The sequence below is a fragment of the Phalacrocorax aristotelis genome, chromosome 19 (genome assembly GCF_949628215.1).
Source record: "Phalacrocorax aristotelis chromosome 19, bGulAri2.1, whole genome shotgun sequence".
NCBI lineage: Eukaryota > Metazoa > Chordata > Aves > Suliformes > Phalacrocoracidae > Phalacrocorax > Phalacrocorax aristotelis.
The window spans coordinates 5,292,463-5,801,445 of NC_134294.1; the positions used below are offsets into that span (position 1 = coordinate 5,292,463).

General features: G+C 50.3%; 6 protein-coding genes and 1 long non-coding RNA gene across 24 annotated transcripts; 3 read left to right on the forward strand and 4 right to left on the reverse strand.

The window, feature by feature from the left end:
• The first annotated feature begins 49,951 nt into the window (after positions 1-49,951).
• Positions 49,952-238,820, forward strand: SAMD11 (sterile alpha motif domain containing 11). Of its 10 annotated transcripts, none has more exons than XM_075113790.1 (22): positions 49,952-50,250; positions 53,497-53,582; positions 53,954-54,021; positions 56,380-56,566; positions 57,245-57,364; positions 59,057-59,162; positions 83,412-83,506; positions 111,226-111,268; positions 112,481-113,298; positions 114,640-114,731; positions 150,607-150,785; positions 161,289-161,339; positions 182,433-182,557; positions 199,046-199,138; positions 205,804-205,968; positions 211,534-211,681; positions 220,768-220,883; positions 221,269-221,347; positions 221,601-222,304; positions 229,705-229,829; positions 234,394-234,504; positions 237,176-238,820. In XM_075113790.1, the coding sequence occupies exons 9-22, from the start codon at positions 112,497-112,499 to the stop codon at positions 237,422-237,424; spliced, it is 3,039 nt and encodes a 1,012-aa protein (XP_074969891.1). In that variant the 5' UTR covers positions 49,952-50,250; positions 53,497-53,582; positions 53,954-54,021; positions 56,380-56,566; positions 57,245-57,364; positions 59,057-59,162; positions 83,412-83,506; positions 111,226-111,268; positions 112,481-112,496; the 3' UTR covers positions 237,425-238,820. The 10 variants fall into 10 exon arrangements, with proteins under 10 accessions (XP_074969891.1, XP_074969897.1, XP_074969898.1 ...); XM_075113796.1 differs by having other exon boundaries at positions 49,956-50,250; positions 114,640-114,680; XM_075113791.1 differs by lacking the exon at positions 49,952-50,250 and adding an exon at positions 52,186-52,319.
• Positions 106,056-113,151, reverse strand: LOC142066417 (uncharacterized). 3 transcript variants are annotated; one of them, XR_012663701.1, is made up of 3 exons: positions 113,061-113,150; positions 107,911-108,046; positions 106,056-107,700 (listed from the first exon to the last, which is right to left on the reverse strand). It is a non-coding gene; the product is annotated as an uncharacterized LOC142066417 (long non-coding RNA). The 3 variants fall into 3 exon arrangements; XR_012663703.1 differs by lacking the exon at positions 113,061-113,150 and adding an exon at positions 112,900-113,006; XR_012663702.1 differs by lacking the exon at positions 107,911-108,046 and having other exon boundaries at positions 113,061-113,151.
• NOC2L (NOC2 like nucleolar associated transcriptional repressor) lies at positions 237,587-295,015 on the reverse strand. 2 transcript variants are annotated; one of them, XM_075113801.1, is made up of 19 exons: positions 294,928-295,015; positions 294,586-294,744; positions 293,531-293,702; positions 292,876-292,983; positions 292,089-292,209; positions 290,772-290,862; positions 289,005-289,083; positions 286,925-287,035; positions 285,005-285,118; positions 284,135-284,323; positions 281,686-281,825; positions 276,085-276,196; positions 268,811-268,924; positions 268,537-268,638; positions 263,565-263,708; positions 257,544-257,657; positions 252,456-252,591; positions 243,872-244,012; positions 237,587-241,328 (listed from the first exon to the last, which is right to left on the reverse strand). In XM_075113801.1, the coding sequence occupies exons 1-19, from the start codon at positions 294,945-294,947 to the stop codon at positions 241,183-241,185; spliced, it is 2,313 nt and encodes a 770-aa protein (XP_074969902.1). In that variant the 5' UTR covers positions 294,948-295,015; the 3' UTR covers positions 237,587-241,182. The 2 variants fall into 2 exon arrangements, with proteins under 2 accessions (XP_074969902.1, XP_074969903.1); XM_075113802.1 differs by lacking the exons at positions 237,587-241,328; positions 243,872-244,012 and adding an exon at positions 252,008-252,138.
• A 31-nt stretch (positions 295,016-295,046) lies between these two features.
• Positions 295,047-317,787, forward strand: KLHL17 (kelch like family member 17). Of its 4 annotated transcripts, XM_075113805.1 has the most exons (14): positions 295,047-295,158; positions 296,361-296,449; positions 297,338-298,211; positions 305,538-305,790; positions 306,214-306,335; positions 306,807-307,028; positions 308,085-308,201; positions 309,356-309,569; positions 309,659-309,803; positions 310,385-310,552; positions 310,911-310,999; positions 312,091-312,164; positions 313,191-313,372; positions 314,048-317,787. In XM_075113805.1, the coding sequence occupies exons 4-14, from the start codon at positions 305,580-305,582 to the stop codon at positions 314,274-314,276; spliced, it is 1,773 nt and encodes a 590-aa protein (XP_074969906.1). In that variant the 5' UTR covers positions 295,047-295,158; positions 296,361-296,449; positions 297,338-298,211; positions 305,538-305,579; the 3' UTR covers positions 314,277-317,787. The 4 variants fall into 4 exon arrangements, with proteins under 4 accessions (XP_074969906.1, XP_074969905.1, XP_074969904.1 ...); XM_075113804.1 differs by lacking the exon at positions 296,361-296,449; XM_075113803.1 differs by lacking the exons at positions 296,361-296,449; positions 297,338-298,211.
• A 4,332-nt stretch (positions 317,788-322,119) lies between these two features.
• Positions 322,120-348,518, forward strand: PLEKHN1 (pleckstrin homology domain containing N1). Of its 2 annotated transcripts, XM_075113784.1 has the most exons (17): positions 322,120-322,314; positions 324,025-324,124; positions 329,782-329,928; positions 330,286-330,366; positions 331,807-331,894; positions 335,252-335,376; positions 336,876-337,025; positions 337,424-337,504; positions 341,851-341,920; positions 342,418-342,572; positions 343,230-343,424; positions 343,977-344,237; positions 344,766-344,915; positions 345,686-345,898; positions 346,115-346,163; positions 346,540-346,732; positions 346,872-348,518. In XM_075113784.1, exons 1-16 carry the CDS (start codon positions 322,235-322,237, stop codon positions 346,728-346,730), a joined length of 2,136 nt encoding a protein of 711 aa, XP_074969885.1. In that variant the 5' UTR covers positions 322,120-322,234; the 3' UTR covers positions 346,731-346,732; positions 346,872-348,518. The 2 variants fall into 2 exon arrangements, with proteins under 2 accessions (XP_074969885.1, XP_074969884.1); XM_075113783.1 differs by having other exon boundaries at positions 346,540-348,518.
• A 6,156-nt stretch (positions 348,519-354,674) lies between these two features.
• On the reverse strand, positions 354,675-362,331 carry PERM1 (PPARGC1 and ESRR induced regulator, muscle 1). Its single transcript, XM_075113847.1, has 3 exons — positions 360,282-362,331; positions 358,229-358,345; positions 354,675-356,447 (listed from the first exon to the last, which is right to left on the reverse strand). Exons 1-3 carry the CDS (start codon positions 362,329-362,331, stop codon positions 356,368-356,370), a joined length of 2,247 nt encoding a protein of 748 aa, XP_074969948.1. The 3' UTR covers positions 354,675-356,367.
• Positions 362,332-447,194: 84,863 nt separating this feature from the next.
• On the reverse strand, positions 447,195-448,920 carry HES4 (hes family bHLH transcription factor 4). 2 transcript variants are annotated; one of them, XM_075113772.1, is made up of 4 exons: positions 448,632-448,920; positions 448,435-448,530; positions 448,262-448,349; positions 447,195-448,100 (listed from the first exon to the last, which is right to left on the reverse strand). In XM_075113772.1, exons 1-4 carry the CDS (start codon positions 448,812-448,814, stop codon positions 447,520-447,522), a joined length of 948 nt encoding a protein of 315 aa, XP_074969873.1. In that variant the 5' UTR covers positions 448,815-448,920; the 3' UTR covers positions 447,195-447,519. The 2 variants fall into 2 exon arrangements, with proteins under 2 accessions (XP_074969873.1, XP_074969872.1); XM_075113771.1 differs by having other exon boundaries at positions 448,704-448,917.
• Between the last annotated feature and the right edge of the window lie 60,063 nt (positions 448,921-508,983).

Consider the following 508,983-nt stretch of genomic DNA (forward strand, 5'->3'; position numbering starts at 1 on the left):
TGCTTGGGCACAGTTTCAACCTGTACCCGGCTGCAGATGTGGCGCCAGGGCCCCTTACTACCCAGCCTGCATTTGTGGCAGCCTTTGCATTATGCACCGCCCAGTCCCTGATAGTCTGCAGGGCTGAAGTGGTAAAGGAGGTCAGAGCTCCAAGTTTGTTTGATCTGTCTGGCAGATTTGACATTTGTTTGCTGATCCGGCTGCTCCGGTCAGTGGCCCCAGCGTTTTCGGTTGAGGTCAACGTCCTAGTCCATTGAAGGTCTCTGAGGATCTGGGTAGCAAATGAAGTAAGCTGGGCAGCAATGAAGGCCGTTGGGCAGCAATGTGTTGGGGCAGAAAGGCAGGCAGTGATGTAACATGGTGGGCAGGAGCGTTACATGGGATGCAGGGGGTTCCTTGGGGCAGGCAGGAAGAACACTGCTGCTGTTCTACACGGCAAATACTTTGTCTCTGAAAAATCAATTTTAAAAGACAAGGAATGATAGTAGGAGCCCACTTTGACAGTTCCTGCCATCTCCCCCATTACTTCCCTGCCCCCAGGCCCTCCAAAACTTAAAGTGTTGCAGAGCTCCCCTAAAAGTGGTTCCTCCTCGAGGGTAGAAGTTGGGATGAGATTGTTTAATAGAATAAAATGTTTCAGTTCAGAGACAGATGTGGAGTCTTTCTGCAGCTCTGGACTTGCTCCCATGTGAGCCGTGCTGCTCCCAAGCATGTCGCGGTCAAGAACACTCGAGGATGGGACTTGGTCACAAAAGCCATGCAATCTAGGCTGAGACATTTCATTCCAAATCACAGACGGGGATCTCTGCTGCCTCCTCTCTGTGCGCAGCAGGGAAGTCAGCTTTTGGTGTCAGCTCAGCCTGCCAGCAGTAGCCGAAATTCCTGGCTGTGGATGATACCTGTGTGTCTGTACATGAAATATGCAATAGTACTTCGTGTAATTTTCTTTTATGTAAAGGTTATTAAGAGATTGCGGCTAGCTGACAGTATCTCAGAATTATTTAAAGTAAATTAATTAAGGTAGTAATTAGCTATGTTACGCAGTATCTCTAATTACTGGTGTTAGGGAAGCTCTTTGGGGGTAGGAGTGGTGCTTTGCCTGTATTAAGAATACCAGCAGCACTTTGTCAATGCTACAGAAAACAAATTGTGAAGGAACAGGAACTCAGAGCAACTATGTGTGTTGCTCAAAGTGGCTGAGGGAGGCAGAGGGAACTGACAGCAGGTGCCTTGCTCCTGCCTCCTTCAGTGGTCTGTGTTTATATATAAATATGTAGCTTGTGTGTGTATATATACATACATGCTGCATTTGCGTGTGTCTGTATAGTGCTGCTTGTGCATGCAAATCTGCCAGCACAATGTCTGTAGGGGTTGGTCTGGGTGTTGATTCCAAGTACTGAAATGCCTTTTCTCTTTGCCCCAGTTTCTTTTTGTCCTGCCTCTTAGCTTATTAGCACAGAGGTCTGTGCTTACCAGGTTGTCTGATCTTGGGTTTTCCAAGGAAAGCAGGCTCTGTCTCCCAGGTGTGGGAGTGCTATTGCAACCTTCTTGGCACGTTTTCTGAAGATCAGGGCACTGACACTTCGCAAATAGTGTCATAAAGGGGAGAAGGCATTATTTGAGTTGGATCCCTTTTTAATTTTGTCTAACCCATCTGTCTAGAGGTTGTTCACTGCGGTGTGTCTCCAGCCGCAGCTCCTCGTATGGAAGTGTTTCATGACCTTTCCCCATGCCTCTGTTGCTGGGGAGCTCCAGGATTTGAGAGAACTTTACTATTGCAACATGCTCTCCCAAGTGCTCTTGACTGATGACAGGCCCTGTGAAGGCCAAGGAAAGCTCCAGCTCATTTTTTTATTACAGCCATTGCTGGAGCTGTTGCTGGAGCTCCTGTGGGATAAAGGGCGTGGGGAAATCGCATCACAAACTTTGCTTTTAAAGGGAGAACACAACCTGTTCTGCCTCAGTGAAATACCCATCAGCACCCCTGGAAGGCACAGAAAAACACGTTACAAGTTCAAGGACAATGCTAGATGTTCTCCAACTCGGCTGCAGTCAAGGAAGCCAAGCCTAATAGAGCCTCCAGGCTTGTTTGAAATACTAGGTTCCTATTTTATAACTGCAAAGGCCAGTTTTACAGTCCGGTCAGCAACTAGTATGTACTCTTGCATAGTGTGTAAGTGTTGGGGAGTTTGGGTGCTGTAGACACTTACAGATGTATTCTGGCTATCAAGTACCAGAAGTGTCTCTTAAGTCTTAGTGGCTCAGTCAGAGGTGTTTAGCTTTCTTCTTTCCATGAGGTTTTGTTCCAAGACAGCAATGAGGAGTATGCCTTGTCACTCCTGTGAGGGTACGCAAGAACAAGTGGCCCAGGGACAGGCGTTTGCAGTGGTGTCCAGAATCAGTCAGCAACTCTGGCTGCTTCTGTGTTTCTTTGATTCAAAATCAAGGAGGTCGTCTCTCCCCCATTTTTAAGTCTGCTTATACTAAAAACGGCCCCTCTGGATCAGTTTGGGATATTTTGTAGCAGTTTGGAAGGGGTGGAAGCCTATACCTCACTTGCATCTTCTGTTGATGTCACTGGCCCAGACAGTTCCTAACATGCATGTGCTTTGCACCTGCTCTTTTTTTCTAGACTGCTCAAACTTGTGACCTATTCTGACTGAATTGTTTGAGCACAGAACATCAGGACTTTAGCAGAGGGCATAAATATGTATGTGCTGGGACATGGGAAGAAATAAAATGTGCCTGCTTTTCAAACTTTGTTGCGGCAGGGCAGAACCATCTGTGTACAAGGTCTTTCTGCAAAGACATCCTCGGACCTGGGGCAAAGAGCGGGAAGCCTAGTGTCAGGAGCTGGTGTATGTGTTGGTGTAGTCTGTCGTGACTGACTGAATCCCAGCGAGGTGGAAGTCAGTCAAGAGTAGCTAAAAGCAAACCACCTGATTACTCAACAAATGAACTTGGAATGAACCAGTATGTTGTTAAGAAAGCTGCCTTTGGCTCTCCTCACAGCCAGGTGTTGACCCGCTCCCCACCAACCCTGCCAAGTATGTGGGACAGGTTAAGCTATGCCCTTTGATATTTAGCATCTCCTGTGCTAGGGGCCTGTGTTTGTGAAGTGAGAAAAAGCAAGGCCCTTGGCCACCTGCCCAGCATGTGCATGGCATCCAGCTGGTGACTTCAGCGTTTAATGCAGTCTTTGGTGGGGAGGTAAATGACAGCACCCCATTCTGCCATGCACCAAGGAGCACAACTCCCTCACCCCCCATGCAGGAATGCTACAACTCGTGGATTTCTCCGCTTAACTTGCCATTACTGTTCGGTGGCAAAAGGTGATTTGACTGGAGCCGGACTCACAAATCACTAATTTGTTGCCAGTGGAGAACTGCTCTGTGGGGTCCACCCTGCAGCCCACCTGCTCAGCTCCTCGTCTTTTGCAGCATTGCTGGTGGGGAGCAACTCATTCATGTCACCCTGAATGCTTGTGGAGGAATGAAAAGATTTATGACCTACTCCCCATCCACCTCTGCTGTTTTCCTTCCCCCCACACCTCTGCTTTCCAAGAGCTGGAAGGTCAGAAGTTTAAATCCTGCTTGAGCAACTCCTGACTTGCTACCAGCTCCTACAATAGCTTCTGCTGGTTGCGTTTTAACTGTTTCCTTGGAAATGAGTCTACTTAAATGACTAGTTCATGTACCCATATATAAAAACATCTGTAGAAGGGCCTTCTTTGAGTTTCCTTTTCTGTGTTGATACATAGGGTTGGCCAAACTGTTCTTATCTTCTGCAATGGATGAGAAATGGCTGCTGTTAATTCTGTTTAATGACTGAATTCACTAGGTGAAATACAGTGCTCTCTTCACTTGTCTGAGATCAGCTTTATCATAAATACCTTTTTCAGTGTGAAAGGCCCTTCTAACATTTCTGATGTCCCTGGTCCAATACCAATACTGATTTCTTATATAGAGGAAACAAGATTTACTGTTTATTTTCTGGAGACATTCCCTTGGATTGCAGTACTGTTTTTCTAGCTTCCAGAAATGCCCTTTAATTTAGCTTTACTGCAAGGCACCCAACCACACTCTAGCTCCTGGGAAGTCTCCCACCATTCTACATTCATGGCTTCACCTCATCTTCTCCACTTTCGTTCTGAAGATGCAAAGCAAGTGTACCAACCATGGATTCACCCTGAAAAGGAAATTTAAAGTCTGCATTTTTGGCTGGGAAAATATCTTGACAGTATCAAAGGCAGAGGGATTACTCTGAGGTTAACAAGGTTCAACCCTGAGCCAGTAACCAGCTTTTTGAAAGAAAGAAGGGCTGATACCTGGACTTGGGGGTAAAATAAACCTATTCAAGTGCTATGGTCTTTGGACAGTCTATATGGACACTGAATACTTCCTGTGAATTGGAAAGCACATCTATGTTCTGTCTAGATCCATGTGCATACAAGCTCTGGAGAGACACCCAGTCTAATTAGCAGTGATTGGGGAAGAAGCTCACTTGTCAGGATCAGGATGCAATAAATAAAATATTAGCAAGAGGAGGTAGGTGAGCCAGGAGATACAAACAGGGCTGTGCAAAAGCTTTTTTTAAAAAAGAAACGCTGTGGGGAGCCCACAGTAAAAGGATAGACTGTCAAAAATGTACACAATATTCTGTTTGCTGCCTGCCCCTGTGGAATGCCTGGCATTATGCAGTGTTGGGCTTCTGGGAAATCAATCCCATGCACATGACTGTGCTCCTCTTTTTCCCAATACCAACGAAGGATTTCAGCACATGCTAGAGAAAAGACATGAGAAGCTTCTCCTAATTGGCTTGTGTTTCAGCATTAGTTCCATTCATTAAATTAGCCCTTTAATGATAGTAGTATAAGTTGCTAATGGTTCCATGCAAAGCATGTTTTTTATGAGCAGGTTTATCTGCCACTGCTTGCTCAGTCTTTCTCAGTGCTTCAGCTTCCTCTTCTGTAGACTTGCAAGTGGTATGAAGCTTGCGTTATGGATTGTTAAATGCTCTGAGCTCTTAAGTGGAAAAGATTCTGAAGGGGCCCTACATGATATTGGGAAAAAATGTTGCCCATCTGTCCTAAATGAAAGATGTGTGGATTTTAGTCTGGTTACTAGCAGCTTGGGCAAGAATGAATACATGTTGGGAGGGTTTGGTTTTAAAAAAAAAAAAAAAAAAAAAAAGCTCAGTACTTAAAATGGGGCCTTTGACCCAGTCTGTCTTTCGTCCATATGTGTAAAACATGAGGGGGCGTGTTTGCCTCTGAGTGATGTGCCTGTTCTGACAGCACCATCGGCACTGGGGTAGCAGGTACCCCTGGCTCCTTCCTTACAGCTGCTCATTCTGTGCTAAGGGGGGGTTGCTCTGGATGGGTGACCAGGCCAGCCCACTGTTTCAAGACTGTCAGAAAAAGCAATGGTAAGGCATTTGTGTAAAGGGTGAGAAGGGGGAAAGTTTTGTCTTGATTTTTCTGTCTGTGGCTTCCAAAAATGTACAGTTCCGTGAAACAATGCTCAGTGAAAAGTGGAGACATCGAGGTGTCTCATAAGGTACAGATGTTTGGAGGTGACAGGATCTCTTGTACTGGCTGATTTCATGGAGCACCTAGGAGGACAACCGCTAGGTGGGGTAAAACAAGGTCAAGCAAGTCCTTCTAGGGCAAACGAGCAGTTAAAAAATCATTTTGGTTCTTAACAGGAAGGCAGTGAAGCGACTAAAAAGCGGGTGTGATATGTTGAGATAATCTGATATAAGAAGGTACCCTGGAGGCAGAAGAAGCCATGTTTAAAACCATCAGCAGCCACTGGAAAGTCTTATCAGGAACAGCAGGTAGTTGGAATAATCAATCCTAGAAGGAACACAGTTCATTGCTGCAGCAGGTAGAGCTCTGAAATATTTCAGGTCTTAGCAATGTGACTTGTATTGTCCAAAACTCAGCACCTGGATAAGACTTTGAAAAAAAAAAAAAAAAAAGCCAAAAAAACCCCCCAACCTTGACTGTCTGCTGTCTTTAAGGGTCACACACCAATTTTCACAAGAGATGGCTGAATCCAAATGCTGGAAAGTAAAGACAAGTTCTGCTAAAGAGCTTTGCTAGTTAACTGGATAGTGGATCTTTCATGTATCATACTAAACTGGCATATAACGTTCAGGTTTTCTGGTGAGAACTGCTGTGTACCTACTGTTGTAGCTGTGAAAGAAGAGTTTTCCTGTAGGATGCTTTGAGTTGTGTGAGGATTGAACTCCTTTTAATTGGTATGTTCAGACCCGTGAGACAGACAACTTCATGAAGATTTCCCAACCTCCTAGCAATCAGCAGAGTCTGGTCAGTGGCTGTTGCAAAGATGGAGCAGCTCATTTTTCTCCTTCTATCCTTATTGTTCACTTTAGGGATAAAAATTATAGAAAATAGCTATGATGTTGGGCAAAATCCAACAACTGGTGACTCCCTAACTTGGAATCCAAAGTCGAGCAAATCAAAACAGGCTTGTGTGGTTTGTGACTTGAACTGACTTAGGACTCTTGAAGATTTGTGCCTGGGAATTACAAGGCAAAGGTTTGGATTAACTTGCCTTCCTTCTAGCGCTGCAGTCTTTGGCGCAGGGATTCCTCTCTGGGTGCTAAGAGTGCTTGGGCTGGTTAGACCACCTCTAGGTATACGCTAAAGACACATTAGTGTTCTGTATTGCACTGGAAATGTTTTAACCAATTGTGTTCCTTTAGGCAGGTGTGAACTTCCCTTGTTCATTTTCACAAGTCTCAACCTATGTATGCATAGACAAACACTTAAATATTTGAGTGTCTCTATGATCCCAAATATAAATATGTAGAAGATCAAAATCCTGCTGAGTGAAAAAGCAGGAGTCAGACAAGGGAGGGAGGATCTGGTTGTGTATTGCAGAGGTGAGAGAAGGGTTTCCAGGCCTGCTTGAGGAAACAGATAAGACAAACCATCAACTTCAGAGCACTAAAAGGCACTGAGGACTGGCACATCTAAGCTTTCAGCCAGTGCTCTGATCGTGGCATGACGGAAATGGGACAGAAGTTCAGCATTACCACTGGCTGAGCACAGGATAATGAGGGTGCAGACAACCACGGCTGGGCTCATTAGCCATTCTGCTGCCCAATTAGGCTAGGAGCTAATTGCTCATTAACGAGACCATACCTGCTGAGGCAGCTGGGCTTCCCTAGAATTCACGGCTGGAGCCACAGCAGAGACTGGGGAGAACAGAAGCAAAATTTGAAACCAAGGAAATGGAAAAACTCGTCTGCCACCGAGGATGGTTTTTGCTGCCTCTGCCGCCGCTCCCTGGGGACAGTAGTTGATTCCTGGCACTGCTGCTGCCTGAAAGGCATGTCAATTAGCCCTGAGCTCCCACTGAAGGCTTCCTCTTCCTGGCATCCCACAGCCCTGACCTAATGACGTGGAGAAGGAGTGGCTGAGGCGAAGATGCTGGGGAGTTTAAGGTGGAGGGTTATTCTGACCTGTATTTCTCTCCTGAAGATCCTCTGGAGAGAAGCCAAGTTCCTGACTAAGAGGAGGAAGTGTGGTGATTTGAAACACAACAACCACAGGCAAGGGTCAGCAATAGGATGTTGGAGAAAGCAAACTGCAATACTCCAGTCAAGTCCATCTCTGCAGAATACAGGCCATAGTAGCAGCCCCAGCACGATCTCCTGGAAAAATGAAAGCTGGAAGCAATAATGTGCTTAACACCACACACATCAGCTGTCTTTTGACGGACTTGTTTTATTTAGCAGTGAATGCATGGCACCAGTGGAAGCACAGGGACTACATCAAGAATGCACTTTTACATATGTCCAAAGGTTATCTACAGCACAGATAAGTGTGACAGTCCATTGCCCGCATGCTAGGCAGAGGCAAGTGAGATGAGGATTTCCTGCCTAGCACTGGGGAAAACTTGTATTAACACTGAGGAGTTTTCTCTACATGCCCCAACATCCTGTGACATAGGTCTGGGTTGGGTTTAGTTACGAGTTTGTTACTTTCCCTTTATTCTTTTTCCCACTGTTCTCTATAGTGGTTTTTGATGACTTAGGCTTTTTATTTTTTACACTAAAACAACATAAGCGTCATCCCAGGTTTATATGGTGGGATTCTGCATGCGATGTTGGCACAAAAATGGGCTGCTGTTTACCTGGCTGTGAATAGTATGTAAACAGTGGACATGAGAGAGATGTATTGCCTGTGTTACTAGCCCGGTTCTGTTCTCTTCTCTGGCCTGGTTGCTGTTGGAATGAGTGTACTGGGCTCCAGTAGAATACTGGTTTAAGACTCTGTCTTGGCTTCAGTGGATATGGGTGAAATAAAGTGAATGCAAATACTTTTATATTGTGAATGTATATGGGACACTAGCTGGTAAAGGAGTATATGGGGGGATGGCATTTAGCAATTCCTAACCTCAGTGATTCTATTTTAAATCTCAAAGATCACTATCTTATTATTCTTTTTACTAAGGATAGAAAATATTACTCTCCCCTATGAATAGGTGAAGAATTTGAGGCATGGACTCAGGGAAGGATCTTGTATGCAATGCATGGTAACGCTTGGAGACCCAGTCATTGTAAAGATACATCATAGAGTAAAAACCCAGGCCTTTACTATGAGACATAACTGAATACCTTGCTTTTCTCAGTGGCAGATGGTTTTATTTAATCAAAATAAGCTGAATATTGTCTGCGTCTTATTTATACAGCGCCTCTCCAAACAACTCCCTTCCAAGTAACTCACTCACCAGCTCCATAGTGACACTGCGAGGCACAGATACTGGTAGAGAGATATGAGGAGGGAATGACGTAAGAGAGATTTTGGGAAGGTGTTTTGGAGCTGCAGGGTAGAATGCTCCTAAACGCAGGATAGTACAGTGTGCAACCCTGAATGTGGGTGAATGAGCAGAGATGAGACAGGGAGGGATTTTTCAGGTGGTTAAATTCCACTTTACGAAGATTTTGCTTAAAAATCATCAAAAGTCAGTGCTATTCAGTCCCTCATGTGCCATGTTTCTCTGAGAAATGGGATTTCAGTCCCATAAATGCTTTGCTTCAGTTGAATTATTACTTCACATCTATGAGGTGAGTGTACTGAAAGCCTGTGGAGTGGTTTTGAGAACCTGGAGCGCAGTAATTGGGCTGGCTCCTACAGTAGCTGAGGAGCCAATCGCGCTGTTGAGGCGTCAGAAAGGGATGGGTGCCCAGCCTTTTCTTGTAGCATTACAGCTTTTGTCCACTCAGCATAACTTTGTATTTTCCGTTCGCCCCAGGCTATGCTTGATGCGGGCTGGAGGCCATCTGAGAGCAGCAATGGGATTAATGCACAAGCATCCGATTTTAGTTTGCAGACTCTTTGTCTCAAAGGGAAGTAGAGAACCACTGGCTTGGGCTTCACACTCCTGTGTCTTTTGGAGCAGTCCCATATGTTTCTTCTGTGAAGAGGTGGCTGCAGGAGAGGGAATGGGGAGAGAAGGAATGCATTTCTCATTATGTGCTGCAGCCTCTCTGCTCTGGCAGCCTGAGAGGAGAAATTTTCTCTCGCTCCCCAGACCCTCTACCCCCTGCAGCTTGCTGATTATTTTTGGCTGAGGTGGAAAGCACAACCCTAGCGTTTTTCCCATAGGGGAGTGACCGAAGCAGGAGGGGAGTGAAGCCTAGGCTGTTTGCTTTGTGTTCTTTCAATTAATAGCGACACTTTTGCATGTCTATAGCTCCTTTCCTCTGAGTATACCAAAGACCTTTAAGAGCTGTTAGGTCCTCCCAGGCCACTGGGGTCACCCTCACCTCTGCTTAACAGAAGGGGTGAAACCAAGGCACAGAGACTTATTGGAAGTCGCCTGGGGAGGCTGTGACTTTCCATCCACTTTGCTGAGGCTTTTTTCCTCAGGCTCTTTTCATGCTGTTGAAGGCCCTTATTCCCTGCTCTGACTCTGTTGTGCTGTGGTTCCCTCCTGGCTGCATGGTGCTGTCGGTGATGCCTGTAGGGCATTGCTACAACTTTTGAATGGGAAGGTTTTCTCTGAGTTGTGCCTTCAGTGGTCTCTTAAAATACTTCTCGAAAAGCTGGCTTGGCCTGGCATAGGGTTGTAGCTTTTGAGGAATAGTGGCATGTATGTGGGAGTCAATTTGATGAGAGAATATCCACAGAAGTTAATTTAGAAAGCTGAGTGGAGAGGAAAGTTGTGCAGAAGTGGGGTCAAGGACACCCCAATGAGCCTGTGAGTGGTGTCTACTCCCACTCGCCGAAACCAGGGCCTTGTGTGCAGGGTTAAAGCATAGAGTCGGATTTCCCAGGTTCTCCCCTCTCCACTCCCCGCCCCTGCCACAAGGCAAACTCCTCATGCTTGGGAGCAGCCTGGCTTGTTTTCTCAGCTAATAGAAAGCACATGAGGAGCACAGTCAGGCACGGCGACAGCTGTTGGGAATGATTCATTTGGGACACAAACAGGAATTGAATGCTGGCCGATCCCTGGGCAGAGCCTGTCCGCTGCTCCAGGCCTTTCCAGGGGGTGACTACGAACTCCGGAGCCCCCCTCCAGCCCCAGCAGTGACTCACTTCCTCCGGCCTTGGCAGAAGCTCTGTGCGGGAGGGCCAACTTCGATGCTTTGGGGCATTAAACCTCCCAGACCTCTTCTTTCCTCTCCCCTGCCCCTTCTGAATCTGGCTTGTTCTACTCTAAGGGCAGAGTCCTTCCATGTTTGATCTGTGGGGCCAGGAGGGGAAGCTGCACAAAGGTCTCTAGCCAGAAGCAAATAGCATGTTGTAACATATTCAAGCCAGCAACAATGCAAACTGCATTGGAAAAAGTGGAATATACATCCTGGCTGGGAAGTCACTGAGTGTGTGCAGCTAAAGGGGTCGGGGAGGAGATGGCTACTGGTCGTATGTCCTGGTTTCTGGGGTTTATTTACTGTTTGTTCCCATCCCTTGCTGGCCCCTGTTAATTTCCTGTTGCCTTCCAGGACCAGCACACAATCCTTGAATGGTAAATGTTCTCTGTGAGATGGCCTGGATTGGGTTTTACTTTTACTTACTACTTGTCTAACAGATTTAACGCTTGTTTCAAAGTGATGTGGTTTGAAGCAGCAAAGTCTAGAAGGGCAAGGTTGGAGCCATCTCAGGGCACTGAGAGTCCTGGCTTTCTCTGAAGGGCAACCTGATTTTTCCCATCCTGACACGCTAGATCCCGAATTCCCAGGGTTTGGTTTGCATGTGGTACGAGCTGCCTGTACCCCACACTTGCAGATCTGCTTGCTGGTCTGTGACCCAGCCAGCCCTCTGCTCCTGCCGTCCTCTCCCTCTGTGTGCCAGCAGGCTGGTAATTACTGGAGCAGAAGAGACAGGCCGAGGTGCCACAACTCTGGCAACAGCAGAGCGGGCAAGAAAGGAGCTTAGGAGTGAGAGCGCATGTTACTCCTTGACCTCTCTGAAGGCTTGGCAATAAAACAAATATTTGGAAAGATCCTTAGATTGAGGCGCCATCTCTTTTTAAAGCGGGAGGGCTCTGTTTTAGGAAGCCTGGCTGTGTATGCAGAGAACTGAGGGAGGGTGGGGGAGATGGTGACACCTGCTCCCCTCTTGGGATGCTCCAGTCTCCCATGGCTGCGCTCCAGAGCCATGTGTCACCCAGAGGAATTTGAACTGCGGGACGTGAAGCCGGGATGGCGCCACCGTGGCCCTGCTGTGGGGACAAACTCTGAAATTGGACCCTCTGCCCCCTTGCTCCAGCAGACTGTCCTGGCTGCCTCAGCAGACAGAGCTGGCTGCGCCCCCAGCAAAATTGCTCGGCTGGTCACAGAGGTCTCTGCCCCCACCCCCCGCACCCCTGTAGCTGCCGCCCGTCCTCCTCCCCTTCTTCCACTGCTCTTGCCCTTTTGCACTGACGCTGCCCCTGGAATCGGGCCTGGCAGGTGGGATGTTGTCACCAGGGCTGGCGCAATATGGCACGGCTGAAAAGCGCTCGCATATTCCCTCCTTCCTTAAAACCCTCACATTCCTTTTGTGGCCTCCGGGCTGCCTGGATACCGCACTCAGCTGTCACGGGATAATAGCTGTCGAGTCCTAATTACAAATCTCCCCAGCTTGATCAGAGGGCGGCTGGGCAGTTCCATCTGGATCGTCTCTCTGGGACTGCAGTGGCGGGGACTGAAAGGGGAGAGAGCGTAGGAGAAATGCTATACAAATGTCGTGATACTCAGAAGCATCCAGGCCTCCAGCCTGAGACAAAAATAATCAGCCAGCTCCAGGGGGCATGGGGCTGCAGGGAGGGAGGTTTGCTGAAGCGGAGGCTCTGCAGCAGAGCATAATGAGATGTGCGTACCTCGCCCAGCCTAGCACAACCCTGTGCACACTGAATTGGAAAGGGCAGATGGACTTGATCCCAAAGCATCTCTAGGGGTCCATCCATCAATCCCTCTTGAGCTCCCCCTGGACATTCTACAGTGAGGGGGGAAGCTAAAGAGGTTTCATTAACTTGTAGCATCTCCAGTGGAGACTTTGCATGACCTGCAGAATCTCCATGACAAAGCATTGACTGCACAAAGGTACCTGCGGTGAGGCTTCCCTTGCTGCCTCTCTTCAGCCCCTGACTCCTCAAGGAATGGGGAGCTCCCAGAACACGTGCTCTTTACTTTCCCTAGTGGCTGGAGCTGTCTGGACTGTAATGGCACTGCTCAGAAAAGCAAGCACGTGAAAGAAGGTGCCTCCCAAGTGCATTACTGTTAAATCACAAGGCTTGTTTTAGAACTCTCCATCCCTGAGAGGAAAGACCTCTCATCCTAGAGGATTTTGACGTGACAAAGGATCAGGCCTCTGGTATTTCACCCAGATCAGGAGTTAAATATGGACAGGGGAAGGCGGCAGCCGAGAATAGAGTGGGGAGCGATACCCTGAGGGCTGGGACTTGTTGGGCAAGGGGCAAAGAGGGGAAGTGTAGTTTTATGTGCTGATCTGTGCCATGTTGGTGAAGTGGACCATCACTCCCCTCGAGCTCATACTTAATTGCTGTATACACTGTGGACAGTAGTGGGAGGGACACTTCAGCACTTACCCATATGATGCTTATATGATGCTATTTTCTTGGTATTAAGAGGCATGGTTCACTTAAAACCTGTGCAAAAATAATACATGCAACTCTGGCAAGGCATCAAAGGGTCTGGAGAAAAAAATATATGTGTGGCAGGGACTGATCAGTCCTCTGGGGGCTAATGTAGAATGGCAGTTACCCTGCTTGGCTTCCCGCTTGTGCACTGCCTCTTTTCCCCCAGCCTCCCCTCACCCCAACTCCCTGCAGGGCTTTTCTTCCTGGGAGTTATCTGAGGCCAGCAATGTGGCAGTGGCTGCTGCCGCCACCGCTTCTGCTCCTCTTCCGCTGAGTTTAACCCAAGGTCAAGCAACATCATGGCATTTGCAGCCTCGTGAGTTCTTGAGAGATTTAATTTTCAAAGCACTCCCAACATCCCCTGGGATAGACCTTGGCTGAGGTCCAAGGCCTGTGACTGCCAAAAGGAACTGTACTAGGCCAGACCAACAATAATAGCTTGCTTGCTCTATTCCAGCAAAGAAAGAAAAGAGGAACGGTGGGGAAGAAGAGGAGGGGACCCATGGCCCTCTTGGCCTCAAGCGGGCTTAGTGATGCCTGCAGCAAAGGGTAACCTACAGTTGACACGATAATAAAGCACACAAGGATGAGATGCATGTGTATGGAGTCTTGCCCCCTCAAAGACAACTGCTGAAAATCTGCTGCCCAGCACAGAGGGCGGGTGTGTGTGTGTGCATATAGTAGGAAAGAGAACTTCCAGGGGTTTTTCTCTTGGAAAGCACAGAAGGGTCTGGCTGGTCTTAGTGCTGAGGAAAGCAATGGGCTTACCAGCGTAGCTATGGGCAGGTAATGTGTAGAGAAGCACTGGAGAAACTTTTATCCCCAGTCAGCTCATGGGCTTTGCCAGAGACCTCAGTCCTGCCCCATAACATCTTCTGCTGTTGCAGCCCCAGGCTCCACCAAATGTGAATCTTTTCAAATGCTTCCAACCTGATTTGCTACCCTAGCTCTTTCAATCCAAAGAGACAGCTCAGCCCTGATGCATGCTTTCTGCTGTTTCCACACTGAATTCCCCCTTTCTGTTCTGACAGATCCGCTGTATTTCATTGCTGGGAAGCCACTTCTGTTCCTGGGACTCTAGCCTCCTCTCTTTCACCCCTGGGTTCTTGCAGTCCCTCCTTTCTTGTGGTTCTCAGTCTAGTGCAGCAGCAGCAGTTCAAAGAATAGCAAAGGGGAGTCTGCCCCAGGGAAGAGTTTGAAACAGCTCTGTCCTGCTTTTGACCCTCAGAGAAGGGGTAACAGGCTGACAGAAGGTACCAGGAAATACCAAAACCACATGCGTTTAAAGGTGAGAGGAGGCCTGCCAGAGGAGTATGGAGTATTCCAAGATACAGGATGCTGGATGTGGCTTTTTGGGATCATAGGGTTAGTAAGGAGCACATGCAAAGTAAGTGAGGGCTGTTGGAGGATGTAGGATTTCTTGCATAGATCATGATCCTTTCTATAACCAAACTCCACTCTGAAATATCCTGTTATTTACATTGTGACCCAGGTACTGTTACTCACTGCCTGACTGCTTTCGTTCCGGTATACTTCAGAGTGCAGTTTTGTGTTCTCTGGCTGTTGTCTCAACTGAGCATTCACTCCTTATTGCTCCAGTCTGTCTGGGTTGAGCTGGACAGAGCTGCGTTTGCCTTTGTCGTTGCAGTCTTCCTTGGCAGGACTACGCTAGGCCAGTCAGGGACTGCACCCAGCAGTTGCTGCGCTGCACTGAGAACGGCCTTTGTCTGTCTGCTTTTTCTTTATTCTCTTCACAGCCCTAGAAGCGAGACGGGAATTGGGGAAGGAGGAGAGGGTTATTTTAGATATTGCTGGTCACGAGCCAGCAAGCTGGGAAGGCAGGGGATGGGGGGGGGGGGGGGGAGTGCGGGGAAGCGGGGGTTTACTAAGTCTAAAATACTCTTATGTTTCTGTAGGCATGAATGCAAACCCCAAACCAGAGGTGGTTTTGGTTTTGACCTTGTAAAATGAAAACATGACGACTGAGCTATTGCCAAATCCGATCCCCAGCCGCCTGTGCTGCAGTCTAGCTCTGGTCCATCGTCCTGCCATCCCTCCCGGCTATCCTGGCAGGCAGAGGCAGCAGGAAGCGGGAGGCCTGTTTCTTCCCAGATGGGCTTTAACACTTGCCTGCAGCAGTCAGCCAGCTAGGGGGTAGGGGGGGAGCTGTCTCAGATGCACTTAAACCTCCGCTCTGTAATCACGGCTTCCTTTGTAACTTTACTGTGCAGACCTACGCTGGAATAGTCTCTGGAACCACGTTTTGGGCTCTCCAGCGGAGTTAAAAACAGGAGGTTCCCCAGGCAGGGAGTAGAGCTGCTGGATTTGTTGGAAAGCAGAGCAGCCAGATGGTGACAGAGACAGGGAGGGGAGTTTGAGGGAGCGACTCCAAATTCCAGTTTCCATTTGGGACTCTGCTACCATTAGAATGCTGTGGTAGAGGCCGTCTGTGGCAAGCTGCAAAGGCCCAGAGCTGCAGAAAGAAGTGGGTAGGGGCAGGGGAAAATGAGGGAAAGCAGATATGGCCATGGCAGCATGTACTGGAATGAAAATTGATATATGCACTTGCATCTTCCCAAGAAAAATTTGAGCTAACGTTAGCTCTGGGTTGGAGGATGACTCCAGCCACAGAACTGCTTTGCAGGAGAGGGGTGGCTTTGAAGCTGTTTGGGTTTTTTTGACAAGTAGTGAACATATCACCTATGTCCCCTTACAAAGACTGGGAGAGCTGGTCCCCTCAGAAGGTTAGGGAGATCTGTTATGACTGTCCTGGTTTTCTGTAATACAGTGCCTACTCTGAACCTGTATCCTGCATTTGGCTAACCCTGAGCTAAGCAAGGTGAAGGTGTATAGGGGAACTTTATTCCCTCATGCAGCTCATCTCGATTTTTGCTTTTATTAGTTCAACACTGTAAATTGGCTGTTTGTGGTCTGGCTATCAAGTAATTTCACAGGTACTGCTGATAAGGCTTTGAATGGAAGTGACTTATTTGGCAAAAAAGACCACAGCACAAGAACTGAATTGTAAGGATATTACTTAACATACAGAAAGAAATGTTATTTATCATGGTGTTACAGAAAGTAAGTGTGGATTTGAGGAGGGTAGGTGTTCCAATGCTGTTGGCTGATTTTTGTTGGGTGGACGGATCAGAATTTAAGGCATGAATTTGGCTACTCCAAAACCTTACAATGGCTTGTGGCAAGATTTTCACCAGAATTGGCACAGTCTGTGGCTTTATCAGTACTACAACAGGAAAATGTTTACTGGCTTTGAATCCACCCACCTCTAAACCAAATTCAAGGAGCAAGCTTTTACAAAGGGGAGTTATATATGTGACCCTATTTCTACTCCAGAAATGTTTTTTGATGTTCTACTTGAGAAATTATATTGCATGGTCTATACTGCCTCTTGTTCCTGCTACAAATCAATAAATAACATGAGAATATAGCCTAATTGTTAGGTGGACTGAGTAGCCACAGTTCCCAGTCATGTAAGTGGAATTCAGGAGTGCTCTCAGCTTATCTGAATATCAATGCATGCGGCTGCAGAAGTTCAGGTCCTGAACAACCTAGGCAAGTAAGTGTCCTGTCCTTCCATGTGTCTCTTCTGGATAACTATGGGCAGAAGGTTGGACAGGGTGGCAAGGTTCCTAACAGCAGGGCTTGGGTGCTGGGACTTGTGCACGTGGTGTGTGAGATCAGGGCCTGTTTTTTCCAGCTCTGGCCTTAGCCCTTGGTGTTAGCCTTCAAGGAGAATGGAATTTCCTACTGAGCACATTAAGAGCACACTTGGGCAAGTCAAGCCCTGCATGTGATGCTGGAAATTAATCTGGTTGGGATTTTTGTTGTCTACATATAATGCCCCTTTTTAAAGCAGGTTGTAAGTATGGGGAGGTCTTAGCTCTGAACATGGGGGAAGATCAACTGTAAATAAATTTGTGACACAGCTACTGTATATAGCCAGAATGGCTGCTAAGTTTCCTGAAGACCACAGCAAGTCGTAGTTTTAAAAAAAAAAAATAAATCCCGGGAAGGGGGAATAGTCTTCCAAAATATGGAACACCTCATAAAGCCGGGGAGGTAGGAAACAAGTCAAGCAATCACAGCCATGGTTCAAACTCACAGGAGGCATACTGTACAGTACATAAAGCCCAGGGAATCAGCTCAGGATGCCAACTAATGAGCTTTTTAATTAGCTGCAATTGCAGGCAAGGTTTAAAACCCAAATAAGTAAGTAAATTAAAGATTTAAAAGGCTGAACAGAATCAATGAGGGGTCAGCACTTAAAATATTAAAATGCCAAAGTAGTTAACTTTACAGTAACTTTGCAGCGCTGAAGCAGAGCTGGCCCTTTAAGGAAGCAGAAGGCTCTTGTTCTTCTGGTCTGAAGCCCTCTGGCTAGAACATGCCATCTGCAAAGATCCATAAATCATCCTGCACTCAGCAGTCTGGAGTCCAGCAGGGTCTCCATGTGTCCTGGCCTTTGCCTGCAACCTGCAGGGTGTTTTCTGCAAGCGGAAGGTCCTAGCCAGGCGCTCCTCTTGGTCGCAGTCCAGATGTTTCTCCCCAGCCACATCCCATGAGGCAATGGGGACCATGGCCAGGAAACTTGCAGTCAGCTTGGAAGCCTTCACTCTGCAGCGCTGCAGCAGCGAATGGTCTGTGCAGATTGCACCGGCACTCGCTGGCTTCGAACGCTCAGGAAAGTCCCCTCGCGTGATGGTGAATGGTGACAGGATAGGTGATTGTCCCCCACCTCCCAAGCCGCGTTGCCTCGCAGCACTCTCCTCCATCTGAGTGCCTGACTCCTTCCAAACGTGGCTTTCTCTGTTTTGCTGTGGGGTGCCCTGTAACCATTCTGACATGTCAGCCTGCTGTTCCTACCCTTTGTACCTATGAGCTGGCGTTCGGAGGCCTTGAAAATCAGCTTGTCAACTCTGTGCTTCTCACCTGCAAATGCAGGAGCGCAGTGACTGTGGAGACAGCCTGATCACAAGTGTTTCATGAGAGTGACTTCTTTTTTCCTAATTGTACCCAGTGGGCAAGACAGGGTCAGGCTCAGGGGCTACAGGTGAATCAAGATCTCTTTACCTACAATATCTGAGAGCTGTAGTCCTATTCAAAGGTAGCTCCTTCTGGGGGATGAGTGCACTTTTCTCGTACTCACGTGTTGGTCATGGTATTAGACACACAGAGGATATAATGAGGAAGCCTATGGATGTGGTTAAGTTTGGGGACAGGCTTAGGCTGCACTCCTGTCAAATCTCAGACTGGCAGTAGGCTTTATGTCAGAACTGCTGTGCACCCAGGTTGCCAGTTTAAATCTACAGTGACTCAGTGACTCCACTGCGGCCAGAAGTACTGAAGCAGATTCGTATGGGTGCAAAAGAATGAGAATGTGACCCATAAACGTAGATCAATAAGAAATTAAAGGATGTGGCTCATATGTGGCATTAGGATTATGCAGTAGTTTTTCCAGCTGTCTCACCCATCACTCATCAGATTTGCAGGGCATTGCGGTTTTGGTATCTTTAGCAATATTTGTGGCTTATATCATGGTTCAAAGGGCAGCAAAATTTATTTAAAAGTAAAAAGTCACTGAGAAATTAAAGCGTTTTTAGGACCATTTTATTTTTAAACTACTGTGGATGGTGTTAGCCTGACATTTTGCGATGCTGAAGCAGCCTGTGTTGTACTACATCATGTGTCTTGGTGTTCGGGTGTTTGTCACCAGGGATCTTGGTGTGGCTGCACGCACCTTGTGGGGTAGTTGTGCCATGACACCGGCATCCGTCTCCTCTGACAGTTGGATGCGGTGGTGTATTATTGGGGTTCAGGGCAAACGGGGCATTGCTGGCAACAATGTGCCACCTTTTTCAAATTCCATGTATAACGTACACGTCAGAAGCAATTCAAAATCACCAGGATGTCCCCTTGTGACTTTGCAAGCAGGCAGAGCAAAAGTAGAAACTGCTCTTCATTATGCTGATGCTCCTGGCTGCCCCCGGGGATGGAGAACGCTAAACAACCTTAGTCGACCAAGTATGAGGTGCTTTGGAGAGCCAGGCAAGCCCTGTAACACAGGGCTGCCTCTGACTCTGTCTCTGAGTAGTACTGCCACATGGGCAATAATCATAGCTTATAGAGTTTGGAACACAAGGAAATGAATTTGTCTGTAATCATGATGCTTCGTTAGGGTCTTTTGTCTGAAGATCTTAAAGAGCTTTTGTACATATCAATTGATAAGCCTCACTTTGCGCTTCCAGGAAGATAAATATTATTGTCCTGGGGGAAGCCTGAGGCGTAAAGAGGTGAAGCGAGCAGCCCAGCAGAGAGGTAGGCATTGACAGTCCAGGAGTTATGGCATCCTCTGCCCAGGTGTCAGCTGGTAGAGTGCTGCTGCCTTTCACCTAGGAGTTGTCTTAATGTTTCAGAGAGCTGAGCAAGATGGTTGCTGTCAACTAAGTATGGAGTGGAGAGCCATTTTGCTCTGTTTCTATAGATCGTAGTTTCATTTGCCAGTGTCCTGCCTTACTGCATCCTCTGCATTTCCATTTGTGAGACCACCCTGGTTAGAAGCTGCCATTTGGACCAGTGTTGCCCTCTGGGTCAAATAATGCTATCATACTTGATGAACCCATGGATACACAAGTAGAATTTGAATCCAGGCTTTGAAAGTAACAGAAGGGCCAAATATGAACATGTAATAGTGAGCTACTCTTGTGGGAAAACTTGTTTGTTTGGGTTTTTTTGTAAAGCAAGACAATAATGCACAAATTCAAAGCTGTTAGAATTTGGATATGCATATAGGGGCCAAATGGGTTTGTTCAGATGATGATTTACTGAGACTTGTGTAAAAGGGGGGAGGAGAGAAACCAGAGAGGTGGGATGCAAAGAAGAATCCAGCCCCCAGTGGCCTTGAAAGCAATCTGCAAGTGACTGCTGTCTCCGTGCTGATGGATTTGCTGTCACCCTTCCCTGGCACGAGGTGACAGATTTCTCTGTCGGATGAAGCCAGAACCAATAGCCATCCATCACTGTGAGGACAGACAGGAGTGGGAAGGAGGCATAGAGGGGGAGAAAGCAAGCCCTGGCAAAATGTTTCTCTGCCCTCCTTCCTTGTCAATGATGGGTCATGGGGAAATAGGTCATCTACATACACATATTGAGGATGATGATACTGGTGTCCATTACGGAAAGTATGGAGGGACTAGAGTCTGGGGACAGGAGTGGAGGGGAATGCACTTGTAGGGAACTCTCTACTTGGGAGAGTTCTCTCGGGATTTTTATTACCTTATTATATCATATTGCATCGTATGATCCAGTTGTGAAGGAAAGGCTCTTGGAACGGCTGGTATTTTTGGCCTGTCTGTTGAAATTACAGCTCCTAGCAGATGGAAGGGCAGGTCACTGCTGTGTTGCAGCTGGGTCCAGGCTCTCTGAAAGGCTTGCCGACTCTGCCTTCTCCTATTCACAAGCAGCAGAGCCAGAGCTCGGGAACTCTCTTGGGCACCCCACGTCCAAGAAACCTCTCTATACCACGGAGGTTAAACGCCAGCAGAGGTGAATAGCTATGGCACAAACTGGATGTGAGCGTTTTAGCTGGAAATCAGAAGGGGATTGCTTCTGTGCTGCTTTAGGCCAGCAAAGTTGTAGAGGGACCTCCAAGTGATGGTGCAGTGTAAGATGTCCAGATTGTTTTTAAGATGAGTCTTGGTCAATTTGAGACAGGTATGCAGCATGTGTCTGTGGTAGGAGAGGCTGGAATCACAAACACTGGAGGTCCTTTTCTGTCTTGTGTGACTATTCTCCCTGATGAAATAACGGTAACTTCCAGGTTTTGATAGTCCTGTCTGTGTTATTACCACTCCTTTGTCCCATGTAACTAAACATCAAGGAAGTTTGGAGTGTGGTTTTGCATTTGGACAAAATCCAGATACTTCTTTATACATTTGACAAATAAGAGAAATGCTCCTCTCTTTTCTTACCAGTTTCCTGAAACATTAAAACCAAACAAAACCCCTTCCCCTGAATGACTGCAGGTAAAAACTGTTTGCTTTTGCCTGTTTGTTAAAAACTCACTTCTAAGATGCTATGTCAGAGGATGAGACCCCGTTTAAGCCTGCATTTTAAGATGTCTGGAAACTTAGTTTGCTTTCTGACATGTTAAATTGCTCTTTCAAAACCATGAATTTTTGCTTAGAAATTAAATTCTGCTCTCCTTGTAGGACCTATGGTACTACTGTCCTGTACTAATCAGTGCCCTCTGATGGCCTGCAATGAAATGGAATGATTTAGTCAGTTCTCAGAGCAAGACTGGAAGAGCAAGTCTAAGGAAATGGACTGCAGAGGCTGTATTCATTTAGTGTATCCTTTAAAAAAATTTTTCTCATGCGGGGAGGAAGGACATTGGACAAAGAGATAGGCCAGGTATGTGGAAATATTTCTATATGCCTAACCATGCCATAAAGACAAAAGGAGTTAGGTACTTCATTAATTTAGATGTTGTTCTAAATCCTGCAAAGCATGTTTCTCAGTCCTTTGTCATCTAAATAACTTTGTAAATACCAAAAATCTCTATATGGGGTGTTTACTTCTAAATTGTTCTTACAAATTGCTAAGAATGGGGGGGAAAAAAACCTATAGCTGTTTGCTGAAAAGCAAGGAGCACAAGAGTATTCCTTTAAACTGAATTAGCATGCATAAACCTTGGGCTGCTGTTGAAGCTTTGCTGCTCCCAGGCCTCAGACTTTGCATCTGTTTTTTCATTTGCAATAGGCTAATGTGCTTTGACACTGCACCCCTCTGGGAAGTTGCCGACAGGCGGTGTCAATATTTCCTTCTGAAAAAAAAAAACCCAAAACCTCTAAAGTGTTGCTTTACAATATGCTTTTCAGAATTAAATTACGGAGCATGCAGGCTGGAAGCCTCCACCTGGAGAAAATGTTCCCAATTCAACCCGTGCATTTCCTGCATCCCTGGAGTCCATTTTTTTTGTTGTCCTTTTTTTTTCCCTTCTCCTCTTCAGAAAAGAAAGGGAATGTGAATATTCACTGTCATTTTTGGCAGCTGCTGGACTAGTTCATATCGGTATCTAAGCCAGGCTGTTGTGCTGTCAACTGGAAGTGCTCCAGTTTTCAGGAGTCAGGCACCCAAAACCTGGAGATTGGCATGAAGGTCAGGAAAATTAAATACAGACGTTTGGAGGACTGTTTCTTTTTAGTTTGCTTACTTTGTTCTGTTATTTTACTTCTTCGCTTTGACATTCTAACAGTCATGCTTTCAAATTTTTCTGGAAACTCACAAAGGCTAGGAAGTCTCCTTTAAAGTGAGGAAGATACAGGTCTTGGACATAAGCACTTGACTCCAGGAGTGCAGGGTTTGTGAAAACTGCTAAATATCAGAAGACTGTTGTGATTAAACCACAAGTGTTGACAGCAGCTGAGGTGTGTTTTCCCTGGGGCTCTGGTAGTGCTGTTGGGGAAGGTAAAATTCACACCATTGTTTTCCTTTCCATCTGGACAATTTTGTCCGTTAAAAGAAAATGAGAAAGGATACAAAGGATACATCCTGGCTCCCACCAGTAACTGGCATGCGCTGTTACCATAATCTGTGGGACTGCTCATCGCCAGCACTCGTCTTATACTGGTTTGATTTCTTGGTAGTCCTTTTCACTGAGTTCCTGTAACCCCCATACTAGTAACTGAAAACACACAACCCTTACTAGCCTCGCTTTTAATTTGGTCACGTGTGTAAGAGTTGAATTCACTGTTTTGTAAAGGGCCAAGGTGAATTTCTTGAGCTTATACGGTTCATATAGAATTTTAAATAGTTCATTGTTTAACAGTGAACTGTTTACCCTGAAGCAGTCTTGCTGAATTAGCAGCGTTGGATTATCCAACTATTGTGCTGTTTTACCCTTAAGCAGACTTTCAATAAACTGACCGAAGTCAACCTTGTGAGGCTTTAACGGCTGGTATTTGGGGATTGTGTAGGGAGATTGTAAACACCAGCATCATTTTACTGACTTTATACCCTTCAGCAGCAGTTACTGTGAAGCTGTGCTGGCTAGTCCATCACTGGAGACTTTAATCCATTCTGAACTTGCAGTTGAATACCATCTGGCCCTGGTGATTTACTGTCCATGAGTTCCTCTGCTCGGTTCATAACTTCCTCCTTGGAGATTTTGGTGTCTGCGAAGGCCACGTTCTGATTTCCCATGAAAAGGGCTTTCAGAATAGGAATCTCTCCATTGTCCTCAAAGGAAGAGATAAGATACACAATTAACTTTCCTACTACTTTCTTTTAAAGGGACTGAGAGCTTATAATCATGCATACATCCTTCTCGCTTCTTATTTATGTACCCTTCTGGCTTAAGAGTCTTTATTGTTAAATGTATTTCTTCTCATGTTTTCTTATTATCTACTCTAATTTCCTGTTTGAAACTCTTATGACATAAATTATATTCTACATGGCCACATAGTAAGGGGCAATTGTCTTTCTCAAGGATGCTAAGCTAATGTTGTACTTACTCTATGAACTGTCCGATTTTATTCTACCTCCCTTGAATCCCATACACAGAAGCTCCTGTTGCAGTGGCCAAAGCGGTTCGCCAGTTAATGGGATGCTTTTAGATTCCCCACCCCCTCCCCGGTTCCTTCATTCCCTTTTCTTTTATGTAGTTCACTAAGGATCTAAAGGGACCTAAAAAAAAAAAAAAATCAATCCTGTGGTTACTGCATCTTTAAGTTGTTCCATTTTAAACAATTCTGCAATATAACACTGGTGTCTTTTCTCCTACGATTTTTATTTATATTAACTGGGATAAGTAAATCCCCAGTGACCACACCAAGCATAATAATAATAAGTAGGAGCAAAAAAAACCTGCTGATTTCTCTTTGTGAGGAGCAACCAGGCATGTTCTTGGTCATGTGTGGATAAGTTCTCCCATGCCAACTGCAGCAGGAATGCCTAAAAGGAGCCAGGTCTGGATGCGCTGTGTAATGGCTCTGGGTATGTCTAGACTGTGCTATGCTGTGCATTGCCAGGCAGAGATCATCTACCTACTTCTGAATGAGCTAATAGTAACCTGGAAAAGAGAGAGTGCCTGTTAGAGAGATACTCCACCCAAGATAATTACCTAATTACCTGAGAAGTAGGGTTAATTAACCTGGGTGGATGGCCACAGTCATGACTGTGCTGCTTCTGTGAAATGAGCTGGCCTCTGTGTGTGCTTTGTGATGTGTGGATGGACAGGGATAGCTGTGATATTTCTAGTCAAATGTGCTCTGTGATCCCCGTAACGTATCAGGAACTCATGAATGCTGAATTAATTAACTTTCACTGTGATTTCATGGCTATTTAATGATCTCTTTGTTATGGGTGGAGAACTGAGTCACAGAGCAATTAGGGACTCTCTCAAGGTCACCCAGGAATTTTCTGGGAGAGCTGGAGTTTGAAGCCAGCATTTTCCTATCAGTGATTTAACCACAGCACTTCCTTTTTTCTCTTTGGACGAGTTGTGGACAGTGCGGTGGCTTGGAAGCTGCATCCCAAGGATGGCTGGCTGCAAGTTGTTGGTGGGGTATGTGTGGGATGACTGACTCAAGAACTGTGGGTTCATTCAGAGGCTTTTAGATAAACCATCACTGTGGCACTGCAGCTCTGTTCAAATGCAGGAATGAGATTAAAGGTGAAGTTTCAGCCCAGAGCTCATCCTCAGGCAGGACAGAAAATAGAACCAAGTGAGTTCTCTGGGTTTTTCCCCAGCCTGGAGATGTTCCGTTGGCCAGACTGTCACTTTTGATTTTATTTGTGCTGTTTTCTCATCCTTTCTCATTAACCCCTTCTCTTGTGTGAATCCTGCAGACAGCACAGAGCTCTGCCCTGCAGCCAACGTGGCTGCTAAGAGAATCATTCTGCCTCTCTGAACAGGAATCCCCAATATGTGGATTTCCTGCTCTTCTCTCCAGGCTCTCCTCTAGTCTTCCCTGCTTTATGTTCTTCACTTTTTAACTATTTTGTGGCTCTCCTTTCTCCCTTGCAACATCCAAGTCTATGCCACCTCTCCCTGTGCTAACATAAAGTATTCCTCTTTCCTACTATACCTCCTCCACACCATGCTTTGAAGATGGTTGTAGGAATGGAGCCAGGAGCTGGCAGACCTGTGTGCTAGCCTAGGAGATCTTGCTGTGTGTTTTGACAAGTTGAGTTTTATCTTCCTACCTGCCTCTTGCAAAGTGTGCCAAGATGAAACTTTGAAAGTTGCTTATTGAGGTTTCAAGATTTAATGCTTCACCACTGCTCACCAACTCTTCTTTCCCATGGCTGCTCTGTAGCAGTGGCTGCCTGCCGTGCTGTGTGGTCTTGTCAAATTTTTGGTAATGCCCTTCTCTGCCTCTCAGTAGGTTTTGGGTAAATCTTCCATTTTATCTTCAAAGCACTTTGCAAATGTTAACTCATTTGCACGCCATCCCTCTGAGGCACATGGCATTGTAGTCCTTTAACAGAAAAGGAGAGTAAGTCATAGAGCAGCCTCAGTTAATTTACCCCTAATGTTACACCCTAACAACTGTTCTGAAAAAGATGCAAAGTGGGCATGAATTGCCCAGAATTTATACGTGTCTATCTGCCATTTAATCTGGTAACCAATTATTTAGAAAAAGATTGCTGTTAGCATCTGTACTACACAAATGACACGTCTCATTTTTGTATGCATCCTCATCTGTGCAACCTCTGATCTGTGTCCTTTAACCCAGAAGGGTCTCATGTTTTACTTGTTTGACAGAGATTAGGTAAGTATTTGGTTCTGGCATTGCGAATCCAAGAATGGCGCCTCACCATAGTGCACTGGAGTACCCTCTTTATGAAACATGATGTTTTTGAGGAATGAGTGTTGTGTCATTCAAGTGAAATGCAGGGAATCGTTCCCTGTAGTATTTTAGTATTAAAATGGACCAGCTCCTGAAGGCTATACCCTGTCTGTGGTCTCTTTTCAGATCCATTTGAGTGAATCGGAGGCCTTTTCTGTGTAAATATATTTTATGAAAAACATGAGACACTTTTGGTGAAAATTGGGGTTAACTGTTTCCCCCGCTTCTGGTATGGAGCAAGTACTGTCGAAAAGGGCTACTGTATGCTTTGTAACTGGGGTGTGGATAGGGAAAGGGTGGAATTTGCTGCTCTCCAAGCAGGAGTTCCTAAGTTCAGACTTCATGTAAATCATTAGTGGATAAGCTCCGGAATACTCCCAAGTAATGGTGTAGGCTGGTCCTACATTAACTGAAGCAAAAGGAATTGCATCACCCTGGAAAAGGGGAGGCAGGAAACCTGCTGATAATGGGGTTTTGTTTAAATGTAAAGGCAAGGAGATTCTTCTCTAACAAATGGATCTCGTAGTTCTTATTTGTGGTGAAAGGAATAGCATTTTGAAAACTGTTTCAAGCACATAAGCTAGCCCAGGATTGCTTGTGCAACTATGACTTGTGACTATTCTTTCCCAAGGTGGCCATAAGGGGCACTGCAGGGTAAGGAATGGGGGCAACCACCCTGGTCCCAGAGTAAGAGTTTGGTTTCAGAGGACACTACAGGGCATAAACAGCAATCCCCAATAACACTGAAGGGCTGTCTGCACTTAATAGTTTACATAGTGTGGTAGGAACAGGGGTGGTGCTCCCAGCTATGTCGGTAGTGTCTTAAAGATTGAATGCTAAGGGAGATTGTTGTGTAGGCACTGCTGAGACACCTATGCACAGGCATCAAACCTCGTAACTGGTGGGACCTGGCTGATGAAACAGTCCAGACCAGGCTGGGGTGTGTGCAGAGGTGCACACGTTTTTTAAGTAAAGGCTTGAGTGTCTGACTTGCCTTCTGAGAGGCATGTGTGTGTGATCAGTCATGAACATATGATGCTGAAGGTAGAGGAGGTGATGCTATTGAGCGATAAGGAAAGGGGAGTTCAAAGCTTAGGATTGTGGGTGACATTTTTGTCTCTGCTACCAGATCATTATCTGAATGACCTTAGACAAGACCTTTAGCAGTTCTTTGCAGCAGCTTCCTCACCTGTAAAATGGGGCAGCACTCACCTGCATGTGGGTGAATTAGATAAATGTCTGTCATGTGCCCATGCCTTGCTGATATGAGGCATAGTATGAGTCGGGTTATTAAGACAGGTTTGTATGCTTCTTTGTGTGCAGGGGGAGTTTGAAAAGAGCTTTGCAGCAGAGGAGTGTCTCTTTGCCCTTTGTTTGCTGTTGTCATTCTTATCTCCCTAACAGACTTTTGGGAGGCAAATAACTGTTGGACAATATTATACCAATAATTCTGTGATGTAAAAGCTGAGAAGCACAAAGCAAAGGAAAGGACGTGTATGTCTAGATGAATGAGAACATGTGTCTCAAGCTGTGGTGAATGTTTGTGCGTATGCGTATGTTACACATCTGTATTATTTTACCTGGCACAGTTGTTTATAAGCGCATGTACTCAGCCCTACATGTATGAATGGGTGCTTAAGTACACATTACAGTGCCTCTGAATGTGTTTAAAGACCTATATTGGTGTTCTGGAGTATTTGTATTTGGCACAGATATCTCTGTGTGTTGTCAAACACAACCTTTTAAACGAGTGGCAAAATGACAACTTACTTAGGAAACCATGACTGAAAGGCATGGTCCAAGGCATGTCTTTAAAGCAATTTTGAAGAACGCAAACACTGAATACACCATTATCAGTTTTGATTCCAGAATACCTGGGGTCTTGCAGCAGATGCAATGTTTTCTCTCCTTGGAATATCATTCAGGTTGGCTAATTTGGCTTGAATGACTACTCTTTAGAGATGACATGACTGCACATGATCATAAGCACCTGCTGTGTCTCACCTGTAGCATACTGAGTGACTGTCTGAGGTAACAACGTGCAGAGCAACTGGTGGATAGGAATGTGAATTCCTGGCTGCTCCCACAGAACATACAGTACTGGGCTCTTTGTTTATCATCTTGCAGAGAACTAGTAGCTCATATCCCATGCTTATGTGGGCAAGTGATAATGTTTAGAAAACATTTCCCTATGCTACATGATCCTTAAGGAGTATGTTGACCTGTTAGTGTGCAGGGGATATTGTTACTCCTGAAAACATCATGGTTAAAAGTCCCTATTTAAAGTGGTCCCATTCCATCTAAGCCTGACACTTTTTCTGTTAAAAAACACTTACCTGAAGGTAAAGAAAGCAGTTCTTAAGGGCTATGGGTAGCAAAGTGTGCCAGTATGTAATTCCATTTGAAAACCTGATGATTCTTGAATTTACTTTGCCTCTGCCAAACAGCAACATTACTCTTCCTTCCAACTCCAGGGTGATGCTCTCAACATGTTGCATGTGTCCGTGTCTTGTTCCTTCAGCTCACAGAGGCTAGCACATGCCCCTGGTGGCCTCTTGGGACCTGCAGTGAATCTTCCGTCCATTTCCACAGTTGCAAGATGGCACACAGACTTTCAGCTGCAACTCTGCTCCCCTTCACTTTGGTTTTTTCTTCTCTGTGCCATTTTATCTTCCAGGGACACTATTTGTTTTTAACTTCTGGGATTTCTAGCTTGCAGCCAAAGGACTCCAGCATCGTCTGTACAGTGCAGAAAGCCAATGCCAGAAAGTCATACAAGGCACTGATTTTGCTCTCGCTCTCTTCTGTGCTCTGCCAGTTCCATGATTACTTTCAAGTTTAGTAACAATTTACGCATCATTTCATTTAACAAGTGGGTCTCTGAGTTTCCATCCAGAAGTTGAGCTCATGTGCCTCTTTAAATGTCCATTTTCTGTTGTACAGAGTGTTTTTCTATATTTTAAGCATGGGTGGAACTAAAACACACAACAAAACTAAGACATGCTAGCAATAAGCTATGAAGACATTTGGAGTGGCAGTTCACTCCCACCTTGCCGCAGGCTGGTGGGGCTGATGCATCCAGTTTTTCCCCAGTGTTAACTGCAGGTGAGGGCACCTTAGGTTTCTGTCTGGGTACGCTGGCCCTCACATACTGTTGTAACCTGTCAGCTAGTGAGGGTGGCTGCTGGAATGGCAGTGTTTATTCAGTTGTGTCTCAAGAGATGGTGCCAGCATCTGTTTGAAAAGGAGACAGCATTTCAGCTTGGAAAGGACTGAAACACGACCCATTCCCCATTGTAACATCCTGGTGCAGACCCTGCCTGATCACCTGGCAGTAACAGGGTCTCCAGGTCAGCCTGGGAAAGGAATGGGGACACCTTTGCCATCATTTGCTGGACTTGCTCTTGTACCTCATTAATCTGATGGCAGACAGGCTACTTGAAGCGTACTCTGAGGCCCATCCATCTGATTACAGAGACCTTTCTACCAGCGGACTGGACACAGAGGAGTTTTCAGTGGAAGTCTAACCCCATGCCATTATAGCCCCAGCTTCCTTTTTTCCTTATTTCAAGCAGATTTGGGTACACATGCATGCACATGCATGCACATGCACACTGGAAATGTGAAATTGTCTCTCTTGCAAGACTGGCCTCCAAAGTCTATGCAATAGGGGAGACCTGAGGGGAAAAAGGGGGTGATTCGCTGTTCTCTGTATCCTAGCCATTCTGCTTAGGTTTTGGCTCACCAAGGTCTCCAGTGTGCCTCCCCTGCACCTTCCTCCTTTCCAGCTTTTCATGAGGGTTGAAATCTCTCTTCCTTGGCTCTCTCCAGTGGAAGCCCCACTTTGGAGCAGCAGTAAATCTCTTCATGCAAGCTGGCCAACTATGCCTTCTCAGGAGGGGAGAGCAAGGGAGGCGAGTCAAGCCTGAGCTATCACCTGCTTGTGGTCTCATCTATCACCTTGAATTGTGTTGCAGGATGAAATTACTCATCCAAACCTAATGTTAAATTAAATCAAGTCTGGAGCAAAGAGGATTAATGGGCTATGTGCGCACATGCACACGTTTGGCAAAGTGGCTGTGACCCAGGCAAAGTTTGAAATGCTTGCTGGAAATTATGAAGCCAATCACAGGGTAGGCTAGGGAAGGCTGCAAGACTCCTGCATCCCTCTGCAGAAATATATCGGGCTGCGGGACCAACTTCCACCCAGTGGAAGTGGAGATGACTCTTAGTGGAGTCATCTGTGCTACGTGAGAATTTATCCAAAAGGGAGAAGTCTCTCTCCTGTGATAAGGAGCTTGTGTACATGGGGTAAACCATGGAAGAGGAAGGCTTTTAGTAGATTACTATATAAGCTGTAAACATATTTGATTAAGAACAACAGCATCTGTGTTGCTCCTGAAGAAACAGTGGGCTTTGCAAGAGCAGAGACTTGGAGTATGACCTGTGTTTAGCAATTGCAGAAGTTAGCTGTCAACCCGGGACAAAGCAATTCTTAAAGCTTCTCTTTGTGTGCCTGCTGTAAAATGCAGCATGCTTTGGAGGACTCGACGTGGGGCTGGGAGCTAGGAAGCTTATGTTCTCTTCCCTGCTGTGGCCACTGCAGTAGTCTGGGACAGGCTGTGTGGGTTCAGTGTAGCTTCATCTCTCATGCTAAGCTGGACTGGGAATGCGGACAGTCATCAGGATGCCCTTCAGCCTTAACATCTATGAGCGTTACTGGCCTGCATCAGTGAGGAATTGGCAGCCTTTGATATTCTGTGCCTGTTGAGTAATTCAGGGGTTTAAGCACTACAAATATTCAGCATCCCTAGAACGCTTTGTGTATAAAGCACTTTACAGAAGCCGGGACCTCACCAGTGCTCCAGTGACAGGCACGAATTAGGCTTGTTTCTGTGATGGAGACACTGAGGCACAGAGTGACTGTGGATGCCAGGTGCTCTGATAATGCCCTCCCCTGGCCTCCCTCCCACTCAAACCACTAGATCACATTGCCTTATCACCTGACAATGTTTTTCAAAATCAACAGCCTCACAAAGCTTTTCATAATCTACAGCAGACGCTGTGAGGAGCCCATTTATTAGCTTCATGGAGGAAAAAACAAAATCAAAATGAAACCCCAACCTTCCCCTAACCCACCACATAAAACCTCTATAATAAATAAAGTAAATGTGTGGCGGGGGGGTGGTGGTGGTAGTTCATCCCCAAAGCAAACAGGGTATTTCTCTCCCTCTCGGGTTTGGCTAAAAAAAGCAAATAAACCACAGAGGAAGCACGTCATGGTGCAAACCGTAACCAGATGGCAAGGGTGAGAGCGTGGGAGGGGAGAGGGGGTTTCTCCGAATGGAATATGCATGTCAAAGAGGAAAACTACAGTGAAAGGCAGTTATCGGAGATCTCTCGTTTGTGTGAGGGTTTGGGTCCCCCCCAGCCATGGCTGGGACTCCTCCCTGGGGGTGCATTGGGGGAAAGCGGGAAAGTCTGTGACTGAAACAGAGATTTCTGGGGGCTGAGAGTGGAAAATAGAATAGGACAGGACTCCCTGGAATCAGCAGCAGCCCGCAAAACATCTCGCTCAGTTCCTTTCTTTTTCTGTTTCGCTGCCACACGCTATTGGACTCTGTCAGGTGCTGCTTTCTCTTCTCTCTCACTTGCCACCTCTTTTCTGAGATTCCCAGAAATAAATTTCTGGCCATTCTCTTCCTCCTGCACCTTTCCCCATGTCTATCCATCTGCCTGCCCCCAGTGAAAGGGGCCTGCCAGGGTGGGCTGGGGACATGCCGGGGAGCCAGCCTGGCTGGGCTCAGTAGGGCAGGCTGCTTTGCGGGTGTCGTGGTGCCTGCTGCAGGTCTCACTCCTTCACTCTCTGCTCCCACCTCAGCCAGCAACCTGCTGCGATGGTTCAAAGACCATTCCTTACACAAGGCCTCCCATGATGCCTCCTCACAGCTGACAGGTAGGCATGGACATAGGCTCTTAAGATGAGTCTTCAGTCTCTGACACGAGGAGATGAGCTGGATTTCTGTGCCCTGTGCTCTGTTTCTCTCTTTAGCCGTACCTCTCCTTTGCATTGGGTGAGGTAGAGAACGAATGTGTGATTTCCCCCATGGTGGTTATGTAGGGTGATTTGTAGCAGTGAAACATGCAGTGCATGCATGCTGTGAAGTGGGCATTGGTTTTGCTTCTTTAAAATGCAAATCCCTTCTTAGAAGGCAGCCAGAGATTTTATCAGACAATTTTTCCTTCAGTGTTGGTGCTCAGGCCAGCAAGGAATGGGAGAAGTCCACCAGGCACTACCATAAAACAGCTTCAGCTGGGGTGGAGCCTGTGGCCATGCATGGGAGAGAGGTCTCCTTGTCCTGTCCCTTGACTAAGCCAAGGGCTCAGTCATATCAATGCGTTGCAGGTGATTTTTTGGCATAGGGGATCAAAGAAAAGATAAGCATGAAAGAGGCACTACGGAGAATGGGCAAACAATTAGAAACCTGGTTCAGCTCTAATGTTTCATGCATTCATGTGCACATGTTCTCCCAGTGCCAGCAAACAGTATACAAGTCAAGTGTGCATCTCCATATGCATTTTATTTGAAGCATCACCAGAAAATGGATAAGCTAAACAGCAAGGAAGCTGGCCTTGGGACTTCTTGAGAATGTTCAGTTCCCATGTATCACTTGGTCACAGCTTTCCCAAAAGGCATCACGGATAGAAACTGCTAATAATATTTTTAAAAATGTCTTGCAGCACTCTTCAAATATTAACCTTCATTCCGCCTTAGGCAGGAGTGACGGTCATTGTCATTTTAGATGTGGAAACCTGGGTGCAAAGAAGTAAAGAGAATTGCCTGAGGCCTTGCAGGGAATTGCTGCTGGTGCTGGGAGAAGGGTTTGGGGGGTTCCGATTCCCAGTCTGGGACTCAGGCCTCAAGACAATTTTCTGTTTTCCTGTCTTTCCAACATTTCTCTCTCTCCCTTCCCTCCCTCCCACCCCTTCCTCCCCCCACCCCCCTGACCTCAGACATCTGCTCCAAAGCTTGCTGCCATAGTGATAGGCTTTGGTGAATTTGAAAAAATAAAAATGGCTTGTTAAGTTTTGACACAATGTTGGCCAGAGTTAAAAGGTGTTGGGATGGTCTTGGGGTATTAACCTGTGCGTGATAGGCTGACAAGGAAAATATGGTGAGGTCGCCTTCTTCAGTAGCTTGGGAGAAGGAAAAAGTATCCTTACAAATAAGGAGGACAAAGGAAAATGTTTTCTCTCTACCTCCATTCCTGTGCTGCTCAGGTTTTGATGCTTTAGGGAAAATCGCCTGGGAGAGGTGGAGGCTCCCGTCTCAGCTCTTACACTTGCAGGCCACTTGGCTGGCAGAAAAACCTGCATCAAGAGATCAGGTATGGTTCAGTTTGGCTGTCTCAAACCTGGCTGATTTCACAGATACACCCTCTGGGTTTCTGAAGGGCTGAGAGATTCTACAATTTCTGTAGCTCCCAACTGTTTAAATGGCTGGGGACAGCAACAGCCAGGTCCTGCAAGCCTGAGCCGTACGCGTGAGAAGCTGAACGGGTTTGTGTGAGGTAAACGGTACGTGCATGGGAAGGTAATTGGCTAGTGAGGGAAAAATAGGGAAGAGTGAATGAGAGAGTAGGTAAGTAGGACATCCGAGTGAGCATAGGCAGGAAGGCTTGTAAATAAGGTATGGCAGGGCTGATAGGAATCTGGAGAGTGGTGTCTGAATGATGTGTGGAGAGAAAAAGTAATGTGTGACAGTATATAAAAAGGTGTAAAGAAGAGGTTTTTGGGGTGTGGTATGTGGAAATACAAGATGGACAAATTGGAGTCGTGGTGGTGAAGTTGCAGAGTGGGATCTGCCAGAAGTAAGGGTGAATGGAGCTGCGTTCGGAAAGGGATGGAGAGAGTCACAAACTTGAGGCTGAAGACGGGATGCAGTGAGCGTGTGCAATGGGGGAGGAAGATTTTATTGAGGACTGGAGAGGGAAAGGGTGCGTGTGCAGGATTTGGATGGGTTAGTGCTTGGAGGGTTTGGCTTGTGCAGTGCATTAGCAACACAGAGCGCCCGGAGTGCTGTCCTGTCAGCATGACTGATGTGGCTCCAGATTGTGTGTTGTGAGTGTGGGGTTTTTGCCCCGTGGGTAGAGCGAAGTTATGCATTTTCCACCCACGGAGTGTTTCAGAAAAGGGCTGCTGCAGCTCCTCTGGCAAGAGGGAGGTTTGGGCAGATCTGCTTCACCAGCCAGGATGACAAGGGAAGGGTAGAGGAAAAGAACCCAACACACAAATAAAAAGCTGGCTGTTTGTTCCCCCAAAGGGGAGGCGGGCGTTAGCAGCCCCCCACACACCCAGTGACTCCCAGATAATTAGCATGTCTATAGAGCGGAGCTTCTGGCCCTGGGCATGCAAGAATATTTTTTCAACAAAATAAAATGCAGATTTCTTTCCCAGTAAATACTTGTGTTAGCTTCTGCCTCCCTCCCCAGTTTCCACACCAGCAACACACAGGCAGCTCCCATCCCCTGGACATTCAATTATTGCTGCTGCATGCTAGTTATGCACTATGGAATAGCTTAGGAGGGGATGGCAAGAGCTCTGGAGGGAGAGGGGCGCAGGAGGAAATAAACACCAGCAGCACCGTTGGGATCTAAAAGCAATGCTACTGCAGCAGAGAGAGGGAGTTCTCTCTGCTTTAATCCTTTTCCCCCTCCACTGATATCACTGGGGACAAGATGGAGTCAGCCATGGACACACTGTTAATTATTGCTATGTTTCCCTCCACCATCCACCAAGATGTGATGCTCTCCCATCAGCAGCAAGGAGTGCCAGGTGGGTTCGCAGACTTCTTGGGGTGAGATGTGACTCCGCAGCAGGTAACGGAGATAATCTTGTGTTCTGGCTCTGAATAAGTGTATGGGCTGTGGCAAGTGTTCTGCCAGGGATGTAAGATTTCAGGAGCCCATCTGTGGAAGTAGAACAGGAGTATAGTTTGTCTTTGCCAACCAAGACCGTGATAGAGATACGTGGCGTACAATGTTTTGCCCTTCAGGGCAAAGACAGGGGTCTAAAAGGAGCCTTTTGAATTAAGTCCTCAAAGGTGAAGGAAATTAAGTCTTCCAGGGAAACTGAGGGACAAAGAAATAGGAACAGGACAGGTCCATGAGAGGGAATAGTAACAGAGCTCAGAACTGAGTTTCTCAAAGCAACTCCTGCAGACTGGGGTATCAAGCTGCCATTGCTTGTACCCGAAATACATCCTTCCTCTTGCAGGTGAGATCAGAACAGAACTCTGACTAAATATGAACAGTGAGCAGCCAGTTTCAGCGATGGCCATGTGCTGCTTGGCAGGTGACTGCGTAATTTCTGAGTGTTACAAGCAGGTAAATCTCCAGTGATAGACACAACTGCTGGATTTCATGGGCCTGTTTATGGGGACAAATGCTCTTGCATAGCAAGCAGGGTGGTGCACTGCTAGCCTTAGGATTATAGTGCAACACTCAATGCAGAAGGCTCCTGATCTCTGCAAATGTTGCTCTTACAGATAAGAAGTCTGCCTCTTTCAGTGACAATTGCTATGAAATTAATGTCACTACTTGCTAGGACTCTGGACCCCATATCTGTTGCAAACTTTCTTTCTTGCTTCTGTTAACTCTGCATGTGTTGCTTAATCTCTAAAGCAGGGCCAGTCACCATGAGATACTTGTGGAGTTGACACTGAGGAAGAACGTGGCCCCTAGCCTCTAACCCCTCAGAAATACATATCCTTAGGGGGTAGTCATCTTCAAATCCCAACTGTTTGGCTTAGGCTAATTGCTGGCCAATATTAGCAAAAAGCATTGACATGGCATGGTGTTCACTACAACTTGTTCCATAGTCATTACCTTTATGAACTCTTTCATGTCTTTAATGGATAAGTTGGATTTTCCTTCATTTGAATGTGTGATATTGGTCGGAAGTGTTTCTTGATATCCAGGTTAAATATTCCTCATCCTAAATTTCCCCACCTTTACACTGTCCCTGAAAAGTACGGTGCGAGTTGGCTGCCCTGCCTCATCCTATGAGAAGGGTGTTTGCCTGAACGCTACTAGGATACATCTGTTAGCTGGTACTAGAATGCACCAAAATGACGCTAGAATTAGAAATCACATTAGCCCTTCCATCCCTCCCTCTTGGCAAGGGGTGGGTCAGAAGAGAGGATGGGAATTTTAGAAGGCGGTTCTGATGAAATCCATCTCCCTTTCTTAGCCCTCTGCATGGAAGCAATCCCAGCAAAACAGAGATGCAGATGGTCTCACCCCCGGAGCCAATGCCTATGTCAAGGGCCTTAGAAATGTGAGACCATACCACCAATGAAGTTCAAACAGCACGGAATATCTGCTGTCAACGCTGAGTAGACTCCCCCACTATCCTTTTCCTTTTCGTGTAATTGCTGATGCCTTTCTTGTTTTGTTTCTTTTTATTTTGTTTCTGTGTGTTTTGTTTTGTCTTCAGGCCATCTTGGGGGCCTGAAGAAAAGCTGATGGAAAAACAATCAGTCCTACTTGGATGGCTTTGCTAAAGGATAGAGAGATCTTGTTTTTGAGATCACATCTGGAGGGGTATTTTCTAGGTGGATCTCTGCCCCTCCCTCCCTTCCCTCCTATGTTCTTTCACCTCCCTCCAGCATTAACACTAACCGGAGTTTCAGTGGAAGTGTTGAATAATGGGCACTGCAGGAGCCCAGCCAAGCCCCACGGATCACAGTCAAACATCTGACTTGTACAAAGAGGGACAACATTCACATCATGGCCTCCTACCCTGCTCTGTACGCTTCACCTGGGGAGACAGTCTCTCCTGCTCTCTCCAGGCTTCTCTCTCCTCTCCGTGGTCAACACAGCCTCTCTGTTTATGGTCTTCCAGCATCCGCCTTACTTTTTTGGCACAGCCACTGCTCCATCTCTGCTGTGCCCTCGGCACAAGCTCTCTTGCTATAATGATGCCATCCTATGAGTAAGTCTGTAAGTTTTAGCTCTCGCTGAGCCTTCTATTTTGGTAAAGTGAAAGCTAGACTGCACGTTTCACGAGTTGGGCTGTCCTCTCAGGCCCTTAGTGCAGAGATGGGCAGAAGTCTCAAGTGAACATTATATTTTTCTAGGCCACATATTGCACGAGCTGCTGGCCATTGCATGAGCATTGGCCATTCTCCACTGTAGCAGCGGGTCTCCCAGCCATCCCAGTGGCACACTGATCGTATTACAAGCCCCGTTGATTCATCAGATATCACACTTTACATTAGCCATTGGCCCCTCAAACGAGTGAAAAAGGCAGGGCAGATGAGCCTGGATGCTTCCTGGGCTGGGGCATCCCAAGCCTGCTGGACCAACGTGCCTCAACTTGACAGTGTCTGGCAAACTGCTCAAGGAGAAAAGCCTGGGCACATGATGGCCTTTTGGGCTAAATTATCATGCAGCCTCGAAGAGGTTAGAAAACAGTAATTTGGTGGATGCTGGCATTCTGGGCTACCCTTTCTCATGTTAGATCATGAATCAGGTTTCATCTGGGTCTAGGAAAAAAGCATGTGTATGAGGTCCGATGTCTGTCCTCTGTGGTACACACTGCAGGGCAGTAAATAAACTTTCATCCATCCAAGATAGTTGTAAGCTGTGGGCTTCTTTGGGATAACACTGTGAAGGGCTACAAATGGAAAGACCAGCCACTGAGCTTAGTTTGAGAAGATTCATAAGAGTATGTGTACACACTCAAAGAAAACACACAACAGAAGAACAGCCATTTGAGAGGCTGCTGGTACTGCCTGTTTCAGAATGAATTAGTTTTTTTCCGTTAAGAATCTATTTCCAGGTCTTGTTCTTTTTGCACCTTTTCCCAGCTTTCATTTTTTTTATTGCTTGCGTCCCACCCTACCCCACCCCCCCAGTTCTAATTTTTAATAGACAGCTGACTAGCCCTCTCACTTTTCTTAGCTTTTTTCTTTCTGGTTTCTGAAGTAATAAATGGCAGGGATCAAAATAAATCAGTGTATGTCTGGAAGAATTCAGAGCACTTGGACATGCAACAATTCACTGAATATTCAGAAAGGAAGAGAATTAATCAGATCAGCAAGCAACTATGAATCTAACGGAAATATAACCATGATAACATTCCTGATGCTGGAGCAGCATGGAGTTTAATCATTGGAGATTTTGAAACGTTTCTGTATGTTTTGAGACATTTTTATTCCTTTGGTCATGTTTTTTGAGATAAAAAGTAATAAGCTAATTAAGATATACCGAAGCATGGCTGTGAGTAATAAGGTGAAAGTATGGACATAAAAAAAATTACCAAACACACATACAATCCTTTTGTCTAGTTCAGGGTGTACAGTCATGTTTCGACATTCTGAACATCAGTGATATCAGTGGGAATACAGGCTTCATTAAATACTTGGACAGTCCATTCATTAATAGGTCAGACAGGATTTAAGTGAAACTGGAAAGGCCCTATTTTGCTCTTGTGCTGGTCAAAAGCTTGTATGACAAGCAGAGGAGAAACAATGCTGTAAGCGATGAGGAAATTAAGCCCCGGTCTGGCCAAAGCTCCAAAGTCAATGTATCAGGGCTGGTTTCAGAGATAGGTCCAATGGAGTCATGGCAGTGAACACACACAGCACGTGAATTATGATAAAGAGTGTTTACCCATTTGCAGGAAGGGGCTGGAGGACACTTATTTAGTAGTGCTCTCTGATTTTGAATGAAGAAGGGAGGTTGAAGGGCATTTATTATTTAACTTGCTGATTTTGGGGATGCATGGATGAAGCAGTGTTATTGATCTTCAGGTGCATTGCAGGCTCGAGCTTCTGGGCAGTATTCAGTGCAATTGGGCCAACAGAGATGAAACGGAGAGCAGACCTGGACCTTTGTTGAAATGATTGTGTATTTTCTCTTGCTACAGCTACAGATTTTGGAAAAGGGTGGAAAAGCACATGAGTAAAAGGCTCATGTCTGATTGCAAGTCTCATGAATGCATGGACATAGTAAGGCTCTGTTTGGTAGGCTCCTTCTTTGAATTTTGCTTAAAAAGACTGCATGAATGGTGGTGTGCATCTATTATTTATTTCTTCCTTCAGATTTCCAAGTCTAACTGTAGGTGCACCTCATCCATAAATTAAACATCCCAACATAAACAAAGGGCTGCTCATAATATCTCCACCTTAACCCATCTCCTTATCAAGAGTATTGAAGGAAAAGAAGAGGTGGCTCTGTAGCATGAAGCAAACAGACTTTCTCACTCATCCTTTAGCAAGAGAAGGTGCAAATAGAATGCTGTTAAGGCCTTAGTTCTTATTTTTGTGCCGATACCCTGCTTTTCTCCCACCTGTGTTGATGCCTCAAGCTTTATTCAAACCAGCTGATGATTTGCTGTTGCAAGAATTCTCCCTCATCTGACAATGCTGACAAAACACAGTGTCTCTCTCCTGCTCCAGGCTTGTGCCCTCACTTCCTCTGCAAATGGATGTTCCTGCTCTGCCTACAGGTAGTCAAGGCTCATGCTGCTGTGCAGATTTGCATGTTGTCGCAATTTCTATTTCTGTTGAGATGTGAGACTGGAATGGCTCTTCAAAAAAGCAAGACCCGCTGGACCCACAGTACAAACGCTGAGCTGAAATTCAGTGAACCTGAGGTGACATGTGACTTGCCCTTCAGGAACGATTTAGAAGGTAAGTTGAAAAACATGTGCCACCTGAGTTTGTAGACCTTTTCCTGGTCTACATGTGAATGGTAGGGTCTTTACAGAAGACTGAAGTGGGTACAGGCCACCCTCACATGCTCTCCCACAGACTGTCATGCACAGCTAGAGGGAATTGATACCAGTTAGTATGGGACCAAACTGCACCCTGTTGTAGAGATGTATAATTAGCAACACTTGCAGCAGCAGCGGCATTAAGAGAATTAGTGGACTCATTTCAGCCAGACCAACTGTCAGAACCTGAAAAACAGTCCTTGTTGTAGCAACAGAAGTACTCTCAAGGAGGTGGTGTGAGGTTTTTCACACTTGACTCAGTTGCTGCAGGGTGGGTGCAGCCAGGAGCTCCATCACTCTCACTCTTCCTGCCATGAAAGCACTGTTTCCATTTCCTGCCACAGTGGTGACAAAAGCTTTCACATTGCTGCCTCCTCCCTTGCCCTTTCACACTCCCTCTCCCCAGTTGAGTCTGCTTTTTGACATATAATGTGCCCTGAGGAGGACTGGAAAGACAAAGCATGCTACAGGGGTACTCCCCTTCCCACACACACGCTTACTGGGCAGGCAGCCCTTGGTAATCTCCTACATCTCTTTCACAGAAGTGCTTGCTCTTGAAAAGAAATGCCTGGTGGTTCAAGTGGTTCCAGTAAAATACCTAGTGAGTAGGTAGCTAATTTCCATAATACAGAGAAGCCTCAAGAAAATAAATCCTTGGGGCTTGGTCTATAGCAGAGAAATTGCCTATCGCTGACAGCAGGCAGGAGCACTGTGTTCAGTACTGGCTCAGGGTTGCTCAGTGCTATTTTTGACCCTTACCTGCTGTAAAGCTGCTCAACGTAGTTTAAACCACATATCACAGAATCCCAGAGTGGTGGGGGCTGGAAGGGACCTCTGGAGCTCACCCCGTCCCACCCCCTGCTGGAGGCAGGCACCCCCAGAGCAGAGGGCACAGGGCCGCGTCCAGGCGGGGTGTGAATGTCTCCAGGGAAGGGACCCCACAGCCTCTCTGGGCAGCCTGTGCCCCTGCTCTGGCACCCGCACAGGGAAGGAGTTTTTTTCTCATCTTTAGGTGGAACTTCCTGTGTTCCAACTTGTGCCCATTGACCCTTGGCCTCTCTTTGGGCACCACTGAAGAGCCCGGCCCCATCCTCGATACCTGCCCTTCAGATATTTATAAGCATTGATGAGATCCCCCCTCAGTCTTCTCTTCTCCAGGCTGAACAAGGCCAGGTCTCTCAGCCTTTCCTCATAAGAGAGACGCTCCAGTCCCCTGAGCATCTTGGTAGCTCTGCGCTGGACTTTCTCTGGTAGTTCTCTCTCTGTCTTGAACTGGGCGGCCCAGAACTGGACACAGCACTCCAGATGTGGCCTCACTGGGGCAGAGCAGAGGGGGAGGAGAACCTCCCTCGCCCTGCTGGCCACACTCCTTTGAATGCACCCCAGGACACCGCTGGCCTCCTTAGCCCCAAAGGCACGGTGCTGGCTCAGGGTCACCTCGCTGCCCCCCAGCACACCCAGGGCCTTCTCAGCAGAGCCGCTCTCCAGCAGGTCCCCCCCAGCCTGTACTGGTGCATGGGGTTGTTCCCATCTCATCTAACTCATGCTTCCTAAGCTCACCTATGAGGATGTTATGGGAGACAGCATCAAAAGCCTTGCTGAAGACGAGGTAAGCAACATCTACTGCTCTCCCTTCATCTACTCTGCCAGCCATGCCATCGCAGAAGGCTATCAGGTTGGCGAAGCATGATCTCTCTCCTTGGTGAATCCATGTTGACTGCCTCTGATAACCTTCTTTTCGTCTACATGCCTGGAGATGACCTCCAGAATGAACTGTTCCGTCACCTTTCTGGGGATGGAAGTGAGGCTGACTGGCCTACACTTTCCTAGGTCGTCCTCCTTGCCCTTTGTGAAGACTGGAGTGACACTGGCTACCCTCCAGTCCTGACCTCATGTGAACTCATATTGAACCAGTTAGAAAAAAATGGTATTTTCCAGTGTGGAATGGGGATGGGGACGAGTGAGCATATAGAGTGCTGATGTCATTATTGTGCTCTTCAGTAAGGGAACTGCACCCTACCATTGCTTGTAATTTCTGTCCCTTGGAAAACTCTATTCCAACTCAACATCTGGTTTTCCAAATGGCTGTGCAAGGCTAGGTTTTTTCCAAGTGTTTTTCAAGCTCAGTTGGCTGACTTGCATCTGGAGGTCAAGTGACTTGCCCCCATAGGTCATGTAGCAAGCGAGCACTTTGATCCTTGTCCCGACAGATGAGATCAGTTTGAGGCACTTCTGCTGCCAGTGTTGAGATCTGAGCTTCAGGCTTTGGCGGCAGGGTGTTTCCTGGATTGCAGAGTACTGTTTGCCAGAGACTAGAGGGACTGTGGGGAAAGGTTTAGCTATTTGCTTCAAAGTTGACCTTGTGTCAGGTCTGAAAGTAGAAAGGCTTATTCTGTAAATGGATTGAAGGTGTGAACTGCCTGTTTTATCACTCCATTCTTTCACCATAGGGAAAGTGTAGACCCTGCATCACTCCAGCAGTGCATTTTAGCTGCAAGGTGTTTGTTTCCATGGGCCCTGATGAGCCTGCTGGCTTCGACAGGAGCTGCTGAATGCTTGACTCTTCCTGGAATTTGCAACCCTTAGTAATAAATGTGTTTCAGCTCAGGAGCATTTTGAGCAGAATAACGGGTCAATCCCAGGGCCTTTGAAAGCAAGGAGCAGTTTTGCTAGCTGGCTGCTCCTGCAGTATATGCACAACAGCGCGCAGGCTTACAGGGCTGAGCGTGTATTTGTATTGTTGGAGTGGGTTGGAAAGGTTGGCTGTCTTCACCAAAACCGGCGCCCTCCACCTGCTCTGTTATGCAGGCTTCTATTGTTACATCAGAGCCGGTCAGTGCAGCTGTCCTCTGTATCATCGTTTCCCATCATCCTTGGAAACCTTGTCACCATTAAGAGGGCTGAGTGAAAAGAAAACAGTACTGCCTGACCACCTGCCAAGAATATCTTAATGCATAAAACCTCCTTTTGTGGGCAGGCAGGCTTGGATGAAGCCTAAGGTATTCCAACTATTACTGTTCTTCCTCTTGCAGCCCTTTCTAGCTTCCAGCAAGGGGAGCTGAGAACCTGCTCCCTTCCCTTTCTCTGTCACAACTGCATCCATGCCGTCCCAAAGTAAAGAAGGCAGCATCTCTGCACCAGTTTACAACTTGCAAGGGCTGACTCCCATCCTGTTGCATTTGCCTCACTGCAAGCTCTTGGACGGGAGCCTGCACACCAACAGTGTAATGTGCTAAACAGCTGTTGCAGGGCCATATTTCACATCCACGCTTCACTCTCAGACCACTTGCTCTCTCACCTGCATCTCAGGAAGGCTGCACTTTCCTCCAGTGTGGGAGGGTTCCCTTTCATGAGATTTCCCCACACGCCCCCTGTTTTCAGAACTCTATTGTTCCTTCCTTTTTCCTCCCCAAGATGGTGCCTTAAACGCAGCAGTTAAGCTGAGTATACAGGGTTGATCCATACGATCATGCCTAGGAAACCGCCTAGGCATGAAAGGGCCTAACTGGTTTCAGCAGTTAACCTCCTTACTCCCTCTGCCTTTCCTGTGAGAAGACTTTACAGGGGACATGCAAAACAACAGAAGCTTAGCCTTGTTTTCTGCTATCTCATCCCAGAAGAAGATAGAGGCTCAGTCACACTTTAGAAATTTGCATTTCATGTGGCAATCTCTATGTACCCGTTCAGAGGCTCCGTGTTCCTGCACCCATCTCTGGGTTTTCCTTTGGTGTCAACCTTGCCCCACTCTTGAGCAGCACATTCAACTGGCTCCCTAGTCTTGTCCCACAGGGAACGCACAGATCCCGCAGGCAGAACCCAAGTTGTTCATATACACTCTGTGCTCCCTCAGCCTTCCCTGCAGGTGGCCAAGGAAGAAGTTTGACCTTCCTTTCTGTGCTCCTTGGAGAGTTCCAGATCTCTTGCTCAATACAAGATTGCCTTTAGTAAAGTTCTGCTATTAATTTCAACAGGAGCAGGGCTAGGTTTTTGATTTATGTGAGGCTGAGAGCCTATGGAGGGTTCCGTGGGAAGAATTATTCTCTCCAAGCTGTGTTTTTCCATACCCATTCTAGGCTCAAGTTTTATGCTCCTCTCCTAAGGTTTGTATCGAGGACAGGATCTCTGTCAGGGAGAGAAGGTGGTGGCACACAATGTTTCTGACCCTCTGCAAGGTCTCAAAGTCATCCAAGTTGCCTCTGTGGGGCCAAGAAGGGAGGCAGATGCTGATAAATTCCTATCTGAAATTTTATTTGTATTGGCTTCATTATGGAGAAACACAGTTTTTTTTCTTCCTCCTCTGCTTCCTCAGCTACCATCAGACAGAGCAGAGAGATGTTGTAGACGTGAAATCTACATAGGAGGTGATTCCACAGTCACAAAGCACAGGGAACAAGGGAATTAAGGGCTGTCTTGAGCACATAAGTAGTAAATGCTTCTAAAACCATGTTAGAAAAGAACATGGACAACTGAAGCTGAAAATAAAGCCCATCTGAGCAGCACCACAGCTCCCCTCTTCCCTTGCCCTGGATGCCCTTTGGACTTGGGAGATAAAGTGCCACTTCTAACTTTGTTCAGTGTTTCTGGCATTCAGCTTGGACAGGATATCTGCCTTTGATCTTGGCTTTTACATTCATTTTAAAACCTTCCCATTCTGATTATCCTTTGATATAGGTACATACATACAGGATTGCCCTTCCATGCAGGCAATGAGGTTAGTCTTTGAGAACTTTGCAAAAATTAGACTTTCAATTACTTGAACTGTGTTGCATGCATTGGGTCCTTCCTGGCTGTGTAAGGATGGCAGGTCTCCAATTTCCCTGTTTCCTCTGGTAGGTGAGGAGCCATCAGGAAACTGATGAGCAGAGAAGTTACATGTATCAAGGTTCACAGAAAAATCTAGTGACAGCTCGAAGAATACACCCCAGGATTCCCAGCTCCCCAGTGCCTGCCCGGTGGCAGGGAGAGATGTCAGGAAGGAGCACTGATTTCCCTGGGGCCCCGTGGCTGGTAGATACTGCCCATCATTTTTGCTACAGCACAGGGTAGCTGCACTGTCACCACACTTGAGCTCCAAGGCAGCTTGAAAAGAATGCCATTCATTCGTACGAACACCCCCGAGAGCAATGCCCAAAACTGGGGAGAAAAAAATTGGGGGGATTTGTACTTCTTTTTTTTTTTTTGCTCCTCCTTTTCCTTTCCCTACCTTCATGTTTGATTTTAAAACAAAAAAAAAAAGGCTCCTCTGTCTCCTAAGCAGTCAAACCTCACAAAATGCAGAGGCACCAGTGTGGGCTTGCCTCTGTGAGCCTTTGCTGGCCAAATTGTGTGGCAGTGGGTCCTGGGAGTGTACATGTGCGTGGAGATGTGGGTAGAGAGGGGACAGAGCTGCTGCCATAAGGCTTTTTTTCCCCCTTCTTGCCAACATAATCAAAATAACTCACTCACACCTAATAAAATAAAATGCAGAATCCAAAAGCCTTCCTTCCCTCCAGCGGTTTGTCTGGATCCCATTCCTTGAAGCTGAGCTGAGAGAGCAAGAGGGGGCTTTATTTTGGTTTTGTTGTTAATTTTTCTAGAAAGAAAAATACTAAGAGTGAGGCAGAAGGTGTAGCACGTTTCTGGCACAGATGGAAGTCAAGTGTTCCTAAAGGTGCTGGCTTGTCGGGGACCAGTTAATGTCTGGGGTTCCCTCCTCCCCACCCCCACCCCCCGCCTTCTGTGTAATTTAGTCTTTGCTTATCACACATAGGTCAGGTTTATCCCCTCCTTGTCTGCTCTAAATATATGTGTATCCTTTTCCAATTATACTTGATATGCCCTTCCCTTTGGTCCATTTCCATGTAAGATTGCTTTCCATCACAGCTGTAAATCTCCAAAGTACCAGACAGCAAACGTGGGAAATATCAGCCGTCCTTTACAATGTGCCAGGAATGACCAGAGATGATGGATCCAAAGGTGCTAACAAATAAAAGAAAGCATAAAGGCAAGAAATTCAACGCGATGTAGTGTCAATCCTATGTATTCATTAACGCTTCTGCATCTTCTCCATATGTAAATTATAACAGTAAAGGGGACAGCTCCTGTGGTCAATTAAAATGCAAAAGTAGTGACTTAGTGTGTTGGTGACACAAAGCTGGGCTTGTTTCTTGGAGGCTCTGATTGCAAAATGATCAACTGAAAGTGCAGGTTTTTCAAAAATTGAAAGAGTTCATAGAAACATGTTGATTTTTGACAAAATTTTCAGGGGAAAGACACTGGCAGAAATAGCCTTAGACGTCTCCATTTTAGGTTTCTTCTCTGACCAGGAAGTGTCATACCCAATCAGGATATTACAGGGACAGACGCAGCCCTGATGTGAATGCAAGCACAGCTGTGACCACATCAGAGACTGCAGGAGCACCCTGGCCCACCTTCATAGGCCATGCAATGAGGCACGTTTACTCCCCCGGACTGACTCATGGGTGGGGGTGGGATGGTGAGCACAGAGCTGCAGCTGGGAAGACACATGTGGTCCCGTGAGCACCCAATCATCCTGCTCCGGGAGCCCCCAGGCAAGAGGCAGCACCCCAAGGCCTGCTGCGAGGGCCTGCACTGAGGATATGCAAATTGCTGGTATGGTGGGAGGGCAGTGGAAATTTGGGTTGAAGGATGGATTGAACCTCCTTCAACTCTTCCCATAAACCTTCGTTGTCATTCCCACGATGGGAGAAAGGGAGATGCAGAAGTGTTAATGTGACTCAGCAAGTCAGTGACAGAGTCAGTGATGGAGCCTGTGGATGCTGATCTCGGTGCTTGTTCTTTAGCTACAAGACTATCTAGTATATGAGAGAGATTTGTATTCAGGTTCAATGTTTTCTTTTTACTGTCATGCATATTTAATATGTATCTAATAAATGACAATTCCATAGCTTGCACCACTGCAGCGATGAAAATATGCAATAACCCAATGCCTCTTTGTTTCAGGTTTTGTTAATGACAGAGAAGAAACCTGCCCGTCAAACACAGGTAAATGGTCTCTACTGAGGCTGTTGGGGTCTATGCACATGCTTTTTAAGGCACAGGTTGCCCCATCTTTATTACCGGCTAAATTATGTCTTAGAAACTATATGTTATTTCTACTTCCATCCGGACTTACATATTTTTTAAAAAATCCCATATGTAAAAAAAGCCCCTAAAATCCAGCGGACAAAGGTGACAAAAGACAAAAAGATGCTGTATGATATGGAGGCAAAGGAATCATGCCTATATGCATTTAGGGAATAATGCCTATACGCTCTTAAGGGCAGATTTAGTGGGAAGGCAAAGGGGACTGTGACCCCTTCATTTCTTTTACACTCTGTCACAGTGATGAGGGAAAGTTATTCCCGTCACCAAGAGGCTGCACCCAACCCTGAGGTGAGCTGTCTACTCTCCGGCGTCCTGTCCATCCCACCAGGTACTGCTCAATGTTTCTCAGCCTCAGTAAATCCATTTTCATTACTGCTACAGAAGCTCATTATTTTAACACTGGTGATTTCCCAAAGTTGAATCCTTGCCGTTGGTCAGAGGATGCTGTTACATAAGTGCATGTCACTTACCCTGCAACCCCCAATTTTTTAGAGAGGCAGATGCAAAGTAAGTAGGAAAATTAAGAGCGCTGATCCACTCACAAAAGCCATCTCTTTTCAGATCATTACACTGCGTAACATCCTTGAGTGAAACGGAGTTATCATCCAAACCTGTAATTTTCAAGTAATCACTGAGTTTTGAGTGTTGTCATGTTATTACCAGCAGTAGCCAGCATTTGGAAAGGAGGCAGCAGAGAGTTTCTATTAACATGTGATGAAAAATATTTTTCATCCCTGGCATGTTTAAAAGCTGAAGCATCAGCGTCCCACCGCGTGAATCCCTGTCTGTATCAGTGGCAGCAGAGCGAACATGCAGCAAAGAAGGGAAAAAGTCTGATCACAAAAAATTAGAGACACCGTGCGAGAGGCATAACACAGTAATTTGCAGATTGGGATGAAAAAGCATCAATGCTCAGTTCTGGGTATTGAGCTATTATGTATAAGCTATTATTAACAATATAATTGCTCAGCTCAGGTGCTGGTGGCAAGAGATTTCATATGATAAATATGCCTCCAGTGTAACTCGATTCTCTTCACTAGCGATTGACTGAGGACAAATTAGGTTGTTTATGCCTGGGAATGAATTTGGTGAAAACAGCCTATACCGAAGGGCCTGGAGAATTGAAAAGGTGTAGGGTAAGACAAACATAAATGTTTCACAGCGCAGAATGTTCTTGACCCCTCATAGTAAACCTTTTGGTACCAGATTCAAATATGCAAGAGCCTTGATGCACACGCAGTAGCACCGATTCTTTTTGTATGCACCATCTTCACGTAACATTGAAACTACCAGCTCAATTCTCAGTATTGAAAATATGGAGCAATTGTCACTTTAAGTTTAACCTGTTGGAGCAGACACAATTCCACTGAGACACAATTCTTCAACCATTATCAACGTTCAGTACAAAACCCTTCCTCTTCCTCGTTATTTCAAAGCTGGATTGTTGAACATCTTAAAACAGTTTCAGAGGAATAATAAAAATGAAAAGACATCAATATTCAACCTGATCTTCTTAAAAATCTGGGAGGACTGAGTTTCCCTTAGTGCCTTCCACAATAGTCTGTTATCATGAAGGAGGAACTATGCTGGCTCGCTAAAATGAAAAAAGGGAGGGAAGAGAATGCAGCCGCTGGGGAAACTCTCGCTCCCTAAATATATTTCCATATCGAGTTATTTGCAGTCGGTGGCTCCATCAGTCCGGGCACCCTTTGGAGAAGTTTTGCTCCAGATACATCAGTTCAGGTTTGCTGCTGTTACTAAGGAGTACCAAAACACTCTGGTCTTTTCCATATGCCACAGGGAACCCAAAGTGCGTTCCGGGAGCCAAATGCATGACTCAGACGTTTCTTCCTTACTCCAGTGACTTGAACCGCATACTCTGCTGGTAGCGCTGCAAAACCCAGCCTGTGACGGGCTCGGCAAACAGCTCTTCTGCACAAGCGAAAGTGGCTCTGCACGCTCGGCGCGGCTGCGCCGCAGGTACGGCTCTCAGCACCTGGCGCAGGGCCGTGCCCCGGTTCTTGGCTACTCTGGGCGCGGGTGCCTCTGCTCGGGGCCGCCCGAGGCTGTAGGAGGAGGCCTGGAGGGCAGGGTCGCGTCCTGGTGGTGCACAGCACCCTCACCTCACCGAAGCGCCGGTGAGGGCAGAACCAAGTTAACCTGGCTCCAGAGGCCCCCAGGCATCCCGTCCCCTTAGGCCGGGCCTTGCGCTTGACCCGACGGGGGCTCCGCTGTGCCGTGGGGGGCTGCGGGAGCGCCGGGGCCGCTCCCCTCAGGCGGTGCCCCGCGGCCCTCCCCCGGGGCTCGGGCCGGCGCTGCCCGCCCCGGCGCTGCCCGCCCGGCGGCGGCAGCCACCCGACACCCGCCGCTTCCAGGAAGCCGCCTCCGCCCGCCCCCGGCCGCGCCGCGCCGTCTGGGGCCGCCGCCGCCCCGCGGGCTGCCGGCGTGGGGCCGCGCCGGGGAAGGGGCGGGGGGGGGGCTGGCAGCGAGCCCGCCGCCGCCGCCGTGCCCTCGGCTGCCGGCCACCGTGGGCGGCCCGGCGGCTCTCCCCGCTCGGGGGGGTCCCCCCCCAGCCCGCCCGAGGAGCCGCGGGTCAGCAGCCGGGCGCCGGCAGCCCGGCCCGGCCGCCTGCGGTGAGCGGCCCAGGGCCCGCGGAGAGGGCGGCTGTCCCGGGGGAAGCGGCCTGGCCCCGACTCAAAGGCAGGGGATAGGCCTGCAGGGGGGAGAGGGCGGGAGGGGCCGGCGAGGGCTGGTTCTGCAGCATTTCTGTAACGTAATTACACCAGATTTAAATGAGCGAGTGTTTCCTACTGAAAAATAATCACTGTTGTTACCCCCGAGCTCCACTATTTCGGATCGCCTCATCTATATTTTTAAAATGTCAAACCTAGTGCAGGAGCAAAGACTCAAAAAAATCTAATTCTCAGTCTAAAAGAAAATCCTTTTAGAGAGAGAGAGTGAGTGTGTGTGGCCGGCTGGCTTTCTGCGGTGCAGAGAGCCCACAGTTCCCGTATGAAAATCAGCTCCTAATGCTTCCATGTTGGATTTCTCTCTCCTCCAAGGATCTGTCCATCGTTCTCATCTGGATCCACCACCAACTCAATCTTGAGTTTGTGGCAAACTCGTGGGCGTGTCTCCCCAAGAGCCATCCAAGGTGTTGGGGCTGTTTTCCCTGCTTCAGAGAAAGGGAACTGAAACGTGGCCAAGGTCATGCAAGGAAATCTGTGCTAGATTAGCACCCGAGTCGTTCGTTCTGGTCACAGAAACGCTCGTTTCATCAACCAACATCTGAGCAGAACCTTGAATCATATGCCCGTATGGAAGATGGAGCTATTTCTGGTGTTGGTCCTACTCCCTTAAGCTCAGTGGTAAATTTCATTGGCAGTGGAATGAGGTCTAACCAAATATTTTCTTTGGGTTTGGTTCTCTTTTCATTAATGTTGTTTTAGGTAAAACTAATGTAAGCAAGAGAAGAATTAGACTTTTTAAGTATTTAATTTTTTATAAAATATTTTTTGAATTATTGTGGAATTATTCAACAGACAGACTGATTTCTCGTAACCGACTGGGATATCTCAAATGAATGTCATAAACTTTTTTTGGTACAATCCTTTATTTCTGCATTCTTTACAGCAGGAGTAGGAGATAGTGGGGCTGGAATGTCTTTCTTGATTGTTCATGTTAGTTCTGTGTCAAGCAGGATAAAACTCCAGCTAATCCTTCTATAAATTTAGGTATTCCTAATCCTTCAGTATTCCCACTTTTCTTCAGGCATTAGATGTGTAATCTGTCCGGTGCCAAAAAAAAGAATATTAAAGAAAAAATTGGGACTGTAAGCAGTTATAAAAAATGAAAAAAAGTACAAGCTGCCCAGTATTGCTCAAGTTCAGATGGTTTTAATAGCTCTCTTCTCTAACCTGCCTGGCTCTGCAGTCCCTTAGCACAGGAAAATTTATATTTGGGAGCATGCAGAGGTCTTGCTTGGGGCTGTTTACATAGCTCAGTACTCTTAATACAGTGGTATAGCTGTGCTTTGCCCCCTCTTATTGTAGTGTCCATTAAAGGTGTATATCTCTGCTCTTTCTAAGTACATTAGAATTGGGCAACTACCCCCAGCTGATGCATGGGGCGAGTGAGAAAAGGCAGCGAACTATGACATTTGGAGTTAGAGTGTGGCTAAGCACGGAATAGAGTGGTTCAAGCGAGAGGGGACCTGTTGAGAACTCCTCACAAGCAGGAACCCAGTTTTAAGATGGGCTGCTGCTTGTAAAGGTGTGTGTTAGCCCTTCTTCCCTTGTGGAGCGGAGGTGTGGGAGTCTGCTCTGCAGGCCTCCAGCCAGAGCTGCCGCAGGGACAGGAACTGCTCTACGGGCCATGGGAATCAACAGGGAGCACAGGGCATGTAGCAGGGGAGTGGGTAGAAGGAAGCAGGGCTCAGAGCAGCTTCTCCAAAATAAAGGAAGGACTAATGCTGATTTGGGGAGGGAAAACATGGTGGGTGGACGTCCCTGCTTCTAATACTGAGCAGAGCATGCATTCCCATCAACCTGCCCAGTGGTATTTTGCTATGGTCTGCTTCACGGCTGTTATATCCCTTTCCTGATGCCTTATCAGTAATTGGTGTTATGTGATCCCTTGCAAAAGTTAACATTTCTGCCTCCTTTCCCCTTCTTCCTATCTTGTATTAAGTTTGTTCTTTCTTCTCCTGCTTAGCCTGTGGCTTATATTACGGATATGTTTAAAGAAGTGAGTTAATTTTGCTCTTCTAGGTTATATTTATTTCTTCAGGAATTATCAGTGTGAGGCATGTACACATTATGAGGTGCTGTGCTTCTTGGCGAGTGTTCTGCTGGGGGAGTCTTGCTGTGGCTTGAAAGGGCTTTGGGGGGGTGTAAACTTTTTTATTATCGAACAAAAGACAACAAAAAGAAACCAACTTCAGCCTATGAAACTTCTCCAGTAGAGTGAACTTGGTCATCAGAATTGCTAAATGGCCACTCCATTTAACAACAGGCTCAGAATTATCAAGGAGAACAGTGAAAATCAGGCTAGCTATTGGTGTAACAAGCTGGTGGTTATTTTCAAGGCATTTACGTTTTCTCAGGTAGCAGGGAACTGGGAACTGGGAGCCAGTGCAGGGTATCAGCAGTACACGCGTGACTGCTGCACACTCAGAAAAAGCCCAGCGACTGCAATTCTCATGCTAAGTTAGGTACGCTGCATAGATGTTCCTGCTGTCCCATGACACGAGACAGGAGACTTAAAGGCAAACTTCGGCTTACCATCCTTTTTCTGTAGCGTGGGAGGATCCAAAGAAGAGGACCTGCAGGGTTTTGAGCGGGAGCTGTCAAGGAGAGTACAGGCAGGATCCAAGGTGAAGTGCAGCCACTGTTCCCAGCTCTAGTGGCGGTCATTGCATCTCACCGCACATTTCTAGGTAACCAGGTCTGCCTGCTTGAGTATCTGCAGGCTCTTCCATCACAGCCACCCCTGTTCTGCTGGCCTGTTTGGAGCCGACTTGGGGAACTACCTCTGTGTACCAGAGGCACAAAGATGTTGGCCTAGCCTTACCACCAAGGGGTATTTTCTCCCCCTGGGAATGCTCTATGAACCATGTATCTGGTATGTCTGGCTGGCTGATGTGGAGGTTTTACAAGGGAGCCAGCTGCTGTGAGGAGGCCACAGCCACACAGCTCCCAACTTTGGTTTTTATAAACACCAAAATAGACAATGGGGAGAAAAACAGAAATAAACAAGCTGGCGGCTTTTGATTAGGAGCAGCCCTTCTTCAGTCTGCACTAAAAGCACTCATGTTTGCTTAACAATACAAATAATTAATCACATGAAAGTGGATACCTAGGCCAGGATAAGATAGCAGGACCTTTTACTTGCTCCTACAAATCCATGTCTGGTGGGTTCTACTAGCGCCTTGCTGGCCTCCTCTGGGGGAAGAAGCCTGTAGAAATGTACAGGGATCAGGGAAATGGTTCCTTTGTCATCAGGCAGTTCTGGATCACTATGCGAGTTGCCCTGTTGTCTCCAGTCTGCGGGATGTTGCTCCCTTTTGTGCTTGGGTGCTGCTAAAATAAGATTATGGGGCACTCTCTGTAAATCCATGAATCAAAATGACCAACCTGACTGGCCTTAGGGACAGTGGGTTTATGCTGTGATCCTATGGCTGCACGTTGATTTTCACGCTTGGCAGCAGAGCACGTCTCTTCTTTGCTTAGCAAACAGTGGGTTATATCTGGTGTAAAAATGAGTGTCATCTGCAAGTTCTACCAAGGGCCTATGAAACTGGGGTTTCTTGACTGTATTCCCAGCTTCTCTACCAACTCCCTATGGGCCTCAGTTTGCGCGCCTGTAGGGTGGGGATAGACATCCATATGTGCTTTACAAGAAAGAACAGCGTGATGTTTGATTGAGAAATGTCAGTGCTATGAGATGCTGAGATGAAGGATGTAGTTGTGAACAGTTCTTACTGCTCTTATTAGGCCCTGCTAACAGAGGGAGAGAAATACTTCTATGCTGCCTTGCTCTAAATGTGGCAGAGTGTGAGGCACAGATACAAGTGAAAACTGTTGAGATTGTTTCTTTTTTCTTTTCCCCTGCAGAGAACCTGGCCCTGATTCTGCTGTCGTGCTGGTGTGGAAGAGCAATTCAACTGGTGTCAGAGGATTTCCACTGACATAAATCTAGTGTAAGCAGGAGTCATGGGGCTCTATATTGCACATTTTCCACTTTCCAGGGTGAACGTGTGGACTTCTCTCAAGCAGACAAGCTGCAGCAGGCTGCTGCTTTGTCCTTGCCCTTAATTTTTCTTCTGTTTGCCTATGTTATTTAATTGTGTAGATTTCAGAATTCTGTTCTGTAAATGTGTCTTCCATAAATGCAAATGGAGGCGGGCATTAAAATAAGTCGTAGTTAAACATTTTAAAGAGACTTTTCCAGTTGCCACTGATAATCCCTTCCAAATTGGCAATAATATATGGGTTTTGCTATCCACAGGCAGGCAGTTTTGCTGGCATTTATAATGATCGATAGTGATAATTTTATTAATTAATTTCATAGCATTTTGAAGCGTTGCAAACTTCCTGCAGAACGTACAAGCCCCTACCCTGAGGAACTTTGCAGCAAAGGTATGTCTGATAAAGAATATTGAATTAGACTGAGATGTGAGTACGTAAGGTCAAGCTCGCTATTCTGCTTTCATGCAACTTCTCCAGAAAGTCCCACGATAATAAATAATAGTGATTACCTAATTAACCGTAAGGCGTAATAGCAGCTTTCACCCAAGATCTTAAAAAACTCTTTGAAAGGTGGATTTTGCAAACGTAGAACTGCAGCACAGGGCTGAACAGCTTGATTTCTGTCAGACAATATGGAACTTGCCAAAGGGATACACAGGGAGTGTGTAGCAAAAAGGGATTGAATTCATGCTTCTTGCAGTCCTGTCCAGTGCCTCATTTTTGTGGGTGGTTGTGCCACACGGTTCACACAGTCGCCAGGTGTCCTTCCCGCAGTGTGCCTTCTTGTCTGCCTGTCTTTCTTACGTGACCTGGAGCCCACGGTAGTGTCTTTCAGGCGTATCTTTGAGACGGGTACTCCTAGAAACTTAGATCCGGCTGTAGAGATATTTTTGTTCTGAGCAAGAGGGTTGTGTTCTCAGCACGCAGGGAGCAGCCTCACAGGCTAACCTTACACCTGAAAATTGCAAGATCAGAAACGTTCCGAGCGTGATGTGCACTGATGGCAAGTGCGCAGCTCACACACAGTCATGCACACAGGCAACAATGTGTAGAGTATCTTGAAACTTTTGCATGATTAGAAGAAAATACCTACTGCTGGTCCCCTTCTAGACCATTCGATTTTTTTAAAAAGATGTGTGGAAGCAGCTTCTCTAATACAAATGTATTTACTGTAGGTTTTCCCTCCCCCTCGTCATTTCTGCCAAAAGAACCGGAGAGCTGTGGTCAATGGCATCACTGAAGGACATGTGGGCTGACAGACAGTGAGTTTGCTACAGCAAATATTGCAGTCTTTTCCAACAGAGGCAAAACAAATCACATGTTGTCAGTGGTATTGCAGGTCAAGCATGAAGTTTTGCCAGCTCCTCCAGTCTGAGCAGAAACAGAAATCCAAGCGCTGAAGGGAGACAGAAAAGATGGCTGACTGACTCCTGTCTGCTCAGAGCTGCCTGTTTAATTTAGTTACCTGCTTATGTCTATTTTTCTATACTTTTTTATTTTTTTAAATGCGCACAGTCCCTCAGGTTTCTATTATTATAGTGAAGAGTTTCATTCTGTGCCCAGCACCAAAGCTCCCCCCATGGTGATACATATTGGACACCATTTTTTCCCTTCCCTTCTTAGCAATTTATTGCATGTAGTATCCCAACTCAGCTCAGTGCAGATTTGAAACCATTACCTTGCGCCCAATGATTTCATGCTGTCTGGGAGGAGCAAAAGCTGAGAATACCTTAATCCTTCTTCCCGTTGGCCAAAGAGGTAAAAGAGGAAGGGCTGTGTAACTGAGGAAGCTGGTCTCAGCTGAGACCCTCTTTCTTCTCCTTCATCTCTCTCCCTTCATGTATCTCCTGCCCCTTCTCTTCCCTCCTGCTGTGATTCCTGCTCTGACCTGTGCTGTAGTGTGTCACTGGTGGCCTCGCTCTCTTCTCTCCTGCCACTCATCTCTGCCCAGGACAAGGTGCTTGAGAGACTAGAGGCCCCGTACAACTGACAGAGAAGCCTGTGGAGTTGTTCCTCCTCTTTCCAGCTGTGAAAAGGTCCAGGGGGCTTCTAATCACTTTCATTTATTCTGCACCCAATGAGTAGAACAGGAAAAGCTCACAACAGGGGAAAGAGAGGGAGCAAATTGGCAGAGGAAGAAGAGGATGGGAGGAGAGAGACGGGCTTCTGTCTTTATCCATGAAGCTGGAGACTTTCTTGTTTGGGGAATGAAGGCCCTCTGACCCATGGAGTCTGTTCCCTCCAGTTCAGACACTGCGCAGATGTTCTGCCAGGCCTTGCTGCACCCGTTTTATAGCTATAAAGCCTTTGCATTCAATTCTATCAGGTTGGCTCTTTCCCAAAGACATTAAATTCACATAAGAAATAAAAGCACTTTGCAGTGCTAGAGCTCTTCATTCCTCAGGAAGTCATAGAACTTCATGGGTGGAAGGCAGAGACTCTCCAGGAGGCTTTATGAAAGCCATTTGTCTCCAAAATTATCTGGGGCAAGAAAGCAGAAAGTTTGATCAGACTCACCTACAAGAGCAAGAGTTTGAAAATATACGGGGGGAGTAAGAGATGTTAGGGCTGGGAGGGCAAAAACCTTTGGAAGAGGCCTGAGCTAAGATGAGCACCTGGAAGCTTCTAGCATTGTACTGAGTTAGTACTTCATGGTGTTGTGCAAAGTTGGAGGGCAGGAGAGGAGCTTTGAACGGCCCCGCTTGGACCTTGTATCTCCTTTTCTTCTCTCCCTGTGGGGATCCTCAGCATACGGGTCAAATGCATGGAGAGCAGCTCTCTTCGGTCCTACCAACCTGTGCCAAGGAAAGGGATAATGGTGGTGTGAGCAGGGTATGTATGGGGACGGTTGGCTCTGCTCAGTGGGACAGATACATCACTGAACAACTGAGAACAGAAGAACATCCTCTAAGTGTGTGCGTCTGGCAGCAACGGGGTAAGAAAAAGGCAAATATTTCTAGACAGGCCTTATTTGGTAGTATTCCTCGGATCATCCGTGGAGGAGGAGGGTGGGAAGCAGCTGTAGAATTAAATGATGTATACCTGGAAACCCAGCACTCCATTTTACAAGGAAGCAGCCCCTCTTAGGGGGGTTGTGCAAATGCTTCCAGCTTCCTGATCTGTATGGAGAGCCTTGGTTTGAGAGCTTTCCTGGGGGGTCAAATCTCGTGGCTGTGGTGCTAGCACCTGTTGGAGCCTGGTAGAGCTGTATATTTTAGATGTAAAAAGTTTTCAAGGTGCAACAGGCCCAGAAATGCTTCCCTCCATGCATGCATGAGATACTGTGATTAAAAATGCTCCCACAGAGAGGAAAATAAAAACAACAGCCCAGGAACTCCTTGAAGAAAGATTTTTACGTCCTAAGTTATAAAACTAGCCAAAGTCCCCAAAGAAACAGCAGTAACAGAATTTAGCTGTTGGAACCCAAAGATGCATTGTTCTGATTTAATAATTAATGTGGAGTTAATTGAGGCTTTTACTGAACTGAAACAAGATAAAAGAAACCCGCCAGTCTGGACGCCATGGTTCTCCGAGAACAAGTTCATTCTTTTCCCCTGTGACCCCCCTCCCCACTCCCGCTGCCGCTCACCGCTCCACTTTTTTCTCCCCCCAGATGGGTGTGGAGCGGGGCCACTTCTGCTGTTCTGTACACAAAACAAGGAGGCAGGGAAGATGGCCACAGAGGCACCTGGGTCTGGGGAAGGGGAGAGCTATGAGAGAACCGATGCTGGTGGTGAGTGGAGCTCCCCTCATTCCCTCTCCTGGGCCATTGTTTGACAGGGATTTTCCATATATGCACTGACTTGAGAATTACTGAGCCATGCAGCAGTCACAGAGAATGCCTCCAAAAGGCAGCAAAACAGAGACACAGGGAGAAGCTGGCTCCCTGTTATCTTGAAGAAAGTAAATAGCAACATGGGTTTATGGCTTACAATTTAGTGCTTTAGAAATTGAGTCACACAGAATGTGTCCAGAACAAAATGGCTTTTAACCCCTTGGAGTATGTGCGATGTGAATAAATACTGCTCTGGTTTGTTGGGAAAAATGGCAAAATTTTGGTGTCAGGGTTGTTAATTACTAGAGAATGGGATGATCAGAGAACATTGCCAGTTAGGGCATGGATGCTTGTTTTTAGATCCTCTGGAAGAAAGGCTGGAGTGACCTTTATCTTACTGTAGTCAGTAGAAGTCTTTACACCAATTTCAAGGACCTTTGGATGAGAATTTATTAGCCTAAGATGAAGGAAGAGCTGTTTTTATAATTTTACTTCTGACTATAACAGTACTGGGGGAACATGAGGTGCTAGGACAGATAAGTCTTGGAGTAGGTCTGCTCTAAATTCTGGCCCAGGCAGTCTCCAGCCCTGAGTCTGTGTTTCGTGGAAGAGTGCAGCCTTCGTTTCATCCTGCTGACACATTATGGTATGTTAGTAGAGAGATGAGGGAATTCTGCGATATGGAAAGGATAAAAGAAGTCTTCCTGAGACGAAATGGCTTCTCTCTCTTGATTCGCCTTTCCTTCCTTTCTCCCTGTCCTGTGTGGGGCTCCTGCTACTTTCATTCCACCCATCATCATCTGCTTAGAAACTGGAGGAACAGCAACAACTGTCGGAAGTCTATGAGACTGCGACTGCTCAGCAGTTTGCAAAACAGGCCTTGAATATTACCGCCAACACTAAAAGCCCTGCAACTCCAAGCCACCAGCGGTGTATGGAGTGGGAGGTTTAGACTCTTCTGTCCCAAGGACTTGCTCTGGAGATGGCTGAGCTTCTGAGATCCAGTTAAGCCTTCTCAACACAATCCCTCTTACAGGATGAGGGCACAGAAGTCAAGGGAGCCTAAGGAAACTGGGGAGATCCTACTATTTAGCCAAATCTTTTTCTTTTTTTACTAGGTTTGGTGAGAAGAAGGGAAGCAGGGGCGCTGGCTGGGACTCAAGGCTGAACTGGATTATTGTTCAAAAAGCCTTCATGCACATGCAAAATCAAGTTTATACACAAACATTACAAGTGTTTTGCCTTCTTCCTCGTCCCCATGCTGTTATTCAAGTGGTTTATTAGGGAGGTCACACAGTGGTGGCTAGAAGAATTATTCCAGCAATGCTGACCCGGAGTTCAGTTCTCCCTCACTTCCCATTTTCAGTTGGTGCTTTCAGTTTTCCAACTAAGGTCTCTGTGTTTTGTATCCCTTTGCACTTTCAGCCACCAGTCATCTCATCTTCTCCTCTAACATATTGCAGAGGAAGGAGCGCCTTAGCGTTCATTTATCCCGTGACATTAGAGCTGAGGCCTTGTTGCCCTAGCTGGAAGTGGGATTCTGTTGAAAATGTGGGAGGACCTTTGCACATTTTCCCATTCAGTAACTGCTCTTCAGCAACTGCCTCCAAGGTGGAACGTTTCATTTAAGTTTTCCCTTTATTATTCTAGGTTCACTGAACACAGTGAGTGAAAACTCCTGCCTGGAGCACAAAAACTTGCAAAGCAAAGCTCCTCTACATTGCTGATGCTCGGTGGGATCATCAACAGAAGCGAGGTATGCAACACCTGGGATTCAGATGCTCTCTTTGGAAATGGGAATTCTGGAACATTGGGTCATTTTCCCTCCGAATGGGTGGGGTGACAAAATATTACTAATCTTGCAGAAAATGCTTTTTCACCACCTCTTAGCCGCACATCTGTATCTGTAGCCCTGAAAACCACTTAGCATGTCATATCCAATGTATATGCTGTCCTTAGAACACTTGTCTCCAGACCTCCCTAGAGTTTTCATGCTGGAGACAGTTACTGGCCACCTTAAACCTTGACCAACTCTCCCCTGTGTCTGAATATAGATTTTAGAAAATTAAGCATAGCACATGTCTACTACAAAGCAAGTCTAGATTCCCAAGATTCAGGAATCTACTGCACTCCCCGCTTCTGCTCCACAGGAATTGGAAGGAGTTGGGGAATGCTGCCAACGACAGAATTTGCACAGAGAAGCACAATGGTAAACTGCTGCTAATGCATACGCCGCAGATGTTGGTTTGGGATCTGGGAGCATACAGGGCATACACAGTCTGATTAGGGAATGGGGACTCTCTAGATAAAACTACACAGCCAGTTAATGTACCATCTAAAAACTACTTTTATACCTGGAAGATATTAGTGTCTGTCATTTGGGCTTTTACTTTAGAGTCTAATAGCTGGAGATTTAATCCCTTATTCAGAGAAGTAATTATTGTTCATATAAATAGGTCTGTTGGAGTCAGCGAGCTGAGCTCATGGAGGGAGGGATAGTCGGTTTTACCAATTCAAGTCTCTACAGCATCGTCCAATGTGCGATGCAGTATTTAGTACATATAGGAATGGTGAAGTATATTACATTTTTTCAATGGTAATCTGCGGAAACATTCAGGTTCAGGTGCTGACTGAGGACACAGCCCTTCACATCTACATGTGATACATGTGTCTGCATCAGGCCCTTGCCAATGAGGGGTTGGATGGCAGGACATGGTTCCCCCTGAAACCAGTATTATGCCGGGTGAGCCTACTTTGGAGCTGGGATCTCAGTCTTCAAACCCCACAGGTAGTTGCTGCTAGACCGCCTGACAGGGTTTTGATGAAGCTGGAGCTATAGTTTTGCCTACGGAATAGAAACATGCATCAAGTTTTGTGTTCCTTAATTTTTAACAGCTAAATACATTAGGTGTGATTTCTGTGGCTTGAAGCCAGTGAGGTTTGCGGGAATTTATAATGTGGTGGTGTTTACTTGCCATACCAGCTGGCAGCTGGGTCTGAGGGGGATCCTGCAGTGCTCACACCCCTACCTTTCAAAGAGCATTCCTGGCAATGGCGCTGGGGTTGCCAGGCCAGGCCAGGAAGCAGACGTGCAGCAACAGAGCTGTGATTTTTAACTTCCTTCCACCTCCGTGTGGGGGAAGTCCATCGGCCATCAAGTGAAAATACTGCAGCCCATCTCTGTGGAAGTGTGGAAAAGGGGATGCTGGGCACTTGGAGAAAGAGGAGGGACCATGAAGAACAAAACCTGAACATAATCACACACTTCTTGAAGCTCACACGAACGCAGTATCTAGGTGCCTACTGCAAGGTAGCACTTTAGGTACATCCCTGTTTATTAAAAAGGGATACTTTTTTTTCATCTGAGTGTATGATGCATGTGGGGTTCAGAGAAGAAAAAGGTGTGTGGGATGAGGATCTGGTTGTGATCATTGTTGCCAAAGAAGCCAAATTAAGGAAAAAAAAGAAATGCAGCTGGGGGATATTATTGTTTATGTGCAATCCCATAGTAGCCAGAAGCTCGTATCACAGATTAGAACTATGCCATAATACACTGAACTCTGCTCCTCTACGGCCCTTAAATTCTTGTGATTGTGTTTTTGTTTCTGGTTTTAGTTTTGCCTTTTTTCTTGATGCTCGTTTGTTTTTTACTATTGTCTCTTCCTCTGGAGTTTTATTGAGTCTGCATTTGGGTGAGATTTTGAACTGCAGTTGGTGCTGCTTTAGCTTTGTTGCCATTTAAGATAATAAGCTGGTCTAATTCTGTTCACAGCATACTGGCTTCTATAGGAATGGAGTTATGCCAATATTGGTAGTTTTGGAAAATCATTTGCAAGTGTGTGCCAGACTCCTGGAGGGTTTGATGTTTAAAAACAGAGAAATTAGAAGAAAATAATGGGTCCCAGTGATCCAGTTCCTAAGCTGTTCATTGTATGACCTTAGGCAACTCATCTAATTTCTTTATGCCACAGTTTATCTATTAAAAAAAATAGGGATAATATCTATTTATCTCCTGCAATAGGTTGGGAAATGTAATAAATGTTGGCAATAAGCTTTTGATCCTGTAAAAGTAACAGAGAACAGCAAAAGATGGTATTATTTACAAATTCATGTTTCATTTTTCATGTAGTTGACATTGTTATGGTGCTATTTGGAATTAAGCTGATGCTAAATAGTTCACTGAAACAGAATCCAACAGACTCTCGATCCTGGCATGTGGGAGGTTCTAATGTGACTCAAATTTAGAGTTTCTCTTTCATTTGCTTAGGCAGGTGAATTAAGTCTTGCTGGGCATGCAACCCCAGACAGGTCACACTGTACAGCTTCCATGATCACACTTACCTGTTCTCCTAGTGCCACCAGTCTTCTCTGGTTTAGGCACGTTAGATACAGCCCTGGGAGCCACATTTAGGTTGACCAGTGGCCTTTGTGTCCTCTGTCTTTCTGTAGGTGATCCTGTGGTTTTGGCTTAGTCAGTGTAGAGAAGGGCATTGACTGTGCTCTGCTTTTATATGAAAACTGGTCCATAAACAAAATAAATCGCAGACCCAGCTGGAGTTGGAGCTGTGAAAGCAAGCAGCACTGGAAAATGAGCCTTGTTTAGGGAGATTTATTGAAATGAGCCATATACTCACACCAATGTATATTATCTGTGTGTGGATGCTCACCTGTATCTGTACATGTGTGTATACTAGAAAGGTAGAAATCTAATGGTCATAGAGTAACCATATAAAGCTTTAGGGAAGAAATGAACATAAATGACATGGAAAGTATTTCCTTCCCTAATTATAAAGTGAAAATAAATATATAAAAAAAAAGGAGGGGGGGAACTCCCCGCCACCATCCGTGTACATTCTAAGAACAGAATACTGTCAGCTGGACCACAAGTGCAAGCAGGGAACGTATCTGGCTCCCAAGGCTTTCACAGGACTGTGGTCTGCCATTCCCCTACAACATCAAATTGGATGAGGAGAGCAGACCCCAGATGAATTCTCCTTCTCAAGGTCCCACAGACCTTCTAAACACCTGGGGGGTTTCAAAAAACACGTAGATGTGGCACTTGGGGACAGGGTTTAGGAGGCCTGGGGGTGTTGGGTTGACAACTGGACTTGATGATCTTAGAGGTCTTTTCCAACTTCAATGATTCTGTGATTCTATGAAGGGCCTAGAGGGTACATGTGCATCAAAGAGAACAGGCAGAATCGTGCTATACAGAGGGGGAGAATTTAATTTAGGCTTTGAAACACCCAAAAGGGGATTAATACCCATAATTTAAAAAAAAAAATCTCCTGTCCATTAGAAAATCCTTTGCCTACCTGCAGCAGAGAGGAGACTGGGAACTGAAGAGAATGTAGGATGTAAGAGCAAACTGTAACTCAGTGAATTAGTCTTAACTATAGCGAAAACAGCACTTGTGTAAATGAGGCCCCTAAGGGCCAATAACCAAGCAGTAAAATGTTACAGGAGGGAAGTAAGTCAGGGCTATAAACCTGGGAAGTCAGGACTGGGTAGCCAGTATCTGGAGCATAAAACAGGCGAGATTAAAGGATGACAGATGAGGGCTGGGAAGGATACGTGAATCCTTACCAGCATAAGGATTCCAATTCCTGTGGCCTAAAGACAGGCTTGTTCCTCTGAGTACTGCCAGGTACCAGAAAATGACTGAGATGCCCATGGAGAACTTGTGAGGAGAGTAGAAGAGTGAGCGAAGGATGATAAATAAAATAAGGAAATATAATCAAATCAACATCGAGTGTATTTGATTTAAAAGGACACCAATGAATAGAGAAGGGGAAGAAAGCAGCAGGGTGAGAGTTGCTGTTGGATGGGACTGTGGCTTGAGTGAGATATAGTGCAAGCCCTAAATTATCATCATCATTTTTTTTGGCTGGGCTGTGTTGTGACATCAATACCAATTTACACTCCGGGTGAGTAGCACTTACTACCTTCTTGTCTTCATAAATTGTGCATTGTCCTTATTTATTTGCTTCCCTGTCCCCTTCCTCTCCTCCTGCGTTGCCTCTCTCCTTGTTTATAGGCATAACGGGGATGGTGTATCCTTGCTATGTCCTTGATGAGTTTGACATTTAACCCCAGTTATGGATCCCCTGCTCCACTCTCCTTTCTTTTGTGCCGGGTATGGGAATGTTCAACTTGTATCCTTTCTTGTGAGGAAGACGGTGTGTACAAAAGGAGGCAAGGTTGGCATTACTCTTGATAGACCTGTTAGTGAGTGATTCTTTTGTCGTCATGCAGCTGGTATTTCCATGATACTTTCTGTTCCTCGTGTCTAGCCAGGAGTAGACGTGTTGGCTATTCTGAGTCAAAGCCTTCTTCCTGACATCATGTGGCATGCATTGAAAGGTCATAGTTTTTATACTTGCTTTCTCTTTAAGTTTAGTAAGCCACCTCATATTGTGAAGTCCACAAAAGCGCTGCTGTGGCATCACGAGATATCTTCAAAACTACCTTCAAACATGGAGGAAGCAGGTTGCATCATGGCAACCCCAGCAGTGCCTGGAAGCAGGTCTGCTATTTTTGATATATCCGTAGAACAGAGCTACTCAATCTTTTCACTGTGTGGACTAAATTCTAATAGAGAGATCATTTTGCAGGTTACCTGCCTTCCCAGAGCATCCCTTTGATGCGTATTGTAATATTAAAAAGACAGAGCATCTATCATTTTTCTTTAAGCATAATATAGTAGCTGAGGGGAAAAAACCCATTATAACACTGACCACATTATCTTAGGTAACTACAAGATATATCTTTCTGCTGTTGAAAAAGAACATAGTTAGAGGGATAGAACCTATCTGATTTTTTTTCTATAAATCTGTGTTGGAGTTTACATTCCACAGAAAACACAGCATTGAGAAAGAAAGTGTGGAAGAAGCATTAGAAGACAGTAAAATCAAGTGTATCCCAAATAAAAATTCAGGCTTGAACTGTGAACTTCATGGAACTTTTGCAAAAGGGTTAGGAAGTAATCTGAATAGCCAACAAGTTGGAGAGTTTCATTGTGGGTCTTAAGAACAGTCTGTCCCAGACAAATTGATAGATCCCAGCTACAGCAGAGTTCTCAGAAACTGGAGACAGATAATGTGTCTGGCCTGCTGTCGCTCACCATCCCCTTTCTCATCTTAAATTGATTAAAAATTAAAATGGGGAGGAGCTGTTGATACTCTCGAGGGCAGAGAGGCCCTGCAGAGAGATCTGGACACATTAGAGGGCTGGACAATCACCAACCATATGAAGTTTAACAAGGGCAAGTGCTGGATTTTGCACCTGGGGCGCAGCAGCCCTGGCTGTAGAGACAGCCTGGGGAACGAGGGGCTGGGGAGCAGCTCTGCGGGGTGGTTCCTGGAGGCTCTGGCCGACAGCAAGTTGAACCCGAGCCCCCAGCGTGCCCTGGCAGCCCAGGGGGCCAGCCGTGCCCGGGGGGCACCGAGCCCTGCATCGCAGCCGGGTGAGGGGGAGATTGTCCCGCTCTGCCCCGCGCTGGGGCGGCCTCACCTCGAGCGCTGTGGGCAGCGTTGGGCGCCGCAGGACATTGAGGGTATAAAGGTACTGGAGAGTGTCCAGAGGAGGCCACGGAGTTGGGGAAGGGTTTAGAGGTGAAACCGTACGAGGAGCGGCTGGAGTCCTTGGGTTTGTTCAGCTGGAGCAGAGGAGGCCGAGGGCAGCCTCATGGCGCTCTGCAGCTCCCTCCCGAGGGGAGGAGGAGGGGCAGGGCTGGTCTCTGCTCTCTGGTGCCCAACGCCAGGACCCGAGGGAATGGCAGGAAGATGTGCCAGGGGAGGGTGAGGCTGGGCATTAGGAGAAGGTCCTTCCCCCGGAGGGTGGTGGAGCCCTGGCACAGGCTCCCCAGGGAGGCATCACGGCACCAGCCTGGCGATGTTCCAGAAGCACTTGGACAAGGCCCTCAGAGACACAGTGTGAATTTGGGGTTGTTCTGTGCAGGGGCAGGAGTTGGGGTCAGTGATCCTCATGGGTCTTTTCCAACTCAGGGCAATGTATGATTCTATGAGAAGATTTTCTTATGTGCTGTTTTGGCGTGAACAGTTAAGACCATCTGTCTTGAAGAGGGGAAGAAGGTGAAATTGAGTTACCACATTTCCTTGGAGGAAGAGGAGGACTTTCACTTGGCTGATTACCTTTCTGGAGCAAAGCTGGAGATGCGGCAGTCTTCTTTCTTTGTTTTCTCTCTACTCCTTGTACTCTCTCCTTTTTCTGTAATGTTGAAAAGAGCACTCAGCTTGGTGTAGCAGAAAGAGGATGAAGTGTCTATATTAGATAGACGCCGTATAATTTAGCAACTTCTTTCGTCCCCCATTGTGTGCCAAAGACTAAAGGATTTCACAGGTTGACTATCCACAGTCAGGTATCTAGAAAGGACCCCTGCAGAAGAGAGAATGTTCCTTAGAGCACACTGCCTATTTTTTTATAAATACCCTTGAATACGTACAATTAAAAGGAGCAAAAAGCATGCCCAGGATAGCAGGGGACTTTATCTTGCTATCAGGTGAGGTTTTTGGGTACTCCTAGTTGTTGGTATAAAGGAGGCTAGGACTGCAATGACAGAAAAGATGAACAATGTCTGTCTGGGTTACCAGTTCAAGTTTCTCTTATCCCTAGGACCAAAAGGGTATGAAGGGTTGAGCTGTATGTTCGTGGAGCCACATGGTTAGCTGTTCTTGCTGTAGGCTGAGATCTTACTGCAGGATTGTTAGCTGATGACGTGACTTTTGGGTTTTTTATATTAATTCCCACTGTCACTTTGTAGGAGAAAGGGTGTCTGTAACCATTAACAAGAATAATTATGGAAGGAGAAATCTTGATTTGGGACGCTGATAAGCTGTCATTTTATGTCAATCAGCAGAGATGCACTCGTTTTCACTGATAGTTTATGTGAAACCACTGGATTTTACACTTGAAACAGCTGAGTTGTGCACAGGTTCTACTGTTCCGGCTTTGTGACTGGGTCAGTGATCAAATGAATTAGAGAAAATCCATTTGGAAAGCGAATGTGTGCCAACTTCCTTTTTCAGTTTCATTTGAAAATCTGATATAAATTAAACTGAAATAAGTCTGAATCAAAAAGAGACACTTTTTCAGTTGCTTAAAATCACACCTTCAATTGATCTGATATCCCTCAACATATGGGATAACTCTTAATCTCCCCATGAATTGAAGTTTGGCTGTCAGAGGGGCAGATGGTAAAGCTGAAACTAACAGTTCTCAGAATTACCTGTTCGTGATGTTGTAGTGGATAGCTCTTGGCTGTGGCATGAGTGTTAAGAAGTAGAATAGAGCTCATACTGACTGGTTTATTTTCAGAGCATGCTGTCCACACTCACCCACCCAAAGTCGTTCTCCCATGACAGAACCCGAGGAAGAGGGTGATAACACAACAGCAGCATACTGTGAGCAAGTGCTCACACACAAAGTCCCATTTAATTGAGAGGGGATTTCTATCTGTGTAAGCACCACTGTTGCACAGAAGGGTGCAGAAAATGGAAAATACAAAATATCAGTAGTAAACTGATACAAAATATCAGTAGTAAACTCGAGACAGAGCGAAGGAGGGTGGGAGACCAAATTCGTTTCGGAACGCCTCAGTCAGTGTGCGCTATGCCTTTGGCACGCAGGTGCCAGGTGATGGGCAATGTCACTATTAGGAAAAGGACAGAGACTTCTCCTGTGCTAAAGGATTACGGATTTAATCTCATATTTTTCCTGCAAAGGTTTTGGTTTGTTTGTTGGGGTTTTTTTGAGAGAGGGGGTGTTCCCCCTCTCTCTAGCCTGCCGCCTTCTGTAGGGAATCAGTATGTAGACAGTCTCCTAGGACAGCAGCTGCCTGACGGTACCCTAGCTGTAAGGTCGTGCCCTAGCATAATACATTGAGACAGTGGGTTAGAATATGCTTAACCCTGTACGGGTGCACAGGGAAGAAGATGGATGCAAGGAACTTTTTACTGCTGCCTCTGTGCAGGGGGCAGGGAGGAGGCACCATCTCTGAAACTCCTTTTAGACACTCTTTGGTGCTGTGGGAATCTAGTCCAGACTAGAATGGAGTCTAGCCCCAGGCACAGTGCCCTGGGGAACAGCTGCCAGTGTTGAGTCCTCCTTTAGCTTTCCTACCCACCCCACATAAGCAGAGACTTGCAACTCTAGCTTTTCCAACAGTACCAAGTTTCAATAATGCAAGCTAATTGCCAGGATGCAGCTGAATCACCTGCCAAAACAATAGAGCAGTTCTTTCATTTCCATTTTCTGCCTGCACTAAAGGTAGAGTAGGAATTAAAAACCTGGGGAGCGCTACACCCTCTCAGGCTGCAGCTGAGTGATGGGAATATTTGGAACTTCACTGCTAGCTCTGTGGTTTGTTTGACTTAGGGGAAGCAGGAGATGTAGACCTCCCTAGCGCCCCATGCAGAATAACATGCCTTTCCTTAAACAGTGCTTTAGTAAATATTCTGGGTAAATACTGGGTAAAAACTGCCATGTTAGATTTTCCTGGAGGGAATTTTCTGGGGTTTGTAACTAGTCTTGGTGACAAGGGAATCTCCCTATAGATAATGACATGAGAGCAGTGTCATTTCAGTTCTTATTGATGCCATGGTGTTGGATAGATATGACAGAATAACTTGGCAAGAGGTGGTGGTCTGGCGGACCGTAGATACCCACACACACTAAAAAGACATAAAAACAGCAGCAGTAACTTTTAAGTTTGGATTTTCCAAGAATGAATGTTGAGCAGATGAAATATGCGATTAGTTCACTATGTTAAAGGACTGCAACCCTTTTCATTCGTTGCTCATCTGCATCAAGAACATATTAGAATCATTGTTTAACTTTAATTGGCATTACAGAAAAATCACTCTCCCAATTTTATTTCTAAACCTCAATCCACCCAACACATCTGTACATGAACGGCCCCACTGTATTCACTAGCATCAGTAGTTAATAATTCTTAGCTGGATTAAATCATTAGGCCCTGATCCTGCTAACAGTATTGCAGTATGGGTAACTTTACTCAGGGTTTAGCTGAACCGAGATTTGTAGACCCGTCTGGGTGGAGCTGTTTGTAAACAAATGTTTGCTAGACTTGAGGTATTCATGAAATCAGCGATATGGTTCATTTGCTTGGTATTAAACATTTCTATAATGCTGAAAATTTTGGGCACTGAGCGAGCTAAGGAGCATCTGAAAGGAGTACGTTTGTGCATATTTCATCATACAGTTCTTGTACGTGAAAGATGCCTTAAGTTAAACTGTGTTAAGTCATTCTCTATGGCTAAAAGCATCTACAGACATTTAGATTGTCTTTATAATACTGTATAGGTGAGATCTGGTTATTCAACATGCAGAAAAAGCATCTAGATTTTAAATGTAGGAATGTCAGGATGGGGCCCAAACCTTGACGGGTCCTAAGACGTTACCTTCCTTTGGAGTATCAGGCACTGCCTGCTGCAGGAGGCAGGCTGAATGCTGAGCTCTTTGGAGCAGTGATATCGTCTAGGGGCAAAACTTCCCTTCTTCTATAAGAAGCAAAGCATAACTTTCAGATAAATGATAAACACCCAATAATTTGTGCTTCTAATAGAAATGCCAGTGCTCTGTGAGCTCCTTGGCATTGCGGCAAGCCAATTTGCAGTAGGCACCAGGATTGCCCAGTTCCCAGACACCCATCCCGGTTGTGGCTTCTGTGGTGCAATCAACCTGGATCAGGGCACGGGTGTTTTTCCTGTGTCCATAGCTGACTCACCCAAAGCAGTTCACATGGGCCTCTCATGATCCTAGAGACACCATTACCTCACACAACACTCCTGGGCTTGATGGCTGACGTTACAGGACTGTTAGTTGGGCCAAGAGGACAGGTTCATGCCATAAACACATCACCTTTTTGCTCTGGAGGCTGAAGCATTCTGCTAATCCCAGGTCTTACAGACCAACTTCTCCCTCCTGCCCTCCTCATGACCCCAACCTGATCTGGACAAGCCACTCCTCCTGAAGGTCAGAGATAATTCATGTGGTGTCATGCTGTGTCATTCATGATGAGTGACTGAGTTGGTATGATGAATGGGGAAGGGTCAGTTAGAGCGCTAACCCTAGGAACAAATTTGTGGGGCCACCACTGTCATTTTATTTAGGGTCTGCACGGAGCCCTCCAGGCTTTCTGCCTCAAGAATGAACAGCCCGTCCCTGAAAGGAACTTAGCTTTTTCCTGAGGGGCTTTTTCCCCCCTGACTCTTGCAGAAGAAGAGAGCGAGGAGCATTTGCAATTCTGTAAAAAATTATGAGCACAAAGGCTAGTCCATCTAATTGATAAGAAGCCTTAAATCTCGTTTTTCAAGGGTTTATAATGTGGCACTGAAAATTGCTGGAACCTGGCATTCAAAACTCATCTAGGGAGCAACTCCTTTCTTCCCATCTCTCTTTTTTAAAAAGAGGTTATTTTCTCACATCATCACCTCTTGTGCTCCACGCTCTCCCCCCACAAGTTGTAATTCCTGGCAGAGTTTTTCAGTCAGCAATCGCTCATGAGGGTTCTGGGCTCTGCCGTTTTTTTCTCCCAGTGGGAGCTGCATCCCAGCTTTTTTCTGGAATTAAAAAAAATTAGGTCCTCAGGATTTTCTTGCCTGAAATAAAGAACAAATGATGCAAAGGCTCGAACAGAGATTTCTGCAGTGCTATATGTTCATCGTACCTATGGCCTACACGTTAGTTAAAATCACGTCTGCCAAGGGCCCACAAAAACGCCTGTAAGACAATTCATTTCCATTTTAAATCAGAAATGATCCCTGTTTATTTAAGGGTTTTACTCCACGGACTATACCAATGTAATTGAAGCCATATAACTTCTCTGAGCTATGCTAAGATAAAGCACATATCATGATGGTATAGCTGCATCCTTTTAAGGGTTCTACTGATAGAACTTTTCTGATAAAATTAAATTCTTCTCTCCTCTCTCTCTCCCAAATATCATATTAGTACGCTAAAAGGACTTTCAAAGGCCACACCTGAATTAAGAGACTGACGTAGTTGCCACCTTCTGGGTTTCAGTGTTTCCGAGCTAGCGCAGCGAGTGCTGACATGGAAGAGGGTCGTGTTCCCGGGGCCAAAGCGCTGTGAGTGCAGATGCCTGAGTTTTGGGGGATACTTCTCAGCTGTGTTAGGGCCACCTCCAGGGAAGTTGTGGGATGGACTGAGAAGCAGAATCCTACCCATTGGACGTAGTGCTATTTTCTAGCCTTCCTCAGCTCCTTGCCCCAGGAACATGCTAACACCACGCAGAGAGGAATCTCTGCTCCAATGCGATGAATGTGGCCCTTTGTACCGAGCAGGTGAATTTCATTACGAGGTGTGAAATTTGCCACCCCTCCTTAGGCAAAGTTTTCACTGAAGTCAATGAGAATTTTGCCGGGATGAGATCTGCATTGTCAGGACTCTTGCACCCTCCTGGCTTCTGCTCGCACAGCAGTATGACTAAAATTCTCCACGCTTATCTCATTGCTGTTCTTTATTCAGCTGTTTCGGCAGGGCTAGCATCGTGTCCCTGGCTAACAGGATCTTACCCTGGGATGTGCTTAGGAAAAATCACCTCAGATTCTACTGGAAAGTTTGCCTGCCTCAGGTCTACAGGCATAAACACAAAGCCCCTTTCTCATTGTCCTGGCTTCAGCTGGGATAGAGTTAAACTCCTTCGTAGTAGCCAGTATGGGACTATGTTTTGGATTTTTGCTGGAAACAGCGGGTATAATGCAGAGATGTTTTAGTTGTTGCTAAGGAGCGCTTACACTGGTCAAGGACTTTTCCAGCTCCCCGTCCTCTGCCGGGGGCACAAGGAGCTGGGAGGGGACACAGCCGGGACAGCTGACCCCAACTGACCAACGGGATATTCCATACCATATGACATCATGCTCAGTATATAAAACTGGGGGAAGAAGGAGGAAGGGGGATGTTTGGGGTGATGGCGTTTGTCTTCCCAAGTAACCATTATGCATGATGGAGCCCTGCTTTCCTGGAGATGGCCGAGCACCCGCCTGCCCGTGGGAAGGAGTGAATGAATTCCTTGTTTTGCTTTGCTTCCGCGTGCAGCTTTTGCTTTACCTGTTAAACTGTCTTTATCTCAGCCCATGAGTTGCCTCACTTTTACTCTTCCGATTCTCTCCCCCGTCCCACCAGGGGGGAGCGAGCGAGCGGCTGCGTGGTGCTTGGTTGCTGACTGGGGCTAAACCACGACATTCATGTTTCTGTAATTCCAAAACAACTTAAATTTTAGTAATAAAATATTGCAGGTATTTCTTCCACGATATGGATTAGGCTCCCCTTAGCCGCTTAGGCGACGCAAACATAATTTAAATGGCAGATAGTTTTGTCATTTGAAAATTAGCTATTCTGTATCTGCAATAATCCTTTTCTTTTTTTTGTGGTTGTTGGCATGGAAACAAGCGTAGCCTGCAAGTCCTTCTCCAGACACCTTTGTCACTCCAGTAGAAGTCAATGGGAACCTGTGGAAAGGCTCTGCAGCTCTGAAAATCGGATGTCAAATACCTCACTTGTATCCTCAAAGAGGATCTGATTTTGAAAATAAGCTTCATTCTGAAGAAAGTCAGTCTTGAAGTAGCGACCTGGAACAGTTTGAAGTCCGGATGTATATTTGGAGTTGAGGATAAATATTTCAGGCATACCAGCTCCTTCCACACCGCCTGGTTCCTATGTGTTGCATAACAATGAGATCAAATGCCTTCCTGTAGCTAAGTGGCCACAACTCCACTCTAAGAGGTGTCATATCCCTTTATGCTAGAGCTGAATGTTACTTGTGACACACTACTTCTTTCCCCAATCCTTGTAATATCAAGTAGAAGGGGACTTCGATTAGTTTTGTCCCATTTTTGAATTGGTGTTAGACCGAGTCTAGTCAGATATTTTGTAGCTTGCTATGCTTAATTTTTTTTCTGCAATGGAAACTCAAGAGAGAAAAAAAATCTTTTCCTCAATGATGACTTGATGATATGGGGTAAAACACCATCATTTTGTGATGAGAAGTGATGGCGTTTTACTGAAATGTCATGGCTTGAGATACAATCTGTCTTTCCCATCCCCAAATGATTTCCAGGAAGGCAAAATTGAAACTGGGACCGTGATGATAAATGAGTGAGATTTTTAACTGTCTTGTTGAACTACAAAAAGCCCTTCCTCTTAAATAGGAAATATTCTTTAACTGTTTGAAAATGAAGCCAGAAGGAGGACATCTTTGAAACCTGTCAGGTCAGACGAGGTGGTGATTAAAACACACTCCTAGTCCTAATGCAGTTTTAAAACTAGCTGGTTGTAGGATTGTGTCAGATCTTCTGATTAAGCGAAATGCTGACAGAGGGAAAAAGGAACATGCACAGGGGAAACAACTTCCATCATCTTCCTTACTTTCCCAGGAAACAAATGCATCTCTATGTGAGGGAACAAGAGAATAAGACGCTTGCCCCAGTTTCACCTCTTGTACAATGAAGACCCATCTCTGTCTTTAAGATGGTCCCCCATGCTGAAAGCAGACAGACACGGGCAGAGAACCGCAGGGGTCTGAGCCCTGTGTTATTGCATTGTATGTGATGTTGCAAAGCTTCTGGTGGGTAGCAACGAGGACTCGGATGGATGGATGTAACTTAGAGCCTTTTGTAGGATAAACAGGGAAATTGAATCTTGAAACTATATGCTTAGTGCCAAAGCCTGCCTCCATGAAAGGTCTTGCTAGGTGAGGAGAAGCTTCTGGCAGACGTGGCTTGAAGGGATGGGGCTCTGATCTTGACTTCATCCTTTTGCTGCAACACCAGTGCTTGGAGGCTATTTCCTACTTAGTTGGAGTGTGGCACTTGATAATTTAGAAGACTTATCCTATGTCTAACACCTGTACCTAGGTGTCCAAGGGTCGACCCAGGAATGTGAAAAATCTCAGGATGGAAGCTGTTCATTGCTAAAATATTCAGAAAAGCACCAATATTGATGTGCAAAATGCTCGTAATGGTGCACTGTTCTGTGCTGGTGCAGTTTGATCATCGTATATACCCCGTGCTGTGCGCCAGCAACGCATCTTGACGGCTCATGAAGATGAGGCCGCTGTGTGTGATGCTGTTCTCTGTTGTTGCCCTGAGAATTCCCGTAGGTTGGTGCTTTGTGGTTGCATGTGCAGAAGAAAAAAGTCCAGTGCCGTGTTCTCTGCGAATGTATTTGGCATGCCGGTGTTGACTGTATTTGTACGTGCAACTTCCATGTTTTATTTTTGCTTTTCTGTCAGGTTGCCCACCTGTGTTGTAGTAGTACGTATGGTATGCACACTCCGTGTGCTTTGCTCTCTCCTGCTAGTCTCTGTGTGTCCTTGCTGTGCTTCTCCAGCCCTGAGTACTGTTTCGCCATGGGTGGGTTCAGTAGCTCCACTTGCAGGTGTGAGTATGGGGTTTTGCACCCTTCTGCTCAGCGTGTGGCTTCCCAGAGCGCCCCGTGTTACTCTGCACCCACCCCCGATGCCTCCTCACGTGTTTTGCAAGCACTGCTCAGTGCATGCGAGACTCTGGGGCTTCTGCAGCGTGCAGCTGTTCTCTCAAGTGTCTGTTTCCACGCTATCACTCTTTTAAGCCTCGCTCCCCATCGAGCGCCGTGCCGTGCCGCTGGCTGCCTGGTCCCGGCCGCCCGGGGAGTGCGTAGGCGGCGGGTGTGCCGTGCCGTGCCCCGGGGGGGACAGCGGTCAGGGCCACCGCTCTAATTGAAACCCGATTTCTGGCTAATGGAGGAGATACCAGCAGCAAACAGGAACACACACACACACCCCCCTGTTCCCATTCCCATTGTTAAGTAATTATGCATGACAAACCATTCCCAGAGGTGGCGCTAGGATTAGGGTAAAACCTCTCTCCCTAGCTATTTTGATTTCATAGAAGAGGTAATCACATTACTCACAAAGTCCATCTAATGTAGAACCATACACGTACAATATAATAAAGTATTGTTTTGTCTCCCTGTGGAGTCACACACATTGTGTTCAGTTTTGGGCCCCTCTGGACAAGAAGGCCCTTGAGGGGCTGGAGCGTGTCCAGAGAAGGGCAGCGGGGCTGGGGCAGGGTCTGGAGCACAAGTGTGCTGGGGGGCGGCTGAGGGGGCTGGGGGGGTTTAGCCTGGAGAAGAGGGGGCTGAGGGGAGCCCTTCTCGCTCTCTGCAGCTGCCTGAGAGGGGCTGGAGTGAGGGGGGGGCTGGTCTCTGCTCCCAGGTCACCAGTGACAGGACGAGAGGAAACGGCCTCAAGCTGCGTCAGGGGAGGTTTAGGTTGGGTGTGAGGGGAAATGTCTTCCCTGCCAGAGCGGTCAGGCCCTGGCACAGGCTGCCCAGAGAGGTGGGGGAGTCACCGTCCCTGGGGGTGTTCAAACAACGTGTAGACGTGGCACTTGGGGACATGGTTTAGGAGGCCTGGGGGTGTTGGGCTGGCAGTTGGACTTGATCCTAGAGGTCTTTTCCAGCCATAATGATTCTATAATTCTATGATAGTACCAAATGGGCATGTTGAAATGTTACAAATTTGTAGTACATATTTTTGGTACATTTTTTCCTTACAAGAAAAGTGCATAGTCACCATACAGGTTAAGAGAGAGCCTTTTCTGAGGGGTTTACAGGTCTGTAGGAAGGGCACGCATGTGAAGTACTTGGTTGGAAGGTTCAGCTTTCATGCTTTATGGACCTAATGTGAGATCAGGTAGAAACTGAGCTCTGTAAATTTTTGTTTGTTCATGCAATAGTCCACAGCCCAAGCACATATATTATTCTTTCTGGCTGGAGTGCTGAGAATGTTAAAAGTATTGTAGATCCCAAGGAGGAAAATTAAAGAGGTTTCTATTTCCTACTGTGGTGGTGTATGGTGAAGAGATTAGGCAAGGTGGGTCAATGCATTGCTCGGTATCAGAAACTGTCTGTGCTTCTCATTTAACCTTTTTAGGCATACTTGTGAAGGTTTTGTTGGCAGTAGAGTGTAGCTTCCGGAAGAACTGCGAGTGTAGGTTATACTGCGTTTGAAGAAAAAGCTTGCATTAGCTTTGGCTGTTAAAGTAAGGGAGAGATGCAGGTTTGAGATTAATGAAATGTGAAAGCGGGAGGGGAGACAGAAGTATGAGACTTTGAATACGGTCATAATTATTGCTCTTTTTTTATAAGAGCTATGGATGCTTATCATCTTGGTAAATAAGGTTGTGACAGGTGCCTAAATTTAGGTATTCAAGTTTGAAAAATGTCCCCTTCCTGGCTTGTTGCCAAGGTCACAACAGCTCGGTGACAGATCTGGAAGCAGAACCTGGCAGTTCTAACCCCTTAGCCTCTTGCCTCAGGCAGGAGGGAAAGGAACCGTGGAGCTATAACTTAAGGAGAAAGTAGTACCATAATGAAGATCACGCAGGAGCCAACATAGATGCCTAGAAGGGAGAAGCACAGAGCTAGAACTGAAAAGATTAAGGACTTTATTGAACCTGGAGTGCCTCATTAAGTTCAACCCAGCTTGTGTGTGCACAGTGGCTGATTTTTCAGGAGATACATGCAAAGCTCAGACTGGAAAGGGTGGGAGAAATGGGGGGAAACAGTTGCCCTGCTAGAAATACTAAGACAAGTATCATTATATATAAGGAAGAGAGCTGAATTATTTTATGCTTAGTAGGTAGTAAGTAACGTGCACAGTCCATTTTAGAACAGGCTGGTCATGTGGAGCTGCCTGTGTATAAGGAGGCAGAGTCGTCTGCTGTTCCTGTCTCTCGATTCTGAAATGCCACATGCTTGCTCTGTGCCTTTGTTTTTCCACAGATGAGTTGAGGGTAATAAGTTGATTTCTTTGAATCTCTGTGCACAGAATTGTCAGGCAGCAAATAGCCATTGGGTTGAACAGAACACTGTGCAAGTAAAAACAAAAGCAGAATAGATATAAGAAGTTGATTTGGAAATTCAACTATGAATTGAAATATTCAGGAATATTGAATAGCAAGATGTTTCTGTGAGGTTCTTAATACTTTGGGGCACTGCTCCTGAAGCATGGGGTTTTTTTGACATCACTGCCATGCACATCAGAAATCAGACTAATATTTGCCCATGTTTGGTGCTTCCCTGGCCCCCCATAGTACTACCAGAAAGCTGAGAAAGGACTGTTTGCCAAGTGTTTCGTGAACCTCAGATGATGGTTGCTATTGCTGTGCAAAGAAGCATCAGGAATGAAATCGATGGCATCCTGGCTATAGGAAAAAAAGAAGGGAAAGGGGTCTGGAGAAGGACATCTGTTTGAAGTGCTGACCTCTTCGGAAGAGAGTGACTGAGGAACTCCTGCCAGTGTTGCCACTCTAGTGTTGAGATATGAAAATAGGAAGCGCGCTGTTTCTTTTAAAGGGTCTGCCACGTGTGTGGCTTCCTGGCTGGTCCCACACTGATAGCATTGAGCCCTGTAGGGGCCATTTCTCTGTTATTATTCAGATTAAGCTGGCAAAGTTTGAGCAAATGATGCAGACCGGATTTCCAGGGACTTGTTTGAGAATGGTTTGCAACCAGACTACTTGGCTGAAGAGTTGTCAGCCTGCTTTTAACCTTTAACTGGACACTGAAGTCCAGTTCCATGTTGGCTGTCAAGTAATTTCTTGAGGTATCTGCTGCTTTTAAACCCAGGGAAACTGTGGATGGGTTCCATTGTAACCTTCCCTCAATGTCTTGTCATTGCTTCACCAGAAGTTTTACACACTTCTGCAGTTTGGTTCATCTTTTGTGTGAGAGCTGGTATTCAGCCAGCTGTCTCAGTGAGGGATGTGACCAAAGAATTGGGGAGGGCATGGAAATGTCACCAGGTGTGGGGCCGTGAAGAGGCAGCATGACAAGTCCGGCCTGTGGCATGCTGCCAACTTATTTTGCAGAAAGCATGGCCTTGGCAGGTGTTGATGGCAGCAAAAAAAGTTTGGAATAGGTTGTGATAAAGGGAGTTCTCTTGGGAACTGGAAAAAGGGGTGATAAATATCTTAAAACTGATCACAGGAAGAGTGAAGATGTGCTTGTTGGAGCACTCAGGAACTGTCCTCTGATGCACCAAGTGTTGCAAGACAATCTGGGGGCCTGCTGAAAGCCTAAGAAGATTTCTGTTAATTGTCTTTCCGGTATTTTTCTCTCCAAGGATAGAAATTTGCCTGTCCCAAGGACTTAAAATGAATTTCCCAGGATTTTGGGTCCCTAGGTCCTGGAGGGACAGTTGGCCTTTCTTTTAAATGCAGTGAATCGGAATCAGATTTCAGGTACCCTCTCATTTGATCTGGGTTTGAACCTGGTAGCTCTATTTCATCCTTATTTCTGGGTCTTCCTGCAGCCAAGTGACCTTCTGCTCACTCAGGTTTTTTTTTTTTCAGTATCTGCTTCCAGTCATGATCTCAATCCTTGATTTCAAAAGGAACTAGATTTTCTTTTCTAGCCTGGTCTGCAGCTTTAAACTGGAGAGTCCAAACTGGGGGCGAGCTAGGAAAAAAATCAGAGTAGTGATGGCAAGCAGCACGGGATATGCAAATCTGGTAGAGAGAGAATCCAGGAAAAGCCAAGGATTTGTGTCCAGTAACCAGGAGCATGTACACAGGCAAAATGATTGCTTTTGCTAATGTAAAGATTCTCTTCTCTGTCTGTTAGTGTAATTTTGTGATAGACTGGAGAGGTTGTTACTGCAATCTATAAATCTTTGTTCTGAAGGAGTTCTGTGATGCTGGTGTTCCTGTCTTTGAATTTTTTCAAGGACAGATCTGGTAATTGATAAAGCATGCAGCTGTTTCGTTTACATTCATTTTTTTTTTGTTTTAAATATGCTTATCACAGCTGTAAAGTGACTGCAGCTGTAGTCCCTCCTGCATTAACATGTTCAACATAGACTCACTCTTTTCCTGGGTGGAGCCAGCAGTGAGTTTTCAAACATAGGTACTCGGTGAGATAGCGGTAGGTGGGCTGGGGTTTTGTGTGTGAGCAATACTTCAGTTTGATAGCAGCCTGGGGGGTGTTCTGCAGCACATGGGCTTCCGAAGCTACTGTGGGGTGGGCATCCTGCTACACTTGATGAGCATGGTGTGCTTCTCTGCAGCTCTATTACATGCTGGTGGCTAGTGAGATTTTTAGCTGTACTGCGGGGGGAAAGGCTGCTCTTCAATTCTGACAGAAATTAACCCCGTGAAACAGAGCCCCAGTGACACTCCTTCAGCAGCTCCTAAGAATTCAGGGTGGACATCTGGAACATAGCGTGAACCATGGATGTGCTGGATGTTACCCTGTAGACATAAGCATCATTTTGAAATGATCAGTGACTCACCAAAGCAGTATAATCACCAGAGACGTGCCCAGCGCTGAGCCATCAATCACTCTTGAAGTGACAATACACCTTTATGTGAGTGCTATGTCTGCCCAAGACCCCTATTATAAATCCTCTTGGAATGGAGGAACACGTGTTCCTTGTAACACACATACATACGCAGGGGTGCCCTAAGCATGTCACATCATTCTGTTATTGATAGACAGCATCAGACCTTGGTAGGGCTGCTTGTGCTTAGCCATATTGGCAGGAGAAAGCGTTCTGTAAAGCTGAATAAAACGCCCCATGATCTCCAACCTGTGGCTCCACTGGAGCTTGTTGCACGTATGCCTTCTGTAATAGACACCTCCAGTCCCCACAGTCAGTCTTGGCCTCCTGCAGCCCGGCTGATGCAGCAGGTATTTGGCATTCCAAGAATCTGGGAGGGAGAGAAGTGGGCTTTGGCTGTTACCAGGGGAGTGACTCGAGTTGCCCATGGAGTGTGTAAGGAGAGAGTAAAAGAACATGGATCCAAAGACTGCTGTGAATGGGTGCTGCATAGAAAAGCACTCTCAACTGATGGGTAGTTGTCTTTCAGTGATGAGAAGGCAAAGCTGCTCCTGCACCTCCTGACTTCACTTATCTGTGGAAGCTTATGGCTTGCACAGCCCTTGGCAAGTACGTTTGCAGATGCCAGACACGCTCTGTTGTCTGAATCTGTCAGTACTTCTTTTGAAGTTAAGCAGATGTTGGTGCAAATGTTCCTGGGACACAATTGAAAGAGACATGCTGAATGGAGAAGACCATGAGGCTGACATATGGAAAGGGCCAAGAATTTTGGTGTGGTTTGTATGTGAACTGCTGTATTTAACAAAACAACTAACATCACTAAAGAGCATATCAGCGCTGTGTGTCAGAGAAACAAGAAGGGTGTTTTGATAGCTTTTAAATGAGTTTTAATCCTTAGTGTATTTCCCCCAGTGAACTTCAGATACTTTGGAGATGAGAGTAAAGCATCCATTTTACAGAGGAGCATTGCGGTGTTCTTATCATTCCCTTGCTTAATGCTATAGGAAGAGAAAGTCCAAGCGTTTCCTCAGCTTCATCCAAGACTCAAACTTCTTAACCAGCAACTAGGGATATAGCCATCTTGTGTACGACCCGATTCTGTGCCAGTACTTTCCTCCTACTCTTTGAAGGATGGTATGAATTCCAGTCTCCTTTTATCCTCGCACTGAGATGCACGCATGCAACTTTCTTGCGAGTATTCCAAATAGATATCTGATAGAAGCTGGCAGGATGGTGGAAGCCTGTCATTTCCTTACTCTGACTGTTGTCAAAGAACAGGCCTTTCATTAGAAATGTAGCTGGCAAATGGCAGAGTACCTGCCTACCTCTGCAGACAGCGGCATACACATAGACACAATACATTGCACACACCTGCCAGCATTCAGGTGGGGAGGAAGGCTGGGGGAGAGGCAATGCAAAAGTGAGTTTGTGTAATTAAAGATGGAATAGCCTTCTTGCTGCCTTTCTCATGCAGCATAAAATAAGACTGAGACTGAGGGGTTGGCTTCTGGCAATCTAGCTGTGGCAGCATGAAAAATGAGGAGGAGTGCGATAAGAAACTAATAATTTATGTTCCAAGCACAGACTCACACCAGTGTGGAGGGAAATTTGTGCCAATAACTCCTACTAACTCAGAAAGGCACGCAATCTTTTATTGCACAAATTATTAACGACCAGAAAATAAATGACTCTGTAATCAGATTGGTGCTGCCGGCGCTTTTCGTTTCTTCTTTTATTTGTATAAATTCTGAAGGCAGTCCACCCCTGAAGCTGAGGCAATGGGAACTTTTACTGGCCCAGTGCCCTGCCTGACAACAGAACAGATTAAACAACGATGAAACAAGAACATCCTGGTATCTCGTTGCCTATCAGAGATGGGTTTACTCAACAAGCATCTTCTGGCCCCTTCAGCAGTAACAGCTATGTAGGTACACGGGGATCTCCGATTTGGGACTCCATTGCATGGTGATTGGAATGGTCAAACAGCAGCACGGTGAGCCTTTATGTATGGAAATCTACAGAAAAATAACAACTCCCTGTCATCTCCTGTTGGCCGTGTTGCTTTTCAGGCTCCTTTCGTCACGTCCTTCCTGAGTCCCCAGGGTTGCTGGTCTTGCATTCCGTGTGCTTCTGCTCTAGTTTTTCAGTGTTTGTGCTTAATACTCAGAAGTGCTGGGCACCTACAGCAATTACTGAGGTATACTAGTATTGTGGATTCTCAGCCCTTCTTAAATCAGGCCAAGGTGAATTTGGGCCTTGTACTTGCATGAGGAGTTTGATTTATTTAGACAGAGTCCATATGGAGACAAAGCATGGAACATTTTTTCCCTACCACCAAATGATTACATCCTGTGATCTTTCTTGAATTAAAATCTTTATTATGATGATGAAGAAAAGAAACATTGATGAAGAATGGAAAATCTTAAAGAGGAAAGACGATGACTTTTGGATTTGCTGCTGGTTCTCTTCTGTTTATATGGTGCTTTGTGTAATCTGAAGGGTGGCAGTGTTCCTGTATTAGGTACGAGTAGTTAGGAGTTTGGGAGTGATGCCAAAGCAAGATGAGGAATTTGATTTGGGCTTGAACTAGTAGTTATTTGTAGGGCAACACAGGGTGAACAGGAATGGTAGAAGCAAACAACTTTGAGCCCACAGGTAACTGTGGATTAAGATCTGAGCTTCACTTGAAAGTTATCATGATAACATACTGAACCTAAATCTTGGTTCAACCCTTGGTAGAACCCTTGCCAGGGTTCCAACCCTGCATGATATTTGACTTTGACCCTGAGGTTTGCAGGACTTGCTGCATCCAACCTGCAGGCTAAAACAGTCCAGTTTTGAAGTCCAAGCCTGTATTCTGACCAGCAAGGCTTTTTGGCCCTAGATCCAAATGCAGCTGCAAGGCCTATGTCTACAATTTATGCAGGTTTGCTCTGATTCAGATGACCTATGCAAGCCTGTGTGACCTGGCTAAGGCTCATTAAAGCCCTGTGTTTAAGGTTTGTAGGGCGGTGTTTCTCCAATAAACAGGTTCCTTGACAGCAAAGGAGTTACTCTATATGTGATTAGAAGCTGCAGGTCTGTGTTTAGTCCATATATTTTGCAGCTGGTGGGGCAGACCCCTATGTGAGGCTCTTACTTTTCTTATCTCCTCCCATTGCCCCTCCCCTTTTTGATTATGTGAACCATATGATAAGAAAGAAAAGTGTTTCTATTGTTAATTCAGCCCATTCGTTATCAATGGCACTATCTCCCTGATGGCTTCATCTGAATAGGGAAGAGGGGGAGAGTTGCTTTCCCTCCCTCTCTCTCTCGCTCTGTCTCTCTCTTTTTATGGTGAGGGGAGGTTGGTGAAGGCGACTGCAGCCGGGCTGCAATAATGAATAATGTGCAGATTTTTCCCGGGGACTGCGAGTGTTTTATTAACGCAGGTTTTCTTAGACTGAATGCCCAATCACCACAGAACCATGAAACTCAAATTGCCTTACAGCTCTCTCATGAACATACTTTTAATCTCATTGACCTGTCATTATACTACAACACATAAATTCAGATTTGGAGATCTTATGTCCAATCATAAATTGGGCTGGCAGACTTCCGATCAACAGAATAAAACTGTCTCCTGTGAGGTGGGTTTTTTATTCGTCAGTGCTGTTCCAGCAGACGGAGTGGAGGTACAGTCAGCTTTCCTTAATAAACTATTCTTTAAAAAATGGAGGGAAATAAGAAACCCAGTGTGAAATTCACAGGAGAGAGAAGAAAAAAAATAAGGTGACATTTAAATAACAGTAACATTGGACATAAACTTAGAATGTGGAAAACTGTGAATTAAGGGGTGTTAGCTTCTGCTAACATCATGGAGAAATGATAGAGAAATAGAAGAGTTTGTGCAGTGGCATTCAAGCGTACAGTTCTGTGTGTTTTTGGGGGGACGACAACACATATGTGCCAACTTTATTGAATTCCTTCCTTTTCTTATGTGTTTTTGATTCTTTTACTTAAATGAGCAGCCCAGAGGATATCTAATTTCTCCCTCCCTCCTGTTTTGCAGTGTTTTATTTGGATTCACCAGTGAACGGGGCATTTGAAATTTCTATGGGTCGGTGGGAATTTGAATGTGGGGGGAGACTTTGCTATGCTGGTATCAGGTGCAGGTGCTCATGCAGAAGAGTTTGCTGTGGGAAGAAAGATTACAACCAGTAAATCCTGCTAAGTGCTGAACACGTTGAGTGGTGCAGCAGGCCCATCTGCGGGTGCTGTCATTGCATACGGACAATTTCTATTGTCATCAGTAGAGATGTGTCATCCTAAATGCTGGTAGAACAGGTCAGATAATTTTTTTTTTGTGTATGCACATTTCCTCTTTATAAGTCGTTGTGGAAGAGAGTCCTGCGATGACCTGGAGCTGCTAGCAGTATTTCTAATATTTTGAGCGGAGCTACCTCCTCAAATACAGCACACAATGTTCATATATCCTTAGTGCTTTCATTTACCTAAATGTCACCTTTAACACTCCCCAGTTGTATGTGTTAGTCCGTTAGATAATGCACATAAAAAAAGAAGTATTTCATATTCTTGCAGTGTGCTAAACCAATATTTTCTCTTTATCTCCAAAAGGGTTCTAACAGACAGCAGTGCGGCCTTCCTCAGGCACAGCTAGCTCCAGTGTACTCTGCATCCTACCTGTTACACCCAGCTCTGCAGTTCAGAGGGTAAGTCACTAACATGCACCATCATTATACGTGGCTCTGCCAACCCATGTTGGAGCTAAGCTGGCAGACTAGAAGTAATGTGCGTCCTTTCCTCTGTGTGGCTTCACTGGGGACATGTTGCTGCTAAAATGAATCCCTCCCTAAAGACAAAGAGCAGCTAAAATTCTGTATTCCTCAGAAATGTGGAGACCTTTTACCAACCTTTCTAGGAGAGTCTGTGGTGGAAATGGCTCATATAAAGAGTATTGTGGGCTTTTCAGTGTCTTTGGAGTGTTAGCGGGTGAGAGCAGCACTAGAACCTGAAGAGTTATTGCATTAATATACATTAGGCATCTGTACCTCACTTGAGCTCACACTGGGCGGGCAGGCAGTGCCCTCAGTTTAGCCCCTGAGGTGGTTCTCTTGCTCTCAGACAGGCAAAGCGGGACAGCAAACTGGTTTTGGACAAAGGTGCAACTTATCGCAAATGCTTTCCTCCAAGTACTGTCCTGTGACATGCAGCTGCCACTGGCTCTGGCTTTGTTCCACTCAGCACTCCAGCCTCGTACCTGTAACAGTTTAGCAGCGATCATTTGAGGAAATAAAACACTTCAGACTCCCTCCCCCAGGTTTTTCTGTCCTTACAGTAATTTTTTGAAGGCCTCTGTTTTCACAGCACTAGGATAGATGGACTCCTAAAATATACAGCCAATTACATAGCAGAATTTATTAGACTTTATTCTGGTGCACATTACGTGGTGGGGGTGGGGGAAAAAGAGCAAACTCTGGAAGGAAACCCATAGCAACTGAAAATGTAAGTGTGAGGACTGGAAGTCCCCATAAATATACCTGACTTTGCCATCTCTTTTAATTAAATGCAAGTCATGAAACACGGCCACGGAGTGTGTCAGTGACAGCAGCGTTCAGAGACAGGAAGGAAGAGTAAGTGGGGGGAACTGGCTCCATGGCCTGGGGCTGAGATGCAGAGCAGAGCCTGGAGGGTTAAAGCTACGTGGGTGATTTAGAGCGAGCCCTTCACAGCAAGGCAAAGGGAACTCTCCAATCAGTTATTAATGTTTCCTGGTTTATCTTCTCATCTTCCCGGTTTAATTGTAAATTATCCAGCATGCTGTACTTCTCCGCTGTGTTTTCTTCTCCCATCGCAGATATGTGATGGAGAACATGCTGATGCTAACAAGGGAAGAGGGGGCGTAGGAAAGGCCTGTCCCCTCTGAGCTTTGCCTCGGGGTTGTGCAGCTATGAATTGTGAAGCTCTCTGGGCCTTAGGCTGTGATTCACTCAGCTTCGGAGGCCTTCCCTCAAAATGATGTGCCAGAATTTGGTTTCTGTGGGCAGTGGTGCTTGGTTTCCCTCCAGATATGTGTGGCCCAGAGGGCCCATGTCTGAGAGACCAGGATGAGATACTGTGTTAACTCAGTCCTCCTGTAAACAGCTTCCTCATTTTCTACCCCTTCTACGTATTCAAGCATTTTTCCTTTCCCAGCTCCGTTTCGCCTTTGGTAATCTCCCCGGCATGTGCTCCATCAGCACTCCTGTGGGGCTTCTATGTGTAGGAAATAAAGCCCGTAGTTCAGCACTATCCATCTAATATCTTCTGACTGCCTTTAATCATAGCATTTTCCATTTAATTGGGAAGGCAGGCACACTTTGCATATTAATACAGCACAGCCTGCACCTCCTAAGCATTAAAATCATAGGTGGCTGGGATGTGTTATGCAGCAGCTGTGAACCTGCTGCATGTCCTTTAGCGTCTCTGTGAATGGGGAATTTTCAGCAGGGCTGGGTTTTGCCCTCCTGATGGAAGTCAGTTAAAATAAACAACAACAACAAATTCTCCCCTCCAAAAAAATATTTGTATGGATTCTCTCCATTTAAATAATTGCTTTGCAGACAGTGCCGCCGTGCCTCTGTCTGTTGTGTCCATTGTCTGTCTTAGATCATAACACTGCTGGTCCCATTGTCTATTCAGGACAGCCAAAGGGAAAAATATCATCTATCCTTCAGAACTGCTGGTTGTGTAGCATATTCCCCTTCTGTGATCCATCTATCCATGAAAGACCCATTCTTTCTTTTCTTGGCTTCATGCTGCCACCCAGGAGTCCGTCTGTGTGAAACCAATAGTTTTGTCTTAATGTCATTGTGGTTTTCATGACTCTCTTTCTTCTCCTTGATCAAAACTTGCCTTGGGACAGACATATTGGTTTTGCTTTGGAAGAGGTCTCTGTAGGCCTTTCCCTTTTATGTCGGAAAACCTTTTCAACAGCGCACTCGCATATGCACCTTGCTACGTGTAAGATGCAATGGGCAATCACCGTTAACTGATTGTAGGTTAGATGCTGTCCAGAAAGACAGCAAACGTGCAGTTCTGTTACAAAGAGGAGGTGGATGCTTTAGACACAGGATGGGTCCCACTTAAAATTTTTGTATCCTCTTGAGGTCTCCCATTCCCCAAAGTGTATGGTATACGCCTTCAAGGTTCCTGTGCAAAGTCAGTAGAGGAAGAAAATTGATGAGCTGAGTCTGTACTAACTTTTGAATATTTCCATTATTCAGAAGAATGCAGATCTAGAGTCCTGCCGTCTGTGAGAACAGTCGTCCCTGCTTTTGGATGGTGTGGTGCAAAAAAAGGAGTATGCATCAGGCATGAATTTGCAGGCTGTCTATGGCAGGGGTTTTGTCTTCCGTTCTGGTTGAGGCACGCTGGCCCCACTGCTGGGTCTGTGTGATGAATGTCAGATTAGCCTCCCATTCCTGCTTCTCCGTTACGCGTGTTGAAGCATTCAGGAAGCACCTGGATCATTCAGCACCAAAGTGGTTTCCACTTCTCCAGGAAGAAATCTGGAGTGTTCAGGCACTGTTGTAAAGCTTGTTAGACTCCCATGCATTGGCTCACAGCTCCACATGAGCACGTAACAATGGCTTCTGTGGAATGGTGCTCTTAACTGGGGATTTTAGGGTACAATATAACACTTGCTCTGCGTTGGTCATTGTGATCCCAGAGTGAGATCCGCAGTATCCAGAGGGCACACTCTGTGGCTTTACCTCTTAGCTTGAGTTCAGGGCTCTGTCTGTGAGAAAGGAAGGGGTAAACCAGTGATGCTGCACAACTCCACCCCGTTCTGGAGGCCACCCACAAACCCCTTGGGTGGGCACTGAATCATGCTTACGTATTTAGCTTCCAAGCTTTGACAGGGTAATGCAGATGATGCCAGAAGCAAAGTAGATAGATAGGCTTGGATTATAGATTGTAACCACTGCCAAGGCAATGTAACATTTTAGTTTTCAGGAATATCAGAGTGTCCAAGCCATTTTTCTCCTGGTTATCAATAGGTTCAACAGTTTGTCCTGGTTATCAGTAGGTTCAACAGTTTAGTGAACTTTGTCTTATTTGAGAGATTACCAGCAAACACAAATGCTTACTTCTGCTGTTTGTGCTTCTGCCGTTCTTCAGTGTGACAACTCCCCAAGGAAGTTTTTAAGCATGACTGTACCTGGGACCTTCTGGATCACGGTCTCTCGTGAGCTGGTATAATCTGGGAATTGTGACTCTTGGGGGCTGCAGGGTGTTCCAATAATTCAGCTAGAGAGGCACATGTCAGGATCCAGCAGAGGCACACAATTTAATTACAGGGGAAGGATAGACATGTTACGGAAAAAATCATAGCTCTTTGGACATTGATGACATGGTAGTGGAGGTGATTTCGATGGTCCAAAATGAACCACTTACGTACCAAACCTCTCTCTGACTCTTCTAATATCTCCATCATTCTTTTGTGGACAAAAGAGTCCTCAATCTTCCATGCACACATGTTCTTTCATGTCCACATCCATCATCTCAATGCCCTCTTGTCTGATGTCATTGCTACCCACAGCATCAAGAACACCCCTGCTGCCCACTCGTGACTGTTCCTGTTTACTTTGGCACAATTCTGTGTGAGTGTGTGTTGTGTGTGCCTGTGAGGAGATGGTGTAGCATGGAGAGAGGCATAATCTGGTTAGGGTCAGACAGCAGCTTTATTCACCACTCAATAGGCTCCATTTTTTAAGCTAGAGGACTTTCTGTCTGTCTCAAATGCATGAAAGTACCAGGAGAGTGGCTTGGGGGGAGGATTCAGGGAGAAAGGGTAGAGGGCTTGCGTTGCTGCCTTAGGTGAGGAGAGAAAAAGAATGTGCTGGTCTCATGTTCTTGTCTCATTTGTGGGTGCCACAGACCACCCTTCCTACATCCCACTGTGGTTTGGCATAGCTTCGGGGTTGCATGAGGGAGGGCTGGGATTCAAAACAGCACTCCAGATAGTACGGAGCAGGAATGAGGGTCTGGTACAGAGTTTGGGACTAAAAAGAGATGTTTTGCATTGCAGTGACGTGCTGCGTATGAGGGACAACTTGTGTTGCCTGTCTGGTATTAGCAACGTAAGGAGAAAATCAGACACGAGTTTACCTCTTTGGGACACTTCTACTCCAGAGCCACATCCCTCCTGGAGCTTGGATTCCCCATTTCATGAAGCAGTCTATTGATCTGGCTGATTACTCTGCCCTGTCAAAACTGGTTGTACTTCCTAGAACTGTGACCTGTCCTTTTACAGACATAACAGCACTTGATCATTCCCAGCGCTTGGTTATCTCTGGGCTGCATGTTGATATTGGGTCTTGATCACTGAGACCCGTTTGGTTGTAATACTTGCTCATGCATATGCAGAGACGTGCAAATATTTTTATTTTTCCTTAAAAGCATGCCTAAATTCTGCTGCCCTTTGCTTTTACTCCAGTCTGCTTTTCTGGATTCCGATGATAAAAAGTTGCTGGTTAGATTACCCCATCAGTTTGCAGGTATTGTGTTCCTGTTTTGAGACTGCTTCTGGGACTTGCAGCCAGAATTTTGGAAGGGAGTCAGTGAATGGAGTTCTAGTTATAAAAATTAGTCGGATGATTTCCATAGCTATGAAAATACAGCTTGAAAAGGACAAAATAGAGCCAGATCTTGCATGCTGCAAGTATTTTCCTTACTGATCTGTCGTTGTTCCTGCAGTGTGTCAGTAGTCCTAGTAATTCCTGTTTTTCTGGTCTAGTAAGAGCTATGTCATTGCGTCTCTGCCTTGACCTACAGTTCCCTGTAGACTTCATAATTACAGCCTTCTTTAAAACAGGCAACTCCTGCCATGCCAGAAAGTGTCACATTGTGGAGAAGTAGATCAAAACCCATTAGGGAACAAGAGGTGACTAGATTAATTTCCACCTGAAATTTCAATTAAGCTTTTCAGTGTAGAGTTAGTCCGTAAACCAAGCCTAGACATAATGACTCAGGTTTCTGAATTTTAGAATTGGTCTGATAGGAAGAAATAGACGGAGCTTTCTTGAGTTCTAAAGTATGTGCCACTGCTACGAACACCTGAGCAGAGCTGTAGATGTAAATATTTCAGATGCTGAAAGCCACAAATACGTAGAGGTTCTCCTTATGTTAATGTGTCTGATGTGCTTAAAAGCTGGATATCCCACTGGAAAAAAGTCAAAACTGATTCTTCTACTCATTGTTATTTCAACTAGAGACCCAGTCCTCTTTGTGTCTTTTGGAGTATGCAATAAACTACTCCCCAAGATAATATTGCTGCACACATATCTAACAGGAATCTGGTTTTCTGGAGCATCCAAGAGGACTGGTAACCTGTAAGTGTGCGTGGGCTCAGGGTCCATACATGTGCATTGCTGGACCCTCTTCAAAATTTCTGACTAATAGCAAGCACCTTTGGGAGAGGCGTTTCCTATAGAGAAACCATGGTTCTCCGATTACTGCTTTTTGCTACATGCTCTCTTTTATGGGAAGGAGAGGGACCAATACCAGCCCCCATCATCGCTGCTGTTACAGACAGTCTAGGTAAGACTTGTGCTGCAAAGGGCCTAAACCATGTCGGAAAGGAGAGGCAGGATCCTGTGTGCCGGAACTGCTTTGCTGTTTCTGTTAGTTCCGTCATTTCTGAAGTACCAGGCCTAGTTGTTTCCCAGTGCTACCAGTATGGCTGCATCCCCGCAGTCGCTGGGGTAGGAAACTGGAGTTTTCAGCTGAAACATGCAAGCCTGATTCCCAGTTCCTTTGGGGAGACAGTTGGCTCTCTGCATCTTAACAGCAGCAGGCAGAGGAGACGCATTCCACACCTTCAACACTGAAAAGCATCTGTTTGAAGCACCGCTGTGGAAACAGGAGAACAATATTGCTGGCATTCTGCACCAGGCAGGAATATGGAATGCAGGATAAATTGAAATGGCAGTTGATCTTTTTTTAAGGGGCTTTGGGTCTTATTGCCTTTTCAAAATTTCTTTTCTTTTTTTTAGAAATTTTACAGTCTGGGCTAATTAACACTGACACATAGTGATTGAGCTTCTCAGAATAGCTTGGAGGTTTCTTCTGATAAGTGACATCAGCCACAGAGGTCTTGCATAGCCTTTAGCGTGCATTAACATTGAGCAGAAGATGTTGTATATCAGAAGAAGGAGGACCTGGGTATCACAACACCTCAGGTTTTTCCCTGACTGCCACTTCCTTGTTCTGTGTTCCCAGGAGCCTTATTTAAGTTCTCTCTTCTTCACCAGACTGTAATACAAGTGTAATCACTGACCACCTCCATCACATTGAAATTGTGAGACTTAGTTATCAAGGAGCTACAGAAGTAATTAGACGTCTGAGGAAAGTTATAGAAATATTAAGTTTCTTATTCTCAATGGACGGAAGAGAAAGAAGGATTGTAGAGTTCGGTGATTTTTTTTGTCATAGTTTACAGTGAGACCGTAAATTGCCCTGGAAGAGCACAAGGGGCTGGTCCTAAGGCTGGAAGGCATTAAAGAGTTGATGGGGCTCTTCTCCAGGCAACAGTATGTTTCTTGCAGCGGCTGTTACTGCTCGAAAGATGCCAATGTGTACATGCCACTAACAGAGCTGTGCTTTTAGAAGTTCAGTGCTGGGAAGGAGAAAGGGGTGTTACATGCAGAATAGCAGAGATCTTTGACATTTCCTGGGCTGTGAAAATAGTTCTGTTTGTTCCTTTGAATGGCAACAGGAGTAAGGTGCCTTCTCATTTATTAGACACTCATGAAGATGGATGGGGGGAAAAAAGAAAAGAGAGACAACAGCCAGAAAGCTACGGAACAGGCTTCATCAGCAACTTGTTACTGTGAAACACTAAGAGGATACCCCCAGAATTTAGGGACTAGGAAGTCGCTGGACTACTTTGAATCCTATTTATTTAATTGGGCAGAATGTCCCCTACTTCTGGCACCCGCAGTACACATCTTCTGAACATGTCCTTCCACATTGCCAGTGCGTGTATATAAAATCAGATCCATACAAACTATGCGTGTTATACATCCATAGGTGCACACGCGTGCACAGACACACACAGAGAGCCATTTATAGAAACTGCAGATCTTGGGGACAGCCCTGGGAATCCCTGGAGAACAGGCTGTTATTGCACTTATTTTGTGTCACCCTTATTTCTAATCAGACACACACGCATGCACACACCTCTCACTGGCTCACTTCAGCTCTGTATCTATTTTCTTTTATTATCCTGGCAGGAGACGAGCTTCATTAGGGGAGTGGAGTCTCTAACAAGGATGGGGAATGGCAACAACAAAAGGATGTAGCAATATAAAGTTATGTCAAAAAACCTTTACAAGAAAAACGGCTGACATTAGAAACAGTGTGCATTAAAAATTCAAGACGGTTGGAAGCGGGGGCAAGACTGAGGAGGGAGAAACAAATAAATACACAGGCTTTAAACTAATAAATTCTTGTATTGGGGAAATGCATCAAACCCTGCATGTTATTAAACTGGTTTTATTTCTATTATTGTTAATAACAATGATACAAACATTTTTTTCTTGGATCTCAGTGTAGGCTATCAGCATTTTAAGTACGCATTTAACCGGCTAAGCAATCTTTCCCTTGTACTGTTTCTGTTGCTAATGTTCAGTGACTGGGAAGTCTGTTTCATCACACCTGAAATGGAAGTGGCTAACTCAGCCAGCAAATAGTTTTGGATGTATCTTGACCAGTAGCCCCAGTTTAGTCAGCTCTGTAAAGGTACCAACCCACCCACCCTGTTTCCTTTGGCTAATCAGATGCACTAGCAAACTAGTTATCCCTGGGTTTGTCTAGTCAAGCTCTTGTAGGGAATCAGTTGACCCAAACACACAGAAAAATTTTAGGCTAATCCACAGGTAATAAATGAATTGGTTTTTGCAAGGAGCTGAGAAGTCCAAACCTACCTGTAAGGGAGAAGGACGTGGGAAGGAAGTTAGACTGCTGTGCTGTTTAAGCACTAGGAAATTTTCTTAGTCTGATCTTAGCATCTGAGATCTCAAACATGTATTTATTTCCCTCCATCTCCGCAACTGACAAACACGTCCGTATAGAGTAAAACTGGATCACTAATCCAGTTCTGCAATTAGCAGAATTTGAAATTAGAGCTTCCACTTCTATCATCTGCCTCATTAGAGGGGTGAAGCCTTGCATGATAGGTAGCCAGCCTCCCCGTTCCCATACAGCTGTGCTGCACACCGGAGCGGTGATGCCCTGAAGGCAGGACGGTGGTAAGGGCAAGTTTGCCATTTTGCTCCCCTAACTTGGAGAATTCAGAAGAGGGCCAAGGTTCTCTAGCCTGACCAGTCTAGTCCTTCTTTCCTACACTAAATTAATGTTAAAATTGTGATTACTCTCACCCAACTCCTCAGCCTGAATTTGCAGTTGCGGATAAGCATGCAGGGATGATTTCCAGGTGGAGAACCTCTCGTGGTGCTGTTTTTATCCGCTTCTCAGGGTAGCAGATGCCTATAGGTTATAGCACTGTGTTTGGATTTCCTGTAGCGGGGGCCCTGGCCTCCCCGCTTCTCCTCTGTGTCAGGTTTCTCCCACTTTTTACAAGGCTCGTTCATACTGTTGTAATTACAGACTTCTACAGACTTTCACCAAACCAGTTCTACCCACCTTTGGTTTTAAATGCAGTTCAGAAATAACACAGCAATGCACAGAGGTTACCAATGGTTCTTGGGAGTGCCAGAGGCTGGGCAGGGTGTGGGGGCAAAGGATTCTCCTTGTCTGAGAGGACAGCTTGCTTTGCTACTTTCGTGCAGCTGGCGTGAAAAAAAAAACAGTGAGAAAAAAACCCTCCCAAACGCATAAGTTGGGCAGCAGAACCATCAGCATAGCCTCTCCTAAATTCAGCTTCAGATTAAAAAGGTCCCACAAAACAAAGGAGATGAAACCAGGAACCTCTTTCTTTGACACTTTCAGCTTTATTGCTTTAGAAGTGGGAGCAGCAGAGCCATGCTTAATAAATCCTGGGATTTGAGAAGTCTATCAAAAGCTGCATGGTATTAAAACTAGTTAGAATGCCTGGTGCTACTGTCTGTTGTTCTCCTTGCTTTCTGAATAGCTCCAGCACCCTGCCAGGTGCTGTAGACAGCTTAGAAAAGGAGATTCTACCTACATCTAAATCCTCTCACCTGCCAGTACCTCTTTCTTTGTGTCTTTACCTGTTCATCCCTCCCTCCTTGCTTCTACCCAAGTGGAGAGCTGTGGCTCTGTCTTTCTGTCTCTCTTATGTAAAAATGCATTGGTTTTACGTGAAGAATGGGGCATCCTGCTGGACATTGAGGAGTTTTTCCTTTCGGTTTTCTTGCTACAACTGCCACGTGTTCCTTGAGGTCTTTTGTCTCGCCATTTCTGCTTCTCTTCTCCAGTTTTCTTTCTGCAGTGGCATGAGGTTGGGTATTTAGAGTTATCCAGGTGGCAGCTTTCTGAGTTCCCTTTATTGCAACTGCTCAGAAAGGGTGAAGTAACAGCAAATCTCCTGCACTTTCTTTTAGCCTTCAGGGAACCATATCTTCCCTGAACAGCCAAGCAGCTCTCCAGCAGGTTCGGATCTTTGTTGCTTTTCAAGGCATGCTCTCTGCAGTAGTAGTGTGGAGTGTAGACAGAGAGTTACCCTGTTGTTTGGAAGCATCAGTGGAAGGGGACAGTTGTGTCTTGTGATTAGCGTAATACCTGCTCCTTGATTTGTTCAGGTGACACAAAGCAACCCAAAGCAGAGGGGAAGCTTTGCATACACTCAGACACAGGACCGGTGGGAGCTGGGTGTTTTTAAACTCCTGCTGTAATGCCAGTTCATGACCCTCTGAGCAGTTTAATATTTGCACATGTTTACTCACTGGCCTTCCATGTGCAGCAGGGCAGGGAAAGTAGGAAAAGAAGGTGGTGAAAGGAGGCTGGGGTCAATGTGTTGACAGGAAAATATCCACTGAGAAAAAGTAGTTCACTTTGAAAAACAGTAACAACCACCGTTTCTGTCTGTGTTTGTACAGTTGTGCGTGTGTATGCGTGCAGGCAGGATCCCGCTCTCTCTCACACAAGTTCTCTTAATATTTTTCATCCTTATTAGGTATCATTATTCTTTATTATGATTTATATGCCATGCCATGGTTTTATGATGATTTATACCCCCGCCCCTAGAAGAGCTTACAGAAGGCATCACATAGCAAAAAGACAGGCGTCCCTGTACAGGGAAAGAAACATGGCTTTCTCCCTAAGCAGCGAGCCTAACGTTTCTTTTAAGCTATAATGAACCTCATTTCTTGGCTTCCGCAAAAGGATTTGGTTTTAGTTGTACCAAGTCTACAAGTCAAGCTTTTATCCAAGGCTATGGTCCCTGATTCCTTTGCTGCCGAGTGTGAAAAACTGTCAGCAGTATCAATAGGAGTTGCTTGTTGCTGGCAGCAAGGAACAATGTCCCTCCCTTCTCCTGCTTATTCTTCTAGATCTTGGTTTTCATCTTGCCTATTAAAAGAGATTCATTTAATGATTGCCCTTAAAGCAGGCTGATCCATGCTCTGGTTGGGGAGGATCTTTCCTGGACTGCTTTACAACAGCAGCTTCACTCAGTGCTACTCTTAAAATTAGTCACAATTTAGGGACATTTCCACAGCATAAAACGTCGTAAAAGGCAGCATTACATTTGGCTACATATGTGTAAATAACAATGATCAAGTGAATAATGCTTTCTAAGGTGACTAATGTTTCAGCATTCACCTGAAGGAACCTTCTTAGTCTGTCACTTGGTTTTGAGCAAAAAGGTTTTGTCAGTTGTGTTGCTCTGTTGAAAGACCTAAAGAAGTGAAGTGTCATGTCTCCAGAACCCTGGAAATCTTTGCCTCTCTTTGGTAACAGAATACCTTAGCTCCCCAAACCAGAAAACTGAAAGAAGGAACCTGCTCTTCAGGCTAAAGGCAGAATCTTCAAAGAAATGTAAAGGAGACTGGAGCTGTCTCAGGATGAGACTTTCAGAACTAAGTATCTGGAGAGCCCAAGGACATGTGCTTTCCACTCCCTCAGACCTTTTGTCTTCACTGAGAAAAAATATGTGTATTTCTGAAATGTATAAACTTCAATTTTTTATGGCCAAGGCCTTACTGCTTCATCCACATTAAAATTTAAAGCTGGGCCAGTCCTTGAGCTCCTTTGGAAATGCCAGTCAAGGCCGCAGCAGGTAATAGAGAAAAAAGAGGGGAGATGCAAGACGATAGGAATAAGGAACCCATGATGTTTCCTTAAGAAGCTGTTGCTGTTGAGGTGACTGTTGATTCCCCTTGTACGCTCTGTTTGCTTTCTCTGTTGTACTCTGTCCACAATGTGAGCCGGCATGCAGGCTCTGCCCCCCACAAAGCCCGTCCTCAGCCGCAGCTGCCCTCTCTGTGGCCTCCTGCTCTCTTGCCCCTCACTCATTACCGTGCTTCTAGGACGCCCTGAATGCACACGGGAAGTGGCAGAGTTGGCAGAAAACCTGGGTTTCCCGGAGCTGATGTTCATGGCAAGGAGGGTCAGATTTTTTTGTGTGTTATGGGAAATCCATGACAACGGTAAAAATAACAATGCCCCACCCTCCCACTTCTTCACTGGCCATGATTTAGATGATTGTGATGCAGGCGGTGAGGGATTAGCTCAGTTGGGGAAATGGGTCTAAGGCAGAGGCAGGAAGAACTTTTGAGAACCATTTTGGGGTTGGGAAGACAACAGTGAGTGGTGGGAAGTACCGTTTCATGACATGGAAGCTCACTTTTTGGCATGGGTTGTGCATTGTAACATGGCATAAATAATCTTTTCTGGGTATTCGGATCGGTGTGCAGCCCTGCGAGGCTTGTGGAGCCCCCGTGATGGAACGACACCAGGGAGGAGTAAAGGAGGAGTTAACCAAAACCTTCAAATACAACCAACTCCCCTGTGGTGGAGCAAAGGAAACAAACTCCCAGCTTAGGTTTCTGCACTGTGTTTGGGTTTTTTGATCTGGCATCCAGTTTGGATGCCAGAGGTTTCTAAAGTTGGCCTGGTGTGACTCTGATCCTATTTGAAACATTGGCAAAACTCATGTGGAATCCAGCAATGCAAAAAAGAGCAGTCTTGGAGTGCATCAGCTAGCTGTTTGGGACAGTCTCTTGTCCTTTGTACAGCACCTCATACAGTCTGGTCCTGGTTCTGGGATGCAGCAGCAATGCAAACAATAAATAACAGCGTCTTGTGAGCCGGTCAGGGCTTAGGGCAAGCATACATGCATGCCACATGTCTGTAAGTATGAGTAAGCGTCAGAATTAGGGAGTAGCGATTATTTAATCACAATAAATAGTCACATTTTCTTCCCTTTTCCTGAGGAGCTGGTCAAGCATCCAGCTATTTTATTTATTTATTAAATACCACTGGAGATAGTTCAGCAGCAGGGGAGCACTGCTCTCTCTCCCGAATGATGATTGCCATCAGGCTTGAGAAATCAGTCATTTCTAGCAAGAAAACACTGTTTGGTGGGTTAACGATGCAGGGTAAATACTGACAGTGGCCAGTGGTCTGAGCACACCAGACATGACCTAAGGGAATCATAGATTCTGAGGGGGCTGTTGCTGCTGCTTCCCTGTAATGTGATTGCTTCTTTATAATGGCTTCAACTTCTTCTCCTTTTTTTCCCCCCTTTATCATTATTGACCAAGGAACATCAGTAAGGCTAGAGAATAAATAGTTCCCCGATGGTTAACAACAGGCTCTCCACCAATTGGAATTCAAGCTGTGCTCCCTGTTATATTCTTTATAATCACACTTTATTGCATAGAGGAGAAAATAAAGCATCTATCTATCCGTTCCCCCCCCCCCCCCCCCTTTCCTCCTCGCTCCCCCTGGGAAATTGGGTGCCGTCTTCTCCTGGAGCAGGTGAGAGGAGGCCCTAGAGCTGGGCAAGCCCCCGTGGGACGGGCAGGGGCTCCCCGCAGGAAACCCCCTCCCCGCCGTGGGGGATGGCTGCCGCCCGGCACCACTCGCGGCCGTGGGACACCCCGGTGGGGGGGGGCTGTGGGGAGCCCCCGCTCCCCCCATCCCGCCCCGAGCGGGGGGAGGGTGAGCCGGGCAGCCTGGAGCCGCCGCAGCCCGGCCGGGAAACGCGAAGCGAGGTGCTGCCTGTGCGGTGGGGTGGCGGGGGCCGGATCGGCTCCTCTCCCTCCTCCCTCCCTCCCTCCTCCCCGGGCAGCCGGCCCCGCCCGGCCCCGCGGCCCCGCCGCCCGCCCCCGCTGCCGCCACCCCCGGCGGCGCGGCGCGGCGCGGCCCGACGGGGCGGGCGGCGGGGCCGGCTGGCTCCTCCGCGCCCCGCTGTTTGCGCAGCCACCCCCCCTCCACACACACACCCCGTCTGGGGCTGGCTCCAGGCTCCCGGGGGCGGGAGGTGATGATTTTCCAGTGGGTATTTGTCAGGTCAGAGTCTGCGCCGCCCGCCGGGCTCCGCGCCTCGCTCCCCGGGTTATTTATTACCTCTCTCCCCGGCGGCAGCGCTGCGGCTCCGGGGCTGCTGCCAGCAACCCGCGGCGGCGGCGGGGGCCCCGCCGGGGGGTTCCCGAGCAGCGACGGGCCGGCCGGGAGCGCTCCCCGTCTCGCCCCACCGCGCCAGACCCCGCGGGCCCGGCCGTGCCCGCGGCCCCCTGCCCCTCCCGGTACCGGCGCTCCTCGCCCTCTCCCCCCCGTCCCACGGCTCTGGCCCCTCCGGTGCGTCCCGGTCTGCGGTCTCCGGGAGCGTTTGCAGCTTGGCGAGGCAGGGAAAAGGTTTTGCTGAGGGCTGGCAGAAGGCTGGTTGTTAAAAAGCAGTCTGGAGCTGAGTTAGAGGAAAAGGAATCTAATGTATTTCTAATCGTGATTTGATTTGGTGGAGCTAGAGACACCGTTAGAGCAGAGCATCCCAGCCTCTGCTGCTGTCGAGCTGAAACTCCTGATACCCTAAACAAGCTCACCCCCTCATTCAGGAGCTGAAAAGTCTCTGTCAAGGAAGGGGGAAAATTTGGTTTTGCAGACTTCTCGGTGACCGCAGCCCTGACTGCGGCCCGTGCCTTCGCGTGGCGCAGCAAGAGCTGGCGCTCGGCGAGCGCTGCGGCCTGCTGGGCTCTGCAGCTAGGCAGAGCTGCTATCGAAGGCGGGTGGCAAAAGGATGGAGCCGTAGCTCGCCTCAGCACTCAGTCATACCTGCGACCTGTCATACCTGTCAGACGACAGGAGCGAGGCAATAGGTTTGCCTGGGATAGCTTTTGAGGAGCTCTCGGTGTATGTGCTTGTCTGTATAAGCTCAGGCAGCGGACAGCCTGGACTGGAGAGCGGGGTCAGAGCTGTGTCACTCTGCCAACCACTCCATAAACTGTTTCTGGTGGGGAATTAACTCAAAATCCACATGACAACACTGTTGCGTGATTTGTTTGTTACATTTTTGTAACAAAAATCCAAAAAAGTTGGATTTTTAAGATAAAATTGAATGCAATCCCTCGGTTGACCCTATCTGCTCTTACTGGCTGAGTTCTTAGGATACCTTTAATGTAAGGATCTCCTAGTGCTTTCCAGAGCTTCATTAACATTTCACCCTTATTTCAGCTTGTTTGTTTCTCCGCATGCAGATTTCTTGTGTGCTCCGTCAGTTTGTCTCCCTTGTCCGTAGGCAGTGTGACTGGGGCCCTTCCATGGGTTTTGTCTCTGGGATTGTGACATGAGCCTGCTCTAAGTGATGTGACGGGAACACCGTAGCATCGGGGAAAGGCCTGAGTTGTTGGTTGACTTGTCAGAAGGAAATGCGCCTGTCTCATGGAGAATTGCCACAGCATACGGGGAAGAGGGTCTTGCTTCTGTTTGTGATGGGGATTGCAGTCTCAGCTTTACTTTCTAAGCCTTCCGTACTAGTGTGTCCCTTGGATAGAGGAGAATTGCTGACTGTTGTTCTTACTGTAAAGAGCAGGTTCTTAAACCCAGTCCAGTGATGCAACTCTAGGGTCTCCACATGTGACTGGCATGCAACCCATATTTCTTTTGCAAGGGCAAGCAACTCACAATTCAATCTTGCTCCTGACAGCTTGACTCCTCGCTGCTGTTAAGGTGCCTTTCAGACTTGAAACTTCAGTGCTGCTTGCAATGTATTAGCCAACTCAAAAGAAAAAAAAAAAAGGAACTAGCAAGCAAATGTTTCTCTCTCACAGTGAATTACATCTCTCTCATCCTGACCAGAACTCCTTGGACACAGGGGAATACAAGAAGCAAAGTAAATATTATTTTGTTATTGTTCAGCTGTATTTCTCTCCTGGTGTCGCCTGCTTGTCTGCAGAGGCACCAGGATGCCCAGAGCTCCTCGAACCCCTTTTTTTTTTGTTCCCCCACTCCATCTGTTGCCCTCACCCCCACTCCCAAGCAGTAGAAATATGTCCCAAAAGGCTTTGCCTCTGGTTAATGGGGAGAGGAGAAAAGAGACCACTATAAACATCTAGGATGTGTCAGGACAACTATTGTTACAGGCAGGTTAAAAAGGGACACACATGGAGGGGAACTTGGTACTCTGGAGGCGAAGGGACCTGCACGTGCAGGTGGGAAGGCCAGCGAAAAACGCTAACGAGTGAGAGGTGGTTAGCAGCAGTCAGAAGCTGCTAATTATCCCACGCTCCAGCTTGTTCTCATGAGAGCTGGGAAACCCTCTCTTTGATCCTCCTGCATTTCATCTTATAATTGGATGGGGCTTCCAGATGTTACTGCTGAGCGTTTTAGGGAGCTGATGGAAAGATGTGTCTTGAATCAAGGGCCTTGGACAATCCCAGAGGTATTTTCAGTGCTTTGCTAAAGGAGCGCTTGGGACACCCTTCATGTTCCCATCCCTGTTGAGTTGTTGCTAGGGTTTATTTGTATTGTCTCCTGAATGGCCTTTTCTTTACCGTGCACATCCTTAAGGTGCCACCCTTTTTTACTCCCATTCCAGGGAGAACAGAGCTGAATGTTTGTTTCCTCCTACCTAGAAGAGGTTTGAATTGGATCAAGTTTGCATCTCATTGCCGCAGTTCTGTATGACTATTCCAATAAATGGATTTACTGATTTAGTGGCATTTAGTGGTGCTACCGCAGCAGCAAGTCTGCAGACAGCTCCAAGAACATCAATGGAAAGGGAGTTTTGAATTTGTCATTGCAAAGATGCGTGCTGAAAGCCTGATCCTGGCAGCTAAATCTTTTCATCAACAGTACATCCAACCTAAGCAAAACAACATGAAATGTAAAGATGTAATTTTTGCATCTTTGCACCTGTAAGTTGCTCATTAACGGGCCGTAGATCAAGGTATTAGCAGAAATCAGCTGGGGAGGATTTTTCCTGCCTATTCCAGGAAGAGACATGTCCACTCCTGAAACGCCTGGTCTCGCAGAAGCTCTGATTACAGACTCTCATTGCACTGCAGGTTTCTTTAGCATTTCCGGAAGAATTTCTGCTCTGGCACAGTACTGGCAGAATGGAGAATGATGGGGACAGAGGTGGAAGGTCTGTTTGCTTGAAAAAAAAGTTACAAAAGCATAGTTAAAGTACTGTAGGTATAACTGTATGATCTCTATTATTATTCCAAATAATAATGCCTTTCCCCAGTTGAGTAATACAAATAAGATCAGAAAAGTACCTCTCCCAGAAAAGCTTCCCGAGCGGGAGTTATGCAGTATGAAATGGCTCTATAATTTTAACGGTAAATTTCTTAGTGCAGACAAACCCTAGCTCTTGTAGCAGTCCCAGGGAGTGTCACAAAAGAGGGCATTAGTGTTACTAAAGGGCCAGCAGTTTTCTAAGGAAATGTTTTCCATAATCAGCTGTAATCTGAAATGAGATAACAGTGCCTAGATACCATAGTGACATAGATGGCACGTGCCAACTATTCCCTGTAACAACCTCTTGAGGATCTCCTTACGAATTAGAACACCCAGTCACACACTTATCGTGAAGGCTTATAGCTCCAGATGGAAGAAAAAGCTGCATTCACGCGGGCATGCGCACTCTAGTTGATCTTACTTGGCTGTTGACCAGGAGCGCTGCATGGAGCTATGTGCCCTTTCAGGACTGCTGATAGGAGGCTGGGACCCACCACCCCTATGTACTCATGAGGCAGAACAAGAGCACAGAGGGGAGAGAGTGTCTTTGTCCTTTTTAAGGTGTTATGTTTGCCTCCTGAGATAAAGGAGATCAAGAAATGGTCAGGAGAATCCTCGGCAAGGGGTACCAAAGCTGACGTCTTTGGTAGTGCTGACATCCCCAGGGAACGGAGATGGGCAACCCTCAACCCTGAGCCACACACTCTCGAATTACAATTCCGGAGGCGAGTGGTGGGGTCTAAAACTGGTTCACGCTGCAGAGTCCATGAATGCGCTATGGGTACCACACTCCTTGACGTCTTGGATAGGCGCTCTGCTCCACTAAGAATATGGCAGAAAGGAAATATTGAGGAATTTCAACTACGGATGGCTGAAAGTTAAGCAGATATATTAACTGTGCTGATCTCCACAATCAAGGACAGGTTGTCCATTGCTTTTAGAGCTGAGATTTGGGGCTGGATTTATGGGGGTTTTAGGAACCTCTTGTTTTCTTAGATGAAGTGAATCTTCACGTCTGGGCACTGGAGCACAAGCTGTTTCAAGTGGGTCATTCAGATCTCTCTCCCTGCTTTTTCTTAACACAGGCATTCTGGCTGCTGAAGCCATTTTGGAGCTTTCATGCAGCAGTGGCTGCCATCAGCTCAAAGTGAAGATACAACCAAAGTGCTGAAAAGGTCTAAAATATTTGCGAAAAGGTGTGGGGCATGCACAGGATTGTATCTCAGTTTGAACTGTGTGCTTGCTTGCTTGTTTTCCTGCCACCACAATAAGCAGGACTGGGCCTATGCCTGTACTTGGTGAGACCTCCTCCAAAGAAACCCACCTGGTGTTGACGATTCGATAGGTTCCAGTCTGTTCTCAGAGGATGTTGGGCCTGGTGGCATTTCATACTTCTCTTTAAAAAAAAAAAAAAAAAAAAAAAAAAGGATGAAGAATGGGATGCCACAGGATTTGAAATTTCTCAAAGAGAGTAATTTTATATGGTGTTGTTATTGATGAAGGAATAGTTTAAAATCCTTTTTCTCTCAGTAGAATTAAGGATCCGGACAGATGTCACCTGTCTCAGAAGGACTCCAAGTGGCTGCTCCAGAGTTGGCCTGATGACATTTTGTTAGAGCCTCATCCTGTTGTAGCACACCACATGTCCTGAGAGCAACAACATGGGTTATTTCTTCTGTGAGGATGGAAGCAAATGGTAGGGGCATATGCAAACTATGAGCAGGAGCCATGGGGACCAGTAAACTAAGGGAGGACGGGAGGAGAAAGAATGGGAGGCTCAGCCCAGAGTCATGTAGATATAACATCCCTAAACGAGTCCATTCACCTGGGTTTGCACCGTGTCCTGGACTTCTCAAGGTTGACGCTAATAGGGTCACATTCATTTTCTAAAGAGAGAAGTGGATGGCTTAGTTTGCGTTACTGTATTTCAAGAAGCAAACTACAAATCTGATTAGAATGAGGTATAAAATTGCGTAGGTGTGTATGGCCAACGTGTGTGTGTTTATGTGCCCATGTGTACACACAGATCACTTCTAAGAAGCACAACGTGTTTGTGGTAGTCTGAAGGTTAATCCAGGTTGGGACTTGATTTCCATATTCACTCAGTGAGAACTGATGCAATCTTTGTAGTAATACACAATACTGATACTGATGTCTTTGTAGTAACAAAGTACCCAATATATTGGAACAATGAGCATTCTTACAGTCAAATACAGCAAATTCCCTGGTGAGTTAAGCTACGGCTACTCTCTCAGGTATTAGTAGGAGAGAGGGGGAGAATCTTGCACTCAATAATTTATGGATCCATAAAGATTTCTTCCTGAGCAAGTAATAATTCTTTGGAAATTAGGACTAATTAAAAGCAATACCATCCTTGTAAATGCATTCAGTTACTTTGTCAAGACAATTTTATATTTGTTTCCTATGACGTTCCCATGTGCATCCTAATCAGTGTTTTGCCGTAATTGTGATTAGCGACCATACCACAGAGACGGGCTCCTTAAAAACCAAAGGAAAGTAACAGGCGGGTGGGTGGTCATAGACTGGAGTGCCTTCCGGGTATTTACAATGGATTAGGCTTTTTATTTTAGGGTCAGTGCAGCCTTAACCTATACACAGTGGTTTATGGCTAATGCCGGCATTGCTTCTGGGTGGAAAGCATGTGTGAGAAATGTCTGCATGCTTGATGTACTTAAAAGGGAAGACAGGAACTTAAAAAGATCTCTTTCCTCCACTACTTGTCCTCAGTAATTGGCCCCAACTTCCTCCTAAGTCTTTCCCGGGGAGTGAAAAATGAAATGTGTGTTGGAACCCATCTTTTTGCCCCTTCAGCTGTTGGCACATCTGTTAGTCTGCTGAGGATGAGATGCAAGTTACCAGATGGCTGAAATGTTAGTGACTGAAATTCTGATGGCTGCTCCCATAAAGCCAAACTAATATTTCAGCAGCGTGTCTCTTACAAATTGATATGCACAGAACCTCGGATTTGATGTTTTAGCTCTTCCTATCTTTCTCGGGACACAAAACAAAGAAAAATTAGCTCTCTTGTTTACCCAGAGTCTGTTTTCTGAGTGCACATGCCTGTGCATCTCTGTGTGTCTGTGTCTAACAATGGATAACCCTTGGTGCCAGGCTCTTGCTACTACTGCAGGCGTCAATTGCTACAGGACTGTGGCTGTTCCCATCGTTTTATCCGCAGCTAACTCTGTGCTGCAGACAACAGATGAAAGGAATAGCTTTTGCGAACTGTACAGTGTTCAAAATGCCTTTTTATCCTTTCCTCTTGGTGCTAAACGTTAAACTTTGTGGCAGCGTACAGAGTAGTTTTTCAAGTGTCTGCTGACAGCGTATCTATTTCCATGCGTGCCTTTTGAGTGTGAAGAGTGAGTGAAAATAGTTTGTGCCATGTCTAGGTGCAGATTAGTTTTGGCTAAGGCAAGGAAGATGAACGACAAACAAAATCCTTTTCTCTGTCTGCGAACAAAATAGTTATTTGTAGGTATTCGCCGAAGAGTTTAGATGAACAATTTTAGGCATCAGGCATCAAAATTACTTGTAAACCGCGTGCTCTGACATTTCTGCATTTGCCACGTGTGGTGTGTTATGGCTCAGTATTTGAGTTATTGAACTCGAGAAAAAGAGAAATATAGAAATATATAGTATGAGATAGAAATGAATGAGGAGTATGAACACCTGAAGAGTTGTGCTTCTCAACTCTGCTCTACAGAGATGTTTTCACAGTTTTATGAGTGAAGAACCTGAGTTTGGAGTCAGTAGGTGAATTGCTGCAGTCACACAGTGAAGCAAAATAGGCAGAGACAGAAGTTGGAATGCCCGGCTCCACATGTAGAAAAGTTCAAGTTTGGAAGTCTGACAAACAAATAAAACGCGGTGCTAAGTAGTTGCAGCAGGCAGCTTCTCTTGTCCACAAGCACGCTGCATTTGCTATGAAGCAACGCAAGGAAAGGAGCAGAAATTGCTCTTTTTGCAGGGAACTCACATCACCATGAGAAAGTTCAAATGTGTAAATGCCTGTTTATACATTTTTTAAAATTCCCTTTGTTTTGTTTTTGTTATGCTTTACTTATAGCTTATCTAAGTTTTTGTTTGATTAAAGCACTCTGTTGCAGTGTAGTCATGGCAACAAGTTTACTTGAATGAGTCTCTTTTTGTAGAACGTAGGGTTTAAAAGGAAAGAAAAGCAAATCCAAACAAGACAAGCCTTCAGGTGGTTCTGATCCAGCGTTTATTCATAATGATAGAGGCGCAAGTGAGGAGCGAGAGAGGAGTGAGTACAGAGTGGCTTATGTGCATTTGTCTCCGTGAGTTCACGGGAGACTCTGCTTATGCCTATGACCGTTCGTAGGTGTGTCTTTGGGTATGTTTTGTTCAAATACAGTGTACCTGGAGAAGAGACCGTGTAAGAGTTCTGGTTGCAGCAGCGCTGGAGTTACGACTGCCTTTCCGTGCTGGCGTGACCTCGATAGTCCATGAAACAATTGCAGAGAAAGCACAGCAGTGCAGACTTCTGTGAGGACTCCCTACAGAAACGTAGGTCCGTGTCGATGGGACTCCTACGTGATGTCTCCTCAGAGTACCGGTGTTAATTTGGTAACATTTAGCTATGGCAGAAGGACACTCACTGCAGTCCTATCTGAAACTGCAGTTTGGACGTAGCCCTGACTAGGGCCTATCTATACATAGTTTCACTTTGCTGTAACAATAATAGTTCAGAATTCATCCTCGTGGAATTTGCACAGCCCTCTAGTGGGGTGCAGTTACACTAGTGGAGAGGTGATGTGTGCTAATCCCATCGTTACTAGGGCAATGACTACACTACATCAGTTTCTAGAAAGGAGGAGAATTAGAACAATACAAAAGCAGTCTGCAGAGATGCCCAATGATGTAAAGACTTTAAAGCGTGTAGCTCTAACTGATGTGTTCAAAAGCTGTAAGCTTGAAGTGGTCGAGGTGGGTTCTGACTAGTCTTTAGTTTGATCTTTCTAGCGTGTATTAAAAGTAGTCACACCTTGATTACACTAGACTCCTCTGACACAGTACTTTCGAAGTATTAGCTAACAAAGTTCATCTGCCTAACCTGAAAAAAAGTGCTCTGTTCGTGCACACGTGTTTGTAAACGCAAATTAAGGGAGAGACCCATGGGTTATTATTTTATGGCACTGTGTGACGTTGGGATGGCACACCTAATGTTATCTTCTTTTCAATGGGCACTGATTTTTTTAATGTTTTAACCCAGCAATAGATTCCAGCCATACTCAGATTCTTGGACAGTCAGTTTTTCAGTGTATCGTTTTGTTACTATGATTGTGGGAGGGAAGGCAGGCAGGAAGTTAGGGAAGTGGAGAAGCAAAGAGGGATCTACAAGTGCTGGGACAAAGCCAAGCTTTAGATTAATGCAACGTGACCATCATTTCACCATCTTTTGGTACAGTGAGTTTTCTTAGCAGTGGCGCAGGGTAGAGTAGCACAAAGGCTTTAGGAAAAAGAGAGAATCTGGTGGAGGCTTTCTTCTGCATTACAACTCAGGTACCTCAAGTCTTTCACAACAGTTACGAATTAGCAATAAATAACCTCTGAGGAGAGAGGAACAGACAGAGGAGAAGGATGCATTTTTAATTGCAATATGCACAAAGAACAATAGTTAATGCAGAGAGAAGCACAGGGAAGCTGTCCAGCCGTTGGAACTGCAAAGAAGGCAGCTCTTGCCTTAAAAGTAATGGGTCAGAGAGAATGGTTAGTATAACAGCAGCCTTGATCCTTAAGGCCTTACGCCATTGGTGATTCCTGTAAGTTCTTTTTTGACATCATGGAGGCATCAACCGAGTGTAGCTAAACTTGTTGTTTTCTAAAACCTTTGTAGAGAAGGGCAACCTCTTGCTGTATTATGGGGGGCTAAAACACTGAAGCGTGAAGTCAGTAAAAGTTTGCCATTGGTTTTAATGGAAATAGGATAGTGCCTTTTTAATTTAAACTTCTTGTTGTGGAGATCTCAAGGCTGATTCTGATCTCAGATACCACGACGTACCTGAACTTCGACCAGTAGGGAAGAGGGATGAATCAGTCCTTTATCATTTGATAGGTTTTCCAGTGCCATATTCCTCTGGCAGCACATCACAAAGGGAAATGGTCCCTGGGGGCACAGCCAGCCTCCCAGCGCAGTCGCAGGGTGATTCTTGCTGTGCAGCATGTGTAGCAGCATACAAAGGTCACCGAGCTCCCGGCCAGGTGAGTGGTTACAGCACAGCACAACCGCTATACCAGTCAGAGAGAGAACACATGTGCTCCCTGTATGGGAAGTTATTAATTATTTAGAAGAAGGGAGCAGCTACTTTAGAATTAGAGTCCTTGCCTCCCAGATGAAACTTCCTTCACTTCTGCCCAACAGACATTTATTTCTTAGTTTTTTGAGTACTGTGATCTACTTAGACTGGTCACATAGCTACACAGGGCACTTGTAGGGAAGGTGGTTTGGAAGAGGCATTTTGTGAAAACAGTTTGATGAGAAGAGAGTTCCTTAAACCACCATTGACTGTCCCAGGCTGTTCTCTTGGAAGCAGACAAAATGCTTGGATTAGATAGGGACGTATGCAATTTACAGCTCTGGTTTGTTGTGTAAGCTCATGGTTTGTTGTGTAAGCTCATAATACCGTGACCCTACTTCCAAGAAAGGCAGAAAAAACTCTGAGTTCCATGGTGCTCCTTTTTCACTCTAATACATTTGTGTAAAAGGCAGCGTTCTGTATCAGCAGGATTAAAAAGGGTACAGCCCAGCAGTTCCTGAGAAAGTATTTTCTGAGAGGCAAAGCCCTTTCCAGTGTCTTCCTTCCCAACCCTCCTCCCCTAAATACCCACCTGAGCCCTCCCTGCTGTTGCTCTTGCTGCTGGGCTGTCAAAATCTCTCTCATAATGAAGCAGTCTGGCCTGAGGCTACTATTACCTCCAATACTGATCCTGCTGAGCATGACTCTGGCAGCATGGCTGGCTGTTCACATGCGGTGAGCATAGAGCTGGCCACACCTGGCAAGGAATGAAAGACAGAAAGCAGCGAATCCTGGCTGTTAGACAGCCTTGATGTCCTCTGAGGCTGTGAAAGGGACTGGGGAAGGCATGACCATGGCTGGCTCGGGAGGCGGTGGTGTGGCTGTTTGGCCTCCTTCCCTGTCTTTTGGTAGGCTCAGCAGTTTGGTAGGACAGAGGCGTTGCTTTCCATCGCTGGTGTGATAGTGTCTGGGTAATGCTGTGGAAAGATAGGGAAGCGGGGAGAGGAGCTGTTAACTTGCAGTCATTAAAGGCTAAGCACCCCAACTTCTTTGGGGGAAAACATGATTCAGTGGATACTACACCAATTGTTGAAAGACCTGTTTTATTATCTAAGCTCTTCTGGTGTACAGGACAGAACTGTGCTGGCATAGTTAGTTTTGGACTGTGAGAACCTCATGCTTCAGACCTGCCACAACAAGGCCGGCAAGACCAGTGCTATAGACGCAGCTGTGCTGACAGAACGTTGCATCTGTTCGTTTAGCTTAGCTTAGGCAGAGGCTAACGGTGCTAGAGATGGCATGTATGGTGTCTGTGCTGGAATCCTGCGAAGACAGAAGCTCTGGATTAGTTTGTGAACTCAGGCTGGTCATTTTTCATGTACTGGGTCATCTCTCTCCTCCCAGCCTCAACCTGTCTTTCCTGTAAAGAGGCAGGGCCTGCATCTGCAATGAGTTTTTAAAACAGCACAAAGGACCTTTGATCTCAGAAACCCAGAGATTCACTGTCACACATGTAAATAACAAATTACATTTAGGAAGTTTCCCCTCCTTTTACGGGTAGAATAATGGAGGCGTATGCAGGGTAAGTAATTTGTCCATGAAACTGGTGATAGAATAAGGAGGTAACACCTTATGTCTTAACTTTCAAACCTGTGCTTGAAGCATCATCTCTTCTTGTAAAATGCTTTACAGCACAGCCAGCTCTTTGCAGTAATTGACCCATGTGACCTCAGAGAAATAAAAGATCCAGGTTTCGTTTCAATCCAACACGACGTACTCCAGAGGTGGAGAACCAAATGTTGGAAAAATGATCACTATTTACTATGTTTACTGTGATAGTGCCTCTGTGAGCAAATTAAGAACCACCCTTTCCCTTTGCTGGGTGCTGTGAACCACACAACAAAAAGACATAGTGGTTTGTGCCCCCAGACTTGAGAACGTCTTCCACTTCCTCAGTGTGGAATTTGCAAAGTGTACCTAGTTCTCTCTAACCACGTGTGCATGGATTTGCTTACATCTCTTGGACTGCTCTCCAGTGGTGAATCTGTTTACACTAATCCTGAAAGCTCTACTGTTAAGAGACCGGAGCTGAACAACTTCAGACTCCTGCTGTCAAACTCAGACATCCAAACAGAGCTCTTGTTGCAGTGGGGAGGGGTAGGGAGGACTTGTCAGTAACTTTTAGTGCTTGTAAGAGACTGATGGGATCAGCTTGAATCTGTGCCTCTTGAATCCCCCCCAAACTTCACTGAGTTCTGCCAGAAGGCCTAACGTGTGTGCAAGAAACCCTGCCTGGTCCAAGCCATGCACCTCATGCTGAGCCATCATCGCATTGAGCCATTGAGGCCTTACTCTTCCAGCGCTGGGCCTCTACACAGCTTGGCCAGTGCACCTACGTCATGACTGGCATCAAGTGCCTGCTTTTTCCAGGAATCAAACACAGCCAAGTAGATGCTGCCCTTCTAGAATGAAGACTCAGCATATTCACTTCACTTACGACTAGGTCCAGATTTGAGCCCAGTTTCTTCAGAGGTAAAAAGCAACTGAGCTGACATGCAGCTGGAAAACCCATGGCAAGTCACCTTTTCCTTTAAAATAACAGTTAAATAAAAGTTCTCTGGGTTAGGAAAGGTCTCGTTACAGCTGTTTGACAGGGGCAGACTGGATGGTAAAGCAAGATGCTGTTAGGAGATCTGAGTGTGCATCCAAACCGCAGAGATCTGCGAAGTGTAGAAGTGCTGCGGAAGGATTTGTTCCAGGAGGACGAAGGCCATTCTCGTTCTGCTCTCGTGTGACCCCTCCTGGAGACTTGTCTTTGGAGAAGGCTGCGGCCAAGCTCTTCCCACACTTGGAGGTGAAGCTGCCATTAGGAATGGAGCTGGAAGAAGAATAGTAACCCTTATGGCTGTTTAAAAAGAAAGAACACTTTGAGAAAGACTATCCACTCCCCTGTAAAAAGTGAAAAGAAGTCAGTCCTGTGAGAAGCCAAGTTACAAAGAAGATGGAGTCAAAGGAAGTCTGAAGTAGTTCTCAAGCCTTTGCAGAGAGCTCAGTGCAGTTCTAGGTATGGCAGGCACGAAGGCTTTCTGGGTGTGGAAGAGCAAACAGTTCTTGCTGTATGGCCTTCTCACCTGACCTCCACCCAGAATCCTCTTATATGCTTTCACAGAGAAAGCCTGTGTCTCCCAGAGCCTCTTCCAAGCATTTTCCTCGTTCATTAGGTGATAATAGAAAGTGATTTTTCCTCTGTCATCTTGAGCAATCAGAAGCATTAAGAATAAGAGCCTAAGCCTGAAAGCCTAAATGAGAGGGTTTTGATGGGTATGTATATCTGCCTCCTTCATTAGAGCAAGAAGCAAGGATGGCTCCCAGAGCTTGCATTTCTTGAGAATAAATAGGCAAGAAACAAGGATCATGGTTAAGTAGTGTCAAGAGAAAACTGAGGTTTGGGGCTTAGATTCCATTCCCAGATCTGCTGAACCCCACAGAGGCCGTTTCCTCCACCTTTACTGGTGCGAAGCAATAGCTTGTCCCACAAGTGGTCCATTAGTGGGCTTTTTGTAGAGAGGGGTACTTATCACCCGAGAGCTACAGGGGGCAGAAAATAACACCTGTAAGATCTCTTGGTGCACAAATGTGAACTCGTCACACATATTAGCCTGTATTTACTCATAGTGGGACCGAGGAGCTGCGTAACCCCAGCGTGAGTACAGTGGTCACGTTCTGGATCTCAGCCTCTTTACACTTCAGTTTCTCCACCAGTAAAGTGAAGCTAAAAGCAGCTTTCTCAGGAAGGTGCTAGGAGGTGGTGGTGTTTCTCCTTCCCTGTCAATGCTCTTGAGATCATCTGAGAGAAGGTGCTGGAGTGACGGGCTACTGTGGCTCAGAAACTACCCTCCTAACTCTGTCAATGGCCGATTGTCCCAACAGCAAATCCATTTCTCACTGTCTGCAAGGAAAGTTCAGCTTGACGCTGACTCCCCCTGTAAGAAAGCAGGGGGCACAATCTTTTTAGCAAGGGGACAATCTCTTTAGCAAGGCCTGTTGTGGCAGGACAAGGGGTTATGGTTTTAAACTAAAGGAGGGTAAATTTAGACTGGATATAAGGAAGAAATTTTTTGCTATGAGGGTGGTGAAGCACTGGAACGGGTGGCCCAGAGAGGTTGCAGGAGCACCATCCCTAGAGGTGTTCAAGGCCAGGTTGGACGGGGCTCTGAGCAACCTGATCTAGTTGAAGGTGACCCTGCTCACTGCAAGGAGTTGGACTGGATGGCCTCCAAAGGTCCCTTCCAACCCAAACCCTTCCATCATTCTATGACTCTGTGATAAAGCAAGTAATAAGAGGCACACCTCGGGACAAAGCTAAGAACTTTTTGTTGTTGTTCGGGGAACTCTACGGCAGAACTCATACAGAAGTCTCTGTTCTGCCACCCCGTGAGACTTGTGGGGCATATTTCTTGTACTGTGTTTAAGGGGATAATTTATTTTTATTTCCCTTCTAGGTAGGATTCTTCCTGCACAGTCAATCCTACTCAGCATCCCAAGGTAGGCAACTCCATCTTGTTGATGTGACAAATCTCTGTAACAACCACGCAACTTAATTTCGGGCCATGTTGTCCTCTCGGGGCGGTTTCGCACGGACCTTGCGCCATGCCTGCCACAGCTCGTAATGGAAACCAAATTTATACCGCGTCTCCTAAGTCTTGCTTATGGGAGAAGAGGGAAGGCTCTAGGCTGTCTGGTCGAGGTATAGCTGCCTTCTGGAGGTAGAGGTGGTCGCAAGAGGGGCCTGCCGAGGAGAGCAAGCAGCAGGCATTCCCGCCGGGGAGCGCACCCAGGGGCCCGGCGGGGGTGCAGCCCCCCGGCAGGGAGGGTGTCCGCAGCCCCCCGGGGCCGGGGGGAGCCCCGGGTCCCCCGCGCCGGGCTGGCGGCTCCTGGCGCTGGCCCCGCCGGCCGTCGCTCACCCCCTCGCCCCGGCGGCGCTTTGCAAAAAGCGCCTCTGCTGTTTAAATGGGCCAAGTTAGAGTAAAGCGGCGGCGGCGGCGGCGGAGGGAAAGCTTGTTTGGTCAGAGTCTCTGAACTATACCGGGACTTGTGAGCGCAGATCAATATCTGTCTGTCCCGGCTCGGAGGGGGGCCCGGCCCAACAGCCCGACGTGGCGAGGCGTTTCGGGTCTGGGGGCAGCGGCGCAGGGAGCGCCGGCCCCGCCGTGTGGCACCAGCTCGGGGCGGGGGGGGGGGGACGGGACAGGAGCGTGTGCGCGCCTGCTGCTCCGCGCGTGTAGATCCACCCAGAGATACGTGTAATACCATGCTTTTAAAGATTTCTGTGCAGGAGTGGGGAATTAAATACCAACTCCCGGTGATCGTAAAGCCTGGGGTGGGAGCGGGGCGAGGCGGCACTTTGCAGGTGAAGGTGGGCGGCCCCCGGGAAACTTCGCCGCCGGGGCGGCCGGAGCCCGCGGGCGGAGCGGGGAGAGCCGGCCCCGGCCGGGGGCTTCGTCCTCCCGGCGCCGGCGGGGGCGGGAGGGGGCGGCGGGGCGGCGGCGGGGGCGCAGCGCTTAATTTTAATTATTGCATATAAATAAATAAACCAGGTGTCAGTTTAAAGGAAGGAGGGGGGGGGAGAGGGTGAAAGGGGGCTGGGTGGGCGGCGGGGAACCCTCCAGCCCTGGTGAGAAGGTGGGTCGATCTAGGGGAATCAATAAGCTTTTTTTTTTTTTTTTTTTTTTAAAACCAAAATAATGTCTACGGCAGCAGAGACCTCTCCGAGATGTCAGGTATTAGTCCGGAGGGGCAGATCTGCGAGCCACACAGCAGCTCCCGGGTCTACGGTACATTAGCCTCTCCGTGGGAGAGGGATCCCAGACAGCTCTGCTGGGGAGCCAGCCCAGGAGATTTGTTAGCGGGCTGCTCCGGGGGATACCAGCCACCTCCGGCACCCGAGCGCCAAAGGTGCTTGTGTTGCTGCTGCTGCTGCTGCTGCTGCTGGCGCATTTCATCCAAACTCCAGCCAGAGCGGGGGCAAGTTGAACCGGAGACATTAGAGCCACTGTGCTTTGGAGAGACGAGGGCGCACGGGGAGCGCGGCGGCACCATGCCTGCTATCAAGAAGGAGCGACTTGACAGGGAAGAGATGGCCCTGGCAGCCTTTAACCAGCCCATGGAAACCTTACCTGACTATCTCGCCCCTCTGGCCGCCGCTGCCATTCCGGTGGTCACCCCGCACCCGCCGGCTTACGACCAGATCTTTGCCCACCGCGCGTACCTGGGCTTCCACGAGACCCACCACCCCCACCCCCCGCACCCCCCCCACCCCCACCACCTCCCCGAGGACCTGATGCTGGAGAGGTTTTCCTCCATCCCGGATTTCCAGCCCTTCTTTGACAACGGAGAGCCTTGCATCGAGGTGGAGTGCGGGGAGAACAAGGCGCTGCTCTACATCAATAAGTTGTGCCAGGGGAGCAAAGGACCCTCTATCCGGTACCGGGGAGAGTGGCTCACCCCCAACGAGTTCCAGTTTGTCAGCGGCAGGGAGACGGCCAAGGACTGGAAGCGCAGCATCAGGCACAAAGGTAAAGGCGCCGCTCGGCTTGTGCCGGGGTCCCCGCGCTGCTCTGCTCTTCCTCCGCATCCTCCCCCTCGCCCCCATGCTTCGGGAGCGGGATCCGCGGGGGAGGCTGCCTGCCTATTAGCATTCGCACGGGGAGGGAAGAGCTCAGGACCAGGTCTCCCGTGGCCGTGTGTGTTTGTGTGTCCCCCCCCTCCACGCTCCCCAGCGCACCCCTGTCTCCCGGATCCCCCCGCCGAGCGCGCTGGTACCGGGCTCTGCGGAGAGCGGTGAAGTTTCCCGAGCGATTTGGGGATAGTTGCTTTGGGAGGGGGGTGTGGATGTGTGGGGACGGGTGTGTGTGGGGGGGCTTCTCTCTTTCGGAGAGAAGTTTCACTCGGCGCGGTTTGAACACCGAGCAGATGGCGGGGTGCGGGCTTTGCACCCCGCCGCTCCCCTCCGTGGCGGCGGCAGCCCCGTCGCGCCGGGTGAGGACGGTCCCCGGCGGCGGGGTGGCGGGCGGGGCGGAGGAGTGTGTGGGGGGGTGTGTGTGTCGGGGGGGTGTTCCCCTCGCAGCTGGGTGGTGCGGGACCTCCGCGGCGCTGACGGGAGCCTGCCCTGCCTCCCTCCCTCCCGCCCGCCCGCCGCGCAGTCCCGGCACCGGGGCGGCTGGTGCGGGAGGCGGCGGAGCGGGGGGCCGGTGGAGGGGGGGGGCCGGGGGCGGCGGGTGGGGACAGCCGGCGCGACACGTAGCGAGCTGAGAGCCGGAGGTGTCAGCCCGGGGGTCTCGGAGCTGTTGGGAGGTGGCTGACACCCCGCCTTGCTCATTGATCGCCAGAGAAAAGGGGAGTCACTCCGGGGGCCGCGCTAATTGTCGTTCCTCCGCTCATCTCTTCTGTTTCTTTTATTCCTGGGCTCCGGGCTGCGTTCAGGAAACCTCAATTCCTCTGGGGTGAGTCAGGAGGACTGAGGAGCAAAGGGGGGGGATTGCCCACCGGGCCGCCCCGCTCGCACCGCCCCGTCCCCCGGCGTGGGCAGCGCGGAGCCCCGCGGGGCCGTGCGGGGGCGGCTGCGGGGCTGCGGAGGAGCCTTTCCGCCTCGGCTCCCTGCAGGCTGCCGGAGCCCCGGTGCCAAGGTTAGCCAGGGGCTGAGCAGGGCCGCGCCGGTGCTCCTTTCCACGGGCTTCTGCAGGGGAGAAGGTCGGCCGGAGGGGCAGGCGGGGTGGGGGTGGGTGCTGGCAGGCGAGGGGAGGGGTGTTTGCGCGGAAGCAGACGCGTCCTCCCCCCTCCCCCCCTTCCCTAAATACTTTCCTTTTATAAAGGTGCTGATCCTTTTTCTTCTTCTTTTTCTTCTCCTCTGCATCCAGGGAAAAGTTTGAAGACTCTTATGTCCAAAGGAATCTTACAGGTACATCCTCCAATCTGTGATTGCCCTGGGTGTCGAATTTCGTCTCCAGTGGTAAGATTATTGTTAAACTATGTGCTTTAGTTAAGACACCTCCCCTGTCCTCCGCATCCATCCCTTAAAAACATCTCTTTGCTTCTGTGATCATGAAACCGTGATCTCTGAGGGCTAGGAACTGTCAGTCACCGAGTGTTTGCCAGAGCACCGCTTGCGCTGCGAGCGTACCTGCAGTCTAGTTACGGGCTTGCAGAAGAGGAGTTTGCAAACAGAGCAGATGGGGAGAGCAGTGTCTGACCCGAAGGATGCGACGCACAGTGCGACTGCACGCTTTTTCAGGGGGAGCTGTCTATGCGCAAAGGGGAAATCATTCAGCAGCCTCTTCCCTGCTCTCGCCCCTTTGTTTTTGTGTGTTGTGCAGAGGTGTAAAGCGGGTAAATAAAGCAAAGGGGAATGATAATTGCACCCACGTGTTAGAGCCAGAACAGCCACAGTTTACAAACCATTAGTGTTGGGTTTTTTAGATAAACTGAAGGGGGAACAAGCTCATTTTAGATGCTTACAACTTTTACAGCATTCACATCACAGATTGCAGTTAATGCTTCCTAGATCTTTTCTTCCCGACTTTTGAGTTCCTTGTGCTTTCTGCTGTCTGCCTTTATCCCAAGACTTTCAGAATCTCTATGTGACATCAACACCTTCATGGAAAAGACGTTGATGCTGTAAATAAAAAGCTACTGAAATCATATTAAACTAAGGCACTAAAACCAGTTCATCATGTGCAAAAAAATAACCATAAAATACAAGAACATCTAAAAAGGATGGCAAAGCTGTTGGTTTGTGGAACTAAAGCAGGTCTGGGTCTGGAAGAAACACCATGACTTAAAACATTGTCAGTAGCGCTGCGGAAACAGACGCAGCTGGAAATTTATGTACTTTTATCCACTGAAATCAACCATTTTTTCTTTTATTTTTCCTTTGAGATCAAATGGACAATCTCTTTTCACATGCGGTATCTTTATGATTCTGCACAACAGACAGAATTGCAAATTTGAATTATTTCTGCACAGTATGGACGTGCATGCCTGCTTATGTATACAAATACACACACTCACGTGGGAAAGGGGCTTAGAGCCGTAATCAGCAGTTACGTAAGTTAATGTGAAGATACCATCCCTGGGGTGCGAGTCTCTCCCGTCTGCTCTGCGCAGCAGCAGTCCTTACCAAAGCAATAACTGCCCACCGAGTTTACGATACTAGTTCTACTGCAGCATTGCCCTGGTATTTTAAACCCAGCACGCCAGACGGCCTCAAACCTGGCTTTTCTGATGGACTCGTGCAGTTCCTCTGAATTTACGGAGCAAAGTGCAATGCGGTGTAGTAAGAGTTCTCCAGCTTTGAGTTTTGCATATGCTGTAGTTGCCAGTCATGCGGATCAGAGGCCAACAAGCAGTGGTCTGCAGTCCGAAGCAGTACGTCACAGCTGCTGGCGCTGTTGAGAAGTGTCTGGCCAGGTGACACTGTCCACCGGTCACTGTCTGGGTCCCAAGCTGCGTTAGGCGGTAGCCAAAATGACATATAGCACTTCCCTAGCAGCAATGTTTTTAATCGTTGCACAGGGATACTGTGCATTTACAGATGGGAGGGCATCACTGTGTGGAACAAGTGTCTTTTAGAACTAAATTTGAGAAGTTCAGACAGAGGAAAAGAGAGAGAGGTTGGTGTAGTTTTGGGGAAAGGAGAAATAAACCCTTCTGGACTTGCCTCTTACTGCTTCCCCTGCTGTATAAATTAGTTAGAGGGGGTTTTGATTTCAGAATTTGCAAAGACAATCCCCAACGAGAGCTTTTATCAGAACTGTGTTCCTCAGTGCTGTGTTTTCCATGCTGTAATTGGGACGTACCCTTGACCAAACAAGTTTCACATTTTGAACCCGAGATGTTTTGGTAGTACCTTGTCATAGCTACGTGCACTGCCCATTCAAAGCAGTTACATAGAAGGAGGGTTAAAAACCAGGCACGGTTTTATCTTTCCCCATTTAGTGATCACCGCTTTAAGCACCGCTGAGAGCAAAAGGCTGTTTCTCCTTTTCTCCTCAAATGTAGAAATGCTTTATATTTTATAGCGTAGGTGAGTAGCGACTCGCAAGGCCGGGTCCTTGTGCTACTGCGTTGGCACACGGCAGGTTTGGGGATGGGGAGCTGGCTGTCAGCAGCGGGTCCTGCTGCTCCGAAATCAGTCCTTGGACAGCGGGAAGAGGCCAGACAAGCTCAGGCGTTGCCTTTGTAAGGGGGCAAACCGGCTGCTTGTGGGCATCTGCGTCTTCCCCCCACCTCTGCTAACTGGAGGCAGGGAAGGAAGCGCTGCCAGGACCCGGCCCAGCTCTTCCTTCGGGAGAGGTTATGTCCGATTTATACAGCCCTGCCACCCTGTCCGATCTGACTGGTAGCGTCAGGGGCTTTAATCAAGAGCAGCGGTTGTTGAGGCCCGGGCTGGGGTCTCTTTTGCGGGTGGGGAGAGGAGGGGTTGATCTGGAAAGGAAATTGCATCGTGCCACAGAGCCGGGTTGGAAAACGCGGCCGAGGAGCCAGAGCTGAGCCTTGCACGACTTCCCCCCCCCCCCGACTCGTTACCAGCTGCTCCGGCCCCCCGCAATAAAACCCAGGCCGCCCCCCCGCCCCGACCCCTGCGAGCTCCGAACCCCCGGGCGGCGGCCCCCGGCCCCGCCGGGGCTGGCGCCGCGCGCCCCCCGCGCCCCCCCCCCCGTGCCGGCAGTACCGGGGGAAGCGGCGCCCGGCCCCCGCCGAGCCCGGCTCCGCCGCCCCCCGCCGCCCCGTCGCAGCTCGTTTGCTGCAGCTGCAGACAGCGGCCGGCGCCGGGGCCAGCTCCGCCACCGACCGCCGGTTTCCTGCGAGGCGGAGGGGGAGCAGCCGCGTCGCGCCGGCCGCCCTGGCGCCTCCTCCCCCGGGGCCGCGGCCGCCGCCGCCCCCGCCGCCGGCATCCATCAATCAGCGGCGGGGGGGAGGCGGGGGAAGGCGGGAGGGCCCCGCAGGGTCGCTCCGAGCTGGGGCTGGGGGTGCGGGGAGGACCTCCGGGAGCGGGGGAGAGCAGGAGGCTCCCCCCGGGGCTGGGGAGGGCACCCTCGGGGCCGCCTTGGAAGGGCAGAGCCGCCCTTCCCAGCCCGGGCGTGCAGCGAGCGTGGCGGGGGCTTGGGGGGGGATGCGCGGCGCTGGCTGCTCTTCTCCCCAGCTCTGCAGAGGTGGGAACAGGACACTGCATGTCCACCTCACCCAGGCCTTTCTGGAGAGGGTCCGCACCTCCGGTTTTCCCATCCCCCTTTTCTTTGCACCCTAGCCGCCTTTCAGATCTAGAGGGCAGAAATGGCCCAGGTCTCCGTCCCTTCAAGTCTTGAAGGCGCAGGGTGCCAAGCGTTCAAAATGAGTTGTCAGATGTGAGCTGGGGGTCTTCCCCCATACTTGTCAGTTCTGGGCAGACACAGCTCATCTTGTTTGGAGCCCTGGATGTGTTCCAGGCTATTCTGGTGAAACCCATTCGCTACAGGGTTCCCTCTGTCCCCATCAAACTTCCCTCTGTGCTCCAAATACCACTCACACATTCTCTCCATCTCCACTTTCAGACCCACAGCTGGGGCTGGTCTTGACAGTGTGCTCACTGGCAGCGGCCTTTTTTAGCCAGCGGGAGGGGGAAATCTAACGGGCTTGAGAACAGCACTAAAATCTTTATTGCTCAAACAAAGTGTCTTGGATTTGCAACGTCCAGCATGGCGTAGCCAGTGTAACAGAGGAGAGGCATTCCTTATGATGGATAGACTTTGATTGCTTCCCTTATCAGAGTGTGGCCCTTACTGTGGTTTTCGTACTAGCCATGCTGCCTCTGAAAGCGTGATAGGACTGGACATTTGCTGCTCCTCATCCTCTTTTCCCATCTTATCTTGGACAGGGTGTCTGTTTGAAAGGCAGCCCGTGTTGGAGTTTGAGGTTCAGGTCACAGCTAAAGAAGGAAAGGCAAGCTTTCAAAAAGCTGTCATGATATGGCTGTATTCAAACAGAACAAAAAGCACGAGAGACTTATTATTTTTTTAGCCCCGTCTCCTCCATTGCATGTCAAGACACATGGCAATTCTGCAGCACTTGGTCAATGGCAATGGTAATTAATTTGCTTACTGGGGCTGTGTTTTGCTCTTGATTTGATTTGTATGTGATTCTTTTTATTTGTTTCTGTTTGCTTTTCGTCATCATCGTTGTTGTTGTTTTCTTTTGATGCCCCTGGGGTTAAGGCATGAGTCCAAGGCTTTGTCAACGGTGGAAAAAGTAACTATCTGCATACTTAAAAAAACCTGAATGCCAGTAATCAGCAAAATCTGTTATTTAGCCCTAAGATTTCTGACATTCTCCTGTCTCCGTGTCAGAGGTGCAGGGGTGGAAGTCAGCTCTGCATCTCCCCAAAGTGTGGCTTTGTGTGACTTGTGCTATTGGGTTCTGTCTGGAGCCGCATTCGCTGCCCTTCCCTGGTGATGCCCTCCTGGCCACCCGGCTGCTCCGCAGTTTGCCTGGAAAGCCAGGATCAGAGCTGCACAGTGGGAAAGGAGGGAGCTCCCTGGGCTGCTGAGCGGATCCCTGTGTTGTGGAATCCAAATTCAAAGGCTGACCCAAAAAGGGGAGTCTCCCACGCTGGCCCTGAGTCTTTCAAGAGCTCTTTCCTATGAGAAGACAACTTTGCCTGCTGGAAAATTTAGTTGGCTGCCTGTAGAGGCAGGATTAAGTCTGAAATTTTACTTTTAACTGAACAGATTAGATTTAGGTTCCTTTCTGAGCTGCTGTGGACTTAAGGATTGGAGCTGGAGAATCTTGGGGTTTACGTGAAGGGGTCTGTGTTCATAACTTTGCCTTGTGTCTCGGGGGGCTGCCTTATGAATGTGGAAAAAGCCCCTCTGTAAAGCAGACTTATAAACCTTTTTATCCCCCCAAGGCCTTTGGCACAGTCCGTTGATTTTTATTTGTGGTTTCATGCTGATTTGGATTGTTGCTTTTAATCCAGCACATTTTAGTTTAGGTTAGCGGTTTTTGCAGTTTTTGAGTGGGTTGGGGGTGGTTTTTTTTGTTTGTTTGTGGGGTTTTCATTCTCCTTTGTTTTTTAATGGACTTCGCTTAGGCAATTTTTAACGGGTGCGTGTTGCGCTGCAAACTTGGAAGTTAAACTTGAATGCTTAACAGAACTTTATTCAAAAATCTGTCAGACATAACCTTTACAGAGAAACCGGAGATAAGGTATGTTGTGCTCTTAGGTGGGGTGAGGGACTCCAGTACTGGGGGGAGGCACTGGCTTTGAGTCCACAGCCTCAGCTTGCACGGCTTTCCAGTCCGAGGGCAGTGGGAACGTGTATGTCTGCTTCTCTCACAGAAGGGTCCCTCAAATCAGCTGCTCTTGGGTCATACAGCACTTCACAGGGGAAAACTGACAGCTTGAAATGGGAATCAGTGTGGATATGGGAGGTGCTCCTAAGTGTATTCTGTGTGGGAAGTTATTCCTGATGGTCCTCAAACTGAGCTCGTGAACGGGGCACGCTGCGAGTGCGTGGTGGTGTCCGCTGTCAGAGGTTTGAGGATGGGTGTTGCACCAGTGAAATGACTAGTTAATATTTTACGCAGAGGCAGAACAAACCCAGATCAATGGCACTGAGAGTGCCAGCACAATACTGAAGGATTTAATTTTGTGGATTATTAAATACCCTCTGGAAAGGAAAATATTAATTGGATTGCAGTCTTTCGAGTGAACAGCAGAGATGTATAAGCAGCTATGGCTTAGGAAAATAATTTCATCTTCCAGTGGGTTTTAAGGATTTCCAAGTGGGGGAGGTTTGCTAGAGTCCAAGAGCTGTAGTGAAGATTTCTGCTGTTCCAGTGAGCAACGGTGAGAAACTACATGCACAAGGTCTTGCATGATGGAAAGACAGAGGAAGATCCATCTGTGAGTTCAGTTTAGTGTTTGTGAGGTGTTTGAGAATCAGGGGCCAAGCTAACCATCCCTGGCAGAGGGTGAAAGAATACTTAGGCTCGGGTTGGCTTGTATGAGGGATTCTGCTTGGAGCGAGCAAATTTCCTCCTGCTGGGGTTCCATAAAGACTGCAGAGGGGCTCCCCTTGTCCTGCAGACTTCCGCGTGGTGATGATTCCCTGGAAGAGCCAAGACAGAGTGTCATTTCTGGAACGGTGGTGTTGTGTTCTCTGGTGGGCTTGGCTGTAGGAAGAGGCAGTTTCCGAGCTCTCAGCCCCTTTGGGAGCAGGTTTTACACGCTGAGTCAGCAGACGCAGGATGGGCTTTGCAGCGAGCACTGCTGGCCTGGTGAGTTGCACTGTGCTCCATCAGGTCTAGAAGATCTACTGGTCTAAGTAAAAGAAAGTTAAGCATAGGAAGAAAAATAGATAAATAAATATATAGAAGCAGGGAAGACAACATCGTCTTGTTAGTGGTGTGTCAAGGGCAGTGTAAAGGTGACATAGGATAAGTAATTTTGCTGTCAAAATTATTTAGAGATGTCATTAAACTGCTTAGGGCTGTCTCTACTGCTTCAGGGCACGGACACCTGGTTTTAATTTGCAGTGGTCTATGTCCAAACTTGCTGGTCTTATTCAAAGGGATCAGTGCTAATTTGGAGCCTGGTGGCAAATGCCTGTAGTGAACATGGGATGTAAATGGCAGAGGTGACTAAAGGATCAGAATTAACTCCCTCGTAAACTTTCCTGAGGTTTAAAACTATCAACTAGTTGAAGTCTGCAGAGATGATGAACTTTTCAGATTGCTTGTTCTGGTTCAGTTATGAGACAGGGAGTGCAGGGAGGCAGTTTCCTATTGGCCCTGAGACTTTGGAAAAAGAGATCCACTCTGTTTTTAATGAAGTAATGCTTGGTCAGAATTTTATGCTTGCAAAATCACTTTGTTTTGTCTATATTTTTTCCCTTTTCTATGTTTTGTTTGTTTGTGTGTGGGGTTTTTTTTTCTTCTTCTGCATTGTCTTCTACTGTTTCTCTTACACACAGTTTATGTCCTTTATCTGGAAAACATCTTGCTACGCAGCAGATTCTTGTTTGGCATCTATGCCCTCTTCTCTTCCTTCTCCATATTGAAATGCACCATCTTCACTTATTCAACAGCTGAAGAATCACCATTCTCACCATTTCAGGGCTTTTTTTGGTAGGAGATGCTCACCTTCCTCACTTCTGGTCCATGTTGGTGAACAGCTCATTATAGGGCTCTGTGTCGCAAAGTTGTGTTTTCCAATTGAGGGCGATGAAAGACATCTCCTGAAGAGTTATTTATTGTTGCAGGAATCATGTGCAATTTCATAAATAAATCTGAGAACATCTTCAGCACCTCTGCTTTTCCTCTCATACTGCTCTTGTGTGAAGGTAAATCTTCTGTATGTACCACCTCCACTGTTGGAGCAATGCTTTTCCTTTCTTTTATTTTTGACCCTGTTATTTTAACAAAACCGGTGAGAACGGAGAGGAAATTACTCATTCCCCTGGGTCATAAATATAATCTGATACAGGATTTTCTTGTAAGGTGGCTGAGGACGAGGAGGGATGGATGGATGGAGTTCCCAACCATGGAAGGAAAGGTTCTCGTTAATTTTTTTTACGTCTAGGCAATGTGGAACTTTTAGCTTTTGCTGATCTTGCTTTATTTTGCACATGCGTACAAAGCCACAGAATCTGGGAAACCGTCAAGCCCAAATTTGCCCTTTTCTTTGATTACCTGTGTGAAAATATTGCTGCACATTAAATCCCTCATTTTAAGATATCAAGATAGCTTCAATCGGAATGCAAAATAAGCTTTTTTAATCTTTTACATCATCAGCTAGAAAGCGTTCGCCAGCAAGCCAGGTCAGTGGAGGCAGCCTCGCCTCGGCGTAACGCGCACAGACATCGGTGAAGGCTGTCGTGCCCGTGGCTGCTGACCTGTGACATTAGGCGAGAGGCTCATACAAACAGCCCTGCTTTTTTCAGTGGGGTGCTTGCCAGAAAAAGGTGTCATTCATGTGGACGCGTGCTGCTGCAGCAGCTTTCGCTAGTAGAGATGTCCTGCGTATTTGGCTAAAGTTGCTGTGTTTACCAGCACGTCCAGAGCTCAGCTCTTGGAAAGTGAAGTAGGGGCAGTGCCATGGCGCAGGCGGCCGTGCGCCTCCGTGCAAACTGAAAGCAGTTGTCTGTGAGCAAGTTCTGCACTGATACCCACTCACATGAAAAAAAAACGTAGCCTTGAATGTGCTCTTTTGTTTATCACGTTGTAAAATGGGGGAAAAACTTCATAGTAAGGTTTAATCGACATTTCTAAGAGTAACAGCAGCATCATCTGCCTTAGGATGCAAGATGATGGGCAGTACCTGTTATTTCTTGTGTTGTGCTAATCGATTAGGAAGGTAGAATTTTTTTTGAATGGTTTCCAGAGAATTAAGAAGCAGGAAGACTTGAGAGCTTTTGGTGATAGCCGAGACACTCGACAGCCTTCTGGTCTAGAAAATACATCTTCTAAAATATTTCTAATGATGACAGCGCAACAAAGTTGTGTGTTTGCTTGTAGTTGATTCCCTGTTTAGTGCTGGGAGGTATGATTGTTTCAGATAATGTAAAAAGCAGCTCTGGGATTTTAAACAGCTTCAGCTAACTTGGGCCTCTTAATCACCCAGCTTCTTAGTATTAAACTTCTCTCTTTCTTTTGAAAGCAAGCAGACCACTTTACCAGGCTAGTTTGCTGTCTACGAGTGTCTTACCCCTAGGAGCTTGTATTTATCACCAAGTCTCTGGGGCCTTGCTAATTCAGAGTTATGAGTAGATTCCACTCCAATGGTAGCTGCTGTTCTGCCTATCTCTACCCATCAAATTGCAAAAACTCCCTTGTAACCCCATCCTTTCTTTTTATCTGGAGACGAATGTGATAGGTGGTACTGGCTCTGTTGAAGCTGCTTTTGCCGTGTTGCTAGGGTAACCGGAGATAGCCCCTGAAGACAGGAAAGGGCAAGCATTCCTTTCTGCCACAGTCTGGAGCATCAGTGATTGAATGAGATTAGATAGAATTAGATAATCCTGAAATTCACAGTGATTTGATGCCAGACCTTTATTAAATAAGTAAAAGTACCAGCCCTTATAGTAAAAATGAATTCTTTTAGATCAATAACTTTTCCCACCATTCGTCACAGCTGTGATTCTTGAGATCTCTTTTTCTGTGACATGGGGTGAACCACACAAACATACCTTTTTTATTTCTTTTTTTCTTTTTTTTTCCCCAGAGGGGATGATGATATCAATTCCTCTTTTATTTCCCCCTTGTGATTCAGCCACTTAACCGTAAAGTTCACTTACAAAGGAAGGCACTACAAGATTCTTCAGTGATGGTTCAATGAGCTAGAGTTTACAATAGTAGTGATACTTAAAAATTGTACCCCATTAGTGTTAAGTATGATAGTGGTTTAGGGTCAGTTGAAAAAAAAATAGTTGTGTATTGCGAATGGCTGGGTAGTTTTTTGTTCCTTGAGCGTTCAGTGCCTGGAACGGTTGGGACCTCATCCATGCCTGGCCTGTTCCTGCTTAGCTGCAATAGAATTGATAACATCATAATGTGACCTAAAGTAAATGCGGGTGAAAATGAGCATGGCAGTGTGGATGCAGGATTGGACTTTGATCACAGTCGGTCTAGATTTGCATCAGTTTAATTCTGTGTACTTCTTTTTCATCTTTAGACCGGCATGGCTTGCATCAAAATTTAGTGTGCATCAGAGGACACCTAGCAGAGCATGGAAAATTTGGTGTGTTCTGGCCCTCAAGCGGTTTTGGTTCTTATGAAGCTAAATTGGCTCTTTCAGAGCAGAGGGCTGATTTGTTTTATTTTTTGGGTGGTGGTGCTGTCCTTCAGGTGCGGCTCCAAACACCATGGCTGAGGTTCTTGCAGGCACAGTGGATAGGATGTGGTCTCAAAGTGATCAAGAAGCAGCCCATCCAGAATGAGAAGGGCAGCCATGCATACTCCTTATAAGGATGCTTTTAATTCTGAATTAAAATATAATACATTTGGTCTGTTTTTTTTTTAATCCCCAAATTAACAATGTGATTCCTTAAAACATTTTTGGCTTGAAATTCATGAGCTGGTAATTCAGGGCGGGAAGTCTATGGATCTGCACTTGTTTGCATCAGCAATGTGGGTCTGTTTTTTTGAAGTCTCACCTCGCTGTGATGGAATTATCAGAAATAAGTTCAGTAAAAGTAATTCTGTGAGGCTGGTAAGCATTTCTCTCCCCTGGTGTGTGCAGAGGATGAAAATCATCCTTGCTTTGGGAGGATTTAGTTCTTCCATTGATGCTTCTGCTATTGTCTTTAAACCACTATAGAGTCTGAAATAAAGTATAGTTAAAGGATATTTGAAATTATATGCTCTGCAGGTTACTGTGCTTTTCCTTCAGCAGTGTGATGCTGAAAAACTTACAGCTTGAGAGTAATTTTGTTGTTGTGGTGGGACTCCTCCCTGGACTGCTTATCATGCCAAGCTCCAGAAACAAGAGTGAAAACTAATTTTTTCCCCCATATCGCAGGGAAATACCATGCACCAAAGTAAGAGAGAGGGAAGGACAGAGGAGTCTGAAAAACGTTTTTGTGTAAGTACTATGTCTTAAGGCCAAGCTCTGTCTTTATCTGTACTCTGTGTAATTCCAGCCTCACTAGTAGGGTAACAGGTAGAATATTTTTGCTTGGTACGTAAGGATACAGGCAGTCTGAATTCTCACCTCCGCCTTTATCCAGGATTCAAGTGCACTGAAAAGAGGAATGGAGTGATGAGGTGTCAAATCCCACTAGGAAGCAAAGCCAGGACTGCTCCAAAACACAGAAAAAGCTGGGATTCAGATCTTTACCCCACAACAGAAGCGAGGCGATTCCAACTTGTGATCAAGTTTCTCACCTGTCCTGCTGCTTGCTGGCTCTGGCAGCTTTGGGAAACGAGGTCCCAACTGTACCTAGAGAGGGTAAAGCAGAGGAGCTGTTCCTGTATCACATCCAGTGTAGCTACTGGAAGAGTAGGACATACTGTGTGAAAGGAAGTGACCCTGGTGTTCGTGTTTGTTGCATGTGGCAGCTCTAACTGGGATAATCATGCTCTGTTGCCTAGAGAACTGCCTCACATGAACCCTGTCCTGCTTTGGAGGGATCCAAGACGTAAGCCAGGGAGGAATCTGGCTTTGTAACTTCAGTAGCGGTATAGTAAAGACCCCACATGAGTTCAGTACATAATGAAGTGTAGGTATCGGTTGCTTCAGTGATTTCCCGTGTTTGGAGACCAGCCTCCACCTGGGGAGGTCTCTCGGCGCTGACAGGGAAAATCAATTGGAAACATACACAGTGCAGAATTCTTTGTGGTGAGGATTGCACTCCAGCTTTAAGTTGCTTGAATGTTTTAAATTGTACTCCAGAGAAGTTGCCCTTAATTTGTTGGAACTCTTTAATGTCATCTCAGTGCATGATTCTTTTCCTAAAGGCTTGTTCTCTGGATGGAGCTGGCTGACACTGAAGAGCGCGATGAACTTGGGTACTTGAGGCTTTTCTGTGGATTGGCATTGGGGATCATACCAGATGGCTGCTAACCATGTGCTTCAGTGGCAAAGCACGGGGCATTTGGAGAGAAGGATATTGCTTTGGCCGGTTGCTATTTGTTGCCACCAGATATACCACCCCAATATAACAGAGATCAGTTTTTGAGACGTCAGTCGGCAGCAGTCCTATTGCGTCTTGCACGTGGACACAGAGGCTTCTAAAGCCAAAACGTAACTATGCAAACTCAGGGTTTCATTAACAAAACCTGATTTGTAACTTCAGAATCAAAAGCATAGCCTGCTCTTCAGGATCATCTCCCTGCATATACTGGCTCTGTTCACTTGCGGAGTAGAGTGGTGAATGCAGTGGGGCTGGCAGTCAGGGGTCTGGGCCTCTTCCCTTTTCCCTGCTGAGGATAACACACCTTGCGTTCTCCAACCTTTGTTTTCAAATGCAGCATCTTATCTGGGATGTGCAACTCGGCTTACCGAGAAATACGCTTTCTCAGGGCCCCCATGGCTTTTATTCCCCTTCACATCCAGAATCTGCGCAGTGTTTGGTACCCTTGCACGGCCTTTGGAAACATAGCACTAACCTTTCTGTGATTCAGCTTCCCCATACACAGGCTGGGGACATCACCTCTGGTATTGCATATGGAAATTGAACTATTTAGATTTATGAGTTAAAAGGGCAAGAGACCACTGTTACTCTCAATACTCAATTCTTGCACTATAATAAGCAACAGGACTTCCCCAAACTAGTTCCAGTTTGTGGTGGCTTGCCTGTACTTTTCTTTTTAAGGAAAACATCCAATCTTGATTAAATGTCCTGGTCCTGTCCTGTTGATCCTAGTAAATTGTTTCAGTGGGTAACTACTCTCACTTCTTAGAGGATTATATTGCTAATTCGAATTTGTTTAGCATCACATTCCTGCCCCTTGGTCTCCTTACAGCTTTGTATGTCGCTCTTTGGAACTCCCTTTTAGTAGCCAGAGACCATCATCAAGAAACCTTTTAACCTTCTCCTTAGTGAGTTAAGAGGTCCTTCAGCCTCTCCACAAAATGAGGCAATCCCAAATCTTTAATAATCTGCATGACTCTTCTGCAAAACCCCAACACCATATATCAGCATCCATCTTGAACTGTTGGCTCTGTATTCAAGTAACGTCAAGCTTATATACACACACACACACACACACTGTGATCTTCCTGCTCTGATTGCTACTGGGCATTTATGTCCACATTATAGATACGGCTATGCATTGCCGAGGATAAACCTCGTCACCTGATTCCCACGCTGACCCTTGCACCCTTTTCAGAGTCACTTTTTCCTGGGATAATACTCCCAGCTTTTACAATGCCAACTTCGCCCACTAGCCCGCACTATTTTGTGCCTGTGACCCTGGGATTTCGCTAGTTGCCATTAACTCGCACATTCTCTGTGTTAACCATCAGCGATAACTCTTTGTTTTCTTCCAGGTCATCGAAAAATATTAGGGAGAATTGGTTACGTGCTTATATTCTGAGGTCTTTTAATCACCTTTTAAGCCATTGAATTTGTGCCATGTTGACTTGTAAGGCTCTAATTCCTCATTCAAAAAATTGTGTGGTGTAAGATCAAATAACTTGCAGAAATCTAAGCGCATTACACTGGCACTATTGTCTCAGCCAAAAAGATATATTAGTTTAACATATTTTCCATTAACAAGCTTTAATTTGCATAAATTATATCACCCTCCTTTAATTTATTATTACTTGTCCGGTTTCCTCTATTTCGTTATTTCTCCTGGGTGTTATAAAATTACATGGATTATTCTGCTTCTGCTTATGCTTTTTAAAATACAGGCACAGTGCTGTGTTTTCCATTTACCTTGTATTTCCTCATTTTTCCGAGGCTCATTAAAAATCTGAGTAAACTGTCTAAAGAACTTCTCGGGCTAACTATTCTGAAACTCTCTGAGAGCAAGTTATCTAAATCTGCTGATTTAAAACTGTAGAAGTTTCTGTTTGGAAACCTCCTAATTCACTACTGGAATGTAAAGTATTTCATTTTCATACCGTGTTAGAGTTAGCTTTCTCTTCCAGTACAGAAATGAATATTTACCGAACATTCTTATTTTTCCAGCATTTCTGACAGTTCTACCATTCCCATCTAGTAATGGACTGAAACCATTGTTACCTCCTGTCCTTAATAACCCAGTGTTTACACACCAGTTTGGAGTCCTCCAGTGAATGAAGGAATTATTAAAATTACACGTGCAATTATTTAAGATTAAGATCTTTGTAATGGGTGGGGAAGGACAGGCCTTCACCACTACAAAGGCCCTTTACCGCATATTGTGCTGACGAAATGTCCGACTGTCTTAAAGTCTGTACTCCTTAGTATTTGCTTTATGTCTCCAGTGGGATTTCTGCCTTTTTACCTCCTGTTGTTCAGAGTTGGTTTAATCGGAAACCTGGCGTGTGGATCAGCTGGTGGAGCATTAGGCCTCCGTGAAGGGAGCGATGCTTTCTCTTCTCGATGTGGTATATGCTGCTTGCCAGACTGCGTGTTTACAGCTGCGGGTTCGGGTAATGAATAGCTGTGTTGGGCTTCCAAAAAATGACCTCTGTGGCTTTCTCAAGAAAGCCAAGCCTTTTTCCCCCACCTAGATGCTACTGTAGCTTACACTCCGTGTCTGGCTGCTTTTGTTTTCTCCTGATCTTTCAGTCAAGTCTTCCTGTCTGGCTGCCAGATCACGAAGCAAGGTGGTATTTGAATTATCTAAAGAGGTGATTGTGGTGTGCTCTGTCAAAGCCTGCAACTCCTCTAACAATGGAATCTACCTTCCTTTGACGTTCACTTTAAATGATCTTGGAAAGGTGTCAGTACAGGGTTATACGTGCAAGAGAAGAGGTGGAGATGTGATACCTCTGGAACCCTCAACTCCACTGCTTACTAGAATAACCATGAGGAAACACCCTGTCGTCCACCTCCCTCTTCACAAGCCTTGTGTCCGTCTGTACAGAGAAACATCCCCAACATTGGCTTACACTAAGATGCTGTGCTGTTAGCCTTGGCTGGCATGAAACATCTTGATATCCTATGAGCTGTGAAACTTGACATATGCTAAGGCAGTAACAGGAAGCGAATCTTTCCTCAGAGCTTCCCTGGAATGTTCTGACAGTATTTAATCTGTCGGGGTCTACTATGTCATTCAGACTGATCCCAGTAGGCCAATGAGTTAGAATCAATAATATCCTTGATCAGCAAATAATTCTACCTTGATCAGAGAATCCTGGTAATTAGAGCTGAAGAAAAGATGTGTGACATTACTCAGTCTGCTCCACAGAGTACCCTGAAACATGCTGGCATTTATGTGTGTGTTTCTTGGGGCTTTTTTCGCTGCTTTTGTAGTATAATGTTAGCTAGGCTGTGCTTCTGAAGGAGGGCTGCAATATTATTGCCAAAAAGTGACCAATATTAAATGCTGCATTATTTTCACTCAGCATGAAAACCCCTGTTTTAAAAACAGAAGAGGTGAGGGAGGAGTGGGGCACAAGGAGAGGAAATAACCCCTTGTAATCATCTGGGAAGAGGGCTGGAAATGGAGTTCAGCCCGTCTTGCAGTCCCTGAGGCTCCATTCCCTGTTAGCAGATGTCCTGTTTATCCTCAGACCTCTCTTGTGTCAGCCCCAGAGAACCTCCTCTGCCTCCCTAACCAGAAGGCATTACTCCTGGGGAGCAGAAGGGATGCTCAGTGTCCCCCACACACTCAATCTTTACCTGTCAGCTAGGTCTGACCAAAAAGAGAGGCCCTGCTGTGGCAGCGCTTTGGTGTGATTTGACAGGCAGGTCAAAAGGACCCGAATCAAGAGGGACCCACCATGACATACAGGCTACTAGATACCTCCTGGTGTCACCAGACTGGGTTTGGCTGTAGATACTGAGGTAGGTGTGAGTGGCTTCCCCTTTGCTTCTTTCTCTGATGCCCTCATCTCTCCTGGAGTTTGGAATTTGCATAATTGGAACAACTTGTTTATTTGGAATGAAAATCACGTCCATGGGATTTAGCAGAGCAGCACTTGGTGCAGAGCTCGATGGGAAGGAGAAAGTAGCGAAGGAAGATACTTTCTTTTATATAGCTCTTTCATGGTAGTTGAGAGCATTTTTGTTCTGTGGCAGAAATTAGAGCAGCTCAGGGCTGGCTGAAGGCATAAATGGTTTATAAGCCAATGTGTGGGAAATGGGGTGGAGTGTGCTGTGCTGGGGTGGAAGCTGCCCTGGAAGGGTTCGTCATCAAAATGCAAAGCACACGTATGCAGCGTGTCACATAGCAGTCGTGTCAGGTGTGGAGGGAAGGACCTGTAGGTGTCGTATGCAGAAAGCCAGCAATAGTTGCTCATTACAGATCTCTGAAAATGAGGAAATAAAGCTAGATTTTCAAGTTTTTTGTGGCTCTCTGTGTCAACCCATCGAACATGAACATGGCTGCTTGCGTACAAACAGATTAGTTTTTTATTGCTTTTGCCACCTCTGTGATGCTGTAAGGCCCAGCTCTGCTATATATAGCTCAATAAATCTGGTTTATATCGATGTGAACTTTGATATATTTAATTAATATCACAGTCATGTTTTGAACATTTAAATATGCATGACACATACAAAACTGTTATTTAGCTTATGCTTATTTTATTTAATTATTTTAGATTTATAGAACACCTGTCACTGGCTCATAAGTGCTATGCAATTAATTAAAAATACAGTCAGAAATTCAAAACTGCCTTTCTGGCCCATCTAGATTATCCCTCTCTCTTGAACTCATCGCTCCCTCCTTCTCCTAGCCAGGTCTCTTCCAGCATCATAAACCTGTTCAGTCTAATTCCAGAATAAAAAATGGGGAGGACGGGGAGCCGAGCCTTGCTATACTGTGCTTGCAGGTACGTGAGCTGTGAGTTCACGTTAAGGGAGGAGGCTTTTGAGAATCCTTAACGTGGATCGCAGTCTTGCTGCCACAGGTGCTATACAGACAGCATCACTGAATTACACGGCCCCTGTCCTGGAGATTTTGCAAACCAGGTTTATGGCTAGATACAAAAGGGAGTGCAGTGCAGACCGTCTGAGGGATGAGGTACTCTGGGCAGCTCGTTCTCACTCTCAGCCATTTTTTGGCCCTGATTCTAGATATTTCAGTAGGATTTGGCTTTACATGCTGGTGTGCTTGCCAGGGCCGCAGGATTAGATCCTTTGTGGAGTGGTGATTTGCAAGTGTTACAAGTTGCCACTAAAAAAGTCACTGGTGGATTGAGGAGGGAGCTGTGGCTAGTGGAAATCTCTGACCTAGCAGCAAGAGCAAAGGACCTCAGCTGTATGGAGGAGGGGACCCAGTCCTGACTGGTTCTGTGACCCTGGGCAAATAAATGGCTTATCTACCCTGTATGCTAGTCATTCCTGATAGAAAATGGGGTGAGGAAAAAACCTCAAGAGCCTCAGCTGAAACCATATGATGCCTCTAAGTGAAGTTTTCCTGGGTTAACAGAGCACAGAAAATTGTGCCGAGGTTTGTCTGGGAAGAAGAGGAAACGGGGTTGGAGGTTCAGCAACTCATGTGGCCCAAGCCCTTTGCTTACAGAGTCCTCCCTCTTTGTGAGCTGCTGTAGTGGCACATCTTACAGGGAGCACTGAAGACACCTTACCTTCTTCTTGTGGTGTACCAAAAGCCATAAAAGGGTTAACTCCCACCAGGGTAGCCACAAGGTTTCAAAGGACAGATGCATTAGCGTGTCTCAGCTTTGGGCAGTTTCAGCCTTACTGTCAGCAAAGAGCTGTTAAGAAAGTCTGGGGATCTGCTGGGGGCTTTCAAGGCAGGGGTAGCTTGATACAGAGTATGTGTTGGCTCCTGGTTTCTTCTGCCCTCTCTGCCCAGCCTGTCCCCCCTGCCACCGGACCATTGTTATCAGTAGATTTATAGAAGCAACATTACATCGGTCATTATTTTTTGGCACATCTGGCCCACACACCCCATAGGAATTTGCAGCCCTTTTCAAAGTTTTGCATATGCAAAAAGTCAGTTCTTATAGGTGGAAGTCAAAAGGCACAGTGAGAGCGTTCGCCCAACTTGGATGAAGAACTCTTGACCAAAGCAGCCTGAAATGTATCTGAGATAACTCTCTTTCTCTTTTTACTGCTGAATTACCTCTTAATAGGCTGCAGAGAGCTGCTGCCACAGAGTGCAGTGTGAGTGCCCTTTCTGTTGACTAAAGGTCAAGCGGAGCCCCTTTCTGTTGCATGAGGTGACAGGGCTGTTCTGAGTAATTAGTTTAAAAATACATATGCATGTCTTTGTGATACCAGAAATGCTGACTAAAATTCAGAAGGAAATAACAAAGCAGTTGCAAACACGCTTCAGAAGAAATTATTTCACTGTATGAAATATCCACCGTTGCTTTTGCAATAAAATTAGCAAGAAGGGAAAATGCCAGGGAAATGCGAGGTTAAGAAGCTGTCAAATAGTTTTACAAGTGTTGTCTTTATTTAAACAGCAGAGATCTTGGGGTTGGGTTTGTTCCTTTGTTCTGTTTATGCAGTACCTAGCACCACGACGTTATGTTTGGGGACTCCTAGCTGTTGGTGCAGCCAAAGAAGACATACTGATGATCTAGACAGGAGTAAGTGCTGCAGCGATAAAGATTCCTCAGTGCGGTGCCTCTCTCGCTCTCTTTCCCTCTCAGTAACTACGGTGATAAGGGTGGTGTGGACCTGTGTAAAAGGGGCTGAAAAAAAGCCCGTGTCTGGCAACACTGAAGAAAGAAACCAGTAGATGCGCTGGTGGGCAAGAGAGGTGGGATACAATTTACAGAAGGCTGGGAGACATTGGGAAAACTAGTGATACATTTGAGTTTCAGCCAGAATTAGCTAGAGAGCATTCTGTGTTTGACTGGACAAGATCAGCTGGAGAGGAGGCAGAAGACACAGAGTTTAGTGCAGGTCCTGGAGAATCCAAGGATGTGTAACAAACAGGAGGAGCTATCTTCTACGTCCTTGTCATGTTTCCCTGCCACCTGTACACTATTTTCCCTGCAAATGAAAGGACAGCAGCCCATTGGACAGGATAGAGCAGTTAGCAAACTTTTTGGTCTGGTTGCGTTTTGCTTCCTTGCAGAGAAGGCACCGTATGACTTTATTTTCAAGAAGTAGTAAGCTGTGCTCCAACTGCAGATTGGCAGGTGAGGGAAGATAGGAATAAAAACTAGACGGTGGCTCTGAGGAGGAGATAACAGGTGAGAGGCTACAGCTCAGGAGCTCATGCTGCACATTCCTGATTTAAAAAGCATATTCACTGCTTGCCTAGTTGTTCCAAGGTAAGAAAGGCAGCAACAGTGGTGCCATACTATTGTGGTATCCCTCCTCCAGGGGAGGTGGAGCTCTGCTAATCGCCTTCCCCTTATCCCTCTTCCAGGTGACCTCCTGGGCTCAGTAAATAACATTTCAGGAGGCTGCAGGAATCAGTGAACTATGAGTGGCCTCCCAAGGGGTCAGAGTTTCTTTCCATCTAAATTCCACCTTTGCAGTCTTTGCCAAAGAATCCACAGCTATTATTCATTTAGCTTGTATTTTTAAACCATGTACCCACCAGAATTTACGTCTGTGCTGGGTTTTGGTTTTATTTAGGTTTTGCCTGTGCAGATACTATGTTGTGGAGTTCAAGGGATGTTGTGCTGTACTTTGAACCTTGTATTCTGCTTTCGTTTTGAGGTGGAGTGAGGGAAATCCAGAGAAGCAGTTTAAAGCCATCTGAAAGAGACTGCATCCCCCTCCTTACGCAGGGGCTTTCCCTGGCAAGACTGCTGCTGAGCTGTGTTTGCATTAGGGATCCCCGTACCAGTACCATCCCAGCACAGCAGATAGAGTGCAACTAGGCCCTGTATCCCTGCTCATTTTCTCCTCCCTTCATCTCTCTCCCCCTTGTTTCTCTCCCTTTGCTTGGTGAGTGTTGCTCTATGCTATCTTCTCCTTCACTGGCTGCTTGTCGCGGGGTGCGGTTAGGAAAGGGTTGTGTGGAAATTCCTGCGATGAGCCCCAACCCTTCCACCCCCACACACTACCCTGGGAGAGACCCAGGCGGGCAAGGTGACTCATCTAACGCTGGCTGAATCCTGGGGCTGCGTGCGGGGGGAAATGAAAGGCCCCCAGGCAAGGCAGGCAGGCAGCTGGGGGGGATGGCTGCCGCTTGGTTTGCTTCTCTTTTCACACAGCTGAAAGCACAGGGACCTTGTAGGGTGCAGGGGAGATGGTTTTCAGTTGGCTTTAGGCATTGGTGGGAGAGGGGCACCGAGGGGAAAGAGGAGGGGAGCATGAATGAATGCTTGATGCATCCCTGCCTTCTGTTGTAAGTACTACAGGGCCAGCTAATGCGATTGTGCGCTGTGTCATGCCATTGCGGGACATCTTCAGTCCCACTGCGGCTATCGTATGGAGCTGGCACGTAAAGACACCCGAGGTCCCTGACCTCGCTATGTCTTTCCTGATCTGTTAAGGTGGTGAGAACACAGGAGCAGCAGCAGCAGTGGAGGTTTGTGTCCATCCTGGAGGTTGCTTAGCGCTCTCTTCTGAGCCCAGCTTCCAAGAGTTGCTGTCACAGCCTGGACCGCTGTTTTTCATCCTCTGGTCTGTTGATCCTAGCTGGTGCGTGGACTCCAAGAGTCTCTGGGAGACAATCAGGGAAAGCAAGCCTGTTATCAGGAAGTTTAAATTCAGTCTGCAAGGGTCCAGTCCTTCACTGAAAATATTTAAGATCCAGCAAATTGGAAGCAATTGGAAACCAATGGCTAAACTTGCCAGGTTTTTTGCATTACCTAGAGAGTAGCTAGAGCAGCTTACTCTCTGGGTAAAGGTCCACACAGGCAGAAGACCTGGAGCAAAATATGATCTGTATCTTTGTCTTGTTCTTCAGACTAGAATGTCTGCCTCTGGAGGTGGTGATCATGGAGGGCAAGAGTCAGGTCTGCTTTCAGGATTTAAATGGCTCTAAACTTGGGCGGGGATAAGGTAGGGAGAAGAGAATCCCCTCATTTCATACCCCCTCCCTGGGATATGTGGGGAAGGTCCTGGCTTTTAACTGCTCCCTCTCCCGTGCCTCTGGACATATGGGAACACAGGTGTGCCTGTAGAAATGTGTGAGGACATGTGCGTGCTAATGGCACCGGAATACAGCAGCTGCTCCATGCCCCTGTTACCCAGTCAGATGACTGCTCACCCTCCTAGGCTTTGTCAAATCGGAGATATTACTCACCTCAGTGACTAATTCCCTATGGAGGGCCCCTAAAGAGGTTTAGAAAACAAGTCCTCTGTCGCTCTGGGGCAGAAAACATTATGCCTTGTTTCTGAATTTGGATAATGAGAGGAGGAACTCCTGTAGGTAGACGTACTCTCGAACTGCAGACAGGGAGTCCTCAAGCAGGTTTTCTCCCTGGCAGCCTGGCGCCCTTATGAGGAGGCGTAGGCACCATTTCTTGCAACACTTTGAAACTGTATGCCTGGGTGTCTGCAGGAAAGACCAAAGCTGTTAATTGGAACTGGTGATTTCTGCAGGAGGAAAATGTGATGGAAACGTGCCTAGGGTGGGATTTCACTTTCACTTTCACGGAATTCTCCAATGCAGATGCTTGCTGGGTAGAACAGAGCTGCTTAGCAGTGCACAAGAGGATCATGCGACCGCAGAGAACTCTGTGTCTTCTTGGAACTGCAGGGGGGGAATTAGGATTGGCAGGGTGTAATTGGTAAAGCTTGTATTTGGCTGGGATTTTTATTTTAGCAGGCCCAGAAAATCACCAAGTAAATAATAAGTCGGGACCTTAAATTTGCTTTCCAGGACCTCTGACAGCAAAGTATACCCAAGTACATTTATTCAAGAAGGAAGAGTGCCACCTATTGAGTCACAAACTTCGCCTCCTTCAGAAGGCTGAGTATCCCAGGTACAATAGTATCCCGTCCAGGTACTTTCCAAGCACAGCTCAGCATCATTCACGCGACGGAAAGGAGCCGCAGCCTGGGGTGGTATCCCCATGCGAGAGAAAGCAAAAGTGCATGCGCTGAAAACTGTGTGGTTTTTATTTTAGATTTTTATAGATGTGCTGTGTTTTAAAGCAGTGAAAGCCAGCTGCCAAAGTTGCCATCAGCAAGCTTCCAAATACAGACCCTTTTCTGGAACAAGTTCTTTGTTTAAAAACCTGAAGAAAACCTGCAAGACTTAAAAATAGTTGTGGGCAAGTTATGTTAACACGGCTTTATGTACGTTAGACTGTTTGATGATTTGATGGCTTGCTGCAGAATAAGTGTTGGATGTGTGAGCAGGCTTGTTTCGTCATGCGACTGTCTTGAAGCCTCTCTCCGTGGTTGGAGTGTTGCTGGAAGCCACAGAAGACCACGCTGTCTCTGTAGTAGCTTAGTGGCAGACTTGTTTTCCCACTTCAGGGAAATGCTTAAATGCCTAAAAGGGGAGATACCAGTTTTCAGACAAAATGTTTCACCTTTAAAAACATGCTTCCCCCCCACCCCCTCGATCTTGTTCCAATTAATTTTGGTTCTGGTTTTCACTCCCATGAGAGATGAAGATTTTTTTACCTGCTCAGAAAACTCTTCCCTTTGGGATTTCTTTTTTTACCTTCCAGCTTCTTGGTTTTTTTTTTTATTCTTTTGATGAATTATTTACCTCTCTTGGGTTTTGGGTTTTTTTATATTCTCTTTGTGTTTATCTTCAAAACATTCAACTCCCAACACTCCCCACTTCCATTCAGTACTCATCGGAAAGCCACTGTATTTGTTGGTCATTTATTTCCCAGTGTTATATTTATATATACAGTTGTATTGTAAATCATGCTGTATCACCTCGTGTTGCTCCTCATGTGCTGAGCTGACTAGTTGCATATTTCTGTGAGTAGTTTTGGGGTTTATCCTTTGGTTTTGTTAGTACACACGGTCTAAGTGGAACATGCGGTTCTCGGTGCTGCACAGTCACGGTGAATGATGAGCACAACCCCCAGTGCCTGCGGGACACACCTGTGAAGCTGTCAGGTAGACTGCTTGAGGTCAGGATAAAAGATACAGGCGTAGCGTGTTACACATAGTTCTTTGCAGACTGCAAGCAGCAGTATCAGGTCTTCCTTCCGTTACTCACAAGTAGATCTCAGGTAGGTTTCTTTTTCAGGGATGCTCTGGTTAGTGAGTGGTGGGAGCACCAGATTTGGAGACAGGACCGTCCTGTTCCAGTCTTGGATCCTCTATTGTTTTACTGTGTAACAATGAGCAAATGATCCCACCATACTTTCCCCTGGTCTCACTTGCCTAGAAGATGATATAAAAGTACTTCATAGCAAGAACTGCACACCCTTTTTGCAAAAGGCGCAGGCCTTGAAGTGAAAGGCTATGGGCAATTGCGAAGTGCTGTTACTGGTATGCTAGAGCTGGACTTTAATGTTTGCGCATCGTGCCTGTTGAGTGAGAAGAATGGGTTTCACATTGTGATTCCAGGGGCTGCACCTTGGGAAGCTGATAATCGGTTCCTTTTTGCTGTCCTTGCAAGAGCTGTCGCGACGCCTGCAGCAAGTCATCTGGCTGACACCCCATTTTTGTATACAAAGCACCAGAGCTGGGAAGTCCACTGCGCTGCCTCTGGGTTAGGTTCCCTCTCTCCTGATCCAGTTAATCAGCACATGTAATCTGGTTTCTGAGTAGGAGTGGGGTACGGGAGCAACTTGATCGTGTAGCACTGACTCCCCTGTTGAGGTGGACTTTTGGGTGTGTTCTGGTGACTGCTGCATAGCAGTTACTGTGGAGCCCATAAAAGTGTGCCACAGAGTGAAACATCTGCACGCGATACCAGTAGGTCGTGGGAGATGCATCTTTGCCCTGACTAGCTTATGTTGAGGATGAGTGTCATCCTCAGTCATGACATACCTCTTTCTGGTGCTCTCAGCCATGCAGCATTTTGATGGACCGAGGGCATGTCAGTCCTTAGCAGTGCCAAGAAGGGAGGGATTCCCCTGAGTCAAAGAAGCTAAGCAGGAATTTGGCATGCTTTTAGCCTCATGCTTGACTCTCAGACTCTCTTTCCTTTCATTAATTTCACTCTGTGCTGCAGCTGAAGAGCACGTATTAAAACTCTAAGGAGGCATGTCTAGTAGTTGTTCAAAATCAGTTAATTTTTTATTGGATTTGAAGTCAGACTTCATGGGCCGAACCCACCCCTAGAGGACTGGGGATGGGGAATTGCAGGCAGTCGGGACTTTTTCTGGATAATTGACTTTTTCTGTGTCCACCCTCACTCCCAGATTCACCTAAGAAGCCTCCCTATCTTTGCTTTTCCACAGTGCTAAGGCTGAGAGGCCTTTGTCCTTAGCAGCCTCAGCCATCAAGATGTATTAAATTAAACATACACACACATCACAGCCCTGAGGCTATTAACCCCCCGTGCACACAAATAATCCGTTGTGGTCTAAGTAGAATAACTTATGTTTGGACCCTGATCTAGTCCAATTCATTTCCACACCTGCGGGAGTGACCTTCAAAACTTGCTTGAGGCTCTGCCTCAAAAGTCATTTTCTCATTAGTGGAAATGAAATGTATTGTGGAGCTGTTGCTCCGGCTCTGGGTCTCTGGGGAGGCGAGGGGAGAACAACGCTTCTAGTCCCCGCTCACAAATCACACCAGGCCGCCTCGCTCCCAGTCGGTTTTGTAGAAGCCCTTCTTCCCTGACTCCTCCTCCCTTTCCCTCCACAATAATGTAGTTAAGATTAAAGGAGGTCCTTGCAGTGTGTCCCCAAAGGTTGCAATGAGCAGGGGCTGCCATTTCAAATGCTTTGGGCACCTGGGCATGCCGGTGGGTAGAGAAGGCATCCGCGGTGGCTCACGACCTCCTGCCATCCCTGCCCGGGGTGCTCTGCTCTGCCCTCTGTCCCCCTGAATGCTTCATCTGCTTTTGCTTGGCCTTGTGGCTGGCCAATCTCAGGACTGAATCGCTTTTAAAACAATACGATTTATTCCCATAGTATGCATGCTGTAGAATTGCTTGGTCCAGTACCAGTGTGTACTTCCAGCTGTCGTCTCTGCCTGTAGTACTATCAGAGCATAAGGGGAAAAAAAACCCAGGCCCTCCTGTTGTGCTTTGAGTCCTTGCCATCCATCAACCAGGGGTCACAGTAACTGCAGATCATATGCTCGGGTCTCAAAAACTGCAGGAAATCAGTCTTTGTTACATGGAAAATAAAGCAGTCTGTGGGGAAAATAACCATAAATGTTCATTATTTGTACAGGAAAATCAATTTGTAGGCCAATTGACCAAATAAAGTAATACAATTTGCTGGGAAATCCCCCAGGTGTGGCAGGCAAATCATGAAGTGGAAATGGAAGGAGCGGTTTTCATAGGTAGTCTGTGGTGGTTTGGGGGTGGAAGGGATGTGGGGAAGGGAGACAAAGCTTAAGAAAACAAATAGAACAAGTGAAAAGGGTACCTTTAGCCGTGCAGCCAGTTGAAGGAGAGGTGCCAGCGAAAGGAGGAGAAGAGGAAATGGTCTTTTTCTTGTTTTTATGTTGCAGAGGGTGGTGGAAAGAGGTTAACGGTGCTGCCATACGGTGTGTGATGGCGAGGAAGGTGCTCTCTTGGAGGAGTTGGCAAACTGAGAAGTGGAGCCCTGTGGTATGGCTGGAAGCACATGTCATTTAGCAGTAGGAGCAGACACACAAACCTTCCCTGTTCTCCCTCATTTTGTCATCTACCCAGCAAATCTTGGGCAAAGCATTTCCATTGTGCAGGCTATGTGTATGCAGTAAAATCAGATAATCACCCCAAAACGACTGTAAGGTGGTTCTGTGATTCTTGTGTGGTTGGTAAATACCATTTGCAGCCTTAGAGCAGAACTGATGGTTTCGGAACAGTGACCCCCAAGTCTAGTGACGGGTAGTCTGTGCCTGGACAGCTCTTTGTCACAGGTCCGTGTTGACGCTGACCGAGTTAAAAAAGCTAAGGATCCGTTTGTCAGTCTCTTCCACTTATCTGAACCAGATCCTTTGTGCTTCCTTAAGTGGAGGCTGTGTGTGCACACATGAAGGTAATGGGATTGGGGACACACACACACACACACATCTTCTTCAGCTGTTTTTTACTGGAAAGGGTGCATTTATGACCATAGCACTAGAAGGCGTTGCTAAGGCATTGTAGTCCAGTTCCTATGATACTTGAAAATGGCCCACAGAGGTTTTTTTTTCAGACTGGATGTGAATGTATTGTCCCTTTGCCTTTGGAAGCTCAACAGGTCGCTCCTGGCTCTGCAGCGGCCTCTCTGTATGACTTAGTTCATGGGCTTTCATATCTTCATCACACCTTGCACCGCTGTGCAGCCGGCCTCCCCGATGTGTTAAAAGCCCTTAAATAACAAAAGCTTCTAAAACACGTTGTGCTTTCCAAATGCAAAGCGTTGCATGATGGCAGTATCACTGCAGCAGCTGACAGGCTCGTTGGCTCAGATGTGACTTGCTTTTGGCTCTCTGTGGTAGGGAAGGGGCTCCAGGGAGGCTGTGGCCTCACTCTTGTGCATGCAGCAGGTGTCAGAGCTTTTGATTTGTAAAAAACGGTCCTTTTAAAGCCTGAGTGGTGGTGATCGAACCGCACCTTTCTCTGTTTTGTTTTGGTATTGCAAGTTTAAGAGTATGATATCTGCTTAAACACCAGGCTTTTTTTTTTTCATTTTCAAAAGTGCAAGCAGTGTCTTAATTAGTTTTTGTAGTTTTCTTATTTATTTTGGATTTTCAAAGTTTGCTTGGCTGTCGGGAGGGTTGAGTCATTCAGAGGAAACTTTGTGGGCAGACCTGGCTGTTGCTCCCTCAGTAAGTGGCAGCCCTCTCCTCCGATTTTTCTGATCTGCTCTTCACTGCTGGAATCAGAGATGAAACACTACAGTACGTGGATCCTTTTATATCTTTACCAGCCTGAATGACCTCTGTGCAGGTGTTAACTGAAGGCTTGAGTTCCAGGTTCTTGAAGAGGCATGCCTACCATCCAGGGAGGATGGTGCTGCGCTGCTGGGTGGTCCTGTCATGGAGGCAGATGTGGCTGATTTTTGGCACCAGCCTCCCTGGGGAATACTAGGATATAATGCAAAGCTCTGGTTACTCCGTCTCCGCTGTGTGGAGCAGCTGCTGTTTCTCTGCTCCCGTCAGTTTGGTTGCTTCAGTTTTTAGGGAAACTGCTGGGAAATGAATTTTTTTAAAGCTGAGAAAAATTGTCCTGTGATTAGTTTCCATCTCGTTCTGCCCATGACGAGAGTGGTCCAGCTGGGGGGATGGACAGGAGGCTTTTCCTGGGTTGGTCTAACACCAGGGTGTTTGAGGTGAGTGTGGCTGGGGTCACAGACTGACACTGTGGGCATTCCGCTGACACCCGCAGGAGTTTGCGTTTTCAAAGTCACCCGTGATCATGGAGCACCTCAAAATTTTGGAAGCCCAACTTTTAGGAAGGTGTTGGACCTGATTTTTCCAATTGAGAGCTGTAGCTCTCAATAACTAGAGCAGCAGCAAAATCTTCTTCCATATGGACAACTAAAGGAAAGGAGGAACTGCTCTCACAAATTCAGGTCTGTCTGTCCCATTAAGTGAAGATAATAATTATTGAACTTTGTAAAACACGCTGAACTGTTTAGATAAAGCCTCTTTTGGTTTCTAATACAGCAACAACATCCATTTCGGGAGGAACTGTTTAACGTTTCTGTTTGATCTCTGTGAAAGTTGCTCTTTATGACAGTGAAGACTTATAAAAAAAAAAAAGATCAAAACAGAACTTGAGGCAGGAATTTCACTCTACCCAATGAAAAGCTACAGTGGCTGGTCCTTATTCTTGTAGGACTTGCACAAAGCCTGGGTCTGTCTCCTTTTGGCTGAGCAGGCTGTAAGCCACACTTGGAAATCTCAAGCATCTCAAAGAAATGCTTTAAGCATATGTCTCCAGAGCAGAATAAAAGCATAAACCCCAGTCAAATTCCTCTTGATGAAATATTTCAGACTCGCTGGGAAAGGCTGTGTTCTCTTGGAACTGATGTAATGAAACTTTGGAGTGAAACATTAATGCCTGGGGGAATGACGGACAGTTATTTTGTTCTCTTGTCTTTCTGCTACTCGAAAGGTACAGCAGTGAGGTGCGCGAAAAGAAGGCAAAATGTCTGAAAGCATCCGTGCCCTTTTGCTCCTTGTCTCTTCACCAGAGAAGAGGAGCAGGAAAGGAAAGAGAAAAGAGAAAAATATGTAAGTTTTGCTTTTATTTAGGAGATAGCATCAGCGTACCACATCCTCAGCTGGTGTAAGTTGGCTTTTACTCCATTAATACTGACTTGCATTGCCTGAGGACCTGGCTTCACATCTCTGCTTCCTTCTTTGCAACCTCAGACTGAAATGGGTGAAGTTACTTGATGTGGAACAGGCACAGAAAACAAAGACTAGGCCAGTTTTCAGCCTTCTTCCAAAGAGCTTTTGAAAACAGGTAGCTCCGAAGGACTGACAGATTTTCTCTCTTAGAGTTACCTCCCTTCAAAGACTGGAAATTCCAGTTGGCTTTCCCAGAAAAGCATAGCTCTCACTCTATTAACAAATTATCCTTTAGGCTTTGTAACTCACTCAGAGGTAATAAATGGGAAACGTTCCCTTCTGTTCACAGATCTTGTTCATCTGTTTCTTTAGGGCCTCCGAAAATAATGTTGTTAATATTGATGGGAAGAGCTGCAGCTTCCCTTCCGTGTAACTTTCTTTTGGTTTAAAAGATAAATATTTTCTGCAATTCTAGTGGTACCTACAGCCCTGTTTCTACACACAGCCTCAGACTGAACACACCATCCTCTGCTCCAAAGAGCTTACAATATAAACAGTACAGAGAAAGAGGTACAAAGGAGAGAAAGTGTTACTAATGGCTTTTTATAGCAGGGAGACTGAGTGCGATGGGGCCAAGTGAGATGCCTAGGATCACACAGGGAAACTGTGGTTAAGCGTAATTTTCTTCTTTGAGATACTTTCCTTCTCTCTCTCAAAAGATAAAATACTCTGTACTGGAATTGATAGGTTCTGCATAAACCAGTTGATGACAACTCAAAACTGTTAATGAGGCGTCATCAAGCGTAGACCTAGAGAGCCTGCCGGGGTACAGTTATTCCCAGAGTCTCTCGTCCCCCTGGCTACAGCTCTTAGGCCTGCCCGGCTATGCCAGATTGCCTCCTCAGCTTGCCTCTCCTCATTGCCAGAAATTGTAAACCACTTTCAGGAGACTCTGTTGAAGAGTGCGACACAGTCCCCAAAACTTGGAAGAGTCTTCGTGGTCTGTACCGCCTGACCATCGCTGTCCGTTCCCGTCTGCTTCCTCTGTCCTTCGGACCATCCCTCCTGTGCTGCAGCAACTTCCAGTGTAACATTGGTGTCACTGGAAAGAGATGATAAATAATAAACCTATTAGTGGTCGGGTCAGGTTAAAGGGCTGGACTGCAGCTGACAGGGAGGCAGAAAAATAGATGCAGCGGAAGGCTGCCGACTGTTGTTTTATTCATTTGTTCATTACTGAGCACCGGAGCAGGCGGTAAGACGCGAGGCTGGACAGCTGCTTCTGCCTGTGACCTCAGTTTTGACGGAGTCGCTGGAAAGCCCAGGGCAGCAGAACTGCGCCCGTACCGGATTTACCACCGAAACAGTCGGCCTGGTAGCACGTTGGCCTAGAATCCCTAATGAAGGCCCAGGGGAGAGTGGAGGATTATCTTGGAAGGCAACTGACCCTTTCTTAGGTGTTTACGCTAATCACAGCTGAAGGTAAATGCAAACTCTGTCAGTTATCCTACAGGGGGATGTGTGGGCTCCATTGCTGTGTAATGTCCCTAATTAAATTCATTTGACTAGGTTTATTATTTGAAAAAGTAAAAGAAAAATATTCCAGGCTCTCAGAATCTCCCCTTTTCCTTTTCCCTATCTTTATTATCAATAAAAAGAGAGAGAAAATGCTGTCTGGACTTGAGGATTTCCTTCACATATGGAAAAGATTTAGCATTCTTCAGCTCCCAGCATTGGCAGCGCACAAACCTCCCCTCTTACCTCCCCCCCAGCATTCCCTGTCTGCTCCCTGTATTTCCCAGATCTACGTATACAGAAAGAATGCATGTGCTGTTGCTTCTGCAGGGTGTTTTTTTTTTATCCGAGAGAAATTATTTTTGAGAGTTGAATCACAGGCACGTGAATCATCTTGCAAACAGCTTTGATATTTTTATCAGTGTGCAAACTCTGTGCATTTGCATTTGGGTGCCTTTTTTTCTAGTACTGATTTGGATGCTGAAGAAGCGATGTCCGTAGGGACTGCACCTGCTCATCTTCTTGGGTCAATTCCCAATGGGATCAGATGTCCACAGTTTGGCTGGCAGTTAATGTGGACTGGCAAAAGCTTTGCTTTCATGTGCATTTTTTTTCCATGGAGCTTTTTGCCTTGCAGCTCTCGTAGCGGAGGCCTTTCCATTGCTGGGATCAATTAAATGCTCACCAGGGACTCTCTCTGCGAGGAATCTTTCCTTTTCTGGCTGACTTTGAATGTCACACCAGGGCGTTCAGCTGTTTTGACCTTGTTGCAGTAGCTCCCAGGGCAGGAAACCTTTCCTAACCCTCCCTTCCTGTCTCTCCCCCAAGTCCTGTGCTGTCCGCCCGTCATTCCATCTGCAAGCTCTCCCAGGCCTCTTATGCAACAGTTCGGGTTTTGGTATTCTTGGCTGGGAGAACACAGCTCCAGGGGAGAGCTGTGAGGGGGTTGGATGGGTGGGGGGAGAAAGATTTTATTTTGTAACTCTGCTGACCTTGCTTAGCCACACAGAGCGGAATTTTCCCTCGCTCTCTGGAAGGGAAGAAACATCACCACTGTTTTCTTTTCCATCTTTCTGATGGTCCCTTGCTTTCATGACAGAACAATCGGGCTTCCAGGCTTCTCCGCTCAGGTAACCTACCACTGCTCCCAAGCTGTTGGTTTTTACTCGTAGTTTCATCTCTAGACTTGGGTAATCGGTAACTTTAAATTGTGTGTTGGTACCCATCTGATTTTTCCTGGGGAAAGGAAATATGCCTCTCTGTGATTTTTAAAAACAAAGCAACCCCCCACCCAGACAATACTTTGAGAGGCAATGAAAGCAATTAATGGTGTCAAAAGACCCTAGGAGGGTGAAGTGGTGAGTGACTGAAAGCTGGGCTGACGCAGGAACGGCTGGGTGGGTAGCTGAATGTGTCTGGGGAATAGAGGGTTATTGACTCAAACTCCAGCTGTGTTTCGTTAGCTGGTATCATAACCCACAAAATTAATCTTTAACAATGTATAAAGGCAAGGGAGTCCTAATATGAGGCAGTTCTGCAGTGCCCTCAACACTCACCCTTGCAAAAGCTTCAGAGAATTGCAGACATGTTTTACTTTCTAGTTACACTAATTAAAGAGAGGGTAAGTGGTACCCTGTTCTCCATCCCCCACCCTCTATCCAAGGGGTGGGGGAAATCCCTGGTATGAAAGGAAGGTGCAAGCTCTGAAGAGGTTTCCTCTGAGTCAGTGTTTGTCCTGAAGGCAAACATCTTTGACTCCTCTCAGGCACCGAAGAGGTTGTTGGAGGGTTCGTTGCAGGGTAGGGGAGAGCACCTGTGCAGTAACTCTGCGGCAGCGTGCTGGCTAGCCGGCTGTATTTCACCCACAGATGTACGTGCTGACAACAGGTCCTCAGCGGGGATCCTGTGCTCCCCCTGCTTTCAGGGCTGTGATCTGTTCCTTATAGCACCTTCTGTCTGCGCTCCCTGGGGCAGGGAGCTGGCAGGCTGGCAGCCTGGCGCTGCCGGACTGAGCTATAAGACATATTTACCACTACGTATGCTTCATTTTTTTGCTGGGGGTTACTGCACCTGTACTAACAGCTGTTGGCTCTGCCGCTATAGAAAATGCTCCTTCTGACCCACTGGCCAAAACAGCCCTACTAGTTTAAGCAAGCCAGCTGGCAAAGCACACCTTCCCCCTTTTCTTCATGTGTGTAAAGATGGAGTTATTTAACAGGGGTGCGCTAGAGTCCCAAGATGCCTGGCTCTCTGGCACTAGGTGACTATTGATCGGGTTGTTTTCCCAAACATCAGGCATCCCAATGAATATCAACAGCTTGGGAGGCAGTTTTGTTTTCAAAATATTCAAACCTTCTTATAGGGTTCACGATTCAACATCAGCATCTCATTAGTGTATGAGATGACTCCGTAATGACACTGACACACAAATACAAGCTTTTCTAATATGAGATTATGAGGCTCACATCAAGTATCTATAAATCCTAATGTACCTGCCCGTATATAGCGATGGCACTGCAGTCTCTGGGAGTATTCTTGCACGTAACACCGCCCTGCTAAGTGCATGCTTTACTACCTGCCACTGCATGCCAAGCGATAGTTGATAACCCGGAATCTGAGTAACTGTAGGTATCTCAATACACTGCTCAGCTCTCTAGGTACATTCCTGTCCTGTGAGCTGTCTGCACAACTGGCAAAGGACTTCAGCAAAAGCCAGGGTCACAAGAATGATGCCTTGGATGAAATGCATCTCACAAACGAGTGTTTTTTATTTGCAGCTTGGACCAGTGCCCTTTCAAGTCAATGGAAAGACAATTGATTGTAGCAGGTTCTGGACCAGGCTTCTGGCTACCTTTGTGCTTAATTTAAAAGTAATGTGTATCTACTGGTGAATGCCTCTAAACAGATTAAGAAAGTGCAATTGATTCAAAACTGACTATAGATGAACATAAAAGGCAAAATTGATTGGCTCAGTCTATTCTAATTTTCTGGGAATGGAGAAACGTAATAAATGAATAAATAAACAAATAAAATGCCCCAAACCTAATGGCTAAAATACAAAGTCCAAAGTAAACACAACTTTTAAACAAATGCATTGCTAGTGCTAGAATGCAGGCGTTTACAAGGGCACTGGACCGCTGTGGCCCTGGTTCTGGTGTGTCCATGTGTGGCCCCTGGTCAGAACAGAGGTGGTTCAGGTCATCCGCAACTGGTGATTGCTGCAGATGCAGATGCTCTTCCTTTCCATTCGTGTTCGTTTGTTTGTCTTTTAAGGGAAGAAGCTCTCTGTGTGTTAGGTGATACCTATATAGGTATGTATATACATAATTGTATATTACATATATAGGCGTATATATGTGTGTGTATATAGATGTGTATATATATGCAGCAGCTTTAGGTGTAAGGATACCATTTACAGAAAGGCAAAGACTAAGCATTCTGAGGGGCAGGGGAAAAGGAGAACCAATGTTCCTGGTCTGGTGGGCTGTTTCTCTAGGTTTAGTGCCTCCCTTTTTGCTGCACTCTCACTCTTGTTAGGGCTGATGAGTCCCTGGGCAGTCACTGAGGCCTGGTAACTGCTCGAAGGTACCATAATGGCCATAAAATGATTTTTAGTATCTGATCAGTGCCGTTCTCTTTAGCCTGTGAAGTCACAGCAGAGAGTGAATTGCAATTATTTTGAAGTGGAAATTTGCACACCCTCCCTTCCCTCCCCCTTTAATTGTTACGATAAATTGCAACTTCAGAAAAATATATAAAGCTTTGGCATGCGAAAGCTCATGCTGATATCAAGTCATGGCTTTTCAGCCTGACAGAAATCTGGTGCAGATACTGCCCTCCTCGCTTTTCCTTTCCTTCCCCTCACTTTTCCTTTTCTCTCTTCTTCTCCCTACTGTCCTTTCGACACTGTGCAAGCGAGAGTCACCGAGATGCCTTAGACAGAGGGTACGGTCTGTGCCCATTCTCTGTAGGCACTGGAGCAGGAAAGGGGGCAGTGTGGAAATGCACCGAGTATGTGAAAAGTCTTCGAGGGTAGGAGACGCGGAATTTATATCACGTGTTCCTCCATGGAACAGACAGTGAGAAACCTCTTTGCGAAGGGCCGTGCGTGTGGGTCTCTGCTGCTGTGTGGGGAGCCCAGAGGGATGAGAAAAGGCATTTGCTGTTTGTCACAGAGATGCAGCTGGCCCCTCACACCATAGCAATTCACCTCGCGCAGGTGGGTCTCTGAGAGTCCCCAGCAATATTCACAGTAAGGGCGTTCTCCCGTGTCTGAGCCTGGGCATTTGGACTCACCACAGAGCCTGTTGCAGCTTGATCCCAGTTTTGTACTTGGAATACTCAGAGATGTAGGAGCATTCACCTTGTTGCTGTCCAAGGGTGCGTTTTTCTTCCTCACGTTCTCTCAAGAAGAAAGTCCGTGTCTTTTTCCTTGTATACACACGTTTTCCCGTTTTTAAGCCAGTTTGGCCCACAGCTCTTCTCTCCCTTGGGTGTCTGCTGTTCAGACAGCTGTGTTCTTGGCTTGGAAGTGCATCAGAATGGGAAAGTTAATTTGCCTCCTTGGGGTGATGCCTTCCAGATGGGTTTAGCTAATTATCACAACGATTAGGCCTCCCCTTAATGACCACAACTGGAATTTATTGACAGAGGTAAACAAGAAGTTTTTGTTTTGTATTTGTGGAAAGTTCTTAATTTGTTTAATTAAAAAAACATGGGCTCTTCTATCACATAGTCTTGCTCCGTTCTCCCCTGCAGAGAGCCTGACTGGCTTTCCCAGGACATTTCCATTTTGCCAGGTTTATTTGGAAAGTTGGAGTCAATGTTACAGAGAAACTGTTACTAGTTAAATGTTACTCTGCACTTATTCGACCTGTTTCACGTGCCTTTCTTCTTTTTGTTCCAGTCCTTGCTAAAAACATGTTTCTTTTCTACGGCTTGTGCTGTTGAAGGAAGTATGCCTACATACCTGTACAAAGAACGTGCATGAAACTGTGTTTCACTTCCCCTTGCTGTGGTTCCCTTCCCAGTTTCATGATTTTGTTCGCTGAAATTTTGAATCCTGTGGGGCAATGACGTTACAGTCTCCCTGGGTTTCCAATGTATGTTTTCCACTGTAAGTGCTCATATTATGGCGCTCTGTCTTGGTCAATCACAGATTGAACTAAACTCCCCAAGTTCTAGAACCATGTCCTACCACAGTGAGAGCTAAAAACCCAATACACTCTGGGAAGGCTGCACTAGGCTCATACCTTCTCGTGGATCAGGCACAAAGGGTGCAGGGACAGAGAAATCTATAACACATTCTCACTACTCGCAGAACGTAGGAGGTTGGGAGCAGGGCTGTGTCGTGCTAGGTTCTGTACACAAATACACATGCAGTGAAACAGCAGCTTTTGCCTCCTTGGAATTGTCCTGTTTATTTGGGTCTTATCGGAAGTGAATCGTTGAGGGAATTATGCTGCCAGGACCACCTAGGCAAAGTCTGCACAAGGCGAGACCTGCTAGATTCATCTGAGCATGCAGATGAACAGGGAGAAGTAGCCTCGGAAGTTCAAGTTGAAATCGATGTGGACTGTTCACTGGTGCGAGAGGGAAACCTGCTGCTGGCTGGCATAGGCGGCTTTCCCATTGCGCTTAGAAGTGTTCTGGATAATCCGGGTCATGCCTTCCCTGGGCTACTGGCAAAGGTTTACTTTAACCTGTTCTGCTGTGTTGGTGTGCACCATCTGGTAGGAAGTGTTCTGGAGAGAGAGATTGATGCCTAAAAAAGAAAGGCTGGGAGAGTTGGGGTTGTTCAGCCTGGCTCCGGGGAGACCTTATTGCAGCCTTTCAATACTTAAAGGAGACGTACAAGAAAGATGGGGACAGGCTTTTTAGTAGGGCTTGTAGTGATAGGACAAGGGGTGATGGTTTTAAACTAAAAGACAGTAGATTCAGGCTAGATATAAGGAAGAATTTTTTTATGATGAGGGTGGTGAAGCGCTGGAACAGGTTGCCCAGGGAGGTTGTGGAGGCCCCATCCCTAGAGACGTTCAAGGCCAGGTTGGACGGGGCTCTGATAACCTGATCTAGTTGAAGATGTCCCTGCTCGCTGCAGGGGGTTCGACTGGATGGCCTCTAAAGGTCCCTTCCAACCCAAACCATTCTACGATTCTAATTCTGCTGCCGTCTTCCTTTGCTGTTGGTGTGGATGAGATGCAAGCTAGGAATGAAGAGGTTTGGGAGAGGCTGGAATATTGAATGTTGAATATTAGAACTGGAAGAACTAGATATAGATATATGCCTGTGATGGAAAGTCATTTGCAAAGCGAACATAGCCTTTGCCCACCCAACCTACCAGTCTGAAACCTGCAATGACTAACAGCATTGCTTTTGCAGGGCAGCCGTTTGAGAGGAGCTGCTTGGTTCTGGATTGCCTAACCAAATTTCTTGTTTTCTTCTCTTTTCCTTCTGCCCTTTGCCATTCCAACTAACTCCATCCTGTGCCAGAACCGGGGTCGCCTGGCAGAGAAGAGGACGATCCCCTTACCTCCAACCAGGATCCCGAAGAAAGAGCTGACCTCAATTTTCTCGCATAGTGACGACAGCGAAGAGAGTGACAAGAGCAATGGTCAACACCCTGAAGTAAAGCAGGAGGAGGATCTCCATATCAGTATCATGAAAAGAAGGTACTTTCCTGCCAGGGAGTTGTGTGTTGCCAGAGCAAAGACAGAGAAAGCTGGGCAGCAGGTGACCAGCCTTTGTGGGCCGATACTGCCCAGGCTGCCTAATGGAGTCACCTCCACGGCCTGGAATTAAAATACAACTGTCACATCATAGCTCGGAAAGAGTTGTTGGGTCCTCTTTTCTACTTACTCCTGTTTGTGGCGAGTAGGGCTCTGTGGGGCCTTACACCATGGGCCTTGCGTTTGCACTAAAGGCGTCTGTATTTGCGGACTGTAAATTGGATTTCACCCTCTGTCCAGCATTCTGTATCTTTGTGCCTGGTGAGGCCAATGAATTGCGTGACCAAGAAGTGATCCGTGGGCCTTTTGCGTAGCTGTCTGAAAATACCCAGAGGTGTGGGGGTCCAAGGTTCTGCCTTCTGCTTTCAGTTGTCCCCAAATTCTGATGTAAGATAAACTGGATAATCAAATGTTGGGGAGAAGAGTTTGGGAAGGAGGTAGCAGCAGTGGTTGTTGTTAACTGTTCTTGATTACAAGTGTCAAAGAGCATAGCCGTGTCTCACTGATCCTGAGTGCCTCTGTAGTCTAGAGGTAGAAGTAACGGGGTTGCAAAGAGTCACTCAGATACCGGGGCTTACCTCAATACTTATATTTTGATTGTGTCTTTCTCTGTCCTATGTACATTTATCCTGGAATCAGGCAGGGTTAAAGGAAGAGGAGAAGGAATCATCTTGAGTTACATTCTGGTATCCATCACTTGGGCTCTCATGTATAGTCTCAGTGCATGTAATATTCAGCTGCAAAATTTTGGGTTCTCTCATCCCTCTGAAAAAATATGATGTTTAGAAGACCCGTAACTACAGAAAAATAAATACTTGAAGGCACTGAGTCTCAGCCTCCCATGCATATCATTGCAACTCATCTTGATTGTCATCTTCCTCTGATGCATAAAATCACTCAGATTCTAAGACGAGCACTATAAAAACAGAGGAGTGGAAACCGAAGGCATGTAATTGCTTTTCTTATGTTTTATGCGTTTCTTGCTCCTGAGTAGATAAGCTGTTTCCCCCCTTGCCTTCCAGCAGATGCTGGTACATTCAGCAACTGAGAGCTTGAAAGTAGGGAGACAAAAGAGTAACCAGCTCTCCTCATAAAGCCTGCCTGTAATTAAAGGCTGGGTTTATCATTGCAGCTGTCCAACAGCCATGTTCAAGGGTTATCACTTGGAAATGAAAGGGTGTTTGGGGAATGCATCCGCACTGTGCATGCGCACAGGAGCCACAGAGGAGAGGGAACCCTCCTAATCAGTTTTGGTAAACTGCCCTTCTTCTCCTACCCCCTTTAATTATGCTTTTAATTCTGCAAAATTATAGTGCTAGATTGCCTCATTAGGAGGGAGAACAACATGATAACTATATAATTGATATGCTGGGCCCCCCAAATATAAAGTGCTCTTATCTTAAATCTTTAATTACTGTAATCGCTTTGCCTTGTTTATTAGGAAATGAAGAAAAAACACTTAATAGTTATTAGCCAAAGGGCCCCCAGCTTACCATTTCTGTGCTTTTCAGTACTTTTCAATCAGTTTGTCTGAAGGTCTCTTGTTTAAGCTTTGTCTTGATTCCTTAGAGGAGTGCGTGATTCTTATCAGGTAGGCTAGACTCTCATTGCTTTTGTACAGTTGTTCTCCTTTACATTTACTTTCCTGGGAGCTCTGATGCAGTGTGTGTGTGTGTGAAGTTAGAATAACTGGGGAAATGGGCCAGGCAGCGCTCTTCATGAGTGCAGTAATAACAGAAAAAAGAGCATGTCATTCAGTGCTTGGTGCCCAGGCAGGGAACGTCTACTGCTCAAATCCCTTGGCATTTCCAAGGATTTTGTCCCTTACAAATGGGTCCCCCAACCCTCCTGTCCCAAAGATGGGGAGGAACAGGCCGTTTCCACCTGCTCAAAAGCACTGAATGGAAAGCGACCCTCTTGCACAGCCCTGCTGGAGGGAGCAGGCTCTGGCTCTGTTCCCAGTGTCGTTAGCAGCCCAGGGACTGGGGTGGAAGGTGTGACGGGGCTGGCTCCAGAGACAGCAGCAGCATCATAAAGGCTAGACAGCTCACAGACATGACAGCTGGGGCCCAGCAGAGACAGTGCCCCATCTGCTTTCTGTTTTTAATTCACCTGTTGTATCCTCCCCGATTGGTGATGGGTTGGGCCGAGGTTTTATTGTCTCTCACTGAGAGGAAGAAATAGGTTAAACTGTGATAGTAGGAAAACAAGGTCAGGGCCTGAGCAAACCTGTGTTTTCCTCTTGTGCCCCTGGATGGCCCTCGTGCACACCTGCATGCACTTACATTAAAAACTCTTGCATTATTGCTTTGACCATTGTTGCCTTTTCTTTTTTCTGCTATTCCCAATTTCCTATATATTGACGGTTTCCTTCCATTGTTGGCACAAGGGAATGCATGCTGCTACTTTGAGGTCTAGGCATTGGTGAAGAAAGGCTCTAGGGATTAGGAGTCGGAAGCTTAGTTCCTCAGCTAGTCCCTCACCCTAGCCTTTGACAGTGATTTCCTCTGTGATCTTAGGCAGTTGCCCATGGCGATGGCCTTCAGAGGAGGTCAGAGGCAGAGAAAACCTGCCACATAATGTTCTTGAAGTCCTAGAACAGAGCAGAGGCCTGTAACTACCGCTGAAGTTGGTGTATTTCAGTGCACGCCAACTGATTTCACAACCAAGTCCTTGCAAAACTGTGCCACTTTGCTGTCTTGCACATAGGTAATTAAGCTTACACTGAAGTGAGCTTGGCTCATCTGCTTTGAAAGCCAGGTGACCCAAGCTTAAAGGAGAATGTTTTCATCTTGTAGTGAGACCCCTTGAGTCCTCTTTAGCCTGCTTTGCAGGGTGTGCTAAGCAGCCTGTGCGTTATGCCTCCTGTCTGGAAGGCAGAGGGCTTAAAATCTTGTCTCATGTAACCAGAGGCATCTGCTGAGCTTGATACCGTAGCCTGATACCCAGACTGTAAGCACTCCGCGCTGAAGATTATTGGGACAGCGTCACAGAGGAAAATCCATTTTCTTTCAAACAGATTGCAGGTTCCTGAAAATCTTGCTCTTTTACAGTGCTGCCTACACTCAACAGTTGCATTGCCTTAATTACTGTGGTTTGGTTAAGTTGTACTTACCTGGTGAGTTGTACTGCTGGTGAGAATGCTTGTCTGGCTATGAAAATGGTTTTTCCTATTTGGGCAAAAGAATGATACCAGTATAGGGCATTTCTACACTGAGGCACCTGTGTCAGCTGTACGGTTATTTTAGTCATAATAATACTGGCATAGCTGAACTGGTGCAAGAACTATGTAGAGCTTCAGTTAGAAACTTCGGCTTCATGAAGCCTTTTTCCTTTCTCGCAGACTATTAACTAAGCTGCCTCTCCCCAGCAAGCTAAACTAAAAGTTATGGCAGTCTGCTCTTTTGTTACTGCTCTCTGGTTTATCCTAGTCACAAAATAAGCAATGCAGAGGGAGTTTGAGACTGCAGGTTCCATTGCTCTGCAGTAGTTTGGGGAGCATTAACTTCCTCACGCTCATTGGGAGATTCCAGCCGACTTTGATAAATGCATTACCTCAGGAACAGCCTGTGAGCTTTTTCATGCTGAGGTTTAAACTGCCTTTAAGGATCTCCATTATGTTATCCCAAGAATCTCCAAACAGAGGAAAGCCGGTGTAGCCAGAGAGTAAGGTTCAGCTTTAACAGTAAGATCCTCACATGTGGTTGGATTTAAGCCCAACATTGCTTGTGGGTGCAGGAGTTCAATTTCTATTTTAAAGACTGGCCTTTTTCATTAGTATGGGAGGGGAGGGAAAGAGAAGAGGAGAAATGTAATGATAGCATCTGAGATTTAACAAGGTACGGTAGAAACTGCTCACACAGAGCTTTGTCTAAGTCCCCAGAAAAATGTGTTGGCATGGCTAATAATAAGAGACAGTAATATTTAAGCACCTGTTTAAAATGGTGGAAGTTTTTGACCTGACCTGTCTCTGAAAGTACCCTTATGGGATATCAGTAAACACGTACACTGGACTGAGTAATGGTGCAAAGGGATAGGTGCAAATGGAGATGTCTGACGAAAATGCCTTTGAAATTCTTTTAGTAAAAAGAGAGGACTGGGAGCAAAAGTAGGAGCAGATTGTACAATGAGAGCACACAGCGGGCTGGCTTCCTTGCCAAATATTGCTCTGAAATAAAAGCCATTTTGAGGAGAAATAACAGAAGTTGTCCTGTAACAAGGTGCCTGTGCACTGAGAAACAGATTTCTGGAGAACCTCATATTGCTCTCCTGTCCTTCCTCCTTTTTTTATGTAATTCCCCCCACACCCCCGAACCTTCTCTGGCTGCGTCAGCAGTATGACCCCGGTGTCTAGCACCTGGCATGGGGCTAGTGTTACTTCAAACAGAGGAGAGCATCTGAAATGAGGGTGCTTACTCAGCGGATGGTGGAACACTCTCTCCTTGCCCCTGTCCACATGTGAACATGCACAGAGTCCAGACAGGGGCAAATTGCTCTCCCCTGTCCCCCAACATCCCTCACCTCGCAGACCAGCTTTACAGCATTCTCCTCACTCAGTGTCCATTTTCTAATAGTGAAATTACTGACCTTCACTAAGCCTTAATGGCTAGTGGCTGTCAGCCTTTCCACTGCCTGCCTTTCTAAGTGGAAAGCTATTTCTTATATCCCATAAGGCTGCTCTTTGACTCCCTAATTGACTGAAGATCAAACCCAAGCATTCTCCCCCATTATATTTGTCACATGCACCTGCTTGTAATTCAGAGCCATGAGGTCCCAACGCCTTCTCAGCTGACGTGCAATGTACACAACGCTGCCTCTGCCATCCTCCTCTTGCTCGGCCTCTTCCCGCAATGCTCCCGAACAGTCCAGCCGGGCGCTGCTCTGGCACGAGAGCTGTGCAACATCCCCTTCTGGTGGAGCTCAGTTTCATGCCAGGATATGCCACCCAACACTGCTTCTTTGCCTGCTGCCAAGGACAGAGCGTGTCTGGGCTCTGGGCGAAGCTGACAGGGCTCTTCCAGGCAGCATACAACTGAAGAGGGACTAGACGCACGACAGAGAAGAGCTCTGGGCTCCAGCCGTGAACCAGGCTCTTAGATTAGACTCGATAGCCCTTCTTCTAATTGCCATGACTCAAGAGAAGGAGGGAGGCAGGGCCCCTCATGTGGCTGGAGACATATTATGCTGCTTTATGACACTTTTCTTTCACGGCTTCCACTGGTTATTTTCTGTCAGTCCCTTCTTCCTTCCTCTGCAACCTGTTATTTTATCTTCTCTTTTCTCTTTCCTCCCTTCTTCCCCCTTTTTCTCTGAACCATGTACCGCTTAATAACAGTCACCATATTCAATAACTATATTAAAGATCCCTCTAGGAGAAAAGGCTGGACTTGGTCCAGCGTGCCAGGAAGCATGTCATTGACCTGATGTGGACATATATTGAGAGGGGAGAGAGGGGGAGAAAGGGGGAGAGAAACTGGCTACTTACTTCTCAGGGATGCTGCAGGATAAAACATAATAAATAGCAAGAAATCCCTTCTTGCCCAGGAAGGAGATATGAGACCAGAAAGAAAGGTGAAGTGTAAGAAGAAAAGCATATGAAATCTTGACCCGCAAGTGCTCTTGGCTCAGTCCTGCTGTAATCTTTAGGCCATTTTCCAGGCATCGTGTATGAGGTTTCCTAGAGGACCCTACCCCTGTTCATTGCCTGCACAAGCTTCTTAATGTTGGCTGCCTGGAAGTAGCGTGATGTGGATATAGGGAGATTGTGGAAGCTGCGAAGAGTAGGGAGGAGAGAGGAGCTAGCTCTGACTGTCCAACCAAGGTGCCTGCATAATGGCACCTGCAGATATATCTTCCCAAACCGCTTACCTGCGGCACCGTGATTTGCATTGCACAGGCCTCACCGCGTGTCTAAGTGCTCTGCGTTTCCATGCAAGGTGGTGGCATGTGGCGCCTGACGCAGGGCACGCTGGATTCCCCGTGACCATGGTGGTGTTGGGCTCTGCCAGTTGAACAGAAGTCCTTAATTCACCCTTTTGCCAACACTGTCCCTTCAGTGCAGCCTTCTGATCCAGAGGATGTGGGGAAACCTAGTGAATATTTTGCTCTTCTCTGTGGTCTTGCCTGTGCTAGAGAACTGAGAGGTACAGACAGACTCCATCCAAGTGTTGGTCTTATAATTAAATGGGAGTAGAAAGGGACGGCTGTGGGTGAGAGACGGGGCTGTGATGGGTTCTCCTTCTGGCAGTAATGACCGGCTCCCGTCGTCGGATGCTGCCCAATATCCTCCACGCTATCATGGCGTGTGTACTGGTTACTGCAGCATGCACGTGGGACAGTGGCGCGAGCCAAAGGGAGCAGCAGAAAGCAACTTCGCCCCAGTGCAGAAGCTCTGCAGAATGAGGTTGTTACTGCCCCTGGAGTGACAAGATGTTATGGGCATGCCTGACTCACTCTGGCCTCTTCCGTGGTTGCCGCTCTGGTGTTGGAAGCTTGCAGTTACCACTAGGGTAAAAAAGAAGTGACAGGGGAAGGAAAAAACCAACCTGAAAATTAAGAACTATCCCAGCTGCTCTCCGTGATTTTGCCAGCTGTGTCGCTTTCTTTTCTGGGCTGGATTCTCATTCTGGTAGAGGCTCCAGAGATGCCTTGAATAGCCTCAGCCCTTCCTGTTAATTCTTTTTTGGTTCACATACATACATAAGCCATTTCATTCTTTGCACAAACCAAACCCTGATGTTCTCTTCCCTCCTTGCGGAGGTGCCTGGTGCAGCGGTTTGTTAATTCTCCCGGCTCGCGTACTCCTCAGACTGCCCTCGCCACTTGCAAAGCTGTGCAGGAACCTGTTTCTTCCTGTCGCTGTGAGGCCCATCTGGTCATTTTTATTGAACATTTTTGAACTGATCACACTCTGTCTGAGGCCTTGGGTGGGTGAGGAGGTGGGAGAGACAGGAGCAGCTTGTAGCACCTTTGCTTGCCTGGCTATGGTTTTTATTTTCACCCCCCTCCTTTCCTGTTATTAGTTTGTAAGGGACTGCCTCCTGCTCACCGCTCTTGATACAACCCAAGGACGGGCTCGTGTAGCTGATAGTTTGCAAATTATTAGTAATTTGATTTCAATTGGATGAATAACCTGTTAAAGCAAGATGTACATTAGCCTCAGAAATCTAATTGGTGATAACGGCATAGAGATGTGGAATGAGTGCTCGGTTCTGCTCCCTATCCCTCTCCCCTCCCCCCCAGAAAAAGATAATAAGGATTTAATTTCATTCTCACCTATTCATTTGTCTAAATATGGGTGTTTAATTATCCATCTCGGCAGATAGATGTTTCTGCCTCTATGTGGATCTGAGCTATTCCTTCGGTATGAGGTTTTCCCTCCCCCTACTTACAACTCTGATGCAGTGGTCTTACACTTTGAAGTTTGGCTGCGCCAAGTCTCATTACGAGCCGTGCCTTTGCCCGACACTGTGGATCACTATCTGCAGTCTCCCCTTGTCAGTAGCTGCAGCAGACCACGAGAAGTTACATTTTATGGCAGGCTGAGGGTTTAACTTAGAGACTGAACCCTCAGTGGAGAGCCAGGGGCCACCACTCTCAACAGAGCAAGCTCCTGCTTGGTTGTCAGTTCCCTTTGCTGCCTGAGCAGATCGTTTCACCCTCTGGCCTTGTGTCCCCTTTGGCAGCGCCCAGCTGGGCGGAGGTACATGCATACCAGCTTCCTCGGCATTTGGGTGGGATGTGGACCCTCCCTTTAATGTACAGGCTGTGCAGTCCCAGGACCTGAGTTGGAGAGCTGGAAGTGAGCGCAGTCCCAGTGGAGATGGGAGCTTTTGAATGAGATATTAGCTGCACAGATAAAGGGAATGTTGCAGCCCTGCTTTGAGAGTCCAGAACGAAGAACTACCTGCCAGGTGGTGCTGTAATAGATGGATGTCTACTGCATGTTCTGAGCTCCAGAGCTGAGCGTCTGTGGAAAGGAGAGGCACGTAGTTAGCTGAGTTTTAGGGTGAGACAGCATGGTGTGGCGGAATGGGATGCTCTGTTGCTGTGCATCTCCAATTGCCAGCTACCCAGGCTCCACGAGGGCCCTGTGGAGCACATATGGGTGTAATGGGAGCATGTATGTGGTCCAGAGTGGACTATGGCCCACTCTTAGGCTCTCAACACTGCTCGGAGGAAATGCATGTTGCCTTCAGAGAGGGCCCAACGGGGCAGGTTACCTTAACCACAGGCTTTCTGAATGTAGTTTTTTCATCAGGAAAGGGACCATGGAGTTTTAATCAGACAAACATGGCATTTAATCTGCATACAGCTCAGGGCCAAACCCTTTCAGGTTTCTTCAGGGCACTGAAGAATGTTTTACAGACAGAGAAACGGGAGAAGCACAAGGTTCCTTCTCAGACTTGCAGTTCGATTTCCAGCTGGTCCCACAGAGTTCATCGCTGTGCAGAACGGGGAGCTCTCCCCACTTCCACTGTGCAGCTGCCAGGGTCTGATTTGCACAGTGCAAGGTGCTGAGCTGGAAATAACGGGAGTTATGAAGGTTTTGTGTACGTAGGAAATCTTGTATTCTAGGGAGCAGTGCGAAATCAGGCTTACCACCAGACCTTTCTGGGCCTTTTAAGGTGATAAGGGCTTTGGCTGGCTTGAATTTGCTTTGAATGTTGGATGCGGCGCAGCTTACCTGGAAAGTCCAAATGTGTCCCAGGGTTTGGCCAAACTTTAGTTCATGGAAACTTTACTCAGTGCCCCAGTTTGGCCTGTTCTTTCCAGAAAGTTTTCAAACGTTAATGAATTTTAACTTTGAAGATCAACTGTTATTGCTGTAAGCTCCATAGCTGGGAGGTACCTATTCCATTTGTATTTGCAAATGAAATGTTGGGAAGATGGAAAGCTGGGAAAGGTTTTCTAAACAGTTACATATGAGAAAGAAAAAGAATAGGAAAAACTAGGTATATGTGGAACTAGTAAGTGCAGTTCTGAGCACAGCTTTATTGGTGGAACTTAATGTCTACTGAAATCTAACAATCCCGTGAAAGAACTACTCTCCCCTGAAAGAATTACTCAGAGAGCAACCACACTCCCATTCTGAGCCAGTCTTGCAGGAAGGGCACAAAAGCTATGCTCTCGCATTAGTAAAACTTGCAGCAACAGCATGTCTTGGATGTGAAATGATTTCCGTGCTAAGAGTTGTTTTCAGCTGATTCCTGAACTAGGCTGAAGCAGGGGCACCCATTCAGGAGAGCACATAAACAGACACTTAAACCTGAGTTAAGTCCCATTGACTTCACTGGTCATGCTTAAGTGTTTTCTGGCCCAATTCAAAGCACATTCAAATCGGAAGAAAGGCTCTCCTTTACCTCAGCAGGTTTTAGATCAGGCTTTTTCTACAGTCAGATGGTCTTCAGCTACACACTTGCTTTTTGTAGTTGGGCAGAGGCAGGAGTGCGATAGGGATACACAAAATACACAAAAGTGCATCTGGCCTCTGCTACTTGTGATATTTGCAGCGATTTCTGTTTAATGCTTTTGGGAACCAACATCTGCAGGAGCCGATTTATACGCACAGCTAGGAACCAGCATGTTCACTGGCAGATGCTGAGAGATGGGGGAGTGGGTTTGTGCGAGGATATGGGCTTGCTTGCCAATCTGGTCTCAGACGGCTGGGGTTCTCATCAATCACGGTGACATGGAGAAACTGTGGTGGTCACAGACCTCTTCTGGGTGGCGGGGGGGCGGGGATGGATCAGGGCTCCCTGAAGTGGAGACACCAGACCACGGAAGGTCAAGCATCTGCCGTAGCCCTCTGGGTTGGTGTAGATGCTGTCTAGTAGCAAAGCGGGGAAAAAAAAAAAACCAAACAACAAAAGAAACCAACCCCCTTGGCTGGTCTGTCTTAATATAGGATATTCTTCATCTAGAATCTGCTATTCCTGCTTGTCAGCAGGCAGAGTGACAGAATACATGAAATTAATTTCCGAGGTGGGAAATTGCTAATAATTTATTTACAGCTGGGGCGGGTGTGGAGGAGGGAATACGGTACAGGCATATTTGGGTTTTCTTTGTAAAATGTCAATGCGTAGCTCTTTCTGTTTCCTCTGAACATGGCCAGTTAGTTGAGGCAACATCCTGCAGTCCCTGCACTGGTTCGGGAGACTGCGTGCAGCAAAGAGAAGTCCTCTCACTGCTGTACAGCTCGCCCGCAGGTCTCCCGTTTGTAGCACTGTGAGTCCCGCTGTGGACGCGCAGGGCTGCCACGTGTGTGCAGTGTGGCTCGTCACAGCACCCCGCAGCTCGGAAGGAAGCAGTAGTTGTGGCTGAGAACTGGAGAGAGGGAGCTTAAGAGGACCGTGGGTGGGTTGTCGTGATGGAACAGATCTTTTAAGTGGCAAGAGTTGCCGTGTTCAGCGTGTGCCATTGACCTCTCTGTTTGTTTGTTAACAGGATACACACCCACTGGGATTTAAACATCTCCTTCCGAGAGACCTCTTGCAGGTACCATTTTGGGGCACCCTCTCTGTATGGTAGGCTAAGAGTTTATGATATGTTACTGGCATATGGATGCTGTTAGATGTAAATGAACATTTAGAAATGTCGGTGCTGGGGGTTTTTCTCTTCCTCCTTTGTTCCTCTTTCTCCCCTTATCATGTATCCTTTCTTTTGTTTTTATTTTGGGGAAATTTGTCTGGGGTGGGGGGAAACAGTCTTTTTTATGTTGGAAGAGAGAACTGATTAGTCTCGTAAAGAAAGCCCATTATTGGTTTTGGTATGTTTACTCTGGTCCCTTTTTGGAAGGATGCACAAGTGTGCAGGGGCCCAGATCTATTTCCCGGCATGAGAGACACAGGGGTCTGCATCTCATTTGCAAAAGTGGTTCTTTGCACTTTGCACTGGCTCATCGAAGGCCAAACTGACGGATCCTCCTGAACTGCTCGGGAGTTGCAGTGCTGTGTTTAGCAAACTTAAAGCAGTGCTACCTCAAATGGTAGGCCTGTGACTGCAAATGACAAGAATCACTGGAGACAGATGCTTTAGATAATATGATGCCACGGAGACACCCCGGTTCTGCAAAAACTTACATATGTAGGCATCCGACTGCAGCGTTGAAGTGTTGGAGCCAATAGGACTCTATTTTTGCAATGTGAATTATGACTGGGTTGAACTGCAGCTGCAAAAGTGCAAAGCATGACTATTTACAAGTCAGCTCGGGAAAAAGTTGGCATTCAGAAAATGACAAGTGTTTTACAAAGCAGAACTAAAAGAAATGACATAGAATTCTGAATTGTGAGAAGAGAAAGATTGCCAAACCAGTCTGGTGTGTTGGTTTTAAAGTCTGGTTTCCTGCAGTAAGAGATACCCTAAGAAGGTGGAAATTAATAAATTGAAGATATCCAGTTACAAAAAAGAATATTCCTTTGTGACCTCTGGGTCAGTTGATACCCTGAGCATAGTGCATTTTCTTTCTGTGTTGCTAGTTGTCATAAACTTTCATAACCCTTAAAAATAGAGCTGCAGAAATTTGCCTCTACACTAGAAAGAGAAAACTGGAATTTTGAAATTTCTCTTTCATACCCAGTTGCCACATCCGAGTGAAATAGTTGAGCCTGGCAGGTGCTGCGTAAGAAAAATTCATCTGTGCAGCTGTGAAGCTCCTTGGGGAGCACAGAACAGAAGGTAGGGTGCAGAGCAGTCCCGAATCTGGTTCTGTGTGTGCTTCATACATATATGGATGCTGTAGAAATCAGGATCTGGTCCGTTGGATCTGCTTGCAGATAGCAGTCCACTAATAAGGTTTTTGTTTTGCTTTTACTTTTAGGTAGTTTCCGATGCTTTGTGTAGACTTGCTGTTCAGTTCGAGATTTAAAAACAGTAGGAAAACATTACTCCTACTCCTCCTTCTCCTACTCCTACTCCTGTTACCTGTGGAAGTGCCCGCTGCCTGATGCTGGACACCTCATAAACATTTAAGAGGCAATTCATACTCTGTAGAGATCAGATTGTCTGGACAAAGGAGTACAAATTATTTCATCTGATAATTTCATCTTTTGTGGCAAGACTTAATGTGTATAAGACTCAGTGCAGCAAATGTAGTGTTTACTCAAGAGAACATTGTTTAAGAGCTTTACGAGACGTACCTATCAGTATTGCGGCCGATGTGGGCATTTCTCTGTTATATCTGGAAACCTCAGAATGTTGTGTGAATGTAAGCATCAGTTACAGGAGCAGAGAATATTAGAAATTATTTCCATCTCCATCACACGCCCTTCAAATGCAGTTCTGTCCCTGCCTGCGTGCCTCCCAAAAAACTGTGGCGCAAGAGTGAAAGTGGGCAGCAGAGAAGGGAAGGACGAATAGTTGTCTCTGTCGTTTTAACCCATTTACGCACACCCACTCCCTCCCTCCCCCAACCTGAGGACAATTCGGACTGTTCTGTTGGCAACACTGGTGTGTGAAGGGCATAGCCTGAACTGTGCACCTGGAGAGACAAGTCCATCTATATTTAATTGAGTACCAGAGTATGAATTAAGTCTCGGCATCCCCATCAGGCAGTGGAGGCAGTGGGGACTGAAGGGTGGGAAATGTGTACTGATTCATACTCCATTAGGGAACGAGCGAGGGCAGAGGTATTCACTGGTATTTAAGTAAGCACAGACTTTGGCCCTGAAGCATAAACCCCCATAATTCCTAAAATTTACAATGTTAAGAATACAGAACATGATCAGTGAGCATCCAGAAGCCAGTCTAGAAGGCACATCTCACCCAGCACTCCTCTAAAAAACAGCTGAAGGTTCTTGTACGGCAGCCTTTAGAATAAAATCCCTGGTTTGTTGCTATAAGCTTTTGGGACTCTAAAATATAAAAGAATGGATTCCTTCCAGGCAGACCCTTTCATGATAAATTTCAGCCTAGAGCAAAGTTTTATGGCTGCGTTATAAACTCCTAAAAGGCGGAGGTTTGTAATGGAAGTGCTGACACAAGCCTTAATTAAGAGCCATGTGAACAATGATTCTGCACAATGGCAAGTAAAGGCGCAAACACCTTTGGAAATTAGAATCCCTATCTTAAAAAAACAACCCTGAACTTTCAATGCATAGAATAAAATAAGGGTCTGATTTTTCTGTCAACAAGTACACTTTTTGGGTTTTCTCAGCTTAACTCGTCGTTCTCTTCAGTTTAGCTCTCTCCTAGCACAAATATCAGTAGTTCCACCTGGGAAGAGAAGTTTGGCTTTTGCAGGTTAAATGGTTAATCCAACTTCCAAAAACTGTGTCCGTCCAGCTAGTTCAGAAGAAAACAACACATGTTATGCTATGTGGCAAAGTCAGTTGTGTGTTTATGTGTCAGTACAGAAAAAGGTTGCGTGTATTTAAGTGACCTAAATTGCCACACAGTTCTGTGAAACATCTGGCATATCTAAAATACATCACTGGGGGGCAAAAAGGCTTGGCTGACCTTTGTTCTCAGTGACCTGCATAACTCAGCACATGGGAGTTAACACAGGTCATCCCAAACCCGTGCCAGGAAATCGTTACGATGCACCCCACCTGCATGAACACACAGTCACCGCGCTATTTTCAATCAAGTAGGTCTCAGAACTGCCATCTTAATTGATCTGCCTCTTTGTCATAAGGTTGCCTTTGATCTTCCTTTCCAAGTTGTCAGGGGATACCTGGATTCATTTGCTTTAGCCACCTTAGAACTGCTGTCTGCATTGCCCTGGATAAAAAGACATTTAATTGGGTACAAATCATTCTATATGCAAAGAACCAAAAGCCTGAGATAGGGGAATTGTCCTGAAAGTGGAGATTAGGATCTCTCCTTGTTTTGCCAGGTGCTTTGCTCCCTTCCCTTGTAAGCTTTGAAGTTACTACAGGTTTAAGTTTTTGTTTACAGCTAGACTTCCTTTAAAATTGCTTTTTTAAGGCAGAATTCCCTTGTATGCACATATCATTCCTGGAATAATTTGCTGAAATGTGTTAAAGTTGTTCAGTAAATGATGCACTTCTTTTATTTCAAGTCAAGCCTGTCAGATTTTGAAATAGTAAACACGAGGTTAAAGCCCGGTCTCGGCCACAAGATGTCTACTCTTCGCTCCCATTGATTTCAGTGTGAGTCACAGTTGCTCAGCACCACAGGCAGGATTACCTTTCTGAGGTTGAGGCATCTCATGAAAATAAATTGTGGAATAAAAAGGAGTTCCAGGGAGGAAAAGGATTTTCCTTCTATTTGTTGCCACTTGATGTCTTGAGGGAACTGCAGGGAAGTGAGTGGGAAATAGATAAGAGGCCATGCATGTTAATACCATGCGGTGATGCAGCTCAGGATGGAATAAACATTTTGGCCACCTGAGAATTTCAAGACACTGTCAGTGGAATTAAGCCATCCCTGTTTCCAAGGAAATCAAGGGTTGTTTAGTGTTGCCCTTGTTAAAGATGGCCTGACTGGTAGGAAGGAAGATGGTATGTAATTTGGTTAAAGCTGCATAAAAAGACAAGAAGCAAGCAGAGAACTGAGCTACGCATCTTGACGCTCAGCCACATGCTTTAGCTTTTGGCTGCATGGTAAGCAAACTCAGAGAGAATATCCAAGGCAGCACTTCTGTCTTCCTCCTGGTGCCGGCTTAAAAGTGACAAAGAAAAGAGGCAGGAGCATGCAGGAGAGTCTCTTCACTGCGTATGAACAAAAAGCCACTTGAGGGGCACCACAAGCTGACTGGACCTGCCGGGGTAATTTTATCCAGGTACATGCCACATGAAGGCTGCATAAGGAGATGGAAGGGAATCAAAGGCATCGTTTGCCCAGAGCAAATAAAATGCATTTAACAACCACAGTTCAAACAAAGATTACAGTGGTGTGTAACCAGCCTTTCTGGATGGGCATGAGCCATATTAGAATGTATTTTAGACAGACAGGCATTTGGCCAAGAGCCTTTGTATCCCTGTGCATGTGTATGTTTAAATCTGACTATAACATACTTAGTGAGCCTTTCCACGTTGATTTAACCCTAGCGTAAACCCTTACTCAGCCAGAACTGAGTTTAAATAGCAGTGCTTACACTGAATTGTTACATGTACGTATCTGGTCTATGTGGTACGGCTGCACACTTTTTAGAAAACTGCATTTAAGGAGGAATGAAACAGGTTAGTCAAGAAGGAAGAGGACATTAAATAAATCAGTCCAAGATGAAGCAGCAGATGAAAAATAATGGGAAATGGGACAGGAGAAGAAAACTAAAGGGAAATGCACTGATTTAGCTCATTCCTTTGGAAGATACAGGGAGAGAAAAAGGAGAGGAGAATTGAAAAGTAGATGGTTCTGAACATGTCAAGGCTGATCCTGACTCAGCAGAAAGTATTGCTGTGTGATGCAGGTAATGTTATCAAGTGCCAGAGCATCCTGCTGCTCTGCCCTTTAAGGATTGATATAGAATGGCTTCTGGGCTGATCTGCTTATTTATTTATTTATTTATCCTGGTAAGCTTTTTAATCTAGGAGACGTGAAGTAGGTACCAAAAGGTCATAAGAAGTTTTTAGCACCTGGAAGCTAGATGTGACCCCTTTACGCCCCGCAGTCTTTAGCATCTGCTGCAAAAAGAGCTGGTGTTTGTCAGATAAGCACCTTTAAGTTACAGCAGAAAAATCAGACAGTGGCAGAGGGACGAGAGTGCCTTCAAATGGGGACCTGCCTTCACCCTTCCATGTCAGTCACTGATTCCTGCCTCAACACCAACAGACAGCAGGACAGAAGCAGTGGTCCCAGTTGAAAAAACTGATCGTGAGCTGAACTAAAGAGAACGAGTCAGATTTTGCCCATCTGATTTAAGTCAGGGCAGAGAAGGCTGGTGAGATCCCAACTCCGTGTAGACCTGCAGAGCTCTTTCCATAACTCCTGATGACTTTGGAGGACAACTGTGAAGCTGACTCTTGACTGTATGCTATAGAAAGCTTAAAAAGGTCCCAGCGAAAGGCCACAGAATGATTAACCATGACTTCTGGATTGGTATGGGGAGGACACTTACTTAGCATGAGGCTGAATTTGGCCCTTCCAGATTATTTCTGTGGTGGCACTGGGATATAGACTGCTTAAGGAAATGTTTTAATCCTCATCTTGGCGGAATATACAAAGAGCTCTCACCTTTGTAACTGTTAAAGGTAAAGCTGTGAACCAGGACGTGGTTCCTGAAGGCAAAGCCAATAAATACAAGGAAGCTCTTGGCTAATGCTGCTCTTGGCTAATGCCACTCTTGTTGGCAGTCAAGGCACAGCTCTGTGTAGACAATAGATTGGAAGGAAAAGACTTTCTGGATGGGTGAACTCAGTTTGTTCATCAAACAGGACATACCTGTTTGATTTTAGACAATAGTTGCCCAACAAGTAAATGGATGTGTTCTTTTGTTTAGCTGGAAGAAGAGAAGTAAAGTAAATCCACGTCACATCCACAGAGTTGATAGACATGAACAAGAACGTTCTGCCTGAGAATGAAGAGCATTTGAGAAGTTTCAGCCAAGGAGCTAAGACTCCCGTTCTTTAGAAAAACATATGAGCAACCTTTGCTTTGCATGTGTTTGATCACCCACAAAGCATCCATGTGACGTTTGAAAGTGTAGATATTGAGGTAAAAATAGGAGGAGCCGCTACATATGGGCCTGATGTTCCATCAGCTGCTTTTTGGGGACTTCAGATGGCAACAGGACACACTTCTGGCTCTATGCTGCAGAGTATATGGTTTCCTTTTATTTGTGGATCTAAACCCCCCAAAAGACTGGTACTGGCAGGAGACAAAAAAAGTTGTTCTTGACACCATCTTTCTGGAAGGCACTGATGAAATTCAGTTCCAGAAGTTGCTTGTATTCCTGGACTCCACAGAGGCTGCTGGCAGGTTGTTCCCCAAGGCCCATGTGGGTGGGTGAATTAGGCCTGGGATTTCCACAGAGTCATGTAGGGCAGGGCTACCTCAGTAGCTTTTGCTTCTCCCTTTCCTGTAGGGATAAGGCCAAACAAGGCCTTACCTATGGCCTCGTTTGTGCAGACTCTGGAACGAACATAGTTGTAGGGAAGGACGGATGAACAGGGAGGAGAAAATTAATACCTGTTGGCTTGCTGGAAAGTAGTATTCATCTGAAATAATTATTAAATCATTATTTCATTAGCAGTGCTTTTTGCTCTTACATTAATTCCCAGGAAGCTTCATTTGACTATAGGGATGGGTTAGGGAAAGGAGACCACTTATGTGCCAGCAGAGATTCAAAGAAATGCAGAAGGTGAATAGGTAGCTGATAAACTAGTTTTAGCTTTCAATTTAAAGCTAGAAGAATACAATTATATTTCAAATAAGGTAGGTGAGAAAAGCTGTTAGATACCTACAAGGCAAGAGGGAATGTTTAATCAAGAGTGATGCTCTTCATATTTATCCCCAGTGTGTTGTCATCTCTTTAGTGTGTCTGTCATGGGAGGGGGGGTATAAGGGACCTTTTGCAGGGTAACTGAAAGGATTCTGGATAAACCGAGCATGTGAAGGCATCTGAAGACCTTGGTATATTGTTGAGATATACATAAGCTTTGTTGCAGGTTTGGGGGAGCATTCTTGATATATTTCAGCTGCATACAGTGATTGAAAAAAGGCTCATATCCTTCTGCTTTTAGATTGTATGTTGGATCAAAACTTCAAGGGCATGTTTCTGGAATAGGAGGTTTTCTGACCTCCCTCTTCCCACCCTACTGTGAAATTGAAAGGATTCAAATATAAGTCTGTCTTGTCCTTAATACATTGGCTATGCGAGTGATTCCTGTAGCTCATCAGTTCCCACTGTTCATTGTCTAAACTTATACCCTTTCACCCATTTAAAATTGCTCATCTGAGTATTTTAATATTTCATCAGTTCAAAGCAGGCGGCTTAATGAATTGAGAAAATGAGGAGAATTTGGGATATTTAAGGATACCTTATAACCACTAGGCACACCAGCTGCGTGTCAGCGACACATTCTTTTTATTGGCTGAGCAAAACATTTCTATTTGTCTGTTACTGAGGAACATTGGAACGCAGCATCTAGACAAGTCCAAAACTTCAGGGAGCGCTCCACATGTCAGCAGGACAAGCCCATTGCTTTTGGTGCAAATCAGACGTGCCGAAAACCCTGTCAGGACTAAAATCAGGACCTCCAGGCTGCCTGGTGCTGCAGGCAGAGGAATCGTTTGGCCCTTCCCTGCACTCACATGCATGCAGCAGGAGCGGCTGCCTGGCTTAAAGGGTGAGGCTGGATGTGACTTTGATTCTGACAAGTAACAGCATTTCAGAACTATTTTTTAAGGGATGAGTTTGGAGATCCAGCGTGAGAGGCTTAGGAACTTGGGAAAATTTGGGGTAAGCAGGGATGATTAGGTTGGTGTTAATGATAAACTGGGGAAGTGAAAGAAGGGTTTATAAATTTGCATGGGAACACACTAAGCCCCTGGGAAGTGGTGGAAAGGAAAACAGATGCCGAAGCTCTAGGATGAGGGAGGGATCCAGTGTGAGCTGCAGGAGTCCATGAAGCAGGGAATATTGGAGGTTGACCCACAAGTTCTGTATATTGAGGAGGCAGGGGAGGAGAAGAATGGAGACAGGTTTAGGTATTCATGAAATGCACTTGATTCACAATAAGGGGTTGTCACAAGTATGTGACACCCCACCCTCCAACTGCATTTCTGCTTGCCGTGTTTGCTTTCATTATTCTCGTAGTGAAACTTTTTTTATTAGTGGCCAAGGTGAGCTGTAGCCCGTGCTCAGGGAGGGGAGGGGGTGATCGATAGTATGGGCTTGATGGATGTTCAGGGGAAAAACATACAGACACTTGTCGAGGTTGTGGCAGATGAGCCGATGAAGATGGACCATTACAGAAAATCCTTCTGAACTCTGAATTTGTGTTGGGCTGCTGCCCAATAAGTGTGTGCTAGAAGGTAGAAGTCAAAGATGTTTTAAAGGGACTAGTCGTGTGTACTTGGATGCACATCTGCACTAAGAAAAAATGGCAGGCAGAAGAATCTGTAACTACCCTTCAGGATTCTTGCCGGCTTGGGGTGCTGAGTTCCAGGTCCTCATGAGAGGAAAATAGCACAAGGCCTTCAGGTTTCCTGCCTCAGAAGAGAGCCGGCGGCAGTAAGTCTGGCAGAAGGAACAGGAGACTGCTCTGAGCAGCAATGCAAGCATCACACAGGGATGGTGCTTCCCGGGAGCTGCGCCTTCCCGGTGATAGTCTTGCACAGTGCCGACACCACGCTTCTGTAATCCCTATACTTTTTACAAGTCTGGGTGAGCTGTCTCATTTGGGGGTGGTGTATCCTGCTGGTGATGGACGAGTAAGTAGTACAGTGACTGACTGTGTTTAAGGTTTCCCCTACCTTGTTTGGATTCAGGCTTTCATTATTTCTAATGCTTTGTGCCCTTCTCCTTTTCTCAGAAGTCACTGTGCTCCTTTATCCTGCTGCACAGTAAGCTTTTTGGCTCCAAGATGACAACTGTGGTGGAAATGCAGGGTTCAAGATGCATTAGATCTGTCTGATAGCTCTTCAAACTCGGAAACCCTGTCTGCAGTACTGCAGGCAGGAGGGGAAATCTGGGGCTAAAATGTCTAGCATGGGCATCCCCCTTGCCAGAGGCTTTTGTGGCACCTTAGCAGATGGGCACGTGTCAAAACTGACTGTCAGAATAAGGTGCCAGTAATGATAGACTGCGTTTGTTCTTCATCTCAGTGCTTTATCTCTTCCCCATCTCTAGTCCAGCGTCAATGTGGTGTAGTTCTATCTTATTTTTATTTATGGGCTTGCAGAGAGCCGAATGACAAAGCAGGATTACAATAAAAACATCTTTATACTTATTTCCGCCTAATTTTGGAGTTGCCAGCTCTACGGATCATTTTTATGAACTGTCATGAGCATTAATGAAATTTTATGAGCTTGGGACATTGCAGAATGATTTTTTTTTTCCCCCAAGGTAAGTCTGCAGGGAGAATTAGGGCTTTATTGCCCATGGTTGGGGCTGGGATTTTCAGGCCTCTCTCCCTCCAGTTGGTAAAACTTGTTTACCCCTCCCTCTTTTCCCTTTCCTTGCGTTTCTCCTTTCCTTCCCCTTTTGCCAGTGTCTGACGGGTGACATCTCATCAGAAGGTGGAGATACCCGAAAGGCAGAAGTGGGGGTGTTGGTAAATTGTTGTCTCTGAAGGTCTATCAAGACTGATGACTATCAAGGACAGAGAGTGACTGAGAGGGTTTGGGTTTTTTTTTTTTTTCAACTGAAAGACAGAGCAATGAAAATATAACCAAGAAGGCCAAGGAATGAGAGGTGACTCTGCCCTGGGCTTTGCCTGCTGGAAATCATGCTTCTGTCTTCTGTCTAGAGTGCAAGATTCTCACGGCGTACAGCTTACTCCTGTGGTGGTGGAGGAGGTGGGAGTCTTGCCCTTAGCTTCAGCCGGCCCCAAGGTGGATTCCTGGTTACCAGGGCCAGTTTGCACTTGGTTGAGCGTGTGAGAGTGCCACTGAACACATCGCTGGCTACAAATGTTGGTCTCCAGGTAGCTGCGCGGTCTAGGTTTTTGCAGCAAATAGAGAAGTTAGAGATGAACTCAGGAAATCAGGAGAGGGAGCCAGAAAGTGCCTTACAAGGTAGCTTGCCTCGCAGTAGTTTGCCGCATTACAGTTCATGAAGTGGCAGGTCAGAGGAGCTGAAGCTGCCCAGCTTATGCCAGGGAGGTCCTGGAGTGTGAGAAGCGGGATGGGGAGAGGCAGAAATGCACAGAGAGGTCAGGAGGAAGGAGGCAGCCCCGCTGCTCCTCAGAGCTGCACGTACATATGCTTGCTTGCATCCATCTTCTTTGCCTGGGGCTTATCTGCCTATCTCTGATGGAAAAGTGACACAGCCTGTCAGCGGGTCATGCTGCCTATTGTTTAACAGTGAAACAAACTCTGCTGCTCCTCCTCGCGCCCCCCCAGCCCATCCCCATCCACTACTTTATTAGTCACCTGATCAGAGACTTCAAATCCTTGACCCAAATCCTCCGGTGCCCAGCTTTAGGTCTTATCCTGCTCTGGCTGTTCTGTCCACCGTCGACCTGAGAGGGAGGGTATTGGCTGTGCGCTGTGTGATTAGGGAGATGTTGCTGGATGTTTTGAGCTGTGTGCAAGGTGATAAGCGGGAGCGAGGGAGGAGGGGAAGAGCCCTTGATCGGTCTGAGCTGCGAGCTTTCCCTGATCCACATCCCTTCTCTGTTTCTGCTGACTCAGTGACCCTAGTTTTACTGCCTGGGAGTGTCAGAGGCAGTGACCTTGCCTGTCTGCTGAAGGACCTCTGGCACTCAAAGGCCATGCCAGGGCAAGCCAAGACATGCTGAGGAGAAAGTTATTTTGCAGAATTTCTTACCCCAAGACGAGTGTCAGCTCTGCCAGACTCGAAGGTGGTTAATCCTGCGCCTATTTGGTGCTGTGCATGTGGCAGGGAGTCAGAGTGGTCATCTTGTGAGACGTGCTATTTTTTCATCTGGATAGGAAGGTTTCCGTACTGGTAAAGAAGACGCTGAGAGGATTCAGCAGCTATTGGGAATAAACAGATTATTTTAGTCCCAGAAGACTTAATTCAGTGTGGTCGGGGTTCTGAGATAGAGGGTCTCTATTTGCTTCCTGGTGGTCAGAGACGCAGGTCACACATTTTTTTCACTCTGAGCTGCCACTATTAACTGGGAGTACGACAGGGTGACTTTCTGACAGGTTCTGCGCAGGAGGTCAGACGAGGTAGATCTAACGGTCCCTTCTGGGGCTTAAAATCGATGAATCTGTGATTAAACGGCCCACAGAGGCTGGACATTGCAGGTTAAGGGAAAAGGAGTGATACCGGTGGCATTTTCTGTGGGAGCTGCGGTCACGTATTTCTCTTGCGGCAGCACAATGGCCAGCAATCCCCAGGTCGTGCCTGTCTTTCTAGGTCCTTTTAACAAGCCCCAGATTTACCTGCGCGTAGCAGGGAGACAGAAGGTGGATTTTTTTCAAGGACTGGGCTGGAATGTACGCGTTTCTTTGGAAATTGGCTATAAGGTTTTGGTTTGGGTTTTAAAAAAAACACTAACTAAAAAATATGAGAGCCTTTGAGTTGTTATTTTACACCAGTCCTGACATTACATAGTTGTGCTGTTACATAAGGTTGTTTCTCAGAGCTATAATGATGCAACAGTATTTATAGACCAATCTGGGTTTTCCTTTTAATGGCTTCCATAAAAAGCTCATTATTCCCTTCGCACAGTCACTGACTGATTTACATGCTTGTCCTGTCCCTGGGCGTATGCTCCAGTTTGGGTAGCCCTGAGCGACACGCTCACACTGTCTGCTTGTTGCTAAATGACTCTGACAACAGGCTGGCTGTGACACCTTCCTTACACCAGAAAGTTGTCTTTTGGGGAGATGGTGAGGAGAGGGGAGAGGAAGTCGATAGAGAAGGAAAAATCACTTGTTTTTCTGCAGGTTCGGGCAATATTGTCATCTCCGTGTAGCTGCAAACTGTCTGTCATTCCTGGCGTATCGACCTGGCCAGGCAAGGGACTTGGCCTGGCGAGAATGGGTGCATGTGGTGTGTAGAAGGAAGTCACTGCAGAGTAAACAGAGTCTGTGAATCTGTTACCGGAGTCAGGGGTACCATAAAATCTCTGTTCTTTAACCGGACTTGCATCCGGTCAGGCTGAGAATGAGGAAGGTGAAGAAACCCCATGTCTGTTCCTCAGAGTGACATCGGAGCATTTGGCCGGAGGATGCACGGGCACACACCTGCGCTGGTCTCCGCTTACCCTGCCTTAATCAATGTCCTTGCGTCTTTCCCCCTGCAAGCCCTGACATTCCTCCTTTCGCATATTGGATTTTTTTTTCTTTATTGTAGGGAGGGGCAGAGGGTCGGGACAGTTTTATGGCAACTGTATTGATCAGTAAAATTTAATATAATCCCTGCACTTACTGTGTGATCATTAAGGGGATGAAGAGCCAGTGAAACATATTTAAAAAGAAATATTTTTCAGTTTTATTTCCTCCCATGCTACTTTTCTGAGTCTCTCTTCTCTTCCCAACCTGGCATCAATCTCCTGATTCGCATCCCTTCAAAGACAGTCATACATTTTTGACTGGGTTTTCACAGTTTGCCTTTGATTTGATTAAGTATTAGGAAAAGACTTATCCCGTCTGGTCTGGTACTAGATTCATTCACCATTTCCTCAGCTAACTGTCTTGCAGTTTTGGGATCTGTGTAATTTTGTGTCTACTGAGAATATCACTTCCTCTTTTTTTATCTCAGATATATCCAGAACTCCTATTGCTGACGCACCAGGTTGCCTCTTGGTGTCTAATGCCTCCCACTCACACAGTGGCCCTGTGCATCGCCATGCGTATGGAGGACAGCACAAAGTGGTTAACGGACATGCCAGCAAAGTCTGGGCAGGAAATTGGAGCAGAAAAACAACAGCTTGAGTTTCAAACTTGTGCTGAATATCCTAACCACTGGAGCAGCCTTTTTTGGGCACTGCTGAGTGGTGCTGCACCGCAGGTGAAATACCTCCTCTGCAGAGTGACCTGCACTTTTTGTGCCTGGTATCAAGCACTGAAAGGTTGCTGTACGTGATCTTACAGCTCAGAGCATGGGCAGAGCAAACCCTGTCTGCCAGCAGGATGGGCGATCTCTAAGAGATTGGGCTCATTCCGGCTCACCCTGTGAGGAGGATGGGCACGATGTTTAGTGGGGTTACTGTTACTGTTGCCTCCTTATTTTGAAGAGGGCTGCAGCAAACAGGGAGGTAGACAGTATTGAAAATTATTTAAATTTTCACCAAATTTTCTCCTTCCCCTCTCCCTCCCCCTCTTCGCAATCACTCTTTGCAGTCACTTTGAGCAGCGTGTTGCGAGAATCACCAGACCCTGCGGGCGCCTGGCTGCCTCTGCTAGAAGCAGAGACTCTGACACTGATTTATATTTTGGTTAATTGTCTCCATCCATTAGTCTCCTCATCCTTCTCCTTGTTAAAGATGCAGTTGCTGCTAATGTCTGTAAATGAAACACGTTTAAAAGGCATTGCTCCCAGTCTGAATCTGGCTTGGGTTAACAATCGCTGGAAGCTGCCACCTCCCGAGGATCTCAAGGGTGGCATGTCTCAGGTGTCCCACGGGGGCAGGATGGTCCAGGCGTTCATCAGCACCTCTCTGCTTACCCTCACTTGAGGGGCCAAGAGCCAAAGGGGCCAAGAGACCGAGGTGTCTGCCCCATTTGTCTAGTCCCCTCTGTAAGTCACTCCGTGCTGAATGTGCTGGCAGGCTTGGCTCCAGAACGAGGCTGGGAAGACAGCTTTCAGCAGATGCAAGGGACTAGTTTGCAGGGGGTCATTTGAGACTGAGGAGAGGTGACTGGAGTGAGGGTCCAAATGCTGGTCAGCATGAGGACCAGGGGACGAGGTAGGACCAGAAGGGGTCTTGGAGCAATAGCTGCTGGCTTCAGACACTGCCAGTCAGAGGCTTATGGTGCAGATGTTGCTCAAAAAAGATTGTTGTTCCCAGAAGTCAGTCACACAGGATTGCTGCATGTCTGGTTACCACAGCCTCCCTGAAAGGGCTTGCTCCTAATTAATTTATATGTCCCAAGGGACGGCGACACTTAGCAAAGCTGACAGTTCAATGGCAGTCCCTGTGATGGACTTCTCCTTCCTTGAGCACAGGTTGTGGCTCATTAGCTAGACTAGATGACGTTGCTCTTGCAATGTGTGCCAGAAATGATAGTACTGCTGGTTTAGCCATCTTCCTGCCGGCGCTTCTCTGCAGGCTCCACAGATGAGTCAATGGACTGCTGTGGCATCTTGTCCCAGACAGACACCTTCTGCCCGGGTGATGCTTCCACCAGTTGTTGATATGGTTGTCTCTCCCCTTGAGTGCCTTTTCCTGTAAGCGATGCGGCTATCAAATGACCACTGGTGGACCATTATACTGCCATTACAGAAAGTCTCATCAGGACAACCAGCTTTGGGGGACACAGAGGACCAGCTAGTTCCATTAAACATAGACAGTGCGGCAATCAAAGCATTCGTAGAGAACATTAGCAATATTTTTTTTTCCTCCAGTGGTAATTTTTGCAGCCATTAGTTATTAGTACATCTCGCTGCTTTGCAGAGCAGGCTCCTTGTATCAGAGCATTGGGATGTGACAGGGAGTTTTAGACTGTCAGCTCAGATCTGTATCTGAGCTGCACGGTTACCCATGTTGTCCTGCCTGTACTCCCGGAGACCTGCATCAATGTTCATTGGGTTTGGGTGTGAGGTTTTAGGATGAGAAAGACTTTTTTTGTTGTTTCCCAGACCTAGCATGGAACCTGCGGCGTACGCCTCCTACGCTGTGCTCCCCTGCCGTTTTCTTTTGTTGCCAGTGCAGCAGGTCAAGTGTACAGTGTCTTCAGAAATACCCTCCAAGGTGAGGTGGTCATTTTGTTAGAAAGCAGCTTTCATTTCATGCTACATCCAGGTAAAGGAGCCATTTGGACTTGGCCTTTAAAGCTTTGTGGTTGCTGCTTGCAGCATGCCTGGCCTGAGCTGTGGTGCACTGGTGAGCTGCTCAGTTGCCTGCGGCTTAGACGAAACCCTTATCACAGCTTTCCTGCGTTCCTGGTAAATGGATCTGTTGCTCCTGTGCTCTCTCCTCATTAGGATTTGAAAATTGCCCAAGCCATAGTAATATGCAGCCACTTCTCCGACTGTTGCTTTTGGCAGCAGGACAGAGCCTCGTGGCAGAATGGGAATCCTGTTGGATGGAAAAGCAGCTTGCAAAAGCCTAGGACACACTTTTCGGTGGATAAATGGGCAAGGCAAAGGCAGGACAGATAGATGGCATATTTGGTGGGATGGTTGCTTCTCCGATGCCATGTGGAGCACAATAATAAACACGCAGTTATGTATCACCACTGCCAGCTTTACTCCATGTTACAGTGTCTTGCTTACAAGGCCAGGTTCATGACAAGGCTACAGTCGGCCTTCAGGGAAGTCTAGAGTGCTCTTAGGTAGCTGCTGCCTTTCGCTTACTTCTTGGTAGGAGGGATGTCTTTGTGATGATGGGATCTCATTCCTTCATCAGCCATCATCACACACTTCCTTGCCACATGAGTTCCTCATCTTTCTTTAACATTTTACTCCTCTCCACAGCTGCTGAGTATGATGTTGCAAAAACAGGACGATGGATTCAAATAGAGAATGAGCAACAGCACATAGGCTGTGATTGAAAGCAACGACAGGAGTTTATCTTTACTAGACATGTTTAGATTCACTGTTCAGATATAGGACCGGGCAAATTTTAGCATTCTGGATTGAAGTTAAATGTGTTTTGGATTTGAAGTTCAGACTCAAAAATCTTGTAGTGCTGCAAGTTCTTTTCTAAAACTTTGCCTACCCAAATAGCAGAAATACCTGAAAAACACGTCTTGTGATCAGAGCTTTGATCATCCTGAGCCAGATATCAGAAAAAAGGTCTTAGGAGACTATCAGTAACACTGAGTCAGTTCCCAGTTTGAAAGCAAATCTGGATGTGCCCAACCAGCCACCTGCCTTCTGGAATCCCTGGCAGTGAGTACTCTGCTTTCCACCCTTCGTTTTACCACAAGAGCAAAACTTGCTGCTATGAGATGGAAGTGGCCAGACAGTCATGCCTCAGAACATGTTCCTCTGCTGCTTGGAAACATACCTGTACTACTGCAGGTCCCCAAACCATTAATTACCAAAACCCATGCAAACTGAATGTTGCCATGGCAACCCGCAGCCCTACAGAAGGCTATTTGTCTCCTCCTTGACCTTTCGAGAGATCTGTATCTTGCTCAAGCCCCCTTCTCTAATCCGGTTTTTAAAATATAATAGTATGCTACTGGAAGGGATCAGACCTTTAATCTGATTGTGCGTGCATGTGTCAGTGCATGTATGGGGGAGTGCCTGCATTAACAGGCACCCAGCAGCGGCTCAGAGGCAAGACAAAGGAAAAGCAGAGTGTGACTGCCCTGCTGGGGCTGCAAGTGAGCACCTGGGTGGAATTACTGGCTTCAGTACACAGATGGGGGAATCCTCGACGCGGGAAGGACCAGCCGTCTCCCATCCCCTAGTGCAGGCTCCATCCCACTGAGGTCACGCAAGAGCTGTGCTCCTGCTGATGCGGACTTCAGAGGGGGTGCTGTCACACCCGTTTCAGTTCCCCTTCCAGTGAGCCTAGTCCCTGCCTTCAGTTGCGCTGATGGCTGTGCCAGACCAAGCAACCAGGTTTTAGGCACTACTACAGGTTATGGTGCGTGTTCCGGATCTTGACCTGAGGTCCTGCAAGCTGGATATTCTTTTCCTGCTGTATTCCCTCTGAGGGAAGGATCTTTAATCCTGCGTTGCCTCTGCCTGCTTGGAGGCCTGAGCCCAGGACTTTGCTGCCTGTTTCCTATATGGCAGGATTACTGGGAGCAAGTTAGGTGGTGTGAAAACCCAGAGGAACAAATAGCCTTTTCCCCGAGAGACCTGCTGTCTTTCGAAAACACTGTCCTGTATTGCGAACAAGTTGAACACAACCTGGGCTGAGGGAGAGGGTCTCGTTTCTGTGCTGTGCCGCTTGTTCAGGTTGCGTTTTGCACTGCTCAGCTCCGTGCATCGAGAGCCAGCTCCTAGCTGTGCCTGCAAGGTGGGCTTTGCTGGGTGCTGGACTGGACCTCTTCTCCGGGAAGCGGGCACAGGAGCCTGGAGCCAGCAGTTAGGAGGGAAGGATGAGGAATGGGACTGAGGGTCTGGGGTCCAGTTAGTCAAAGGGAATTGAAACGCGGAGCAGAGGGCCAGCGCTGGCCGCCCCGGGACTGCCCTGCGCAGGTGTGGGCACTAAGCGAGCCCAGGTGCTCCCTGTTCCGCAGAGCTGAGGTGTTCGCTGGGTAACTGGGCTGCTCCGCTGAGGGGAGTGTGTCGTGCAGGGCGCAGTTTGCCTTCAGAAGAAGGTAAGTGGTTAGCTGAGTTTTTCAGGTAGCTGTTTTTGTGGAGGAGTGTGTTAGCTGTTTCTAGGATTTTATGGCAAGTGGATGAGGCAGGTCTGAGGCAGATGTTTGCTTGCTTTGTGTTGTAGGGCTGATGTCAGTGACTGTGATTTGGCTGAGGTGTTCCCCTCGGGGCTGGGAGTTTGGCCAGGCCGGAGTTATAACTCACGTTTTGCAACTTTTGGTGAATAAACCAAGTAGATCACCCAAAGCCTGTGGCAGTGCTGTGTCTTTTGTCCTCCTTCTGGGCCAAGCATTAGTGGACAATGTGATTTCAGGGTGGAAGTGCAGTTGCAGTGTGAGGTAGCGAGCGTGCAAAAGCAGGGTCATTTCTGACAGTTGCTGGTAGCTGGGCAGACCCCTTCTGCCTGGCTAAGGCATTGAGTAACTGGTGGAGCACCTGAAGAACTGAGCCTCAGTTAAAAGTTAAATTTCCACTGGTTTCATTAAATGGCATTGGGATGAAAGCTGTTGACTTTTGCTCTGTGGAGGTTCAGGAGGAACTCTTGTAAAAATGATGTTTGTTTACTATCTCATGCAGTCACGGGTAGAGTGGAGGTGGCAGAGTTGTGAGCTGCAGAACCAAAGCTGGTGTTTCCTTCCGTTGATCCAACGCGGTGGTAGGAACTCCTCTGTGGTCTAAGCGGAGCCTTGTGCAAGTATGTCCCTTATTAGAGCCCAGGCAATCAGTGGAGTCTGATTGCAGCCGTGGGAGCTGTATTTGCTAGGGCCAGCTTGGCCTACAGTATTTTTTTTTTAAAAATGCTTAAAGTCTTCACCTATACAGAAAGGTATCTCAATTTTTCATATGAAGCTCTGGTTACCATTCACCCTCTTGTCTCATGCTAAGACTGAGCCCCAGCTATAAGCTGCCTCCCATTGTGCCGGGTGTAGAACAAGCCCAGAACAAGAAGGCAGTCTCTGCTTCAAACCTCCCATGCGCTAAGGCAAAAGGAACAACTCCGGGGGACAATTTGATGTGTTAAAAGCTGCCTCAGCCTGTTCGCCTTATCTCTTGTCTTTTTTTCCCTTTGCTCTCAATGTCACCTTGGTGTTTGGTTTGCCTTCTGCAAAGGTATTTCAGCAAAGTCATGTTTTCCCAGGATCCTGCCTAATTGCATGGATAGACTGAGTTGAAGTCAAGGCTTTTAGGGTGTACTTATCAGTCCTGTGGTATCTGCTCATATGCGTAGTTATGAGTTGCTAATGCACCTTTGCATACCACGATGATTTTAATTTTAAGTGTGTGGAAGATCTCCTAAGAACACAAGGTTGTTGGGGAAGAAAAATATAACTTCTGGTGTCGTAACGTCTCCTTCCACATAGATCTCCTGGTTTCCGTTTGCAGTGGATATATCACAGTGTTCTGCACTCTTTGCGTTTTGGAGAATCAAGTCATGTTAAGGAGCTGCTATGCGTTTTTCCAGAGAGGTAGTTGCATTTTAGTGGCGGATAAAACAATTCCTGCTCATAGCTCTCTTAACGTGTTTACATATCAGAGGTGCTTTGGGCTCAATTGGGATGCAAGACACTCTGCAAATGCGAAGATGTAATTATCCCATTTTTCTCTTCCTACTCCCTGCCTCTCTCCCTCTGCACTTCTGGCTCATCTCCTCCGCCCTTTCCTGAGCGTTGTGCTGATGGCAGCGTTTATCTGCATTTGTCCTCTGTCCCTGACATCCAGTTATTGATTGGCATGATTAAAAAGAACTGATAATCACTTCACATTAATCCCATAAATGACTTAAGACACCAAAATATTTGCATAATGCATCTTAAAGGTGGCAGCTAAAAGAGGATAAGACCCAAAACTGCTTGGCACAGGAGAAATGGGCTTCCCACTCACCTGTGGGCTTGCTTAAGTAATCAGCCTTCTGCTTGCATAAGGAGGAATCTGAACTGGTTTAGCGGAGGAAGATGCAATGGGTGCTCAAAGGCTTTGAGATCTGAGCATCCTATCTCATTGCTGAGATTGGGGGTGGGGGGGAGCAGCAGGGAACATGACAGCGGCTGCTGAAATGCGAGTCTGTTTTTGTCTGCTACATCTTGTGAAAATCTGGAGCCAGACGCCTGCTGAAAGTACCTCTGTCTAAAGACTTTCTGTCATAAACTTATCTGATTAGCAGGGAGCTAGACGACAGATTAGCCCCTGCTTCTGCACTAGGGATGGGCTCTCTGGAGCATTTGAGCAGATCTGCTCCTGTTGCTAGTGCTGATAGCCTGTAGGTGGGGATGCAGCAGGTGGGGAGGAGGTAAGGGGGGATAAGAGGGGGATATTTAAAGGAAGATCATAGCTAGGTAATTCTGCAGATAATGCACCCTCCGTTTTGTCCTGCTGGTCCCAGGTGAGGACACTCTCCTCTGCACCAGTGAGTTGGTGGTCATGTGCTGTGTGTCACAGCAGCACAGAGTGGGTGCGCTTGTCATGTGAGTAGAGGTTGGGAGGGAGCTGTGGACGTGGGAGGGAGGGCAATATTTCTAATATGTGTAATTTTTTGTCAGTGTCTCTGGTTCTTCTGGCTGTCATTTTCCATTTACAAAGAGGAGAGGAAGAAAAATAGCCACATTTAGCTTGGGGCAAGCACCTTGTGCTAGAAGGATGGGTGATTTAACATATACTGCAAACAAACAAAAGGGAGACATTCCAGCATTTCCATTTAGTATCATGTATATGTTTTAGGTTGTTTTTCCTCTTCAGTGTTTGTGTGTCATTTATTCAGAAATACCTTGCAAGTGGATAGCGGTTTGCAAGCAAAAGCATTTGCCAGATGAACTGCAGTATCTGCTACAGCGAATGTCTTTTTGTGCTTGTGTTCTCCCTCTCCACAGAAGGGAAAAAGAAAAGAAAAAAAGACTAAACTAGCTTGCTTACCAGCAGTCTGATGCAGGGACAACAGGCAAAATAATGCTGAACTGCTCTAATGCGTTGTCTTGTCCCAGAAGGAAGAGAGCATCGTTTCAGGATCTGCTAGAGTGAAGAGTTGAAAATGAGTTTTGTAAATAAATCGGTACCCTCAGCTCTGACTATTGCTGATGTCCAGGTTCATGGTGGGTTTCTCTCTAGAAAGAAAAACTATCATTCAAGTAAATAAAGTTGTCTTGTGTTCCAACAGTGATGGAATGGAAAACTTACTTTTTTTAGGAATAGAAGGGTGGCAACTGATAGAAAACTATCAGTTATTTCAGTTCAAGTTTCCTATTAATTCTGAAATAGATCTGCCAACTCGTACGCTTTCAGTTTTTCCATCTGAGATGTAAGTTCTGGCCCACGCAAGTTATATCTGGCAAAACTGAAATCAGGAGCTCTGGCAGCTGCGGAGTCCTTTATGGGAAATGAGAGTTCTGTTTGGGAAGTGCTTTGCACTTAGTCTCCACTCTCCAAAACTAGAGGAGGTTACCTAGGAACCTGATGGATAGGAGGGGGAGAACCTTTCTTGAAATACAGCTATGTCAGGGGCAAACAAAAGAATCTTGCGTGCGCACACACATTCGCTCATACACACAAAAATCAATTATGTGGTGGCAAATAGGATTTCCTTAACTTGGTGCTTTTCTGCTCTGTTGCAGCCGTGATAACGACCTTTCCACTATCATCTCGAACCTGCATCAGAGCCGTCAACTCGTTATGCCAGAGACCCAGAGCCGCTGTGAATTCAAGAGAAACAGCATCGAGGTTGGCTTAGGAGCAGCAGGTAAGCAGCTGGAGCAGGTCCTGCTGGTTTGGATTTGTTGACTTCCCTCCCCTCTCTTTTGCTCCCTCCTTTGTTCATTTTTTCAGCAGCTCTTTTTTCTGTGGCTGTTTGTGTTACACTTTGGAGCGAGCTATGTGAAAGCTTTTAATATTCTGGCTAAAAATTAGCATGGAAAGGATTTCGTGGTGATGTTAAAGTCCTTTTGAGATCTCAGCCCTGTGTTATTCTCAAATCTAGTGGTCTGTGTTAAACTACTGGCAAAGGAGCTTGCGCCAGCAAAGAAGTGAAATGTCCCCGGGGTTAGTGTCAAGTGAAGCAGAAAGGCCTTGCAGAGAGCATGGCTTGATTTGTAATTTCATTAATCAGAGGTTCCCCGTGCTGCCTCTGTGCCTGCCAACTCCTTTGTGAGCATAATTGTTTGGTTTTGTAGTGCTACCTCGCTTTTTTGGGGAAGTTCGCCTGGTTTCAACTTAACATGGTGAAAACAGAAATGCTCCTCTTGGATCCTGCGCCATGCCTCTCTGGATGTCGGCGCCGAGCTATGGGCAAGGGTGCTTTGTGGTAGATACGCATCAGTCAACAAGTGAGGCACTGGTGATAAACTGGAGATCTGTTTGCTGTTTGCAGAATCTACGATATGCTTTTGATTATAAATACAAGTTGAAAAACTGGGAATTATGCTATTTTTTTTATTTTGAGTGATCCCTGTCCTTCCAAATCAGAATTGGCTGTCTGTGTATGCTCATGCAGGCCTTTCATGAAAATCTGTATGTTTGTGGTTTCATTCTTATTTCCTTGTAAGTCATTCTATTGACTGTGTAACTTAACCCTGGATCTGAAGGGAACACCACATCTAGAACATTTCGGGAATGTCTTTGGAGGATATTCAGTATCATGACGGGTACCCGGTTCACCTTTTGCATGAGGCTTGGCCCCTTTCCAGAAAGGTTCCTCCCGCCTGCAGTGAAAATTGTACTGGTGTGACTGCTTTTGTGGTAAGGTGTTCAGTCCCATATATGTGTTGTGAACTGGGGGGTTTGTCCTATGTCTGTAAGCCACAAACAGCTCCCAGTCGTTGCTTTCACAGCTGAATCTCCATATTCTCTTCATTAACCAATCTCTGCAGCCCCTTTTCCTACACGGCCCTAAAAGCCGAACTGGATGGAGAGATACGTTTTTCTGTATGACCTTGCTTGAGTCTATACGTCTCAGCTGGCCCTGTATGTTAAAATAGTTTTTAATATTGTTTGCTTTACAGAGGAACTGCTGAGCTTGATCAGCATTGCTGAAATTCTTTGAGATCTGTAGCATTCCAGAAACGCAAAGGGTCATTTTCATTCCCATCAGTGTTAAGCAGGAGAAAAGATTAGATGTAGAAATCCTAATGCATATGTGTTATAATTTATGTTTGAGGTTCTCTGATTAGCTTAACTATGAGAAACAGTAAGAAATATAAAATGTAGGCACTGCACACATGTCGTAGCAGTGAGAACAGCAGTGCTTGGCTCTGACCTCAGTGAAAGTCTGAGCAATGAAAAAGAGGGCTCATTCACACAAGAGGCCACCAAGCAAGTGACAGAGCTTTTCAGGATGTGATAGATTTGGTGTGTCTAACAAGAGTTGACCAGCAAAAGAGTAGGTGGGGGATGGTGGGGAGATGAGGTATCTAAAGGGAGAGAGGGCATTGTCGCATCTCCGCAGGGACAGTTTCACTCTGATTTTTCCCCACTATCTGGAGCTGGCTCACTCTACATGCTTGTTTGATTAAGGGAAGACTTGTTTGCCAAAGCCTATGCAGAACCTGCCAGTTCTGACTTCAGAGCGTGTGCTGAACTAGTACCTATGTCACCACCTCCCGGGCATGGAAGTCAAGGGAACAGAAACAAAATGTGCTGGGATTTGTAGCTGATGCTGATTTTTGGGTTTATGTCTTGGTTCTCTTTGTTTTTACTGGCAAGGGTGGAAGGGGAGAATGCTATAACTAATTGCTACATATATAATTTTAAGAGAGTTAGTGTTGGGTTAGTCTGAAAGACTGGCTGTTTAAACCACTTACAACAATGAGGGAAAAAGAAACGTGCCCCCAGTTGTCTGCTGTTTGCATTGTATGGCTTTGAGAACAGTACTGTCTCTTTGGGTTATGAGAATGTCGCCCTCAAAATGGCATTTAGAGGTGGACAATGTTGGGTAAATTATGTTAATGCCAGTATGTTTGAAGACTCCCTCGTCACTCATGATATAAGCTGCAGAGCTCCCAAACTAAGTTGGAATCTGCTGCTAAAATGTTTTCTGTTGCTGGTTTAGCATTTATGGTTTGAAGGTAGGCATCCAGTAGAGACTGACCGCTCCAGAGGCTGCTCTGCAGCTCAGACTGCAAATTCTACGTGTGCAGGATGAGGGGTGAGCACATACTGCTAAAACAGGATACAGAGGTGTACGTGGTTTCTTGGCTATGGCTGAGGCTAAGCAGAGGACTGAGAACAAGGATAGGATGAGTGGAAGAGCTATGCTTAATGCAGGGCTCATGGGGTTAAGAGGAGGGTTGAAGTTGGCAGGGTTGGTTGGCAATTAATTCTGCGATGGAGTGCCTTGATTTGTAGTTAAAACCAGGATTAGAGGCAGTGCTATAGTTTTGAACAGCATGGACTGGCAAATTAAAAGTATTGCTGGATCGCTGATGGTCTTTGAAATGCCGAAGGGGGCTGAAACTAATGGAAAACCATGGCATGTAGTTAGTTCTAGGGCTTTTATGAGTTCTAGGAGATAGGTGTGACTAGAGGGATCAAGCTAGATCTGGACTGACGTTCAGGTCAAAAGGGGCTGAAGAGACCGATGCGTTGCTGGAACATATAAGGCCTTGGGTTGGAAGAGCAGCACTGATACTAGTATCCTTGGAAGGCTTATGGACAATTTTTAAGTGAAAGCAGGTTGCTTTATGGCAATGGCGATGGCTATATTTGGGAACAAAGAGACTGAAGAGCTGAGTTTGGGACAGCAGAAGCTGAAAGACCTAGAAAATAACTGGGTCCTGAAAGACTCAAATAGGGTTTGGCCCTGACTAGACAAGGATTTATTAACCCGCCTCAGTGGGTGTAATAACCCACAGTGGTGGGTGCTAGTCGTTTGGAACAATAATCCTAGAGGAGGTGCCATCTTAGGGCTTGGGATAGCTGGGACAAAAGAAGTCACTGTATTTTGGATCTTGTGAGGCCCAAAGAGCTAGGAGGAGTCTGGAGTCATCAAAAAGAAATGGCTGTGCTATCTGTTGCGTCACTTAGATGTGATCAAGACCAGTGTAATGATCATGACATGTTGATAAGTTTCGCATCTACAGAAATCTGGGCTAGCAAATCTGAGAACTACAGTCTGAGTGCTTTGAAAATGCACTTATAAAAAACGGGAAGGCTGTTATTGCTAGTCTACAGTGACAAAGGGGAAAGGGAGGTAGTTATGCTGCCAGCAAATAAAGTTTCATCAGAAATGTTGGACAAGATGCATAATGCCTTCCACCAGTTTTTGAGTACAGCATAGAGGTGCATGAGTCAACCAAGGCACAGAAGGGCAAATTTGCCCAAGATTATAAGGCAAATGATGACTGAACAACAGAGCTCCGTTTCCTGTCTTGTCCTCCCTGTCTGCTGGACCAATATGTTGTTGTTCCACTGCAAGAATATGGAATAGATGTGGATTATAGCCTACTTCTAGAGATTCAGCATATGAGGGATTTGGGGGTGGTGTGGTGTTCCCCTCTGCTAGTGTGTGTATTGAAGCAAGACATTTAGATAAGAATAGCTGACAGCTTAACTCACGTTTGAACTGTCCTTTGATACCGGACCTTTAAAGGAAATAAAGAATACCAACAGCAAAAATCTACAAAAAAAAGCAAAAATCAGCTCCAGCCTGTGCTTCTCAGTAAGACGTCTGGAGACCCGGAACTGGCAGGAGTAACTGAGGCTTTTGCAACGACAGCAGAAGTAGGTGGCCGGGAGGCGTGTACTGATAAAATCTAATTGCCCTATCGATTGGCTTAGGAGCCACCGTCAGCTGCGGTAATGATTGAGATATTCTTATGTGTTTGATGCATGTTAGCTGTATCTCACTGCTCTGGGCCCACTGGGGACCGTAAGGTATTACAGAGATCTCTTAATCATGGAGCAAACTTGTGTGTGTTGGGCCTGCTCCCTGGCACTACAGATTTATTACAATTACCACTGATGCCCTTGGATTTCCTTAGGTCCCCGGGGGTCCTGGGTTTCGGGAAGAGCTGCCCTGTTGGTAACTCTGAGTTCTTAACTGGCTGAGGAAATCAGTCTCACTGGTTTAGGATTTTACCCATCTGCACCCTTTTACGCTATTCTTCCTTCTCCTCTGGATTGGCCGATGACGGTATCACGTCCTCAGACTTTTAAGAATAGGAAACTTCTGCCGCTTCTGCTTTCTCTGCCTCTCTTTGGGAGTGGAGGTGCTTCTGCTTGCAAAATGGAGAGCGCTGGTTTCTGTAGTCCTTGGATAATGCCTGTTCACCTATGGTTGTGCAAATTTGAAGCGTGGAAGTGTTCACTGTAAATTCTTGTGGAGGATCAGAGAATGTAGTGTAAAGGAAGGGCACTTGCCTCTCTGCCAGCTCTGTTGCTCTTAATTGATGAAAATGATATCCTGCTTCTGTTCTGAAGGTATGTTGTGTCTACACTGGGTTTATACCCAGCTGCTAGGTTTAATCTCCTACTTCTATGGCCAGTGTTGGACCTTTATTTTTAAACCGGGAACAAGCTAATCCAGCTGCTGAGAGGTAAGGTTGGCTCTTGGGCAGAGAGATGAGCTACTTCACCTAAGTGCTGACAGTCTGCAGGACTGCACCTGGGTAGATCATATGTAGAGCCTACCTGGAAATATAGGCTCTGGTGATGCCCAGGGCTCCCAGGCCAGTTTACCTAGGAGATGTGAGTGCTCTTTCCTCTCTTGAACCTGCGGACTTGATTTTTCTGCTGTGTCTTTCCCTTCTGGTGGTGTTCTGCAGTGGAAAATACTGGAGAATGTTTTCCTTGGTGCTAATTAAATTGCAGTCACGATGGGGATATAATATGCCAAATGGAGGAAGAAAGGAAAAGTACGTATAATGGGGTCTGTACTTCCTTAGGAGCATACAGAGGCAGCCTGCACTGGTGAGATTCAGTAAGAGGCTTAACAACATCTGCAAAGGTAGAGAAGTATGCTCAGATGCCTCAGGGGGAGCGTGCATGTGGGAGGGGAGGGCAGGCGATGAGCCTAATGAGAATATAAAAGTCGTTTCCAAATGGATCAGATAAAGGCAGCAGACAGGGTACAGCACTGGCACTACAGAGGGGCTTACCTTGAGAGCGGATGATGGCACAAGGCGCTTTTAATCTTAATTGAGAGAGAGACACACACACACAAGGATGAGCAGAGCCAGGGCTGCTTGACAAAGGCACAGTAGCAAAGCTGATGGTTTGCACATCAAACATGGATTTAGAGCCCCTTTAAGCAGCTAGCGGTGTGTCTGTAAACAAGTCCAATCCCCTCTATCCAGTTTGGCTAATGCAGTCTGCCCGGGCATGCATGGGGTGGGGGAGGACGGAGGAGGCCTTGTGGCGCTCCACAGGGAAAGTAGGGGTGCCTTCTCCCTTCTGTGCATGCGCTTTGCACGCTGCTTTAGGATTTGGACAAGCATTTTGCAGTAGAGTCCTTGTCCCAAGGCCCTAAAAAGTTTCTGCCCTGCAAAAGTCCTGTTAATTTCTCCTCTTTCTCTCCTCAAATACCCTGGGCTTTGTTGTGCCAGATTTCCTGACTTTCCAGTTGCAGTAGGACTGTTTGCGTGGATAGAAGGGGAGGGATCAGGCTCGCTGATGCTAGAGGAAGGTGGGTAGATCTTCCCTCTTTTCCTTCTGCCCCTTGTGATTAAAGGGAGTTGGCTTCATGTCTGAATAATGTCTGAGAGAGGGCACTTAGTGGAGACATGGCAGAATATCCAGTCTTGCTCCAAACAGCAAGCAATTTGCTATGGTTCTACATTTAATATTTGGGACTGTGCATGGATTAAAGACCCCTTCCCCTCCTTTGGCTGTGGCGTGGGGAGCAGCAGAAGGCCAGCTTTCCAATGTCGCAGAGCTCTCGGGGAGCTTGGTGTTTTTCTAGGTGTTGTTGGTCAATGGGACAGAGGTGAAAAACCCTGAGAGCCTTGGCCTCAGAGCAGTGGTGTCCTCAGTGACCAGTATAGTTGCATGTTAACCTGCAATGATTCCTGTGGAAATCCCACGTGATAGGGAGAACATGACATCTGTGTCCCTTGAGGAGTCCCGCTCCATTGGAGGCCATGTGTACTTGAAGCTTTTGCGGTCCTGGAAAAGCAGAGTTCACCTACACATCTCAAAAACATCACAAAAGAGCCCTTTTCTCTCTGTGAGGTTATTTGTTCTTCTGTATTAACGCCCCTGTCTCATCTTTCCACTTGATGCTTTGTTGACTAACCAAGGGAGAAGGAGAAATTTCAGGAGTAAACGGTAAACAGATTCACATTTAAAAATTGGTATTGGAATTTTTATTGACGAGGCAGTGCTTGTAGCTCATACACACGTGGATCTGTGGCTGATCAAGCTAGTTGTCTCACTTTCTTTGGGCCTGTCCCTGGACTCTGTGTGCCTGCCGTGGAGGGCTTCCCAATAACTTCATTTGGCTTTGCACTGAGTCCTAGAGCTCTCATCTGCTAAGGAGGAGTTAATATTAGGGGTGAAAAAGAATTGGGATCAGGGATGTTATGGCTAATGGCTAGAGACAGAATCACAGGGAACAACTGTTTCCTGAGCGTGTGGTAATGAGCTAGGATGCAGACATGTTTTCATTTACAAAGCCAAACAGCAACAAAAAAAGCAGAAGCCTTTATTGAACTGCTGCCTTAAATTGAGCAGAAAATCAGCACCAAATGGGCATCTAATAGTTGAAAGCCCAGCCACCTTTATTTATGTGTTTTACCATGAAGGACAGTTGTTTACCTAGGCAACATGAGGGTCCAGGCTCTGTCAGTGCCATTCCTCCTCTTGGCTTGGATCTGGAGGACCGTCCTTTCTTTGTGCTCTGTTTAAATTCTTTTTTATTTCTTCTGAAGCCTTGAGGAAGTGGGAGGTAACCAGCATCCTTTTGTAATACAACCGGTGGTCTTGGGAGGTGAAGGAAAAATGGGAAAGCCCAACATGGAAGCACTTCCTTTCGCTGTCCCCTGCAACTGCACTTGCAGCGTAGGCTAGCGCGTGGGATTTTGCTGGCGTGAGCGTTTAAGGTTTTATTCTTGGCTTTGTCACTGCAGGAGGAGAAGCAGCCAAGGCAGTTTAGTGCCCTGTTTTTGGAGTTCAATAAACCTTGCTCTTGGCAGGGATTTGCAGTCTGCTCCTGGCAGGACAGTTCTTGTAGGATGGCTCTGCAGACACCTTTGGGAAGGTCAGTGGTGTGTTTCAAGGTGTATCTCCCTCGCTTGTAGGAAAGGAGCACCACAGCTGGACAGGGCTCACGTGGCAGCTTAAGTAGCTTGGCCTCCTCTGTGCCTGGCATGAAAAGGGCAGACTGGCCATAGTCAGCACCATGAGTCTGTCACTCTCTGGCAGCTGGGTCAGCCACCAAACTCATGCCCAGTGCGTGTTGCGGCTTTGGAACTGAAATAAACACCGGCTCTTTCTTCCTTTCCTTGCAGCTCTAGGAAGAGCAAGATTATCCTGCTTCCAAAAATAACCTCTTCCCCGCCCCCTGCTTCCACCTCCTTTCCCAGGTGCCTTTCAGGCAGCTAGTAAAGAGCTGAAAACAAATCATTGGTGCGGTGACATCTCACTGATGTTATATATAGAAATCCAGTACAGATTGTAATGTGGCACTTGGCTTGTCCACTCTTGCTTGCTGCTGGGTGGAAGTGCAGGGAGAGGAGGCAGTGAGTCGCTACTCCTGACCCTGCCACAAGTCAAGTAGATACTTCAGAGCCAGGGTTTTGATGTTGTTCCTGCGCCAGTGCGTGTGTTTATCTCTGTGTGATCAGGTTTGGATGCTGTGGATTTAGTCTTGAAAAGCCTAGGCTTCTGCTCTTGCTGCACAGCAGGGGTAACGCTGTCGCCCCACAAGCTCCCCATAGCTGTGTGTCTGGAAAGCTTGTGTTGTGATTACGTGCCCAGGTAGCAGGCGTTGAACTGCTGCTCTGCTCCTCGTTTCTTTCAAGCAATCAGCGGAGTGCTGTATGGCTCAGCTCCGGGAGGTCTCTGGTGAAAGCGAGGGAGAAGTCCTGCTGAAGAGAAAGGGGTGCAGGGCTGTGTGTGGGAGAGATGTGTTGGAGACGACACATGAAAATGTTGACCCAGCCTTTTGGACTGATAGACTTGAGAGAAGTCCACCAGGAAAACAGGCCTGACCACAATGAGCACTGTGCATTTAGAGCCCCCAGGCAGGCAAACCTGCCAGGGCAGTGTGTGACCATCGCTGCCTTTCCCTGAAGCCCTGCCAGCTCAGTCGCTGCCTTACAGCACTGCTCCAACACATGTACTGTTTGGCGAAAGCGGTCTCAGCTGAATGGCAAAGAAGACGATAACCGTTACTATAATTTGTGAAAGGTCATGCATTGGTTTTCTTTCTTCTCTTGCTGTCCCTGCTTATACAGGTAGGCCCAGGTTTCCCCACAGAGGCACAGTAAAGACCCTCCTTTCCCTCTGCTAAGCATGTCTGATGACTTTCTACAGTTATTAGCCTCTTCAGTGCAAATCAAGGAGATGGGTGGGGACTCTCAAGGGTTAAGTTGCATGTGTGTCACCGTGGGGAACAGACTCGTAAATTAAACTGGAATCTGTCCTAATGATGCCCTCTTCCCAGATGCAAGACCGTGGTTTCAGACCCAGTCAGGGGGGTCAGCAGCGCTGCATGCTTTACAGCAGCCATGAACGGGCTTGGGAGGAGCTGTCCTAGCATGGAGGGCTGGGCGCTGGAAAGATTTTATTAACAATTTGCTGTGAGCAGGAAGAGGGTCAACTGCCCATTTCATTAATTGTTCAGCTCTGCACAATCTTTTTGTTCCTAGTTCCTTTTCTTCTCTACGCTCTTCTTCCCTTTCCTGCTCTTTTCCCTCCTCCTTGCATTTCTTCAGTTCTCAGACCCTTTTTTCCCTCCTTCCTGTTCCATTCTTAATTCTCATCTCACATATGCGCCCTTCCTTTCCATTCTCTTCCTCTCTTTAGTTCCCTTGTCCTCCTCCCTGTTCTCCCTTCCCCACCCTCCCTTCATCTCCAAGCTCCTCGGGAAGAAGACAATTTGAAGGCTTTCCGCTCTGCTCTCAGCTGAGAGGCTCCTTCCCTCAAGCCAATCAATGGCAGCCTTTCAGCCCCAGTGGGGCTTGGCAAACATTAGATCAATAAGTTATTAGCACCATTCTGTCAGCTGTAATGTGGAGATTGATCGGGGCCGGGGCTCCTGCATGCTGCCTGGCACTTCCCCAGCCTGATAAAGATGACAGATTAAGGGAATAAGAAAAAGGAATTAAGGAGTCTGGCTGTCAAAGCTGTCACGGGCTGGAGGAGCGCTGTTTTTTTCAGGGGCTGAATGAGTGCAATCGGACATTTAAATGGTGCTAAGGGTACAGCACCACCAGCAGCTCCGTTGGAAATCACTATCTTCAGAGTTCACTCTTCTAAAGAAATGCTGGGAGGCTTGTAGAAGGAGCAGCCAGAGGAGGTGGAGCAGCTGTCCTGGGTGTCGGAGGGAATACCGTGTTGCTGGCACAGACCACTCGCAGAAGATGCAGCACCTCGGAGCCCGCAGGGAAGCAAGTGCTGTCCCTGCCGCATTGCCTTACCCGCTTTTGGCATGGTTGGGTGTTGTGTGGCATTCCCCAGGACTGAGGGAGGTATCTCTGTCAGAGGAGCGGTGCCAGTTTTCATAGCTTTTTGTCACAGATACATAAACTGAGGTCAAACAACCTTTGCCCAAGAGGTTTGTGGTCCCTCAAGGAAAACTTGATCCTTACTGGAACCGTGCTTAAGTCTACTGGTGTAACAAGCTTCCCGTTTCTCCCGTCTTACCCAGCAGAAGATGCTCCTTTCTAGAGCTACAAAGCGAGTCTCCAGAAGGCTTGGACTTCCAGCCCACCCTCCCAGCCTCATTCTTTAAATCTTTTCTGGAAGAGAGTGGGGATTCACAAGTTTGCAATTGCTAAAAAGCTTCCCTGCAGCATATAAAATTAATTCAGATCTCTCTCTTAAGTGCAGTATATCCTTTCCATGAGTGTTTTTCATACTATGAATATTTACTACCTTTCTATAGCTTGGTGCATGCTGTAAAAAATGAATTTTGTAACTATCTGGGAGACAAGGGGATGTTGGTACACCGTCTGTAATAAACAGCCTTATTACAGAAGACAGGAGGATGTTTCACTCCTTGGAAACTGAAATACTGGACAGTCCTTTTAGGAGCTTAGCTCCAGCTAGGCAAATCGAGTGAGCACAAGGAGGTGGGAAGTAGCAGGATACTGTTCGCATGGTAGGAGGAAAGGCAGATGGCCTTTCTTCTTCTCAGCTTAGAGCTGAGAAAGGGGATGCAGGCTCCTTCTCAAGCCTAGGAAAGGATGATCGGTATGTTATGCATTGGGAATCCTTCTACTGAGCTGCTGTCTTGTTGCGTGCTCCCCCAACTTTCATATGTGCTGCGGTTAAGTCATGTTTAGGAAGGGTTTAGTGACACTAGGCCTACCTTTGTGGTGCTAATTTCTGTGTAATGCATTGAGACCGGTGAGTGATGGTCACTGACTTGCCTACTGGAGTCCTCCTTTGCTATCAAGAGGAGTGCCTGCACAACCAGTCAGCCAAAGCTAAGTTCTCTCAAAGCGAGCAGGAAAGAGAAAAACCTTTGGTTACTCGATATTACATCCTCCTTTCTTTGTATTATGAGACCATTCCTCCCTCCCCTTTGTTTCCTGTTTTTCTTGCTGTTTCCAAGAGCTGCTTGTCACAGGGAACTTGAAGCGTGGTGCTTAGGGAACGTTTGCAGGTACCTTGGTCTAGGCTAGGGACAGTCCTGAGCCAGGGGCGCCCAGCTTGCTCTGCTGTTTGTGCTGTTAAGACTGGTACAGCAGCTAGCAAAAGGATGCTTCCTGTCCTGGAGAGTTTGCCATCTAAATCTAAATGACAACCAACAAACAGCTATAAATGCGGAGACATAAAGCAACAACAAGGTAACTCAGAGCAATAGCTAAGGTTTGAAGCCTGCTGCTTGCCACATCCCTAAAGCCATTCAGCTGACCTGCTGGGAGAAGGATGCTACCTTTATCTTGCAGCTGGTTCAACATTGCCTTTGCAGAGATCCCGTGGTACTTCCCCCTTCCTTGCTAGAAGTAACCCTGCCCCACGAGCTGGCATGCACTTGTATTATTCTAGGATCCCAAGTCCCAGAAACCCACTGCTTCCCTTCCCCCAGCTTCCCCAATAATTTTTCTTCCATTCTCATTGCCCTCAGTTAAATTATGGCCCGTTATTCCCATGACCTTGTGCTTCGCTCTCCCTTTGTTCCATTGATTCCTGCTGGCAAGGGATGGGGCCGATGTGCAGCCAGATTCCACGCCGCTGTGCGCAGCCTACTGCGTGGCCCCTCGTACGCCAGCCTTTGTTGAGAGCAGCTCTGGGCCTGCTGGGACTCAGCAAGCTGGTGCAGCTTCTTACAAAGGCACAAGCCCATCGCTGGGGAAGTAAGTCTCCAGGGTCCCTGCAAACCTGTCACATTCAGCACGGGAACAGACTGAGCAGCAGGGCTGGAGCACCAGAGTTTGAGCAGAGCAGCTCCTCTGGTGGTGGCTTGTTTGTGCCAAAGGAAAGGGGAGAGCTGAATAAACTGAGATGCTGCCAAGACATTTCAGAGTGGTCAGTGGGAATTGTCATCTCCAGGGCTTAAGTTTGATGGGGGAATTAAGAGCAAGGGAGGATGTTTTCCTCCTCTTAAAATAACGTGAAAGGAGGTGAAAAAAGGACTCTTCTTGTTAGATGTCGGCTATCTGAGCTTGAATGATTTCCCATGTAAGTTGGCTCAGTTCTCTGTTTATTCAGGACTTCTGGGTCCAAGAAGCTTTCAGAGCAAAACCAATGATATGGATAAGGAGCGTGAGATAGGTCTTGATCGCTTCCCACTGTGTCCGTAGCCATAACACAGTGCAGAGAAACTTGGTGCAATCCCTTGGCCGCAACTGGGACACGCTCTGTAGTCCGCCCGTTTAACATACTGCGAGGGCAAACGTTTTGCGACCACCTCATTTGTTCATTTCCCTTCTCCAGGTGAACCCTCGTGCTCAGTCGCTGGGACGTGGGCTCAGTGCTCACCCTGCCATTGATGCAGTGTGCGTCTTTGCATCTTCTCTGCTGCAGATTCCCTTGTAAAGAGTGGAGATAAAGTCCCTCCGTCTTTGGGGAAACCTAGAGATAGGTGAACATGACTGTTAAGTGACCCAGCTCCGCTGAGTGCCAGGAGGCTGAGGGTTAGCGGCAGTGCAGAAGTACAAAGCCTTGTTACTTCGAGGCGACGTTTCCACCCATGGTCTCTAATCAGTGTGTCTCAAGTCCAAAGAGGACTGTGATTAAAGAAAGCCCACATTGCCCGGGCTTCTACACAAGCTTATTTTATGGTGCCGTACCCACATCCTTTCTCTCTGTGGTTGCAAAGCCATCGGGCGATGCTTCTGTATGCGGACCAAAGTGCTGTCCTCCACCAGCTGACCTACTTTGCTGGCCTGGCTCTATTCATGGTCCACTGTAGAAGTGCAGCAGGTGAGTGCCAGACTTTCTCTTCCCATGACAGAAGGGGGGAAAAAAATCCACTTTGATTTCTAGGTGTTTGGGGAAAATATTTGACTTTGTTTCCAAAAACGTCCCTGGATCACTTTCTGTACTGCCTTGTCAGGCTAGCAGGAGCCTTGAACGTAACGCAGCATCTGAGGGCCTGTGTGGGCGGGGGCTGTGTGGTCAGGGCTGTGTTGCGCCCGTGGCAGTGGTGATCGGTATGCTTGGGGTTTCTTCTAGCACTCCTTACTTGTATTATTGCTGGCTTCACTTCATAACATTACAGTTCTACTGATAATGTCTTTCATTTTCAGCTTTAATATTAAAAAACTGCCCTGATTTGGCTTCCTTTCAACTGAAATGCTTTGTAGAAGGCAGAAGAGGAGGCAGAAGCAGGGCTTCAGGGAATGAAAAGAAAAGGGGGAAAAAAAAAGCTCCCCACAACCATCCCCCCCCCGTTGTCTGTCTAAGGTGGAGCGTTGCCTTTTGCAGGTGCACGGGCTGAGCAAACAGCTACCTTTTGGCTTTCTGGTCAATGAGTAGCAGTGCGCTCTAAATGCACAGCGTGTCCCTGTGAGGGTGGTGAGCCATCCAGAAGCTACGCTGCCAACTCATTTGCAAAACATATTTGGTTTTGCTGCTGCTGCAAAGTCAGGGGGAGATGGACTATGGATGGTCCCAACCCAATGCCTTCAACGACTGTCCTGGTTCTTTGTGTGTGAGTGCAAAGGATGGTCAGATGGTTGGCGTGTGACATAAAGGGATGAATTTAGGTCCTGTAAAAGGGCATGCGTTTAGCAGGTGTAAGTGGTATGCCAAAGCTGTGCATATGGTTTAAGTTGTAAAGAGGAAAGGATTGGCGCTATAATACAGATGCATCGCCGTTTCGGTTGTACCCCAGAATCTGAGAGTTCACTGAGTAACTAAGGAAAATGTGACCTGCCTCTTCCCTGCTTTGCAGCTAAGAGAGCTAAGAGGGGGGTATGACTTCATATAACGGCTGGAATTCAAAAGATTGCTATTCAGTCTTGTGCACTCCTACTGACTCAGTAAATCTGGGGCGGATTGTTAGATCTATGTGCCTCCATACTGGCTACTGATGATAATTATTCCCATTTCCTCGCTTACTGCGTATCTTGTTGATTTAGTCCCCACGTTTCTGGGGACAGAGGCAGCCTGTGACACATCCCAAGACTTTGCCTTAAATGGAAGGGAGGGGGGAGGAGAAGAAAATTTTCATTCTGTGATCTGACTGCCATAAAAACTGCTGGGGGGCGCAACCAAAATACAAACTCAGTGTGCGGGATTTGGTGCTTTGGTGCCACGCAAACCTGAGGTGCTGGAAGGAAAATGCTGCAGATCATCCTAGAGATTAATACGCCAATGTGGGATCTCTCTGGAGAGCCAAGTTCAAATCTCGGCTGCAGGACATCTGGGACCTTTCCCCGTGGCATGCCGGTGACGGCAGGCTGTCAAACCTGCCTGTTCATGCAGCCGCCAGCTTGCTTGCGTGCGTGCCGAGAAGTGGGTGTTTTGGAGGCTGGCAGGGCATGGGTCTGATGGAGTTGGTGCCACTCGCAGAGTTACTGCGAGATCTTGGTCTTCCCCTGCACAAGTGAGATGGGACTTGCAACCTGTCCTGCTGCCGTGTCTGGGAATAGCAGGGCACGGTGCTAGTCAGAGCGAATGTCTGCTGGCAGATGGGCGCGCGGGGGTGGGAGAGGAATAGCAGGAGAGAAGGAGTGATAGGAGGGTAATGAGGTGTCTTGGCAGAGTTGTGAAATCAAGGAATCTTTACTGCTCGTATTCTAACTGCTGTCACATGTAACTGGTGCTTCTGTTGCCCGTTCTTCCATGGAGTCTCTTCTGCCTGAAGTATAAGAACAAGCCCTGTTGGGTTTTGCTGTCTCCTGCCCAGGCCGGGAGGGGCGAGTGGAGCAGCGGGGCTTTTGTTGTTTCAAAGCCACAAATCCCAGATGAGAACGCTTCTGAAGAGGATATATGATCTTGGCCTCCAGCGCTGAGGGTTTGCAGCATCAGACTAACATTTCCAGGAAAATCAACATGAAGAATGAAGCGTTCCGTGGGGAGGGAGCTTGTGACTCTATTTGTGCTGTGTGGCCAGGTACTTCCTAGCTTTGATGCTGGCTTGGCAAGCAGATGCTGTCTGTGGCGTCGGAGAAGTTATTTAAAGGGTAAACTGAGGCAGGAGGATTGATAAAATTCAAATTGTATTGAAAGGCTGACTCAACACCTGGGATGTGAAGTGCTGAGAAAACTAAAAAGTGCTGTCACTGACTGACTCTGCCCTTTCCCATCCGCTTTCCAGTCGCCACTGTTTTGTTGTATTTACTTTGCTTTTGGCTATGGATGGAAGCAAGCCTCTGCGGTTGTCTCTGAGTGCCAGTTTTGTTAACAGGCTGGGTGACAGGGTCATGGCAAGATAAGATCGGAGGCAGCTTGTGCTCTTTAAAACCTTGAAACGCCACTTGTAACTTTGCAGAGTTCCAGAGTTGCTCTTTGGGTAAAGGCATTGCCTGGCAGGCTCTGCCCTCGGCACGTTAACTGTCTGCTCTCGGCGCTGCTCAGCCTGTGGCAGACACTGATCTGTGCTCTGGATCTCTTGATAAATACAATGCCAAGGCAGGAACCTGGGCTTGCTTAGCTGAATTCAAAGTAACGTGGAATGATTCTGAGCATGAGGGACAGTTGCTTGGCTTAAAATGTCCCCTGGAGCATAAATAATTTTGTTGTTCTTATAAACAGCGCCAAGGGGGTTTGTAACCTTTCTTAACCAACACACTTTGGGCAAATTGCAGAAGCTTTGCGAGCGTGTTGACTCACAGGCAGATGCAACGTATACTCGCTCAAATATGGTGCTTGTTTGTGAGATTGGGTTTTTTTAATTTTAAGATGCTGCATCTTTAACAAGCCCTTGATAGATGAGAATTTGATGCTTGCAGTGACAAACAGTCTCTTCCTTCCTGCCCATATGCAACATCATGCTTTCAGTTTCCCCAGCATTATTATGGGAGGATATTGATTTTAAATCTGTTCGGGGACGCTGTAATTGTATATTAGATATTTTGTGTTGGTTTGTAGGGCTGCAGTAATGCAAAAGGCTTGAGTGTTTCCGTATAATCTAGAGGGGGAAGATTGCTAAGGACCTTGAGGTTTTGAAGGAGGAGGGGGGGAAGAAGGGGGGGAGAGATTGAGAGAGAGAGAGAGAGAGAGAGAGATACTGTGGTAGGAAGATTCAGAGATCTGTTGTGCTTTTTTTTGTGTTGTTTTTTTCCTCCCCTTTCTCTCCCCCAGTTGCTTTGCATCAGGGCATGAAAGGAGTGGAAACACCAGGGGGACAAAAGGCAACAGAACAAATGATGAAACTCAGTAAGGAAATCAACTGGATTCAGAATTTATAGCTTTAAAACGTTGCATTGATCAGTGTGTGAATAGTCATTATGTGCTTTTGGACTGCGTGATTAGGAAAGCAGATCAAGGCTCTCAAGATGATGATTTTTCTTACTTTCATTTTTTTTCCCTCTGCTTGTAATATATGTGCGCGTGTGTGTGTCTGTGTGTGTGTGTGTGAGAGAGAGAGAGAAGCAAAATACCAAAGTCTCTCTGGTTGCTTCTGCAAAGACGAAAGTACAACCTTATCTGATACTCAGGTTTCTCATCTCTCCTCTAGATGAAATTTTAGGCAAGAGAAGAGTATGTTCTCCCAACAGCAGCAGTGAGTGTCCTTTAGAAAGCAAGAAAGCCAGAAGTGAGTCCCCAAAGGGTAAGTGCTGCTTCTCCCTCCCCCATCCCCTTCCCCTTTCTTCTCCTTTCTTAAGAGTGGAACTTAATTGAAATTAAGGAGGGAGGGAAGGGAGGGCTGCGAGAAGCTGCGGTGTGGGAGCTGTAAGTATCCGGCACTGAGGGTGCATGCAGGAGGCTACCAGTGCTCTGTGCTTTCTTTATCTATTCGGAGGCAAGCTTGCAGTGCGAGAAAGGGATTGCTGCTTAATTAGAATAATTGTTTTATGATTAAAAAAGCAAGCTGCAGCTTTTGAGGTGGATTTTAGGGGTGTTTCTACTTTTCAGGCAGAATGTCTTGATTACATGTTTAATATAAAAGATACACAGAGGCTTATCGTGCTGGCATCTGTTCCTTTAAAGGGAAAAAAAGAAGCCTAGCAGGGAGAGTAGGGCTGCCTAGTTCTTTCTTATGCATTTATGGCACTGTTCCTATAGAGATGGAATCTGCAGAAGGCTTCTCTTTTTAGGGATTTTTTGTTTGTTTGTTTTTTTTAAATCTCCTGAGTTGTCTTACGGCTCTTTCCTATAAACATGATTTTTAAACTTTCTTTACTGCTGGCAAAGTGGAGTGGGTAATGGAGCCTGCAGTTAATGAGTTTGTCTCCGGGTTGCATAAATGAGGTTTTGCAGGCCGTTCACTTAAAGGCTTTGTTGTTAAGTTCAAACTAATTAGCTGTCAGTAATACCCATCTTGATCACTGCGCTTAACCTGCACTCTTTGGCCACTAAAATAAAAAAAAATAAATAAAAGCAGATTAGCTATCTGAAGCTGTTTCATGGGTTTGGAGACCAGCAGCTGAGGCTCTTCAAGATGTATATTCTCACTAACCAATCCAGGGGATCTCAAAGGGCACTTTTTGCAGCAGTTTGTCCTGAAGCCTTCTTAAACTGCATACCTTATATTATGCTGTGTAAAGTTATATATTTTAGGGACCTGTACTGCATCCTAATCTCCCCTGATGTTCATGTATATTGTCTCTTCTTGACTCCTCATCCCCAAATTATGATCTGAAAGGCAGCATACTTGGAGAGGATGCTGAATGCTAGTGTCACTTAATATAGTATTGCTAACACTACCTAAGACCATACTAAATCTTTTCTTTCATGTAACCCTCTCCTGCCTGTTAAATCTTTAATAGAAATAAAAGCGCCTTAGCTTTTTAGTGGGCTTTTCTGAAAGGTGTAAAGAGGAATCCTCTGTACTGCTACTCCTTACCTCTTTTCCTCGATTTTTTTCATCTGCCCTATTCCTGTTACCCTTGAAATGTTTGTAGCAGATGTGCAGGGAAGTTCCAGCAGGATGCTTCTGTAGATTCTGAAACACATTTGTTATATAGGGGCATGAGACTCCTCTAACACACTTGGTACACCTCCTGTCATCTTTGCTGTTTCTGCTGAGTCTGTATCCTTTGTAATTCCAAGCCAGTGCATGCTTTGGAACTGAATCCATGTAACAGCAACCTGTGTGGCCTGGCTGAGAATGGGCTAAACTTTGATCAAGCCACCTGAAACCAAACTATTGCGTTTGGATTCACCCTAATAAAGTGGCTGAACTTGCACAAATTGTTGGTTTTGCCGTGGGGGCAGCAGGGTCAAATGATCCCATTCCATTTCTTTCCTCTGGCCTTCCCACCATTTTTGTTTACTGGGGTGGGTTGAGTGCAGTGTGAGTCAGATAAGCAGCCCTTGGCTTTGCAGCGTACACTCAGGATCTAAATCCTGCTCCTTAACTCCGAATGACTTGGGGATTCCCCCAAACTCATTAAGAGAGGGGTTCCTAGGAAGCCCTGAATAAAAGCAAACTTTCGTTTTCTACTCCCACTTTTTTCTCAGAAAGCCTTTCCTGCCCTTTAAAAGAGCGTGAAGCAGAACGGAAATTCTGAGCTGGGCCGTTCACTAATCTCCCATGTTACCTGTTTTTAATTATATTGGATCATTGGGGAACCCCTGTTCTCTCTGGCACCGTGGCATGCATTTTAAGCCTAGGCAGTGCTGATGCTGGAATACCATCAGAATAGTGAGGGGCTGAACAGGGGCAGAGACTTTTGTGCTTTTGGGGCCTTTATCTACCCACCCCCTGCTATGAAAAGGGGGTCAAAGGAGGGGCTGTAGCCAGTGTTTCTGTGGCTTAAGCCTCGAACAGTGAGAGCACCAGCACCTTGCAGCTGAGAACTCCCAGGAGACTTCCCATCCTGCTGGCAGTCGGGCAGCGTTCCGGTGGCATGGATACCGTGGAGGGCTGGAAGGGAAACGACCCGTGTCCCCAGCTCTGTGCTAAGGAGCTGGTTGGAAACACAAGGATCTGCATTGTGTGACAAGCCGTTTTCAAACAGGATGGACCCTAGTGACTAGTCACCTGGAATTTGGGAACTACTGTAGAGCAGGGCTGTGAAGTGTGAGATTGTGGTAGAGCCCCAAGCTTGGCTGGGACCCAGGTGCTGCGAGCGCAGTTTGTGGTTCAGGAGTGGGAAGGGAAGCGAGGACCAGCCGGAGTTTCGTAGCCTGTGCAGCCCCACACTGCCCTCGGGTAGGAGCCAGGTCTGCGGCGTCTCCCTGGGGCGCTCCCTTCCTTTTTCTCCAGCCCAGTGGTGAGCCTTGTGTGGGGGCCGCTTCTCCGCCTTTTGCGCTCTCCTGTGATGCCCGCCTCAAGGTGGGGACTCTCCCCCTCTCCGTTACGCGCGGGCCCTGGATGCGGCTCTTGCTCAGGGCACGGCGGCATTGTCTCTGAAACAGCCTTTTGAAGAGGAGAAGTGACCCCGTGCCCGCAGCACATCTCGTGCTGCTGTGGCTGCGCCTGACAAGGCAAGGAGAACAGAGGCAGCCAAGTAAATCACTCCTTCTCTCTGACTGAGTGAAAAAACACCTGTAGGGCTGGAAACCCTTCCAGCAGGGAAGCGGTAACCTTCCCTTCCCCCCTCCCCGATGCTCGCAGTGTGCGCACCAGAGATCAAAAGAGAGCCCTATCTCAGTGGAAACAGGGCCGCGCCAGCACTGCTGTCAAACAGAGCAGAACGTTCTCGCGTCTAATATGGAAATGCGAGCATATCAGAGGCTCGGAGCGAGGGCTGTGCTGGCAGGTCACGGAGGAAGCTTTCTCCCCGGGAGACAATTCCCCAAGTAAAACCCTCACTCCTGCGGCAACAGCACGTCTGGAGATCTGCTTCTCCGATACCTTGAGACATGAAATAAAACTGAACGATTGCAAAAAGAGAAAATCGGTAAGAGTATTTTGGTTCCTATTTGAACTGCTGAAAAATAAATCTGGTAGAAGCCTCATCGTTTGGGAAGATTTGAAACTAAGCTGGACTAAGTGCTGGAAAACACACGTAGGGAACAATATTGTGCTCACCCCCTGGGGTGGGCTGATGAGCTCATATACTGCTCCTTCTGCCATTCTCTTTTCTTTGCTATTGTAGATCATTTAAAACAAAGCAAAATCTTACTGCATCTTTGGTTAATGAAGTAGACCAGAACCAGAGCTGGACTACAGCTGAGCAATTCAGATCCAGCCTCTGTCAATTTTTTCCTCTTCTTTGAGGGGGGGTATCCATGGGTTGATTGGTTTGGCAGCTACCCAGTTAGGCCAAATGGTGAAACAATGTTTGGCCCCATTCTTGCTAATAACTTCACCACCACCCCCCCACCCGTACTGCTGAATGTGGCGGGAGTGGGCACGGGCCCTCTCTGCCCTGGCAAGTGACTGCTCAGGCACCAAAGAACCTAAATCTACTGACTCAGACCTGGCTTTGAACCTGGGGTGAGATGCTTTTGCAGCAGGTTCCTTAAGCTTTTGCTGTGGTTCAGTAAAGGGAGCCTCAGCCTGTCGTGGGTTTGTTGTAGGAAAGGAGAGCAGACTGACAGGCTGGGTGCTCCTGCCTTGCCTGGGATTGCTTGGGGAGGGCGAGCCTTATACAAGCTTGGTGAAAAGGTGGTGCAGCAATGGCACATCCTTCAGGCTGAGCAGAGAGCCTGTGGCCTCCAGGAGCCTGAACTCCCTGTGGCTGCTACCATCGGGACCCTGCAGCGTTGGTGGCGGCTGGGAGAGGTGGGCTCCCCTTGCCCTGGGTGAACAGGGAGGCATGCTGGGGAGCCCGAAGGCCCAACAGATGCCTGCCTCGGCTGTGCCTTCCCTGTGACCGTGCCAGAGTCCATTTCACACCTGGCGGCTGGAAGAGATTTGGCGAGATCAGTCTCCCGCATTACCCCCTGGTAATGACAAAAGCAGACAGCAAAGCTTCAGCAAAGCTGGAATTACTGCTGGCTGAGTCATGTGAAATCTTCCAAGTTTTAAGTGTGGAAATCCAGCCTTTCCCTGGACTCCTCCTTCCTCTTAGCCTCCCCTTGCCACCCCCATTCTCCCTCCCCTCCTTGCACCTGAAATCTGCTCTGCGGCTGATCGGATAGAGTTTATGGTAATTAAGTGTTATTAAATCCCCTCCCCCCTCCCTTTTTTCTCTAATGACACAGCTGTGGGGCTGGGGGAAAAAAAATCCGTGTTTTTCTAAATCAGGTCTGTGGTGCATGGCTTTGCTCCTTAGACCTTCGGTAAGAGCCTCCGAAGGAAACTGAAACAGTTGGTGCGCTTCTGCATCCCTGGGGGAGGTGGCAGGAGCGGCGAGAGAGCAGAGGAGGATGTGGAAGTCTGGCCTGCAGGGTGACTTGGTGGGAAGGGGACCTGGAAGGGAGTTCTGCCCCCCATCCCCTTGCTCCTTCCACTGGTGTCTGGCAGGCTTGGGTACCGGAGGCAGGGAGTGGGAGGGAGCAGGCACGGCGTGTCTGTCTTCTTGTGCGGCCTCCCTCTTTTGGGTCTGGTTTTTCAGTGTGATGCACACAGTAGAGGGTGGGGACCCAGCAACTGATACCAGCTAGCTTGAAGCAGCCCATGAACCTGTGATTTACACAGGAAGCCTGTGGTCCCTGAGATGCAGATACGTTCACTTGAGTAGAGATCAGCGGTTGCAGATATGGCCACAAATTGTTATGCTGATTGAGAATCCTTGCTGAGCTGGACCAGCCAACCTAAGTTGGAGGGGACTGAAGTAATTTCTGTTTTACAGAGGAAGAGTGCCTTGGGAGCTGGTGATGCAACCCTTTTTTACTGAAACTTTGTGCAGCTCTGATTCTCTATTATTGTGATTAGCCCCTCTGTTTTGGGGAGGAGGCGGCTTCATTACAACCTGTGAAGGTTGCATCCCCAAGATCTGAGCCACTGTGTGCTTGGTTGTGCAGTGAGTTTGGTGGCAGACAGCACTTGCAACTAAAGGCCTCTCATGCTGGCCAAGGCAGAAGCGAGCCGGTCCATAAGCCACGTTTTGCAGGTACTCTGTCTCTCGGACTGTGTTTGCTTGCCACAGGCTCTCTTTTTTGATAGCTAGCTTAGGGGCCTTTCTCTCACTTGAGGGAGATCCATGGCTTTTCCCAGCAAGATGTCCAGTGTCTGCATATTTGTTATGGTGCTGATGTAAAGTAAGTGGCCTATGCTGAGAGCCACCACCTTGAATTTGGAGCCAGTCTAGCAGCAGAGTCACCTGCCATGATTCCTGAGGCACTCTGTGAAATGAGGTGGATGAAGGAGCACGAATCTGGGGCACACGGTAGGGTGGTCTTGTCAGTCACTGAACACAGCGGTGGTCTTGTGACTGCAGCATGGGAGAGCCCTTCCCGCTCCCTCCCTTCCCTTCTGCCTCTTCAGATTGTTACTGGGAGTTCCTCTCCGAGTAATGAAAAGGTTTTGCCTGTGGGGAAGATCCAAGATAAAATAGCGTTAGAGCAGCCACCGCCAAGGCGGAGAACGGTAATTACTCTGAGTTCTGCTTACAGTAAACAGAAAGCCTCAGTGGTTTTATCTCCCTGATTGTGAGACTGGGATCCCTATGCCCAGGGAGCAGGCAGGGCCGTCCTCAAAGCCTCTCCCTCCTGGGCTGTGCAGTCGTTCCGGGAAGATGGAGAGCCGTGTTGGGTGTAATTTTAATGGCCTCGGGGTCCTCGGCCATATGTACGGATCTGAAACAACTTGCTTTTGTGACTTGCCTCCAGCAGGCTGGGCAGGTGGACTGTCATCACTGTCTGTTGTGCGGTTGTCAGCATCCCCTATGCCGGGCACTTGAACATCTCCTGCGTTATTCTGTCCTTGCGGGTGCTCAGAAAGGTGGGGGAAAGAGGGGCATGTCGGATCAGGTATTAGCTGAAAAAAAGAACTTGCGTGTCCCCTAAGATGAAAGGGTGAGAACTCGGTGAACTCTGCCGTCCTGCCTGTCCTCTTTGCTGCCTTGGGGGTAGAGAGCTCGCTGGTATTTTTGTGTCGTTATAATGCGATGTTTGTTGCTTTGGGGGCAGGAGGAGTTTTTTGAGTGCTGTGGCAACTGAAGCTGTAGACTTTTCTGCATTTAAGTGTGCCCGTTGTTGGAGGTTTAGCAAGTTGCAGCCGTGTCTTGACCGCATATAATGGTACATCTCAGTGGCACGAGGACATCTGCATCTGGCAGCTTGGTGTACGCCACTGTCAGCGGGTATGCTACAGAGTTGTGGGGAGTTGTGCTAATATCCCTCTACGCCCTTTCTCTGTCTTTTGCCTTGTCCCTATACTTATGTGATTTTCCACTGTATTTCTCTCTGGAAAAAAGACCAAATCTTTCTGCTCTTCAGAAAACTCCCACACGCCTCTGCTCGAGGACTCGGTGACTCAGATGACCCCGGAGGAGCACTATAGACGCATGATGTCAGCACTGAACGAACATGGCACGTTTGAAGAGCAGCAGCAACAACGTCTCTACCAGCTGGCCAACAGCATGGCGGTGCCCAGCCATGGAGGTACAGGCTCTTACAAACGGGAGAAGGGGCTCGCTTTGCCGTTCGGTATAAGTTTTGTAAGATGTCCCTGGCCCTTGCGTGCATGCGAGGAGGATTTATGGGCTGTGGTGTTGCGTGTTTATCATGCAGCGAATACAGGTGGTGCTAAAGAGTATCCTACAGACCGTTTCTCCCACCATCTCTGTGGAGGCATCTACCATCAGCCATCTATAAATGCTGATACCTTCTGTAGCTATCTGTGGGGGCTACGCATTTGTTTACTGGAATAGATAAGCGGCAACGTCACTGCTGTGTATTTTGCAATGGTGGTGAGGGGGGTCCTTTTCTTCCTTTGTTTCAAGAGTTTGTGTCAATCTGAATATTCAGAATCTGGTGTAAGTCTTATTTGGGTCATAGCGTGGAGCAAGTGGAATGAGCGTTGGCATAATGCGGGGGGGTGAGACGTAGGCAGTGCCAGATAGTCCTGCCATTTAGCGATAGGATCTGAAACAGCAAGATGATGCTGCAGATTTTAAGTTAAGCATCGGTAGTGCTGGGTTTAGAAAGTTTGTGCAATAGTTGCTACGCACAGACATAGCATACATTGGTGTTGAAGACCTTTCACCTTAATGAGAATCAGGTGTCTTAAGATTTTACGGACAATTAAAATACGCAGATGAAGCTAAATTGCAGTGAAGACAGCTTAGCAGGCAGGTGCTGAAATCCATGGGACAGGTTCATCCATGGTATCATCTGTCTAAAGCAATTATGTTTACACCACCAAGGATTGATCTGGTCCTTCACTAGCTGAAACCAGATCTGCTGTGGAAAAGTGAGGGGAAGGATTGCTGAAAGGGAGATAACTTAATCCATACCCAGTGTACGCTCACTTGGTGAGGGCTTCCTCAGAGCATTGCCGTAAGGGCCCCGTAGGTCACAGCTTCCAGCAGTAAGAAATCATCCCTAGACCTTCCCAGGATGGTATGGTCCCCTGAGGTTGAGCTGGGCTCTAGGGATAGCTGAGGGACCCCCCGGCCCTTCCTTATTTAAGGCCTGTTGCGTGCCCTGCCTGTGCACTGCAGATTATGCCTCTGTACCTGCCTGTCTGCCGTTTCTAGGCTTTTAGTAGCACAGGAGTATTTCTGCACCAATATCTGCTACATGTTCAATATAAGATCAAGGGAAGATGCTGCCGTTCTGTTCTTTAAAAGGAGGCCGGCGCTTGTACAGTTGTGTTAAAGCAAGGAGGGGAAGATCCAAAACCTGTTCCCGAAGCAGCCTCCTCATTAGCAGATACCACTGCCCAGTGCTGCTGCCTTGTCCTGGGGCTGGAGTGATGTCCTGAGGGGATAAGGGTCCTGCAGTACCAGGATCTAATGGGTCCCACGTGAATTGAAGGATTGCGGGTAGGACTTGCCTGGGTTGTGGAGGAAGCTGGCTAAATCCAGCTGGGCTGCAGCATCCTGCGCTGTGCCTAAAGGGGGCACTAGGCAGTTACAGGTTCTACCCTGGGAACCGCTTGGCAGAGCGCAGGAACCACAAGCATCCCTCCTCAGGCTAAAGGCTCCTCAGCCCACAGGGACACTTCACCTTCCCGCGGGTGAGCAGAGCCCGCTGGCTCGGCTTGGTCCAGAGTAAAGCCGTGCATTGTACCCAAGTCCTCTGACGCAGGAGTGAGGGAAGTAACTCAGCTGACTGGATCAGGGAAAGCCAGGGAGATGGAAGAGGTGACGCTGTGCCAGTCTTGGAAGCAGAGGGTTGAAGCATCACTGAAAAGCAGTGCGATGCAAGAATCTGTAGCCCCTGTGCTGCTTCCGACCCGAGGCGTGGAGGACTGACACGTACCTGCCTGGGTGATCCATGGAAGGAGCACAAGCAATGTCGGCGAAGCATCCAGCAAGAGCTGGAGGAGAATCTCTGGTCTAGAGTATAAATCCCCAGGGCTCCTTGTTAGGTTAATGAAGAAGCTGTCGTCTTTTCCACTCTGTTTGATTTGATTGGCTTCTCTGGGGGCAAGAAGGCGATTCCTTTTGCTGTGGAGTAAGGATTTGCTTATCAGCAAAGGCATGGTATAAACCTGTGCCGAGGCACACCGTCGTGAACACGGCACGTGCTTCTGTGCGTGGTGTTCAGCCGCCCCAGACATTTACAGAGATGCAGAGCTCCTGCAAGCATGATACATAGGTATGGGGCAAAGCCACACACCATAGGGCTGGAGTTTCCGTACGTATATACAATGAACACAAGTGCAGTACGTGAGAGGACAGTATATAACATGCATCATGCAGAAAAGGGTAACGCATGCAGACATTCAAATGCTGAATATTCAGCCATGACATGCAGGTCTGAGCACGTGCTCGGCACAAAACGTGTTCCGTGTACCAGTATCGTAACAGACAGTCACGACAGACCGCTGAGCCCGGGCACCGGATGGCTGCTGGACATGCAGAACATGTACATCCAGGCGGAGCACGTGCTGCGCAAGAGGTGGTATCGCCCCTTTCTCCCCCCATGCAATGAGTAAAGTAGCTCATTACATTAAAAGCCTGACGTATTTTTTATTGTTATGATTAAATTGTCTCATCAGCATTTGTCAGGTGAGGGGTCACACTGAGGTTTTGGGGCGGGCAGGGGGAGAAAAGGAGCCTGCACAGACAGACTCTCTCGTGTAACATGGACAAGATAAAACTTGGTGTATTTTGGATTGTCTCCACACCACAGGGCTCTGCTTGGGCTATAAATTATTAGTGCCAGTACAAAGCGCAGTTTATCTGCGGGCTCACATGGAGGCACCAATAACATTAATAATTTAAAAAATGTTAATAATTTAGAAATCTTTTTTTTTAATTGCTTTTCAACCCCCCTCCTCCGCCCCCATTCTCCTAGTGGCATTCATCCCACATTCTGAATTCAGTCTGTCTCCGTGCCTGGAACCTCCATCCGCCAGCGTCCCACTGTCAATCAATCTGATTTCCCAACTGTCAGAGTGGAGGATTGTAAATAACAGATCCTCGGGGGGGCCTGGGCGAGGGGGTAGGGGCGCCGGGGAGCGAAGGAGGGGGAGAGAAAGAGGAGAGGGTGTGCATGTGGGGGGGTTGTTGCGGTCATTCAGGATCAATGCGGCTTCTGGAATTGGCTGCATGCCAGACTTCTAAATTACAGGCGCTGTGGCAATAAGGAGTGACCTGGGTTTTTCAGATAATTAATTTATAAACATTGAAGGTGCATGGTCCCTGGCTCGGAGAATTCTCTAGGCTTTTTATGTGATCTGATGGGGTTCGTTATTTCACTATTTCTTATATACTTTTGCAGTTCAAAACTGCATGGCATTTTAATGTTTGTCCCCTCAGTTGGGGGCATGGGGACAGGGACTGTGCGTGCACGTATGTGGCTAGAAACATTCAGGTACCAACATCCTTCTTACTGGCAGCAAAAATAGCAGCTGTGTAAGCGTTTCCACCCCAACTTGCAGTGCCACCACGGGGCTTCAGTCCTGACCATCCCCAAAATATTTGATGAAGTGATTGGTGAGGCCCAAGCTGGGCTGGGCACGTCTTGGAGCTAGTAGGAGTATGGATGGCTGGGGTTTCCAGACCGAAGGAAAACAGCATGGTGGTGTAAAGGAAGGCAAGGAGATGGAAAGTGTATCGTTACCAGGGTCATGCAATGCTCTTATATTAGCCTAGCTTTATGAATCGGCTGTGAGGAGAGGACTAATATGCTGCTGCTTATGGAGTGCTTTGAAATCTCGGTATGTGAGTTGATCCTGAGCAGGGTGTGTTCATTAAGATAAGATAAATCTTCTTCTCCTCCTCTCCCCAGCTGTGTTTTGGTTTCCTTTTGCAGAGAGGTACACAGTGAGCGTATGAAGGTTTCCTCTAAGTGTGCATCTGCGTGTATGCATTTCCTGTGTATCTTGTGAATGGCAGCAGAGGTTTTGTCGTTGGATGTAAGCAAGTTGTGTATAAGGTGTTTTCAAATAGGTGTAGGAAGTAAGGGACTCCTGATGCTTATTGGTGAGAGAGCAGCACTCTGGAAAAAAGCCTCTATCAGTGCAACCGGTATGGGTGTCCATGCCACTAGACCTTCTCCTAGGTCTGTCCAACTGCGTTGCTCCCTGAGAAGGCAAGTGCAATAGCAAGCCAGCTGTACTTGCATTGCCTGCTCTTCCTTGGAGTGCTCTGTGATCCCCATTAACGTGTGCTTGCGGTGTATCTGGCCGTGCCCGTGTTGTCCATCACACGGCACTTGTGTGGGCAGCTTGTCTACCACTGACACCCACCCTGGGAAGACTATACACAGTAGAAGCTGTCACTGCATAGTCCGCCTGTAACACGTAACACCGTGGTGCAGGTTTAACAAGGGCTGTGCTTCTTCCTGACCTGCAGCCCGTGTCTGATGAAAGTGGTGTGCCTAAGGCTGGAAGGGGCCCCTTTCTGCACCTCATCCTCATCTGCTCTGTGGCCCAGCCCTTTGCTTTCCTCCAGCAGACCTGCGCTGGGCAGGTGCAGACCTGCCGGGGGCCGGCTGTCACCCCTTGCCCAGGGGAGGGCCGCAGCATCCCCCCGGCTCTGGGCAGCTGCCTGGGAGGGCTCGCCATGCTTAGGAAAGGAGCCCTGGGTGCTCTGAGGAGCTGCGACCCCGCTGCTGGGCTGTACCTGGGAGCAGGGATGGGTGCTCGCCGGCGGGTGATGGTGGGGAGGTGGGTGCTCCCCGGCCGAGGGGGTAGGGGCCACCCAGGGACACAGCCCCCCAGCTCCTGCTTTCAGCAGATTCTGGAGCAGGGAAGGCTTTCCAGCGGGAGCTGCTGGGCCGTGGTTTTGGGGCGGGGGGGAGTGGTGGTGGGGGACCACGACATATGCTGTCCCGCCGGGGATCCCGGGTGCTGCCCGCAGCAAACCCTGCGACCCCCGGGGTGTGGGACACACGGACACACAGACAGGGCTGGCTTCTTGGTAGCAGGTCGGCTCTGCTGCCCTCCGGGCGGGTACGGCGGGGCCGGGGCAGGTGCCGCCCCCGGGAGCGGCGGGTGGCTCCGGAGAGCCTCCCTCTCCTTTTTGTCTCCCCCCCCCGCGCCCCGCATCCATCCTTCCCTCCCTCCTTCCCTCCCTCCCTCCTTCCCTCCCTCCAACAGGAAGGCAATTAAACAGCAATCCACCCCCCTCCCGTAGTTGCACAATTTCCTCCGCTGCCAAACTCCCTTGGCGGCGGAGGCGGACCCCGCGAAGAGCCCGCTCCGCCGGGTGGGGGACCCGGGGCAGGGGGGGGCTCGGCCGCGTCCCCCCCCCGCCGCCCGACAGCCCGCCCGCACGGCGGAGACGGGCCGGGGGGCGGTGGGGGGAAGCAAAGGAGCAGGCTGTCGCCCGAGGGGCTGCGGGGAGGGACGGGACGGGAGCAGCCCCCGCAGCAGCGCTGTCGCCCGCGGGGAGCCGGCAGCAGCCCCGGTGCAGCCCCGGGGCACGGCTGCAGGGGGGGAGCCGGAGCAGCCCCCGCAGCGGAGGGCGGGCGGTGGGGTGCTGCCCTGGCTCCGGGAGGGGGGTGTCGGGGCCCGTGCCGGGCAGCAGCTCATCCCTTCCCTCTCCCCAGATCTCCTCCGGGCGCGGCAAGAGGTGGCGGCGGCGGCGGCGCGCAACCCCGGCGCGATGGAAGCGCACATCCCCTCGGCCAGCAACTCTTCCAGCCAGCGGAGGAAGCAGGGGCTCCCCCAGCACAGAGACACCCACTTCCCCGAGAGGTACCGGGGGATGGGGAAGGGCCGGTCGCGTCTCACCCACGCCCCGGGGCGGGGTTTGCTCCAGCCACGGGGGGGTACGGGCAGGGGGGGGCTCCCACGCCCCTCGCCGCTGGCTGGCTCCCGGAGCGTTGTGCGCCCTCAAAGCCTGCCTGGAAAGGCGGGGGCACGGGTGCCGTCAGGGTCCGGGAGAGGGGGTGCGCCTGGGTGAGGGTAGCAGCACCCAGGGGGGTGGGCGGGTTTGATCTGTAACGCGTTAACGTCTCCCCTGGGCGTTTGCACCCTTGGGCGTTCCGCAGGTGCAAAAATGCGGGGTTTCCATGTTTGCCTGCCACATGCCGGGGTGTCTGTACGCAAAGGGAGGTGGTTTGTGCTTGTGCACACACGCGTTCGCGTCCAGGTTGGCGACTGCCTGGCTGGTGGGAACGATCCAAACCCTGCCTTGGATCTCCAGAGCAGATGCTAGACTTTAACCTGTTCTTTGGCATAGAACAAGTTAAGAAGTTTAAGTTTGCATTTTATAGCGTCCCTAGATAACAAGAGAGCGAATGCTCTAGGATGGAATAGCAAGAGAAGAAAATTTCTTTTTTTGAGGAAGAAGGAGGCACAGCTTCCCCTTACCACTGATAGGAGTGCTGGAAAGCTGATTCCCCCCCGCTCCCTCCCAGGAAATTCTAGCTCATTTATCTTGCTCTGTGCCATAAGCCATTCCCTCCGCAATCAAGAACTTCAGACGGATATTAAATTAAAGCTGTGTGCGTTTCTGACAAGGATAGCAGAGGCGGAGAGGGCCTGGCAGCCGCGGGGACACAAAGGCTCTGGGTGTCATGGGACGAGCCGTGAAAAGCTCTAGTATCTGGACTTTTTTGGCTTTCATCTTGGGATGGGAGCAGGCAGCAGGGTGCAATATTTGTTCTGTAGGGAGCATATGTGTGTGTTGGGTTCAGAGTCGTTTCCCCCTAGCAATTTATATCCTTGGGGATCCTGTCTGTTTTCCTTTCTTTCTGACCAATGGATTTGCAATGAGCAGGGGCTGGGCAGACCTGGTAGACCTTCCTACAGGGTGTACTTTGGCTAACCCACCTAATAAAATCCAATCCAGTCCACGTGGATCGTAGGCAGACCTGCAAGGAATGCGGAGATAGACGAGCTTCAGTGCAGCCAGTCATGAGGAAAATTTCTCCAGCTATGTGTGGCCTGGAGAAGTGCCAGGCCAGCCGGAGGCCTGGCTGAAAAGGCACGTATGGAAGGGTGGAGGTTGCTTATGGGGAGGTGCTGCACGTAGGAGGGGCAAACTGAAAATTAATTAGATACGTACCAAATCCAGAGGTTTTGCCGCTGCCAGACAGGAATTCTAGCTCATGGAGCTGGGCTAGGCCAGGAAGTGCTAAATCGTTTGGGAAGAGGGTGTTATCCAGCAGTTTGAGCACAGGACTGGAGTTAGGGCTGGTGTTCCTCCCCAGTTATGGGAGGGAGAGAGGAGTTACTCGCTAGCTTAGGGGACAGAGGCTGAAGGCCAAGAGTTAACAGCTGGAAAACACCTCTACTTTGCGTCTTGACTCAGTTCTCCAAGTAGCTCTATGAATACAACTATATTAGCGTGAGAGGGATATCCTGGCGAGGTGAGGTGAGGGAAAGCAACACATAGGGGCGCAACCTGCCTTTAATGTTGAGAGAAATATCCCCAGGATCTTGGATTAAGTTGTCAGGAGTCACTCAGTGTCTCGGTTTCCCTTGCTGCGCGGTAAGAGGTTCTCATTTTGAAAGCAGGTTGTACTTAACGTTTGGGAAGGCCTTTGAGCACCTCAGATCAAAGAGCAGTATAGCGTGGCCTGTCACGTGGAGCAAGGATATTTGCACCCACTTGTAGAGGTCTAGTTATTTGCCTATAAGCAAGACCAGCCTGTGGCTGTGTTGGTGGGGACGAAACAAATAAGCTGTCTTTTTCTCTGTATAATTTACTCTGTAGTCTTGTTTCTGTCCAAGAGTTTGCAGACTGAAACAAGGCTCATAGCACGTTATCAGTCCTGGATTTGTTTTCCCACACTGCTCTCACCTTGGGCTGTACGTACAGGATCTGCGCTAAACGCCTGGGCAGAGCAGTTCTCCAAGGAGCTTTGAGGGAAACCATGTGGAACCTCACCATGGTGGGCCTGGCTGGCCATGTCCCATGCTTCCTTCTTCCGCCAAGGCATGGCAGGCCAGACTGCCTGCTTCTTCTGCAGCCGTCTTCCCCCCCAGGAGGGTGTGAGAAGGCCCTGTGTGGCCCACCTCGTTGGCCAGGCTCTCAGGTGTGATAATCCTCGGTCAGCAGAGCTGGGGAGTCCTGCTGGGAAATGGGAAGCTACAACTATTCCCCATAGTCATGACGCGATCATTATTTCTCCCCAGAGGTCCACAGCCACCTGCGTGCTACTAAGGGTCAGCATGTATCACTCTGCTCCCACTCAGGAATGGTCTGGTTGGAGCTGTCAAGTGCAAACTGTTTCTTGCTGTTTTGCCAAAGCACCACAAGCATCTTTTTAGGTGTGCCAGGAGAAGCCCTGGCCATGTACTGTGAAGCGGTAAAGCACTGTATGGGTTAATTTCTCCCTTCCCTTCTCCCTGTTGCTGTTAGCCTTGGGTTTTGTACTTGGCTGCCATGGTCTTTGTCAACAGGGTAAATCAAAGCAGCCTCTGTGCACGTTTATTATGAAGGTATAGAAATTTTAAAAGGTTCAGGTAGGCACTGACAGAGGAGAAGGCGATGGAGGAAGCTGGCTCATGTATGTCGGCAAACCGTAGGTAGATTTATGGCATCTCCCCTCCCAGGAGCAGAAGTAATAACGCATGACGCAGGGGGATGTGAACTGTTTGGCATGGTGTTAAAATTCCATTTCAGCTTCCTATCGGGAGATCTGTGGGGATCAGGTCAGCTCTCAGGTGCAGCAGCTTTGTGGGCAAGAATAATTAGCCACTCCAGACTTCAGCCACTATGTCTGGCAAAGCAAAGGGGGAAAACCCATATTGGTGACCCAGTTTTATTTATCAGGGCAGTGCTGCTGTTTTTGCAAGGACAGGAATGCAGAGAGACCTGTGCCTTCTAGGGGGAACCATATATAGGGTTTTCCAGTCTCCAGGTGTGAAGAGGTGGGTGATGAATCTAAACTAGGGAACATTTGGGAAGATAGGTGTGTTCGGACATTTGTCAAGTAGTTAGCATCCGCCTTCATTGGTCAGAAACAGGCTGGTAGGTTTAATGATACTAAGCACAAGGCAGGCAGGTGGGTGCTGGCTCTGAAGGGGACGATACACACGTGTGCACACAGACACACTGAGTACAGATCTTCTTGGACCAGGTTCCGAGGTCCTTTTAGCGGAGTAATGGTCCCTTCACGTCTTTGCTCCAGCTTCCTCGTCTGTTAAAAAGAGTTAGTAAAACTGATATGTCTTGCCAGAAGTAGGCTCAAGCTGCAGGCTTGAGAATCCATTTGGTTTCGTGGTTTTGGTTTCCTAGATCCTTCTCTAGATTGATTCAGACTTGGATTATAGAACGCCAGGACCTGGTGGTTTGTTTGAAAAGATTGTTGAGTTCAGTGTTATAAAAAGACTTGGAAGAGGAAAGGGTACGACTAAAAGGTGTCATTGTAACTACTCCAGCCTGGAGTACTTCCCATCTCCAGACTGCTCTGTCTCCTGCAAAACTGGCAGGTGGCTGTGCCCTGCAGAGAAGCAGAGTTGCTTGGATCCTACTCCCGTCTCCCAAATTTGTTGGCAATGTACTTGGTTTTGCTGGGGTCGTTCAGCCTGGCATGTTCTTACCCAGGGTGCTCGTCTCCTGGTACATGCTGCAGAACTGATTGTGCTCTTGAACGGAGCAGACTGCTTCTCACAGGGCAGGCTAGTGTGGGAGAAGCCTAGGGAACGCTTGCATTCGCCCCCTTTCAGGGAAAAACTTTTATACCCTGCAAATGGAAGGCATTGTACAGGTGCTCAGACTAGGCTGGATGAGCTTCTTAACGGTGTGATCCGTGTGGTGAAGCTTGTCGGCTAAATGTGATGCATCGGTTCTGTGTTAGGAGTTGCTAGGAGCTTGTTCACATGCGTACAGTGTGTGGCATGGGGTCTGTGTGGGAGAACCTGCCTCTCTCACAGGAGGGGGAGAAGGCGGATTATAGTCAGAGAAAGAGCAAGTGTTGAGGCAGATACTTTGGTAATAGCATTCAGCTGTCTCTGGTACTGTCTATAAGAAGCATTAGGGACACAATTCATCGTCCAGGACCATAGACAATTATGGGGTGAAGGCAGGAGGAATGCCAAGGAACAAGAAATACTGCCTGTGTGAGATGCCATCAGCATCCTGATCTGCTGGGGTCCTGGGAAACGGAGCCCTTTGGCTCGAGTTCTGGGAGTGGGAGCCGCAGAGTCTCAAAGGTGCACTCATTGCCCTTCCATTGCAGTAAGCTGACAAACATTGTGCGTCAGCCAGAGGCCTTTCTCTGTGCAAAAATGTACCTGAAATACCCAGCAAGGATTTTTGGATTGGGTTCTTCCCATCTGCTGTTGCTACCATTTTTTATTTCACCACCTAATTCCTCCCCCCTGCTTTCCTTTTCCCTCCTGTGCTCCTTGGGCACATTCTCCTGTCACCTCTGGATACAGTCTCTCCCACTCTTCCCTACTCCAGCGTCGCATCCCCCTCTCTGCTCTGAACGCTGTATCTATCTTTCTCTGATTTTTTTTCACTGGCAGGATTCCTCCCCAGATCCCAGCTGGCTGCATGTTATGCAGAGTAAAGGCCAAAGAGCTTGACCTGATTTAACTAATTTGGTTTTAGCACCAGTTTGGATTTTGAGGGAGCGATTTCCCCTGGCAGCATAAACCAGACCCTCCCTGTGCCCAGGCCTCATTGCTGCCCTAGAAGGGCAGCGCCAGTACGTGTCTCTTTCGGCCTGGAAATCCCAAGCACCATTTTTAGAAAGCCCTTTCATTTTATTTATTTTTCCTTCCTGGCACAGACAGTGTCTGCGGATGGTGAACCAGCAAGGAGCTGTGTGCTGCTTGCCTATTACCTCAGGTTTAAAGTGTCTCTTCCTATCAAATGCAAAGCAGAAGAAAGCAGAGCCTTCATGCATTCTTTTTTTTTCCCTCTTCCATCCGTTCTAAATTTATTTCCATGCCTTGCCGGTTTCAATCTGCATTTCCTGACTCTCTCACATCTCCAGTCACAGCCTGTGCTCCGAGCCTTCCTTTTGAGCTTGGAGTGAGTCGGGGGGAGCACCGCTCTGGGCTTGGGAGGATATGATGGGGTTAAAGTGAAAGGCTTGGTTTTAACAGTATAATGTGTAACCCCATAATGACTTTAAATATTGATTATTTGAAGGCCATTAGTGCTTATTGTTAAAGAAAAGTCGATACTTTTAAGCCTTGTGAACCATTTGTCTCCTGTTAAAGGACATATCAAATTTAGCAGCATGCAGTGCAAATCCCCTAATACTCTGCTCACAGGCCTCCAGCTGGCATATTAGGGGGGTGGGGGAAAGGGGAGTGGGGGAAGGAATATGCAGTAACACAGAATTGCTCTCTGCAAGGTAAGGACAAGGCTTATCAGATGTAATTGCCAAGGGCTAAATTCACATTCTCAGAATTCAGCCCTTACTCTGAGAGGTGGAAGAAGAGGAAGAAGGAAATAAATGGGGGGGGTGGGGGGGTGGGGTTGAAGGCTGATACATACCTGAGAAAGGATGCAAGGATTTGTGTTTTGGTGCACGTCTGTCTAAAAGCACAGGGGCCTTTGTTAAGGTCTCCGGGGCTTTTTACTCTGGGGTTGCCAGTTCATTTCCAAGCTTGCTTGGAAGGAATTGGCTGCATCTGAACCAGGCAGCCTGGGAGGGCTTCCCAGCTCTGTGCCAGGACACGACCTGGTTGTACTCCCTCCCGCCTGTGCCAGGTTTCTATGCCAAGGATCAGGCAGATGGGCTGGAAGGGAGCAGTGGCAGGCTCCAACAGGTTCCCAGCCCGGATGGTCAGGAGGCTGGGCTTGTGGGACGGCGGAAAGCGTCTGTCCTTTGTGGTAAGGCAGGCAGTGTGAATCGCGGCTCCTCGGGGGCTCTGCAGCATGAGCTAGGGAGTATCAGGCTACCTGCAAGGAGGGACAACTGCAAGGTTGTCCCCTGAATATTTATGCGCATACCTGTTTTCTTTCTTAGTTATGTACTGCTGGGGGCTGATGCTGAGTGTTAGGGGGATGGCAGGAGGGGTGCAATGACTCTCCCTTATTTGGCCATATGCAGCATCCCTTCTCTGACCTCAGGCCACAGACTCCACGGGTGTAACAGTGCCTGTTGCGGGCCCTTTGGCTGGTCCTGTTTATCTGGCCTCACCCAGCCGCTTTGCCCTTGCGCGTGTTTGGTGGAGAGCTCCAGTGTTGCTGAGAGAACGACTCGGGGGTCTCCGTGCGGTCTGCTGCGTCAGGCAGGCATGACAGCATGTGTAAATGTGTCTCTCTGAATTTTCTAAACCTTTGGACTCATCCCCAGCATGTGTTGTGTGTGTAGCATAAGCGGTGACTGACCTCTCACCTTCAAAGTCGCTCCTGATACATTTCTTACAGCCCCCCTTGCAGCTACCTCCAGCCCCTTCCGAGTCACCACAGGCTGCTGTGCTCAGCCGCGTGCGTGGCAGCGTGACCAGGGCCCCCAGCAATTGCTTCCCCCTGCCATCCCCCCTTCCCCAGCCCGGGCGCTACTCCCTGGCCGGTCCCAAGTATGAGTTGATCCCTGGCCCTGAAAGGAAGGGAAGCTGCGCTGTTCTGATGAGAGGAACGAGAGGGAATGAACTGCAGGCTCTCAAGTGGATGTGAATTCCTTAGGGATCAAGGTTAGGCCCTGTAGTGCAACACTAAAGCATAAAAATAGACTCTGATTAACATTGGGCTGCCACCCAAGGGAGGACCTTTTATTTCCCAGTGCCCGGCCCTGATCCCCATCAGACAGTATGCTTCCTGGGCACCGATTGTCTCTTCTTGGCCAAAGTCAAGAAGCTCTCTTTGTTTTTTACATTTCCCTCTGAGCTCTCTGTGTGCAGCCTGCACCTGGGGCTTCTGTGCATTGTTGTCTCTTGTACAGGATACCTTTTTCTGCGTTTATAAAAGGCAGGGAGGGGACGGCTGCTGCCTGCCTGGCCATGGAATGGTTAAAAGTGACTTGATTTCCTAAATTGCTTCTTATAAAACGAACAGCACGTCTGCCAGGCTCGTCTCCCCATGATTACAGCTAATTACGATCGAACGGACACCTCCTAGCCCCCGTCATGCCGCTTTAATTGTCCGTTACTCATCTGCAGGCTGTCCGGGGTGGCAAAGCACTTGGCAGCCCAGCGACCGAGGCCTCGGCTAATTGTGAGGCCTCGGGGATTAGGGCAGGTGATTACACACTTCATGGTGTAATTACATAAGCATCGCTTGGCTGCTGCCCCGGCTCTGAGCCGAAGGTCACGCGCTGCGTTACCTGAGATTAATTGGAGCTGCCACTGAAGTGCAAGGTGCTGGCGGAGCGGTTATACGATTAGCATTAACATTTCAACAGCGACGGATCGATCTGTGGCTCTCCTCCAGACACAGCGAGCTGTGCAATTAGTTTAGAGGAGAGCTAGGGGAGGAAGGAGGAGGAAAGGAGAGACGGAGGCAGCCAGGGGAAGGGGAGAAGGGGAGTAGAGACAGACGGGAAGGGGGGAGGCAGAGACAGGCAGATGGGCAAGGGGCAGGGAGAAGGAGGAATTTTGGAGGGGAATCTCAGCCCATTCTGTGCTGTGGATCAGTGTGTGGCAGTGTTTTGTAGCGGCTGTTGCACAGAACGAGGATAAAACTATGCTGGGAAGATCTAGGGAAAGGACAGGAATCCTTGCTTTGCCCACCTCATCTCCAAAGCGCCCTTGTCCGGCTTTCCGGGTGCCATGGTGGTAATCCATCCCCAGCTGTGTGCGATGGGGGCACGGACGGCTGGGGTTCTCACCTTATCCCACACTCCAACGTCATCCCCCCGCTGAAGGGGGGAGCATGGTTGTGCGTATCGTCTGTTTGTTGCAAAGTCACATGCTCCTTCTTGCTTCCTTTCTCTTGCCCTCCAGTCTCTTCTGAAGCAGATTTTATAGGGAGATATTGTAAAATGAAAATAAACGGCACAGCACTTGGCTTTGCCTCTAGATGCCCTGGTGAAGGTAATGATGTTGTAAGTGGCCATCAAAAGGAATTAAGAGACGTGCAGCCGGAAAGCAGAGATTTGCTTGCAGGCTCCCAGGGCAGATTTGACTAATGTAAGAGACCTTGGCTCTTATTCCCTTCCTGCTTCTCCTCTCCTCCCCTCCCGCCCCCCTCGCAAGCAAGTGCTACCTGCCTTGCTTCTGGGCATTGTCCTCTTCGCCACCCCTCAAACCTGCCTCTCCCAGCTTACTTGCCACCTTACATCTGGTGACCCGTTCTGGCCAGCGTCACCCGCCCCTTCTGCGGTAGTATTCCTTTCCCCTGACCCCATGGCTCTTCCTGCTCACATCCCTCTCCCCATCTCTCCTGTCTGTGTCTTTCTCTGCCTCACTGACGGCCTTTCTCTCCAGAATTAAAGATAACCCATTGTCCCAGCTAGGTCAGTGATTTTTTTTTTTTTTTTTTTTTGGAAGGCCAGTGATGCCTTCCAATCTTCCCAAACCCAGTCTCCAGCTCCCAAAATACAGAATGCATTTTCAGTTGTAAGGTAGTTGAGATAAAAACCTAAGCTTGCTAAGGGGACAGGCAGATGCAGCCTCTTCAGCCTTGCCTTTGCTAGCCCTGGGCAGCCAAAAACCCTTTGAACAGCCCAGCTGAAAGGCCACAGAGGCAAACATATCAAGGTGGGAAGTGTGTGGGACCTATGGAGTCCTGGTTCTGCTTCTTTTCTTTTCTTTTTTTTTTTTTTTTGGTCTCTTTTAAAGTTTTGCATATGGGTGAATAGGCATCTTTCTGTCTCAGAGCATGCAAGTCATCTGCAGAAGGGATGTTCTCCTGAGCCAGGACCCTCTGGGCACTGTGGATGGAGCCTCCAGGTTTTCAACATTAATTTCTTTTCTGATTTCTGCAGGGAGATATCCCACCCACCACCTCTGCTTTCACCCCAGAATGCACCCCATATTGCCCTGGGGCCCCACTTGAGACCTCCTTTCCTTGGGGTGCCTTCGGCTCTGTGCCAGACACCAGGTGAGTGCATACAAAATGCTTGCAATCAGCCAGGGGAAGGGGGTAGAGCGAAGATGCAGGCTGTGACAAACCGTCCTTTAGCCAAACAGCCGAGACACATTTTCTGTTTCCCTGTTGCTGTTGTGCTGGCTTCACCCCTGGTTTGCAGTGACAGGAGCAGGTTGCTTCGGCTGCTCTCTTTTAACCCCCCAACAGCCTCCCTGGTCCCATGTTTGAGCAGCGGGCTGCACTGCCTTGGGAGTGAGGGAATAGATGGGCTCTAGAACAGAAAGGTAGCTCTCAGCTGCCCTTTCCTGCTCAGTTAGCCCCCTGGAGAGCTGGCCCTGAGTTAGAAGAGTCAATGCTGAGATTAATAACCCCGTATTATTGTTCTCCTTGTCCCCAGGTTACGGGTTCCTACAGCCGGCACAAGCAGAGATGTTTGCACGGCAGCAAGAGATGCTACGAAAGCAAAACCTGGCAAGGTAAGGAGTGTAGCGGGCTAGCCTGCTTGGGCTTGGGATGGGTTTTACCTTCCCTTTCCTAGCAGCAGGCAATGTGGGGTGCTGCGCTGGATGAGCTGTGTGCAGGTGACAGTGCGGTGTCCAGGTGAGACCAGTGGAAACAACGTGCGGGTGTGGAGGTGACACCTTGATCCTGTGAACAAGGCTGGGGGTTAGCAAGTTACTCACAGAGCGCCCTCCCCTTGACATTCCCTCTCTGCCTCTCCCAATTTAGGTTGGAGATGTCAGCCGAGATCATCCGCCAGAAGGAGCTGGAGAATCTCCACAGGCAAAGGCTACTGGCTGGTGACCCGCTGAGCCTGCACCCCGGCTTGCCCCCGGACCACCCGGCCCTGCGCAACGTGCACGACATCCCCGAGGGCCACCCGCTGCGGGAGGAGCTCTCCCGGAGGAACGCCATGCTGGTGCTGCGGCACAATAACACTCCCCTGCTCTCCCTCAACCCCAGCGTCCCCAGCAGCGCCACGCCGCCCAAGGAGCAGCCCCGGCGGGGCAGCCGGAAATCGGCACACCACCGCGCTGAGCCGCAGGGGCTGAGCGAGGCCAAGGAGCTGGCGGAGCCCCGGGCGCGGGATGGGGTGCCAGACTGTAACGATGAGGAGATGAAGGACTCTGAGAGCGACGCGGATGTGAGCGACGAGAAGCCGGAGAGCCTGAAGGCTGAGAGCAGCAGCTCGGCCGCTGAGCTTAAGGAGTGCAAAGAGACGGGCAAAGTCTGTGAAGGGGCCAAGGAGCTGGGTGAAGCGGCTGCTGGCCAAAATGCCCCCTGCAGCTCCTCGAGCGCCGAGTCCCCCAGCCATTTGCTTGGCCCAGGCATCAACAAAAACGAGGTGAAATATCTCCCGCCAGCCTCCATCCCACCGCCTCAGCCGCTGCCCTTCGGATTTCCTTACACGATGAGCCCCTACTTCCACGCAGGTGAGTGCATGGGGGCCCGTCACCGAGTTACTGGCTGGAGCAGTGACATGCTTTGTAGCGTGCTGAAAGTGGGATGCTTCCTGTTCTGCAGCGTGGTTGTAGTTCTTTTTTTCTCTGCAGGGAACAAAACACTTTCTTTTAGTTAGGATAAAGGGCTTCATTTGCAGTGAAGCAAATCAAAGGTTATAAAGAGGGCCAGCAGGGGCAAAGTGAATCCCAAACGCACGAGAAGGGAGATTGCAATATGATGGACTAAGGGATCTTGCAATCGCTTGGGCCTTTTTTGGAAGCCATGTTTCAGGACAGACGCCTCAAGGAGAGGCAACAGAAATTATTGATGGTGGGAAGGCTGCCCTACAAAGTGAAGGGCCCGAAGTGTTGTATCTGGGAGGGTGGCCTGAAAGGCTGTAAAGGCTGTTGGGCTGCGCTCGTGTGATTTCCAAGCAGTGGGGATTGGAAGGGCCAGGTTGGAGAGAAACACCCAGATACAGCAGGACAAGGGAACGGACGGAAAGCTTCCCAGGGTGACTTGGATCTGCCCCGCGTGGGCAGAGGCCGCAGGCTGGTAGAGAGGCTGAGGCTGTCCTGCAGGGAGGGGTGCAGATGGCACTGGGGGTGTGCAGGGCGGGAGGGTGGCTGGCTGGTTCCCCCACGCTCAGTTCTCCCTCTGCGCATTGCCATGGTTCAAGGAGAGGCAAACGAAGGATTGAGGCTGCAGCATTTTCCTCCCTGCTGAGTGTCATATTGGGACATTTCCAGGGTAGTGTGTGAGACAGCACCTTTGGGATGGGGTGTCAGAGAGTCCCCCAGCAGTGACTCACACATCTTGGCTGGGTCCCATGCCCTTGGGGGTGTCAGAGGTACCGCTGCTGTACCCCTTTTCCAGGGCAGAGGTAGACGGGCTCTTTCCCCTGCCTGTGGTGTATTTCTCAGTCTCACAGGCACTGTTATTGCCGGATTGGTGCCTGTTGGATGGGGCAGGCAGGCAGGGAGGTCGTTGCCAGCTCTCTGGCCCCCAGCAGCACAGTCCCTTGGGCTATGGAGATGGGCAGCAAAGGCAGGCACAGCTGGAGCCAGAAGGGAGCGGTGAGTACAGGTGGTACAAAGTGGGGTTTCAAGCCCTGGTCGCTGGTCTGCCCAGGGGTCTCCTGTGGGCAGAGCAGGGTGGCAGCCCCGCTAGCCTAGCCAAGAGCCAAAATCTGCCTCAGCTAATTACTCGGCTGAGCAATTAGCCAGAGGTAGGACCTCCTGCCACGTGGAGGAGGGAGAAAGGGGGGCATAGCATGTGGCTTGCTGAGGCTGCCTGTTTTCTATGCAAAGAGCTGCCGCGGTTGTGAACGCGGCTGCCCGTCGCTCATTAGAGCTGCCTTCCAACCAGGAAGGAGGAAGCGATTTTTCTGTGACAGGCAGGTGGCCAGCATGATAAATATTCCTGCTGCCTTGGGCTGCTGAGGCTTCCTCGCAGGAGCCTTTTTCTCCCAGCCATTAAAAAGGGAAACGCAGGGCTCTGTGGTGCTCATCGCTTGTGTGAGGCTCTGCAGGGAGGCCTGGATTGTAGATGGGTTTCCTCCCTCCCCCAGCAATGTGCGAGTTACTGTAATAGGCCATTTATTATTATCACTTCGAATTTATATCACGATCGTGTCTTGAGGCCTCGGCAAAGATCAGGGCTGTGTTTCACTGCCCAGTTTCCAGACACTTCTGATTTGTGGAGCCTGTTCCAGAGCTGTAGGTCTTTTCCTGAGGGCTCTTTTCCTTTCGGCTAGCTTCACGTGTTGTCGTGGCTGTTAATATTGGCTGTTGCGGGACAGCAGCACTGAGTTTCGGCCCTGTTGTGGCAGCCACTGTACAGCTCCCTAGCAAAAGCTCTCACCTGGACAGGAGGACCTGCTGGGAAGGCAGGGCATCTTGTTCGGTGCAGCACAGCAGGTCGATAGGGGGGCTGGGAGTTCAGCAACTGAAATATTGAGGGCTATATTGATCCAAATGCTGCGGGGATCGTCGGGTATGCTGCGGTAATGTGTGTTAGTGAAAAATGTGTTACTCTGGCCCTTGGGGAACACAAACCACCTGAAGACAGACAGACAGAACTGCACCCGCCTCTCTCCCAGTGCCAGATAATTTCAGTAATCCTTTTTTTGCGCAAGGACTGCTCTTTTGGCCTGGATGGTCGCAGTGTTGTGCTGTACACCGGAGGCTGGTGTAACTGCCTAAACGAGGCAGGCTGAAAGGAAGGGCCAGAGGGGATGAGAAGAGAGAAGTAGCTGGCTGAAAATGACCACTGGGTTTCAGGCAGTTCCTCTGGTCTTCCAGCAAAGGGAGGCTCCTCCTTTGGAGGCAGAGAGCTGCTTTCTGTCCCTACTAGGAAGCATATCGATGAGGCAGCCAGAGCTGGGTCGATTCCCTGAGCTGCCTTCTGGGGATCTGGCGGCTGCTCGATGACCTCATCTCGTCAAGGTTTCAGCAGCCTTGCTCCCCTCCTCCTCCTGCCACCGTCCTCCATCCCCGTCCTTTGGAAAAGGTGAAGGATGGAGTGTGCAGGAGGCTAAAATCCTCCTATCGATCTGTAGTCTGGAGAGCAATTAACGCAAGCCTTCCAGTGCCGCTCCATGACCCCAGCCCTCTCTAGTGTGCGGGAAGGAGGGGGTGCAGGCACAGGGAGGGATGGGAGAGGGGTTAGAGAGTGGTAGCAAAACTGATTAAACCCATAGGTGGGCTGACTTCCAAGTGGGTTTGCTTTGTGCACTGGTCTCCCAGTTGGCGCCTGAATTGCCTCCTGTGATGCCAGGAGCAAAAACCTCATGTGTCTCCGTGCAGCGGAGACAGCCCCATTGCAGCCTGGCTGCTGGATTTGCAGCAGAGGTTTCCCCTTACTGGGATGGCCAGAAGGGTTGCTCTCCCTGACCGTTCAGCCTTTGGCTTCTCTTCTGAAGCAGCTGGGTATCAGGAGGAGAGAGGGAAATTATAAATGGATTGCGGCATGGGTGGTGAGGGCTTTTACGCGGACACCTGTCTACAAGACACTGGCCTGGGACGATGGATTCTTTTCAGTCCCTACACGCTGGGCCCCATCTGGTGAAATGCTCTGTAATCCATTACCAGTCTCTCGGACCATCATTTATCATAGAGCAAGACAGAGGATGCCTGGCAGGGAATAGATGCTGCCCTTTATGCATCCTCGCAGTCCGGCAGGATCCAGTGACATGTCATTATTATAATAGAAGGTGCGTCCCTTCTAACCACTTGGCACCTATTTGTTATCATTCTCCAAACTGCCAGAGCAGAGGTGAGTGGGTGCAGCCATGCGCAGAGGTGGAGCAGGCAGTGCAGTATCTTCCTGAGGAGGGACGGAAGGAAGGACAGGAGCCCTCCTGCTCTAGGGACTTTAGAAAGGGCCAGTGACTGGATGCAGCTTGCTGAGGGCTGGTCCTGTACTAGTTGCAAATCAGATACGCGCTGAGGCCGGAGGGACCACTGTAATCAGCTGTTGTGTCCTTCTACAGATGTCCTTTCTGGGCTTATTCCTGCATTTGGTGACTTCAGACCGGTGACAGAGCTGAGGTGGGAGCAAAAGGGCAGCGGGGGATGCCTGAACACCAGGCTCCACAGCCCTGACCTCCGGGGTGCTGAGTACACAGAATGGTGGCTGAGTCTTTGGAGCTACCAGGGCTGGGCTCTTCGGCACTCACTGGGCTTTTCTGCAGGGAACAGGGGTGTTTTGCCACTGACTTCAGGTTTCCACCCTCTAGCTTTTAAGTTCTGTGGCATAGAAATTGCTAATAGGCCAGAAACCAAAGTGTTGGTATTTACCTTCCCCGTCCCAAGAATATTTCCATCAGTCAGTCCCTGTTTCCCTGGTATAAATGGGAAGGGAAAAAAAACTCTTGGAGATAAATATTTTGGCCGTATTCTATTTCTCAGTGTGTGGGTACGTGGAAAATATTTCTTGTTCCCATACAGCAGGCCTGTCTTGCCCTCACTCTTGGACAGAGCAGGCTTACTGTGCGTGCATCTGTGTGCATCTTGACCTCTCCCTTCCTTTCTTCTGGGGGCACAAAGAGACAAAGGAAAGAAAACCACAGAGGAGAAAGGCTTCTGCAGGAGAAGCAGTTGCTTGCCCAGCTCTGCTGGCCATGTCAGGAGCCCTGCAAATGATCCCACATTCGGTGCACTGCCAGGATTGCAAGCACATGTGCAGGAGAGGGACCGTAGGGAAGCCTTACACCTTTCCCCTCATCCCTGCCAGCTGTGAATGCAGCATCTGGGCTAAACCTCTGCCCACGCTGGTGCGGACCTGGCGAGCACGTGTGACGCAGCGGTGGACCAGCCTCTCTCCACGAGGTTAAACCCTGAGGATGGGTCTGGCTGGCTGGTGACTGGAGAATTCCTTCCCAAGCGCTGTGTTGCGGCAATTCAATCCTTGGCTTGCTGTTGGAATAAGGAAGCACCTAATTTTAAAGGAGTTGGCTGTTACAGTCAGATCCCCTCCGAGACACTTGCTCTGGCTGCAGATGGAGGTGTCTCGCCCGAGCATTGACTGTGCCTGGAATAATTGCGTTCAATTTTGCTTCCTCTGTTTACCAAGCTGCAGCCACTCTTCCAAACGGAGGAAGAGAATTACCCCCCACCCCGAGAAGGAAAAACCCTCCCCTGCAACGGCAAGAAGAAAAAAAAAAAAGGGAAAAAAAAGCCCTCAGTCATTTGGATGTTTTGTGAATTTTAACATAAGCATCTGTGAGTTTGTCTCCTGGAAAATGGAATGCAACAGGAATGAGAATGAGGGCTCATGTCCATCTGTCTGTCTGGTAGCTGGGGGTGGCGAGGGGAAGGAAAGTGCTCGCTGGCTCTTTGGTAACGGCCTCTGCCTCCACCTCCGGCGCCTCGCGCGCAGGAAGGCCCATCGTTTTCTCTACATCTGTTATCAGACAGCACAAAAGTATCTGAAGCTTTTATCAGACACACAGAAGCATTTGAAGCTTTTTCTGGCTGGAAGGAGAAGGGGTGTGAAGGGAGCGAGGAGCTGCCTGGCCTGCAGCGGGGCGCAGGGTGCCGAGGCGGGGGGCAGCAAGCTCCCCACGCTCGGCGCATCACGGCCAGGCGGAGCCGTCTCGGGGAGCAGCAAGCAGAGCATCTTGCAAGCCTGGTCCTTATGCTGGAGGGGAGAGGGCCCTGTGCCTGCAAGAGGAAAGATTGGGGTAAGCACTAAGCATGTGAGGAGGGTGTGAAAGGTCTGGTTGTTGCCCAAAGCGAGCACCCTGAGGGCCCGGGCTGGAGAGAAGTGCTGGCAAGGAGGCCTGCAAAGACATGCCCGAGTCCCTGAGGCATGGGGAGAGGGAGGGACAGCCCCGTCCCTACTCCAGAGGGACAGGTAGAGCTGGCAGAGGCAGCAGGCCTTGGAGGGCTCCCGTCTCTCCCCACCGCACCAGCCAGGACGTTCTGGCTCTGAGGTTGGCACTCGCCTGATTGCGCGGGCCCCTGTGTGTGAGGAGGGACGCGGACTCATCCCGGTTTGCTTGGGGCAGCGCTTGGGAGCAGCGGCCGGCCCTCCCTCCGCAGGAGGCTGGTGCACTAGGGGACACACATGGACTACCCCGAGCCGTGCGGGGTCGGGGCTGCAGACGGGGCATCGCCGTCTCCCTCCCCAAGGCGAGGCGGCACGGCGGGAGGGGAAGCCCGTGGTGCGGCTACAGGAACAGCGCAGAGGGCGAGGCCGGGAAGGGAAGCAGGAAGTTGGGAGCGGAAATGTGGTGGAAATGATTACATAGCGTCTGACTGCTTCTTGTGCAGGCTGCTGTTGTTTTAAAAGCATCTTATTGGCATGATAACTTCCTCTGTAAATCCTGTTCTTTTCCTGTTACCTTGGACTGTGCTGGTGCCTCTGCCAGCTGGCCAGCGGAGACTCGCCGCGTGGTTTTGCCGTTTGCTCTTTCTGCGCCTCTTTCTGTGCCTCTTTCTGTGCCTCTTGCCTCTGCCCTGGCCCGTTCCCCCAGGGAACCAGCCGCCACTCGTTCCCTGGGCTTGTGCTCCCCACCGCGATTCTGCTGCATCCCACTTTCATCTGGCCGTTACCTGGGGAAGTGCTGGCAGACCTGCCGCGGACAGGAGCAAAGGAGTCGCGGCAAGGGTTTATGTCCATGGTGCTGATCGAATGCCTCGGGGAAAAACGCTAAGCCTTCGGAAGAGATAATTATGTCTTGACAGACCCCTGGGAGAAATACTTCTTCTGGTAATTTGTTGCTTCATGCCCTGAAGCGTAACAGTTTATACTCCTCAAAAACTCTTTCTCTACCCACTATAATCATGGATGTTCACATTCCTGTGTAAGGCCACTTGATCGCTTGGTCTAAATGATATCACGCAGCAGTGAGTTCCACAGGTTAATAATGCCTTTCGCCCCCTCCCAAGTGGTGCTTTCTGGGGCTGGGTTTCTTCATTACTTGTTTCTGCGTTTTTTCTTTAACACACTACAGTAGACGTGAGTTACCTGGCTGGCATTTCTCTCGCCATTTCTTATTCTCTGTGCCTCTCCTCCAGCCCCTCTCCCGGCTCCAGCCTGGCTCTCTCCCCGCGTGCGTGTCGTGTGCTGTCAGGCGCTGGCGACGCGGGGTGGTGGTGGGGGTGTCTCTCTTCCACCCTTTTGGAACCCGTCACCATCGTCTCTGCTGACAGGGCTGAGACCTGAACCGCTGTTGCGTTTCGGAGAATTGACATATCAGCTTGAACTGAGCTGTGCTGTCCTCCGAGTGCCGCGGGGGCTGGCAGGGGTGGTCCCGTCACCCGTCAGATGCTGGGCCGGGAGAGGTGCCCAGCTCCGGCGGCGGGGCGGAGGGCAGTGTGTTCTGAGGCCGTGGCTGTGCTGGGGCAGACCGATCCGATGGATGTTTCGGGCTGGGGTGGATTGAAAATGAATGCTTTAAAAGAGCAAGACGTTCCCCAGCGATTCACGCTCCAGCGAGGCAGTGGGCCACCAGGGAGAGGTGCTGGAGCCTGTTACCATTCGGAGCACGTAGCCAGGAGAAGGGTTGGGGGAAAGAAACCCACAGGGCAGTCAGAGTTTTCCGCTTTGCGGTGTGTGTGGAGAAACACTCCTTCAGGGTTTTTTCTTTTCTCTCCCCTCCCCCCCATTTCTTCCCCGCAGCTGAAGAACATTAAACACATGAAATGCATTAGCTAGGATTTTTCCTTTCCCCTGCCCCCCTTTCTAAGCTGGGGACCTCCAGGAGGAAGAGGCCTATGAATTGACCCTGCCCAGTGCTTTAATTGACAGGTCATTAAAGATGAATGTGTGGCTAGAGAAAAATATTCAGATTGCAAGCTAGTTGTTGTCCGTGTGGGATTTTAATGATTTATGTTTCTCTCTCCTCCCCTCCTTCCTACCCCCCCAACTCCAAACAATCCAGGCACCATGGGAGGTCTGTTTCTGGATGGTGAGGAAAGCCCTGCGCTGGAAGACATCAGCAAATGGACGGTGGAGGATGTGTGCAGCTTTGTGTCCAACTTGTCTGGCTGCACCGAGTACACTCAGGTAAATCTCTTAACGGCCTCAAGACCGTCGCGGGAGGATCGTCCTCCCTGCAAGCCCCTATCCTCTCCCTCCCATCTGTGCCTACTTTACTTGCACCGTCCATCCTAGGAGAAGGTATATCTCAGAGCCCTGCAGGGCCTGAAGCTTTTTGGGCTTTTTTCTTAGCGGATTGATAAATGGCTACTTGTGCCAGCAAAGACCCTGAGAATGCGTGTGATGGGCCTTGCAGATGGAGCGCATTAAGGAGAGAGTCCAGTGGGAGAGGACGGGAGTAGGGGCAAGGTTAGGAGTGAGCATCTGAGTTGCAGGGTTGATCATGGTTAGTGGCTCTTAGTGTTCCTTATCTCTCACTGTCTAGCTCACGCTTTTAGAAGCTGCCCGGTGCTCTATCGCAGAGGTGAGCACAGCGATGGCTTTGTGTGGAGCAGCTGTATGGTAGGATGGGCTGTCAAGTGGTCCCTGTATCAGGACGGGCAGCTCGCAGTACCACCCAGCCTGGCAGAAGGTGCTGTGTTCTTTCTGCACCGTTGTGGGTGCAGAGCGGGGCTGCGACAGACCCTGCCTGCACGAGCGTCAGAGTAACCTCTGCGCTTACACTGCAGAGCGACGGTGATGGTGATTTTTAAGCTCATTATAGCAGAGTTGAAATTTCCATCAGTGCTGGGGCTTCAGAAAGCCTGCTCAGTGTGAGGTCGTGAGGTGTGATACAGAAAACAACCCTGTATTTTTGGCTTCCACATCTGTTAGAGTCCATTATAAATGCCCCATTGAGAGAACGCACCAACTGCGAAGGCACAGATTCCTGAGCTGTCTGGGACAACCTTGTAAAGAGGATATAGTGTGCTTAGAAAGGAGGGACTGAAAGTAGCAGAGATAGAGAGGCAGAGGGCCAAAGTTCGGGACAATCCAGCCTTTCAGCAGAGAGACATCCTAGGCTGAAGACAGGTCTTGAAAAGGAGGAAGGAGAGCAGGAGTTGAGCTTTCCGGATGCGCCACTTCAAGAGAGGAGCTTCCCTGACAGTTAAGGAGTGCAAAGCTGTGCTTTGGCATCCAGGCTGGCTGAAATCGGATTTCTAAATATCTGCCGCCTCCTCCTCTTTGGCCCTTGCCGTCTCTCCGTTGGTTCCATTAGGGCAGTGTCGTCTCCCAGAACTTACGCCCACCCCCAGCCGTTTTGAGAAGGGTACGGCTCAGCACCCCTGCTCCTGCTGGCACCACCTGTTAGGGGAGCAGGGTGCATACCAGGCTCTAGGGGACTGATCCCCTTTGCTTACGCTGGTTTGGCAGCGTGCCGTGGGGAAAGGTGCGTCAGGCCTTTGCATCCCTCCAGAGGGCACCGGGAAGTGGAAACCGGGACTTGCCCCACACCTCTCTTCTTGCTCAGGTGATGGGATAATGTGCTTTCAATCTAAAGTCTGTCCTTCCTTGCTCCCTGACTGCGACATCAATCCCATCGCAACATGCTTTGTTAAAAACACCTGGAAAAACCCGTGCTGCTTTGGAGCACAGAGCTGCGCATGCTCGCATGGGAGAGGCAGCACTTAGGAAAGTGAATGCTTGTTATGGCGATGGGGCGCACACAACATTCCCCAGGAGAAATGACAGATTTGGGTTGTGCTTGGGAGTGGGTCAGGGTGACTGGGTGTGGGGGAGAGAGAAGGGTCAGTTTCTGGTTATGGAGAGAGGGAGGGAAAGGACACTGGTTAAAAAAAGGTGGTGGATGGATGGGTGTTTACGGGAGCGAGAAGCAGCAGGTCTGCACGTGCAGGGGGGAGCTCAGGAACTGCGTTTAGTGAGGATGATGAGGGGACAGGCGCTGGGTTCAGGAGTGTACCTGTGTGGGCTGCAGCATGTGTTAGGAGAGCTCAAGCAAAAGGCTCTAAATGCAAAATATACGGCTGCTCGCACTCTCTGTTACCCCCCCACCCCAAACAGCGTGCTCTTGCACTGGTGGTACTGCAGTTGGTCTGCATTCCTGCGCTGGGGAATGAAGATCAGAGTTGGCCTGGAAGCTTCTGAATTAGGCCGGTAGGAAATGCGCAGAAATCTTTAACACAACCACCGTGCAGAAGGATGATCCATTTACACCTTCCATGCCAGCTCCTGGTATACCAGTGGGGAAGAAATCAATAGCTTGCTGAGACAAAGGTTCAGCAATCTTCTCAGTGCATTGCAAACAAAATGTTTTACGATAATGGGAGCTGCTGTAAACAGCCTCCTGTCGTGGCCTTGCTACGTTGCATTATGTAGGGGGCGCATGGCTTAAGGGATGATGCGTTTTTGTGTGCTATGGTTGTATGCTTAACAGGTTTTTTTTACTATGTGAAAATGCCAGCGTTCAAGGGCGACCCAGCTCCGTGGCTCTAAACTGCAGAGCTGTCTGTTCTCGTCTCCAAAACCACAGCTGCCGGGGAGGTCTGGCACTGGTCTGCAGGCTTCTCCTGCCAGGAAAACCCAGCAAGAGTTTGGTGGTATGCTGTGCATTTAGAAACATGTTTCAGACAAACAAGAAAACTTCAGCAAAAACAAAAGTCGCCATGCCCGATTTCAGCCCTTGACAGTGTCCAGCTTTGTCCCTGCAGTGGATCAAGACCTGTGAGACACCCAAGGAGAATGTTCTGCTTCAGTTAAGGGTTTTTGTGAAGGGTTTTAGTGCCGAGCGAAGGGAGGCTTTTGGCTCCCGGCCGCACTGGCTTCAGAGGAAGGAAAAGAAATCGGTATAGTAAGTTTTGCTAGGTCAAAGAGCAGAAACACATGCTGCAGTCCTGAGCAGCTTTGCTGGTGGAGTCCAGCAATAAAAAAATCTTGCAATGGCTCAGCTGCCTTGGCTCTAACAGCCGCTGCCACTCTCCAAAGGGATGGCTCTGGGCTATGGTGTGCTGCTGAAAAAGAAGCCATTAGAGTAAATGGAACCCCTCTCCCTTGCCATAGTGTTTAGTAATAACAATGCTATGCATAAGCCACTGCATGGGGAGGCAGCAGGATCAGGCCCCGCAGGCAGCTCATTTGGGCGAGCATCCAGTACGACCTGGGGTGTGAAAAAACCACTATGGAGTGGGGGTGTGGGTTAGTAGGAAAAACCAGGCATCTGACCGACATCTCCCAGAGCCAAGGGGAACCTGCTGACTAAATTACCAGATGATGGCAGTTTACTCTTGAAGTATTGAGCTTGTACGTCCGGAATAAACACCCAGGGGAGACTGGTCTAAGTGTAGCCCTGCTCTATATATGAAAAATGGAGCAATAAGACCACATATCCAGACCTTAACCTTTATAACACAGTACATATTAGGTGGAAAACTCTTGCGTGACCCTGTCATTTGAAACAGATAGTGGCAAAACAAAGGTTTTTTTTTTTCTGCCCTTAAGAACGTGTTAAAATGGTATAGTTTTGCATGGCTGGATGTATTAGAATGTGTTCATGCAAAACTGCCATTTTGTAAGGCTACACCGGCCCTGCTGTCATTTCTGTGGTTAATGTGTGCACATCACCAGGCTCTGCTTCACTCGACTAACGGGGAGAGGGGCAAGAGACTTGCTGGATTGTTACTGGAACCTGGCTGAAAGGCCAGTGCGGTTGACTCAGTAGGCTCGTGCCATGTTTAGTGGTACCGCTTGGCTACCTCCGTCGGTACAGTGGCACTGCAATATTTATTAGGCCACGTGGCTAGGAGTGTTGGGGAAAAAGAAAGGGCCTAGTGCTAAAACAGAGCGGTGAGGCGGGCTCATCCTCCCTGACCCTGTTCTGGGTACCAGGCGTCGCTGCCCAAGAGCAGGACGGGCCGCACTCTCCAGGCTGCTCGCATGGTCCAGGACCGGTTGCGATGTACGACAGGCAAAGGAGGAGGAGGGGGAAAAAAAAGGTGCAAACCAGAGCATTGCACATGAATCCATGTGACCTGCAGCGTGTGCTCCGCAGAGCTGGTTATGTGTTGTGCCTGGAGACTGTTTCGGAAATTAGCAGCTTTGAGAAGGCAATGCATGAACAAGCAAGTGCCTCCTTTTCAGTTGCACGTGCCTCACGGAAGACTGCAACTACTTTTGAAGTCTACTGGGTCAACTTTTTCCAAACACCCACCCAAGCATGAGTGACCTAGGATTTGCCAAAAATTTAGATTCTTATCTGTTTCGCCTATGTCTTCTGCCCTTTTTGGAGTTGGGATAGGGTCCCTGGGCATGTCACGCTCCTTTCGCAAAGCCACTATCATACACTCAGCTGGGCTTACTCATAAGGTTGCACTTAGGGCAGCTGGGACGTTCCCCAGAGAAAAAACTTCATGCCCCATCCAACATAAAAGAAAGAAAAAAATTTATTGCTTTATCTGACCTGGCCCGCCCCGCCCTAATCCACATTCCCACGGGTGTCTCCTTTTATGTGTTGGCTCCGAGCTGTGGATACAGGACTGTATGTACCGCTCACGCCTTCATATAGGCCTGCTTCATCACTGAGGCTCTCAGAGTCTGCCTCTTCTACGGCGCCCTTCTGCGCCATGGCAAGATGAGCGCATTGGGTACGTCACTGGCCTTTCTAAGCCTGGTGGATCTGTGTTCTGGTTTCTTCCAGGTATTCCGAGAGCAGGCGATCGACGGCGAGACCCTGCCCCTCCTGACGGAAGAGCACTTACTGAACAATATGGGGCTGAAACTCGGACCTGCACTGAAGATAAGGTCACAGGTAGGACCGTTTCCTGTTACGAACAAGTGGCTCGCTTTAAAGTTCTTTCGAACTGGACTAGGGCTGTCAAGAGACCTGGTTTACTGAATATACTTTATCAAGCAATAAATATTTATTTGTAATTCTGGTTGCAAGAATGCTTGATCAGTCCTCCAAAATGGTCCATATCCTCAGCTGGCGCCAGTTGCGTAACTCTTTTAGGGAAAAACCACATAGTATTCAGTGCCCGGGGCAGAAGCAAATGGTTCAGGGCAAGTGGTGGGAGGGAGTAGCAGGGTTGCAGTGGGAAACTCCTGAAATGGACCAGCTCCTGCCAGAAAAGCCACGTTAGGCCGTTCCCACAGCTACCAGCCAGGAAGGAAAAGCTGTAAACAGGCCAGGCAAGGTAGATGGTTTCAAATCAGCTGAGCCTGAAAATAGTCACTCCAAAGTACCTAATGAACAGGGTAAAGCCACCTCAGGAACCAGTTGTGTCGTTTTTCCTAGACTGGACGTAGGGCCTTTTGCCACTCATTTGCCTTGTAACTAGAGGGCTCTTGGCAGGTCTCCTTTTTTTAGCGAGGCTTGAAGCACAAATGCATTTAACACGTCTCAGCATCATCTGTTGATTACTTTCCCTCCCCAGTGAGTAATGGACCAGCTCTTACCCTTCTCTGCTGTGCTAGTAATAGACATCTGTAACATTTTTATCTCTTGCTAGTCATAGCTTACTGGTCTTGCTGATGGGCCTTACCACACCCAACCCCCTCCCCTGGCTTCTGCTATTCATTTGTATTTTGATACCCTGGAAGTAGAAATCATATTTGCCTCTGATTTAGTCCAGTTCTCTCTTTTAGGGGACTATATCACCGCCTCAACAGAGCGGTTGCTGTTGTGCCCTTATAGCGATGTTTCTTCTTTGCAAAAGACACACACCCCACCCCACCCCCCATGACCTGGCTCCCAAGTCTCTGCCGTTCCTAAACCTGGTTTTGCCGTCCCTAAACCCATTTTGCCTTCCCTAGCTGGCAGCCACGGAACCTTCCATTTCAGTTGCTTCCACTTCCCCTTGGCTGGACTCAAAGCTAGAAGAACCTCTCCGCTAGCTGCTTTTTCCTCTTTTTTTTTTTTGCTATTTAATGATCAGAAAAATGGCTTCTGACACATGTCAAGAACAGGCTGTGCTATTGTGGTCCCTGGGGGATTATGTCATGCGAATAGTTATGACAGTAATGTGCATGTGCACATACATGGGCTGCACAGATAGTAACTAGTCTGGCATAGGTTCCCTACCCCACAAGCTATACATTTGTTACATTATGTTAAAACAATAAGAGCAACTTTACTACTTTCCCTACAGCCCTCACTGTTTATGAGGGGTCTAATAAAAAGGTTCTGCGGGCAATTGTTCCCTGTGGGTCAATTCAGTAGGAAATAAAACTCTTATGTTTCTTAAAAACAGAGAACGCCAAATAGCTTACAGACATTCTTAGATCGGATTTGGTGGGGGGAATATGAGATATGGGCTGAAACTAGAAAAACCCTGCTTCGATTTAATCAATAGTGTTTAAAGTTCTATAATAAGGCACGGTTGGGAGGGGGAGTAAGTGGGGAGCAAAGGCCCGATACTGCTAACTGAATAATGCCGCAGTTGTCTGGTTTGAACACAAGCCTGTGTTTTTGTTTAAGCTTAAATGTGAAACAGCTGTGTAGGTGCTGGAAAGTTGTGGGGCCTTTGGCCCTCGCTGGGAGGCGAGACCCGCTTCAGGAGAGTTTTCTTCGGTACTGCAGCAGAAGGGAGAGGCTGCAGGCTTAGAGTTTCCTGTGCAGTTAACAGCAGCCACCCTGTAGCCAGATTTTTTTTTGTCTCTCCTTCATTCTACCGTTCCAGCTCCCCTCGGCCCCCTAAAGAGCAAGAGCAATTCCTGCTCTTCAGAAGCGGCCATCGTGCCCTGCACAGGTCCCTGGGCTGGGTTAGCAGGAGAGTTCTAGCAAATTGTCCATCCAGTGGTGCCTGTTAACAATAACAGACCTGGCAGGGAGCATCACCCGATACACCTCCACCTGAAGGCAGCTACGGCCAGGCACGGCCCCGCTGCCTCGTGTGGCAGAGCTGACCTGGGACCGGCTGCTTGGCGCAGGCGGGACTCGGTTCAGCCTTGGGTCGCACGCTTCCTTTCAGCCTGCCCCGCAGCAAGGCCTTCGGTCTTGTTCTGGCCAAAGGACACAGGCGCTTGCAAAACACACCGCAGGAAAACGGCCTGCGCTGCAAGCCCCAGCACATCTTTAGGCTGACCCGTGAGCTCGGGTAGCCCTTGCAGCTCCAGCTGTACTTCGGTGCCATGCACCAACGTGCCCAGTACAACAGAGCACGGGAGCGCTGCCGCAGCACAGGGCGGCCTTTAGGAAAAAGGAGCGAGGAGGAAACCTTCCTTAGTCTGCTCTGGTCTGTCACCAAGGGTTTGGGATTTTTGGGTTTTGTGGGGTTTTTTTTGTTTGTTTGTTTTGGTATTTTCTTTGTGGCTTGGCAGTGGCAGCTTTTGTAGCTGCCAGTTGATGTTGGAGTACAGAACCTGGGCTTGCTGCATGAAGACGCAGCTTCTGGGGCTTTCTGAAGGCACTTTGTGCACATTCTCATCCCTTTTCCCCCCGCATTAACTTCCTCTTTGCTGTTTTGTTTTTTTTTTAATAGGTTGCCAAGAGAGTGGGCAGAGTTCTGTACATGGCAGGCTTCCCCATGGCTTTCCCACTGCAGCCTCCGGGTCTACGGCCACCAGAGCGGGACCTGCCCGCGGCTGAGCTCCGGCCATCCTCCACGGGCAGCGTGGCCTCCCCTTTCAGCAGTGGCCTGCCCTCCGCCAGCCGCGTCTCACCAAAGCAGGAAAACGGAAACCCCTCCATCATTGCTGGGATCAATGACACCGCGAAACCTCCATCTTAACTGCAGGACAGCTCTTGACTGCTTCTGGAACTGAGATTCAGTTGAACAAACTGAAGGTAATGCATTTTGAGAGACCAGGAGAGCCTCCCTCAGCAGTGTGAGACACAGGAGTGAGGAAGGGAGGTTTTTAATTTTTTTGGATGCATTTGCTTTTTGTTTAAAAAAGAAAAAAAAAACAAACAAACAAAAACAACAAACCACAGAAGTTTTAAAAACTGTAAAAAGGGAAGGGAAGAAAACTATCCAAAGATGTACTGAGACAACGCGAGTGAAGAGAAAGAAAATTATTCCGGAGGATGGCAGCAGCATTCCCATTCCCTTTCACACCCCTTTCTCGCTCACCTCCCTGAGATGGAGAGCCGCGGACAGGGAACGAACGCTTTCCTTTCTCTTCAAAGACCCCACGGCTTTCAGGAACTCCGGGGGGTGACTCCCAGCAGGGAGGGGGAACAGGCACTGCTCCTCCCAATGGTACTCAGCACCCCTGAGCAAAAAAACCCATCAAAAAGGAAACCTCCTCCTCCCTGGAAACTGTCCTTAGTTCCTCATTCAGGTGTCTATGCATCTCTAGCAACTTTACAATACCAAAGACAGACAAAAAGAAGAAAAAAAAAGAAGAAAAAAAGAAAAAAAAGGCAAGTTCCGGTCCATGTTTACTTCCGTGTGGGTGGTACGGCACAGGCGGCTCCGTGCTGTCCCTCGGGCCGGGGCTGCCCTCTTCCCTGGCACGTTGTCCCTTTCGGCACACACAGAGAACGGACTCTGCCTGTGCTCCAGCCCTGCAGAGGTTTTGGTTTTTCTTTTCCATTAGATATTTTGTTTTAAAGAGAAGAAGAAAAGTGTGTGCGCTTTGGTGGGAGGAGGGGTCACAGGCCTCACTCCAGTGTGGCCCCCTCCCTCCTTCACGTGTACAACAGACTCATTTATACATTTTGGGGTGGGTTTTTTCGTTTGTAGGGTTGGTTTTGTTATTTTTAAAGCCTTGTTACAGAGGTGGATGTAGTTGCACATTCTGGCCTGCTGTGGACCATGAGACAGATACCTGTGCGTTCCCGGAGGAGGGGGAGGGATGCTGGGGGATTCAGGCTAAAAGCAATGGGTAGAGTTTTTACTACTGTGAATGAGATGGTAACTCCTGGGGGTGACCTCCTGTGACTTGTACAGTTGTGAACAACAATCACATGTGGTACTTTTCTCTTTCTCTCCCCCCCCCCCCCCCCTTTTTTTTTTGTTTAAACATTGCACGTGCTACCGTTTTTCTTACAAAATAGCTTGGTGGTACATTAGCTTCTTTATATTGTAAAAAAAAAAAGTCATTATCCATCACATCACGATAAAAATGCTTTCCAGCAATCAATTTAAATAAAAAAGAAAAACACTTAATTTACAAATGGTACCTAGCTTCCTGAGCTCCTTGCAAGTGGCTGCGTCACCCCAAAGCCTCCTGTCGTCTTTCTTTCACTGTGGGTACTCCGGGGCCGTACGCCGCCCCGCTGGTGGGCGTTGTTGGCAACTCTTGGTGCATCGGAGCGGCTGCATTTCTGGCGTCAAAGCCGATCTGAGGGTCGGGTCACAGCTGCTGAAAGGCAGACAGCGTCTTGCCCAGCTAAGTTAAAAAGCAACTCCTTTCTCTTTTGGAAGAGAAGGTAAGTTAAAACCTTCTTCTTAGAGTTAGGGCCTTAAAATTCTCATCTTTGCAGTTTTACCCCAGGCTCCCAGATGTAACTGCCTGAAGACGCCGGCCTTACCAGCCGTAGGGAACCTCAGTCTCGAGCGCTCCTGAAACCCTAACGAAGCAGCAGGTGCTTTGGCCCCCTCACAGGGGGCTATAAATGAAAATAATGACGATGTTAATAATAAAATCTAATTACTAATTTCTGAGGTTACTTCCTCCCCCTTATGGGATGAAGGGTATCAATGCATGTCTAGGAAGGGCAGGTCTAGTAATTACTGCAACTGCAGTTGGGAAAAGGAAACCATCTCTACCCCTATTCCTGCCGCTAAGCTCCAAAAAGACATAACAAACTCTGGATGAAGCAAACACCCCGCAGCCCTGTACTACAGCAGTAATTACCTGTGCGGTAATGATGTCTGGAAGCAGGAAAGGAGCCGCGTTCAGTGTAGGACAGGAAGAGCATAATTACCTCTTTACATACACTGAGTCGTTATCACTTACACATGTGGGTGAGCGGGAAACCACGGGCCAGGCTACAGTACAGTTGGGGTTTTAGCTGCAATAAGGGCAGTGTTTCTGAGCGGTGGTTCTTCTCGCTCCATGAAAATACAACTTTAAAAAAACAAGGAAAAAGGTTTTTTTAAAAAAAACCCTTGTCCTCGTGTGATGTGCAGGAGCGCAGAAGGCAGCGATGAGCACATCTCTGCAGGTAGCTTGGCCATCCCTAGCGCTGACAGACAGCTACTGACCTCACTGACTGGTGCCAAGAGAAAAATAAAGATCATATTTAGTCCTGGCCCTCTACCTTCTTTACCAAAAAAACCCTGCATTAACAAATAACAATGCTCTTGAAAGACACAGTTAATTTTCAGGAGTGATTCTGTCAGCGATGCCTAAGAATATTTGACTTTTCCTACTTCTCACAGCAAATACCGCTTCCAGTTTATTCTCCACAGAGATGTTTCCTAGCTGCCTGTCCTGCAAACCAACAGTGGTCTCAAGAGATAAGCTGTTTATATTTTCCCAGCAGATCACAAATTACCCACCTTGAGCTACGCCATGCCCTCCCTCGAGCACCACTCCTACAGGGAGACACATAATGAGCTGCATCTAGACGCTGCCCAGGTGATGCAGTGCTTGGCTTTGAGGTAACAGTGTGGGTGCCCAAGACAGCCTGCAATCATCACTACTTGGTTTCAGGACTCACAGATCAAAATGGGGTTCGCCATCAGCAGCTAGGCCTGGCCCTAGAAAGAGGTGATTTTATGCCACTACGGATTAACAATCAGTCTGTTACAAAGCACAGGCTCAGACTTGTCCCTTGCTTTTACAAAGCAAATGTATCCCGCAGAAATCCAGCAGCCATCACAAAATGAAGGTACGTTTCCTACGTGATTAGTTTTGCCCCGTCTCCTTCCTGCTTGTACAGCCTCCCATCTCTGTCCGCCGTCTGCATCCTAAGGCATTTACTAAGTGAACGTCTTCAGCGTAGTTACAGCTGCCTTGACTGGACTGACTGGGCTGCGTCTGATGTTACCGATAAAGGCTTCCAGTTGTAGAGAAGAAGCAAAGTTCTGAAACAGTCTGTGCAGGCCTTAAGAACTTCTTGGCAGAAGGGAGGGTTTGGTGAAGGCCCAGGGCAAAATACGGGGTGACGTGGGTGGTTGGCTGAACAGACAGGAGGACCCTTAGACAAAAGAACTTGTCCTTCCCTTGGTCCGCTCACTTTTGCTCCAGCAGGAGCTGAAACCAAACCCCATGCTATTTGAAGCAGCAGATTTTAATGAGGGCTTTTTATTACCTATGCTGAGCAGTTTTACTGGCCTTGTGACCACAATGTTACTGATACCAAAAAACATAACTGGTAGGAAAAAAAAAAAGCTTGACAGTCCAAGTAGCATCTCTGCTGTGTCACTGAGAAAGTCCTTGGTGGCACCTGGGGCTGGCCTCCCACCCGCCACACCACCCAGCTCTTACCACCTCGGTGAGAACCAGCGACAGGCACTGAAGGGCTGGGTGATCCAGTACACAGCAGCTCTGCAGGGGATAAGATTGGGGGGGGTGGGGGTGGCTGTGAGGGTGCTCAGTCATCATCAGAGAAAGCCAAGTCCTCCACAACGTCCTCTTCTCCTTGGGCTAGCTGTTCGAGGTCAGAGCGTGACAGCCCACGAGTGCCGCTCCGCTGCTTCTGCGACCCTTGGGAACCCCGAGCAGCTTCTTTGCCTTCCTCTGTGGGTGGAAAGAGTGAGAGGTGTAAATCCTGCTTTACTGGGAGTGAGAGTGAGGCAAGTTGAGGCAACTCATGGCTAATTAATCCCAGACACTCATTTTATTGGCGCCACGGCAGCTCTGAGATAGCAGTAGGAGAGCACTGCAGGGTCTCGGACAGCACTGGCTCTGAAGTACTTGGGGCGATAGGAGAGGAGACCCAACTCACTGTCATGCCTGAGGCAGGAACACAAAATAAGGACTGGGGGGCATGAGACATGCAGTGCCGCCAAACCTTCAGCCCTCTCAGCTCAGGTCCATCTTCCTCACGAGAGATGTCAGGCTGGGCATTAAGAGCTGACAGAAAGGAGCTGTCATAGGTAACTGCAAGACTCCCAAACGCAAAACTAGCCCCAAGCTCCCTCCCTTTTTTTTTTTTTTTCTTTTAAATGATACTTGAATAGTGGGGAGCGCAAGTGGGAACTGGTTTCTAGAGGCTGTGCAGGACTGTACATGTGCCCTTCCCTCTCATTCCAGAAGTGTGGCTTGAGCTTCCTACACCTTGCTTCCAAAGGGGGCCCCTGCAGACCGGCTTTCTTAGGCTCTACCAGCAAAACATCTGCTCAGCACCAATTCCTGTTGTGGTCTTATGCCCACAGCCTCTCACAGGTGGTGGAGGGTGGTGGCAGCAGCTGTGGGACGTGGCTGCCTCTCCTCAGCGCTCCCTGGATCAGCTGCCAGGCTCTGCCAGTTCAGCTCACTCGCCAAGGACAAAAAGCCACCCGCACTGGTGACACTGGAACAGCAGGGCCTCTCCGGGCACTGGGAGCACGTGCAGGGTTCTCCCCGAAGGTGCTGGCCTGCTGGAGGGGCGGGAAGCTGTCATGGACACAAGGTGTTCGCTGTTCCATTGCCCGAGCAGTTTTGGTTTCCAGTGCCTGTGCGTTTTGGTAAAAAGCTCAACACACAGAGCTTCAGACTTGGGAGGGGCTGATGTGCCTGTCTGCCCTGCCCGACTGATGTCTGAAAGAGGCCAGGAGCACCCGAGCCCGAATGCCACCACCACTACACCGTGTAGCCAGGCGCTAAGAGACTCCGCTGGCGCTACACCGCGCTCCTACAGCCCAAAAGGAAGGAAACTGCCATTAGGGGTGAAGGAAGGGAGGATCAGAGTTCCTGCTCCCCCAGACAGCAAGGAAGGGTGCTTTTCTTTCAGCTTGTCTAAGTCGTCCAGCAGGCAGAGAGGGAAAAACTCTCCCTCTTCATCCTTTACAGCATTGTCAGAACATGCATCATCTACCAATCTATTCTCGGCGCCGAGGTTTGGGTGCGCATGCCAAGCCACAGCCATCTGCCATGCTAAATCAGTCAGATTTTGCTCTCACTTGGACTCTTCCCCCGCCTCCTGCTCTCCCTGCTCCCCAAACTAGTAAACAAAGCCTGCACACAGGAGCTTTTGTGGCTGCTCCCCACAACCACGCATCACACCCAACGGCATGCTGAGGAGCAGAGGCTTGGCAGTCTAACACAAAGGCCTAAGCAAGCGGCACACAGAAACCAGCAAAGGAACACTGCAGCAGCCAGAGCCCCTGGCAGGCCCAGCTTCCGTCTGCTAAGTTAGCAGAGCAACTTGGCAGACACAGGCAAGGCTGAGCCGAACGTGGTTAGCTGCACTCTGCTGGGGTGCTGAGCAGGCTCTCTAGCTGGCTGCGGCTCCGTGCATGGGACGGAAAGGGAAGATACTCTCTCCTCAGCTGCAACAAAGCCTGGCTTGGCGACTAGCACAGCCCCGGACACAGCTGGCAGCTTTCTCAGTAGCCATTTAGATAGCTGTTGTTCTGGCCTGCTAGGAGCACGCTGAACTGGTAGCCCCTCAAGCTGACACCCACCACTCTTACCGGTTCTGTCTCTGGGCAGCAGCTACTAATGGCAGAAGCGATCAGGACTGAGCACAGAGCAAAGCCAGTGGCTCCAGCAGGGTCTGTACTCACACTGGCAAACACAACTGGTTCAGTGCAGAAACCCCAGAAAATGCAGGACTTGGACAAGATCATCCTGCCCGTCCTAGCCTGGGAGGAGCTTTCAAGAAGCAGCAGCTGAAGGGTTACCCCTGTGCAGTACCCCATACCCCAGGCACTGCTCAGATGACAAGTGAAGTGCACCCTCCACAACCCCGTGCATGTGTAACCTGTGGAGAGTCTCGAAGCAAGGTTTCTGTACCCTGTTGGGGTGGGCTGTACTTCAAGAGTTTGTTTGAGCCTCTCTGCAGGAGGCCCCTGAAAAGAGATGAAAGGGACTGGTGGCTTGTTAGAGCAAGGCCGGCAAAGACCTTAACCCTTTCGCTCTCTTCTCAGCATAATCTCAGAACTGCCAGGTCTCCCTGTCCAGGGCGTGTGTGTGTCTGTGTGTAGAAGTCCCTCCTGACACCCTGCAGCTCAGAACAGCGGCAGAGCAAGGAAAGAGGAGACGGCTGCTTTGTAGGGGAGCTCCCAGAACGCAAAGGAGCCGTCAGTCACCAGTGCTGTCAATAATTCCCCTCCCCTTCGCCCAACCGCACTACTTACCATCTGAGTCACTGTCTTCTTCCAATTCTTCCTCATCCTCCTCGATTTCATACTCTCCTTCATCATCATCATCATCCTCGCCATAGTCCTTGCTGCTAGCTTCTGAACTGTCATCTGATGCCTGCTTGGCTTTGGCTTTACCTGCAAGTATTTTTACCATGTAAATGGAACCACGAAGAGCAGCACACAAACACACGTGCAGGCGAAGGGCACAGTACTGCCATCCAACATTCATCCTCAGCAGTATACTCGTACACACACTAAAGGGGAAACGTACCCTGTCTCTCTGAAAGCCATGCCCCCTTGCAGGCCCAGGCAAGGATGCATTTCATTTCAGAGGCACCTGCTAGAGGCCCAGAAGGCCAGGACACAGAGAGTCAGAGAAATCACTTCAGAAGCCCATAGCAGGTTTTATGGCTAAAGCCCAGGATTTGCTGCTGCCTGGTATTTATGGAGCACCACCAGCGCAGTGCCCAAGCATCCATCAGGAAGATACCTGTCTGCCCCGTTCAGGGAGACGTGAAAGCCAGGAGAGGAAAACAGACAGAAGAGCACAATAAGAAGAAATGGGCCTACTGAATAGATGTGACAAAGGAGAGGAGTTAAGTCACAAAGCTCAGACCAGAGAAGGGCTGGTTCCACTGAGAAATAGTGCCTGTGTATACCCACCTCCACCCCTCCACGGTTATACGTAACTGAAAAGATTGGTAGACTCTCTGCTTCAGGGCAACCTTGTGAACTTCTGTGAGCTCTATTTCCTCCGTCAGTCACAACAAAAAGGTCTAGGAACAGACACTGCTGCAAATTCCCTCTGCAGATGGCCAGCCAGGTCCAAGGGAGTCTGGGAGGAAGTATTAAGAGCTCTAGGTGCTTGGCCTGTGCGAAAATCATCTGCCTCTGAGCCTCTGGAACCAGACTTCTTTTACTCATGCTGAGTTCACTTCAGTGGGGGAGTGCTTCTCCCCTCTCTCCTTCCTCCAGACAGTGCGAGTCACTAGGCATTTCAATGACATAATACAACTTCTGTACAGAGGGAGCTGAAGAACCATCTTTTTTTGGCCTCCTTCCAGCCACCACCCCAAGCCAAGCCCAGCTCAGTGCTGCAGGTTACCTGCCCTTGCTTATAAAACTGCTGAAGAAGCTATTTATTCACACTTCAGGCTCTCTGCTTGGAAACTGGCTGTACATCTTTCTCACATTGTGATTCTTGAGCCCCACCATGGCATCTATTTTTTGCCCCATCCTCCCTCCTCAGCAGCTGACCTATGTTACTCACTGAACTGGATACAGAGCCATTAATAAGCTGGCTGCTAGTATTCCCAGCTCCCCGTCATCACCCTACTCGCTCTGCTTTCACCCATCTGTCAGCTCTGCCAGCGTGCAGCCTCTGTGCAATTGCCCCCCGAGGGATCGGAAGCTACATCTCATGGACGGAGCGGTCTCGGGCGCTCGCAGCCATGCGGAGAGCACCCGCTCCACGGGAGATGGATTGCAGTGCTATTCACCGCACCACATCATACTGATGGGCACCTGAGCAGCTCAGGCAACAACCGAGAGGAGCACGCTTTCATCCATCAAGCAGCACTAGCAAAAGCACTGACAGATCCAGCTCCCAGCTCATCTGAGAGTAAGCAGAGAAGCCAGCTGTGGGCACGAATTGGGTATCGGGCCATCAGGTCATTCCTACACGCTCGACACAGGCAGCAGGCCACTAAGAGGAACTTACTGAACTTCTCCAGCCTCCTGCTCCCTTCCCGTAAGCTCAGCCCCTGCCTCCCCTTCCACCGATGCACACACAGAGAGGCCCCAGTACAGCCTTCACACAGAACTCGAACTTCCATCTCCCGAGGCAGAACTGTATTCAGCAAGACTCCAGAAGACAATGCTTAGGATGCTCCGGTTAACCAGTGCTTCTCCCCTCTTCCTCCTCACTCTGCCTCTAGGTCCTCGTGCTGACAGCCCACAGCAGGAATTTTGCCACTGAGAAGGGCCATGATTATTCTGCTAGGAAATGAAAATGTCTGACCTCTCCTTCCACACGCCTGGCCCCCGCCAGTCTGGCATGAAATTGATGTAATATGATTACGTGAGGGATAAATGAAGAAACCTGTTCAAGTTCATTAGAGGCACACCAACACCTAATGTGGACAGATCACTCATTACAGCCAGGCCCGGAGAGACGCTGCAGCCACACTCCCTTCTCGCCTTTAATTGCCTCATGACGAGGCAGTCCAGCACCTCTTTCTAAGCCATTAATAATTTCCAGGAGCAGCCGCCTTTCCTCCCAGAGATCTGTCAGCTGGTAAATGAGAGGCATGCATGAACTTCCCCACCCCCACCAGCGACACACAGATTGATCAAATCTATGCTCTTTCCTCCCCATCTCCTGGCTCTTTCCGCCCTTGCCTGCTTGGGGGCTCCTGAAACGTGTAAACTCCTTTCTTTTCCCTCTTCAGACCTTGCAAAGACCCAAGCAAGGGAGTCTCTCCTGCCTGCCAAATGCTTTCTCCACTCCAGAGGGCACCTTCTCGATGCGATGGGTTTGCGTTCACCACCTTTCCTGCCCCCCCTGGGGAGGATGCCGGGGGTGTGCAATCCTGCTGCAACGAGCAGGCAGCTTTCAGCTCCACCTGCACAAGGTAGGGGGAATCTCCTCTCACAGACCCGCAAGATTAAAGAACGACTGCAAATTCATCAGTCTCCCTCCTTTTCCTCTGCAGCCGTATCTGCTGCACGCGTCAATACACCGCTTGCCATTTATTCCCCGGTATGGCTGCACCACAGCCAGCTGTAAACCAAAACAACCAGAAATAGAGAGCCAACAGGCAGCGTCACGTTGTTAGAAGGACCACTATGCTGGGATCCTGGACATGTGAACTCAAAGCCCTGTCTCAAACCCCGCTCCAACTGTGTCGAGATATCCCTCCCTCTCCCGCCTCGGTTATTATGCCTGAATTTTTCACGCCGACTCGCTGAGCAGGCACTGCTCCTCCCCAGCAGGCTATGCAGCAGCACCCCCCCAAACCCGATCTGGGTGGAGGTCTCCCAGTGCAACGCAAGATGCACCGACAGGGAGCTAACCAGCGCTCCTAGCTTCCAGGTTCTGGAAGGGGTGGATGTGGATTTGTGCTGATGAACTTGCTGACCAAGTTCTGAAGAACTGTCCACCACCCTGTCCATTCTTTCAGGAGCCCCTAAAATAAACAGAAGTGCCCGTACTGACAGAGCAGGGGGCTCAAACCACAAAGAAACCCAGTGAGACTTCTATAAACGTGACACCAGGGACGGAAATGTTTGCTATTGCTAATTTCACCAGGATTCAGAAGAAGTTCATTCATTCACTGTTGGATTCAGCAAGGCCTGAGAAATGAGAATGAAGATTCAGGTGGGTCAGAAGCTTTTTCTACAGGGATCTGTGGTCTACAGCAAAAGCTGAAGTCAGGGTTGGGACTCAGGAAAGAAGAGACTGAAGACCCGGAAAGCTATGGAGCTAGGGAAAAGGCTGCTGCTGCCAAAGATAAAGGGCTTATCACGGTTTTGGCTGCTGCGAGGCTGTTAAGGCTAAGGTTAAGGTAAGGAAGGATCAGAGAGCTTAGCTATTGCTGGGCCCTGCAGGACCAGGGAGAAGGCCTGGCCCACAGGAAGAAGATGGCCTACTATCAGCCCTTCATCTCTGGCCTAATGCAAAATGGGTTACGATTCAGAATACGACAGGCCTAAGAGACAGGGTTATGCCTGGATCCTACATGGCCCATTAAAGCAGGCCGATGGCTGTAGCTGGCACAAGAGGCTGCTCAGCAAGGTCGGTGGGCAGTAGGCTTGAAGAAAAAACAATGCTTTTTCCAAATGTCCACGTTAAAGTTGTGGCACGTCTTACCATGTTACCAGAGGCGGCTGTGGAAGCCACACCAACAACGAGGATCAGGCACAAATCGGGGAACCAACAGATTCATCGGTGGATATTAAACAAAATGGTCTCTCCATCACCCTCAGTTCAGAACATCTCTAAGCTGCTGACCACCCTGTAGCCCACCCTGCCCTGAACATACCTTTTCCTCTTCCCTGGTATCTCCACATACTGTAAGAGCACTGGAGGAGTTTAGCTTGCACCTGCATCTTTATGCACTGCCTCCATCCCTCTCCACACATGCGATCACAGCGCAGCCCTGGAGCTGACAGGCAGAAAGATTCAAGGCTGTAACACCTGGCTGGAGCTGCCTTTCACCTCTGAAGGACACATCCAGGAGCACCTGCCGCGTGAGAATCCACTACCACGATGTTATGCCCACACTGATTCTCCCCACAGGAACCCATCTGATTCTGCTCCCCAGCCCATGCTGCAGTTTCTCCTACTTTCTGGGAAATCCAGGGTGCTTCCTATTCAACTCCAGGGCAGTCCCCAGGGACCCTTCCTTGCCTGCTCGAGGGGTGCTGTTCCGGAAGGATTCTGGAGGAGGTGCCTCCGCCAGATGCTGCTGCTGCCGGTCCTGCTCCCCCGTGGGAGGAGAGCAGGGGCGGGTGGCTCCCATCTGGGAGCAGCGCAGACCGGGGCCAAGTGCTGCGAGAGCTGCAAACACCGAACTGCTGGTGGCCATTTCCTGCAGCGGTGCCTGGGGCTGGATGCAGCAAATCTCCTTTCTCTGCTACAGCACAGCTGAAAATGGTGGAGGCGGGAGTGGACAAGATGGGGACGCTCAGAACAGAAGGGAAGGCAACGCGCAACTGCACCAGTGCTGCTGGAGCACAACAGGATCTGAACGTTACCCCCTCCCACATGCAGGGACAGGTTTCGTCATCTACCCTTGCCCCTCCCGGAACGAGCAATGGCAAACTGTGAGAATAGGAAGGTTGCCAACCCCCTCGGTTTGGGAAAAATGTGCCATTCACTCCCTGCCTGGGATTGGAAAGACCTCTTTCGGAAGCCTGCTCTGCTCTGAGAAATACAAAGGTCTCTGAGGCAGAAGTTAATGAGCAAGATGTTTTGGCTTGCAATGGTTAACCCAAGAACTCTAGCTGCTCTCCAGGCCTACCCTCTTCCAGAGAGATTAGAGACGCTGTAAACTGAAAACAACATTTCACTGATACAATACTTAATTTAAATCAAAAGAAAAGGTGATGGGGTCTTTGAACAGCAGCTAAATAACAGAAAACTGATGATTTCCAGGCTTATAGCAGGCAATTTTCCACTCTTGTGAATTTGGTCTGGGACCTGACAGGCCAAAACAACTACTAGCGAGAAGAACATCATCTTGTCAATACAGAAAAGATTTTGCCGAGGCAAATGCTGTGGTTGGTGAGAGATGGGAGCTGTTTCCACCACGCCTCCGTACCCAACATCGCACCAGGAAGCCACAATGATGCTGCATCAGCAGCAGGTTCTGAAATCCAGACTTTTATGTAGTAATCATCAGGGCGAAGAGAGTTCTCCTGACCAGGGCAACCATCCTTACAGATTTAACCCGTACGGTTGCCTAAGAGGATGAGTTACAGCAACAGACCACTGCAACTATCTAGCTAGGACTTTTCTGGCAGGGAATTCCTTCCTTTCCAGAAGTCTCTCCCTCCCTCCCTCCCTCCCCCTTCTTAGCAGAGACTTACACATCCCCTAGACTCTGGAACTGGCTCTTTCCAGTAAGAACTCTGAACAGAGTTTTGGGTGCCCGTGCTAAGCCTTGCTATTGAGGAGAGGATGGGCGCCCCTGGATATGGTTGACCTTCCCAGTGAGCCTCCTATTCTTTTCTCACGCTAGCCTCAGCATTCCCAAATCATGTCCCTGCTTCCATTCCCATAGCAGGGAGGGTGTAGCCCACCAGCCCCATCTCTTCCTGCCTACATCTGGAAGTAGTGTTGTATCAGAAGGGCTGATTTGCTTTGACGAGCTTCCCAGATCCCCACAACACATCAGTGTCACTGTTACTTTCATGGCACCAGCCTGTCTTGGACCAGGTCTCTCTCCCTGTCACTTTTCAAGGAGGTCAGCATCGCCGGGCATTCTCAGCTATATTTCTTGTTTTCCAGCTGTGTCTCTTATTTACCTCTCCCAGAAGGTCCATCCAGGACAGTTATCTTCCTGCCTAGATTTCTGCCATCAGATACCCAACAGGTATCTCTTGGAAGTAGTCTGAGGCTGATTCAAGATGAATCAAAGCTCTTCCATTATCCCAGACTCTCCTTTTGCCTTATTTGAAGAGAGGAGAAGGTTATGCCTTCAAACTCACAGGTGAAGTAGTGAATACACAGGCCACAGCAGCCACAGGGCCTCCCAAATTCCCTTGCATTCGGCCACCCGGTAGAACAATGGTGACAAAGACAGGGAACTTCAGCAAACTGAAGCACGAGCTTCTCTGACTTCCATCTCCAGCCAGCCCTGACAGTTACTGAATGCAGAGTGCGTCTGGGAACATCTCACACCCCACACAGAGTAAAAACAAGAGCTCATTGTATGCATCTCCCAAGACACAGGCGCTTTTTCCAGCCCCCTGTTCCCTGTCCCTTTCCCACTGCAAAGTCACACCATTGCCTGTAGGGGACTTCACCCCATGCTACAGTACAGACCCAGTGCTCCACTGTCCCCACCCAGCACCTCAGGATCCATGGTGGGGCTGAGCACAGTTGCTCCTTGCGATGGAAGCTGCCTTCAGGGCCTGTTCCCTCCCTCTAGAAAACACCCTACTAAGAACAAAGGCTATGGAGAGGCAGCTGACCCGGGAATGTTGGAAGGCAAGACCCATTACTGACACTGCAGTACTGATGCACACTCAGCGATTAGATACTGCAGCTGTGGGACTCACACAAACAGAGCAGGGAAAGCCCTTTGGCATCACGTGGACCATAGTCCTCATTTGCACTCGCTTCGCTATGTATGTCAGCCCCTTAGAGCTGCCAAAGAACCTCATGGACAGATGTCACAGCACACACAGAGGCAGGGGGGGTAAAAGCCATGCCTAACAAATAGATTGCAAACCTTTATATTCAGCAGATTTCTACAGCGAGCAGGCAACCACCAAAAACAAGGTAGAAGCTGTGTACGTTAGGTGCCAGACAAACAGCTGCCATAGACTTTGTACCGTGTCATCAGTAATGTTCATCACAGACATGCCTCGTTAGGATCTCAATGTACATCCCGGAGTCCATCAGTCCAAGAAATCTCCCAAGCATAAAGTCAGTTTCTGGCAGGCCTATGCCCTGGGTTTCCCTGCCTCCCAGCAACCTGCTTTCTGAACTGCAATTATCACTGCCTTTTTAGAAGCCACTGGGATTCTTCCAAGGCCTTCACTCATACAGCAGGTGGGACAACCCCAGATCTCAAGGACGTATCTCAGCAAGTCATTCTGATGTTGCACTGATCGCTCAGTACCTCGGTGGGTCATGCGCTCACTTTTGCTCTTCTGCCATTCGTTGTTGGGTCACCTACAAAAATCCACTAACTTCAACCTCAAGCTATCAAACAGGAGTTTTCCAACCTTTTCTTCCTCCTGTGTCACAGATGCCTGTGAGGGAGACAATGCTCACTGGTTCTGTGGTAAGTCTCAAGATTTATCCTCACGCCTCACAATGTGCACAATAGACTAGGACTTTACCTGTAGATTAAATCCCAAACAAGAAAACTCTGTATCCCTGCAAGTCACCCTACTACATGAATGACAATGCATTTAGAAAACCTGTGATATCCCAAACATTCCGAATTATAGAAAGAACATCTAAGTTTTACCTCAAACTATGTGGTGAACTTCTGAGGCAGGTTCCACAATTTACTGTGGCCCCCTCGTGGTCATAGCCAGAGAGTGACATCACTCCATTTTCTCTAGGGGCTCTAGACTTTCTTGGCTTGTCAAGAATACTCGCAACATCAGTCACTATAAAATAAATCAGAAGTGCATGCAAAGAGAGGATAACCATTATTCTATCAAAGATTCTTGTTCTGGTAGCCAGCCCCTACGATAGCTATTGTTTGCAATGATGCATGCAGCAAAGACCCAGCACGCTGTCATGTAGAACAACATTCTTATTCCTCCTTTATAGGTGCGGAAACAAAACATGGATTTCGGCACCTCCACTCACAGTGCAAAAAGACAGCAAGCACTTTTCTGTTGCCCAAGGTGAGGCTTCAGCCCAGAACCTGCACAGGTTATAAGCACAAGAAGGAGAACTCACTCTTTGGGAATTACAGTATGAACCATGCCTGCTACTCTGAAGCCTCTGAAAGCAGGGTCTGTGTTCAGCCAAACATCCCCTGGTTCTTGGGCTATCATGTTGAGGTCAGCGTCTGTGACAAAAGAAAGGTGCTAAGGGGAGGAGACAGTATGGGCTGTGTGCAGAAGATGACTAATGCAGGACTAAGGCTTTACCACGAGCTGAAGTGACAAAGTAGAAGCAGGAAAGATAAAAGCCTCCCAGCTACCTTCTGTCCGTCACTTTAAAAAGTATCCAAAAGGCATCATCATCCTGTGCTCTCTCTGCCTAACAGTATATCTTTTGAATGGAGCATGGCCAGCATGCATCCCCTTTTGGGCAGGGCCAAACTGACCCAATTCATACAGAATTCTGGACAAGAAGAAAGTATGCCCAGCCCCAGCCCCATACCTTTTATATGGAATCCACCATCCTCCTCATCAGAGTCACTGTCCAGCTCAAAGAGGTCCTTGAATTCCTTCTTATCTTCCTCCTTCCTTTCATCGTGCTTCTTACGCTTAATTTCTGGGAAGTTCAAGTCTTCAAGCTGGAAAAAACCAAAACCAACAGTAAGAACAACCTTAATTTGTACTTTTAAACATAAAATGCTGAGCTTAAACAAGGAACTTGGCTTTGCCCAGTATGTGTAAGCTGCGCTGCCAAGAACAGTCGGGTCTGCCTGCTGCCAACTAGGGGAGCAACAGATAGATCTGTGAGTCAGTTACAAAGGTGAATGATACGTGCAAAGCACCACTGCTCTATTGATCTTTACCTAATATACTGCTTTTGCTAATGGGCCATCTACTGCTGGTACCTTAGCACAGATAAAAATTCAAGACATCCATGACAAGCTGGCTGTCCTAGATCTCTGGAATGAAAGCCACGTGAGCTTGGGCAGCCAAGCACAATCAAGCCAGACTGTGCCGGTCATCTCTGAAGTAGCAGTCTTCCACCAGCCAAAAGCTGGGACAGCTATAGCAAAGGCACTGTCTTTTTGGCTGCAGATTTCAGCACAGTTAAATGGCAAGGTGCTAAAGATGCTTAAGGTCTGTCTACACCATGGCTTCCCAGATTGGTAGCCCTTAAGGAGATCAATGGGCCAAGAGCCTTGCTGCTGCAGACAGCCAATATCAATGCTATTAAGTAGTTGCAATTGACACCACCTCACTGCTCTTTACACCTCTCCGGAGGGGGATTAGGGGGAGGATTTACTTGCAAGGGCTCAGGCCAGCAGGGCAAAGATAATCAGAATGCAAATTAAATCCCAAGTGCTCTCTGAACATCAGCTGCCCGCTGCCCATGCCTGGCTGCACACCTCCTGGGAAGCACTCATGCATTAGCACACATTAGCTTGCTTGGAAACATTCGCCCTGCGAGTAATAACTCATTTGCTCTCTCCCACCTGTCAGACCACCCCTCAACACACTCCTTTCTGACCACATCCACTTCAACCCTCCCGTGAACTTCCCCCAGCGGGAATAGCAGCCCATATAGAAAGGCAGCTCTCAGCAGAAAGTGTGAGAGTACGGAGATGGGGGGGAGAGACAACGAAACACACGGAAACACATTTGCTCCTGCAGCCAATTCCAGCAATTTCTCCCAGCCTGGTTCATGGTTATGGTCCCCAGCTGGGCAATATTGATTCTGGGAGCTGAGCACTTACAAGCAACAACCTGCAGCACCACGACGGAAAGTCAGAAGCTGGCCAGAGAGAGGGAGAAGGGAGCAAATCGCCAACTACCATTTGCAGGGTCCTAAATTTTAAATCATTTTCCCACCTGCTCTCTTCCACTATGAGATGTGTCTCCTTCCACCGGCCCTGCAGAGACCTGCTGGGCTGTCTCTGTGCTGGGAAGACGCATGAAGAAAGCAGCACATGACTGGTTTCCCAAACAGCAGTTGTTGCATGCCAGAGAACAGACTTGAGAAGCAAAACACAGCAAGAGCAGCAATCCAGAGTCACTGCCAAATGGCTGCCCTCAGTTGACCTAATGACATACTGTGACCGTCCTCTTCCTAGGGTGGTTACGCTCCAGCAAGCTCCATCGTGGGGTACGGGAGCTGCTACGGTGAAAACATTTTCCTTAGCCCCTACCAGTCCTGGTGGGCAAGACAGGCTCATGCTTCACTCCTCTCATCTGCTCGGGCATACATCTTTATGGAGGGTGGGAGAGCAGAGGGAGACGCTGCAGAAACTCTGGTTCAATGAGAGGCTCCAGAAGCTAAAATATATCAGCAGCTATGCTCCTAACCCAGCATTAGGCTGAGATAACAGACACAGTACCCATATTTGATCCCTTTCAGTTTATACATCCCTTGCCTCTGCAGGTGCCTCAATCAGGTCATGCTGCCATCATCCCAGCCTTGGGGAGGAGCACCGGTGCTTCCTGCATCCCAAGACCTGGACCACCATATCCCCCCTCAGTAGCTCCATCTGCATCAAGGCTTTTCATGTCCCAGAGACAGTCACTCCAACAGGTGGTAGGAACTGTACCCTGTGGCATGTCATCAGCACGGCTGAGCCGACTCCGGAAGTCTCTCAGTCCCAGGCAGCACCTTTGGATCCTCTTCTGTGCCAAGAGCCATGATACCTGTAGAGTCCCTGTCTGGCAGCATCGGTAGCTATCACCCTTCAGCAACAGCAGCAGTTAAATAGGAGCCCAGTGCTGCCTAGCCAGGGAATAGTTGAGGTTGAAAGTGTCACAGACAGAAGCAGAAACCCAGTTTTGACAACAAACAACTGCTGCATCAACTGCCCAAGCCCCTGTCGGCTAGTCCTGTTCTCCACGACCCCAGCCACTTTTACTGCTCAGCAGCAGTAAATGAAATGCAAAAATCATCCACGGTCTTATTCTGCCTCCTCACACATCCTGAGCATGGCATGTTTCCACAGAACACATCACTCAGTAGGTCTGAAGTGGAAATGGAGCTGTGTATAAGTAAAATGTGTCATGTACGTGACGTGGAACAGTCTTCTCCAATTCTCCAAACTTCTCCAATTCAAGGGAGCAAAAGAGAGAGACCTATCTCAATTTGGGAAGAAGTCATCCAGCATCCTGTGCAGGGCATGGATGTACAGCAGGGAGCTGTACTTGGGACTTTTCTGCGTTTTCATACTGCCCAGGAGAAGTCCCCGTTTCCAAAGCAGCCTACCGTTTTGGGTGACGTCAGTACTGACTGGTTGAGCTCAACCTCAGCATATTAGAAAGGACCTGGTGTTGAATCATGCTGAGTTGTTCTATCTCTAACTTTCTGAGACTCCACAGAGTACCTTCAAAATAGGCACATCAAAATAAAGGCACCAGAAAACCCTTCTAGCTGCGGAGTGATCACAAAGCAAACAAATGAGACTTGTACTGAGCCAGAGCTCACAGATACAGCCTGTGTTCATCACACAGTAGCAGTAATTAGGTAATTTGGGGGCCAGTCTTTTAATCTTCGGCTAGAGGGTTACTATCTACTGAGCCTCACGAAGCCGATTAGTCTATATCCCATTAAAAACCATTGGGAAAAGCAAATGGAATGGGCAGACGGGGTCAGTGTTGTTATATAAGGCAAGCCGCAGCTCATAGCAGCTGAGAGCCAGGCTGATTTTTTCTGTTATTATTTTTTCCCCCCAATGGCTGCTAATGGGACATGGATTTTCCCAGCCCTAATGGGCCTCATGGTGTTCACTCTCCTGCTGGGGCTCACAATGCTGCATCATTAAGCTAGCAGTCCCCACCGAGAGACACAACAGCCCCATTCACCAAGCAAAGATGCCAGGCGGCCACAGACCTTTCAGAAAGCTAACTCCAAAGTCTGTCTCTCTCTATAGTTTGTCTACTCAGCCCACTTTCTCCAAGAGAAAACAAGTCCCTGTCACTGCCCTTCAGACTTCCCCTGGTTTCAGAAGACACCCTCTTGAGCCTCGCTATAGGAAAGCAATCCCCCTCAAGGGAAGCTCTCCACCTCAGCTGGTCCTGGCCTCCCCAAGGAGCTCCAGCTCCCCTCCTCCCTTTAACTTGAGACGGGAGCTTATCTACACTGAGGCCTGATCTCCTCTCCCCTTGTGATAGCTGCTTCAGTACCAGGAAAGTGTCAGCTCACATCAGCAGGGCCAGTTTTGGGCAAGAGATTAGCCCCACTCACAGTCGTCATTCCTTGGTGTTTCTTAGCTTCGCCCCCCATTTCCCTTCTGCAAAGGCCACGTTCTCCTGCTGGGTTTGCACAGAACACAAGTGTGCTTTTTTGCTCCCTCTGCATGGCTGCCCCAGGGAATTTTAGCCTCCTGTCCTTATCTCAGGCTGGTATACGATACTGAGCATTTCTAGGATCTCCCAGGTCTTCTACCATGCTCTGGGACTTGGCTCAGAGCCAATCATCCTCATGTCCCATCGATTATTTTAATTGTTCCCCACCATACGCTGGAGACACCAATTATATCTATTTCCTGCTCCCTGGCCAAGAGCCTAGCTCAGCCACTTTCATTGCATTAGCATCGAGACAGCTTTCCTTTAGACTCCTAACGTAAGCAAGCTCCCACCCCCACCTTTTCATCCTGGAGTGCAGTGCCATGAGGAGTGGCCAAGGAGCCTTCCCTTGAGCAGGAGATGGGGAAATAGCAGTCTGAGCACTCCTGTCCAGACAGCAAGTCCCACCTCACAACCCCCCCAGAGGTGAAATAAGAAAATGTCAAACAGAACTCACCTCCGATATTCCCCTTTGCTAGGAAGAGAGGCATCTTCCCCTCCCTACTTTCTTGCAAAGTTAGGTTTTAGCATGGCAATCCAGTCACATTCTGCAGAGCTGGAAAAAGAGCTAAAGGCCTCCAGGAGCTCAACCCACACTGTTTTACTATCAAGAAAGCAACGCAATTTGCAAGAAATGATGCAAACTGCCTAAAGCAATGTAAGAAAGCTCATGAATGTGGGGATGAACACACAGAACTGGAACTGTGTTTACAGCCTAAACTTCAAAACTACATCACATGCTTGTTCCAAAAGTAACATCCGCAATAAGGCTATTGCCCTGGTTCTCGGACACAATCGAACCTGTTACCTGACCTACCCCTGCCAGTAACACACAATTACTCTATCACTACTGTCTTCAGCTTCCTAGCCTTGAATTACAAAGGCTGCTGAACCAACGGGTGCTGAACAGCATGAGCCTAAACAGGGATAGAGGGAAATTTACCTTAGCGCTACTTCACCTTGTCTCACCTATCCTCTATTAACTTGGGGAAATGAACAGGCTACAGGCAGGGGACACAGATGTTGCTCCTAGAGATCCCGGCAAGACAAATGCGCAGGGAGCTGAAGAGATCAGCTAGGCTGCTGTCCAGCCACACTCATGCTCCTTCCAAGAATGCCTAGCCCACACACTCACACAGCTTAAGCCAATTTCAGCTCACACCAGCAGAGCTGGTTTTGACCAGCCACCATCCTGCTGCTAGGACATGGCTCTCTTGTCTTTCCATAGCACAGATGGTGGCCAGTAAGTTAAGCGTTTCATTCTTACTCTTTCTTTGCCGCTGATTTCCAGTTGTATCTCCTTCTCTCTTAGCTTCTTCCACTGAGTATAATACTTGGTCAGAGGTGTTCCCTCCTCTTTGACCTGCTTCTCCCATTGTTCCTGTGGAGAGAGGGGGTGCAAATTTAAGAAAGGTTTTCAAAGCAGTTTCCCAATACAACTTTGGCAAACGCAGGGATTCAAGAGCAGACGTTAAGACCCTTTCCCAAGACACCGTTTCCTAGCTCTGGGTGGGAAATTGGCAACCATGACTGAGAATGCAAGCAGGACGACGTGTGAATTCAGGCACAAGCATTTAAGCTGAGTCAGAAGTGGTGTGACTGGCAACTCTCCTTAGGTAAAGCAATGCCTGGGCACTGCAAGGAGCAAAGCAAGCTAAAAGATGAAGTGGAAAGGTTGGCCAATGCAACAGCTTGCTTGTGCAATACCAAAGCACAGGATACCAATGGCACTGAAGGACACCATAAGGTCCTCATAAATGAGCACCTATATGGTGGTGCATAAGATGCTTTAGCTTATGGAAGATCACCAAATTTCCTCAGCATGTTGGCCTGAAATGTGGGTTCCCAGGTTCCTATTTCTCCCTTCTAGAAGAGGCCTGATTCTCAGAACTTCTAAGAACTCACAACAGGCTCTGCTAAAACCAGCTCAGTGCCTTCTGGGATCCTGGCCTTGACCATTCACTTCTACTCTAGCTCTAGTGAGAAGACAAAAGAAATTACTTCAAGTGAATCCCAAAGGTAGGACTCAAAGAGACAGATCAGAGGATCTATCAGGACAAAATTTCTCCCCTGCTCCTTCACTGGAGGCATCTGATCACCTGATCAGTTCTTGCTTTTTAATTCAGAAAAACCTCATGCAAGCATTTAAAAGCTTGAAGTACCAAATACGTCTGATTGCTTTCCCCCCCCGTTCTAAAGCCAAGTGTTTATTTTTGAAACAAACATTCCCCTACAGGGTCTTGGATTCATCCCAACCCTGAGAGAGCAGAGCATGAAGAAGTGCTGAGCCTGTTTCCGCTGTCCAAGCATGGAGAGTAAGGAGGTGGTGGGAAGCAAATTAGATGGTTAAAAATTCTTTTACGCTTCAATCATTTGGCATGCTAGCGCTGAAAGGGAGGGGGGTGTGGTATGTCATATTAAAATACATTCTTCTTCACCTGCCAACATCCCTTTAACTTAAAACCCACACAGAACTGTACCTGTTAACTGGATTACCACAGCGCCCAGAGGCTTTGCATTACCCCACAGTAAAAAGACAATCTAGTGTAAGCAGAAAGACATGGCATACAGGTAGGAATTGAAACAGGCGAAGGAGGAAAGGAATGAGCAACAGGAACAATGGTTAAGCATAGATACACTCAGAGGCAACACAGATCCAAAAAGAGTATCCTGAACAAATCCAGAGCTCTGCATGGGCAGCTGTGTGTACACAATGCTCCTGTTTGAGGGTGGGAACAAAAGGGCAGACAACCTTCACAGCAGAACACACAGTAGCATCTCAAATATTCTTCAGCAGATCCCAAATCAACTGCTTCTAGTGAGCTGAGCCCTAAAACTAGGGAGCTATGGTGTGTTGGCTGCAGCCTGTGGGCCAAGGTGCAGGACAAAGTTTGTTTAAAGAGCAGCGTATGAACAGGATGACAGAAAGGGCAGCTCTCCGCAATGGAGTATATAATAGCAGTGCAAAGCTCCCAGCTTACACAAATAAAGTACTCGGTGTACACTGTGAAGTGAAATGCATCGGTCTACGCCAGCTCTTGATGTGGCTCATCACTGGGAGGGAAGTGGAGATGATCTGTGGTCTCTGCAGCTGGCACCAGGAGCTGAACTTTGGCAATTAAATGGCGACCAGCTTGTGTCACCTGCATTCTAATGGCGCAGAATCTATTTATGCATCCTACAACAGGCGCTATCAATACTGCATCAAGCCAAACAGGCCCTTTCTGGTAATCACGGGTCCCAGACTCACAACCCCCACGGGACTGTTTGTAACACGGCTCCAGGTCTGCACGGCTGGAGCCTGCGTCTGCTCTCCGGTCTCCTCCCCAGTATGCTGACTGAAAGCACAGCTGATGTACTGCCGACTCCAGCAGCACTCGCTAGCGGAGACGCCAGCCAGCAGACAGCACAGTTTTACTGTCAATCTGACCCACCACTATGGCAAGAAGAGTAATTCCCGAGGAGTACAAAGTCACCCCATTTATAGATCAGGCTCATATCAGGCTGCCAGCTGTAATCAGGCAATTTGTTCATGCTGCTTGGTATGGACAGCTTCTGGGAAACACTGTTCCTACAGAGGGCAAAAGTCTATTTGTTCTGATACAGCTTTTTTGGTTTTAAAGGGTGCTGGAATCCAGAGATAAAAAGAAGACCATTAAAACACTCCTGTTTTTCTAGTCAGAACACCTCAGCGGGAATTTTGAGACAGTGGATGCCATCACACCCGCTTTAACCATTTGCAGTTCTCCTTCTGTTACTGCTTTTGCATCACTGTGCTGTCAGGCAACACCCAGCATGGACCAAGGCTCACAGTGTGAGCACCTGTGCAAACGTAACAAAGATCATCACCCACCCTCCAGAAAAACCTCCCGTCTAAAATATGAGATGGGGATGAATGCAGAAGATCTGGAAATCCCATGGAAATGAGGCAATGCTTTCCATCAGCTCATTCCCTCCCTTCACATTTCATTAAGCGTAACAGCCTGCTGGGCTGCACTGTTCTTAAACGAAGGTTCCCCAGCTCGGTGCAAAGGTCTGCCGGGGAGACACAGAGCTGAGACACAGCCCAGCACACACTGCGGGTCCTGGTGCACAGTTTTCCTTCTGTGCATTTTCCCCTATGTCCAGGGCACAGACTAGGTCAGACGAACCTAAAATCAGAGCTGCACATTATGCATCCGGATTCAACTTCAGCTGCAGGCTCCACTTTTTTTGGCTCCCCTCACAAAGAACTTAATTAGCATAGCAACCTATTAGCATTGTACTCTCAAAAAAGCACTGACTCTCAAATATTAAAAAAAAAAGTTCTAAATCTTAAAATAACATGGAAGAAGTCAGGCTGAGCACATCCAATGTGCCTGTTCCTCCTCCATACCATGGTTCCTGGGACGCAAGGAGGGATCCCCTCCACAATCCCTCCACGTTAAGGTAAACATTGCACCACCATGCTCCTCCCACAGCACTAAGTTCAACCCCCAGGCTGTTTCTTATTAAAAATTATATAATATAAACCCTTAGGTAAAATCCAGCTTTCTAAAGCACACCCACTACTCAGGAGTGCAGATCCAATCACATTCACAACATTTATTCCCCTCATTTAAACCTATTTCTCTGTAATTCCCACCATGAAAGCCACATTTCAGCATGTTGCATGGAAGAATTAGCTCAGAATTTAGGCTCTGCTCCCTGCAGTGGAGCAGGCATGAATGCATGGATGTGAATACCAGAGAGCATTTGCTTTCAGTTGCTCTTGCTGGCAAGGGGGACAATCAAATACCTCCTCTCACCCCTCTCCTTCCCTTCGCTTTTCTGGAAGCATTTGCTCGTCAGAAGTGGCAATGACCCATATATCTTGGAGGCAGCCTGGCAAACTAACCCCAGATTTCAAGGGACTCTCCAAATCATTCTGGGAAGCCCAATCTGTGGGAGCTTTGATCCTCCTTGCGAATTTACACCATCTGCTTGCAAAGGAGTAGGGGGAAAACACACGACCACCAGGGCACAAAACCTGCCCTCTAGGCACTAAAGATAAGGCACTAAGGGTCTTCCACCCCACAGAAGTACTGAGCGGGCTGTTTCCCCTGCTCCCAGGAGCACTGATATCCCATTGACCAAAGGAAGAGAAAGGGTCCCTTTCTCCCACAGGACAACACCACAGTGCAAGAACACAGATTGCACAGGCAATCGAGGCATCCTCCCTGAGAAGCACTTCACGCTGTTGCTCTGTCCCCTTATACGCCGGAACAGCTGTCTTCGCACGGGCTTGGTAAACTGGTGCCTGATTCCCTTAACCAACGTCCCCTACCCAAGGCAGGCTGCCTGGTGCTGCCCCTCCAGAGCCAGCCCTGCCTGGTTCACTGTACTCAGCTACCCAGATGTCCCTGGGAAAGCAGGTGCACCAATGTCAACTAGGAGACATACAGGCAGCAAGATGTTAAAATAATCATTTAGTTTTTACACAAGGGACTGCAGCCAGAGTTGCTGGGAAAAACAGACAGTGGCAGAGTTGTTGGAAACCCCGTTTTATTTAGCCAATGACCTTCCCCAGCTCATCTGTTTCATGAAGAGCCCTAGAGGCTGAAATCCCTACCTCTGCAGAGTAGGTGGGTGGTCACAGCATTGCCTGCAAAATACCAAACAACAAAACCCTAACCACTTCACTCCAGACGGGAAGCATAATTCCTTTAGCAAAACAGTCCAACCCAGAATGGCATTTACAGAACCAAAGACTTCAAACCCAGTTCCATCAACCCCTTAATCCCAGAATAGCGCTGCTGCGTCCTGGCATCGATATTGCAGGATTTCAAAGGCTAATTTTCCTGCAGTCCCCACCCCTTTGTGTCTGAAGACAAGTAAGTCTGTACTGCAACTTCTGCTCTGTGCTCAGCTCCATGCCAACAGGTGGAGCTTTCCATGATGCAGAACTCCAGACTTTCCAATGATACCAGTGGCCAGAGAGACCACTCTGACCCATCAATTACTTTGCAGACAGAGGTATTTTCACCTCTCTCCTGCCAGGCAAGGAAGAGTCAGACCCACCACTTCCTCTCACAGAGGCGTGCACATGCACAGTTCACCTGCTATCAGGCTTGCAAAGGCTGCTGTGCTGGATAAAAAGCGAAGATAAAATGTCCAACCCAAAGGACACACAAACAAAGCTTCATTAACAAGGCCTCCTTCCCTTTGGCTTCATTTACAGAGGGCCTGGATTTCAAATATGTCAGAGTTTAGGTCAGGTCAACAGGTCCCCAAAGAAGGATGGAGCAAAGCAAAAGGAAAAAAAGCTTCAAGCAAGGACACTGAAAGGAACGTCCTGACAATGTGCCACACCATCCCTAGGAGGACCTGGCTCAGAGCAGTCAGACTGCTGGAGCAGGGGACACAAGGAGAAACACAGCGTCTCTCGGCCTGTTAGCCAGATAGCCAACTATTAGCTAACACACCCTCTAATATACGGTTTTCTGGCTGTGCTACAGATCATTTCCTAAGATAAGAGGGGGTCTCCATCATCACCTTAGTCACTCCTCTTCAACTCATCAGTAAGGGTAGAATCCTGACATTCAACTCAACTGCCCCACAAGCCCTATGGGCCACCCAGAGCCACTGCAACTTTTCTAGGTGTCGAATGCGCTCAGCATTTTCTCAGCAGGCTGGATGCTTAGGCTGCAGGCAGAAGAATATACCAGTGTCTCTCTTGAGAAGCGACTGCAGTGCCCAGGATGCCGGATAACTGCTCTTACAGCTCATAACTTTCCTGATTCTACAGCTCTGTCTCCACAAGGGCCCAGGAAAATGGGGAAAGGTTTGCCTCGGGATCCTGAACTGCCACATATGAGTCTGTCAATGGCTTGGTTCTACACTGCTGCAGACTAGTCTCTACAGACTAGGAGGAAACAGTGCCCTTTACAGGGGTGGCAGAATCCCCCATTTCACTTTAGACATGAACTGGCACCTACGTATCAGGAATGGGATGATGAAAACCAAGAAAATTCTCAGCAAAGGAGACGCCCCAGCAAAGCAAGGCACTTCCATGCATGTGTGTTTGTGTTACAAATGATAGAAGGGTATAATTTATGGACTGTGTTTTCCACGAGGCTCTTGGCTGCAGCATCTTACCAGCTACAGCATCAGAGCCCTGCCGAGCTCAGTCGTTTGTGAACATCCACCCCACCCCACGCACTCCCGTTTCCATGATCTCGTCGTCCCTCCTCCCTCTGCCACCGCTCAACACCAGCAGCCGGAGTCTGACTGTCTTTCCAGGAAGCCCAAATCGAAGTAGCAGACTCACCACAGACTCCCTGCTGGCCACGCCGAAGGTAGCTTTCTGACGCCTGCTGGCGATGTAGGCAGAATTTTCCTGCAGTTTCTCCAAGAGCTGCCGGATAGGCTTGCAGTAGTTGGCAATCTTGCATTCCTTCAGGAAAGATTTTAGCTGGGAGGAGGAAAAGGAGAGGAAGAATGAAAGCAATGTAATAGTTTCCATAAACAGAACCCACCAGCAAAAAAACATTTCCCGCCCCGAGTGACAGACCGCATGAGGCGCCTCTTCCCTTCAATTCATACCATACTTGAATGTATCACCCATATTCAACCCTGGGGGTCCTGCCAACCTGGGCTGGGAGGACGCAAAGAGGCCAGATGCTTGCACACAATCCAGCACAGGGACCTTGCTCAAAAACAGCCCTTCGCACCCTTTGACACTACTTATTTCTGAAAAAAAGTAGTTTCAGTGGAGTTCAAGCAGCCAGCGAGAGAAAAGTCAATGCTCTCTGGGGCCTCAGCTCCTAGCTGCCATTGCAGTTACAGTATCACCGTCTCCTGCTCAGACAAATGGTATGAGGGACTATGGACCTGATGCACAGCGACCAGGAATAACAGTGGATACTTGTGGATGCTGGATGGCCAAAAGCACAGGGAAGCAAGGATCAGAATGGGGAAAGGTGTCTGTAGGTTAAGACTGTAGAACACCAGTGGATATTGGAATGGGAATACCAAATACAAGAGGCTGTGGATAAGACTGATGTCTGGGATTGAAGGCAGAGCTTGAGAAGAGACTTAAAATTGGGGTGGAAGCGTCTGTGGACTGGGAGTAAGGGTCTTTGGCATAGCTCAGTGGGAAAACTTGGTGCTGCTACAGCAGCAGAGCTGTGGGTCAGGACAGATGACCCTCTGCAGAGTCACCTGGGGTGAAGTTTGCTGAATGACTGACTGCACCAACCCAGCTCCAACTGGCACCGCTGATTTTTCAAGGGCGCAAACCCACACACCCACTACACAAAAATTTACAAAATAACCCTCTCTGTGGACAAGTTGTACAGCATATGCCTAGATAATTCTTTCTTTTAGAGCCAAGGCCTTATGCGTAACCCTCAGGACAAGAGCCAGTCTGCCAGGAAACCACAAACCCTACTGCTGCCTGAAAGAGCAAGGACCATCCTACTCACAGAGAATCTGCTCCTGCCCCCTCTTTACACCCAAAGCACACTTCACTAGTTCTCAGACAATGAGACTTCATTGCAAACAGAGCACGGTTTTGTGTTTTCTTTTTTTAATCTCAGTAGCTTTGTCCTCAAGCAAACCTCTCCCCACCAAAGATGATCTCCCCTCCCGATACAAACCGCCCTCCGACACCACTGCACTGTTCTGACACCTCTAAACTAAAAGCTGAGGCAGCAGTGGATGCTCCTGCTGACAGAAAGAGAGATGGGGGTGTCCAGATTGACTTGTGGCTTGAATTCCAGTTTACTACACTCTCTGCTAACAGTTTTGACCAATCCCAAGACAAGCCTCTGGAGTGCTGTCCAAATTGTGCAGGCCAAGGTCTTTGCTAGAGCCATACATACACACACAGACACACTACAGAGACACTTGATTTAGAGAAAGAGATCCAACAAGGCAAAAGAAAATGGTTAACCACAATGGAACCTTCATCTCAGCTGGGATCTGCAGATGCTATCATGATAGAGATAAAGGGTTTCTAGTCAGCAAATGCAGTACTGCCTTCTCTACTCATGGCTTCAAATGTTCTGCCTCAAAAGACAGAGCTGGGGGAAGGAGGAAGCTGTCTCCCTCCTGTCAAGCCTACACGTTGGCTTGATCTTACATGCCAAGTTGGTAGGTATTAAATGTTAATCAAGAGGTGACAGCCACGCCTAGCCCCTCTCCGTCAGGACACTGATCTCCTGATGGGTATATTGCTGCAGGATCTGCTGCCTGCTACACACATGGAGAATGCCCCTATTACCTAGCAGCAGGGGTCTCTCTTGTCCCTTTATCCCCAGCATATGCCCACCTGCCATCATACAACCAACTCGGAAAAATATGAGCTAAAATGAATACCTTTCCCCCTTTCCACAAAGCAAACAGCCCATCAAAGTAGTACAAAGAAACCATCAGCAAAACTATTCTTCTGATGGTGAAGGCTGTCCTACCCTCACCCCCTCTTTCTAAAATATTTATTTTTTATAGGTGCTGCATATTTATCTCCACTGAGAGATGCATTTGTCATTCGATTTATCTCATTTGATCCCCACAGCTGCAGCCCCAGATCCATTTCATCCGCTGCCACATACATTATTTTTCTTTCGTTGCATAAGTGTCACCAGAAATCCTGCAAAATCTCAGGCTCTATCTGTGCAGTTTGGTGTTGTGTGTTCGCTCTCACAGACATATGCTTCGTTTCTTCTTTCCCCCTCCTCTCTCCTACCCCTGCAATCCCTCACAGTGCCACCACTATCTGCCACAGATATTAACGAGATGTAATGAGATCTCAGCCCTGCGTTAAGAGGCGGGGAACACAACCAAGAAGGTAGAAGATAGAGGAGAGAGAAAGGGACTCTATGCATGTCTTTTTCTCCTCTGCCAAATACAACCATATCTTTCCAGAATAAAAGCAATCAGAACATAAGCGTGCATGTATGTATGTGTATGCATATATGTTGTTAACATCTCACATCAGTTCCTAGCTAAGCAGCTCTGTGATTAGTGGGATTGATTCTGTTGAACTGCCAGCCTTAAACCCCAATGGTTTATACCAGCAGAGACCACAGCAAAAATCCAGCTCCTCTTACTGTAAACGACGCAGGGAACTATAAATTATCTGAAGCAGCTTGGTGTGTGTGTTCCAGGAAACCCAAATCAAGCCCAAACCCCTGCTCACAAAAAGCAGGGGGAATATTCAACTCTGGACAGAGCGAGCAGCAGTAGGAGTGGCTGCTGGCAAAGCAAACCGGCACCTCCTGCCCTTCTGTCCAGCTGCAAGTCATGCCTAGATCATGCCATCTCCTGCCTCCACCCAGCAGTACCTACCCCCTATGGACACCTGCCCAGCTGCTCCCTTTAACCTCCCACCTCTGCTCTGGGATGCCTCTCAGGGCTCTAGAGGAGGGAAGAGGCAGTCTCTTCCAAGCCTTCAGACACATGGGCTCTGCACTCTGAGCTCCATTACTAGCCTGTGGAGGCAGTGACCGCCACAGGGTCGCCCCAGCAGCTGGGCAGAGCACAAGCCTTTGAACTGTCTCCTGCTCTTCTTTCCTTTAATCTGCCCGGGTGCTTCCTGCCTTCCAGGCAAGGAGGTTTTAAAGTTCAGTTTGAAGGCAGTTCAGCCTAGATTCTCCCAAAGCCGCTGACCAGAAGACGAGGAACGCAACCCTCGCCAGCTGGAACATAGCCCCTACGACACGGCACTGAGAGAAGCGTGAGCTCATCGGGGAGGAAGAATCAGGACAGATGGATTTTTACAGTTAACTGGAACTGTTCCAGGAGAAAAGCCTCCCCCCACACACACTTTCCCGAAGACTCTGAGATTTTGGGAAGCTAACCTCAGCACCCCAGCCCAGGAGACGCCACGAGGCTGTGGTTAGTGGCAGCCAAATAGGAATCCGATAGCATTAATTCTCTACAGAAATACAGGCTGGTCCCAGGGTGTGTTTGGAAGCCACAGGGCGCTTGGTGCCAGAGGGCCGTCAGCCGTTTTTCATTCCAGCTAGAACACTGGCTCCGACAGCTTCGATGCTCTCAACAGCTGCTGGCTGAGAGGAAAGGGCTTTGTTCACTGCTGATAAGTGAGAAGCACGCAAAGCGAGAGCAAGCACAGGAGCTGCTCTCCTAGCACAGAGAGTGCCTGTCAGCTCACATTAGCCAAAGCTGCCTACTGCCAGCTAGGCAATGGCCTGTGCCAGGCTGCAGGGACCCAGCCAAGAGTCATGCGCCTGACAGATGCCAGCCTATTACATACAGCAGAAACAAGGAGATCTGCCTCCCAAGCAGCCTGTGGGTCCCAACCGAGTCCTTGCTCCCATGTCAACCAGAGGCATCGTAGCAACAAGGGACACAGACACAGGGTCTCATGGCAGACACCAAAGCAAAGCAGAGGTTCATGTCGCCATGGAGGATACGACAGCAGCCCTCTGCCAAACTTGTATGACACCTGCCACTCACGAGTTAAAAACAGAGGGGGCTGGGAGGAAGGGAGGGAACAAGTTCCAACATGCTCGTACTGACGAATCTTACTGTTCAAAGCAGAGGTCACTGCTCGTTCAAAACTGAAGCTACCCAGCTAGCAAGGTATTAGGGAAGGATTATGCACCCAGATGCACAGCACTATTAGGTAGTTTTATTGCAGACAATGAAGTATGCAAACATGAAGCAGCTAGGAAGAACCATGGAACGCATGGGGAGAGGCAAAGGAGACTACTTGGCAGCACTGCTGTTAGGTGCAGCAAGGATGAGGGATGGAGACAGGAATTGTGCTGTTTCGAATGGAGGGACTTGGGGAGAAAGTGCCCCAGTTGATGGAGACACTGTAAAAGGAGGGAAGATTGCCATCTTGTGGAGAGCACGTGAGGGAGGCTGTAAGGCAAGGAAAAGTACAGGCTCACAGAGCACAGGTACTGCTCTGAGACAATACAGCAATTCAGACAAGTCTGAACTGCCAAGAGCTCACCTGCGTTCGCTAGTCAAAAACACATCTCTACAGCAGTTATGCAGCCCTCTGTTCCACCTTGGCTCCCAAAAGAGTGGCTAACTCCACAACCACTTTCACCTACCTTCAGCCTCCTAATTAGATACGATGCCTCTGTTCCTCCCCAAGAATTCCCCAAAATGCAAAGAAAAGGTAAACAGTTCTCCCCTCACATTGTGAGGACCTCTCAGTTTCTGAGCCCTCCTCAGAGAGCCTCCTGAGTTCACTGTTAGCTTCAATTACTTTATCCTGCTCTGTGCACATTCATAGCACGACTGAGAAGTATCTTACACCTTACCTGAATGACAGTGGGAAGAACCAACTCTGGGAATCCAATGCTGTAGGCTTGGCAATAGAGATACTCAAGCATCAGGTCATAGAGCTGTTCAATGAGTCCGTCCTGGGTAGGGGGAAACAAAAATAGAGATATCAGATAGGAACTAAACGCTATAGCACCCAGATTGGGAAATGAGTCTCCAGCCTTACAGGACAGGAACGCAAAGCATACTGCTAGGGCAACTCTGTTGCTTACAGAGAAGCTGTGCACTGCTGGCCGCTGGGGTTCCACTTACTCGGAAGGCCTTCTCCTGCAGGTTGGCATTGGAAAGCTTCAAGATCACTGCAAAGTTTATAGGCTTAGCACTTATACGTCCTGGCTTCTTGTTGAAATCCACCTGTTGGAAAACCTACAACAGAAAAAACTGAGTGTAAAGATGATCACACTGCAAAACAGATACCAAATGACTCAACTAAGATCATGCAGTTGTTGGCGACACTGAGAAGATGATCCAGAAATCCCAATCCCTGCTTGCCTGTTCTGATCACTGTAGCACAGCTTTCTTAAACACCCTAGCAAGGGACAGTTAGGGAGCAAACACCAACCACGCTTGAAGCTTTAGAGACCTGAGTGTGAAACATGCCACAGAAGTATGAGGTAAAAGGAAATCAACACAAGCACAAGAAACTAGAGGTTTGTTCCTCAGACCCATGCTTCTAATGGTCAGAAAGACTGTACTACAGAACTTGAGTGTATTTTGGAGCTTTCAACAGCAAGACAAAGTGTTGCTTACACCAAATCCATTACCCTTTTATTGTCACTGAAGTAATTGTCCCAGGAAGCAGAGACCAATAAGCCCTTTTCAGAAACACCCCTTGCCAGGCAAGGTTTCCATTCTAACACATTTCCCACTCACACCCTTTGTACCAGTTACAACCCAACAGCCTTTGAATAAGCGCGTATTATTCTCCATGGACGCATTTCATTTTCTAGCAAGGGACATGGAGAAAAGCTGGCCCCTTCCCAGAGTCTGAGAAGAGATAAGCACCCTGCTCATCAAAATGAGCACACACAAGCTCTAGGGTACAGCTGGATGCCCAGTAGACTAGTACGTAACATCCAAAGGCAGACCTGCACCTTTGCCTGTGTGTTTTTCCAGAGCTTGTATAATGATAATGCTCGGGGAAAAGAGTATTTCTGAAACAGAAGGTATGAAGCTTACATAGTAAAAAGAAGAAAATGGAGAAGTTTACATATGTGTGTGTAACTGGCTCTCCAGGGTGGCATCTCAAGCTTGGCTTTAATTAAGAAGAGTCGTTATTGTCTTAAAACTGTAATCAAGACCAAGAGCTATGAAAGCCTTTTCCCTACTTCCTCCTTTTTGTGAGGAGTTTCCCAACTTCATTGAGGGAAGGGTAACATGAATCAATGAGACTTTATTTTCCCAAACTTTACTTTACTTTCTTTACTTCCCCGAAAGGCTAAGTTTGGCACACAGGAAAGCTTATCTTCAGCTGAAATCAGCTACAGCCTGAATCTGGCTTGGTCCCTACTGCCCTGGGCAGACATCAGGCAACAGGGTACACTACCCCAATAAGCCAGCGTGCTGTGCTGCTCCTCCTCTGAAGTGGTGATGTAGGAAGGAGCAAAAGGGTTCTAAAATGAGCAGCAATACAAATATGCCCTTTCCCAGCCTGGTAGGGGCAGACCTCAGGAGAAAGATGGTAGGAACTGTACTTGATCCAGGGTAGGTTCCCAGAGACCCCCATCGGGGGATAACAAGAGAAAAAAAAAACAAATCAGCCAACAATTGGTACTCCTTTGCATATCTGATGACAACTATTGAGGGGGGACTGCTGAGAATACCCTGTGCACTCATACTTTTGAGCACCTCAAAAGCAAACTAGAGTTCCTCTCCCTGTCCCAGATGCTTTTAAATTGCACTCCTGATCAGGAAATAATTTCTATTCCCTCTGTGCAGCAGCAACACATTCATCATCAGACCTCAACCAGGCCAGCAATGTAGGGATGCAGCACACTGATTGCTAGAGGGTGAGGTGAGGAGGAAAAGGAGGGTGTTCAGGTCACAGAGATGCCCCCAGGCCAGAAAAAGCATGAAGACGACTATTGATTTTTTACATTTTATTTGTCAATCCAGGTTATTTGGAAGGGAGGGACAAGCTTGGTGGCTTGTGAAAACAAAGAGCCCTAGCCTAGGGAATCGATGCTATAAACCTCGTTATGCATGGTTATTTCTTTGGCCAAAACAGTAGTATTGATCCCTGAGGTCAGATGCATTAAAGCAAAAGGCATCAGGCTCTGTGGGATCCCAATATGCCGCTAGGCAAGAAAGGAAATGCAACCAGAGGTTTTGAAACTCTTCCAGGAGGCGCTAGGGAGCTGCTCATGATGTGTGGGAAGGGGGGAAAATGTGGTTTCCATCTCAAGACTATGCAGGACGGATCAGCTAACAGCCAGACTGGAGGAGAGGATGACTGATGTCTAGGAATCCTGTAGCAGGGTGGAAAGGCGATAATGAGGGACTAGAGCGCCAGAAAATGTCAAAAGCCAACAATTTGGCTTAAGCGATAACCACTAGCAGACAGAGGAAAGGACAGGGCAACACAGGCAGGAAGGAGAAGGATTTTTGGCAATCTCAAGCTCACCATCCATTTCCATGTGGCTAGTCAGAAGGGTGCTCAGATACACAGTTTACACTGCCAGAGTACAAACCAGAGAACCAACTCTGCACCCACAGCACTCCCACTGTATTGCCCCATCTGCCTCCCATTTCTCGGTCTCAGGCTCTAGCAAAAGCCTCCTGGCGTCTGCTGTGATCACCCCAGAGGTGGATGCCCCGGGCCAGCTCGCAGCAGGGATGCAATGCTTTGCTGGGCCTGCCGGCAGCTTTCCCTCAGGTCTGCCAGTCACCATCCCGCTTCTCTGAGGAAAGGGCTGGGAGAGCCCAGTTACGCTGCTCCAGCAGAGTCTGATTATTGTCAAGTTCAGACAAGCTGCCCAACTTTCTGCAGAAGCTGGCTTGAAGCACTCAGTCACAAAACAGTTAAGATTGGAAGGGGCCTCTGGAAGTCATCTAGCAGGGTCTACCAGACCAGGTTGCTCAGGGTGATGGCCAGACAGATTTTGAGTATCTCCAAGGTCAGGCACTCCACTTTATCTAGGCAACCTGTTCTGGCCTCACCATATAAAATTGTTGGGGCTTCTTTTTTCTCCAATGCTTAAGTGGGACCTCCTGTATTTCATTTTTTGCATATTGCCTCTTGTCTTGTCACTAAGTGCTTTTGAGCAAAATCTGGCTACAAGCTCTTTATTGACAGAATGGTTGAGGTTGGAAGAGAGCTCCAGAGGTCACCTTGTCCAACCTGCCCTGCTCAAACAGGGCCACCAAGAGCCAGCTGCTCAGGACCATGTCCAGATTGCTTATGAGTACGTCCAAGGATGGAGACTCCACAACCTTTCAGCTTGTGCCCATTGCATCCTATTGTGTAACTGAAAACCACTTAAGACAGCCTGGCTCCATCTTCTATCGAGCCTCCTTTCAGGTATTTTATATACATTAATAAGATCCTCCCTGAGCCTTCTCTTCTTGAGGCTAAACAATGCTAGCTCTCACAGCCTCTCCTCACATGGCAAATGCTCCAATCTCTTCATCTCTGTGGCTCTTCACTAGATTCACTTCAGTATGTCCAGGTTTCTCTTGCCCTGGAGAGCCCTGACCTAGACACAGCACTCCAGCTGTGGTCTCACTAATGCTCAGCAGACAGGAAAGACCACAGGCAAATTCTGGCAAAGCTCTGCCTAACGCAGCCCAGCATGCTGTTGGCCTTCTTTAATGCAAGGGTGCATTGCTGGCTCTTAGTCAACTTGTTGTCCATACCCTTTTCTGCAAAGCTGCTTTCCAGACAGTCAGCCCCCAGGATGTTATTAGGGGGTTACCCTTCGCCAGGTGCAGGACACTGCATTTCTCTCTGTTGAGCTACATGAGGTTTCTGCCTGCCCATTTCTCCAACTTGTCAAGATCCCATCCGAATTGCAGGACACTTATCTGGTGGATCAACAACTCTTCCCAACTTGATATCATCTGCAGGCTTGCTGATGGTGCCAATCTGCCCCACCATTCAAACCTTTAACAAATATGATAACCAGTATCAGCCCCAGTATCGATCTCCGGGGTACAGCTCAAGTGGCTAGCCTCTAGCTAGATTTCATACCACTGATCGCAGCGTGAGCCTTGAAGTTCAGCCAGCTGTCACTATACCTCGCAGTATGCTTATCTAGTCTGCAACTCATCAGCCTGTCTGTGAGGAGGTTATGGGAGATGGTATCCAAAACCTTGATAAAGAGAAGATAAACAACATCCACTGCTCTCCCCTCATCCACTGAGCCAATCATCTCATCGTAGAAGTCTATTAGATTGGTCAGGCATGATTTCACTCAAACAGCCCCTGATACCTGCAGGGCTGTGATCCAGAATTTAAGAGCTGCAATTCAGTGGTGGAGGGAGGTGAATGAGGAAGAGGAAAGATATATCTGCAGTGGGTGCAGTGGTTCAGCTTAGTCTGTCTAAAGCTCCTGTTTTTCCTCTCTGTGTAAAGGAGGCAAAGAGCCCATGTCTTGCAGAAAACTAATTTCAGATCTGTGCTTAAATGTATGACGGTGTCCAGCATTATCAATTGTCCAACTACAATCTTCGCATCAGCTGATCTCCTCTGACACAACCCGCTGCCCACTCCCATATATGTTGCGCTCCATGCCCCTGGGGACCTTCTCCAAAGCAAGCTGCACATCCAAAACAAAGACTCAAGCTATTTAAGTGTCAAAGTGAAAAACTCATGCCTTCCTAAGCATGTCAGGGTTAACCTCTTCCCCCATCCCTCCACAGGGGAAGCCAGTTTTAAATTGGCATGTGAAGTCTGCCTGCGGGGAGATTTCCACCTTGTTTATCCTCATCTGCCTTCCAGCAGATGAGCCACCAATGTTCCTGCTACAGAAACTAGTGCCTAGCACACAATAATTGAAGTGATGAGAAAAAAAAGCCTGGAATCTCACCAGCTCTTCAAGGGGAGTAACAATACAAAAATAAAAGCCTGCCTGCCTCACACTCTCTCCCAAGCCACCTCCTCCAATCTAAGATGTAATTTTAGCAAGCTTCTGCTTTTGCTCCATCCTGGAAAGCAGAGTCAGAGAGGAGATAGCACTGGATACCCATGCTGGGGAACATCAGCCCTTGTCAAGATGCATCAAGCAGCCAGCTCTCATTTCTATTGGCAGGGGCTTGGGGGATTCCTGTGCCTACGGGAATTGCACAAACATTCAATCTGCCATCTCATGAAAGCACAGCAGCGACAGGGCTGAGACAAGAGGTAGCAAGGGTTGGGTTTCCTTCATGGAGAGGGGAAAGGAAAATAGAGTTACAGTCACCTCTTACACAAGAAGCTTCACAGAATCCATACTCTAAGGCCATGCAAAACCCTCTCCAAAAAGTGCACAAGGCATAGGGTCACGAACTCCATGGCCATTCATTTACTGCACTTGGATTCAGTTGCAACAGTGACAGACAGAGCAGCCTTTCCTCCTTCCTATCAAATGAAGCATACCTCATGCTGGGAAGACTTCATTTCACTCCCCCAACCCCAGTCAGACCCCTCAAGTCTACTCCTGCTTAGTACCAACACACTGACCAGATCCCTCAGTCTCATGATAGTTTGGATAATGGGCTTAAAATGGATTTTGTTTCGTGACATGGTGCGACATGGGGCCATAGATAAGTGGACGTCTATTGACAAAGTCTCTGCTGCATTTGTGAGCTGGTAGAAACCAGCTCATAGTTAAAGCACTAGGCTGGGCATCAGAATGCCGATTCTCCTCCCAGCATCACCACAGCCACCTTGGGACTTTGGGCAGCTCACTTCCCCTCTGCATCCTAAAGCCTCCTACCAGCTCATCCACAGAGCCGGAATACATCTCCTGCCTGAAGACAGCTTGTGGAGACACACTAAGGGTTGGAAGAATGTTCCGGTACCTCTAACAGAGAGGGAGAGGCAGTGGGGAAGATACGGGAGCATAAAGGGAACCGCCCTGAATGCTCTTGGGAACTCCACAGAATATTTTGGAGATTCCTTGCAGGAGATCAGCAGGAAGAAGGGAAAGGCTGACAGCTGCAGGGAGATATGGGAGTTTAACATCATGCCAGTCACCTTGGATTGCAGAAGTTAAAGCAAAATATTTGTTAAAGTAATGTGAAAGAATATGCAAGCAGCACACATGCACACATTTACCCTGCCCCCATCTCTCCTTTGTCCCCAACACCTGGACGAGCTAAGCTGAGTAGCGCCTCACAAACAAACGCAGCAGGATCGGATGTGGTGAGGGGCTTGCGGAAGCTGGGAGGAAGCTCAGCGTGCGGTGTGGTAACGTCTGGCTGGGGCCCGACACACAGATTACGGCCGAGGTGTTGGGGCCAGAATGCAAAGAGGGGGGGAAGGCCCCGGCGGGGGAAAAGGCTTTATGTCTCAGAGCACTAAAAAGTAAAAAGCAGAGAAACCATCCTCACGCCGAGCTCTATTGCCCTGGAGCGGGGACGCCTCTATCACTAGATCTGGTTGGCAGAATTTCAAATACGCATGAGCAAGAGGAAGGAAGCAGGCGAATGGCAAAGCCACACAGGCCAGGGCCAAGGAGCAGCGGAGGAGGCGGGAGAGCAGGAGGAGATTTATAAACATCACTGCCTTCCACAGGCTCAGAGGATGTGGTTTGCAAAGGACGTTTACAACAACATGAACCCACAAAATCCTTTGCTTCAACAGTACTTGATTAGGAATGAGACCAGCTGACTCAGGTCATTTATTATAGAAGTCTCCCTCCCTCCTCCTCCTCAGTGTCCAGCCTCAAGCTGACCTACTGGGGCTTCTGCATTCCTCAAGCTGCCTCGCTCACACTTCAATGAAATTTGGCTACACCAATTCTGTACTACCTTCTCGCAGCAGCAAGGCTAGAAAAACCTATGTGGAGAGATGTCAGGCATCTGCTAAGTGGGAAAACTAGATGGTCTCTCAGCAAGAGTATTTCAAACATACTGCATTTTGCCAGGTTGCATTCACGGAGATCTTTTTCCTAAATAAATTCTTAATTCTTAATGCTTTTCCCCTCTATTTCCCTTTGCCTGCAGGTAGGAGAAACTCCTCCTTTTGCTAAGATATGAACACATCAACAGGATGAAGTAACAACAGCTTGGGGAGTTACTGCAACCAGTTGAGCCTCTGAATCTCTTCTTCGGCAAACCCTTTGCCTACTCCGGCTGCATTAATTAAACCACTTAGGAACGTGTTTTTGCACCCAGGTGGTCTCGGATACTCTCTACTCACAGGTCAATGAAAGTTTAATCCTATCTGCTAACCAAACAATACATCTTGTCTGATGCTCTTTGCCAAATTTGCTTTGCCCCTAAAATCCCTGGCAATCTTGGGAGCTGTTGGTGGGTATAGTAAGTCAGCGTGTGTATTAAGTAGTAGGCATCAGTCATTGCTAGGTCGGCAGGAACCAACTAACCTCCAGGATAAACGGCAACACTGGGATGAAGGTCCTGGTGTTCTCCGACAACAGTGTAAGTGCACGGATGCAGTGCATGCGCAGAGGGTAGAAACGAGCCGTTGGTACCAGCCTAGAGAGGAAAAAAAAGAAGAAAGGGTATCAGGCCAAGTTTATACAGGAATTGCACCTGCAGCCTTCAGTGACACTTGAGAGCCTTTCCTGCTCAGCAGAAGACAGCTAGCTTTAGTATTGCTTAGCAAACTGAGCTGCTGAAGCTATCCCATAGTTGGAAATAAAATTCACACATGTTAAAGCTATAACACTAACACACAAATTCATGCAACCAGAGCACTAAGTTTCCAGTTTCTGCTGGAAGAAAGTGCTACAGGACAAGAGCTTTGCAGATGAAGTTTATCACTGATGCTGTTTATTCATGTTCAAAACTTTCAGCTTGCATGCTCCCAGCACAGGTAGGTATGCAAGAAAAAGTGGCAGTAACCAGCAGTTTAATACCCATCTAAAGCAGCAAGTTTGACCAAGGAAAGGGCTCCCCCAGTGTACTAGAGGGACTACAAGGAGGAAGATGTTTCCCATTTCAGGCTACATACTCTCTGTGTACCCACAGAGCTCATGCTGTCACCTGAACAGTGACCCTCTTGGTGTGGAATGTTGCTGAGACAGGAGGCACTGGACGACTAGCAGTGACCAGCAGATCAGAAAGGACAGAGTAGGAACGAGAGTGACCTCTCACAGCCAAATCTGTTCAGCTCTATCCAATCCAGAGGAGCACCTGAGCTATTCCGATCTCCTTCAAAGAAGCAACATGTAAATTTGAACAGCCAATAATCAGCATGGAGGGGAAGAGGCCAGACTTCCTTTGACCCACACTTCAAACCATGACGCACTCACGTATTAGAAAAGAAGTAGAGCCAATTCCCTTTGTAAGGCTGGGACTGAGCAGGGTCAGTTCCCCCAGCTCCATGTAAGCCAGCAGAGGGGAGAACACAGAGCGATTCCTAAAAGACACCAGACCTCATTACTGTACCTCTAGCAACCTCTCAGGCTGAATGACCTGTACTGAACACACGGATGCCTCCAGCATTAACAAGGTGGTTTGGTTTTTTTTTTTTCTAACTGCAGTTCCTAGACAACAGGCTCAAGTCTGATAAATGAACCCCTCCCCAAAGAGCGTGCTGAGCAATCCAGGAGAGAAAAAAATAAAAATGGTTGACCAGGCACCATAAATCACCTGTATCTCCCCCCTCCAAATAGTGAAATAATTATCATTGGATCCATTATAGAAATAAATCTACTTTGCACCCCTGATCAGGCACCACTGGAGATGACGAAAGCCATTCTCAGGAATTAATTGATCAAGGAATAAACCTGTTAAGTGTATAGATTTACTGTAACCCAAGACCATTAATTTTAGAGTGCGTGGCGATGCAACAATCTGCTCAACTTCCCGATGGCTGGATGCACAGGGAATACAAAACCACAGCTGGGTCGCAGCTCTGCTGAGGAAGGTCCGACTGCCTAGTCACTCCAGGGCGCAGCCAGGGGGTTCACAGTGACTCCCATTTCATCTCAGCAGAGATTGCTCTCTAATGTCTTACCATCACTGTCTCTTGGAATACCTGCTGTACTCCTCCCATGCAGCCAGGGCACAGGCTGTGGTACAGAGAACCACCTAAATGCTTCTCAAAGCTTATTTTTACTTGCTACAGCTCCCTGTTATACTCCTGCCTGACCACAGTCTTCCTCTGGCTAGAGAGAACAGAGGAATCTTCCTTCAACAACAGCCTCCACCCCACCAGGACAGGTCACCATGGGAAATTGCTCAGGGACACCAAGACTATGATTGCTCCTCCATGGAGGAGGCTGTACCTGCTTTCTCCCCAGCACATGCTGAGAAGCCAGAAACCAAAACTTAACAGGCACCAAAAATCCTCACTTAACTATAAGCCAGGGAGGAACTTCACCTTACTCCCAGTCTAAACTATAAAAATAAAAATCCAAGCAGACATTGTCAGAACACTTTATGGGATGAAGGGAAAAGGGATAACAGAACAGGAGCTTCTTAAAAAAAACTCACACAGCAAAAACCAACAAAAACACCCCACCCACAAAAAACCTGCAATAAACTAAAAACCATGAACTCAGACAAATGCAAGCACACAGATCAAAGGGAGAAACTTATGGACTGCAGAGGCAAAGAAAAGCACAAAGCAGAGAAAGGAAGGGGTAAATCACCTCCATTTTCTACTATCTCTACAATACCTACACCACTGCCCCATTGGTCAAACTAAGTGTAACCTTTCAGCTCTTTGTGAGAACAGTACCACTCATTATTACATGGTAATTCCATGAGCAAACTCAGCAATGAGGCTCTTCCCAGCATCACTTAAGTCAGAAATCATCAATTCCAGGACTTCTCTTTTCTGTAGTCCAACTTCGTTGGACCACACATCTTGAGCACAGATAACTTCCAGACACATATGGGATCCACTTCTGAAATATGTATTACTGAAAATAGTTTCAATGCATTTTATATGCTGGAAAGCAAGAAAAGGGAGTAAGAAAATGAGGGAGCTAATTTTGATTTTAGCAGGCAACTCTCTTCTACTAGTTATCTTACTTAATCACTTTTCAAATTCAGCCCTGGTCCCTGCCTAGAGCAAAAAGCCTGTGATGAATGGTGGTTTCTCCCCACTCCTCTTGTGTAAGAGGGCAGGGTGGCAGGAGGAGCCAATCAGGTCCTACAGACAGACAGACACCCACTCACTGCCCTTTCGCTGGAGCCCGGCGCCACCTCCCGGTACAAAAGGCACTGGGGAAGGGGCGTCTCCTCCCAGCTCTCCCACACTGCGGATGCGCCCCAGAGCACTGCACCACATCAGGAGCAGAAATGGAAGAAGGTCTGCCAGATGTTACATAGCATCCTTCCCCACCACCTGGTCACATGAACACACCTCTCAAAGCTGAGGAGTCCACAGAAACAGAGGGGTCCAGCCCATTGGCGCCATCTCCACAAGAAAGTCTGCTCACAGCATCGGATCCTAAGCAGCCCTCAAGCAGATGCACACCCCTAAATGGGCCTTCCAGAAACACATGAAATAGTACATGAAGCAAAAAAAAAAACCAACCCTTGACCTGCAGGCAAGATTATTTTATCCTCTCTCCTCCAAGAGAAACAACCAGAGCTCTTCTGTTGCTATGGACTTACCTACAGCAGGGGACGTGGCACAGAGACTGCCTCTCGCTAGTCTCAGTTTGGACAGCACAGGCGCCGACACTGAGAAGAGGCTGTCCATACAGCCACTAGCGATCCTGGGTATAGATGGAGGCCTGTGGAGCCACATCCTTCCCACATCTGCTAACCTAGCTGCCCCCCTTTCATACCCCGGACACTGGCTTGGCTCAGTATGGAAGCCAGGGTGGGGTTTATTTCTATTTTCCCTACCCTCGAACTAATCTGTCAGGTTCCCAAATCTTTGAAGCCTTGTCAGACAGTAACTGTACTTCACACCAAGCAGCCCTGTCCCATCACAGATGCTAATAAATTCTGTTTGCTGCTCTTGCTAAGATTCACCCAGTTCACCTTCCCTTGGCTCCAGATAGCTGGTTTATCTGCCTGGACAGGTAGAAAAGCACCTACATTAGTCCGCAGGACAACTAAAGCTCTACAACAGCAGCTTGTGCACATGGGGGATGGGAAAAGGGATGTATGCATACTCTAACGATCGTTTAAATCTGCTTATCTTCATCACCACTTGGGAGTTTTTCAAGACCAGGCGGGTGGTGTTTTAAAGCTGAGAATCTGGTTAACAGAGCTAACAGGATTTCAGAGATCACCAGAGATTCCAAAATTCCCTCAACACTCATTATTAACAGCCATTTCAAAGCACAGAAGTTTTATATATAAAACAAACTGATGGGAAGAGAGAAAGAACTCTCAGCAGAGGCATTAAAAACAATAAATGAGTCCTAGTTCTTCAAATTCTAATGCACACACACAAAAAAATGCATCTTCTGACTGTATTTACCAAGCTAGGGATGAGGACTTAATTCTGTACTTCAGCACTGTTAGGTCCTGAGGCAAGTCAGTACATTTTGCCTTACCACTTTGTACAGTTGGGAGGACAACCTGCCCAGGCTTCCAGATTGCAACTTCTGGGGAGCAGTGAGCCATCATCTACCCTGCACACTACCTCAAAACAGAGCCGTACTGCTGCAGCGCTACTGCATGCTGTACGACTGAGAGCTCATCTCCCCTTGGTCTCCAATTGCACGCACACCAACAACGCTGGGATCCCAAGGTAACTACTGGGAGAAATTCCACTGTGGTTCAACACCACTGATGGAGACCACTATACCTGGCCAATACTCTGGAAGCGAGGAAAAAAAAAACAAACCCCAAACCACACAAAAATCCCCCCCAACAACCCAAAATTAGAATAGCTTTCATACTGCCCAAGATACCTGAGCAGGCTTTCCTACTGGTGTGAATATTTTAAGAAAAAGTCATTCTAAAAAAATCTAAACACACTTAAGTTCCGAAACCAAGTCCCCATCTCCTCTGTCATTTTTTTTTCCAAACAACTCAGCTCTAAGAGTCAGAAACTGCCAAACACGGTGCGCTTGCACTTGGACGGTTCTCCATGGAAATATCCTGACAGCTATAACCTCTTGGAAAGAGCACTCGGCAACACAGAAATACTACCTAGTGCTGCAACTGCTCTGAACATGACGAAGCATCCCAATGGATGTTAAAAAGCTAAGCTGCCCCTCTTGAGCTAGTTCTTCATATGAATGCCTGGGGACTACTCGGTTATTTTGAAGTTTTCCTTCAGAAAAAGAGGACACTGACTAGAATGTCTTATCGGAGATACAGTTCTCCAGCAATAGAAGTATTGTGCTTTTTAGCACCATAGTTAACTGCATTGCTTTGGGTCTCCGCAGCTCCCCAGGAGATAAGCAAAAAGCATTTGCATTATTCAGAAGTGTGCTCAGACCACACAAACCCTATAAATATTCTAGGGCATAAAGGAAGAGAAATTTCACAATATTTTCTGTTCTCACTGCTGGCCACCACTTAACCACTTTTCTAGCTTTAGCCTAATTTCTAGATTGGCCCAGAAATGGCTGCAGTTTGACACTGGGTAACAAACCAATTGGTCCTCCTTCAATATCGGAACTCATAGAAGGACTTGAACTGGACACCAAATCAGGGAGAATGAAAATTCCTTAAATAGAGAATTTAGTTGCGGTGTAGGTTATTTTTTCCCAGGCTTTCTCACCACCCAGACATGCCAGTTTAGGTATGTTTACCTAAACCAGTATTCCTTCAGCTGAAATACTTCAATAAAAGCAGCTCTCAGACAATTCCTTACGATGGAAGGCTAAATCCAAGTCATGTAACAATAACACCCCTTAGTAACTGCTCTGCCATATAGAATCATTAAGGTTGGATCACCAAGCCCAACCGTCAACCCAACACCACCATGTCTCCTAAACCATGCCCTGAGGTGCCACACCTACACGTTTTCTGAACACCCCCAGGGATGGTGACATCAAGCAAGAGAAAGTAGTATAGCCAAAAGAAAAAATCCTACTTACTTTATACAGCCAATGATGACCTGTGTCAAAGGATAGATCAATGGCTCCATGACCTCACTGGGATAGATTGTGCTGAGAACCCGACACCAGAAATAAAGGCAGTGGATATATTGCCAGTTATAAACAGACTGGAAGTTCTCCTGCAGAAAAGGGAAAAAACACAGGTGCAAACTTGAAAGTGTGGTATTTGAGAGGAGCTCAGTCTGGTTTCTCTACAGGACTCACTTTATCCAGCATTCTAAGAGGACATTGTGTACTGTTTAGCGAGGAATAACTAACATTCTAGCTGTGCCTTTGATGCTAGTGGCTGACCCACCACCCAGCAAGTTCAGACGCTGTATTGGCAACATTATGATTTGGTACTAGTTAGTGCCTCGAAGGAAATAATGAGCAACACACAGACTGCTTCTCTTCACAAGTATGGCTCATTTGAGAAGGGTGATTTAATGACCCAGCTCACAGCAGGTGGTGGGATGTGGCCGAGCATTAGGAAACCTTTAACTGTTCCATTTACCCACAGTCCCTGGGACAGTTCCTGGTCTCCCACAGGTAGGAAGGCTGGATAGTATCCCCTCTGACACCCTTATAAATTGCCTTCTGGCCTCTGCAGGCCAGAGAGGCAGGGGAAAAGGGTATGTAAAGCTACACTACAGGTTCAAGCCACCAAGAAATTAATCTCAATTCATCTGGATTTCCCCTCTCTGCACTCAGACTGCTTTGGTTGTTATGTAGCAGCTTGTCCTTTCCACTTGATGCTTCCCTTCTCTCAGCTGTATTCATCAGAACCCCCTAACCACCACCCCACTAACTCTAAAAGGCAGTACCAGCGCTCATTTTAAAGATGTTCCCACAAACATTAACTGTCAAAGCAAGGACCAAATCATCAACCCACCACACCTCCCTCCTTTTGGAAGAGACACTACCCAGGACAGTTTCGGGTTTTTTTTTAAGTGCAGAGTAAAAGTGACAGACAGAGACGAGAACAAACTTCTAGCTCTGTTTCTCAGCCAGTCTTTACGGTGACCGGCAAAAACCACGCAATAGGCCAGCGTGTGCCTGACACGCGGCGACACGCTGAACCGGCACTTCAGGCTGGCTCAGCAGTGCGGGTAGGTGTGCGTCAAGTCTCGCGCCAATCCAAGAGACACTCTTTTCAAGAATGTTTCGGCAAGCCCCCACTGTCTCCCTGCCATGTGCTTAAGCAGCCTGTAGTGTCAGATTAAATAAAACCCCAGAAGAGTGCAGGAGTCCCCCTTACAGATACTCTTTCCAAAGAGTTCTGCAGGCCTATGTATTCCCCAGAATTGCACCAAGAACTTATGAGATTGCACCTAATAGCTGCCTCAGCTCCAACTTGTGTTTGTTTCAGACAGACTTTGAAGGCCCAGGTAACCTCTTTTGCACAGATGAAGCAAGATGCTTAAGTCCTGAAACTGAAGCCCTCAACTGCAGCCACTGAACCAAACCTTGCAGCAGGGACATAGGCCACAGCTGGAAACGTTAGAGCTCTCCCAGCTCTCACTGGGTCACCAAGACAAACCAAAAATCTCTGTTCTCAGTTTCTTTTGCACAGAACAGAAGCAATCTGCTCTTTTAATTGCCTTCCACAACCACCCACTGCTCAATTTAAAATAATTGGCTTATTACTTGGATTTGTATATTTTGGTTGTGCTGTTGTCATTTAAAGTTCCTACAACCCTCCCCAGCTGTGAAATCAAGTGGATTTAGGTCTTGTCTGGGCCAGGACTGAGAGTGTAAAAAGCCAGTGCAATCCAATTAAGGTACATGCAGCCCAGACTTCATTTATCTCTGCTCATTTATCCTCATGTCTGAACATCCAGGAGATTTAACTGGTCACCAATCCTACAATGTTTGGGAGCAGCTGAACAATTAATGTATAGGGGTCTGTTTTGCTAAACACGAATAAATCCAGGATCAGCAATCTGACTCAGATTTCTGAGGTCAGACTGGAGGTGGCTAGAAGCAGGGCTGCTCCCAAAAGGTCTGAGCTGCTTTGTTCAATTAAGTCCTTTAAATAGTACGGACTGGAAAGATGCACACACCTGGGTGGTTCCTAATATTCTTTACCTTGACGTTTTGCAACAGAGACTGGAAACAGCAGCTTCACAGAGTGGAAAAGGGTGCCCAAGGCAGAAGATGGAAAGTGCATCACAAACTCTTGCAAGCAGGAGAGAGAAGAGTGACTTCAACCCTGCAGTAGCCTCTCCTCTCCTTCCTTGCTGAAATTCTAAACACAGGCAACTACAAGGTGATCTCTGAAGCTCCCAGCCCCTGGCAAAAAATTCCTTGGCATGTTATGAAACACGTCAGGCACAAGTAGTGACACTTCAGAGACACTATGAAAAGCCTGGAGCAGCTGCTGTAATTTTCCCCTCTTCACACATTCCCCATAGGAGGGTTCACTCCTTCCACACTGACGGGTACGTACCTTCTTCTTTATCATCATGGCACTGCGCAAGTGGATGGCAAGCTGACGGATATAGATGAAGGCATGCTGGTAAGAGGTATGTGTGTCCAGGGCATACATCTCTGTCAGCGTGCGCTGCATGAAGTTGATCATGGGCAGGACGTTGGGAGACGTGAATCTGGAATTCTTCACAAATGCGATGTACATTTGCTGTGCAGGAAAGAGGGCAAGATACAACCACATGAAACAGAACAAAAACATTCCTTCACTAACCTTCCCCACCCAGGTACGTCCAAACCAGGGGTGAAGTGTTCCTTTTGTACGACAAGTTACTTCAAAGGAATATGCAAAAATAATAATCCAGCCTGTTCCTTCTTTGGAGGAGACGGGAAAGGGTCTGTTTAGCACAGAGCCTAGAGAAACCCCTGCCATTGCTTCTCTGCAAGAAGCAAGAACTGTGGGATGGCTTTGAATCATACATGCTTATGGCTGATCACAGTTCTCTTTCTGTAACAATGGTACCTAAGCAAACTACAGCAGGGAACCTCAGGATTAGGTGAAAGACCAGAACAGCTCAGTAGCACTGAGCAGTGTGTCAGCACTTGAGGAAAGCCCTCAAGAATTTGGAAAATAAGTATTCATCCAGTAGAGAGATGAGTACCAGAGGCCTTCCCTGATAAGACCCTGTGTGCCTCCAGCAGGAAGGGCAGTAGTAGGAAGCAGGATATCACTCTGACCTCACATAGAATTTCTTCCCTGTTTAATTTTCTGGAGGTAGCCAGCATCATCTCCAGTACCTACGCTACCTAAGAGGCTGCAGGTCACGCTGTAAGGTCTTCACATGTAAGGTGAGAAAGAAAAGCTGCACAGTACAACAAATACCAGCCTTACCTTGAGCAAAGGACTTAGGTACACCTCTCTCTTGTAGCGGCAGATTTTGTTCAGCACAAGGAAGGCCAGTACTCTCACTGTTTCCTCACCTGTGCTCCACAAATGAATTGCTTGCTGGAACAGAAAATAAAGAGATGCAGATAAGTGAAGGGACATAGAAGCCCTTCCTGGTTACAGACAGGCATGAGCTTCCCTCCTTCACACCAAAAAAAGCCATCAAGGAGGAAAATGGCACAAAGATAGCATGCTGTCCTATCACAGAATCAGTCATAACAGCACTGGCAGCCATTCTGTCCTCATACTCTAGCTGTGAGACAACACAAAAGGCAAGGTTGATGTTTCCACGATCAATAAAGGAAACTGTCCAAAACTAGCATCTCTGGAAGATACGTGCACTTTTATTCATGTGCCTAAACACATATTTGAGTTTCTGAGCGCAGGCACCAGCCTGTGCATGCGACTCAATCTCCTAGGCTTTGCAAAGCTTCCTCACCATCCTGTAAACAGCAACACCACACTAGAGTCCACATTTGGCCAATACAACTTCCACCCCAACAAAAAAAAAGTAATTTTTATGTCTTACACTGAATTCCACAGAATACAGCTACACTGCAATTACCCAATTTACTCCAGTTCTCAATACAAACACCAAGTTCTGGTTTCTCAAAGAATGCTATTAAAGACGCATTTGTCTCTAGAGAGGGGACACCAGGGTTTGATTTCTGAATTTATCAGTATTCTTTCCCTCTGGGCAAATAGGCTGCAATTCCTGAGATACCCCTCCTTGTGGTAGTTCTGACTGAATTCCAGTTCCCTAGACATTCACTGTATTAATTCAAATGATAGAGCAGCAGCAGGGATTGGAGCCAGAGACAGGACCCGTGTAAGGCAGCACTTCTGCTGAGACACATCCTTACTCACTCTGGTACAGACATGATGATGAGCACCCAGTGCATCATAATATCTACACCAGCTGGAAAGGGGTAGGTTAGTCTGTGCAGAGGTCTGGGCTAACGGACAGCCCACCACTGACACATAAACTCATTAATCTGAGCTTTACCCAGCTCTGCATTGCATAAAGCAGAGTGGTCTCTTCCCTCAACATCGTGAGAAACAAATGAATAGATTTTGTTCTCCCCAGGCCTGCCTGCATTCACCTGTTCAGAGTATTGATTCATTTGGACATGGCTGGCCCTGTCAGGAAGCATCTGGTAGAACAGGATGACAATCATGGCTGATGCCTCCAAGAACTAGTTACCTTCTATCCACTAACGAACTCTAGAGAAAAATCAGAAAGATTCCAGCTGCAGGGCTGAAAAAGCACGCTCAGAAATCCCTAGTGTAGCAGTAAGCAGACTGCTACACTTCAGATACGAGGTGTAGCAGCCTCCCATCACTGTGTACTAGTCATCTTTACCATCAAAGGTTTCCCAGCCTCATTTAAATGTTGTGTTGCAGCTTTTCATTTAAATGTCACCCTGTTGCCCTCTTCCACACCTCCTTTGTTTTTCTTAAGCGCTCAGCAGTTGTGACTAAGTTTCTGCAAAAATATTCCACCCCCAGCTCTTGAGTGTGAAATACCATCACAGACATACACACAGACTCAGCACACAGGCAGAAATTACTCCATCTGCGATGATGAAGCAGACAGCTTCCCCGGAACACCTCCGTGCCACTCTGCTCGAGGATTAGCAGCAGCTACCCAGCGCCACATGCCCGCTCACCTCAGCGTGAGAGCGCTTCATGGCACCTAGGGGTTGTAAGAGAAGCAGGAGTCCTTTCCAGGACCAAAACAAAAAAGCAAGAGGAGTACAAGACTCAACTGTCACGGGATCCAGCCCAAATACCACGAGAGGCTCCTCTGAAGGGGTAAAGAAAGTACCTCAGATCCAAATGACATATCATAGCACGTCACCTTACCTTGAGAAGCGCACGGCACTGCTTTGGAAAGGACAAATAATAAGGCACTATGGAACTGACATGCTGAAGGACTGCTACACCGACCGAGGCTTCTGTTAAACAAGACAGGAGCTAGGGAAGGAAAACAAAACATGATCCCATTTAGTGTGTTGTCCTCATCACCTCTTCCTTTACCACTAAACATCTGTATTTTGCTGTTTCCAAGTACTTCTCTGTTACCAAAGGACTGGAAGAGCAGCCTTGCCTAGGAAGAAGCTCAAATAAATCCCCAAAAGCTGTATCAGGAAAGGAGCAGACACATGGTGGGTTAAATAACTCCCCTGAAAGTACATCACTCTGGTGAACGTGAGCTCAGGTTACTGGACTTGGATGGCTAATGGCACCTGAGCTCATCACATAAAACCTCATTTGTGTATCCTGCAAAAGCTAAGTCTAGTTTAAGTCTAAGTTTAAGACATCGTACAGGCGGCATGACACCAACGCCTGTTATCTGACTACAAATGGCCAAAGCACAATGAAGACACCCTCAGTTTACACAAAGCTTGGAAACAGCCCAGAGCTCTCTGATGGCCTGCTGGATTTCACTAGGATTCCTTTCATGGCAAGCTGGAATATTATTAGATATCAAGAGGTTAACTCTAGCTCAAAGAAAAGGTTAGAAAAACTATTTAAGAAACAACATCTTGGTACTTCCAGGTTGTTCAGCTCACTTCACCTGAAGCCAAATCCAGAGACACATGCAGTTTCTAACTTGACAACAACGGTAAGCTCAAAGTCACTCTGGTTTGAGAAGGGTTCTGCCTGATGCAGTGTCCCCTCTTGCCTGCGATCCCAGGTGCTGGAAGCAGAGGCATTTTCTACTTTCAACTTCCCTCCTCATTCTCCTCCTTGCACTGCAAAGATTGTGGGCTGAGCAAGTCTCCTTTGCAAAGTCCCTCACACACCAGAAGGAAAGGAGAAGATATGGTTCAGAAACTACGATACCAGAAAAAAACTGTAGTGAAGCCTGGGACTGAGGGCACTCAGTACAGGACGGGGGTTACTTCAACGGGACTGCACTGCCAGCTTTTCCTTTTCTGCTGCAATCTTTAGTTCTGCTGCTGGCAAGAGGCACCACGACTTGAGAAAAGCTCTACTGATCAAAATGCTCTTTCTGCTAAGTCATTCTGCCACCTTACAGCTAAAAAGACATCAGCATTTTCTTTTTCTTTCCTTACATCCCCTTCCCTCAGCTTCTGAAAATGAATATTTTAATGTTGTTCTTTTTTTTTTAATATTCCAAATCTGGGGGTGCATGATGAAGCAACCTCAAAAAAAATTAACTAGGGGCAGGAATATCCTTCAGAAATAATCTATTAATTGTCTCTGAAACACCAGACATCAGCAACTTCAGATGGATGGAGCATAATCATGCTTGGAGATGTCTATGTGAGGAGCAGAGGTTGTCAAGATAACATCTTCTTAGTATTTACCATAAGAAGTGGCAAGATCATAGTGCCAAAAATTTAATTAAAGATACAGAGAATGAAGAAGCACAGCACTGCAAACTACTTTAAAGCCCACTAAATATTAATTTGTCAGACAAATTAATACAAAAAGAACTGCCAGGATGTTAACGCAGCCCTTCAGTGCAGGCTACCTATTTTGACGCAACCATCCTACAGACCTCCAAATTGTTAGTTAGGCCAAATACTTCCAAAACAAGACAGGGAACTGGGCGGACACACAAAGCTGATGCCCGAGGCTTTGAGACTCAGTGAGATTGCTTCTGCTCAATGCAGTCTCAGCCAGTAAGTGATCTTTATTCTCCATTACAGAAGGCGGCACAGAAGCCAACACCCAAGGTTGCCAGTGTTGTGATGACCAGAAAGTCACCCTCAAACTGGAATAACTGTCTTTTCAAAACGAAAAGCACCTGAGGCTACACTGTTACCTGCTTTGTTAATTATCGTCTTGTTTGGTTCTCCTAGCAGTGTTGTTTACAGATGCAAAAGCCCATCTGCCTCATTTCAAAATACCCTGAATTGCCCAGCAATGCACAGACTGACCCCAGTAACACAAATATGCTGTCATTTCTTACTTGTATAGTACAGTTGAGGTACACTTTTATGTCCAGTCGCAGCTTGCTCCAAAGTGGGCTGGTGGAAGGAAGGACCATCCTGGAAGTGAGCAAGAGTTGGGTTTAGCTTTAATAAAACCCCATCAAATAAATTAGATTTCAGCAGCCCGAAGAACAGTGAGTTTAATTCCTCGATATTGCCAGTGAGGAAAGATAACTGCCTACAAAGCAAGAAGTAACAATATTGTTATGGGTGAAGATAAGTACTTCTACCCTGTAAAAACTGTCTGAGGAGCAGTATTAGAAAATTCAATTCAAAGAGCTTCCCAGCAGAGTACCCAGATCTCTGGAAGTGCGATACAGGGAGCTGCAACAACCAAAAAGCCTGGTGGAGACCCGACTCCCTCACACTGATGTTACCTTCTAGTCAGGCATTCTGCAGCCACTGGCTGAGAACAGAGTAGGCTGGCTTGTAGCAAGAAAGTCTGTTTAGGGGATCAAACTAGTTGCGAGACATTTGTTCAGTCTCTTCTAAACTTTTGACACCGCACTCGAAGTAGTGCCCCCAGGCCACCCCAAAATCCAGGCATGGTCTGTACAAGTCAGGCCTGGGGAGGAAAGAGGCTGGTATTTACACAAAGAACTGGAATTTACTTTGCAGACTAGGCACCACCATCAACAAGGAATCTAGAGTTTAGCTCACCCCCCTCCTTCATCTGGGCAGGGAAATTAAAAACAACTGCCACAAAAATTACCCTGGAACCAAAAGCACTTCTGAAAGGCATTCAATTCTCACTCTACCCAACAACAGGAAAAACAGAAGAGCTCAGGCTATGAAGCAAGTAATAAAACTGTGTCCAGCTGAAACTCCAGAGGACTGAAGTAAAAAGCTTGTGTAAATATCTAGTAAGAAACAGGCACAGGGGCTAAATAAGGCTGCTCCAGCTCACCAACCATACCGGGAACTTCACAGCTTGTTTTATGAAACTGGGCTCATAGTCCTCAGCTATGGTATTGGTTCAGCAAGAGTTCAGACTGATACTTACTGAATTTCCAGCACCTTTTCCAGTTGCTCCTGGGTAAGCCATGCTGATACCTATTCAATTATATGGCCGGTCTGACTCTGAAACTGTTTGAGCACCAACCCACACAATGGCCAGAGAATTCCCAGCTCCCAGGCAGCAGCTGAGATTTCAAAATTGTCATTCCTCCTCCCCAGTCAAAACAAATTGCATCAGTGAATGTGATACAGAGGTACTGGACCAATGCTACCACTCCAGAAAAGAAGTTAGTTGTACCGCTCTTTGCCCAGCTGCATGCTTGTTTCTATTCCATCTGTGCTCTAACAGAGAGCAGCCCAAACTCAGATGATCCAGCCCTCAGACCAACAGACTCTAGGGCGTAATACAGCTGCTAAAGCACTGGATTGACTAAAGTCACATACTTGCGATACTCTGCCTACATATAGGGAGAAGGCTTGGTCACTTTCTCTAAAAACCAACTCACAGTGCCTTAAAACAGCACTCCTGAGTGCAAGCATACACAATTCCAGATGTCCTTCCATGGAAGCCACGCGTCCTCTGCAAATGGCAGAGTCTAATATTACAGAGGACACACTTCTGTGGAAGAAAGGAAGAACCTGGCTAAGACGACTGTGAATATAATCGAGCAGCTTTGCTAGTGTTTGGGAAGATCTGCCATCTTTTTCCAGCTTCACAGCCAGGCTGCGGTTCCAAAGACCCAACAAGCTTTCTCTCACCTGCAGTTCTCAAATCGCCACAGACTTACTTTAGTTTGTTCTTTGGGGTTTTCAGAAGAAGCAGCTTCTGCAGGCAGTGGAAGAGGTCCCGGACACAGAAGGACACAAGGGCATTGAACACTGGTTAAAAAAAGTCAGTAAAGCATTTGTAAATGATTTTCCATATATTCCTGGTTTCTCAGATACTCTGAAAAGAGCTCCCCAAAGAACTGATGCCAGCAATTCTCATAGCAGAACTAACCTTCCGGAAAACATCAGTTTGTCTTACCCTAGACTTTTTTATCTAAAAAGCAAGATTACAACTGACAGCTTTCTGGCACAGGGGCCGTCTCTTTGCTCTCTGAGTGACCAGCACCAAGCATAAAAGCAGCCTGACCCATGACTAGGAGTCTATGCTACCATCAATCTTCCAAACCATAATGAGAATTAAAGGCACTTTTTAATAAAAAAAGTCACAGAAATGGCCATGTGAATTCTATGTAATGTCTTACAATAAAGAATGAGATTTTACCAAAAGCAATGAAATAGATATAAAAAGCCCAATGCTGGGCAAGAACGGATTAAGGAGAACATGTAGGTTTAAGTAGTCCCACCCCACAGTGCCAGTTCCAGATGGCACATACCAAGCTGATAAAACACAGTGGAAAAGTACCTGCTAATTTAGCAATAAAAGTAGGCAGGCTGCAGGTCACATTCTCTGAGACATTAACAATGATGTTTCCTGCTTAGCCATGCTGTTGTGAGTCTAAACCAGGACTGTCTGCAAAACCTAGAGCTTATGCAAAAGGAGGCTAGGCTGGAGAGGTTGCATCTCATCTGTTCTACAGCCATGACAACCCTGTAGAGATGGAGATCTAGACATGCAGTATTTTGAGAGGTCCTTGCTAAGGGAATGTGAACTTGATAGTGCAACTCAATTCTGAACTGTTGTGAGGTTATAGAACTCTATTTAGTAAGAAGACTTAAAACAGTCTTGTAGGATTAGTTCTAAGAGAGATCAGCAAGAAGCCGCAGCAAAAGTTGTCCAAAAAAAAGGTGTCCTACAAGCATACAAACAGTGCCTAACTTCAGCTTAGCTCTAAGAAGCCTGGTGAATGAAGCATGGTATTTTCCTCAGCAGTCTGCAAGCCCAGCTGCTCTAGGCATGCACTTACACACTGGGACACCAGAAGAGATACCACTGTGCAGACTCACCACCAGGAAGAAGCTAAGCTACTTACGTGAAATGAAGCCTATGAAAGGGCAAGTTAACTCCTGCCAGTACTTATCCCCACTCTCTTCCAATAGCTAAACCTTCCCTGTCAAATGACTTCCCTTCTCTCACAGTAGTATGGTGACCAACTCACCTGCAGCATCAGTGACTTGAAACTTGCTGGGATCAGCCCCACCATTATCTCCCTTGGTGGTTGCTACAGCTGCTTTAAAGGCTTGAGTGATTTCATGAAAAAGTTTTGGTGTTAGCCTTCTCTGGGGAAAGAAGAGAAAGGATAGCTGAGGAGAAAAAGCAAGCGATATTCTGAAACTCTGAAGCACTTCGCTGGGACAGGAGCATTGGAATTCATTGTAAGTTTGACTGCAAAAATATCTCCATCCTGTAACATGAAGAAAAAATGTCCAGACAGTGTTAACAAACGCAAGTGGCCTTCATTTGCTCCAAAACAGACTTCTGGGGCTTTTAATTCGTTGGGGGTTGAGAAGCAATGGATCAGTTGCAAACAACTATCCAAGCTGACCTTTCCCTCCCCCTCTTAGTCAGAAGCAGCAAGCCATTTCATCGCTGCTCAAAGTGTGACTAAAAAAGTCCTTGGAGCTGCCAAAGGCACAACACTCAGCAAGAGGATGAAAAATCAGCATTTAACCTTTCTGACCTCTTCTGAGCCACACAAGTTTCTCTAGCTTCTCCCTCAGACAGAGTGCAAGTATCCCGCAGCCCAAGGAGAATTACCAAGACAAACTGTGCTGAAGTAACAAGAGCTCTGGGAGTATGACCTTGTATGTAGGACATACGTCTCCTCTGTAGATTTTTGTGAAAGATGAACAAATCAAAAGTTGGTCTTTTAGAGGCAGCGACATGCATGAAAGTGTGTTCAAAGGAGAACATTCAGGTGCCTTGTATTCTAACTCCCTGCTCACCTCTGCAGCTTTTTTCCATTCCTCAACCATTTTCAAGCTCACGGGGATGAAACAAACTTTCTTCCGTTTGACTTTTTCATGTTCTTCTTCATCTTCATCACTTGCTTCCTAGAGAAATCAGTACCAAGACTGAGAAAAGGCTTATACACGTTTTCTGCCCCACCTCTTTTGCCGAGTAGCTACTGACGAGGAAGGCAAGCAGGAGTGAATTTTATTAATGCTGTTGTCAGCACTTTGTGTAAAGCAGTAATGAAATCACAGGTGTTAGAAATTCCAAAAGAGTTACTTAAGCCCAGCAGCTTTACTACATAAATACAATGTGTGATAACATAAAACATCAAGGAGAAAGGGTATCACTTGAGGCAAAACAAACTCTCATTGGGAAAGGAGACACAAAACCAAAACCACAGAGAAAATACACTCTAATGCTCTGCTTTCACAATCTTCAACAAACTCCTCAGGCTCAGTTCAAATCCACAGCTGACTTCTGGATTACAAGCCCACACACCTGGAGATGATCTTTGGGGAAGCTCCTCCCCAGCCACCTGTGCCACTATAAGCCCAAATACACCTAGGCCTTGCACTGAAACTCAAATACTTAAGATGTAAGTAATGGAAATCATTGATTTCAGCACTCCAAAATAGGGCCTAGTACCTCCAGTGTATCGGGTGGTACGTGCAACCTCTCCTCCTCATCGTCAGAACTGTCTGAAGCATCAAAATTCAGCAACGTGCGATCGTTTTCCTCCAAAAACTTATAGAATTCGGGATCTTTGTCCTTCAGCCGGGAGAGCTGATCTTTATGTTCAGATGCCTTTCCCTTTTTCCTGGTAGATAAGAATTAAGATGCGTTTATTCATTGCTCCAAACTTCTGCTGATGCTGTAAGAAAAGCAAGCAACTTCTGGGCATTAAAGCACAGCTGGCGCTAATCTGAATGGTGATGGATTTATCAGGGCTGTGGCCACAGTTCTGTATCCTGTTTAACACCTGCTCTAGAGGACTTAGGAAAGGTTATTTTCATTCAGCACTAAGAAATCTTCATAGCAAACTATCAGGTTGTATTGGGATACTGACCAGGTAGCATAAAAACATCTTGCAAAACCAAGAAAAAAATCTGTTTCTTTGTTTCTCAGGATTATTCTTGCAAGCTTTTTATAAAGAATACTGAAAGCTACACTACCAGATAAATCCAACAATGAAAGCTCAGTAAAACTTTAGTACTAAAGAATTGTTTTGGCTTCTCATAATGATTAGCAGTGCCTAAGAACTACTTCGTCCTAGGAAATGAAAGGTGCTCCAATGTTTTTCAGTAAGGCCAAGTGCACACAGGCTGAGGAAGCACAAAGCAAGCTTTGCCTGACTCCAACATACCCCGTGAAAGATTAAAAGCGTACACAAGCTGTTTATTGCTGCAGTTTCTGAATTGACATGGGTACAACGGACAACCTGGCTGTCCCGTACCCACGCTACAGTCTTGAACGCAGCCCTTTCAGGCACCTCTGACCCAGCCTGTCCCAGCGCTAGCTCATTCTATGGGAGATGTTACAACAAAGCCCTACGGTTAATTCTAAAAGCAGGCCAAAATAAAAAACCGCAACTAAACCAGCAAGCAGCGAACGCGGGCTCAGACGCGCCAGGCCTCGCCCAAGGCGGGCGAGGACTAACATCAGGCTGCCCGCAGGGACGGCCCGGCTGAGCTCGGCCTTACCTCACCGCCGGCCGGGCCTGCAGAGCCTGCCCGGCCTTCCTCCCGTCCCGCCGCCGCTGCGCCGCGGCCCCGGCCGCCTCCTCCTCCTCCGAACCGCCGTCAGGCTCCGACTCGGAGCCGGCAGCGAGGAACTCGTCCAGGCTCAGCTCCGCCAGGCTCCTGGGGGGCATGAGGAGGGGAAAGCGTGGGGGGGGGAAGCTCAGCGGGGAGCCGGGCCGGAGCGCCGGGCCCGCCCGTCCACGGCGGCCCTGAGGCGGGCGGCGCCCCGCGGAGCTCCCCGCCGCCGCCCGGCGGAACCCCCGCGATGTGGATCCCTGTCGGCCCTACCCCGCCGCCGCTCACCTCTTGCCGGCGGCTGCCATGCTGCCCGCTTCGCTCCAACGCGGCCGCCGCTTCCGCTCCCGGCGTGCCGCGGGGCGGGCCGGTCCCGGCCCCGGTCCCGCCCCCGCCCGGCTCCCCCCGCCCCCGGCTCCGGCTCCGGCTCCGGCTCCCCCCGGCCGGGCCGCGGGCTGCCTCAGCGGGGCCGGTGCCACGCGTGTCCCCGCACCCCCGCAGGACGGGCTCCCGCGCCCGGTAAGTGAGCGGGGCGGGGCGAGCTCCCCTTCCCCCGGTGACACGTGCGCGGCGGGATTTAACGGCGGGGGGGGGGGGGGGGCCGGGCATCGAGCCTAGGGCAGCTCCCGCACGGCGGGGTTATTCCGGGTGAGGGAGGAAGCCGTAGCGGCCGTCCCGGTGCCGGTGCCGTCTCCCCGCCGCGGGGCCGGCAGCAGCGGTGCGGGTATAACGGCGCCCCGCAGCATCCCGCGTCCCGGCCGGGCCATCGCTGCCACCGGAGCCGTGAGTACTGGAGCACGGCCCTGCCGCTGCTCCGTCCCCCCCCTCACCCCGCGGAGGCAGCGGCGGGATCGGGCAAGGACCGGGGGTCTCGTCTCGGCGGCGGGTGAGCCGGAGGGGGTACCGGGGCGGGGAGGGGGAGACCGGCGGCGGGGGGACCCTCCGGTGGAGCCCTCCATCACTCCCCGCAGCTGGTGCTGGCGGCGGGTCCCTGCTCGGAGAGCAAGTTTGCCTGTCGGGGTACAACGCAGCGCATCTGGGGGAGCAACCGATGCCTCTTCGGAGGGGCTGCCTCTGCTGCCCCGCTCCCTGCACCCCGGCATCCCTCTGGGGCCGAGGCCGGCAGCCTTCCTGGGCTAAGCGTGGTCTCCTTCCCTTTCCTTTGCCAAGTGGTGAAGCGATCCCGTTGGTAAAGGAAAAAGCTGCAGCTTTACAGCCTGGCGAGATGCTGGGGCCCAGGGAACAGCTGCGGAATGGTTCTGACAGTTGCGTTTTTGCTTATCCTCAGTGGAAGCACACGGGCTGTTTGGTATCGTTGGCTGTGGGGGAGCTGAAGGGCACAGGGAGAAACGTTGCCTCGGGTTTTCTGGTAACTTGGGGGTGGAAGTAAAAGGCAGCTTTTTTTCTGGCCTCTGCAGTGACCATTAGGGCAGAGAGCTCTCCTCGAGCTACAGCATCTCTGTTTGTGGAGGTGGTCCTAGGGAGCAGCAGGCCAGGGCAGGCAGCTGGTTTGGTTCTGCTGGCCGAGCCAATACCTCCCTCTGCAAGGAGCGCTGGCCCTGGGACCTCGGTTTCTCTACAGCAAGGAAGAAAGGCAGCGGTTGGGTGGGTGCCCCCGCTCTCTGTGTGTCAGTTCACAGCCACCGACTGACCGGACTCTTGTGCCAAGCTAGAAATCTGCAGAAGGAGTGGCGTTGTTTTTATGGGGTCTCTCTGTAAAGGAAACCTGCTCTGCTTTGACTTCAATGGCTGCTGTCCGATGAGCGCTATCTTGAGGTACTCTGCGTTGCTGGAGATCGCAAGGAGGGAGGTTAGTTCTGGAGTGATTCAGCAACATGTGGATATTTGGGTGCTTTTGATCCTGACAGTCTCCAGGTATGCTAGGCTGATGCAGGTAACTTGTTGCCCCTAGGACAGGGCATAGCTGAAATGCCCCTTTTCAGTATGGACGGTCCAAAGGCATGAGCTGCGTTTAAGGATGGGAGGAGTGATGAGGCCTCCACAACAGATTTGGGATGTCTGTGTGCTAGCATTTTGCACCAGGAGGTGCTGGCTTGTTACAAGTTCACTGTTACGTGGCTTGCTAACGCTTCAATGTACAATAGCCTTTTGGTTACGATCACTACAGCCAAGCAATTGCCTCTGTGGAATCTCTCCCCTCTGCAGCCCAAGTTTCTTTTCTGATCCATGAGCATCTGCTGGAAATACTTTATTCAGCATGGCAGTGACTAAGACTCTTGGGGATCTTGAGTGTAAAGATCTGAGTTTCCTTCCTGAGAACTGACTGACTCCTGAATCCCAGCAAATAGCATCTAATTCAGAGCGGAACAGGAGCTGGCAGGCGTAACAGCCACCTGCTTTCTTGGCCTGACAGCCTAGGATCCAAATGGAGTTGCTCTTTAGCGGCTTGGGTAACTAGGATGGTCCCCTATGCCTTCGGTCAGCTTGGTGAGGGTGGCAATGGAACCTCTTTGCCAGCCCATCTGGTGGCCATCTGCCCTTGCTTTCATCAGCATCAGTGTGGGTCTCTGTAGATGGAGCAGCACGTGAAAGCCAAAGCAGGCATGCTCTGAAGACTGGAGATCTGCTGGGGAGACTGTTCTGGGTTCTGGTCTTGCTTTGCTGCATTGCGGGCTCAGCAGCTCAAAAATGAGCCAGCCATGCTGAAGTCTCAGTGATGGCTTCTGTATTTTCCCAGGTGCTGGAGTCTCGCCTCCAAACCCTTAGGCAAGCTGGACTTGGTAACAAGAGAGGCTTCTCCCTTTCCGCCTGGCCTGCTTAGAACTGGCTGCGAACCACACTGCCTTCTCTAAAGGATGTGACCCCTCAGGGACAGGAATTCAAGCTCCTTCAGTTGAAATTCCCAGGCTCTGGGACCCGCTGGCCTTGGCAGGCCCCCAGTGTACCAGCAAACTCAAGGCCGTTATGTCACATGCTCCTCATAGCTCAGTTTTCATGTATGTGGCCCATGCTGCTGCCTGCAAGAAAATGTGAGGGAATTCTCTTAATTGTTTTCTGGCTTGAAAACAGGCTCCCACTGCTCCACAGTGTGAAGCACTGAGCTCGTTCAGAAGAGGAAATGCAGATCTGCTTACATGGTCTGGTACATCTACATTGGCAACCCACGCTATGGCCGAGGCTGGTAGGAGGCTTTGTAAGCTGTCCATAAATATGGCGTGGGCCGTGCAGTCTCTGCAAAAGGGATGAGGCCAGGGTGCAGCTGGTGACTTCTGCTGGTGACCTCCTGGTTCGGAGAGTCAGTCATGAGCAGTGCTTCCCGGGGCATCAGCAGCAGCATTGTTCCCTGGCTTATCCATCTCTACTGGCCATCTGCAGCAAGCAGACCCAAGTGCTTTTTCCTTCTTTCCTACTCTACTGCTGGAGCCACAAGGCCACGCTGCCTCATGTCATGGAGTCAATTTTCCCTTTAGAAGCCAAGTGGTAGCTCGTGCTGAGCCTCACCAGATCCATCGCTCTCGTCTGACGTCAGGGTATTGCTGAGCGGTAACAGCCGCTGAACTGGCCCACTGCCACCTACTACTCGAGACACCATCCCCTCGCACAGCGGACAGGTAAAGGGCACAGTCCCTCTTCGAATAGCTGCTGACCATGGATGTTGCTGTCAGGGAGCTCCTGAGCAAGTCTTGGAGCCCAGAACGTTGAGATCCTCTGATACGGGCTGCCTCCAGTGACCTGAGCACTCTCGTCTTGTCTGTTTACCTGTCTGAAAAATGAGTTGAGGACAGAAATGTCTGTCATGGGGGAGGCTAGTGGGAGATCAGGAATACCACAGTGATGGATAGTGCAGCTGAAGCTGTTAAATATCACTCTGCTGCCTGGAGAGACTTGCTTGATGCCTGTGTGTAGAGGTTTGACAATGCTTGTGCCATAAAATAGCAATGGATGCGACAGTAGCTCTTCTCCTGTGTCTGCTGGGGGACAGTGGGAGGGGGGAATTAGGACATGACCCACATTTCCAGTCCTTGGCAGAGGCAAAGGGCTCCATTTGCTTAGATTTTGATGTGCTTTGTGCTGGACTGTAGGAACTGCTGTCTAATCCCAGTGCAGCTGGAGACCTGCACATTTTGCTGAGCATCTCAAGGCATGAATTAGTTTCCATTTCTCCTTTCTTCTTAACCTGGGAATTCAGCAGTCGTAAACCTATTTGGGTCCTAACCCTTATAACCAATTACACAAAGTGACCCAAATATTAGCACAGATGCCTCTAAATCCCTCAACCATGGAGTCCTGCTTGGAGCTGCTGTGCTCCCCTGTGTGCAAAACACTAAAGGCAAAAGCTGTATTTGAAGATGTCTGCAGGAAGAGTTGCCGCCTTTGCAAAGTGTGCATGAGAGAGGGAGGAGATTGTGTACCCAGATAGGCACTGAGCAGGCTGGATACGCTTTATCTCTTCCAGGTGTGGGAATGTCCCGGTGCAGGCACTGAGGCTCTGCCTTGCGCTCCTTCCTGTCTCAGCTAAAGCACTTCTGAGCATGAGCTGGGGTAACTGAGAGCAACTTTGAGCTGAGTTTCCAAACAGAACTCCCCAGGAATGATGGGGAGAGAGGCATTAATTAGAAAAGACCTCCAGCCTTCTGGGTGCACTGAAGCCGATTGATTACAACCCACTGAGTTGCTGAAAGACACTGACTAGGTCAATGTGCTGAATGCCCTTCTTGCCTGAAGCCAGCGCTGTCTCTGTGCTGTAGAGCTGGCAACTGTGTGCAGTTTTCCCCCGTCTTCCCCACCCCCGTGCTGAGGCTCCACATCCTCTCTGGCAGCTTGTCACTTCTCTGCAGATGTCTAGACAGGAGGATTCAGTGCGTGTCAGTTATGCCTAATTCATTAAAAAAACCCAAACCCTACTGAGAGCTGGGGATTCTCGGTCCTGCAGACTCAGCGCTGTCTGCGGTGCCCCGTGCTGCCTTGAGGCTAGCTCAGAGCAGATTAATTCCACCGATCGGCAGGAGCAGCACATGGCTTGCCCTCCCATCCATAGCAGGGGGCTTGGGGAATAGAAGGCAGACATGGTCAGGGGCAGTGCTGGCAGCTGGAGCAGAAGAGAGAGAAGAGGAGGTGGAGAGAAGTGTTTGGGGCTGAGGTGTGTGCTCCTACCCTTTCCTGGCAGCTCACCCCAGTTGTGTGTTCTTGGCATGCTCATGTCCTCTGCCATGTCCATTGGGAGCTGGCGGAGGGGTGCAAGGTGTCCGAGTCCTCAGTCTGGCTGTCTGAAACTGCCAGCTTCCTAATTCTGCCATCCCTCCTGCCACCTCTGAAGGCAGAGCTGGTGCCAGGAATGACAGCTCCCATTGCCATGTTATGTCACATTTCCATCGATATTTGCAGTCCTGACCTCTGTATAGGCACGGCTGTAAATCATCCATCTCAGTAGCGACGACTGGACCTGCAGTTCAGAGCATCTAGTTCACTTGCTGCTCCTGAAACATTAGGTCCCTCTGCTTCCTCACAATTGCTGGCTCTTCTAGGCTGAGCACACAATTAACCTTGTATTAAAAAGAATGAATGTGAGCTGCTGCACACTGTTGGTGTCTGTTTGAATTCCCTGGATGCAGGTGAAGTGTTAGATGGGCTGAGGAGGGACTGAACCCCAAAGTATTGCGTTGAGGGAGATAGCATTTTCTGTCTGTATCAGTGATGCTAATGTGACAGGTCCTGGTGGGGACAATTGCCTAGATTTAGTGCTTGCTTTGCATCTGAGTCCTGGGCATATACAACTGGATGATTTCCAACCCTCTTTGATTGTGTTTATTGTGTGGAAGAGAGCAGGAAAGGTAGGAATGCAATGTATTTTGTAACGGGCAGTGCCAGGCCCTCTGAAAGAAGCAAGAATTTGGGATATTCAAGTTTGAGGTGTAAGGGCAGGTAGTGTGTTATCTGCTGTAGCTAGTGAAAACAGCCCTGGTGTCTTAGACATGCCTACTGCAAGAGGATTACTGATGCAAAAATGCTGCTAGTCATCTGGTAGTTCACAGCTTTTCTTTGGATGCAGGCTTCAGACTCATGGACAAGGTTCAATAAAAGGGGTAGCTCAGCCAAATTAACGGGGCCTCCACAAAGCAGCGAGGAAGGTGAAAATTTGCAGGCCTGCGGTGCACTCAGCTGCGTCTCTGGATGCTGGTACGAGCTGTATTAGTGGTCTTACTTCGCAATAGCACAACAGCAGCTATTGTTGCTGCCGGCTCAGCTGTTTGTGTCCCCTGACTGTGGAAGGGAAGGAAGAGAACACAGGAGCACATCTTCTTCCCAGCCCTGCTCCCAGGAGGAAAGAAGCTACTTGTGCTTGTGTGCACAGCCCCGCAGCTGGGCAGGGGCTTGCCTGTGCTCCCTTAGGCTGCCCCAGTCTAATCCTGCCCTGAGCTTTAATGTGTATTGCACATTTCAGTGCTTTGGGGGAGTGCTGAATTGCAGGAGGCTGCTTACTGGCAAGTGGCCTGTGGCTCCTCTCAGAGGGGTTAAAAATATGAATTCTGATTTCTAGTGTAGGGAGGAGGGAGATGCACTTGGAAGCTGTGATTCCTGCCTGTGACTCCACCACCAAGCTCCTTCTTCCCCAGGGCTGTCGCTCTGACCCTGGATGAGCTATGCTGTGCTGTTGTGCAGGGCGCTGCTTTGGCTGTGCCGCTCGGAATGGAGATCTGAAGCTGCTGGGCACACCAGAGCAGCGCTGCCAGCAGCCCCCTCCCGCCTGGGGACAGAGCCAGAGGGGGTCTGTCGGCTAAAAGAGGACTTTGTGCCTGGGAGATGGACCCCCAATGCCAAGGAAGGGGGGGAACAGCTCCTCTGAAAGGGAAACTGGCCACATGGTGCCACCTTATTGACCGAGCCTAGGCCGCCCTCTGCTCTGTTAGTGCCGTGACACGCCGGGGTAGAGGTGAGTGCCAGCGAGGACTTAATGTCTTAACCTGAAGGTCTAATGGCAGCACTTCTGTGGGAGATGCAGTGCTGTGCACAAAACAGGGCTTTGTAGCTGTTCTTCCAGAAGAGGTATTGGGATATCAACATAGGAATAGGGCATGCGCAGAAGTGACGGATTTAAGCATGATTGTGCATCAGGCCTTAGGGCACGTCATGCCTTAGAGTAGGGGATGTCACCTTATCCACAGCAAAGACTCGTCCCCAGCATCTGACCAGCTGTACAGGATGTGTCTTTGCTGTCTCCTGGCTAGCCTGGCGGACACAAAATCTCCATCCAGGCTGTCAACAAAAAGCCATTCTCCAGGGCCTTCCTGGGGAAAGGGCAGGCTCTGAACTTTTCCCTGGAGGATACTCCATTCCCTATTTATTGCTTAGCACACTTCTTTTCACTCTCGGCAAAATATGGTTTTTTGTGCAAAGAGAACAGACCTCCCTTTGGGCAGGGATCATTTGCATTAATTAACAGAGCTGTTATGCATGGCCACGCTCTGTCGCATAGGAGCCAAACAAACGCCTTCTTTTTTTTTGTCATAACCTAAGAGTTATTACAAGTCAGCCACTGCATCCATTATAGCTGATGTGTAACACGTGCATTCATGCTGCTACATGCTCCACAAAAGTGGGTTTGTATTTACTTCCCTCCGCTGGAGCTCTGGACACTGCTTTACTGTCTCTTGTGGTCCAGGCACTGTTCTCCATTAATTATATCTTAGCGGTGCTCATAGACCTTAATTTCCTGGGAATGAAGGAGATTTTTACAAGGAAATAAGGAATATTTAGTGCTGCCAATGAGGCTGAGTTCAGGCACAGGGAGCAGCACAAGCAGCAGTGGGGTGTCCTTTCCCTTTTCCCCCATTGATTATATTTTAACCAGTTAAAGCAAAAGAGATCTGATGGGAACGAGTTATTGCAGAGCAGAGGGGACACGTGGAGTGGGGCTGTACCTGCCATAAGCCTTTGGCCAAACTCAAGCCACGGCTCCCAGTGCTTCAGGATGGGAAGCTTTTCCCGAGGTGGCTGGTGGGTGGCTGACCTGCTGCAGCAAAAAAACATCACACGGAGTTGGTTCAGGCTGCCTGCAGCTGTGGGTCGGGTCATCTGTGGCCTGTCCCCTGGTGCAGCCCCATGGCTGGGATGGCATCTCCATCTGGCCCTGCTTGGCCATGTCAGAGACCGAGTGACACAGCGGTGGTGCAGGTCAGGGTGCTGCACACCAGCGTGGGCGAGGGAGGCACCGGTGGCATTTCAAGTAGAGCTCTTCAGAGCTCTGTGAGGTGCATGCCAGCCCTCACTGGTGACAGCAGGGGGTGTGGGTGGAGAGGGCAGTGAGCAATAGCTGGCCTCTATCTCTTGGCCATGGGAATCATTGCAAGGAAAGATAATGTCACCCTTGTCACGCTCTGCGTTTGTACTTGCCCAGAGTTGTGCAATGACTCAGTTGCAGGGCTGGGAAAACAGCCCAGCACTTCCGACCCTCTCTGGAAATGCATTTGATTACTGTGATGCTAATGCATTGGCTACAGCAGCCTTCAGTCTGTTGTGCCCTCCGTGTCCCTCCCCTGACCGCTGGAGCCGAGTTGTGTGCTACCCCCAACCTGGCTGGGGCGGTGAACCTTTTCTCATCGGCCTCAGAGTGCAATGAGAAGCAGTGCCATCTTCTCCCTGCTCCTCTGTCCTGTCCTGCAGTGTCCCCCACAAGTCCTCCCACTGCTGTAGAGCCAAGAGCTCCCATCCTTTGCTACCAGAGCCCAGGAGGGGTGAGGCGAGTGCTCTCAATTAGATCTGGGGTGTGACTTAAATACTGATGGGGAGAAGTATGCTCAGCAGCGTATTAAAAAGATAAACCAGCTCGAGCAGATCAGGAAAACCCTCAGGCTTGCAGCTAGGGAGGGGAAAAAAAAGACTAGAAAGCACTGTCCACTCTCTGCCACTAAACTAGGTCTGGGAAAGGAGCTCTTAAGCCCAGGTAGATGCTAATAATTATAAACCACCTTCAGGCGGGCACCTCTCATCCAGCAGTATCCACACACGAGGGTGTCCTAGGGATGTTGCAGCTTTCTGAAAAGCTCAGCTGAGGAGTGTGGGAGGAGAAGGCCGGTTAACTCATGGGCTCTTCTTTCCTGTCAAGGGCACAATGGCATCCTACTCTTATTGCTGGAAAGCATCAAGAGGCATTGCCTTTGTTGTGTGCCCGTGAGTCTTCCCCGCTGACAGAGATATGAGGAATCTCGTATCACGCAGGATGATGCAAATAGAAGAGGGCATTGCAGGCTTCTCTCCTGCTCAGGAAAGATGTTTATTCATCTTTTTTCCTCCTCCAGACTCTAGTACATGATACAATTGCTATTTAAAAATGAATAGATGGCTGCATTCGTGGCTGAGCAGGCACAGCATGGTGGGTTTCTATTTTTAGGCTCAGCACGGCTGGCAATGTGTAGGTGTCGTGAGGAGCACAGAGGCTGAGGGGATTCTCTCGCCGCAGGGATGTGGGGGCAGGCGCACGAGTGCAGCACACAGGCTTTTTTTCTTCAAGCTGCTTTTTTCCTCCTGATCCCTCCCCCTTCTTCCTCCTTCTGCTCAGTCATTCTTTCTTCACTCCCCCACCTTTCCTTTGGGTGCTGCTGGCAGGGAGACATTCAAACACCTTTCGAACACTGTGAGCAGCCTAGATGCAGGCAGGATGGAAGGAAAAAACATCTTTGCACAAATAAATTTCCTTATTCCTTGATCAGGCAATTTTTGTTTTCTGCAAGCCGATCAAGTTTATGCTCCTGCTCCCTGCCTGGGCTGTCCTAGATGTGTGGAAGGACTGTCCCGCTGCACGCTCCGTGGCGTGTACGTGCAGACCGAGTTCTGCGTTGGGTCCCAGCCGCCCGATCAGCACCTCTGTTCTTTGCTGTCTGTCCCTCCTGCGAGCCTTGTGAAACAAAAACCACCTGAAGTTCAAAGTTACCTCTCGGAAGGACAGCTAGGGTCTCAGCCAGGGCTGCTTCCAGGGATATCTAGGAGCTCTGCTTTGCCCACACTGCCTGCTAGGCTAGCGCAGGAACAGGACTCCGCGGTGCTGGAGCAGGGCTGTTTGCTGCAGCCTCGAGGCTGTGGTGAGGTTGGACATGCCTGGGCAGAGGATGCTGGGGGGAAGTGGAGACCAGGACCCTGTTCTCTGACCACCTGGAATCCCCAGCCTCTGTCCAAAAAGAGGCTTGAAATATAAAATGGCAGGAAGAGTCGAATCCCAGGTCTGCAGGTTTCTGTACTGGGACTGTAGAGCTCTGTGCTTCAATTGCCTTCGCCCTCTGCCTTATCCTGAATTGTTTGGGCATGGGAAAGACAGCAGCTCTTTGAGCCTACCTTTGAAAGCAGGTGCATCTTCTGGAAGCTGGAAGCGAACAGCCACCAGTCGAAGAGCTGTGGTCCGTAACATCACTCTTGCCTTTTAGGATGTGGGATTCCCTGGTTATTTTTTTGTTTTGGCTAATCAGGGTTGTCATGTTCGCTGTCTCTAGTGGTCAGTTTAAGCTGTGTTTGATCAATGCAGGACTGGCATGCCCTGGTGAGCTTTCTGAGATCAATGCTTCTGCTGATAGTGCGTGGAAATGCACCTTGTTAGGGGGATTTGGAGATGGTGCAACTTCAAGGAAAACCAGTGTAAGCACATATGTTGTAGAGCGGTACCCTTCTGAAGGCAGGTGAGGAGGACGTCAATCCAGCTGGGAAGCAGTGAGTGTCACAGAACAGAGAAGAGTCTCAGCACCACTTTGCATTGCTTGTCTTCTTCCAGGGACTGTCTCCTTCCCATCGCTGGTTTATGAGCAGGATGATGTTTCCCTGGCTGGTTAGACAGGAGCTGTTCTTGTGCAGGCTCTTTGAGCAGTGGCACGGGCATACTTGGGGGCTCTGGGAATTGTCTGGGGCTAGAGCTATTCCTGCCTGGGTAACACTTTGGTTTTCCCTCATGCCAGTGCCACTGAGAAGGGAAAGCCCACCATCAACCACCTGCAGCCATGGAAGGGGGTGTGCAGCTCCTCAACCGCGACGGCCACAGCATCTCCCACAACTCCAAGCGTCACTATCACGATGCCTTCGTGTGCATGAACCGCATGCGTCAGCGTGGGCTGCTCTGCGACATTGTGCTCCATGTGGGCACCAAGGAGATCAAGGCCCACAAGGTGGTGCTGGCGTCCTGCAGCCCGTACTTCCACGCCATGTTCACAAGCAAGTAGTGTCCTCTCTTCGCCATGGCCAGGGTCTCCCTGCCCTTCCAACCCTCTCTTTCCTGCAAACTCCCGTTTCTGTCCTTCTCCCTATTCTCACTGCCATACCCTGTGGAAATAGGATGCCTGTATATCATCTCTGTGAGCAAGTGCAGTAATGTTCCTCATTTGGCTCCCTTGCATGAAGCCCTTTGCCTGTAACCCCCAGGAGAGGTACCTTGAAGCCCATCCTGCAGACTTGGACCCCATTCCCTAGAATATATTGCTGCTTCTCCTTGCTAAGAGGTGAGCAGGAGACCTTTCTGGGCTGTGATGCTAGGCTGTGGAGGTGGATGTGACTTGTTCCATGCATGGTCAAGTCTTTCCGAGGGGAAACAATCCTGCTGTGGGACTTTGTTCATGTCTAGTGTCTGTGTTGCCCCAGATGAGATGAGTGAGAGCCGCCAGACGCACGTGACGCTGCACGACATTGACCCACAGGCCCTGGAGCAGCTGGTGCAATACGCTTACACGGCTGAGATTGTGGTGGGCGAGGGGAATGTGCAGGTAGGAGCTTCTTCCCAAATCTCTCTTCTCTACAAAACCATTCTGTATGAGACTTACATCCTGGGGGCTCTTCTCTCCCTCTGCTCAGCACTTTCAGCTGCTGTTCTGTGATGGCACCTGCACCTAACAGTGGTCAGGGGGTTCATCTGCTCCTCCGTGCCCAGAGGTGTGGCTCCTGCAAATGCTGTGGCTGGGGAGGGCTCCGCAAAGCACTATGCAATAGCTAGGTCTAGTCCTGAGCGTCTGCTGTTCTCCTGCCATTTCTTGGCCCCGTGGGGAGTTACGGGTGTCCTTTTCAGCTCTTCTTTAGCTTAGTCCTGTTGGAAACAAAGAATTCTTTGTCCTCTATGTGCTTGTGTGCCTGAAGGTGCTCAGTAAGCCTGTTCTGTTATTGACCTGCACTGAGATGAGGGTGAAAATGGTTTCCTTGCTCTGGAAACTCTTTTTTCCCCCATTCTTTTCCACTGCCAGACACTTCTTCCTGCTGCCAGCCTGCTTCAGCTCAATGGTGTGCGGGATGCTTGCTGCAAGTTCCTACTCAGCCAGCTCGACCCATCCAACTGCCTGGGGATCCGGGGTTTTGCTGACACGCACTCCTGCAGCGACCTCCTCAAGTCTGCGCACAAGTACGTCCTCCAGCACTTCATGGAGGTGTCCAAGACAGAGGAGTTCATGTTGCTGCCTCTTAAACAGGTGAGGTCCTGATGGGGAGTGTGAAGGTATGAGTGTGGCAAGGCTTTTTGTGCTCTGTCCTGGAAGGCACAGTGTCAAGAACCCAAGCAACCTTCACTGAGAGGACAGGGTTTGGCAGGGGAATGTACTCAGATTCTGTGCTTTGGTCCTCTCTGCACAATGGAGAGACAATACATGGGAAGAGTGCTGTCAGAGCACGAGCTTAATCCCATGTGAAATAGGGATGGGAGGGTAGTACGGAGGATAATTGCTGTCACTGGTGCTTGCCACATGAGCTCTGAGCCCGCTCTCCTCTCTCTGGGGGCACAGGTCAAGGAATAAGTCCTGGCTGCCCTGGTCACATAGCTGTGATGTTTAATTCAGAGCTCAGCTAATGTTACCTGCTGCTCTTCCTGTGGTGCCAGCGTGGCCCCTGGCTCATTGCTGCCTGCAGCGTGCTGTGCTGGGCCCTGGCCAGCAGACGTTCCCAGTCCTTGCTCTGCATCACCCGACCCTGTACCGTCCCTCACCAGGATACAGATGCTTCCCTTCACCTATTCTCAGGGCAGTGGGGTGCGTGGCAGCAAGAGGAGGGTACGTATCTCCACTTGCTCCAACTACGTTGTCCTTGGCAGGTGAAGTGAGTGTGCTGGGAACAGCCAGGGCACCTGGCTCTATACCTTGAAATATTGAAGGAATGCATGCAAGCAGAGTCATCTGCCTGATCTCGCTGGTGTTGATTGGAAGTGTCAGGCGTTGCAGCAGGTTCAGACACAGAAGGGGGCAAATGAGCCAAGGAGGATGATCGAGGGCAGAGCTGTCTCCACATCAGTGCTGCGAGGAGAGGGGAGGCACAGCTGCACCTGCCTGGTCTGGGGGACCCAGTTGCTCTTTGGATCCTTCTGTGTCCAGTGAAAGAGAGTAGCTGTACACCCCTCAATGGCCAGCATCTGCAGGAGGCGGGGGCTCTGCCTCTGGCAGTGCTGTTCTGCTGGGCCAGTTACCCGGGGGTGTGAATGTGTCCTTTCCTCCCAAACCATACCAACCGACTCTTGCCCTTTCCACGCTGCTCTGCAGGTGCTGGACCTCATTTCTAGTGACAGCCTCAATGTGCCATCAGAGGAGGAGGTGTACCGGGCTGTGCTCAGCTGGGTCAAACATGATGTGGACAGCAGAAGACAGCATGTCCCCAGGGTGAGTCTGATGGGGAAGGTGGCCTGGTTCTACCCACCAGCTCTGAGTGCCCGGTCTGGGTGGGTACACAGCTGAAGGAAGCAGCTGGGTGGCCGGAGGGCAGGGACAGCACGTCCCTGCCACCCCACTTCCAGTCCAGTTGTAGATGGGGGTGTTGCTGAGAAAGTTTGGTCTCACAGAGTGAACTCCAGACTATTGACAAATCTGAGGGGGGTGGCCTGTGTGACCCCTGGCAGTTTGGGCATGCAGAGCTCTGGGGAGGATGTGGGCAACAGCAGAGGTCAGCCCTGGCTGCAGCCTTCCTGAGCTTTCGCATGCATCCTGAAACAAAAGTTCAGGCAAATTTGATCAGGGACTTCTTTTAACTCCTGCTTTTGTCTCTCTGCATCTGCACCTTGGATCTGCAAGCCTCCTGCCTGCCAAAGGTGCAACTGGAGAAGACATGGTTAAGCCCTCTCCTGGGGGGCTGCCAGTGCTTGGCACAGGGTGGGCACCCTCTCACGGATGCAGCCTCATACTGCAGCAGAGGCTGTCCATGTCTCCCGCAGCCCCTGCTTCTTGTCATCTTGCTGCTCTCGTGCTTCAAGGGAGACATGGGTGGGAGCTATGGGAGGAAGCATCCTTAAGTGTCCTTCCAAAGGCTGGGACTGAGATGGGGCAGGGTGAGGAAGACTCTGAGGGTTTCCCCTGGGTTTCCATCTATGCCAGGGCTTGACCCTAGGGAAGTTCTGTCTCCATCTTTGCTGGTTGTGTGCACTCAGACATCCCTCCTGTGGACAATGCAGGCAACATGCGGCGTGCTGCACAGAGGGAGGTGGTGTCTGGGCTCTGCAGCCCCGCAGCAAGGATTATGTGTAGCATGAGTGCTGGAAGAGAATGTGGGTACTGGCAGAGGGCAAGGTGGGGATCTGGGGTGGCTGTGGGACATGTCTTGGCCAGGCTGAGGGCTCCTGGCTCTGCAGAGATGTTAAGGCTGAATTGCTGCCTGGGCTTTGGTGCCCTTTGTCACCGGGTGCCTGTCCTGCCAAGTGAGCAGGATGACATCTCCAGGTGGAGTCAGCCTTTCCAGGGTCCCCAAGGTTTGCAGGGGAGATGTGTAGACTGGGATGGACCCTTCCCACCCTGCCTATGGGGTGCAACTCCTCTCCCCTCAGCTTATGAAGTGTGTGCGGCTGCCCCTGCTGAGCCGGGACTTCCTCATGAGCAATGTGGACACAGAGCTGCTGGTGCGGCATCACTCGGAGTGCAAGGACCTGCTGATCGAAGCCCTCAAGTACCACCTCATGCCGGAGCAGAGAGGGGTCCTTAGCAACAGCAGGACGAGGCCGCGGCGCTGCGAGGGGGCCAGCACTGTGCTCTTTGCTGTGGGTAAGGCCCTGCCACACGCTCACGTACACGCAAACCCCTTTCCCAGGGCCTCAGTCTGTTGTTTGCTCTGTTTGCCATCCCGTGCGCAGGTGGGGGGAGCCTGTTCGCCATCCATGGGGACTGCGAGGCCTATGACACGCGGACGGATCGGTGGCACATGGTGGCCTCTATGTCGACTCGCAGGGCCAGAGTGGGCGTTGCTGCCATTGGGAACAAGCTGTATGCTGTGGGCGGGTAAGGAGGGCACGGGAGCCATGCACAGGGAGCTGGCAGGGATGCCTTTAGCAGCCTCGAACAGAGCGTGTGATGAGACCAGCACAGAGCTGCTCTGGAAGCAGAGATGGCCAGCAGAACCTCCCAGGCCAGCCTCCCGATGAAGCAATCCAGTATCTCTGGGTTACTAACTGCAGGAGTAGCATCTGAAAACTACTTCCCTGCCCCTGCAATTTCGAGCAGTGAGTTTGCTTCCTCTCTGTTTGGTGGTGGCTACATCCTGGACTTGCGCTGGTTCCTCCCGTTTGCCTTAGCCCTACGCTACAGGCTGTTAAGAGCCTGCTAACTCCCCAGCCCACCTCTACCCTGGTGTGGGGGCCCTCCGAGACCTACATTCTTTGCAGGAGAGCTCAGCTAAGGGCTCTGCAATTCCAGCTTTAGTGCACTTTGTCTTGAGGAAGCTGGGCAGGGGGGAGAGGGAAGGGGTGGTGACCAGCACCCAAGGCTCTTGATCGGCTCCAGAGCTGTAGGACCAGCCCACAGACTCAGCTGCAATTCGGACTTCCCAGCTCTTACCTGTTCTCTCTTTTTTTCCCCTACAGCTATGATGGGACCTCTGATCTGGCCACAGTGGAGTCCTATGATCCTGTCACCAATTCCTGGCAACCTGAGGTGTCCATGGGCACCAGGAGGAGCTGCCTGGGTGTAGCAGCGCTTCATGGGCTTCTCTATGCTGCTGGGGGGTACGATGGGGCCTCGTGCCTGAACAGGTAGGGGATTGCCTTGCTACAGGCTCCTCCGGTCTCTTGCATGCACTGTCCTTGACGCTGGGTGCCTAGGGAGCCCACAAGTCCTGCTCCTGACAGACAGACTGGCTCCAGAGTAGATATCTTGCAATCCAGCTCTGTCTTCCAGTGTCTTTGATGCAGGCAAAGTTTCTTCAGGGAAAAAAAACATCTTGTAGCCCTGTGCCACAACAGAACATAGCCTTTGTCAGTTCTTCCCTCCATTTTCCTTGTCTATTCCCACGCTTTTTTGGAAGCTGCCCCTGAGGGCCTGTGTCAAAAAGCTTTGACCTGGGCTTTGCCAGTGTGACACCTTATGTTCCTGTGTCCCTGCCCACTGCAGCGCAGAGCGGTACGACCCTCTGACAGGCACCTGGACATCCATCGCTGCCATGAGCACCAGGAGACGCTACGTCCGGGTGGCAACGCTAGGTGGGTGATGGCATGAGGACCTGACTGACTCCTGTGCAGGCTGTCTTTTGCATTTCTGGTGGTTCCTTTTCATGTTCTTCTGTTCTAGTTGCTGCCCCTTCTTCCTAGGTTCTCTAGCTGTGTGTCTGGGTAGCCCAGCCATTCCTCTGCCATGCGTTGCCATGCTCCTTGCCTCTGCCCTCCTTCTCAGTCTCCTTAGTAGCTGGGTTTCATCAAATTCTGGAGGCAACTCCTGAGGAGACCCACAACTTGTTCCTCAGCTCCTTTGTGCCCCTTCTTCTTTGGGGCAAGAGGGCTGGCTGTGGATGATCACCTATCCCTGGATAGGAAGGGACAACCTTATTACTCCGTTATGAAAGCGGGACAGTCCTTTTACTGATGATCCAAGCGGTACTGCGGGGTCAAAACTGTCTCTGCCAGGGGTGTCATAACATCAGGCGCAATGCTGTGATGTCTCCTGACTGCACTGAATGATTCTGTCCTTAAGGAGGATGCAGCGTGAGAGCTGGCCTCTTCGTTGTTTCGTGTGGCTATGGGGTTAATGCAAGTACCACTCTCCGCCCTCGCAGGTGCTGACCTCCCTGGGGATGCCAGGGTAGCATGCTGTTCCCCACCATCCCAGGAACTGCTGTGCAGTCTCCCTGTGGTACTGTTATCTGGTTTCAGCTCTCAGTGCTGACTCAGAGGCTCCCTCTCCTCCATCACCAGCTCATCCTCTCTGCCTGCCACAGCCTTTATTGGCGTTCCCCTGCTCCAGCCTCCGCTGCTAAAAATAACCCATTGCTCTGGTGGGGAGCACTTGCAGCTCCCATAATGAGGAGGCCAAAAAGCAGCAGGCGAGTGAGCTCTTTGGGAAGCTTGCAGTGTGGCAGAGAAATCGCTCAATGAATATTTCCCAATGCACTGTCCTGCAAGGGGAGGGGGAGCTGAAGGAGCCCTGCTGAGAGGAGCTGGGTTGCCTGGGGAGTGGGAGGCACTGAGGCTCAGCTGATACCTATATGGGCACCCTGTGCAAGAGCTGTGGCAGGCTGTGCTGGGACTGGGGCCATGCTCTTTAGCTAACTCCTGTGCGTGTGTGACTGTCTTTGCAGAAGGCAACCTCTATGCTGTTGGGGGATATGACAGCTCATCCCACTTAGCCACAGTAGAAAAGTATGAGCCCCAGGTAAATATGAGAGAGAGCATGCCTGGTAACCCTTTTCCTTCTCCCCTCCTGATGGGCCCTGCAGGAAGATGAGGGCCATGCAAGATGCTAGAGAACTCAGTAGAGAGTGAGAGACCAGCTGTATGTGGTCTCGTAGCAAACCACTGCCATAACTTAAGATGTGACCACTTCCTAGCAAAGCACTGCAGCAGCAGAGCAGAAGGTGTGCCCATGTCAGCCTGCGCAGCACAGACCTGCCTGCCTCCTTGGGGACTTAAGCCACCATGCGTGACTACGAGATGAAGCGGGTATCAGCCCCCTCCCCGGCTCTTCTGCAGGGGCAGAGTATCTGGGGTGCAATCCGGAGCAAAGTGAGCCACAGCTCAACCATGCAGGCTCCAAGACACCTCTCTGAGATTTTCAACCACCAGAACATGCTCTATCCCCGTTGCCTGTAGGCCAGCTCAAGTTCTGTAGGAAAAACAGTTCTCGTTCGTACCCTGAGCTGTTTCTAGCTCCCAGATGAGGTCCTTGCTGCATGCGCATCCAGAGCAATTAGTGAGGATTGTGGCAGGCTGGGGACATGTGTTGGGCCGGGGGTGTCACAGCTCTATTGGAGCAGGCTAGATGGCTGCAAAAAGATCAAAGAGAAGGTCCTGGAGGTTCTTCATGAGCTGTAAAGCCACAGTCATGACTTGTACAGATTTACAATAGATACAGCTCAATCCCGTGACTGGGCTGGGATTCAGCTGTGATGTGAGCAGACAGACAGATCTCTGTGCTCAGGCCCCTGGGATGGCAGGACTCCTGCCAGCTGCGGCTGTGCTTTCCTGAGCCCATCGGCAGAGGTGTCTCCTGGGGCCTGCAGCTCTTCCTGCAGGAAAGTTGAAGGGAAAGAACTGGGGTCCCCCCAAAAGTCTTCTTGGGGGAGGACTGTTATGTCAGGAGCTGTGTGGTTAGAGCAGGACTAATATCGCAGGACTGGGTTGGCAGGGGTACATTGAAAATGACTCGTACATCTGGCTCACAAACATCGCCTCTTCCCAGATCAACACCTGGACGCCCATTGCTAATATGCTAAGCCGCCGGAGCAGCGCAGGAGTGGCTGTGCTGGAGGGGATGCTCTATGTGGCCGGCGGCAACGATGGGACCAGCTGCCTTAACTCTGTTGAGCGCTACAACCCCAAAACCAACACATGGGAGAGCGTGGCGCCCATGAACATCCGTAGGTAAGGAGCTCTGCCCCTGCCACGCTCCCGAGCCGCCGGGGAGCCTCAGCTGCTGCAGTCAGGAACGGGGATCCCATCTCACAGATAGCCTTGCCTCGCTTGGCACTGCAAGCTGTAAAATGCAGACCGTGCCCCAGGGCCTGGCTAACGCTGGGGTTGGCCGGCTCTCTGCTGCTTGCACAGAGGCAGCCCAGCTCCCTGCCGCACTGGGGGGGACTGGTGTGTGCCTGTGCCAGGAGGCCGGAGCAGGGATGCTCTGCAGCAGGCGTTTCTGCAGAGGGATTTATTCTCGGCAGTCTGTGTGGCCGTAAAGAACCAGGTGGTGTATCTGGCTGAGGCCACGTAGGAGATGTTGCTGGGCTGCAGGAGGATTTAAGGCTTGGAGGTCCAAGGATTTTAGGCTCCTGGGGACTGTTATTTAGACGTGGCACTTCCCCGGTGGGAGGAGGGTATCAGAGTGAAGGGGAAGATCTGAGGCTCTATACTGCACTCTGCCACTGACCGACTGTTTGAGCCCCAGTAGTTCATTTTCACTAGGTATTTGTGAGGCTGGGCATTCCCTTTTGTGCGGTGACAGAACTCTGGCTGGTTTATCTGAGGTCCTGAGCTCCCCTACACCCCACACATGCCCAGTTCAAGCCTCACACCCCTGTGGTCTCTGCATGGTCGTTCCAGGAGCACCCACGACCTGGTGGCCATGGATGGGTGGCTGTATGCAGTGGGTGGCAATGACGGGAGCTCCAGCCTAAACTCCATCGAGAAGTACAACCCCCGTACCAACAAGTGGGTAGCAGCCTCGTGCATGTTCACACGCCGGAGCAGCGTGGGGGTGGCTGTGCTGGAACTCCTCAACTTCCCGCCTCCCTCCTCGCCCACCCTGTCAGTGTCTTCGACGAGCCTTTGACAAAGAATCAGGACCTGCCTTACCTCAAGGGGACAGGGGCGCCTGGCGGAGCACTAGGCCAGCGTGGCCCGTCCCGCGGGGCAGCCGGTCGCTGTAGGAGGAGAGCCAAGGTACCGGCCGCTGACTCCAGGCCCAGCACTCCTGTGAACCCCCGGAGCCATCCCCACTCTTGGTGCACACATCGGATCAGCACGACCACAGCAGTTAGAAATGTGCTTCCTGGGCGAGCATCCTCCTTCTAGAGGGCAAGAAGAGGGGGTGCTCTCTGCTCCGTTCAGACTCATCTCGACACTCACCCAAAGGGCGTATATTTTCTTTGGGGAGGGGAAACTTTAAACCATTGCTGCTTCTTGGATTCACGTGATCCAGCCGGTGCCACACATACGAGCACAGCCAGCCTTGGAGGCTTCCAGGAGTCCTGTGGGGTGGCAGAAGTGGACAGCACTCCTCCCAGGGACGCGGCTGAATGTGCAACCGTTCCTCTGAATGTCACTGTAGCCAAACTCTTTACCAAGCCTGTTGTGCACTGTTAAAGACTCTGAGGCCATTGTATGGTTCTCAATGGTGTCTAATTGATGCCTTAAAATACACACACAAAAAAAAGAAGCCCAGCTAAGGGACAGGGACTTGAGGAGGTGAGGTTTGGAGACAAAACTGGATGCAGCATCCTGAGCCCTCCAGTGTTTCCATACTCAGCTGGCCTCACCTCGTTCACTAAGATCCCAGCTGACCATTGCTCTGGGGAGTCCCCAGCCAGGCAGATGGGCCGAATGACCTTGTTTGCATCCATGCCATTGCTGTCCCAGGTTCAAGTGACTGTGCGGCTGCCTGCTCTCTGCACGTGGTCCTGGTTCACGGTTTGGCTGGGAATGGATCGGCCTGTTTGCTGTTCCCCTCTCTGCAAAGCAGATTCTGGGTTTATGGAAAGGTATCAGTTCTTAAACAAGAACAGTCCAGCCTTCTAAATGGGAGGATTGCCTGGCATTACTTTTTTGGGTATTAATTTTTTGCCTTTTTTATTTGAATGCTAATATTTTAATTCTAATGACTTCATATCCCTTTAGTTTTTTACACTCTCCTGGTTTTCCCCATCCCATCTGCTTTTAAGGCAGCAGAAGGGATGCAATTACTTTTCTCATTTGCTGATGAGATGATGACTGTGTCCTGGAAGATGTTCTCTATAGATGTGTGGGTGTGTGTGCATGTGTGAGATACCGTATGTACAGTGGAAAAGCACGGAAGGGACCATTTGCAATTAGTAACTCTCTGGCAATTAAGCAACCACTTTAATTAACTAAAGGTTGAACAAATTAGTACTGTAAGTCACAGGTCTGTCCTAGACCCACCTGTGCCATGGAACCTCTTGGGTGGTGTTTTCAGTACGTTTGCTGTAGGGTGTGTGTATGAGCCTTGAACTGAGACATATTATCAGGTGTTCTCCACATTATAGAGGAATGACTCAACCACTGGTACCTCAATAGTGTTCAAATGTAGCATTGGAAATACGGTCTGTTTGTTTTGAACTAATTCCTTTATCCTTTTTCCCCTCACTCCTTCTCATTTCTCATTTACAGGGTTCAGATTTCACTTCTGACGGTACGTGTTGGCCTAAATTTTCAAGTGGTTAGGGATTTCTTCTTTTCTTTGGGGTGAAAGGAGAGTTGGAGATGAGACAGGGACTCCCCAGCTTAAGACAATTTTTATGGCAATGTGATGTCTCCTGGACAGGTGCCTGCATGTTTTACAAGCCCACTTACAGTGCCTAACGTTGGACACCTGAAATTACCAGCAGCTTCTGAAAATCTGGGCTGCTTCTCCCCCCGGCCCCTCCCCAAGGACAGTCTGCGCTCCTCAGGCTGAGGAGGCCTTGTTGGCTTTTCGAACAGACTCTAAACCTGCTTCTCATTCCCCTCTCGCTTGTCAAGCCTCTGCCCCAGCCTGTCAGAGCTCAGCAGCTCTCCTGTTCCTCTGTATCGCAGAGGACCCTGCAAATGTCCAGGCTCTGCTCGTGCAGGTTGCCTCTTGGTCAACGTGGCGGTAGGGCCGCCCTAAGCAGGTCGCATGAATCTGCTTTGTTCCAAGTAACGATGAAATCGGTGAAGTCTGCTCTGTTGGGTGCACGCGTGTGCCTACGCATGAGTGAGGTCTCCATCCTTTTCTTCCCATTCCTGTAAGCAACACCGGGATTTTAGTCTTCTGCTGGACTCATCGACCAGTGCATTCAAGGTGCCCCTGGCTCTAGGGTCCTCTCTGAAGGAGGATCAGCCTGAAAGCCCCGCAGCCATGTCAGAAGTGAAAGGTCCTGGTGCTGGGCCGTGGCCTGAGGTGCCGAGGTCCTGCCGAAGCCTCTCTGCGAGGAATGGCATAAGGACAGCGGAGCCCAGCCAGGCTGCTGAAGGGACAAGGAGGGGGCAGTGCAGGGCCAGAGGGGAACTGCTGAAGGGAGAAACAGGGCTGGTTTCAAACAAGGAACGAGTTGTTACCGCAGTAGTTGCTGTAGTAGCAGAAGTTGGACTTTTGGTCCAACTGTGGCCGCTGTAGCGTGAAGGGGGGCGGTTGCCTTGAGGGGCGGCAGGCAAGCAAACCCAGATGGGAAGCGAGCAATGTAGCAGGCTGAGAAGAGTTTTTGTGCCACACGCCCTTGGCCCCAGCTGTAATCTTTAGCAATTTACACTACAAATAGCATGCAATGTTGTCCTGCCTCCGGAGGATCAGGGAAACAGGCAGTGTGACTCCTGTCGCCAGCCGGTTGGGTCCTGAGCAATATCACCACTGAGCCTGTTCTGCAGAAACCCGGGGAGGAGGGAGCCTTTTGTGTCTCTGATGTACTAACTATGCAGGTGCTCACTGCTTTCCTCTATAGGAGAAAGAAGGAAGGAAAGGGCAAAATAGTTCCCCGGCAGCTTGCGGGGGTCCGGAGCACCCTGACCCACACTGTGTGGACACGAGGTGTCAGCATCTGCCCTGGGAGATCCCAGGGTGGAATTGCTTCTGGTGCTGCACATCCCTCGCGGAGCTGGAGGCCTCGGAGGGGATGTGCGTCTGTGTCTGTCTGTCTGTGCGTAGTACCCTATCTGAGGGGAGGAGAACTGTCAACTGTGTGTGGCTTTTCTGCCAGTTTTAGTTAGTGGTGTCTCACCCAAAATGTTATTTGTGTGATTTTTCCCATGTGAGCTTTCCCCAGCAGAGGAGCATCCCTGAGCGGGTGGCTCCAGGCTGTGTGTGTTGATGTGTTTCGCCCAGGGACCCCGGTGTCAGTCTGCAGTGAGACAGCAAGGCTAGGCAGGAGCGCTTGCCCCGACGTGGGGGCAGAGGTTCGCTTGGCCTTACTGGTAGGCAGACCCCATCTACTCCATGTCAAACCATTGTCACTTTGATTTCTCTGTAAGTTATCTGACTTATTTATGTGGAACTCTGTTACTCTGAATTTTTTGCACTACCTGGGATTGGGAAGGGGATACAAGCAATAGAAGCCAACATGTACAATAAAGATGTTTTCATGAATACCGGATCCTGCCTCTTGCAACCTTCCTTTTCACTGCTCTGGCCCCACTCCTGTGGAGGCAGGGAGCTGCTCTCTGCATCGCCCTGTGCAGCGGTGGGGAAAGAGCGCCAGGCAGAGGGTGCACATGGCAGGCTGCAGTGCATCTGTGCCTGAGCAGCCACCGCGGAGCACCACCTGCGTGCAGCCACTCCACGCTTCGAGGCACCTGCACGGAGCAGGGACAGGCGTCCATCTGGAGGCCGTTTCGGACCACCCTGCTGTTGTGGATGTTAGTAGAGGAGGCCAGAGGAGCCAAAGCAGCTTTGAAGGAAGCGCTGCACCACAGGTGAGCTAAAAGGGGTGGCTTTTAGCCCAGGTCCCGGCCCTGCACTCAGCTGGCTGGTTCTGGGTGCCTGGCCGGGGAGGTTGCTGTCCCGTGGAGAAGGTGCTCCGTATTCCCAGAGAGGGTGCTGTGCTGGGGCTGTCCACTGCTCTGTGCACCTTCACCCTACCCTAGAGAAAGCGCAGGGCAAAGACGCTGACGGTGTTGGAAACAGCTGGGCAAGGCGTAGGGGCTTTAGAAGCAGACTGATTTATACCTTTCCCTGCCATTAAATTCTTGTTTGGTCTCCCTGGGACTCCCAGTCTCCAGTGCTGTTGACAGCTTTCCCCTGCAGTGGAAATGAAAACCAGATGAGAAGCATTCTGCTTGACCTCCAGCTGCCACATGCGTGTTGCCTGGGGGCAGGTGTTGCCTGGGGGCAGGCGTAGCTGGTTGGCCCCATTCAGCAGCAGGGAGGGCGGTTCTGCAGCGGATCAGAGCTGCCTTCACTGGCTTCTGCCAGTCACTGCTGCCTGGGGGGGAAATACTAAGCCCATTTCACAGTGGTGGGAGTGCAGGGGGTGAAAAGAGCAACGAGAAGCTGCATGGCAACATCCCATGGGGCCTGAAAGGGAACTTTCCCATGTGTGTGTATCGCAAGCCCTGCAGTTAAGCCGCGATGCTGTACAGTAGGCATGCTAGACTTGGCTATAGCCCAGCCGTGTCCTCCTTCTTGCTGCTCTCTAGGCTCTTACTTCTGTTTCAGGCTTCTATAAATAACTACTGTGCTGTAAAAGTCTTTCCAAAGCCTGGAGCCTAACGGCTTCCCCACCCAGTTCGGGCCCTCCTGGAAGCCGAGCACCGGAGGTCTGGGAGAGCAGTTTGCCCTGCAAACCGGTGTGCCCAGCCCTCGGCGGCCGGTCCCACCCGGCCCTGCCAGCCACCGTGGTGTCACTGGTGCCCCAGTGAGAAAGGTGATGCATTATTTGCAGGACCTGCAATAACTGCAGGAGAGAGGCAGTTATATCACTATTTTGAGCTGAAAGGTTTTTATTTAGAATGAACGTGTTGGAGGAACAGCACATTCCTGGTCACAGTGCTGACCGTGTTAGTCATGGATCTTAGGAGGAATCATACTTTTCCTGAATAAAACACAGTTGTTGCTGTTCGCTGTAATTTTTGGTCTCTGCCAGGAGGTGCTGGGACGTGACTTTGCTGTTGGATAGTTGTTTCACAGCTGTGCAGAGAGAACAGAGCTTGCAGAAGCACCCTGCCATAAAAATTTTCGAGTTTGTGAGGGGTGTCCTGTTTCTTTTCTCAGCCATGAAGGGTTAATAGATTATATGACAGAAAGGGGAGAGGGATAAAGAGGCTGTTTTTAAAGGTCAAAGATGTGGAGGCCTTTGAGAAATTTTATGGCATGTCCGTTGTCAGCAGCTCTCTCTGGGCAAGTGTTGCCTGGTCCTACAACCACCTCTTTGGGGACATGTTGATTTTGTCACTGAAGGGTAACTTCAGTTCCAAGACAAAGCAGATGGAAACAGAGAGAGTCTAACACCTCCAGTATGTCTATAAGACCTCACAGAGCAAATCACAGTTTAATTCAAACAGATTTTCTAGGAAAACATCCTCTCCTGGTTTTAAAAATCCCTTGTTGAAAAAGCCATCACAGTCCTCTGGGAGTTGTTCTGGTAAGAAATAACCTTTCCCGTTAAAAACGCATGCCTTGTTCCTAGGTTCCACTTTTTCAGCTTCACATTCTCTGCATCTCTTCTAGTTATCCCTCTGCCAGCTGGTTGTCACAGGTCTGTTCCCCATGCAGGCCCTTCCAGCCTCGCTGCATCGCTGTAGCCTCTCTGCTGCTGTAGCAAGATGGAGCTGCTGGACTGTCACTCGAAACAGTCTGGAGACAAAACCTGCTGCCTGGAGCAGCCGGCAGAAACGCTCTTCCCAGAGAACAGGCCCTGTTCAAAGTTGCTGCTGACTCTCCCTGGCTGGCCACTCTAAAATAGATTTGTGGCTCTTACAGTCTTTGTAGTGTTTCAGAGTCTTACTAGAATGTTGCGTAGATGTGTCACATCACGTGCTTTATCATAATTTCTTAGATCAGCACTATTATTTGTATTAACTAAATCTGATTTTTTTCAAATGTGGTAGCAATTAAATTAGTTTGACAAGATCTAATTTCCAGAACCCCGAGTTGATTTGTATTAATTGTGTTCTCCTCCTTTGATTCTTAATCAGACTCCCTAACAACTGTTGTATCATTTTCCTAGGAATCAGTGTTAACTGACAAACCCATAATTACCCGAATGGTCATCTTTACCCACTGAAATATTGGTATCCCCGTTAACTTATGCAATTTCTTTGCAAATTCCATGGTCCTGCAAGGCTTACTGCAAATGAACAGCAGCAATCCAAGACTTCTGTTGTTCAGGTCTTGTAAAACTCTTCGATATGAATTCTCTGGACCTTCCGATCCAGAGCATCTAAGTTTTGTGTTTACTTTTTAACAGCCACCTGCAGCACCATGGAACAAAAGGGTTTGTCATTTCCTATGACCATACTGCCTGGGTTTTTCAATCCATAGAGCAGAAATATTTATTCTGCTTCTACCTTTTGTATTGTCGTTAACCACTTACTATTATTATTTCTATTTCCACACATGAAAGTGTGGAAGGGACTCATAAGTGAGTAAGGGACTCATACTATGGTCAGGAATCTTTGGTTTGCCTCCTTTTAAAGCATTTCTTCTATAAATATCCCTTTAGTTTCGCCGGTCATACACATCCCCATTTGGTCTTTGCTTCCTTTATAAATTTTCCGTAACACCTAGATCTCAATATACACTAGTTTTCTTGTTTATTTGTTACATTTTTATACTCTTTGTTTTACTTCACCTCTAATCTGGGCTGGTTCTTTTTAAGTAATACAACTGTTCCAAGTGCAGCCTTTTGAACACCTTGGAGAATGCTTAAGCAATAATCACTGATATTATCTTTCTGCCTCCTGTTTTTTCTTCTGGCTGAACCAAACAGTTATCAATTTCCTTTTGGAAAACAAACCACTCCAGATGCATTTAGTAGGGGCTCCAGCTTCTTCCTGCTTGTGTGCTGCGGTCGCTCACTGCAATCCAAGCACCGCTGGGTTTTTAGTTCTGTGGTTAACTCCTCTTTACAGGGAAAATGAGGTCTAAGACCAGATTCACCCACCTTGAGGGCACCGTTTTGTTGAGCGAGAAATTCCCCAAGCTTGAAACACTCCTCAGAAGGAGAGATGGGACAGGGCAAAGAGAGATGCTCTTGGGGAGGCGGCAGGGATGCTGGTAGCCTGCAGCAAGGCTTGCCAGGGAAGCCCTCCTGCCTGCTGTGGGGAATGCCAGTGCATCCCCTGGGCAGAGGCTGCCTGCTACCCTGTCTGCCTGCCCTGCCTGCCTCCCCTGCCCCTGTCTGCCTGTCTCCCCTGCCCTGCCTCCCCTGCCTGCCCTGCCTCTGCCTGCCTCCCCTGCCCCTGCCTGCCTCCCCTGCCCCTGCCTGCAGCCCTGCCTGCCTCCCCTGCCTGCCTCCCCTGCCCCTGCCCGCCTCCCCTGCCCCTGCCTGCTGCCCTGCCTGCCCCGCCTGCCTCCGCTGCCTGCCTCCCCTGCCCCTGCCTGCCTCCCCTCCCTGCCCTGCCCTACCCTACCCTGCCTGCCCTGCCCGCCTCCGTGCCCTCCCCTGCCCCTGCCCCTGCCTGCTGCCCTGCCTCCCCCGCCTGCCCCCCCTGCCCTGCCCCGGCTGCCTCCCTTGCCTGCCCCCCCTGCCTGCCCTGCCTCCCCCGCCTGCCTCCCCTGCCTGCCCTGCCCCGGCTGCCTCCCTTGCCTGCCCCCCCTGCCTGCTGCCCTGCCTCCCCCGCCTGCCCCCCCTGCCCTGCCCCCGCCTGCCCCCCGTGCCCTCCCCTGCGGCTCACCTGGCTCGCCCCTCCCGGCGGGGCGGGGGCAGGGGCAGGGGAGCCCCGGCCCAGAGCCTGGCACAGCCCACACCCACACGAGTCACCGCGGGCGGAAGGGGAGCGTCTGCGTGACACAGACAGACAGACACACACACACACACACATACACACACATACACCTCCCCGGATCCCCGCTGCTCCCGGGCGCTTCCAGCCGCTGCCGGCATGGGGAACATAACTTGTGTTCCTCAGGCACCTGGGAGGCTCAGAGGCTCTTTCAGAAGGAAACCTTCGCTGAAGAAAGAGTAAGTACGCTTGCTTTTCCTTTGGACTGCTTTTCAAGCGGTGCCGGTCTTCCCTGCTGACCACCTCCCCTGCGATGCACCAGGCAGAACTGGGGTAGCAGCTGAGTCCCGCTCGGGAAACCCAGGAGTTATTTCCCCGCTCAGCAGAATCGGGTTTTGCATGGTTTCGCAGGGTGCCGGCCAGTGCCAAACGCGATCAGCTCGCCGCAAGTGCCTGGGAAAGAATTCTAGGGCTCTGCTGGCGGAGTATCCCAGCGACACCGCCCCCAGGAGAAACACGATTTATTTCATTTCACTTTGAAAATTAAATCTCCCCTCTATGGGACAGGCAAGGCAAGGTGCGGATGCCTGACACTCCTTGTTTTCACTTGCCTTTTTTTTATTATTATTCACGACACCCGGAGTTGCGGTGCTGTGTTGTGAAAAAACCAACAATCACGCTCCTCTCGCTTTAGGCGAAAGCCCCAGATCCCAACGCACTGCCCGTACGATTTGACCTGGCTTTGTAACCCTGAAGACACAAGAGGAGTCCATGAAACCCTTTTTCGGGGTCTGCAGTGCTGGGCTGGCCGGGGCAGCGTGCGGGTACCACAGCAATGGGCGGCCGTCCCAAACAGAGCCTGCCCGGGAGCGCAGAGCAAGCGTGGCTGCGCGCTGCCCGTCCCGCTGCCCGTGCTCCCATCAGCGCAGCGACGGCGCTGCTGCCGTTGCCTAAGCACGTACGAAGCAGAGCCTTCCCCATCCCGAGCGCTCTGGGCTGCAGAGGAGCTCTGTCGGGAACCAGGGTGATTCCTCACGGTCTACAAATGTAGACGCTGGCCCCATCTACGTTGGGTTCAGCGTACATGGTGGTCTTTGAGACAAACCCCATAAACTCTGCTAGGCTGAGGGGTTTCTAATCAAGAGGAGACACCGAAACGGTCCCCTTAGTCTCCTGTGCTGCCATAAATTCCGAGCAAACCTGTAGGAGACGGTGGAGCTACTGTGGCGTTAAAGAGAGGGGATCGGTTGGGGAATTTGGTCCCTGGAGGGCTGACATCAGGTAGCTGCAGTGGAGCAGCCAAGCCCCAGAGCACCTCCAGTCCCCACTGACTCCCGGCTTCCCATGCTCATGGCTTTCCATGGAGATAAACCTGGTTTCTGCTGAACTAAGCACTGCAATCTGGTTGAAAAAGAGAACAAGTCCCAACAAAGCAGTCCCAGAGCTTCTTAAATGGCATCGGTAACTGCTCGTTAATGGTGTCCATGCGAGCAGAAGCTGGGGGCCTTGCTGGGAGTGGAAGAGGAAAGAGAGGAAAACCACAAAAATAGAAATACAACCTGTATCTGAATATATGATGGTGTATGTGTACATAGGCATCTCCACTCCAGAGGCTTTGGAATAGTTGTCAGGACTGGATTTGGTCTCTGTATTTTGCAAAGGAACATCTGTCCCTCCACTGATCTGGAGACACAGATGAGCCTAGCTGATTGTTTGGTTATGCAAAGACATGTAAAAAAACCAAAAACACCAACAAGTGCAGCACAAACCCCATTACAATTCTCACAGGCTGTTTATCAGCCCTTTGCTGGGCTGGGATGATTAGAAAGCCTGAGCCAAATTGCTTACTTAGTTTTCTGGCTTCCTTATTTCTGGGCAGAATTCACTATGCATCAGCCTAGATCTGTGTTTGCATGTGTGTTTTGTTTTTCTTTTTCTCCCCTCTGTAGAGAAAATGGCAAGAAAAAACTGCCCAGCTTTTTTGGTATAGAAGGAGGGCAGGAGAGAGACAAGACCACAGACAAAATCCTGCAGTATATTCCCGGAAAGGCAAGTACAAACGCATCCAACCCCCTCCCCACTGCTCCCAGAGGTTATTCCCACCCACCCCAAGGAGGGTGTGTAAGAGGGACGATGGGTCTGGGTCAGGGGGTAGCAGCGGGACTGTCTCAAGGAGACAGAGGTCGCATCTACAGGAAGGGCTGAGCCCTGTGCCCTTCCCAGCAGCAGAGCTGGTGTGGAGGCAACCTGCCATCAGCCAAAACGTGTGTGATGGGGTGGGGGGGTAGTGCTGAGGGCAAAGCAGGCAGCATGGTGGGAGTATCTCACACACCCCTTTGCAGTTGGTTCTTTTGTTTCTGGGTAGCCTGTGAAGGCAGGGAAAGTTAGAGCAAGCATTCGAAGGTAGGATGATTCATTCCCACGCTGGAATGAGACGGAGCAGGCAGTATATTAGCAATAAGCCTTGGGAAGGTAATCAGGAAGGGCAGGTCTGTCCCAGGCACATACCAGCCTTGTGGCCATATGCCCCATTTCCCAGCACTGCTCAGGGAAAGCAGAGGTGAAACGGTGAACCCCAGTATGTTTGCTCATCCTCTTTGGGGGAGCTCCGGGGCCTGTTGGGCTGTACAGTGCATGCACTGCATGGCACATAGGCTACATGGATATGAGGGAAGGGGAAACTGAGGCAGGGACTCGCAGAGGTAATTTCAGAGGTGGCCAGCAGCAGGATGTTATCTCCTGGGTTTCAAGCTTCTGGTTAGGTGTATTTCACTGGTGATGAGGTGCTTGTCAAGGGCTCAGTACTCACTGGGTTGGTACTCAAGGACTCGTGTACTTTGGGTTGCTGCTGAAATTCAAACGTCTGCTCCCCACAAGCAGGGACCCTGCAGTCCCTTTCCATTCAGCTGCTCCCAGGTTGGCCCTTTCCAACCCAAAGGATCTTTGCTTTCCCTCACGTGAGCCTGAGAAGGGAGCAGGACTGGGATCCTACTCCTGACTTGTGAGGCGGCCATGGGTGAGTGCCGTCCTCTCTCTTGGGGAACGCGTCCTGAACTGTACGGGTGGGGAGCACAGCAGAACTGGGACTGTTTCGCAGTCCTGCCCGGTATTTGCAAATGAGGGTAATGGGCATGTGGCGAGGGCATGGTTCCCTGAGGGACTCAGCTGGCATCCAGAAGGGCTGGACAGCACTTGATGGGACAAAGCTCCAGGCGGATCCTGGACGCTTCCCTTGGGGAAGCAGGGAGAGCTGTCATGTTAGCGGATCCTGGAAAACAAATCCTGCAAGCTGACAGAACAAAGGTCACCGAGAGATTATTCATTTGGGAGCACAAGAGAGTGTGGGATCTCTTTAGGGAAGGAAGGAGGGTGGAGCAGTTGTTTAGATGTTACCCTTGCCTGGGGCAGATGGGATTCAAATCCCTGCTCAGCCACAAGCTTCTTGTGTGGCCTGGAGAAAGCCTTGGCTTAGTCCCTTTCCCACTCCCGTCTTTTCAGGAGAAACACCTCTGAGAGTGGGAGGTGACCAGGTGCTGCGGAGCCAGGTTAAAGAAGAGCTGTCAGCACGGGACTCTTCTGATGCAATATCAGAGGAGATGCTGTTGCCAAACCGCTGCGCTTGGCAGGCGGTTTGGGACTGGGACGAGTGACATCCCTGAAAACCAGGCCCCAGGGGACCCTGCCATGGGCAGCTGGCACACAAAGCCAGCACCTTTTGCTCCCACCTGCCTTCTGCCCTGTTTCTCACACTTCCCAGTTACGGCTTCTGCAAAGCCTAAGCAAAAGTGAGGGGGAAGGATGTGCCAGAAGAGCCATCCTTCTCATTTGCTTCTTTTATCATTAAACAGCAGCTTTTGGAGCCCCAGGGCACCAGCCTTGCAAGGCTGAGCTCTTCCTGCTGCGAGGGTTAGTGATTCAGCTGGGAGTCACTGGGGTCTGCAGGGGCTGAGGGAGGTTAATTATTAACTTGCTCTACCTGTAGGATGAGGCATCTGAGACGGAGGGAGAGAGCGAGAGAACATGTCAGGGCACTTGCACTGCTACAGACTCATTGCTTTGCCAAACCCTGAGAGAAACCAGGTTTGCAATGATCTGTGCTGCCTCGAAGCCAGGGGGATGGCAGAGCTAACGGAAACAGTGCTGATCAGGATGGGGCTGGGGGAGGAGAGCGCTTGTCACCAGCACAACCCAGCCAGGGGAACAAACAGCTGGCTGGGGAGGATTTCAGAGGGATGACAAATGCTAGTTCCCCTTCGTTTTGGCTCGACACTGAGGTATCCCCATGGTTTCAGGGGGTGTATGGGCCAGGGAGATAAGTGATGCTTGTGGAGGCGCCTGTGATGGCCCTGTTTTCTGACCCTCACAGGACATCACGGGGTTGCCAGTGCTGCTTTTTGGGGCATGGCCAGATGCAGACCTGTCTCAGAGAGGGCAGCGATGCACTTGTGGGTCTGAGCCCAGAGACATATTTGGGATTCAGTAGGAGCTGTTTTCTCCAGAGCTTGGGTTTAGGCAAGTCCTCCACATCCTGGGAAATTGCTGTTGTACCTAGGCAGATGATCAGGCGTTTATGGGAAGCACTATTAACCTTACAAAGGGTTTTGTTCTGAGTGAGAAAGCCTGAGCCGGTCCTGGTCAGCCTGCTTCTCCAAGTGGGAGACAAAGAAACCAGAGAAATTGCGGATGGACAAAAGAGATGAGCTACGCCCAGTCCCTCAGGCCCCCTCTGTGGCCAGGGCAGGATGGTGTCTGATGCCACCGCCGTACCACCCAGCGTCACTGGCCTCGCAGAGGAAACCACAGAGTTGGAGGTGCCAGCTGTGGCCGCTTTGCCTGCCCACGGCACCTGCCAGCCCACTCGGCCGTGCCATTGCCTGGACGCTGCCTGGGAACTGGGGTCTGACCCCAGCCCACGGGCAGGCCAAGTCACAGCTCTTCCCTGAACTTCAGGTCCCCAGAAGGAAAAATGGGGATCGTGGTTGTGACTCTCTGGGACAGTGTTAGAGTGGAAAGCAGCAGGTAGGAGGTGGGCGCCAGTGCTGCCCTGGTGCAGCACAGACAGGCTGTGCTTGCTTTTACCAAGGACCTGTGCTAGCTGTCAGATTTAATGATGTTCGGCTTCCTGCTGCCGCTCTCCTGAGATGCGGGCAGGAACCTGTGGAAAGCTGTGAGGGCAATTCTCCTTGCACATACGCAAATGTATTAATGTTGGGTTTAACAGTGGCACCTCAGTGAAGGACATAAAATTGCTAGAAAAAAACCAGCACAGATCTGCCTGGTAAAAAGAAAAGAAAAACAAAACCCCAAAAGACCTGAACAGTCCCGCTTCTTCCTGTGCAACCACAATACCTGCTCATGAGTGACAAGACTGCTGGGGCTTAAATGGCTGGTGTGGCATGGGTGGATGGGGCCTGCTGTGTGGGAGCCTGCAGCTGAAAGGGTGGCAGGAGATTTCAGTGACGTGATCCTATTTTGACCACGGTCTTGGAGGTGCCTCCATGCTTTGCGACTAAATCCAGCTGCCTTCTCAGCCTTGCTGCAAACCCTTGCAAGCTGGGGTTGCTAGATGCTTGTTCAGGAGAGGGAGGTATTCTGTTTGTTGCTTGCCACGGGAACAGTGGCAGTGGAAGTTCTCCCTTTCCCTCTGGAGCATCCCTGTGAAGCTGGCGGGTAGGTTAAACTCTTTGCCAAAACTACTGCTGGATTCCCAGCTCCCAGGTTGCTTTTGCTTCTTGGGGCCTTACTTATTACTGGGGAATTTGGCTGTCACGTTCCAGGCAGCAGCATCGCCCAGGCAGCTGGTAGCCGGTGTTGCTGCTTATCGCTGCGCCTGTAATTTCATTACTTTATCCTCTCCCCCCTCCCTGTTGCTGGTTGCTGCCCTTATCCAGGCAGTGTTTTGTTTTTGCTGCCACAGCTGTCAGGTGATCAGTTGGTCTTTGTTCTGACAGCGGCTTGTAGCACAAATGTAATCTTTTCCTACGCTTAATTGCCTCTCAGACCATTAGTTGGCAGCCAGTAGGTTCCCACCTCCGGGGAGGGCCTGGGTACGTGTTCATGGGTACTGCCTGGAAAAGCTGGGAGACTTGGAGCAGAGAAGGGGTTAACCTGTGTCCTAAAAAGAGTTATCTAAATTCAGTGAGGCCTTGGAAGGAACCCCAACCTTTTCAGGTGAAAGGGTCCCAGCAGCATTAGGTTCCTGTTACTGGTTCACCAGCTCCCCGGTGTCCCTGGCATGGTTATGAGAGGGGTTAATCTCATGCCGGAGGGGTGAGTCATGGAGGCCCCAGCAAGACAGATCTGCTTAGCTCTCCTGGCTCTTCATTTATCATGGGGCTTACGCAGCTGTCTCCTTGGCACAGCGCGCTGGGAGCAGGCACACGCGGGCCAGACAGGTTGGGCGGCGGGGAAGCGCTGGCCGCTGGAAGCCCCTGGCAGTGCTGCGTGCCCAGCTGTCACTCGATCCGATCCCTGCTGAGCCCCGGCAGCCTGCTCCCCGCTCATTCCTGGAAGTGCTGTTCGGGCAGAAGCATATGAACCCCCCCAGGGAGCCACATGCCACCACTACACCCTGCTGCCGCCCAGCTCCAGCACGGCCGTGCCCTCGCTGGAAGTATCCCCAGGAAATGCCAGCTGCTAGTGGGGTCCCACCAAGGTGGCCTCACAGCCTGGCGACTGAGCAGCAAGGGCAAACCTTGCATCTCCCACCTACCTTTCTCTTTTGCTTGGGAATGAATATCCCAGAGTCTGTGACGTGTCTAACAAAGCTGACATTTAAGACTCAGATATGCAAGTGGGGTGTAGACCTGGGGGGAATCGGTGGTGTCTGTGGCCTCGCTGGGATACAGCCCTTCCCTTCTCCCCAAGGAAATCAACCAACCCACAGAAATAAAAACGTTCTTTTCAGAGAAACTGCAGGGAGAGCTTTTCACCCTCGGGATTTATGCAGTATCCAGACAGTGCAGCAGCAGCCCCGGGCTGTGAGCAGTGGAGTGCAGTGGGGGTGTGGGTTTGTGCCACTGCACAAAAGGAAGAATTTCCATATAACCAGAATGCAGGAAATAAGGGAAACCCCCCAGCCCTGAGTCCTGTCTCCCTCTGGCATCAGGCCTTGCTCTCCCCCAGTGCTTGCTGCCTTCCCTCAGCTTTCTGCTCTGACAACGAGCAGCTTCACGACTGAGTGCCTTGCAGCTGCTTTTATGGCTGTGGGACTCTGCCTCAGAAGTGTCTGGGCAACAGACTCCACCTAGAGAAACCAAGGGATCTGAGCAGATGGGAGAGCTGAGGAATCCAGGTGAAACTAGAGCAAAGAAAACCTTTCCACTAACGCCAGTAGAAGTCAAGCTGTGTTTGCCGTGACCGGTCCTTGTTCCAGTGAATTTGATTAGGATAGCAGGAGATTGTCCATGAAGTTGGGAGACCCTAAATAGAGGATGTGCTTCTGCAATCCCTCTTTCCCAACCCAGAAAACCTCCCTTTAGGTCAGTATCTCCCCCTGCATAGGGAGGACAGCCTCCCAGCAGTAACTGAACCCCAGCTCCACGCTGACATGGAGACTCAACAACAAACAGCCTGGCCCGGGCACCTGCCCAGGGCACCTGTCCGAGGAAGCCCTTCTGGGACAGTGCTCTGGGAACATCTCTTCCAGACATCAGGCCCCCACCTCCTCCTGGCTCTGATTTGTTTTTCCTGAATCCTTGATACAGAATATTCAGAACCAGGAAAACCAGAAAGAAAACTTGGACCAGAAGTTCCCCAGCCTGTTCAAGAAGGGACGAAGGAAAACGGTTGTCAGGAATCTGGGGAAAATTATTTATTACTCCAAGGTCAAGTTTAAGTTTCAGCACTGCCAGGTAAGCTGCGTCACCTGTTTGTGGGTGTTTCTCTTCCTGGGCATGGAGTGGCCCTGCAGGACTGGGAAGTAAAGCGTAATTCTGGGAAATGTGATTCACAGGGAGTTCCTTGGGCTACTGTGTGGCCCAGGGACTTCTGCTGCCACACGTGTACCAGCTGGTGCCCACCGGCTCCCATCCCAGAGGGGACCTGGGCCATGCTTCCATGCTCAGCTGCCAGGCTGGCAGCAGATCCGCCAGCAGAGATGTAGTGGTGGGAAGCTGGCTTTTCTGTGCACAGAACAGTCTGAGATGCAGAGGGAAGCTGGCAGGAGGAAGGCATCCTGAGATAAACCCCAAAACATGTCTTCTTTGCAGGAGGTGAACGACTGCTTCTTGGAGCTGTTCCAGTCTTACCTGTACTTCCAGTCTGCAGGCCCCAATGGACTCACCTACCAGGTAGGGCATCTCCCGGACACGCCGGGGCGAGCACTGGGGAGTCAGGCAGTGCGGCCAAGCTGGGGGCACTGGGCAGATGGGACAGGACAGGGCAGGGGACTCTGCTCTTGGGGCTGCCCCTGGCCTCCTCTAGGTGATCTCATTAAGTCTCTTCCCGTGGATGTCAAGCTCTTGGGGGAAGAGACCATTCTTTCCTAAGGACTGTACCCAGACAACCTCAGTTTCACTTGGGTCCTTGGCCTTCTCTGTTGGGAGATAGAAAGGACCCCATAGAGGTGGGACAGGGGCTTGTGCAGGGCTGGCAAGCAGGACCAGGGATGGGAGGTGTTTAGGCTACCTGGACTTATCTTTCTGCAGGGCATCAAGCACAGAGAGCTGTGCCTTGGTGAGGGTCAGAGCTCCTATCGCTCAAAATCCCAACGGTGGACTTGGCCTTGGTGTCCGAACCAAGGGGGAGTTCTCCATCTGCAGGGCAGAGAAAGAGGCATGTGGGAGAGGGTGGAAAGGAAAACCTGAGCGCAGCCTTGGGCAGCTATCCTGGCAAACCATTCATCAATCTTTTAACCTGATGATGCTGGTGAATTGAAAACAATAGGCTGTTTTGCACATGCAGCCAAAAAAATCACAGCCGAACAAACACGAAGCCCTGAATGTGCTTTCCCTCTACGTAAGTGCATAACTAAAACTGAGCATGGCTGTGCTGTAGATGTTCATAAAAATTGTTCCTTTTAGAAATTATTTATTGTCTTCTAGGTGACTTGAGGTTAATGCAATATGCAGATACAATCTCAAGGCATCCAGCAAGCCAGCCTTCAACTAGACAGACACATGTCAGAATAGAAACAATATACAAAATCTCCCATCTACTTTATAAACAGTTCCTTAGATTAATAATTCTAGAGGAATTAAAAAGGAATTAATGTGCCAGTACTGACCCCTAGACATTACAGTAATTAGCATCTTTTACAGTCCTTGTTTAGAAAGCCACAGGGAGCACAAACTTGTCATCTCTTCCTGTGGTCTGTTACAGTGAGACTCTGACGAACTAGAGTATAGAAACTGGACAACTCAATTTTGCTTTATGGTCATTTCTATCTTCTGGCTTGCTTGTATTAAATCAGCAATGTTTTTTTGAGGTTTCTCTTAAAACTGAAAGACTTGGAATATAAAGAAAGTAGTGTTCTTGCCAGCACGGCAGATGACTACTGCAGTAGTGGCCCCACGGAGCCCGGGGAGCTGCTGAACCTGCTTCCTCTGGGGGGTGGGCTGGATTGAAGTCCCAAATGTTTCCCCTCACAGCAATCTGCAGTCTAACATCGTGAGCCACAGCAACCTGCGGTGCCAAGTCTGGACTACCAGTCTCCTACGGCAAAGGGGCATTAATCGCAGAGCCTGCCTGTGGGCTGCCCCCCAAAATAATGGTGTGTTCTTCTTACGCAGGGACTGCTGCCTTTGAAAGAGCTGAATGTGTGTGAAATTGAGAATGGGAAGGGCACCAGGCAGGAGGATCACGCTTTTCGTGTTGCAGGTTGGTGCATCTTCTTTGGCTTTGAACAGAGAACAGAGGGTGTATGAATCATGACTGTCTCTGCTCTTTGTCCCGCTCTGACCTAGTCCCAGAGAAGAACCACATTTTGGAAGGAGGTTGCAGAGAGCTGAAGCTCTTCCTCCCAGCATTTGCATCTTTCCATCCCAGGCTTCCCTGCTCCTGAATGCCTGGACAGTGATGCCAGGGCTGCAGGCAGGGAGGGGCCTGGATAGGGAGCACAGAGGAAGGATGGTCCTGTGCCCCGCCTGGTTAGTACTCAGGGTAACACGTGGTGACAGTTCCCACCTCTGCCCAGTCATTTGCTCTTTGTGCACCACATTCGAATGAAGGAGTGAAATAAAACGCCTTCTCCCACCTCTCTTTGCCATATAAACCCCGAGGCCAGGGAGTGACTCCAAGCAGGCTCCCCTGTGTGCTGATGTATGGCACTGCTCCAGTACCCAGGATGGCCAACGGTGCTGAGAGGTGAGTTGCCTCTACCAACAATGCCAGGCTGGTGCTATCAGGACCCAATGGCACTTCACCAGCTCTTCCCTCACCGGCACTTCTGCCTCCACAAGATTTGTAAACTTTTCTCTGAGCGATCTTGCTTTATAACAGCTTTCCGGCTTGGCTGGAAGCTTCTTTGGGCTTAGTCATTGCTGAATTACAGCAGCTGCAAGCCCCCAAGAGTGGTAGTTAAAGCATGAAATAAACAGAAGTAAGTAAATAACTCAGTAGCGATACAGAGCCAAGAAAGATTCTGTGTCCTAGGCCCACTGTCTATGCTCTCTGGTGTCCTCTGTTAGAGAGGAGGTTACACAAGGGCCACTCAAACAAAAAAAAAACAACTATATAAATTATAAAAAGGAACTGGTACAAATGACCCACCGGTTTAAGCCTGCCGAGTTGTGGTCTTGTTGCACTGTACTAGGCAGGGCTCTCCAACCCTTTTGGGGAGCCTGTGAAATGAAGAAAAACTTCTCCCAGGCGTAACCTGTCAGGAGAGTCTGCACCCGGGTGGGCGGACTTGTTCTGCTTGTATTAAAACACGCAGGAGTGTGGCTGGGTGGAAAATTGCCTCAGGCTTTGTTGGGTTTGTGTCCTGCCTAGGGAAAGAACAAACCAAAGCCTTTCTGACAGAGCGTGCTGTATAGATCAGTAAGCAGTGACATGGAGAAACCAGGGAGGCAGCGATATTTAGGATTGCTGGGAGATCAGTGGAACAGTTTTATTTTTCAGCTAGAGGGGGAGAAATCAAGGCATGGAGGGGATAAAGCCTTGTCCGTGGCCGCACACGGGATCAGGGTGGAAGTCCTTTGTCTCATGACTGTGAGACATAACAGACACACATCCATTCTCTTGTGAAATCCCGTGACGTCGGTAGTTCCTCATGAACTGCACTTTCTAGGGTAGTTCAGTACATCAGAAGATGCCGGCACGATTGTGGAAGCGTGGAGGTGCAGAGTGAGGACAAAGCCTGGCAGCGTGCAGAGCTGTCCCTCAGTGCACTGGCACGGAGAAGTGGCTGCCAGCGGCCCGTCACCTTGGATTTGTGGCCCATCTCTTGCACAGCCTCTGATGCTGATGAAGTTGCTGAGCGCCTTGAGTTACCTCTGCCTCACTTGCAAACGTTGCAGCTTTTTAGTGTCTCCAGACAGATTTGGGTGGGAATAAACTGCTGCTGCTCCAGGAAGGGGCTTTCTTGCTTCCAGTGTTCCTCTGGAAGCATTTGCAAGGAAAGGGGAAGGACAGGGCAGAAGAAAAGAGCACGAGGGCTGGCACAGGTTGCTCAGCATGGCTGTGTCATGGCCCTGCCGCAAACGTGCCCTTGGGGCTGAGGGAAATGGCAGCAACAATTAGCAGCAGCCTTTCAGGCTCTGCTTTGCAGCCTCCCCAGCAGCTCCTTGCACGAGCTACAGGCATGTCTCAGGCTTCAGGCTTAGGCAGGAGTTTCTCTTCTCATTTTCTCCTCCTTTGGGCCCTGTTTAGATGTGGCAACGCGAACAGCCCTCAGGATACGTCTGAAAGGCTGGCCTTAGAGGAGGTGGCACGGCAAGCAGTGCCACGTTAAGGGTCATGGTCATGGCCTACCAGAAAGATTCCTGCTGTTGTATAGGGGCCTGGATGCCCAGAGCAGTATGCAGAGCGGCCAGAACACCTGGATAACATTAGCACCTTTATACCCTCCTAGCAACGCTATAAAGTAGGGAATCGCTTTATCTCCATTGCAAAGACAGGGAAAGCAAGAAAAGAGGAGACGAGAGAGCTCCCGATCCGCAATGGTACATAGCCACTTGGTTACCCAGTAATGCTTGACACCTAATTACTGTAATGGGTCTGAATGGAGTGACTTATGGGAAGCCACTCAGGGAGTCCCTGCCTCAGTTTCCCCACCTCTGCTGTGTCTGTATTAATGTATTTCCTGACAGACAGAGGTGTTCTTAAGTCTTAATTAACTGTTGCTCATAAATAATGCGGGAATTACAGGATGAAAGACTCCACAGAAGGGCAAAGTACCATGCTTATCCAGTACACTTGCTTATCTGCATACTTCCAAGTCCCGCAAAGCCAGATCTTACTGAGCATGCACCAAGGATGGTTTAATATGAGATCACTGGTAAATTATTAATCATAACATACATTCTGCAGCCTGCCAGAAATGATTATTAACATCAGTAGGTTATGTCTAGCAGAGGGTGGGGCTTTTTTGCTCATGCTACTAAGGAAATGGTAGCTGGAAAACATTAAAATCAATAAGGTATAGGGCTGTTCCTCCCTTCAAGAGTATGTCTGAGAGCAGCTTCAGCTTGTCTTGCACAGACTATATTTGGTGAAGCAATAAATAAATAGTGTCATAAAGCTACTGATGTTATACATATTGAGTGCCAAAGTGAAACCTTTGCATTGAGTTAGGCTGTCTGCAGCAGCACATTGTGATAGTCTCTGCCCACAGAGATGCTTGTCACACGCTGTTGGCGACTTTTAAAGCTGAAATCTGTCTCATCTGTCTGTTGATTTCAAGCTTGGCTTTTGTACTGTCTTTGATTTTTGTTCTTGGCCTGGTTTGGGACTGAAAAGTGGCTGGTGGTCAGAGCTAGATGTGGCTACATGAGCAGGCGGCGAGAAGGTGCTGGGGCAGTCCGTGCCGGGGAGCTGCCCAGCAGCCTGATGTGGGGCAACAAGCTCGAGGTAGTGGCAGGAAAGACAAGAGCATGATATCAACAGAGCAAAGCACTCATAGGCGTTGATGTGGTGTGGTGTGCTGAGCATAACAGCTCTGGCCAGCTGATTACTTACTGATGCTGCAATTGGTGCCCTTATCTGCTCAGCTCATCTTGTGTCTCGCATACCTAGGTCCTCTGCTGAATCCCCTTATCATGTTCTGTCCTACTGAGTCAGAGCTGAAGCAGTGGCTTTATCACCTGGAGAAACAGATCCAGCTAAATGGAGGAAGCCTTGGCTTGCCCTTCCTCTCTCAGGTTAGTGTCTTGGGATGGTGAGGTGCACAGCCATTCCCCGTGCTGTGAGCTCAGGGCTGAGCAACCGGGGAAGCTGGGTGGATGCTGCACTGGTCCTGCTGCGTTCAGTGGGAGGGATAACGTCTGCAGCCAGCCTCTCTCAGCTGTTTTCACCACGCTTCTAGGCACCCACCTAACACTTTCTTCTTCTAGAATCTCTGGGCATCTCCTCTGGGCTGGAGACCTTGAGCAGAGGGCTAAGGATAGAAAGGGAGAGGGGCTCTGGGTCCAATTCCAAATGTTCCTTGCTGTGCTTGCTGCTCTTTCAAAATGTTGGAAGGAGGTGTGGGGTTAACTCCTGGCCTAATCCCCTTTTTCCAGGATAGCTGCTTGAGTGCTTCGCTATATCAGTCGGGGATCTGCCCCTCTGGCGTGGTGCACAGGGGTTTTGGTGCCACTCGCACCACTTCCAGCAGCTGCCGGGGCTGTGCACAGTCTGTAATTCAGCCCGTCTGGCATGTGCCAGTTGACCCCTCTGCCAGCAGCACATACCAGCCTTGCCAGAGCGCCGGCCTGGGCCAGGGCACCAGCGTGGCAAGGGCCTCTGTGTGGCCCGGCTGCTTGCTGCCCAAGGCACCTGCCTGCTTGCCAGCGCCTAGAGCTCGCCCTGGGCAACGCGCCTCACAGCTCTCGCTTCCTTCAGTTATTCCACCACCCCTAAAATAACCATGGACAGACATGCTAATTACTCACACTTGACAGACACGTTCTTGCTTGGGAACTCCTCTGCCTGTGGAGAAGTGTGTATTTGTGTTCAGATGGCCTTAGGGTCTTAGGCTGTGCAACCAGCACCGGAGTGAGTGTGGGTTTTCAGTCTGAATGGCAACCCCAAAGGTGCTCTGTACTGCTGAGACCTGACAACAGCGCGCTGCATTTCTGCTGCGTGTGTGTGCACACAGCTTCTAATTTTGGAGCTTGCCTTTTCTGCAGTCTCCTACGAGGGAAGGGTGCAAAAAGAAAGGCTTTGCAAAGGGGCCTGGCAGGGAGTGTGTGCTGGAAGGGAGACCTGTGACCTGGAGGTGCCACCACCACAGCTTCTGAAGGGTCAGAGGTTTGGGTCTGGTTCAGAGAAGTTCTCACACAATTGACTGCTTGTGCAATTATCCGGAGTTTACAAACCATTTGGAGGAGGAGACTGGCACTGGGGCCTAGAAAACAGGACCAGATTCAAGAAACCTGTCTTCTCTTCCAGTCTCTGTGGGGTGTTTTACTTCCCTCCCTGTCTCCATCTCCCTATTTGTAAAACAGAGGTATTCCCTTTTGAAAGGCAATGTACAGATGATGCTAGGTACCAAATATAAATATTCAGTCCCAGCTGGAAAACTGGCTCCCGCACAGATTTATGTGCTCTTTCCTGCTTCTGCCACACTTGAAAAGAGGCCAGAGATGGGCCATGCGCTAGCCAGACTCTTAGGGGAGGACATGTCTACCCTGCTGCTCAGTTCTGCTCCTGTCCCTAGAATGACTGGAAGCAGAGCTCCATGGGGAAGGAGGAGCTGCGGTGGTCCGTGCAGAACATGCCTGTCCAGGAGTGGAGAGGGACCCAGCGGGAATCCCTAGGTGATGTCCTCTGTGTTTCCAAAGTGAAGCTTCAGCATCTGCCTTTCCAGGTAGGACACATCTCTGGGGAGCAACCTCCTGCCAGCCTGGCTCAGAAAAGGCAATAGATGGAGTGACTAGCACAGACTCCTGCCTACCTGCTGCCGCTAATCCAGCAGGTCCCTGAGGGTTCTTTTACCCACATCCTGGTAAATGGGAAAAGGTTTGTTACTGCCTCTGTGGCCCAGCAGTGGTGCTTGGGGACAGCACGTGCATAAGCATTTGCAGGAGAGGGCTGGCAGCTGGAGCTGGCAGGAATCGCCTGTGAAGCCCAGTTGCAGGGAAGCAGCTCAGCTGTTTCCAGAGCCCTTGCCTCAGGCTGCTGTCAGAGAGACAAAGTAAAGGGCTCTCCGGATCTGAGCCCTGCCTGGCTGTTCACAGGGAACCCTCTTCCTCTTTACTTTCCAAGGAGCAGCATGACCGGCTGTTGGTGCTTTACCCATCCACGCTGGTGATAGTATCTGAAGAGCGCAACAGCCTCTGTTTTAAGGTACGTTCATTTTGGAGCACCGTCCTGCTCTCTCTCACTCATCCACAGCGGCTATTTCAGCACTTCTTTGGCTTGTTGCTCCCCTCCACCTGGGTTCCCTTGTGCTCCTCGTGTTGGCAAGGGCTTCCCCTCCACGCTGCTCCCTTGCCAGCTGGCAGGTGAGCAGGCAGAGGGATGTTGCAAGCTATCTTCCCATGAGAAACACCTTGCTTTCCTACAGAAGCCCCGGGGGAAAGGAGCTGGCTGCCAAGTAATCTGGGTCTCTGGGAGGAGGGATGCTGACATATTTCTGTGTAGTTATGCTGGCAGAGAGCCTGGCTCGCTTGCTTGAGACAGGAGCTGGAACAGCCCCAGAGAGAGCCCCCACGGGGGCTTGGCTTCCTAGGCCCTGCTCTGTGGGACCACTTGAAAGCAGGTGGCATCCAGGCAGCACATCTGATGCTCGTGGGGAAGGGCAAAGGCAGTTAGTTGGCTGGCGGGCAGAGAGGAGAGGCTGCTGCTGGTGCGCCGCATTTGCTGCTCTTTCTCTCTGTGGAGCAAGGGCCCTGAGCAATGTCTGGGCATGCCAGTGGAAGGGCCAACAAGGACGTGGAGACCTGAGTGCCCCAGGAGATGTGAGAAGAGCTCCTCTAGTCCACTGGTGTGTCTTTGCCTGTAGGAGCAATGCTGGGAGCCTCAGCACAGATGGGCAGTGGCACTGTGGGCCTTGGGAGCTGCATTCGCATTGCTTGCAGTCTGAATGGCCCTTAAACTTGATTGCCAACATCCATCTTAGACATTGCAACGGCTGTTAAACAGCCCTTTGCTTTCTGGCCCTGTTTTTCCGTGCTAGAACAAATGTGCCAAAGGGAGCGCTGAACTGTCTCTGAACCTGCAGGTGCAGCACCACCGGCACATGGTGGAGCAGGGCTGAGCTGCTCCTCCAGGGGAGCAGCATCCTTCTTAGTCACTGAGAGAGGGGCCAGTGACAAGGAAACCCCACAGAGATTGAGGGCTTGTGAAATTCAGTGTGAACTCACTGGGGTCCTTCTTCACGTGATTTCACCATGTCCACCTCAGGCCCTGAGCCATGCAGGCTGCTTTTAATTCAAGGGCTATCCTGGGAATACCTGCTATAGAGCATCTCCCTGGCTGGAGGAGATGGCTATGCTTGCAACGGGAAGGGGTGTGAGGAGGGATGTATGCCAGCGAGAGCTCTCCTCTGTCCCTAGTGCAACAGCAGAGGGTGTTTCCAGCTGCTGGTGGCTTGTGTGACACACCTCAGACTGAGCTTGTTTTCGGGAACATGTTGTTTGCAGTTCCTGGGAATGGGGCACCACGTAAGGGGGCCTTGGGCTGGGCTTTCAGATTAACTCATCTCTTTTGAAACATTAAACCAGATTTGTCTGCCCTGTCCATGCAATGTTCCCTTCCCACGGTGCCTGAGCGTTGGTCCCCGGGCGTCTCACTCGCTGGGGTAATGGCAGGGCTCCGCGCAGCCGAGTGCAGGCAGGAGGTGATTCACCAGCCTCTGACACTGCAGTGGGAACCTGATTTTCCACAGGCATGTCAGGGCACAGGAGCCTTCTCCCAGGGCTCCTGCAAATTAACTTCCCTTCCCTGCGAGCAGACGCTGAGCCCTACAATTTGTGTGTGAAGGAATAGCCTGGCCCTTTTGTTCTTCAGTTTCATACAAACCACAGGAGCTGCTGCTGCCAAGTTTGTGTGTGGGACAGGGAAGGGGAAGGCAGGGGCTGAGCCTGCCAGGATGGGGCTCACCCAAAGCAGCAGGCTCTGGCTCACCACTGGTGGGAAAAGGCCCTGGGCGAGGTGTAAATCAGCAAGGGGGGAGCTCCTGGTGGGGGGCAGGTTCAGATGATGCCTGGCGGAGGACAGAGGGGCTCTCTGCAGCAGACGTGCACATTATTTGCAGGATGCTGCTGCACTTCCCTGGGTGGGACTTTAGCCCCCCCGGGTGTTTCAGCCCCCTCCCACGGACAGGGGGCTTGTTGCCTTAGGGAGGAAGAAGCACTGGGCGCCTGGGGGAAGCCCTGCGCAGTCATCCTCGGTGGCAGGAGGGCTTGCTTGAATGTGCCAGAGAGCTGAGGAGCAGCAGGAGCAGGCGGCATCAGCCCTCTCCACACGCAGCCTTGTAGCACCTGTGCCAGCCGAAGCATCAAAGTCCATTTCTTACAGCAGCAGGGGAAAAACAAGTCACAGAGCATTGCATGGGCTTTGCCTCCCAAGGTCAGCCTTCCTGTACTGCTCAGCCCATAAATCACTGCGCAGGAGAAACAGCACAGAAGCCTGCGTGTGCCCACAGGCTATCGCAGAGAGGCAGCTGGCCAGCACAAACCACGGACGCCCGGCTGAGCTCCGCGTTTCCCTTGTGGCAAGGCTTCACGTTGGCCACATTCCCCAGAGCCTATGCAGCTGGGACAGCTTTGCAGTGAGGACATGATGAGGGGGTTCTGCCAGGCACCCTATTTTGCAGCCCATACATTTAGGTAAATGAATCCTAACTGATTGCACCTTTTGAGAGGACCCTCAGCTAAAGGACAAGGCTTTGCTCCTACATTCTGCGCTTCCTCCACTGCCGGGCATGGGCGAGAGCAGCACGAGGTTGGAACTTTGTTTTCTGAGTGCTCCCCAGACCCTGTGTTTGCCATCCTGGCCAGGAGCTGCTCCCAGGGCCATCGCCACCAGCTGCCCCGGCCTAGTGCTCCCTGCCCACAGACAGGCTTAGGGTGACATCCAGGTGAGGTGAACAGGACCTTAAGGAACAACAAAACTATGTGTCACTCAGTTTCCCCCTGGTCAGAGAAAGAGATGAGAAGTAAAGTAATGAGCTCACCTGTGAGATGGTTCCAGTGCAAAATCTGCTTCAGCTGCTCTCCCATGACTGTTCTTGTTCCATTTATGTAAGGAAAATTCAGCTTGGGGAGCCCCAGAGAAAGAGGAGACCTAGATCCTAATTCAGTGTCGACAAACCCTCGACCCTTCTGCCACGTTGCCCATCACAGAGAATTAAACTGTCAGCGATGACTCTTAAAGGACATCTGGCAGCAGGCAGCGGAGCGGGGCTCTGATGCTGGGCTGAGGATGGGGCGCAGCTGCAGGAGCAGAAGAGGTCCAGGTACTGCCTGTTCCTGCCTGTCCCATGGAGCTCATGGGAGAGCTGGCCCTGGCACAGACCAAGGCCTCTGGCAGATGCGGGGATGGCCAAGGGACACCGGGTTATGGCAGAGAGGACAGTGGTGGATGTGCATGCAAAGGCACTTAGGAGCAATAGTACATGGTATCTTCTCCCCCCAGTTTTTGCAGGGGCTGGGGACAGGCTGCTTTAGCTTCTCTGCCTCAGCTCCCTGCTGATAGGAGCATATACGCAGTGCCTGCCAGGGGCAAACCCCAATCCGATGACAGGAGTGGCGTTCCCAACTGTGCTGTATAGCACAGGAGCTCATGTTTCACCAGCTGGCATTTACAGGGCTCAACTCTGTCTTTGTAAGACTTTGCAGGGTATGGATTGTGGGGATTCCTGTTTGCAAGGCTGGCAGTCCCAATCCAACAACTAAAAACTTGTTTCAGGACCACGTTTGCAAAATTTTCTGGAGAAGTCAGCCCTTAAACTGTGGGAAATTCTTGAAAACAGAACTAGAAGTGAAGGAGTGCTTTTCCAAGCTCAGGTCTCAGGAGGGATGTTGTAAGAGCAAAGCTTACAGAAATGGCTCGTGCAGTCACACTGGCTTCAGAGGCTTCATTCCTGCAATAAGGCTGGTGGTGAGAGCTGTGAGCGGGATGGGTGAGTTTACTGGGACAAGGCTGAGTCGATCCACTGGAGGCAGCGCTGTCCAACGTGCCTGTGTCCCACACCTGTAAGAGTATTGAGGTAGCCAAGTCCTCACCCAAATCAGCAGCAGCTTGGGTGCCTCTCGTCTCCTGCAGACATAGCCTAGGGGATTTAGGCACTGAGCTTCCCCTTCCTCCTCCCCTTCCCCGCAGAGAACCCCGCAGAGATTGCCAGCGGGGCCGAGCTGCACCTTCTCCCCATGCCGCACGAAGATGAGCCAGGCTGCTGCCAGCCTTGCCCTGTCCTCACCGCCGGCCCCGTGCTGGGGGCTCCCCTCCTCATGCTCCCAGCTAAGCTGGCAAAACTTTGCAGCAGGCTCCTAAAGCCTCTTGGCTTCCCTGATGGGGGAAAGCCCCTGTGGAAGCAGGGTTTAGCCAGCCAGATGCCTGCAGAGCTCCAGCTCTCAAGCAGGCAGGGGCAACCTGGTCGTCCTCACCGCTCTGCCTTCCTGCCGTATGGCACGGACTGTGAGCTGCGCTCAGCTGCGCAGTCCTAAGCCTGCTTCTCTCTCCGACAGGGCGAGCTGCCACTCAACGCCATCCAAGTGCTTTTTGAAGAGAACGAGAAAACCTCCTTTTTAATAGAAGGTTCGTGTCCGGCATGCCGAGAGTTGTGCTGGCAGCAGCCACGGAGGTCTCTGGGGTCGGGCTGGTTCTGCTAAGCTGCTGTGACCATCTTCCTAGCTGTGCTCCTTACATCGGCACCCAAGCTCTGTGAATTGAACCGCTTAGAAATCTCGGACCATCTGTGCCCTGGCTGTGCTGCAGGGCCTGGCTTTGCTGGCAGAGAGAGGCTGTGAGCCAGCAGCAGCGCTTGCACCCGGGGTGTGCTTGTCACAGTGCGGCTGCACAGTCTCCCCCTCATCTAGATCTGGCCTCAGTTTGTCCCTGTACTACATGCGGCCCGGCGCAAATGGTCAGCACCAAAGGCAGGGCGTTCCCGTTGTCCCTGCACTGGTGTCAGGATCTCCAGACCCCAGGAGAATGTGGGAGGGATGGAGCAAGGGGGTTCCTGCAGGTTTCTGAAGAAAGCAACACGGACTGTCGATCAAAGCCAGTAAGAGCAGTGAGTGATGTTTTTACAGGCCGACTAATCAATTCGATCCGGGTGATCTGCCACAGCTATGATGATTACCAGGAGTGGCTCTACTGTCTCAAAACAGCCCAGTTTCGAAACGCCGACTCCTCCCTCTCTGGATCAGAGAGTTTTTCGGGATCAAAGCTGCCACACCCCAGCCAGGTAACAGATGTTGTGGGCTTGCATGGTCATCAATAGGTGTCTCCCAGGACTCCCATCTGTCCTATCTCTGGCCACGTGTGAGTACTCTTGAGACACAACAGACTTTGCTTTAAGTCCCCTGCTCGAAGGCTGTCATGAAGTTGCTGCTCCCTGCAAATTATTTTGAAGCCCTATATTACATTATATAGGCCTATATTATATTAAATTCCTTCAAAAGCAGACCCCTGGCCACAGACTGTGACAGCGTTGCGCAGCGAGGCCTTGGCGCAAGGACATTAACAGGGTCTTGCAAGGAAAGAGAGACCCACCCTGCAGCCAGGATGGGGCCAGGGTGCCTGAGCCCCCTTCACCCCGCTCCAAGCCCTCATCATTCGCCCCCGTTGCCCCTGGAAGCCGGACTCAGCCACCCACTCAGCCCTAGAGGGCAGCACACCCCGCCGCACCGGGCACGGCCGCACCGGGCAGCTGCTCGCCATGTGGGCACAGCCCAAGCCCAGGTCTGAGCCCAAGCCCAGGTCTGAGCCCAAGCCCAGGTCTGAGCCCAGCATGTGGGCACGGAGGGCTGGCCCAGCAACACTCAGGTGGGAGATGGGGCTGGGGAGGGATGTGCCTGCAGCTATCCAGAGGGCTGTTCCTACGTGCTCCTCCTCTGTCTAGTTTGCTGGCAGTGGGAGAGGCTCGCTGACTTCTGATGGCCGTACAAACTCCTGGGCGTCGGGAGGGAGAGTGGCCACCTTCACACACCTCTCCCAGAACAGCGGCTCTCTCCCTGATGGACAGTCCTTCGTGCTGATGCCTGAGAGCAGGGTGCTCGAAGAACCCGTCTCCCCTGGCTATTCCCAGCCTCTCCATGTAAGTGACCCCCCAGAGGCCTGGGATGCATGTGGGGACAGACGCTGCCTTTGTACAGAGTGGTGCGTCCAGGTGCCCGGATGGGCTGAGCTTGGGTGGTCAGTGTTTGCTATGCAGGATAGCAAATCCATGCCTGGAGCCTGTATTTGTCCTGGCTCAGCTTTGTCATTGCTGATAAAGAGTCTGCTGAAGGGTCCCATCCCAGTACTCCACTCTGCATAAGGATTGTCTGTACAGATTGCAGAAGGGCAAATGGGATGGTCAAAGGTCAGGAAATGCCAAAGTAAGAGCCCACAGGTGGGTGGAGGTGATGGGCTAGGCAGGCCTTGCTCTGCCCCTGTACAGCATTCGCACGTCCAGGGGTGTGTGTGGGGAGGAGCGCGTGGGGCACAGGCCTGGCCGCAGGACCACGGCGATGCGCGAGCGCGGCGCGATGCCCGCAGCCGCAGCCCTAGCGAGTGGGGAGGGTGCCTTGCATTGGCTGCAGGTGGGTCTGTGTACCTGGGGCTCACCTGAGGAGATCCAGCTTCAGGGTCTGTCTTCTTGTTTCAGTGCCTGGCACAGGCCAACTGGCCAAGCACCGGGCTGCCCACGCAGGACCTGCGGAGGGGGGGCAGTGCCAGAAAATCCAAGAGCAAATGTGGGCCTTGTGGCCAGCAGCTGCCCAGCCAGGACCCAGAGAGGACCATCTGCAGCCTCACTCCCAAAAACTCCAACGGGGAGCTCCTGTCCTCAGTGTACAACGAGCCGTACTCCGCACACAGCTCACAGCATCACGCTGCAGCACCCCCGCCACACCAGGACCTGAGCAATGTAAGGGGGCTGGGACGCGGTGGGGCTGGTGCACGGTTTGCATTGTCCTTACAGCCCTACTTGCAGGAATAGCTGTCCTGGCAGGTGCTCTAGGGCAGGCACGAAACCTGTTTCCATTTGAAAATGGGTCATGGGATGTGAGGTTAACCACAGCAAATAGAGCAACGTCTCCTGGAGCCCTGAGATGCTGGGCTCTAATTCCTGACGCAACACAAGCACCAGCGCTCTGCAAGGAGTGTTATTACTTCATAGGACACAGCCTCTTCTTCTGAGGGCTTCCCAGCGTGCGTCCATCAATGGTTTAGTGTGTGATGCCACGTGTCCCTCCCCTCAGCCTCAATGAGTGTGCATCTGCCTTACGCCCAGGGAAGTCTCCTTATTAGCACAGATGGCTCCCGTCGGGAGTCAGCCCCACCATCCCTCCCTTGGAACTCGAATTGCAGGGAGATTCCCCACTCCGATCCCTCCTGGGGATGAATTGCAAGTAGGGAACAGCTTGTCATGTCCTCTTTCAATTCTGCCTTTCAGCGGAACAGATGGACCTTGGGAAGTCAGTCCTCGACAGCTTCCAGCTCCCTGGAGAAGCCGGCCATGCCCCACTCCCCCCTGTACACTGAGCCCTATACGCCCAGCTCCCCCAGTGCTCGCAGCGTGGCGGGCTCCGGCTTCCCGGAAGAGGTACCCGGTTCATTCGCTGCAGGTTACGGCCCTGACTCAGCACACAGGCTTTTGGCTCCAGAAATTGTGCCTCGGGCCATTTCTTTTCCTGCTGTCTGCCCGAGCGGGATGTGGAAACAGGAGGGCTGCGTTTTGGGGTGGGGCAGGGTATGGCATAGTTCTCTGTTTTTTCAAGCCAGGACAGACTCAGAGAGTTACAGGTTTTCCCTGTCTTATCATGGGATGCCAATGTCACAACAATCCCAGGAAGAGCCAGAAACCGCAGAACAAAGGCAGAGACTGAGATGTGATCCAGTCTACAGAAACTAGAGATGAGTCAGACACAGAAACCCCTTCACCCACCCCCAAAAATTCCAGCTGTGATAACTGAGTGCCTGTTTCTAGTTCTGCGCATCTCTTGGGAATAGACTCTTTCTGAGTCTGCAGCTGGCATCCCCCATACTGCTGAAGTCCTCCTGTCCCTGGGAGGGTTCTTCCTGACTGCCCTCTGTCCTTCCTCATCCCCTGAGCTGCCAGTTTTCATCCTACTACCTTCACATCTGGCCAACTTCCACTACCTCTGTGGGTCATTGCAAGGGACCCACAGCCATTCTTCCTTTCCCATCTAAGGCCTTCAGGATTGGAACGTGGTAAAATTCGCAATGTAGGCAGAAAACCTCAGTTTGCCTAAGTCTGTTAACAGCAGGGCTGGCTTACAGGTGGGAACCAGCAGGTCAGTGTTCCCCGACTCTCCATAGCAGGTATCAAATCCGGAGTTTGTTTTGGTTAAGTTCCTGCAGTGCCACGGACAGACGGGTTCAGCACAGGTGAACGGATGCCCAGCCATCCCGGTACCCCAGCATCCCTCTCTGCAGAAGAGGAATTGCCAGCCCCTGCCCAGCAGCCACTGCAGAGAGGTGCCTGTGGCTCCGAGTTACAGCACGCCCGGCACTTTGTGCCATCTCCAGCTGCGGCCTCCTGCTGATGCTTCTTATCTTGAAGACGTGAGTTTGCAAATGCAGTCCTAGTGTCCCACACTGTGCAGGCTGCAGGGCGCAGCGGTGCAGGAGTCCCAGCTTGCCTTTCTCCGGGCTGGAAGAAGCCCTTTGATCTGCGACGGGGTGCATTGTGGGGAACTGGCAGAAGTCTGATTCCTGGTGTGCCATATCCCAGGACTGCAGTGCTAAGTCATCCTCATCAGTGCGTCTCTTTCTTTTCAGGTCTCTTCTCTGCAAGAGGAACATCTGAGCTCTTCATTGCAGCAACCAGGTGAGGCTCCTGGGAGGCTGCTTGGGTGCTGCAGCCCACGCCGCCTCGTCGGTGTGTGTCTCCATAAGCGTCATTCAAAGCAGGGCTGAGAGGCAGCGTGGGGACTCACCTGGTTCCCCATGGTGGGACCGAGTCTGTCACCCTGCCCCTTGCCTGCATCTGTCTGGTGGAGGCCATTGCCTTGGCTTCCGCTCACTGCCTACGAGCTCTGGCCACCCGCCACACATGGGAGCTTGTGGTTTGTCCTGTGGCTTTGCCCAGATCTAGTTGCCTCTGGGCTGCGATTTTGCTGACCCTCGTGCATTCTCGCTGCTGGCGAAGGCAGCCACTGGGTTGCTCGTGAGCTCTCTGAACGCTTTGCTCTGTTTTTCTGCAGGTGGGAATCTTGGCACTTATGACCCAGAGGCCAGCTTCCCGCACCACGACTCCGCAGCCTACCATGACTATGCCGAGCTCCAGAGCTTCCACAGCGACTTCAGCTATGACAACCTGTGGGAAGCAGAGGCGAAGGAGCCGGACACCCCGCACGCCTCCCCAGCTCCCAGCCAGCAGTTTTACCAGGCCTGAGGGTCAGTCTCCACAGCCAGGCACAGAAAAGCCCCTGGGCTCTTTTCTCACTGGGCTTTCCCCCGTGGAGAGGAGCCTGGGGCGTACAAAAAAAAGGGAAGGGCCCCACTCTGTGACAGGCTGGTTCCCATGTCCTGGCAGGTCCAGAGTTCAAACTTCTCCCGTAAATCTGAGGATGGGCGTAAAGCACAAAAGCATCAGCCTCTGCAGACCTGGAGGAGCAGCGTGTGTGCTGTGCTAAGGAGCGTGGTCTGCGATTGCCCCGGCCTGGGGAGCCCTGGCTAGGGAACAGCATTGGCCCCCTGAAAATAAAAGGAAGAACAAAAAACTGGTCAGGATCCCGCAGATAAAAGGGACGGGGCGTTCAGGTGGAGGAGTCACTTAAAGGCCAAAGAAAAGGGCTGGTTGTTGGCTGGGTTACTTTGATCCTTTTTACCAGAGCCCGCAGGCTGGTCACTTTAAGGATCTACTGATCCCTGAGGGTAGCTGTTAAGCTGAACCTTCCCCTGTTGAGCTCTGAAGCCTGCAAAGATGCATGAGACATGCCGTATCGTGGTACATAAGGTTGGTAGCAATAGCTGTGCTCATAGGGTTGTCTTCCTCCAAGATCAGAGTTATCTGACAGAGATGGACAAAAAATCCAGCTCTGGGCAGAAGGGGATCTTCTTTCCACTTGATGCAAAAAATTCTCTCCTGCCAGCGCTGGCTCCAGTCCATGGTGGTGACCTGCAATGTTATGAGCCTGACACCTTGGCAGATGGAATCAAGAAATGTGCTGCCAGCAAATATGCCAAGTGGCTTGTGTTTACCAAGGTCTTCCCTGGAAAGGATGCCCGAGATTCCTCTCACGGGACTGGGTCCTTTCCTCCCACCCCTCTGCACGTTACTGGACTCGCACTAAATGCTGCCTGTGAATATGTAGGCAGAGAGGGAAGGAAGAAAATTCACTGCAAGCCAAACTCCAGTACAGCCATAACACGCCAGTGGTCAGAGCAATGCCAGTGTGGGCTGCAACCGCTCTCGTCCCCGCTCCAGAGCAGCAGCGAGCCCACAACACAAACAACAGGGGACAGAGTCTCAGTGCTATCTTTTTCCAGCCTCTTAGGCCAGATCCTTTAGCACATACAAGGTCAGCTGCAAATCTAAATGTTTTTACCTGAGGCTCTAAATTCTTAACCTTTGTTCCCTAAAGAGGCTGCAAACCAAACATATTAACAAAATCTCTATTTTCATTCTTTCACAAAACAATCCAGGAGCTCTTTGTACTTGAATATCTACGTATTGTACTTTTTTTTCCCCCAAAGGTATCCAACAAAGTTTACATGCAAGGTTTGAGTGCATTGTATGTATTTAACATGTAAATATGACAAAGTTGAAGATCTATTTAATTTTCTAGCTGCGGATGACGTTCAGTACTGTAGAATGGGCAGCTGTCTGCACATTCGTGTGTGTGTTGGTTTGGGTCTTCTAGCTGTTATTGTTTTGTTTCAGGTTTACTTTCATTTTGGTAAGATTTGTATCTAATAATTTAACCCCAAAAGGATCTATTTATTCAGAAGAAAATTGCACTAGGGAACATCAGAAGCACATAGTATCCTGGGAGGCACCCATGCTCTTGAGCGTCTATGAGCACATCGACTTTGAAGATGGTCACTGTGATCTTTTTAATTGGGTTTCAATGGTGATGTCTGCAACGTATCAAAAGGGAAATGCCCCTCCCTACTGCAATAAAAGTTCCTTGGTGGATTTCTGTGAGACCAGACAATTGCAATACACATTCTTTTGGAATACTGTTCTTCTCTCTTTCTTTGCCATCATCTGGTTTAATGGAGGTGAATTTTTGTCCATTGCTGCTGTCCTTTCCAAAGCCCTTCCTCCCTTGAGGACTTTGGGTCCCTGGGTCCAGGAGGATTTCCAGAGTGCTGACTGTCTCTTGTTCAGGTCAGGCACTTGTAAACACCTAAGCCTAGAGCAAAGTCTCCCCTGCGTTTGTCGGGCAACAAGACCTGCCTAGAGGTTTAATGCCAAAGCTAATCAGACTTTGCTTCAGCCCTGTGTTCTGGGGGTCTTGGAAACGTGCTCTGTAAAAAACAGTCAGTGGCTCCATGTTCTTGTGCAGCTGGGAGTGCCAATGCCATGCTGTGACTCGAGATGGTCTGCGCTGTCTGCTCTCCAGCCTGGGGGAAACCTGGGTGAACTGAGTGGGATGCGCTGGCCGGCCCCGGCGCTAGGGTCAGATATGGAGCTGGGCCCTCCGTGGGCTGCCAGATGGCGCAGGGTCTGGCTCTGCCTTTGCCCTTCTGTCGGTCTGACCTCACCTCGTGGGAGCCACTTTCTAACAAAGCCAGTTGGGGAGGGGAGCTGGCCACAGCAGGGCCTTGCTTGGCACGGGAATACCGTCCTCAGGACTGCATCCAGGTGCCTGCAGGCCACTTCTGTCCCTGCAGCTGCTCTGGCAGAAAACCAGGTGTCCTGGCTGCCTCTGCAGAGTTATTCTGCAGAGAAGACCTGTAAGGAACTGGATACAGCCCTCATTTTAAAGTTCAGTAATCTGTTAGCGCTGGGAGCAGCAGGGCAGGTGGTTGCCCTCCCAAGCACGTTGCTCTGTGCGAGACCCACAGCAGTGGCTGCTGGAAAGCGCTAACACTTGGAAAGGTGTCAGGTGTTTGTACTGCAGCCAGAGGTGCTCAGGAAACCAACCAACCGGGCAAGAGGTAAATGTGTTGGCCGCAGAAGCCTGGTGTTTCTGTCCCCTGGTGAGGAGCTCTCCCAAGCTGCGACGTGCGATCACGTTGATCGGTGGCGGTGATGCACACATGTACAGGGCCACCAGTAGCAAGGTGCAAGATCCTGGTTTCAAAATGCTGCAGAGACATGACACAGCTTCTAAAGAAATTTTAGTCCTGCTCCCAGAGTGGCAACTTTCCTCCCCAGCTACATCTGGGCTAAATTTGTCACTCTTTCAAATGCTGCCCTTTCAACGCGCAGGCTGCTCATTTCTCACGCTTCCAGCACGCCTTTGTGCGCAGCTGCCATGGTCTGTTTGGCTCTTATTTCGGGTCCTGAACTCCATCTCTGTGTTCGTGCGTCTGTGCCTGAGTTATTGCCTTGTTCCTGCCGTACTTCTGGGGCAGAGCGTAGCTAGTTCCAGCAGCTGCCCGGCACAGAACATAGCGTTTTGGGATGAAATGTGAGCGTGCCCTTAGCAAACAGGCACCGGCAGGGGCTTGCACCAAGAGAGAGCAGGGCTGTGGGTGTGCACAGGAGCTGAGTGTCCCATCCCTGAACGCTGCTGTCCGGCTGACCACTAAGGCACGCTCTGTTTCTTCACTTAATTGCTGCCCTGTAGCAATTAAGGATTGTGCTAACAAACCACCACTGAAATGGTTACACAGCCCCTACCATACAAGCAGCTAAAGGAGTTTAACTTACGCCCTTTCCCAGATGGGTTTAGCTCCCATAGAAGCACTTCTTCCTGCTCTCCCTCTGTGTCCCTGCTTTAGAAGGTTGCACAGCTTTGCTAGGCTGGTATGTTTAATGCAGAGCAATTTATGCATGTGTACAAGCCCTAAAATGTTTCCAAACCAGCCCCCATAAGCATCAGATTGGTCAAGAGCCACAGCCAACGCCTCAGCACAGCCCGGTTTCCCTGTTGAGTCATCGGTTTTGCTGGCCATTGGTTTCCCGCTGATGGTTTCCCATGCAGATGCTGACCCGGGCGGCTCCGCAGCAGGTGGGAACAGGGCTGTGTTTGTCAGCTCTGTTCACAGACACCTGCCTTGTGATTGTGAAAACCCATGCTCTTTTGCTTTTCCTCCAACACATTTCTCAGCAGACTCAAGATTTAAAACTAGAGGGTTTACTTAGAGTGGCACTAGACGTCTCAGTGTGGGTTGCATTAAAACAGAAGTAGTACCTGTAAACACACAAAATACCTCTCATTTCCTGAAAAATGTATTAACCCTTCACAGCCTGGCTGCAGCGGAAATATGGTCTGAACCAGGTCGCCCACAAACTGCAGGTCCCGTGCTCTGGAGCTGCCGGCGACTCTGCACCCATCTTGCCACTCGGCTGGGTCACAGGATAGCTGTGTCTTTATTCACAGAAACAGATGAAAGGCATGAGATGATACTAGCTGCCAACAATTCACTCTCTGACAAATGATCTCTCCACCCCCTCACTCCCTCCAAGTGCTAAAAGTCCTGAATCAGGTCCTCCCCTTCTGGAACCCTAGCTGGAAAACCAGAGCAGTTATTGAAACACTGGACTGCTGTATTTCTCTTTGCTTTCTGATTTCTGAGCCACAATTTCAAACTTCTTCTGCTCAAAAAATAAACAGCAGAGAGGTGTTTTTTTAAAAAGAAAGTGGAGCCTGTCACCTGCTTATTCGGCTTCAGGAGTTTGGAGAAAAAGCCCCTATAAGTGAAGGCACGGTGGAGCTGCAGCAGAGCAGCCCACCCGGCCAGCTCCTGCTCCACCGCTGTTGGTGGACTTGCCAGTCTTTTTATTCTGTTTACAAAGACACTTGAGGGTTGGGAATTCCTTGGTGAGCACTTTATATGAACGTGTCTCCTCCTGTCGGCTGCCTGTGAGTGGCTGCCTGAAACCACGGCTGAGGTCGGAGAAGAACCTGCTGAGCAAACCTGCTCCCTGTTCCTGCTCGGAAAACCCAGCACCTCCCTTGCAGAGCCCTTAGTCCCCTGAGGAGCTGAGGATGTGCAGGATTTGCTCCAGTCTGTGATGAGCAACTCCCTCACTGCCCTGTGGGTGGGGGAATCCACCAAAATATGTCGTGCTCTCACAGCCGGGCGACCGACGTAAGCAACTGGCCTTTCTGTCTGTCCTAGATAAGAGGGAGGTCACTGCTCCCCCGCTCTGCCGCTGCCTCCCTGTGCTGGCACCCCCGGCTCTGGCAAAGCACCACGAGCCCTCTGACGTGCGGGGAGAAGACAGTCATGACTCAGAAATGCCCTGGCAGAAATGTCCACGGGACGCTTTCCTCTGGTTATATTACAGAGAGATGAAGCAAAAATAAGAGCGAAGGATCTTGCTCTGACAAAACTGATTGCTGCAGAAGAGCGGGGAGAGACGCAGCCCTCTTCCAGGCCGGGACTCCGGCAGTCGGGTGGCACATGATGTACCAAGGCCAGATGAAATACGGAGGCAGTTCTTGAGGGTGCACCTGCCTGACTTTTTCATCTGCTTGGCAAGACAAGGTGTCAGATGTGGGAGCTACGTGAAAGGCAAGGAAATGGGGTGGGATGGCACAGCTCCCACCTCCAGCACTGACACTCTCTTTGGTGAAGGGAAAACAGTCTCACGCCAGCAAGGATGCACTGAAAAGGTCGTTTCTGTTGTGGTGGCTGCTGCTATTGCAAAAGATGATGAGCTCCTGGCTCCTCCCTCCGGGGTGAGATACAGGCAAGATGACCTCGCCACGGAGGGAAAGGAGAGAGCTTAAAAGGTCGGAGGATAAACCAAGCATTAAAATTGCAGGCAAGTCCAGGCTGGTTTCTTTGAAGGACACTACTGCTTGACTGAGCGCAGTAGACACTCGCAGAGCTGATCTCCTGATGCCAACAAGATATTTCAATATTTTATTTTGCTTCTGCAGCGGGCTGAAAACATCTTTATTCTGAAATATTTATCTCATCCACTTCTTCCAGTAGAGATCGAAAGGCACATGAAATGCACCTGTAACCTGATGGATCACTGGCACCTTTGGTAACTTTGAGCAGGGGGAGGTGCCAAGTCACATTTATGTCTCCAAGCCCAAGCTCTAAAGGGTCAGACGCCAATTATCACAGATAGGCAAAGGGCACTCGCTGGTAGAGGTGACAGGCAGCTCACGTTACCTACGGGATAACACGAGTACCGAGCTCTCGTGGGAGGAAACTTAGCACGAGTTTTTGAACACTAGGACAGAGGTAATGAGAGAGTGAGATACACCCCGCGTCCTGCGGAGTGGGGAAACAGGCACTTGGTGCCACCGTGCCTTTCCCAGTTCGAGCGGGTCAGGGACAGCGGGAGGCTACTTGTCCCACCCCGAGCGCAGTGCTTTAGCCGCACATGGCTCATCTATGGACCAGGGCTCTGGGAGTGCAGAGCTTCACCTACCATTCCTGCTTCTTGCAACTTCTAGGTCTGTTTCCTTTCTGGATCGTATCTGGTATTACTACTTGCACCCAGAACACTCCTAAACTAGTTGCCTGCCCAGCAGCTTCCCTGCAGCCTCCCGTCAGTGCCGTGCCTGCCCTGTGCGGCTCAGGAAAACTGACGGTAGTCTCCGACTGTAGCCTGGCTGTCCACAAGCAGCAGAACAAGTGGCTTCCTGCAAAAACCATGCACAGACCCTTCAAGCAATGGCAGCAGGAGAGAACACGTAAGTCTCTCTCCAGCAGCGATTTAGCAGCTATACATTCATGGTGAAGCTCTCCAGCCCAGCCTGAACTCACTGAGCTGCCTCATTCCTCTCCAGGTGCCCAAGCAGTGAGCTGAACTGGCAGCACCGCCGCTGCAGCAAACGTCTGCTGCTTTGGCTTGCGGGCAGCGGCTGAGAACAAAACCACTTCCCCAGGGAAGATGAGGTCCCCAAAGTAAGGGCATTGGTTAGAAAAGATCTGGCGGACATGGGTACACGCACACTCCCCACATCCCAGCACAGAGCCCTGCCCCATCCAAACCTCCCTGGAGGGGCTAATGTCACCAAAAGTGTCTCCAATGTTACAGCTTCTGGCCAGAAACCCTCCCAGTTCCAGTGAGATCTTCAGGCCAACTTTGTAATTCCTGGGATATTGAGACAAACCAGAACAGCTTTCCCAAGCATTTTGCCCAGAATTAAATTCAGTGACTTTTAGCACAATTATTTACTGCCAGCACTGCACCTGGGAGCACTGTGCATGGCCGGGAGGGAAATTAACTGTTCCTGCACCTGAAAAGTGAAGGGAAAACAATATTTCCTCCAGATTTGTGTGACAAGGCTAGAAAAGACAAAATCTGAAAAATTTAAACCAAGCAAGAAGTCAGCAGTGACCGTTCAGGATTTAGCCACGTCCCTTACCCTGGGGACTTCACTCTGCGTGAAGAACTAGACAGGAAGAGCCAGAGCCCCCTGAGACACGAGCTGGCAGGCCCAGAGACTCCTTCTTCCCAGCAAACCTGTCTGCTGCCCTCCTCTGACCTTCTGCTTTGCTGAGCTCCGTGTGACAGTCTCCCAGGAAAACCCCGCATAACGAAATTGCCTGATTCCTCCAGCTGTTCTCCCATCACCCACCCGCCATGCCAAGGCTGCTGTATTTCCACCTGCCACTGAGAACGCCGAGAGTGCTTAATGGATTATGGCTGGATAAACAGTAAAACTGAGCATATGTGAACACTTCAGCCTCCCCTGTGCCTGCCGTGCTCCTGCTCACTGCAGGGAGGGAGGTCTGTTGGGCGAATCTTTCAGGGTCTGAGGCTGCGGTGCCAGGCATTCCTGGATGCAGCTCAGACTGGGGAGCCTGGCTGCGTGGAGAGGGGCTGGGGAGGGCAGAGGTGATGAGGATCGATGGACCGAACCCAGGAGCTGCCGCTGTGTATTGACTTGTGCTCACTGATATCTGTTCGGCGGCCCCCCGGGAGGAGCTGCCAGGAGGGCTGGCATGAGTGGGACTCTGCTCGAGTCCTGAGTGCTTTTGAGTCAGGAGAGAAGGCAGGGCTCTCTGGATCAGGCTGTTAGCGACATGTGACAGCCAAGATGTGTCTCAGAGGGGTAGGCATGGGGACTGAGCCAAAGAAGAGAAGCAGCAGCCCATCTCCCTGCACATTCTGTCCTCCAGGGCTTCTCAACCAGCACATCAACTCCTACATTTTTGTATCAACAGACACATAATGGATTGATTTCTCATTCTTTAAAACTCAGTGCTGATTCAACAGTTCCACACACAAACAATGCAGACACAGGAATGTACACAAAAGTATTAAATGAGATAGATCTTTATTAGAAGCTTCCAGCATATTTTATCTGTTCTCCTCCACAAAACTCCTCTTACTGGATATACAGCTACTATAGTCCATATAGAGCCTGTACATCTCTCTCTCTTGCTATTTACTGCTACATATCTCACTGTACAATTGTACAGTGTGCTCTCTTATCAGCAATAATACATGGTCTTAAGTACAACCCCTCACACACATTAAAATTACATGGCACTCTGCATTACAAGGAAAGAGCTAATCCTCTTCTCTCTCATTTCGTAAGACAAACATTGCCACAGACTGTTCCTATAAAGCTCATAGGCAGATCCACACAGGTATTCTGGGCAGATTTCCCCCGGTACCTTTGTGGATCAGTCCCTAAGTGCTTAACAAATCTCACATTCATGCTGTTATCAGAGTTGGGAGTGAAGAAAAACCCTCATAAATAATGCCCTTGAGTGATTAGGAAGGCACTAGAGACAGGGAAGAACCTGAACCACTTCCTTTTCATTTTTTACCCCATCTTCCATTCTGGGTCCCCTCCAGCCCTCTCCAGCCCCACAAGGTTATACACTCAGCCACGGCACCTCCTCGCTCGCCATCTCCTCCCAGGCAACTCTGTCTCTACGATGGGAGGCAGCGGAGGGCCCAAGTGATACGCCTAGACCCTTCATCTGGTGATCGTCAGAGCCAAACATGTACATGTGCTTTTTCCTCCTCTCCAACATGCTCCTGTCTTTGTCAGGGCTCTTTCCTGAGGCTTCCCTCAGCTCAGCCCCTTTCCCTGCTGCCCCTGCAGCCCCTCTCTGTCCTGTGTAGCCTCCTGCCAGGCCCTTCACGGCTGCCCCTTCCCCTGGCTCTGGCTGCGTGACACCTGCCCATCCTCTGCCGACGGGAGTGAGGTGTGTCCTTGCAGCGGGTGCTCCTCGCCTGCAGGGACAGACACCACATCGGCGGCTCTGGCTCAGCAGGGCTGAGGCAGCCACGTGCAACAGAAACCCTACCTCAGCCTCCTGGACTGTTAGACTGAGCCGTGACTTCTTGGAGTGAAATCCAAGAGGATGAGTCTTCCTGCGGTGAGCCAAACCGGTCATGGGAGACCAGGGCCGTGCCAAGTGAGTGGCCCCTCCATCCCCCTTTAGCTGCTGCCCAGCTGGCTGCACGCAGCCAGTACACGCTTAGCAAAGCACCATGTTTGGACAGAGACAGCTCTTCCCTAAAGCTCTCTCCTCTCTTCCTTCACAGATACCTCAACCCTTTCATAGGAACGAAGCACTTTCCTGGTTTCTTTTGCTCTCTCCTCCCTCTACTACCTCAGTGCCTTCCTTTGTCACCAGCTGACTTCACCAGGGAGGACAGACAAGCAGCGCCCTGGAACAGACACTGTGACTACTCCTAGGAGATAGCACAAGTATGCAAGAAGTGTGCAAAGAAAGAACAGAGCCAGCCCACGCCGGGCTCCTCTTCTGTCCAGTACAGGTACAAACTGCCTACCGTATTGTAAATGACTGTCACCGGAAGGATCCTGCTTCCTGCGACATCCTGTCCTGTTTAGGGATGGGTCCAGGGAAGTCTCGGTGCTGGAATCCAGGCTTCTCACACTGCCCACGAACAAAGTCCCTGGCCTCTGCCTCCACCGTCCTTGCCTGTCCTCGGGAAGCACCTCTGGTGTGCGCTGAGCCTAGGTCCGGTGGTGTCCTTCTCTGACCTGCCTTCGGAAGTAGCGGATGGCAGAAAGCGTGCCAAAACTTGCCAGGAACACTGGAAAAGAGCCCAACACATTTCCAGCGTGAGTCTGGGTGCTTCTTCCAAACCTGAAGATCTTCTTTCAGACTTGAAGATCACAAGCTACTTGGCTCACTCTGGTCCATGGGACCTAGGGGGGTCGCTCCCCTCCCTTTCTCAGACCCCTCCTGCCTTTGGTCTTCATCCCCACCACACTGTGCTTGTTCCCAGTGTGTTCAGTCCCGAGCTGCCCACAGCCTGGCCGACCACATCTAGTCCTGTATTTTGGGCACACAGATCACACTACCATTTCACAAGAAATGTCTATTTTAAGGGAAACACAACATAGATTTCATGCCTGTGGTAGAGATGGATGGTGGTTAGATATACAGGTTTATGTAGAGATCTAATGGGTCTAATCTCGGATGAGAATGCCACAGCAGGAAATCTCACCAGGACTTCAGGACAGTCCCTTCATTTTCTACTTCTGTTTGGATCAGGAAGATACCAAGAAAAATATAATTTTGTGGGTTATCGGTGGATACTTTGATGCCAGCCAAAAGCAGAAAAAACCCAAAACCCAGAATCAGAAAATGTAGAGATAAAAAAAATAACTAATGGAGATTATACATGGTTTTAGCTTGGCTTGTAAGGGAGCTGGGAACTCAAGACATGCCTTTGAACTTCCTAGTTTAAATTCAGACTTGATTTTGATTTATGTGTTAGAGCCTGGGACTTAGACAGTGAAATTCAACTTGTTAGACCCTAAAATGCCAAAAGAGAGTCACTAGCCCAGGATGTCAAACTATCTATTGCGTCTCCTCCTCGCGGGGTGCTTATTGCACACTGGGTTATGCAATCCCGAGGGCACGAGGCCCACATCCCGCTTTTTGCACCCTCTCTGAGGCCACAGCTACCATCTAATACTAAGAAGGCAAGAAGAAGCAGGCCAAAAGCTCCTTGTGATGATTGCACTGAGCAACTTTAGCTAATGAGCTATTCTCAGCCCGAGGTGTCAGCTTCCTGTGTGACCTTAGCGGGGAACATTCCTCCCCCGGACGAGCAGCAGGAAGCCCTGGCCCCGGTGTCTCACCCCGTGGCGGGGGCTCTCCTGTGCCCACGGGCCAGACCCCATGTGCAGCTGCTGCAGCCAGGGCAGGGCTGCTGCACTTGCCGTCTCATGCCCTGCTCATCCAGCGACCTGCACCCCTCGGACCACAGCTCAGCTAATTCATGCTGCCCGAGCTTCCTCTCTCCCCACCCGTTATTCAAATGCTGTGGTTGGAGAGGAGAGGAACTGACAGAGCTCCGTTTATTCGCAGGGCTCAGTGCACCAGGATAATACTTCAGTTAAGCTGTATTTAGAAAAATTATTATACATTTACAGCACGTTAGAAAAATACGTGCATTTGTTCCAGCTGACATGAAGGAGTATACACCTGCATGCTCGAGGTCCTGATTCAGCTTCTAGCCAGCACAGAGCCTAAAGAAGCCTCTCTTCCCCTGACACCCTGGTACTGGTCCCTGTCAGAGGCTGGATGGAGCCAGGCCAAAGCTAGGAATACAGACTTGTCCTCTGGCTCAGCTCAAGTCAGCAGTGACTTTGTATGGGGGAAGGACAACCTGAGTGAGTTGTCAGGACTGTCATTTCTACAGGAGAGAGAAGGTTTAAGAAAGTAACAGGACACTTTGGAAAAGCAGGAAGATGACTGCATTGTCCCACAGTGTTAGGTATGTTAGCATCCCTGCCTTTCTCCCTGCTGTCTTCCATGAGCTCCTTCCCACCCCTTTCCCGCCAGGCTGGGCACTGTACGTACTGGTCTTCCAGGCATCCGGAGCCTGCAGGTCGGAGGTCTTCACTGCCCAGGACGCAAAGGCACAGAAGACGAGACACATGTCTTTGTGGGTCAGTGCCAGCGGAGCCTCGGGCCTCCCTGCGAGAAGAAGAGCACGAGGCTTGGGGTTTTGCGACGCCTCCTCTGTCACAGCAGGCTCCAGCCCCTCTGGCACAGTGAGTCCCTTGCACTCCCAGAGAAATACATCTTTGTCACCCATTTTCCCTCCCAGAAGACCTTTTTTCACCATTAGTCAAGTCAAACATGTCTATTTAGGACTCAGGTACGTTTCCTAAGGAGAGGGGCACAGTTTTCACCCCTCACAGCTTTACACTTTGTTAAGAGCCTGAGGCAAATATATGTTAATGCTACCCATGGGCCTGGGAGGTACAGCCAGTGGACATGCAGCCTCCAGGGCCTCTGCCTCACCACCTCCCTGCATTTCTTCCCAGCGCACTCCTATGGGGTGGCTGGAAGCGGGGAGTAGGTTTAGGGGACAGCAATTCCCGGGCTGGCTGCCGACGCGCTGGGGCTGCAGGCAGGGCCCTCTGGGCAGGGTCCCCTTCCTGCAAGACGGTGCCCCACGATGCATGCAGCTCTGGTCCAACACAAAGTGCCCCGAGAAGCACAAGGGCTCAGCATCTCTCCGTGGATCCCGACTCACTCCTGCTGCCTGCTAGGACCAAGGCAGGAGACAGCCCTGCGTGCTCTGCATTTCTTTCTCTGCCGGAGTTCCAGTCTAGCACAACTTGAAGGCATGTTGCAAGAGCAGGCTATTTTTGCTCCTATGTTTATTTGCTCAGGATTTTAATTAAAGCGGGCTTATTGATTAATTATGACCATGGCACAGGGTTTTTTCCTCTGTGCAAACAGACTGGAAGCTCTATTTTGAGGCACCCTTTGGGATGACTCATTCATTGTTTGGTTTTAATATTAACTGTGGCTGTAAGCATCATACAAGCTTTAAGATTAATACATGGGCTGTCCTAGTAGGTCAGACTTGCTCTGTCTTTATTCCGGTTTCTCTTACCTGTCTCCAGTAACAAAGTTCAGGTAACCTCTGAGGTCTCTGGAGGGTGTTTATCAAATCAGTGTGTGTTTTAAAGCCCCCCTCCCTTCTTTCAGCTGGAAGCCTTCGACAAGTTCCACTCCGTGCACACCTTTTCCCCCACCAATATTAGATCGTTTAGCAGCCCAGCCATAACAAGATAGCAGCCAACGCTTTATCTCAGGGGCATTAGTTCTTTGGTGCAGAAGGATTTTGCTGCTTTGCCTCCCATTCCCTCATCAGAAATACAGGTAAGTGGTTCTGCAGGCAGTTGGATGGCACTGGGATGGGGGATTTCTATCTCTACCAGACCTTGCAATAACACCAGCCATGTTTAATGCAGCTATCCACTTCAGTAAGTTTTTCTTGGCCGGAATGCAAAAGAATAGATTAGATCCACAGTAAGTTATATCCATTCAGGGGGACAACTGAACCAGCTTGGACAGGGACCTTGGGCCAGACCGAGTTTCAGCCTGTTGCATGCATGCTGTCATGACCACCTCTGCCCCAGGACTGGAGTTTGCGGGGAGCAAAGCAAGTTATGCGCAGAATATACCCAGATTCCCTGTCCATGCCTCCTGCAGCACTGGGAGCTACCCTGCAGCGCCTGGCCAGCAGCACTCACTTGGTTTAGGGACAGCCCGAGCACCACGAGAGAGAGCCAATGCGACACAGCATGTCACGGTGGTGGCTTTAGCCACACTTCTAAAGATCCCTGCTAAAGCCCAGGGCTGCTGTGTGACAAGGCAACATACGAAGGCTGTGATTTCAGATCAGCTACACCTGGCAGAGCCCACCAAAATGGTCCCACCTGTACAGTGGCTTTAATGCTGCTGCAGCTGGAGGGGAGATGGCTGCAGCAGGGCCAGAGCTGGCTGCCAGGCTTCCCAAGGGGCTGTGGGAGCAGGGGAGACCACCCAAGGCAGAGGCATATCTCTATGTGCAGCAGTGAGCCAGGCTGTTGGGCAGGGGGTAACAGTGCTTTACCTGTCAGCGCAAGGGCCATGTCCAAACCTTCTGGCCGTGCCTGGCCTCTTCCCAGCGGAGCCAGTGGGACAACGGGGAGCTTCTCTCCAGATTGCCTCCGCACAAGAGCCTGCGGGGCTGGGGCTTGGCCTCTGATGAGATGCATTGGCCTTTGCAGGAGGGACTTCAAAGTCCCCACAGCTTTCTTCACCTCGGAGGCTGGGGTGAGTGAGAAAATCCCTCTCCAGCCCACCCTGTCCCCAGGCCCATCTGGAAAGAAGTATTCATATGCCTCAGGGCCCGAGATAACCAGGGAGTCTCTGACTGGGACCAGGTTGGAATCCTCATTTTGCAGCTGAGCATGGTCCAAGCTGCTGAACTTCTTTCGCTTCCTGTCTTTACCCTTGACTTTTTTCCTGTTTTCTTCTGGTTCATCAAAAAAATATTCATACAGTTCAGGCAAGGATATTTCCCTTTCTAAGGGTGTTCTCTCCCCTTCTACCAAGTTCCCCGTTCCTTCTTCTTCCCCTTGGGAATCACAGAAAAAATAGTCGTACATCTCAGGCCAAGTCACGTCCAGGGTGTCTGCCCTTCCAGAGGCCCCGGCTGTGAAGCAAGGGGGGCTCAGCTCCACGGGGGTCTCAACTGCAGGCTCCCCATAAGCTCCCCCAGCATCATCCCCTCCAAAAGCTGCCATGCTCTTGGGATGGAGAGGCTTCCCCGGCGTCTCCTGGCATGCCTCCCCCGAAGGAGCCATGGCAGAGATTGCCGGCACATTGTCACATATGCCCAAGCCACCAGCCTGCCCTGGCTTTGAATGCTTGATGGCCTTCACCTTCCCCAGAGGCTGTGCTCCCGGCTCCTTCACCTTCTGCTTCAGGGGAGCGCTCACGGCTGGGTCACCCTCGTCTGCGCCAGGGCCAGGCACCGGCCGTTTGCCGTCCCCTGCTTCCTCACTCCCCAGCCTCCCAGGAGCTGGCTTGGCTGCCTTCTCCTTCACTTTGCTCTTTCGTGAGGACAGTGGCGAGCTTAAAGGTGCCTTTGTGGGTATGCCAGTCCCCTGTGCCACAGCCCCCGCAGGCTCCCTGTCCCCCTGGACCCCCTCAGTGGCACTGGCTCCACGTTGCTTGCGGCTCTTTCTCATCTGTCCTGGCACCTTGGGCCTCACGACGTCTGGGGATCCAGCTGGGGAGCTCGGCTCGGCACCCGCTCTCTCCCCGCTCATCTCCTCTCGTGCCGGGCAGACGGGTGCTTTGGGTGCAGACTCCAGGGCTGGGCTTGGGGGGTGGTCGCGCAGGGGTCCCCGTAGCCCAGGCTCTAAGCGGGAAGCACTGCTAGGACTTTTCCTCGGCAAACCCTCTGGGGAGGTAGCCAGTGCCGGCAAGCTGCCCTGCCCCAGAGCCCCCGGCTGTGCCGCCACCAGGCTGCCACGGGGCTGTTCCCCTCCTGCATCCCCTCCCTTTTCAGGGGTGCTTGTTCCAGCTGGGTGCCTGGGAGGCTCCATGGCCTGACTGCTGCTGGCCGCTCCTTTCTCCGATGCCGATGCCAACGCTGGCTGCGGTGGTGCTGCTTCACATGCTGTGTCCTGCGCTGGGCTGCTTTCGGCTGTGCCACCAGCCGGGCCGGCAAGGGGGGCCGCAGGGGGACAGGGGGGCTGCCTCCCCTGCGTGCTGGGCATTGGAGCGTAGGAAGGGCAGCCGGGCTTGTCGCTCTTGCACAGAAACCTGCCGACCGAGCCCAGGTCCGCTTCGTCCTCGCTGCCCGAGAGAAGCTCCGGCAGGGCGAGGTGCCCACCGGCGGGCCAGCGCAGGGAGGCGTCTCCAGGCACCCCACGTGGGGCAGAGCTTCCAGTGCCAGGCCCTGGCCTGCTGCCCACCCTCGCTGCGATCTGCCCGTTTGTGCTGGCGCGGCAGTCCCTCCCCGGCACGCTGTCCCCTTGTTCAATGTCACTGAGGCACTGCTCCTCGGCCGTGGCCAGGGCGACGGGCGCTAGGTTGCATTCCTCTGACGCCAAGAAGAACTCAGCCCAGTCCCTGTCGTTCAGCTGGATGCTGTACTCGAAGTTATCCATGTCTGCAGCAGCAAAGCAAGGGGAGGGGACCGGAGAGAGCAGGGCATGAGGAGGGGGCACCAGCATCAGCAGACATAGCCGAGGTGTGTGCCCCTAGCCCTTTCACCCCGGGTTCCTGCCCTGCTTCCCTGCCATCCTCATTCACTCATCCTCACTTGTTTCCAGCTGAAATCGGTGGGAGGCAAGAGCAGCCCCTGGCAGATTCAGCAGGACAGGTATCGCTGTGCTAGAGCATAACCCAGCCAGCAGTGAGAGAGACCGCTACTACCCCCCTCAGGGGCCTTCTGCCTCTGCTCCCCGAGCACAGCAGCACAGAGGGTTTGGGAGTGTCTCCACAGCAGCATCGCATCTCACCTCCCCCTTTCCTACTCCTTTTGCCTACAACCCATTCAAAAGAGTGGAGCATGTACGCTCACGAGCATTCCTGTTGCCAAGGCATCATGCATGAAGGTAGCATGAAGCACAGTCCAAACAAGGACACTTCAGCAAGCCACAGCAGCCGCTTCCATACCCATGGCTCTGGGGAGGGAGATGCAACAGAGCCCAAAACCAGCAGGGGTGATCCAGCGGCAGGAGAAGAAGCAGAGAGATCACAAAGCTGCATCCTACCTGTACCACAATCCTAAGCCGGTGATGGAGCCACTCAAAGAGCCACGCAGGAAAATCCTCCCAGCACAACATGATGCTGTACCCTTGACGGGGGCAGAGAGCTCGGCTCCAGCACTGATCCATTGAGGGGCTAAAAATAGACACCCCCCCTCCCGCCCCAGTGTGTCACTTGAGATCCGAGTGTGATGGGTTCAGAGAGGGCAGGTCCATATATAGAAGCTGGTGGGGAAGATGTGAGGGTGCCAGCCAATGTTTCAGTCCCACAGCCTCTGGGGTCTCTGGGACCACTCCTGATGCCACTGCTTACTTCTTCCCTCTGCCTGGGATTGCTCCGTGGGATGGCCAGCAGAGGAGGGGCCCAGGCCCATGCCACAGGGCTCACAGCCTTTAGCACAAAGCGGAGTGTGACATCTGGATGGCAATGACGGGTTTTTCAACATACCTACCTCTGCGGCTCAGTCTGTAGGTTAGCCATTTCTAGGGTGACAAAAACATGCCTCGGGGGCATCGTTTGCCTATCGATAGCACTCCTTGGGCACTTATTGCCAGCCTACTGCAGATTTACATCAAAAGATCACAGCCACTGTCATGGTCTTGTGATAAACCTTGCATGGTGCGTAACAGCTGTCCCGCACCACCCAGGAGCATCTGGTGTGGGTGGAAGAGGGAGCCTGGGATGAGGGAGTTACAGGGGAAGCAGCTGGCCAAGGGTGGCCTGGCGGGTCAGCAACCAGAGCTAGAAATAGCCCTCAGCTCCTGCGAGTCCTGGAGCCTGCCTCCCACTGCATGCCCTCCCCTGTCCCAGGGGCCAGAAATAGATGCCCTGAAGTAGCTGCCTGCAACATGGAGCCTGCGAGTGTGAGCCCAAGCCCAGCTCCAGGCCCTGCTGCCCCGAGGGGGGCGAGCACTGCCCTGAGGCTCCAGCCACCCCTTTGGTCTCCAGGCTGCTGTAGACCCCAAACTACTGGAGATGGCCAGCCATGTAGATGCTGTGGGAGCCAAGAGGGGCCCACGTGCGCCGCATCCACCTCGGGGGTCCTCAGTGGGGCCAGGGTGATGGCCATGCCACCCTGCACGCTCCTGAGAGCTGGGGCTAGCACCCAGCTCCTGCCCCACAGGGGAGAGGGCAGCTGGGCCTCCTGCCCTGCCCTGCCCTGCCCTGCCAGCACCGGCCATCCTGCGGGAAGGAAGCTCCCCGTCGTGGCTGCCTTCACGCACTGCACTGCCAGAGAGCGAGCCAGAAGCACGCAGCCCACCAGCAGCTGGAGCTGAAGCACATTGCCCCACGCTTCCAGGTAAATATTGACCAGGACATGCTTCCTTTCTTCATGCTCCGGGCTGACGCACACAGGGGATTGTCGAGCCGAGAAAATATGGAAGGAAAGAGGTCTGCTATCTTTCCATCCTATCTCGTTTCTGATCTGACTACACCCTTCTCCCGCTCCCCCTCACACGCGCTCGCAGACACAGAAGGGAAACCAACAGGCTTCCTTTTCTTGGCTGCAGTCGACTTCCTTCCCTTTGAGTCCAGCAGCCAGGGTTAGTCAGAGAAACCTTTAAACTCTGCCTTGCAAACCGCACCAGAGAACATAAAAGAGACAGAGGCAGCGAGACGGAACTGGAAGCCAGCAGCGGGCTGGCGGCCCGCGTTATCAGTGTCACATTTAAAACCAATGCTGGAGCAGCCACACACCAAACCCAACAGGAACTGCACACACCCCACCACATGTTCCACCCTGGCCTCAGAGACACAAACAAGTCTCGGAGCAGGAGACCTCCAAGTATTTATTTAGCTGTCCAGGGTAAAGCCCACACACTGTCCTTGGGGAAATTACGCATCTGCTAGCACTTCCCTGCCTTCCTCTGGGGGGCCCATAAAAGTGCAGCATGGACTTCAAGGGCAAGGCATGCTTCCCTGAGCCACGCAGGCTGCAGAAGGGGCATTATGCCGTCTGCGAAGGACATCCAGCAGCTGGAGCGCGGACAGATCGTCTCCAATTTCCTTCTGGCGTGTGGTGCGTGACCCGATGCCTCTCTGGTCTACCTGGCCCTCTGGATCCGTCTTCAGAGGAGCTGATGGCAGATGCTGCGATGCTGAAGGGCTGCTCCAGCACCTCCAGGCCAACGTGACCGGCAGACGCCACCTGCCGAGCCGCGGGCAGGCAGGCACACGCCTCCCCACCACCTCCCAGCACCTCCAGTATTGACGCTTTGGTATTAAGGACATTATATAAATAACTAATGTCAATGTGTAATTAGAGAAGGGCCTGAAATAAAGCAGTGGATGAGGCCCCTCTCTGCCTGATGACATAGGACACAGTGTGGGAGAAAGAGCCAGAATCAAGGGCATGGAAAAGGGAGCTAGGCAAGAAAACCGGGAGTGCCATGGAAGGGCCCTTCCTTTGGCATAAAGACCAGACCCCTTCTGTGGCTTCAGGCTCCGCATTCATTATTCCCAGTCTAACAGGACTTCAACAGACTGACGGGGGGGAAGGAGCTATCAGAGCTGTATAGAATAATACTCTAAGATAAGCAGTTTCCCATTAGGAAAATCCATCTGGGAAAAGTCTACCTTCACAGAGCTTTTACAATCTGCACTAAAACGTCACAAGCAAGGGGGGGGGGGGGTGTTTGGCTGAATTCACTGCTGAGACAACGCAGACAATGCAGAGAAATGTGGGTCTGACTGCAAACATGCCCTCCCTGTCCTGATCTAGGCCCATCTCATGCTGTGTGTTAGGGGTCGAAGAGAGTAATGAGTTTGCAGGGAAAGCAATGGGGAAAAAACCTGAACATAACGGGAAGGGAAATATGTCCACAGCTTCAGGAGCAAGACTACATTGGCCCTCGCTGCTTCCCACTGCCTGGGACAGACAGCTCTGTTTGTGGCCATTTTCTCATGCCTTCTTCCACTTTGGCTTGATCAACATCCTTCAACCTCGGTCAGTGATATAGCATGTCCTTGTCTGCCCATCTCTGGCTGATCCCTGGACTCTGGTCTTCTTCTCTCACAGCACCAGCTTTTCCATCTTGTGATCTCCCCCCAGTCTGATTCTTTTCTCCCCTTCCATAAATTCCTGGGAGGTACAAACTGCCATATAGATAGCTCAGCCCTTCGTGTCCAGGAGTAGGGAATGCTGAGCTGCTCAGGTACAGCTTCTACCTTGCACCATTAACAGCCATGAGATCTCCTTTGTGACAGGGAAAGAGCAATCAGGGAACTTAGATCTACCCCAGAGAAAGCCTGGAAGTAACGGTTACTCCGTGCTGAGGAAGGGGTTAAGTCTGCATTGAAACTCAGAATGCAGTGGAGCTGCACGAGTCTGGTTTTGCTGGTTTGGGGGCAGGAGAGTGGCTAGGGATTATCACCCCCAAACCATAAAAGATCTGCATTGTTTTTGCCTAAACCCTTTAACTGTTTTGGGTTGGTTTTTTTTTTTTTTGCCTGAAACTCACTCCCCGGCCTCTCTTAAAATTCAGGCCCATGCTTCCCGAGCAGCCAGCAGCGGGCTCACTCAAAGGTCAGCCTTAGCTGACTTGAAACTAAGCCCACACTTGCTTGAAACTCTGCCAAGCTCTTCCAAAAGGCTTGTATCCTGGCCTGAGTTTCGGGTTGCTAATCCAAGTCTCACTGGGTTTCAGGTTTCCCTGCAAGCTTTGGCTTTGCTCTACACAAGAATAGCTTCAGGCCACATCTATTCTGCTGGCTGGACCCTGCCTGCCTGGACAGGGGTGGCAGCAGGCAGCCACCTCCAATGCCAAGAAAGAGGCAGGGCAAACAGGGCACACAGCTGCCTCAGAGCCACAGGATACAAACGGGCGCAATACCCATGACCCTGGACTCACTGTCCCTGAGGGGCAGGTTCTGCAACTCCCCAGCCTTGCCTCTCTCTGGGTGCTGCCAGCCAGAATAGCCAAGGGGCTGTGAGGCCACCGTGCCCTGCCCCAGTGCGGTGCGCGGCCACAGCGCCGCGCAGGATGAGCCACAGGAGCAGTTTCTGGCGGCTGGAGGGCAAGGAAAGACCTGAACTACCCTGAAGCTTAGCAGTCCAAAGTTAACCCACTTCATTGCTTTAATGTGAAGTACGGCACAGTAATACCAGCCCAGGGCACGGTCTGTTGTGGCTGTAGTGTTTCTGGCTCGGGACCAGCAGCTGTAAGGCCAGGTGACCACTGGCATGTCACGGCCATCTCGCTTTTCACCTTGCTCACTGATGTGAGACAAAACAAGCATGCCAAGCTCTCTGCAAGTCATACCCAGGCAGATAGAGCTATTCTATTTTTTTACAAGTCCTGAAAAGAGGCTGCTGGGCTGAAGTTCCAGCTCACGGGAATCAGTTTCACCGCTGAGTCCAACAGATCAAGATTGTACCTGTGGAACTAATTTTTCCTGCCATTTCCACTAGATGTCACTTACAGCCAGAAAGTTAGCACTTTCCCTAGATTTTTGACCTCCTCCCAATGCGCACAGGTCTATGCTAATCCTAAAAAGGGGGTTTAGATGTCCAGGACATTAGGACTGTAATGGTATTAAAGCAGTCAGGATAGAAGGCTGTAAAGGGGGGGTGATGTCCTGAGCATCCCATCCAGCTGGTGTGGTGCCTCTAGGGGAAAGGAAAAAGCTGCATTCTGTAAGGCTTGGAAGAGCAGAGTCTTTGCTAACACTGACTTGTGTATGTTGGGAGTCTCTAAAGCAAACCTGTCCTGCTTTGTGCTGCAAGGTTAGACATTCAGTGATCCATGCAGGTAGGTCACCAGCTGTCACGTGTGGGTGTCCAAATCTCCAAGCCAGCAGGCAGCTCTATCTCTGCAGTCAGCAACCTGTCCTAAGCGCCTTGGGGTAAGACCAGTAGTCTCCTGACCCTGGGGTCACAACATGGCCCAGGGCCAGGGCCACTCCAAGCCCTCTGGACAGCAAAAACCCCCATTTGCGTCTCCATCCTAGTGCCAAAGCGGCTGCCCTCCCTCACCCCACAAGGCTGGCACCACACCCAAGTGCTGGCTCAGACCTTTCCTTCAGGGCTCTTCTTCATATGCAAAACAGAGGGGTGCAGGCACCCCAGGGCATTGCTGAGCCACCCCTTACACCTACCCCACCCACAGCAGGACCTGCCTCCCCTCCCCACAGCCCCGTCTCCTTCACAGTCCCACCAGCAGGCTGAGCTGGGGGGCAGCTCCTCTCCTGGCCTTCTGGGAGGCTTCGGGGGCTCAAGGGCAGGACCAAAGGCCCCTCTGTGTGCCTTCCCCACCCTGCTGCTCCTGCTGCCCCTGTCCCAGCACGCTCCACCTCAGCTCCCTCCCCTGCTGGGGAGGTAGCACTGAAAGTAGTGAGGGCTGCCCGAGCTCAGCATGGGAGAAGGTGAGATTGCACCTCTCACTTCTGGGATCAGGTTCTCTGCCAGACAGATGCCATTGTATCAGGTACTTTCAGCTTGCTGCTAAAGGTTTAACCAGCTATTGTATCTGTGCTTAGTGAAAAAATGGTATTTTGGGCAATCCCAGGTGAGGATGAGGCGGTCCTCAGACCCGTGTGGTAAAGGCATGAAGCAAAACTCACACCAGCATGAGCTGGTGTCTTGGGCCACCTCTTTGGTGTTCTTTTCTCCTGCACCCAACATCATGACATGAGGGGGAGAGGCTGCTTGGGGCTAGAACAGTGGGGGGAAGGCACTGCCGGCCAGCACGCTGTCCCTGGCCCTTGGACGCTGAAGCAAGCTCCTGAGTGAGAGGCAGAAAGAGAGAAGGACCTGAGACTTTCATCAAGTGTCAACTTGGCGAAGCTTTCCCCTCCCCATTCTGGCTGTGGGCCTGGAAAGGGCAACGGTAGCTGGACCTGCAGCCACAGCTCCGTTTTCTGTCCAAGTCGCTGATTAATTATGTTTTGGGTTGAAAGGGCCTCCCCTCCCACCCCAGCCCCAAATGCAAGCTGTTCCACATCTGCAGGACTCTGTCAGTCCTCAAGGTCCCGGTTTCTTCGCCCCTGCGCTGCCCACCCCCTTCCAAACAGATCCTATTCCCAGCTGAACGGGGCATCGCGGTTGTGTTATTCTAACTCGCAGCAGATCGGCCAGTCCACTGATCTCAGCCCACCCACTGCCAGCAGCTTCAAAGAGCAAAGGAGAGGTCAGGTTGCAAGCACAACACACACCGGTAGCTCCTTGCACATGGCTGCTCTGCTCACCCGCTCTCCCAAGGGCGGGTGGGAGAGTCCTGGCGCAAAGGCTCCAGCTCCAGGGGAGGCTGCCTTGTGCAGCACTCCGGTCTGGCTTGAATTAAATCAGCCTTGAGAACTGATGACGTTAACCCTCTGAAGGCTGGGGCTGTAAAACGGGAATCCCAAAATACTTGTTTGTTATGGACAGCTGCACTCCCCTCCGTCCGCGGGCAAGAGCTTCCAAAGCACCCACAGACATGCCGGCACTGTTTACTGCAGCAAGGGACAGTGGAACTTGTGCCAGCTGTTGAGGAGTGAGCTGTGCCAACAAGCAGCACTGCAGAGCATTGCACTGTGCAGACTGATCCCCAAAGCCTGAGGAGTCCAAATGCCACTGTCAAAAAAGCTAAAGCTCTCTGCAAGTTGAAGGCTCCCAAGGACCCGACTACATCATTCACCTGCTTTTGAAATACGCTGCCTTCGGTCGCTTGTGAATTAAAAGCCCCAATCCTCTGATTAGCTCTTTCCAGGGAGTTAATTTGTTTCCACATTTTGAATATAAAAGCCCCACAGAGAATCACAGCCAGGAGAATAACAACCAGTGGTCCTTATCTCCTCAGGTTGAAGATTATTAAAGAGGTTTCAGCAACAAAATTAGGATTAGAGCTGGGCCAGTACCACAACAGTTCTTGATTATCCATTTGAGTGCCTAAGGCAGTGTGTGTGCTTGGAGGCCTCCCAGCAGCCAGGGCAGAGCAGCAAGTGCAAAGCCTGAGTCAGGACAAAGGAAGGAGCTTTATTTACATCCCGGTAACACCTAGAGCTCCTGCCTGCCTGCAAGGGGGCTGATTCTGCCGGGGGAGCCCAGCGCAAGGGAGAAAAGTTGTGCGGGACATGGAGAGAACAGCCAAGCACGAGGTGACACGAGACGCAGAAGCACAGGGCTGGGACGCGATGTTCCAGCGATTAGTGGTGTCCCAGTTTTGCTGGCAAAATCAGAAATCAGAGCCTGGCTGGCTCCAGGGGCCAATATGCTGCTCTTGTCCACTAGACTGGGACGGCTCAACCGGCCTTCACAAGTTCTGATCTTAGCTGTAGGATGCCATTGTAGTTCTGCAGTCAGGGAACAGAAACATCTGGGCATGATTCCTCTGCCCTAGCTGCAAAGCATAAACAGTGATTAGGGAGTTATTTGGGACCATTTAACTGTGCTGTGCACATGCAAGCGAGCGTATCCAAACACAGCACCATCTTACGGAGAGGACAGGTCTTCCCACAGCTCTCACCTTCACTTGCTCCCTGCTTATGACTGTTCAAACACAAGTCAGGTCAGTGCTGGGCACCCTAACATGCTCTTACTCCCCTTAACCAGGTCTAGGAGCTCCTACACACACATGCAGCTTTTGCTGGATGAGTGTGCTGCCTTCATGAATGCTGAGCAGCTTCCTTAGGACGAGCTTCTCTGCCTGTACTCCTGCACTCACCTCCGGTTGCACCACCCCATGTTCAGGGCTCCGTGTTTTCCAGCACAAAGACCTCTACCGCCCCTAAGTACGCCCATACTGTACACAGTTTGCTGGCCATGGATCAATCTGCCTCCGAGCAGAACCAAACAAACCCACCTCCCTCTATCAGGCTATTGTCTTTTGAGGAAATGTTATTGTTCCAGTCTTTGAAATAATGCTTCAGCAAAACCCCTCCACAGCAGTGATTTCTTCCCATCTTCCTGTCTCCCCATGCCACATCTGGGAATCCTGTTTGAAGTGCGCATTTTTTCCTCCCCTTCTTACTGAAGGCAAGCTATTTCTTCCCCCTATTCCTTCTGAGTGGGGTGGATGTGTAGCTTGCATTTGTATTTGCATACCAGTTATTTGGGTTCTGACTGGGGACTGGGTGTTTCTGAGCTATTGAGATCCTTTGCATGCTGCAAAAATTCTTGTGCTTCTTTGAAAAGAACTTAAGGTAGCAAATCCTGCCTGGGGTGACAAGGAAGACCATGTTTTTCAGCTCCAGTCAGGCTTTTTACTGGCAAGGGCAGAGAAGACAGTTCCAGGACCCATGCACTAGAAAGTAGATGAGGTCTGGGGTGTATTTTAGGTCACCCCAGCTGTTTTTGCGTGACCTTGCTTGGGACTCACTCTCTCTACTTGTGTTTCAGTGCCCTGGCTGTAAAACAGGGATGCAATAGCTCCTTTGCCTGTTCAGCACCCTTTCCCTTTCTGCACTGTGCCAAGCACAACAAAGTGCCACTCTGGACCAGAGCCTCCAGACGCTGTTGTAATAACAGTGCTAATAATAATAACAGCCCAGATGCACAGCACTAATGGAAATCTCTGTGCTACCTGGGGCTGCCAATGACTAATCTCTGGCCATTGATTTAGCAGCTGAGACCAAGCTGAAGAGACAATAACAACTGCAAAGGCAGGAGCAGGCACCAGAATTACAGCTGGAGTGAGATGAAAGGCTTGGGAGGAGCATGGGTCTACCCCTTTGCTCTTGCAGCAGTGCGTAGGACTCCTTTTTGCTTTGATAGCCAGGACGATTGTAGAAATATGGCATTTCTACCTTGCATCCACCTGATCTGAAGCTAGTCCTGTCTGCAGCTGTGACCATTACTTGACCTGAAAGCAGCCCCCCCCCCACTGCACGCAGCTCTTGGGCCTCTGGAGGCCTCGAGCCTCCTCCAAGCCCTTTCCCCAGAGATAGGCAAAGAGCTGCTCTTCCTCTTCCCTTTGCAAGCAAAAGGATCGGGCCTCGCTGCCGGCGCCATGCAGCCTCTCTTCTCCCCCATCCCCACCCTTCAGTGGGGCAAGAGCCCCCTTGGGCCCTGCTCCACAGGAAGCCTCGGCCTAGCTAATCGGCCCTGCGTGGGGCAGCCGGAGGTAATTGCCCAGGCAGCAGCCCGGAGTCCAGGGCGGGCAAGGGGCTGGTGAAAACAGAGGCTGAAACAAGTCAGGCAGCAGCTGACTGTTCATGCACCTTTTTATTTCTCCCCTGGGGGATAGAGGCTTAGAAAATCCCGGCATGGGACCAGGGCTCCCCTGTTCTGGCATCTTAACAAGAAGCAGCTGCTTGAGGCAGAGTGAGGAATCGCACAAGGAAAAGGCCCCATTGCATTAATTAAAGGTCACGGGGCCATTCCAGAGGCTTCCCAATTACCTCTGGAAGAGTGTCGCTAATGTGAGATAATGATGTCATACAGCCACTAATGAGGCAGGTTATCCAAACCCCAGGCCCCCCCAGCCCCCCTCCCCAAGAGGATGTGCTATCACCAGCAGACAAGCCAGAGGGAAAATGGCCTCTCTTCCCCCTCTCGCTCCCCTCCACCTCTTCCTTACCGACGCGCCTCATGGCTGCCCTGCCAGATAATGGAGCCCAGGGAGGCAGGAGGAGAGGCCAAAGCCTTCTTTGAGGTTTTTGTGCTGAGGAGTGTCTCAGCAAGGCCCCTTCTCCTCTTGCACAGTGAATTGCTCCTCAGAAGCAATGTCAACAGGATATTGTTCGGTACTGACCCCACTCCCTTATTGCTCAGGCCAAATCCAGCCCCATTAGCGCTCCTTAATTGAACATAATTTGGAGCTGAAAATCTGCCTCCCGGTATGGAGGGCTCCAGCCCCTCAACTCCTTGCGCCCCCGAGCAGGGGGATCTCCAGCAAGCAGGGCGGATCGGCCCTGGATGGGGAGAAAAGCCACCAGCCCTCGTCCCGTGTGGCCCTGCTCAGCACTGGCCTGGTGGCACCGGCTCCTTCATGCTGGGAGGCAAAGTGCCCCATGGGCTCTTCCTGGGCAGGGGACACGCCGTCCGAAGGGACAGTCCCCTCTGGGGAGCGGCCATGCCCTCACCTCCCCTCAGACCTGAGCTCCAGGGGCTGCGCTCCCAAGAGCTGCTTTGTCTGGTAAAACTTTGACTAAAGCAGCCACACAGGGGTCTTGGGTCAATATTGGTTTTGGGAACAGATGGAAAAAATGTTGAAATGTTCAATTCTATCCACCCTCCGCTGTGCTGCTTGTCTCCGGCCTCAATGCCTGGGCAGTCTAGGAGTGTAAACACCTCTTTGTCTTACGGCTCAGGCACCAGGCAGGAGGTAAGGAGACAAAACGCTGTAACAGAGATTAAAGTAAGCCCACAAATGGGAAAAAGCCACAGGGCCCCGAGTTCTTTGAATGGGAAGAGGAAAGGGGACAGAGAGCGAGAGAAGCGCCCAAAATAAAACAAACAGCGCGTACATCTGGAGTAGAGATATGTCCATCCCGAGCTTCAGAACCAATGGGGAAGGGGGACAGATCATCTCTTTCTGCCCTAATTCTGCTGTGGCCAGTGAGGGCAGTGGCAGGCAGCACCGCACAAGCTCTGTGCCCCTCCTGGGAGCAACCAGCTGGTCTCAGCCTCTCTCCTAGCGAGGGGGGACGTAGCAAAGCAAGCAGTCCAGCAGCCTGAAAGGCTCACACCATCACCCTCAGAAACTTCGCAGTCCTGCTCTCCAGCGCAGCCCCAGGGAACACACAGCTTCCCCCCAGGCCCTGAGCAAAGGGTGCTTGCCTTGCAGCTGTGTGGCTCAAGCCTTGTGGGCCCAGGATTTTTCCGAACCAAAGGAGGGACCTTTCCCAGCATCCCCCACCCCGCAGGAATGCCAGAGGCTCATTTTCCGTCCCTGCAACATTCACCTTAAAAACATCAAAACTCTGCACTATGGCCGAATTGATCTGGCTACACAGGAGGGAATCATGGAGGAGAAGCTGCATGGTTGCATGAAAGCCATGGCCTCAGCCTCAGCTGCAGAAGGCAGTGGCATCCACACCATGGAGGAGCAGTGACCCGGTCCCTGAGTGCATTCTCCAGGGTTCTGCAAAACAGTCAAGGTTTCTGGTCACCAGGCTTCTGCAAAATTGATGCTTAGGAGAAATCATGCTTCAGAGACAGAGCAAGCGCAGTTCGGCACCAGCCTGGCTGCTCCCTCTTGAACACAAACGGATCCAGCACTGAAGTTACCATGCAGCTCTTGGGAGGTGATTAGAGGTTAGCAGCTTCTCCTTGGGCTCTCTCTTTTGTGTTTCCTGCTGTATGCTCAGGTAGTTTCTGCAGCAGCAATGATTTGTTCCCCCTATGAGGCATTGTCCTAAGCATCCTCTTTCTTTAGGTCCTGCCTTTTGCCTTTCCAGGTAATTTCTCTTTCAAGGCAAAGTACTTATTTCTAACCAGCTCAACAGTAGGGGAGCACAGGAGGAATCAAGAAAGAGAACAGGAGCTAGCAAATAAGCAGAGCCGTTGCCCTTGCCCTAAGCCTGAATGACCCGCAGAGCTGCTGGAAACCAGAACGGGAGAGAAAGAGGCAGGAGAAGGAGAAGCAATTCCTGCCAGGCTTGGGACTAGGGAGATGGCAAGTCTCTACTACCTCACCGTGGCTTTACCCAAGATCTCGGCAAAGCCCTCAGAGGCCCACATCAAGAACCTGCTTCTGCAAATGGGGTTGCCTACAGATAAACTGTAAGGACGCCCATCTCCAGAAGAGCTGCTACGCCATCCCCCATCCCTAGTTTAAACTGAATCCTTACCCACGAGGACACACATAAAATAAGTGAAGTCTTTTGGAGCAAGAGCTGCCAGCTGCAATTTATCAGGCAATGGGAACAGACAGCACATGACTGGAAGTGAGAGAGCATTTGCAGTGGGAGGCAGAGGTGGAGGGAGTAGGAATCTCTGAGTTCTCCCAGGAAGACAGAGCTGAGAAGTGCTGGGGTTATTAATTATCTGCAGCTTTCATCCCTCCCACATTCTGCAAGGAAAAAAAAGTTGTCAGGGCAAAATGAAAATGGGCGGGAGCGAGAAAAGAGATGAAAAGACTAAAGGAAGCAAGAGGAAGAGTAGAGGGTATGCTGGGATCAGGCTTTGCTAGAGAGAGGGTGCCAGGACCAGGAGAACACAGTGTTTGCTGATAAGGAGCTTTCTTGCCTATAGGGATCCTATGAATTTCCCTAACATGCTGGAGCGGCCAAGGGGTGGGGTATTTTCCGTTTGCCAGTATGATTACATCTGCTCTAGGAATCCTGCTCCCATGGCTCCCCCAGACTGGGTGGGATTTTTCCATGCACTTACAAATCAGGCTAAATCAACAAAAATTTCAAGTGTAGCCCTAACCTGCAGTAAAGGAAGAGACTGGGAAGGGCTGGAGCACTAAACCCTGACCTTTGCTAATCCACAGGCAATAACTCCAGGCGAGAAGTATGCTGCAGGCAATGTCAGACTTTGCTCTCCCTGTGGGCAACATTTTTAACCTTAATAGCAGACGGGCTTTCCTGTCAACTTGTAGGCAGCAGCTGTGGGTCAGGGAGTTACTGTGGAGCTGTGAAGCTGTCAGCTGCCCTGTGAGCGATGGGTTGCTCACAGGACAATTCCAGCAGTGTCTGGTGGGAAGGCCACAGGGCTGGGACCTTCAGGAAAGCTGTGATGTGCTGCTGGCCTCCCAGGAGACCTTATTCAAAACAGCACCTCCCTTTGCTTACTTCTTCATTTCTAAAATGGGGATAATGAGGCTGAGACCTTGGAGATGTTACTATAAAAAACAACCACTGTGTAGCAACTGAGGTTGTTACAGCACATTGAGAAGATGCTCTTGGTTCCAACCAAAATATGAATGTTCCGAGCAAATTCCTTTAATCATCTGTTAGCATCTGGACCCTTAGTAGTGAGCCAGAGCCCCGGTTTTGGTTCAAGTTTGCTGGTCCCCAGTGTCCCTCATCACTCATAACGCAAATACAGGCTGTCACCAAGCACCAGTTTTATGCAAAAACCTGCCTGTTGCAGCATACAAAGTATCTCCTCGCTAAAAAAATTAAATAGCTGCAAAGATGAGTAACACCTGCATGCAAATTCATCCTCAGCCCTCCTCCCTTCTTGCCCAGTCCCCATCACCGGGTAGCCACTGGCCCGTGGCAGAAGCAGAAGCAGAGCTTTCTCCTTCCGTTGGGAACATTGCTGTCCAGATCCATGTTGATCCGTCTGCTTTGGCGCATTCTCTTGCGGCAGGGAAGGGGTGCAGAGGAGTTTACATTACAAACAAGAGGCAGATGGAGAGATCTGATGGTGTCCTAGGGCTCATTCCAGCAGGACGCATGCAGTTCCCGGCTCTGTGCTGCCTAATGACAAAATCAAAGTCCCTCTCCCAGCTGGGAGCATGGATGCAGGATTCCCACTGGACGCATTGCAAGTTATGGTCCCTGCCCCCCAAATACTTAAAAAGGTAAGAAGACAATCTGTGACAGATGTGCCTTGCTCATGGGGCTCCAGGACACAGCAAGACCTAACCTGGTTTTAACCATGCCCTGAGACTGCCACATTATAATTGGCACCGCTGCCCTTTACATGCAGTTCCTGCTTCATCCAGGCAGGGACAAAGATGGTGACTCAAGAAAGCAAATGACTCATACAAGGCCTGGACCAGATCTGTGCTGATAGAATTGCTTCCTTGATGCCAGCTTCTGCAGACAAGGACCTGGCCTTCAGCTTTTAAAGCTGACTGGCTCCTTTGTCCTACTATCTGCCTTAAAGTCTGCCTATAAATCTGGGGAATGGTTGTTTTCCTTTGGAACCTTCAACTGACTTCTCTTTAAGCAGAAAATAAACACTGAGTCTGTCGCCTCTGAGTTATGGGGGAGTTTAGAGGCTGCAAGTGTGAAAAAGTTAATTGCCTAACACTCCAGTTAATCACCCTGAGCCCACAGTGGCAAACTGCTTTGGTTCACGCGCAGGGCTCAGCGTGCCACAGAGCACCGTGAGCTGTGCCAGTGCCACCTCCCAAGGGGTGGCCTGGTTAGACCCTGCATGGTCACTGTATCAAAGGCTCAGTGCTGGCTGCAGCGTGGCTGTCAAGAGGCGCCACTGAAAGATGCTAACCTGTGCCTGACTCGGCTCACCGTGGCACGTGCTAGCCAGACTGTGCAACCATCCAGATTTTGCAATCTCACCCATTGCAGCTCTCAGCCCCAGACACAGAAGCTGGGAGGCTTTTGTGCTCATGCGAATTTGCACGAATGGGGGTGTGGTGGGGAGAAAAAACACTTGGTGGCTTTCTTTCAGCTTCCTCAGATATTAGCAAAGCCATCAGAGAGCACTGCCTGCCAGGGACCCAGGGGGCTAGCCCAGCACTGGCTGTTGTGAAACATGGACTACAGGTAGTTCCCATCCATAATGTAAAAAGCAAGCACTTGATGGCAGCAAGTTGCCCCAGGTGGATTCCCCCTTCCCAAGCAACATTTTTCTCCTGGCCCCTGCCTTCCCTCCTTGATCACAGGGCTCTGGAGACAGGCACGGCGGTGCTTTGGCCTGATTTCATAAGGAGATTTTTGCTGTGCAGTGTCTCTGGCAGAGCCAGGGTCGGGGGTGGCGCTGGTGGTTGTTTCTGGTTCTGCTTCATGTTAAGCAAAGGGCTAATGGGATCCATGTGACTCCACTATTTCTCTGGAGGAAGAGCTCCTTTGCCGATAGGAGCACAACTGTCAGGGAGCCTGCCTGCAGTTTGTAACTCCCGGGAGGCCGCAGCTGCGAGTGCCAGACACGCAGAGCCAGCGGTAATGCCTCCGGAGGCAGGCAGCTCATTAACGTCCCTCTGCGCGGCTCCCCTGGAGAAGGTGCGTCACCGGGAGCTGTCGTGCTCTCTGCTTGCCCTGGGTGGGATTAGCGGCTCCCTGAGGAGCTGCTGTGGTTCAGAGCCAGGAACGCATCCTTCTTTTGAAGCTCCCTTTTGCAGTGCGCCTGTGCGCGTGTGTGCACACGTGAGGCGGAGAGAGCACGCACTGCAGCTCTTCTAATCACGGAGGCTGGCGACGCGGGTGGGGAGCCGGGGGAGGAGGGTGCCCGGAGGAGGGCAGACAGGACTTGCTGCTGCCAGGCTCCAGAAAGAGAACGTCTGCCTTTTAATCGTGTTCACAAAGTGCCTTTGTGCAACGCTGCGTGGAGCCAGGTGCTGCCCCGTGCAGCTCAAGGCTGGAGGAAAAGAGGGACTGTCCTTCCACGGGCTTCAGGAGCTTTGACAGGGATGATTTTCAGGAGAGACATTTACCTGAGCCGGTGTTGGCACAGCACAGCCCGACCCCAGCAGCTACAATACCTACAGCCTCTCTCCTCTCAGCACTGAGATCCTTCGCTCTCCTGAGAGAGACAGCCTGGTCCAGGAGCAGATGTGCTGCTCTTGCAGATGGAGCCAGTCAGCCTCTGCCATTCACCAAGAAGGAAGACATGCTGGTTCAGTCTCCCCTAGGGATTTTGGGAGCTACCCTAGGCCGGGCTAGGGGATGGAGTCAGTCAGACCCTCTTCTCCTGTAAGATCTGGCCACTTAGCCACTGACACTCATAATTTCAGCTTCAGTTTCTCTGGGCCTCTACTCCTCAGTGCGAAAACAAGGATAAATATTCATTTTGTTGCCCAATTTGTCCAAATGGATGGCAGGGGCTTGCCCCTGTAGCAGTGCTTGGACAGCATCTGGCACAGCAGGGCTTTTATCCACCAGTGCCAGGAGGAAATGCGAGCAATACCTCAGCAACAGTGGCAGTGGGGAGGCTGGAAGGAAGCGATATTTATTTCCAGACCTGGAACAGTGGCAGCTCCTTAGTACTGGGGAGCTGCCTTCTAACCCCACCACCTAGGCCTGCGTTGCTCCACACCTGGTCCATAGGGCTTTACCACGTGGCCTGCAAAATGATTTCAAAAGCATTCGCAGACCCCACACTTGCACTCACCCTACTGCAGTTAGGACTGTGAAAGACCCTGCCAGCTGGTGTGATTGGGAACTGGACCTCAGTCCTGTCAGCTCCTGATAAAAAGGCTGGCCAATACAGTAGCAAAATGCCAGTTCTGTGGAACCCTGACGTCCCACTTCTCTAAATGCTAAGCATCTAGTCTTCTCTTCATCACACAAGCGCAAAGCAGGACCAAGTCAGCCACGGTCCATGGACACTGTCAGAAGCAACAGGAGAGCTTTGAAAGCAAAATTTGCATCAGTTCACCCAGAAGGAGGACGGCAAATTGGCTTACTGACAATGTGCGTTTGCCCTGGCACATATACCTCCTCCCATGCTGGTGGAATTGTACCTGCGCCACACTCCCAGGACAGAAAAGGGAGGCTGTTTTTTGCACTTGATGCAAAGCGCCATTCAAGATAGCCTCATCTCAGTTCTGCCTTACGTGATTCCTGTTCAGCAGCAGCAGGGTTAGTGCGTCTGTAAGAGTGCTCCCACAGACTTTTGCACCGGTTTAGCTAAGCTCAGCCGATGCAGATCGGCTTCCCTCTGAAGTGATGCAGCTTTGCATGGAGCTAAGCACTAATGCCTGGGGCCTCCCCAATCAATAACTGCAAAGCAACAAGGGGGAGACAAGAAAATGTGTGGGATGGAGCATCTTTCCCACCAAGCTGCAAACTTCTCTCGACAAAGCAATGGCATTAGAAGGCATTGTTCTGCTTCCTCCCCTCCTCCCTGTCTGGCACTCTTTCCCAGGCAGCCCAGCACTGCTTGGTTACTCGTGAATGTTTGTCCCCCTCTCAGGCCGAGTGTGAAACACTAATTGCTGTTGACACTTGCCAGGCTGGGATGTTTAGCTCCCCCCCCTCCAACACACACATGTCGGGTGCTGAAAACTCCCCTGGAAGTGGCAATACTGAGTGCAAAGTCTGACCCTGCCCTCACCCACTCACATCTCTTGGGCAAGAGCTGGACCTGGTCTCCTCTGCCCCTCTCCAAAGCACGTGGCAGTTTTAGCTGGGCTTTTCCCCACCTATGCATCTTCCAGGGTCAGCTTTCCCTGGTCAGCAACACGGTGCTCCCTGCCATGTCCTGTGGGCAGAGACACCCAGCTGCACCAGGGGCTGGATGCTGCACCTGGAGGTGTGTGGGTATGTATCTGGAGGAGAGGCTGGTACTTCCCTTGGTCTTCCACAGCCTGGTGTTTGGCCAGTGGATGTGCCCACACTTCCCTGTGGCTCCTGTTCAGTGTATACCACAACTTCCTGGCACACACAGAACCTCTGCTCGTGCTTCCCTGAGACTGACTGCACCTCAGGTTGCACACGGCGAGACACAGGTTTTTCCCTATCCTGCGTATGCCCAGGAACGATGTTCTGCTTTGGATACGAGAGTGTTTTCAAACATCTCCATCCAGCCTGCTTCCACAGAGCTCCCTGTGTTCGGGGTCTGCATGCACAGCTCAGCCCTGGTTTGGACTGTGTGTCTCTCCTGCAGTCAGAAATGTCATCTGGGGATGAGACATCGTGACAGAAGGGATGGTGGTGACAGAGTGGATGGGAAAGCGCTGCGGTAGGACTGGGATGCAGTGGGCTGATGCCAGGGGAAGGAAACGGGCACAGCTGAGGCAAAAGGGCAGAAGAGTTAAGTCACCTCTCAAAGCATCAAGTGTGGAAGGAGCTAGTCCCATCAGTTCACAGCCCTGCACTCAATCTGTGAACAAAAAGTCTTTCAGAGCCCTTTAAAGAAGAGCCAAGGGTAGCAATTGGTGTCTGGAGGCAACACCCACAGCATGAGGGTGGCCAAGCTGCTGCTTGGGTTGGACTCATTGTCTCCTTCAGAGACATTGTCCCCCCGCTGATGGAGAGGCCAGTCCCAGGAGGGGAGATCAGGCCTCCAGGGTAGGCCCCAAGGGATGTGCTTCACTGGGAAAGGTCTGTTTCTCAGCCACGCGTCTGCACGACTGAGAGTCCTGTTGGACACAGGAGATGCACTTGAAGTCACACCAACTGCCCTCCAGTCCAGCTCTCTGGGGGCCAGCCAAGTGCAAGAAGCCTGCTTCTGCAGCGGAGAGGAGAAAGGCAGCAGGGCTGGGGAAGCAGGGTGACCTCTGGGACCAGCAGCACTGCCCAGGTCCATCCTGTCTGAAACAAAGGGGTGACGGCTCTGCCCTGCCTCCCTGAGCTGCTGTCCTCCCTTCTCTCACCGAAACGGTTAAGTGCTTGCAGATGAAAGGCATCCTGGGGATAGGCGAAGTGTTATAAACAAATAAATAAAATCTCTGTGTGCGAGAGAGAAAGGGGAGAGGAAGGGGGCTCCCGGGGAACGATGCAGCCTCATAAAATGATGACGCATGCACTGAGAGCGGTGGAAGGATGCCAGGAGATCTGGAAAACAGGTTCTCCGGAAATACACCCTCTTGCCGATTCCTTCTGACGTAGGCAGGAGTGGGAGGTGGAGGGGCCCTGGCTGATGGGCTCCCCCACCGCCCCTTCGGCTACCCCCATCTGTGGTGCGGAGCCTCCCCATCGAGTCTCAGCCTTTCTTTGCTGCCCAGAGCCTGAAGTTGCCAGTACGCCTCCTGCCGCAGGACCCAACAAGGAGAGTGCAAAACACTTCAAACAGCAGCTCAGCAGTGAGCAAAACAGCCTTTCTCTACTGCGGTGGAGAAAGCCAAGCCCTTTCCCACCCAGCTGTGCCCTCAGTGCTGAGGTGCTAATCCCCAAGTGCCTGATTAAACCTTGAAACAATGACGATAATGACTCCGACTTCCTTCCCACCATTGTCTCCCTGCCCAGGGATGGGGAAATCTTCACTGAAATGCCTCTATAGGAGGTTTTTCTTTATGAGGCTGCTGCTTTGTTTTTCAGAAGTATCTCCCAGCCCATTAAACATCCCCAAGTCTGGGAGGGAGCAAGAACCAGAGCAGGGAGGATGTCAGGCCATGGGCCCAGCATTGCTGATCCTGGCTGGGACAGAGCTACCTATCTTGGCAATATCTGGATGCGGCATGTGTGTGCCGAACTCTGTGTGTAGATGAGCCTGGTGTGTCCATCTCTTCCACTCCAAAACTAACAGAGAAAATGTCGAGTAGCTAGAAATCACTCCCATTTGGGCAGGGGGAAGAAGTAGAGAGGTTAAGGAATTGTCATGGTATGTTCTAAACTTTGTCGGGTCAGTTTTGGTGTGGCTGTGTTTTTCCCAGGTAGATCAGACCTCTGGTTCAGCCGGTGCAGCATCCAGCAACCGAGAATGGGCAGGATCAGGATGCAAAAAAGGCACACATAAACTGCTGCCAGCAGTTACCTGAGAGGAGAGGTTTCTTCCTGAGCCTTCTGAATCACCTCTTGTCTATTCATCTGTTAAGACCAGATACAGTAAATCTGTCTGAAGGGCTGAAAGACATAAGCAAGTCCTGAAGCTTTCTGTGTTACCGTGCACCAGCTGAGCCTTGGCAACTGTCTGCCCATCAGCTCTACCCCTGCGGCAAACACTGTGTAACACAACCCAGCTTAGGTTGCTAGCGCTGCCAGCTAAGCTAAACTGAATTAACCTGCATTTGCTGCTGAATAAGAGCATGCACACGTCAGTTACCTTGGCTCAGCCAAGCAGGGGATTTATCTCACGGTGGTAATTTGAGCGTGGATCCGAGCCCTCTCCTGTCTGTGAGACATTAAGCGGCAGAAAAGCAGAATTAAGATGCTGACAGCATGTGCATAGCTCTCCTCTTCCAGGATCCTAAGCTGCCCAGAGAATTGCTGTATAGGCAGGGTAAGCACATGGGCACTGCGCCAGCCCCTGCAGAAATGCAGGCAGCTCTGGGACTGAAATGCACCGGTTACATCTCTTTGGAAGCAGAGGAGGAACTGGCTAGCCAAAGACAGAGCTGCTCTGAGTCTCGCAAGTGCCTGCGAGAGTCTCACTGGTGCAAATTCCATGGGAAGGTCTGCAGAGCTGGGGTTTACATCTTGGAGGGAGAACTGGTTTTGCAGTTTAGTCCCGGGAGATCTGGGTATAATCGCTAGCTCTGATGCTGACTCACTGCATGCCCCTGGGCAAGTCCCTAAGCACCTCACATGTCAATAAAATGAGAAGAATAATAATTTATATGTCTGCGTTGTCCAAGCTCCTTGGGCCAGGGACTTTTCCTTGTTCTGTCTGTGCAATGCCAGGCACAACGGAGGCCTGGTTTTGGACAGGCGCCTGTAATCCAAATAAATGCTGGAACGAACTCCCAATGCTCTGCCCATGTGGCCTTGAGATTCGGAGCCCAAGAAGCTGTGTAATCTGAAACAAGAATGACATTGATGGGGAGTGGGGTGGTTATTCATCGTTATTTAATGAGGATATTAAACTGTAGTGTTCAGTGGTGGCCTGTGCATTTGATGAGTCTTTGGGGAGTAATTGTGCTGAGAAATGCTTGCTCCTAGGGACAGACATTTGATGTATTAACTTTGGCAATACTTGCAAACCTTGTCATGCCAATAAGACTATTGAGATTAAAAAAGAACTGAACTGGAAAGGTGGGTGAGAGCAGAAAGTCCTGGAGACAATTGACAGAGACAGGGCAGGGGGAAGGTACTGGTGGTTCCTCACTCCATCCAGATGACACCGCTTTAGGACTTAAGGAAAACTGACAGCCAAAATAAGTCTTCCATGTCTTTGAGCACCCCGCCCTGGGAAGTCCTCAGCAGAACCACAAATGAGCTGTAAAAGGCCTTTGTGTTAAAAGGGGTGGGATCAGCGTCTCTGAGCTCTGCCTCACTACCCCGCACTATGATGGGAAGCCAAGCATCTCAAGGGCTGGGACTCACGTGCCCGTTAGCAGCCGATGCAGGCTGCGGAGAGCACCTGTCACTCCAGCCTGGGGCCCAGGGTCTGGACAGGACTGAAGGACAGCCACCAGCTCCCCATGGAAATACTCGGGTCTCCCAAAGGCTTTTATCTGCTCCAACTGGGGGAACAGAAACTGGTTGCTCTTTAACCACTTCAGAAGCACCACCAATGTTTCTGAAGTAGCCCAGTTCACTGCAAGGAGTCCAGCTGCTCGATAACCCTCCCTTCTCCTGGCACCCTGACAGGCAGGCGCCAATCAGCCTTCCTTCTGTGATTATTTTTTGTCACAAATTAGAAGTGGGTTAGCAAAACCCATCCATATCCCCCTTAGAGAGTAGTAGCCTGTCCTTGCTGTTGATCTTGGCTGCCGTGGGAGCTTGCAGTATTTTTTCAGCTGCAGAGTTTGGGGTTTGTTCTTTCTGTCTTTCTTGCCTTTTTTATTTTTTTTCAAGCCAGATTCGTATCAAGTTGTGTTATTCTGTATGTGAAGTGTAAACATCATCCCGGGTACCAAAGGCAAAACCACACACACACACTAAAGGAAATAAAGCAGAGAGGCAACGTGTGGCAGGGCAGGCAGCATGAGCCAAACGCTGGAATGTGCTGGCACCCTGGCTTCCTTCTTCTCTGGACATGAACTCCCTGACACGGAAACCACCGCCACTGCACGAGGACACGGCCGCAGAGGCTGCCTCCTGCGTCTCTCCTCTTCTCTGCCTGCTTCCCCATCCTCTGCAGGCCGCCCGCAGGGGAGTGAGGAGGGGATCTGGTCCCAGCTAAGAGGAACACACTGGGGTTGTTGACTCTGAAGCCTAAGGAGGAACAATGCAAGGCACTTGTAGTTAACCATTGCATTCCTGAATATTTTTCCTGAGATATCAGCCTGCGTGGTTGCAGTGGCAATCTGGGCTTCAGCAAGAAACAATCCGAGGGCCTGGCACCATCCCGACTTCTATACAATTGCTCTTTGCTCATGTTTCCTTCTATAAAAAATTGCAGAAAGGACAACGATACTTCACCTTTCCTCCTGTACGCTGGCCTAGCTGAGTCCTCCATGCTCGCTAGCAGGAGCTCCAGCAGAGCCCTGGCCCATCGCTTGCCACCACAGCAGCAAAGCAAAGCAGATCTTTGTGCTCACTGAGAGCAGGCTCAGTGCAGAGCAGGCTCTCAGCATGGGTGTAACTGCAGCCCCAAGCCATCAGTGAATGCCCAGGGAGCTGGCAGGCTGGGTGGAGGCCGGTTACGTGAAGTCATGCTTGAGCCCCCAGGGCTCTGAGTCGCTCTGCCCGGGGGGCTGCGGGGAGCATGAGGCAGCCCCGGGGAGCATGAGGCAGCCCCGGGGAGCTGCAACAGCCTGCGGTGCCTCCCAGCCTGCCCGCGGCTGCAGACACGGCTCTGGACCCCGTGCCGCAGCTGCCTCTGCTTGCCTTCCCCCAGCGACCCCTTTGAGGACCTGTCTCGTGGCAAGCCGATTACAATAAATTAGCAACGCCTACTGCTGTACTCATGGTGGAGCGCCCAGCCCTTGGGTGGATGTTGGAGACAAGCTCGCCTCTATTACTCCATCCTATTTTTGCCTCGGGACTCAGGGGCAGGCCCTGATGAGCCATACGCATTTTCAAGCCGTCTCCTCAGTCAGCTGGACGGCTCGGAGACGTCTGGGGCCTCAACTTCACCCAGAGCCCGTTGGGGTCTCGCCATTGCACCAGCAACCCTTGGACTAGGCCCACGGGGCACAAGGCAGAAGTCTCCAGCTTGCACCATGGAAAAGGGTGCAGGTCTGCAGGCAGGGCGATCCTGTCCTTTTACGGCCGACTTGTGGGGCCACAGATAAGGCTGAATGGAAAAGCTGCACCTGAACAGCTCAAAGGGCAAGGAAAACTCAGAGATACATGTTGCACGGCTTTGATGCCTCTGCAGCTAGGCGCTCCTCATTTTGGTTTGTAAGGACATCCAAGGAGGAGCAGGAGGGGAAAAGGAAGGTGAGGGGAGAAGCATGGCTGCAGGATGTGATCTGGCTCTCGGCTCTCTGTGGGCCATTTATGGCTTCAGGTAGAACCGTGTGCGTTCTGCAGCGCTTTGAAAGCTGAACCTTGGAGAAATCAGAGGTTTCGGCTGAGTTTGTTTGAAGTGGATTTCCTTAGTGGTCAGAGGGCTTTAAAACCCTATGGTTGCAACCAAAATGTTCCCGTTGATACTCACAGCTCTGGTTACAATTTCTCCGTCGCTCTTTGAGATTGCAGTGCTCTTGGCCTGGGACAGACAGTTCCCATTAGCATCTTCTGCTCTAGCCCGGGCAGCACAAGGGCATCTTTGTCAAGAGAAAAATACACGGCCACCCGCCCGCCTCTCGTCAGCTGTGGCAGTCTTCCTCTCCCTCGCATGGCTGCCACTGCCCCTTCTCCCAGCCTGCCTATGTGCCCCTGCCTCGCTCCGGACGGAGGGTGGCTGAAACCGCCCTGGAGCAGGCAGATTTCTCTCCTTCTTCACAGGGTTAGGCAACTTCTGCTGGGAGACAGGGCTGCCGATAAGAGACAGGACATAAAATGCATTTAAGGGCCTTGCATACCCAACTCCCCCAAGCAGCCCCTTTCTTCCCCCCGCCCTTGCTGCCGGGTGCAATTCATTAACCTGGGCATCCGGGCCCAGCCCCAGGACTGACGGACGGCCTGGCAGCGAGCGAGCGGAGGGGTGGAGAGTTCCCACGGCGTGGCCCCAACGCCTGCCGGCAGGTGAGGGCCGGGCTGGCTGGCGACACGGGCGTCCGTGCCGGCGTGGTGGGGGCCGGAGGCCGCGGACACAGGTGCAGCCCAGCGAGGAACCCGGCCATTTCCGCCCTCCGCGGCGGCGGCGCCCGCCCCCGCCCTTTGTGCCGGGGAGGACAATTCCCCTTGTGTTAGGTCAGCCAGTCTGCCGGGAAGAAAGGCGCTTTGTTCAACAGATACTCGCAAAAAAAGAGAAAGCCCAGCACCGCATTTCCTCTCTAAAGCAGCACGACCAGGGTGCTCCATGAGCCGGTTAAAGCAGATTAGCCATGGCACCAGACCGCTGCTCCACAGCCCGGCTGCAGAGGAAGGCTTGCCTCTTGCAGGAGTCAGTGACTGCCATGGACATGAGCAGCCACGGTGGCAGTCTCAGCTCTTCGCTGTGGCCAAGGAGTGGGTGCAGTGTAGCATCTGGGGTGCTCCTCCTCCTGGTGTCGCCACGCCGCGTAGCCATACCGGCTGGCAGGGCTGGGAAAGCAAGCCTGGCTCTCGGGTCATAACCCCACGGATCGAGGGAGCCGCAGATCCCAGTCACATACCGGGGACTGGCAGCAGGTCCTAGCCTAGGGCCACGGTTCCACCGGGACTGGACGTCACTGGTTGCTTCAGGTTTCCTACCCATTAGTAATATTGCTAATTACTCAGTGACCCACTCCCAAGAGCTGTAGGCTGCGACAGCAGGCAGACTGCTGATACCTGGAATATCAACAGCCTTTGCGGTTTTGGCAGCCGGGTAGACTTTGAGGACATAGCAGCACGTGGGCAACCAGGCCCTGTCACCTAACATGAAACAAGCAGGGCCTTCCCGCACCTGGGGTGTTTACAGTAATTATCAGCTTTATTCAGAAAGACAGCACTTATACCAGGATGCCTTTTATTTGTTGTAATAGCCAGATAAACATCTCCATATGAATGCATGCAAACACACAGGCAGATACACACACACACACAATATATACAGATTTCATAGGCTGTCTTAGTGAGATACACTCTACTGATGTTCACACATGCGGGCGTGTTGTATGTTATGCAAATTCTTATGGGACAGGCAGGAATGAAAGGCCTCAGTTCAAGAAAGCGCTTAAACAGGCGCTTAATTTAAAACATGGTCTTAAGTGCTTTGTTGAATCTAAAAGCACTTAAGAAAATATTTAAATGCCATCTTAATGAAGGCTGCTTTTCAGAATTGCAGACAAATGGCAGAGCTAGCAGAGAGGAAACTGTTGTGTTAATGTAGAAACTGAATTATTTATTTTGTCTGACTTCAAATGCTTTCCTATCCTCTAACATAACTAAGGTACTAAAAGCAAACATACTCTGGCTTCCTGAGGATGCCAAACCCCTTACTCTTTCTATTTGAAAAATCTAAGCTCCCATCCTCACCCCAGTGAGGATGCCACTCACTGTAAATTGTATTTACAGAAAGATTAATTGTTTTGGTGCTGAACCTGAGCAATGGGGGGAAATTAAGACTTCAGCAGTTTCTGTTCATTTCAGAGCTCTCTGTGAGGTCCTGTGCTCCAGGAAAGAAGGTTCTTGCCCAGCTGTTTGTTTCCCAGGTGCTGCAAAGGTTTGCCCAGCGGTTTATATTGTCCCTAATTTGAGGCATGTTGGTTTCGTTTGGTTTGGTTTGTCTAACCCTCAACAAACTAATGCTCATTATTATTTTCCACATGTAAAATAAAGCCAATGTAAAAAGAGCTACAGTGAGAAGGGATAGAGAAGGACTGAAGGTAATTGTCCAAAACATCATGCAAAATGACAGCATATAAAACCCTGATTACTTGAAAATCTGAAGGAGCACATTAGTCTTCCTGTGTGGTGAGGAGTGTTTTGCAGGGAGACCACTCTAAAACACAATGGACAGCTCTTCAAGGGGTATAAACCCTCCCTCAGATGCTGTGGCGTCGGTTCCTGCCGGCAACGACATCTAGCCCTCCGAAGTACGCTGGTATCGCACCGATGGAAATGCTGCCTGGAGCTGCTTGCGGAGGCAGCTAATTAAGGGGACGAGAGCTCAGAGAAGTGCCCCGTCGGCCAATGCACAAGGCTATTCTGCCTTTCTAGTTCCAGGTCCTTAGGTGGCATTGATGCCTGTTTACACCATACAAGACCCTGGCGCTGACTGGTTTTTGGTCTGCTTCTAAAAATCTTTAGCAAGAGATGCTCTACCACTTCCCCAAAAGAAAGTTGCTCATAGTCAAGGAGATCTCAGTGACAAGAGGTTCTGCCCTTCACTAGAGGTGTTTCCATTCTTAATTTGAAACTCTCAAGAAAAATGTAAGCATGAGGAATTTGATGAGGACTTTCCTAAGCTCAAGCAAGCAGCCCGCAGAGAGGTGATGGAAAGCACACAGCACGCCAGGGGAGCCTGCGGTGCTTAGCAAGGAGTTAAATTGCTCAGACATAATCAGAAAACAACTGGACAGTGGTGGGTTTGGTTGGTGTGTCTCCCCTCCTTCCTCTCCACTGCAAAGTATTCCACCTGCTAGCTCCAGCCATAAAGTCATTCCCGGGGCCACAAGGAGCACTTGTAAAATCAACAGGGCTTATCGGACCTAAACTTTGGTAAATACTCGGACAATCACCCCCCTTGTGCTTTCATTCCAGGAGTGTTAGAAGCCAACAGGCTTGATAATGTCCCAGTAAAGATGAAGTCTCTCAACAGCAAGAACCTTAGCCCTGAGCTCTGTGCTTCCAGTGCCCCTCCCTGCCATCAGCCCGGTGCTAATGCCGCTCCGTGGGTCTGACCCACGGCGGTGGCGCCCCACGCAGCCTGCTGCACCCCCCTCAGCAGCTGAGCCACCGCAGGTCCCCACCCCACAGAGGAAAAGAGCTGGCTGGGGAAGGAGAGAGGTGCTGGTGGGTGCCTCCGAGGAAATGGTGGGGTGTCGCAGTCAGCTGTGCACGACGTGGGGGTGACTTCGTCCTCTGAATTACGGTGGGCCACTGCCATTCAGCTGCCCTGGCTATGCAGAGTGAGGCGACCTGTGCTGACACCCGGTGTGCCTACTCCCAGAGCCGGGCAGGGTGAGGAATCTGGCTTACAGTGCAGAAGGGCTGCTCCTTTGAGAGGCTGCTGCCTTTCACCACAGCTCCCAGGTTCAATCCGTGCATGCAGTCTGTGCACTCGCCTGCACAGCTTTGCACACATCCTGTACCACAGCTTACTCCAGAACCAAAACATCTGCAGTCGCTCCTCAGTGCTATTAGGAGTATTCATGCCATGAGGGGATGTAGAGGATGGAAACATCTGGGAGAGGATGGAGTGAGTCCACAGAGCCTGGAAAATGAGGACGGTGATGTGGAACAGATGCTGAAAAGGCTGGGGATCCAGCAGAGCCTTTGGAAGGGCCAGGCGAGGGGTGCGTGCTTGCGTGCACATGTGCAATATCTTTGTGGCTTCTCCCGGCGCAGCGCTGAGAGAACCAGAGCTGTTCGATACCTGCCGCCCAGGGAGGAAGCTGCCCTCCTGCAGACAGCTGTGCCAGGCAGCGGATTCAGGAGCCGGGGCTGTTTTGCCAAGAGCACACGTTTCTCAAAGCACCTCATGCCACTGCTGGAAAAGAAAGACAGCTTTGTAGTTGAGCAGATGCTGCACGTGCTGTGCTCAGCCAGCCCCTGCAAAGCTCCAGGAAGACAGCTGGGTGCTCTCCTCAGTCAAACTATGGCCGCTGAAAGAGAAGAGCTGCATCCCGGATGCAGTTAGCTCTGTCTGAGGATATGCTTAACAGCTGGACAGAGTGCCCTGCTTCTGGGCAGCAGTCATCTGACCTGTGACTTGACTGGACTGGCGTCAGCAGGAGAGCTGCATGTTCCAAAGCAACCAGCTGTTTTGTTTGCTGGGCTCCAGACAGGGTTGCATAACGTGGCGAGGTCTGGCTTGGGCTCAGGGGAGAAAGAAAGGATGGCAAAGGAGAGGACTCCGTACCTCCTGCTGCCTGCCCTACTGGGAGCGGTGTGCTTATGGGGGGGGGGACACACATACACTTTATTTGTAGATCCTACTTGCAGATCCAGTGCCCCTACTACTCTGTGCCTCTCACAGCTCCTGGAGCCCGGCCTATGCTAGTCACTGACCTGTACTTATTCTGCAGGCCTAAGATTGCATTTCTCATTCTAAGCAAAACATTTCCCTCCTCCAAGCAATCTTTATGCCTCCCCTCAAACTTATGTGTGAATTTAGAACACATCCAGTGTAACACTAGAGAGCAACTCTGCGTCTTCCCAGTGCCTTTACTGTGGCGCCTGAATGGCTTTCCCATCAGTTGGCATCCCTGGCTCCCTGTTCCCCTGCGGGCTGTAAGGACTGGAGTTGCAATACAGCACAGGTTTATATAGGATTGCCCGGTAGCTAGAATCCTGGCTCCGTTGGCCTTTTCTTTGGGTGCTACCCAGTTCAGAGGCACCTCACTGAAATAATGCCAAAGAGCTGAGGCAGACACAGGACACTACATCAGAGACAGGGAGAGAGAACGAGCCAGGGCAAAGACAGCAGCTCCTTTGAGGTTATGGAGAAGCTGCTCCCCCTGAGCAAACCGGTAATGGAGGGCCCTTACAGGCCAAACAGGATCAAGTCAGGACAAAATGTGCTTCTTTAATTGCAGGTAAAACCACAGATGCTGCAAAGGATCAATATCGGGGGTCAGAGAAGGCAGGTTAAGGCTAAGAGCCAAGACTGATCCTGTCTAACAGCAAAGAGCCAGCCTTCCTTTCCCAGCTGGGATGGCACCTGTAATCGCAATCCTGAAGACACCAAAAGCAAGACCAGGGAAGCTCTACTACACCAGGGCTCGTATTTTCAGAGGAATGGCTTCCTTCATATCCACCAAACCCAGGTCCAAATGTCAGAGCCAAGTGCAAGCCAGAAAGAGGCAGCAATCCAGACACTTGAATTTGCTCTCTGTTACAAATTACACACACCCAAACGAGGCAGGGCCCCTGCTCTTTGAAAATCTATCCCCGAGTGTTTATTATAGAAACCAGTTGCCCTCTTTGTTGACAGCCAAATTGCAAAGGCCTGTTGGAACTGTAAGGTCCATGCAGAGCCGCGGCCTCAGCCGAAACACCCACAAAACTCCCTCTCTGCATCTAGCAACACGAAGCTCTCATTAGGTCCTGCTGGGATTTGAACCTAACACTTGAGAAAGTCTAGCTGTTTCAGGCGTGAGGCTAAAACCACCCCCTCCAGCACCACAGAATACTCTCACTGTAGAGAAAACACTTTGTATTAATACGGGCAGTAAGCCGCCAAGTTCCCAAGCGTTTGCAATGCCAGAAAGAACACAGACGGTAATAATTAAATAAAAGAGGCGATGCAAGTTCCCTTTTATCCCAGCAATGCTAGCTAGCCACATTTTTTGTGCCTCTATTGCCTTCAGCTACCTGACTGCCGAGGCTGAGAGATACGTGTCTCCCTGGCTGTTGAGTGCAAGACTGAAGGTTATCTTGGGAAGGATTTTCCTTGAAGCACTTTCTGTTAAAACAGCAACAGTGGCCCTCCCGAGGTAAGCACTGCTCTGCACAAAAGGCCCTGGGCTCTGCCATGAAATGGGTTTGCACCCCAGTAAAAGCGGAGCGGAGCCTCTCAGGGCTTGCGGACAGGCTGTGCTAATGCCGTGTTCCGTAGGGGAGTCCTAATGCCATGTTCCTTGATGCACATGTTGCATAGCTGGGCTGAACGTATGTGCTGGCACACAAAGCCCATGGGTTATCACGAGCAGAGAGTCAGAAAGGTTGGTTCCTGGCTGTGCCTCTGCCTGGTGTGTGAGTCACTCCCCCTCTATCTCGTGCATTTCCCACTTCGAAAACGGACTTGATAATCACGGGTGTGTTTGTGGGATTTAACTCCCGAGTGACCACAGAGTACTGTGGGACAGTCGAAAAGCGCGAAGTGCCTCGCCGGAACTGCTGGCCTTTCTCATGGGTCCTTCCCCCGTCTCTTCCTTGTTTTTATCAGCCAGGGTTTTGTTAAAGAGAACAGCAAGAGAAACCAACGCTTGGCCTGAGTGGGCCAGTGACTCAGTGGCCAGTGAAGGGGTACCGGTAATGGCACAGAGCTTTCTCACGGGGCATTTTTTTTATGTCTGGGCACCACAAGCTGGGCTGCGTGACCTAGACCTGTGGCAACGCCTTGAAGCAAGCCCTCACCGTCATCATTTTCCTCCAGCCTTTCCATGAAGAGCATAATTTATCCCAGTGCGTCCAGCGCAGCCTGCTAGAAACACCCCAGAGCAGCTCAAGCAGCAAGCCTCCTGCTGCCCGTCTCAGCTTAGCGTTTGCTAGACCAGGGAATTACCCAGAACTAAACAGTCAAAGGGCGGTGGCGAAGAGGAAGGTGAAGCAACTTGCCCAGCGGGCCAGGGGTGGAGTGCGGCACAGCCCCCCCACGCCGGAGGTGGCCAGCTCAGCCAGGGTGCTTCACCCAGGACACTGTCTCCCTGGGGGACTGGTGCCCAGCCCATCCCACGGCCACATCCCTGACCTCGCCGGGGCCGGGCGAGGAAGCACGCCAGCTTCACTCCCCGGAGATTCCCACACCAGGGAGTCCTGCACACCTGCAAGGCACACCCTCCGCTCCGCCTGGCAGGGCTGCCTGCTCAGGCACCTGGCGAAAGGGGCCCGAAAGTCCGGCTCTAGCCCTCGTCGTTAACCGAGGTGGAGACCCCAGACCACCCCCAGGGAAACGCAGACCCCTGTCCAGGCAAGGTGCTGGGATCGCTCTTCCCTCCTCTGCAACTTGGGAGTTTCTCTCCCCCAGCTTTGCTGGTGTCTGCCTGCTGACTGAAGCTGTCATTATCAGCTCAATAAATCTCTGGCGCGGGTTTTATTGAATCACTGCCTGAGGGGGAACAAGCCTGTAAAGGTTGAGGAGAGCAGAGCTTTCCCACGCCTAAGACACGCTGCCGGAGCTCTTGCACACATTCCGGGCCCGCCAGCGCTCCGCAAATGTTTGGACAGCCTTGAACAAATAACACACCTTTAAAGAGGCCAGCATGAAATTTTTCCTCACCACCCAGCCACCCTCACACCGCCGCTTCCCCCTCTGCCTCCCCCGAACATCGTAGCGCTGTGTGTGTGCATGCGTGTGTGCGCTTGTGTGCGTGCGTGTTTATTTTAGGCTTGTCTTCCCCTTTGTGTTTAGGTTGAGCAGTTCGTGGCTGCGTTCCAGCCGCATTTTGTGGGAGGAATTCTGGCCTCCGCTGGGGTGCTTGCGAGCGCCGACTCCGGGCGGTGGGGGAGGCGGGGGCCGGGATGGGACAGAGCGTGGAAAAGGGAGGAGGTTTGGCTTTTCTCCTGCCCAGATTTCCTTCAGCAGGTAGAAACCAGCCAGCAGGGATTTTCTGCTGACAGCGTGCCAGGCTGCAGTGGTAACCTCTGGATGCCAAGATTTTTCCACCGAGGCCTGTCTGCCTTGCACGCCGGTATAAGGTTCCAGTGACGGTCTGCTGGGCCTGGCACGCTCCGCTTACCCACAAAACTCCTCTAATTAATGCAGTGGCTTCCTTCACACAGCCCTGCTGATGTGTCTTGACCCTGACCTGAAAAGAACTTCCCTAGGGCACAAGGGTCTGCGGGTGGAGGTGGAGGCGGTTTCTCTGCAACACACTGATGCTTGCGCAGTCCAAATGGCCTCTGGAAGGGTGCTGTGCTCCAAAACTCTCTTGGAGACAGGCCCTGGGATGCACGCAGCTAGCTTTCGCACGGGGCAAGGAGACAGTCCTGCAAAATATCCAAGTTTGCTCGGGGGGTCTGGAAAGCAGCTTCAGCAGCTGGGCCAAGGAGGAAGAAAAACATGGATGTAGCAGCAACATCCAGCTGAGAAAAGCGCAGCGCGGCTCACTCTGACTCAGGGAGGCTTTCCTGTGCCTTCCTGAGGAAAAATGGCATCTCCCTCCGAGCTTTTTCCTTCAGCTCTGCACAGCCTGCTGCCACAGGAAATCCAGCTGGGAGCAGGGAACCCTGAAACTGCTCAGGCTTAATCCAAGCCTGTGGTAGGCGAGCACAACGGGCGCACAGGTCCTGCCTTTCAGCGAGATGGAGCGCAGCTGCTGGTGTTTCCCCATCACGGTGTGCAAGGGGATAACGCCAGGATGGGACCATGCCTTGCACGTCCTACGGGCATAGTAGGAATGCGTTCGTGGGGCAAAAGAGAAACTTGGAAAGGATTAACAGACCAGACAGCTGCCTGCCTGCTGAGTTCTGGGAATGTAAAACACTGCAGCCATCTCAACAGCTCCTAAAATTCCCCCTGACTCGTTTCCTGTTGCTGCTTTCCCAATGCTGAAAGGCTTGGGCTCCCGTGGATAAAAAATTGGAGCAAATCCAGAATTTAGATTTCTGCCTACTCCATCTTTCCTGTCAACGGATCGTTAAATGAGAAGCAGAAACATTGTATTCACCATACGCTCATCACCAATGAGCTAAGTGAAAATCCTGCTTTAGGAAGCAAGTGACAATTAGTTTGACGGTTCCATGCTCCTTAGGTCTTGTCGGCCGACTTAACAGAGTCATTGCACATGCTAGGTAGCGAGGCACCGAGGTCCTGCTTTGAAGGGAGTAGTATGAGCAGAGGGTAGAAGGAGCTGCAAAGATAAAGGTTTAGCTCTTTGGGGAAATAAAGACACAGGACTTATCCGCACACGAAACATGGATGCTGCAAGTCATGGTGGCAAAAAAGCAAGGTGTTGCACGTACCAGTTGACAAGCCCACCTTGGACTGGTGAAGGAGCTAAAAAGGTAACAGGATAAACACCGAAGTGCAGAAGTCCATTATCTGACACAGGGAAAGAGTCAGGGCTAGACAGCAGGGGCAAAGCAGACGAGGAAAGAGTCATGCGGGAGGCGCGGGCTGGGGTGTTTGCTCCGCAGAGACAGGGAGCAGAGTGCTGGCTGGCAGCTGTAGAGCCAGGGCACTGTCAGGTGAGAACGAAGGTTGAGGTACGTCGGCACAGCACAACACAGAGCTCAGTACAAAGTTCATTGCCACCACACTCATAAACCGCGGACAAGGAAGCTCAGAAAATCTCTGAAATGGATTTAGGTTCCACTGAAATGTCCCCGATTTGGACGCAGGGTGCAGGGTGAGCTCCGGACCGGCCGTCCCCGAGGCTGTGCCCCGCAGCCCTGTCACGGCTGGAACGACTCGTGGCTCCAGGCTTGGCGTCCTGGCCCGCCCCACCCCGCGGGCAGCACGCAGGCACACGCCCGGCACGGGGCCGCCAGCCACGCCGCGCAACGCGCAGCAGGCTGCGTGTGCCCCGGCGTGGGCTTCGTGTGCCCCGGTGTGGGCTGCGTGTGCCCCGGCGTGGGCTGCGTGTGCCCCGGTGTGGGCTGTGTGTGCCCCGGCGTGGGCTGCGTGTGCCCCGGTGTGGGCTGTGTGTGCCCCGGTGTGGGCTGCGTGTGCCCCGGCGTGGGCTGCGTGTGCCCTGGTGTGGGCTGCGTGTGCCCCGGCGTGGGCTGCGTGTGCCCTGGTGTGGGCTGCGTGTGCCCCGGCGTGGGCTGCGTGTGCCCTGGTGTGGGCTGTGTGGGCCCTGGTGTGGGCTGCGTGTGCCCTGGTGTGGGCTGCGTGTGCCCTGGCGTGGGCTGTGTGGGCCCTGGTGTGGGCTGCGTGTGCCCTGGCGTGGGCTGTGTGGGCCCTGGCGTGGGCTGCGTGTGCCCTGGTGTGGGCTGCGTGTGCCCTGGTGTGGGCTGCGTGGGCCCTGGTGTGGGCTGTGTGGGCCCTGGTGTGGGCTGCGTGTGCCCTGGTGTGGGCTGCGTGTGCCCTGGCGTGGGCTGTGTGGGCCCTGGTGTGGGCTGCGTGTGCCCTGGTGTGGGCTGCGTGTGCCCTGGTGTGGGCTGCGTGGGCCCTGGTGTGGGCTGTGTGGGCCCTGGTGTGGGCTGCCTGCTCTGTGTGCATCAACCCCCGCGGCACGCCGGAGCCATGCATGCCTTGCACCGCTCCACACCGCCTCGCGTGCATGCATTACCACGGTCACGCATGCATGGGTGCTGCCACGCGTGCGTTCCCCTGTGTCACGCAGGGGCTGTGCTCATGGCCTCCGGCACTGCACCCTGAGGAATTGCACCCTTGTGCCCTGCCCCATGCTGGAGGGGCCCTGCGTAAAAGAGGAGGTATGAGAAAGCCCCTGGTTGTGTGTCCTGTGAGCTACAGAGCCCGTGCTGAGGCAGACAGGCTGCGTGGCCAGCGCCCGGGGGCTGCAGGCACTTCTCCACATTCACTTGTCAGAGATTTGCCTGAAGTACCCTGATGCCAAGAGCTGGGCCCCAGGGACCATGCCCGCTGGGAGCAGTTGTGCCACTGGTGATGCCTGTGCTGGACCAGGAGTGCCCTCACTGCAGCAGCTCCCTAGGCAAGGACTGGGAGCGATCTGCTCCCAGGGGCTTCCAGAGGTGTTGGCCTTCTCTCCTGCCGCTGGCTTGGTGAGCCGCGGTACCTGGCTGCGCTCTGCTTTGCTCTGTTTTAAACCTTGCATGCTGGTTTGATTCCCTGGCTCTTTTTCGCAGAGCAGGGAGCAGACTGCCCTCTCCTCCTCCTTCCCATACCAAGTCGAGCGGACACTGGCCTTCACTCGCAAGTGCTGAGATTCTGCCATAGGTTTTGTTTCACCTCTTAAGCCTCTGTAGAGGGCAAGGCATATGTCTTAGTGGGGATGAGGGGGTTAATACTTCCTTCCTTTGCTGGCCTGCCTTCGGAGGGACCGGCACATGCAGCTTTTAAGTTGCTTGTGAGTGATGATGCTGAGTGGAGGTTGGGCTGCTTCCTTCTGAGACCAGGGTTTGGAGCATCCCAGAAACCACCCTGGGCTGAAACTCGCAAGGTTCAGGCAAGGTCTCGGTCTGGTTAACTGGTGCAGCTGCCCCCAAAAAAGCACAGGAACCACTAATTTACAACAGGAGGCAGACAAAATCGTCTGTTTACTTTCAAGCCTTAAATTGTCTGTTAGCAAAGTGCAGACCACAAAATGGGTGGCCCCTTTCCTGGAGAAACTGTGAAAACCTGCTTAGTTCCTGCACTAGTAAAGCAAACAAACAAACATGACCCGGAGTTGGGTTTCAGCACGCCTTGCTGCTCACCAGTACATGAGAGCATCTGAAAACAAACTTAGAAAACCCTGCCTTGCTGATAAGAACCAGCCATGACAACAACTGATGGGAGAACCCGGAGATGCAATTAGGAATTTGAAATGTTTTAAACAAAGGGCAAAAGCAATCAGCAAAAGGTAATTAAAATGGATTAAATGAAGCAAAATCATCTGAGCAAAATGCTGGGAACCAGTCCAGCCAGGCAGGGTAGATAACTATGTGAAATGTGTGCTCTGAGTTTGTGCATTAATATTTGCGCTTCTGCAAATCTTTGAGGACCTCATAGCAGTCTGCAAGCAATTAAACCTCACAACACCCTGGGGAAGCAGAGGTTATTGTATGCACTTACAAGGTGGCTGTACAGAGAGGGTAGGAGTGATTTATGCTGGGCCCACATGGCAAGTTAGAGACAGAGTGGGAAATAAACCTAGGAGTCCCGAGTCCTAGCAGTTTGTTTTAGCAGCGAGGCGGGGGGATGGTGCCATCTGAAGAGAGTATTTTGGCTTCCACAGTAGGCACGGTGGGAGTTCATTCCTCTAAGCTGTCTTGTTTATTTTTAGCACCTCAGTTTATATCAGGAATGACAAATTTGGCAATCATGCTCGGATGTGGCTAGGACAGGAGCAGCTTGCAACAATAAAATCTTAAACACAGTGTGGCTGCCTCTTCCTCTCCCCTTCAGTGAGCTCTGTATGTTGCACGCCTCTGGAACAGGACTGGTGCGGCCACGGCCCAGGCACTGCTTGCCGGTGCTTAAGAGTAGTGGGAAATCCACTGGAGATATTTGCACGGAAAGCTTTGACATTCAACAGTAACAAACAAATATAAGTGACGAGAGGTAGGTTTTGCCTGTCCTTGAAAAAAAAAAAAATATCTGTCTTATATCTGTATTTAAAAAGCAAACTCATGCTGTTGGAAAATGAATCATGTTTCTGGGATACCAGCTGATGCATTTGCTCCAAGGGCTTAACTTCAGAAAATAAAAGAAGGGATAGAAAAAAACAAACAAACAAAACAAACCCCGAGGCTTCCCTTTTCCCATGGGGCAGCACTGAAGCAAAGCATAAAGAGCTCCGCTCGCCAAGGTTCTCTGGCTCCGTATGCTTTGGCCTTTACTTCTTCAGGGGCCAGGCTTTTCAAATGGGGGGCACCGCGGCATCACCGTAGAGCCTCTCCTGTCGTTCAGACCAGCTCACTGGCTTCTTTTTAAAAGTAATTTGTTTAATTGGTTGTCATTTTTATTTCAACACACCTGCTGAAATGGAGGGCTGGGCAGTGTCCCCTCTGTTGGGAAGGGGAGATTAGGCAGCGATTAAAGCAGGGCTCCTACTTTGACCTCTTCAGAGTGCAGCCGAAACAGGCGCTTGATCAATCACTCGGGGCTGAGGCCGCTAGCCTGTAGCTGACCATGCATGAGCTGATCCTTGTACTGTGTCAGATCAGGGCTGATGAGTTTCAGTTCCCCATTCTTTGAGTACCTTGAGGGACAGAGAGATCTGAATCTCCCCTCCCTTTGAAGATAGCTACCGCTATTTGCATCCAGCTCTTTTAAGAATTAGCCTCCCCTGCCTAGACCTAGTACGCCTCATGTTCTCAGCGTGAGACTTGTGCATTTGGCCTCCATTTCTTGTTCTCCAGGCTGCAGCATAGGCAGCCGAGCGTGCCCTGGGTTGCACAAGGTGTTTAAAATCCCACAGCTTGGAGGGGAACCGTGGCGGCTTTGTAAGAAAGCAGACTGAACAGTCAGCATCCTCATCCTGCATTCTGTGGGTACCTGCATGCCTCCACGAGTCATAAGACTGCAGGGTCTCAGTTGCACAGGTCCGTACAGTGCCTCCAGTCAGGTGCCCAAACCCTTGGGAACACATCATCCAACACCTAGGAATACCCTGAAGCAGCCAAGCAGGGCCCGTACAGGATGCATTTCACTTATGCCTAGGTGGTTCTTCGGCTTTGGTTTCCATGGAAGATGCTCCATGCAGGATTGCTGAGCACCAGGCAGGCAGTGAGCAGTTGGGATTAGACAGAGCAAGGATTAGGTACTCAGAGGCAATCACAAGGATTAGGCATTTGCTTGAATAACAAGGAAACATCCAGTTACAGTAAGCAGGATGAAGCACCGTGCTTGGGGCATGAACTAATCCAGCACCGTCTGTGGGTAGGAAGACTTTTTACTCGAGGGCAGTAGGTTATCCGGGAGAAGGCTGCAGTTCTGAAAGGGTATTTTAGGGGCACTCCATCCTCAGCAGTGATTTGTGCTGCTCACTGTCAGAGATAGGAGGCTGCGCTGAACAGACCATTAGTCTTATCCAGCCTAGCAGCTCCTTGTGCTTTGGCTAGAGCACGCAGATAGGAATTAGCAACTGTGCAATGTTTGCCATCACAAAGCAGGAGGGGAGGCTGACAGAAAGAAATACAGAGCAAGAGAGAAAATAGCAAAGGAGAGAAGGAAGGAAGGGGAGGGTATGTGTACAAACATATAAATACACACCACATCACGCTTTCAGGATGAGCTGGGCACAATGGAGAGGTCCCCCTGACTGCATCCCACACTGAAATTTCAGCACAGTTTTGGGAAGGGGGATTACAGTTTTGGGGAGGGGGATGTGCCCAGCTCTGCGGACCTTGGCAGGTCTAAGTGCCAAGTAGGTGCTGCACGGCCCCGGCGTGTGCCGCACGAGTGACAGCGATGGCAAGGGAGGAGAGCGGGAGGCACAGCGCCGAGCGAGGAGCGAGCAGAGGAGGAGGAGGTGGGGTAAGCGGGGAGGTTGACGAGGTGCTCCTCTGACACACGACAGCAGCTCCACTCCCGGGCTGCGTGGGTGGCAGCGCAGGCTGCGTGCCTGGCTTGCCTTTCCCAGGCACGAAGCAGACAGCCTACCGCATAAAGAAAGTGGTCATTATGTGCCTGGTGCTCCCACCTCGCTCTCCCCGCTCAGCTCCCCTCCCTGCCGGAGCAGTCACAGTTCCTCTTTCAGTGCCTTTTCAAAGCACTTGAGCCACCCGATTCATTACTGCGTTTGCACCGGGATGGGACGGGATGGGCTGGGATGGTGACTGGGCAGCTGGACAAGGAACATGACATCATTAATTCCCAGCACACGACGGGAGCCAGGCCTGCTCAGGGAAAGGTATCGGGGCAGAGCACACTTTGCTCAGAGCATCAGTGACCCAGGCAAAAGCTTTGCTGAGGGGTACTTCTTTCCAGTCATTGTACAAACTGGTATAACCTTGCCACCTTGGCACTAAGGTGAGGACAAGAAGTCCAAGCCAGGGGTAAACAGTGCACCTGGCTTATAGGACACTGAATACAAATGTTTTCTGGGTGGCAGGGTGAGGTTAGAGCCTCTACAGTTAGTTCAGCGTAGGGGTTTTAAATAAACTTCACCGTCCAGACTACAGCCTATCTGCAACTGCCAAGTGTGGGCTCACTTTGGGAAATGCATTTTTCGCGTTCACCCCGAAGTCCCCTGCTTGTCAGATGCACCTCATCGAAAAGCGCGGTGTGGGATTGTCCAAGCGGCAGCAGCACGATGGCCCTGAAAGCTCTGGCTGCCTTTGCCAGCCTTGGGAGAGAGCCTGTTCAAGGTATTGATTCGAAAATATAGGTCAGCTTTAGTCATTATGCAGAGGGATCAATCACACCAACCAGGCTCAGTGCAACCAATCAGTGTGACAAAATCAGAGGTGAGGGGGAGTTTGAGGTTGGTTTTGCCCCAGATTTTTTTTTTCTCTTATCTCCAACTCTGCTCCCATCAGTTGGTGAAACAGTATATAAGATGAAGCAGCAAAATGCTTTGGGTTTCTTAATGCTATAGCACTGGGTGGGCCTGAAAGGTCCAATGATTCCTCCACAGCCTCTGAAACAAATCCCAGTTACTGCATGAGGAGACTTCAATTCTTAAAATAAAGGGTTTGTTCAAATTCTCTTCTTTGTGTTCCTTGAGGATGGCCATGCCACCTCTTTGCCCTCTGAAGGATCAGATCTGAGGATCTGGGGGTTTGGGAGGGCACTGTAAAAGCTGCATCTTGGGTCCCCAAGACGCAAGATGCACGTTACAGTACGCATATTCCTTTGGCAGATGTGGAGGGATTTTTTTCAAACCGCGGTTCCTGGAAGCATCTTGCACTGTCGGGTCTTCCCCTCTTTCTCTGTTGCACTAGCCAGCAGTGTATATCCTATAGGGCCTCTGTGAGTGAGCTCTGAGCCAGGCAGACACGAGCTAGCTCCAAACCGCGAGCTTTGTGGCCTTAGTTAGCACAGCACTAAGCAAAAGACCATGCAGATGTGCTCTCAGAGGGACATGTGCTGCTCTCATGTTGTTCACACTCTGCCCTGAGTGCTCCTGAAGCAAACAATAACTCTTAAGAGTCGCACAAGGAGCAACTGAATTCCCCTTCCATCGCCCCTTCACGCTTTTCTGTAACCTGCTCCAGCTCTGCCAGGCTGACGGGTGAAAAGCAGAAAAAACCTGCTCTCCTGCTCATCGACTGGGATGTGCAGCTCTGGATACACGTCACTTCCAGGCTTCTTGAGGAGAAAGGTCCCGTTTCCACGTAGTCCCTCTGCAGAAGAGGACTGGTGGGAGACAGCACGTTTCCTCTGCATGGGGCTTATCATTCCCATTGCCTTTCTGCCCCTCCCTGTCTGTCTGGCAGGCTACCTGGCCTGCAAGCAGAGATGGTATCACAGAAGAGACTGATAAGGGCAATAGGGATGTGGCAATCAATGGTCAGAACCTCCCCTTTAATTGGATCTGCTAGGACTGCCCATTGGTAAACAGATTGATGTTTCACAGGCTTCCCCCACACCCCGTCTGCATTGCCTTCTGTACCAAAATAGGGTGTTTGAGCCATGCGCTTCCTTTTGGAAAGCTCCAAGCAGGTGACATGCCATGTACCTTGACTTTTCTTTTTGCTCTGCCAACACCGATGCTCTATTTTTTTTTTTATGGCTGGAATTTGGCCCCTTTGCTTTGACCCTGACACAGACAAACACCACCCCCATGACCCTGGCTTGCCAGTGATTTTATGGGATGTTGACTCTTTTCTGTATGCTTGGTATATGGTTAAGAGGCACAGTGGCAGGGGACTCCACCTGTATGATTTCAAGAAGAAACTGGCTGTCATGCCACGGAGCGGCTCCCCTGCTCTCCCCCTCCTGGGCTAGAGCTTGACCAAAGGCTCTTGCTGGCTGATGCCCGTTTGGTTGCATGTAGGACGTGGGCAGACAGCTGCTGTCCCATTTCCCAGTGCACACGTGTCTTTCTGATGGAGAAGGGTGATTTCAGGGGCTGCTAATGGGCTCCGTGACGGTCTGTCCCAGCAGAGGAGCCAAAGGCAGAGAGGGGCAGAGAGCCTGAGACCCCACTTTCATCCCTGGAGGTGGCCTCTTTCACAGCAGGGCTTCAGCTGGAAAAGCTTCTCCTCTGCCTTTGTTACTTGTTCTGCATACAAAGGGACAGCTTGGGTATGTAGCGCTGTCAACCCAACACGTCTCCCCAGTCCTTGGACAACACTTTACACAGGTCTTTTTTCTTTTTCTTACAGTCTTTACAGTATTTCTGGAAATAAATACATCTTCCTGTTTCAGATCTGCAGCCTGGCAAACAGTTGGTAGCTGTAGAAAGCTCTGCTAATGCCACTGCTGTCAGGCTTGTTTCACAGTATTTATTGTGACTTAACTGAGGAGTACTAGAAGACAGAGGGGCAAAATGTGGCTGGGATCTGCAAATAACTATTTCTGAGGCATCTCACCGTCAGCAACAGCTTGGTGATGGCCATGGTCATCATGGGGCACATTTACTAACTCTGAGAAATCAGTTTGATGTTAATTGACAGAGCATACGCAGAATTAAAAACCGCTGCTGGAAAACAGTCTCAGATTTATGGCCCCTCTTACACTAGCTAGTTAAAAAAGTAGTACAAACATTTAAACACCAGTGGCAGTAAAGATAAAAATGTAAGCTTGATTAGATAAAGATATGTGTTTTATGTTTACACCTGGACCGTAACCTTTGTTTGCTTCAAGTTAAGGCTACTCAAGTGCACAAGTATGAAGCAGAGATTTCCTGGAGGCCCAAACACCTCCTAGTGTAAATCCACTTTTGGGGTGTGGGTGCACAATCACTTTGAAAACAACCTAAGCGCTTGTGACTTCCCTCCTGCAGAAGAAGAGGGGCAGAAAGGAATTTGTGAGCTGTCTTTGGGACAGAGCCAGAGGCGTTAGAGTAAGCCCTTCCCAGCAGGGAACTCAACCTAGCTGTGGGGACAGTGTCCTCCAACAGAGACGCAGCCTGGGGATGGGGACACTTTTAGCAGGTGCAGCCAGCTCTGACAGACGCTCTACTGCAAAGCGATGGGGCCGTTGATGAAGTCTGTGGACTCTTTTGGCTGAGAATCGCTCTGGACAAAGTAAGGAGCGGGTTGCTGTGCCGCTGGGTCTCCGACGCTGGATCTCTGCCACTGGGATGGCAGTCATCTGGTGTCACCGCTCCCCACAGGCCTGGGAGGGCAATAAGACGCACAGGACCTCCCAGGAGGAAGGTGTGAGTTATCACATGCCTGGAGCTGTGGCAAGGTGGGTGCAAAGTGCACTTCCCCTCAGATCCACATCACAGCCTGCCGGCTGCAAAGCTGAGGTCGCATCAGACTCGTCACCCACGCAGCAATCTCCTGCGTGCGCTGATGTGCAATTAGCGGTGTCCTCCCCACTGTCATCACCGCAGCTACTGGAGCAACCAGCCAAGCCCAGCTCAGACCCACGGTCTGACAGGTCTGGTGTCCCTCCTTTCTGCCAGGACCAGGTGTTGTAGGAGGGACAGACTCTCGCATCTGCTTTCACAACGGATGCAATTGCCGCTTGTACTGCACGAGTCCTGATTTTTTGGATCTGTCCTCTGTTGACACCGAGGTTAAATTAGTGCCGCTCCGTGGACTTGGTGGCACTGCCTGCTTCTAAGACACGCGTCAAGGGCATAAAGAAGCAGGCCTTGGGGACACGGTGGCACATGCCTCTCTCTTTTTTTTTTTTTTGCACACGTCAACTGAGCAGATTCCATTTTAATGTCATGCCTGTGCGGTGGTGGTGCATTCCTTTGAGCGTTGCCATGTGAGGCCAGGACGGTGCTTGGCTGCGGTTAAAGTGCTTTATCAGTTTCTGAAGTCACTTTGTAAATAGTGGCAGCCAAGAAGCCCGGGGCGGGGAAGGGGGGAAGAAGGGAGAAAAATAAAAGCAGGAAGAAAAAGGGCTTTGTTAATTTTAATAGGGTGTGTTATGTTCCTCCTTCATCTCCCAGATATGCCACACTTGGCGATGACAACCCTGCTTTATGGAGACCTCGGTCTCCCCTAGCCCCCCTCCCCCCCAGCCTAGTTAAAAATCCCACACTGCATAGCAGAGAACAACTTGCATTGCACTTCTGGCAGGCGAGGGTAAAACGCGGCTCTGTTTTCATCACGGAAAAGCCTCCGGGCGCATATTTTTGTAATTAGGCTTTTCTGCTCAGCAGTTTTTGCAGCTGTGATGACACTTGGGTGTCGCCCCCTGGTTTCTCACGCTCTCCCTGCCAAGGCGCGGAGCGGCTGGGCTGCAGCCAGCGCCGAGGTCGGCCGGCCTGACGGCCCCCGCGCCGCCTGCACGCGCTCAGGAGAAGGTGCTTTGCTCTGCAACTCGTGGAAATGGGCCACGGTTCCTCCTCAAGGTCACTGCTAATGCCTTTGCTCGCTCGACTCGGGCTGGCGGCAGGGAACGGCGGCAAGCAGCAAGCTGGGGGCTTTGGGGCTGGGGGCTTTGCTCCCTCCTCTGCCTTGGCGTATGCTACCATTTCTCCCCTTCCTTCCAGCAAAGAAGAGGTTTCCTCTTCCCCTTCCACTGACTTCCCTCCTAGCGCCTGGCTTTTAAACAGGCTTTTCTTAGCCCGCAGAGCCCCTGGGGAGCCTTCCGTCCCCTGCCTGCCCAGGGATGAGGAAGGAGGAGGAGACAGGAGTGCCTGGAGCGTGTCCCACTCTTGGGGGGCTGCGAGGCTCCTTCCTCCCACCAGCCCCGGCTCCGGGAAACGGCAGGCGTGAGCTGGACACCGGCAGGCTCCTCGCCGCCTGCCCGCCTGCCCGCCCGCGCTCCCTCTCCCCCTCAGCTGCCGGCCCGGAAACCTCCCTCCAGCTGTGGCTTATTAAAGCCGGAATGTCTCTGCGGGGCCGGGGAGAGCCAGAAGGATCATTAATAACAACTAACTATGCTGCCTTGCGTGCCAGCCCGGGCCTAAAACAGCAGCTCACACACAAGAGGCAAGAAACACTAACCCACCCCCAGCAGCATCGCTTCATGGCTGCGCACCCACCTCCCCAGCACGACTGCTTGCCACCGTGGACCCTTCCCATCCAGGGGCAGGGCAGACGGACATGCTCCTTCCTGCCCCAGCATGACGGGGACCCCTTTGCTGGGATCCCACGCTCACTAAATGCATGCAGCTTTAGTGAGGGGTGAAATCTGGTAGGAGCCTGACCCCCCTCTGCTCGCCCACCCCCAGGGGTAAGAGCTGACCCGAGCGATGCATCTGCAGCAGCAAAGCCTCTGACTGGATGCATTTGCTGTCCTAAGAAGTGCTTTAGCCCCAAAGCCTGGGCTCTGCACTCAGATGTTGACCTATCAAGTGATCACAGGCAAACAAATTTGTTTCTGACCTCAGTTTCTCCTCTGCCTCGCTTATTCAATGGTGCGTTATTTGGAGGAGGGATGGCTTTTCTCTACTTGCAGGGGCCGTGATGTTTCTTGCGTTCCTAGCCTCTACCGCAATTAACATTTAGTAGTGGTCATAAAGCATGCAGTGAATTTGCGCTTTTTTCCTCTTTGTGAGTACGTCGGAACTAGATCCTTAGTGCTGTGATTGCAGACACTGGCCCAGAGCCAGTTCTCATGTAAGGGGGTGGACGTCGTCTCGTTGAGGCCACTTAGCTCTGCGTTTCAGCATCCATTGCAACAATTGACTGCCTATGCTTTGGTGAGCTGCCGGGCTTCCCCGTTTAAAAAAAACTTGGATTATAAAGAGCAACATGGCAAGCCTACCTTGTACGAATACCATATGCCTCTTAGCTCTGGCCATCCTTTTCAAGAAATAGGGATATACTCCTTTTCAATAGCTCGTCCATGCGTTCCATGAAGTGGAGCTTAGGTTCACAGCCCAGTTCTTGTCAAGTAGTTCTTCGTGTCACTTGTTTTACAGTTGCCATCACACCATCCAATACTGATGGCAGCAAGAAAGAATCAGATCACAGGATGGGCTTTGGGGACCTCTGTGATTTCACCTCCTCCAGCAGAGCTTTAATCCCTGAGAATTTTCCTAGTGATCTGTCTGCTATATCTAAGCATCTATTATATAGGAAAATACAGTTTTGCATTTTACATAGGACTTTCCTTCTGGTGTCGCTTGCAGAATGGTAGATTGAGCAGCCAGACGCACCAAAAAAACACCTTACAAGCACAGCATTTAAAAAAGCAGCTCATCTTTTGACACCGGGCTATTTGTTATAACAACGAAGGCTCTAGCCATGCTTTTTTTTCTATTTCAAATGAAAGCTGATTTTTCTGCTGAGATCACTTGACTCCAGGAGCTGCAACCTGGAGTAAATCTACTTCATACTGTAAAATGCTCTTCTGAAACAAGACTTAGCAGCAGCATGCTTTCCCTGAAAACTTGGTCGTCTGATAATCAGGAAGAGGAAAGAAGCCAGCAGCTTTGAAAGAGCTTACTAAAGTGCTGTCGTTTATTCTTCCTATTAAATCTCGCATGCCAGCTTCCTTGTAAAACTCTTCTGTAAAAAATATCTAGAAGGAAATTAGATTTTAAAAAAAAAAAACAAAAAACCCTCTTTCATACCAATGCACAAATCAGCTTGTTCAGAACCAAAGCAATAAGATGCGTTTCTGGCTTTGGTTTTATTAAGTGACAGGGTGGCTTTATTCAGAGCAGAACAAAACAGCAGTTTCTGTTCAGGAGCCACATAATCTGCCCCCTGGGTGGAATTTGCACTTGAGACATTGCTGGGTCTAGAGCTGGTGCTGTCCTTTGGCATGAGGGATTTCACCCTCTGAGCTCCATCTCCACGTGTTTTGCCATATCGCTCAATTGTGTATTCTCCTTCTCACATTGTACCAGCAGCTCAGACCAGCTCCATCCTTGTTCAACCAGCCCCAGAGAACTCACAGCAGAGTTAATTTGGCCCCTCTGGCTTTTCCATTACTATTTTAGTCAACTGGCTTCAGCTGCGGCTGTTTCTTACTCCGTCCCTGAGAGCGGAGACTCTGTCTGTGGGCTGTGGTGGCCAGCCTTTGGAACCAGGCCCACGTTAAGCACTGTCAGAAAACTCTGCTGGCAGCATCAGCGACTGCTACGATTCCCGTAAAATCCCTTTGGCATCAGACTCAAGAAGTCCACCCCTGACGCACTTGAGGCAAGTTTAAACCCAGGGGCGGGCGAGGGAGGAGTTGAGGGTTTCTTCTGGGTTGAAAGATGTTTGGTTAGGTCTGATGTGGGTCTCTGTGCTGTTGTTCCTACAATGTACCCCCAGGTGGTTTGGGGTGGGTTGTAGGGGAGCTGTTGCAGTGTGGTTGGTGGCCAAGTACCGTTAGCAGCTATTCCAGCTGTAGCACCGCACAAGTTCACCTCTGGTGCGCGCGCTGTGCGTGTCGGTATGATGCTTGCCGCGTTGTAAGTGGGGAAACTGAGGCAGGGAGCGGTGCTGGCACTTGCTGAACCCGAAGCAGGCTGGGAGGACAGCACAGCATGAGGAGGTCACCTGGGGCAAGGCAGAGCCCTGTACCTGCAGCCCTTCCACCAGTCTGTTCACATGGACTGGAGTCAAACGCTGCTGTTCATGTTATGGAGTTGTGGCTCCCAGACATGTTTGAGTGTCATCCTCCAAAACAAGTTCTCTCTTCTGCACCCTTGTTCCTCAGGGTCACAGCTGAGCTCCCCAGGGACAGGTTGTCACTGTGCAGAGCCCCTCCGGCCCTGCCGCGCTCTGGATTTTGGGCGGTAATGCAATGTGTGGGTGCCTCAGCTCCTTGCCTAGCCTATGATGCTCCTGGGAGGAAAATACAGCGCCTGAAAACCAAACAACTTGCATATACCGAAATACCAGGGTCGGGCAAAATAAGCAGTTTGCTTAGAGAGGGGAAGAGTTGGGGACTGGGACGGGGACAGTGCCAAGGTAACAGCAGCATACTTGATTTGGCCACGGTGCTCAAAGGGACTGGTGGTTTTGGCACAGCTGATGCACATCAGGCTTTTGCAAGATCTCTCGCTTCTGCAGGTCTCAGTCAGGGAAGGTCTGCTCTGACCGCTTTAATATCTACTGTTGGGGATCTGTTTCCAAATCCCTGGTGCAGCAAGGGGGGTCAGTGACAGAGAGATGATGAGGACAGGCGCTGTGGCTCAGTCCGCATTTTGTGGAAAGGGTGTATTATATTACTTAGGCCAAACGCTGCTTACGTTGGTTTGTGCAAATTCATGAATGTCTTTAAACCCCAGCAGACCCGAAGCTCTATAAATGAACACACCGCTCGAAACTGGCGGCTCCCAACCTTGACACAATTATGTAAAATTAAGTTCCAAATAAATTACGGAGGGAGAGGATGGACGATCAAGGAAGAGAAGATTTTGGGAAAGCCTGTATAATTGGCCTAGGCCTTTTGACCCTGTCTATTATAGAAGATCTAAGGCTCCTTCATTACCCGGCTCCACGTGCATTGTAAGTGTCAGCTCTCTCCATGAGCAAGCTTTTGGAGGCATTTAGAATCAGACAAGTGTAGAAAATCCTCCGAGCTCTCCCAGATAAAGTCCCTGGAGGATTCAGGTCTCCAGGCCACTCTTAGGCCTTGCGTTTGGCCTTTTCATTTTGGTGCACAAACCTGCCATTAGTCACTGACCCTTCAATAAAGCTTAGTCAGAGTTCATTGGAGGCGAAGGAAATCACACAGCCTGCTCGCTGCTGCTGCAGCCGTGGGGAGGTGGGGGCAAGGGGTGCCAGCTCCAGGAGACACTCTGAATTGTCCCCTTACAAAAGGAATATTTAGCTGATGCCATTTCTGTGAAATTCCTTTCTCTTTTTTTTTTTTTTGGTCAGAGTGCAGTTTTTTGGGGGGAAGGGTGGCTCAGGCAGCAGAGGTTCTCATGCATCCCGCATCTAGGAAGCACTGGCTGCAGGAGGGGTGAGGAGAGCGTGGAGCAGGGCCTGGATCCTTCCCATACAAGTTGGCTGTGAAGTTTATGGCCCGCGGTGAAGTCCAGGCCTTCCTCCACCAGTGGGAAACCGTGTTATTGATGGACTCGGATCCCAGACAGCATCCTTGCTGCTAGCCCCTCCGAACTATTTCCTTTGAATGATGCTGGCCCTGCTGGACTCGAGTGCTGTGAGGAAGAGGAGGCAGGGTCCCTTCAGAGGCCCTCTTAGGCTCTGCAAGATATCTTGAAAAACATGCACGTTTTGTTCATGAGTCCATCGATAGGAAAGAGCCTGTGGAAGGAACCCGTCCAACGCGCATGCTTTTTCCTATTTTGATCCATGCCACACTCGTATATTAATGGGAATGATAGATGTCTGGACTAGCCTCAGGGATAATGTGATTAGAAAGGAGTAGTGTCACAGGATTCACTATGGAACAAGGACCAGAATGAACGTGGTTTTTTTTTTTTTTTTTTTCCCTGAGCCCAGATCTTAAAATATTCTCAGAGTACATTAATTTTCCCTGTGCAGTGCAGCTGAGTCCTCGGGACGGTCTGTCATAATAAGCAGGTATGACAGGTAATAATCCGGATCAGACTTCCTGCATTTCGCTCAGTCATTAGCCAGCGGTTTAACAATGGTGCGTCTTTTCTGCTTAACCGGCACACAGGGACGCGGTTGCCTTTTCCAGACTGATCCACAGCTGTTAGCAGGTGAGAGCTGGTGTTTGCGAGCAGTGTTTAGTTTCCTTCAGACTTCTTTCTCTCTTTTGTGATTGCTAAATATTTCCAAGTGATTTTTTTACAACTGGCCGATGCCATTTTTAAAAATAGCCTTTTTATGCATTTAATATTGCCTGCTTTTGAGGCAGTATGTGATAAAGACCTGTCTGTCCCCAGCTCAGAGTGTTTCTCCAAATTTCTAATAAATCAGCAATCCTGCTGCAGCTGACACCATTTTAGCTCATTGCCAAATGGGGATGAATTATGATATATCCACATTTAGAAAGAACTTTGAGATCTTCCAGTTACAAATAGCTCCCAGAGAAGGAAAACGATTCCGTGAACCTGACAGGCGCTATTTATGGAGGTTACAGAAAAGTACTATAGACTGATCTGGACCATTTTTATGATGACATATGTTTCTAGGGTACCTCTGCTTTGTTCTTGCCAGCAATGGTTTGGGGGTTCCTTCCCTTGGTTTCTTTTTATTTTCTTCCGCCTTTGCACTTTTCTTCCTTGTCTTCACTAACTCTTGTATTTTATTACTTGTGGTTGAATTCTGCGCTTCAAACTGAGAACGATACGACCAGGACGTAGCAGAAAATACCTTTGGATATTGTTTATTGGAAAGCATATGTCGCGTACCCAGTTGTGGGATATCCCGTGCTTGATTCATTTAAAACTAGCGTGAAAACAGCACAGGAGCAAATTTGGTAATGGCTAACCCCCCGTGTTTTGCAGTATTTCACAGGAATTCTCCTACCATTCTATGTGCTGGCCCTCAAGGCACTTAATGCCTGGTGTCCCCAGACATTCAGAAAATCACAAGTCAGCCCTATATGTACACGAAGATCAGGAAATGAAATTTAAAGTCATGAGACTTAGAAAAAAAGAAATGTGGGGCTCGATTGGCCTTGCAGTTTTTTAGCCTCTGGTGTTTCCTCAAATTACGTTTTCAAGCTTTCCTCTGTAGCCACAAGAGCTGTATTTTGATCACTTTTTAAACACAAATTGAGATTCTCACACAATCATATGACTGCAGAAACTGTGCCTTTACACAAAATAGAACATGAACTGTGGTAAAATGTGAGTTTGTCTACCATGAGAGCTGAGGATTTTCAACAAATGAGCAGTAATGACTGATTTAAATGTGTTGAAGGTGTAGTAGCAAACAGACTGAATATGTCCTAGGAAATTTCAAGCCGATTTCATTAAACCCTGAGCGTATGCTTGAAGCTGTACCTGCTGCAAAGTCAAGACCTGCTAGATGCCATGAGGTGATCCTTCCATGTAGGATTTGAGACCCGACGTCTCTGTGGTTGTCAAAAAGGAGGAAAGGAGCCGGCCCTTCTCTTCGGTGAGCTGGCTGAGCTGTAAAGGTTAGCAGGTTTGCAGAGCCCAGCCATTGCTGTTCAGTGCTTTCGAATATTCAGAGCTGTAGCCGAGCGTTGGGTCTCGGGCTGTGTTTGGATGAAGGCTTGGCTTTAGGTCTATGGCCAGCAAGCGAATCGAGGTGCTCATGAATTCTCTTCTTGCTCCCACAGTCAATTCTGAACAGAGAGCTTTGGCATGATAAGGTGAAAGGAGTCTCCATGCCTCAGCGTCCCTGTCTCAGCAATGATCCTCCATCACCTGCTGTCGCAAGAAGTGCCTGCTGTAAAGTGCGCTGCAGAGGGGTGCCAGATGCAGGACGAGTGAAAGGCCAGATTCTCCAGTTTTGGTTGTAGGCTCTCGGTTGCCTTTGGTCAGGAGCTGCCACTCGGCTTATTTACAGCGATGCTTTGAAAGCACACACGTGAAGGTCTATCGCTGTCAGACTGACTCGTTCAATAACACTTTTGTTTAGTTTCTTTTCCAAGGTGAAATGCGACACAGTATAAAGGGGTCAAGGCAGCAGGGGACCCCGCTAGAGTGGAGGGCGGGAGAACACAGGCCAGAAGCCACGGCCATCCATATATTATGAGCAAAAAGAGAACATAGTCTGGGTTTTGGTGAATGCCCCCTCCCAGCTACACCAGCCTCCCCTAGAAACAGGTCTCCCTACTCTCGTGGAGGGAGGAGGGAGACCCAGAATTCGGCTCTGCTCTGCCACTCCTGAGCCCCGAGGCCTTAGAGGAGCCCCTTTCCCTCCTGGTGGCTCAACTCTCGGTGCAGAGGAGTGCCCCTGAGGGCTGACAGGCAGACGAGCTGCAGCAAGGACTGTGATGCACAGATATCCTTGATGGAAAGGGCAGCCGAGGACTGCGCTTTGCTGCTGCGGCGCGGGACGGGGACCCGTGGTGCTGATGCTGCACGGAGAGCTGGGCGCCCTCCTCGCCCCATCCGCTCGCGTGAGAGATGCTCAAGGTCCCTGCCTGCGCCGCTGCTGCATCCCAGGGACTGCAGTGGGAGAAGGGAGGGGAAATAACTACATGTGTTTCTTCTGCAGCTCGGTTTCAAGGAAAATTTGCCCTTTCACAGTTGCTTAAGCGAAATGTCAGCGAATGCCAAATGCCCGGAGCCACATATGCTCTACACAAGAGAAGCTCCATAAATCAGGGAGCAGTTAGTGGGAAAAAATCAGGTTCCAAGGAGGAAAGCAGTGGGATACGATTTTTTTTTCTTAAAGCTAGGGCAGCAGTGTTTCAGTTTATTATGCGGCCCAGCAGTGAAGGAATTCATCACATTGTCACTCCCCTTCTTTTTTTTTTATCCGAGAAGAGAGTGAGAGTATGTGTGTGTGTGTGTATACGTGTGTGAGGTGGGGGAGGAACAAAGCGGCCGTGCAATCAACTTTGTATAAAATTGGCGCCGTGTCCCGCTCACAATGCGGGACAAAGGCTGGGGGGCTGGTGGCTCAGCTGGGAGTCAAGGCAGCACAGCTGTGACCAATGCCAACACAGTTCCCGTCAATATGGAGTGACCCTGGCTCTTTTTGCAACCTGCTTCCAGGCTCATCTCCAATAATTCTCACAAAAGACGGGAACAAACAAAACCTTTGTCAGCACTTCCAAGACTTTCCCTGGAAAATCTTAAATATTTCATTAGACTCTTCTTGTCCCTTTCTTTCTCTTTTACATGATCTGGGCTTAAAAAAAGCAAATGTGGACACTAAAACTCTTGGTCAACAAATGATTAAAGGAAAGGCTTAGAAAGAGAAGGGTTGGGTTTAGTAGTGGGGGAAGCTACTCGTGCTGATGTCCAGTGTGGAGCACTACAAAGGCAAGAAAGAAAGAAAAGAAACTCTCCTGCTTGTTAGTTAGCACTCAAGGCAGGTACAGTATTTTTTTGAGCCTGTTTACTTAGGGAGGCCCGGGCTGAAATACAGTAGCCAGTGGGGCCGGGAGGGCTGGGGACGCGCGGGGGTGAGGGCAGGCGGTGCGGCCAGCAGAGAAGCCGAGCGCCGGGGTCCCGAGCCCACCGGCTGGCGGGCACCGCGCCGCCTCTCCTGGCGCCCCGCGGAGAGCAGCGCCGGCAAGCCCTGACTGCGGCTGTGCCGGGGGAGCGCTTCTGGGGCTCCTTCTCTGGAGCAGGTCTTCTAGCCGGCAGCACTTCCAACTCCGCCTGCCTTTGACAGACCCTAAGATGTGCTGAGAAGCTATGGCAATATGCAGGCGAATCAGTGCCAGCCTCCCTGCTTTCCCTCTGCCACGCAACGGCCCTGAGGAAAACACAGTGCCACCCCTTTACAACCTGAATAAGCTTGAGCCCAGTTGGGTTAGGGGAAAAAAAAAATCAAAGCATTGTCCCTCACGTGGAGAGAGAGCTTGGGGAAACCAGCGTTTGGCCTGTCACCATCATGCATCCTCTTCGACATTACCAGGTTGATCACTCACACCAGCCTGGAACAAACCCAGGGAAACTGTGCATCTGAAAACAATCCTGCACACCAGCACTTAGGATGATGAGCCCTAACTCCTTCTGAGGCAGACTTGTCCAAAAGATGTAAGCGTTTCAGAAAGAGGAGGTGGAGAAGGGGAAGAAAGAAGTCAAATCCTGCCTCCCTTAACCTTGACCAAGTCTGTAAAATGACCCTTTGCCTAGGTTATGAGGGCTCTGATTTGCTCCGCGGGCTCTCCCAGGCATCCCTGAGCTAACAAAAGGATCTGGTTACAAATATTAAACACTTCTTAATAACTCTGCCATGCCATGAAACAGAGTCCATTCTGGTTCGCTAAATGACTCTGAAAGGACTTTTTTCCTCCCCTGCTTCCCTTCTCTTGCCTGGTTTTAAATAGGCCCCGAGTGGTAGGAGCCAGCACAATGGCATCACTCTGGCTTTGTTTCAGCCTTGATTTAGCCACCCTTTTAAGGACCCTACTGAATAATTCAGTGTTATCATTCAGGATGATGCTGGATTATTACAAGGGTTTCTTCCCTCCGTTCCCCCTCCTTCTTTCCCCCCATAACCTTTAAATTCTTTTCACACGTGAATGGGTTCAAAGGAAGTCGTGTAAGGAAAACACACAACGAGGAGGTTGCTGCTCTCCCCCTCCGCTGTCAGTTTGATAAATATAATGTGTCACCAATTAAAAACTCATTGCCATTCTCCTGCTGCAGCCATTGCCTCGTTAAGGTCCTCCTCCTGGGGTGGCTCCCAGGATCCACTGCTATCATTGTTGATAACAGAGGGCCTGTTTTTTTCCCATCCTGGGCCATTTCAGTGCTACACATTGGCATGTAAATAAGTTATTCACTCGACATCACTTTCTGATAGAAAAATGACCATGAAACTCTTTGATTTTGGGTTTGCTCTTGTCACAAGCGCACAATGAAATCGAGAGTTTCAGTTTTGTGTCTGTGGCTTGTGGAGGGCTTTTTTTTTTCTTCTTTTTTTTTTTTTTTTTTTTTTTGGCTTTTCTCTTTTGCAACTGCCTCTTTTCAGCATTTGTATGGAAATTGTCCCACCACACAATTTAATGCGGGCATGGTTTGACCTGGTAGGTGTCCCGACTTCAATATAGCGGATTGTTGTTTATTTTTGCCCTCCCCGGGAACATTAAAAAACAATCTGGGTCATCAATAAAAAGTTGTTTTCTTTTTTCTTTCCTTTTTGCACTATTAATGCCTTTGAAGAAGAGAGGTGTGGCTGGCACCAGAGACCCCCTGACTCTTTGCCATCAGGGATGCATGGAAGGGACCTGGCTGGGACAGTCCCACAGCTCTGCTTTGCTGCAGGGTGCAGCAAGGGGGAGTAAATTCCAGGGAAGGCCAGTGGTTATGGAGGGCAACCTCTCCCTGGAATATTAATGCCTGCCTTCAGTCTCCCTGCCTCTCTCTAGCTGCTTTTCCCCTAGGTGTTTGTGTTTGTTGCATTCCGGTTTGCTTCTTGGAGCAGTTCACAAACCAAACGCATTTTGCACTGTTTCCCTCTATTTTTGCCTCAATTCCTGGCTGCCGGGCACCATCCCCAGCAGCCAGCCCCAGCGGCAGAGCCAGCCTTCGCTGGAAACCTCATCCCCCGCAGCCACCAAAATCACTGGGAGGCTTCCCGCAGGCCGGGGCATGGTGGTAACACTGGGACTGCGGCCCCGTCGTTCCTTCTGGGTCCCAACACGTGCTCATGAAGTTTTGCGTATAGCAGCCAGGCAAAGGGGACCGGGAGTTTTGTGAGAGGCATTAAAGAGCGTTCCTTCAAATGCCTCCGTCTGGCGGAAAAGTTCCCTTCTGAACTTCTTCGTATCAGGAGCTGGTGCTGTTACCGATACCAATTTCTGTGAGGCTGCGTTTGTGTTTCTCTTTGTGTTTCTGTTCTGAGGTGACCGAAATCTCTGCTCTTTTCTCACTGGAAAAGCTCTAGTCTGTGTGGGTTTCCTCACAATGCCACCGACTGCCTTTTCATTTGCTTGCTTTTTTTTTTTTGCAAAAAGCTATGCTGTTACAGTTGGAAAACTGTCCAGGACCCTGGTAAAAGGAAGGAGGTCTGGGTCCTTGGCTGCTATGTGCCTAGGTTTCACGCTGAACACTGGGGCTGGCTTCTGGGGATCCAGCTGGACTGAAATGTCCATCTGCTCAGCTCTGCTGCGGTCAACGCTCCTCATTTCATCACCTTAAGAGCTTCAGTGCTTTGCTCTCGAGTCACAGTAACCTGACATGGAAGGTTTCCAGGCAGGGAACACCATGACTAAGTTTTGGGGCTTCCTTTTTTGCCTCTTTTTTATTTATTTTCTTAAAACTTCAGCAGAGCTTTTGGAAAGAGACTGGAGAAGCTTTCATACTGGGGAGCTGGGACACTGGTTTTAGTAACAAGGATGATTCTGTGTAGCATTTGAAGTGGAAATGCATGCAGATTTGAAGCATGTATGCTCCCAGCAACATTCTGGAAAGCCTTGATTGTTAGAAAAAGTTAATAAAGCGATGAGTTTCTCCCACCCACCCCCTGCTTGCCCATCCTCTCTCCAGGGCTTAGCCTGAAATCTCTGCTGTGAAGTTCCCCCTCATCTGCCAAGCACTACCTTCAAGATGGGGAGTTCCCTGGAGCTGAAAGACAAAAGGGTTTGCAATCAAAGCCTTGGAATAGGCAAAAAAAAAAAAAAGGGAAAAGGCTTCAAAAAGTTTTCCCATGTACATCCATGCTGTCTGGATAGCTTGGAGGTGGAGGGGGAAGAACTGTGGATTCTTCTTGCCCCATTTACAGTGAGGATATGTAGACACAGCCATGGACCCGTGGTTGTCTCCCATCAGCCCGGATCCCCCAGCCAAGGCATCTACCAAGGCACACGAGTGGTGGCTGCCAGAGCCTCTTACCTCATTTTGTGGCCCCATGATGGCAAGAGGATGATAGAGTTTAATCATGTGGGACACGAATTTGTCTTTATATGCACTGTTGTGCCTGCTCGGCTTTCAGGAGAACGTACGCTCTACTTGGGTGCAAGGGAAATAAGGATCCGGCTCTGTGGGTGAAGCAGAAGGGAGGGCAACAAGGTGTGCATGAGAGGTAGAACTCTTACTCTATATGCCCAGTAAAAACCGTTCGACAGCAAAAATCTGCAACTAAAGTCAACCGTAATTTTGAAAAGCCCTAAAAGCGAGGGGGGCAATAACCCCAGCCTTGTTGGGGAAATGAGAGAGGAGACGCAGTGTAAGAAAAGCAATCTAGAGATTAGTGGAAAGAGAGCAGGACAATCTTGTTTCATTCTCGCAGATCTGCAGTGCTGTGGTAAATCTGTCCCCAGCAGCTTGCTGGCTGGCTGGAACCGGGAAGACAACAAAGCTTGGGGCATTCAGGAAAATGATTGCAGAGTGTCTTAAAAACCTACAGCCCTCATGGCATCTCTGAAAAGCCTTTATGAGGTTTGTCTCCTTGCGTGAAAGGAAGCGCTGATTGCTGACACAGCTGAAAAGCCACCTCTGTAACCAGCACGATGACTTTTGCCTTTCTCCCTTCTGATATTATTTACCTCGCTCTTGGTTTGAAGTCCCCAAAGCCGGGATGAAGCCCCGCGTCTCTGCCCACCCCTCCTCCACCCTCGTTATTCTTTAACTTTCTAAGGCGACTGTCCTCTCTGTTTACCCGGCTGCAGCGCCAAAGGCGAGGGTGCTCGGAGACTGTTTATCTGCTGTCAGTCTATAACGCAGCATCCCTCACCCCCGGGGTCACCCGAGGGATTGACACCTTAACCCAGGGGCCTGGATTCCGCGCTGCCCTCCTTAGAGATGCACCAGGCTGTCAGTAACAAGGCCACAGGTTTATTCAGCTCAGATCTCCAGATCTCAAAAGATAATCTGGGAATAATTGGGACTTAAGGAACTTGTGGGAATCTGATTTTTTTGCAGCGCTGCCATTCATGAAACAGATGGACATCTTATTTCTCTCTAATTTGATGGGCTTTCTTGACAAAATGGCAGAGGTTGCACTTTGCTACAATAATAACCTGCCACTCAGACTTTGTAAGGGGTTTGTGTAGATTTCTTCTTAATTAGACCGTGTCCCGCTATCAGCGAGGAGATGCGTGCGTGTGTGAGGAGCGGGGATATTCTGAGCAGCTTCTCTGCATGATGGAGCCTAGAAAAGAGTGGAGAAATATCAGGGGGCTTTCATGTTTGTGTCAAGGTTTTGTTTCTTTTTTTCTTAAGTCTCATTTGAAAAATAAAGATTGGGATGTGAGCTCATTGTATGGATGATAATGTATTCATGGATTTGCTCCTTCTGGAGACTAAACAACAGCGAGGGGCAGCTTTCCATGGGCTGGGGGGCAAGTTTGAAAGCTTTGCAAACCATTGGGATTACTCTCAGGTTTGCAAAACCCACTTTTCACTTGCAAAAAACTTCCCAATCCTGCCATTTAACCCCTGACCTTCTCTCCTGCTTCCCTTTCCCTCCTCTCTCCCACCAAAGTGGATCCTCTGGTCAAAAAGCATGGGATCCGAGTCTCCTCTCAAGCACACTGGTGTAAGTCAGCAGTAGGCTTTTCTTGCTATCCACAATATAAGTAAAAAGCAGTTGGGAACTTTTAAAATGACTCGGATATTCAAGCTCCTTAATCAAGCTCCAAGCAGTGATGACTGGTTAAAGAATCAAACAAAAGGCAACCATTACCAAAAATAGACGTATTTGGTGTTATTTTTGTTTACCTCATTTCTATGCCTTTAGAGACTGAGTTTTTTTAGCTTTTCTCTGTGGCTGGATAAACTAGCGATTTTCTTGTCAAAAGCTGAGTTTATTGTGCAATCGCTTGACTTCAGAGACTAGGATGTGAGAAGGATGCCCGGTACCGTGAGGCGGTACCACTGCGAACTGTAGCCTATTCTGCATACAAGGAGATGAACCAACGTCATGCTCTAAGGTGGGGAGAGCGTAACATTAGCTTGACAGCTTCATTAGAGTTCCCCTCCCCTCGTGTTCACCGCTCAGAAACAGAACGTAACGTTTGCAGGAGGCACAAGTCCCCAAGGAAGGGGGAGCCAACAGAGGTGACAAGGAAGTCTAATCATACGCTCTGTCAATAACACTGTGGCATCTTCATTCAATTTACCCTTTATTCAGCTTCCTGCGTGTTTTGTCAGCTGTCATAACCAGGCTTCCCACAACAGGTCCTGCTCCTGGCAGGGCTGGCTCTGTGCTTCCTTCATCTGTGGAAGGATGAAGGGCTTTCTGCAGAAGGCCTGAAAAGTGCATGTCCCGTGCGTTTTGTGCTGCTTTTTCAGACAACGAGCTGGCGGAAGCTGACTTCACGCGGCACTGTCAGCCCTGCTGCGAGGGAGCTGTTCCAGCAGGATCTGTCGACGCAGGGTGCACATGCACCAGACGTTCACCAAGGGCTCGTCTTTCACCTGATTGATAAACAATTGTTCCAATCAAGAATCAAAAACTGGGCGGATGCAAGCTGTTTTCCCCCACCCAACAGGAATTTTGACTTGATGACAGTAACCGGTGCTGGGATAACGTCCCTTTGCCCTGCTTTGTGCATCTGTGCAGCAGACTGCACGAGGCGAGAGTTCTGGCCAGCATTTGTGGCCTGCTTTCGTGACTGGATGGCCCGTGTGTTTTTTGCCACATGAGTTCCTTTCCTTAGCAGAGGATGATAGAGGAAATCTAGTAACAATTAGTTGAGTCATCATGTCTTCACAGGGCTTAGCTTTATCTTCTACTGTCTGTCTCAAGGGTCCAGTTAATTCTTCTTCCCGGAGTTTTTCCCGGCTGGGAGCTTTGTCTGGGAAGGTATCCCTGGGAGGTTTTTTGGAGGATGGTTTAGGATGTTTGGGTTATGTTTTGTAGAATAAAAGGTCTGCCACTTCCCCATCCTATCTAGCAACTCCTGGCTATCCTGGGCCGTTATTAAGATGCTACATTTCTTGGTGTTGAGGCAGCCTGCAGCACTGTGTGAGAACACACTGAGCTCTTTGTACCTCCGCTGTCTGCAGCCCGGTAGTAGCCTGCTGCACCAAGGGGCAGTTAGCAGCCCCTCCGTGCCTGTTCGCCGCATGGCCATGCCAGCGGACTGAGCCTCTACACCCTTTGATTCACCCCTATCCGTGCTCGCTTCCCCTAAAAACTATCTAAAGAAACAAACCCTCCTCCTCCATTGGGAACGTTACCGCTAAAATAAGTTTTCTCCCTGCTTCCCATCAGCTTGGGCTCAAGATGTTTTCTTTCTGACTCTTAGCCCTTTGCAAACCTCCGGGGCAACTGTGTTTAAACAAACCACAGCACTCCTCCATGCTGCAGAGGAGCAAAAGTTTAAAACGAGGTCAGAGCCGTCGTACCACCTTCTGCAAACACAGCCCTGACGTGCCTAAATGGAGCCACGCTGCAGAATGGCTGCCAGGAGGCTCTTCCAGGATTACAGGCCCTTCCACGAGCGGGTACCAAAGCGAAGGATCTCAGCTTGATTTATTCCTTCTCAGAGATGAGGTGGCACGAAGGATTTAAAGAAGCCTATCTAATAGAGTGCTGGAAATTATAAATCAGTGGGGCTTTGTAAAGGTTATTACTTTAAACAAAGACGGGGCTGAATGGAGCCAATTAAACGGCACCTGAATTGATAAACAAACTGGTTATTGTAGGGGGCTATTCTGCAGCTCTGGCGGTCCCCCCTTGCTCGGGAGGCCGGAGATGAATACGGAGCAAGGCCTGGGGAGAAATTTACATGTGATTGGAGTTTAATGGGCCGCAACAGGCCTCCCATCCCATCGCCATGGAAACTGGCCCTTTCTCAAGATTTTAAACAGTCTGAAATGTCCTTTTATTGTCTGCTTCAAATGTGTCATGTGAGCCCAACGGGGTGGGCGCTTGTATGTATCAATTTGTTTCTGTCGCCCGGGCACGGCATTGCGAGGCCATGAATATATGTGGGGGGACGCGGGGACAAAGGGCCCAGCTGATGGGGCTCCATGGAGACCCCGCCGCCCCGCGCGCAGGAATGGTGACATATGGTCCGGCCTGACCCCGGGCATCCCCACAATAGGCAACCACGCTGCCCCGCTCAACCGCGCCATCGTCCCCCCGTTAGCGCTGGCTATTCATCCCTTGGCCAAGTCAACTTGCCGAGCCCGCTCCCCTGCTTGTTTGGGGGGTTTGTTGGTTTTTTTTGTTTTGTTTTGTTTTGTTTTGTTTTTTAAATCTCAGCCGTTGATCACTAGAGTCTGGCAAAATGAAGAATGAGAGAGAGAAAAGAAATAAAGGCAGAAAGAAAAGGCTCTCCATGTCCCAGAGATGTTTGCTTTCCACTTGATTGGAAGCTGAATGAACATGAACGTTGGAGCAGCACAAACACTGGGCAGGAGCGGGAGAAATGTTCTCCAGTATTTGAACGGTTAAGCTGGGTCAGGCTGAGGGTCCACCTGGCCCTGGATCCTATCTGTTACAGTAGTCAGCATTAAATATGTCTGACGAGGACGAGGAACCTGAGGGGATATCCACCCCCACACCCAAATTTGAATTTTTCCAGGTGACTTGTGTGTCAAACCGGATCGTTTTGCATCGTTTTACCTCCCTGACAAAAATGTGAACTGTGTAACTCTGAAACCTGTTTTCCTATGAACGCCCCACCTGTGAGCTCTGCTCAGCCCTTGGTTGCGATGGGCAGCGAATCCACAAGCCAAGGGTATTTGCATGTGGACATGTAACCCAGTCACCTGTTGCGTTCTTCCTCCAGGAACATTCGTCTGAGGGAGAGCCACAGGTACGGATAATTTGTAAATGAACCCGAAAGTCAGACACGCAAAAGTAATCAGAAATAGGCTGCCAGACTAATGTCGCGCAGACACTAGCGAGAGAAATGGAAGGGAACCAGGTGAGCAGGCACGCCAGTTGCAGCCAGTCGAACAGCTCACTGTCAAAAAATACATGGGGACTAGGCTGTGAACAAACAAGAACTGGCAAAACTGGGGAGAAAATACTTTCAAAATAATGAATCTACTGAAGAAAACCTTCCACAAGCAGGGAAAAATGAAAAATGTCTTCAACCATTCACTGCAACTTACTGGCCAAACTCTACGTAATGCTCACAATATAATGTGGTTACTATTTGTTTCTTAAGAAGTGAATTTTTTCCAAATGTGACTATGAGACAGAATGCTGTCTGTGATATTAAAAGATCAGTCAGTTCTTCATTGCTTTCCACCCCTAGTCATCTTCTGCTTTCAAAGCCATCCTGTATTCTGCTGTGGACATGGAACTGGTGTTAAAGGGGGACTGGAGATAAGCTGCATTCCCCCTTTCATCTCTGGGGTGTGAGTTTGTCTACAGCTGCACGACGAGAGGGAGTTATTTCCTGACAGTTCAGCAGCCTGCGTGCATCGAGTCAGGCAGATCTGAGAGAGGAAAAAATCTAGTGTCTCCAGTACCTCTTGTCTCAGAAAAGTTACCGCAGTCGGAGCATAAACTGAGAGGGAATTCCTGAAAGTCGGGACTGAAACTTGCGGCAGCGCAGTGCGACGTATCTACACCAGAGGCTTCAGGAGACCAGGAGAGCTGTTCTAACGTCTGCTTGAGCAGGAGCTGGGCTGTAGGAGATCTCCTGCCTTCTAGATCCCAGAGCAGGTCCTTCCTGCTGCATTTCAGGCACTTGCAAATCAGTTTATTTTACTCATTCTTGGTGTTATCCTCTCCCACCATTTTGCTTTCCCTACCAGAGGGTATGAGCAGGCAAAGCAAACCAGCTAATAGCTGCTGAACTCAGCCACGTTAACAACTTGCAGCAATGCATATAGCTAATGAATAGAGCTTAGCTTGTCTGTGCCAACTCAGTGAGCTGCTCTACCCTATTCCTTGCAGGTGTCTGTGTATGTCTAAGATGCAGGTAAATGACTTTGCATCAGGGGAACCATGTGGTTTTAAAACTGATTGAAATTAAACTGGTGCAATCGCCTTAGTTGGGGGGGCGGGGGGAAGGGGCTTCTTTGGTCTCATTTTTCATATATTCCAGAGTTGAGCTTAGCTTGAAATTCAACGCCTTAATTTGAAAGCTACCAGCTACTCCTGGGGAAAAGTAGTTCTTATCCTTGGAAGACCTTACTGAAAAGTCTTTACTCATGATATCTATTAGCCCGTTTTGATTTGGCTTGATTTGTTAAGATCACTTTTTAAAGGAGTCTGATCCTGCTCTTAAGCTTCGATCCATGGAGGTCAGGCAACCAGCAGTACGTCCGCCCATGACAGCAAAGCACCCTCTCTTTTGCAAGTAACAGGCTTACCATTTGCTTAGGAGTGATTTTCCTGCCAAGTTTATTGCCATTCCTTGCATTTGAAAGAAAATTGCTCTTATTTAGCTGGTGGCATCTAAGCAGGAAAATAACATAAAGCAAAAGGCAAGGTTAAAATCTTGCAAAAGGCATTCACCTGCGAGATGAAACTGTAGTGTAATGGATTTGTTTTCACATCATAGCCTGTAAGTCCAGTGAGTTTCGTTTTTAAACAGGATCTGGGTAATATACCATGTCACCAGCCCTCTGCGGAATGATTTAATTGTTGGCTAAGGAGAAAAGGAAGGTTGTAAGGTGAGACTGAAAGAGAGGAAGTGACGCCAATACAACATCACATCCTGACATTTAGCACACTCCGCCGCTTCAAAGTTCAGGAATGAATCCTTCTCTCTTGCTAGCTAATTACCCAAGGTACTTCCAACATCCCTTCTGCTAATCAAGAATAGTGCATGCTATAAATGTAGAGGGAGGAAATGGCTAGCATGCAATATGTGGGAATTGCATGGTTCAGTCTTTCTTTAGTCTCTAGAATTGCTGCCTGAAAGTACAGATGCAACAGCATCTGGCTAGGCATGCTCTTTAAGGGTTGGATGAGGGGAGATTTTTTGATAGAAAAGGGATGGAAATTTGTACAGTGAGGAAACTACTGTCATAAGAAACGTCTTCCTTAGTGAAGTCTGATTTACAAAGCCTGTGCAGAGGGCTAAGACACAGTTTCTCCTTTGCAGGCTGGGTAAATGCTCAGTAACGTGGAGTTATAATCAAAGCAATAGGAATAAAACAGAAATTCCTGGTTTATGGCATCCATTTGGTCCTTAATGGATTAATGTTCTCTGTGTTTCTCGCAGGCTTTAACATTTGTGCCCGTCGTAAACTGCATTTTTCTCTCTTCTGCTCTTGTTCGCTCTCCAAATGGCTGCCCTCACCCTCCCACACTGGGTCGCAGTCCCTTCAGAAAGTCATTTAACAAAGCTGCTGCCTTGTGGACTCTGTGTCTTGACAATGTCAGTAAAGTTCAAACGCTGCGAACAGGCCTGGGACAGAGTGGGACTGGAGGATGTGCTCACCCAGGCCTGGACAGACAGAGGTTGACACTGATGCTGCTGAGGGTTATAGCTGAGGGATCAAGACTTATTTATTTTAAAGTCTGTAAGCAGCACAATACCCCCGGTGGGCCCCAGGCTGCTGAACACATCTCCCCTTGTAGTGAAGAAAGTCATTCTGCAAAGAGATGACAATGCAGCCACACAGATGCTTATTCCCTCTGTGAGGTCCACATCAGCTTGGCTCAGTCTAACACTGAAAATGCACATAGTGGGGCTAAAGATAATATTGGCCATTTTTCTCTTAGTTATGTCACCGTAATCCTCACCTGGGACAGAAAGGAATCCAAATTCAGCTCTGAACTCACGGTGGTCAGTCGCTGATGAGTCAGATTTCTTCCCAGAGGGTGAGGATGCAAAGTCCCTTGCCCCTAACATATGCCATACCCGCCACAGTCAGGATGCCACTCGGGTGGGCACTCGGTGGATGTGCCTGCGGTTTAGCAAAAGTAGTTTGGCCATGGTACCACCACGGAAGCTGTGAAAATTGCTCAAGATGTGCACCTATAGAGCAATTCTGGGTGGGGGGGGGGAACCCAAGAGCATTGAAGAAGCCAGTGCAGGGGCTGGAAGCATCTCCATGCCGCCTGTCTGTGTTACTGCACCTGGAAGGCTATTTGCTCAGAGAGCGTTTAGCCCTAACACAGCTCTGTGCTGAGATAGCCACAATCTCTTAGCATGGCTCTGCATTTCATTGCTCCTTCCTTTCTGAAGTGCCCTCAAGAATGCCAGACCAGCCCCAATCTTCCTGCCACATTGGGTCAAAAGCTTTGTTAAAAGTGAATTAGCCAAGCTGTTAAACCCTAATAACTCAAGGATTGCTCCTCCGGCAAATAGTAACTCCAATTCCCTGCTGGGGGAGGAGAGTCTGTTGTTGGTGCTTCTTTGTGGGCTGTGTGGCTGGGATGTTGCTGGGGATTCTCCAGTCAGCCTTCGTGCACTCTTACTGACCATTTCCTTCTTGCAGAGCTGAGGGAGGCAGCTCTTGCAGGGGCCACTAAAAGAAGTGACGTGGGATGTTGATGCCCCTCTCGCACTACCGCGATGAGCAACTGTCCTCTGATGATCAGGGTACCTTTTATGTAGCTGACCCTTCCAAAAAGGAGGTCCCAGCAGGACTTGGGGATCTGGCTGAAATGCAGGCTGGGTCTGTCCCACCTGCACGGTAAGCCTGACCGTGTTGTGCTGGTCGGCACAGGGTGGCAGCCCTCTGGACGGGGCAGGGTATTGCTTGGCAGCACGATCCCTGCCGCAGTGCGGTATTGCAACTTCCCTCTCCTCCTGGAGCCTCAAGCAGCACACACAGCAGCCTGGTGGAGCACAGATCAGGCCAGCACACTGTGGCTGATACCTGGGATCCCGGTCTGGGCAAGAAGCCATGTGCAAATATGTGCGATGGAGGCAGATGCGTCGACTCCTGGTAGCTAGAACATACGTCAGACGGTGAAGAGTGTTTCCAGACCTCAGCTGGGGTGACTGAGTTCATTGCTAAGGAGTGGGCTAACAAAAGTTGGATTCAAACTTTCACAGCCAACAGTGATGGTAACTGTGCTGGCAAAGGGCTTAAAATGCAAGCCAGGAAGTGGCCTCAGCCCCAAAGGATGGACATACCAAAAGAGAAGAAAGGGCTATTCAGAGTGAGTCAGGATTCCTCTAAAGCAAAGCATGCACCTTCCCCCTCCAGCCTTGTTTTATAGTTTTGTACTTCTGGTGGAACGTATTGCAAGTGAAAAAAACATCTGGGCTGGAGGTAGGAAAGCATTCGTTCAGGTTCTGCATGAGAGCCAGGTGAAGGTTTGAGGCAGGGCTGCTAAGGAGGGTCAGAGGCGTAAAGGTGCCGAGTTCGCTGAATGCCGTTGTCCTGCTCCCGGGACGTGTAGCTGAAAGAGGTGGGCGAAGGCTTGTGTTTGTTCTGGACCTAAATTGCAAGGTGGAGATGGAAAAAAAGCGAGGCACCCAGCCCTCAGTCCACGTGCAGCACGGTGTTGGAGCCTGTGGCAGGTTCACAGGTGGTTGGCAGGCTTCATTTTTCAGGTTCTCTTCATTGCTGTCCCAGTACCAACAAATCCCCCAAACAGAAGAGTCCGGGGGGCTTAGCCAGGAGTCTCTGAAATCAGTCGACGTGGTTCTTCTCATGTACTAGTTTCACATTCAGGGAATTACGCTGACTTCAGCTAACCCGTACCTGAGTTACACTGTACTGTTAATTTTTATTACTCTGTCGTGTCAAACCATTTCTTCCTGTAACCCAGTAAAAGGGTCTATGTGCCTAAACGCCTTTGGAGAGCTGCAGCTAACTGGCACTTGCACCAATGATGAGTGGCAGGAAAATGCTCTTTTGCTGAGCCTGAGTCCTGAGCTTTATCCACAGGAGCATCCTCCTCCTTGAAGCCTCAGCATAAAATGCTGGTTATATTTAGCAAACATTTGGCAAATCCCTGTTGCTGGTGCACCCCTCTAGTTTGAGCAGACGTGAACAAACCTTGGGGAATCAAATAGCGTGCTGCACAGTGAGTTTTTGCTGAGTTTAAAGCAACCAGCAAAACACAAATGTTCTTTTGTTTCCTCAAAGGATGGAATAGTGAGGGGTTACTTTTGCCCCTCTAGGAAAGGACGCTGGCAGCATATATAGTGGAGGTCCCAGCTCTTCTTTTTTTGTCATGAGATGGGAGATGAGGCAGGAAAATGGGAAAGACACACACCCAATGTTCTGACGTGTTGCCTTTAGGAAGAGCTGAGCTGCCCTGGGAATCAAAAGCTAAGCCAGAAATGCCAGGCATTTCCCAGCTCCCCATTGCATGGCTGCTCCCATTCAGAGAAGAATCCCTTCTCTTTAAAGAGAGGGCTTCAAGTGTGTCTAATTTAGTCTCCAAGGTGGGCACCGGAAATTGTGGATGAAGCAAGGCAAACTGTTGTCTGTGAAACTCATTTGCAGTCCTCCGTAGAACCTGCTAGATGTGCTGCCGTAGTCTTTGTCCAAACCACCAATTTGAGGGATTAAATACCTATTGATTCTATGGAAAATACTTTAATATTTGGTTTTGGTTCTAAGAGCAGTACAAATGATTTCTTTCCTCGTGAAAGTCAGCTCAGCGCTATTAACCGTAATGGGTTTTGTCTCTGAACCTGGGCTCTCTCTGTGAGCTGGTTTAATTTAGGAGTATCTATATTGCAAGCACTTGAACTGATTCTTCCTCACCCTTTCTTTTTCAGACGCATACTGCTATCTCCATACCCACGTAAAAGCTTTCTAATCCAAACATTTCTTATGTATCCTGCAGGACAATTCCTATAGCAAGTGCTCTCTCCAATAAAAATGTTTTCAGGATTAGGCGATGAGACCACTATGTGTGTGCATGCTACAGGAAAAAACAAATCCGTACGTGTAAACAGAGAGACTTCCTACCCTCTTCTGAGCAAACAGTAGTTGTGACCCAAATTTACCCTCTTTCCTAGAAAAATCCTTGTTAGTTTAATATATTTTAAACATAGTGTAAATGTCAGCTTGCTTTCTCTGGGGCTTGTGTGTTCCAGGAGACTTTCCCAGCAAGATCCCATGGTGTCCCGCTTTTGAATTTCCCTTGCTTTGGAGAGGAAGAATAAACTCTTCCATATACCTGAGCTGAATCTCTCGGGCTCCACATATTTGACATCATGATGAGTTGGCAGAAGAGCTCTGCCTCTCTCTGCAGCCACTAGAATGTCACAGGATGTTAAAATACCATACAGAAATAAAAGTGAGAAGGAATCGCTGCTTAGAAAGGATGAAATATCTGTTTTTCAAAAGAAGATCTTTCTGCAGAATGCCTGCAAATTAATCTCTGCGAGTTCTGTGACTTGTCTTCCTCCAATGCCTGCCCAAAATACAATAAAAACTACATCAAAGGCAGAGAGAAGGGCTGTGTCTCCTTCTACCATATAATCTTTGTGTTTGGCTGCTGCCCGGGTGCTTGGCAGCATGTGAACAATATCGTAACCTCTGTCACTCCCATCGCCGGGTCCTTGTGTGCGTCACACTCTGACACGCACCCGGCCAGGCGTGCACTGAGTGAGCCCAGCACACTTTGTCTGTCCCTCCGGTCACTCACTCCGCCGGGGCGCGGGGAGGCGTTGGCGGTGGGGGTGTTTCGGGGGCAGTTCTCTGCTTTAGGGTTTCTCTGCTGTAACGCAGCAGAATCGGATGTCGCTGTGGCGGAGCTCAGTAGCTGGGCTGGAGGAGGTAAAAGAAAGCCAGTGCTAGTCTTTAGGACATCAGGACTGCTGTCACAGCTCCTACACAAGGAGCTATATCACCCTAAAAGCTGTTTCCCCCGGTATTTCCAAGGATGTGGAGTGCATTTAGACCTCAAGAACCTGCTGTCTGAGGAATAAGTTAAGCATGGCAATGCCAAAGCATGCCACTGAACTTACTGCTGCTGGCTTCGTGAGTGGGAGGCCAGCTCCAAGCTCGCTGAGTTGGGATATTGCACTTCTCCAGCACCAAGCACAAACGCAGTAATAGCTCTGAACTGGAAAATACAGGTGTGCTCGAACGGCTCTCTGTTGTGTTTTGAGGCTCAGCCTGTGTTTATATGGAATATATAGGTTTGGAAAATGTAATTTTTTTAACTTAGTTTGTTGCTCTTTCCTGCCCCCATTTCTAATTAAACAGGGGAGATGGAGCCAGTTTTGAGTCAATGCCTCCAGTACTCTGCAAGTCCCATCCTTCCTCCTCTGTTTTCCCCTTCCCAGCACCACCGTGTGAGCTGCACTTTTCACGAGTTGAAGCACAAGGTGCAAACCTGGAGCGTGCAGGCATCAGAGCTGACCCTGAGCAGTGGCTCGGCCCCCAGGCTGCTCCTTGCGTGGACACAACACAATCCTACAGAGCAGCCGCTCCTTGGAGACATCCCCGACCCAGGAGGAACCAGGGTGGAGGTGGAGGAGCCTGCTCAAACATCAGGGAATTTCCTACCGGGAGTGAAGAGGGGAGCCACGTACATGGCGAGGTAGAAAGGAGTTGCTTTTAATGATGGTTTTATTTCAATAATCATTGAGCAAATAATGCAGCCATGCTTGAGCAGGGACTGGATGGGCAGGAGGAGCAGGTCCCTTCTGCTGGAGTGCTAGCACAAGTGAGTCAGCATGTCAGAGAGATCAGTATTGGGCACTGGCATCTCACCTCTGTGATCAGTTCAAGGAAGCTGCTGAGACAGGGGCTCTTTGGAGTGACTCAGAAACATGACAGACCTGGTACCCCACTGGGACACCTCTAAGTTCCCCCTCGCCCCCATATTTCTGTGCAGTGCCACTGTGTCTTTTGGATATCAGCCACACCCTGCATCAGTGGTGGCTGCATTTTACTGGTGGTCCCTCTGCATACTTCGTAAAGCTCTCTGGGTTATTCCCCTACAGTCTTCAGTGTAATGCTGTAATGAGCAGGGTGAATGGGATGGGCCTTGCCTGTTGTAAACCAGCAAATCTACAGCAAGGTCTCAGAAACTGTGATGGTGGTACCAGGCAAATCTGTGACCCTTGTGGTACGTTGCTTTGTCTGGGGACAGCTGAGGAGCACCGGAGACACTTTTGTGCAGCTCATAAACAGAGAAGCCCTTTCTCTCTTCAGCCTTGCTCTTCTTCCTCGTGGTTGCTTTTGAGGAAGCTTCACGTAGAGGGATAAATCATTCCTTTCTCCCTGGGAAGCAAATCCGTCAGCAGATCAGATTCCCTCTTTTCATCTCTGTGGGCCAGACAGCCAAGAGAGGCCTGTGCGTCCAAGCTGCTGTGGGGATAACTTTGGAATGTGGTGCTTTTCTGGCACTTTCTCTGGTACTTATATGTGAGCAGAGATCTCTGGAAAATCTGGTCTCATGTATATATGTAGGTCTCCTGTGCTTCTTCATGAATCATTAAGTCCATTCCAGCAGTAGCCAGGGTCACAGCCTGGCTTTGTGAAGTCTCATGAGGCTATGCAGTGATATCCCAGGGAAGAGAGGGGATGGAGAGCGGGGCGGCTGAGGGGATGGCAGTTCAGCGCCTTGCTCCGCTCTCTGCTCGGCTGTATGGGCGCATAGCTGTCACTACACTCCCTTGCAAGTGTTTGGCACCAGTGAAGTCCACAGCGTTCGTTGGACATGTCCTCTTCGATATAAAGAGAATGACTGCTCTAAAGCAGCATCTCTCACCAACAGAAAAAAAAAAAAAAAAACATCCTTTCAGTTCTGTCACCCTTTGAACAAGCCCTGTAGCTGCTTTGGATGTTCTGTCTCAATGGCTAACACCAAGCGGGGAGGAAAATGAACAAGGAAACAGAGCGACAAGAAAAAATAAAGCCCTGGAAGGAAAAAAAAGCAACATGTCTAGAAGACAACTCAAGGGCAGCCAGTGATGGGCAGGAGAAATCCTGCCACTTCCAGTCATATCAGGGGAGAGGAAAGCCATGCAGACACTGTGTTATCATCCTTAAAGTACTCAGGTTAGGGAGAATTATGACAGCTGAGTTCGTAATGCACGTGAACATGGACAAAGAGCTGATGAGGGCTTTGGCTTCTCCTGGCAAGCGCACAGCGTGCTGGCTGTGGGCAGCGGGCGAGCGAAGGAAGGCACGGCTGCTGCATGAACTGCGTCGTTCACCCCTGCGCCGCAGCAAAGCAGCCCCGGGGTGGAGGGTTCGTTACCAGCCTGAAGGATGAGTGGGAAGCACGTTTGTCAGGCCACTGCCTGGGTCCAGAGTTGTCTGCTTACCTTTTCTGGGAGTGTGGCAGGTGCATGGCTTGAAAGCTTTCTATATCACTGTACTCTGTCAAGTGCTTGAACATCTCTCCTCTAGGTGAGATCCCCACCTGAGGGTGAAGACCCCTGTAATTGCAACAGTGCGCTTAGGAAAATTGCTCATTTCTGTGCAAATTAAGGGTCAGTTCCTTTTTTCAGGCGAGTCAAAAAGAATAAAATCCATTGTGATTCACTCCAGGGATGGTGAAAGTGAGCTGGGAAAGACATAAGCAAGTACTTAATCCCCTTCCCATAGCTCCCAGGCAGTCAGATACCAGAGCTAATAAGTGCTCCTGCAAAGAGCTTGGCCCCTGGGCCAGGACGAGAGCAGAGGCGCTGGGCTCTGTCACACCGCCTGGCTGCAGCAGCAGCAGGAAGAGGCTGGGACACGTGCAAGGCATGTCTGGAGGCGAGAGAGGCCACCCGAGCCAGGAAAGGTGCAGGAGATGTGGAGGAGCCAGCAGCATAGCACACCTGCAATTTACCTAGTCACTCAAGCCACGGCTGCTCCTTACGCGCAGTGCAGAGCAGCTGTCGGCCCGGCAGCGCTTGGTCCTGCGCGGGCACGGTGGCAGGAGGAGCCCTTTCCCCGAGGGCTCCTGAAGGAAGAGGAGAAGGGATTTGCCGGAGGTCTTCTGGCAGCGCAGAAAGGGGGGAGTCAGGAAAGAGGACCGCAGAGGAGGGCACTTCATAGGTGGGCAACAGAAAGAAAAACCTGGGATGCAGAGAGAGGGAGAGATTCACAGGACTCTGAACGGGAAGCTGAAGCATCCAGCCACTATCTGCTGTGTGAGCCCCAGCTCTGACTTGGGGGGGAAAAGCCTCTGCTATCACATGCAAACGATTTAGCTCGAGAAACCCGGTTTTATTGCCTGCCGAGTGCTTTTCCAAATGGGACCTGGAGCTTTCACACACTTCTCTGCCTCTTCTGCATTCTCTTATTCCTCAGAGGCAGAAGGATTTTTATCTTCATCCAGCATTAAAAAAAATCCATAAAACCAGCTGCCTTAAAAAATAAAGCCCCTTTCCTAGTCTATGCTAATAATTTACTATTATTCCAGGTTTTATTACAAGCTCTTTCAAGGGCTGCCCAGAGCCCCATCCGTAAATAGCACATAACTCAGGCCATGAGGATTTCCTCCCCGGTGGGACTTTTAATGTCTAAACCAGAGGTGTCAAACAAGCATCTCAAAGACCCGTTCTGGCCCTGGAGAGTTCTACATCTGGACTATATCTCAGTGCTTAACACATTAGCTTTTGCCCCAAGCAGCTCCGGATTTCCCTCGTCAGTTTGCACTGAACCTGCGTTAGATTTGATTTAAGAGGCTGAGCATTCAAAGGAAAAGAAAAGGTATCTGCTTAAACGTTCAAAGTGCTGCCCTGAAGGCTCCCAGGGTTTTGGAGCAGGGTGCAGGCACATATCTCCCCTGAAGCAATGCACATTGCACCCAGACCTGCTTGGAAGAGAGAGGGAGGAAGGGTTCTCGGTGCCAGGCGCTGGTCCCACGCACCATCCCTTACTCTGGTTATCGTTGCATCTACGCACAACCTGCAGGCTCGTGGCTGTGTGCGCTTGAGAGCTGTGGCTGCCCTCAAAATCCGATTCACCTCTCTGGCGGAGGCTGACTCTGCGAGCCTGGCCTCTGGAGTGCCCGGGCTGGGCCCCTGGGCTGCGCAGCAGGCTGGCACCGGCAGCACTGCGAGACCAGGGAGAGAAGCTGTAGCCCCTGTGTCCTGGCACGGGAAAGGCAGCACTAGTGGTTCTGTGTCCTCCTTTTTCTCTTGCAGGAGCTGGAGTGTGGCCTCAGAGCGGGAATTTGGGAGGCTTGGACTCGCTTCCTGCCTCTTCCATTACCTTTGTGGGTGGCACTAAGTCGTTTCCTTTTCTGCTTTCTCTCTTGCTCGGTCTCTCCCTATTCTGATGGCTGGGGCTGTCCCCTTATCTGGTCACGTACTGTCCGGCGGAGTAAGGCTCTGGTCTCAGCTGGGCCATTAGTGTACAACAGTATCAACAAGTAAAACACTGAAGTGCCACTTGCATGCAGAGATGGGACTGTGCTGCATCCCTCCCCTTCCTGCTGCAGAAGCGCCTGTCGCCAAGAGTAAAAGCTATTTTAACGTTTCGGGACTAATTCCTTTCTGTGGATTGGTTAAAGCACGCTTTAGCTTGTTGATTCCAGTCCCAAACTGAGCAACTGGTCTGGAGCGTCGATGAAAAGGGTGCTGGGGGTCGATGATGTGGGTCTCACAGCCCCACAGCTCAGGTCCCAGCCCAGCTTGGGATTTGTCAGCCCTGGGATTTGCCATGCTGAGTCCTTTTGGAATGCAGAGATCAGGCTTAGGGAAGAAAAAGAAAATCAGTTTCTCTGTGTTTTTTTCTGTCCTAACTCTTCTTGATGTGTGAAATCCTGGGCCCATCTGTGGCCTGAACCTGCCTGCAGTACAGTATTTCATGATTATGGGATTGTACAGTGTTGGTTTAGAGGACGGATATTCGGTTGTAGCAGCCTCCTGAGCAGCCTGGGCTCCTGCATCCCTTGCAGAAAGAGGCTCAGGTGCTCAGCACCAGCCTGACCTGGCTCACCCCGTGGGGAGAGCGCTCCCGGCCTTCCCTGCAGCACGGCCCTGACAGCCGGCAGGGTGTGAATGGATCTACCCGCCACAAAGGCGGTGGGGAGAGCACCCAGCCATCCCACGCGCCCCGAGGAAGCCCGGTGCCTTTGCTTCTCTTCCGTTTGAGGCTTGTTTCAGCACTCGCAGAGACACAGGTGTGCTGGGGAAGCCAGCCCAGACAACCCATCCCGTGCTCCTTCCACACAGCACCTGCTGCATTTCTAATGGTCTTCTGCCCCAGATGCCTCCACGTGAGGTCCGGGTGGATCCGGCTGAACTACCCGGCAGCCGGCAGAAAGGGCACACGGCTGCTAGCTCCAGCTCTGCGGACACTCGAGCGACTGCCGCCTTTCCTCGCTGGACGCCCGCTCCCTCCCCCCTGCCCCCCCTCCCCGTTCTCCTTCTCGTCTGCCTGCAGCAGGTTGATAGGCGAAACCTGCTGCTCCTGTGTAAGTGTTGTAATGACATTAACAATCTGCCACCGGCAAGTTTCCAGCGTGAGGCGAGCAGCCTCTGCTCCGAGCGTGCAATCTTGGCAGGCTGACACTTTCCCATGCCTTCTGCCCTCTGTCAGCAGGGAGGTGGGCCACTCCCAGCCTGACAGCTCCGACAGGATACCTTCACAATGACTGAAATAATAGACCTAGCGATGGGAAAATGAGGCCAAGAGAACCCAAGGGTGAATTACAAGATGAATAACTTCCCTGAAGCCACGTCCCAGAGCATGCCTTGGCCTGCTGTTGATTCACCAGCTGACTTCCCCTCCTTTGCCTTGCTCCACCGCCCTCTGCTCCCCTCCTGGGAGACAGACCTGTCTGGATTCCGTCACTCGCCTAAAATAACTGAGAGGGTTCAGAAAGGAGAGGAAAGGCAGCAGAGAGGACAGGAGCAGGAAAGCATAGAGCAAGCCCTGCAAAGCGTCAGCCCTGCGAGATTGAAGAAATGCATTCTCTGAGTGGGACTTTAGGAAGTGGCAGCCAGGTGAGGCTGAGCATTTGGGCTATTGCCAGCCAGAAGTGCAGAAGTTGCTTTAGTTGGTGGTCCATGTCCATCCTTTCTGGCCTTATGCTTCCCGCCTTAACCTAAAGCTTCAGATGGAGTTCTTGAGCTGTGTTTGCTCAGGTACCAGCTCCGGTGCCACAAAGAAGCAGTGGGGTCTGTTGCTCTAGAGAATTACGTGCTTTCCAAGTCGGGGACCCTTGGCCATACAGCCGGCCCCAGACAGGGAAGTCAGACAGAGGCACAGGTGCAAAGAAGCAGCACTACACCGCATCCAAAAGTAAGTGTGGCAGAAGGCACCAGAAGGGTCCCCTGCCCTCCACGGTGGAGAGGGGTGGCTGCTTCAGTTTTTGAGAAACCAGCCAGTCCTGAGGCTAAGCACTGAGATTAGGAGACAGCTCATTATCGGGTGACTTGACGTGAGGAACACTGCATATTGCAGCAGTCTGCAATGTCAGCACAGGACTGCCGTACAACGACACTGGGCTGGTGCTAGTCTGCCTACCACCTACGGCACTTGGATTTTCCATCAGGATGCTGTTAGCAACTACGATGAAGCAGTCCTAACAGAAAGCAATGAGCTTAATGTTCCCCAACAGGTAATCAAAGTGAATGCCAGTGCAGCATTACGGCAAGGTGCTCTGCCCACGATACTTTAAAACTTGCTTGCTTTTTGCCCTGGGTTTTAAAATGCACAAGGGCTATGTCCAGTTGGAGATGAGTCCTGTTTCTATTCACGTTCCATATTCTGCAATTCGTATACACGTCAATCAAAACTGTTGTTAGCCATAGCTGTCACATCAAGTCCATGTCTAACAACACAAGTGATTGACAGCAAAGTTTGTTATCTGTGAATGTGTCATCCCATCCAGCACCCAGTGCTGGAGTGCTGCCTGACAGGTCATCAGTGGGAGACTTCCATCATCCATATATTATGAGATGGTTTGAACAAATCATTTTTCAGCTAGTCTCAGACACACGCGTTCTTCTGCATCCCTGTTAAGCTGAGATACAGGATTTGACAGTGGAAGGGAGGGGAGGCTGATGGACCTTGGTCAGACAAATCCTGGAGGGTCAGCAAATGAAAACAGGCTATATCCATTTCTGTCCTAACTCTTCTGAACAAATTTGAGGCAGCAGGTTCACAAAGAAACAGAGTAGGGCAAGAAAATCACTGCAGAGGAGCAGACCTCTGAAGGCCTTTCATTAGAAAGCCCCGAGATACGGTGGCTTAGCAAATTTTTACACAGACTGTGAGAGCTCTCCTTTGGCTTCTTGCTTTCTTATTTTCCATAAGAACCGGCCCAAATCTTCCTTTGCAAAGAACTGTGTGGGAAAAGGAAATGGTAAGTAGAGAGTGACCCACACTTGTCAGCCAAAAGAAAGTCGGGATGGGTTCTGAATGAAAGTTTGGGTTACCACTTAATTGATTTCATATCCTAGTTCACCGGCCATAGAAATCAGTGGAATGGAAAGACTCCAGTTAATCTTGATAAACTTTGAGTCAGGCCTTCAGTGCAATATGATCCCAAAGAGGTGCATGTTTCAGGACCCGATAAATGTTAGTAGGGCAGTTCTCCCCTGAGAATAGCTGCATGTGAAACAGAGCGAGAACTGGGGAATGAATCAGTCACAAGTCAACGTCCACAGTTAAAGTTTCAAGTGATAAGAAAATACAGCGACTTGTTAAATAATTTGTTTTAAGCTTATTTTTCTTTTTTTTGCCATAAATATTGTTTCGTGTGAATATCAGGAAGAGATTGATCTCAGCTCCTCTGCAAACTTTTCTACCCATTTTATCATACTGGTGACTCTGGGCTGGATCTTCATTCTTGCTAAAGCCAGTGGAATTTTTCCACTAACATGTATTAGCCTCTTGCACAGTACCTGGGAGGCATCTCTGTCTGCATCCCTGCTTGGATACAACAGAGAAGTGCAACCTATATCTGGACCTTTTTGTGACCCCAGGATGGGATTGGACCATGGAGATACCTTTGGAAGCCAAACATACATTAGTTTATGAACTTAGTGATCAGCTTAGAACACTGTGTATTGAAGAGATATTAAAGGCAATAATAAAATTAGCTTCCTTCACCCCACACGACCCTCATGTTTTGATTTCCTGGTGAAGAGACCCAAAAGTTTATTTGGCCTGTAATTAGTGAGGTTTATACTCGCAACTCGATCTTAGCAACTTCATTTGGCTCAGGAGAAGTTTAAACCCAGCAAATGCAGAATTAAATCCACAACTGGCTTTAGAATTCTGCTCTACTCCACTTAAAAATAACATTCACAAACACTTTGATCTGCTACATTTTGAAAGCTACCAAATTTGGGTGCATGGCTCTCCGGTGAGGTGGAGGGGAGGAAAAATATACTCGACACTTTTCCAAACACTCTAGTCAAACACGGCTGAACGCTGAATAAGGGTGAGTTTTTATGAAATCCCACGTATATCTATTAGATGCATAAATACAGACGGATGGGCAGATAGGTAGGTAAATAGAGGAACAGACAGATAAAGAGATAGACAGGGGCTGGGAAAGAAGAGCAAATGGGTCAGAGGCTGAAATTCACCTCAGCCCATGCACTTCCCTTGCTCTCGAGGGCTCTCGGCCCCCACAGCAGGTCGTGGAGAGGAGAATGCCCTGGTCGGTACTGCCCTGGGCATTGGCTGTCAGTCACGCTCTTACTCCCTTCCTACCCTGGCTTCCCCGCTCAGTGAGCAGCCGTCCATTCAGAAAGCCATCGGTATGGCAGACTTCTTGCCGGACAGATACGCAGTAGCTGGCCGAAAACTACAAATCAGTGCTAGACCTGCCGACAGCAGCAGGCAAAGCTACGCTGTCCCCCCTGGTGCTGAGGAGTGCGGTGCTCTGTGCCTTGCATACCGTGCTTAACGTGCACAGCGCCGCTAAAACCAGGCCCGGTATGAAACCCCTTTGCCTGTGCCACAGAAGCACTCAGTCTGCGAGACCCTGTGCCTTTTAAATTGCTGCAAGTGCTGCAGGAACACGACGAGGCGGGCGCTCGCTAATCCGCAGTAATTTCAGCCTGGCAGAGATCCCTTGTCACCTTTCTAGAGAAGCCATTTGCATGTTCTCGCAGAGCAAGGCAGACACCTCTGGCAAAGCACTTGTGGTCCCAGTCGCTGAGTGGGGGGCACCTGATTGCTGTATTGATTTCAGCCACCACACTGCAACCATTACGCATTCGCTGCAAATTAAAATAGCGTTGCAGAGAGGCATTCCCCTGGGACACAAAATGGATAAGTAACCTTCCTTTGCAGGAGGTGAGGCATCCACCCATTCTTCAGCAGCTTCTTTCATGCAGGACTCATGGCTCCAGGGACCAGAGACCTGATGCTGACAGGACTTAGTCCCTACTGAAAACAAAGGGCCAGTCTGCAACGCTCCCTCTGGCTGAGTGCATTTTGCCTGACACCTTTTCCACGGGCTAACCACCACGGTAGGAATACTGTAGACATCGGTGCCTCCTGCTTCTGAGGAGGTAAAGTAATTGCCCAAGGGTACAAGCAGCCAACAGAGAGTAGGCGGCTTGAGCCCCTGTGCCTTCTGCAAAGAGGGAGTTGTGTGGAAAACTAACAGCAGGGGGTACCTTTCCTGGCACAGCCCTGCGCTGCAGGGAAAGGCACCTCAAACCCTGGCCCAACCAACAGTCTGAACTCTTGCCCTGCTCTGCTTCAGAGCAGTAGGACTCTGCGCTTGAGAGCTTTGCTCTTAATGACGAATCAGTCGATGTGGGAAATCAATTCTCCGACAGCAGGGCATAACGTCTCTCCAACTGGTCCTCTGAGATTTCCCAGCAAAAGCTGCTGAAACCTTAGAGCTCAGAGAGAATCCCACAGTCTTGAGAGCATTTAGGATAAAAGTTAAGGTACAAGAGCTCAATTTATCTTGAGCGGAATCTGCCTTCAAAGCCACGATCAGTAATTCAGTAAGACTGGGCCCTTTCTACCTCGTAGCCGCCACACGAACCATTAGACACAAAAAAGTGAGCTGCCAGTTTCCCTGCTGAAAGCAAGAGTTATCCATCCCAAGCCAGACGTCGATCCATATCTTTTCCTAAAACTTGGATCTCACCTAGGATGGGACTAATGTCACCAATATCTGACCTCAGACCAGACAAACTCCAAATAGCAACTCGCATCTAGAAAATTGGACTAATTCTCTGACTGCTATTGGAGTGATCCAGCTTTCAGCGAAGCAGCCAGAAGGACCTCAACAGCGTGTAGCAGCCTGGTTCTTGGGGAACAAATCTGCAGGAATGTGTCTGGAATACACGAGCTAGCTTTAGCCTATTAGCTTGGATGTAAACAGTAAAGCCACGACAGCCTGAGTTTCAGCCACTGAATATGCAGCCAGGATCCTGGGCTTGCTGCCCTACTGGTAGTCAGAGTAAAGCTAACCCACCTTCTGCGAGTGGCGCCGATATTTCAGCCGTGCCCGGTTACCTAGCTCTGGGTAGGGATGCACACACGCGTTACCGGCACGGGTGTGAATTTACAGGACACCACTTCTCCGGACTACGCAGTTGTCTGGGCTTTCTCACGCTGCAGAACGCCCAGGGCAGCTTTCACTGACGGCACGGCTGTACTGGAGGTCAAGAGCACGCACAGGTAGCGTGGACCCGGGGAGCAGCTCTGGTGCCACTGTTTGCAGGCGATAGCCTGTTTCGTGTCCATACCACAGCTGCGTGATGCATTAAGTAGCACTTTGTTTTTCCCTCCAGACTGAGCCACTTGAAGTCCTACCCCTCAAAGGCCGTGTACAGAGAAAGAAATTATGGAAACAAATCTTTCTACCTGTGTGTTTTCTGGGCTGCCTATTTTTAATTAAGTACCCTTCTCGCTTGCAGGACGCAAGCAAGATCCATAGCCGTGGGACTGAGTCACACTCCTCTGAGAGCAGACCTCCATTTTCAGCAGGGTCACATTACCTTGCCTTATATTAACACATGTTGTCAGCTATTTTAACAGTAGTAAGCGAATGGCAATGGGAACGAAGAAAAAGCTTCTAAAGGATGTCGCTGTGTCTCTTGCTAGTGGGCTGACCTTGTGCCTCCAGAATCGCATGTGTGCAAGGAGCACAGTCAGCTTCAGTTCTCCTCTAGCCAGGGGCCAGGGCACTTCAAGACTTGTAAACATGCTGGAGCTGAAGGATAGTCCACTTTGGCAGGAGGGGGGAAGACAGTGAGGTCTGAAGCACAGGTCACATTGGTAGGTGAAACAATCACCAGCCAGGATCGTTTCTAACAGCTTGCTCTTTCCAATCGAGTCGAGTTGCTCCAAGGCAGTTGAATTTACCCTTCTCACAGCCAGGTCACTGCACTTTGGTCCCCACTAAAAATAACCAGGCAATAGATGTGTCTTAGTGTGTTTGAATCTTAAAGAGCAGTTTGTGTCATCTCATAGCTTTTCTGTACAGTTCTACGCTGTTGTCTTTCCAAAGTCGTTATGCAAAGCAAGCAATGAAGCTTTTGATGGTCAGCAGTGGTGGAAAGATAATTCCCGTTTGGACTTAAGAGTGGGAAAAGCTGTTCACGAAGCAAAACATACTAAAAAAATTACTTGATCATTCCTCACATCCTCTCTAATTTCTTTGGGTGTCAGTGTCTTGCGGAGCAGGGTCCCATTCCTCGACTGGAGGTTTAAGTCGATGCTAACACGCCACATGCAGATAACAGCAGCAGTAACACGTCACTGCCTTTGCTACTAGCGTCTGGACTCGTTCCACATTCTCACTTCACCTCTGGCCCCAGGACCTAGGATGCAGATGGACTGGAGGATACAAGTGGGGACCCTACAGAACCCAAGCAGCTCAGCCCCGAGCGCAGCCTCCCTCACGTTACGTGGCATCAGGGGAAGAAGGTTATGGGGGACATGGAAGGGGAACATCAAGGATGCAGAATGCCCATGTTCTGACTAGATCTGGGTGGGTCACTATGGCTTACACTGTTGCTCTTGTGAAAAATACTGCAATACATACAGCGCGTCACGGTTGGTCAGCACTCGATTTTATGATTCACAAAGAGAAGGTGGACCTTTGCTATAATTTTTGTCCTCCTCCTATATAAGGGGACAGGTTCTAAACTCAATTATATCAACCGCAAGATCAGAATTCGACCCACTGCCTCCAAACTGATGCTCCTTTGTCTTCCCAGGGGAAATCTGCGCTCTAGCAATGGTCCCGTTGTGAGCAGAGTACTTCATACTTGTTTTATCTTCTCCAGACCTGGGGGAGAGAACAAAATCTCTAGATATGTAAACAGCCTTAATGAGAAAACTGTAAACCAAGATCTGCCTGCTTTCAGAAACAGAGTTAAATATATCTAAATGCTGCTAATTGATTTTAGATGTCTGGGGAAAGCTTTTGCCTTCACACCATCCCACCCACGCTGCTCAACAGCTCCTCACCTGCCCCAGTCGCTCCATAAGGCACGGGCAATTGGTCGCAGAGCCTCTGCACTCAGTATTTGTCAGCTGTTTTAGCACCCAAACACCGTCAAAAAAATACTCGCTGCTCAGAGACCCTGACTTAGGCCTTTGTTCAACCTGCGTGGATTCTCATGCCTTCTTTCCATCTGCTGCAGTCTATTTTTATGTTTCGGCCTTGAAAACTTTCCCTTCTTTGAAAACAAGTCTGTTTACAAATATTTGCCTCAGAAAAGTTCTGCTGTTCGAACAGGCAGAAAGAAAAACTGCTCATCCCTGCATGGGCAACAGATACATCCAGATGTGTATGGTCTTGCAAGTAGCCAGAAAGGCCTAGTTTGGGAAAGAAAGGATGGCTCACCCAGAGCTGTCTGCTAATATAAAATCAGAAAATAGCAAGAAGTGCAAAGACAGATGTGAGTTGTTTGCTGTCTGATCCAGTAAGGAATAATAAGGTCGATTTTTTCACTGTGCAAGAAGTATAAACAACAGGGTAGTTACTGGTAGAAAATTACTGTGGAATACATTCCTACATACCCCACAGACTTTTCTGTGCTATCTCTGAAGTGAGACAGGTGCCTTGAAAGGATGTAAAGTAACCTTCTCCAGTTGAAACACTTGCGGAGGAGCCGGGAGTTTTGCCATTCCCCGCCCGGTTTGCGGCCAGCCCAGTGGGGTGGGAGCTCCTCTCCAACTGGCGGAGGAGCCCAGTGGGATTGGACTTGCTAAAAACTAAAGCTGAAAACAGACTTCCAAGGCTTTAAAAACTTACACGAAGGACTGGTACCTTATCAAGGAGTGACACTTTTAATGTTGCTGTTCAGTTTAAGTTGCCTTAAAGTGGTTGATTTTTAAAGAGCAAAACTCAGCAGTTCTTCAAACTTCTTTAAGACATCTTTAAGATCAGGCTTCCTTTAAAGCCCTGTTAGTCCTGCACAGCCTGGCTGGGACTGGTAAAGGTCCACATCTCATAGGTGTCTGCGATACAGACTACGCTTCGTGGCTCTTGCCTTCAACTTCAGAGTAGTGAATGGGAAAGGGTTGGGAGGTTTTCAGGGACACCCCGCCCCCCCATACCAGCTGGCATTACTAAGACCTGGGGGGGGTTCCTTAATTGCTTACGCAGCTCTGCCTAAAGATACGACACACATATATTGCACTTCTAATCCTGCCACTGAAATTACAGACGTCTTGCTATATGCACAGCACAATGTCGATACAGGCCCCACATCATCTGATAGAATAAAGAAATAGGAACAATTGCATTATTTTCAATCAATGCATTTTGTTGTAAGACACATCCTTCTGTCACAGGGACTGAAGTAGGAATGGAAGAGCTCCACAGAAGTGTACGTGCTAATTGGATATGCTAACTTCTGGCCAATCAGTTATTCAATGGACAAGCTTCCAGTGCTTTTGATGCGTGTGGGATCTGTGGGATCTGGCTCGTCTCTTGCGCAAGAGCTGTTCCATAGCCATACAGGAGTGATTTATCGCTGGGGGATATGATGGGCTCTTGAATTGCAACGAAAAACTCTTTCTTTAACAATAGTTCAGGGTAACCTTATAATAACCTCCTCCACCTTCCCCAGAGAAATGCTTCAGTCAGATAAAGGAATTTGTTATCCACACAGAAACATCTGCCCCTTCCTCCGAAAGGACCGACTTAGAGTGACAGTTCCCCTTTCTGCACCATTCTGTGTCGCTTTTTGAAACAACAGCAATATCAAACTTAGACGGAGGGTTTGGTTTTTTTTATTTTTACCTACCGGCTTTGGTTGCGGGGAGATCACCTGAGCTGGATTTGTAGAGTTGGGTTTTATTTCATAATGATGGATGTGCTGGTTAAATGTAATGGAAGAGGCAAGATAGCAGAGCAGAAATTTGGCGCCAACCGCCTGGCTTTGAAAGAGCCTGCATTCCAGCCTGCCTAAGAGGGGCTAAATGGAAAGATCTGATTAAGCGTCTCAGTGTTGTGACCCTGACCTCAAAGAACACGCCGATTCTCTGGAGGAACTTCATTTCAATTAATCAACTTAACAGCCTGAGTAAATCTGGCTGCATCCATTGAGCCAGAGGAACCACTCCCTCCCCTTGGAGGGTCTCAGGGATGCACGACCCGAAAGGACGAGGCAGTGTGCGCTGGCCTGCCTGCCTTGGCCGCCCAGGGTCGAGGGGTTTGGGGATGCCTGCGTCTCCCTCTCCCTGACCAGTGGCAGGCCGGCTGTGGAATAACGGGGAGACAACCCTGGAGCCCCTCCCTGCCCCTCGGAAATGGCGCCGGGTCCCTCACGCAGCCCTTGGCCGCCTTCCAGCAGGGCTGCTGCTGGAATGGGACAGGACGAGGGGCAAGACCCCATGCGGAAAGGGAGGGACGAGCAGCTCTCAGCCCTGTACCCCACGGCCTTTGGCCCCCCCCCCCCCCAGTTCCTCCTGCACTGGTGCTGGCGCCGGGCCTGCCCGATGCTGCGGGCTGCATCACTCCCTCCCGGGCGGGGAAGGAAAACTAAGCTAAGCAGCAGCAGAGAAGGAGATGTAGCTGTAGTTGGAGGGCGAGCAAACAGCTGTGTGAGGCAGGGAGCAGAGTGCAGGCGGGAGGATAACCCCAGAAAAATTCCTCTCTGGGAAACTTCTGAGCAGAAGAACACAAAAGCACTGGGGCAGGAGATGGGGAGGGAAAAGACTTCAGCTGAAGCCTCGGGTGCTTTTCCCAGGTTGTTCTTTGCCGGCTGGTGAACTGGGCCAGCCCAGAGCTGAAAGGGGCTTTGCTTCTCGCCTGGGGCCTTGTGGGGGACTCTTTCCTTGCAACTGAACAGTACTTCTTAGGGGGTGCCTGTTGGGGCCACAGTGCTGTGAAGACATGGCTGAACTACTGCTAAACTGGGTTTTGCAGCTGGAATAAATTCCCTGCCCTGGTTAGCTTTCTGCTGGCTGGTTAACAGCCATCCCTGTGTCTTCCCCCTTGGAACAGGGTAGAGCTGTTGCAGTTCAGAAGTTCAGAAGAGGAAGGCATCACGGGCTAGCTGGGTTTCACTGCCGTCTTCCTCCCACCTCGCCTTGCTCCACCACGCCCAGCTCATGCCATTACAGCCGAGGACTTCTGGCTGCCTGCGTTCTGCCTAACCATTATCGCTTTGGAGCTGTGTCCCATCCCTTTGGACTTTTACCTTTCAGCAGCGGCACACTTTGCTCTTTTACTGCACCTTTAAAGGGATAAGACCAAATTTATTACGATCTGGAAAAGTGGCTGTGCAGAAAGCCTTGAAGGACCGTGGCAGCCACCCAATTGTATAGGCAGAGCCTGGCAGAGCCAGAAGAGCAGTTGCAGAAGTACAGGGTCTGGGTACAACCCAAGGGCAGACACAGTGATTGAACCCAAGTTGTACGTCTTCTGAAGCAGACTGGAGTTAAGGGCAACAACGTCTCTTGCTGCAGAAGGATTTTGAGCTTCTGGCATGCAAGTTTATTGGTGCCATGCACCTTATGTCCAGCTTCTGTACCACTGGACCTAGGCCCGGAGAAGTCTATGACTTGCCTGAGGACAAAAGAAAGAGCAGGTGGCAGTGCTGGGCATAAAAGTAGGGTGCTGAGCTCTGGGGCTCTGCTCCCTCACCGCAGTGTTTATATGGAGGCTGAAATGACAGTGCTTGCATCTCAGGGTCTCTCTTCAGAGGCAGAGCAGTGACTGCTTCTCTCGCGCTGGGAGATGAGCGTCCCAGAGGAACGCCACGGCATGTGTCATGTTTGCACTGCTGCAATCATTCAAAACCGACTCAGAAAAGAGATTTTTCTGTGCCTGAACTCGGCGGTTGGCAGTCTCCCTTTTGGCCCGGGTACCTTGTCAATAAAAGAAATTTGCTGAATGTAGGGATGATCTGGAGGGGACTGGGCAGTGAGGGACAGGGCCAGAGACACGGTGCTGCCCCGGGGAGGTATACAGTTACACGCAGGCGACAGGCAGGCTTTCATCTGCTCTTCCAAGCCTTCTTCAGACAGAAGAGGAGGGGTAGTAACTGGCTGTGGGGGATGGAAGAGAATTGCTGTAACATGATTTTATGTGTGTGATTGCATAACAAATCCTCCTGGGAACCTCCTGATTCAAATGGATACCTCGTTCTGGTTGTGCGATGGAGGACTTTCAGCATTGATCGATTGCCCACACTTTGGTGCAGCAGGATTGCTGGACTGGATAAGCACCAGGCTCCATGCAGCCTGCGCGCCTGTATCTAACCTTGGCTGAAATCTCATGAAGCCTTCAGAAGTGGATACCTGCCAGCACACACATACACAATGCCTTGTTCTCACAGAAGCTGCAAGCTGATTGCTAATAGAACGAGACCTTGAAAGATGAAATTGCATTTCCATTCTAAAAAAATCCCTAGGCCTGGTGAATTAATTGGATGTTCTGCAAACATCAAGTCATTCTCTGAACTGTGAAAGGCTGCCAGTCCCACCACGACCCAACCCACCTAGCCTGACTGCCAGGAAAACCCCTAGGTCTCGGGGAGGAGGAGGAGGGGGCAGGAGAATCAGCTTTGCCTGTGAGGATCCCACGGACTCAAGGACCGAGGAAGCCCCGCCGAGATGGGCTATACCTTTAGACGTGGCTGTGGCATGCACACATGTCATCTGTTGGCTTCGCTCTCCAAGATTACAGGATAGCCCCACCTCATAAATTTGGAGCGAAGCACACAAAGCTTTCCCTTCCATACTGTGCATTCACTCTTAATGGTCTTTCTCCACACCACGGCCTTATTAATTGGTGACAATTGGAAGTGGTTAATTCTGTGTGTGTGAGGCTGCAATTGCTTCCACTTGGCCAGGATTCAAGTACTGGGGGTGAGTCAGAATGGGTGGCAAAACTGTCTTTTCCTCAGTTCCCCTGCTTACTGGAAAAAAAAAAAAAAAAAAAAGCCACAACCCCGAGTTATTCTCTTTTATGAGGTAGGCATTGTGAGGCCAGGCAATTGAATTTACAACAGCATTGAGTATCAGAGTCTATCTGGCCCTGTCAATGAGAGTGGCGAGAAAAAAAAGACACACATTAACCCTCAGCTCCGAGTTCCCAGGCGTTTCAATAGGGTTCCCAACTTCCCAAAGAGCCCGCTGCATACTCGATGAGACCCTTTATACCTTCTAATTACCCTCCTCACAATAGGCACAGACTCTCTTGCCTCTTTTGTAGGCGAGATAGTAACTTTTGCGCGCACACCACCCCCACGCTCGCAATCGCTATGGCAAGGAGCGAAATCTTGAGAGCCACGTTATTTCAGGAGCTCTCTGAGCAGGCACCGAGCATTTCCTTCGGTTGCAGGTTGGTTTTGGAATCTGTTTCTTTCGAGTGGGAACATGATGCTTCCAAAGCTCTCAGGGGACACAGGATGCTGCCAGACCCCACCCCCCTCAACCCCATCACCTTCCCCGCCCCCCCCCACCTCTTTTTCACAGGAATCCCTTCCAACAGCCTTATTTAAGGCCATAAAGTTCACTCCTACTTCGAGGGGGTTGCACGCACAGGGTGAGCTTGTCCCTGCCCACTTTCACCCAACAAAATGAAAGGAAGGGGGGTGAAAAATTATATCTATTTCAAAGAGTTTATTTATTTTAACACCTGCATTTTTTTTCTTTTTCTTTTTTTTTTTTTTTGGAAGTCTTCAACACAGGCACGCAAACACACACACAGACAAATGGGATACAAACAACTTTGGCATTATACTTTTGAATATTTGTTACAAAACTATTTCTCATTTATTTTTTTTTAAAAAAAGTATCTCAAATAAAGGCATTTTAAAGGAGTAAAAATACAAGTCGAGATCCCAACCTCTGAAAATAATAAATAGCATGTTCATAGTAAGGTCCTTTTTTCCTTTCTGTTTAAATCTGCTTAAAAAACCCAAACATAAAACAGGGCTCCATACAACGGAGCCAACAGAAGAGTTTGGTTGGTTTTTTTTTTTTGGGGGGTGGGGGGGGGGTGGGGGTGGGGGGTAGAAGGGGTTGGAAATCGCTTTAGGCAAGTCACCAAGGCCTCCACACCGATTCACTGCGCTCTCCGATGGGACTTCCCGCCTGGGACGCCGAAACAATGCTGCCCCCAAATGATGTCAAGCCCTGCACCGGGGATGCTGACGGGGTGGCGGCCGCGTTCCCCGAGCCGCTGCCTGCGGACACCGGCACGTTGGCGTTGGCGTACAGGGGAATAACTGGTCCGGAGCTGGGAGGGAAAGCCGGGTTCGGGATGAGAAAAGCAAACTGGCCGTCGGTAGCAGGGACGAGCTGGAAGCCCCCGTAGACTTTGGGGGACAGGGCTTCAGCAGGGTTCAGTTTGCAGGGCACGGGCACAGCTCCGGCTGCTGCGGGGGGCAGCTGGACGTGCAGAGGCTGCTGCGCCAGATGTGCGGGCTGGCTGGACGGCGGCGGCGGCGGGTAGTTCATGGCCACGATCTGACCCAGGCAAGCCGAGAGGTGACTGAGGAGTCGGGTACGCACGTCGGTGTTCACCCCTTCGCAGGTGGACAGGAACCTTGTCACCTCGTTCATGCACTCGTTGAATCCAGCCCGGTACTTGCCAAGGACGGTGGGGTCGGCGCTGAGAGCGGCTGGAGGATAGAGGGCGGCAGGTGAGCTTGCAGGTCAGGAGCCGGGTTCCTTGCAGCCGGTCCGCCGTCCCCCGCCCCCGGCTCCCGGTCCCCAGCCCCCGGTCCGCGGTCCCCGGTCCGGAGCCGGTGTCCCCCCCCCAGAGCAGGCAGGTTGCGCTTACCCGTCATCTGTGCCCGCTGCAGGTTTCGCAGGTGTTTGACGGTCATCTCCAGGATGTCCGCCTTCTCCAGCTTGGAGTGCCGGGAGCTCTGCGGGAGGAGACCGGAGCCGTCAGGGCTGCCCGCGGCCGGCCGCCGGACCCCCCGGAGCCCCCTCCCCTCCCGCCCCACTTACGTCCTTCTTCAGCGCGTCCAGGATGAGGGTCTTCAGCTGCCCCAGGCTCTCGTTGATCCGCGCCCGGCGCCGTTTCTCCATGATGGGCTTGGAGGACTGTGGGGAGAGCGGAGGACGGTAAGCTCCCACCGGGCCAGCCCGGGCGCGCCCCCCCCTCCCCCTCGCCTCGGTCCCCCCACCCCATTCCCATCACCGACCTCAGCACGGCCGCGGGCTCGCCGCCATCCAGCATCGCCGCTGCTGCTCCCCGATCGGCACCCGCCATTTACCTTCCGGTGCTCGCTAGCACTCCGCGGTTTGTCCGGCGTGTGGCTGGCGTTGGCCGGTGCCCCCGCGATGGGGGAAGCGGTCGGTTTCTCCATGCCCGTATCGGCGGGCATGGCGCGGCTGGCGGGAGGGCGGGCGGGCGCGTGGGGCGGCGGGCGCGGGGCGCGTGCGGCAGCGACGGCGCGCGGCGGGACCGGCAGTACCGGCGGACGGCGCCCCGCGCCTTTATACCCGCCGCCGGCTCCCCATTCGTGTGAAACCGCCGCCGCGGCCGTTCCCACACTCGCGGCAACCAATCAGAGCCCGGCCCGGGCCCGACCGCCGCGCCGTCCGCTCTCCCATTGGTCGGTTCCTGACTCTTACGCCTGTCCGTCATACACCACGGCCCGCCCCCGCGTCGGCGGCCGCCGGGTGCGCGGCCACGTGGGGGGAAGGCGGGCGGGGCTGCCCCGGGCACCGCCGCTGTAACCGCAGGGGGGGGGGGCTGCCCCCGGCCCCGCCGCTCTCACCGGGGGGAGGGGAGGGGGCTGCCTCGGGCCCCGCCGCTCTAACTCGGGGGGGGCTTACCCGGACACCGCCGTCCTAACTCGGGGGGTGGGGGACCGCCCCGGGCACCGCCGCTCTCACCGGGGCTGGGGGGGGGGTAAGGGGCCGCCCCGGGCACCGCCGCTCTAACCCGGGGGGAGGGGGAGCGTCCCGACCTGCCGGCTCTTCCCCCTCCCTCCATCCCGCTGTTTGTGACACACGCACCGCACCCGCCGGCCACGGGGCTCGGGTCCCCGGGGGTGGGTGTGTGTGTGGGGGTTGCGGTCGCGCCCGGGGCAGCCCCACCCGCGGCGTGGCCGTGCAGCCGGTGCTGTGCGGCGGGCGGGGGAGGCGCAGGCGGCCCGGCCCCGGCGGCTGGCGCGGCACGCGAGGCCGCGGGCGGCCAATGGGCGGGGGAGGGGGGGTGCTACCGGCGGCTCTCGCCGCCCATTGGCTGGCGGCCGCCCCCGCTGTCAATCAGGCGCCGGCGCTCGTGCCTCCGCCCCCGAGACGCGGCCCCGCCGCGCGCTTCCCCCTCACCCCCCCCCCCACCTCCTTCCCTTCCCTCCCTCCCTCCCTCCCTCCCCCGCCCCGTCCGGAGCACGTGCCAGAGCGCTCCCGGCTCCGCGCGCGCCGGGCGCGCCCCGCCCGCGGCGGCCATGGGAAAACCCCGCCCCGCCGCGCGCCGGGTCCGCCGGCCGGGACCGCCCGCCCCGGTGCGTTGTTCTCCCCCCCCCACCCCACCCCCCACCCCCCCACCCCCGGTCGGGAAGCACCCCCCCCCCCCCCCCGCCCCGGCTCCCCCGCCGCGCCCGGAGCAGCGGGAGGGAGGCAAATCCCGGCGCGCGGCGCTCGGAGGCACGCGTGGGAGGCGCTGGGTGGGGGGAAACCATGTGTTGGGCGACCTGCCCGTGGGCGGGCGTGTGTGCAGCCCCCGCGGCGTGGGGAGCCGAAAGCAAAGCGGGGGGGGGGACGCGACACACGGACCCCCTCCTCCGTGAGCTCCTTACGCCCCCCCGCGGGCACGCCATACCACACACCCCCCACCCCCCGTGACACCCTGTGACACTTCAGTACCCCACGGCGCCCCTCGGTTTAGTCGTTCAGCAAAGGTCGGGACCCCCCTGGAGTCTGGAGACACCCCCCCTCTTCTGTCACGCACCCCCCCTTCCCCCGAGGAAGACTTTCCCTGCCCGAGCCCTGCGGATGCACCGGCGGGGCCCGGGGGCTGCACCCCCGCAGCGGGACGGGGGGCTCGGTGGTCAGCGGCACCCACTGAGGGTCCCGCCGTACCCCCGTAAGGGGAAAGCCGGCCTCCCGCCCCACTTCGCCGCCGGTTTTCATTAAGAGAGATTAAAAAGGCATTGTGCTGCCATCGTGAGCGCGTGAGGCCGGGCACGTGGCGTCACGCCGATGGAGGTGCAAAATCTCCCTCCTTTTTGCACGTGACCCCCCGGTGTGTCTGGTGGGAAGCCCAGGGAAGGGTGGGGGGCTCTGGGACACCCACCCCCAGACCTTCTGAGGCTGGGCAAAGCAGCTGGGGGCACCGTAGCTGGCACCACCCCGCAGCTCGGAACCGAGCCCGTGGTGGTCTCCAGGGTCGCGGTGCCCGCGGGGGCACCCACCGGGGTGCTCTCCCACGCCGCGCTGCCTCCGTGCCTGGCGCGGCGCAGCCCTGCATCGGTCAGTTCCTCTGCTCCCACGTCCAAATAACTTCCTTTAATGTGGAAGTGCAATCGTTAAGCAGCCTTCGAGCTCTTGGCTGATTTTGAAACCTGCCTATTTAAAGAGCTTTTTAGAGAATGCATCATACGTATTAAATCTCTGTGCTGCAGGCTTAAATCTTTTAATAATCATAAGTTGGGTATTAGCTTTCCGGAGACCAACATCTGAAATTCAGAACGATATCCTGAAATGCGTTATGCCTTTTTTCCTTTTATTACGAATTCTGAAGCAAGGATAAGAAGAGGCACTTGCTAAAATTTTGAAAACCCTCGTATGAAAACGCGTTCGCTTCTCCTGAAAACCGAGCACAACCTGGCTTAGTTTGGGGAAATTTTTTTGGAGGAGAACATAACCACGTACTACATTCAATCCCTATTGTTGGCCCGTCTCGTGCTTTGCTTTTAATTTGCTCCGATGAATCATTCTGTTTGCCTTAACCGTTTCTGCAGCCAGGGCTGTAATTCCTGCATTTCCTGGCACCGCTGCTGCACCGGGCTGCGGAGACGGTCCCACACCTGAGCGGTGGCAGTCGGGACCGGGGCGCGGGGACAGCCCGGGAGTGCCACCTTCCACCCGCTGCCGCCCGCCTTGGGCCGAGCTGGGGCCCTGGGGGCACCCCACAGCCCAGCTGGGGCGATATGCCCCGCTGCGTTGCCCCAGGGCGAGCACCGGCTTTTCAAAAGAGCCTTTCTCTGGTCTCAAAGCACAAGTGCAGCGAGTTTGGTGGCCTCAGCCTGGCGTGGGGCGGTGCGGTGCAGGGCGGGGGGAAACGCCAGCAAGGTGCAGCGCCGCACGAGGGCAACCTCTGTGGCCGGGGCAGGGGGTGACCCGGGAGCTCCCCACGGGACGGGCTGGGGGCCAAGGGATCTCCCACGCTGGCGCTGCCGGGCGCGCTGGCGGAGCTACGTGAGCCGGGCTCTCAGTCCCGGCAGCGTGAAGGAGGAGAGCACCGGAGTGCCTGCCAGCAAGAGCTGCGGGTGTGAGGCAGTGGGGGAGATCTGGCACCGGGCCGATGCCAGCCTTCCCGGCTGATGGTGGCCTTGCCACCCGCACCTTGCAAGGGGACACCAGAAGCAGAACGAGCACCTGAAACCTGTCCCGGACTCCCACCTCCCCGGAGGCAGGGGAGCGGGAGGAGGCCAGTGGCGATGCATCTGTTCACCTGTGCCGGGTGCTCTGGCATGGCTAAGAGGGGTGCTGGAGGGACCCAGAAGGGCAAACGGAAGGAAGACAAAAAAAAGAAAAGAAAAACTCTCAGAAATAGGTCTGTTCTCACTGCTGCATCAGATTCTGGGCCTTTCATTTCAGGTGCAATTTTAGGTGGTTTGCCACAGACAGGCTGCAAAATACACAAAAGTAAGACGTACTGAATGAAACAGCATCATCCTCCTGCAGACATCAAAGGATCTGGGGGAATACATTTATTTCAGGATCCTTTTTGTCTATCACACCAACTCACACGTGACCACAGAAACAGCAAGTCTTGGCTGAATTGTGATTTTTGGATTGTGGGAGGTTGTGTTGTTTTTCTGCATGAGCGCTACTTATCTAAATGCCCACACAGTCTAGCCTGTTCCTTTGCAAAAAGTGCACCGAGGTGCATGTTGTCTGAGTGAAGAATAATAAATATTTGCTTTATAAGTCTTATTGGAAAGGTTCAGGGATCTGTTTCCTTATGAGACCAATAAAATGCAGAACAACAGCCCTTTGTGCAATCTCCATTACTCATGTAAGAATACTGTGAGGAAATAAGTAATAATAAAAATAGTGTCCCTCCTTTGACAGTTAATTGAGAATGCATTAATTATATAATTACAGTGGAAAAAAAAAAACCATTAAACGAGAAAGTTTTTCAACAGGATCTACATCAAATGACGCAATTCCTAGGCTGGGAGCAGTGATTATTGACCGTGCTCCTCTCCAGAAAGAATTCTTCTCCATGTGACAAGTTGGGAGAATTTTGTTCTAAAACTCTGACGTAACACATAGCCTTTCTCCTCAAATTTCGAATGTGTTCAGGTTTCAAAGCTCAGCGAAATCTGGGGAAAGACACTTCATTTTCTTAAGTAACTTCGGATCAAGCCAGAACTCTGTCTTGCCCCAGGTATTTTGGAGGCACCGTGCTGCTTTCACCGAGCCTGGTTCCTACGTAAGCCCACATTTCGGTAATGTTGCAGTTCCAAACCTGAGCCGGAGGTTCGCTGCAAACCCCTCCCAGGACCGGGAGGAAAGGCCAGCTGCCGTGTGGAGCCCTGTTCTTGCAATGACTCTTCAGGGGCCCCGGCGTGCCCCGTAACGCGCGTGCTGGAAGACACCTGGGCAGTGCTATGCGCTCGTGCTTGTGGTTCGCAGGGCTGTCGAGGCAGTGGTGTTAAAGGAGATTGGGAGATTGGGATATTTCCCACCTTCTGCAGGATTTTACATCCCTTTAGGGGCAATTTAGCCTGCGCAGCGGTGACAGGATGGGGCACGAACAACCCGCCTTCCCCTCTGCTGCCCTCGGTGTGGGTTGGCTCCGGCCGTACTCCGCACGGGCGAGGGAGACGGGGCTACACAGCTGCAGCCGGCTGCTCCTGCTGGCAGCATCCCACCCCTGGGGCAGCCCCCCGAGGCTCACAGAGAGCACCCAGGGACTGGAAATCTCCCCCCCGGCCCCAGCCACGGTCTGAGGAGCACAGAAACTGCCCAGGGGGTGAGAGCAGTCGGATGTCCTGTTCGCAGCTGCAAGGGCCGATCGGGACTAGCCAGAGCATGCCGAGTCCCTGGGGATTTCAGCTGCCTGTGGGGTGTCGGAGAAGCGTGGGGCTGTTGGGACATCGGGGTAGGGAGCGGTGCTGAGCAGAGGCTGGGCAGACTCTCTTTCTCACAAAGGCTTTTCTCCTTATAAGCAGCTTTTCTCCATCACAGGTCACGCACGTTTTGTTTACGCCCCGTTTTATCGTCGATGTAGTTCACTAGTAAGGTCCGTAGGAGATGCCAAAGGCACAAAAAGCATGATTGGTGAATTCCAGCGCAACTGGAATGGCATTTATTCACTTGCATTTAATACTACTCTTGTGCAATTATTCACCTGCAGTTAGCGCTACTCCGGCTTGGTATATTTTGGCTTTTACAGTTTGTGTCACTGGCAGCCTGTCCTGAATGTGCACTGGGAAAGTGAAATCCTTTAAACTGGCTCTGGACAGAGACCTGGGATTTTCCTTCTTAAGGCTCATGTGAAAAGTCCCTGTGATTCCTCTCTGGGCATGGCCTATATATTTAATCCTGAACCCTTAAAAAACCCATCGTGTTCATACGTGTTGTGTTTTTCAAAAAACAGCTTAAAAGCTCTTTCCACCTGAAGATTGGCGACGTGAGACAGGGTAATAATCCTAATATTGGTGTTTGATGAGATGGGAGAGAACAGAGGACGACAAACTGCTCGTGGCGGTCTCCGCTTGTCTTTGCCCAGCCTGGATATGCACTGGATCTCCAGCTCTCTTTGATCACTAAACCCAATTTTATTACAGCCAGGCTTCTAAAATTTTGAAGCGCAACTCAAAAGCTTGCAGCTGGGGTGAAAAGGCTCATAAAAGGCCCGGGGACCCAGGGGGCTGAATGCAGGTTTTTGTCTCCTTCCCGAGTCCTGCCTGCGTGCGCCCCTGGCCGTGCCTTGTTCCCCCGGCACTGTTTGTTCTGGGTATTGTTGGGCAGACAGCTGTGGCTGTGTTCAGCCACTCCAGTGCCTGTTTGCCCAGGGATTGGGCTGTAATCCCTCCTGGATTTCCCTCTGCTTGATCCCATGCAATCATCCCCTGCCATACATCACTTTGGATAGTGTGTCAAAGGGAATGCTGAAGGAGAAATTAAGACATTAAGGCCTGGCAGATTGAGAGGAGGTTCTTTAGCAGACTATAATGTGTAACAAATTACAGTACAGCCTTCTGCCCTGAGCATCCTTTTCAAACCTAGCACGGCCTCTTTTGTCCCTCCGGAGCTTACCGCTCTAATCAGCTGAAATTAATTATCAGGGTCGCATGACTTGCAAAATCCCCCAACAAGCTCAGGGCCAAAAAGGGGTTTGGGGAAACACGAAGCTGTGTTTTGTGTATGCCTGCCTCCTTCCGACCCCATGGCCCGTTTCTGCTCTCCGCTCCTTTTTTTCTCTCTGGTGCCTGTTAGATTTGCCTGCAAAGAGCTTTGGATGGGGAAGAAACCACAGGCTCCAGCTTCAGCACAGCTGTTTCCTCCTTATCCACAGACCCAGGCTGGGCCCAGGTTTGCAAAGGTGAGGGCTTTGGAGTCGAGGCCGGGTCTCGCAAGGCAAAGGCTCCGTCTTACCTGTGTCTTGGGGCGTGCAAAAGGTTTTCCCCCCTTCCTCCGGTTGCTTGGCTTCACGCTCTCTGATTTCTGTGCGCTTCCAGAACAGCTCACAGCACGTCCCTTGCGTCCGACACGTGCTGACCGCTCGGGCTGCACCGTCATGGTGTGCACGGGAACACAATTAGAATAAACCGAAAGCATTCTTTTGCTCCGAGGAAATGTCGGGGCTCTTTCAGCTAAATGCGAAGATATTTCTAAGAAAATTACTCTCTGCGCTAATAAACTATTATTCATTGTGCCTGCTGCTATTAAGGACATCCTTTTCAGGGCTGTGAAACTGGCTGTGGGAATGCAGCGATGGTAGCGCGGTAGGAATTTTGCGACATTAGAAATGGAGATTTTTCTGGGGCTCTTTTGCTATGAAGCAAATGGGGTTTAATTTCTTTTCTCACCTCCCTTCCTCCTTCCCCGCCCTTGGAAATTTTAGCAAAAGAAAATTGCAACTGCATACACAAAAAACCTTTCTGCAGACATTGCCCTGGTTTTGTCTTTCAGTGCTGAGAGCCTCTGTTGAGCTGCAGCGATAGAATAGACCAGCTGATTGAGACAGATGTTCTCTTCTTTAGCAAGTGCCAACACTTTGCCCAAACACATATTTGCTGACTTACCCTTAACTGGAAAACATCTTGAAAAGGCGGCGGAGATAAAAAGGAAGGGAACGAAGCCGCGTTGTGTCCAGATTTAACACAGCCCAGTGCTCCATTCTCTAAAACCAGTCCTGGTTGAAGAGGTCCCTTTCACTGGATCCTGTTCATTTGTTGGCGGATAATAGGGGCTGAGTTGCGGCAATCCGTGTGCAGAAAGCAGAAAATAGAGTCAATTACATCTGTATTAGGTGGCCTTGGGGAGAAAATCTCCTTACATGCCTTCCACTGATACTGTTCTTAATTATACCGGCTAAGGAGCTGCCTATGTTAAATCCGAGCACAACTCGAGCTGCTCTAAATATAGAGCCTAAAATATCTCCTGAGAAGGTAATGGCGGTGATGTAACTTTCCGGCAGGACTTTAAATTAGGCTTTTTCTTTTGCCCGCAATAAACATCTCAAAATGAGACGGTGTGATGATGCCATCACCCCTTTTCTGTGCCCAGGGCTCCTGACCCTGCATGGCCGCTTTCCTCCTAGGAGGGGGCGAAGCTCGCGCCAGCCCCAGCGCTGAGCGCAGGACGCGGCACCACGCCGGCACCGAGGGGTCCGCCGCAGCTTGCCGGGTCCCTGGGGCGGCAGCAGTGCGCATTGCCGGTGGCGGGGCAAGCAGGTACGTGCCTGCTCCTGCCCAGCCCCTGCTGTCACTAGCCCTGCGCTGAGCAAAGCAGAACACGGGCAGGGGCACTGCCAGGGGCGAAGCGCCCAGGCAGGAGGGTGCCCGGTGGGGAGCCGAAGCGGGTGACTCAGAGCGGCTCCGCCAGGACCTGCCTCAGGTTCAGAGTCCTGAAAACCTGCCCTTTTGCTGGTTCTCTCGTTCCCCGGGGAGAAATGAGCAGCTGAATGCTGGTGGGACGGGGTCCGCATTGCTTCCCTCTGCTCCGGCTGCGGCCGCCTGGCCAAAGCAGCCCCCGGCCAGAGGAAGAGGAGGGCTGCTGCAGCCCTCCCCAGCCCAGGGCAGGAGGGGCAGAGCAGGGGGCCGTGGGGCAGGAGCCAGGGCTGGAGGGATGGAACAGCCTCCCAAGACCTTCAGCTCTCCTAGGCTGAGTCGGTTGCCCCGTTGGTCTGCTTCTCCGCTCCTTGGCTGGGTGCTGCCGGCTCCTAGAGCCTTGAAGAGCACAAGCATTAACTGGGGGTGGGGGGGATGGCACAGGTCCACTTCCCAAGGGGCCCAGGGGCATAAATGATACGCAGTAGGGTCTTTTTTTCTCAAGGTTTTATGTAGAGTAGGTAAACTCCATAGGCCTATGCCATCACAACAACGAGGACAAATATCTGCGGTATTTCACAGCGCCTTTCATTTTTGGTTTCCCTTAATCTTATTAAGTGTCTGTTCCCATACCTGGGGGGGGGGGGGTGGGGAAGCCATCAATTATATTTGCTTTGCCTTTGAAAAGATTTGTCATTTTGCCATCTGTAGGCAAGCATGCTCTGTAACAATAGGTTTTGTTTGACTTCTCTAGTAAAAAGGTCCCTAGTTTTTTCCTTGGCCCCGTCCGCAGCTTGCTTTCCCCCCGCCTCATTCTTTTCAGCGGGCCTGTTGATGAGCTTGGCCTAATCAGATTAACTCAATCCAGACACAGCAGTGGCAGTTTATTCTCTTTTAAAAGGACTCCACGGTTTCCTACAAACTTTTTGTAAACTCTTCATCTCCGGCTAAACTCTTTTGTAAGCTGTATCCAATGGACTCTTTGAGAGACCCACACTCCCCGTCAATGAAGACCTGTTAGAATGGGTCACTAATCCAAAAGAGTGGAGAAATGCCTTTAAAGCCGTGCACTGATGCATTGGGAGCCCTGACTAGCACCCGCAGAAAGAGAGAATTGAATTCCTAAAGAGCTGGAACATCTAATTTGATTCCTAAAATAAATATTTTGAAAAAGTCCATCTTGTTTACAACACTAATGGAATAGGCTGTTTTCCTCTGGGTGCTAGGACACACTTTGGTGTCTGGTCTTTACCCAGCCCACCCTTCCCCTCCAACAAAGCCACAAGGAGCTCAGAAGAAGACAGAAAACAAAGCAACAGCTTCTTGACCGGTTTGTACAGTTCTGGGTGTTCAGGCACCAGGAGAAGAATCTGTTTGGGACCTTAACGCACAGCTACTCCTGATCCGGGTGGGAGGCTCCTCGCTGCCTCCGAGAGGCATTTTGTGATGCTGCTGCGTCCTGGCCTTCTCCCTTCGCTTTGGGATTTTGAGTCCATCCCACTGAAACCAGAAGCAAAGGCTCCTCCGTTGTCAGCGGGAGGATCGAGCCGCCTGGACGCGCGTGTAAGGCCCAGCTGCGCCGCCCAGGGCCCCCCAGGCTGGGCGGGAGAGCTGCCGCTCCCTGCTCGCTCCAGCACTCCCACACCAGAGCTCAGGAGGCACGGCTGATCTGCCGTACATAATTTAAAGGTTTCTGATGCACCAGGGCTGGGAAAAAGAATTTCAGTGATTGGTTCTTTACGTTTTAGCTGGAGATTAATATGGCTGCAAAGGCTTGGGGTAACACGTGGCAGAAAGCACCCTTTTCCTTTGGGGAGGTTGGATGCAGGTGCAGGCCTGACACATGTGCAGCAGGCACAGCCAGCCCCAATGCAGCACCGCAGCCAGCTCCAACGCAACACCGCAGCCGGCCCAATGCAGCACCGCAGCCGGCCCAATGCAGCACCGCAGCCGGCCCCAATGCAGCGCCGCAGCCAGCCCCAATGCAGCACCGCAGCCAGCCCCAACGCAGCACCGCAGCCGGCCCAATGCAGCGCCGCAGCCAGCCCCAATGCAGCACCGCAGCCAGCCCCAACGCAGCACCGCAGCCGGCCCAATGCAGCGCCGCAGCCAGCCCCAATGCAGCACCGCAGCCAGCCCCAGCGCAGCACCGCAGCCGGCCCCAGCGCAGCACCGCAGCCAGCCCCAGCGCAGCACCGCAGCCAGCCCAATGCAGCACCGCAGCCAGCCCAATGCAGCACCGCAGCCAGCCCCAATGCAGCACCGCAGCCAGCCCCAGCGCAGCACCGCAGCCAGCCCCAGCGCAGCACCGCAGCCAGCCCCAGCGCAGCACCGCAGCCAGCCCAATGCAGCACCGCAGCCAGCTCCAATGCAACACCGCAGCCAGCCCCAGCGCAGCACCGCAGCCGGCCCAATGCAGCGCCGCAGCCAGCCCCAGCGCAGCACCGCAGCCGGCCCCAGCGCAGCACCGCAGCCAGCCCCAGCGCAGCACCGCAGCCAGCCCCAGCACAGCACCGCAGCCAGCCCAATGCAGCACCGCAGCCAGCCCAATGCAGCACCGCAGCCAGCTCCAATGCAACACCGCAGCCAGCCCCAGCGCAGCACCGCAGCCAGCTCCAACACAGCACCGCAGCCAGCCCAATGCAGCGCCGCAGCCAGCCCCAGCACAGCACCGCAGCCAGCCCAATGCAGCGCCGCAGCCAGCCCAATGCAGCGCCGCAGCCAGCCCCAGCGCAGCACCGCAGCCAGCCCAATGCAGCACCGCAGCCAGCTCCAACGCAGCACCGCAGCCAGCCCAATGCAGCGCCGCAGCCAGCCCCAGCGCAGCACCGCAGCCAGCCCAATGCAGCACCGCAGCCAGCCCAATGCAGCACCGCAGCCAGCCCAATGCAGCGCCGCAGCCAGCCCCAGCGCAGCACCGCAGCCAGCCCCAGCGCAGCACCGCAGCCAGCCCAATGCAGCACCGCAGCCAGCCCAATGCAGCACCGCAGCCAGCTCCAATGCAACACCGCAGCCAGCCCCAGTGCAGCACCGCAGCCAGCCCCAATGCAGCACCGCAGCCAGCCCAATGCAGCACCGCAGCCAGCCCCAGTGCAGCGCCGCAGCCAGCCCAATGCAGCACTGCAGGCAGCCCCAGCGCAGCACCGCAGCCAGCCCCAGCACAGCACCGCAGCCAGCCCAATGCAGCACCGCAGCCAGCCCCAGCGCAGCACCGCAGCCAGCCCCAATGCAGCGCTGCAGCCAGCCCAATGCAGCACCGCAGCCAGCTCCAACGCAGCACCGCAGCCAGCCCCAATGCAGCGCCGCAGCCAGCCCAATGCAGCGCCGCAGCCAGCCCCAGCGCAGCACCGCAGCCAGCCCCAATGCAGCGCTGCAGCCAGCCCAATGCAGCACCGCAGCCAGCTCCAACGCAGCACCGCAGCCAGCCCCAATGCAGCGCCGCAGCCAGCCCAATGCAGCGCCGCAGCCAGCTCCAACGCAGCACCGCAGCCAGCCCCAATGCAGCGCCGCAGCCAGCCCAATGCAGCGCCGCAGCCAGCTCCAACGCAGCACCGCAGCCAGCCCAATGCAGCGCCGCAGCCAGCCCCAGCGCAGCGCCGCAGCCAGCCCAATGCAGCACCGCAGCCAGCCCCAGTGCAGCACCGCAGCCAGCCCCAGTGCAGCACCGCAGCCAGCCCCAATGCAGCACCGCAGCCAGCCCAATGCAGCACCGCAGCCAGCCCCAATGCAGCGCCGCAGCCAGCCCCAATGCAGCACCGCAGGCAGCCCCAGCGCAGCACCGCAGCCAGCCCCAGCACAGCACCGCAGCCAGCCCAATGCAGCACCGCAGCCAGCCCAATGCAGCACCGCAGCCAGCCCCAATGCAGCGCCGCAGCCAGCCCAATGCAGCACCGCAGCCAGCCCCAATGCAGCACCGCAGCCGGCCCCAATGCAGCGCCGCAGCCAGCCCCAGCGCAGCACCGCAGCCAGCCCAATGCAGCGCCGCAGCCAGCCCCAGCGCAGCACCGCAGCCAGCCCCAGCGCAGCACCGCAGCCAGCCCCAACGCAGCACCGCAGCCAGCCCAATGCAGCACCGCAGCCAGCCCAACGCAGCACCGCAGCCAGCCCAATGCAGCGCCGCAGCCGGCCCAATGCAGCACCGCAGCCAGCCCCAATGCAGCACCGCAGCCGGCCCAATGCAGCACCGCAGCCAGCCCCAATACAGCGCCGCAGCCAGCCCAATGCAGCACCGCAGCCAGCCCCAATGCAGCACCGCAGCCGGCCCCAATGCAGCACCGCAGCCAGCCCCAGCGCAGCACCGCAGCCAGCCCAATGCAGCGCCGCAGCCAGCCCAATGCAGCACCGCAGCCAGCCCCAATGCAGCACCGCAGCCAGCCCCAGTGCAGCACCGCAGCCAGCCCAATGCAGCACCGCAGCCAGCCCCAATGCAGCACCGCAGCCAGCCCAATGCAGCGCCGCAGCCAGCCCAATGCAGCACCGCAGCCAGCCCCAATGCAGCACCGCAGCCAGCCCCAGCGCAGCACCGCAGCCAGCCCCAATGCAGCGCCGCAGCCAGCCCCAGCGCAGCACCGCAGCCAGCCCAATGCAGCGCCGCAGCCAGCCCCAATGCAGCACCGCAGCCAGCCCAATGCAGCACCGCAGCCAGCCCCAGCGCAGCACCGCAGCCAGCCCAATGCAGCGCCGCAGCCGGCCCCAATGCAGCACCGCAGCCAGCCCCAGTGCAGCACCGCAGCCAGCCCAATGCAGCACCGCAGCCAGCCCCAGCGCAGCACCGCAGCCAGCCCAATGCAGCGCCGCAGCCAGCCCCAGCGCAGCGCCGCAGCCAGCCCCAATGCAGCACCACAGCCGTCCCCAATGCAGCACCACAGCCGTCCCCAATGCAGCGCCGCAGCCAGCCCCAGCGCAGCACCGCAGCCAGCCCCAATGCAGCGCCGCAGCCAGCCCCATGCAGCACTGCAGGCAGCCCCAGCGCAGCACCGCAGCCAGCCCCAGCACAGCACCGCAGCCATCCCCAATGCAGCACCGCAGCCAGCCCCAGCGCAGCACCGCAGCCAGCCCAATGCAGCGCCGCAGCCAGCCCAATGCAGCACCGCAGCCATCCCCAATGCAGCACCGCAGCCAGCCCCAGCGCAGCACCGCAGCCAGCCCAATGCAGCGCCGCAGCCAGCCCCAGCGCAGCACCGCAGCCAGCCCAATGCAGCACCGCAGCCGGCCCCAGCGCAGCACCGCAGCCAGCCCCAGCGCAGCACCGCAGTCAGCCCAATGCAGCACCGCAGCCAGCCCAATGCAGCGCCGCAGCCAGCCCCAGCGCAGCACCGCAGCCAGCCCCAGCGCAGCACCGCAGCCAGCCCAATGCAGCACCGCAGCCGGCCCCAATGCAGCGCCGCAGCCAGCCCAATGCAGCGCCGCAGCCAGCCCCAATGCAGCACCGCAGCCGGCCCCAATGCAGCGCCGCAGCCAGCCCAATGCAGCACCGCAGCCAGCCCCAATGCAGCGCCGCAGCCGGCCCAATGCAGCGCCGCAGCCAGCCCAATGCAGCGCCGCAGCCGGCCCAATGCAGCACCGCAGCCAGCCCCAGCGCAGCACCGCAGCCAGCCCCAGCGCAGCGCCGCAGCCAGCCCAATGCAGTGCCGCAGCCAGCCCAATGCAGCGCTGCAGCCAGCCCCAGCGCAGCACCGCAGCCAGCCCCAGCGCAGCACCGCAGCCAGCCCCAGCGCAGCACCGCAGCCAGCCCAATGCAGCGCCGCAGCCAGCCCCAATGCAGCGCCGCAGCCAGCCCCAATGCAGCACCGCAGCCAGCCCAATGCAGCACCGCAGCCAGCCCCAGCGCAGCGCCGCAGCCAGCCCCAGCGCAGCACCGCAGCCAGCCCAATGCAGCACCGCAGCCAGCCCCAGCGCAGCACCGCAGCCAGCCCAATGCAGCGCCGCAGCCAGCCCCAGCGCAGCACCGCAGCCGGCCCCAATGCAGCACCACAGCCGTCCCCAATGCAGCGCCGCAGCCAGCCCCAGCGCAGCACCGCAGCCAGCCCCAATGCAGCACCGCAGCCAGCCCCAGCGCAGCACCGCAGCCAGCCCCAGCGCAGCACCGCAGCCAGCCCCAGCGCAGCACCGCAGCCAGCCCAATGCAGCACCGCAGCCAGCCCCAGCGCAGCACCGCAGCCAGCCCAATGCAGCGCCGCAGCCAGCCCCAGCGCAGCACCGCAGCCAGCCCCATGCAGCACCGCAGCCAGCCCAATGCAGCGCCGCAGCCGGCCCCAATGCAGCGCCGCAGCCAGCCCCAGCGCAGCACCGCAGCCAGCCCAATGCAGCACCGCAGCCAGCCCCAGCGCAGCACCGCAGCCAGCCCAATGCAGCGCCGCAGCCAGCCCCAGCGCAGCACCGCAGCCGGCCCCAATGCAGCACCACAGCCGTCCCCAATGCAGCGCCGCAGCCAGCCCCAGCGCAGCACCGCAGCCAGCCCCAATGCAGCACCGCAGCCAGCCCAATGCAGCACCGCAGCCAGCCCCAATGCAGCGCCGCAGCCAGCCCATGCAGCACCGCAGCCAGCCCCAGCGCAGCGCCGCAGCCAGCCCCAGCGCAGCACCGCAGCCAGCCCAATGCAGCACCGCAGCCAGCCCCAATGCAGCGCCGCAGCCAGCCCATGCAGCACCGCAGCCAGCCCCAGCGCAGCGCCGCAGCCAGCCCCAGCGCAGCACCGCAGCCGTCCCCAATGCAGCGCCGCAGCCAGCCCATGCAGCACCGCAGCCAGCCCCAGCGCAGCGCCGCAGCCAGCCCCAGCGCAGCGCCGCGGTGCCAGCCAGGGCTGCCCGCTCCGGCGTGGTCCCCGCTGAGCCCTTCCTGCGCCGCCCAAGTCACTGGTGTGTTGAGCGCCGGAGGCCAGCGCTTCAGCAGCCACCGTGGCTGCAAGCGGCAGGGCAAGGGGGGGCTGCTCGGAGCCAGCCCGATGGCATGGCCGGGGGGCGCAGGGACCCGTGTTCTCGCACATCCCTGCAAGAGCAGGAATGGAGCGTCCTGCAAAACCAGGAAGAGGAGGGAGCCCAAGCTCTCGTTCTCCCAGCCTCCCATTTCACTACAGGTATGTGTCAGCACTTGGGCTTGTAATAAAACCCACATAGGCACATGTTGCAACCTCTAGAGATCCATTTATTAGCATCATACCAGACCTCTTCCTTCCAAGAAGATTTTCACTTCTGTAGTTTTTGTGAGCTTGTGATTGGCATGTCTGAACCACCTCATTGTGGAGAGGATTTCATGGCATTCAGTGGAAGTTTCCACTTCTTTAGTGTTGCACAGAGAAGATTAACGTTGTGACTTCATCCCCCTGCCATTGTCACCGTGACTTAGAGTGATTTCATGTCTTTGATAAAACTTGTCCCAGTTAAAAATAAGCAAAGAGATCCCACAATGCACACAATGATCAAAACAAGTCCCTGAAAAATACCCTATTGTCTTCCAGGAGGAAGAGCATAATTTTTCATGGTATCAGCTTTATATTAAAAATTGCATTGAATGGCAAAAATAGTTGTCTTAATTGGGCGGGAGAGACAGGACACCCAACCTGGCACACCTCCCACTCCCTGCAAAACAGTGACAGTCGTCGTCCCTCGCTAGCTCATGGTCTTGGGACACATTTGCTCCCCTAAGCATCGCAGAGAGCATGTCGTATCTCCAGATATTTCGCATGTAGCTTTTTCTCTCCATACTTTGAACCTGAATGCTCCAAACTTCCTCTGAACGTGCAAAATATTAACTTCTGTTCTAGTTTTCGCCTGTTATTCTTACTAATACATTATGCCCAGATTAAAACCTGTTTGGAAAAAAGATGAGAAAAATGAGTCTAGGATTTGTATTTTGAAGGAAGTAGAACCCAAATGAATCATTCTTAAGCCTACACTTAACCTAACCAGTTGCTCTAAGGAACTGTGTGTGTGAGGCATGGGAGGAAGGAAAACGGATAAATCCAGAGAGAAGTACCCGAGATCCTAGTGCAAGCTAATCTGGGAGACCCCAGGAAGCTGCTGACGGAGCAGTGAGATGCTGCGCCCCAACCAGGGCCAGCCTGCAGCACCCATCCCTGGTGCAGCGGCGCGCGGCATGGGCCGAACGCGTTTCAAGGCAGATTCCCTGAGGCAGCTGGGGAGGCCCGCGGCTGTTTGCACGGAAGGCGGCTCCAGAGCCCCTGTCAGCAGGTCACCAACCTCAGCTCAGCTCACAGCAACCACAGCACCCTTCCCCCTCGTCGGCCGGGTCAGCGAAGCATCGAGGTTGCCTTCTCACACCATCTTGTTTGTTAGCAGAAACCCATCCGGTAGACCACCCACCCCCCATTTCCCAGCCGGTCCTCCCCACCCGTCCCGGACTGCCCATGCGGGTTTTGTGCCTGTTCTTTTCCATGTCCCTGCCGATGTGCCTGGCCGAACGGCTCTGTCGCTGCTCCAGCTGGATCATCGGGCAGGAGGCTCCCGAGTACGCACCCTCAAGGTTACGCGTGGATGAAAGGGCTGCAGTTGCTGCCTGGCCTGTTTGCAGTACTCACCCTTTATCGCCCGACATTAATGGTTTATGGCTACTGGAAGCAAGTGATGAAAGGGAAACTGCTCTGGCTGCGGAGGGCCTTTGAATGACCCTCTTCGTTTCCCAGGATGGATAACAAAACCAGCCATTCTGGAGAACGCCAGGGCCATTTGGCCAGCTCAAAGGGACGCTGGGGGAGCTCTACTCGCCGGGCTCTTGCCAAGTGGCCTGGCGGCCGCCGCAGAGCTAGCCACTCAACCCAGAGGCTCCCTGGGCTCCCCACGGGGTGGGCTGTGGCCTCGGGCTCGGGGCTCGCAGCGGGTCTCACCCCCACCAGAGTCCCCCGCCACTAATCCAAAGCCTTGTTCTTACCCCCAGGTTTTAACAACAGGAAACCTTTTGTTTAGAAAAGGGAAAGAAAAGGAAGTGGGGACCCGTCTGGCTTGGTCGAGTCAGGTTTTGTGCCTGCCTTATTATGTGCTAATTGGGATTTTAACAAAGATTGTCCCATCACGTGCAGGTGGCCAGTGACAACGTGCCTGTGACTGAAGAGCAAGTCTTGACATAAGGAGAGTCCGGGAGCTTGCTGGGAGCCAGCTCTTCCTGTCTGATCTTCTGCGTGCCCGTCTGGCGCTCCATGAATAATTAATAAATTAATGATACACCTCGCTGCCGTACGTTAAATACAATGGCAGCTTGCAGCTGGAACCTGCTGCCGTGCAGAAAGCTGGCGGAGCGCTTGGATGCAGGCAGCTCGGCTCATTACTGCGGGCGGCGCGTGGAAAGCTGGCTCCGGACAGGGCTGGTTCCTCTGGAAGGCGTGGGGAGCCCCGCCGAGTTCCACAGCACCCTTAGCCTGCAAGGGAGATTAAACCCTCTGAACGTGATCTGGCTGTGCCGGTGGGACTGGGATGTGTTTAAACCCAGCTCATCAGCCACAGAGACATTTGCAGAGCCGAGAAGCTGGACTGTGTCGTGTGGAGGTGGGGTTTGGTCCCCTCCGTGCCTGACTCTGCCAGTGGAGTGGTCCCCCCACGGTGGGCTTTCCTGGGTTTGCATTCGCTCTTCAGGGAAATGACCGGTCTGAGAGCAACCAAATTTGGGCCGGCAGATTTCTAATAGGGGGTTGGTCAAGCTTTGCCTTTTGGTTTGCCGAAACTCCTCCGTCAGAATTTACTGCGCTCCCTTGCAGCGGTTCTTCAGGTCACGTTCAGGAAAATATAAAGACCAGCCAATGATCTAAAAGAGCTGATATTAGAAAATTATTGCATGCCAAAAAGAGAGAACTTGGTTAAGGCTGCAAAGTCAGGCACACGACGCTTTAGAAAAGCTGCTTCAGCTTGGGTGGGCAGCCCCATCTCAGCACCTTCGTGCGTGATGGTGTCTTTAACACCGTGGTAATGAGCCGTGTCCCTGTAGGAGCCCCAGATCATCTTGTGCATGGGCTTGGCCAGTGTTTGCCAAGTCCCTGGCTCACATACAGCAGGAGCTGGAAGGTAAATGCAACCGGGGCACATGGGGAGAAAAACGAAGATCTCCTCCAGGCAGTTTCATCCCCTCTGAGTTTGCTGCAGGCATCTCCTTTCCGGCAAAAGCAGACACCTAGCATGGAAAATTTCAGCTTAGGCACCTGAGGTCTGGCAGAGTTACAAGCAACAAAACCCGAGGTCTTCTAACAGGATGCTTCAAGCAATCCCTACAGCAGGCAGTGCTCCAAGCCACCGCTCTGGCACTGGCTGCGAGCTTACAGCACCGCACCGTGGGCTCAGTGCCCCGGTAGGCGAAAAGCCAGTCCCTCCCGCACGCAGCTCCCCGGCTGGGTCACCTCCGGGCCTGGAAACCAGCCGACCGAAAAGGCAAAGCGTGTTGAACTCTGGTGAAGCGGGTGGCATTTGAAATGCAAGCCAGGCTGGGGTGCTTTACAGAGGCAGCAGTGCCCTCCCGGGTCGGGGGCTGCAGTGCTTGGCTCTGAGCGGCTCTTGCTACGGGGCCTTGTTAGCAGCGTGCGCTGCGCTGGGGAGCCTTTGCCCAGGGTGTGAAATCCTCCGTCCTCGCCCGACGTGCCAGGCATATCAACACGATGTTCCCCTGGTCCCTGCAGAAGCCTGCTGCATCGCAGGGGGAAAAGGTTTAATGAAAAATTTAAAGGCCAGCATCTTAAAATAAATTCCAATCCTGGCTGAAATTTCACAGCGGCTGCTAAATGTCTCTCGCTCTAGGACTTGTGTGCGGGAAGCGAAACAATTGCTCCCTTGCAAGAGAAAAAATGGGCCTTGTTCCCTCGCTGGGCTGGTGAGACAAGAAGCCAGCTCCACCAGAGGGGTGGGAGGTGATGGATGTAATTAAAAGCCCAGAGGGAGGGAGGGAGGAGGGAGAGAGGGAAGAACAATAAATGGAGGCAGCTTATCTTGCGGCTGAAAGCTGATCTTCATGGACATGTAACATATGGTATTTTCAATAATGGATAAACAGTTTAAAGGGGACCTGCAAATGTTGTCTTTTAATGAGCTAGCAGCAGGGTTATGTGCTGAATACCCTCAACTCACCTTTTATCTTGCTCCCAGGTCCCCCCAGTTGTGGCCAGCCGGGCTCCCGCTGGGCTCTGAAGCCCCAGCACACACTATGTCATGTCACAGCTGCCACGGACCCAGCCCGGTGGGGTCGAGGGGGTGAATATAATTACCCAAGCTGGACTTTGGCCAGGACAGCAGGGCTAGTTCCCTTACCCTTGCAAAAACTGCTGTGGGATCTTTAATTACCACTGCAGGTCAAGACCCTTGGTTTTACCAGCACGTTTCATCTCTAAGACAGCATTGCTGGCAGCCCAGGGGCCCGCTGCAGCAGCCGCAGCGTTAACTTCGGAGCACTGAATTGTGCCTATTTTACAGGTGCCGCCTCTTGAAAATACATGGAAGCAGCAAACGAGCATTATCTCACGAGCAGGTTTCAGGCTTGCTGCTTCAGGCATCTGTTTTGCAGATCCCCAGAGGAGACGGGCTGGAGGTAAATGTTTGAGGCAGCCTCTGGAACAGCCGCACGGCCCTTACTGCTGCGCCCGCTCCATGGAGCTGCTCTCCGTGACTGGGGCTGAAGATCTGGGGGCACAAAGGAAACCAGTCCCAGAAAAAAGTTGCATGTGGAGATCAGCCTCCAGAACCTGGTGCCTGCCTTCACTGTGGGACCTCGGGAAATGCTGAGCAGCTGGAGCGTGTCTTTCCCATACAAGCCATGCCCAGGTGAAAATGGGAAGACTTGAAGAGGCAAGTTGAGGTCTTGGCTCCACCTGCACCTTGTGGGCTTAAGTAGAACTCAGGGAACTTGGAGACACTTGGGAGAGACGCGTTCAGCCCTGCAGGTACTTTTCCATTGATGGGATTTAATTTAAACTCTAGGTTCATTTATTTTCTCTCCCCTGGGAAATAGCCAGCGGAAGCAATGCGTCTCCAGCGTACACCTTGAAAGCAGGGCTAAGTGGTGGCCATGTAGAAGGTTAAGAAAGCTTTCCCCTGTTCAGCTTTCCCTGCATTCCCACCGGCAGCCTGGGAAGATCCCAGTCACCTCCTTGCTGCGTTCATGGCCAAGCAAGGGGACAACTGAGGTTCTGTTTCATCAGAATTACAAAGAGAAGGACACCTTGCAAATTTAACCTCAGAGTCCAGATGAGAAGGCAGCTGGCTGGGGACTGGCAGGGGGGCACAGCACCTGCACTGGGTGCTGTACTGGCAGCGGGGGGTGAAATGGGGCAACCAACATGTGTGGGTTTTGGAACTCCTCTATTCCCACCACTTCTGTAAGACAATGTATGTGTTTTAAATCACCATTAGTCCTCAGCTGCGTTGGGGTCAAGATACCAGCTACAGCAAACTGGGAGGATGCAGTGCCTAGTTTATCCCCAGTGCCTCCCAGTCTAATAGCATGCTTCTGGAGGGTTAAACTGAATCCACTTTTGAGGCTAAGCTTTCAGCTGGCATAAATCTGTGCGGATCCTTCAAAGCTTTGGTGCTTTACATCAGCTCAGGCTATGGGCAGCCATGCTCTCTTTTCATGCTGTAATCTCCACACATGCTTATGCTTGGAATTATCTTCTTCATGCTTTGACATCCCCTGATGCCCACCAGCAGCCCTTGTCATCCACACTGGCCTAAGTTTCACGTTTGTGTTGGCTTCTGCTGGAGCACCGTTGAGCATGCTCATGGGCCTTGGGAAAACTGAAGCGCCCTGGAGCTCATCGCACATTAACAGGGGCATGGAGATAAGGCTAGAGAGCTCTCTCCTCATTGTCTGAGAGGAACAAAAGATTTGCTTTTAAGAGGCGTCCGTCACATGGGCAAGGTTCAGAGCTTTTGTTTAATACCCTTCTATGAGTCAGCTTTTCTTAGCCCCTGAGAGCAAATGTGGGAGAGAAACTGAGCTCGAGTAACCTTGGTGCTGAGCAGACTGCAGGGCAGGCTACGCTCCTGCAGCCCAGGCTCCTCTGAACCTCGAGCTGGGCTCCTCCTGCAGTGCTTGAAAACCCCTGTTATCATCTGCTGGCATGTTTCCTTGCCTGGGTTCAGACCCCTCCAATCTTTCAGGCAAAGCCCTGGGAGTCTGGGGCTTTTTTAGTTAACTGAAAATATACATGTGTTTTGGGAGCCATCTCCTTTTGTACCAGCTCATTAGTGGAAATAAATGGCCCCCGACCATCTGTCATCTTTGTGCAGGTACCTGGCAGAGAGGGGTGGGAAAAGGCGCGGAGGATCCTTAATCCGCTCAGGCTTCAGCAAAGTGAACGGTGCTTCCCACAGTATAATTACAGCAGTCCTGCTGGAAAGTGACAGACCTAGTGAGTCGAAATAGATGAATGTAATTAAAATCCCAGGGAGAGAGCGATGGAGACAGAGGCGCACAGGAAAGCAGTGGAGGGAGAAAGAGTGGTGGAAGGCAAGGAACCAAATAACAGGAGGCAGCTAGTCTTCAGGATAGGGCCCGTTTGCTGATTTCATTAATGAAGAAAAAGGGTAGAAACCTATTGCTTCCTCCCTTCTATTTGCCTTTTTAAAACGTGTCATGGATTTAAAGCCTGAAGGACAAGTATAACCATCCAGTCTGACCTGATACATAAACCCAGCCCCAGTGGGCTTTGCATCCAGGTATGAGGTGTTGCCCTCCAAAGCTTCCTGCCACTGCCTGTGGATTAAAGAAACTTTTTTTCCTCTAAGCATCACTGGTTTAAGAGGCTACTGGTATCAGACAAAGAGCTGCAAGAAGTCTGCAGGAGATAGCTCCCAAATTCTTCCAGTGGGCACGTGCGTTATGCGAGGCTGGGGTCAGGCACCGCTTCATAGGCATGAGAGCAAAGTGCGTGGGAAGCTGGGGCAGGAATTTTTCAGCAGAAAGCAACTTTCCTGGAATTGGCCCCACATGAAGCAGAAACTTGGCCACTTTCAGGACTCTGGCAGCAGTGACAGCTTTAGACCTTCTCACACTGTCCCATGTCTCTCCTCTCCTTTCAGCAATCACAGGAGCAGCAAGCCCAGCCCTCTACTGTTCTTCCCCTTGCTCTCAGTCCGGTTGGTACTCCACATCCCTGCCTTGCTCTCTTGTAGCAGGAGTTGGCCATCCTCTCATCCTTAGGAAGCCAAAAGTCACCTTTGCCCGCCTTGCAGCAGGCTGGCTCCAGCCCTTGCCACCGTAGCTGTGCAGGGATGCTAAAGGAGGGGAGCTGGTGGTGAATGCTGGCTGCAAAAGCCAAGCCAAGATTTCAAAAGCTGCCTTAGCTTGCCAAGTGACCGGCTGGAGACAGACACCTCAGGGAACTCATTTACTGGCGTCCTTTTAAAGCTCTCAGGGCTGGAACACAAACCCTGCAGCCCCAGAATCCCGAGTGCTCCTGGAAAGCCTGGCGTGTCCTTAGCAGAGAAATGCGGTTGAGCTGCTGGGTGCTGGGCTCTTGCATGCTTGTGCTTTAAAGCAGTTCTCTAAAGCACTGTAATTGTATTGATCAGGAATAGTTGTTTTCCCTCTTCTTTCCTCTTTAAAATGCCTTTTTTTCTTCCTGCCATCTCTTTGATGTCTTTTAATTACCTTTCCCCTCCTCCACAACCCCCTTTTAAAGAACTCTGAATAGGTGGGCGAGGTTTATTTATTGGCTTTACTATGGATGAGGCTGGACATTGAACAACCTCTTCCTTGAGTAAGTAATTTTCAGGTGAATAATGCAATAACAGGGGCCGGTGCTGCTTTCCTGGGAGAGGCTGAAAAGCCCAGTTATTGCTCCGTGCAGCCCTTGTGCCAGTCCCCAGCCCCCTGGCACCCCCCGGCCTGGAGCTGGGGTAGTTTCCTGGGATGCTCTGAGGAGGAGGAGGCTCTGGTGGATAAACTGGCTCTCATGGAGAACCCTGCTCCCATCACAGAAGCAACTGGCTCCCAGCCAACCCCCCAGTTTGGTTTCAGAGCTGAGGGAAGACTGGACTCCGTGCAGGGAGGGAGGAAAAGGGGAGGGGGTTTGGGTCCCCCGTCTTGAGATCTTCACCATCCTGTGGCACAGACTGAGGCTGGCTTGGCACAGGTCAGGCCTGGGATTAGCAGCTCCCTGTTCTCAGCCCAAGTGTTTCGTCCCTCCGCTGGGATCAGCGTCTCTCCAGAGAGAGGCACTTTGTCCCCATCCCCCTCCCCCACCCTCCCCTCACTCAGGATGGATGGGAAATTTGAGGAATGTTCAGATTTTACTCATTAGCCCAACCTCCTGCTGGCCCTGGTTTAAAACAACCTGCAGGGGCTTCCCTTGATCGGTGATGTATGAGTGGCAGCGATGGGGCAAGCCAGACATTGAGCCTGGCTGGAGTCGGACTGCCTCACATTTCACTGCTAACTTGTCTTCTGCGACTGGACATAATTTAGTCTAATTGTCTTCATGTGGGTTTCTTTCATCATGGCCACAATCCGGTTTAGCCAGCAGCTAACAAGGACATTTCAATGGGTGTCAGTCTAGCCCATCTCTGCTGCTTCTTTCTCTTTCAGTTCCCCAGGGCTGGGCTGGTAGCAGCTCTCCGATGGGGAAAAGAGATACTTTCCCAAAGAGCTGGGCCGAGCATGGGAGAAACTGGGAGAGGGACCATGTTTGTCTCTGCAGCGAGCTCTGGTCCCGCTTCATTGCTCACGTCCTGCTTTCAGCGAGCAGGGAGGGAAAAACAGCTCTACCTTTTGCCTAGCTGGGATTAATTGCAAATGTGCCAATCCTAAGCCTGGCCAGAAGGATGAGAAACTGCTGTTAGTGTCTTTCCTTGCTGCTGCCAGAGACAGGCAGCCACAGAAACAGGTAAGCCACAATCAGAAGTGCTTCCTTGGAGCCCCCTGCTCCCAGGCAGCACAGAGTGGATCTGCCAAGTCCTCCCTTTGCTCGCCGGCAATGGCATGCAGGTCATGGTAATTGCTGCTGCGGCTGTCCTGGGAACCTCTGGAAGCCAGGTTTAACCTGAAGTCCCAGCAATTATCAGACCTCTCAGAGTTTTGTGTTGCAAAGAGAGGGCTCCCCAGCAGCCGAGAGGCTGCCGGGTCCGTGCCCTGCAGACCTGAGGTTTAGCCATGGCACCAGGCAGGCCTGCACCCACGGAGCATTTCCCTGTGTGCTGCAGCGTGCTGCACGCACAGGCTGGCTTCAGCCGTCGGCGCTTCCACCGAGAGCCTCCGTGGCAATGCCCTCACTGATGCTCCCGGAGCGTACCAGCAGCTCCGGCCATCCCGAGCCACACACGTCCTTCTGCCGCCTGTGAAGTGCCCGGAGCAAGCAGAAGGTGCTTCCCCCCCACCCCATCCCTGGGACTGAAGCAGCCTGGGAAAACGGGCCGCGTGCTTGGGTCTCCGGATTGCCGGCAGCCCACCATCCGCTCAGGAGCTGCTCAGCTGGGGAAGCAGAGGGCTCTGTGCTTTGGGAGGGCCAGCGCAGCCACCCAGCTGGAATTATCTTGCCCTTTTGTGTGAGATGTTTGGGTTTGGGGTTTTGTTGTTGTTGTTCGGGGGGTTGTCGCTTTGGTTTTCTTGGAAGCATGTCCCTCGATTTTTGACGGGAAGAAGCTGGCGTTTCATGAAAGCCTCTCCCTCATTATTTAATGTTAAAGCTCTTCAATTAGTTTCATTTGATTTACTTTGATGCTTTTGTTCCCTGAGGTTTCCAGCACACAGGGCTGCTCCACCTCTCAGTGGCTGCTCCACTTTGATCTCGGCAGCGCTGCTAAGGGCCTCCTGCCACTCCCCAGGCACTCGGGACAGAGGCATCCACGCACAGCAAAACCCGGTCCCGGCGCTGGCACCGCCGGGGCTGCGGCTCTGGCTGCTCCGCTTCCCCCCGTCCTGTCGTCACCCCCATCTGTTCCAAAACCAATATTGACTCGGGAGTGGGGGAGCCCCCTGCCAGGCTGTTTTAATCAAAGCTTTCCCCAGCAAATGAAGTTTTTACAAGAAGGTCTCCAGGTGCTCCAGCTAGGGGAGGAGGACACAATGGCTGGCCCAGTGGGGGCTTGCTGCTATGGCAAAGAGGGGGAGCTGGAGGGGCCGGGAGCCCCGGGTGAACTCCTAGGGTTAGGCCGTATCTACAGGAGCCAGACAGCGGTTTGAACACAGAGCCAAAACATTTAACATTTGCAAACCAATTAAGAAGGAGAGAGAGGCAGGCAGGGGAGGTTGAGGCATTTCAGCACAGAAACTTGTTCTCATGGGAATGCTACAGCAAAGCCTGTGTGACAGATGCCCTCAACCAGAGTCCCCAGCTTCTCCATAAACCTTCCCTTTCCCATCCCCACTCACCACAGCTTTCAAAAGCTGTTGTTTACCTAGCTTCCCCTTGCCGAGGATGAGCAGCAAGGTTTGGGTCTCTAGAGACTTGCCATAATGATTTGCAGAAGAAGCGTTAATACAATGTTGGGAGCGACCCCGAAGCCAAAGCAGCTGGCTCCGAGGGCCAGAGCAGAAGAAAGAGCGGGCAAATACGGGAAGGGCTCTTCTGCCTCCTCGCAGGCATCGTGCCAGTGACTGCTTGCTTGTCCGAGGTCTCAGTAACTGTTGTACCTGTGTCCAGCCAGGGCTGGAATAGGAAGCAAATCGGGTAGGCGACATGAACACAGGTGGGGGACATGTTGCCGTAAGGACTCAGGAATGGTTAGGAAGACCACGGGGGTAATGTCCAGCCTGACCCTGCCTGTGCCAGGTATCACATGCACGTGGCAGTGGCAAGTTTGGGACTTGCTCCCAGCATTTTGCCTTCTGGTGCCGCTTCCACTGCATGCCTTGGGAGGACACGGGGACATCTGGCCTCCTCCCAGCAACCAGCTGGCTTGCTTGGCGATGACACATCTCAGCCCTACACCTGTGGATGATACCACAGCATAACAAATCCATGGCCATCTACCCTTTGCACGCCCTGGAGCAAGCCAGAGCGTGGGACACAGAGGTGAACAGGTCAGATGAGACATAAGCTCAGAGCTTTTTGGGTGCTCCTATGCAAAAGTGGAAAAAAATACTAGCAATCAGTTAAAAATGCATCTACTGAAAACAAATAAAGAGTGCAGAACAATGGGTGAGGGTAAGGAGAGGGGATGGCTCAGGGAGAGCAGACAGACCCATGGAATGAAAGATTGTGCGCTGAAAACTAGCATTTAAAAATAAAGCGCAATCTTCACACCACTTTTCAACTGCTTGGAGTATCTCCCCTGCCATGGAGGTCACTGCCCGAAGGCGATTCTAGGTAGGGGCAGCATAAGCAGGGGTTTGTGGTTAAAAGCTCTGCGCTTTGGCGGCAATTGTAAAACGCTACCAGGCTTCCCAGTAAACGAAGCGCCTGTTACTTTCCTGCTTTAAAGGGAATGTAATTAGTTTAAAACCAGCAGCAGGGAAGCACTACGGCTCCTTTTCCACAGACAATGGCAAAATAAGTGTATCGATGCCCTGGCCAACATATTTTGCTTTCCTGATGAGACCAGCTATTGCCTGGAGCCTCTCTTTTCCCCTGAGAACTATCCCGGGCTGCTCTAAATTGTGCACTTTGATTACTGAGCTGGGGGCTGGGGGTCATGGCAAGCCGCCCGGCTCCGACTCCCCAGGAGTCCTCATGCAACCGACCGTGGGCGCCTGCCCCACAGGTAACTGCAGCCAGAGGCATCGACTCCTCGGGACCCCGGCTCCATCTCGGGGACTCCGTGTCTGCAAGAGGGCTCGAAAATTTTGGCCAAGCTGTCCAGCCGTCTTTCTGCTACCTGCCCCAGTCTGCTTGACCTGCATGTGGGAACATCACAAATGGGTTTATTCTCCCACGAGGAGAGGATGTTATGATTACTTTTCCATTATTTCTTTTGCCTTCTGCTTATCAATATTTGCCAGTTTCTTAAACAAATTCTCTGGAGAAACTAAAACGAAAGATATCTCGGGACCAAGGAAAGCCAAAAGCTTTCCAGCCACAACATTCTTCCTCTTCGTGAGACCGAGCCTTGTATCAGCTCCAGTGCTTCGGGGGGCGGGGGGCAAAATTCACGCAGAGCTTTCTGCCTTTGCCTCCGCAGTTTGGGGAATGAATATTGCATCGCTCCTCCTGTCGCTGGGCAGGGAACCGGAGCCTGCGCTGGAGATGCTGCTGCTCGGCTGGCCAGTCACCGGGTCGGGCTGTGGGCTCCCCCGGCATGGCTCTCCCAGTGCCCGCATTTCCTGGGGAGGGGGAAGCTCTCTCCTCTTTGGGCAGGCTGGAGGGGCCAGGGCTGTTCCCTCCTCCCTCGCCCAGAGCGGGAGGCAGTGGTCCCGGTCCCGTCCTGCTGGGGATGTGCCTCCATCCCAGCCAGCCTGGGGGACACATTATTATTTCCCCGTTGATAGGGTTCAGTGGGACTGAAAGAGCTACACGCCCTCTGGTAATTTGTAGTTTGTCGATGCTGAGCTGACATTTAACTGAACTCAGGGCAGCAGCAGGCAGTGAGGAGCGAGGAATCGCTCTGCTATTGTAATATGAGAGACACTAGGAGCTTGGCTAATAGGGGACATTCTTTCCTCCCAGGACTTCCTCCACGACTTTAATGCATTCAGGATCAGCCTTGGTTATTTGGACTCATTAATGGCACCATTTGGGTGACTGTCTTCCCCATTTCCCTAGCATGAATATTATCCCTATTTTGTTCTGCATTGTTCATAACCAGGGGGGACAATTAATCAGAGCAGAGAGGACTTTATTCAGCTGGAATTCCTTCCATGGCTGCACCATTGAGAACAAATTAACAGTTCACACGTTGCAATTGGCCTTTTCTGTGGACACAGAGTTTGGGCTACAGTCACCTCCGAGGGGTGCAAGGGAGCCTGCACCTTCCCCCTGCACGGGGGTGTCACCGGGGGTGTCACCGGGGCTGGCGGAGCTGTTGGGAGGCCTTCCTGCCTTCCTGGAGAGCACTGCAGGAAGGCCAGGGCTTCTGGGAGACCAGAACTTATCCGGAGAAACCTCAAAGTGGCAACTAACCACCAACCTAAGCACTTAAATTCACGTCTGCTCCTAATTTAGGATTGCTGCCTTCACCACCTTGCCCTAACAGCTGTTTGTTTGTGTGTCCAGGCTGTGAATGGGTAAATGGACGTGCACTAACCCTGGTCCTGACATTCGCTTATCTGCCACACCGTTTTTTTTCAGCAAAATGGTGAGAATAGCATGCCTTGGAGCAGGTCGGGGCATGTGCGAGCAGTGGCCTTTCTGGAGTGAGCATCCGGGAGCTTGGCAACCTGGCCAGGGCTCAGCTCTGACATACGTCTCCACTGGAAACCCAGACCTTCAAGGGCTGAGCAAAAGTGACCTGCCGATTTCTGTTGCTGCTGCGCTCCTTGCTTTAACTGCTGCCATTAGCAGGGCTTGGGAGGCCGTAGCCCTGGCACAACGCTATCGACCAGGTGGCTGGGTAGAGGGAGATGCGGAGACTAATGGAGTTCAGGGATTCTCTCACTCAGAGGCTAAATGCAGTTTCATTCATTGAGCAGTGAATGCTAATTGCTGATTAAAACCTTCTACCTGAGGTTTACCTCTTCCCAGAGGACACACCAGTAAAACTGCAGCTGTTGCGAATGTCCTAAGCGGACGTTCCTCACCATGAAATAGCGATCTAGAGCCATTATTTCCCATCAGCTCCGTGCTGCAAACCGTTTCCCAGATGAAGGACTAAATGGACCGACTTCCCTGTTCTCTGCAACACAGGACTAATGATGTCATCTGCCTTTGGGGGGTTCAAGGCTGCTTTTGAGATGCTCAGTATTGATTAAGAGGTGGAGTGCGACGGTCCTTATCTGCCTGGTTGCTGAGCTTTGGGAGCTTCCATAATGGTGAAGCGGACATTAACCCTTGAAACAAACACTTCATCCAAGAAATGTTAGGAAGGAACGGGCAGAGAAAGAGATGCCTGGGGGTGCTGAGCCACCCTGGGAAATGCTGGAGTTGTTCGAAGTGCAGGGGCAGCCTTTGGGTGATGCCCAGAGGCGCAGCTCTCTGTGCTCCTGGGGCTGCCGGCCTGGTGGCAGCTGCCTCATCTGCAAAGTCTGACATCCTCTCACAGGGATGTGAAGTTGAAACACAGCTCCCTTCTGCTCCCTAACTGCAGGATTCACGTGGTGTGAGGGCATGGAGCTTCCCACACTGCGGTAGCCAGATCAGCCAAGGTCACTAGAAGCCAGATGCTATTGCCATCTGATGTCTGTTTTAAGGGTGCTCAGAATTGAGTCACTTATTCTTGCTCTGTTCAGGCAAAATAAATTCAACCTGTGGCCTGTTTTGCTCTGAGAAGCAATCACTGGAAAGTAGCCCAAGGACTGGACCTGTTGTAGAGAGTGGGGTCCTGAGAGGTGTTTCTGCAGTGGGGCAGCAGCAGATTGACTGAGATTGAGTCTGTGGCGGTTCCTTTTCCTTTTTCCCCCTTTTCCTTTTGCTGTTTCTTTTTCTTTTCCTTCCTTTTGCTCATGATAAACACTCTGCAGACAGACAATTCCCAGCTGCTGTCCCCGCTATACGAACATCTGTGTTGCACTCTTTGCTAATGACGTCTGCCCTGGGATGCCGGATGCAAAAATAACACCCCCAAATCTGGTTTGCATTTCCCAAATTTTATCAGGCCCGGATTCTTTGAGGTTTTTTAAGACTCCTCTCCTAATGGCAGCTGTGGCTTTCGGGCTGCAATGTTCGTTTACCAGAGCCTGGGGGCCCTGTGATGCTTAGTCCACGCTACATGGTTTGCTGCTCCTGTGCCTTCCTCAGCTAAAAGGGAACAAGGAGCTTGCCCTCCCCAGCCCATTAGGAGCGTTGATCCAAGACGCTGCTCGGCGGCACCGGGAGGACACCCTTACTCCCGCCTGCAGCAGGGCTCAGCTCCTTGCTCGGTGAGCCTCAGCCCAGCGTCCTGCCTCTGTGGCTGTTATCGATGAGGCCTCCGAGGTGTCTCAGCAGAGCAGTAAATGACTTGCTCATCAGGGCACGAGTTAATGTGGGAGATGAGCTTGGCCCTTCAGGCTCTGTGGTCTCCAGGCCCGTGTTTGAACCCTGCAATCATGTCTTTGAACACCCCCACACCCCTAGTCTCCGAGGCTACACTTGCAGCTGTTCGCAAGGTCCCCAGGGACACCACACGCCCAGCCAACACACCCTGCCCATTGCAATGACTTGGCTAATGGGCTGGAGGGGAGCGGCAGTCACAAAAAGGTTAATTTTCTGAGAGGACAATGAATGCAGGATGTTCAGACAAGCCAGGCCGGCTCTGTCCTTGTGCTCCAGATTTGCTCCAGCAGGCATGAAACTAGAAAGAAGTGATTCAGCTGCTGACCTGCGAGGCAGCCCCGTGGGGCTTGACAGGTTTTGTTGGAGAGGAGGACATGTTCCTGCCTGCGAGCTTCCAGCGCTGATGTCGCGGAGGTGCAGGTTAGCAGCGGCAAACCCTGGCTGACCCAGCTGGGAAGGGAACAGGCTCTGCAAAGAGCTGTCTCGGGAGCTGTGTCCTTTCTGGGGAGACAGAACAGATCCTCTGGCTGAGCCAAGGGGAGCTTCAAGGGATTTGGCTCGTGGCTTCCACAGCAGCAGTTCACAGAGGCCACTTTGGGAGGCAGAACCCATTTTCGCAGACAGGGTTCAGTGAGAAAGTGCTGGCACTTTCTCAAGCCCCCTTTAGCCATCCCATTGTGGCTCCTTGAAGGTGCAGCCCCACCACCTCTGCGCTCACCATCCTGCATGGGGCTGGGCAGAAAGGGCAAGAGGGAGCATGGTAATTGCCTATCGATAAGGGATCTCGTTAGGATTGGCACTTCGAGGTACTAATGCCACACATGTCAAGGACGACCAAGACGTGCCAGCCACCCTACCTGGGGCGTGCAAGAGTATGTGGGCACACAGGCTGCATGGCTGGGGAGTGCAGGGCAGAGACAGGGCGCTGGGGAGGCCCTGGCTGGGCACCTCCGGCTAGGACACTTCTCTCTACCAGAAATGCATTAAGAAGAAATTGAGTTTGGCTAGCAGTCATTCCTCCGATCGATGAGATTAAATTTGATAAGGAAACAGCAGGAATGTTCAGCACATGCAAAAACCCGTCTTCATGTCTTGTGTTGTGGGAAATAGGGCAGAAGGGATGGTGCTGTGAATACCAGCCTTCCCAGAAGGCTTTTCTTGCCAATGTCTGCCCGGGGCATCCCAGAGAGTTTTCAAACCAGTTGCATCTCAGGAGCCACAGGGCCAACATGCAGGCAGGCCCATGGAAGGGCATCAGAGGCTGCCTGGTTTCAGCAGGGTTAGGTCCAGAGGGAGGCATTGTCCCCTTTAAACAGGTGTAGAAGGACCAGTTTCCCAGCAAACCTGCTCCTGACTGTAAGTCAGCCAGTTGCTATCCAAACTGGAGTACTTTCAGACCACTTGCCTCATGCTGGAGTAGCGCCATTTTTATGCGAGAGTACCTGAGAGGGGAATCCCACCGGAGGGGGTCTGTGCTTTCATCAGATGCAGGATTTCTGCATGTATCTCTGGCTACTGAACATGCAAACTCTGCCTGGAGGCAGGCAAAGGGCAGCCAGCCACAGGACAAACACACAGCCCTTTCACCAGAGAGCAGCAGTGCATGTAGAAAGGATGTGCAGGAAGAGTCGAGACCCTCTGAGACGCTGCAGAGAGCCGAGAACATGTTGTGGAGCTGCTCTGCCTTCGCTCAATGATAAATGTCACACAGGGACACAGGCAACATCCCTGCCTTCGCTGCACAAATGGAAACAGGGAGGTGGCTGTTTGATCCCCTGGCGCCTGCTCTGCGGCTTGAAATATGGGCTCTTGTCAGCATCAGTTTCGAAATGTCTCTGTCAGGCAGGCACGCTCCCTTCAGATGCGTGGTGGTGGCAGGCAGCACACCACGACTGCGATAAATAAAATTTACTCATTTACTGAAACGGGGGCAATCTACACTGAAACACGCCGCAGGAAACATGCCCTCCTCCCGACGCGCCCAGTGAGTCACTGCAGCTCCCTGAAGTATCAAGATCTGGAAAGCACCCAAGACAACAATCAACCAAATCGGGTCTCGGCGATAACGCTGCATTATCAGGCTCCATCCAGCTGCTGAGTCAGCCCTACCCGCCCTCCCAGCCTGGCAGGCAACCAGTGATCCGGCTGCTGCCTGAGCGATAGGGGATCGGGGCCCCTTCCTGCCCCGTGCAGCTTCCTCAGCAGCTGATAATCCCCCCCGGCCGCAGTCGTCTGCTCTGCAGGCCCACGCAGATGGACGGGCAAGTGCCAGTGCTGAGGGCGACATCGAGGACCTGTGGGGTTAATTTGCTGGCAGCCGTGCAGATGGGCCAAGCCAGAGCCTCCGCACAGGCACAGGCGCTCGGCTGGCCGGGGCTGCGGAGAAATTAATTGCTTTGGCCACCGGCTGGCGGCTGCCTTCCGTGGCACTGCGCCCACTTCCCCAGCTGAGCATCCTGCCCTTGGATCCCGCCGGCTGCCGGGACCTGGCAGGGATGGGAGCGGGGTTGCGCCGGGCAGGATGCCCCGCCGCGGCGCAGGCAGCCTGGGCTCCTCTTTCCCATGGCTTGCCCTTGCCCGTAAGCTTCCGCTTCAGAGCAGAGCCCGATGAGGCGGACGGGCAGAGCTGCAAGCGTGCATGGGCCGGGAGGAAGTGAAGCAGCAGGAGAGGGAGGCCCTGAGGAGAAAAGCCCTGTGACTGTCACCCTGTGGAGAGGCAGCCTTTGATGGTCACGTCTGATAGCCCTGGCGGTGCAGCCGCAGCCTGTCCGCGGCAGCTCTCCGAGCAGACTGGCTGCTCCCAGCGCGGCTGGCTTTTGCTGTTAATGATGGAAAACCTGTCCCGGCCACCTCCGTGACCAGTCACCCTTGCACCTAGCAGGCACCGCTGGGTTTCGGCTGGCTCCTTCAGCTAGCTAACCCTGCTAGTAAAAGCCAGGGAAAAAGTCCCCTTTCCCACTGCTGCTGTGGGTGCACAGGCTGCGAGGGGACAGTCCCAGCCAAGCTTGTGAACAGACCTGCGGCAGACTGGGCTGAGCACACCTGCACTGGGAGACCAGTGCTTCGGCTGGGCTGGGGCAGGCAGGAGCCTTCCCCCGACCACCCCAGCAGGAGGGCGGTTGGACTTGATGATCTTTTCCAACCTTAATGATTCTATGATTCTAATGAATAGTGATTCTATGAGATAGGGCTGAGTGGGGCTGTGGCCCCATGGCTGGCAGGGGGACACCCTCCCTCTGCAGCGCTGGCCATGGGATGGACAGACCATCTCCTGGGTGCCCGCATCCCAGAGCCTCTGCTGCTGGGAGGAATCAGGCAGGGCATGTCTGGGAGAGGGAAGCGGGGGTGCTGGGGAGAGCTCAGCATGATGATTATGCAGGTGGGAGCGCTCTGAAAAAGCTGCAGAGTGTCTCATTTCTTTGCAATATTTAGTGTCTCCATCTAGCATTACTGTATTGTTTGTATTGCAGTATATTATCGGTGGGGTACCGCTGTGTTCCCATGTCCTAGAGTTTCAAAATTTCTGTTTGACTATAATTTAGGGACTGTGACCAACAGTGGTTTGGAACTAAAACAGTTATGGAAAAGGCAGACTTTTTTGTGGAGCACAAACTTAGCTTTGCAGCTCCATTTACTTCCTACTCAGCTTTCAAGCCTCCACAGGTTCTTCCCCACCAAGCTTTGCTTTGAGTCTCACTCTTAAATCTGTCATATTTCACTTGCTTTAATGATGAAATGAGAGACAGACCTGAGCAAGCAAATCCTGGACCAGAACGTTCAGTATCTTTGCAGCTGGATCCATTAACTAGGGACCAGAGGGTGGAAATTCCCAGCACGTTCAGTGCACGAGCCACACACTGCAGAGGGAAAAATAAAGTCCCTGCTAAAGAAGCCAGTGGGAAAAGCACACAGGATGGTGAGTGGAGCTGGGGACTTAGTGTGGCTCATTCCAGGGGATCCCAGCCAGCACCTGCACATCATTCATCTTCTTTTATTGCCCTTTCTCAGCTTCTTCCTGTATTTTGATGCAAAGGCTGATACCCCCTTTGGAAAGAGACATTCTCCAGGCCTTCCCACATGCTTGGGAACGCTGCTGGCCCTGTGTTCTGGCCAGATAAATAGGCAGAACACAAATTTGGGACCAGGGATGTGATGAAAGTATTTTCACCATCAGAAGCCTTGCTTCCCACAGGCTGGCCTGAGCAAAGCCTGGGCCAGAGAGTCATGATCTGGACCCAGCTTTTCTGGAAATGCACGTTTGCATCTGTGGTTCCATTCAGCCCTGAGCAACACTAGAGTCTAGGTCTAAAATTCAGTTTCCTCCCCCTCTCAGGATGTTTTTGGCCTTCCAGGCTTCATCCTGAGCTGACTGACCCTGCTGTGGCAGCCTGCCCCAAAGTTTCTTTTCCCATTGACCAGTGCGGACATGCCGGGAGCCAGCATCTGGCACCATAGGTAGGTAGACCTCCAGAAGCCCTGTGGCATTGCCCTGTGTTGCGCGTGATCGTGCAGTGCAAGACCGGCTGGTGAGAGGGTGGAAGGACGGGAATAAGGGGCTGGGGGAGGGCAGCCGGGCAGTCGGCGTGGCCGGTGCTAAGCCTGGCCCCTGCTCCTCGCTGCAGCGCTGCTTGCGGCTGGCCGTGCAGCAGCAGGTGCGGCGTGACATGTTCGCTCTGGGGCTAATCCCTTGTCCCTATTTTCCTCTCAGCATGGGAAAGCAAATTACTGCTTTTAATCTCATTTTCCAGCTCCCACTCCAGGGTGGGTGGGTGGCGCCCAGGCCCAGGTGAGAATGCCCCAGCCTCCCCACCCTGTTTATTTTATCCCCTGACCTGATGGAGGGGATTTTCCCACGTACAGGACAGTAAGAATGGTTGGGGTCACAGAGAGCTGTGTGGTCACTGGGAAGCTAGGGATGTCACACGCTGGTGAGCGTGGAGCCCACCAGAGACGGAGGAAGAGCAGCTGCTGTGTACAGCTAGGGTCCTCTGGGTCTGTCTCTTGCATCCGTGACTTGGACTTTTTCTCACTGGCATAGACCTCTGGGTGCTAAACCTGACCCACTGCATGGACACAGGCTTTCCTGCATTACTGCACCCCTCATGTACTCCTCCCCGACCCCAATCCCCAGCAAAGCAGGGACCCCAAGCCCAGCTGCAAGTACAGGGAGGAGAGAAGAACGGTGGGGCTCAGGCAGCTGCCAGCTTTGCCCCAGAGCATCCCCTCCCAGCAGCGCTCTGGGCCCCAGTTCCAGATAACCACTGGCAACCCCAGAGCATCTCCCTCCCTTCTCGTCCCGGGAGGTCCTGTGTAGCCAGCCCTCCTGCTCCCAGCTCTGCCTGCAGCTCTGGGTTTGCAGCTACTTAGCAGGCGGCAGCTTCAGACACATTTTGTGGCCACACGCAGAGACAATAATCACTTGTAGTCTGGCCTCAGCATTGCCAGCGGCCTGGCTGGCTGCGCGGCAGAGGCAGCAAGGACGGCGTCTCGGTGCGTGGACAGCATTCCTCGCCACCCTGGCGTTGGGCTGACCCTCTCCCACCCGCAGGACCCCCGGGGCAGCAGGGACTGCCCGCCTGCCTTGGGGCAGCACGGGTTAAAGAGCAGCTGGGATTTTCCCACTGTGCACCGGCCCACAGAGCCCCACATGGGTTTGCCGGAGGCTGAAACGTGACTCGAGCTGGGTTGTGATAAGTGGGTGGGATGAGAGTTTCACGACCTGGTTCCAGCAGAGGCGTGGGCAGCATCACTAGAATGATTAATGCTGGGGGGAGGCAGAGAGAGACCTAGCAATGTGCTGATAAGGAAGGGCTGACAGAGATGAACAACAATAACAGAAAGGACCCGCTTGTCAGTCACCACAAGAAATCCCCCCCCCCAGGAAATGATAAATTGTACATGCCACCTGCTTCCACCTCTGTTGACTCAAACCATGGGATACCTGGGAGGCCAGTGCTCACACTATGTGAGATTTCCAGTGTTATTTATTGGAGCTCGTAATTCAGATGAGAAAATGGAAAATATCATGCGCCTCTCATCCCAGCTGCCTCCCAGGCTGCCCATCCTGCTTGCTGCTTGCTGCTCCGTCCCTCCCAGCTCCTGGCAGCTGAGAGGTGAAGTGCACAAGAATCCAGATGATCTCTAAAGCCTTGCTTCCTGTGGCTCTGGAGCACTGGCTCCTTGCAAATTCACTCTGCAGCTGCCAGTGAGAGGGTGGAGGGCAGGTGTGGGGAAGGGGAAGTGTGAGGTGAGAAGAAGAACAGATCGGCTTGGGAGGGAGCAGCTCTGAGATAGTGCTCGGTACTGACACCTGTGATTCTGCTGCCTGTGCTGGTCCACCCTTACAGGATCTGGCAGCAGAATTAAGTGGCATATTAGCAATAGCTGCCCTTCTTATTGCTGTTTATGACTAGATAGCATCAGCTACTGCCAGCCATAAACGACTTCCAGCCCAAACAGACAGGGAATCTCAGTGCAAGCAGAGGATCAGCAGAGGAGCTCGGGTTCCCTCTGGGGCTTTACAGGCAGCGAAACAGCATGTGAGCGGCCCCGTTCTAGCTGGGCTCCGAGGCCGTCTCCTTTCCACCTCCGGCTGCATTTTGGAATGTAATGGGAATATAAGAGGCTGCTGAAGATCCCACCCGTGAAACAGCTGCACCAGCTCAGGCCGAGAGGTCGTGTCCCGGCGCGCTGCCTCTTTGCAGGCACGGGCAAAATCAGGCTCAGCCCCGGCGGCTCATCCCCGCCGGAGGGAGCGCTCAGCTCCCGGTGCTACCGGCTCCGGCGTGCGCTGCCCTCTCGCGGCACCGCGCTGCTTCCCGGGACCCCCCCCGGGACCCGCCCCGACAACCCCCCCGAGAACCGGGGACTCTCTCCGGGGGCCGGCTACGGCTTGCAGGGAGGAGGGGGGCGGGGATTCAGCGGGCTGCGGGACGGCGCTGCCTCCGTGCTTTTGGGGATGGAGAGGGGCCGGGAATAAATCTCGGCGAAGCAAAAGCATCCCGGGCAGCGGCGGGCAGAGATCGGCTGGGAGCGAAGGGCAGGTTGTAGCGCGGCTCCGGGCCCGGCTTTCCCGGTACTCCGGGTAGCTCCCGGCTGCTCCGGGGTCGTGGCTTGGAGCGGGCTCGGTTCTGCGGGGCTGCCCGCCGCCCCCCGGGGTCCCGCGGCCGGGCTGCGAGTGCCCCCGCGCGGCGCTGGGACCGGCACCGGCACCGAGGGAGTGCTGCATTCGCGGGGACAAAAAACCACGGAGAGATGCCCTCTCGGAGGTGGCAGGGTCACCCAGAAGCGTGTGGGGGATGTCTCCAGCACTGCTGGGCTCTGCATCTCCCGGGTATGGAGGGAGACCCGCTGCTCGCTGGACCGAGGGCTGCAGGTGTGGGACTACAGGGCAGGCAGCTCAGGGCATCCATGCTATATGCCCTGCTTGCAACTGCCTGATGAGTTTTTAATTTGTTCTGCTTGGGTAGGAGGGCTGCTGGAAAAATGCCTATCAAAATCATTCAGCTGGCCCTTAAAAAGGAGGGGGGTGGAGGGAACAACCAGGTTTTGCACAAATTAAAAAAAAAAAAAAAGGATTGCTGGATTTGCTCTGTTGTCCTGTTCCAGCACTCTCCAACCTCACACCGAGATGGGGAGAGGAAGGAAGAAGAACCCTGTACCAGAGATACGGCTTTTGCTGTCTCTGTGAAAATCCAGCCTGATTTGGATAATGCTAAAGCTTTATATAGATGTGCATGTATATATATGTAATCTCATCCCACAGCTGTAGACTTGAGGTTTTGCAGGATTTTAGTAATTAAAAAGCGTGCAAATTGAAGGACCACTCTGCACATTCCACCCTGTGTTAAATAGGGCTTTCCTGAAAATGCAGGTGTGGGTGATTGCAGGGTAGAGCTCACAGCAAAGGGATTAGGATGCAGAGGGTGATGTGGGAGCACAAGGCAGGAGCCAGGGACTAGCCATGGTGATGGGGAGCCAGGGGAAGCCCTGACCGTCAACAGGCTCTGCTGTGAGAAAGCTGCAGGGGAGGGAGAGGCTGAACAAGGCTGAGCTTTGGGCTGGGGAATTTGACCCTTCCTCAGCCTGTTCCCAGACCCTGGAGTGGCAGCCAAGGCTTCCTAGCGAAGTACAGTGGCATGTTGCTTCTGCAGGGCACTGGGGTGGGGAGCTGGGTGTGAGGGGATGTGAGCAATGCTCCTTGTTTGAGCCTACTGCATCCTCCCACCGCAGCACAGTGTGCCCAGCGCTGGGACGGGTAAACTCAGGATGCTCATCTCCAAACAGCAGGGTAAGGGCACAGTCTGAAAGCCTGAGCTGCTGCCCCTGGGGCTGGTGGCTGGGGAAGGGGCTGCTCTCCTTCCCATCACACCAGCCTCTTGGTGTGCTGAGGCTGCCACGCCATGTGCTGGTTAAAAGGCTGGCGGCGTGGCCAGCGGCCCTGGTGGTGGTACAGTCCAGGAGGGTAATGGGTATTGGATTGCTCCCTTAGGTCTGTTCTTGAACCTAATCCTCATTAGACTGAAACCCATTTCAATTAAGACAGGCTGGGCTCCTCCTTTGTCTTTCTTTTAATTGGACTGTTCCCGCTGCTAAATGGGCAGCTTAAGCATCCCAAAGACCCTGAGAAAAGCCCGGCATGTCCCCTAATGGGGTTTGAAAGTGGAGAAATAACAGCATAATCAGTCTCTTCCTCTTTGTGTCAGCCCTTGATTCACACCGCCTGCCCCCCTCCCCTTCACACCCTTTCACTGAGTGGCTCCTGACAGATGGGAACAGGACGGCCACCTCAATGGGGTTTGTCGGGGGCTTTCATGGGTCCTGTTGCCATTCTCTGTCCTCCTTCTTCGTCTACTCTTGGCTTTTGTGCCAAGACTGGGAACAAGCTGGGAAAGCTGAGCCCGTCCTGTAAATACTTGCCTCTGCTGGATCAGCTTAGGGCTTAAAGGACAAGACAGGGAATACTCATTCTTTATCCCTTCCTCTGCTTGCTTTACTTTCCCTCCTCCACCCTCTCTTGTTCTTTTTTTTTAGTATTTATAAACCCTGTTTTTCTGTCTCGTGCTCTTCATATGTCTCTATTTTCCCTGCACTTTTTTAATCCAGCAGCCTTCCGTTGCCTCCCTTTGCTCTTGTTCTCCTTCTAGTGACCCCTTTGGTGGCCATCACCGGCTGGCTTTTGGCTTGCCCAGGCCTCTCCTCCCAGGCCCCTGTGCATCACCGGGAGCTTGCAGAGGATGCGTGACCTGCTTCCAGGGGAAATTGAGACAATTGCTGGGCGAGCAGCCCCTGCACCTGCCTGCTCTGACACTCCTTGTGCTTTTCTACCCCAGCGTCCATGTGTTTGGTGCAAGCAGCTAGAGAAGCACATCCTTCTGCGTATGCAGCTGACTTCTCACCCAGCAAACTGGTGCAAACCTCTTGCCCTCCCGTGGGGTTTGATGGGCTTGGCCAAGCCCAGGCTGAGGGCTCCCCCCATTTTAAAATTCAGGAGCTCTGCTTAAGCACCTGGGCAGGTCTGCTGCAATCCCGGCAGGCTTGCCTACCTGCCTGGTACCCGGGCAGCGGCTCTGGCATTATGCTCCTTCTCCGTGCAGGCTAGCCAGGAGGGCAGCCTTTCATTTCCAGCAACGGCTGGGGGCTTTCGCTTGTGCTGCAGCAGAAGAGAAGTTCAAGACTGGATTAACAGGGCAAGAGATTTGATGAGTGACTTGTTCTGTCCATCAGTGTTAATAGTTAGTGTCCTAGCCAGTCTCTGCCACTGGTGACTGCTCGGGAGGCTGGTTAAGGGGCCTGAACTTGTATTTCAGAGACATTGCCCAGGAGGGCTTAGATCCCATGTGTCGACAAGCAGAAATGGCTGAAGAGACACTTCTCTTACCCCAGAGACCCCCAGGCATGCAACTGCCAGTGGGGGACGGGGGGGTCATTTAGAGGCTCCTCTTGTGCTGGAGCACCAGCTTGGTGCTTGGTGCTGGGGACCTCCTGGAGCACCTCTTGAGCTCCATGTACTGCCAGATGCCCTGCCTGGGGAGGCTCTTTGCAGGTTTTTGGACTTCACTTGGCACTTGGCTGACTGACAGCTCCTGTCCTGACTCCTCTCTGCTGACTCCCAGGCCAGACTCCCCCTCGGGTTATGTGTGCTGAGCCGTAAGGCAAAAGCCGGTGGGTGGCACCGGGTGTATGCCAACCCGCTTAACGCAGACAGGTCACCTCCAGATTAACCTGCATAAATCCTGACTTCATTAAAGCTGCAATCCCCTTTTGAGCAGAGTGCTCTGGCGAGGGGAGACGAGGTGAATGTGTGCTAGTCAGGCCATCCATCTGACCCCAGGGCAGCTCTGCCTCATGTTGATCCCGAGGCAGTGAGGACACAATAAATCTTTCTCACTGGAGTGTCCCCAAAGAAAAAATGGAGTTAACATCTGTCTGGGAGCTGTGGTAAAGGTGTTTTGAGGGAAAAGTGAGAAAGCAGAGCAATACAGAAGCTGGACAGAGCTGCTCAGTTGCTAAATGACGGATCCTCTTTGCAATGTCACAGCTGGAAGCAAGGGGAGCTCTTGGCATCTGCGTGTGAACGGGACATAGGGGACTGAGGCCTCATTTATCACTCGGTCACCAGAATATGTTTCTGCCATCCCACCCACAAAGGAGGAAGAAAAGTGACATATGAAGAAAGCTGGCATAGTTTTTAGCTTGTTTTGGGAAGACCTCCACCCTTCTTAATTAAACTTTCCCCAGGAGTTGAATTTTTGAATAGCTCTCCTCCGCCGCCTCTCTGTGCATCTCCTCCAGCATCTCCTTGCACCTCCTCACGCCTCCTCCCGAATTTCCTCCCATCGCGGCTGACACTCCTCAGTCTGTCTGTGCTCTGCTGGGCTGACATTCCTGCACGCGATGGCGCGTTACGTTTGTTTCAGAGCTGACTGGAAGCAAAGGTGATGGTAACGTGAAGCTCATGCCTTCCTCCCGCACGTCACCTCCCAGCTGCTGAAACCTGCCCTGTACGTCCAACACAAGGCTCACGCGTGAGCTCATCGTGTGCTCGGGTGTGCGCTAACGGAGCACTCATGCATGAATAATCGGGCAGTCATGCAGGTAGTAACCAGGCGCTCATGCAAGAACTGATTGGGCACTCATGCGTGATGCGATTGGTCTCGCAGGCATGATGTTACCGGGAGCTCATGCATAAATTAATTGGGTGCTCAGGTGTGATGCAAATGCGCACTCATACATGTTCTAATTGGGAGCTCGGGCGTGAGCTAACAGCTCATATGTGAGCTTACTGGGTGCTCATGTGTGATGCAATTGAGCGATCAAACATAAATTAATTGGGTGTTCTTGCATGAAACTAATCGGGTGCTGTGTGTGTACTAATTGGGCCCTCATGCATAAATTAGCTGGGCAGCCATGCATGAACACGTTGGGCTCTCATGCGTGTACAAAATGGGTGCTCATGCATGAACTGATTGGGTGCTCATGTGTAAGCGAATCGGTCTGGGAGGCCAGCTGGGCATGCTGTGCTCACGTTGGGCATGCCGGGAGTTGTGGTTCCTTCTCGTTTCCCATGGCAGCTGGAGCAGAGGTGCCCAGGGGTGGATGGGGGTGGGAGGGGGGCTGCCTGAGACCCTCCTACAGATGCCCCCCCTGCTATGGGTTTCCATCTGTAGGGGCCCACGTGCTCTGCAAGGCCAGGAGGGTGCATGGCATGGTGCAGGAGGTTTCAGCCCCCAAAGCAGCATCTGGTCAAGCTTCAAGCAACAGTTCCCAAGTGGGGCTTGAGCCATGCTCTGGACTGCCCTTCTCCATGGTGCACTCCTGAGCCTGAGCGTGTGACGGAGAAGTCAGCTGAAGGTTTGGGTATCGCTTCTTCGTTAACAGATGCACAAACTCGTGTGTATGCAAGATACATCAGTAACTACCAACGCCTTTGCTGTATTCAGGCATCTGTTATTAAAAACGTTCTCTACAGAAACACACGAGTATGGATGAGGGATAAATCAGGCATGTCTCTACTGCTCTGTTCTCATGTATATAATCTTACCTCTGTGCATGCACACACCAATAAATTTGAAACCACTGTGGCCGCAGCCATACCATGACGTCCTGCTATTGTTCTGTGAACATGATCTGCACTAAAGCTCAGCCCAGCTCTTGGTGTGGGCTGCTGTATGGTGATACACCGCACAGGCAATTCAAACCAATACACTGGCACTTGGGGGAGTGCAGAGAAAAAACCTCAGTAAATTACATTTAATTAATGTATAATTAATGCGCTTTCTGGCTTTCTGTGTTTCCATGCAGGGCCCTGGATTTGCCTGCACGGCAGGCACTTTGCTGCTGCTGTGGTTACTGAAGCTAGCTAATGCAGAGCTCTGGTGGGGCTGCACAGGAGGTCTGCAGTCTCTATCCATCCATGAACCTTTCAATATTTTCCAGAGTAGAGGAATTCCCTTTTACATCTTTCACATGTGATGTGACATACTCCTAGTCCTTGGGGTCCTGGAAGCCGGACTGTCTTTTTCTGTACATCCAGAGATGTGGGGAGACTCACTTTGCATAGGGATAGTGAGGCCATGGAAGGTAAGAGAGCTTGCAGGGGTCCCGACACCTGTTCTCGGGGCACTGGCCCACTCTCACAGTCAGGGTGCCTGAGTCCTTCGCTCCCGCTCACGTTTTTGCAAGAGGAGCTCTGGCTCATCGGCAGCAGCTGTATGTTTCCCGTTGGCTAGTCTTCCCAAAAGAAGCACAGATCACAGCACATGATCTGACCTATGGCCATTTTAATGACTTCCCATCACAGCCATATCACCCAGCACTGGAAATACTTTGGGACTTCTCTGCACCACTTACAGAAAAAAAGCAAGACCCTACTTTATCCGTATGTAACGCTGCCAGTGCGTGTCAGTCCCTCCTGGCTCCTTATAAGCATGAACTCGACCTCCCTTTCCTTCCCCTCCAAACAGGTCATACGTACTGGGGGGCTCTTTTCTCTTCCATATGGTGTCAAGCCCACCTTGGGCCAGAAACCCTGGGAGAGTGCCTGGAAGACAGCTGGGAACAGAGGGAAAACAGCAGCCGCCGCTACTGTAACTTGCAAAGGGCCGCAGCAGGATGGGAGAGGGATGCAGCGCCAGGAGCTGTCTCCCTGGAAACCGCAGCGTAGGAGACATAATGAGGAGTGTCCCTCCCCTCCAACCGCTCTTTAATTCCTTCTTCATCTTTCTTTACAGCCGGGGGAGCGAAGAGCAGAGCGGCAGAGCAGGGTGTCCCCCTCAGCCCAGCCTATTGTGAGTTTATGACACCTACCTTTAGAAAAGCACACTTTTAACCCAGCTGCCGCTATAACTTATTGCAATGTCTTGTTATAGCTTGGAGTGGAGGGGGAGGGACAAGAAGGGAGGTCATGCAAAGGGTGCTGTGTGTCCCAGAAGGGACCCTCAAAAACAGTCAGAGCGGGGAAAAAGATGCAGGTTCCCATCCCTCTCTCATTTGGCTCTTCCCACAAGCGTGGTATCTAAGTGATGCATTCAAACCAGGGCATCCAAAGGCACGCCGGGGACAGAGCAATGAGACAGACATATTAATTCATGCTCTTTAAAAGCGTGTATGTTCTTACACTCCAAAGGCAGGTTCAAATGCAGGTGGCTAATGGGGAGGGGGGATAACAGCCCCGCGGAGTCAAGGTCCTTGTGTCATTGCTGCTGCTGGTGTCTGGAGCCTAGGTGAGACCCCGGAGGGTGAGCTCAGCACCCCAAAGGCGCCGACCCTCACAGCCTGCCGCTGCACCCGGGGGTGCCCACCTCGCATGCAGAAGCAGGTATGCACCCTGTCCCAGGGCAAGAACATCTCAGGAAAGCAAGCTCTATCCCAGGTGGGAGGAGGGTCACTGGGTGCGTTTTCCCCAGGCTTTTGGTGCTCATGCCCGGAGCAGAGCCTTAGTGGCTGTAAAGTAAAGTGCTGGTGGGGTGTGGGCCCCCCCTACAGACACCCTGACCCCAGAGCTGTGCAGCTGAACTCCCTCCTTGCCCTGACACGCCGTTCTGCACCGCAGGTTCTTGCGGCAGGTAGGATGAAGGAAGCTGCCTTTTAAATCCTGCTCCAAAGCTCTTAGAAGTTGAAGCAAAGGCTCCTGCTGCCTCCTCATGTGCATCAAAGCTTTAACCTCCTGCCCCTCAGAGGCAGCGTGCCCAGGCAGACAGATTGGCTGGCTGCACAGACAAGCTGATGGTGCCCTTGTGTCCCTCTGCTTGGGGGAGAGATGCCTGTCCTGCCTTTTGGTGTCACTTTAGCTGCTCCCAGATGCGGCACTGTACTGGAAAGAAGGGAACTGGCCGCTCCCCCTCGCAGCAATACCCCCATGCCTCCTGCAAGACCTCCAACCCTCCAAAAATGGAAAGAAAAGACTGAAGCAAAGCAAAACATTCCTGCCAAATGAGCGTCGCTCTGCTGTCCTCTGGCTGGGGGCACCCGCCTCCGCTGGGGATGGGGCGCAAAGGGAGAGCAACTGCATCGCTGTGCAGCGGTGGCTGGCGCTCTCTTGTGTGGGGCCAGGGCTGGATACGCCGCCTTGCGAGAGACTCTCGGGCTGCAGGTGCTCAAAGGAGAAAGCGAGGGAGATGCCGCGGCAGCGGGGTCGGGGCTGCTGCTGTTGTGGCCCCAGTAAAATTCTCAGCAGAGACTTGGGTCCCGGAGTGATTGGGACCTTTTCTTCCTCCCCTTCCCCTGCAGCCCCTCCGTCTGACTGTACAGGACAAATGTCGGTGCTGACCTCTGATGCTGGAGAACGACCTCCCTTAAGCCCAGGCACCCTCCTCTCCTTCGTGGCTCCAGGCAGAAGAACCTTGGATGGAGGTGCCCGGGCGCTGGACCAGGCCGGTGCTGGCAGGGAGCAGCCAGCCCCTCCTGAGAGGGGAGAGGGATTGTTCCCCAGGGAAGGGCATCCGGGGGCATTCGGCCTTTTTCCCGGCAACGGAGCCACCCCTGCAGGGCAGTGCTCCCCTGCCCAGCCCCACCTCTTGCCACCTCCCTTTTTGACATTCCTCTCTTTTTGTTATTTGAGAAATGAATTTTAAAAAATGGAATCAGTTTTCCCTTTGGGGGGATTAGAGCCCTCAGTATTCAAGCTCCTGGTGCAGGAAACAGTGGCTTTTCTTCTGGTGCAACTTGGAAAGACATGGTTCTCTGTTCTCCCTGAAAGCCCCTCACACTGAATGACCCACAGGCCCTGAATGAAGTGCCTCTCAATTAAAAGTTTCCCATTGATGCCGGCTGAATGAGACCTTGCTGCGGAATTCACCCTGGCTGAATGGCCCGGGCCTTCATCAAATATTAAGGGGCCAATAGATTTCCCACAATATTTGTACACCTTCCTTTGTGGGGATTTTTCCCTCCATTGAAGCAGAAACCGTTAACACATCCGCTCCCAACATGCCCCCTTCTGCTGCTCATTAGGGGCTGTGGCAGGGACAGTCGCTGCTGCGTGCCACCCCCAGGATGGGCCCGGGGAGGGCCAGCCAGCGGGGTGCAGGAGCAGCCACCTGCTTGTATTCATCCTCTGGTGAGGCCAAGCCAAGCTTGAAATCCCATGGAGAAACGCAGGGCGGGGAGGGATGGGAATGGGCAGCACTCCTAACCAGCCCTCTCCTGCGCCTGCCCGGAGCCCCGGGCAAAATCCCCCCAGCCGGAGGTCACCTGGCCGGAGAGGGGGCTTTGGTGGCACCAGCCCTTGCTCACTCCTGGTGGTCCCAGGGACAACACAGGGAAAGGAGAACCTCCCCTCCTGCTCCCACTTCCCAGCACAAAGGGAAAGTGGTCTTAAGTCCCGGGCTCCCTTCTGCCCGGGGACAAAAGCTCTGGGACACTTTAACAGCACCGAGGGCCTCGCTGACAGCTCTGATTGTTAAAGCACTGTGGCAGCAAGGCTGCCCCCACCCCTATTAATGATGCTAATTAGAAACCATGCAGGGCAGCCTCTTGGGGGTGGGGGTGAAGAGAGAGGGGTGGGCTCTGCATAATTTATTCTCACTTAATCTCATTAAGGGGAAAAAAGAGAGAGAAAGAGAGAAATGAGTGTGGGAATGCAGTGCATGGGAGGAGAACTACAGCTTAGTCCTTTTATAGCGCCTCTTTCTGCTACAGGACTCAACAGAGCTAAGTATCATCGCCCATGCTTTCCAGGTGGGGAGAAGAGGCACGGAGGAGGGTGGCTGAGGTTGCACAGCAGGTCTGAGAGAGCTGGGAACTAAACCCCGGGTGTCCACACCTCCTTACACCTTCTCCCACTACCATTTTCTCTTCTTGCTTTGCTCCTGGGAGTGGGATTGCCAGAGGGCTGGAGAGGTAAAGGTGGCATAGCCCCATTGAGCCAGGCATCAGGCAGGACAGAGACAGGCTGCGACCTTGCAGCAGCAGCACTGCTTAGGCTCAGACGGTTCAGAAAGCACTTGAGGAAACCCTTGCTGCGCTGTTATCAGCAGGGTATATGAGACAGAAGTTGGTAAGCGTCTGTCCTTGACGTCCCCCTGGGAGCCTGTCCATGTGCAGGCCCTGCAGAGAGGCTCCACGCACTTGTCTTGGTGCCAGAAGGCTGCCCTTGCCCTGCCTTTGTGGTCTGCTGCCTTGCAGCCCCAGACTGATAGGGATGGGAACAACCACTTGATTTCCCCCTTCCTGGGCTAAGCACTATATGAGCTGTCAGGCTGAACAAGGGATGCAAAGCATGTGGATGTACATTATACCTGGAGCAAATATAGCAAAAGGACTTGTGGTGCCTGGGGTGACCTGTCAGCACCCTCAAACTGGACCAGCTCTCGTTAGCGCTCCCCTGAGCCTCACTGTTTTATTGCTGCTGCTGAGGAGTATTACAAAGCTATTTCACAGACAACAGGATAGTAACATTCACGCGTGGCTGCCCGGAGGAACAGGACCCTCATGAATCCCAGCAAGTGCAGACATTCTGGCATAAGTCAGGGTAAGACTAAAGCAAAATGAGTAAATGGAGTAATGTTTATGTCTGTCTTTGGTTTTTTTACCTTCCCTAAGAAACTTCTTTCTGCTCCTCAGCCCTGCCTGCCCAGAAGAGCTCCTTCCAAAGAAGACACCAGAAGGAGGGAGACATAATGACGAGGCTCAGCGCTGGCCTCGCTGCTGCTTGCCAGCTCAAGCACGAAAGGCCCGTGGAAATGAAAGAGTTTTTTTACAAGGGCTCCATGGGAATGTGACCTGAAGAAATCCATGACTGCTGTAAGCAGAGGGCCTGGGGATGCGGGCTGTGTCCTGGCAAGCTACAGCACAGCCAGGTATGTGTCAGAGGGGTGGCCGCACCCACAGTGGGTGGCTCCATGGGAGCGATGCTAACGCCAGCCCGTGTCTGGGTACCGTCAAGGTGGCAGCCCTGTGAGGTCTCCGTGAGGAAGGGGCAGTGGATCTTGGGTGGATGGGGTGTTCAGGAGCGTCTCTTTGCACTGCTCCTGCCTTTCATCCACCCTGCTCAAGACAGCAGGGGTGGCTGGTGTGCGGGCAGCGTGGAGCCTTTCCCACCCCGGGACCAGTGCGCAGGGCTTGTGCTCATGCTCGGGGACGTGAAGGGGTCTGGCCCTCCTGGGGGTGAGGGTGAAGGAAGGCGAGGATAACATCACTCTTCCTTGAATTTGCCTTCCAGGCTGTGGTGGGGGCTGCGAAGACCATATCCTGTTATCTTCTGGAGCAGAAAAAATTGCCATTCCTTCCCTCCGCTGACCTGGAAATTGTTAACATGTTCCTGTGGCCCGTGGGTCAGCAGCAGCATTGCCTGGGTCGCCACGCTGCATTGTGCGGGGGGGAATTAGCCACCTGTTCCCCAGCCCTAATCCTGTGTGCAGGGCAAGGGCGGCTCCGCTCCGCTGGCCTCTCGCACCGGCTGCTCCGCAGGCACAAAAAGGCCAGTTAACCTGGGAACCGCCTTGTTTGAAGAGCAAGGGGAAGGGGACTCCCTTTGGGAGGGGGAGCTGGGCTGTGGGGAAGGGCACAGGAGTGGGGGAGAGGCGAGCATTGCCTCAGGCAGGAGAGCCAGGCTAGTTCAGCAGCTCTGTTTCCAGCCAGGAATCACAAGCCCTTTGGCCACACGCGCCTGTGCTGTGGCTGGGGAGGTGCAGCGCCGGGTGCTAGAGCCTGCTCCTCAGCTCGCTTTATGCCCACCTTTTACACTGCCCAGGGCTGCAGAGGAGCTTTGTTTGTACCTACCAGCACAGACTGAGCATCGCCTGAAGCCAGCCTCTTCCAGGTGTGCTTTGCCACCGCTCAGTACCAGGTGGTCTGCGTGACAGGACCAGGGTGAGACCTCTCGGCTCCATCAGCACCGCTTGCAGCACGGGGGCAGCTGTCCTTGACCTTGTCCTTCCAGAGCAAATGGCTGGAGGAAATAGAGAAAGAGCAAAACAGTAAGTTGGAGAAGGAACCAGACGGCAAGCCCAGGCTGCGTGTGTCCCTCACCATCAGCTCTCCAGCCCTGCACGTGGGGAGACAGCCTTTCCCTAGTGAACGGGCGGAGGGGTGGGCTCCCTCAGGGCTGCTCTCAAGACTCCTCAAAGCTTTACCAGGTCTCTGGGAGCCCTTCTGCTCTGACACTCCCAACACAAGATATGGCCATGGTACAACTTCTGGAGGACTGTCTCCTGAGTTCTGAGCTTTGGACCCTGCATTTCTGTTTGGCTTTAGGCAGAAAGAAGGGACAACATTCACACTCACACATTTCTGCCTAGGGGATTTCAGCGGAGGTGGATGGTGAGATCCCATCAGTGGGGCCAAATCCTTTGCCTATAACGAAGGGAATGCTTGCACACTGGCTACAGGTTCCAGTGAAGACCTCTTTTATTTATCTGAGCTGCCTGCCTTCAGCCTGCTGCATGAGTTTCTGTTCCCTGCAGGTTGGCAGCCAGCTTGCCCACATGGCCACAGGGAAGGAGGCTTTAAGTGCCTTCTGAGCCGGAGTCCTGGCAGCCCAAAGGACAAAGTGCAAAGGAAGGCGGATGGTTAATTGGAAAACAGGCAGCTCCTTCGTGTGATAAAATGGGCTGTGAATTCCCCATAGCCTCTGACACTGAGCACAGAGGCATGGAGAGCAAGCAGCCGTAGCCCTGCTCAGTAAGTCAAACAGTAGCACTGCCAGCGCTCTCTGACTGTTTCTGGACTGCCCTCTGCTCCCTGGGGAGCTCTGGAGCCATTCATGTGGGGAGCGTGTACAATTTCCCATGCCATGTGCTCTGCCTATGTCTCAAGCACACGGAAGGAATGGTTCCAAAGCCAAGGTACCAAAACAAAAACAAACAACCCAAACCAAAAAACCTGTGTTGAAAAAGCTTTAATCAGACCTCGTACTTCCACACTTTGATGTGTTACTCAGCCTAACCTTGGGCTATTTGATGCAGGTGGCCTGAAGCTTTGAGGGGTCAGACTTAGAGTTTCTCATAAACTTTATTGAATGGATAGCCAGACTCCCACTGTGGGTGGAAGATGTGAAGCAGGATGTCGGAGATATTTCAGTATCCCCATCCCATTGCTCTGTGGCACCCTCAGCTGGAGATCCACAGGTGAGACAGAGACTGGCCATGAGCTATTGTGAGAAGTCACTGTGTTTTGGAGGCTTTTAGAAGCACCTGCTTGTTCCTTCCATGCTACTGCACAGGCCAGGAAGAACAGCCACCAGGATACACGGACAGTCAAGGAATACATGACAACATCTGTGTGCGAGGGGCTGCCTCAGCTGCTGCGGTGCCCATGAAAGCGCCCCGTGGCTCCATCTGGTTTGGGGACAATCCCAGTTCTTATGGAAACACATGGCTGACATCTGGGGAAACAGGAAACGGCGGCAAGCGTTGCCCCAGCAACGGCGTGTCCCTCCGTCTGGTCCCCCACTGGGAGAGCCATGGGATCGGCAGCTCGGGGAATTCAAAGTACAAGACCAAGGCGACTGATTGATGGGTCGGGTTCAGTGGGGAGGGATATGATTAATAAGTGTTATGGCCCCATTGTTCCTGCTGTGTGGCTGTCAGTGCCGGTTAGCACTGATGGACGCTTTGATGACTCTATACCCAAGAACGAGCCACTGACTTGATGAATCTCAGCCAGCAGAATAATATTTGCTATGAACCCCTTCTGCCTCCCTTGGACAATAGCGGGGCTGGCTTGCATTGTGTGGGATGTGGGATCTGGGTTGGGCACTGAGGCCCGATTTTTTTCCAGCGTGGTACTTTGGCAGCACTCGCCTCTTTCCATCACATCACCCCTGTTACAGGATCACGGTCCCCTATCCTAGTTGGCAGCTGGCTGTGCCACGGAAGGAGAGAAGGGTACGAAATTGTGGCTTGCTTTTAGGCTTTTTTAGAAATGCAAACACAGGGGCTTTCAGGCTGGAATGTCACCATGGTCTGGAACCAACAGCAAAGTACTTCTTTGTGCCAAATATTTGTGTTTTGCAACCCAATGTGTTTTCTTTAGGCACTGTGCACCCTGGCAAGGGGTGGGCACATGCTATGACAATGTCTTGTGAGCTGGGCTTTAATGAGCTCTGCTGTTGGTTCACTCTGGATCTGCAGAACAGTTGTGTACCTGCCCCATGCCTTGACCACCCTCTAGTACTTGAGCTGCTCAGGGCACTCTTTGGGACAGGAGAATGACAGGGTGTACTGGGTCTCCCCACTGATGACTGCTGCAACCTGGATCATCCTCACCAAAGACAAGTGATAACTGCACCAGCAGGAACCGTCTTCCCAGAAAGCTGTCCTGCTGTTCAGGACAAAACGATTTCTGAATGCAGAGCTCAGCCACATTCTCCCTTTGCTCCGACCTGGACAAAGCAAGCAGGTCTGGGAGTGCAGAGGGAGGCGATGCTCAGCCAGAGCTGCCCCAGCGTGCTCTGTCCAGTATGGCTCATTGACTCCACCAGTCTGTGTCCTGCTGGTTATCTGTCCCTTCTGATGTTTTAATAAGGTTGCTGCCGCAGAGGGTGAGCTGCCGCTGGAGCGTCGTGTATGCAAAAGAGGACAAGGTTTATTTTAGAACTGCTTTTGTTCTGGGTGAGGGGAAAAATATAAACCCCAGCGGTGCGCGGTGGGTGTACCCCCCAGGTGTTCCTAGCGGGGTGTAGCAAGTCCAGCAAAGAGCAGCCCCAGCCTGGGCTGTAGCACCGCTCGGTCCCGCCCCGGCCGCTGCCCGCCGGCACCGCGGGCCGCTCATGCCCTCTGCCGGCCCCTTCCCGGTCCTGCCGGCGGGGCCTCGGGCTTGCAGAGCCCGCCCCGGGGGCTGCCCCGGTCTCCCCCGGCCCGCCCCGGTCTCCCCCAGCCCGCCCCGGTCTCCCCAGCCCCGGCCCGGGGATGCGGGACCCAGGGATGCGGCTCCGCAGAGCTCGGGGTGATCACCCTGCGTTTACTTGTAGCAGCTTGGTTTATTCGAAAAATACGTTTGGCTTAGCCCTGACTGTGCTCTGGTGTCCGGGGTGCTCTGTGGGAACCCGCAGAGAGAGCAGGCGAGCACTGAAGAGGTGATGGTGAAGAGCCCTGTGTCTGCTGGGAGGGCGGGAGCAGGTTCACACCAATCTCCCGCCGTGGGAAAGCCTTATCTGCCCGAGCGGGGCTGCCCGAGACTGTCCTTCCCCAGATCTCCTGCTGCTTCCCCTCTTGCCGAGCAGCCAGCCGGGGCGAGGCGCAGCTTGGTGCACACCACAGCGTGCCCAGGTTTCCCTGCTCAGGGCCCTCCCTGGGCACCGATGCCGAGACGTCTGTCCCATCCATTCCCGCCAGGGCAAGGTGTCAGCCCAGGGACTTCTGGACACCGCTGCACCGACCCCTGCTCCTGCGCGATGCAAAGGTGTCAGCTGCGCTCCGTGCAGCGCTGCTGGCCTGCAGTGCATCACAGCTTTCATCCACGAGAGGCCACTTTCCTCTAGCGTTTGCTGCTGCAGCAAAAAGCCTTCCCCAGACAGGGAAACGCTGGGAACAAGGACATGCGCTCGCTTGGGCGAACGAGGAGAGGGCAGCCTGTCCCAGTCTTGGGGTTGGATGCCTTTTCCAGTATGTGGCTGGCTGTGCTTTTCTGCCTAAGCTCAGCTCCTCCCCAGCTTTTCTCCACTGCTTCGTGCAAGGAAGAGAGCAATTGGTAAGAACCTGCACTGGTGTTTTTGTTGGGACCGTACGTCCTGCCTGGCTTGCTTTGCTTAGCTAACATCTTAGGCCTGCCTTGCAGGATGCCTGAGAGAGCCAGGTGGGACCGGAGAAGCAGCAGCACAGAGCAGTCTTGGGGTTGCACCCCACCTCCGATGTCTACTCACATCTGTACTGCCCAGGCAGCAGCAAGTCACACCTCCCACTGTGCCCTGAAGGGATAAACCCACAGGAGGGCAACTCCGTCATCTCACCACTTCAAGCCCATGAACAACGTGGCTTTGTACTTAGGAGGTGGCAAAGGGCAAAGAAGGGCTTTCAGCAGAAGACCAAAAGTTTGAGTGGGAGCACTCCAAAGCCTCGGGGCCGCCCATGGCCGTCGGCTGCCTGGCAGGCTGCAGGGTCAGCTCTTGGCAAGGAGACAGGCTGGTTAATTGGAAAGGCAGATGGCCCAGGGCCCCGAGAGCTTCAGCTCGCTCACAAAGGGATATGCTGCACTGTCTCTCTCTTCCAGCCATGCAGCTGGATGGCAGCCCAGAAAGGCTCACCCCAGCACAGGGCACTAGAGCTGGAAAAGCCACCTCCTGTCTGCGGGAAAGGAGCAGGACTGGGTGCTATGTGAAGGGCTGTGCCCTTCCCTCCTGGCAGCCAGAGCCAGAGGAACAAGGCAGCGCAACACCAGCGTTACTCTAACGTCTGGGTCTCGTCAGCCCAAAGCAAGACCAGGACAAGAACTGCTAAGCCTCCTCTGTGTACCCGGTCTCACCTGTCCCTGAGAACTCGTGCATACGGTGCTGGAGAAAGATCTGAGCCACTCGTGCTTGCCGCGGGCTTTGCTCTCAGGGAACAGGCTGAGACTCCTCAATGCCTTTCACTGTTGCGTGCTGCTCTGTGGTGACCTGTGGCGGGTTGTCTATTCAGGAAATCCTGCTTGGGAGCAGAAGAAGGTTGGGCTGGTGCTCACGCCGTGGTAGAGAGCAATGCTCCTGTCCTCCTGGCTCCTCCCTTCTCCTCTCCTGAGTTTCCCCCTGTGCCAGCACGTTAATTACTTAGGACCTGATTACCTCTTTTCTGTCACTGAGGCGGCGTTGCAATAGCCAGGCAGTAACTCAATCAGTATGAGTAATATCTAAGTACTGCATCTTGGTGCTATTATTGTTCCCCACTTGGTAAAGGTTTATGGCATTTCATTTCATAGAAGCTTTCCTGCTGCCAAAGCCTCAAGCCAGCCTTTTACTTTAGCTGTATTAATTCTCCTGGGTCAGCCCTGCTTGCATTGTGTTTTTAACTGAACATTCTTTTCCTGTCTCACTTTTGCTAATTCAGCCTTGATTTTCTTCCAGTTTTGCAAGGAAGGAAAAGAATGAATATGGCATTGGCTCACCCAGGGGATAGCGCTTGGGAGAGGGACCCACCTTCGGTGGAACCAGCTCCCTGGCCAGGAGACGAATGAAGTGGAAGGTCCTGATGAAAAGCTAGTGGGAGAGAAGCGAGGAGGACTTCACTTGGAGAGAGCTTTGCCTCCTCTGGTCCAGACAGAGGCAGACTCATGCCAAGGCCTCTGCCCTCAAATCCCAGCATGCTGGAATTACATCTGCTTTTTGTTACAGCAACCTGCCCTGCCTGGCCACAGCAGGTAAGCAACACGTGTTCCTTCTGATCCCCAGTCCAGGACCAGCACTGGTTTCATTTTGAAGCATCTCCCAGCAGGGTTTGTCCCCACACTGGTGGGAGGTGAGGGGAGAGAGCTGTGGCTTCCAGACCCCATAGCTCTTTGTGTTCTTACCTGGAGTGGCTGACATCGCCCAGACCACCCGAGCTGGGAGAAAAACACAGCTCAGGAGCCAAGATTGGCTTGGCCTCAAACCGGTTTTGACTGGAGTGGTGCTCTGGCTTGAGGTGAAGCAGGTCCTGTAATAACAGGACATCAGAGCAACGTGAGAGGATTTCTAAGGCTTGAGACTTGTGAGCCTGTTCCTGTACAGGGGCTAGCACCAGCAAGCCTGATTTGGCCATGCTTGCTATAATAAGCAGAGGTACAATTAATAATAGTGCCTTACCAGGGAGAAGTGGATGGGTTATGCCTGCCTTTCTCAGACTGAGGTCAGCCCTGCTATTGCTTCTCTCGTAGCTGTCAGCATCTATGAGGGAGACATCTCCTGCTTGCTCTAGAGATATCCAGGGCACCAACAGTTTCCAAAAGTGGATTTGACCGACTGAATTATAAAGCCAAAATAGAGGAAGTTGCTTGCAAAAAAATCCTGCTTGACTAGACTATAAGCAAGCCCTGGGCAAATCTCTGGTCCCAGGCCTGAACTTTGATTTGAACTGCTAAACCAAGAGCAACAAGACCGATTAGCTTCCCTTACCTGCCCCCACCAAAGCCTCTGGACTTAAAACTTCTCGCTCTGGTCCATTTCTACGCTATTTTGGTACGTTTGCTTTAGTTTTACCTTATTGACCATCCACTAAGTAAGACGGGGTCAACCCCAGTTCTGATAGGTCTGCAACATGTCATCTTATTCCTAATGCTCTTTACAGCTCTGGAAGGAAAGCCGCTAACCCTTCTTTTAGTGGGGGCAGAACTGTGTGGCTGCAGTCAGCTCGCCCAGCCCCAGACACAGAGCAGGTCTGTTTACCAGGGCCTCCTTCCTGCCCAGATCTCCACCCTTGCCATCTCCCAGCGGGACCCAGCCATCCCCCCAGAGGCTTCCCCGCGGTGCTGGTGCCAGCTCAGGGGTGCCCCCAGCACCCGGCTGCTGCCAGGGACCTAACCGCTGCCCCGGGGTGTGAATGGACACGCTGTCCGGACTGCCTCCAGCCTGGCAGCTGGGAGCGTGGGCACATTGATACAGCCAGCACATGAGGAGCTGCTCCGTTTTAAGATCCCAGCACAGAGCTGTTCACCCTTGTAAATGGCCTGGCTCCTCAGCAAGGATTATGTGTCTGAACAAGCCCTCAGCTCGGGAGCAGCTGTTTTCCAGCTATTGCCTAACAAAGAAAACTTTTATAACTACAGGAAGAGAACAGGACTCGGCTTTTCTGTACCAGCCATCTGATTTGAGAGCGGCGTGGCTTAGGAGCAACGCCTCCTCAGCCCAGTGAGGGGCTGAGTCGCTCCTCGGGTGGTCACTCGCACCCTGCCACCAGCATCGGCCGGGACCTGCCGGCTCTGCACCACCCCACACCGGAGGAGCTGGCAGCACCCACAGAGGGGGGACCCACGCACGTGAATGCGCAACGTCTTCTGCTTTGGCGTCGTGTGCATTTGCCTCCCTGCCTGCCTTACCTGACTGAAAACATGGCCAGGTTTTCCCACTGAATTGAACATTGCACCAGTCTGCCATGAGCTGCCTCTGCTGTTAAAGAGGTAAAAGCACAGCCTGCCTTGGGCTGCAAGGTTGGGTTTGTCATGGTGGGGTCATTTCTTTCCCCTTGCACAGACTTCGACCTTTCCTCTTCCTTTCTGCTTTTTTAAAGAAACCAATTTCCCAAATGAAGCACAATGGGGAGCAGACAGCCTGCAAATGCCTGAGTCAGATGAGCCTAATGGATGAGGCGGCAATTCACCGAAGCACTTTGTTTAATTGAAAGGCTCTGCCTATTGCTGCCAAAGGGAGTCAGAATGTGGTTCCCCTGACAGGCCCTAAGTAGATGACACAATATATGGAGGCTCAGCCCCCAGCCCTGCTGTGTCGGGCTGCTTGGCTCGCCTCCTGCTCCCTGCAGCAAGCTGAGTCGCCTTGGCAGGAAGGTGGTACCTTGCCTGGAGTCTCTTACTGCAGTCGCTCTGTGGCCGTGCATCCGCCAGCGGGAGGGAGGTGGCTGCTCCGCCCCTGGGTGCAGCACCTTGTGCGATGGGAAGAGGACTGACCCGAGCCCGCTCTCCCTGCTGCGCTCCAGGCCGCCGGCAGTGCTCTCCTCACCTCAGACCGGATTAGCAAAGGAGGTTGGAGGGGAAAGCATCTTTCTGGTTGATGCTGTGCCTCAGACTTCCTTTATCGTTTTGGGCCAGTTGCTTAGTGTTACCAGCGCTTCCTAGACCGACCGGAGTGCATATGACGGCGCGGGAGCAGTCGTGCTCCTCACGGATCTGTTGTGAAGAGAAGGGTGTTAAAGAGAGTTCAGCTCTCAAATCCTGCAGTGTTGTGGGAGCAGCAACTGCTTTGGTCAGGCTGGAATGCAGGGGTCTGCCAAAGCCCAGCTGGCAAGGGGTGCTGGGGAGAGGCAGGACCTCTGCTGGGAGTGCTGTGTCCATCTATCAGTCCTGCACCAACCTGGTACATCGCATGATGCTGACTCTCCCCTTGTGCTAGGGCTAATTTTTCTCTCCCTCTCTTGTCACTTTTCAATGACACCAGGCCTTTTATTTGGATTCAGCTCCTTGCAGTGCATCCAGCAGACAGACTCAGGGAAAGGAGAATTCTGTAGGATCCCTTAGGCGCCAGCTGGGCAGACGCATTTGGAGGGCAGGCTGCCGTCCTCTGCCCTGTTTGATTGCGTTGCTGGGTACAGCAGGACCCTCAGCTGGCAATTGCTCTGCCAATGCACTCCAGGTGCAGCTGGGCTTTCCCGGAGGACTCAAAGCCTGGGCTGCTACGTTACTGGGGAGGGATTCCTACCAGCAGCCTGCTCATCCCCTGGCCAGAGGCAGACAGCAGCTTGAGCTCTCCGGTCTCCTGCCCCCTCTCCCTGCATGACCTGAATTAAGTCAGAAGGTGTCAAGCTGGGCATGGGTTCCCATGGCACAGGGCCTGCCCCACCACACTCAGCCCGTGTCCTGCAGACACAAATAAATATTTGATGGAGAGGTTGAAGTGATGTTCAGGATCTTGCTCAATTTGAAAGTCCGGTGCAGTGTGGGCTGAAGCAGGACACCCCTGCTGTCAACTGCCTGCAGCGATGCGAGGGGCTGCTTGGCAGCTCTGCCTTCGTGTCCCCCTGCCCTGCCCATGCCAGTCCGATGGACCATCAAGGCTCACACAAAGCTGGGGCCTCTCCTTGATCCTCGCTGGGACAGGGTCCTCGATGTTATCTCCAATTCACACTGGGGAAAGGTAAGACAAAGAAGGGCAGTGACTTACCGAGGGACTGGGTGGCCCTGCTCTGTCTCAGCAGCATCCCTTCCCTTTGCCCTGGAAGAGCAGGCAGCAAGAGGTTAACTCAGCCTCAGTCCCTGCTCCGTGTGTGTGTGCGTGGAATAATGAATGCAGCGGAGAGCATTTGGGAGAATCAATGCGAGGCAGCATCGCCCCAGTGCTGGCTTCTCTCAGCTTGGCACCGAGAGGATGAAATATTTCCTGGTCTTTCTATGTGTGTGCACTAAGAAATTGATTTTCAGATAGAGGAAGAAATCTTTTAAGAGCTGATAGTTTCAATGTCTTTTTTTCTCCCCCCCCCCCCCCCCCCCCCCCCATTTTTGTTCCCCCCATGCTAATGGCAACAGCAGCAGCTGCATTAACTGTTTTGGATAAAATTCAACACAAAAGCCTCTATCTCCCTGAGAGTCTGGTCCAATAAATCCTGCCTTTAACTATGAAATGGGTTGAGGGGAGTGTGAAACCACAAGCTGGGAGGGCTCGGTCCCTCCCTGCCGGCCTGTGCACAGGCTATTCCAGCCCGGCAGCCTCGCTGGGCACCACGCAGACCTTTTGTCAGAGGAGCCCAGCAGAGCGGAGCTGGGCAGCAGCTCTGGCCCACCAGCAGCTTTGCAGGGGTTGCCAAGGGCCCTCTAACTGAGTGCTAAAACCCTGGCTCCTTGCTCGTTGAAAAAAGGTGGGGGGGAGAAAAAAGCCTGATCCCTGCATGCCCTGAATCTTAATCTCTTCTCTTTCAACTCGAGTCCTGTTTCCCAGCACCCTCAATGCTTTCCATTAAAGGAGGGTTCCCAAAAGCTGGGTGTTTTTGTGGCATCTGCCAGCTCCAGCGCCGGGGGTGCTGGCTGGAGCCTGCAGCAGGGCACACGCGGGACGGCTGCTGCCGCCCCGCCACTCCTGCAGCCCTCGGCACCCGGGGTTTGCAGCTGGACCCGCTGGCACGCCGAGGGCAGCGTATCGCACAGGCCAGGCGATGTGATGGGTCGGAACTGGGACTGCTCTGGCTGCAGGAGCTCCTGGGTTCTTGTTATTTTAAAGAGCTTGTTGCAGAAGGAAAATAGGGTATTTCAGACAAGACTCGCGGAAAGAATGGTGTTGGGTCATTAATGTTGTGCATCGTGTGTGTTCCTTGCAATAAAGGTTGGGCCAAATTTGACAGGGGAAAGGTCTGATCTCAAAGATACTAACATCCTTCCAGTTGCCTTGACATAAGGTGGCTGTTTGGGGGAAAGCAGGCCTTACTAGCTACGAGATCTAAACCAAAAGAGCTGCCCCGGCTCCTGAGGACACACTGGGGCAAGCCAGGGAGCCCCGTGGTGGGAGGTGGGCAAGATGAGAGCAGCCACTGGCCATGTCCAGTCTCAGCTGAGCAAAAACCCAGCCTCCCTTACATAAGAATATGTCTCAGGTGTCAAAAATTACTTGGTCTGTAATCCAGGAAAGGCTCTTTGTGTTTTATTCAGAATATTCTTCAGCCCCCCCCCCATCGCTGTATGTGTGACCCCTGTATCAAAGCCTGCCCCACAGCTCCTGCCAACGCTGCTCCGGGCACCGTGCTGGTGTCGTGGGGCCACCACTGTCCCCGAGCCCCTCATAGGGGTGGGCGCTGTCTCTGTATCGTCACCTGAGTGTTGGAGAGCTGAAATTTTTGCTTTATGGTAATGAAAAAAATGCTTTGGTTGCACTTTCTCTCCAGCTAATCCAATTTGTCTCCTTACTGCTTTCAAATGCCTTTTAAAGATTCCTAGCAATGTATTACAGAAATCCATTTGCTGAGATGCAGCGAAGAGGGGCATTTTTATTTTACAGTTATTAGCGAGTGACAAGGTAAGTAACTCAGAGAAGATTGATCACCCAACTAAGCATTTTTACTTTCTCAATTAATCCTGGCATGATTGTAATAAATCCAGGAGTGGGAGTAATTAGATGTGAACGGACCTCACTTCCTTTTGCTGCTGCGTGTCAGGGGTAATGTATAGAGACATCTTTCTCTTGGAAGTGGCCTAGGGAGACGTCCAGTTAGATGGGATTTCTGGAAAGAAAGATAGATGTCAGGGGCCAGTGTTCACTTTTTCCTCAATGGGGAACAGATTTATGCTATCAATCCACATTAAGAAGACTTCATGGCTACATAGAAATCCAGCAAGAGTAATTCAATTAGCCCCATGCACTTTTTAAGATGGGATTTGATAATGGAGGATCATTTGCCCTGAAGTTCACGCTGAATTTTCTTTCTGCTTCTTTTCCTTTTTTCTTTTTTTTTTTTTTTTTTAATTAAAAGAGTCATTGTGGTTCACTGAATGCTTTTTCCTCCAAGCTGAGAGGTTGCTAGGTTAAGTCCTAAACCATGCTGGAGGTTCACGGCCACTGAAAACACAGCAAGATGACACCTGTGTGTGCGTGCGTGCTCTGGGCCGATACCCTGTCCCTCTCACAATGCAAAACCCAGCCCATCTTTGCGAGATTGAAGCCTGCCCCTTGCATTGAGCGAGGGCACGGGCTCGCTGCTGACTCGGAGGGAAAAGTGCCCGTCTGCACGAGATGCAGGGCTGGATCCAGCGCGAGGGGAGAGTGCAGACAGTACTGTATATGGGCATGAAACAACCACCTCCCTGGGCAACTGCAGCCCTTCATTCATGTGGGTGTTGGATGTGTCCAGGCTGAATTCCTTGTAACCTGTTATTATACCACAGTGCTTGTAATATTCAGTGGTTTTGGGTTTTTATTCGCTGTCTCGTGGAGTCATGTGAATATGTGCAAATCACTTTATACTTTCCTGCTTTAAAGTTGAAGGTTTAGGAACATGCTGCTGAGAAAAGCTTGGATCCCAGTAGCTCCTAAACCTTGGGGCAAAATGGAAAACCCCCGAAGACTAGCTCTGAATATTTAACTCGATACTAAGGCTGCCAACCAGATTTGGGGAGGAAGAGACTGACTTCCTGAGTCCATCTCTTGAATCTTACCTAGAGCACGTGACAGATCCCAGTCTGTTCCTCGTTTTCCCTCCATAACCAAGGGGAAAGGGCTGTGCAGGTCGCTCCCACGCACCTACGCTGCAGCCAGTGCCAGCCGCTGATCCGAGAGGCTCG

Coding starts and splice junctions, on each gene's coding strand:
- SAMD11 (XM_075113790.1), top strand. CDS start 112,497: ATGTCAGGTATTAGTCCGGAGGGGCAGATCTGCGAGCCACACAGCAGC. Junction 113,299..114,639: donor GCGCAGCATCAGGCACAAAG/GTAAAGGCGCCG, acceptor CTCTGCATCCAG/GGAAAAGTTTGAAGACTCTT. Junction 211,682..220,767: donor GACACCCACTTCCCCGAGAG/GTACCGGGGGAT, acceptor TGATTTCTGCAG/GGAGATATCCCACCCACCAC.
- PERM1 (XM_075113847.1), bottom strand. CDS start 362,331: ATGGATAACTTCGAGTACAGCATCCAGCTGAACGACAGGGACTGGGCT. Junction 358,346..360,281: donor CATGGCCCTTGCGCTGACAG/GTAAAGCACTGT, acceptor TTCTTCTCGCAG/GGAGGCCCGAGGCTCCGCTG. Junction 356,448..358,228: donor TCCGGATGCCTGGAAGACCA/GTACGTACAGTG, acceptor GCTCTTTTCCAG/TGTTCCTGGCAAGTTTTGGC.
- PLEKHN1 (XM_075113783.1), top strand. CDS start 322,235: ATGGGGAACATAACTTGTGTTCCTCAGGCACCTGGGAGGCTCAGAGGC. Junction 341,921..342,417: donor AACCTCCTTTTTAATAGAAG/GTTCGTGTCCGG, acceptor ATGTTTTTACAG/GCCGACTAATCAATTCGATC. Junction 342,573..343,229: donor AGCTGCCACACCCCAGCCAG/GTAACAGATGTT, acceptor TCCTCTGTCTAG/TTTGCTGGCAGTGGGAGAGG.
- KLHL17 (XM_075113805.1), top strand. CDS start 305,580: ATGGAAGGGGGTGTGCAGCTCCTCAACCGCGACGGCCACAGCATCTCC. Junction 309,570..309,658: donor CACTGTGCTCTTTGCTGTGG/GTAAGGCCCTGC, acceptor TCCCGTGCGCAG/GTGGGGGGAGCCTGTTCGCC. Junction 310,553..310,910: donor GGGGCCTCGTGCCTGAACAG/GTAGGGGATTGC, acceptor TGCCCACTGCAG/CGCAGAGCGGTACGACCCTC.
- HES4 (XM_075113772.1), bottom strand. CDS start 448,814: ATGCCCGCCGATACGGGCATGGAGAAACCGACCGCTTCCCCCATCGCG. Junction 448,350..448,434: donor TGGACGCGCTGAAGAAGGAC/GTAAGTGGGGCG, acceptor CTCCTCCCGCAG/AGCTCCCGGCACTCCAAGCT. Junction 448,101..448,261: donor GCAGCGGGCACAGATGACGG/GTAAGCGCAACC, acceptor TCTATCCTCCAG/CCGCTCTCAGCGCCGACCCC.
- NOC2L (XM_075113801.1), bottom strand. CDS start 294,947: ATGGCAGCCGCCGGCAAGAG. Junction 294,745..294,927: donor ATGGCAGCCGCCGGCAAGAG/GTGAGCGGCGGC, acceptor CATGCCCCCCAG/GAGCCTGGCGGAGCTGAGCC. Junction 290,863..292,088: donor TCAAGTCACTGATGCTGCAG/GTGAGTTGGTCA, acceptor TTTTTTAACCAG/TGTTCAATGCCCTTGTGTCC.